We start from the raw sequence: 431,863 nt of genomic DNA on the forward strand, positions 1-431,863 counted from the left end.
CAAAGTATTTATAAGTATATTTTTACTATAAAAATAAAAAGGCTGGGTGCGATGGCTCACGCCTGTAATCCCAGCACTTTGGGAGGCCAAGGTGGGTAGATCACAAGGTCAGGAGTTCACGACCAGCCTTGCCAAGATGGTGAAACCCCATCTCTACTAAAAAAAATACAAAAAAATTAGCCGGGCGTGGTGGCAGGTGCCTGTAATCCCAGGTACTCAGGAGGCTGAGGCAGAGAATTGATTGAACCTGTGAGGTGGAGCATTGCAGTGAGCTGAGATCGTGCCACTGCACTCCAGCCTGGGTGACAAGAGCGAGACTCCGTCTCCAAAAAATAAAAATAAAATAAAAATAGTGGCCAAGTGCAGTGGCTCACACCTGTAATCCCAGCACTTTGGGAGGCTGAGGCGGGGGGACTACCTGAGGTCAGGAGTTCAAGACCATCCTGGCAAACATGGTGAAACCCCATTTCTACTAAAAATACAAAAATTAGCTGGGCATGGTGACACATGCTTGTAATCCCAGCTAGTCGGGAGGCTAAGGCAGGAGAATCGCCTGAACCTGGGAGGTGGAGGTTGCAGTGAGCCAAGATTGCCCCTGCTGCACTCCAGCCTGAGCGACAAAGTGGGACTCCACCTCAAAAAAAAAAAGAAAAAAATTTAGTTCCTCACGGGCTGTTAGAAGCAGTCACCCTTAGTGATAAGAAACTACAATATGGACAATCACAACATGGCAGTTGACCTCATCAAAGTAAGCAAAGGAGAAAGAGCAACAGAATGACAACAAGATAGGAGTCACAGTCTTTTGTAACCTAGTCTCAGAAATGATGTCCCTTTGTTCTATTGATTCATTACAAACAAGTCATAAGTTCCCCCGTCCACACCTAATGGGAAGGGGATAACACAAAGCCAGGGACACCAGGAGGTGAAAATTATTGAACAGGGTTTTAGAAGTCTGTCTACTGTAAATATAAATGAACGAAATGTTCCAATAAAAAGGCAGGCTGGTGGCTCACGCCTGTAATTCCAGCAGTTTTTGAGGGTGAGGTGGGAGGATCACTTGAGCCCAGGAGTTCAAGGCTGCAATGAGCTATGATTGTGCCATTGCACTGCAGCCTGGGCAACTGAGCAAGACCCTATTTCAAACAAACAAACAAACAAATAAATAAATAAAATATACACATATATATATTCAAAAGTCTATTTAAGTTAGAATAAAAACAATATAGTGTGGAGTTTGTAACATCTGTCAAAATAAAAGACCTGACAATAACAAAAATGCCAAGAAGGAAGAGATTGAATTTCAGCATTATAAATTTCTTATACTATATATATAAGTGGTATGAATTGTTTTTCTAGTATTTTCTGTTGGATTTTGCATCTATGTTCATAAGACTAGGCTACAATTTCCTTATATTATCATTTGCTACCCTAGCCTAGAAATAATTTACTTTTAAAATATCTTTAATATTTTCTGAAACATTTTTATATATTATATCTCTCTCTAAAGTTATGTAAATATATATCAATATACACATATAGATATATTCCCAACCTTCAAGGAATACATCTAGGGATTGAGGGCATATCTTTTTATATATGTATTTTGTATGTGATTGCTTTATTTATTACATTTACATAACACTTACATAACTTACCATAGTCTACTGGTATTGACATTTTATCAGTTTGAATGAAGTAAAACACTACCTTCCTTTAAACCTCTTTACCTTTCCCCAGTTATAATCGTCTTAAATATTTCCTCTGCATCACTGAGAATCAAATCATACATTTTGTTTCAATCATGGACACATAACTTGGAAAATTCAAGAAGGAAACTATTGTATTTGGTCATATATCTTCCTTCTCTTTCTTTTTTCTTTCTTTTCTTTTTTTTTTTTTTTTTTTTTAGAGACAGGGTCTGATTCTCTTTTTTGAGACAGGGTCTCACTCCACCCAGGGTGGAGTGCAGTGGCATTGATCACGGCTCACCATAACCTCAAATTCCTGCGTCAGGCAATCTTCCTGCCTTAGGCTCCTTAGTAGCTAGGACTACAGGCACATGACATCGTGCCTGGCTAATTTATTTTTTGTAGAGACAGGGTCTCGCCATGTTGCCCAGACTGGTCTCAAACTCCAGGCTTCAACCTCCCTAAGTGTTGGGATTACGGGTGTGAGTCAACATACCCGGTCTTGTATTTGGTCACATTTTTGCTCTTTCCTGTTGTCCTTCTTTCCTAATGTTCCAAGATTCCTTCTTTTATGATTTCCTTTATGTTTCAGGACTTTCTTTTTTTAAATAGAGAATGAGGCCTCACTTTATTGCCCAGGCTTATCTTGAACTCCAGGCTTCAAGCTGTCCGCCTGGCCTCAGCTTGGCAGGCCTCAGTCTCCCAAAGTGTTGGGATTACAGGCGTGAGCCACTGCACCCAGCCAGGACTTTCTTTAGTCTTCTTTTAGGGTAGGTCTGCTAGCAACAAACTCTCCTAGTTTTCCTTCATCTAGTATGTATTTATTTCCCCCTCATTCCTAAGGGGTAATTTTACCAGATATATGATATCTGACAGGGCTGACAGTTCGTTGAGCAATTGAAAAACATTGAGCCACTTCCTTCTGGCCTCCTCGTATTTGATGAAAATCTACTGTCCTCCCAATTGTTTTTCCCCATAGGTAAGGTATCCTTTCTCTCTCAATGCTTTTAAGACTTTTTCTTCACCTTCTGTTTTCAGTTTACTTACAGTGTGTCTTGGTGTAGATTTCTTTAGGTTTATCCTTTCCTGAGCTGGGGTTCTCTCAGCTTCTTGAATCTGTAGGTTTATGCTTTTTACCAAATTTGGGAAATGTTCAGCCACTATTTTAAAACCCACCCTCTTTCTCCTCTCTTTCTGGGACTTTGATGACAAAAATATTAGATCTTTTATTATAGTGTCACAGGTCTTTGAGGCTCTGTTCATTTGATTTCATCATATTTTGTCTCTGTTAATCAGATTAGGGAATATCTATTGTTCTTTTTTTTTTCGTTTGTTTTTTTGTTTGTTTGTTTGTTTGAGACGGAGTCCTACTCTGTCTCCAGGCTAGAGAGCAGTGGCGCGATCTTGGCTCACTGCAACCTCCGCCTCCTGGGTTCAAGCAATTCTCCTGCCTCAGCCTCCCGAGTAGGTGGGACTACAGGTACACACCACCATGCCCAGCTAATTTTTGTATTTTTTTGTATTTTTAGTAGAGACGGGGTTACACCATGTTGGCCAGGATGTTCTCGATCTCTTGACCTCATGATCCACCCACCTCAGCCTCCCAAAGTGCTGGGATTACAGGCATGAGCCACGGTGCCTGGCCATATCTACTGTTCTATCTGCAAGTTCGCTGATTCTTTCCTCTGTCCTCTTCATTTTGCTATTGAGCCCATCACTGAATCTTGAATCTGGTTATTGTGCTTCTCATTTTAAACTTTTCAATATGATTCTTCTTTATATCTTCTATTTCTTTGCTGAGACTTTCTATTTTCATTTGTTTCAGGCATGTTTGCAATTGCTGAATTAAGCTTTTTTTTTTGGAGATGGAGTCTCGCTCTGTCATCCAAGCTGGAGTGCAATGATGCAATCTTGCTCACTGCCACATCCAGCTCCCGTGTTCCAGCGATTCTCCTACCTCTGCCTCCCTAGTAGCTGGGATTACAGGCACCCACCACCACGCCCGGCTAATTTTTGTATTTTTAATAGAGATGGGGTTTCATCATGTTAGCCAGGCTGGTCTCGAACTCCTGACCTCATATGATCCACCTGCCTCGGCCTCCCAAGATGCTGGGATTATAGGCAGGAGCCACTGCTCTTGGCCCTCTGTTTTATCTTGATGTTGCTGTATGTTGTCTTTTTTCATTAAAGTTCAGATTTTCCTAGTTCTTCGGGCATGTATTGTACCCGGGACATTTTGGTTATTATAACACTGTAGATCTTACTCAAATCTTCTGTTTTAGCAGGCCACCTTTGACACAATTCTGGTGGAGGGAAAATGGGGCACAGTCTCATTACTACCAGGTAGTGGTGAAAGTCCACGTTCTTTGCTCAGGCTTTTTGACACCCAGGGGTAGGGAAACAGAAGTGCTTTGTGACATCTGGGCAGCTGTGGAAATTCAGCCTCTTCAAAGGCCTCCATTGACATCAGTCTAGATAGGAAAGGAAGGAGCACCTTGTTACTGATTGCCAGGTGGCCTCCACTGATTCTACAGTCAAGAGTAGGAGGCCTCCTTACCTCCGGATGGTGGTGAAAGCTTCCTCTAATGAACAGGGTTGCCTCTTTACTACTGGGTGGGTATGTAAGTTCAGAACCACCACATGGCCTTCTTACTGCTGGCAGGGAAGAAAGTCCTGACTCCCAACTCAGTCTTCTCTGATCACCCCAGGGGCAGGACACCATGTTATAGCTCAACAAGGGTGGAAGCTGAGGTCCACCACTTTTGGCCTTTTTGGACAGGGGTGGTGGTAGGGTGGTATTTTTTCCATGGTGTTTAGCTGCAGTAGGGTGGTTATAGTTGAAAAGTTTTCTGTCTTACTGTGTTGCCTCTTTCCTCATCCTTTTGATAGAGCAAAGTTTTGGGAGACTTTTGTCTTCCATTGGTGTTTTCAAGGTTATGAGCTTCTTTAGCATCCAGTCTGGTACATATAAGGCAAAAAGAAAACTGCTGTGTCCCTCTTTGTGTCCCAAAGTCCCCAGGCAGTCTGCTGCCTTTGCTCCACTTTTCAGATATTTCCTAACATGTATATTGCATATAATGTGCAAAGTTTTAAGCTACAATTAACAGGAGGAATAGAGAGGAGTGTGTCTATTCCATCTTAGTCTGAAACTAGAAGTCGTCTCTTTCCTTTAAAACATTTTCAAGATATTTATTCTCTAATATGAAGAGATATTTAAAACATTTTCAAGATATTTATTCTCTAACATGAAGAGCCTTTTTTTTGTTTGGTTGGTTTGTTTTTTAAGAAATAGGGTCTCACTCTGTCACCCAGGCTAGAGGCTAGAGTGCAGTGGTGAGATCACTGCAGCCTCAAACTATTGGGCTCTAACAATCCTCCCACATCACTGGGATTACAGGCGTCACTTACTGCGCCTGGGTTCTTAAGTCTTCTAACCAATATAAATTTTTAGATTTTATTCATTTATTTATTTATTATTTTTTGAGACAGTCTTGCTCTGTCACCCAGGCTGGAGTGCAGTGGTGCAAGCTCGGCTCACGGCAACCTCCACCTCCCAGGTTCAAGTGATTCTCCTGATTCAGCCTCCCAAGTAGCTGGAACTACAGGCACCACGCCTGGCTAATTTTTGTATTTTTAGTAGAGACAGGGTTTCACCATATTGGCCAGGTTGGTCTCAAACTCCTGACCTCAACTGATCCATCCGTCTCAGCCTGCCAAAGTGCTGGGATTACACGTGTGAGCCACTGTGCCTGCCCACCAATGTAATTTTTTTTTTTTTTTTTTTGAGATGGAGACTCACTCTGTCTCCTAGGCTGGATGCAGTGGCTCGATCTCAGCTCTCTGCAAAATCTGCCTCCTGGGTTTAAGCAATTCTGCCTCAGCCTCCCGAGTAGCTGAGATTACAGGCACACACCACCATGCCCAGCTAATTTTTGTATTTTTAGTAGAGACGGGGTTTTGCCATGTTGGCCAGGCTAGTCTTGAAATCCTGACCTCAAGTGATCCGCCTGCCTCAGCCTCCCAGAGTGCTGTTCTACAGGCGTAAGCCATTGCGTCTGGCCTATAATTTTAAATTAGGATGAATGTCTTCTAATTGTTGATTTTAGGAGAGCTCTTTATATATTTGAGATGTGAATTGTTTGTTGGATAGAGTTACCATACTTTCTCCCACTCTGTGGGTTGCCTTCTAACTCTGTCTAAAGATGTCTTCTTTTTCTATAGACAGAAATTTATAATTTAAATTGGCACATTTAAAATTTTAAAAAATATTTAGAACTCTTTCTATTATCTTTAAGATACTTTTTGTCTACTTGCTAAACTTTTTTTTTTTTTTGAGACGGATTCTCACTGTGTCGCCCAGGCTGGAGCGCAGTGGCTTGATCTCGGCTCACTGTAACCTCTGCCTCCTGGGTTCAAGCAATTCTCTGCCTCAGCCTCCAGGGTAGCTGGGACTACAGGCACGTGCCACCACGCCCGGCTAATTTTTGTATTTTTTAGTAGAGATGGGTTTCACCATATTGGTCAGACTGGTCTAGAACTCCTGACCTCGTGATCCGCCCACCTTGGCCTCCCAAAGTGCTGGGATTACAGGTGTGAGCCACCGTGCCCGGCCTGCTAAACATTTTTTTTTTTACCAGAAAAGCAAAAAACATTGGCTTCTTTGTAATATGCAACTGTCCTGAAGCAAACACAACCCTTTGCTTGCGATCATTATACTAAGTATGAATATCATGTTCCACAGTCAAAGAACAACCAGAAAACACTTTGACCCAAATATAAGCTAAAAATAAGGGAAATCTTGTCTTATATATATTTTAAAAAAACTGGCCGGGCGCAGTGGCTCATGCCTGTAATCTCAGCACTTTGGGAGGCCAAAGGGGGGTAGATTACCTGAGGTGAGGAGTTCAAGACCAGCCTGGTTAACATGGTGAAACCCCGTCTCTACTAAAAATACAAAATTAGCTGGACGTGGTGGCACATGTCTGTAATCCCAGATACTCGGGAGGCCTAGGTGGGAGAATTGCTTGAAACTGGGAGGCGGAGGTTGCAGTGAGCCAAGATCATGCCATTGCACTCCAGCCTGGGAGACAAGAGCAAAATTCCGTCCCAAAAAAAAAAAACCACGAGTATTTCTCTCGTAAGTTAACTTTCTACCAGATGTTTATTACTTACTTTTGCAATACTAATGTCTGAAGATATGCACTTTTGTGCATATGATATCAATGTGAAAAAATTGCTGTTTTTTTTCCCACTATGAATAGGCTAATACAAACTTTGTAACCTTGCGGGTAATTTTCCTTTAAACATATATTGTATTTTTTAATTGACTAGCCAGTTGCTCTGAAGTATGATATCCCTGTGACATCTCTTCAAGAAACACTTTTTCTTTCTAAATGTCTTTACATTCTTCTTTCCATAACTGATTTTAAATAAATTTATGTGCTCATGGCTGATTCCTTAACTCTATCCTCCCCTGGATTAACTTTTCTTCTGGTTGAAGTTATATCTGTTAACTCTTATTTTAGGGAATGTGTATGGGTGGGAAAGATTTTTAGTTTTTATGTCAGAAAGTTTATTTATTTATTTATTTAAAGATGGTCACTCACTATCACCCAGGCTTGATAGAATATAGTGAATTATTAGCTGCAACCTTGAACTCCAGGTATAACCAATCATCTGCCTTAGCCTCTCAATTAGCTGGGACTACAGGTATGTCCCACCATACTCAGCTAATTTTTTTTTTAATTTTTATTTTTGTAGAGACAGGGTCTCACTTTGCTGCCCAGGCTACAACATTTATTTTGTCCTTATTCTTGAGTAATACTTTAGCTGGTTATGTGATTCAAGATTGATTATCCTTTTTACCCCTCAGCACCAATGTCTATTGTTTCTGATGAGATACATAATTACTGTTCTTAAGTTACTATCCTTTCTCCTGGTATCTTTGAATACTTTCTCTTTAATGTGTTGTAGTTTCACTAAACTATGTATGCTGAGCATAGTGGCTTATGCCTGTAATCCTAGGATTTTGGGAGGCCAAGGCAAGAGGATCACTTGAGGCCAGGAGTCTGAGAGCAGCCTGGACAACATGGTAATACCTTGTTTCTACAAAAATAAAAATAAAAAATACATTAGCTGGGCATGGTGGTGCACACCTGTAGTCCAAGCTACTTGGGAGGCTGAGGTGGAAGGATCACTTGAGCTCAAGAGGTTGAGGCTACAGTGATCCATGACTCTGCCACTGCACTCCAGCCTGGACGACAGAGTGAGACCTCATCTCAAAAAAAAACAAAGCAAAAACCTATGTCGTGTTGTGGATTTAGCATATTTAGCTTTTTTATCTTGCACAGAATTCAGTGTACATGCTTTTCCAAAGACTTCTGTTTTTCTCCATTCTGGAGATTTTTCAGCTATAATCTATTCAGATATTACTTATTTATATTCCTTCATTCTTTTTATCACAAACTTATATGTGACATATGGTAGAGTCCTTTGATCTCTCCTCTACATTTCTTATCCATGCTTCATAATTTTTACCTCTTAGTCTTTCTGTGTAAATTTTTCAACTGTCTTTCAGTTCATTCTCTCTGACTCTAGCCAGTCAAGAGTTATCCTACTTGCAGAAATTGTGTTGAAATTATTATATTTAATCCGATATGGAATCTGTAATTAATTCAATTTCATAACCAAATTTTGGTTCATTTGTTTCTATTTTTGTTTTAAAGGTCCTTGCTCTTTTTAACCAGTCATGGTGGCCCACACCTGTAATCCCAGTGCTTTGGGAGGCCTAGGCGGGAGAATGTCTTGAGACCAAGAGCTCAAGACCAGCCTGGGCAACATAGCAAGATCCCATTTCTTAAAAAAAAAATTAGTCAGCATGGTGCAGGCATCTGTAGTCCTAGCTACTCGTGAGACACGAAGATGGCTTAAGCCTAGGAGTTCAAAGCCACTGAACTCCAGCCTTTGCAACAGTGAGAACTTATCTTAAAAAAAAACAAAAACAAAAACAAAGGCAGGGTGAGGTGGCTTACTCCTGCAATCCCAGCACTTCGGGAGGCTGAGGCTGGTGGATTGCTTGAGCCCAGGAGTTCAGGGCCAGCCTGGATAACATGGTGAAACCCGGTCTCTACTAAAAACACAAAAATTGGTAGGGCATGGTGGCTCACACCTGTAATCCTAGCACTTTGGGAGGCCAAGGCAGGCAGATCACTTGAGGTTAGAAGTTCAAGGCCAGCCTGGCCAACATGGTGAAACCCTGTCTCTACTAAAAATACAAAAAATTAGCCAGGCGTGTTGATGAGTGTCTGTAATCCCGGCTGCTCAGGAGGCTAAGGCAGGAGAATCTCTTGAATCCAGTAAGAGGAGATTGCAGTGAGCTGAGATCATGCCACTGCACTCCAGCCTGGGCAACAGAGCAACACTTGGTCTCAAAAAAATAAAAAAGTCTTTTAAAATAAATTTGTTTTTTCAAACATCTTCAAAATACCCATTTTAAAGCCTCTGTCACACTATTCTATAAAACTAATTTTATCAAGACTAAATAAATGTTCCACTTCATGATTTTGTTAGGTGTTGCTACTAGCTAGGATGCTTTCAGTTTCAAGCAACATAAAACCTTGTCTCAATCGACTTAAACCACAAGGAAAATTTATTATCTTATGTATCATGTTCCCAAGTAGGAAAGCTCTAGAATAAATTAATTCACTTGCTCAATAACATTATCAGAATTTACTCTTTTTCTTTTGTGTTTCTGCCATACTAAACATGCCAGATTTGTCCATGGCAAGTTCTCCTTATGGTTACAAAATGACTAAGCAGTTCCAGATGTCCCAGGCAGACCAAGTAATATCCACCAGAACAAGAGAAGCCACTTCCTACTGGCATTTTTTTAATCAGTGAAAAAAATATTTCCCCAAAGTTCCTCAGAAGATACATAATAAGTAAATATTGCATCAAATATATTCTTTAATAAATCACTAAAGAGGATTCAGATAAGCATGTTTGGTTTAGCTAAATGCACAGCTATGTAAAGAAGAGTGGATTACCCAAACAAAAATCAATTCTGTTAGAAAGCAAGAAAAGGAGAGCCAAACAACAAAATCTGCTTGCCTTGGCTATCTTTGCATTAGATTCCTTCATTTTGATTTGCACGGTCATATTACTAGAAAAGTGTTATGTTTAAGGTTTGTCACTTTTATTCTCTTACTCTCATTCGCCCCTCCCCACCTAAAGGTTTTAAATTGCTTCAGTCTGCCTCATCTACAAGCTCCGAGTCAGTTATCATGATACAATTATGTGTAACATTTTATAATAATTATATTAAAATTATTGAAACCAGTAAACTAACACTGATATAATAGTATTAACTAAACTGTAGACTCTATTCAAATTTCACCACTTTTTCCAGTACTGTTCTTTTTCTGTTAAAGGAACTTATGTAGGATCCCACCTTACAAGTAATTATTAATTCTTTTTAGTTTCCTCCAATTTGAGTTTCTCGGGCTTTCCTTGTATTTCATAACCTTGACACATTTGAAGAGTACTGGCAAGTTATTTCATAGGATAAACTTCATTTACATTTGTCTGACATTTTCTCATGATTAGAATGAGGTTATGCATTTTTGGCAATAATACTACAGAAACAATGTTGTGTCTTTCTAATTACATCATATCAAGAGATTTTGATTATTGAGACATCTGATTACCTGTGATATTAACCTTGACCACGTGATTTAAGGTGGTGTCTGCTGGGTTTCTCCACTATATAGGTACTATATTTCCCTGTGTAAGTAAGAAATACAAAATACAATTTTAGATGATGCAAAGATCCTATTTCATTCTGAATTTTCACCCACTAATTTTAGCATCCTTCAGAAGACGCTAAATTATTACTGTGTGTCTACAAAATTATTACTAGGGTATTTGCCTAAAGACAACTTTTCTTCTATGTTTATTAGTTGTAATACTTCTATCAAGAAGAATTATTCATTCTCTCCCATTTGATTGTAATTTTCTATCACTATGGACTTGAATATTTATTTTATTCAGTGTATTAAAATCAAAACTATCTCCTTATATCATATCCGACACAAAATTTAATTCAAAATAGTTCACATACATGAACATAAAAGTTAAAACTATGGGCCAGGTGCGGTGGCTCACGCCTGTAATCCCAGTACTTTGAGAGGCCGAGGCGGTTGGATCACCTGAGGTCAGGAGTTCGAGACCAGCCTGGCCAATATGGTGAAACCCCATCTCTACTAAAAATACAAAAAATTAGCCGGGCGTGGTGGCAGGCGCCTGTAATCCCAGCTACTTGGGAGAATGAGTTGGGAGAATCGCTTGAACCCGAGAGGCAGAGGTTACAGTGAGCGGAGATCATGCCACTGCACTCCAGCCTGGGTGCGACAGAGCAAGACTCCATCTAAAAAAAAAAAAAAAAAGCTAAAACTGTGAAACTTCTAGGAGAAAATGTTGTGCATTGGTTTGGCAAAAAGTTTTTAGATATGGCACCAAAAACACAATCTATGAAAGAAACCATTAATAAATACAATGCCATTAAAATTTCAAATTTTTGTGCTTCAGGATGCCATTAAGAAAATAAAAACAGACAAGACACAGACTGGCAGAAACTATTTGTAAACATACATTTAAGAAAGGACTTGTATTCAGAATACACAAAAACTCTTAAAACTCAATAAGACCACCCACTTTAAACATGGGCAAAAGAATTCCATTTGATACACTTTTTCCCATCCCTTTATGTTTACCCTTTCTGAATCATCTTGTCTTGGTGTATCTCCTGTATAGTGCATTTGGGTTTTGCTTTGTGAGTCAGGCAGATTATCAGTTATAAACAACACGCTTGGTCTCACCTCTATATTAAGAAAGTCAGTCCTCATTGGGACAACCTATGCATTGCTTCCACTCTCCCTTCTCAGTCTCAACCTCTGGCAACCACTGATATTTTTACCACCTCCATAGTTTTGCCTTTTCCAGAATTCATACAGTTAGAATCATACAGTATATAGCATTTTCAGACTGGCTTCTCCAACTGAGTAACTGGCATTATGTTTCTTCCATGTCTTTTCATAGCTTCATCACTCCAAATATTTTTGCAAAATATTATTTCATTGTACAAATGTACCTCATTTTGTTTATCCATTTATTTACTGAAGAATATCTGTGTTCCTTCCAATTTTTGGCAATTATAAATAATGCTGCTATAAAATTTCATATTCAGATTTTGTATGGACATATTTTGAACGCATTTGGGCCAATACCTAGGAGTGTAATGCTAGATCATATAAAGGCATGCTTTATTTTAATGAGTTTCCCTTTATTGTGTTTTACAGATATTGTCTGTTGTACAAATGGAAGGTTTTTGGTAACCCTGTGTTGAGCAAGTCTACCACTACAATATCTCCAACAGCTCATGCTCACTTTGTGTCTCTCTGTCACATTTTGATAATTTTCATATTTCAAAACTTTTCATTATTATTATGTCTGTTATGTTGATGTGTAATCAGAGATCAGTGTAATTGTTTGGAGGAATCAAGAACTACATCTATGTAAAATAGCAAACTTAAATAATAAATGTTGTATGTATTTTGCCTGCTCCACCAACCAGCTGTTCCCTTGTCTCCCTCTCCTTAAGCCTCCCTAGTCTCTGAGATACAATATTGAAATAGGCCAATTAATAACCCTACAATGACCTCTAAGTGTTCAGATGAAAGAAGAATCGCATATTTCTCACTTTAAATCAACAGCTGAAAAAGAATTAATCTTCATGAAAAAGTCATGTCAAAAGTCAAAATAGGACAAAATCTGGGAGTCTGGCACCAATAGTTACCCAAGTAGTGAATATAAAGAAAAAGTCTTGAAAAAAATTAAAAGTGCTGCCCTAGCAAACATATAAATGGTAAGAAAGTGAAACAGCCTTATTGCTGATCAATGGAGAAAGTTTTAGATTTCCAGACAGAAGATCAAACCAGCCTGCTATGGTTTGAATGACTGTCTCCTCCAAAATTCATGTTGAAACTTAATCCACAAAATGTGGATTAAGAGGCAGTATTGAGAGGCAGGGACGTTAAGAGGTGATTGGGTCATGAGGACTGTGCTCTAATGAATGAAAAATGGCATCCGGGTGCGGTGGCTCACGCCTGTAATCCCAGCACTTTGAGAGGCCGAGGAGGGCAGATCACCTGAGGTCAGGAGTTCGAGACCAGCCTGGCTAACATGGTGAAACCCCATTTCTATCAAATATACAAACAATTAGGCGGGCATGGTGGTGCACGCCTGTAATCCCAGCTACTCGGGAGGCTGAGGCAGAATTGCTTGAACCCAGGAGATAGAGTTTGCAGTGAGCCAAGATTGTGCCACTGCACTCCAGCTTGGATAACAAGAGCAAAACTCCATCTCAAAAAAAAAAAAAAGAAAGAAAGAAAGAAAGAAAGAAAAATGGCTTACCCAATTCATTAATTAATGGAGTATTGGGTTATCATGGGAATGGGACGGGTGGCTTTATAAAAAGAGGAAGAGAGATATTCCTCTCAGACCCTTCACCATGTGATGTCCTGTGCCATTCTGGTGACTTCTTCAGAGTCACCAGCAGCAAGAGGGCCCCACAAGATGCAGCTTCTCAACCTTGGACTTCCTGGCTCAATAACTGTAGAAAGAAATTCCTCTTCTTTATAAATTACCCAGTTTTAGTTATTCTGTTATAAGCAACAGAAAATGGACTAAGACACAACCACAACATTCCTCTAAGCCAAAGCCTAATCCACAAGGCCTTAACTCTTTTCAATTCTATGAAGGTTGAGAGAGGTGAGGAAGCTGCAAAAGAAAAGTGTGAAGCTAGCAGAGGTTGGTTCATGAGGTTTAAGGAAAGAAGCCATCTCCATAACATAAAAGTGCAAGGGGAAGCAATAAGTGCTGAGGCAGAAGCTGTACCAAGTTATCCAGAAGATCTAGCTAAGATATTGATGAGAGTGGCTATGCTAAACAGCAAATTTTCAATGTAGACAAAACAGCCTTCTATATGCCATCTAGAGACTCTCATAGCTAGAGAAGTCAATGCCTGGCTTCAAAGCTTCAAAGGACAGAAAGACTGTCTTGCTAAGGGCTAATGCAGCTGGTGACCTTAAGTTAAAACCAGTGCTCAATGTACCATTCCAGGAATCCTAGGGCCCTTAAGAATTATACTAAAATCTACTCTGCCTGTGCTCTGGTACCAGTCCATGGCCTGTTAGGAACCGGGTCACACCACAGGAGGTGAGCAGCAGGCGAGTGAGCATTATGGCCTGAGCTCTGCCTCCTGTCAGATCAGCAGCATTAGATTCTCACAGGAGCACAAACCCTTTTGTGAACTGCACATGTGAGGGATCTAGGTTGCATGCTCCTTATGAGAAGCTAATGCCTGATGATCTTAGGTAGAACAGATTCATCCCAAAACCATCCCCCCAGCCCCACTCTGGGTCCATGGAAAAATTGTCTTCTACAAAACTGGTCCCTGGTGACAAAAAGATCGGAGACGGCTGATCTGACGGATTTGGATTTTCAAGTACATTGAAAACCTTCTGGAAATTATTTGCCACTCTAGATGCCATTAAGAACATGTGCGATTCATGGGAGGAGGTCAAAATATCAACATTAACAGGAGTGTGCAAGAGGTTGGTTCTGAACTTCATGGATGACTCTGAGGGGTTCAAGTAACCACACATGTGGTAGAAATATCAAGAGAACTAGGAGTGGAGCCTGAAGATGTGACTGAATTGCTACAATCTCATGATACAACTTGAACAGATGAGGAGTTACTTCCCATGGATGAGCAAAAAATGGTTTCTTGAGATGGAATCTACTTCCAGTGAAGATGCAGTGAACATGGTTGAAATGACAAGAAAAGATTTAGAATATTACATAAACATTGTTGATATGGCAGTGGCAGGGTTTGAGAGGAGTGACTCTTATTTTGAAAGAAGTTCTACTGTGGGTAGAAAGCTATCAAACAGCATCTTACCATGCTACTGAGAAATCTTTTTGTGAAAGTAAGTCAATCAATGTGGCAAGCTTCACTGACTTATTTTAAGAAATGGCCACAGCCACCCGAACCTCCAACAACCACTACCCCGATCAGTCAGCAGCCATTAACACTGACAAGACCTTCCACTAGCAAAAAATTACAACTAGGTGAAGGCTTGTTTTACAAAAAATTACGAGGTGAAGGTTTGTTTTAAATAATGTATGTACATTTTTAGAAATAATGCTATGTATAGTTACTAGACTACAGTATAGTGTAAACAAAACTTTTACATGTACTGTGAAATCAAACAATTTTTGTGACTCACTTGTGGTATTTGTTTTATTGCAGTTGTCTGGAACCAAACCCACAGTATCTTCAAGGTATGCCTGTATTAGGGCTATATTTAGCTTTGTAAAAAACCGTAAAACTGTAACACTAAGTGGCTGTATGTTCCTGTTGCTGCATATCCTCATCAGCCTTTGGTATTATATTTTAGTTTTAGCCATTGTGGTAGGCCCATAGTGATCTCTCATTATTTAAATTTGGAATTCTCTAATGACATACGATGTTGAACAACTTTTTCATGCTTATTTGCTATCTATATATCTTCTTTTGTGAGGTGCCTGCTCCGATCTTTTACCTACTTTTTAATTGGTTTTTCTTATTGACTTTTCTTGTTGACTTTTAAAGAGTTCATTGTATATTTTGGATACAAATCCTTTATCAGATATATTTTGCAAAGTTTTTATCCCAGGTTGTGGCATATCTTTTCATTTTAACAGTGTCCTTCACAGACTTTTTAATTTTAATAAGGTCCAACTAATTTTTTTCTTTCATGAATCATGCTTTTGGTGTTGTAGCTAAAAAGTCATCGCCAAAGTCAGTGTCAGTCCTCCAACTTTGTTTTTCCTAAATATCTTAGCAGCTATTCTGAGTTTTTCCCTCATTAACTATAAAATTTTGTCAATATCCACAAGTATCTTGCTGGGATTTTTATTGAGATTTCAATGAATCTGTAAAGTTAGGAAGACATAACACCTTAAAAATATTTAGTCTTCCTACCCATGAACGTGGAATATTCTTCTATTTATTTCTATCTTCAATTTCTTTCATGAGACTTTTGTAGTTTTCCATATAGATCTTGTACAAAGTTAATTTTGTTTCCTTCCTTCTTTCTTCTCTCTCTACTCTCTTTTGGTGCTAATGTAAATGTTTTAAATTTCTAATTCCAAATGTTCATCCCTGGTATATCTAAGAACGTAATTGAATGTGTATGAACCATACATTCTCTGTAAACTTGCTATATTCAGGTTTTAGTTTCAAATTATTTTTTGTTGAGACATAGGAATTTTGTCTTATTGCATTAGCAAGAACTTCCAGTGCAGTATTAAATAGGAATGATGTGATCTACTTGCCTTGTTTCTGTTCTTCAAGGGAAAGCATCTGATGTCCCACCATTAAGTATGTTGTTAGCTGTAGGTTTTTTGTAAATATTCTTTATGAAGTTGAGGGTTTTCTTATATTCCTAGCTGGCTGAGAGGTTTGTTTTTAATCACAAATAGATGTTGGCTTTTTTTGTCAAACGGCTTTTCTGCATCTATTGATATGATCATGACTTTACTCCTTTAGTGTGATAATGTAATGGACTGTATGAACTGATTTGTTGAACCAGACTTGCATACCTGAAATAAATGCCACTTGACTGTGGTGTATAGTTTTTTGTTATATATTGTTATGTTAGATTTGCTAATATTCTGTTGAGAATTTTTACAGCTATGTTCATGAGAGATACTGGTCTGTAGTTGCCCTTGCTTGTAACATCTTTACCTAATTTTGTTATCAGGGTAATGCTGGCCTCGCATAATCTTTTTTTTTTTCTTTTAATTTTTTTTTGAGACGTAGTCTCACTTTGTCACCCAGGCTGGAGTGCAGTGGCGGTCTCAGCTCACTGCAACCTCCCTGTCCCGGGTTCAAGTGATTCTTTTGCCTCAGCCTCCCGAGTAGCTGGGATTACAGGCACGTGTCACCAGGCCTGGCTAATTTTTTTGTATTTTTAGTAGAGACGGGGTTTCACCATATTGGTCAGGCTAGTCTCAAACTCCTGGCCTCGTGATCCGCCCGCCTCAGCCTCCCAAAGTGCTGGGATTACAGGCGTAAGCTCAGCCTCACAGAGTGTGTTAAAGCATTTCCTCTCCTTCTATTTTCTAGAACAGACTGTACAAAATTGGCATCACTTTCTCCTTGAATGGTAGAATTCACTAGTGAAGCCATCTGAGACCAGTGCTTTGTTTTGGAAGCTCATAATTGATTCAATTTATTTTATAAGTTTATGCAAGGCAGTTATTTCTCCTTGTATGACTTTTGGTAGGTTGCGTCTTTCACAAAATTGGTCCATTTCATCTGCTATCAAATTTGTACACTCAAGAGTTGCTCATAACATTCCTTTATTAACCTTCTAATGTCCTAATGTTCACAAGAGTAATAATGGCACCTCTTTTCATTTCTGATTTTAGTAATTTTTGTTTTTTCTTTTGTTATGGCAAAAAGTTTTATAAATTTTAACTTTTCATTGAATTTCATTTGTTTCACTGAATTTCTCTATTGTTTTTGTTTCAATTTTATTGATTTCTATTCTATTTCTTCTGCTTACTTTGGATTTAATTTGCTCTTCTTTTTCTAATTTCCTAAAGTAGATGTTTATTGATTTTAGATCTTTAACGTTTTCCAATATATGCATTCAATACTATAAATTTCCCTCTAGCCACTGCTTTTGCTGCATCTCACAAAATTTTTTTTTTTTTTTTTGAGACGGAATCTTGCTCTGTCGCCCAAGCTGGAGTGCAGTGGCGCAATCTCAGCTCACTGCAAGCTCCGCCTCCTGGGTTCAGGCCATTCTCCTGCCTCAGCCTCCCAAGTAGCTGAGACTACAGGTGCCTGCCACCACGCCCGGCTAATTTTTTGTATTTTAGTAGAGACGGGGTTTCACCGTGTTAGCCAGGATGGTCTTGATCTCCTGACCTCGTGATCCACCCGCCTCGGCCTCCCAACAAGTGCTGGGATTACAGGCATGAACCACCACGCCCGGCCGCATCTCACAAATTTTGATAACTTGTATTTTCATTTATTTAGTTCAAAATATATCTTCTCGAGACTTCTTTGACCTATGTGTTTAGAAGTGTGTTCCTTAATCTACAAGTATTTTGGGATTTTCCAGGTATTTTCATTACTTATTTCTAGTTTAATTCCTTTGTAGTCAAAGACATAGCTTCCATGGTGTCTTTTTTGAAAAGAAAAAGTTAATTACCCCTTTATCACCATATGTTGCCTCTCATTTTCCTTGTCCTGCTTTGTATGAAATTAATATAGCTACTCCAGCTTTCTTTTCATGAGTATAGTTTCATATGTTAGTCTATCTAGGCTACCCTAACAAAACACCATACACTAGGTGACTTAACAGAAATTTTCATTTTCTCAAATTTCTGAGGACGAAGTCTGGGATCAGGGTGTCAGCATAGTCCATTTCTGGGGAAGGCTCTCTCATTTGTAGACAGCTACCTTCTAGTTGTATCTTCACATGGCAAAGAGAGCAAGCTTCCTGTGTCCCTTCTTATAAGGGCACTAACCTTATGTTAGTCAGGGTGCCACCTAACCTTAAGTATCTTCTAAGATCCCTATCTCCAAATACTATCACACAGGGGGTCAGGGCTTCAACATATAAATTTGGGGAACAGGGGAACATGAATATTCAGCCCATAACATATGATGTATCTTTCTCCATCTCTGTATTTAAAGTGGATTTCTTGTTTAGTCATTTTTTAATCCACTGTGACAGTATCTGTGTATTTGTGTATTTAGACAACTCACATTTAAACTGATTGATATAAATTACTATATTTGTTAATGTTTTCTATTAATTGATCTTCTTTTGTTCTTGTCTTCCACTTTTCTGCCTTCTCTAAGTTAATCCAGCATCTTGGACAATTCCATTGTCTCTGCTCTCTTACCAGGATTAAACAGATACGAACAATCCACCATCATGTGAATTGGCTCTCTGATTATTGCAAAACAAGATTCATTAAAATGGATGATCTTCTGGACACAGTCAAATGATAGAAGAGAATAATCATAATGTAACATGAAAAATAATAGCATGTATCAAATAGTGGTTACCCCAAGGCAGAGAGGACCTGGATAGGAAATATCAAAGGAAATTTCAGTTTTATCTGTAGTATCTGCATTTATTTTTTGTATAATCAAAAATAAGTTAAAAATTTTACATCTCTACATGCTAAAAAAAAAAAGCAAGATTCCATCAAAACAAAGTTGTAGGATAAACAATAAACTAGGGAAAGTATTAAGAATATTAAAAATAAGCTATTAGCAACTTTTCACTTACTAATTTTTGAGTCAACATGTCATAAAATGCAATAAAGTATTTGATACACTACATTTAGCAACTGGTAGCATATTGACATACCCCATATAAACTTCTAGAAAAATACAGTCTATTGGTAGACATTGCAAGCATAAGGATTACTTTTTTTTTTTTCTTTTGAGACGGAGTTTTGCTCGTCACCCAGGCTGGAGTACAGTGGCGCAATCTTGGCTCACTGCAACCTCTACCTCCCAGGTTCAAGCAATTCCCCTGCCTCAGCCTTCAAGTAGCTGGGATTACAGGTGTGCACCACCACATCCAGCTAATTTTTGGTATTTTTAGTAAAGACGGGGTTTCACCATGTTGGCCTGGCTGGTCTCAAACTCCTGACCTCAAGTGATTCGCCCACCTCGGCCTCCCAAAAGTGCTGGGATTATAGACATGAGCCACCGTGTCTGGCTCGATTACATATTTTTAATGTTTTAATTAGCAAACACCAAAAGTGTTTTGCTAGTATTTCATGGACAACAGTACTACCTGCTCTGAAGAATTCTTGTCAGACCTACACTGCCATTTCTTCCCTCTCCAGTAACTTCAAAGAGTAAAAAGTTGCTCACTTCTTCAATATCCAACTGGAGTATTCTAGGAGGTACTTTATATATTATCTTCCCCTGAAAGAGTTATGTTCCCTAAAATATAATAGTATTTGTATTTTCTACAGAGGGATTTAGTATACTTCAAATATTTGTTTACTTTAGAAAATACGAAGTAATTAAGGTAAGCAAGAAACTTGGATAATATACAATAGAAAGCGCTTTCAAGTAAAAAAATAAACAGAAATTTCTCTTAGAAAACTAATGATACTAAATGGATTTAGGATTCTCTAGTTTAGCTTGTATGTAATACTAAATGAGTCTTGTATCTTAGTTTATCGACCTTTAAAAAACATTTGCTACTTATAAAAATATGCCACATCACCAATAGCTAGAGATTTTCAGAAATAATTTTATTTACAGAAAATTCAGAGGATTAATAAAATGTCATGAATACAATTTTGTTGGTAATAATTAGCAGAATCAAGAGTAGATTAATATATAAGGTAACATGGTATATTAATAATACAAACTAAAATATCAATTTTATGCTAGCTTTATCCATTAGTTTTTCATATTCCAATTTTAAACAAATCTAGAAATAAGACAGTACATATGAAACAAATTTGCTAAATATTTTTAAATTATGCCACCTTCTACATCAGATATTACCTCAATTTTAAAACCATCTGCAAATTAAATGACCTTCCCATTATAATTTCTAAATATAAAGAAGCACCAACTGGAACTCAAAATGCATAAAAGATATTGTTATATATTTTAAGAAAATATTATATTAGCAATATCATAAATCAACAAAGAATCCAAAGAATATTGCATGAGATAAGGTACATTAAATGTTTTATGCCTAGAATATTATCTACTTGCATTCTTATCCATATAGTTTAAAACACCAAAGCACTCACTGAATAAGAAAGGACCATTTAAAAATGAATAATAGATGGCAGCACATGCCATTTTGCAATAAAAGTAAGATGGCCTATGTGCATTAATTTGCAAATAATGTTTTTTATCCAAATAGTCCTATGGTTCCAATATCCTTGAATGATAAGATTTTTTTACTGTGTGAAAAAAGAAAACATCCTTTTACTGATGGAAAGCTTCTAATCTTATTCGGGTTGGATCTTCTGGATGTCTCAAGGCAATTCCATTACGCAGCAGCAGCTCAACATAAGGTGGCCAAAAGGAATCACTAATTTTGACATATGGATCATGTGGAACATCAAATAATCTATTTATAAGAATCTAGGAGAAAATATCATTCAAAATATACTTTACTTGGGAAAAAGTCAATATAGCTATAAGAAAGTTTTTTGTCAAAGAATATTGACCTCTTTTCTTTTTCAACAACTGTTTAATACTTTTAATCTACAAATTTGAATTTCCTTTTTGAAAGGACTACGGGTATTAGCTAATGAAAAAAGCTTTAAAGTGAATTTTTGCATCTTTAATTTAGAAAAACATTTCCTAAAAATTGGTTAGAAATAATTTACAATCCTCCCACTTCTTTTGAGATTAATATCTTCTTTAGGATAAAGACAAAAATCTTAAAAAATTAATATTTCACAAAAAACACAAAAAGTTAAAAAGAAAGTGAGCAATTGTGTCTTAATATTTGAAGGAAAAATAACTGGTCCTGTCCCCTACAAAACACCTATTCTTCTGATAAATCTTTGCAAGAGTCAATTTTGTCATCATCACTTCCTTCAGCTTCATCCTGAGTATCCCTGATCTTCATTAAGGATATTGTGGAATTACAACCACAAATTGAGTTTTGAGTATTTATATTAAATTATATAGGCTAGCATTTTCCAAACTGCATTCCATAGAATTAGTCTCCCTAAAGATGTTCTTAGTTCCTGAAAAACAAGGTTCTGTGATCAAACAAGCTTGGGAAAGCTGGCTAATGTGAATTGAGAATCAGCTATTCTTTCCCAAATCCACTGCTATTATAAAAGTTTTTTCAAGAAACAAATATTTACAATTGTTTGAATACTAATGTTATGAAATACAGTGAAAAACGCTAAATGTAGATCAATTGTTATTTTGCCTCCTCAGCTACCTTCCAGTGCCTTCACAAATTACAAAACTAAAACTCAGAAGAGTTAAGAGATTCCTCAGGGGCACATAATCAGGGGTGGATCTTGGATTAGACTCCATATCTCTGAATTGTCAGGCCAAATTTTTAACTGAAAGATGCTGTTTTAAGGAACATGGAAAAGAGAATGCATAATTTATACAATTCAAAGTGCCATAGAAATAAATCAAATTAATCCATCAAGCTCTAATCTCAATTAAATTTTATAATAATACCTTAGTTCTTGAAATAACATTTTCAACTATCATTAATTATTTCAAGTCCCACGTTCTGCAGGAAAAAAGCTTTGGCCTCATTTCTTTTGAATATCATAATATAGAATTAAATATTATTTGTATTTTAGAGCAATGGCTTATTTTAGTACAAACAGCTTATTTTAGTACAAATCTTTCCTATTTTGCATTTCTAATTTTAATCATATTGTTTTATTTTTAACCTAACTGCAGTTTTAATATTAGTTCCTTTATCACTGACAATATGAGCCTTGGAGACAAACTTAGGATTCTAATGCTAAGTTTTATATGCTGATATAGTTTAGGTGTGTCCCCTACCAAATCTCATTTTGAAATGTAATCCCCAATGTTGGAGGTGGAGTCTGGTGGGAGGTGACTGGATCATCAGGGTGAATTTCTCATGAATGCTTTAGCAAATCCCCTTGGTGCTGTCCTCATGATAGTGAGTTCTCGCAAGATCTGGCTGCTTAAAAGTGTGTGTGGTACCTTTCCCTCTCCCTCTTGCTCCCACTCTGGCCATGTAAAGTGTCTGCGCCTGCTTCACCTTCTGCTATGAGTAAAAGCTCCCTTAGGCCTCCTTAGAAGCTGAGCAGATGCTAGTGTCATGTTTATACAGCCTGCAAACCATGAACCAATTAAATTCCTTTTCCTTATAAATTATACAGTCTTAGGTATTTCTTTACAGCAACACAACAATGGCCTAACACAGATGGTACATACTATGTACACTATTAAAAAATTATACATGTAATACCTTTCAGTATTTCCATGACTGACAATTTTTATTAAAAAAAAAGGTTAAGTCATCCATGAGAAACTATAGTCATCTTAGTTTCAGCATAGAGTAGCTAGAAATACGTTAAAATATTCTAATTACGAATCTAATAAATATTTGTATTTTGCTTTTCAAAGCAATAATATTCTGTATTAAATCCTGAGGAACCAAAACTTGTCAGCTGGGCAAAAAGAGACTTTAACACCTAGTTCATTAAGTTAAATGAAACGCGTTTTCTGAAATCACTCTTTCTTCAAAATTTACCAATGATTTTAAAAGGGGGTACATTAATTGGTAAATACCCTGTTCTTCATACACTATTTCATTTTCCTTTCTGCCCAATTTATCATAAATTGTCATATCAAGATCTTCCAAAGTATTTAATATAATTGATAACATGGTTGAGGTTCAAAAACATTTTTGAAAAGGTCGAAGATATTTATAAAACAAGGTATATGTCAAATCAGAGAAAGTTGGAAAACTCAGTACTTACATTACAAGAAAAGAGACTGATGTTATTTTTTAAAAATTGTACAATTTCTACAACTTTGTGGAAAGAATCTTTAAGTTCATTACGTATTTTATATAGAGTACAGAGCTACAAATTAAAGAGTCAATGTAACAGCATAGAGTTTTACTATGTAAATACTAGATAACATCATTAAAAAAATTTTTTCACCCTGTCAGCTCATACCTAGATAAAAATTTTACCTGTAATAAATCTTGAGAACATGATTAAGAGATAGACCTTAAATTCACATTATTTAAAAAATAACAATATTCCTCTCAGTACTGTACAGGGAACAGAAACTAATTTTATACCAAAGATATATTATTACAAATATATTTAATAAAGATTGATGAATACTTTAAGAATTAAAGCAGTATTTTTTGTTTTTCAAGTCTGAGTATAATTGTTCACAAATGACTAAGAGACAGCTTCAAGACAAAACAAACTACACAAAACACTTACCTCGAACATTTCATGCAGTGTTATCAGGTTTACAGATGATTCTTGAATGTTTTTCTTCAAGAGAAATGTGAATAACAAACAATTACCACTTCACTTCTGCCAATGGTGAAATATTGGACTGTTTTTACAAGACTTTTATTTTATTTTTGAGACAGAGTTTCATTCTTGGCGCCCAGGCTGGAGTGCAATGGCGCAATCTCGGTTCGCTGCAACCTTCGCCTCCCGGGTTCAAGCGATTCTCTTGCCTCAGCCTCCCGAGTAGCTGGGATTACAGGCTCCCACGACCATGCCTGGCTAATTTTTGTATTTTTAGTAGATACGAGGTTTCACCATGTTGGCCAGGCTGGTCTCGAGCTCCTGACCTCAGGTGATCTGCCCACATCAGCCTCCCAAAGTGCTTTGATTACAGGAGTGAGCCACCGCGTTCAGCCAAGACTTTTAAAATTAATATTTCTTAGTTGTAATGGTACAAAGTAACTAAAATCAAATATTCATAATTAAGTGACAAAAAATTCTGAAAGTAAACATTGTATTTAAGTCAGATTCATAAAAATGCAGTTGAAATATCTTCTAAGACAGTAAAAACTCTTATAGTAACTGGACAATACAATTAAAACTATCCATAAACATATAATAGATATACACATTATATATAATCATATAAAAAATTTAGTATTTAAATCCCTCAATAAAAACTCCCCAAATGACATTCCAGAGTACATTTATGCAGTTTCAGTATAGGAAACTTGCTCTTATGAGAGACTTAATCATCTTTCTATAGCTCTTGACAGTTTGTCATGTTAGCTCAACTCATTAGTTGTTTCTTCCTTGGAATGACGAGAATAAATCTCATTCCAATTCTACCCAAGAGTTCCTCAAATATTTGAAGACTGCTATTATAAGGCCCAAATCTTCTCTTTTTCAAAATACTAATCACCATTTGTTTCTTCAATTATTTTTCTTTTTCTTTTTTTCGGAGACAGGGTCTCACTCTGTCACCCAGGCTGGAGTGCAGTGGTGCCATCATAGCTCATTGCAGCCTCAACTTCCTGGGCTCAAGCTATCTTCCCACCTCAGCCTCCCGAGTAGCTGGGACTACAGGCATGTGCCACAGTAATGTTTTTGTTTATTTGTTTGTTTTGTAGAGGCAGGGTCTTGCTACGTTGTCCAAGCTGGTCTCAAATTTTTGGCTTCAAGTGATCCTCCCACCTCAGTCTCCTAAAGTGCGGGATTACAGGTGTGAGCCACCACACCCCACCTCAATTACTTTTCATATGACATAAATTTGAGCCTTCTCAATACCATGATTATTCTCTGAATGTGCTCTAATTTGTCTTTTGTTTTCCCTCATCCAGTCTGCCACAATGATCTAGGTGTGATTTGACTACCAAAGACAAAAAAAGAACACCCACTTTCATAATTACAGAGACTAGAATTCTATTCATTAAATTTAAGATGGTATTAGCTTTTAGACATCTATTTTTTCCTTGTGGACTTCTGAGAATACTATCATCTAAAATGCCAAAGTATTTTTCACATATCTAGCTAAAAATGTCTTCCTTATTCTGTAATGTAATGTTTCTGTATGTATGTAAATACATAGATATTCTATGTATTTCTACTTAAACATCAACCTATTTTATTTGCCTTAGTTCCTAACTAGCTAAGAAATAAAGTCTTCAATCTGTCATCCAACATATTTACTATCTAGCCCTCTTACTTTCACATCATTTGTAAACTTTGATAGCCACATATTCTATCTCTTTAAGTTATTGTTAAAAATGTTCAACAGGACAGACTCTAAAGGAAACCGCTAGAAAGTTCCAAGATAATACTAATCCTAATCAGAAGGTTTTGAATTCAGACATTCAATTAATTATAAAGTTGCCTACTACAGTGACAACTATTATTTTCCTGATACCAGTCAGAGATTACCATGGAATTCTTATAAAGCCTTGCAGAAATACAAATATATTAAAGAAATAGTACATAACACTAACAAAAATATATACGATTCCTAAATAAAGACAGCTGAGCAGGCTCTGAAAATCTAATACCTTAGTAAAGGAAAAAGAGTGGTATAAATGAGCATATGATTAGTGGTGAAGACAGCACAATTATAGTATTGATTAATAAATGAGAAGCAAGATACAGGTTAAATTATAAAGACTTGAGACAATCAAATGAAATGCAGAAGAAAAATATAAAAGAAAATTTCTATGAAATGAAATGTGAATTAAAACTGCCCAGAAAAATAACATCTTTTTCAAAGGAAAACTGATATTGAATAACCAACATTGTGAAATATTCTGATGTTATTGGTTCAAATATAAAGAACTCTCCAGATATAGTCAGAAGCAACAAGTCATCCATAGGCTGGCCTCAGAATTCTCTATATCACATTCCATCTTAAAAGACAGGGAGCAATACCTAACAGAACTTGAGATTAAAAAAAAAAAAGTGCTTAAAATATCCTTTTAGTATAAAGACAAACAAAGTATTTACACCATCCAAGAATCCAAAGACTAACCACCCAGGAATTCTTGAACAAATTACTTGTCAAAGAAACCCATCAAACTAAGCGAAGGATTAAACTTAAGAACTCTTGGAGGCTTGGCCCGGGCACGGTGGCTCATGCCTGTAATCCCAGCACTTTGGGAGGCCGAGGCGGGCGGATCACCAGCTCAGGAGATTGAGAGTATCCTGGCTTACACGGTGAAACCCCGTCTCTACTAAAAGCATACCAAAAAAAAAAAAATTAGCCAGGCGTGGTTGCGGGTGCCTGTACTCCCAGCTACTCGGGAGGCTGAGGCAGGAGAATGGTGTGAACCCGGGAGGCGGAGCTTACAGTGAGCCGAGATCGCGCCACTGCACTCCAGCGTGGGCGACAAAGCAAGACTCCATCTCAAAAAAAAAAACAAACAAAAAACTCTGGGAGGCTAAGTCGGGCGGATCATAAGGTCAGGAGATCGAGACCATCCTGGCTAACACAGTGAAACCCCGTCTCTACTAAAAATACCAAAAAAAACCAAAACAAACCAAATTAACTGGGCATGGTGGAATGCACCTGTAGTCCCAAGCTACTCAGGAGGCTGAGGCAGGAGAATCGCTTGAACCTGGGAGGCAGAGGTTGCAGCGAGACGAGATCATGCCACTGCACTCCAGCCTGGGCAACAGAGGGAGACTCCATCTCAAAAAAAAAAAAAAAAAAAAAAAAGATAATGAGCATTGACTCCAATACAATGTAGAATGAAGGCTAAATATAAATGGTGTTTTCTGAATAAAATATAAATAAAATATAAGTTCTGAATAAAATATAACCTGCCAAAGTAAAAATAACACAAAATAGAAATAAGGGTATAGGAAAAAGAATAATTTTCTTATCTTTTACAGCAGAGTCAATAACTGCCTAGAATTGAGATATGAAGTTAAACTGTAATTAAATTTTCCATGTTTTTCATGATTCACTTGTTTCCTTTATATTGAAAGGCTCTCTCCAGAACTAAAATGATTTGATGCAAAGAAATATTTATCTGAGTTCAACTGTTCAACTTCACTCATTCTTTTTCTTCTCTCAAAATTAAGTAAAATTAGGCCAGGCACAGTGGGGCACACCTGTAATCCCAGCACTTTGGGAGGCTGAGGTGGGTGGATCACCTGAGGTCAGGAGACCAAGACCAGCCTGGCCAGCATGGTAAAATTCCATCTCTACTGAAAAACAAAGATAGAAAAATTGGCCAGCATAGCAGTGCACACCTGTAATCCCATCTACTCAGGAGGCTGAGGCAGGAGAATCACTTGAACCCAGGAGGTGGAGGTTGCAGTGAGCTGAAATCTCAGCTACTGTACTCCAGCCTGGGTGACAGAACAAGACTCCATCTCAAAAAAAAAAAAAAAAAGTAAAATTACATTTATTTTATTATTAGCATTTACAAAATTACATTGATCCAGCCATCCATCAATCCATCTGTTTATGGTTCTATATGTATATGTGCTTAGCAAGATATCTCAAATGACAATCACCTAATATTAATTGTGATGTTCACCTAATGGTAATGATCTGATGGAGGGAGTTTTGCTGTTTTTAGCTTTCTTCTTTGTATACATCTTTGAGTTATAAAGTCCAGTGTTGTGGACTGAACGATGTCTCCCCAAAATTCATATGTGGAAGTCCTAATGTGACTATGTTTTTAAAAATAAAGTCTTAAATAAGGTAATTAAGGATAAACGAGGTCGTAAGAATGGGGCCCCAATCCAATATGAATGGTTTCCTCATAAAAAGAGGAAGAGACACTTGAGAATTCTTTCTTTCCTTGGGTACACAAAGAGCCCAATGTGAGAACACAGTGAGCAAGTGGTCACCTACAAGCCAGGAAGAGAGACCAGAAACCAACCCCGACAGTACCTTCCTTTCATCTTGAACTTCTAGCCTCTACACTGTGAAACTTTTGTTTAAACCACCCAGTCTGTGGTATTTTGTTATCACAGCCCAAGTAGACTAATAAACACCGTATTGTTGGGGGGAGAGAGAGAAACATACAGAGAAAGAAACAGAGAGACAAGAATCACTTTGTAACATGTATCAATAGTCCTTATACATCATAAAAAAAGAAGTGAGGTTATAAAATCTGACTTAATAACCTGATAATGGCTCATGGTAATCAAGCTTCCTTTTCAGGATGCCTCAAACCTCTGGTTCTATTAGTGGAGCAACAGCAACAAAAAGTGTTGAAAAAAATGGAGGAGACTGGGACCAGAAAATAAATCAGTGAGTTGTTGCAAGATTAAGGTCATAAAGAGGCAAGGAATCATGACTTTAATGAAATGGCCAACAGGAGGCTGTCATACTTTTACAAATAAATAAGAGGCAAAAAACAATAATAGAATGGAAGACACAGTCCATAACAAATGTAAAGCCTATAGACAATTATAAATAAGGGAAGAATAAAAAGAACACAGATAGTAAAAACAAAAACAAACAGAACTTTTTCTCCTTTTCCTAGTATATTCACATCCATTCAATAAATATGAACTGAGAAGGTTCTATATAAAAGATATGCAAGATAGAAGAGATACAAAGATGAATTAAACACACCGAGTAGCTCACAGGGCATGGGGATAAAGGGAGAGATAGACATAAATAACATTAACAAAATCATTTGAAAAGTGTTACTAAAAGGACACCTAGAGCCAGATTCAGTAGCTCACATCTGTAGTCCCAGCTGTGTGGAGGCTGAGGCGGGTGGATAGCTTCAACCCAGGAGTTCAAGTCTACCCTGGGCAACATAGCAAGACCTCGTCTCTAAAAAACTCAATCAATAGGTCAGGTGTGGTGGTTCACGCCTGTAATCCCAGCACTTTGGGAGGCTGAGGCGGGCGAATCAATTGAGGTCAGGAGTTCGAGACCAGCCTGGCCAACATGGTGAAACCCTGTCTACTAAAAATACAAAAAAATTAGCTGGGTGTGGTGGCACACGTTTGTGGTCCCATCCACTCGGGAGGCTGGGACAGGAGAATCTATCACTTGAACCTGGGAGGCAGAGGTTGCAGTGAGCAGAGATCATACCACTGCACTCCAGCCTGGGTGACAGAGCAAAACTTGGTCCCCAAAAATAAAAATAAATCAATAAAAGAACACCTAAATTTCATAATACATTTCACTCAAAAGATGTTTAAACTATCTTAAGTAGGAATCTGCTACCCTCACCAGATCGAAAGGGTTTTAACCTAGGCAGAAAAAATAGAATGTATAAGGCACAAAAAAGTGAGAGGTCAATTGGTGACATAGCTGAATGGATTCATGTAAGAGATGGATGAATGCTTGGAGATGAGGCTGAGGAGATAGAAGTCCATAGTATAAATTCTAATGAAGAGATTTCTAAGGAGTTTACAGACTTCATTCCCTAGGGAGACATGAAAGATTTTATGCTGAAAATGATTAAACCAAATATATTATTCAATGATTACTCCAATTTCAAAAGTCTTATTAACACCATATATATATATAAGAACTGTTCACAATCTTCTGCCACTCAATAAAATATTTATTTGCTTTTTCAGAAAAGGTTTATTTCATTATAGCTATTAAAATAGTCAATAACTTACATTAATCTGTAACAAATTTTAAACATCATTCTTTTGATTTAAAAAGTTGTACATACTCATCACAGAAAATTGAAAAAATTGTGAAAAGCAAAAAAACCACCTACAATCCTAGCTGTCAGACATAAGTACTATCAATTTTTAAACATAAGTTAGATTCAAACAATTTAATCATCAGTGTTTTATTCATTCAACAATAAGTTGTATTTCATTAACTTCTTTGAAGGTGTTCAATACATTATATGAAAAGCTGACCTACTCCCATCACAAGGATATAATATAAGAAATATACTCTGGCTGGGTGCAGTGGCTCACACCTGTAATCCTAGCATCTAATAATCCCACTTGGGAGGCCGAGGTGGGCAGATTGCCTGAGCTCAGGAGTTCAAGACCAGCCTGGGCAACTTGGTGACATCCCCTCTCTACTACAAATACAAAAAATTAGCTGGGCATGGTGGCACACACCTGTAGTCCCAGCTACTCTGAAGGCTAAGGCATAAGAATCACTTGAACCCAGGAGGCAGAGATTGCAGTGAGCTGAGATCACGCCATTGAACTACAGCCTGGATGACAGAGAGAGACTCTGTCCCCCCGCCCACCCGCCCCAAAAAATATACATATACTTAATTCCATTTTATTGAATAATTAGGTTGCTTCTAGTTTTTCAATAAGTATAATGTGATAATGGCATATTTCCATACATGTGCATATCTTTGAACTAAATAAGAAAATATGCTTCTAAACCCACCTAAAATAATTTCAAATATGATAATTTACATAAATGTCTTCTCTAAAACTTACCTTTTTCTTTTTAACACTTCTATCAGGCAGAGGAAAATGGTCTTCTAGAAACTCGCCCAAGGTACTCAAGAGTTTCTCCTTATATTCTTTTACATTGAGCATTTTAGTTTTCAGCTCATTAAAGATTCTAATAGATTTAAAAAATTAAGAGAAACATTTAACTGATAAAACACATATGCACATGTAACTAGTTATTCATGAAGTTGATCAAAAACTTTGTTAAAACTTCATTTGCTCAAACCAAATAACTACCTTTTTGAAAATAATATTGTCTATATAACAAGTAGAGAAACCAAAGGTACAGTCAAGTCAAGTCACTCATAAAAGATCATATAATAGCTAATAGTTAACAAAAGTTAGGGCAAGACTCCTGATTCCTGGTAACATTTAACTTCATCTATGTTTCACGTAACACAAAAAATAAAATACTTTTCCTATTTTAAAAACCTAGAACATAAAATTAATACCTTGATTCAGAAAATGTTTCAACCTTATTTTTCAATTCACTGTGTAGTACATTAAGAGATTCCATTATCTGTTGCTGTTCATCCAACCACCGTTGTTCCCTTTCGACATGGAAAAACAAAACAAGCAATATCTAAATAAAACTTTAAATGTCACTTAATATATATGAATGATTAATAGTAATTATAACATAAACAAACCTTTCTAAGTCTTCCTTTAACTTTTCATTCTTTGACTCCATAGTGGACAGTACCATTTCAAGATCTTGTCTCAGCTTTTGGAACTAGAATAAAATAATTCAAATTAATTGCTTGGTCTTTAATCCCAGTTTTATTCCTGAACGAAAGTCAAATTTACATAGTGGTCCAGGATACTTCCATTCGGACATCAGTAGTAAAAAAGCCTAGCAGAAAGCATTTGAAAAGGTAAATATACAGTAGATGCTAAATTTGTGGTAATATTCTATGGTTAAATTCAAAAATATAAGAGGTTTTGAGCAGTAAATTTTAATATCATATTGAAAGGCAAAATAATGGTGTGTTTTCAGTAATCAGAGAGTAGGCACTTTTTTGTTTTGAAACAGTCTCACTCTGTCACCCAGGCTGGAGGGCAGTGGTGCCATCTCAGCTCACTGCAAGCTCCGCCTCCCGGGTTCACGCCATTCTCCTGCCCCAGCCTCCTGAGTAGCTGGGACTACAGGTGCCTGCCACCATGCCAGGCTAGCTTTTTGTGTTTTTAGTAGAGATGGGGTTTCACCATGTTAGCCAGGATGGTCTCGATCTCCTGACCTTGTGATCCACCCGCCTTGGCCTCCCAAAGTGCTGGGATTACAGGTGTGAGCCACTGTGCCCGGCCCAGGTACCTTTTCTTTTATTTTTATTTTTTGAGACGGAGTCTTGCTTTGTCACCCAGGCTGGAGTGCAGTGGCGTGAACTCGGCTCACTGCAACTTCTGCCTCCTGGGTTCAAGTGAGTCTCCTGCCTCAGCCTCCCGAGTAGCTGGGAATACAGGCACGTGCCACCACGCCCAGCTAATTTTTGTATTTTTAGTAAAGACGGGGTTTCACCATATTGGCCAGGCTGGTCTAGACCTTCTGACTTCATGATCCATCCGCCTCAGTCTCCCAAAGTGCTGGGATTACAGGTGTGAGCCACCACACTCGGCCCCAGGTACCTTTTCTAAGGAGACTGTACAAAACAGAAACAAACGACTCACTCATTCAATATTTATTCAATCAAATTTGTTGATCAATCATTGACTATTAGGCACTGTTGAAGGAGGGAGAGATGTAAAGCTGAACAGAACAAAGAGGGAAATCCAGACGTTTACTCCAGCAATGGTCAAGTGTCATAAAGAAAAAAAAAATCAAAATAAAAGTAAAGGTATGAAGAGCAAGAAATGGATGTTTTAGGTAGTATGATATGGAAAGACTTCTCTGATCAGGTAACATTTAAATAACAGAGAAAGAAGACAAAGGAAAACATCATGTTATTCTCTAGCAAAAGAATGTTTCAGGGAAAGGGAATAGTAAGTACAATGGCCAAGGGGCAGAAGTATGCTTGAGGGATTTTAGGAACAACAAAGACTAAAGAGAACTACAATAAGCACTAGTGTTCCATTCTCCTGATCACAAGGGTTTCCATTAGCTTTTTCTAAACATAAATCAGTGATAAGTTAAACATGTATATTACAAACCCTAAAGTAACTATGAAAACAAAGAAAATAAATAACTAATAACTCAATAGTGATAATTAGAGACCAGCCTGGGCAACATGGCGAAACCGTGTCTCTATAAATAAATACAAAAATTAGCCAGGCATGGTGCCACATGCCTGTAGTCCCAGCTACTTGGAAGGCTGAGGCAGGAGGATCACTTGAGGCCAGGAGGTGGATGCCGCAGTGAGCTGAGATCATACCACTGCACGCCAGCCTGGGTAACAAGGCAAGACCCTGCCTCAACAACAACAACGACAACAACAACAACAACACACACAATCCAAGAAGGTGGGAAAAGAAGAAAACAGGAACAGAAAAACAGTAGGATGAAAAGAAAGATAAATCAAGGCCAAGCCTGGTGACTCATTCCTGTAATTCTACCACTTTAGGAGGCTAAGGTGAAAGGGTTGTTTGAGGCCAGGAGTTCAAGGCTGCAGTGAGCTATGATATCAACACTGCACCCAGCCTGGGCAATGGAGCGAGATCCTCTGCTCCCAACCCTCCCTCCCCCCGAAAAATATAAATCAATAACATAGCTTTCAATGCAATCATATTGATTATATTAAATATGGCCTAAGAATGGCATTAAATTGAAAAATAATAGAAAGGTATCTAGAAATCTTTGCAACTATTTGGATACCAAAAACATACATCTAAATAATCCATGGGTCAAAGAAGCAACCAATATGAAAATAGGAAATTATTATAACTGAATAGAAATAAAAACATTAACATCAAAATTTGTCTTTTTTTTTTTATCCCCCAAACAATTGACATGCAACATCAAGATTTCTGGGATGAAGCAAAAGCAGTAATCAGATGAGAATTTAGAGCACTAAAAATCTATTTTTTTTTTTTTGAGACGGAATCTAGCTCTGTTGTCAGGCTGGAGTGCAGTGGCACTATCTCGGCTCACTATAGCCTCCGCCTCCCGGGTTCAAGTGATTCTCCTGCTTCAGCCTCCCGAGTAGCTGGGACTACAGGTGCATGCCACCATGCCCAGCTAATTTTTGTATTTTTAGTAGAGATGGGGTTTCACCATGTTGGCCAGGATGGTCTCGATCTCCTGACCTCATGATCTGCCCACCTCAGCATCCCAAAGTGCTGGTATTACAGGCGTGAGCCACTGCGCCTGGCCTAAAAGCCTATTTTAAAAGAAAGCTCTCAAATTAATAACCTCAGCTTCTATCATAAGAAATATGAAAAAGAGCAAATAAAACCCACAGTTAAGTTGAGGAAATAATAACAACAAAGAAGTTAAATCAGTACAAAATAAAAAAATAAAAATAAGGAAAGAGTAATGAAAATTGGTTTTTTGAGACGGTGAATAAAATTAGATTAATTATGGGGTGGGGAGAAGGACATAAATCACCAATATCAGGAATGAGAGAGGTGACATCACTACAAACATTAAAATGATAATGGAGAAATGTTATGGACAATCTTGTCACTAAATTTGACAAATTAGATGAATAAATTCTTTGAGAGACATAAACTACCAAAGCTCATTTAGACAAATATGACTAGCTCCAGAGAAATAGAATTTGTAATTAAAAATTTTCACAGATGAAAATTTTTTTTCATCTCTAAATTTTTATTCAGTTTATGAGAAAATTTTAGGCCCAGATGGTTTCTTCTGTGAATTCAAACAAATACTTCAGGAATAAAAAATTACTATTCTATACAAACTCTTTTGAAGAGGAGAGAATACTTCCTAATTTGTTCTATGAGGCTGGTATTACCCTTATATCAAAGCCTGACAAAGACATCACAAAAAAGAAAACCACAGACTAATATTCCTCATGAACACAGAAGCAAAAATCTCATAAAGTTTCAGCAAATTAAATTCAGCAATAAATAAGAAAGATTAATATAGTATGGCAAAGTGGGGTTTATCACAGGAATATACAGTTAAGCAGACAGATAAAATCAATTTTTGTATTTTTAGTAGAGATGGGGTGGTGGTGGGTCATGCCTGTAATCCCAGAACTTTCGGAGGCTGAGGTGGGCAGATCACCTGAGGTAGGGAGTTTGAGACCAGCCTGACCAACATGGATAAACCCCGTCTCTATTAAAAATACAAAATTAGCCAGGCGTGGTGGAGCATGCCTGTAATTCCAGCTACTTGGGAGGCTGAGGCAGGAGAATTGCTTGAACCCGGGAGGTGGAGATTACAGTGAGCTGAGATCACGCCATTGCACTCCAGCCTGGACAACAAGAGCGAAACTCCATCTCAAAAAGAAAAAAAAAAAAAAACAAAAATCAATTTTAAAAATCAATCAATGTAATTCACCACATCAATAGATTTAAAAAAGGAGAAAACCATTTAATAACCTCAATAAATTCAGGAAGAGTAAGTGACAAAATTCAATATTAATTTGTGATTTTAAAATAAAAGACTTAGGCCAGGGGCGGTGGCTCATGCCCGTAATCTCAGCACTTTGGGAGGCCGAGGACCTGAGATTAAGAGTTCAAGACCAGCCTGGCCAAAATGGTGAAACCCCGTCTCTACTAAAAATACATAAATTAGCCCAAAGCGGTGACAGGTGCCTGTAATCCAAGCTACTCGGGAGGCTGAGGCAGGAGAATTGCTTGAACCCAGGAGGCAGAGATTGCAGTGAACTGAGATCGTGCCATTGCACTCCAGCCTGGGTGACAGAGTAAGACCCTGTATCAAAATAAATAAATAAATAAATAAAATAACATAAAATAAAATAAGATTTCATAAACTGTAACAGAAGAAAATTTCCGCAATCTGATTAAAAGTGTCTATGAAAAACCTACTGCTAACATCACACTTAATGGTGAAAGGGCAAATGCTTTCCGATAACATCAGGAACAAGGCAAAGATGTCCATTCTTACCATTTCTGTTCAATATTTTACTGAAGTACAAGTTCTAGGACAGCAAAATAACCCCCCAAAAAGATATAAAAATCATACAAAAGGGAAAAGATATGTAAAACTGTGTTTGATCTCAGATAATAAGTATGTAGAATAAAAGTTTCTCAAGTTCACTGGATACAAAATCAATATATAAATATTAATTGTATTTGTATTTATTAGTAATAAATAAAAATTGAAATTTAAGGCCGGGTGCGGTGCCTCAAGCCTGTAATCCCAGCACTTTGGGAGGCCAAGGTGGGCAGATCATGAGGTCAGGAGATCAAGACAATCCTGGCTAAAATGGTGAAAACCCATCTCTACTAAAAATACAAAACAAAATTAGCCAGGCGTGGTGGTGGGCACCTGTAGTCCCAGCTACTCGGGAGGCTGAGGCAGGAGAATGGCGTGAACCCGGGAGGTAGAGCTTGCAGTGAGCTGAGATGGCACCACTGCACTCTAGCCTGGGTGACAGAGCGAGATTCTGTCTCAACAAAAAAAAAAAAAGGAAAAAGAAAAAAATTGAAATTTAAAAGAATACCGTTTAATAGTCAAAATTATGAAATAATAAAGGGATAAATTTGACAAAAGATGTGCAAGACCTGTATGCTGAAAACTACAAAACACTGGTGAGACAAAATGTTTAAACACCAAATAAATGGGGACCTAAATAAATACAAAGACGATACAGTGCTAATGGATCTGCATTCAGACTAAGTATGTTAAAGATAGCAATCTTCCACAAATTAACCTATAGATTCAGGGAAATTTCAAAGTTCCAGCTTTTTACGGGGCAGAATGACAAACCAATTCTAAAAGTTACGTGGAAATATGAAACAATTTTGAAAAGAACAACAAAGTTAGAGAATTCATAATACTTGATTTCAAGACTTATTTTAAAGCTTCGGTAAAAAACATAATGTGGTATTGGCTTAAAGACAGAAACACAGAACAAAAAACCAGAAATATCCAAAGCACAGAATAGAGAAAAACAGAGTCCAGAAATAGATACACATATATATGGTCATTAATTTTCAACAAAAGTGTAAAGGAAATTCAAAAAAGAAAAGATAGTTTCTTCAACAAATACCACTGGAACAGTCAGTATCCAAATGAAAACAAATGACCCTATATCACTAACTCATACTATATATACATAAACATTAACTCAAAATGGATCATGAACCTAAATACTGAAACCTAAAACTTAAAAACTTTTAACAGAAAACACAGGAGAAAATCTTTGTGACTCTGAGTTGGGCAAACAGTTCTTAGATTTGAGCTCAGACCTTAATAGAAAACTTGATTAAATGGAGTTAATCAAATTAGGAGCTTAAGTTCTCCAAAACACCACAGAGAAAATCAAAAGAAGTCGGGCACCATGGCTCATGCCTGTAGTTCCAGCACTTTGGGAGGCTGAAGCAGGCAGATCACTTGAGCCCAAGAGTGCAGACAAGCCTGGGCAACATTGCAAATCCCATCTCTACAAAAAAATACAAAACTTAGCCAGACATGGTGGTGCACACCCATAGTCCCAGCTACTCAGGAGGCTGAGGTAGAAGAATCCCTTGAGCCTGAGGTCAAGGTTACAATGAACTGAGATGATGCCACTGCAGTGCAGCCTGAGTGACAGAACAAAACCCTGTCAAGGATAGAAGGGAGGAAGAGAGGGAGGGAGATGAAAAGACAATTGTGCAGGAAAAAGTTAACTCAGCAGACCTAGACTGCAAAAACCTTGGACACTACTAAAGCCTGTCTTCAGAACTGCCCTTGGTCAGTTCCCTGAAAATAAGCTCTGAGCCCTTGGAATACTCTGCTTGATGAGCATTTTTCTATGTCTACAGCCTTGGGTGACATGGCACCAGCTTGATTAGAGAGTTTATGCTAACTATGTGATTTGTGTTAAATGCATTTTTACTCTAGGCGGATGGAGTATACATAGTTAAGGTCAGTTACACAAGCACTGCATGCAAACCTGACTGACTCCCAATAAAAACCCTAAACAAGGCTCAAGTGAGATTCCTTGGCTGCCAACTTGCCACGTCACACATAGTTGCAGGGAGAATCAAGCGCATCCACACAACTCTACTGGGAAAGAACTCCTGTAAGCTTATCCCATGTGCCTTTTCCTTTGTTCATTGTAATGTTCTCTCTCACTTTAATACGCTGCAACCAAGAAAACAGCAGTTCTTCTGAGTCCAGTGAGTCTATCCCACAAATCATTGCACCTGAGGGTAGTCTTAGAGAAATCTCTGGCACAACTAGCATTACAAATGAGATTTCCTATAACTCCTGCTAGCTGAAACATGAGGAAAGCACTGTTTGAGAAAAGGAAGGATTACAGGGTGGGTAAAGTTTGATGCCAGATGGTTACTGAGTCACCGATGGTATAAAACAACAACAGTTGCACTGCGATAAGTTACTGTAGGTAGAAGTTACCAGTAAAATATACAATAATAGAACCAGCTCCTGTAGAGCTGGCTCACTGAATATACAACAAAATGTAAAATGAGAAACAAGCTAAATATACAATCCCCTTTTTATTTTTAACTGTAATGAAAAATAGCTAAAATGAAAGTTTTTGGGACAGATGCTGGCACTGTATCAAGTTTGGATTTTGGCCACTCTAAGCTACAGTTGCTAGTTTGGGGTTGCTAAGAGTTGCTACGAAAGGGAAAAATTTTGCTGGATCATCTACCATGGGTCATTCTAAATTCATTGTGTTGGAAATCTGGTGGATCTTTTTCAATGTAAAGAATCATTATCTTAGCCAAGCACAGTGGCTCACGCCTGTAATCTCAGCACTTTGGGAGGCCAAGGTGCTTGAGACCAGGAATTCAACACCAGCCTTAACAACATAGTGAGACCCCATCTCTACAAGAAACCAAAAATAAAAAATAAAAAAATTAGCCAGGCATGGTGGCACACACCTGTACTCCTAGCTACTTGGGAAGCTAAGGCAGGAAGATCATTTGACCCCAGCAGTTTGAGATGAGACAGCTATAATCTTACTACACTCCAACCAGGGCAATAGAGTAATAACCTGTTTCAAAGAAAAAAAACATATATATATAGGGGTGGGGGGGAGAACAATTATCTTTTATTCTGAGAAAATGTCCATGTATTATTTTATTATTTCTTGCCTTCGATTTTTTAATATTCTGCAACTTATAACAGTAAAATTTCATAATTCCATTTCAGCTTTATTTCTTCTATTATTCCAGTTGTCCTTTTTTCCCATTCCTGACCCATTATTTACATTTCTATGACTATAGAAACTTGGTTGCCATTGTGGCAGTGTTAAGAGGTAGGGTCTTTGGGAAGCAATTGGGTCGTGCCACCCTCATGAAGTGATTAATGCCATAATTGCCGGAGTAGGTTAGTTGTCATGGGAGTTCAGCCCCGCCTTTTCCTGTCTCTTGTATTCACTTCCACCTTCTATCCTTTTGCTGTGCTATAATACAGTAAGATGGCCCTCCCTCACCAAGAACAGCACCATGCTCTTAGATTCTCAACCTTTTTAAGTTCTGCAGTTAAAAAAAGTTGGAACTTTGTTCTGTTGGAGTTAAAGTGAGAGGAAACATTAATACAGACAAAGAAAAAGGCACAAGGGAGAAGCTTACAGGAGTTCTTTCCTAGTAGAGCTGCATAGATGTGCTCAATTCTCCCTGCAACTATGTATGAACAAACTTTTTAAATAAACTTTTTCAGCTATAGGTGAATAAACTTGCTTGCTTTTTTTTTTTTTTTTTTTTTTTGAGACAGAGTCTCGCTGTCATCCAGGCTGGAGTCCAGTGGCACGATCTCGGCTCACTGCAAGGTCCGCCTCCCGGGTTCACGCCATTCTCCTGCCTCAGCCTCCCAAGTAGCTGGGACTACAGGAACCCGCCACCACGCCCGGCTAATTTTTTTGTATTTTAGTAGAGACGGGGTTTCACCATGCTAGCCAGGATGGTCTCTCCTGACCTCGTGATCTGCCCACCTCGGCTTCCCAAAGTGCTGGGATTACAGGTGTGAGCCACCATGCCCAGCCGGTGAATAAACTTTTTAAAAATAAATTATCCAGTCTGTGATGCTCTGCAATAGCAGAAGAAAACAGACTAAGACAGCAGTTTTTTGTGGCTGGCTTTTTTCATTTAGCATGTTTTCAAGGTACATCCATATCTTAGCATGTATCTGTACTTCATTTCTTTTTATTGTCCAATAATGTGCCACTGTTAGGATATACTGCATTTTATTCATTCATCAATTGATGGATATTTGAGGTTGTTTTCCCTTTTTGCCTGTAAGAAAAATTATGCTATGAACATTCATGTGTAACTTTTCGTGTGGATACATATGTTTTCATTCCTCCTGGGTATATATCCAGGAATGAAACTGCTGCGACAGTTAACTCTTTTACCTTTTGAGAAATTTCCACACTGCTTTCTAAAATAGTATACCATTTTACATTGCCACTAGCAATGTATTGCTATTCCAATTTTTGCACTTCTTTATCAACCCATGTTATTGTCTGTTCTTTGATTATAGCCATCCTAGACGGTGCAAAGTGGTCCTTTTTTAAAAAATGGCATTGTTATTTTGTGGGATCAAAATTTTTTCTTATCCTGTGGACGGTATTATTTCTTTAAATTCTCGTTGGTTCCCTGAATTGTCTCTCCTTGAGACTCCTCTTTGTTCAGTTGTTTTGAACTTCTGTCTTTCAACTTGGAGACATTTCACAGATGTGTATGATCCTTGTCTGGACATTCCTATTTAAAACTCAAAAACTTACTATGAATGCTATGTTTATGAATAAGGCTTTATGATGTGTGGCCACCCTGCTTTTTCACTGGGGACTCCATATATTATTACTTAGAAATATTTTCTTTTCAAAATATTTTATATCCTGTCTAAGGCTATGTTCTTTTTTGATTAGCAATTTCTTTAAGTCATTTTTCTCTTCTCACTTTTACTACACATTCAAGAGAAGCCAAGCCATACCTTCAACACTTCATTTAAATATTTTCTCAGCGAAAGATTCAACTTCATTCCTCATAAGTTTTATCTTTCATAAAACACTAGGGACCTCTGCAGACAGAGCGATGGAGGGAACTAGCAGTACACCATGCAGAATAAAAATGTTAACTTGATCTTTCTGACTTTTGACCTGCACACCACCCCATTAACCACCCAACCTGGTATCCCTGAGTCAAGAGCCTCACTAGTTTAATGTCTCCATATCATATACTTCCAGTTTTCAGATATATAGGTAAGAAGTTAGCAACGGTAAGCTAAGAAGATTTAACCATCTATATTCTGATTTAAAGAATTTTAAAGCTTGATTTTAGCTCCACACTTGAACTCTGAGTTTTGCAGTAACAGGTTCCTTCAAATCCCAAGACTTTCTTCAATTTTGTGGGGGCAAACTCTTCATCATGATTTCTGTCTCTAGGCACATACTTACCTCTTTCCATGCTCTACAACTTGTAAAAATTTTTGTTTGCTTCCATCTTCTCTTCTATGTTTTAACCTTATGAACTGACACTTTAAAAACATGACATTATTGACATTTAGTTTTGAGAAAGTGTCTACGATCCTTGTCTGGACATTCATATTTAAAACTCAAAAATTCATGTCTTCCTCACATGCAAAAATACATTCATTCCATCCCAGCAGCCACAAAAGTCTTAACTTATTCTACCAACAACTCAAAGGTTTGAAGTCTAACATCTCATCTAAGTATGATTTAAATTAAATGAATAAAATTCCCAGTACAATAGATTTTGAAGCAAATTGATCAACTGTGAACTTGCGAAATCAAACATGTTATGGGCTTCAAAAATACAATGGTGGGAGGGACATAGGAGAGACATTCCTATTCCAAAAGAAAGAAATAGGAAAGAAGGGGTAACATGTCCCAATTAACTCCCAACACAATAGGGTAAACATTAAATCTTAAGGCCCAAGAATAATCTTTGGTTCAATGCTGTCTTCAAGGCCCACTAGGGTGAAGGTGGCTCTGCCCCTGCAGCTTTGCTGAGCAGGGGTTTGGGGACCCACAGCTCTGAGCATCCTTGTTCCCACAGCTTGGCAAAATGGCCCTCCAGCAGCTCTCTGTCTGTGCTTCACTCACAGTATCGCTGTGCCTGGGCACCATGGCTCTCCTGGACTGAGGTCATAAGCTCAAGGCTCTGCCAGGAGGCTCCTTCCTTTAAAACCCAGGTGGAACCAGCCATTACCCCTGGCTTGCGCTTTCTGCACCCTGGAGGAGATATGACCCTGCAGAAGGGTGACCACTGCTGCCTCTGCCACACCTAGACACACTGAAGCTGCACCTGGGGCAACTGATGAACACAGTCTAAGTATAGGAAGCAGAGAATGAGTTCATGCTAGGCAGTATGGCCCAAGGTCCCACAGACTCCTGTAGCCCTTACATTGCCTTCTTCCATTGTCTTGAACAACAGCACCTGGCTTCAGTTGAGATGGCTGACTAATCTCCTTATCAGATGGTCATTTGGCCACACTCTTTAAGTTCTTTGCCAAACAGCCTTTCTCATTCTTTACAGTAGGGATAGGCTGACAATTTTTCAAACATTTAAATTCAGCTTCATTTTTTATTAGCAATTTAAGTCATTTTTAGCTTCCCACATTTTACTATACAGTCAAGAGAAGCCAAGCCATACCTTCAACACTTTTCTTAAATATTTCTTCAAAGATTCAACTTCATTCCTATAAGTTCTATCTTTCACAAAACACTAGGGCAGGCATGCAATTCAGCTCTCTGCCTCTTTATAATAAGAATGATATTTACTCCACTGTGCAATAACATTGTGATATTGTAAAATATATATTTGGTCTTTATCCCTATTGTGGTATCTTTTCATATGCATGAGTTGACTGATGGCTGGGAGCCCCTCAGTAACATCAGGATGGGGGCTGGTCATAAACAAAGACCAAAACCTGACTAGAGCGTTAGGACTTTCAGCACCACCCCTCAAAACTCTGGGGAGGGAAGAAGAACTGAGAGTTAAGCTGGTCATCAATGGCAAATGACTTAATCAATCGTACCTACATAATGAAACTTCCATAAAACCCCAAAAGAACTGGGTTTGGGGAGCTTCTAGATAGCTGAACAGAGGCAAGTTTCCGGAGAGTACCATGTCCAGAGATGGCATGGAAGCTCCATGTCCCTTCCACCATGACTTGCCCTACACATCTTTTCCATTTGGCTGTTCAACTGTATCTTTTTTTTTTTTTTTGAGACAGGGTTTCACTCTGTTGCCCAGGCTGGAAGGCAGTGACGCGAACATGGCTCACTGCAGCCTCAACCTCCCAGGCTCAAGCAATCCTCCCACCTCAGCCTTCCAAGTATCTGGGACTAAAGGCACACACCACCACACACAGAAGGTTTTTGTATTTTTTTTTGTAGGGACGGGCTTTTGCCATATTGCCCAGGCAGGTCTTGAACACTTAGACTCAAGTGATCCATCCTCTTCAGATTCCCAAAGTGCTGGGATTACAGGTGTGAGCCACCATGCCCAGCCATGTATCCTTTGCAATATCTCTTATGACACCTGAGTAAATGAAAGTAAGTTTCTCTCTCAGTTCTGTGAGCTGCTCTGGCAAATTAATCAAACCTGAGGAGGAGGGGATCATGGAAACCCCTGATTTATAGCCAGTCAGAATACAGGCGACAATCTATTACTGGCAACTGGTATCTGAAACTGGGGTCAGGCATGTGGGACTGAGCGCTCAACCTGTGGGATCTGATGCTACCTCCAAGTAGATTGTGTCAGAACTGAAGTGAATTAAGAGGACACCCAACTGGTGGGTAGGAGAGAATCATCATCTGCAAAATCTGCCAAAGAATTGGTTGCTGGTGAGAATTCCCCACACATTTTGGTAACCAGAGGTGCTACGTTGTATTGAGTGGTGAGGGAGACTAGGAAAAACACTTTGATTTTTTTCCTCTCTATCCTTAGACACATGTTCTTTCTTTCCAGGTGAGACCTATCAAAATGGCCATTACTGTACATATTTCTATCAACATTCTTTTCAGGACTATTCCGGTATTATCTAAGAAAACTGAGGCTTTCTCTATAGCTCTCTTATAACCTCAGTTCCCACCAGAATCGCCTTTAAAGGTCCGCTCACAGCAATGTAGGCCTTTGCACACATTCCAAAATTCTTCCAGCTACTACTGATCCACCCAGTTTCAAAGGTGCTTCCAAATTTTTTGGTATTTGTTATATAGTACCACCTCCACTTCTCAGTACCAACTTTCTGTCATAGTCCATTCAGTCTCCTATAATAAAATACTACAGACTGGAGAGCTTATAAAAATTTATTTCTCACAATTCTGGCAGCTAGGAAGTCCAAGATTCAATGTCTACTGAGGGCCCACCTCTTCATAGACAGTACCTTCTAGTTGTGTCCTCACAAGATGGAAGGGGAGGACACTGGTCTCTTCAGACATTTATAAGGGCATTAATTTCATTTATGAAGGCCCTACACTCAGCACCTAATCACCTCCCAAAGGTCTCACCTCCTAATATCATCACACTGGGGAATAAATTTCAAGGTATGGATTTTGGGAGACACAAATATTTAGTCCACAGCAGAAGGAGAGATGTATGTATGGGGTCATTAAGCGATGTTTAATATTTTGCTTTTATTATGAAGTTTAATTAACTAAAAACTAGATATGAGATTAAGGTTTACACATAACCACTAACTTCAGTAATAGTTCTGATGCAAAAATCGAGTTCAAAATTCAAATCTTTAGGCCAGGTGTGGTGGCTCACGCCTGTAATCCCAGCACTTTGGGAGGCTGAGGCGGGCAGATCACGAAGTCAGGAGTTCAAGACCAGCCTGGCTAGCATGGTGAAACCCCATCTCTACTAAAAATACAAAAATTAGCCGGGCATGGTGGTGCATGCCTGTAATCCTAGCTACTTGGGAGGCTGAGGCAGAAGAATCGCCTGACCCTGGGAGGCGGAGGTTACAGTGATCCAGGATTGTGCCACTGCATTCCAGACTGGGCAACAGAGCGAGACTCTGTTTCCAAAAAAAAAAAAAAAAAAAATCAAATATTATGTTCAATAAAATATAAATAAAAGCAGAAAATTTAATATGGTTTTAGAGTGGTTTCATCCTATTTCTTATGCCATGAACTTATCTAAAATAGATCTAGTTAGAAATTATTTGGGGTCACTACAAATTCATTGAGTGGCTTACCTCTTCTTTTCCTAATGTTATGAGAACGTCTTCAGTCAAGGGAATTGCTACAAAAACAAAACAAAACAAAGTTACACATATATTTAGTTAATTCTCAAAAATCAAGAATTTAATTTTGTGGTTTTCTAAGATAATTCTTTCCATCTCCATTTATACAACTTTTTCTCCCCCACAAGGCAGAGTTTCCCTCTTGTCACCCAGGCTGCAGTGCAATGGCGCTATTTGGCTCACTGCAACCTCCACCTCCCTGGTTCAAACAATTCTCATGCTTCAGCCTCCTGAGTAGCTGGGATTACAGGCATCCACCAACATGCCCGGCTAATTTTTGTGTGTTTAGTAGAGATAGGGTTTCACCATGTTGGCCAAGCCAGTCTTGAACTCCTGACCTCAAGTGATCCACCTGCCTTGACAATACACAACTTTTTCATTTTATTTATTTTTAACATCTTTGCACGTATAGCCAACTATATATAATTTTAGATAAATTTGATCCTATTTATGTACTGTTTAGTGTCTTTTTCTTTTCTTCTTTTGTTCTTCAAACCCTCAAAAGCAAAGCTAATAATCTATAGTGTGTTCCTCAAATACTTTCCCTGTAGTCATATATCCTATGTACACATATGTAACATACATTTACATACACTTAAAAGGGTTATTTTTATCATCATTGGTTTTACAAGAATGGGGTCATATATATTATATTCATCTTACTTTCTTTCACTCAATAAAACCCCCAGGGAAACCTAGACCTATATAGGTCTAATTCATAACTTTTAATGGCTGCATGATATTCCAAAATGAATATACCATAATATACTGAGTGATTGCCCTCTTGATTGAACACTTTGATTTTAGATTAACTTTGTGTCTAGTTTCTAGCCATAACAAACAAGGATGCAGTAAGCAGACTTTTATACACGTTTTTATGTACTGGTGCTCTCATTTCTATAGAACAGATTCTCAGAAATGAAATTTCGGAGAATGAAATGTGTACTTTGAATCTGAATAGAGAATGTCAGCTTCCTTTCTAAAGACATTCCCATGAGCTATGAAGAAAAAACAGCAAGAAATATTACAAACTCTTCTAAAATTTTTGCCAGCCTGATGAGTAGAAACAAATGTGTAATTCTGCATAGCAAATTTTAATGCGTTCAATCCTTCTGCTAGAAATTTTCCTTTCCTAATGAAGTGCTATTTGAAACTTCTCAAATGGTAGGCTACTGAAAACTTTCAAAGGTATCTGCTATTCTAGAAAGCCTTCTAACAGGGAAGAACTTTCTACATGTGCTTCATAGATAGGTTTGTATTAGAATATTCAGTGTCTGGGAAGGGTTTGCTCTCTGCTTCCAAGATGGTGTCTTCTTGCTGTGTCCTCACATAGTGGAAGGCAAAAGGGGAAAAAAAGACTAGATACTACCTTCAACCTCTATAAGAAGCTCACTAATCACATCCTAAATACCTCACTTTTTAACACTATCATACTGGTGATTAAGTTTTAACATGAATTTTGGGGGATATATTTAGGCCATAGCAGACAGGTATCATCAAAAAAACAGAAAGTAACAAGTGTTAACAAGGATGTTGAGAAACTGAAACCATGTGCACTGTTGGTGGGATTGTAATATGGTGCAACTATTATGGAAAATAGTATAGGTGGTTCCTCAAAAAACTTAAAATAGAACTATCATATGATCTACTAATTTTATTTCTGGTAGACATCCAAAAGAATTGAAAGCAGGGCCTCAAAGAGATAACTGCACATCCACGTTCATAGCAGCACTCACATTCACAGTAATGAAATTATGAAAGCAACCGAAGTTTCCGTTGACAGATGAATGGGTAAGCAAACTGTGGTATATACATACAATGAAATACTATTCAGCCTTAAAAAAGGAAGGAAATTCTAACATGTGCTACAACATGGAAGAACTTTGAGGACATTACACTAAGTAAAATAAGTCACCCACAAAAACACAAATACTATATGATTCCATTATATGAGGTATCTAAACTAATCAAATTAATAGAAAGTAGAATTGAGGTTGCCAGGGCTGGGGGATGATGGAAAAGGAGAGTTGTTGTTTAATGTGTATAGAGTTTCAGATTTGCAAGATGAAAAAGTCCTGAAGATACATTGCACAAAAATGTGAATGTACTTAACACTACTGTGAACCATACACTTAAAAATGGTTAAAATTGTAAATTTTATATTTTACCACAATTAAAAAATTTTCTTTAAACTAAACAAAACCTGAGGGACTTGGGTAACCGTAACAAAAGGTCTAACGTTCATGTTACTGGAATTCCAGGAAAGGAGAAAGAAGGTGGGGGGAGTTGCTGAAAAAATACATCAAATGATAGCTAAAAAGTTCTTAAATAAATTCTGCAAAAGACATAAATCTACATATTCAGGAATCTGAGTGACTCCTAAGTAAGATAAAGCCAAAGAAATCCAGGCTAAGATACAACATAATTATTCTTCTAAAAGCTGAAGACAAATAAAAAGTCCTCAAAGCAGCCACACACACACACACACACACACACAAAGCCTTCTCTATAAAGCAAAGCTCATCAGAATGACAGCACATTTCTCATCAGTACCAAGGGAGACAGAGGTAAGTGGCACGACATTTTTAAGTGCTAAAAGAAAACAACCTTGAATTGCATATCCAGTGAAAATATCCTTCAGGAATGAAAGAGAAATCAAGAAATTCTCAGATAAAGAAAAACTTAAGAAAATTTGTTGCCAGCAGACCAACTCTAAAAGAACGGCTCAAGGAAGTTCTTGAAACTGAAACAATAAAAGGAATTTTAGAAGATCAGGAAGGAAGAACAATAGAAAGAACAAAAACATAGACTAAAGCTACCATAAATCCTACAGTCACAAGGAAATAAATTCTGCCAACAACTTCAGTAAGCTTGGAAATGGATCCCTCCTCCAGCCTTTGAGGAGAATCTATCATTACAGCCACGAAATCCCTAAGCAGAGGACCCAGTTAAGCTGTGTCCAGACTCCTATCTGCAGAAACTGGGAAATAATAAATGTCCTCAGACCCCTGAACTACAGAAATTGTGAGATAATAAATGTATGTTATATAAAGCCACTCCAAAAAAGCCTAAAACAAGATTGAGAAAATGTTGATAACTGTAGAATCTGGTCTCTGAGTTTACTACAGTTAACTCTCTATATATGTATTTTTTAACTTTTAAGTTTGAAAACTTCTATCATTGCCAGGGTGGGGGAAACCCATTGTGGTCAAGAGATTAAAAAGTCTGTTATAATAATCTAATGGACTGGTGATGAAAACCCGAAGTAAATCTGTAACAGTAGGACTCAATATTTAGTAACTAGCTATATGTTCTAGTTCTAATGTTTTTGTTCTATTCTCCCCCCCACCTCAGGCGATCCACCAGCCCTGGCCTCCCAAAGTGCTGGGATTACAGACGTGAGCCACCACACCCAGCTGTTCTAATTTTAACAAACATGCTATATGTGCAAAATGAAAAAGGAAGAATCTAGGAGGACTCTTAAATTGGGAGCTGATCAAATATGCTCCATTCAATGAGTGAGGAAACAGAAAAGGTCAGTTCATGAATCTGAGGTGTCTATGAAATATTTTGGAAAAGATGCCTAGGAGGTACAAAGATACTTGAGTCTGATATTGCAGAGAAGTCTGGTTTAAATATATAGATTTGTAAGTTGTTATTGGTTGATGTGTCCCCACCCCCAAATTCCTATGTTGAAATCCTAATCCCCAATACCTTTGAATATGGCTGTATTTGGAATTGGGTATTTCAAGAGATAATTAAGTTAAAATTAGGTTATTAGAGTTGGCCCTAATCCAATAAGACTGGTGTCCTTATAAGAGGAGGAGATCAGGACACAGAAGGAAGACCATGTGAAGACACAGGAAGAAGATGGACATCTGCAAGCCAAGGGGAAAGGCCTCAGAAGAAACCAATCTTATTGACACCTTGATCTTTAACTTGTATCTTCCAGAATTGTGAGAAAATTAATTTCTGTTGTTTAAGCCACCTAGTCCATAGTAGTTTGTTATGATAGCTCTAGTATACTAATATGGAAGTTATTATTATAGATATAAACACATAAAAACAGAAGAAGATATAATGCTGGTATAGTATATAGGGTCCTCTGGAGAATATGAACATGTGGAAGTTATTATTACAGATATAACACATAAAAACAGGAGCAGAAGATACAATGCTGGTATAGCTTATAGGGTCCTCTGGAGAACTTGAACATTTTAATATTTGAGGCTGGGCGTGGTGGCTCATACCTGTAATCCCAACACTTTGGAAGGCTGACGCACGACGATCACCTGAGGTCAGGAGTTCGAGATCAGCCTGGCCAACATGGCAAAACCCCGTCTCTACTACAAATACAAAAATTAGCCAGGCGTGGTGGCAGGCACCTGTAATCCCAGCTACTCGGGAGGCTGAGGCACAAGAACTGCTTGAACGTGGAAGACAGAGCTTGCAGTGAGCCGAGATTGCACCACTGCACTCCAGCCTGGGCGACAGAGTAAGACTGTCTCAAAAAAAAAAAAAAAAATTTTTTTTTTGAGTATGAGCAGTTTTTGAGATGCTAACTGTACTACTGAAAAGGCAATAAGACATACGGTTGAAGACAAATTAAAATCACAATTGTAATACTACACACCTATTAGAAATGCTCAAATTAATGACTAACAGGTAGTAATAACGATGTGGAAAAATGGCTGACATTGGCATGAAGACAGTCATTAAAGCAAGAATATGGAAAAATTGTATAGGAAGAGAATGAGGAGAAAACAGCTGAAGATTGCTCCTTGGGGGGGAATTTCTTTCTTTTTTTTTTTTTTCTGAAATGGAGTCTCGCCCAGTTGCCCAGGCAGGAGTGCAGTGGCACGATCTCGGCTCACTGCAAGCCTTGCCTCCTGGGTTCATGCCATTCTCCTGCCTCAGCATCCCAAGTAGCTGGGACTACAGGCACCCACCACAACACCTGGCTAATTGTTTTATATTTTTAGTAGAGACGGGGTTTTACCGTGTTAGCCAGGATAGTCTCGATCTCCTGACCTCATGATCCACCTGCCTCAGCCTCCCAAAGTGCTGGGATTACAGGCATGAGCCACGGTGCCGGGCCTGGGGAATTTCAGTAATTGGGAAAGAGAATGATAAGCCCACAAAGAAGACTATGAAGGGAAGCATGGGGTGGAGAACAATTAAAGGAAAGAAAACAGAGTGGGAGAAGAAGCAGGAAGACATATAGAAAAAGAGGGTACAATCCAAACAGAATATCATATGCAGGGATACTTTGGAGATAGTCCAAGTTTGGTTCTAGACCACCACACTAAAGCAAATATCACAACAAAACAAGTCACACAAATTTTTTGTTTTCCCAGTACATATAAAAGTTGTTTACATTATACTGTAGTCTATTAAATTATGCATTAGCATTATTTCTAAAAATGTACATACCTTATTTTAAAAAAACCTTATTGCAAAAAATGCTAACTGAGATGCCTAATCTGAGCCTTCGGTGAGTTGTAATTTTTTGCTGGTGGAAGGCCTTATCTCAGTGTTAATGGCTGATGACTGATCAGGTTAGTGACTGCTGAAGGTTGGGGTGGCTGTGGCCGTTTCTTAAAATAAGACAACAATGAAGTTTGCCACATTGATTGACTCTCCGTTTCACAAAAACATTTCTCAGTGGCATGAGATGCTGTTTGACAGCATTTTACCCACAGCAGAACTTCTTTCAAAATTAGTCACTCCTCTCAAACCCTGACACTGCCTTACCAACAAAGTTTATGTAATATTCTAAATCTTTTGTTGTCATTTCAACCGTGTTCAAAGCATCTTCACTGGGAGTAGATTCCATCTCAAGAAACCACTTTTTTTGCTCATCCATGGGAAGCAACTCCTCATCTGTTCAAGTTTTATCATGAGATTGCAGTCATTCAGCCACATTTTCAGACTCCACTTCTAATTCTAGTTAGATACTTCTACCACATTTGTAGTTACTTGAACCCCTCAGAGTCATCCATGAGGGTTAGAACCAACCTCTTGCACACTCCTGTTAATGTTGTTATTTTGACCTCCTTCCATAAATCACGCATGTTCTTAATGGCATCTAGAATGGTGAATACTTTCCAGAAGGTTTCAATGTACTTTGGCCCAGACCATCAGAGGACTTATGACAGCTATAGCCTTACAAAGTGTATTTCTTAAATAATAAGACTTCAGTTGAGGTGGCTTCTTGGTCCCCGGGCTGCAGAACAGATGTTGCATCAACAGACATGAGGACATTAAATTCCTTGTACATCACCATCAGAGCTCTTGAGTGAAGAGATGGGGGGCAGGAATATTTTGAAAGGAATCTTTCTTTTTTTTCCTGAGTGGTAGGTCTCAACAGTGGGCTTAAACTATTCAGTAAACCATGCTATAAACAGGTGTACTGTCATCCAGGCTTTACTGTTCCATTTACAATGCATAGGCAGAGTAGATTTGGTATAATTCTTAAAGGCCCTAGGATTGCTGGAATGATAAATGAGTGTTGGTTTTAACTCAGGGTCACCAGCTGCACTAGTCCTTATCAAGAGAGTCAACCTGTCCTTTTGAAGCTTTGGAGCTAGGCATCAACTTCTCCTCTCTAACTATAAGAGTCCTAGATGGCATCTTCTTCCAATAGAGGGCTGTTCTGTCTACATTGAAAATTTGCTGTTTAGCATAGCCACCTTCAAGTATCTTAGCTACATCTTCTGGATAACTTGTTGCTGCTTCTGCCTCAGTACTTGCTGCTTCCCCTTGCATTTTTATGTTATGGAGATGGCTTCTTTCCTTAAACCATATGAACCAACCTCTGCTAGCTTCACACTTTTCTTCTGCAGCTTCCTCATCTCTCTCAGCCTTTGTAGAATTGAAAAGAGCTAGGGCTTTGTTGTGGATTACGCTTTGGCTTAGGGAATGATGGCTGGTTTGATCATCTAAGTAGACTAGTAAAACTTTCTCTGTAACAGCAATAAGGCTGTTCTGCTTTCTCATAATTTGTGTGTTCACTAGAGCAACACTTTTAATTTCCTTTAAAATTTTTTCCCGCACTTTGGGAGACTGAGGCAGGTGGACCACGAGGTTAGGAGATCAAGACCATCCTGGCCAACATGGTGAAACCTGTCTCTAATAAAAAAATACAAAAATTAGCTGGGTGTGGTAGCACGCGCCTGCAATCCCAGCTAGTTGGGATGCTGACGCAGAAGAATCGCTTGAACCCAGGAGGTAGAGATTGCACTGAGTCGAGATCACACCACTGCACTCCAGCCTGACTGCAGTGCAACAGAGCGAGACTCCATCTCAAAAAAAAAAAAAAAAAAAAAAAAAAGGTTCCTTTCCATTCACAACTTGGCTAACTGGTGCCAGAGGCCTAGCTTTTGGCCTTTCTTGGCTTCTGACATGCCTTCCTCATGAAACTTAATCATTTCTAGCTTTTAATTTAAAGTTATCAATGTGCAACTCTTCTTTTCACTTAAAAACTTAGAAACAATTGGAGGGTTATTAATTGGCCTAATTTCAAAATTCTTGTGTTTTAAGGAAAAGGGAGGGCCAAGGAGAGGGAGAGAGATGGGGGAACAACTGGTCAGTAGAGCAGTCAAAATACACACAACATTTATTGGTTAAGTTTACTGTCTTATACAGGTGCAACTTGTGGTTCCTCAAAACAATTAAAATAGTAAGATCAAAGACCACTGATCACAGATCCCCCAACCAGATGTAATAATAACTTAAAAGTCTAAAATACTGTGAGATTACCAAAATGTGACACAGGCTCGCCACAAACTGAATTTGTTAAACATAGAGTATCTGCAAAGTGCAATAAAGTGAAGCACAATAAAATGAGATGTGCCTGTACAGACATATATTGCATAGAGAAACTTAAGCTCTCATAATTAAAAAAAAAAAAAGATGTACTAGTGGAGTATCACAATTATAAATTTTTATGCTGTCTTCTACTTCCTAACTGAAGACAAAAATATAGTTGGCACCAGCTGGACAAGACAGAAGACATCATACAAACTACGTGGCCCTTTTGTGTAAGTATCTAAAATTAACTTTATAAATTTTCTCTTCCACCAGGTAAATTTCATTCATTAAGAAATAAATCCCTGGCACGCCTGTAATCCTGGCACTTTGAGAGGCCAAGGCAGGAGGATCCCTTGAGCCCAGGAGTTCAAGACCAGCCTAGGTAACATGGTGAAACCCTGTCTCCTCAAAAAAATACAAAAACTAACCACTAACCAGGCATGGTGGCACACACTTGTAGTCCTAGCTACTCAGGAAGCTGAGGTAGGAGGATCACTTGAACCTGGGAGATCGGGGCTGCAGTGAGCCATGATTGTGCCACTGTACTCCAGCCTGGGCAACACGATGAGACCCTGTCTCAAAAAAAAAAAAAAAAAAAAAGGAACAATTTACCATTTCTAGTGAGCATAAGGCAGTGTCTCTGAGGATAACATAATAGCTATAATAACATCTCCATAATCAAGCTTATTATGATCTAATGTAAGATGTTTATCAATAATAATAAAAGAAGTACAAAATAATTCACAGAAAAAAAATAAGTGGCTTCATTTGGGCAATTTCAAAAAGGCCAAATGGATCTTGTAATTTTTCTTACAATTATTAAATTAATTTGCCATTAATAGGTTTACAAAAAATTCAAATTTAAAATAAGAATCTTACTTTCAGGTGTTTTTTTCTGCCATTGACTGAGTTCAGCAGTTAAACATTTTACTTGCATAATTAATAATGATAGCTACAAAAGAAGAAAACAAAGTCATTTTCTGTGGACTATTCATAGCTATTCATAGATGAAAACATAAACATTCTTAATACTTTAATACTTTGCAGGGGGTTGGCATCCCTAACTCTCACGCTGCTCAAGAGGCAACTTTATTTTAATTCTTAATCTGTTTCACTGATCCACTGATCTATTCCTACAGCAATTCCATAATTCTGATTATTATAATGAATATGTCAGTCCTTTTTTTAGGCCAAGAGTAAAATCAATTCAGATTCGACAGATAGTAAAATATCTGTGACTATTATACCTAACACAAAGTTAGCAGTCTTTGTTCTTTTTTTTTTTTTTTTTTGAGACAGTCTTGCTCTTTCGCCCAGGCTGGAGTGTAATGGTGCAATCTCAGCTCACTGCAGCCTCCCTCTACTGGGTTCAAGTGATTCTCATGCCTCAGCCTCCTGAGTAGCTGGGATCATATGACCACATCACCAAGACCAGCTAATTTTTTTGTACTTTGGTAGCGACGGGGTTTTGCCATGTAGGCCAGGCTGGTCTTTGTTCTAATTTTAACAAGGCAGCGTAATAGCAACTAACAAGCAATTTACTCAGTTGTTAAATACATGTATAGTTGCTAAAAGACAAATAATAAAGAAAATACTCTCTTATTTATAATAGCTTGTTCTAGAAAGTTTTTAGAATATTCTTCCAACTCTTAAAGCAGGAAGAGTAAGAAGTTTTCCAAATGATTAAGCATACAGGTATTAACAAAGCTATTAAACTTGAGAAAAATATAGACACATATATTTATTTTCCAAAATACAATGAATTCCACTTACCTTGTATTTTTTAGGAAGAAAAAGAAGATTCATACCTGAGCATTTGAATCGGTGAGTGTTTCAGTTCCAATAAGTGATAATTTATTCTGACACTTGATTTAAAAAGTAAAAAAGGGCAAGTTACACATGATAATTCACAGAAAATTCCCTTCCCCTCCCCTTTTGTACCAGGCCAATACAACACTCTTCTAAAGCACAAACATCTGATGGAGAAGAGTTTGTTGAAGTTCCTCACTATGTAAGACAATTAAGGCAGCCAAACAAGTACCAAGGTGAATACATCACAAGTAAAAAGAGACACTAGAATGAAGAGAAAAAAAAAAAAAAAACCCCAAAAACTAATAGCTAGAATGAATTATAAGTCAGATAATTGGAATGTGGGAGATAAAAAAATAAGAGGGAAAGCACTATAGAAAAATAACAAGTAAGCAGATAGTTAAGATCCTAAGAAATCCTAAGAAAATAAATAAAGCCTTCAGGAGACATTGTTTCTTTGCCATTATAAAAGTCCAAAACTGTTCATGATGATTATATGAGATAAAAATATGAGTAAATTCTATTTCTGCTCATTTGTAGTGCAGCATTTCTCTATACAAATTTTAAGTCATTTTAAAATCCAAACTTCTATACTGAAAAAATACCTGAAGCAAAAAATAAAAAGGTGGGGGGATTATAAAAATTATTCTGAAAATACATTAATAATATAAAGTACCAAGTATTTACATTAAAAGTAATTGTAAGAAAAGAGAAAAACCTCACTAATTTGACCAATTCTGAAACTTTACTGGGAAGAATAGGATGCTAAAAATATCTGTGCCCTATCTTTTGGCTTCCCTGAACTGCACTGGAAGAAGAATTATCTTGGGCCACACATAAAATACATTAACAATAGCTGATCAGCTAAAAAAAAAAAAAAAAAAAGAAATCCATAATGCTTTAAGAAAGTTTGTGTCGGGCTGCATTCAAAGCCATCCTGGGCCACGGGTTGGACAACCTTGCTTTAAGTAGAACAAATTTTCACCAACATACTCTAGTGTACCAAAGGCAGTTCTATCTCACCAACTTAGAAAAAGTATATGTATTTCAAACAACATTTTCTAAATTAATTTATGTTTTCACTCGTAATTATGTGTTCTTCCCACTTCTATATTCTCTATTTGGGGAAACAATCCCATCAACCACCCAACGGCCCAAACCAGGAACCTGAAACTAACCATATATCCCTCCCATTGTACATAAATTAACTTCTAATCCTACCTACTTATCTTTGAATCCACTCTTCTATTTGCAATGACAATACTTAGGGCTTCCTTACTTTTTACCAGGACTATTACTAGAGCTTCCTAAATGCTTTCTATCTGTAGTCTTACTCTTCTGCATTCTATTTTCTTCAAAAACACCAGAGTAATTTTCCCAAACTGCATATCTGATCATGTCACTTCCATACTTAAAATCTTTTAGTGGCTCCCCATAGTACACACTCAACAAAATCCTTTAAGCTCTGGCCCCTGATTACTTCCCCAGTCTTACCCCAGAAGTCCTTCTCCTAATTTACATTATCCATAATATTCTATTTAATGTTCTGTCAACTCTCTCAGCTTTTACACATTTTCTTCTTTATGCTTTGTATACCTCTTCTACTTTTACTGGCTAACTACTAATTATCCTTTAGAAATGAAACCAGTAAAACCAGTAATTACTTTTTTTTTTTTTTTTTTTTGAGATGGAGTCTCACTCTGCTGTCACCAGGCTGGAGTGCAGTGGCACTATCTCGGCTCACTGCAATGTCCGCCTCCCAGGTTCAAGCGATTCTCCTTTCTCAGCCTGTCTCAGCCACCCGAGTAGCTGAGACTACAGATGCACACCACCATGCCCAGCTAATTTGTGTATTTTTAGTAGAGACGGGGTTTCACCATGTCGGCCAGGATGGTCTCAATCTCTTGACCTCATGATCCCCCAGCCTCGGCCTCCCAAAGTGCTGGGATTACAGGCGTGAGCCACCACACCTGGCCCAGCAATTACCTCTTTTAGAAAGCTATCCTTGACCCCTTCACCTGGGTTTAGCACTCCTCCTAAGTATAGTCTTTGTACTTCTACAATACCTCTAATATTGTACTACAACATAATATAATGGCTGTTGTTTCCATAAGATGGTAATCTCCTTGGGAGCACGGACTGCCAAAATTTTTCTTTTTATAGCTCATCTAGTGTAAAGTTTCTTGAATGAATGCTTATAGGTCTAAAAGCTATATAAATATTTATCATACATAATGGCTTTTGGAAACTAGCACAATCATTTCTTTCCTGAGTCTATTTATTATTGAAGTTGATTTAAATCTTATATTAACTATCACTTCTATCTTTTGATACTTACTTCTTCCATATCTTTCCACATTTCTTCACATTCTCTAATAAGTTCTTCTTCAGTATTTGTAACATCTCCCACATCTGTAGTACTATCCGGATCTAGATCTTGCTGATTCATTGATATATGCTTTGTGAATTTTTAGCCTTATAAGAAAAACTAAAGCAAAAAATATTTATGCATTCAGCAGTATTGGTTGAACACTTATTACCTGCCAGATACTCATCCAGGGGGTAAGAATATAGCAATGAACAAAATAGACAAAAATCCCTCCTACCGTGAACCTTATTCTAAGTAAGGAAAACAGACAATAAAATAAAAAGTAAAACATATATATACTGTAGTATATCAAATGATTTATAAGTGCCATGGAGAAAAGACAAGGAAGAAACATAGGGAATGCTAGGGCAAGGACAATATAATTTTAAATAAGGTGATCATATAAGGTTACTGAGAAATTGACAACTGAGTAAGAAGACATGAAGAAGATAAAGAAATGAGGTCAGGGATGAACAGGGGCAGAGGGTCCAGGCAGAGGGAACTGCAAGTGCAAAGGCCTTGATGCAGGAATATGACTGCCATGTTTCCACAGCAGTGAAGGAGCTGGTGTGATTACAGCAGATTAAGTAAGACAGAGTAGAATATGAGGTCAGAGAGACAATAGTGATGAGATCATGTGGGTTTGGTAGGCTATTTTAAGGACTTTGAGATGATAAGCAATTAGTTTTAAACAGAGGAATGAATCATTTGAATTACATTTTAACAATACAACTCTGGTTAACTACAGGCAGTAAAGACAGAGGCAGGAAAACCAATTAGAAAGCCACTGCAATGACCCAAGCAAGATGTAGACCAGGATAATATTGATAGGAGCAGCACAGAATGTCCCATTCTGGATATATTTTCAAGATGGAGCCAACAGAATTTCTTAACAGCATGTATATGGACTGTCAGAGAGAAGTGAATTATTACGTTGCCAGTTACTGAGGTGAGAAAGATGGCAAAAGAAACAGATTGGGCAAACATGGGAGAAGTGCTGATTAAAAACTCAGTTTAGGATATGCTACATTTGAGGTGTCAATTATTGGAGCTGCTGATTAAGCAATTAGATATACATGTCTGCAGTTGAAAGCAAAGTTTTGAGCTAGCAACATGAATTTGACAGCCATCATCACACAGGTAAGAGTTACACACTACATAATGACATTTTGGTCAATCACAGACTGCACATATAACAGTGGTTCCAATGGAGCTGAAAAATTCCTATTGCCTACCGATGTCTTGATGATCCTGACTTTGCCTTAGGCCTAGGCTAATGTGTTTGCGTCTTCGTTCTCAACAAAGAAATTTAAAAAGTAAAAAATAAAAATAAATAAGTTAGCTAGAAAAAAAGACATAAAATATGCCAGGTGCAGTGACTCACACCTGTAATCACACTTTGGGAGGCCAAGGTCGTAGGATCACTTGAGTTCAGGAGTTCCAGAACAGCCTGGCAACAAAGTGAGACCCCTATCTCTACAAAAAAAATTTAAAAATTAGCTGGGTGAGGTGGCCCAGTTCTGTAGCCCTAGCTGCTCAGGAGGCAGGGGCAGGAAGATCGCTTGAGTCCAGGAGTTCAAGGTTATAGTAAGCTATGATCACACCACTGCATTTCAGCCTGGGTGACAGAGACAAACTCTGTCTCTAAATTAGAAAATAAAAACAGAAAGAAAATATTGTTGCACAGTTATACAACATGTTTATGTTTTAAGCTGTTTTTACGAAAGAGTTGAAATGTTAAAAAATTAAAAAGATAAAGCAAAAAACTTACAGCAAGCTAAGGTTAATTTATTATTGAATAATTAAAAGAATAAATTTAGTATAGCCTACGTGTACAGTATTTACAAAGTCTACAGTAGGGTACAGTAATGTCCTAGGCCTTCACATCTTCTCACAACTCACTGACTCATCTAGACCAACTTCTAGTCCTATAAGCTACATTCATGGTAAAAGCCCTAGACAGGTGTTCCACTTTTTATCTTTCATACCATTTTTTTTACTGTACCATTTCTATGTTTAGAAATGTTTAAATACAAAAATACCATTCTGTTACAATTACCTACAGTATTCAGCCTAGGTATGTAGTAGGTTATACCATCTAGGTTTGTGCTCACATGATGAAATCATCTAACAATGCATTTCTCAACACATATCCCCGCTGTTAAGTGACACATGACTGTACTTACAGTTGTGAGGATGGGTGAAATAAGAAAAGGAAGAGTGTGCAGCTAGAAATGAGAAGATCTTCAGGCCAGGAGCTATTGAGGTAAGAACCAACTGAATAGTCTGAGAAGGAGCACTCAGTAAGTTAAGAGGAAAATCAAGAGCATGATACCCTGAAATCCAAGAATGTATTCAAGGAAGGAATGATAACTGTCAAACACTGGAGACAGGTCAAGTAAATTACAGAGAATTGACAATTTATTTAGTAATATTTATTACTAAATTTATTTAGGAGCAAACTGTTTTTTCTAAAAATAGTCACAGCAATATTTCAGGTTGCATTCCCCATCAAGAGACAGAGTCTTTTTCCTCTCCCCCTGAAACTGAGTGTGACTTTGTGGCTGTCTTTATAAAGAGAATACAATGAAAATGACACCACATGACTTTCAAGACTAAGTCATAAAAGGCAATATACCTAACTTCTGGCTTTCTCTTTCTTGGAACACTCACCCTTGCAACCCAGGCACCATGTTATGAGAAAGCCCAAAGTAGCACAAAAGGAAGAGATCAACATAAAGTCCACGTGGAAAGGAACTGAGGTTCCCAGACAAATGCTAGTATCAACTGCCAGACATACACATGATCATTTCTGACAATTAAGCCCCTAGGCTTTGATCTTCTAGCCAAGGCTCCAGATACTGTGGAACAGAGAAGCTGCTCCTGCTGTGTCTTGTCTGAATTTCTAATGCACAAAACCCATGAGTGTAATAAATAGTTGTTTTACACCTCTACATTCTGGGGTAATTTATCACAACAATTTTATTGGAGGAAACATACAAAAATGAAGGCCACAGATAACCTTTATAGGAGTAGTTTTAGAAGAATGGCAAGAATAAAAATCTGATTGGAGTGGATTCAAGAAAGAATGGAAGGCAAGGAATTAAAAATATTAAGTATATGAAACATTTTCAAGAACTTTTTCTCTAGCCAGGCATGGCAGCACATGCCTGTATTCCAAGCTATTCAGGAGCTGAGGTGGGAGGATCACTTGAGCCCGGTGAACCCAGGAGACTGAGGCTGCAGTGAGCCATGATCACACAACCGCACTCCACCCTGGGTAACAAAGCAAGACCGTAAGACCATACCAAAAACAAACAAACAAAACAAACAGAAAGAAAACACACACACACACACACATTTTTTTTTCTTTAAAGCACAAGAGAGAAATACGGTTAGTAGCTGGAGGGAGATATAGGATTAAAAGAGACCTTTTCTTTTTTAAAGATGGGAGAAAATATAGCATCTTTATACGGTACAGTAAAAGAAGGAAATGTTGCTAATACAAGAGAGAAAGGGGAGAAGAAAGAATGGGATCTAGTACATAAGTAGAGGGGTTGGCTTAAGATAAATGGACATGCAGTTCATCCATTTTAATGGGAGGGTCATCAGAATATCAAGAGTGTAGATGCAGGTAGGTAAGTAGACGTGTTGCTAGGAACTTGTAGAAATTCTATGTGGATTGTTTCTCTTTTCTCAGTAAAATGGTAACTATGGTAATCAGCTATGAAAGGATGGGAAGAAAGTACTGCAAGTTTAAGAGCACAGGAAAAGAGATGTATAAAACAGATATATAAAAAAAGGGAGCAGATAAAGTTACAGGATTATTCAGTAGTAGCATTACAGGCTCACCTGAGATTAGTATCATGAGTTTAAAGTAAAACCAGAGCATGGTTGTATGTTTTCTTCTACAGTGTAGCACCACAGGTACAGACAGGGACAAAGTGAAAGAATGGCCATAGGAATAAAAGCAGCTAAGACAAGAGAGAGAACATAGTCACTAGGGGAAAGAAGGTCAAGAAAAAGAGAGGCCAAGTTATTGGATCATCTATAAGGATATTAAAATCACTAAGAATTATGATAGTAGCAATGCAAAGGGCAACAGTGAGCCAGGAACTAAAAATCTTCAAGGAATGAGGGTGAGTAAAACAATCTTGCTAGATGATTCCTGCAAACAATGGAAGGGGATTAGAGTCTGGAGGCATAAGATTCAAAACTGGGCAATTTTAAGGAGGTAGACAGTGCATTAAAGAATGATGAGGATGTCTATCCCACATCAAATGCAAATCAGAATACCCCTCCTCAATATCTTTATTCATATGGAACTTCTGCATTTTATACTGCTTAATCAATAACTTATTAACAGAGAAGTTCTAAGGCAGACCTAAATAAATGGAAAGATATGTCATATTCATGGACTGAAAGACCTACATTGTAAAGACGTTAATTCTCCCCCAAGTTGAGCTACTGAATCTTAACCAAAATCCTGAAAGTTTTTGTTTCTCTTTATGGGACTTGACAAGCAAATTCTAAAATTTACATGGAAGTACAAAGGGCCAAAACTAGCCTAAGTTCCTCATGAAAAATAAGATGGGAGGACATACCCTACACTATTATGGCAATGTAGAATTGGCACATAAATAGGCAAATTGAGCAATGGAACACAATACAAAGCCTTTCTTGACTTTCTATATTCACATACATATGGACACATGACACATGACAGAGATGACAATGCAAATCAAGGAGAAAAAAAAATCCAAATAGATATATATTTTATATATAATACTGTTTTTTAAATGTATATTTTGGTCCATATAAATCTTCCTCATTTTTTTTTCACAAACTGAATAGTATTTGCAGAGAAAAAAATAAGTCTAAATTCATACCTGAATCTTTACGTCACTCCTCACTCCCTCAAAAAACCCAAAATAGAAATCATAAAAAATAGGATGAAAACACAGAAACTTTTAAAAGCTTAGATTAGGAAACACCTTTCTAAGCAAAACTAAGTAAAATCTTTACATCAAATTTTTTTTTTAATTCTGCATGGACAAATATCTCATCAACAAAGTTAAAATTTAAAACCCCCAAACCTAGGAGAAATACTTGTAATATATATGGCAACCCAAGACCTAATTTCCTTAATACACAACAAGTGCCTACAAATTCATAAGAAGAAACCAAACAACTCACCATTAAAAAAAATTTAAAAAAAGATTACCAAAAAAGTCAGGTTACCAATTACTTTGGAGGAAGAGCGGAAGGGGGAAAAGGGTTGTGGCTGGGATTGGCCAAATGGAGAGATTTCTGAGGTAATTATTAAAGTTTTATTTCTTGACTAGCATGATGGTAAGGGTGTTCACCTCATAATAATTAGTAAACTTTACGTTTATTTTGTGTCTGCATTTTTACAATAAAAAGGTAAACAACAAAAACAATTCAATAGAAACGGGCAAAGAACACAAATGAGGAATTCAAAGAAAAAACAAAAACCTTTTAAATATAGAAAAAGTACATTCATAAGCTCATATATAATTTATGAAAATCCAAATTAAACAAGCATTAATTTTCATTCAGAATAGCAATAATGTAAAATTGGTAAGAGAAAATACTGGCAAGCATGTGAAATAAGAGGCTTGCACTGTTGGTGGAACAACCACTTTGTATGATAATATCCATCAAAATTTTACATGCATTTCTTGTGACCCAGAGTTCTATTCTTAGGAATAATCCTAAAGATAGATACGTCTGCATAAGTCTACACAATTATGTTTACTGGCACATTACTTAGAGAAAAAAAAACTTTAAAGGTATGAACTCTGCAACCAGACTATATAGGTTTAAATCTGTTTTGATACTTAAAAGCTATGAGACTTGGGCAAGTCACTTAAACTTTCTATGCCTCAGCTTCCTTTCCTATAAAATGAAGATAATATTAAATACTCCCTAGGGTTATGGCAATTAAATGAGTATATATACATATATATAATATAAGCACTGTAGCTAGCATATAAAGAGCTTTATCAGTGTTAGCTATTAACAATTTGAATGTCAACTAGTAGAAGGCTGAACATCTCACCTGCTATACCCATAAGATATAGTTCAAGTTCACAAAGCCAAAGTCAGTCATCATGAATTTTAGAATATTTTTAAGCAAAAAAGTCAAACATAAATATTTCTTTACTGACCACTAAAATACATTATCAATATGCAAAAGTAATGCAAAACTCTGCACATGTGGTGGGGCAGAGGGTGAGGGATAAATATTCAACAAATTATCTGGCTTGGCGATTTAATGTGGCAGTAGAATAAAAACATATAGAAACATTTAAGAGTTTGCTCTCTACCACTTGAGGATGCAAGATGTGAGCTGTATGTAACCTGGAAGAGGGTCATCAACAGAACCAGAAAATGATGGCACCCAGATCTTGAATCTCCAGCCTCTAGACCTGTGAGAAATAAATTTCAGTTGTTTAATTAAACACTGATTTAATTAAATTCAATTGTTTAATTAAACACACACACACACACATACACTTAAGAGTTTAACTTTTCCCTTTCCCACATTTTGTATCCTTAAACCTATCTTCCTGGAAAGGGAACAAGTCAACTTTTTGAGGTCCCGAGTTAGGACTACAATACTTAATCATTTATCAAGAAAAACAGTATCTCTTTATTTAGAGATAATACTATACTTAAAGAAACTCGCACTATTAATTGGGAAAAGATTAATATACATGAAATAAGCAAAAAATACCCACATAATTCTAAAATCCATTCATTTATTCAACAAATATGTTAATGTGTGCCATTGGTCAGACACTGGCTTTAGCTGTGTAGGTGAAAAAGTCTTTGTACTTCTAGAGCTTCCATTCTCATGTAGACAATATAAATGAATGGATAACTAAATACATGATATGATTTCAGGTAGTCAGAAGTGCTATGAAATGGTAAAGTATACAACACTGCCCGCAAGTACTATCGGAATTCAGGATACGGAAGGTTAGAAAAACCAACCCGGAAGGAATTAGTCCATAATAATGCTTAATAAATGTTAACTAGCTACATTATTATTATCATTATCATCTTCATCCTCATTATTGCCATGGTCTCTGAAAGATAAGAAGCTGTAAACGTGAAGGCTAAATGGCTGTGGAGATGCTTTCAAGCATAAAATCATAAGAGTAGGAGGAAAGAACGAACAAGGGCAGTTTGTGAGACACAAAAGAAAGTAGTCTGATGAGAGCAGAGGGCAGAGAAGAAATGAGACTTGCTAGGTAGAATGGTCAAATAATGGGAACCTTTGAAATAAAGTGCCTACTATAGGGGGCAGTTCCTTCCCTGTACGTGGTGCCTATCTCAAGGCAAAAGTAGAGAAGAGATTTACGACGAGGATTTTATTAGGTTGGTGCAAAAGTAATTGCAGAGAAAAAAGAAGTGTTTTACGGAGGTCATTTTGACAAGCTGTATTTGATTTTTTCAAAAAGAGATTAAGATAATACATTTCATGTTATGTGCTATTTACCTAATTTTTTAAAAATGAAGAAGACAGATGAGAAGGAGGAGAAAGAGTTCAGATGACTGCTAGGAGATGAAATCCTATACCGGAGAGAAGAAAGAAGGGTGACCCGTTCTGCCCTAGGTCTTTTGGTTACTTGAAGTAGCTGCTTCTCCACCCCACTCCCAGAAACAGTGACAAGCACTCCCCACCTTCTTCAGAGAGTGTGTGAGAGAATAAAGGTCAGGAGAGAAAACATGTTTAGTGCATTTGAAAGGAAACCCGCGAGTTAACCAGTTCCTTCTGTCCCCACCCCTCCATCTTTTTTTCTAAATGTTGGTGAGGTTATGGAGCTGGCGTTGGCGCGCGGGAAGCCGAGAAAAACGGGACTCAAAGCCCGGCTGGGAAGTCAGGTATCCAGTTGGCCGGCGATAAGGGTTTCACCTTCGGGACTGGAGCGCCACAAACTTCAACCGTTATATCGACCTCCCCGGCCCAGGTCTTACCATCACAGCGCCACAAACTGCAGGTCGCCTCCGCCCTGCACAGGCTGCGCTTGCCAGCCCCGGACTTCTGCGCGCGCTGCATGCCCATTGGATGTGCTCATTCCCACCCCAGCCAATCCCGAAACTCGCTCGGTCGCTGACAGAAGACTGCGCCGCTGCTTTGGGATTGGTAGCTGAGTTGTGTGTCGCGCCTTTTCTGACGATGCGAACAACATGGCGGCGGAAAGTGGTAGCGATTTTCAGCAGAGACGTAGAAGGCGCCGGGACCCGGAGGAACCGGAAAAAACAGAACTCAGCGAAAGAGAGCTGGCAGTAGCAGTGGCGGTGTCCCAGGAGAACGATGAGGAGAACGAAGAGCGCTGGGTTGGACCTTTACCTGTGGAGGCAACACTGGCCAAGAAGAGGAAAGGTAGCTGCAGACATAGTACCGGGACGAATTGGAGTGCTGCGTCCGCTGAGTAGGAGGGTTCAAGCCAGATCCGAAAAGGGATGGTGTGTGGAGTTTTGTGCCTTAAGAACAGAGGGCCGTCCTCTCACTTCTGGCCACTCCATACTTGCATGTCTTAACGAAATAGTGATTTAAGCGTAGTACAACGTCTTTTTGATAATATCTAACACTTTTGATCGTTGATTTGTTATGACAGATGCTAAAACTACCATTTTCCTATTATGTGTTTGGCTCCTCTCATTTACTCCCCATAGCAGCCACATGAAGTTGGAATTTCGAACTCTTATTTAGGTATGCAAAAAGGTACCAGTTCTCTTTAAGGCTTTAGTTCAGGAGTGGTGTTAATGCATTAATGTGTTGGGGCGCGAGAGGAAGGCGTTGCTTATTTCGAATCATGGTAGGTAAAGATAATTTCAACTCTAACACTTCCACTAATAAATTTTCTCAGGAAAAGTGACGTAAGCTTCCTAGATCACAGATTTGTTTTCATCCAAAACCCGAAGTCTGTGGTTTTGAAATCATACTCTTGATACGATGGGCTGAGGCATTTTGTCACTAACGAGGAATAATCACAAATTATTATCAAATAAAAGGGGTGGGAAAAGGGGTAGATTAAGTTTTCTTGTCTTTGTTGTTTTCTTATCTTGTTTTTCTGTGAAATGTTTTCCTTAAGTATTTAAGACATTTTAAATGTGGTCTAAGCTCAAATCGTACTTTAGCACTTTCCCTTAAAAAATTCTTCAATGATTTGTCATTATTTTGTCTCTCTTTTTTTTTTTTGAGACGGAGTCTCGCTCTGTCGCTCAGGCTGGAGCGCATTCAGTGGCGCTATCTCGGCTCACCGCAACCTCCGCCTCCGGGGTCCAAGCGATTCTCCTGCCTCAGCCTCCCGAGTAGCTGGGGCTACAGGCGCACGCCCGCATGCCCAGCTAATTTTTGTATTTTCAGTAGAGACGGGGTTTCACCATGTTGGCCAGGATGGTCTTGATTTCTTGACCTCGTGATCTGCCTGCCTCGGCCTCTCAAAGTGCTGGGATTACAGGCATGAGCCACGGCGCCCGGCTCATTATTTTCATTAAAGCCCAAACTCCCTCACACGGCATATAAAGCCATTTATGATGTGCTCTCTCCTTACCTTCTTAGTGCATCTTCCGTTATCTTCCTCTCCCAGCCCCTTACTTGGTACTCCACCCATTCTAAAATCACTGGAGAATGGGTCATGTACTTTTTTTTCCTCTGGATTCCTACCCAGATATGGTGTTTCTACCGGGAATAATTTCCCTCAACCCTTCCACTGAACTGACTTTTGGTCAACCTTTAGCACTTAGCTATCATCTTCTCTGGGAAGCCTGTGACTTCTCCAGTCTGGACTGGATTTCTGAAGCACTTTGATCATAACTCTGAGGTAGTTATCTATCAATACTGAATTTACAGGTAGCCTTCAAATTTTATGTATCCAAATTTTGAAGAAGCTGTTTTTTTGAACGTTGTATATTGACACCCTTACAGTGCATTATCATTTTTACTTCCTGGTCCTCTTATTAAATGTTTCCATAGTAACCATTTTATTTACGGCACTTGCCGCAGTTTCTAATTATATATTTATTCATGTGATTGATGAATGTTTCTCTCCACTGCTAAGACTAAACAAGTAAGAACCAGGATCACTCCTTTTTTGTTTCATTGGTTGGTGTACAGTGCTTTGCCTAAGTATTTAATGAATGAATATTAAAGCTTTTATGCTGGTCTTTAGCTATTTTGTTGCATATGAATATTTTTGCAAGTTCTTTTTTAATTAAACGAGTAAGGAGAAATGTAAAAATCCAGAAATATCGAAATGCTGATATTAGTGTTACCAGACAAGTGTCTTATAAACTTAATATAACGGAGACAGATATAAATTAGTAGGTGTGAAAATCTTTACTCTTAATCAGTTTATTATTTTAAGACAGCCAATAGTTGGCCAGGTGTGGTGGCTGACGCCTGTAACCCCGGCACTTTGGGAGGCTGAGGCGGGCAGATCATCAGGTCAGGAGTTGTAGACCAGCCTGACCAACATGGTGAAACCCCACCAGTCTCTACTAAAAATACAAAAAAATTAGCCAGGCGTGGTGGCGCACGCCTATAATCTCAGCTATTCAGGAGGCTGAGGCAGGAGAATCGCTTGAACCCAGGAGGCAGAGGTTGCAGTGAGCCGAGATTGTGCCACTGTACTTCAGCATGGGCAACAGAGCGAGACTCCGTCTCAAAAAAAAAAAAAAAAGACAGCCAATAGTGTTTTCAGTTTGAAGAAAAAAATTGAAACTAAAAAACATACATGGAATGTTACAAAAATATTTAAAATTTTGTCTAAATGGACAAGTATTTAACAATTTCAGCTTTCTAGAAATGGAGTCACCCCCTTTAACGTGTTCTTTGGACATTGGACTGTTGTATATATTTTCAGAAAGACATGATTATATAGCACTAAACTTTATCTCTTCAGGACAGGAACTGTGTTTTACCCTTCTTTATGCCCATGTGACCTAGAACGTATTTTGTTCTTAATAAGTATTTGTCCACAAGTGAACTATCACACAGAAAAAGGAATCTGAATCAGATAGGATTAAGTTTATCTACATATTACAGAAAAAGGAATCTGAATCAGATAGGATTAAGTTTATCTACATATTACAGAAAAACCCAAAATAACAATGATGTTGAAGAGATAGAGCTGTACTTATGTGTAGAAGTACCAAGACAGGCAGTCCAGGATTGGTGTGGAGGCTCCAGAAGTTCCTAGGCTCTCTCCAGCTTTCTGCCCTCATCTTCATTTCTCTGAATGATTATTAAGATTACAGCAGTCATATCCAAGTTCCAAGCTATAGGATTGAGGAAAGGAAGAAGGGCACACTTTTTCAAGACTTCCTGTGACAAAACATTTCCACTTTTACTCATTAGCATGTGGTTAAAACTCACTCCAGGGGAAAGTGAGAAAGGTCATGTTATAGCTGGACATCAATATGCCCATATATAAATGGGGTTTCTGTTCCTAAAAATGAAGGGAAAAGTAGTTTATCAGACACAAGCCTGAAACAGCTCATCATGTTTAATTTAGCAACTTTTTTTAGGCACGTTTGGCCATCGTTCGGTTATTTTATTTGGGATATATATAATTCTCCCCTCCCCTCCTTCCCTCCTTCCTTCCCTTCTTTCCCTTCCTTCTCTTCCTTTCCTTCCTTCCTCTCTCCCTCCCTCCCTTCCTCTTTCTTTCCCTCCCTTCTTTCCTTCCTTCCTTCCCTCCCTCATTCCCTCCATCCCTTTCTTTCTTTTTATTTTTGCTAGTAAAATTTTCATACCTCATATAATAAATCAGTATTTCCTGACATTCCTCAGATTACTACTCTTTCAGGTGGATTTTTTCCAGGTTTTGCCATTGGAAAAAATTTGAGATACATTCAACTGGATACTCCCTAGGATGTTCTCAGGCATAAAAATCTAAGAATTTTACCATGTTTAAATGTTTCAAACACAGTGTCAAAAACTTGAAAGAGAATCAGTGCCTTAAATATTAACTGAGACATCTTACAGATGGCCACTGGACTCTTTTAAGTTAGCACTAAATTATGTCTACATGTTAGGAAGATGGTTGTGATATTTTCATGAAGCTTTTTAAGTTTTTTTTTTCTTTTTCTTTTTTCTTTTTTTTTTCAATAGAACATTCACATTAAGCCAGAACCACTCATTTCTTAAGTCTTGGGGACAGTTAGCATGTATATAGTACCTGGGAACCTGTTGTAACTGACTAAATAATGATGCTATTCAGTGCTCTGAAAAAATAGACGTTAAAACTGAGATAACATACTGGATTTTTTAATTGTGAATTGAGAAAAACTAAAATCCAGGAGAAAATACCAAGTAGAGTATAGACAATTTTAAATAAAGAAAATACAAAATAGTATTTGGTTTATTTGTTAAAAATAGATCTTATACTTTACTTTTTTTTCTTCAGTCTTAGAGTTTGAAAGAGTCTATCTTGATAATCTCCCCAGTGCATCCATGTATGAGCGCAGTTACATGCATAGAGATGTTATCACCCATGTGGTATGCACCAAGTAAGTCTATCACATCTTTTTTACTTTGTTCTGAGAAGTTTATTTTTTAAAAAAGCTTCAATTTTGAGGTAGATTTATAGAGGTAATTTTAAGATTTTATAGATTTTTGTTTAATTTCTTAAGTTCTGAAATAAAGGCCTACATCTTCTTTCCTATATCGTACAAATAATGCATTCTCTAAGATAGAATCCCTGAGTTTATATGTACGTCTTTGGAGATAAATGTCAAGACAGGAATGAACCAGGTAGTGTCTGAGCTTCCCTGAAGAAGAGGGTACATTAGTTAAGATACGAGTAATTGGTACCTGGCCTCTTTGGCACTAGTGGAGAAAATGTGAGCTAACATACCCTAGGAATAGCAAAGGACCTTCAAAACAGATGAGTAGGTTCGTGGAGAAGGATAATAATAGTACAAGTTGAGCACCCCAAATCTAAAATGCTCCAAAATCCAATAGTTTTTGAGTGCTGACATGATGCCCAAAGGAAATGCTCTTTGGAGCATTTGAGATTTTCTGATTAGGGATGTTCAACCAGCAAGTATAATATAAATATTCTAAAATCTGAAAAATTGAAACTCCAAAACACTTCTGGTCCGATGCATTTTGGATAAGGAACACTCAAACTGTAGTAATATTCTACTGTTTGTTGAGCTTATAGTATGTCCCAGGTACTATGCTAAGGCTTTTTCTTTTTTTATCTGTCAAGTTAAGGCTTTTTCATAAATTTTCTTATTTATCATAAGAATAATCTTGTGAGTTAATACATGCTCTTCATTTTAGAGATGACGAAACTGAAGTTTAGAGAGGTTAGATAGCATATTAGGCTGCTATTTAAAAGGCAAGGGCTAAATCCTAGAAGACTTTTTATTTCTTGTATGAGTTTTGAACCTGTGAGCAGGAGAGTAACATCATCAGATTTAAAAGGACCACCCTGGCTGTGGTGAGATGAATGGATTCAAACAGGGCAAGAATGGATACAGGGAGATAAGTTAAGAAGCTGGTATAGAAATCTGGATGAGATATGGTGGCTTGGATGATACTAGCAGTGAGTATGGGAAGTAGGTGGATTATTTTACGCTTTTTTAGATCAGTCTATTCTTGATGTCTTGAAGACAAATTTAATTTCATATATAAATCTAAATAAAATATTTATATTTCCTGTAAAATAGGATAATTCTGACCAAATATTAGCACCTTTTCTAGGCTCAAGTTCTCAGTGTGGTAAAACAGCATATATATATAGATATTAGTATTGCTGTCACTCTCTTCTCAAATATTTTTGTTTTGTTTTTTTAACCCAAGACAGTGGAAGGTAATACAGAGAATATAGGTTTTGTGGTGTGGTAGATTGAAAGCCACTCTAGCTATGTGGACCTGAGGCAAGTACATTTAACATTTTAAAACTATTTCCTACTTATAAAATGATGATAAAAATACGTAGAGTTGCTGTAAAATTAACTAAGGTAATATGTACAAAGTACCTGACATATACTGGGTTTCCATAAATGATTTCTATTTTTACATACCTAATAGGAAAGATTCTTCTGTACAAAATCTTTTTGATACTTAAGTAACCAAAATACCTTGTATAGGATATAAAACAAACTTTTGTTGAATTTTGTTGTATACGAAAGTAGTATGTTTAGATTTACTTATCAGCTACTGACAAATAGTTTATTTTCTTGTGAAAAGACTGTCTATAGGATAATTTTAGCAATAAGGAATCCAAAGTGTAGTGATTCCTAGTGAGATTTTTATTTTAATGTCAAATTCTAGTTCAATTCTGATCCTAGCTCTTGAGGTTAAAATTAGTGCAGCTGTAACTGTTTTGACATCCAGAAAGGAGTTTCAAAATTTGCAGTGTTCTGTAATATAGTGGTCTGCTTAAAGAAGGGTTTTTTTTAAAAAAACCTATTATGCACAAGTCAGATTCTTAGTGAATGATTGCTTTGGGAATACTGAGTGATTCGTAGATCTGTTTTAGAAATTAACTTTTAACATTTCGTGTATGCAGAACAGATTTTATTATTACTGCCAGTCATGATGGACATGTCAAGTTCTGGAAAAAAATAGAAGAGGGAATTGAATTTGTTAAACATTTTCGTAGTCACCTGGGTAAGAATTGCACCTCATTTTCTTGTAGCTCTTTCCTAAACTATACTAATTAAAGTTTAAATTTTTTAAATTTTTTTTCTTTGAATCATGCACATTTATTTTACTGGTATTTACTAGAATGTTTTAATTTCATTTATTGAAATAGGAGTTATTGAGTGTATTGCAGTTAGCTCTGAGGGAGCATTGTTCTGTTCTGTGGGTGATGATAAAGCAATGAAGGTGTTTGATGTAGTGAACTTTGACATGATCAACATGCTGAAACTTGGGTGAGTCTTTTTAAAAGTATATATATTTTAACTTATTGAAGTAATTTGTAAATCAGATTTTACCATTTAATAGGTTATTTCTAAATAGTATATTACCATATCTTTAAATAAAATGTGCTGTTGGGTTTTCTTGGGAAAATTAGATATAGTGAAGCCTTATAATGTTTGGAAGCATCTGCTATGATTTGTTATCAATCACATAAATTTCTAAACAGCATCATAACAAGGATTCCTTATATCCAAATTGACATTACTTAGTAATATTACTGGAGCTCCGTCATATCTAATTACTGGTAGTTACAGTTAACTTCCTTGCTTTACTCATTTCAGTAATATAGAATTGAGTTCCTATAAGATTTATTCACATTTTTGGAATTAAAGCTATTTATTGGTGACTTTAAACTTTGGAATATATTGATCCTAAAACTATGGTTAGATTGTACAGTATTAAGACTGATACTTTGTTTTAAGCATGTGTTTTTTAAGATAACATATTGAATTTATACACATCTAAATTAATGTCAGCTTGAAAGTCATAACAGTGTCAGAAAGTTTTGGGATTTGCCTTAGTCTGCTTGGATGCCATAACAAAAAAACCATAGACTAGGTGACTTAAATACAGAAATCTATTTTCTCACAGTTCTGGAGGCTGGAAAGTCCAAGATCAAGGTTCCATCAGGGATTGATTTCTGATGAGGGCTGTCTTTCTTACTTCTCCCTATGTTCTCCCATGGTTGGAGGAAGAAGGAAGGGAGAGGGAAGAAGGAAAGGGAGATCTTTTTTTCTTTTTATAAGGCCACAAGCCCATCAGATTAGGGCCCCACCCTGACTCTTATGAGCTCATTAACCTTAATTACCTCCTGAAGACCCTGTCTCTAGAAATTCCAACTGTGGGCTGAATTATGTCCACAATTCAAATAATTTCACATCTTAGAATTTCCTTCAAAATCAGTTTATGACTTTATGAGCCACTAAAGGAAATAAGTCTCATTATTTATGGTTAGAATGGCACAAACATACCTATCTTGATCATCTGTCCTACTCCCCAGGTTTGTTTCCTCAAAGTTTTCCATTCACAGATATTGAACGTTTGCCCTTTGAGAATACTTGGAAGAGTATATTTCAGACTTTGATAGAAATTCTTGAAGAAGAGGTCCGGAAGGTTTTGAGCATCAGCACCATGGTTAGAATAATAGTGTCACTTCTCAGAATAACTACTTTGAAGGAAACAACATTCATTTTTGAGTGTTTTAGTACAATTGATTAGATCAGTCTGAATTCTGTTATGCCTTGTTCATCAGGTAGAATGTTTAAAGCTTTGAGTTTTAATATCAAGATTTAGTTAGTAATGAGAGTGTTTTAGGACAGTGTTTTTCTTTGAAGTATTGTCATAATAAAGTATGTGATTTAAATATTTCAAGAAAGGATTTATAAAATATAGTATTACATGCTAATCTATTTTAAAGTAAGTTATACAGAGACTATTGTACAGAGATCCAAAAAGCAATGTCCCAGAAGATCTTAAGGTCCAGATCTGATTGTTTCCTTATCTGCCCAAGAGAAATAAATGTGCTGCTATATGCAGTTCTCTTCTTGTGTTTTGACAGATCCTCAGAATTATCATTATATTGATGAGGTCAGAAAGAGAAAAAATAAGTAACTATTCTTAGCTGTCCCTCCCCACTCTGTGTCTCTGCGAGTTTTGAGCAAGGAATCCAAAACTGTCTAAATCACCAGCCAAGACATTTTTGGTAGTGGGATAGGGAGGGATGCTTGCTTGTTGTGCTGACCTTTTTTTTTTCCCTCTCAATTCTTTACAATTTTAGCTATTTTCCTGGACAGTGTGAGTGGATCTATTGCCCAGGGGATGCAATTTCTTCAGTTGCTGCTTCCGAAAAGAGTACAGGAAAAATTTTCATTTATGATGGCCGAGGAGATAACCAGCCACTTCATATTTTTGACAAACTCCATACATCACCTCTTACTCAGATACGGCTAAACCCAGTTTACAAAGCAGTAGTGTCTTCTGACAAATCTGGGATGATTGAATATTGGACTGGGCCTCCTCATGAATATAAATTCCCCAAAAATGTGAACTGGGAATATAAAACTGACACTGATTTATATGAATTTGCCAAGTGTAAGGCTTATCCAACCAGCATATGTTTTTCACCAGATGGGAAGAAAATAGCTACTATTGGTTCTGATAGAAAAGTTAGAATTTTCAAGTTTTTAACTGGAAAACTCATGAGAGTCTTTGATGAATCACTAAGCGTAAGTGTAATTTAAATTTAACCGTACTTTACTTTTCTAAAAATGCTTTATTGTATGCCTTTTCTTGAAAGATCTTTTTTCTACACATAGACATTTAGGTAGACTTATTTTTTTCTTAGCACATTAAAGATATTCAACTGTTTCTGTTTTGTAGTGTTGCTCTTTGAAACTCTCTTCTCTAGGGGTTTATGATGTGCATTTTTCAAGTCAGTTATTGTCTTATTTTTGTGGTTATTGTTTTGTTTTTTACAATTTTGTTTTGTTTGCAAGCTGTTAAGATCCTCAAAACTCATTCTAGGACCCCTTATCTTCTCACTCTTTATTCACTCCTGTCCATATGACTACTTCTAAATTTACTTCTCTAGCCTTCTATTACAAGCGAACCCGGTGCTATCTCTTTCTTGTCTTGTCTTCATAAATGGTGCCAGTATCCATCTAGTTGCTCAAACCAGAAATCTAAGAGTTATCCTTAACTCTTTTACCCTTCTATGTAATTCATTGGAGTCCTGCCTATTTTGCTTTCCAAATATACTTTAAATTCACCAATTTCTTTTCAGCACAGCCATCACTAACCATAGTTCATGCTCTTTTGCCTGACCTATTATATGGCCTGCTATCTGTATTTATTCTGTCTTCTTCCTAATATCCACTCTGCACCCAGGGCCATCTTTTAAAAGCATGTATCTGGTCATGACATTCCTTTGCCTAGAACTTTTCAGTTAATTCCTTCTGTTCTTGGGATCAAGACCAGAGTCATGGCTTACCATGTTGTGACACCATAAGTCACCTTTCTGCCTGCCTCTTTTTCTGCCATTTGGGTCTTCTTTTTATTTCTTGAACCTGCCTCCCACCACAGGACCTTTTTATAAGTTGTTTCCTCCACCTGGAGTGAGGCCCTCCCTCCCTCCTCATATTCCTCCATTACCTATTGAACTGGTACTTCAAATTTCCAATGAAGAGTCACTTCCCCTGGGAGGCTTTCACTATTCATCCTGTCTTGCACAGTTTTTTTATTTTTTATTTATTTAATTAATTTATTTTCTGAGACAGAGTCGCACTTGAGTGCAGTGCCATGATCCAGCTCACTGCAACCTCCGCCCCCTGGGTTCAAGCGATTCTCCTGTCTCAGCTTCCCAAGTAGCTGGGACTATAGGCGTGTGCCACCACACCTAGCTAATATATATATGTATTTTTTTTTTTTTTTTTTTTTAGTAGAGGTGGGTTTCACTGTGTTAGCCAGGCTGGTCTTGAACTCCTGGCCTCAAGTGATCCGCCTGCCTTGGCCTCCCAAAGTGCTGGGATTACAGGTGTGAGGCACCATGCCAAGCCAGCAGAGTTTTTTTTAATGTGACTGTAGATCACTCTTTCTTTTAGAGCATTTGATATGGTCGTATTATTTGATTAATGTGTACCACCTCCAGTAGACTAAGCCCTATGTGATCTGTTTTCTCATGATTCTATCTCCAGCAGTGAGAACAGTACCTCACTTAGAGTTACTCAAATATTTTGAAAGAGTGACTCTAGCCATCACTTGTTAGACTGCTAACAAGAATTTGTTACAGCATGTAGTTGTGGAGTAAGAGTTTTTAATCCATGCAGTTAAGTGGTTTCTGTGATTGCAACTATTGCCATCAAGTGGTTCTCTGAATCCTCTGAGTCTGGATTGAACCTTTGTAGCAAAGTTTATTGTATGAGAGTGTCAGTTCTTTTGTCCTTGGCAGTGACCAATTGGCATTGGATTCCCTGCTGTAAGCTCTTCATAAATTCTGTCAACTCTTTCTAGTGGCGCTCTTGATTTGGTGGCACGTGGTAATAAATGAGTTGGTTGTCTGTCTGTCTGAAGTAATATAATTCCAGACACATGTGAAGATCTGTTTGCCAGCCAAATTATCCTCATGACAAATGTTCTTGTTGGAAGAAGATAGCTTTCCACTCTGCTTTTAAGGAGAAACATTTATCGGTAATACTTTCTTTAATGGTGGCAGATAACTAAATATGACTTGCAATTTAAATATAATTTTAAAACTCTATTAACTTGGCAGCTCTTCCAAGATCCCTTAGGCAAAGAAATATTCAGAATCTAGTCTCTGGACACAAATCTCTTAACACACATACTCTGAGCTGCTCAATCCACTCTATTTGCTCATTGTTGTCTTCAACATTTGCTTGAATGATTAGCCTGAGGTGACAAGAAGTCAGTAGTAGAACTTAAGACAGAAGTGGAGATTCAGAATGAGAGTTTGCTAAAAAAGCCAACCATCAGTTAAATTACTTAAAGTGCTAGTGACTAGTAAATGACTGGAATCTCAAGGAGGTGGTAGTGGAGGAGGGTAGTTTCTAACCAATCAGAATCCTAGTTTAACAGAAAAGAAATTGAATGAGATGGTGTAAATTATCTTTTAGTATTTATTAACCAGGGTCACTATATATGGCCGTGCAGTTGAATATCACAGAAGCCGTGCTATGAAGTCCAGAGCACTCTAAAAAGATTCTGATCAGGTACTTACCAGGTTGGATGACATTTATGGAATACTTATATAGGGAGAGATGACCACCTACAGACCTTATGCCTTAAAAACTGAGTCTTCTCTCTAGCAGAAGTGATCATTAGCCCTTCCCTGCAAAATGTGTAGTCCAGCATCCTAGGCTATTCCTGGCACATGAATAAGCAGTGTAATATGTATCAGTCTCTCTGTCTTTGAGACTAGAGACAAGAAAACCTAACAACTAGGCTTTTTAACTGTTCTGTAAGACCTTGTCCTTGTGCTTATACCCTAACACACATACCTCCTTTTGATTTTTTGAGTTTTGTATATAGTTCTAACCTTATCCAGAAAACACAAGATTATGGTTAATGTAAGCATGAAATAAGGATAGAATTAGATGGGACAGAAGTCTGGCTTATTTTCATCTGCAATGGAGAGCTATTTTTGAATGCTACGGTTTGATGCCCTGATTGTGTAGAAAACAATGTAAAGATCGTTATTATCTTTTGGAAGGTTCATAATATGTTAATACAGTTATTGAGATGTGATGCCTATCTTGAAATTTGTGTAATATCAAAAGAAAAGTCAACCAAATTTCCAAACTATAAAGGACACTCATAGAAATAGTCATATCTACTAAATCACATGTACCTAATGGTAATCTCACTGCCCTGTGTCAGAATAACTTGAAACATTTTCTGAAATATCATGAATTTGTTATAAATTAGTGAGATAATTCATTCAGCAAAAATTGAGTGCTTGTTATGTCAGGCACGTAACCTTGCTCAAGGACCTCATAGTCTATAGCTGCATTATCCAGTATAAATAGTCACTAGCCACATAGTCTATAGCTGCATTATCCAGTATAAATAGTCACTAGCCACGTGTCTACTGAGCATTTGATAGATGGCTAGTCCAAACTGAGATATGCTGAAAGTGTAAAATACAAGATTTCAAAGACTTAATTTTTTTTAAAAGAATGTAAGTTATCTCAATTTTTTGTATTGTTAATGTTGAGATGATATTCTGAATATTTTGAGTTTAATCAAACATTAAAATGAAATTCACCTGTTTCTTTTTACTTTGTTTAATGTAACTACTAGACACTTTAAAATTACATATGTGGCTTGTGTTATATTTCATTGGAAAGTGCTACTCTGTGCCTTTTAAAAGGCAGCAGATGTATTCTGTACAGAAAGCAGTAGTTATATTAACCAACCGGGTTTTGTTTTAAGTTAGAAGAACCAGTTACCATTTTGAAATACAATTGTTTTTTGGTTTTTTTTTTTTGAGACGGAGTCTCACTCTGTCCCCCAGGCCAGAGTGCAATGGCGCAATTTCGGCTCACTGCAGCGTCTGCCTCCTAGGTTCAAGCGATTCTCTTGCCCCAGCCTCCCGAGTAGCTGGGATTACAGGCACGCATCACCATGCCCGGCTAAGTTTTTATGTTTTTAGTGGAGACGGGGCTTCACCATGTTGGCCAGGCTGTTCTTGAACTGACCTCAGGTGATCCACCTGCCTTGGCCTCCCACAGTGCTGGGATTAGAGGCATAAGCCACCAAGCCCAGCCTGAAATACTATTTTTTAGTGATTGGACTTACTAATGTCTATTTCATATTGTTTAGAATCCCTCTTAAGAAGTACAAACAGTTAGTGGCTCTTAATATGTATTCTGCTTCTATTTAAATTCTCATTGCATATATAGATAGATGGGTTGATATAGATATAGGTATATGTATATGGAGTTTTTGTCACTAAATGGTTTATTTCCTAGATGTTTACTGAACTGCAACAGATGAGGCAACAGTTACCAGACATGGAATTTGGCCGACGAATGGCTGTAGAACGTGAGTTGGAGAAGGTTGATGCTGTAAGATTAATTAATATAGTTTTTGATGAAACTGGACACTTCGTGCTGTATGGAACAATGCTGGGCATTAAAGTTATAAATGTAGAGACAAACCGGTAAGCTTTAATATGAGCTATGTTTTTTAAAAATGTGTTTGTGGGGGACCATTTCCTCCATCATGGGAACAGTGGGAGTATTGTTTGTTCCAAGAAAAGTGGAATGGCCCCAAATGTCTAAACTTAACCAAATGTTTTGACTGGATTTTTCTGTGGTCTCTTGGTTGTTTATAATCTTATGTAGAAAGTTTCCACTCATGTTTGTAAAAGAAATGGAAAGAAGATATGCGTAGTTTCTAGTTGTGTGTTTTTTTTAACAAGTTTGTCTGTCTTTGCTTATTGATTTAAATTAGCCTGGTTCATGTTAAATGTTGCCAAAGATTTTAACCACAGAATTCAGCATTACTTCCAGCTAGACATAAAATCAAAAGTCAAAATGCATGAAACAACAGTAAGCCTTTTTTGTGAAAACAGTCCATTTGGTCTTAGTACAAAGTAGCTACAATCAGATACTCTGACTGAATGTAAATGAACAGAACTTAATATTTTGAGAAAAAAATGTCCTGCACATTTCCATGTATAAACATATTTGTAGTTCTTGGCAATACAAAATCTTTGAAGTTTTGCAGAACAGTTAACAGACATGGAATTTTAATAAGAACAGGTTAAAACTGTATAAACAAATGATTGATTGTTTTTAATAGACCTTACTTTTTTGAACAGTTTTAGGTTCACAGCAAAATTAAGAGGAAGATACAGAGATTTCCCATATACCCTCTGCGCCAACACATGCATAGCCTCCCCATTATCAACATCCCCCACCAGAGTGGTACATTTGTTACCATTGATGAACCCACATTGACACATCATTATCACCCAGAGTCCATAGTTTACGTTAGGGTTCATCCTTGGTGTTGTATATTCTATAGGTTTGCAGAAATGTATAATGGCATGTATCCACCATTATATTATCATATAGAGTAGTTTTACTGCCTTCAAAATCCTCTGCTCTGACTGTTCAACCACTGATCTTTTCACCATCTCCATAGTTTTGCCTCTTCCAGAATGTGATATAGCTAAAATCATATAGTATGTAGTCTGTCCAGATTGGCTTCTTTCGGTAATATGCATTTAAGTTTCTTCCATGCCTTTCCACAGCTTGATAGCTCATTTCTTTTTAGCACTGAATAATACTACATTGTCTGGATGTACCGCAGTTTATCCATTCACCTACTGAAAGACATCTTGGTTGCTTCCAAGTTTTGGCAGTTGTGTATAAAAGCTGCTATAAACATCTGTGTACAGGTGTTTGTGTAGTCATTTCAGCTCCTTTTGGTAAATACCAAGGGGCACAATTGCTGGATCATATGGTAACAGAATGTTTAGTTTTTTAACAAACAGCCAAACTGCCTTTCGAAGTGGCTGTACTCTTTTTGCATTCCCACCAGCAGTGAATGAGTGTTCCTGTCACTCCACATCTGTGCCACCATTTGGTATTGTCAGTGTTCCAGATTTGGGCCATTTTAATAGATGTGTAGTGGTATCTTGTTTTAGTGTGGATTTCCCTGGCAACATATGAGGTGGAGTGTCTTCTCATATGCTAGTTACCATCTGTATATCTCTTTGATCAAGTATATGTGAAGGTCCTTGGGACATTTTTAAATTGGGTTGTGTTCTTATTGTTGTGTTTTAAGAGTTCTTTATATATATATGTATATATGTATATACATATATATATACTTTTTTTTAAAAAAAAGTTCTTTATATATTTTGGATAACAGTCCTTCATGAGCTGTTCTCCTAGTCTGTGACTTTTCATTCTCTTGATTGGATTTTTGTTGTTGTTTTTTATTGAGACGGAGTCTTGTTCTGTCACCCAGGCTGGAGAGCAGTGGCACGATCTCAGCTCACAGCCTCTGCCTCTTGAGTTCAAGTGATTCTTGTGTCTCAGCCTCCCTAGTAATTGGGATTACAGGTGCCTGCCACCATGCTTGACCAATTTCTTGTATTTTTAATGGAGATGGGGTTTCACCACATTGGCCAGGCTGGTCTCAAACTCCTGACCTCAAGTGATCTGCCTGCCTCGGCCTCCCAAAGTGCTGGGATTATAGGTGTGAGCCACCGTGCCTGGCCTCATTTCTCTTTTTTAACCTGAAAATTATAGCTGCCTACCAGTTTAAATTGATACCTTTTGGGGGGCAAGAGAAACACTTTTAAAAATATTTCACTAGTTATTTTGTACATAGATAAGATAGTTGATTCCCAGCTTTTATCTGTAAAGTTGTCATAATTGGAATTAACTTCGGTGATTCTGTTGTATAAAACATTGTTATATTTTTAGGTGTGTGCGGATTTTAGGCAAACAAGAAAATATTAGAGTGATGCAATTGGCTTTGTTCCAGGGGATAGCCAAAAAGCATCGTGCTGCAACTACTATAGAGATGAAAGCTTCTGAAAATCCTGTTCTTCAGAATATTCAAGCTGACCCAACAGTAGTCTGTACATCGTTCAAAAAGAATAGATTTTATATGGTATGTATAAGTACTAGGAAATTAGACGGTAATGTTCCTTCCAGTTTGGTTTGACTTTTCTTTGTTTGTACCTTCAACTGAAGAAAATGTTGGCACTAATAGCAGACTTCCTAAACAACCAGAATACCATCTTACATTAATATTGTAGAATTTTAAAGTTAGGAGTTGATTTTAAGTATTTCTGTACTGTTTTCTATAATGTTTTAAAATTTTTCAACCTCGCTTCCACAACTATTTGTGTTGTTTTAGATAGTAGAAAGTTAGTGGTTATAGTCATAATTACATCTAAAATAGTTTCACTGTGGAATTTTAAAATAGTGTTTTTATTTTTTCAGCCTTTACTCTTGAATATAATTTATCTTCCCCAAATTAGCACAGCTTCCTTCTCTAAATGCATTTCCTTTTTTACCTTTTGACTTTTATTTTAATGGTGCTACCTTGGAATTATATATTCCTGTGGAATTTTTTTTTTCCTCTGGAGAACTAAAAGTACTTTGCATATTAACTAAGACTGAGATAGTTAAAATCAAACTACTGTGCCATGAAGGAGGAGCACAATTTTATTTGTTCATCCAAGCAGGAAAATCAAAAGTATAGAGACCTATGCCCTTGCATTCTATCCTTCACAGTGGAATCAGAGAACTTTTTAAGACCCAAACGTGACTCTTATTTTCTGCCTAATACCCTTTAATGGTGCCCCAGCTATCTATGCTGGCTGGCCCTCCTCACTTCCGTAGCTTTATCTTTCTTCATTTTTCGTTCATTTGCTACACCAACCATACTGAAAGTTCACATGTAGTTGAGTGTGCTTTTTAAACTCTGGGCCTTTGCACAGGCTCTTCATTCTGCCAGCCACACACCTCTCTCCAACTCCTAACTCATACTTCAAGTCTCAGTTTGGAAGCCCCTCTTTTTTTTGGAGATGGTGTCTTGCTCTGTTGCTCAGGCTAGAGTGCAGTGACACGACCTTGGCTCACTGCAGCCTCTGCCTCCTGGGTTCCAGCAATTCGCCTGCCTCAGTCTCCTGGGTAGCTGGGATTACAGGTGCATGCCACCACACCCCGCTAATTTTTGTATTTTTAGTAGTGACACGGTTTCACCATGTTGGCCAGGCTGGTCTCCAACTCTTGACCTCAGGTAATCCACCTGACTCAGCCTCCCAAAGTGCTGGAATTACAGGTGTGAGCCACCGCACCCAGCCTGGAAGCCCTTTTTAACATCAAGTCTGAGTTAGATGTGCCTGCTATGTTTCTCTTATGCTTCCCCTGTCATATGATGTGTCACACCTTTTGTGTGAACATCAATAATTTGTTTATTTTTTTTGTCTCTGACGCTGTGCTCTTCTGAAGATAAAATCCATAAATACAGGCACTATGTCGTCTTCACTGTTAAATCCAGAAAGTTAGGAAATGACTTATAGCATTATAGTATATTCATTCATTCCTCCAAAATATTGTAAACTGTTGTAATGCTATTAAGGTTAATAGCATTTGATAAATGTATGAAATAGCAGTTTCCCTACCCCAACCAACCTTCCATCTAAATGGGTAAATTCTTTTAAGATGAGAATTTCATTTACAACTTTCAAAATTGTTACTAAAAATTTATTAGTATATGAAGGAAAAAAATTAATCGTTTTTACCTTTTATTTAACTTTGTTAGGAAGTAAAAATTACCCATAAAAGATAATTCTTGGCCAGGAATGGTGGCTTATCCCTGTAAATCCAGCACTTTGGAGGGGCGCAAGCAGGAAGATCATTTGAGCCCAGGACCAAGACCTGCCTGGGCAACATAGCAAGACCTCATCTCTACAAAAAATTTAAGAAGCTAACCAGGCATGGTGGTGTGCACATGTGGTCTCAGCCATGCTGGAAGCTGACATGGTAGGATCTCTTGAGCCAAGGAATTCAAGGTTGCAGTGAGCTATGATCACACCACTGCACTTCAGCCTGGGTGACAGAGCAAGACCCTATTGCTAAACAAAAACAGGCAAAAAAGGATATTTCTTGATATACACCAAAAACACATACACTAATTTTCCATCCACTTGATTCAAAAAACTTTGTTATATTTTTTCTTTTCCAAGTTTACTTGTATGTTGATTAAAGCATATATATTCATTATAAAGTTTGAAAAAATAGAGAAACAAAATAAGTAATTCACTGTAGCTTTATACAGCTAACATTGTTATGAATTTTCTTTGAGTCTTACTAGTACATATTCTTAAGCAAAACTAAAATGGTATGCATATATATGAATTTTGTGTCCCATTTTTCAGATCCAACATGAAATAAAAGTATAATTTTACAAATCCGTATATGAGCTAAATCATAATTTTTCAGATCCAACATCATGAAATAAAAGTATAATTTTACAAATCCATATATCAGCTAAGTCATGACTTTAAAAAATTCATATAAACAAATAGTACAACAGACATGCCATTCCTCTGAAAACTGGAGAATAGGATGTTAAGGTGATAGCATCCTAACTTGGTTGTTTATTTGGAATCTATCCAAGCAGATCAAGGAATGACATTAGGCAAGATAGGGATGGAGGCACTAGCTTTATGTTCCCATAATTAAGTTACATGAGATAGAGGTTGCTTAGGAGAGAACATTTCTACTTAAAGTAAAAGAAACAGGCCTTGAGAAGTCCAGAGTTTTAACAATTGAAAGGTTTTTCTCAATTCTTCCTAGACCCCGAGGATCTGAGATTTCTACAACTTCACTGAAAATTTGCATTCTTTCTCCTATGCTTCAGGGTTTAGATTCTAGGTCAGGTGGGACTGTGAAAAAAAATTAAGGATCCATTACGGATTCGTTTTTGTGAATCCTTATTCTACCTAGCATGGGGTCCTGCTCACAGTAGTAATAACAACTGTTAATATGTATATAATACCCTCTATGTATTAGGCACTGTTCTCCAAGGACTTAATATCTATTCGTTTAATCTTCACAACTACCTTCATTGCAAGGTAGGTACTGTTATCATCATATATGAGTGAGGGAAGAGAAGAAATGAATTCACATCCCCAAAGTCACAGAACTGGAATTCAAATCCAAACAATCTAAATAATGAAGTGAGCAACAAACAGGTGGCACGTTAGGCCTTAGTAGAAGGCATAAGTTGAGAGCTACCACAGATGAAACAATTATTCTTGTTAAATGTTTGCCCAAGAAAATTTCTAACCAAAGAAATTAAATTCCATTTGAAATCAATGTGTTCAGTATGTTATGTGGATCCTTTTCATATTAGGCAATGTAAAAATAATTTAATTGCCTGACACATCCTGTGATGGGAAGTGATTTCTGAAATAAGGATTCTGATGTGAATTCTTACATTTCTTAAGTACTTCATTAGAAATTCTGTTGTTCATAAAATTTTTACCAGATGAAAACTTCAATTCGTTGACTCACTTTTTACTTTCTTCCTTGAGTTTACCAAACGAGAACCAGAAGATACGAAAAGTGCAGATTCTGATCGAGATGTTTTTAATGAGAAACCTTCTAAAGAAGAAGTCATGGCAGCTACTCAAGCTGAAGGACCTAAACGAGTTTCGGACAGTGCCATTATCCACACCAGCATGGGAGACATTCACACCAAACTTTTTCCTGTTGAGTATGTATAACAACTGTTTTTATTGGCTTATGTAATTAAGAATGTAAATGTGTATATCTGAAGAAACTATGCAACTTAAAATTCCCGTTACGTTGACTTAAGGAATTTTGAAGAAATGTTTGATAAAAAAAAACATCTATTCCTGAGCTTTCTGATAAGTGTTATGGTAGAAAATGGGAAATTTTTATACATATATACTTTATAGGTTCATTACGAGGACAAAATGTATTGGCTAAGAAAGTGCTGAGTGTAAACTGTAAAGTGATACACAAATGTATATCACTGTTACTGTTAAGAACACACCTGAACTCTAGGTTTTGTGGATTGCTTTGCTTTCCTCTCAAAGCAAATCCTTAAGAGAAAGATAATTATGTTTCCTTACCAACAGTTGCTAGATACATACTATCTCTTTATAGTTTCGTAGCTCTGTGTTTTAAAAGTGAACTACAAGCTGGGTGCAGTGGCACGCACTTGTAATCCCAGCTATTCAGGAGGTTAAGACAGGAAGATCAGTGGAGGCCAGCAGTTTGAGACTAGCCCGAGCAACACGGCAAGACCCTATCTCTTAAAAAAAAATTTTTTTAATTAGCTGGGCATGGTGGCATGCACCTGTATTCCTGGCTATGCTAGAGGCTGAGGTCAAAAGATGTCTTGAGCCTAGGAGTTTGAGGCTGCAGTTAGCTATGGTCACACCACTGCACTCCAACCTGGGCAACAGAGTGAGACCCTGTTTCTACAAAAACCAATTACAACAAAACCATAAGGGCTTCAATTGAAAAAAAGGTGAACAGTTTTCTGGACAGTTTAAAAGACTGTAAAATTAACATACAATGTCAAATACAATAGAGTATCTCTGGCCATTCTTGACCCAAAAAATGACATCTTTTACAACACTTTTACTTAAAAGTTCTTATTTATTAATATTTTGAATATGAATGTTTTATACCATATCTTGGTACTCAACAAATAACTAGGCAGTTCTAGACTCTTGGACAGTCTCACTTTAAGTGCTCAAAACCCATGTACTCTTCGGCCTTGTTTGCTGATGTACTTGGGTACAAGATTCTCTTGGTTCGTCCATTTCCAGCTCTTAGAAGTATTACATGGTAATGGACCATATGAAATAATTGCATAATTATCAGTTAATATTATTGAGAAAGCTTCGTACTCTGAGTGTGATAAGCTTCGTACTCTGAGTGTGATCGTCATTTAAAGTTGAATAAATTTAGATGTCATTTCTATGATTAAGGTTTTGGCCAAGAGTATGTCGCTGTAGCATAACAATGCTTTTGTAAGAAAATGACCTTTCCCAGGAACTTAACCTATACTACTTACATGCAGACCTATAATACTATATGGAGTAAACTAACTTAAGATATTGGGCCAGGTGCAGTGGCTCAGGCCTGTAATCCCAGCACTTTAGGAGGCTGAGGCAGGAGGATCTCTTGAGTCCAGGAGGTCAAGATCAGCCTAGGCAATATAGTAAGACCTTGTCTCTTAAGAAAAAAACATATTTTTAAGGTGCTGTGGCTGTATTTTTTTTGACTGCTAAATGACCTTGAAATTTTAATACTGTCAAACTCAAATATTAGTTAAGCAGTCATGTTCTAAAGATAACTAAGTTAAACAATAAGAATATAATACTTACATGACCCTCCATGCTTCTCCTGAGATTAGAGATTATGAAAAAAAAACTGTCCTTCTGAAACATTCAGAAGACATGGAAAGGAAACATCATTAGGAAGCAGAACTGCAAAGAAAACTGTTTTAAGATGCTCTGAATAGATTTCATATTTGTAATGTATGTCTTAATAGGTGCCCTAAGACAGTGGAAAACTTCTGTGTTCACAGCAGAAATGGTTATTATAATGGGCATACATTTCACCGTATAATTAAGGTAAGTTACACAAATTTCATGTGATTTAAGAAATACTGTATTATTACATAGCAAGAGATTTAAGTGCAAGGAATCTTCTTCTCTCACATTTATCAGTTTAGTGGAAAGGAACAGGAAAAATATACTATGGAAGCCAAAGAAGGAGTGGATGGTCATAAATATCAACATCTAGAATCAACAGGAATAGTGGCATGATTAGAAACACTGAAGCAGTGTTTTGTCCGCAGCTAAAGTAAAGGGTAAGATAACATCAGTAACCTAGGTAACCTGTTTGTAGTGGCTAGATAGGGTCTAGATCTAGAAGATATGATTTTTCAATCATAGAGGAGCCACAGTGCCATCTGATCTGTGAGAACCTGTAATATACCAGAGGAGGAGAGAGAACTCAGCCCCTGGATTTTGTTGAGCAGCTTTCCATAAAGTGGATGGGGCACTGATACAGTGCTTGGTTTCTGGCAGGTCAGAAATGGCAGGATGAAAAGTCAGATCTCAGAGTCCTAAAGGAATTAGCGAAAAGGCTTTCCAGGAAATCCACAGTATTTGGGGAAAGGGAGAGGGAGAAGAGGAGGGCAATTATATAAAACATAACATACAGATCCTAAAATTTATAGTATTAACTGGCTTTATCTAGGTTATTGGGAAAGATAGAACATGTCTATAAATGAGAAGATGACCTTTGCATTTATGTTTCAATCAAGGTGGTGGTTGAGCAATGGAAATACACCATCCAAATTTAAGTGTGAGGGTTTAATCAAATCACTTTATAGTGACAGTTAATATTACACTGAATACAAAGCACTCTTGGCAGAAATAAAACTTCAACTCGTACATATATAGAAAACGACAGTGTAATGTTTTTGTGTACTTTCTGTTAAGGGCTTCATGATTCAGACAGGAGATCCAACAGGTACTGGTATGGGAGGAGAAAGCATATGGGGAGGAGAATTTGAAGATGAATTTCATTCAACATTACGACATGACAGGCCGTACACACTCAGCATGGCTAACGCAGGATCAAATACTAATGGATCCCAGTTTTTCATAACAGTAGTACCAACAGTAAGTACAATATCATTGTTTATAAACTACAGATTGATAGGTTATGATGTAAGAGAGTGAACTCAGTAGAAGAGCTGCATTATTCTGTATTTTCTGCATTATTTATATCATCTACCAGAATACAAATATGAAAATGATCAAGAATATAAAATTATGTGACTAATCAGTTTAGAATTGGTAAAACAATACTTCCACTGTAGTAAGAAATATAATGGACTGCAATTCAAGATACTTTGAGTTTCAATCTCAACTCTGCCTCTACTGATGATGTAACCTAAAATAAATTATTTCTCTTCTGTGAGCCTATTTCCTCATCTTTAGAATACAAAGATTAGAGTATATGAATTCACAATTTTGAGACAATTTCCCCCACATTTTAGTATCTCTGAAATCAGAATACATTAGATTTGATGAAATACAGTGTAAGGTAACCTAGCTCTATTGCTATGCCATAACATAAAATTATAAAAATTACCTACTTTTTGTTTTGGAATTAAGCACTAAGTGACGAAGAAGGGAAAAATGTAACTACCATCTGCCAGGCACATAGTTTTATGTAGTATTCACAGTACTTCTACTATCAGTATCCCCAGTTTTCAATAATAGATGAAGAAACAGTGAGACATGATTAACTTGCCAAAAGGTCAGGTAGCCAAGCTAGCATTTGAACTCCCACCTGTCTAATGCCAAAGTATGTGCTGCATAAACTATTTCAAATTGCCTCTGAATAAACTGTTCAGGTAAGAGTCCTCCAGAGACCTTTTAAAGCCTTAGCCACAATTCTGTAAGCCATGTGAAGTAACTTACCTTTAGGGAAGATCTTCCAGTTCCCTTTGGTCTGAAAGATGCAGATATTTAATTAAACATTATACTATGCTTCTATTTTTTTTTAATACACTGGAAATAACTTTTAAAAGCTGCTACATTTTTATTGCTAAGAAATTATTGTACTTCTTTTTAAATATATGCTAAAGGGGAGTGTAAACTTAAATTCTCTTTAATTTGCTCAACTGGAGGATATAATTTAAAGAAATTGGGGTTTACCAAGATTTTCCATTTGTCCTCCAACACAGCCTTGGCTTGATAATAAGCATACAGTATTTGGACGAGTGACTAAAGGAATGGAAGTTGTACAGAGGATCTCCAACGTCAAAGTCAATCCCAAAACAGATAAGCCCTATGAGGATGTCAGCATCATAAATATTACTGTCAAGTAAAATAAGATTTGTTTTAATGTACTTGCAAATAAAAATACAATATTAAACAGATTATTTTACATTAGGAAGCTTAGGACTTGCTGAATATACAGATCATGTTTCAAAGATACAGTATTTTTGTATTTTTTATTAAAGGCTATTTTTAAAAAATTACCTTTGACTTTTCTCGCAATATTTCTAATCCTGGGAGGTGATAAATTGAGATGGACTAAACTCAGGGAAACAGCACTCATTATAGGTAATTTCTAATGAGCCTCAAATTAAATATTAAATAATTACGGTACTCTCCTCCACCCTCTTTCCCATGGTTTTCTTTCTACTGTCCACCATGATCCAAAAATAGGTGAGTACAATACAGTGAGATATTTTCAGACAGCAAGACCACATTCACTAACTTTTATTACAGTATACTGCTATAGTTGTTCTATTTTATTGTTGTTAATCTCTTACTGTGCCTAATTTATAAATTAAACTTTATCATAGATATATAGATATATATATATATATATATATGAAAAAACAATATATATGGGGTTTAGTATCATCTGAAGTTTCAGGCATCCACTGGAGGTCTTAGAAGGTATCCCGTGCAATGACAACTCTATTAAATAATGACAGTGGTACACAACTGTGCTTTATTTTTTGAATACATGCCAGATACTCCGCCCTTATGTTTAGAGGAGTGCAGATCCCTCAAGAAAAAAATACTAGGATCTGATATTATGTGTCCTTTCCTTTGTTTTACAAGGTTTCAATGCCAAATATTTTAGTCTTTTGATAATTGTTTAGTAAGTAGTGGTAAGTAAAGCCTCAATAAACAGGAAGTCACTTTGGTCAAAGTGTTATATTGCTTAATAATTATGAAATATTCTTTCAAATGAAAGATTCAGAATAAGTGAATACCTGAGTCCTTGGTTTATTATATGCAGGTTGATTTACTCTTTCAGATTATTTTTCTAACATAGGTAAACAATTTTTTCTGTCCTCAAGTTATAGTATATCTTTAGAAAATATACCATTAAGAAGTATACATAAAAATTTTGGTATCTAACAATGGAGAGATTAGTAGAAATTGGAGCAGTAAAACAATATGAGCACAAATTCTTATATTGATTGATCTTCTTCACTTACACTTATAACTTACTTCATAACTATTAAGACTCACTGCTTCGTTTCCAGAAAGACTCTTTCAGAAACTTAAGGAAGAACATTCTCAACAGACCTGTGTAGGGAATTTATATTCTTAAGTCTTAAATCGGCTTAAACTTTTCCTTCTATTGATCAACAGGATTCTTTCCTTTATTTATTTCGTGCTACAAAGTTGTGAGATAGGAGATTATGCCAGATTGTGCTCCTGTAATGTATGCTCCTTTTTAAAAGTAGAATTTAAAGTTGGACATGAAAATGACTTTTCAATGTGACATTTACTGTTTCTAATTTTAGTTGTTTAGTCTTACCTACCTAGCTTTATTCATTCCTAAAAATTTAATCTAAATTTTTGGTAATATTGCCACCAAGTGGTGATGATGCCTCATTCCCCAACAAATACAACTATTTTGCTTTGAGTGAAAACCATATTTGACTAAGGAATTTTTTGATTAATATCAAAAACTTAATCGGCAGACCTAAAAACATACATTGCCCATGTCTTTTTAAAAGCATGTTTTAAGTTATCAGGATATAATTTCATTCTTATTCATTAGTCCTTTTCATCCTTTATTCTTTTAGGGAAGAATACAGCTATCTTCTTCTTTGTTACCACTTTGCCAATTGAGAAGTATCCCAGTGTTACATAAAAAGCCTTTCTCTTAGCAGTATTAGTTCATGAGTTACCGCTAAGTTTTGCAAGCCATTTTCTAAAATGGTCATTTAAAATACTATGTTTTCTTATGAAACAAGTTTACATTTAAAATTTAAAAGGCAGTTAACAAAGTTTCACTTTGTTCAATGTAAAACTTTAGCTCCGCCTTCAAAACACTATGGTTATATTACTTATTTAAATGTGGCCTGCACATCACTTCTCGGCCTTTTGGCTAAGATCAGGTGTAGTTAAGATCAAGTTTAATATCTGTTCTCATGAGTAAATGTGGCCTATGTTGCAAATTCAAAACGTTATTTCTAAAATTTTGCTGTATCAAATAAACTACATCTCAAATTTGACAGGCATGTCAACCCATACCCATTTTGTTTTATTTTCTCTCCTAACCACAGCACAAATAATGACTTCTTAAATTGGTTACGACTAGCAATAATATTAGGTAGATGGTTCAAGAAAGAGACTTTCAAGAATAATGATGGGACTTCTTAAAAATGATCTTAACATTTTATTGCTGTCTGTACTTATCATATATGTAGTGCAAATAATGGCTTCTGATGGTTATAAAGCATTCCTGAATTATAGACTACGGCTATACACTTGACATACCTGCTTTATATAACATACAGTAATATTTAGACGTAATACAGAAATTCAGCTACTAGGAAAATTCTAATATACTGTATATGAAAAAGCTCTCTTCTTAGTTTCGCAGGGAAGACTAGCACAGTCTTAACTAATGATTAGTGAAATAATACAACCACAAATAGTAATAGAAGCTTGAGAAAAATATTTCTTTAAAAATCAATCACACACAAACACCTACCATTATATATACATTATAATCAGGCACAATTTTTAAATTGTGTTCAGTTATATGCTAAGAATGTGCATTACAAAGTTTAGCAAAATTAGTGAAAAGGGAAGCAAGTTCACCTTAGTGTTACACTTTTTTTTCTTCAATTAACTAGTAAACAGTTCAAGTTCTCACAAGCAATACAACACCTTTTTTATTTTTCAGTTATTGAAATCAGTCAAATATTAAATAATTTAATTCGAAGTATTATTTATGCACACAAACTACACTTGTAACAGCATGACCTTTTACCTGAAAAATAAAGGATGAAATATTACATTTACTTATTTACATACTGCCCATAACACTGATAGGCTTTTTTTTAATGCTTTGTTTTCTAAAAGTTGTATTGTTTTTAAACAAAAATAGATTTGAAAAGAATGAACCACAACAGTGCCACTGAAAAGTCACATCTTGTTACCAGACATCACTGTCCTTATAACAATTCAATAATAAGATTTAAGATTTAACTTCATCCTAATGTATCAGAACATTAAAAAAAAACAAAGTCTCAATGTACCTATTTAAATAAATCGTGCTTCCATAATAAGAGAGTATCCTTTAAAAATGAAAAACAGTAAAGAGCACACATTTTTATTTACTCACAACACTGAATAATTAATGTAAACTTTTTGAATTTTTTTTCTTTAGACATTTCTCCTCTAGAGTAACTTTTCAAGGCCTTCTCATGAAGAGCCTTAAGTTTTATTGTCAAAATAAATGCACTTATTTTGGGAAACAGTTTGAAGTAAGTAATAAGCATTCGCCACTGTACTAACAACTTCTATTGAAGTTCGTTTTCTATTTAGGTCACCAGCTTTTACATAAAGCCAACCCTGGTTCTGTGTAACTTACTACATTTTACCTATAGTCATTCCCACAAAGGATGCAATATTATATTAGAAAGAAATATTACTTTAAATATGTTGAAAAATAGAAGGACCAATTTAGAGCTCTGACCTAGGTTCAGTCCTGGAAATGTGTCTTTCATAAATGCAGATCCAATTACTTTCACAGTTTTATTACTGTTCAGTTTATTACTAACCTGACAAGCCTAATTAAGTAACATTTCACTCTGTCTCATTGTGTTTTATACAAAATGCTGTAGGAGAAAGTTAATAAAACACTATATGAAATACTAATTTTCTATACCTTATAGTTCTTAGCATTAAAGGTGTTCTGTTAACTCTGAACATAAAATAATCCTATTATCCAAAGATGTAGTTTAGATTCTATTAAGCAACTGTCATTTCTACTACTAAATGCTGCCAACATTCAGTGAAAAGGCAGGTTAAAAGAAGCAGCTATACTTCACTTGCTTCACACAGAGGTCTCATTAGGCACTCAACTGGCTATTCTTTTTTCACTGAAAGAATAAACCTTCACTTACCCTTTCTCTGTGGCTACCTCTTTCCCAGTATATTGGTCACATGTTATCCGAAAAACTTAAATAACAAATATACTTTTTAAAAGAATGTATATTCAATAAATTTCTACTTAATTCAATCTAATCTGCTCAATTAGAAATTTAATTCTGCCACAAATTTTTTTTAAAGCAATGTACTGAATTCCCAATCCAAGATTCCTTTATATATATATATGTATATATATATATATATATCCTAAATTACCATCTTTTGAGATGTATAATTTCTTAAAACATATTATGTGCAAAGTTACTTTTAACCACAAAACTTCAAACAACTGCTGCCTTTAAAATCAAGCAACATCCAGTACTCCAGCAGCTACAAGTTGCCGTGAGAGCCAGTCCAACCCTTCATACAGTCCCATACCACTTCGAGCATCACAGCCCTGAATATACCAGCTACGGCCACAGCATAATTTATGGAGACTGAGTAGTTCAGTGATTTCTTCTACTGACAGTGCTCCAGCAACATCCTGAAAGATAAATACACATTTTTTTTATCAGTCCATCCAAATTATAATTTTTCTAATTATCACTATTTATAGAGAAATTTGTTGACAGTGTTCTAACAGAAGCCTAAACAAAAAACCTAGATTCATCTTTCAGTAATTATTCTGAGATTAATAATAGAAAAAATTAGTTTGGTTTAATAATTTATATGTGTATATGTATATATTTTATAAGGCTAGCTTAATAATGAAATCAATAAAGGCCTTGCAACCTAAATGGAAACATACTGCCTAAGTAATTTTTTTATCTTTTGAGACAGAGTCTCACTCTGTCACCCAGGCTGGAGTGCAGTGACATGATCTTGGCTCACTGCAACTTCTGCCTCCTGGTTCAAGCGATTCTCCTGCTTTGCCCTCCCAAGTAGCTGGGATTATAGGCATGTGCTACCATGCCCGGTTAATTTTTTTGTATTTTTAGTAGAGACGAGGTTTCACCATGTTAGTCAGGTTGGTCTTGAACTCCTGACCTCAAGTGATCCACCAACCTCAGCTTCCCAAAATGCAAGGATTACAGGCATGAGCCACCGCGCCTGGCCTGCCCAAGTGTAAGGTATCAACTTAAAAAAAAAAAATTAACACATAGAAACCTTAATAAATGGTTTATATATAGGGTTATATATTGAAGAGTTCACTACATTCCCACTCTGAACACCCATTGCCCCAACTTCCCAGGAGCAACCACCAGTTACAACATATTTTTCCAGAAAATTTCCATGCACACTCACGCAGAGACACAAACAGGAACATAGTTTAGACTTTCTATAACTTGCAGGGTTTTCTGTTTGTTTTTTACATAAACATGTTGAAGATGAGTATCTTTCCATTATCAGCACAGATGGTCTGCATTATTTTTAATATCAGAATTCCCTTCCATTGTGTGGCTGCAACATAATTTAACCAGTCCTATACTGAATGTTCAGATTGAAGTTTTGTGCTTATGTGCTATTATAAATCCATATATATACACATACATAAACATACATACACAAAAATAAGTTGATATACATTTATGTATATTTGCAAAATTATCTGTAGGATAACCTTTGGATTATCTGTCTACCAGATATATAAAGGTAGAATTGCAGGGTAAAGGACTTTGATGAGTATTGCCAAATTGTCCTCCAAGAAAATGTCTCAGTTTAATAACCCACGAACAGTGTTGACCAGGCGCAGTGGCTCACACCTGTAATCCCAGCACTTTGGGAGGATGAGGCGGGCAGATCACTTGAGGTCAGGAGTTTGAGACCAGCCTGACCAATACGATGAAACCCCGAATCTACTAAAAATACAAAAGTTAGCCGGGTGTGGTAGCAAGCACCTGTAATCCCAGCTACTTGGGAGGCTGAGGCAGGAGAATCGCTTGAACCTAGGAGGGGGAGGTTGCAGTGAGCAGAGATTGTGCCGCTGCACTCCAGCCTGGTGACAGAGCAAGACTCAGTCTCAAAATAATAATAATAATAGTAACAGTTGTATATAAGTCTGAGGATTATAAAACACTTTCATCTTTAACTATCTGATGAGCAGAAAACGGTATTTCACTGACTTATTTGCATGTCTTAAATATACCAGTTCTTAATAGTTTGCCTTTTTTATTAAGGGGAAAATTCTTTATTCTTCATCCTACTCTTCCCCTCCCATGACATCTCCTCTGCTCCACTTCTACTCTCCTTCTACCTCTACTTAAAAGCATCTCATCCTCCTAGAAAGGCTCAAGGTCTAGGAATCTTCAGCTACTCCCAGTCCTTCATCCTCCCCATTCAGTCACCAGTTCTGCCTCAAAGTCTTTTCCATCTGCCTCCGCCTTTCTATTCCTCTATTAATACTCACTTGAATTATTTAAGCAATTTACTGCATCTCCCTGTCTCCAGTCCTTTGCCCTGATTCATTCTACCCCCAGAATTACAGTATTGAAACACTGATATGATCTTATTACCCACTAATCCAACATTTTGATGACTCCTCTTTGCTCATAGAATAAAACCTAAATTTCTCAGTCTAGCCCTGTCAGACCTTTACAGCATGGCCTTGTCTGTTATTCTAAATTCTCTTCATCCTCTACTTAGACCTGACATATAGATCTGCTTGATGTTCCCTAAACTAAAAACATGCATGCTATTATCTTCTCTGTCTATAATGTTCTTCCTTTCACATATTGACTCAGCCTCATCCATAATTTCAACTCAAATCCTACATTTTACAATCTTACAACATGCCACATTTAGAACTACTTTCCTAATTCCCATAACACTGTGTTACTGAAGTTACTTATCAGTCTTCTTTGTATTCAGATCTCACTTACGTGTTCATACGCATACACAGGAGTTTCCGGTGAGCATTAACTACCTTATTTCTATTTTGTATACTCCCAGGTACCCAGCACAGCATTTTCACATAGATTGTACTCAAAATACACAGAAGAAACTTTATAAATATCTACTGAACTGACTGTCTTCTGAAATATTTCCAGTAACCTTTTGACATGCACAAAACTGCTAAAATAAATATTCCAATATAAAAATGCATTACCTGTTTGTTAGCAAAAATCAGGAGCAGAGCATCTCGGAGTTCTTTTTCCGTTAACAACTTTGCAAGTTCGCTGTGTGCTTCACTAATTCTGTCTCTATGACTGCTATCTACAACAAACACAACAGCTACCCCCAAAAAATAAACAAAAATAGTCACTTGCTAAAGTTCAGTAAATGAACCAAATATTTAATGATATCATTATTATGTTATGGTTAGAGTTTGTCTACCATCATTATTTTCACACAGAGGGTGCCTATTATGGCAGGGGCACCTACAAATAATTAACGGTATGATTTCAAGTAGTTTATATAACTTCTCCGGTTTAGTTTCCCCATCTAGGAAAGGATTTACAACACTTGCTCTATCAAATGCAAATTGGTCTGTATATCAAATAACATTTTTTACATAACGAATTTCAAAATATGCCTCATGATCCTCTACCTACTGTTGCTACTTGTTCTTCGAATACTACTTTTGTAATATTTAGTCTTTGAATAAAAGACTAAAAGATAAAAACCATCACCATTTTTATCTCTCCAAAGTATTATGTCTAAGTTAACTATCTCCAGACTTTCAACCATTCCTCATATTCAAAATTTCATTTTTGTAGGGCACAGTGGCTCACACCTATAATCCCAGCACTTTGGGAGGCTGAAGTGAGAGGATCACTTGAGCCCAGGAGTTCGAGACCGCTGGGCAATATATTGAGACCTTATCGCTACAAAAAAAGAAATTAAAAATTAGCTGAATGTGGCCAGGCACGGTGGCTCACGCCTCTAATCCCAGCACTTTGGGAGGCCGAGGCGGGCGGATCACGAGGTCAGGAAATCAAGAACATCCTGGCTAACACGGTGAAACCCCATCTCTACTAAAAATACAAAAAAATTAGCCAGGCATGGTGGTGGGTGCCTGTAGTCCCAGCTACTCAGGAGGCTGAGGCAGGAGAATGGTGTGAACCTGGGAGGCGGAGCTTGCAGTGAGCCAAGATGGCACCACTGCACTCCAGCCTGGGCGACAGAGCAAGACTCCATCTCAAAAAAAAAAAAAAAAAAAAAAAATTAGCTGAATGTGGTGGCATACACCTAGTCCTAGCTACTTGGGAAGCTAAGGTGGGAAGATTGCTTGAGCCCAGGAGACAGAGGTGACAGTGAAATGCAATCACGCCACTGTACTCCTGCCTGGGCAACAAAGCAAGATTCTGTCTCCAGAAAAAAAATACATTTTTTTCTATTAATTATGGCTCATAATAATATCAAAAATCCCAAAGTAAAAATAATTATTCAGTCTCTCATCTTGGTGGAAAGCAGAATAACATACAGAATAAGTGGCATGAGCGTAAGCATTATGTTGGGGTCTATGAGGCAAAAGAGTAGAATAAGACCCAAATGTGACTAAAACCTATGTAGAGTATAGATATGATATAATACAGTTTGGTCAAAAGCAAGCTACTGTAAGTTCTTCTGCAGGTAATAACTATTTGTGAAAGAAATGTGGGAGTGGGGGCTATAGTGAGATTATAATGGGATAAATGGTGAGTTTAACTGAATTCAGCAGAATCATACAACATAAATTCAACTCTATACCACTACGCTACCAGCAGTCACACCCATATAATACTGGTAATATACATTCTCTGTTAAGAGAAGCAAGAGTACTCTTAACTGACTATGTATCTAAGCTACGTATGGTTTTTATTCTGTAATAATGGTATATCAGGAATAAACTAAATACATATCCTAATCTTTCTACTTTCATTTTTTACAAGATAAGAAACTGGCCACCGGTACTTAAGTATACAGTCAAAGACTTGATCGTAAGTATCAGCTTTGCTAGTTAAATCAGTACACTGAAAACTGTCATCCTAAAAATGTGAAAAATTAAATGTCATTTTTAACTCTCACCTTGAGTATTGAGGTAATAATGTTTCCACAATGGTCTTAATTTGTGTTTTCCACCTACATCCCAAATAGTGAATTTTAGATTTTTATATTCTACAGTTTCCACATTAAAACCTGTTTTTTTAAAAAAAAAGTTACTTTTATACTATATTTGTATTTACAATGAATGACACATCAAACACAGACAACCCCCAGTTTATAACTGTGACTTATCAATTATCTATATGCAGCAATATCTACTGAAGCCTAATCAACTCCATTCCTACTCCTACATGGACAATGTATACCTGTAACAGCTCCTAGCCCTCTAAACCTCCACCAAGGTCCTTAGGACCTTGGGATCCATGTACCTTCCAGCTCTGTTCCACTACTACCCCCCACCCCACCCCCTCAGCCAGGATCACCAATCCTCTATTCCTTCCAACTGTCCCACCAATACTCTGTTTCTTCTTTTTATCCCCATCCACATTTCAATCCCATAGTCATACAATCTTGCATTTTTTCTCTGAGATGTGGATATCTTAGAGCCAGAAAAGAGCCCACCACCATGACAGATCAGTATCAAATAAGACCCCAATAACTCGGCTGTAAGCTAGGGTTTGTCTATTAACTGTCCTTTAAGGTAAAAACCAATATTCATACTTACCAATTGTTGGAATGGGCTGCATGAATTCATCCTGTTTTAACTTAAACAAGATAGTAGTTTTCCCAGCACCATCCAATCCTAACGTAACGACCCGAATTTCCATTTTTGGTCCAATGTGAACTCGATTATCCTATAATTTAAATATTTTTAAATATGTTTGACATGCAGTTAGAAAGTAATAGCATTTAGCGCCTTTATTATTTCTACATCTCCTATTCATTCCTCAACCATTGCAATCTGAATTGTATTCCTCAAAATCCTGAGTCTGATCTCAAGAACATGAACTCCTTCCCCATGGCTAAATCTTGCCTTAGTAAAACTGACCACTTTATCTTTGTATAACAGAATATACATACCCACTTAATTTTCTCAGATTTTCTAACTCAAATGAATCCTCTAAATCTTAAACATGTTTTTATGCTATACTAAAAAACTCACAATAAGGCTAAATTAATTAAAATGAAAAAGTGCTGCTCAATTCCCAGAAATTTCTACTATGAATCTGATGTATATCCCTCCAGACACTTTCCCATGCACATACTGGCCAACATACACAAACAAAACAAATTTTTTTTAAAAAAGTATTACCCACACATTGAAACTAATATGTTTCACTCAACAGTATATTATGGAATCCTTTCAATACATATTGACCAACCTTTTTCTTTTAATGGCTTCTTTACATTTCATAAACCACAATTTAAACCCCCAACTGATAGATTTTAGGTAATTTCTGATTTTATGATATTACAAATAATGCTATAATGAACATTTTTATATATTACTAGCTGCACGATTTCTCTGCTTCTTTCATCTCATAAGAGGAGGATTAAAATAGTACAAAATTTACATAGGATTCTTGAAAGGATTAATTTTTAAGAATACATATAAAAGTCCCTACAACAGTTCCCAAAATATATGTGTTATTTTTGCTTACTCCTTTGAGCACTCTTTGCTTGGATTTTATGATACAAACTTTTCCTGGTTTGGTTTTATCCCATTTTTGGATGTTCCTTCTAATTTTTCTTTAATCCAGCTCTTAAATGTTGGTATTCTTGAGGGTCTATATGAGGCCTCCTCATTCTACATATTTTCATTCTCTTCATGAGCTTTAATTACCATGTATATTATGGCTCCAAATCTATACTTAAGTCCAATTATACATCTCAGAAATAAAACAATATATGGAACAGAACTACTTCTGTGACAACTCTAGAGAACAGTTAAGAAACTACAGCACTCAGGCCATAAAACCAAGAAGGCATTCCAGTGAAAGGGGTAATAAAATTCGGGGCATTCTGTGCACTCATCCCTGCCCTTCCCCATATCCGACATAATGAGGATGAGGTACAACCAGGAGGAAACTACAAAATACTAGCAAACTGAATTCAACAACACATTAGGCCGGGCGCAGTGGCTCATGCCTGTAATCCCAGCACTTCGGGAGGCCGAGGGGCGGGGGTGGATCACCTGAGGTCGGGAGTTCAAGACCAGCCTGACCAACATAGAGAAACCCCGTCTCTACTAAAAATACAAAATTACCCAGGCATGGTGGCGCATGCCTGTAATCTCAGCTACAAGGAGGCTGAGGCAGAAGAATCGCTTGAACCCGGAAGGTGGAGATTGCAGTGAGCCAAGATCGCGCCACTGCACTCCAGCCTGGGCAACAAGAGTGAAACTCCGCCTCAAAAAAAAAAAAAAAAAACACACACACACACATTAAAGGGATTGTACACCACGACCAAATGGGCTTTATACCTGGAAGGCAAGAATTATTCATCATCAACCAGCGTAATATACAGAATGAGAGAAAAAAAGCACATAATCATTCAATAGTTGCAGAAAAAGCATTTCATAATAAAAACATTCAACAAACTAGGAATAGCAGGAAACTGCCTCAGTTAACATACACTATGTATGAAATGCCCACAGCTAACATCATACTCAAAAAACCGAAAGCTTTTTCTCTAAGATAAAGAACAAGATGCCCACAGAGCAATTAGGCAAGAAAAATAATAAAAGACAACCAAATTGTAAAGGAAGATGTAAAATTATATCTCTTCACAGATGACATGATCTTGTATGTAGAAAACCCTGAAGAGTCCACACAAAAAAACCTATTAGAAAGAATAAAGTCAACAAAGTTTCAGGATATAAAATCAACATGAAAATCAGTTGCATTTCTATACATTAACGATAAAAATCCCAAAAGGAAATTAAGGAAACAATTCTACCTACAATAGCATCAAAATTATACTTTCAGGGATCATTTTTATAGTTCATGACTAAAGAAGTTTCTCTGAACATGTACAGAAAAAAAAGTTTAAGATACTTAGGAATAAACTGAACCAAGATGGTGAAAGACTTAAGATACTATGTTGGTGCAAAAGTAACTGCGGCTTTTGCCAGTACTTTTAATGGCAAAAACCACTATTACTTTTGCACCAACCTAATATGTAAGCATACACCTAACCAAGATGGTGAAAGACTTGTACACTAAAAACTACAAATATTGCTAAAATAAATTAAGACATAAATAGACATTCCATGTCCATGGAATGAAAGACATAATATTAAGATGTGAATAATAGCCCAGATAATTTATATAGATTCAATGCAATCCCTATCAAAATCCCAATCATGTTTTTTGTGGAGACAGAAAAAATTAAGCTAAAATTTATAAGGAAGCTCAAGTGACCCTGAATAGCCAAAACAATTTTGAAAAAGAAAAAAGTTGGAGGACTCACACTTCCTTACTTCAAAATATATTACAAAGCTAATGTATTGTTCTGTTTTTGCACTGCTATAAAGAAATACCTGAAACTGGGTAATTTATAAAGAAAAGTTTAATTGGCTCACAGTTCCACAGGCTGTACAGGAAGCATGATGCTGGCATCAGCTTGGCTTCAGGGAAAGCCTCAGGAAACTTACAATCATGGTGGAAAGCAAAGAGGGAGTGAGGCATTTCACATGGCAGGAGCAGGAGCAAGAGAGAGGATGGGGGAGGTGCCACACACTTTTAAAAGACCAGATCTCATGAGAACTCACCTATTATGGCAAAGACAGTACCAAGGGGGATGATACTAAACCATTGATGAGAAACTGCCCCCATGATCCAGTCACCTCCAACCAGGGCCCCATTTCAACATTGGGGATTACAACTGGACATGAGATTTGGGCAGGAACATAGACCCAAGCCATATCAGCTACAATAATGAAAACTATGTGGTACTGGCATAAAGATGAGACATACAAACCAACAGAATAGAAGAGAGAGCCCAGAAATAAACCCTCAGGAATAGGGTCACATGATCTTCAACAAGGGTGCCAGGACCACTCAATGAAAAGACAGTCTCTTCAATAAATGATGCTGGGGAAACTGGATATCTACATGCAAAAGGATGTTGTGTATCTTACACCACCTACAAAAATTAACTCAAAATGGCCATAAACTTAAGACCCCAAACCATAAAACTCCTAGAAGAAAAAACAGAGGAAAAGCCTCACGACATTGCATTTGAGAGTGACTTCATGGATACACCAAAAGCACAGTTAAAAAAAAAAAAAAAAAAAAAAGCAAAAATAGACTACATCAAATTTACAATTTTTGTGCATAAAATGACAAAATCAACAGAGTGAAAAATCGACCTATGAAATGGGAGAAAATATTTGAAAGTCACAGATCTGATAGGGAATTAATATCCAGAATATATGAAGAACTCCTACAATTCAACAACAAAAATACTCAACCCAATCAAAAAGTGAGCAAAGGACTGAAATAGACATATTCAAGGCAATATACAGATGGCCAACAATTATATGAAAAGATGGTTAACGGCACTAGTCATCAGAGATATGGATATCAAAACAAATAAGGTATCATTTCAAACCAATCAGGATGGCTACTAACCAAAAACAGAAAATAACGAGTGTTGGTGAAAATGTGGAGAAACTGCACCCTTGTGCACCACTGGTGGAACTGTAATATAGTACAACTATTATGGAAAACAGTATGGTGATTCCTCAAAAAATTAAAAACAGAACTACTATATGATCTACCAACTTCACTTCTGGGTATATATCCAAAAGACCATGAAAGCAGGGTCTTGAAGAGATATTTGTACACTCACGTGCACAGCAGCACTATTCCCAGTAAACCAAGAAGTGGAAGCTACCCAAGTTTCCATCAACAGATGAATGAACAAACAAAATGTGGTATACACATTGTATTAGTCCATTTTCATGCTGCTGATAAAGACATACCTGAGACTGGGAAGAAAAAGAGGTTTAATTAGACTTACAGTTCCACATGGCTGGGGAAGCCTCAGAATCATGACAAGAGGCAAAAAGCACTTCTTACATGGCAGTGGCAAGATAAAAATGAGGAAGAAGCAAAAGCGGAAACCCCTGATAAACCCATCACATCTTGTGAGACTTAATCACTATCACGAGAATAGCACAGGAAAGAACAGCTCCCATGATTCAATTACCTCACCCTGGGTCCCTCCCTAACACGTGGGAATTCTGGGAGATACAATTCAAGTTGAGATTTGGGTGGGGGCACACCCAAAATCTCAAGCATATCATTCTGCCCCTGGCCCCTCCAAACCCTGCCCCTACAGCAAACTTTTGCCTAGGCTTCTAGGTGTTTCCATACATCTTCTGAAATCTAAGCAGAGGTTCCCAAACCTCTATTCTTGACTTCTGTGCACCCACAGGCTCAACACCACATGGAAGCTGCCAAGGCTTGGGGATTCCACCCTCTGAAGCCACAGCCCGAGCTCTACGTTGGCCCCTTTCAGCCACAGCTGGAGCAGCTGGGACTCAGGGCACCAAGTCCCCAGGCTGCACACAGCAGGGGACCCTGGGCCCAGCCCATGAAACCACTTTTTCCTCCTGGACCTCCAGGCCTGTGATAGGAGGGGCTGCCATGAAGGTCTCTGACATGGCCTGGAGACATTTTCCCCTTGGTCTTAAGTATTAACATTAGGTTCCTTGCTACTTATGCAAATTTCTGCAGCCGGCTTGAATTTTTCCCCAGAAAATGGGTTTTTCTTTTCTATCGCACAATCAGGCTGCAAATTTTCCAAACTTTTACGCTCTGCTTCCCTTATAAAACTGAAGGCCTTTAACGGAACACAAGTCACCTTTTGAATGCTTTGCTGCTTAGAAATTTCTTCCACCAGATAGCCTAAATCATCTCTCTCAAGTTCAAAGTTCCACAAATCTCTAGGTAAATGCCACCAGTCTCTTTGCTAAAACAGTAACAAGAGTCACCTTCATTCCAGTTCCCAACAAGTTCCTCGTCTCCCTCTGAGACCACCTCAGCCTGGATTTCACCGTCCATATCATTATCAGTATTTTTGTCAAAGTCATTCAACAAGTCTCTAGGAAGTTCCAAACTTTCTCACACTTTCCTGTCTTCTTCTTAGCCCTCCAAACTGTTCCACCCTCTACCTGTTACCCAGTTCCAAAGTTGCCTGCACATTTTTGGGTATCCTTTCAGCAACGCCTCACTCTACTGGTACCAATTTACTGTATTAGTCCATTTTCACGCTGCTGATAAGGACATACCCGAAACTGGGAACAAAAAGAGGCTTAATTGGACTTACAGTTCCACATGGCTGGGGAGGCCTCAGAATCATAGCGGGGGGCAAAAGGTACTTCTTACGTGGTGATGGCAAGAGAAAAATGAGGAAGAAGCAAAAGCAGAAACCCCTAATAAGCCCATCAGATCTCATGAGACTTATTCACTATCACAAGAATAGCATGGGACAGACCGGCCCCCATTATTCAATTACCTCCCCCTGGGTCCCTCCCAAAACGTGGGAATTCTGGGAGATACAATTCAAATTGAGATTTGGGTGGGGACACAGCCAAACCATATCACACATGCAATGGAATATTATTCAGCTTTAAAATGGAAGAAAATCCTTTCACATGCTACAATATGGATGAATTTTGATGACAGGCCAAGTGGAATAAGCCAGCCACAAAAAGGCAAATACTGTATGATTACACTTATATGAGGTATCTAGTCAAATTCATAAGGGAAAAATACAATAGTGGTTACCAGGGACTGATGAGAGGGGGCAGAGGGGAATTGTTTAAAGGGTATAGAGTTTCAGTTCTACAAAATGAAAAATTTCCGGATATCTGTTTAACAATGTGAATATACTTAACACATTTTTAAATGGTTGAGACAGATAGTAAATTTTTTATTATGTGTTTTTTACTACGATAAATAAATGTGGCATATCCTCACAATGAAGTACCTTGCAGCTGGAAAAAGGAACAAAAAATGTCACTTTATACTGCTACAGAGTGATGTTTAGGATGTACAGTTAAGTAAAAAGAGCAGGAAAAAAAGTGTGTAAGGTATTCCACCTTTTAAATCCAAGTGGTGTGCATACAAATATATAAACATATGTCTCTATACTTTTTAAAATGATGACTAAAACTAAGAAAAAATTCTAAATGATTTTCTATGGGGAATGAAGTAAAAAGGGTAGAAGGAACCAGCATAAAAGCTAGATTTCTCTGAATAAACCTTGCTTTGAACATTTGACTCTGGATCACATAAACATTTCACATAATTGTGAAAACATAATTAAATTAAAAAAAAAACAGCCCCTAAAAATAGAAAGCAAAATGGTACACATGAACACTTTTTAATCAGGGAGAACCCACTTTAAAAGAGGTTTAAATATATCAACCAAATCCCAACTATGAAACTTGCTTGGATTGTATCTAAAATAAAGCAACCATTAAAAATTTGTTTTGAAAACAATCTGAGAAATTTGAATACTAACAATAATTGATAATATTAGTGAAAATATTAGAGATTCATTATTAAACTTTTTTTGTGTAATAATGATATTTTGGCTTTTTTTTTTAAGTGATGGGAATTCCACTATATTTCCCAGGCTGGTCTTGAAGTCTTGGGCCAAGCCATCTTCTCACCTCAGCCTCCTGAATAACTGGGACTATAAGGTATGCCACCATGCCCAATTATGTTTGTTTTGTTTTGTTTTTGAGGCGGAGTTTTGCTCTTGTTACCCAGGCTGAAGTGCAGTGGCGTGATCTCAGCTCACTGTAACCTCCGCCTCCTGGTTTCAAGTGATTATCCTGCCTCAGCCTCCCAAGTAGCTGGGATTACAGGCATGCACCACTACACCAAAAATTTTTGTACTTTTAGTAGAGATGGGGTTTCTCCATGTTGGTCAGGCTGGTCTCAAACTCCTGAACTCAGGTGATCCACCCGCCTCGGCCTCCCAAAGTGCTGTGATTACAGGTGTGAGCCACCGCACCCGGCCCCAGTTATGTTTTTAAAAAGAGTCCTTATCTTTTGGAGATACACCCTAAAATATTTCATAGATGAAATAAGATATTGGGATGAAATAATATGATATTAGGATTTGCTTCAAAATACCCTGGGAGATTGCAGGTAGAAAAAGGAGTAGGTAAAAGGGGAGATGAAATAAGTTTATAATTGCTCAAGTGGGTGATGGATACAGGAAGATTCATTTTATATACCATATATATACCATTTATATTTTCTTATTTTTACTTTTTTAAATTTAAAAATATGGCACAGTTCACAAATTTGTGTGTCATCCTTGCACAGGGGCCATGCTAATCCTCTTACTCCAATTTTAATATATGTGCTGCCGAAGTGAGCACACCATTTCTATTTTCCACTGATAAAAGTTTTCTTAAGAAGCCCCTAATTCATGAATTTCATGGTTGTCTCTTTAAGGTGATTATCATGAAACGTAAATCAATTATGATTTGTCAGAAAAAATACCTAAAAATAAAGTATAGTACATTACCTTTGTAAAAGTGACAGGGATGCTGGCATCCAACTGAATGTGATCTGCAACTTCTGTAAACTGCTGCTGCTGTTTCTGCAATGTTTCCAGTAACCTTGTAATTTCCTGTTTTGCCAAGACAACTCTACAATCATCCTATAAGAGGCAAAACAATATTTCTTATAAACTTTTTATAAGAAATAAGGAAAAGAGACTTATATTACCAACTCACAATAAAAGCAGTTTTAACATTATAGCAGTCAAAGTTAAATGTAAATTTGACAAGAATAATAATTGGGCATTAATAAATAATTTAAGGACCTAGCAACAAAAGAATGGATAAATTGTAGCATATAGATAAATGGAACACTACATCACAGTGAGAATAAACCATAGCTACACGTGATGATAGAAATTTCACAAACATAATGTGGAGTATAAGAAGACATGGCATGGAGAATTCATACTGTATGATTTCATTTAATTACCAAAACAACCAAAATTAAGATATACATTAGAAGTCAAGATAGTGGTTTATCATGGTAGGAAAGGCAGGTAGTGGCCAGAAATGAGTATGAGGGAACTACTGGGGTACTGACAATGTTCTGGTACTTGATCTGAGTGCTAGTTACACATTAATGATCAGTCTGAAAATTCAGCCAACTGAATACTTATGCATACATTTCTATATCTATGTTCTACGTCTATAAAAAGTTTAAAAAATAATTTCAGATATACATGTATTCATTTAAAAAAATAAAGAATACAGGTCCACTCCTCAAAGTCAAGAACTTTCCAGTTTCTTCAATATTATTCCAGACTATCTATACATATACCAACATAGTCTTTATATGAAAGAGATCTCCAAATAATATGCAAGCTCCATGAGAATGGTAGTATTATCTGTTTTTGCTCACTGTTAGATACTCATGTTAGTTGACAGCAATTCCACTGTTTCAGTTGTTCAGGACAAACGCTGAAGTCATTATTGCTTTCTCTTTCCCACATGCCCTACATACAATCTGTTAACAAATCCTTTTGACCATCCAGAATCTGGGCACTTCTAATCCCCATTATCCAAGCCACTATTACCTCTCACCTGGAATTCTACAACTGCTGCTTAACTGTTGAATTCCTTCCTTCCATTTTTGCCTTCTTTCAATCTATTTTAGACACATAGGCCAGAAAAATCCTTTTAACACATAAGATTAAGTCACTCTTCTACTCAAAACTCTGCAATGGTCCTCCTATCCCAATCAGTAAAAGTTGAAGTCCACCCAGGCATGGTGGCTCACACCTGTAGTCCCAGCACTTTGGGAGGCCAAGGCAGATGGATCACTTGAGCCCAGGAGTTTTAGACCAGTCTAGGCAACATGGCGAAACTCTGTCTCTACGAAAAATACAAAAAAATTAGCTGGATGTGGTGGCTTGCCCCTGTAGTCCAGGCTACTCAGGAGGCTGAAGCAGGAGGATCACTTGAGCCCAGGAGGCAGAAGGTATAGTGAGACGAGACTGTATCACTGCACTCTAGCTAGCCTGGGAGCAAGACCCTGTCCCCAACCCACTCCTCCTGTCCCTGGCCAAAAAAAAAAAAAAAAATTCAAGTCCTTATAATGCCTCACAGGGCCTTCCTTACATATAATTCTCTATTAACCTCTGATTTCAGCTCCTATTACTCTGTCCTTCGCTTATTCTACTCGTCAAGAGGCCTATTTTCCTGTTCCTCAAACATACCGGGCATGCTGCCCTAGGGTTTTTGCTATAAACATTTCCTCAACTAGAATGTTCTTCTCCCAGTTATGGCCTGAACGAATTCCTTCAACTTTTTACTTGAATCTTTGCTCAAATCTCACCTTCCCTCAATAATGCTTACCCTGACTACTCTACTTAATAATGCAATCTGCTGTACAAACAGAAACATGTAGTTGCAGAATTCTTTTTTGATTAGCTCTCAGGACTTTCTAACATATAGTATAATTAACTTACTTAGATATGGTTATGGTTTATTGCCTGTCTTCTTGCTAGAATGCTAATTTCACAAGATTATGGCTTTTTGCTTATTGTGTCCACTGATATATTTTAAATACATGGCATATGTTAGGTACTCAATACATATTTGCTAAATGAATAAATATTCAGCATCCCATATCATGCCAAGAACTTTAGATGATGCATAATTTGTTTAGAGTGGATGGATGATTAAATTATGTTCTCAGAAGTGAAGATCAATTTGTGATGTTCCATCCATTCCTCTGTTCAATTTTCTCTGTAGTGGGAACTTTAAAGAACATTGGTTAGTATTCTGTAGTTATAAAATAGAACAAAACTAATAGGTCCATATGAAAAATGAATCCAAGACCTTGATTTTTTTGCATTAACATAGATAATACTGTATCATTAAAAATTACCAGTTGATATGGTTTGGCTCCGTGTCCTCACCCAAATCTCATCTCGAATTGTAATCCCCACATGTCAAGGAAGGGACGTGATTGGATTATGGGGGCAGTTTCCCTCATGCTGTTCTCATGATAGTGATTAATCATGACATCTGATGGTTTTAAAGTGTGGCACCTCCCCTTTGCTCTCTCTCTCTCTTTCTCTCTCTCTCTCCCTCTCTCCTGCCATCTTGTAAACAAGGTGCTTGCTTCCCCTTCGCCTTCCCCCATGATTGTCTAACTTTCCTGAAGCCTCCCCAGCCATGCAAACCTGTAAACTAAGCCCCTTTCCTTTATAAATTACCTAGTCTCAGGTAATATCTGTAGAGCAGTGTGAAAATGGACTAATATACCAGTCATTTTGGCACAACACTTCAGAAACTCTAAAACACTTAAATATTTCAGTAACTATGAACATACTTTTTCATAAAATAAATATGAAAATACTTTTAAGTGTTCAAGTAAATATGATTTAGGACACGACTCCACTCTGATTTTGCTGTGTAGCTTCATTATCCGCCATGAGTTAAACATGTATTTATTAAGCTCTTTCTATCTAGATGCAAATAATTTAGTGACACAAAGATGAACAAGATGCATCAAAGATGAACAAGGTGAGCATCTAAAACACATAGGCATATTGTGTCACTCAAGGTCAAATCGGAAGACACAAATCACACCATTATTTGAACAGAAAGAACTTAAAATAAAAACTGTTAACTAGGTGTAGTTATTAACTAGGTAGCTAAAAGGATAAAAGGAACTCTGAGGTATTATGGAGGTAGCAATTGTATGAAATAACATAGCTACCACTTCCAGTGCTGAGGGAATAAAAGGAAGAGGTTAGAATTATTAAAACTTAGAAACTTGCAGGAGTGGCTCATGAAGCTGAAACTCAAACCTCCGAGAAGGGTGGTCTCCTCACATGAGTAACTATGCCCCCTCTTGACAGTACCTAACATGGGCCCAGCTGGCAACACAATTATGAGGTCTGTAGAGTTCTAGCCCTAGTATCACAAAATAGAGGATAGAAGAGTAGGTTTGGAGCTGAAAATCAACTTAATAAATAGTATACATATCAACTGTTATAATTCAGTGTGGTAAGGACTAAATGATAACCCAAGACTGATGAGGCTATAGACTGGCCACTCTCATGTAAGCGTAATCAGATATTTAAGAGAAAAAGCTCTACAATGGTAAAAGGCTTAGTCTACAATGATTTGAAATCAACACAATTATTAGCAATATATCAGTGAAGATAACACAGACTGCAGCTTTTCTGAAATTCCTAGGGCAATAGTTATTCTTATACCTCACACTTAACGAAAACAGATCAAAACACAAATGGGTAAAGCTGACATTTGTGTTAGAATAACTGAATCTCATTTATTTAAAAAAGTAAGTCATCTGCAAACTGGGTAACAAATTGCTAATGGTATCTCAACCATCACAAAACATACGTTTGGTCTAACAGTGAAGAACCACTGAATTACAGCAGAGGTAGGTAGAGAGGCACTCAAAAAATGACCAACAAATAGAAAGCTTCAAAGAAAGGCAAATATTTAAGCTGGACCTTGAAGGAGAAGGAAGATTTCCACTATTAGAAAAGAGAGATATACGCACTCCAAGCAGAAAAAAAAAAAAAAAACTACATATATGCTTGGCAAAGAAGAGTAAAAGGATTTGGCATAACTGAAGATAGGCAAGAAGTCAGAAGGCCTCAAGAACCCATGGCTTATGGTGGGGAGGGCACATGAACGACACTGATAATTCCACACTAGTGAAATAATTCAAGGTTGCAGACCATTTCCTAAGCACAAAGTTACTGCATACAGCAGACACAAAATATTAATAAAATACACTAATGTATACCTCTGGTAATTATCTACTTAAACTTACAACTAAGTACCTACCCACATTTAAACTATCTACCTGCTGCAAAGTCTTTTCACAGTGGAGGCAGGCTGCGGAAACCTCTGACAACAAAATAGTCATATCTTCTTGTTGCTGCCTGAGCCAAATCAATTTTTCACGAACATGAGCATCAACAACACTTAGAGCCATTTCTTCTTGACGACACAGAGTTTCATGTAGATCATAAAAATAAGCTCGAATACATGACCGGGCATTCTCTGCAGTCCCTGGTACCTAAGAAAATGAAAATAAATTTTAAGCAACTATAATGTTAATAAAGATTTTACCTGTGAAATATTTAAAATTTCAGTCTAGGCAACATGGCAAAACCCTGTCTCTACAAAACATAGAAAAAATTAGCCAGGCGTGGTGGCATGTGCCTATAGTCCCGGCTACTCAGGAGGCTGAGGCGGGAGGATTGATTGAGCCCCAGAAGTCAAGGCTGCAGTGAGTGGTGATCACATCACTGCATGCCAGCCTGGGTGACCGAGCAAGACGTTGTTTAAATACCATGTATATTAAATTCCAAAATATAAATCTCCACGCTAGATCTTTCCCCTAATGCACAGACATTGGAAATTCAACTGTTTATAAATGACATCTCAAGCAAAATGGAATGCCCAATCTCCAGTCTCCCCTAATCCCAAACCTAATTGCCTCTGTCTTGGTAAATGGCAACTCCATCCTTCAGGATGTTGAAGCAAAAACAACTGGAGTCATCATTATCACCTCTCTTTCATAGCCCACTAGTCCCTCAGCAAATTCTGCTGACTTCAAAATACACCCAAAATCTGATCATGCCTCATCACCTCCAAGTTACCTATCCAATCAATATTAACAATTAATCACTAAGACCTATCTATTCTACTTATTTAAAATCTCAAATCCATTGACTTGTGTCCACTCTCACTACCCTAGTGTATTATAGGCCATAAACATCTCTAGAATTTTAACTAGAAAACTTTAACAACATCCTAATAGGTCTACCTGCTTCCAATTTTGTTACTCCTCCAATTCATTTTCTACATTTAAAACAATCTTTCTTAAGGAAAATCTGATTATATCATTCCTATGTCAATTCTTCAATGGCTCATCACTGTCCTTAAACTAAGTTCTGAACTCTTTAACACGGCTGACAAGATCCTGCATGATTTGGCTTTGAACTCTCCATATCCTCTTTTCTTGTCATGTCCCATTCAATACTTAAAGCTCTAACTACAGTGAGCTTCTTTAAGTCTCTACAATATCTCCAATCCTCACTTCCAAACATTTTAACATATTGCTCCCTTCTTGGGACAACTCATTCCCCGTTCTGCTCTTTTCCCTGACTGAATTTCTTCAAATCTCAGTTTAAACATCATTTCTTCTATAAGGATTTCTCTGACCTCCATAAATCATTGCCCCTGTTTTGTGATGCCAAAGCACCCTGTACTTCTCTTCCATAAAATAGTTACCATATTTCAAACTCTGTCTTTTCCATGATGAATGAGTTCCTGAAAGACAGAGACTTTTAAAAAACTTTCTAATGACTGGAGCAATACTGGCAAATTGTAATTGCCCATTAAATACTTAGTAGAAGGTGAAAATATGAAAAATAAAAAAGAATGAGAAAGTGAAGAAGAAAAAAAATCCATACATGTTCTGTGTGAGCCATTCCAATTCCATCTTCCACGATTTGTTCTCCTCCTTCAATGTGCTGCACAATTCCAACTAATTTTCTGGAATAATCTGAGATTTCCTCTGTGAAGGTCCGTATGCAGTGAGCCATATCTAAAATTGATGCTCGGATCTGATTAGCTTCTGGTTCCAATACTGAATGCTATAAAATGTAACATAATTAGAGAAAAGAACTCATAGTATTGACTAATAATATAAAAAAACTATTTAAATCCCTATTAATACAAAAAAGCATCAGCCACAAATGACTTTTATGACACAGAAAAATACTAATTTACTTTCACTCCTTTATAAGAAAACTGTACTGCAAAGAAGTAATTTAAAATTTGGAAGTCCATTTATTGCTAAACAAGAAACCAAGAGATTATCTCTAAAATTATATCCTAAGTAAGAGCTAACAGATATAAATATTGTCAAAACAATCTGGTGCATTATGAAAACATGCAAGCAAACAGAATGTTTGTTTCCTGCTCGAAAGCTATTTTTTTGTGAAGAATCATGACACCTCTTTGAAGTTTTTTTTTTTATAACATTCAGAAATTAAATATCTCATTTATTTTCATGCTACCAAACCCAATCATTCATCACTTAACTCTTCTTCAATCCCTACTTTCAGAATAAAGAACCAGGTCAGTGAAAACGAATACTGAGCTGGTAAAGTAGCTACACTGATCCAACTGATTAATAATTAAATTCATACCTTGTGACCTTGGTGTTTTCCATATTCTTTGCAGACACAGCACATGAGTGGGCTAGTTTGACAACCTTCTTCCAAGCAAACAAACTCAATGGCATGCACCTGGTGCTGAGAGCACATGGTTTTCTCATGAGGTTTATCAGCTAGAGGAACTCGCCTGTGCTTTGCTAATGTCTTTGTAGAATGAGTAACTTGAGAACACTCAGAGCACAAATGAGTTGCACACACAGTGCAATATACAGAGGCAAGGTGAGCTTCATCTTCATCACAACGAATGATGCTCTGATAAACAAAAAATTAATGCCTTAAAATTGAACCCAATCAGTATAACATGACAAATTTTTAAATATAGAATCCCATAATCTTTTTTGCTTAACTGAACAATATTTACATATGAAAATATATTGGTCATTAAGAACGAAGGTCATTCAATACTCATCTGAGAAGCATTCATTTCTACGGGTAAGAAGCTATTTCCAAGATTAACTGGCCAATATATGTTATGAATTTGAAGCCAAAAATAAAACTATTCTCATAGATTCATATTCAGTGCAAAGATCTCTTCCACCAAATCCCCTCACTTTACACAAAAGAAACTAAACCATAGAGAAGTCAAAAGTCTTTTTGTAAAACTACAAAAATCTGATATTAAATACATCCCCATAGCTTTAAATATTAGTTGTCATGATGATGTATAGGAAGGACAGAAGCATAAATGCTATTTAGAAAATGTAGGAGTATGCATCAGAATTAGCTGTAAGCTTTTAAAAACATAGCTGTCTGGAAGAGAAATTCTTATTTCAACAGGTTGTGGATGAACCCTAGACTTGTATATATTTTTCTAATTATACACCATGTATTTTAATAGCTCCACAGGTGAGTCTATTGCACAATCACGGCAGAAAACCACTGATTTAAGCAAATAAAAAAAAAATAGGCTAGGCTCAGTGGCTAACATCTGTAATCCCAGCACTTTAAGAAGGCTGAGGCAGATGATCACTTGAGGCCAGGAGTAAGAGACCAGCCTGGCCAACATGGGGAAAGTCCATCTCTACTAAACATCCAAAAATTAGTCAGATGTGGTGGTGCACGCCTGTAATTCCAGCTACTCAGGTAGCTGAGGCACGAGAATCACTTGAAGCCAGGAAGTGGAGGCTGCAGGGAACTGAGATCACGCCACTGCACTCCAGCAAGGGTGACAGAGTGAGACTCTGTCTTAAAAAATAACAATAAACAAATAAATAAAACCTATATGTAAGCTTCTAAATATTATTTCTAGTTTTCAGGAATTATAAAAAATAACTAATTATGAAATAATTACTTTTATTTCAAGTAGATAAAAAATTACATGTCAGATAAGAATGCTTTGAACACTTTTACTCAATATTAAAAGGCCATAATTGGAAGGGGAGAAATTTAGTATAAATTTTTTCAAAAATAAAAATGTTTAAATACATCAATGGTGTTATTCTTTATCACATTAAATAAAAAATGAATCCAAAGTGGAAGAGTTTTGTTTGCAATTATGAGAAATGAACATAATTTTATGTTCCATAAATTTTATGTACCATAAAAATTCAGATCTTCTGTTTCCCAGACCTGACAAATAAATAAATTATAAATTATAATGTCAACATTAGCTAACAGTAATGTCTTTTGAAATAAAGATTGAAGATTTAGCACAGAAAGAACTGCATAACTTTTAGAAAACAGTGTTGCAGTTTGAAATTCATTTCACTGATTCACTTTAGTATAAAGAAATCATCATCTAATAAAAGAGAAGCGAAAGCAATCCGACATTTTTTTTCCTTGATACAAAATATGTGGTTTGCAAGCTGATCACCAAAATCATTAACTGATATTTACTCCAAATATATTTTTATCCATAACAGCCTACGAAAGCCATGTCCTATAGTACATATGTGCAGCTATGTAAATAATACATAAGTGCTAAAAATATACTTTTACATTATTAAAATCCAGTGTTCATGGATTCTGATATTTACTAGACATCTACCTGTATGGGTAAAGACAGTACATCTATACAAAGTTTAACCTTTTCTTGAAGCTATAACAGTAACAATTCCCTCAGAAGCTACTGCTATCTTTAAGGCATTTTTCCTTCTGTATTAAATGGCCTCTTACATCGAGTTTTTCTTTCTCTCACTGAGTTTTACTGTTGACTAATTTACTTTTGCATCCTCTGCTCTACTGTTGCTTACATATCTTCCTTACTATTCCATAATCTTCTTCCTCTTTTCACTTTATTCTTGGTAGAACTGAATTATGATAAGGAAAAAAAAGTTCACACATAAAGCATAGTTTAGGCATAGGATTTTCAAATAATTCTAGTTTTTTCTCTTGGGAATAGTGTTGGCCTTCAGAACTGTAATGTAATGAGAAGCTGTGTTTCCAGAAATTTACCTGCTGAAATAAATGAGGTAATATTGTGCTAATAATGGCATCTATTAAAAGAAAAATTCATGCTCGTAACAAATATTTCACCAAGTATGATCAATACCTCTCCAGATATCCCAATGGATTCTTCTGCAGCTCCATACTGACCAATAGGCCCATTCTGCAGTCGTTCCAAAAGCTCCAATAAAGCAAAATTTTTTTTCAATCCCCAGACACCTGAATCGCCTAGAATAAATATAAAAACAAAAACTAAATCTAACAAAATGGACTATTAATCATTTTACCCATACCTCAAAAGTAATTTCTAATACATATAGTTCAGTAGTTAATAATGTCTAAATTTTTAAAATTCAAATTTTCCCCATTTTTTAATACCAAAATAATTGCTTTGTTAATACTCTCTCTTAAAAAACAGAAGAATCCTTCAGCCTTCCAAGTAGAAACACACTTTAAAATTTATTATTTTTCGGCCAGGCGCTTTAGCTCACGCCTGTAATCCCAGCAGTTTGGGAGGCTGAGGCGGACAGATCACTTAAGGCCAGGAGTTCAAGACCAGCCCGGTCAACATGGTGAAATCTGGTCTCTACTAAAAATACAAAAATTAGCCAGGTGTGGCATCAGGCGCCCATAATCCCAGCCACTCAGGAGGCTGAGGGACGAGAATCACTTGAACCCGGGAGGTGGAGGTTGCAGTGAGCCAAGATCACACCACTGCACTCCAACCTGGGTGACAGAGCAAGACTCTATCTCAAAAAAAAAAAAAAAAATCTAGATACGCATAAAAAAATTATGGTGGTAAAGGCTGCACAACAATATGAATGTACTTAATGTCCCTAAACTTAGAAATGGTTAAAATGGCAAATTTTATGTTATACATATATTTTGCCACAGTTTTAAAAAATTATTTAAATCTCTTTTACTTTTTTTTTTGAGATAGAGTCTTGCTATGTTGCCCAGGCTTGTGTGCAGTAGCATGATCTCTGCTCATTGCAATCTCCACCTTCTGGGTTCAAGCGATCCTTGTGCCTCAGCCTCCCAAGTGGCTGGGACTACAGGTGTGTGCCACTACGCCCAGCTGATTTTTTTGTATATTTTGGTAGAGATGGGGTTTCGCCATGCTGGTCAGGCTGGTCTCAAAACTCCTGGCCTAAAGTGATCTGACTGCCTCAGCCTCCCAAAGTGCTGGGATTACAGGTGTGAGCCACCGTGCCCAGCCTATTTTTCCATCATTTAATTTTACAAGTCCTATTTTGTCATTGACTTTTACTATATATGCTAAAACAAGCATTTTCAAATACTTTTTGCAGCAACCTACCTTAAGTAATACATATAACATTGTAACCCAGGACAACATACACACTCTTCCTGAACCTATGAATAAAAGTCAGATCCTTTAGCAGAAGGAATATTTGTTATGGTAAACTCCTATGCAACAAATAACATCTGATATAGCTGCCACCTAATACATATTCATTAAATGAATAAATATATAAAAGGTTGATGGAGTCATTGCCTGCAGGGCTCCCCTTCCTCCTGGCTCTTAAAAAAAAAAAAAAAAAAAAAGCCATTCTGTGTTGTGGTTCTCCCAAAAAAACTGGACTGAACATATCTATCCTCAGCCTTGCCCCTAGAAGGCTTTCTCCTTAATTTTTAACACATATTCTACAACAAGCTGAGTTCTATCTATTTACATAAAGGTTAAGAAGTACACTAAGTGATCATTTAAAAATACAGTCTTGACAATTTTCTAAATATCCAGTCACTATATAACGAATATATACAAATAAACTTCTAGCATTATTACTAGGTAGTGCCTAATATTTATCACTTAATTCTGTAAGTGTCAAAACAACTCTATAATCTCAATGGCTTAACACAACAAAGATTTATTTTTTGCTCATGCAACATCTCAGGGATTAGGGAAGACAAGAGAGACTCTGTTCCCCACTGACCACAAACAGGGACACAGGCTACCGAGCCTCCAACCATCTGGACGACCTCACTGTAGCAAGGAGAAGAATTTACTTTGAAAATCACAAACCTTCTCTTATTAACTTCTACCTGGATGCTAACACTTCACTTCTGCTTACATTTCACTGATCAATGAACATCACACAGTGATGTGTAAGAGGGCAAGGAAGTGTAATTTCACCATATGAGCAGAAGAAAATCAGGAATATTGCTGAACAGTATTAATAACTACTCACATTCTTCTTGGACTAGAGACAAATTCTGATTCAGGATTCAGAGAAGTCAGAGAGGAGGATGGATGTATTCAGTCTAGTTCCCTGTCATAAATTTCTAGTTTTGTTAAACATTGAGGATAGTAACTCTTCACATTGTGGTATTAATGTAGAGAAGGTAAAGTGCTCCTCAAAAAGGTAGAAGAGCCAGGTGTGGTGGCTCATGCCTGTAATCCCAGCACTTTGGGAGGCTGAGGTGGATCACTCGAGGTCAGGAGTTCGAGACCAGCCAGGCCAACATGGTGAAACCCCATCTCTACTAAAAATACACAAATTAGTCAGGTGTGGTGGCAGGTGCCTGTAATCCCAGCTACTCAGGAGACTGAGGTGGGAGAATCGCTTGAACACCGGAGGTGAAGGCTGCAGTGAGCTGAGATTGCGCCACAGCACTCCAGCCTGGGTGATGGAGTAACACTCTGCTTTTAATTAAAAAAAAAAAAAAAAAAAGGTAGAAGAAAGGTTCTATTCTCTATTTGAAAAACATTACTATTTCTTTAAGCATAGTTTTTTTGTTTGTTTGTCTGAGACCGAGTTTTGCTCTTGTTGCCCAGGCTGGAGGGCAATGGCGTGATCTAGGCTCACTGCAACCTCCATCTCCCAGGTTCAAGCGATTCTCCTGCCTCAGCCTCCCGAGTAGCTGGGATTACAGGCATCCACCACCATGCCTAGCTAATTTTTACATTTTTAGAAGAAAAGGGGTCTCACCATTTTGGCCAGGCTGGCCTTGAACTCCTGACTTCAGGTGATCCACCCGCCTTAGCCTTGCAAAGTTCTGGATTACAGGTGTGAGCCACCTCGCCTGGCCTAAGTATAGTTTTATATAAAGAAATAGTATGATATCTGCATATCTCACAGAATAAAAGACCAAATAAAAGTACAGAGACTTTCCCAATCCCTATTATTTCTTGGCTACTGGTAAGTTAATGCTATCTATAATGTTATTATTGTCCTGTATTAGTTGTCAGGCAAATAGACTATTTATATACATCAAAGATCACCAAAACCTTAAAAATCCTTTTCTTTCTCCAGAAAATATTTTAAAACCATGTTTCTTAGCATTTCAAAGTCTTCCAGCCTAAACTTATAGGTACTCTTGCTTCCTTTTTTGGTGGATAAATTATTTTGAATGTGTTCCACTTGAAAAATAGTATGAATATATTAAACTGTCTTAGATAGTGCAACTGACCTGGAAAAAAAAATGGCAACCTTCAACTCTTTTGGAGAAAACTCCCTTATCAAAAAGAGTAAACTTACAGAACTTATGTTTGTAAAATAACTGTTCAAATGTTACTAAATGCTATTATTTCCAAATCTGGTACCTGAAAATAACTTAGTTTGAAATATATAAAGAAAAGTTTTAAAAGTATACAGAAAACTGCAAAAAAAATCCACAAACCCTTCAAATTCATTTTAACAGAAAATAAAGAGTAATTATCACAAGCTACAAACACTTCTGTCCTTGATATTAGTAATAAAAACATGCTGAGACTCAAATGACTTATCTGTATTTTCATTATTGGCTTATTTATTTGTAGAGAAAACACTGTTCTATTGGGTTTATGGCTTCAGGCAAATGATTCACTCTGTGATACACATTCTTATTTATTTGAATCAGGGTAGCACGTTTTTCTCAGGTGTCTTAAAGCTCTTTACAGATAAGTATTGAATATAAATATCTCAGAAGATAAAATAAAATTAGTAACTAAGAGTGAGATAGTTTATAGCTTGAAGATTATTGACCTTAATAGAAACTTAGGCTTTCTGAAACTTTCTGGGAATTTTATCCTTCTAAAAATCAAGTGGAAGGAAATTGTTTTCTATGACATTTGCATTACATGAACAATTTTCAATCTTAAATCCATACAAATACTTTTCCTACCTAGGTCTGTTACTTGTCGATCAAATGGGCAACGGATTGCTCTTCCATGAAGAGGTAGGCGAGTGAGACAGTCATGACAGACAGTATGGCCACAAAGCAAAAGGCGGGGAACTTTGTCTCCTTGCAAAGAAAAGACATCTTCACAAACTCCACACTCTAGCACCTAATATTTGAAAAGGAAGGATGTGCTCTTTAAACAATTTTAAAAGCATACATATTTTAGGTATATAAGAAAATTCACCTAATATATTGAATCAACATTGTTACTTTATTCGTCTATGAAAAAAACTATGTAGGTTGTAAAATCTTACATCACTTTTAAGTCATTCCATTTCACAGACCCTGTCAAAATTATATCATAATGAAATATCTTTGAAATACTAAGTGTTAGGGGCAAAGATGCTGCAAATTAACATCTTTGTGTTATCTTTTGAAAATTATTATTTCAGTCATTACATCTGAATCTGTACAAACAATATGTAATTCTACTGAAGGTGGGTTCTTAAGCAATTTCTCTGCAACTACCTAACCCATCATTAATTTCAACACTAATAAACTATCATTAATTTCAACAAAAATAATCTAAAATATGTGCTGAGATAACAATTACCCCTGTAAATGATAAAGAACTTAAGAAAAGACTACAAGTAACTTTCAAGTATCTTCTACTATCTAATGTACATTAAATAATACAAAGGCAAAAAAGCAATCATCTTAAACTTAAATTTCAATTCCTGTTCTCTATCAATAAATATAGCTCTGAATTAGAAACTAGTTTGTCTTTCTAGCTCTAGTTACAGACACATGACTTGCACAAGGCTACACAGTCAGTCAAAAGAAAGGCCATTTATCAGCATATTCTGATTCTCAAGTCCATAAGTTTATGTTTTACAAATAGTCAACAAATTGTATTTATAGCAATAAAGCATTTTCAGCACTTATTTCTAAGTATATTTGTAGTGTTTCATACCTTGCATTAATTTTTTAAAAATACCCACACTGTACTATTCAATCATACCTCAAACTCCTGTCATTCAAGACCTGCTACATCTGGTCCCTGTCCTATTGCTTCACTGCCATACTCTTCTGACCCTATGCTCCAACTATATCCAACAGCTTATAGTTCTCAGAACATGAGAAACTGTTTCATGTCTCTTCATGCTAACACTGAGGAAAGGACTATACTTGTCCTTTGGGCCCCCATGTACTCTGTATAAGCATCTACCGTAACACCCAGAACACTTTAATACCTTGGTCTTTTAGCCCGTCTTTCCCTGTTGGACCAAAGAACCCTCAGGAACTGGGTATTTTAAATACCAAGTACCTACTGCTTACATAAAGTCCAGTAAAATAATTTAAAAACAATTAAGCTCACCATCATCAAACACACAACACAAGGTAAAAAACAGAAAACCCAAGGCAGAAATCAGACTAAATCTACTATGATTTTAAACCTAACTCTACAATTAACTTGGACTTAGTGCTTGAGATGCAAGTATCTTTCACCATACAGTGATAATTCATAATTGCTTTGCATCTTATTATGGTTCAAAAGAAATTTAAATTTAGTCCTTCAATGTAAATAAGGGTTTAGGAAGAGAAAAATGAATAAAAATAAGAAACATAACATTGTTCACAGAAAAGAAGATGAAAATTCTTTACGTGAAAAGATGTTCAATCTAACTCATAATAAGAAAAATGCAAACTAAAGCTAGGCACAGTGGCTCATGCCTGTAATCCCAACACTTTGGGAGGCCGAGGCGAGTGGATCATCTGAGGTCAGGAGTTCGAGACCAGCCTGGACAACATGGTGAAATCCCATCTCTACTAAAAATACAAAAAAAATTAGCCGGGCATAGTGGTGGGCGCCTGTAAGCCCAGTTTACTCAGGAGGCTGAGGCAGAATAATCGCTTGAGCCTGGGAGGTGGCGGTTGCAGTGAGCCAAGATCACGACAACACACTCCAGCCTAGGTGACAGAGTGACACTCAGTCTCAAAAAAAATAAAGAAAAATGCAAATTAAAGCTACATCAAAATACTTTTTTCAGATTAGATCAAAAATGTTGGTAACACTTTGTTAGTGAAGGTGTGGGAAAGCAGACCCTCTCATACATTACTAATTGCTATGAAATGTTTATTGAGCAATACAGCTTCTATGGAGGGCAACTTGTCAATACTTAACAAATTTAAATAACTCAGTAATTCTAGTTGCAGGAATTTATCCTACAAGCATATTAGACACGTGTGACAAAATCTGTATGTTATTCCTTAAAGCATCATTTGCATTAGCAAAAAATTGGAAACAAAGTAAATATACATCAATATCAGCTTGGAAAATAAATTGTGGCACATTCATAATACTATAAAACTATACAGGATAGTGAGAAAGATGAAGTTTTTCATGTATACACAGAATGATTTCATATGATTAAAGCAAAAAGAAAAATAATAGGATATATTCATTTTTGCATAAAGGTGGGGAAAGAGCAAATTTTTTTTATATTGTTGTATAAGCGTACTGTCTTCCCGGAAGGATACATAGGACACCAGTAACATTGGAACACTGGTTCCCCATGAGAAAGGCAAACAACTGGGGAACAGCTATCCATGTATAATTCCATCTATTATTCATATATACACATACTTCAATTTATCCTACATTTTTTAAAAAGGGGAAAGTTTCACGTTATCAAATTCATTTAGGCCAGGCACCGTGGCTCACACTTGTAATCACAGCATTTTGGGACGCCAAGGCAAGAGGACTGCTTGAGGCCAGGAGTTCAAGACCAGCCTGGGCAACACAGCGAGACCCTGTCTCTACAAAAAAAATCAAAAACTGAGGTGGGAGAATCACTTAAGCCCAGGAGGTCAAGGGTGCTATGAGCCATGATCGTGCCATTGCACTCCCACCTGGGTGACAGAGTGAGAACTTGCCTCAAAAAAAAAAAATTCAATTAAATATAGAAAAAATATTCACAGGCCGGGCACAGTGGCTCACGCCTGTAATCCCAGCACTTTGGGAGGCCAAGGCGGGCAGATCACGAGGTCAGGAGATCAAGACCATCCTGGCTAACATGGTGAAATCCCATCTCTACTAAAAATACAAAAAATTAGCCAGGCGTGGTGGCGGGCACCTGTAGTCCCAGCTACTCGGGAGGCTGAGGCAGGAGAATGGTATGAACCTAGGAGGCGGAGCTTGCAGTGAGCCAAGATTGTGCCACTGCCCTCTAGCCTGGGCGACAGAGTGAGGCACTGTCTCAAAAATTCACAATAGAATTTGATATAAAATAAATGCAACATTTTATAAATGCTGTATTATGATACTCTAATAAATTAAATTTGTTTATGACAATAAACTCCAAAGAACCATATTAAAATTGTTTAGTTCATTTCAATCCTGAATCTCTGATCCCATCACTATACAAGATTTAAAAGAACTTCTTTATGCTGTTAACGTATTTTTCAAAAAGCACTAATAAAATTCCATTGATTAGCAAACCAAACACACATCCAAAAATAAAGTTACTAGACTATTTTGCATCAACTCGGTAAATAATACAGCAAGAAAATATTTCCTCAGTATCTATAAATAGGAATTGTGGTTAACAGCAAAAAGCCCTAGATAGGAAAAAGCTCTTAATTTTACACTTCAAAAAATGCCCAAAAAGCTTCAAACTTATTACTTGTAAATCAAACTGTAATCAATCAGATTATATTTTATTTTATATTGTTATTTATTATTATTTTATTATTTTTTTTGAGAAAGGGTCTCACTCTGTCAGCCAGGCTGGAGTGTAGAGGCCTGAGCATGGTTCACTGCAGCCTTGACCTCCCAAGCTCAGGCAATCCTCCCGCCTCAGACTCCCAAGTAGCTGGTACCACAGGCATGTGCCACTACGCCTGGCTAATTTTTTTTAATATTATTTGTAGAGGTAGGGTCTCACCATGTTGCCCAGGCTGGTCCCAAACTCTGGGGCTCAAGCAATCCTCCCACCTCGGCCTCGCAAAGTGCTGAGATTAAAGGTGTGAAACTTTCTGTGATACATTTTTAAATGTCAGTTATTTCACAATATCAGATTTTTTATCTTTTATTTTTCAGATGGAGTCTCACTCTGTCGCCCAGGCTGGAATGCAGTGGCACAAACTCAGCTCACTGCAACCTCCGCCTCCTGGGTTCAAGTGATTCTCCTGCCTCAGCCTCCTGAGTAACTGGGATTAACAGGCCCACATCACAATGCCTGGCTACTTTCTGTATTATTAGTAGAGACGGGGTTTCGCCATGTTGGCCAGGCTAGTCTCGAACTCCTGACCTCAAGTGATCCGCCCACTTTGGCCTCCCAAAGTGCTTCCCAGGCACTTTGTGCTTTACAGGCGGGTGCCACCGCGCCTAGCCACAATATCAGATTTTTATGTTACCGTTTTCCTCAATGATAAAAACCATGTCATTATCAACTTGTTCACAAGCAAAAGGCCATTTTACACAGTATTAGCATTACATACTTCAACTTTTACCTTCCAATAAATACTTCTTGCTTTCATCTATAGAAATGACAGTGAGGTTTTTTTAGTTTATGCTACTGTACCTACTACAAATTATGGCATGAAGATTTTGTCAGAAAGGACTATTTTATGGCACATTTCAGGAACATTTTACATGTTAAGATGAAAATGAACAAGGTGAGCCTCCAACGTATCAAATTCTGTGCTGTAACAAACTGGAGTTACATCAGGCTTTGGTACACTTTTGAGACTGTAAGGCAAACAGGGTAACAAAAAAATAGATACTGCAATGATACCCATTCCAATTATGAAATAAAACTTAAACTTCAAGTTAATTCACAAAGTACTCTGCAAGTATTCTCTACTTAGTAAAAGCACAATTCAATAAATAAAATCTCAATCACACAACATGCCTAATAATGAGAGCTCCTTTGCATATCAGATATGCTGTGTACCTGTAGAATAACTTCATTAGTACCTAAAAGTCATCTGAATCAAAAACCACCAATATTGACTGATACTAAATTGTGGGAAGAAATGTCTCATTTGCTGTTATATAAAACCAACATTATCTGAATAATCATAGGTGTCTACTTTTCAAGATGTTAAAAAAAACTTCATATACTACCTTGATCAGTAATTCTTAACCCTGGTTGCACATTAAAATAACTTCTGGTAATTCCTAAAATATACTGATGTCAACCTCATCAGAACTGGAGGAGGAGTGCATCAGTAGTGTACTAAAACTCCTCAGTGATCCTAATATGTAGCCACGAATGAGAATTATCAATCTCTTAGATTAGAGATGCTCCTGAAGGTTACTTTATAAACCAATGAGATCAGTTCTCCCCTCCAGATCTTTCCGTGCACAACAGTGGAAGGGAAAAATGAGTGCCACATATTTCAAATGATTTTTTAACAAATTCATTCTGGAGCACGTATACATGGTAGAATCTCAAAGTTCGAGCATAAGAAAATTCATAAACTCTATCGTTAATGCCCAGCTATGACAATGTTGCAGACTTGTGAAAAGTGTTAATAGACTGTACTACTAACAGGGGAGAGGGCAGCTCAGCCAATAACAGATGTCTGATTACAGACGCAGTAGAACAGCGAAAAGTACAGACTTTAAAGCCGGTCAACCCGGGGCTCTGCCAGACACTGTGTTTACCTAAACCTGGGTTTCCTCCCTGTAAAATGGGAATTAACATCTACTTCATAAGTAGATATTAACGAGCTAAAACACCTAACGTAGTACGTAGTCACGATGATGATGACTCAATTTATAATACTAAGCCAATTAATGTCTGTTGAGTTTAACTAGAAGCAGAGGACCTGGAGAAAAGACCGGTCTAGGTCACTGCCACTGGCCCGCAAGCTCCTTTTCACAAATGTTCCGATGATGACATGTCATGAGCAGAAGACCAGGCAATTTCAGGCCATAGGAGAGAAAGGATGCAGAGGAGAGGACGAGACTTGTAACGCCAAAAGGGGCCCAGAGGCCGCGCATCCCACCTATCGAATCCTGGGCCGCGGCGATGCCGCCAGGTCTCCAGGATGAACCGAAGGGAGGCCGATGGTGGAGAACAGAGCACGCAAGGTCCCTCACCTTCACTACAGCTGTCCCCCGGCTGCCCTGCCGGCCACTGTCTACTCCCGCTCCAAGCTTGTTTACAACCAGGGTAGCCATCCTCGCAGGAGCAGCGCCACAGAAACAGCCTTCAGGAGTCCTCAACTGAGAGGCGGGGTTGAGCCACCTACCCAGAGGCCTCTGCGCACGCCACCGGCGCACAGGCGCAGTAGGATACTAGGCGCCGCTTAGCCAACTCTTACTCCTCCTCCCTGCGGTCGTGGGGTGCTTAATTGCACAGCCTCGCGCATGGGCACTTTTGTTATTTTTCATTATGTAGTCTGCAGCTGCTGGAGGAAAGACAAGAAAAAAAAAGAAGGGATAAAACAGAATTAAAGTTTTGGGGTGAAACTCCAGATTCTTTAATGATTTTTCCTCTCGAAACGCAAACCAGCCAGGGCGTAAACTGAGGGCGGTGAGGGGTACGGGCATCTCCCTGCATGCAACGCGGTTTTTGGATAAACTACAAATCCCAGCATGCCACTCTGTCTCTCTTTTAAAAAAAAAAAAAAAGCTCCGGCAACGTCGGCCTTTGGGAGGCCGCGTATTGTTACCGAGGGGTGGTTTCTTTTCCTGCAGTCGCGATGTGTGCTTGCAGATGGAAAACAAAGTATTTTATGGCTACGTTTCTAAGATAGAAGAAATGGACTTGTTGAAAAGAAGCCAGTCTGTAAAGGACATAGTAAGAGAATTTAAGATACCACCACTGGAGAGTTGAGAGTGCGTTTGACTTTTGGTTTTGCCAAACGCGAGGTTTTCCGTTTCCTTCCGGGCCAAGTTGAACCTGTCCAGCCCCCGTTGGCCTTGGGTCAAAAGTGCCGCTCAAAATGGAAGTGAATCCCCCTAAACAGGAGCACCTGCTGGCGCTAAAAGGTAAACTTTTGCGAACCTGATTCCCCCTTTTCTGTTTTCTTGCATTCTCTATTTATCGAAGCCTTTACCACGTAGGCCTCATCATTCTTAAACACTCAGTGCTCGTCCTCCTGCTCTGTCCTTTGCCGCCAAGCGGGAGGAAGCGATTTCGCCTGGATGCTTTTTAGGTTTATGGGCCCCTTTCTAGAATGAAATAGATACCTGGTAAATCATTCTTTCTGATCTGTGCTGCTTCAGTCACGAGATTTTAGCCGCAGAAGCTGACGTCCCGCTCCTACCGTGGAGATCTCTGTGAATTACAGCGGGCATCCAAAGTGCTTTTTCCTTCTGTCTCTTGTTTCTTCCTGTGGCACTGACGAAGTTAATCAGGCTTAAGCTTCCCCTGTAAAATTAGTATTGCATGACAGTAGTGCAAAGAATTTAGCAATACATAGTAATACAACATATAACTTAGATTTATTCAAAACAAACTGCAGTTTACTTCAAATCACTGTGTATGTGGGAAATATGTCCGAGATCTAATGTCAACTCTCATTTTTTGTACACGCCATTTTGAGTAAGTTTGGTGATTTAATTAGATCATTATTTAGGAAAAAACAGCTGGACCTTTTTTTTAGGACAATTTTTTTATGCCTATTTTCTGGAAACCTTTTATTTGAAATCTTTTCAGCTTTATTTTATTTGTTTTTTACTACAACAAATGCGCTTTTTGTTTCTTGGATGCCCTAATATATGATTAACAATGACTTCTTGAATGAGCTGAGGAAATGCTCAATAAACATTTGGGTTCAATTGAATTGCACTTACTTTACTTATGGCATCCATTTTGAGGAACGCCTTATCCTTCCCATTATGATGTAGTCATCAGACTTTCTAGAAGCTCATCAGTCTCATATAATGATGCCTGTGTTAGCGAGATTGTCTCTTACTGTGGAACTTTGTAATGTTTAGTGATACAGTGATGGGACCTGTAAGCTTAACCTGAGCAAATGATCTAGACTAAAATGGAGATTAAAATGGATTGTTACTCGTGGAGAAGAGGGAAAAGAAGAAAAGCAACTAATTGTCATGTTCTTTATCTCACAATCTCATTTCAAGTATGTGGAGTGAATATTAATTCTCAGAGTTTAAGTAACTTTTCCAAGATCACATAGCTAGTGATTGAGGCAGTGTTTCAACGCAAGGCCTGCCTCTCTTTCCAAGAGTCCGTGTTGCCTCCTAAAGAATGAAGCAACATTCTCAGAGAGAATTCCTCTACCAGCTACTCTGATGGGAATTTGGAACAGTTCTATTAGCTGCTACGTGTGATTTATACAAATTAGAAGCTATTAAAAACAGTTAAATTCCAGCAGGGCGTGGTGGCTCACGCCTGTAATCCCAGCACTTTGGGAGGCCAAGGCGGGTGATCACGAGGTAAAGAGATCGAGACCATCCTGGCTAACATAGTGAAATTCCGTCTCTATAAAAATACAAGAAATTAGCCAGGCGTGGTGGCGGGCGCCTGTAGTCCCAGCTACTGGGGAGGCTGAGGCAGGAGAACGGCGTGAACCCGGGAGGCGGAGCTTGCAGTGATCCGAGATCATGCCACTGCACACCAGCCTAGGCAATAGAGCGAGACTCCGTCTCAAAAAACAAACAAAAAGTTAAATTCCAGTGATACAGAGACTGCCACTGGGAATTTTTAGTTTTCTGTTATTCTTTTTTTTCCAAAACAGAGGATACCTAAGAAAGAATATTTAAGCAGCCTAAGCCAGTTCTGATGGCTCACGCCTGTAATAGAATTTTGGGAGGCCGAGGCTGGCAGATCACTTGAGGTCAGGAGTTGAGACCAGCCTGGCCAACATGGCGAAAACCCGTCTATACCAAAAATACAAAAATTAGCCAGGTGTGGTGGTGGGCACTTTTAATCCCAGCTACTCGGGAGACTGAGGCAGGAGAATCGCTTGAACCTGGGAGGCAGAGGCTGCAGTGAGCTGAGATTGCGCCACTGCACTCCAGCCTGGGTGACAGAGTGAGACCCTGTCTCAAAAAAAAAAAAAAAAAAACAGTAAGCAGCCTAAACGGAAACGGACAAGTGCTTTAAAATTGACTGATAGTTTCAATTTTATTAAACCTCTTTGGTACCATCTTATAGTTAACCCATCGTTCTAGTTAATCAACAATTTTCACACATTTCAATTTACTGATGCTGAATGCCAAATGTATTAATTTAAGTGGTCATTTAAGTTCACTTTATTTTTTAATATGTAAAATGTTAAAGATATATCTTGTTATTCTTGGTTGGGTGAGGTGGCTGATCAGTTGAGATCAGGAGTTCGAGACCAGCCTAGTCAACATTATGAAACCCCCGTCTCTACTGAAAATACAAAAATTAGCCAGGCGTGATGGTGTGCACCGGTGGTCCTAGCTACTCAGGAGGCTGAGGCACAAGAATCACTTGACCCTGGGAGGCGAAGGTTGCTGTAAGCCGAGATTGTGCCACTGTACTCTAACCTGCGCGACAAAGACTCTGTCTCAAAAAAAAAAAAAAAAAAGTTGTCCCTTGAGTATAACACTGATTGACTTTAGACAAGAGAATTTCTCAGTGCCATATTTTACAATGTGAAAGTATAAGGAACAGGGAAGAAAAACATTAGTGCATTATTAATTCTTGAAAGAATATATGATAACATTTAGATCTATATTTAAAATTATGGATGTTAAAGATCACAATTATTTATGAATTTGAGAGTTGTCAGATCTGTTAGTGGGCAGTATCAGTAGGTAAAAAGAATCATGAAATTAATTCTTCTAACTCTTCAGAATCAGACAGTGATTCTATTGTGACACGATGACAAGAATCCATACTCATGGTTATCCTAGCAGTGGGAGAACCCTCATCAAGTAATTCTCTAATGATTTTTGGGGAGAAGGGATTCAACTTATTTTTTTCTGCTGCTGTTAGGATGTGAAAAACCTGTTTTATGGCTCTTACAGCTTTGGGCCTGATCAGGAAGCCTAACTTGCAGATATTGGAAGGCTCCATTCTTGAGCCTATGCACCATATGCTGGATCAGTGACTTAATTTGGGGCAACTTGAGGACTTCTGTGCTCTAAGAGAAAAAAAATAGGAGTCTAGACTTCTTGTTCTCCAAATTGGAATTCAAAAGCCGTGGTATTAGGGTCTCCATACTGTTTAATTGTCTGGATTATGAGGAGAAGACAGTGTCACAAAACTGGTTCTTAGCCTGGTTAAACCATATTAGCAAAGTTAAACCATATTAATGGTTTTAGTTTTTACTATAGAGAATGACGTGAAATCATCAAATATTCTATCTATATATTTGTTTGGTGGAATCCATATAATTTTTTTTTTTTTTTGAGACAGAGTCTTGCCCTGTCACCCAGGCTGAAGTGCAATGGGAGTACAATGGCGCGATCTCAGTTCACTGCAAACCTCAACCTCCCAGGTTCAAGCGATTCTCCTCCCTCAGCCTCCTGAGCAGCTGGAATTACAGGCACATGCCACCACGGCTGGCTATTTTTTGTATCTTTAGTAGAGACGGGGTTTCACCATGTTGGCCAGGCTGGTCTCAAGCTCCTGACCTCATCATGATCTGCCCGCCTTGGCCCCCAGAAAGTTCTGGGATTACAGGCGTGAGCCACCGCACCTGGCAAATCTATATAATTTTAAGTATAAAATGATTAATTTTCTTCCAGACAGATTAGAATTTTTTTTTTTTTTTTAATGAGATGAAGTCTTGCTCTGTCGCCCAGGCTGAGTGGCACGATCTTGGCTCACTGCAACCTCTGGCTCCCAGGTTCAGGCTATTCTCCTGCCTTAGCTTCCCTAGTAGCTGGGACTACAGGCATGCGCCACCACACCCAGCTAATTTTTTTTTTTCATTTTGAGTAGAGACGGGTTTTCACCATGTTGGATTAGAATTTACAGTGATTTCATTGTCCTTAATTTAGTTGCCTCAAATTTTTAAATATTACATTTTTTGTTAATTCATATGAAAACAATATTTTAAGAATCATTCATTTACTCTTTGTTTCTGCTAAAGTTTTAAGACTATTATTACTTAATATACTAATATCGATACTTCCAAGTCCTTTATATCTATTGAGTTAAACATGTTGACTACTAGCATTTTTAGGCAGGAAGTGATTTTATAGGGCATCTAGTTCAGATTCCTTATTTTGGTAAGAGAAAGAATTTTCAGCTTTGTAGATTACATTCACATTTACCAATAGCACTTTGGTAAAATACCACATTGGGATTGGTTTTTGGTTTTTGTTTTTCCTTTTCTCCCTGCCTGTTGGTAGGCAGGGTATCCCTACCATATCTTATTCTTTGCAATACTTCTACTTTAGGTCCTGTTTCCCTCTGATTTGGCAAGAGAGACAATCTTGCAATAGTAAATTAACATTCTAGCTCTGAGGAGTTCAGCTAAGAAATTTTCTCATCACTAAGAGTAACTGGATTACTGCAGAATGACTACAGAAGTAATATTACATTATCGACCATATGAGAGTGATCCCACACAACTGCCAAAAATTGCAGAAAAAGCAATTCAAGACTTTCCTACTCGTCCGCTATCAAGATTTATACCTTGGTTTCCATATGATGGGTCCAAGCTTCCACTCAGACCTAAAAGATCACCACCTGTGATTTCTGGAGAGGCAGCTGAAGATGTGAAACAGTACTTAACCATTTCAGAACATGATGCTAAGTCACACAGTTACGATTGCACAGTAGATCTATTGGAGTTTCAACCTTGCTTGAAAAAGCAGCATTTAACCTGGTCACACACACTGAAGGAACAGACTAATTCTGGAAATCTGGGTAAACAATCAGAAAAGGGAAAACAGCACAAGAGGAGATCTTGGAGTATTTCCCTTCCCAGCAATAATTGTACTAAAAAGATTTCTCCTTTGTCTAAAAAATTGCAAGATAGTTTAAAGGCACTAAATTTACACTCACTTTATAGAGCAAGATGGACAATAGAACACACTATTTGTAACAGCCAAACTCTGGAAGACATTTGGACAAAACTCAATCAAATTATTAGGCACAATGAACTTCCATCTTGTAATGCTACAATTCAGAGGCATTTAGGCCAAATATGGGTGTTCTGTGATATTATGTATTGTGAATATGTGGGAAGTCTTCTTAAAGGAAGATTAGCTCTTACTGGAAAAATTAATTTATTTGTGCATAAATATGGTGTTATTTTTAGTATGTAATGAATTCCACTGATTGTCAAAAAGAATATTCTGAATGAAATGAATATGGATTGAAATAGATGAAATAATTTTTACAGGTTTTAAAATTTTTAATGACTTTTTAGAATTCCTAGGCTTGTCAATTAAGTCAAGAAATTTCTGAGTTCTACTTATTGGCAGCTTTCTTTTAAATGTGATAAATTATTGTTTACACTGAATTTGAAGGTAAAATGTTCTGTTCCTTTTGTTTTGTTACAAACTGTGATTGAATTAAATAGTCATGAATTAAGTTGTATAGTTTGGATTTTGGTTAATCTCTAAAGTCTAATTTTACTGTATTTTTTTCCTTACCTCAAGTGTAATTTTTTAAAAAATAAAACTCGAAATAATTCTCTTTGGAATGCTATTTATGTGGCATGAATGTAGTTCAAAGTGGGAGACTAGTCTAGATTCATAATGATGTTTCCAAAGATATGTAATAACAATTGATAGGCTGTTTTCAAGCAACGATACAAAATATATACTTTGCCTAAAATGATAATATATCTTTAAGGCTATAACCTGTTTTGAAGGAAACTATCAAATGTTGAATTATTGTTTATTTCTTCTAATACAGATAATTCAATATTAATGATAGTTAGTGCTAATTATTACTTGGCTGATGATTGGAGTCATTGTAGGTTCCCCATAAGCATAATCTTGTAATTGGTTTTACACATCACCTCATAAAAATGCTCAAAGGGATTAAAACAATAAAAGTTTTGTAGAAGCATGTATATTTGTTTAACATATTTAAATGCCTACTTTGCACTAGGTGCTAGGATATACTAGGGAAGGAGACAGACATGGACCTTGCCCTCACACAGCTTACATGTCATTACTACTATTAAACACACCAGCTCCCTAAGAAAAATAAGACTGCGCTTACTAGGAATATAGACATATTTACCTTGAAGCACAGTGCCTGTCATGGTAGGAGCTTGATAATGCATGGTAAACGTTCCCTTCAGAGGGATTCTTCATAGCCTGAGATGGCTGAGGTTGCTTAAAATGGAAGCCCACTAATTTTTTTTTCTTTCTAACTTTTATTTTAGGTTCAAGGAGTACATGTGCAGATTTGTGATATGGGTAAATTGTGTGCCACAGGGGTTTGGTGTACAAATAGTTTTGTCACCCATGTAATCAGCATAATACCCAATAGGTAGTTTTTTAGTCCTCACCCCCTGCCACCTTCTACCCTCAAATAGGCCTCAGTGTCTATTGTTCTGTTTTTTTGTGTCCATGTATACTCATTGTTTATCTCTCATTTATGAGAATATGTGGTATTTGATTTTCTGTTCCTGCATAAATTGGCTTAGGATAATGGCCTCCAGTTGCTCCAAAGGCCATAATCTGAAAATATGAAGAAAAAAGTTGCTTTTAATACCAAGTTGGGATCACTTTATTTTTAATGGAGGATCATTTTTTATCCACCATCTCATCCCCTGCTAAAACACAGGAATCGTGAAAAACTAAGCTTTATAGGAATTTTCTTTATAATAGAAATTTGGACCTATAATAAGCAAATATGTTAGCTACACGTTTGGGTGAACTCCAGGGCACTAAAAAAAAAAAGAATGTTTCAGGATTCCCTTGAGACTGTATTTTCTCTTTATTCAGATTTGTTTTCTAATGAAATGAAAAAAATAATAGGGAAGAAATAGAAAACACCAACTGGTACTAAAAGTGAACTTACCAGCCTGGGCAACATGGTGAAACCCCGTCTCTACAAAAAATACAAAAATTAACCAGGCATGGTGACATGCGACAGTAGGCATGTACGTGGGCATGTGCCTACTTGGTGGGCAGGGGGAGTGGATGGGTCTGAGGCAGGAGGATCCCTTGAGCTCGGGAGGTCAAGGCTGCAGTCAGCCATGATCGTGCCACTGTAGTCCAACCTGGGTAACAAAGTGAGACCCTGTCTCAGTGATTTTAGCTGTTTAAATTGGGAGAAACTGCTTCCTGTGTATCACTTTCAGGGCACCTTTTTATCTGTTTTCAGGGCATCTTTTTATCTGTTTTCATAGTTAAAAATAAGAGTGAAGGTTGGAAACGCCTCCCCATATTCATCTGTAGCTGATTAATACTCTTTGGAATACATTCCTGCTTTGAATTCCCATGGGGTATTTCTGGTAAGGCATGACATTCCAGGTTTATGGCTCCAGGCTTATAATTAATAATTATTATAGAGAATTATTTTTGAACAGAGTGAAATCACCAGGGTTCAAATCTAGATTCTACCGCTTATCTACTAATATAATCCTTTGTATGCAAATTACCCTCTGCAGGCATTGTCAATGCCCTATCTGTATATTGGGGTTAATGTAATACCAACTTAGAGAGTACTCATGAGAATTAAATGTATTCAGCTTGTAAAATATTTAGCATAATGACTGGCGCTAGTAAATGCTCAGTAAATGCTAGATATACAGAGTAACTTCAGAAATTTTAAGGGTAGCATTTGTTGACTATTTCAAAAGCCAGCTGCTTAATATAGTAGGTTGTTAATTGGCTTCAGTTTCTGAAACTTATACTTTCAAAATAATGTCAGTTATTTAGGGACTTTCATGAAGTACTAATTATTTTATTCAGGGAAGACCTGAATAGCAGAACCTACACCAAATATGGATGCTACAAAACTGAAGGTAGTACATAAGAGCCTAGACCTCATGGAGTTTGGAAAGGAGTGCTATAAACAAATAAATATAGTGCATGATAAATACAAGGTACCATGAGTGAAACAGAATGACCTGTTACTTTTTTTCTGAAAAAGATGACATTTAAGCTGAAACCAGAATGAGAAAGCCACTAAATTTGATATGAATGCCATAGTTGGTTAATTAGTAGTTGGGTGGTACATTTTTACATATGCTAGAACATTACTTATATTGTGAATTGACCATGTAGGTCTATAGTCTTTATAGTATTTTGGCTTTGATTTGAAGGAATTTTTTTTTTTTTTTTTTGAGGCGGGGTCTCGCTCTGTTACCCAGGCTGGAGTGCAGTGGGTGATCTCGGCTCACTGCAAGCTCCGCCTCCTGGGTTCACGCCATTCTCCTGCCTCAGCCTCTGCGAGTAGCTGGGACTGCAGGCGCCCGCCACCACGCCAGGCTAATTTTTTTTATTTTTAGTAGAGACGGAGTTTCATTGTGGTCTCGATCTCCTGACCTCGTGATCCGCCCGCCTCGGCCTCCCAAAGTGCTGGGATTACAGGCATGAGCCACTGCACCCAGCCAGATTTGAAGGAATACTTTTAATAATGAACTAGCCCTCTGTGATTCATTTTCTGAAAAATTTTACAAGTTTTTATGATTTTTTAATTTTATGTTTTTGTTTTTATTTTGATGTGGTCAAACGACAGTCTTTAGAAGTAACTGAAAAAGATTTTTTAAAAAATTATGGAGTGTTTACTCTCATTAGACTATATTTAATAAATATTCAATTTCTTTTTTTTTACTTTTCTGTGGCTTAATTTTTATCTATTTATATTTAAAGTGAATTTTTTAGTTAGATTTTATTTTTCCAGATAGCTAACCATGTCTTTGCACCTTATAATGAATAATCCTTTTGCTAATTGATGTTTTTAACTTCTAATCCTTTAATTGATTTTTTTTTTGTCAAGAGGTTGTTTTTTAAAATATTTCTCCCAGTTATTTTTTTATTTTTTTTTTAATATTTTTTTTTGAGACGGAGTCTTGCTCTGTCGCCCAGGCTGGAGTACAGTGCCGCAATCTCGGCTCACTGCAACCTCTGCCTCCCGGGTTCACGCCATTCTCCTGCCTCAGCCTGCCGAGTAACTGGGACTACAGGCGTCCGCCACCACGCCAGGCTAATTTTTTGTATTTTTAGTAGAGCCGGGGTTTCACCGTGTCAGCCAGAATAGTCTCAATCTCCTCACCTCGTGATCCGCCCACCTTGGCCTCCCAAAGTGCTGGGATTACAGGCATGAGCCACCATGCTTGGCCACTCCCAGCTATTTCTTTATATAAGTATATCCTATCTTTTTTTTGAAAAACTAATATATCGGTATGGTCTTATATTAATAAGCCAATTAGTTGATTACGGACTTAAATATGTTATAATATGTAGTAAATTCAGTTCTTCCTCTTTTTTTTCTCAGTTAATTTCCTTAGCTTATTTTCATTTATTTGTTTCACTAGATAAACTTTAGACACATTCTGTCATGTTCCAAAAATAATATCTTTTTTTGGTTGGAATTATATAAACCTATATGTTTTCTGACATTTTTGTAATTTCTACACAGAATTAATATTACTTAAAGAAACATTTGGCCGGGCGTGGTGGCTCATGCCTGTAATCCCAGCACTTTGGGAGGCCAAGGTAGGCAGATCACTCGAGGTCAGGAGTTAGGGACCAGCCTGGCTAACATGGTGAAACCCCGTCTCTACTAAAAATACAAAAAAAAAGAAAACCAGGCATGGTGGTGCATTCCTGTAATCCCAACTACTCGGGAGGCTGAGGCAGGAGAATCGCTTGAACCTGGGAGGCGGAGGTTGCAGTGAGCCAAGATCGCGCCACTACACTCCAGCCTGGGTGACAGAGTAAGGCTGTCTCAAAAAAAAAAAAAAAAAATCACTTATTGAGTTTCCAATGTTAATATTTTGTTGATATTGTTTACGGCAAAGTCACTTAGAATTTTTTTAAAGCCTTATGCTCCTAATACTCTTTAAGCTTTAAAAATTATATTTTCCAGTTTTTCTATAATGAATGTATATTGTATTTACATTTAATTTTTATAATTCATAGGTTGTAAATAAATGGTTCTTATATAAAATTCTTTTTGTAACATTACAGTTCTTAATAAATCACTGGTGTGTGATAACCTTAGGAAGTATGTAGTATTATATTTAGGAAGTATTTAGGTTATATTTTATGTTAGTATAAAATGGATGAATATCATACACTAGACTTGAGAATATTAACCCTAAGCAGTATTAATGTTTTGTTTTCTTTTACTTTTTTACTTCACAGTGATGCGGCTGACTAAGCCTACTTTATTCACCAATATCCCAGTAACATGTGAAGAGAAAGACTTACCCGGTATGGCACATGCTTTCCTCTATTTGCACCTAGGGAAAAGTTGAAACCTGAATTGCCTGCATTACCTTGGACTAAGCTTAGCCCTGTAAATTTTATGCTAACCATTTGCTGGATTCTTTGTTGCCTATTTTTGTATCATGTGAAAGATGGCCATCTGAGTAGCAGGCCTTACTTATGCTCTACAAGTCCAAATTATGTTGATATCCTATGGCAATATGAGACAGTTTAAGATACATTCATATTCATAATACTATTAAAATTGCCTTCATCCTCAAATGTTGCATCAATGTATGTATTAGCATTCCCTTTTTTTTTTTTTAGAATTATTGGGGCTTTCTCTAGCATATTTTCTATCTCATGACGTATATTTTTCTTTGTTTCTAAAGTTTCCATTCCCTGTGAGATCAGAATTTTTTTGACATGCTTTGTTGTATTAAAATCTAGAAGTTAGACTTTTTAAATAGCATCTTTGTCACGAGGTTGTTTTTTAAAATATCTCTCCCAGCTATTTCTTTATATAAGTAAAAGTTATTTAAAGGGTAGGTGTTAGAATTTTATGTGTTTCTCTTCATTCAGGAGATCTCTTTAACCAGCTGATGAGAGATGATCCTTCAACTGTTAATGGTGCAGAAGTTTTAATGTTGGGAGAAATGCTGACTTTACCACAAAATTTTGGGTAAGAATGACATATTCACATAAGAAACCTTGTAAAGCCATTACAAATTATGTTTTCAAAACAGAACCATGGGATGGGGAAATGCTCATAATACATTTACTTTTTTTTTTTTTTTTTTTTCTGAGATGGAGTCTCACTCTATTGCCCAGGCTGGAGTACAGTGGTGCCATCTTAGCTTAGTGCAACTTCCACCTCCTGGGTTCAAGCAATTCTCCTGCCTCAGCCTCCCAAGTAGCTGGGATTACAGGCGTGCACACTGCCCTGGCTAATTTTTGTGTTTTTATTAGAGACCGTGTTTCGCTATGTTAGCCAGGCTGACTTTGAACTCCTGACGTCAGGTGATCCACCCACCTCAGCCTCCCAAAGTGCTTGGATTACAGGCGTGAGCTACTGCGCCTAGGACATGATACATTTGAGGGGCAAAAATATTATTAAAAAATCATACTATGTGATTATGGCTTTCTGTTATTAAAAAAAAAGATATATACCAAAATAAAATGTTAATAGTGGTTCCTAGCATAATAGAATTTTAACTTTCTTCTTTAGATCTTACTATATTTTTTAATGGCCACATAGTCTTTTAACTACTAATGTCAATGTCTTTTTCAGAAGCCACTCTTTGTTTTTTGCATCATAGTCCTCTCCCAAAATGAGTTACCAGACTTGTCAGCTAATTAGGAACTCTAAATTTATTTCTTCTGTTATTCTTAGCTGTATTATTATTCTAGATTAATAATAAGGTAGAAGCCCCTGGTTCCACTCTGTTTGTGACAGACAGAATTTGAGACAAAAAGTAATTTTACAGATTGTTTTTATAGTTTTACAGAATGTGGTCATTGACTAGCGTCTTGAAAAACTGAGAAATATATTCATGTAAAAAGTATAAAACTATCTAAAATAAAACCACTGGTGATTTTTATTCAAGTAACTTAGGAAATAAAATAAATTGGTAAAAATACCCCAATATCAGTAACTTAGATAGTTACTGGTGAGGCTGGCATTTTGTACAGTAGTCAAAGGCCAAGATGTATCATGTTTTATAGATTACATCCGTATTTTGAATTGCACTAGGTAATGAATGAGTGGCCTAGTGTGAACAAAGGAATGTTGAAGCAGTATTTCACCAGAATTCTATCCTTTAGTAAATGTTTCTCCATTTGAAGTTCTTAGTGATTCTCAAACAGATTATTTAATGTAAAACCTGATGGGCACGGTGGCTCATGCCTGTAATCCCAGCACTTTGAGAGACTGAGGCAGGTGGATCATGAGATCAGGAGATGGAGACCATCATGGCTAACATGGTGAAACCCCATCTCTACTAAAAATACAAAAAATTAGCTAGGCGTGGTGGTGGGCGCCTGTAGTCTCAGCTACTCGGGAGGCTGAGGCAGGAGAATGGGGTGAACATGGGAGATGGAGTTTGCAGTGAGCCTAGATGGCGCCACTGCACTCCAGCCCAGGTGACAGAGCGAGACTCTGTCTCAAAAAAAAAAAAAAAGAAAAGAAAAAAAACCTGAATGGATTTCTGCCTAAATACTTATTTTATTTTACAGGAATATATTTTTGGGAGAGACCTTTTCCAGTTATATCAGCGTTCATAATGATAGCAATCAAGTTGTAAAAGACATATTGGTAAAAGTAAGTAACATTCTTACTTGGGATGTATTTTAGTCTTTAACAAAGGTTTTTTTTTAGGCCAGGCGTGGTGGCTCATGCCTGTAATCCCAGCACTTTAGGAGGCTGAGGCCGGTAGATCACCTGAGGTCAGGAGTTCAAGACCAGCCCGGCCAACATGGTGAAACTCCATCTCTACTAAAAATACAAAAATTAGCCAGGTGTGGTGGTGCACACCTGTAGTCCCAGCTACTCGGGAGGCTAAGGCAGGAGAGGCTAAGGCTTGAACCCAGGAGGTGAAGGTTGCAGTGAGCCAAGATCATGCCACTGCACTCCAGCCTGGGTGACAGAGTTAGACTCCATCTCAAAAAAAAAAAAAAAGAAAGAAAAAAAAGGTTTTTTTATATCTATTATGTTTTTGGCACTTCATTAAATGCATGTTTGATACAATAATTTTTAATTGTCATTAACAAGCACTAATGAATGCCTAAAGTTATAAAGTATTATGCTAGGCATGAAAACATTTTTCCTATTCCACAAGATTTGTGATTGCTTGTGTGAGAAAATGTGCTAGTCAAAGGTAAATAGCAGTTTAGTATTTGTTAATGTATGTCATTAACATGGAAGAGGAAAGATCACTGGAGATTATATCAATCAGGAAGGTTTCTTTGGGGGAGAGGGAATGTGAAGAGGATCTTGAAAGAATGGGAGGATACAGATAACAAGGCAAGGGAGAAGTGGTAATCAGAGGCAGAGACATAGCGGTACACATATGTTCTTTTAACAGTGAACAAATTTCACTTGGTAAGAGTCGGTAAGGTGGTACAGAGGAATAGTAGCTGTATTAGTCCATTTTCATGCTGCTGATAAAGTCATACCCAAGACTGGGCAATTTACCAAAGAAAGAGGTTTAATGGACTTACAGTTCCATGTAGCTGGGGACAATCATGGCGGAAGGCAAGGAGGAGCAAGTCATGTCTCATGTGGATGGCAGCAGGCAAAGAGTGACAGCTTGTGCGGGGAAACTCCCATTTTTAAAACCATCGGATCTCAGCCAGGTGTAGTGGCTCATGCCTGTAATCCTAGCACTTTGGGAGGCCGAGGCAGGTGGATCACTTGAGGTCAGGAGTTCGAGACCATCCTGCCCAACATGGTGAAACACCATCTCTACTAAAAATACAAAAATTAGCCAGGAGTGGTGGCGTGTGCCTGTAATCCCAGCTACCTGGGAAGCTGAGGCAGGAGAATCACTTGAACCTGGGAGGCTGAGGTTGCAGTGAGCCAAGACTGCGCCACTGCACTCCAGGCTGCCTGGGTGACAGAGTAATACTCCATCCCCCCAAAAATAAAAATAAATAAAACCATCAGATCTCATGAGACTTATTCACTGTCATGAGAACAGCACAGGAAAGACCCACCCCCATGATTCAGTTATCTACCACCAGGCCCCTCCCACAACACATGGAAATTACGGGAGCTACAAGATGAGATTTGGGTGGGGACACAGAGTCAAACCATATCAGTAGCCATACAATAGAGCATCTTGAAAGCCAGGCTAAGGTTTTATTTAACCTTTTTCGAAAAATTATTTTTTAAAACAGACAAAAAAATTAATTAAGAAAAAAAAAAAACAGGCCTGGCATAGTGGCTCATACCCGGAATCCCAACACTTTGGGAGGCTGTGGCAGAAGGATTGCTTGAGGCCAGGAGTTCAAGACCAGCCTGGGAAACATAACAAGACTCCCATCTCTACAAACAATTTAAAAAGTAGTTGAGCATGCTGGCACACACCTGGAGTCCCAGCTACTCATGAAGCTGAAACTGGAGGATTGTTTAAGCCCAGGAGTTTGAGGCTGCATTGAGTTTTGCCTGGGCACTCCAGCATGGGCTATAGGACAAGACCTGTCTCTGAAAAAAATTAAATAAAAAACAGCAGGCGGTTGGCTTTTGAGCACTCTCTGTGTTAGAAAGACTGATATGAGCACATTGTATGGGATGCTTTGTAGAAAATGGAACAGTTAGAAGACCTTCGAAGTAATGTAGAAATTAAAAGATAGAATATGCTAACTCCGCGAACGACCTGAAATTTCTTCAAAAGAAAAACAGCAAAAAGAAGGTAAGAATTCACAGTATGTGGGGGAGAAGTTGTTGTAAAACCTGTCTTTGATGAGTTCAGGTAATTGGAGTATTGCCAAAAAGGACCTCTAATTAGAACGAGTTTGAAAATGATCATAGAGTTTTAAAGTTAACAAGGATGTTAGAGAGCAAATAGACCCAACTTCCAGAAACTGGATGCAAATTTGTGCATACACGTACATATGTTTGTCATATATGGATGGGGTCTCTGCCTTTCATTAAATTAGGGGTTGACAAACTACAGCCCAAAGACCAAATTTGGTCCATTGTCTGTTTTTGTAAGGCTTTTGAACTAAGAATGGTTTTCACATTTTCAAATTATTGAAAAGAATATTTTGTGACATGTGTGAAAATTACATGAAATTCAAATTTCAGGCCAGGTGTGGTGGCTCCTGCCTATAATCCCCGTGCTTTGGGAGCCAAGGCAGGAAGATTGCTTCAGGCTACGAGTTTGAGACCAGCCTACACAACATGGCAAGGCACCGCCTCTACAAACAAACAAAAAAGAAATTCAAATGTCAGTGTCCATAAGTAAAGTTTTATTGACACACAGCCATACTCATTTGTTTATGTATTATCTGTGGCTGATTTCCAGCTACCACAGCAGAGTTGTATAGTTGAAACAGATTGTATGGCCTCTAAAATCTAAAATATTTGCTAATGACTTCAGAGAAAAAGCTTGCCAACCTCTGCACTCGATTGTGAAAAGATCTGATTTTCAGAAGTTTGAGAACATATACTTTTGTCTTTCTATGTTGTAAATATTGAATTTCTTGGCAATTCAGTAAATACTGGCAATTCAGTAAATTCAGTAAATATTGAATTTATTTTTATAAGATAGATTAATAAAACAGCAAAGGCATATACTTTAAGATGTCAGTACTATAAAGATGAAAGAATACAGTAGTATGCATGTTCTAAAACATGATTTTATATTTCATGCCTTTATTCACTTTTATAATAACAATAATTATAAGCAGTGCAGTACTCACTAGGGGTCTTCTTAGGCTCAACTAGACATTCAGACTCATGATATATAATAATGCTATTTTTCTTTTTCTTTCTTTTTTTTTGAGACAGGATCTAGCTCTGTCACCCAGGCTGGAGTGCAGTAGCATGATCATAGCTCACTGTATCCTCAAACTCATGGGCTCAAGGGATCCTACTGCCTTAGCCTCCTGAGTAGCTGGGACTGCAGGGGTGTGACACTATCCCTGTCTAATTTTTAAATATTTTTTAGAGACAAGGTCTTGCTATGTTGCTCAAGCAGGTCTTGAACTCCTGAACTCAAGCGAGCCTCCTGCATCAGCCTCCCAAAGTGCTGGGATTACACATGTGAGCCACCGTACCTGGCCAGACAAGCCAATTGTGACATCAGAATCACTTAAGAGGATATAGGTCATGAAGCACAGCTTGATATTGACCTGTATTTGTGTGAGTGTTGTCTTTTGATCAGGTTTTAGGTGTCAGTATTATGGTTGCTTAATAAAAGATTTTGGATGTTTTTCCAGTATTTTCAGTGCTTTGGAACAATATGTGCATCAGGCTAGACTCAGTGGCTCATGGCTGTAATCCAGCACTTTGGGAGACCAAGGCAGGAGGAGCCCTTGAATCCAGGAGGATCCCCAGGACTTGCCTGGGGAATATAATGATCGACGTCTCTACAAAAAAGAAATTTAAAAATTCTCTGGCCGTGGTGGCGCATACTTGTAGTCCTAGCTACTTGGGAGGCTGAGGCAGGAGGATCACTTGAACTCATGAATTCGAGGCTGCAGTGAGCTATAATTGTGCCACTGCATTCTAGCCTGGATGACAGGGCAATACCCTGTCTGAGAAAAAAAAAAAAAAACAAGACAAAACAAATACAGAGAACTGTGGATCATTTAGATTACCTATTCTTTGAACGATTTATAGAATTCCCTGCCAAATCGTATGAGCTAGTTCTTTTCTTTTTTAAAATGGGGAAGCTCCCTGATAACATTTTTTCTTTTTTTTTTTTTTTCCTATAGATGCTAGTATGTTTAAGCAGTTTATCTCTAAGGGTGTCAATTTTGTTAAGCTGTTTTTTTCTAGGAAATAATCCATTTCGTTTCGTGTAGATTTTCACATTTATCTGCATAGAGGTCTGTAAAGTAGGCTCTTAAAATTTTCTTCTGTTGGCCGGGTGCAGTGGCTTATGCCTGTAATCCCAGCACTTTGGGAGGCCGAGGCAGGTGGATCACCTGAGGTCAGGAGTTCGAGACCAGCCTGGCCAACATGGTGAAACCTCATCTCTACCAAAAATACAAAAATTAGCTGGGCATGCTGGCGGGCGCCTGTAATCCCAGCTACTCGGGAGGTTGAGACAGGAGAATTGCTTGAACTCAGGAGGCGGAGGTTGTGGTGAGCCGAGATTGCACCACTGCACTCCAGCCTGGGCAACAGTGTGAGACTCCATCTAAAAAAAAAAAAAAAAATTCTTGTATTGCAACATTTTCCCCTGGTCATTTCTTAGGTTTGGTTTTTTTCTTGATTAAGTTAGCTAGCTCTTGGTTTGTGTATTTTAACTTCAAAAAAAATCCAAGACTTAAAAAATTACTTATATCCCATATGTTTCTATTCTCTTTAATTTGTGCTTTTATTTCTTTTATTATGCTTCTGTTTATTTACTTTATTCTTTTTCTACCTTTTTTAGCTAGGAATTTTATTCTTTTATTTTGATTCTTTGATTTATATTGATAAAAGTTAATTTTCCTCTGATTCACTGCTTTTTATATCCTGAAGATTCAAATGCATAGCATTTTTATTCTCATTACTTTTGATTTTAAGAGGTGAGGTTTCACACTGTTGCCCAGGTTGGTGTGATCATAGCTCACTGTAGCCTTCACCTCCAGGGTTCAAGCAATCCTCCCATCTTAGCCTCACGAGTTGCTGTAACTGCAGTTGCATACCACCACACCTGGCTAATTATTTTTTATTTTTTGGAGACAGCATCTCGCTCTGTTGCCCAATGTAGTGACACCAAATTAAAAAATAAATTAAAAGTTAAAAATTGATGGTGGAAGGAAGAGCTGATGCCTACTGTACAACGGTAAAGAGGTAGTAGCATTGTTGAACATCCCAAACACTGCATCTTACATTAAGACAATATAATAAATGTGAAAATACTTTGCAGAATTGCCCAAATTAAAAACTTTTTTTTATATTTTTATCATTACTTTTTAAAGAATTCTGTAATTTCATTTGTATTTCACCTTCTACCCAAGGGTTGTTTAATGGAAAAGCTTTTTAGGGGGAAAGGCTTATTTTTTTTCTATTTTAATTGTTGTTAATAATTTATAGTTTTATTACATTCCAATCAGTGTTGTTCTTGTAATATTTCAGCTTTTGGAACTTACTGATGATGTCTTATGACCCAATATTGATTTTTTATTAATTTTCCGTGTGTACTTGAGAAGAATGTGTATGTTTTATTATTGTCTGTAAAGCTAGATATATATATATATATATATATATATATATTCATAAGAGCTATTTTATCAATTGTGTTGTTTAGGGCTAGATTCTATATATTTATTTATTATCAACTTCATCTGTCTTATACTAAGAGTGGCATGTTTGTCTCATATTACTAGTGTATTTCTATATATATATATTCTAAAATCTCATATATTTTGCTTCATAAAGACTGCTGTTTCGGCCAGGTGCGGTGGCTCATGCCTGTAATCCCAGCACTTTGGGAGGCTGAGGCGGGTGGATCACAAGGTCAGGAGATCAAGACTATCCTGGCTAACACGGTGAAACCCTGTGTCTACTAAAAATAGAAAAATTAGCCGGGTGTGATGGTGGGCGCCTGTAGTCCCAGCTACTCGGGAGGCTGAGGCAGGAGAATGGCGTGAACCCGGGAGGCAGAGCTTGCAGTGAGCCAAGATCGCACCACTGCACTCCAACCTGGGCGACAGAGCAAGACTCCGTCTCAAAAAAAAAAAAAAAAAAGACTATGCTGTTTCGTGCATATTTATAATTATTGTTAGTCATCGTGAATTGTGGCTTTTAATATTAAAAATATTCAAGTAGATTGCTCAGGAAGTTCTTGTGGGTACAATATTCTCTGAGCCCTTGTTGAAAGGTGTTTTTCAATACTTCAAGTTTAGTTTGGCTAGATTTAAAATCTTTTGTTTACATTTTTATTTCCTTATGTTTTTTGAAAATGCTACTCCTTTATTGCTCAGCTGTGTATGTTGTTTTTGAGAGGATTGAGGCCAGTCTAATTCTCTTGCCTTGTAAGTTATTTCATAATTTTTCCTGGAGGTCCTGATGATTTTTTTTCTTTATGTTTCAAAATTGGTCTTTGGGTGTGATTTCCCTGATTCCAAGTAGACCCTTTCAATATGGGTCTGCAACCTCCACCTCCTGGGTTCAAGTGATTCTCCTGCCTCAGCCTCCCGAGTAGCTGGGATTACAGGAATGTGCCACAATGCCTGGCCAATTATACCAAACTCTTGGTGTCCTCTGAAGACATCTTGAGCTTTCACACTTGTGGTATTTTGCTAGCTCTGTTCAACTTACTTAGAATAAGTTCCCCCAACCTCTTTCCTCTCTGCCTTTTCAAATCCTACTGATCAAAAAACTGCAGTTATGATTAAAATGACACATAGGACACATAGGAAAACATATTCAACAGAAAGCCAATGGGTTCAATTATTTCTTTTTTTCTCTAATTTCAAAAATGTTTAAGAATTTATATCTGGGCACAGTGGCTCATACCTGTAATCCCAGCACTTTGGGAGCCCGAGGCGGCAGATCACTTGAGGCCAGAAGTTTGAGACCAGCCTGGCCAACATGGTGAAACCCCGTTTCTGCTAAAAATACAAAATTTAGCCAGGCTTAGTGCCGCTTGCCTGTAATCCCAGCTACTGGGGAGGCTGAGGCAGGACAATCACTTGAACCTGGGAGGTAGAGGTTGCAGTGAGCCAAGATAGTGCCACTGCACTCCAACCTGGGTGACAGAGTGAGACTCTGTCTCCAAACAAAAGAAAAATGTTTAAGAATTTTTAGGGCTGGGCGCGGTGGCTCATACCTATAATCTCAGCACTTTGGGAGGCCGAGGCGGGCAGATCACCTGAGGCCAGGAGTTCAAGACCAGCCTGGCCAACATGGTGAAACCCCGTCTCTACTAAAAATACAAAAAATTAGCTGGACATGGTGATGGGCGCCTGTAATCCCAGCTACTCGGGAGGCTGAGGCAGGAGAATCGCTTGAATCTGGTAGGCAGAGGTTGCAGTCAGCCGAGATCATGCCATTGCACTCCAGCCTGGGCAACAAGAGTGTAACTCTGTCTCAAAAAAAAAAAAAAAAAAAAAAAAAGAATTTTGAATCTCAGCTTTATTACTTATGAATTGTATAACCTTGGGAAAGTTGTTACTTTTCTGTGCCTTGGTTTCATTGTCTGTGGTCTGTGAAATGGGGATAATACTAATACCTACTTCAGGATATGGGGATTAAATGAATAATATGCTTAGAACAGGGCCTTGCACATAATAGGTACCAAATAAATGTGAGCTACTATTGTTTTACAACTGAGTATAACAAAAGACACAGCACTAATAAATATCCCATTTCAAAGTGTCTAACATAAGATTATTGGGTTAGAATTAACTGCAAAACTGTTTTTTAAAAGAAACAAAAACTTAAAAGAATCCTAACTCTCATGTAAAAACCTCCACTAATTCCCATGACCTAATGTGATCTTTGCTTTCCCTCAATTTTTTTTTGCCTTGGAAGTTTTATCATAAATTTATCCATTCATTATTCAACAAATATTGATTAATTGCCTACTATGTGCCAGGCACTGTGCTATAGTGGTGAGCAAGAGAAGATGAGGTTCCTGTGTCCATAGACTTTTCTGGTAGGGGAGACAGAAACAGGTAAACAAAATCATAAATAAGGTAATTATAGATTGTGATAAATGTTACAAAGGAAGCAAAAGTTGAATGTGATAGAAAGTAATTGAGATAAGGGAGAGGGTAGTTTTAAGACAGAGTGATAAATGTTCAAAAGGAGAAAAAAGTATAATGCAGCATCATCGGGTGGAGGGAAAGTGCTACTTTAGACGAGGTAGTGCTTTCTTGGTGGCTTTAATGTCATTTTCTAGTTCTCTTATAAACGAATTGGTCTCTGACATATAATTTTGTTTTGGACGATTACTTATCTTTTAGTGTTATATACTAGCACATACATACATATCTATTTGTTTCAGTGAAGTCCATCTGAACATATATTTAAAAACCATGTGTTCATACTGATGCCTCAAATTCCAGTCCAACACCAAAGGCTTCATTGTAGCTTCCCCCCTTTCCTTATTTGTACCTTTTTTTTTTTCTCTGAAGGTAAGAAACCTGTCTCTTGTTATCCACAATGTATTATTTTGTTTTGTCCTAGTATACACATAAAATAGTGAAAAAACACGTGTGTTGTAGCTAGAGTACATTTGTGTACCATTCTTTTTGTCTTTAGCCATAGATTACAATTAAGATTTTGTTTTCCAAACTTACTTAGGTTAGTTCCACTTTTACCCTTCCCTCTGCTATAGCCCGATTGTATTCTTCATTTGTAATACAGTTAGGTTCATTTGTTACTGTTTGTATTATTCCATTTTGAATTCTCCCTAATTCTTGCTTGATTTTATTTATTTATTTTTTTTTTGGTGGGGGGGTGTGCCATTGCCATGGTTTGAAGCATCGGAGCTATACAGAAAGGTTTACACAGAAAAGTGTTGCCCCACCTTTCATCCTTCTTTCCTAATTCTTATTCCCCTATTCTTTCCACTCATAGCCATGCACACCCTGTAGGTAACCAGTCTCATTTGGACTTTTTTTTTTTTTTAAACTTTGTTTCAAGGCTGATCTTCAGACAAGTTCTCAGCGTTTAAATCTTTCAGCCTCCAATGCTGCAGTGGCTGAACTTAAACCGGATTGTTGTATTGATGATGTCATACATCATGAAGTCAAAGAAATTGGAACACACATGTAAGGATTAATTTTATTAGTTCTCAAAGGTTTTTACTTATATATGCCTTTGTTTGAAATTTTTGCTTTCTTTTCATTCACCATGAAGCGTAGGAACCTACTTCAAAAGGAATTTTATGTTCTATGTTTGCATGTTTACCAGAAATAAAGTTTAAACCAAATGTTTGTTTTGTAGGGAGAAAATCCAGTTTATCATCATTTATCTCTAGTTTTATTTTTTTACATCTACAATCTCTAAAAAATGAAAAGCTGTGCAAAATGTTTAAAACCCAGGTAGCACTCTAAAAGTAAATTTATTGTGTTTTGAGATGCTAGTAACTGATGTTCATAGTGTTTATTTTTAAATTCAGTTTTTCAGTTTTGTATTTAACCAGGTATGTACACTCTGTCCTGAGAACTCAGAAATGTAGGACCAAAATAAGGCACACTGAAAAAAAAATCAAATTCTGTATTCCTGCCCTGTGTATGTGTTTGAATGTGAATGCTCTATTTTTCTTTCAGTCTGAGAGGCAATATGAAAATTTTAGCCATCTGAAGTAATTTTAGACTTCTTCATCTCCTTTAGAAATCCTGCATCCAGTCAGTTCACAAAATCCTATTAATTCTCCTGAATATCTTTCATTTATCTCTTCATCTCTACCACTTTTGCTTCTCTTTGTGCCCATTGAAGTATATAATATTGGCTGTTATTTAATCAGTTAATTTTGGTGACAAGCTCTGTTGTAGGGACTTTTTCATGTATATTCTTTGGGCTTTGGAGTCAGACTTCCCAGAATTCAAATTTCAGCTTCATCATTTGTTATGTGATCTTGTATAAGTCACTTAATTCTTCAGTGATCTCCCATTGTCCTTAGGAAATTCTGACTTTGCAAATGTTTTACAAAGCTCTCTGCAACCTAATTCTTACCAACCACAGTAGTTCTTACCATCACCACCCATCCCTCCCTCTCCACCCTGCAGTCATTATTTGACTTCTTTTATCTCCAGACTCCATGGATTGAAATGCATTCTTCCCTTACAAAGGAATACCTATGGAATTTTATTTAGTTTACTTCTACTTCTCTTTCATATCTCAGATTTAGCACTACCTCCTTAAGAAGTTTTCCTAACCTGCTAGACTAGATTAAATCCCACTTTTTGTATCTTCTATAGCACCCACCATTTATCATTTTTAAAAATGTTTCATACTTACTTACTGAGTGCCTGCCTTTCCCATTAATGTAGGAGATGCATGAAGTCTGCTGTAGTCCAAGGATCTAGCAGAGAACATAAGTCAGTATTTATTGAAATGGTAATAAATGTGTAAAATCTCCGTTTTACAGAAAATGAGACTTGTACAATTAAGCAGCTAGTTTAGAAGACATAGAACTCAAATCCAAACCTAGTTTTAGATCCTCTACCTTGCTATGCTATTCTTACTGTGAGCACTTAGAAGGCATGTATTGTGCTTTGATCAGTCCTCTTCCTAGCCCCTGCCTTACTTAGTCAGTACTACGCAGCACAAGTATAAAGGAGAAATTAAATTACCTGCTAATGTTACCACCCCATATAACCAACCACTATTAAAATATTAATATATTTCTTTCCAGTCTTTTTGCATACATATATAAAATAAATGTGTATAAATAATTTAATATTTTACAAAATTTTGGCCATATTGCTCATAGTTTTATTTTTTTAAATACACTGTGAACATTTTCACACACAATAGACAGTATTTTTTGAAAACACAGTTTTTGGGCTGGGTGTGGTGGCTCATGCCTGTAATCCCTAATAATTTGGGAGGCTAAGGTGGGCAGATCGCTTGAGCTCAGGAGCTCAAGACCAGCCTGGGAAACATGATGTAATCCCATCTTTACAAAAAATACAAAAATTAGCCAGACGTGGTGGAGCATGCCTGTAGTCTCAGCTAGTCGGGAGACTGAGGTGGGAGGATCGCTTGAGCCCAAGAGGTCAAGGCTTCAGTGATCCATGATCATGCCACTGCTCTTCAGCCTGGGTGACACAGTGGGACCCTGCCTCAAAAAAAAACACTTTTTTTTTTTACATGACTCCATCTAACACAATTGTACAGTGTTTTTTGTTTACTGTAATGTTGGATGTTTATTTTCAGTTTTTCACTGTTAAAAGTAACACAGAGATGAACACCTTAATGTTTCCTTATGTGGAATATTTGAAGTGGTTTTACTATGAGAACACATAAGCATTTTTAAGGCTCTTTCACTAAAAGATTGTTTTCTAAATTTCTTCCAACCACTAGCAGGGTAGAAAGACAGTTTCTCTAAACCCTCACCAACTCTGATATCACTTATAAAGAATTTTTTTCAAATCTTGATAAATGGAAAAATATTACCTCATTATTTTAATGTGTTTCTCTGACTACTTGTGAGGCTGAACATTTTCACATTTTTGTTAGCCAGTTATGGTACTGTGATTTAACTGTGTATTCCTTTTCTCATGTTTTGAGTGATCTATTGGTGTTTTGCTTATTAACTTATGGCAACCCTTTGTCATATTAAATATTAAAATGTAACCACTTTCTCCTATTGTTACAAGTATTTTATCCTAGTTTGTTTCTGCTTTGTAATTGTTTTAGTGTTTTTGATTCAACTTAAAATTTTTTATATAACAGTATTTCTCATTGCATTTATGTTAAGAAATCTATCTGGATTTTTTTTTTTTGAGATGGAGTCTCACTCTGTCGCCCAGACTGGAATGCAGTGGCGCAATCTCAGCTCACTGCAAGCTCTGCCTCCCGGGTTCATGCCATTCTCCTGCCTCAGACTCCCGAGTAGCTGGGACTACAGGCGCCCGCCACCATGCCTGGCTAATTTTTTGTATTTTTTTAGTAGAGACGGGGTTTCACCGTGTTAGCCAGGATGGTCTCGATCTCCTGATCTCGTGATCCACCCGCCTCGGCCTCCCAAGGTGCTGGGATTACAGGCATGAGCCACCGCACCTGGCCTTTTTTCTTTTTTTTTTTTTTTTTTTGAGATGGAGTTTTGCTCTTGTTGCTCAGGCTGGAGTGCAATGGCGCAATCTCAGCTCACCACAACCTCCACCTCCTGGGTTCAAGCGATTCTCCTGCCTCAGCCTCCTGAGTAGCTGGGATTACAGGTGCCTGCCACCACACTCGGCTAATTTTTGTAATTTTAGTAGAGACAGGGTTTCACCATGTTTGCCAGGCTGCTCTCGAACTCCTGAACTCAGGTGATCCGCCCGCCTTGACCTCCCAAAGTGCTAGGATTACAGGCATGAACCACCGTGCCCTGCTGGAATTTTTTTAATCCATATTTTTTTCTAGTTTATATGAACTTGTTTTATATACTCAAATATTTGATTATTCTGAGAATTATTTTGGGATATATTTCACCTTTCAGGTGAAGTCAGGAAGCTTCTGATTTTGTGCTCCAAAAATCAGAGCTTTCTTGTTCATTTTACTAATCAGAGCTTTCTTGTTCATGTAATTATGTCCATATCTATTCTGACTTTTTCCCCTGCTCTAGTCTCACACATCCACACCATAGATATGTGTTTTCCAAATTTCTTAGTAGAATTGAGGTGTGTTTGATTTACTATTAAAATTTAAAATGATTCAGAATCATTAAGACATCTTTCTGTTTCAGCTTGGTATGTGCTGTGAGTTATACAACTCAGGCTGGAGAAAAAATGTATTTTAGAAAATTCTTCAAATTTCAGGTATTGAATATGACAGTGGTAAATAGTTTTTATATGCCTTTTTCTTCCTGGTAGTATACAGTTATTCCTGTTTATCTGCAGGGAAAACAAGCTCCAAATAAAGCAAATAGCTCAATATTTTTGAATTTGTCATATGACTAGCAGTCTAAACTCAGACTAAATTAAGATGAATAAAAGCAGAGGAATTATTATTGCCAATATGTTTTTGTAATGAAACTTGAAGGTGTTTATTCAAAATAAAAGAAAAAAATAGCTGAGTCTGGCACAGTGGCTCACACCTATAATCCCAGTGCTTTGGGAAGCAAAGTGGGGAGGATCACTTGAGGCCAGTTCAAGATAGCCCAGACAACATGACCTAGGACTACAGGTAGCACAAGCCTATAATCCTAGCTAGTTGGGAGGCTGAGGCGGAAGGATCGCTTGACCCCAGGCTTCAAGGCTTCAGTGAGCTGTGATCACGCCACTGCACTCCAGCTTGGTCAACAGAGCAAGACTCTGTCTCCAAAAAGTAAATAACTTGTTTTTATGGCCTGACAAAACACACAATGTAGACAAGGGATAAAATGAGTGTAAAGTCCAGATAAAATGAGGGTAAATAATTTCAAATTTCTAAAGAAATTTAAAGGAGAGACAATTGATTTGAAGTGAGTAGACTGAGCTTCCTTCAAAGACCCCAGGAATCACTGGAACTTTAAGTTGAGTTTTGTATTAATATACAGTTTTCAGCATCCATCAAAAATAGTTTCAAAACACTGGTTTAGCACATTTATGTGGGGGGGTGGGTGAGGAAATGTGAATACCACGTATGTCTATTATAAATATAGATCTAAATATGATACTGTATATGGTTTTCTTTCATTCCTCTGTAAGTGGAAGACAAAAAGCTATGCATAGGGAAAAAAATCGGCCATTCTTTTGCTGAATCATTCATTTGCATGCTTTTTGAAAGAAAAAAAGTGATTCAATTTTTTTTTTTTTTTTTTTTTGAGATGGCGTTTCACTCTTGTTGCCCAGGCTGGAGTGCAATGACGCAATCTCAGCTCACTGCAGCCTCCGCCTCCTGGGTGCAAGTGATTCTCCTGCCTTAGCCTCCTGAGTAGCTGGGATTACAGGCGCCCGCCACCACGCCCAGTTAATTTTTGTATTTTTAGTACAGACGGGGTTTTGCCATGTTGGCCAGGCTTGTCTTGAACTCCTGACCTCAGGTGATCCGCCTGCCTCGGCCTCCAAAAGTGCTGGGATTACAGGAGTGAGCCACTGCACCTAGCTCAGTTGCTTTTTTTGCAAACAGTTTTTGTGAATATACATATAGAAAAATACATAAAATATATGTGTTTTGTTTAACAAAATATTATGGAGCAAAAACCCATGTAATGTAATTATCACCCAGTCAAGAAATAATGGTAGCCTTTCAAAAAATACATTTGGGATTCTTTTTTTTTGGAAGAATGTTGCATACCTATTAGAAAAGTCTTTTAACAATTAAAATTGGAAAATTACTGACAAACTTACAGTATTTGATTTAAATAAATAAATAAATAAATAAATAAATGGTCACATGATAACAATCTCCTGATTGATATGCTTTATTTAACCAGGTTCTCAAACCATTGGATGTGAAAACCAAATTTTACAATGCAGAGGTAAGTGTTGAGTGCTTAATGGGATTTCATATTAAACATTAAGATCTTATTTGACTAAAAATCTCTTATATACATTTCTAATACTGAAGCAAATTGCCAACGTGACTGTAAATTATTTGAAAAAATCACAAATTTCAGTTAAAATTGAATAATTTTATTATAGGTCTCATAATCTTTTTCAACTTACATGGAATCAATGTGTCTTGATTTTTATTCTCATTGTTAATTTTATAAGGCTTTCATCTTCTTTCGTTAAATGATTGCCTTCTCATTCCATTTAATGGTGGTTGTTACACTAGCAATCTGTTGAATATTTACATGTGGTTTGGGATTTTACAAAAATTGAATTAGTAGATCTAACACTGCAAAATAGATTTAATATTCACATGGAAAAATACTGACAAGTGAAGCTTAGCACATTAAATTATTTCCAGGGTAGTCAGTTTGCCAGCCAGAATTAGGTTGCTGAGTTTGGTGTAATGGCTTTAAAACTCCTTGGGAAAAACAAGTTTGGCAAAAAGAGAAGTAACTTTTATAATAGAAGATGCTCTATCTTTTACCCTAAAAAGAAGAGATAAAATAGAACTTGCCATAGGAGAAAGGATTTATTGCTTGGATTTCTTTTCTAAGATTCTGTTTTATCTTGGCTTCTAGAGCTGCAGAAAAATCAGATCTCTTGCTAGCCCTCTTATCCCCCAAAATCATGTGTTTCATACCAGTGATAAATTCAAAGATATCCAAATACAGTATTTTGAAATGAAGATTATATCTCTACTACTCTAAAACCAGATAATGATCAGACACTTTTAATCACATGGCAAATTTGATATTTATTTTTACCATCCACAATCTGAACTTTTACTCAGTAAAATTTATACTATAAACTAGGATTTCTAAGATGTCAAAGTTAAGGAACCTAACCTGCAGCAAAGACCTATTAGGAGAAAAGAAAAAATGCATATAATAACAAAACTACCTAGAATGGAATATAGTGAGAATGATATGAAAAGATGTGCTGCAAGAGCTCTCAGGAATGTGATCTTGGAATAGTTTAAAGAAGCTTTATGGAAGAGAAGGAAAACTGGATTGGAGTCTGAAAGGAATGCATGTTGGAAACAGACAAGTGTCAAAGCAGTGAAGGCATTCAGGCAGGGTTACAAATGGACATGAAATATCAAGTACATAGGAAAGAGCATACATATTTGACGAGAGGGAAAAGCATCATCAAGAAGATTACTAGATGTTTACAAAGTTGATGTTTCTTTTGTGGGGGATAGGTGAGTTGGAGTAATACGCATTTATTCCCTCTTTTTTGTTATTAATGGCATACTGTTGATTAATTACAGTATAGCTAATCAGCATGGTGAGATTTAAATAGTCTAATTTTTGCTGGAAAAGATGTCATTTATAGTATGAGGGGAAAATGTTAACTATTCTGTTAGAAAATTAATTTAAAATAGGGCAATAGGTCGGTTTTTTTCTGTAACTGGCTCCCAGGAGTCATATATTCAGCTATTTTAGGTTTTCTTCATTAAAAATGTGGTAGTACACTAAGATACCTGTAAATTAGTTTTATAACGCTAATATTCAGAGTGATTTGTGAATAATTTTAAAAATTGCTAGTTTTTCTATAAACATTATAGAAGTGGCATGCTCTCCATAAAGAAATAAAAATTCACAATTCCACCATACCAATTGATTTTTCATTAATACATACTCTTTTGCAGTCTTTATTCACTTATATATAATATTCTATTTTTATAATCACGACAATTTTGTTTGCTTCCTTTGTCGGTTAACATTATATGTTGACATAATCTTTAAATCTTGCTAACAAACTTCAATCAAAATAATTTCAGTAATATTCTGAACTTTTGAAAATAGATCTCACTTTAAAAATCAGGAGTGAACAAATAGCATTTTGGGTCTCTCTAAGATACTTAATATTACCTATTAGACAAACAAATACTGTTCAGCCACTAGCATGAGGCAGATTATGTTGACCCCAACCAGGAATTTCAGGTAGATTGTAGGAGTTAATAAACCACAGTAATATCAGTAAGTGATGCTTATTGCTCTGTGCTGTAGTCCTTTTACAGTTAATATTATTGGCCCCACATCTGTCTCAAACATATATTTTGATACTGTTTCTAATAATGCTGTAATATGTGAATCACCTAAAGGAAAACAAGTTCATGAAAAACTTTGTTATAGTCTTCTAAGATAGAAAAGCCTTGCAGGAAGATTGGTGAGACTAGAAGCTAGGATTCAAACATTTGGTCACCTGCCAGGTACCGAAGAGAAATATAAACAGAACATCTTCACAATTCTCAAGGGACCTGCATCCAGTAGAGGAGACTGACATGACATAACTATGATGTAATCCCCTCCCACACATATAACCCAAATCATGAAGTAACATATGCTGGGTACCTAGAGAGGTAAAAAATGATTTCCAGCTATGCATTTGATGGAGGTGACATTTGAGATTGCTCTTAATAAAACATTGAAGAAATATATAAGAAAAAAAAGGCTAACCATGAAATCTACTAAGAAGAAGAGAATTCTCAATTTTTTCAAGTGGTTCAGCCCTACATTCCCTGAAGTGATCAACGGAACTCTAATTGCCCAAGATATTCCTTAAAAAGAGGATTCCATTATTACATAAATTAAGAGAAGGTATACAGTGTATATCTATTCTGAATGTGGAGGATAGTATATATTCATCCTAAATTATCTATGAAGAATTGCAATGTTGGTAAAGAATTATAGAACTAGAAAGTCATGGGATATACCTCTCTGCTCCAAAATGTGCCCTTAACAGTTTGCTACTGTTGAGTATTCAGCCATAGGGTTCTTCTCTATTCCATTGTCATTTAACCTAGCAGTTTCACCTTTTTAGAAAAATGGTTTGTCATATTTCTTTATGTTGCTTCCTGTTTACTTTCTTATTTACTAATGCTGTCTTGTTTAGTAATTTAAAAAATGCAGAAATGCATTTTATTTTAAAGTAATTCTTTTTTCTTTAACATTTAACTCTGATTTTTCTAATTATTCTTTTTTATTTTTCCATTAGAGTGACCTCAGTTCTGTGGTAATTTGATTTTTTATTATAAATTTTTATACTTTTCTTACTCACCACTTTTTGACTCTGCCTAATTAATCTCTCTTTACAAAACATAGTGGAAAAACAGTTAGTTGTGAATACCACCTATATGACTTCAGAAAGATTATATATAATTTTATGTACTTTTTAATTATATCAATTTTCTATTCTGTGGGGGAAAATTAGCTCAAAAGTTAAATTATCATATTGAAACAATTCTCATTTTCAGTGTTTCTTCTTTAGATTTTTTTTTAGAGGTATGTTACCTTGTGTCAAATGGCCTTGTGATTTTCATCATCTTACTGTAAAATACCCGATTATCCTAGCCTTCAGTTCTTTGAATAGACTGTATAAATCGAAATTCATTTTCAGATGCACAGTGGTTTTAGTTTTAAGTCTGGCTCAGGTAATGATGGCCGCTTGACAAAATGAAACAGAAGAAAAGCAAATTTTCCCAACTTGACTAAAATTTTATTTTCAAAGTTATATTTACAATAAGCAGCATTTGCTTATATCACATTACATATGTAATATCAACTGCCTTAGCACTGAATTCTTAATTTTTAAAATATCAAATTGCTTTACACTAACTGTTCAAACTAACTTGATTTTCCATTATGCTGCTTGTTTTTCTTTTTATCTAAGCTCTTCCTAAATTTATGCAGAAAATTGCAGTTTTTAAATTGAAATGTGGGTCTGTGGTTATTTTTTTAAAAGCAATGGATTGATGGGCTATATGTACTTTTTTTTAGAACCAGTAACCAAAAAATGCCAATAAATGATACATTTTTTTAAACTGATAAATCATTTTATTTCTATTTTCATTTGAACACATGTCCCAAAGACTAAAGAATCTGTTTTATTTTAGATAATAGTACATTATATTATAACTTAATCATTATATTTTTGCAAATGATTTTCATTTTCTTGGTGTTAGTGTTTAAAAAGCTCAGCCAGGCGCGGTGGCTCATGCCTGTAATCTCAGCACTTTGGGAGGCCGAGGCGGGCAGATCACAAGGTCAGGAGTTTGAGACCAGCCTGGCCAACATGGTGAAACCTCATCTCTATAAAAAATACAAAAATTAGCCAGGCATGGTGGCACTTGCCTGTAATCCCCGTTACTTGAGAGGCTGAGGCAGGAGAATCACTTGAACTCAGGAGGCAGAGGTTGCAGTGAGCTAAGATCGCACCACTGCACTCCAGCCTGGGTGACAGAGTGAAACTTCGTCTCAAAATAAATAAAAATACAAAAATTTAGCTGGGCATGGTGGCACTGCCTGTAGTCCCAGCTACTGGGGAGGCTGAGACAGGAGAATTGCTTGAACCTGGGAGACGGAGGTTGCAGTGAGCCGAGATCTTGCCACTGCACTCCACTCTGGGCAACAGAGCAAGACTCCATCTTGTGGGGGTGGGGGAAGCTCATAGGCCAGGCACAGTGGCTCACGCATGTAATTCCAGCACTTTGGGAGGCCGAGGTGGGTGGATCACTTGAGGTCAGGAGTTCTAGACCAGCCTGGCCAACATGGTGAAACCCTGTCTCTACTAAAAATACAGAAATTAGCTCAGTATGATATTGCGCACCTATAATCCCAGCTACTCGGGAGGCTGAGGCAGGAGAATCCCTGGAACCCGGGAGGTGGAGGTTGCAGTGTACCAAGATCATGCCACCACGCTCCAGCCTGGGTGACAGAATGAGACTCTGTCTCAAAAAAATAAAAAGCTCTTAAGTGGCAAATTTTTCGGTCATAGTTGATTTTATGTTACTTATGTGTAGTAAACATATTACTATGAAACTTTTGAAAAACATTCTTGAATACCCTTAGTGTATCATTTTTTATGTAGGTTTGTTTCAAAGATAAATCAAGTTAATCTGTTATCCTTCAATTACATGAAGGAAAATAATAACCAAATAGCATAAAATAATGTTTAGCATAATTAGGGGAATTAATTTATCTAAATTTATCTAATTATCTAATTTATCTAATTATTTAAATTACCTACTGGCAAATATTGCTGAATAGCATAAGCTTTAAAATCTGTCACGGAGGCTACAAAATACCTTTTGCCTGATTTAAAAGCTCTACGATGGTGAAGTATAATCCACATTTCTTTTTTTAGCCCTCAATATACATTTAAAATGAACTAAGAAATCACTAATGACCACTCGCAAATTGCTTTAATTTAAAAAGTTAAATCCTTCAAGATGACAAAATAGATTATTCATAGTATTAGTGGTCACTACACTATCTAAATTGACATTAATATGACAAAGTTATACTGCCATATTATAATGAAGACTTAATTATCTTAACGTAATACTGAAATTATAGGAGCATAGGTATATTCATCATACTAAAGCACATTTTAATATTTTAATACCTAATGAAAAGAATTAGAGTATTTGTAAATGAAATTCCAGTTAAGTATTTTGGGATGTTAAGACAAAATATAGTTATCCTCCATCCATTGTTTGACAAGGTATCAGTTGACTAACACTTGACTTTGCCCCTGTTAATTATGATAGGGTGAAGATTTCTTTTCTTGCATTAATTGTGATAACTTTGATTTGCAGGCATGAACTAATCACATTTGTGGTTAATATTTTTTCTTCATATAGATAAGATATTTTTGTTGAGATAAATATTTTAAATGCCACCACACTTTGGTGGATATTTTTTTCATATCCTCAGACTGATGAAGTATTTCTGGAAGCCCAGATTCAGAATATGACAACCTCACCTATGTTTATGGAGAAAGTTTCATTGGAGCCATCTATTATGTACAATGTAACAGAATTAAATTCAGTCAGCCAAGCTGGAGAAAGGTAAATATTAATTATGAAGTCTTTATCCTTGTTTTGAAACATACATGGTTTTCTAAACATCCATTGCTCTTCAGTGGGTTTTTTTTTTAATTAATAGACTTTTTTTTTAAAGAATTTGAGGTTCATAGAAAAATTCATCAGAAAGTAGAGTTTCCACATACCCTCTTCCACTCCTCACAGTTTCTCTTGTTATTTACATCTTGTTTTTTTATATTTATTTATTTATTTTTTGAAAGAGTCCAGCTCTGTGCAGTGGCATGATCTTGATCTAGGCTCACTGTAACCTCCACCTCTCGGGTTCAAGCAATTTTGGTGCCTCAGCCTCCCAGGCTGCTGGGATTACAGGTGCATGCCACCACGCTTGGTTAATTTTTGTATTTTTAGTAGAGATGGGGTTTCACCATATTGGCCAGGCTGGTCTTCAGCTCCTGACCTCAAGCGATCTGCCCGCCTTAACCTCCCAAAGTGCTGTCCTTACAGGCGTGAGCCACTGTGCCTGGCCTACATCTTGTTTTAATGTGGTACATTTACTACAATTGATGAACCAATACTGACACTTATTACTAACTAATGTCTATAATTTACATTAGAATTCACACTTTTTGTTGTATGTTTTATTGTTTTTGGTTTTTGGTTTGTTTTCTTTTAAGAGACAGGCCTCATTAATGTTGCCCAGGCTGAAGTCAAATTTCTGGACTCAAACGATCCTCCCAAGTATCTGGGACTATAGGCAAAGTACTGTAGGTTTTGACAAATATATAACATGTATCCACCATTACTATATTATGCAAAATAGTTTCACTTTCCAAAAACTCTCCTGTGCTCCATCTTCATCCCTCCATTACATAACAATAAAGATCCTAGCCCTTTGCGTTTCATGTTTTACTATTCAAAGCATTTGGTCTTTTAAGTCTCATAAAAATCCAGTGAGGTAAATATGAATCCTATCATTGCTATCCTGCAAATGATAAAATGGAGGAATGTGAAGGAATGGTGGAGAAGTTAAAAAGAATAAGGGTGAATGTGGGTTTAAAAAAGAAATACTCTCTCAACATCAAAAGAAAAGGACATAGGAATAGATGGTTTAATATTTTGTGAAAAGGAAATACATACACCTTTCCACAGCTAATTTAAAAGAGGAAGAATAAATGTAAGGTTGACAATAATACACATAAGAAAGTAATAGGCTGGGTGTGGTGGCTCATGCCTGTAATCCTAACCCTTTGGAAGGCTGAGGCCAGAGGATCGCTTGAAGCCATGAGTTCTAGACCAACCTGGGCAACTTAGCATTTTTTTTTATTTAGCTGGGCATGGTGGTACACTCCTGTATTCCTAGCTCCTTGGGAGAGAGGCAGGAAAATCGCTTGAGTCCACAAGTTCAAGGCTGCAGTAAGCCATGATTGCATCACTGTACTCCAGCCTGGTGACAGAGAGAGACCCTGTATTTTAAACAAACAAAAAAAAAAAAAAAGAAGAAGAAGAAGAAGGTAACAGCTTGGGATAGCATCTGAATTTCTTAATTAGGAATGAAAAGTTTGCTTTTATATTATTAGGTTGGTTACACACAGAAAAGTTCATAGCCTCTTTCATCCTCACTGAGGAAAACAATTTTCCATTCTTTTCAAATGTTTTAGTTAATTTTGAAAATTAGTTTAGAATGGTATGTCTCTTATTATTCTAAACTATTATCTTTGATAATTTTAGAGAAAAGAGACAGGATACTTAAGGTTCTGGTTTCTGTTGCACTTTTCAGTTAATTGATACATGTTCAGTTTTATAAGTAATATATTACATTCTATTATAAAGAACCTCCTTGAACCCAGAAGTTAGAAGTTAACAGTGAGCTATGATCATACCACTGTACTCCAGCCTGGGTGACAGAGCAAGACCCTGTCTCTTAAAATTATTTTTTTTAAAAAAAGGGACCCCCCCACTTTTAGGGTCCAATTACTATAAAGAACCTCAAGATTTTCAATATCAACTGAAAAAAATGAATGGAAAATAAATCATTGCAGTATACGTTCTTTTTATTTGTGTTGAAATCGCTAACATGTTCTGTTGTTGATCTTTGGAGGGTACATCATCCAGTTCCTATCCAAAGGAACAATCACAGCCATGGTTTTTCTTCTAAAAGATGCTAGAGAATTTTCTCCATCTCTGTCTCCACCCCTCTCAGTGTGTCTACGTTTGGGTCAAGAGCATATTTGCAACCAATGGATACACGCCAGTACTTATACTGCCTAAAGCCAAAGAAGGAATTTGCAGAAAAAGCAGGCATAATTAAGGGAGTAACAGTAATTGGAAAATTGGATATAGTATGGAAAACAAATCTAGGTGAAAGGGGAAGGTTACAGACCAGCCAACTTCAAAGAATGGTGAGTCTGGAAAAAACTTCACTGGGGTTTTGGTGTGTGAGAGACAGGTAGTTAGAACAACTTAATTTTTTCTACATCCAGCAGTAAAAAATTGGAGCACTATAAAAGGCATTAATACTACTGGAGAAGAAAAGATTAATAGTTTCACTGATAGGTAGGTAGAAGACTGGTGTTGCCGTGAATGAAAAATGGTCAAATGTTAATTTATCCTTAATACATGTGTTCTTTATCAAACAGAAATTAAAATAACTTTATCAAGTATCTCTCCTTTGGTAACACATGCTCACTCTTCTTCTGACTTCCAAATACATTAAGGTTTTCTATTTTGCAATGTCCTCAAACTCTTGGACTTACTTCATTCACCTACTCAGTTCCTACCATTTTTAAGATGTTAAAAATCTGAGGCATCTCAGAAGGTGAGTTCTACTAAAGTTATCTTATAAGCATTGGTTGCATATTTTACCTAATTTCTTCTCTGAGAGTAGGGATAGCTACCAGGCTTCTTTTTCTTATGCTTGTAAGAATATATGACAGGATTCTCCTCCCTTTATGCTGAATATTACCTGTTTTGACATATTCCAAATTTTACTTTTCTTTCCACTGTTTGAGGCAGTAATTTAAAAAAAATGATGATGATGATTCCTGGGCCCACTTAAGTATAGCCGTTAGTTATTTTTCTGCCATGGCCTGTTCCAAGCCTTCGTATTGTTATAATCCATCCTCATCTGTGCATCTTGTAAAAAGTGATGATTTTCTTCCTGGCTCCTTTCAACATCATCCCCCTCTTTCTTTAGACAATAACTTTACCTATTTAGAGTTACAGACATAGAAGCTACAGCATCTGGAAAGTGTCCCTTCAAATCCCTGAAATTTCTTTACTGACTACTTACCTGTGAGATTCATCTTAACTCTACTGAACATGGAATAATTATATAACAAAAACAGTCCAGGTCTGCCGGGCTATTCCATAGGCAGTAGCTGCAAAAGAACTTAAAATGAGAGACAAGTAAAGTGAATCAGAAGTATTTTCTTAGAACATCAGCTTGGAAACCCAACAGCTGTTGAGTGAATGTTTTGCTATGGTGCCTTCATTAAAATGGAAAGGTTTTGTGATAGATATACATTAACTGTGTTGCTTGTTTTCTTAGGCTCCAGGTTATGGAGATGTTAGGTTGTCTTTGGAGGCAATACCAGATACTGTAAACCTCGAAGAACCTTTTCATATTACCTGTAAAATAACAAACTGCAGGTAATGCCACTGTTTGTAGATGGATGTCCTTTCTACCTCACCTGCCTAGAAGATAATTTTAAAATCTTTTTGTTACTATCTCCTTTTAAGTTTTCCTCTTGACATACAGCCTTCTCTGATATTGATACTGAGTACTGTAAAATTCTTCATCTGGTAGCAGTATAATTACATATTTTTAAGGGCCTATTGTATTATGCATCTTCTGTATTTTATTTCATTCATTTGTCACACCCTATGAGGTAGGTATTCATTGTTTATACTTCCTTCACCAAAACATGAACTAATAGGTTCTTATGTATTAATATATTATGAATTGAAGTAGCAAGATTTTTTGAGGCATGCTTGTACTTGAGCTGTATCTTAAGTATTAAGAAACCAAACATTGCTTATGGATTTAATGTAAGGGGAAATCATTGATTCGACAACTGGGTTTTGACAGTAAAGAGAGAGCATAATCTGAACTGTCAGGAAGCAAAGAGCACAGGGCTTTGAAACCAGAAAAAAATAGAATTAAGTTCCAGTCCTATGCCCTCTGCTCCTACTTGTATTACCACTTGGTTTGTATTATTATTTGGGGTATTTTAATAATATTGCAGTGATGAATCCCAGTTCTCTTAGTGTGAATGTATAATCCTTTTAATTCCAGATTTATTCTTTTTGGTATTAGAAAGATAGAAAATATTTATCCTTCAAAATTACAGAAATACCCACTTCCTCTATGAAGCTACCCAGACTTTCCAAAGCACACGTATTCATGCCTTCTCTATCATAGAAAATTTTAACTTAGTTTTTTAGTGACACTTATATATTGTGTATTTAGTGACACTCATATATTACTGTAAGTATTAGTCTCTTTCTCACTGGACTGGAATTATTCAAGAGAAGGGACTTGAATAATTCACATTGTGAATATAATTCACAATGTCTGCCACATTGTGAGCTCAGTAAACAACAATACAGGGGAAAGACCCTGTGCTTATAGGGTGTTACAGGGTGTTGGGGAATTTTTGTTTTTTTTTTTTTTAAGTTTTTTCAGCAAATCAGTTTATTGACCAGCTCACAAGTGTTATTTTTTTCAAAAGTTAACTTCTCTTGGTGTTCACTTTAACTTTTGGTTATTCAAACAAGTTTTCTAAAAAGCATATGTCTCTTACATCTTTAGTTTCCTCTCTATATAAATGTCATTCCCTGCCCCTACACACCAGGGACATGCACAGACACATGCACACAACATATATAAGTTTTACTGGATTTTTGTGAAATTAACAATATTCATGTAGTGCATCTACCCTGGTCTCTGGCACATAGTAGCCATCTCAAATGTTTGTTAGGGAGATTCAGGCATATACAAGTTAATATTATAAAGTCAATATGCGTAAAAAAAATAAAATTTAAATAAGCAATTTAAAATTTGGAGCCAAGTATAAGAATAAACAGCTAAAAGCCATAAGTAGCCATGAATGGTGGTAGGAGACTATTTTTCATTATGAGCCTTTTGGTTATTTAAAAAAGAACAATGTGCATACTTTCATTAAAAGTTTTTTTAACTTATTTAAGCTGAATGGTGATATCTGTTATAAGCAGAAGTAGTCTTTTCTTGGTAAATAATCCAGTTAGCAAACCTGACTAGTATTTACATCTTATGAATCCTGCCAGTTGTTTCCCAAGTTATGGTAAAGTAACATAGATTAGATATCAAAAGGACTAGACCAGAATCAGTTGTTTTCTTCTTTTCCTGTAGAGTACCTAACAGAAATAGTGAGAATATATGGCAACAAGATTAGTCACAAATGTGTGGAAGTCTCCCAGAAAAATGGCAGCACCAGATCAGCACCAGGAGGCCAGTGTTGAGTAATAGAACCAGAAGGCCAACATCCAGACAGGCAGATTAGTCTGAGGCCATTTTAAGTGCTAGAAGGTGTGACTTCCTTTCATCTTCCTGATTCTATCTTAAGTGATATAAAAATGTTATAATAGCTTTTCTCTTTCTGGTTTTTATTCTCCTGGATATGGAGAAAACAAGTTTACTGTCAATAGTAGAAATATTGCAGTACCTCTTTGTGAAATGAACAAGATTTATTCCTATTATTCTGATTCCTCCAGCAGTGAAAGGACTATGGATCTGGTTTTGGAAATGTGCAATACCAATTCCATCCACTGGTGTGGAATTTCAGGAAGACAGCTGGGAAAGCTGCATCCAAGTTCTTCGCTCTGTCTTGCCCTTACTCTGCTTTCTTCAGTACAGGGACTGCAAGTATGCTGTCTTTTCAAAAATTCCAATATTAGGGTGCTGTTAACTTACAAGTCATTTGTGATATCCATATTTCCTCTGAATGAATGAAAACTTAGACTCATCTCTCTCTCTCTCTCTCTCAATAGAGCATCTCTGGCTTAAGACTAACAGACACATTCTTAAAGAGAACATATGAATATGATGACATCGCACAAGTCTGTGTGATATCTTCTGCCATTAAAGTGGAAAGCTGAAGGAAACTTCCAATGTTAGGCTTTTCATTTAGTTTCACAGAACTGCTCTTTTTGTCACCTTTGTAAAATGATGACGTCAACAACGAAGTAAATATGTTACTTAAATTTTCTTTCCTGTAAAATGGTTAAAATATTAAATATTTGTTTTGAAGAGATCTGATTTTATCTTGTAATTTATGTTCGAAATGAACATGTGTATATTTTCTACACCTATTATTTAATTTCATTTTAGATGACCATTGGACTTTGTTCTCCAAAAGCTGTGTATCTGAGACTATTTGTCCCTAGCAAGTATCTAGAACACGAGTCAGCACACTTTTTATGTAAGGTACAAGATACTAAATATTTTAGGCTTTGCAGGCCGTAAGGTTTCTGTCACAAATACTGAACTCTGCCATTGTACTGCAAGAGCAGCCAGTAGGCAAAAAAAGTACAGTGGTGTACACAAAAAGCAGCAGCTGGACTCGGGAAGCTGAGGCAGGAGAATCACTTGAACTCGGGAGGCGGAGGTTGCAGTAAGCCGAGATCATGCTACTGCACTCTAGCCTGGGCGACAGAGTGAGACTCTGTCTCAAAAAAAAAGAGACAGCTGGGCAGATTTGGCCTGCAGGGTATAGTTGGCTGACCTCAATCTAGAAGATAGAGTTGTTTCTTAGAACTTTGTAATATTTTGTTTAGAAATACTTCAGTTAACTCCAGTTTTTCCTAGCTATTCAGTCAGCAGAAAAAGTTTGCTTAAAACAAAGGGGGTAGTCCTCTTATAACCTGATATTTGTTAACACACTATAAGCTTTCCAGTTGTTTTCAAAATTACGGTAATGGTTTGTGTCTGTATTTGTATATTATACCTACAAACATACATATCTTTCAGCTACTGAACACATCAGAATTGGTTTTACTTTTTAGGTTGTTGATTTTTTTTATTAACTATTAACTAAGAATAATACTTATTTTCTAATTATAAGCCAAAAACTCCTGGGTTTTTTTCTCATTGATTAAGCCACTTATTTTTATAAGGTATATTTAAATAATTCTCATCTTCTGATATGATTATAAACTCTAAATCATGTGTTACTGTTACAAAACTTTCTCTCTCCATGTAATCACACTTAGTTATGAGCAAAGCAGTGAGAAAGTTGAGGTGATAAACAACTTTGCAGCATTAATGTAACAAAAAGTTTCAGTGTTTGTCAGGAAAACAAAAGCTTAGGCTGTTAAATAAAAGCTATTCTATTTTGGTAAGTTGAAATTCAAGAATGTATATATAATTTCTTAAATGTAAGACTGCATTAAATCAAATACAAAAATTGGTTTTTCAATGCATCATTATTTATTGCCATAACAAATTGTTTGGTCCAGAATGAAAGCTATATTCAGAAGGTTTGCACCTCAAAATTGAGTAATAATTAATGAAATGTCTGTACTAAATAAAGTGCAAGCAGTGTAAAATTGAAGTCTGTCTTTGTTTCAAAATGATTAAGATTGATTAAATGATGAAATAATATTTTATAGCCACTGCATTGGATACTTGGATTGTTTTTCAAGCATCTTCTTATGACTGAATCTTCTGTTTCATTCTGTTTTAAATCTTAAAAGTAACATGATGGTCACTTGGAATCTGCTCTATATTTTAATTATAGTCTCTTCTGTTTATAAACAATAACTTAGACACATATTTTTCATAGTTTTAAGTAAAGATTAAATAATGCCATCTTAGAAAGGATCTGTTTAACCTATATTATAAAAGTTAGATACACAATTTGGTACATTAAATGAAAATGTCATTTGCATATATAGAACCTGTTCTGTTTTACACAGTATCATAATAGCTACAGCTTCTACAAGAAATATGGTTACTGTAAGTCCAACATTTAGTAAGAGGCTTAAAGAGTTACTTTAATAATGCCCTCTTATTTTTCTAGTTAGATAGCAACTATATTTCCCAGACAAGCAAGAAAATATATGGGGCATTTTTTATAAATTTAAAAGTAGCTAGCACAATCCAACCACGCAAAATTTTTTTGAAGTAGCTTACAATGCTATGATTCCAAAGTGATCAAGGTACTTGAAGAGCAAAAATGGCTTGAATAGAATGGAAATGTAGGTAAGTGGACAGATAGCATCTAGATTGAATTTGTTACAGGTGGTATATTAGCAAAGAAATAGAAAAATGGAATGGAAGAAATATACCAATTCCCATTATTTCATGTAAAAAGAATGGCTAATTTAACTACAGATGTTAGCACATGAAGACATTGTTTTAAAGGTTTTTTTCTTACAGTATCTTTGTCTGGGTAATACTGGTCAAATAAAATGAGTTGGGAAGTATTTCCTCCTCTTCTGTTTCCTGGAAGAGATTGTTTAGAATTGATATTATTTCTCCCTTAAGTGTTTGGTAAAATTCATCATTGAAGTTATCTGGGCCTGTAGTTTTCTTTACTGGAAGGTTTTTAACTTAACCACAAACTCAATTTCCTTAATAAATATGGGTCTGTTTAGGTTATCTGTTTCTACAGTGAGCTTTCTAGTTTGTATCCTATAGGGAATCTGTTTCATCTAAGTTGTTAAATATACAATCCTTGAGTTGGTCATGGTGTTTTCTAGTTAGCCTTTTAATACCTATAGTGTCTGTTGTGTATCCCCCCTTTCATTTCTGACACTGTGAATTTGTATCTTCTGTTTTTCTAGGCAGTCAGCTAGAAGCTTATCTTATTGCTCTAAAAGCATTTTTAATGCACTCAAGATAGTTATGCTAGAAACTTTAACTTCTTATTCAACACTGAATATGAGTGACTGATTTTTAATTAAGGATCTATTTTGCGTTTTATATCACAGTAATGACTTCTATGTGTTAGTAGTAGTACTTTGTTCTGTGTTAATACTAGAATACTAGGAGTTCATTCTAACTTAAATCAAAGTTGGCTTAAATGGAATACGAATTTAACTTCTGAGGGCCGAAGACTTAAATTGTGCTCTTTTTAAATTCTGCAGAACTATATATCTTCATACAGATCTTCGTTGTAGCTTTAGCCCAGGTGCTTAGGTGTTTGCAGGTCTAATTGAGAAACCTCTAACCTAGTGTTCCTCTAAATTAGAGTCCTTGGATCTGTATCAAAACCACCTAGTGTACTGTTTAAAAATGGCCATTCCTAGGCGTTATTACAGGACCTACTGTATCATAATTGAACACGTGGCCCTGAATCTGCATCTTTAACGAATTCTCCAGGTGATTCTTACAATGAAGTTATAGAACTACTGTTCTGACGTCACAAAGGAGAAAGAGAAAAGTTGGATTTTAAACTTCAAGATACAAAATAATTAGTCTCTTTTTCTTTTTTTTTTTTTTTGAGGTGGAGTCTTGCTCTGTCACCCAGGCTGGAGTGCAGTGGCGCAATCTCGGCTCACTGCAACCTCCGCCTCTCAGGTTCTAGCAATTCTCATGCTTCAGCCTCCCGAGTAGCTGGGACTACAGGTGCCCGCCACGAAGCCAGGCTAATTTTTGTATTTTCCGTAGAGGTGGGTTTCACCATGTTGGCCAGGCTGGTCTCAAACTCCTGACCTCAGGTGATCCCCCCTGCCTTGGCCTCCCAAAGTGCTGGGATTACAGGCATGAGCCACAGCGCCCGGCCAATTAGTCTTTTGATAAGGGTTCTATAAGGCCTAATCATCTGAACGATTACTCATTTAATTGTATTATTCCTGGCCAGGCACAGTGGCTCACACCTTTAATCCCAGCACTTTGAGGGGCCAAGATGGGCAGATCACTTGAGGTCAGGAGTTTGAGACCAGCCTGGCCGATATGGTGGAACTCTGTCTCCATTAAAAACAAATTGGTGGCCAGGCACGGTGACTCACGCCTGTAATCCCACCATTTGGGAGGCCAAGGCAGGCGGATCACGAGGTCAAGAGATTGAGATAATCCTGGCCAACATAGTGAAACCCCGTCTCTACTAAAAATACAAAAATTAGCTGGGTATGGTGACGCATGCCTGTAATCCCAGCTACTCGGGAGGCTGAGGCAGGAGAATCACTTGAACCTGGGAGGCAGAGGTTGCAGTGAGCCGAGATTGCGCCACTGCACTCCAGCCTGGCAACAGAGAGAGACTCCATCTCAAGAAAAAAAAAAAGTTAGCTGGGCATGGTGGTGGGCGCCCATAATCCCAGCTACTTGGGAGGTTGAGGCTCGAGAATCGCTTGAATCCAGGAGGTGGAGGTTGCAGTGAGCTGAGATTGCAACACTGCACTACAGCCTGGCAAAAGAGTAAGACTCCATCTCAAAAAAAACCCCACAAAATTTATATTACTTCCTTTTTCAGTTTTCCCTCGTAAAACTTGTGAAGTCATTACATGTCAGCACCAATTTCATGATTAATAAACAAAAAATATACTCTAGTTGGAATTAAACTCTCATCATCAATGTAGTTAGACCCATGCAATTAATACCTAATGCCCCTTTTCTCCACTAACTAATATGCATCTAATTTATAATAAAATATTTTAAGTCTCCTGTTATATTTAAATTGCATCAAATTTAAATTATGTTAATTATAAGACTGGCATGCCAAGCCAAATTATCACAGAAGATTACATGAACAAGCAATGTTAGTGATAGATGCTTTTTGTTATCCATCAAATAATTACTAAGTTTTCTTTTTTAAAAAAATCAGTGTTTATGGGCACACAATTAAATACCATTTAGAAAATCCTTAACTTAGGACCAGGTCACTGGCTTAGTTAAATATATTTATATTTGATAGTTTCCAAGGTAAGGTTACCACTGGGGAAATTGTGATAATTAAGTCAAATAGTTGTACCACTGACCTAACCAGTACATTAAGGATTTCTAAATGTATCTTATTGTGTATTTAGCATAAGTGGCCATGCTAATGTTATCAATACCAAACTGCAGACAAGATTAGTTAAGAACTATGCAGAAAACCTGAGCGTCCTACCTTTACTTTCTATACATTTGCATTACCAATTTTTTCTTTTCAAAACATCCCTTGCATCAAGTGCTACTTTCTAACAGCTCTTAAGATTCTCTGTTCACCAGAACAAGCAACATTAAAGATAATATTGGTTCCCATGTTATATATTCATTACTGATAGCACTTATCAAAGCTAAACCTAGATAATATTCCTTCTTTCCTGACATACTGCTCAGTGGCAAGTACACTTCTTCTCAACCAGCATAGGAAACCTTTCCTTTGGGTCATTTCCCTTCTCAAAAAACTGCTTAAGGGAAATTGGAGCTAAAGAGCTTACCAACAAATAGTCCTACTAGAGTTCAATAAATATACTTTGCTATTAAGTCTAATATACAAATATGATAGAAGTTTGAAAATGGAACCTTATCCCAGTGCTATATTGGCACTTAACATGGCTAGTGATCATTTCAAAAGGAGTCATGTTATGTTTTGAGTTTGTTTGTGATAAACCTATTGTCTAAACAGATTTATTCTTTAAGAATATACACAAGAGGTTTTCCTCCATTATTTTCACACATCAGATATGGTGTTTGGTTTTTTGAAGGAGGGAGGGGGTACTATCTACAACAAATACTTCATTCATAGCCATAAACCATTTGTATCTTGGGCTTGAGCCCCTGGTTAAATCAGGAATGCTCTTCAGCGCTGCTGCTGAATGATCTGCTCCGGATGTGATTTCTCAGTTGCTCTATAAGTTCAGGATTTTGTTGCTGTATCTGCTGAGCAAACTGCTGTCCCCTGTAGTAAAGAGGCAATGTGGTTTGAATAGGGAATTGCCAGTCACATTTACCCATGCAAAAAGAACTGCAGAAAATGTGGGAGCTACCTAAAGGGGGCTTTTTTTCTATAAAAACAAGTTTTAGAGCCACGACTTTAGAATCTACAAGTTTACCAATGCCTCCATATAGCATTATTACAATGCAGTGTTCTTTATAAGAAACAAAACACCCATGCTAAAAAAAAATAAGTACCTCAACTGGGTGAAATCTACTTCTCTAGTGCTAATGACAAAGAAGCAAAGGGCTAAGAAGTATATGTTTTTATTGTATGTGCTCAAACATAATGCGTTTATACGCAAGTCTTAATAGTCTCATATAACACCCAGTTTGGGATGCTTTTGGAGGTCACCTAACAAGTAATTTTAAAAACACTAAGAAGTTTAACACAAATTGTAGTATGTGACCCTCTATTGCCAGTGTTAGATGTTGTTATATGCCATTTAAAGGTCATTGTAAAAATGCAATATTCTAAGTGGATACACAGTTGTGCTGACAAACAACAAGTGGTACTGTGGCTTCATATAAAGTGTCCAGCGAGAGCATCAGACACAGATTCAAAAAGCAAAGTTGTCTTCGCCAATTTGACATAAGTGAAAGCAATGTGCTCAAGTAATGAGAAGATGCAAGTAGTTCCTCTAAGTGTTGACAGGCACTGAAAAAGTATGAATAAAAATTTCCTGAATTGCCTGAACATTAAAGTATGTAACAAGTGATTTTAAACCATGTATGTGTACCTAAATTGATATATATTTTAAGAGGATATTTGACCTTCATCTGTGTCCCTGAGTAGTTTGAAGTCTGCTGAAAAACTTCCTGGATCTTCATTGGGAAAAAATGGGGGATTAATAGCTTTATATATATATATGAGATCACAATTTATTTGGACATATGATTTTTACTGTTTGTCTCCATACCCTCAAAGTACCATGTCACCAATCCTTGGGACCCTCTGTAGGCACAGATATAGTATTGATACCCCCACTTAAAAACCAAGGACCCTAATTTCGTGCTGACAACACAATCAAGTAAAATTAAAATTAGGCTGCAAATGAAAAGACTGAATGTGCTATGGGTTCCTTAGTAAGTCACTAACCTGTACCTCAGTTTCTCTAGCCATTGGGTAGGGATATAAATTATCTGCTTTTCTAATATCTGTCCCTCACCTGCCTTATTGACATGGTGCCAAAAAAGAAAAGAAGAAAAAGATTCTGCTGGTACTTGAAAGTCCCCACAAATAAAGCATAATGAACGGGGGGAAGAAAAGGCATAATAAACATGGTTCTTTTTCTCAACAGACAGGGCTGGCCAGACTATCTAGGCATGGATCCCTGCCCTGCAGTCTAAAAGGTGGTTCTAATTCGTGAACTTCTTTCAGATTTAGTAACATTAAGGAGGCCAAAGTTACTAACGGTAAAAGATAAACATTTAAAAAGAAAGCCCTGACCCCTCACCATAGAGATAGGCTGTAAAACATAAAATACATCTTCACTATTTCTGTTTTAAATAATACTTACGCTTGGATGAGGCTTGACAGGTCAGTTAGGCCCCCAACTCCAGCAGCAGGTCCCCCAATGGCATTTGTCATCATTCCCGACATTCTAGAGTACACAAGAAATACATCACTGGGATTGGTATATATTCTTAACAAATAGGACAACTGGACGAGGAAAAGTTAATAAAATATACCCATGTTATACCAGAGGCTAGGCCAAATGTGTGTGGCTTTAAGCTCCAACTGTCATTCAGAACAGTTTCATCATTTTTTAGCTGATGTGCTCAAATTAGGAGCCTGGCAAGTAGAAGGGTTGGGGAAGTGTAATAAGCTCTTTCTATATACTTACAGCTGTTGAACTTGAGGGTTCTGCATTAAACTTGCCGCCTGGAATTGAAAAACAGCACCTCCCATTAAAGGCAGTTAATATGTAGGGATCTTTAACAAAGATTTTTTTTTAGAAGAATGAAAGCTAAATCATGTATGCACTAACATTTTGTAGAGTTTCAGTGTGCTATGCAAAGTAAAGGGGAATGTAAAAAGAGAGGAGGTACTAGAAAAAGTGGCATTAAGAAGACATGGTGAGGATAAAGAGATTACAAACAACACTATAAACTGAGGATGTTGACAGCAGTTTACTTACTACTGCTGATCAGACCAATTAAGCCAAAAGGAAAAATAGGAACTTTAAAAGTATAGTTAAGGGATCTCCTACACTTGAGAAGGTCCATTCCAAATGAGCTCTTAAGAGATGTGACTTTGCTCCATGGGGCCCAGCAATTTCAATCCTTCCCATGCTTACAGTGGCACAGGGAATTATATTTATGTGCACACACACTTTTAAAACATTCTATTTTGAAAGCATCACATTTTTTTCCCCTCAAATTGGTAATGTCAACAATATTTATGTAAAATTTGAATTTAGTCTAAATCTTTGTAGACAATAGGTTTTATTCACAGACTCTCTAGGAGGTGTTGGGAAAAGCCACCACTTGCTTATATTATCAGAAAGATCACTGACTGATTCATAAGTAATTCAAAAATTTCCTGAAGTCCCAGTCAGGATTGGTGCCTCTGAGCTAACCCATACACTTACACTAAAGGCATTACACAGGAAAAGCAGGATGTATGAGCTATAAACATGAAACGCTGTGTTTTGCAATCCCTTTAAACTAGTTCTGCAACAGTAGTTCTTCCCCTTCTCCCAGAATCTAGGACCTAGAGGAAATTTAGAACAGATCTATGCTTTTCCAGTCACTTTTCAGTAAGCAATCCTCCTGTCACTTTAAGTTCTATAAAATGACCTCCAGTTCAGCAATTAATGTCTCGGTGTAACAATCAAATACATAAAGCTTCATTTATAGGTAAAACTTCTCCCTTCCTAGCATGGGCCTGCTACAGATTGACCGGTTGTAGTAGAAAAGAGGCACCATTGACTGCTCTGTTTCCTATAGTAGCGGTCCCCAACCCCTGGGCCACAGATTGTTAGGAACCAGGCTGCACAGCAGCAGGTTAGCGGTGGGCGACAAAGCATTACTGCCTGAGCTCCACCTCCTGTCAGATCAGCTGCAGCATTAGATTCTCATAGGAGCAAGAACCCTATTGTGAACTGCGCATGTGAGGGATCTAGGTAGAGTGCTCCTCAAGAGAATCTAACGCTTCTCTCCCCGTCCTGCCCCTACCCCCTACACCCGGTATGGTCCATGGAAAAACTGTCTTCCATGAAACCAGTCCCTGTTACAAAAAGGTTGGGGACCGCTGTCCTATAGTGCTTTTTTTTTTTTTTTTTTTCGAAATGAAGTCTCACTGTGTCACCCAGGCTGGAGTGCAATGGCATGACCTCAGCTCACTGCAACCTCTGCCTCCCAGAGTCAAGTGATTCTCCTGCCTCAGCCACCCAAGTACCTGGGATTACAGGCGTGCACCACCATGCCCAGCTAATTTTTGTATTTTTAGTAGAGACGGGGTTTCGCCAGGTTGGCCAGGCTGGTCTGGAACTCCTGACCTCAAGTGATCCGCCCATCTCAGCCTCCCAAAGTGCTGGGATTACAGGTGTAAGCCACCACACCAAGGCCTATAGTGCTTCTTTATCCTGTAGTGCTTCCAGTCCTCTTCCCCCAGCTTGCTGATTAAGAGTTGTGGCCCTCCAGGTTGAGGGTTAAATGGAGGGAAAGGTGAAAGGAGCAGCAAAGTTCTTATTTGATGACTGGTATTCTCCTACTAGTTTTGCATTGGTGCTTTTTGAGTTTGCAAGGTATTCAGAAACTACTGTGATTCTCTTATGGGGTACTTTCTTGTGTTCTTCAGACACTTCTCCTTTCCCTAGGCCCCTGGAGATTTCTTATCTATTCTTTGAAAAGGGTAATTTACCCTCTGGATGGATGCTATGACTTTCCCTTCAGTCTTAGGTTCTTGACAGTCCTCCAGAGATTCTCTGTGTTGGGATCCTGTCACACTTCCAGGAAAGCCTCTTGAACATATTCAGACACACTCTCTCACAATTGTGTGTGCTCACCTTGGTTCACAGGAAACACCTCTGCTCCATTCTCATCAGTACAGTAACTGCCCAAACCACACAGCTAATTCTGCCACTGGCTATCCAGTTGAACTATCAGGTAGAAAGTCTCTGTACCAGAAAGGCCCTTTCTCAGTGAGGGCTTGAGATAAGAGCAAGCCTCCCTAATTCCTTCATATAGGGAGCCCTAAAACTCTAATAGCTTTCTCCAAAAATCATGTTTTAATTTCCATCAACCTGGCCTTTTTTATGAGTCACAAAACATGTTTTGTATCCCCATCTTTTGCAACTCCTACATGGTGGTCTCACACCTTATTTTGGTACATAGCAGCTTGGAGCCTAAGCCAAATCTGAAACTAAAAGAATTCAATTTTTCACATCTTGTTACAATGCCATAACCTGAGTCCCAGAATGGGTAACCATGCTTAAAAAAAAAAATGAAGTCACAAGATCTACAAAACATGTATTTGCTAGCATGGTAAGAAGGCCGAAATTTGATAAGGGAAAAATAAAAACTACCAATTGCTAAAAAGACTTATCTCACTGGGAATGAGTCATCTGTGCATTTCAGTTCAACAGAAGATTTAATGGATGCAAGACACATTTTTTGAAGGAAACAAAAGATGAATAAAAACTGACTCCTGCCTTCCAAGGGCATATCATGTGATAAAATAATTCTCATCCAAAGTACACAGTCACCCCAGGAGCTTGATATGCCCTGGTAACATCCTAAACCCACTAAATCAAAGTTACCACATATTGGACCAGAGCGTGTATGTTCTCAAAAAGGCCCATACATTATTTTGTTGTTTTGTAAGAATAGAAGACATACATATGAGATATCTATACCTCTATCTATCTATCTATCTATCTATCGTATCTATCTATCGTATCTATCTATCTATCTATATCAAAGAAACTCTAAAGATAGAAAACAAGGCAGACAATGCTGAGGGGCAAGCCTAGGGAACCACAATGGCCAAATACTCAAACTGCAGATGTTAGATATCTTCCTAGGACCACTTTTATGTAAGAGAGTAGTTTTTAACCTTTCATATATTGGCAGATTCCTGTGCCAATCTCATGGAAAATATGATGCTCTCCCTGGAAAAATGCACAAATACACATGTACACAGATTTTTATATATAATTTTGGGAAACTCCATGAGCTTCCTAAAGTCCATCCATGGCTTTCCCACAGGAGGTACATGGACACGTTAAGAACCCTGCCATTCAGCCAGAGAGAAAGGCCGGGCCACCTACAAAGGGAAGCCCATCAGACTAACAGCAGATCTCTCAGCAGAACCCCTTTAAGCCAGAAGAGATTGGGGGCCAATATTCAACATTCTTAAAAGAATTTCCAATCCAGAATTTCATATCTGGTCAAACTAAGCTTCATAAGCAAAGGAGAAATAAGATCCTTTTCAGACAAGCAAATGCCGAGGGAATTCATTACTACCAGACCTGCCTTACAAGAGTTCCTGAAGGAAGCACTAAATATGGAAAGGAAAAACTGTTACCAGCCACTACAAAAACACACTGAAGTATACAGACCAGTGACACTGTGAAGCAACCACATAAGTTTGCAAAATAACCAGCTAGCATCATGATGACAGGATCAAATTTACACATAACAATACTAACCTTAAATGTAAATGGGCTAAATACCCCAATTAAAAGACACAGAATGGCAAACCAGATAAAAAAACAAGACCCATCAGTGAGCTGTATTCAAGAGACCCACTATACATACAAAGACACACATAGGCTCAAAATACAGGGATGAAGGAAAATTTACCAAGCAAATGGAAAACAGAAAAAAGCAGTGGTCGCAATCCTAGTTTCTGACAAAACAGACTCTAAACCAAAGAAGATCAAAAAAGACAAAGAAGGAAGCAGAGGTTGCAGTGAGCCGAGATCGCACCACTGTACTCCAGCCTGGGTGACAGAGCAAGACTCTGTCTCAAGAAAAAAAAAAAAAGACAAAGAAGGGCATTACACAATGGTAAAGGGTTCAATTCAACAAGAAGAGCTAACTATCTTAAATATATATGCACCCAATACAGGAACACCCAGATTCATAAAGCAAGTACTTTGAGAGCTTCAAAGAGACTAGACTCCCACACAATAATAGTGGGAGACTTTAACACTCTGCTGACAATAGTAGACAGATCATCAGGACAGAAAACTAACAAAGATATTCAAACCTGACCTCAGCTCTGGATCAAGTGGACCTGATATCTACAGAACTCTCCACCAAAAAACAACAGAATATACATTCTTCTCATCACCACACAGCATTCCATTCACTCAAAACCACACAACTACACGGAAATTGAACAACCTGCTCCTGAATGACTTTTGGGTAAATAATAAAATTAAGGCAGAAATCAAGAAGTTCTTTGAACTTCTTGAAGGAGAAGAATGAACTTCTTTGAATGAGAACAAAGATAAAACATACCAGAATCTCGGACACAGCTAAAATTTCTTTCTTGTTAAGAAACAAATTTATAGCACTAAATGCCCAAATCAAAAAGCTAGAAAGATCTCCAGTTGACAACCTAACATCACAACTAAAAGAAATAGAGAAACAAGAGCAAACAAACCCCAAAGCTAGCAGAAGACAGGAAATAACCAAGATTAGAGCTGAACCGAAGGAGATAGAGACACGAAAAACCCTTCAAAAAAAAAAAATGAATACAGGAGCTAGTTTTTTTGAAAAAATTAATAAAATAGATAGACTGCTAGCTATACTAATGAAGAAGAAAAAGAGAGAAGATTCAAACAAACACGATCAAAAATGCTAAGGGGGATATTACCACCGACCCCACAGAAATACAAACAACCATCAAAGAATACTATAAACAGTCCTATGCACATAAATTAGAAATTTTACTAATGAATTTCTAGAAGAACTTGATAAATTCCTGGACACATACATCCTCCCAAGACTGAACCAGAAAGAAACTGAATCCCTGAATAAACCAATAATGAGTTCTGAAATTGAGGCACTAATAAATAGCCTACCAACCAAAAAAAAAAAAAAAGCCCAGGACCAGATGAATCCACAGCTGAATTCTACCGGAGGTACAAAGAAGAGCTGGTACCATTCCTACAGAAACTATTCTAAAAAATTGAAAAGGAGGATCTCCTCCCTAATTCATTCTATGAGGCCAACATCATTCTGATACCAAAACCTGGCAGAGATACAACAACAAAAAAGAAAACTTCAGGCTAATATCCTTGATGAACATTGATACAAAAATCCTCAGCAAAATACTGGCAAACCGAATCCAAGCAGCACATCAAAAAGCTTATCCATCACAATCAAGGAGGCTTCATTCCCGAGATGCAAGGCTGTTTCTACATATGCAAATCAATAAATGTGATTCATCTCATAAACAGAACTAAAGACAAAAACCCCATGATTATCTCAATAGATGCTGAAGAGGCCTTCAATTAAATTCAACATCCTTTCATATAAAAAACTCTCAATAAACTAGATATTGAAGGAACATACCTCAAAATAATAAAAGCCATATATGACAAACCTACAGCCAATATCATACTGAATGGGCAAAAGCTGGAAGTGTTCCCCTTGAAAACCAGCACAAGACAAGAATACCCTCTCCCATCACTCCTATTCAACATATTAATAGTATTGGAAGTTTTGCCCAGGGAAATGAAGCACAATAAAGAAATAAAGCGTATTGAAATAGGAAGAGAGGAAGTCAAATTATCCCTATATGCAGATGACAGGATCCTATATCTAGAAAACCCTATTGTCTCAGTTGAGAAGTTTATTAAGCTGATAAGCAACTTCAGCACAGTCTCAGGATACAAAATCAATGTGCAAAAATCACTAGCATTCCTACATACCAACAACAGGCAAGTTGAAAGTCAAATCACAAATGAACTCCCATTCACAATTGCCATAAAAAGAATAAAATATCTAGAAATACAGCTAACAGGCAAAGTGAAGGAACTCTTCAAGGAGAACTACAAACCACTGCTCAAGGAAATAAGAGAAGACAGAAACAAGTGGAAAAACACTCCATGCTCATGGATAGGAAGAATCAAAATCGTGAAAATGGCCATATTGCCTAAAGCAATTTATAGGTTCAATGCTATTCCCATTAAACTACCATTGACATTCTTCACAGAATTAGAAAAAACTATTTTAAAATTCATATGGAACCAAAAAAGAACCCAAACAGCCAAGGCAATCCTAAACAAAAAGAACAAAGCTGAGGCATCATGCTACCCAATTTCAAACTGTACTACAGGGCTACAATAACCAAAACAGCATGGTACTGGTACAAGAACAGACACATAGACCAGTGGAACAGAACAGAGAACCCAGAAATAAGACTGCACACTCACAACCATCTGATCTTTGACAAACCTGGCAAAAGCAATGGGGAAAGGATTCCCTATTTAATAAGTGTTGCTGAGAGAACTGGCTAGCCATATGGAGAAAATTGAAACTGGACCCCTTTGTTATACCATATATATATAAAAATCAACTCAAGATGGATTAAAGACTTAAATGTGCAACCCAAAACTATAAAAACTCTATAAACGTAGGCAATATCATTCAGGACATAGGCACAGGTAAAGATTTCATGATGAAGATGCCAAAAGCAATTGCAACAAAGGAAAAAATTGACAAATGGGATCTAATTAAACTAAAGAGTTTCTTTTCCACACCAAAAGAAACAATCAACAGAGTAAACAGACAACCTACAGAATTGGAGAACATTTTTGCAATCTATCTATCTGACAAAGGTCTAATATCCTGCATCTATAAAGAACTTAAATAAATTTACAAGAAAAAAACAACCCCATTATAAAGTGGGCAAAGGAAATGAACAGACAATTCTCAAAAGAAGACATATATGTGTCCAACAAACATATGAAAAAACAGCTCAACATCATTGATCATTAGAGAAATGCAAATCAAAACCACAATGAGATACCATCTCACACAAGTCAGAACAACTATAATTAAAAACTCAAAAACAGGCCAGGTGTGGTGGCCCATGCCTGTAATGCCAGTACTTCAGGAGGCTGAGGCAGGCGGATCACCAGAGGTCATTTGACCAGGCTGGTCAACATGGTGAAACCCCATCTCTACTGACAATACAAGAATTAGCCAGGCGTGGTTGTGGGTGCCTATAATCCCAGCTACTCAGGAGGCTGAGGCAGGAGATTCGCTTGAACCCAGGAGGTGGAGGTTGCAGTGAGCCAAGATCGCACCATTGCACTCCAGACTGGGTGACAAGAGTGAAACTCTGTCTCAAAAAAAAAACAAACAACAACAACAAAAAAACAAAAACCAACAGATTCTGGCAAAGTTGTGGAGAAAAAGGAATGCTTTTAACACTGTTGGTGGAAATGTAAATTAGTTCAACCATTGTGGAAGACAGTGTGGTGATTCCTCAAAGACCTAGAAGCAGAAATACCATTCGACCCAGCAATCCCATTACTGGGTATATACCCAAAGGAATAGAAATCATTCTACTGTAAATACATATGCATGCATATGTTCATTGCAGCACTATTCACAATAGCAAAGACATGGAATCAACCCAAATGCCTATCAATGATAGACTGGATAAAGAGAATGCGGTACATATACACCACGGAATGCTGGTGGGACATGGATGGAGCTGGAGGCCATTTTACCATTTTACTTAACAAACTAACGCAGGAAAAGAAAACCAAATAACACGTGTTCTCACTTACAAGTGGGAGCCAAATGATGAGAACACAATGACACATGTAGGGGAACAACACACACTGGGGCCTGTTGGAGGGCAGAGGATGGGAAGAGAGGAAGGATCAGGAAGAATAGTTAATGGATGCTGGGCTTAATACCTGGGTAATGGGAGGATCTGTGCAGCAAACTACCATGGCAGACGTTTTACCTATGTAACAAACCTGCACATCCTGCATAATGTACCCCTGCACTTGAAATAAAAGTTGGAAATAAAAAAAAAGAACCCTGTGATAGCCTTATATCAATACTCCACTACAACCACCACCACAAAAACTCACTTATTTGTTTCTTAAAAAAATTGCATAGCTACATAGCTCTATGGAAAACATAGCCAGTAGAGGCATAAAAGAAAGTATACTCACCATACTAATAAAGGCTGGATTATTTATCAAGCTAGCCATGTCAAAGCTCAGTCCAGTTCCTGTCTGTAAAACAATTATATCTGAGAATCAGTTCAGTAACTACAACTACAATAAATTGTGAATGACAGAAAATACTTCACTCATTTGGCATTAACAACTTACAGGACTGGATACCTCTCTTAACTTCTGTTCTGCTATTTTCAGATTTGACTTATAGGAATCATTTTCAGGGTCAAGATCTAATGCCTTTTGATAACTTGTAACTGCTTCTTCAAATTTATTCAAGGCAGTGAGGGCCAGCCTGAAGGGAATAGAGTATAAGAATATCAGATATATGATTAAAGAACATCAGGACATCACAAACATTGTCAAACGTCTGTCTTGGTATTCAGTTCTAATCCAGATTACACGTAATTTATTCACTGTACTATGGCTCACGGAAGTAAAATTCCCTCCAACTTAAGATTCTATACATATGAACTCACTCCATTCTGCTTGCTGATAACCTGGTTGTCCTATAGATCATGAATTTAATGCTTAGAGATTATCTTACTTACTCTACCATCTTTAAGCTTAATATGTAAAATAATTTGCTTTATAAATGCCTAGACTAAGTTCCAAAAGATGTGAGCTGACAATCCTGTGGTCACATAAATCCATGATGCTAACACCATTTTTAAGGACTCTAAACTGTATTTGTGCTTCAAAATGGCCTACATGCTTTCTTCTTCCTAACAGAGGAACAATTAATATCAATTTGCCATTAAGAAAACAGGCTATAGTTATCAGATAACTATTCCTGATCAAAAGAGGTAGATAAAATTAGCATCCTTTACAACTCAAATAACAAATTATACCAGGCGCAAGTCAAGAGGTATTAAATTTTAAAGTTCATATTCACCTAGTTATAATTTACTTATTGAAAAATTACTATAGAACTAAACAATAACTGTATATATGGTGAGACAGTATTAGGGGTTTCTGTTTGTTTTAGGTTTGTTTTAAACAAATTACTATTTTCTTTTCTCTTTTTCTCTTTATCGGAACCTAATTCATTTTCTACCAGTCAACCATGTGTGATACTTCATCAGAGTCCCCAGTTAGTCAAGAGTCAAGTCAGTAACTATTTACTGAAACTCTATGATGTATAAGAATATTATTAAAATAATATCTAAAGATACTGAGGATCCTGGCTGGGCGCAGTCGCCCATGTCTCTAATCCCAGCAGCACTTTGGGAGGCTGGGGTGGGTGGATCACTTGAGGTCAGGAGTTTGAGACCAGTCTGGCCAACATGGTGAAACCCTGTCTCTACTAAAAATACAAAAATTAGCCAAGCATGGTGGCAGACGCCTGTAATCCCAGCTACTAGGGAGGCTGAGGCACGAGAATTGCTTGAATCCAGGAGGCGGAGGTTGCAGTGGGCCGAGATTGTGCCATTGCACTCCAGCCTGGAAAACAAGAGCGAAACTCCATCTCAAAAAAAAAAAAAAAGATAAAGTTTCCTGTCTTTAAGAAAATTTCATTCTACCTGGGGAAGACAGGCAACAAGCATGCAAATAAAAAGGGCAATATTAAAGGAATGAATAGGAGAGCTGCTCAAAAAGTAGCCACATTGGAAAGATCTGAGTGATGTAAAGAAAGCAGTAATGAAAATGAGGGAGGAGCATTGTAGTGGAAATAGCAGTAAACAGAAAGGTCTCGAGAAAGATGCAAGCTTGGTATTCTTAAGGAACAGGACAACGGCTGATGAGGAGGGAACACAGAAAACAAAGCATGGAGAGATGATGTCAGAGAACAGTTGGGTGCCAGATGATACAGCACCATTGCTTGGAGTTTGAACTTTATTCTGGTTGCAATGGAGTCACATGATATAATTTGTGCTTTTGAAAGCTCACTCTGGCTTCTACGTAGAGGATCTACGCGGGCAGAAGGGTAGAATGGAGGCAGGGAGATCGGTTAGGAAGCTATTGCAGTAGCTTAGGAAAGAGATGTAGTTTCGACTAGGGCTATATGCAAGATAGCAATCAACACTTGGATTCAAGATATATATAGAAACTAGAATTGACAGGACTCGATGACAGAGTATCAGTACTTATGTCAGGCCTAATAACAATGAAGGATGACTCTTAGGCTTCTGACCTGTGCATGGGATAGAGAACTAATTGTACAATGTATCGAGATTGGAAAGATTTTGGAAGGGAACATGAGTTTTGTCTGGGACATGTTAAGTTTAAAATACCTATTAAACATCCAAACATAGAGTTGAAGAGTAGTAGAATACATGAGTATGGAGTTCAAACATATAAATTAGATCCAATAATATATATAGTTGATTCTTATTCACAGTAGTCCTGTTCTATAAAGTCACCATGAACAATGAATTAGCAAATACTGAACAATTGTTCCTAGGGAAAATACAGAGTTAGGTTCCTGCAACTAGTTGCAAATAGTCATATTTTCATCAACTGATCAATATATAATCTTGTTTTTATGTGTGTTTCTGATTAAACAAACTTTATTTAATATATGTATTTTACTCATTAGCATTGAACTCATAGCCAACGGCACTAACTCATGCCTGAATGAAGCTTGTCTCATAAATGTATTTTCTCCATAAGGCACATTACAGTCCTCTTGCACTTAGGAACACTAGATAACACTTCAGCCTATAGTTGGGGGCCACTGTAAACAGCAAAATCACAAATAAAAGGCACAAAAATAAAAAAAAATGTAGCACTAAATAGACTGTTTCAGCATGAGAGCTGAAACAAAAAGGTAGAGCATCACCTTATTCACCCTCAGCTGAGATCGAGAACATCAGAAGACACATTTTCACTAATTGTGCATGTACATGAATGACCACAGAAGCAGTGTAAATATTGATTTGGGGACTACAAATTAATTTAGCAAGTAGACAAATTCATAAATACAGAATCTGCAAATAATGAGTATCAACTGTAGATGAATTTTAAAAGCATGGAGCAGTATAAACTGAGCAAAGAGAAGACAGAGAAACAGCAGCAGCAGAGGATGCAACCCTAAAATACAGCATTGTTTAGAGATAGTAGAGAGGAAGAACAAGCAAGGGAGACTGGAAAAGAGCATCCAGTAAAGTAGAAGGGGAAACAGGGCAAGTATGGTGTCAGGATCCTAGAGAGTGATGTATTTTGACAATAAGTTTATAGTGGCTGGGTGTGGTGGCTCACGCCTGTAATCCCAGCACTTTGGGAGGCCGAGGTGGGCGGATAGTGAGGTCAGGAGATCGAGACCATCCTGGCTAACACGGTGAAACCCCGTCTCTACTAAAAATACAAAAAATTAGCCAGGCATGATGGCGGGTGCCTGTAGTCCCAGCTACTCGGGAGGCTGAGACAGGAGAACGGCGTGAACCCAGGAGGCGGAGCTTGCAGTGAGCTCAGATCGCGCCACTGCACTCCAGCCTGAGTGACAGAGCGAGACTCTGTCTCAAAAAAAAGAAAAAAAGAGATGACAAAGATGAAACAGCAAGTACAGATAAGCATCAGGGGCAGAGAATGAGGAACTGAGAAGTGGGATGGTGGCTAGAGGGGAACGCTGGGTAAAGGGATGGGTCCAACTAATGATTTTTTTTCTTTTTTTTGAGACAGAGTCTCACTCTGTCACTCAGGCTGGAGTGCAGTGACACGATCATGGCTCACTGCAGCCTCGACTTCCCAGACTCAAGCGATCCTCTCACCTCAGCCTCCCAAGTAGCTGGGACTACAGGTGTACACCACCACTCCTGGATAATTTTTGTATTTTTATAGAGATGGGGTCTTGCAATGTTGCCCAGGCTGGTCTTGAACTCCTGGGCTCAAGCATTCCTCCCACCTTGGCCTCCCAAAACACTGGAATTACAGGTGTTAGCCACCGCACCTGGCTCAGGGAATGACTTTTTATGACCTTATCACATGCCAGCCATTATCATCTATTAGAGATGGAAGATCTAATGTTATAGAAAATGAAGGAGATTGTAATAGTTGTAAAGTTGTGGAGAAGGTACAAGGGAATGGGATCTTAAAGCATGAGTGGAGGCAACAGTCTTAGGTAAGAATGCTTCTTTTTTTTTTTTGAGACAGAGTCTCAATCTGTCACCCAGACTGGAATGCAGTGGCTCTATCTCAGCTCACTGCAACCTCTGCCTCCCAGGTTCAAGTGATTCTCCTGCCTCAGCCTCCCGAGTAGCTGGGTCTGCAGATGCTCACCACCATGCCTGGCTAATTTTTGTATTTTTCATAGAGACAGGGTTTCACCATGTTGGCCAGGCTGGTCTTGAACTCCTGACCTCAAGTGATCTGCTCACCTTGGCCTTCCAAAGTGCCGGGATTACAGGCGTGAGTCACCACACCCAGCCAGAATGCTTCAATTTTAACAAGAAAAAAGGGCATTCTGTGTAGATACAAATGTAGGTAGACCGATGGATTTGCAAGGAGGAAAATGAGTTGTTTTCCTTCAAAAAGCATCCAGCTTCTCAATTAAGTGTAAGCCAACAGCATCAGTTGACAGTCACCAGAGAGGGGGTAGTGGGAATTTGAAGGGAGAGGAAGAGCTATGAAATCGTCACATCAGAGAGTGGAAAGGTGACTATAGAAGGAAAAATAATAGAATTGTCTGCAATATTGACTGCTCATCTGAGATTTGTGGTCATGGACATGAAATCAGTCGACTAAGTATGGTTACATAATTTTCTCCAACAATCAAATCAGTCATCAATCATCTGACTTCCTAGTCACAGAAATTGTAGTCATTTCCTCCCTTATGTTTTATTTATCCTCTTATTAGTTCAGAGGGTAAAACATTAAGCAGGAAATTCAAAACCAAGCCATTAAGAACAGCATACCTGATGCTACATGGTACTACTTGGAACATTCTCCCAGAACTTACCCCATTCTCCCATAGGCCTTGCTGTACTTTGAATCAATTGCTATTGCTTTTTCACAATCCTTTATCGCATCTGTATAGTGACCTAATTTGCTCTGAGCAGCAGCCCTAAGAGAAAGAAAAGAGAATTTTATTAAAGGCAGTTTTCAAGGCACTAATTTAGATTTTCAGGTACTAATAATACTACCTTTTTCTTGTTCCAATTTGTAGATCACTCCCACTAAATTTCTAAGTCAAACTGTCTAAGATAATTATGTAATAAAATGGGAAAAAAAAGCTCAGAAACTTCTGTGCAGAAAAAAGTATGCAGGCTGCCTTTCACTGTTTGCTTTGCTATAGAAAGGACAAATATGTAAGTCATACAACTGGTCTACCTATTTATACCCTTTCTAGTTTGTCCAAACAGAAAAGTGAAAAAGCTAGGACATCTTGGCTACTATGGAGGCACAAAGAGTGAGTGATTGCTGTGAATGGCTACACAGAGGGTTGTGCTATTATCACTTTAATGGTAGGGTTAAACTACAAGTAAAAGTGATATCCCAGTCCCCTGGCACTTTCTCTCATTCATTCATTTCTAAGGCCAACTGTATTTTATTTCTTTCAGTCTCCCAGAAGTTCTCATAATTTTGTCCCTCATCAAAAGGTTGAAGAGCCAACTTTGGAAAAAGAACACTTGCCTAGATCAAAATCCTTGCAGTTGTGACCTCTCCTCAATAACGTTTCCAGATAGGAAGAAATAGCTCAGAGGAGAAACAGGAAAGAAGAGAAGCTCTAAGACGGATGCTCAGAAGTCAAAGTGGGGCACCAGCAACCAAGAAACAGAAGTTTCTTGGACCAAGGAGGGCCAGGGTGTGGTGACCACTTCTTCGATTTCTCACAACTGCAAAGGAGAATGCTATGCTGCACAGCACCTCTGCCTCCACCACTGTAACTCCAAGACCTGGTACCCTTTGTATTAATAAAGGTAAAGAAGCACTCTCTGAAAATTTTGCTTGCAAGCCCAGAAATGAACTTAGGCTCCTTCATGTTCTTCAGTCTACACACAAAAGTCTCACGCTAACCCAAGGTCTCTGACCTCATGCTCCTCTCCCACTGCAATCTGAGAAGCACTACTCTTGTTTTTGCTACCTCTATTCTCTCTTTACCGACATTTTTTTTTTTTTCCTTTTTGTGGCGAACAGAGTCTCACTATATTGCCCAGGCAAGTCTCGAACTCCTGGGCTCATGCTATCCTCCCACCTCTGCCTCCCTAAGAGCTGGGATTACAGGCATGAGCCACCGCACCTGGCCCCATATTTGTTGTTTTAATTGTCCTTAAAAACAATCTTTTTGCTTAACCACCCAGTAAACCATCTCTCTTCCTTGAAATTAGTCAAAGGTCATGTCTTTCAAGGACCTAGCTGGACTCTAATAAGCACACATGAAAACAATAAAGCTGATTAAAACACCACCTATCTCCAAGTATCAGTGAGGATCCTTGCTGATCCTTAATATTTCTTAAGTATGTTCTAATCTCCTCCTGTCAATCAAACTATAGATTAGGGTTATCTAATACTACTTCTATATCACATCCAGCTTATTATTATACTCTACAAATACTGGATGTACATAGTAATAAATCAATTATTTGCTAGGTATCCACGAACAGATGTGTTATGTAAAACCAATCCTGGATAGAAGAAGCTAAAAGAAATACTGCCAATTCTGGAAGCTGAACCTGGGAATATAAACCTACTAAATTTTCACTAAAAATTCAGCACATTTAGTGGGAAGAAAAGGAGAAGAAATAGGAGTTTAGTTCTAATTAACAGGAAGATGCTGAGAAATTCCCATCATAGCCTGGCTTCCACAAAGCAGATTAACAACATGTGAGTCTGGATCACTGACTTTTCCCCATCCAGTGTGAGGATTCCAGGTCAAAAAGCATTCATTAAAGTTATACTGTATAAGGAGCACAACCTTCCAGACAAGTACAGATCTTCCTTTTAGAGTAGCTTAACTCAGAGAAAATTTTAAGAGACCAACCTTGAAAAGTTCATATACTTCAATGGGTGACACATAGATACATACGTACTCAGGAGATTTCAAGAAAACTTACATTTATGCTTGGCCTTCTAAGCCACAGTGCTTTCAGGACAAAAACTTTGTGTCACAATAACAATAAGGGAGGAATGAGACATTGTCTCAGAGCAAGCTCCTTTTTCTACCACTATAGAAAGCTCTTGTTGACAGCTGATTTTAGTCCATAGAGCCAGGAAGGTCCCTCAGAGGCCTCAAATGTTCTGGTCTATTCTGCCTGGTTGCTTGAAGGAGAACAGTTCAGAGAGTGAAGTAATGCAAGGAATTAACTGAATGACAATGGAATCCTACCAACTCAGGGACTTTTTTGTTATTGTTGTTGTGTTTGGTTTTTTGAGACGGAGTCTTGTTTTGTCGCCCAGGCTGGACTGCAGTGGTACGATCTCGGCTCACTGAAACCTCCGTCTCCCAGGTTCAAGTGATTCTCCTGCCTCAACCCCCCAAGTAGCTGGGATTACAGGTGTGTGCTCCCATACCCGGCTAATTTTTGTATTTTTAGTAGAGACAGGGTTTCGCCATGTTGGCCAGGCTGATCTCGAACTCCTGACCTCAAGTGATCCGCCCACCTCGGCCTCCCCAAGTGCTGGGATTACAGGCGTGAGCCACTGCACCTGGCCAGGAAGTTGAATCTGGGATTACAAAACTGCTAAACCAAATTTCATCTAAGAATTAACAACATTTATTGAGAGAAAAGGAGTTAATGGACTTTTTGAGACAGATTTTTAAAATAATTTTATTATATATAATAAGCAGAGCCACTGGAAGAAAAAAAATCTTGTCCAGAAACAGAGTATGAGATATATACTAAGTCCAGGTCTTATATCTAACTCATTAGGCAAGGCAATACTATCTGCAAATTCACAGGCCTAGTGTCTGATCTGTCACTGACATCTGATTCTGGAAATCTGCTAACGGTGATTTTGTAGAACAGCAAATGCCTGAATCTCATCTCTTTTCTGCCAAGAGTCTCACTTTCTAAACAGTATATTTGTCTGCACATATGCACAGAAACATGCAAGAAGGATAAAAGGGCTCATGGGAGGATGGAGAGAGAAAGTTTTGAGAAGGGAATTCAGAGAAAGAACTATGTGGTTTTGAAAAAACAACAAATCTGTTCCTAAACACTTGCTAAACACCTTCAGGAAACTGAAAGGCAATACTTGCCTTTAGATATCTGGTTTGCAATTTTTAAAATATAATCAGAAAATGACTCCTCTATACATAATACATAGGACTTAGCATATTCTGAGCATCTGGAATGTTACCTAGCAAAAGTTTTTGAAGAGAACAATAATACCATGTGGATTGCATTTTAAGTAGTTAATATATGGCTACATTCAGGATTTAATGTTAACTATTTTTAATTTTTTTTTTTTTGAGGTGGAGTCTTGCTCTATCACCCAGGCTGGAGTACAATGGCGTGATCTTGGCTCACTGCAAGCTCCGCCTCCTGGGTTCACGCCATTCTCCTGCCTCAGCCTCCCAAGTAGCTGGGATTACAGGCGCCAGCCACCAGGCCCAGCTAATTTTTTGAATTTCTAGTAGAGACGGGGGTTTCACCGTGTTAGCCAGGATGGTCTCAATCTCCTGACCTCATGCTCTGCCCGCCTCAGCCTCCCAAAGTGCTGGGATTACAGGCGTGAGCCACCGTGCCTGGCCTTTTAATTGTATTTCTTTGTTTAGTTAAAATTTATCTTTAATAAATACATATTCATGCCTTCCCAAAACACTAGTCATTCTACAGGTACACATAATATTACAATATATTAAGACTATCTAGCAAATCTAAAGTAAAAACACTTATCTGTGTACCTAAATCTGGCTGTAAATTAAGGATGACAACTATTCCATCTACTTTGCACAGAATCTTCAGAGCAATCAAGGACCATTTATCTGATCTGTTAACGCTTGCTATATCACATCTACCAAAAAACTCTTCTAAAATGACTGGGAACAATATAAAACAAGTATAATTATTGTCTGACACGTAAATCTTTCAACTCAAAGTTTCCATAATGTCTCCTGCCCTCATAATTATAAACCAATATAATTGTAATTTATAATTATAAACCAATTACATTGGTTTATAATAACAACTGAAGGATACTGAAAGATACAGCGAAGGAGTAAAGCTACACCACTCCATTTGTTCTTCTCTAAATATTTCTACTTGATTCATTCAACTGATATATCTATTGAGGGCCAGTGAATGCACACTTTTCTAAGAATAATGGATACAGCAATAAGAAAAATAATATTCCTGTCCTCAATACCACTTAGATTCTAGTGGGGGCATGGAGGGGGAGGAGAAGTCTGGCAGACTATAGAGAAAAGGTGGTTTTAGGTCTAGTTTTCTGCCAATCTTTCTTCATACAGCATGACTGAGGCCCTTACTTTTCAGACTATTATAAAAATGTTAATATTTATTTAAAAATAAACACATAGTCCTTTGCTTCAGTTTAAAAAAAATTAAGATTTGAAAGTATAGGGTTCAACAAACCAGTTTTGGTAGTTCATGTGAAAAAGTGGTATGGGTTTCTCCAACTTAATACTCAATACAAAGTAACAGCAGGACAAGAATAACCATTAGAAGAGATATAGGATGTGTAACTTCCAAATAATTAGAAAGAAAAAAAAAAAATCAATCCAATAGAAGGGGGGAAGTGGGGGAGGGAAGAAGCAGCCAAGAAAAAGGATGCTTAAAAAGAGCCAGGTGCAGTGGCTCATTCCTGTAATCCCAACACTTTGGGAGGCCAAGGCCAAGAGGATCACTTGAGTCCAGGAGTTTGAGACCACCTTGGGCAACACAGTGTGACCCTGTCTCTACGAAAAATTTAAAAATTACCCAGGTGTAGTGGTGTACACCTGTAGTCTCAGCTACTCGGGAGGCTGAGACAGGAGGATCACTTGAGCCCAGGAGGTCGAGGCTGCAGTGAGCCATGTTCATGCCACTGTACTTTAGCCTGGGTTACAAAGCAAGAGTTTGTCTTCCCCACCCCCCCAAAAAAGGTAGCAGAAAACAATTAAAATTTATCACACAAAACTCAGATTCTCAACTTGGATACAAAATATATCACTTAAACCATAATCATACATAGGTTGAAGTTAAAAGGACAGCAAAAGACAAACAGGAGAACTGAAACAACAAAAAAGAAAGCTGATGTAGAAACATTAATATTAAACACAAGGAAAATCAGATCATTAAGGACAGAGAGAGGCATTATTTTTACTAATCATTCTTTTAAATTTAATTTTATGTAAAAAACATACAAAGTTCAGAAGTTAAACCTACATTAGAAGTCTCACTCTCATCCTATAGGGGATGGGTGAGAATGGGGTAGATGGGATAGAAATGAGAGTAAGACTTCAGAAAGATGAAAAAGCAAACTTTCAAACTGAATAAAACAAACAATTGATCCTAATTATATAAAAAAAAATTCAAATCACTTTTGAGCACAGTATTCTGAGTATATATGCTTAGTGAGATGCATTCAAAGACAAATGAAAAACTGCAAAGAAATCCTGAAGTTTACATAGCAGGCCTGCTACTGGTGTAATATTGGCTTATAATACCAACTGAAGGATACTGAAAGATACAGCAAATGAGTAAAGTACCACCATTACTGGTGGTAATGGAAGAAGGGTTTTCACCGTGGGAGAAAGAAGATACAAATATAAAATGGGGAAAGATGAGGGAGAACTCTGTGATGCTAGTGAATTGAAAGTATCTGTATAAACTGATGACTTTTCAAAAAATCAATTTCCTAGCTCTGTCCACTGAAAGGACCTAGAAGCAATAAGACCTTAGTAGCAATGATCATGTCCTGCAACCCAATCTTGGTTTCTAAATACATCCTCCACTGAAAAGGACAGAGCTTCCTTGGAGAAATAGTTGAGCTCAGGGCTACAACAGGGAAAGTACAAAGGAAATATGGAATGTCTTATTATCTCAGAAAGCAAGAAAGTGGTTGGTTTTTTTATTTTTTATTTTTTTTGAGACAGTCTTGCTCTGTCTCCCAGGCTGGAGTGCAGTGGCACGCCCAGCTATTTTTTGTAGTTTTAGTAGGGACGGGTGTTTCACCATATTGGCCAGGCTGGTCTCAAACTCCCGACCTCAAGTGATCCACTGGCCTTGGTCTCCCAAAGTGCTGGGATTACAGGCGGTGAGCCACAGTGCCTGGCTAAGAAAGTGTTTTTTAAAAATGAAGTTACAGGCCAGGCGCAGTGCCTCACGCCTGTAATCCCAGCACTTTGGGAGGCCGAGGCAGGCGGATCATGAGGTCAGGAGATCAAGACCATCCTGGCTAACACAGTGAAACTCCGTCTCTACTAAAAATACAAAAAAATTAGCCAGGCGTGGTGGCGGGCGCCTGTAGTCCCAGCTACTCGAGAGGCTGAGGCAGGAGAATGGCGTGAACCCGGGAGGCGGAGCTTGCAGTGAGCCGAGATCGCGCCACTGCACCCCAGCCTGGGCAACTGACCGAGACTTCGTCTCAAAAAAAAAAAAAAAAAAAAATGAAGTTACATAAAAGGATACATGACCAGTTTAAAGGGGTCTCATTAGCCAAATGTAGGATAATTTAAGAACCAAAAATAACTATTAAGGTAACTGATTATAACACACTGAATAGTGAATTTTTAAAAAATTAATGAGTACAAATGAATATTCAAACGACACTCAAAAAAGCTGCAGTGAGGAAGAGGGAGAAAGCTGAAAAAGGAAGAGAGGAAAGCTCTTCTTTATAGAAATATGTGAGGAAATATATGTAAAGGAAATGATAAAATTAGAAAAAATCACCATTTTGCAACTATCAACGTATGTGATAAGGAGAAAGATCACGAATAGATGATAAAATATTTAATAAAAGTTTGTTAGGGAATAATTTTTTATTCATATCACCAAACCCTACAGATTACTTATAAATTACAAAAGGAATAATAGATCTGATGGTCATCACCTTAAGATATCAAACTTGGAGTCACCAGTAATGGGACAGTCTGAAAATATGTACCTCCTAACACAATGCAATAAGTGGTACACATAATTATTTTTGTAGGCTTCATAACAAAATTTAACTTTAATCATGAGGAAGCACCACATAAATCTAGAATATGGCTCATTCTATAAGACAATTGGCCTGAACTCTTCAAAAATGTCTATCTCATGAAAAACAATCAACCAAAAAAGTCAGGGATACTTTTTAGATTAAAAGAGACTAAAGTGGCATAACAAAATACAATGCAAGAAACTTGGTTGGATTCTGGATAAAAAACATAGCTATAAAAGATGTTTTGGGGACAAATGGAAAGATTTCAGTATTAATACTAATTTTCTTACATGTAAATGGTATGATAGTTATATGAAGTATATCCCTATTCTTGGGAGATATAGCTGAAGTATTTTGGATCAGCAAGAAAATTTTATGTATTTGTATATAGGCATATACACACACCCCCACCCCATATACCCCAATAGAAAGACAAAGAGAGGCCAGGTGCTGTGGTTCATGCCTGTAATCCCAGCACTTTGGGAGGCTGAGGTGGGTGAATCACTTCAGGCCAGGAGTTTGAGAAAGCCTGGCTAACATGGTGAAATCCTGTCTGTACTAAAAATACAAAAATTAGCTGGGTGTCCCGTGGTCCCTGCTACTCAGGAGACTGAGGCATGAGACTTGCTTGAACCTGGAAGGCAGAGGTTACAGTGAGCTGAGATCATGCCATTGCACTCCAGGCTGGGTGACAGAGTGACAGAAGGACAGGACAGGATGGGACGGGATGGGACGGGACGGGACGGGATGGGAAGGGAAGGAAGGGAAAGACAGAAAGAGAGAGAAATGAAGGAAGGAAGGAAGGAAGGAGAGTAAGCAAGGAAGGAAGGAATGAATCAAGAAAGAAAGAAAGAGAAAGAAAGAGGGGAGGGGAGGGAAGGAAGGAGGGAAGGAAGAAAGGAATGAAGGAAGGACAAAAAGAAAGAAAGAGAGAGGGAGGGAGGGAGGGAAGGAAGGAAGGAAGGAGAGAGAGAGGGAAGGAAGGAAGGAAGGAAGGAAAAGATTGAGGAAGTAAACATGGCAAAATGTTAACTACCATTGATTCTATGATGAACATACATATAGAGATGTTCATCATACTATTCTCTCTCAATAAGTTTAAATAGGTTTAAATTTTTTTTTTTTTTTAAATAGACACACATACACGCTGCCATGTCACTGTTTCATCATTAGAAGTCATCAGGTAGAGACAACTTTCCCTTCTAAAATTCACTGAACCAATTCAGCTGACTTTTGTGGAATACCTATAATATGCTAGACACTGAACTCGAAACCACTATACAAAGATGAAGAGAGTATCTCCCTGCCCTTCAACCTTTCCTAGTCTAATAGGGAAATAGATATGCAAATAAACAAATACTATAATAAATTGCAAAAATGGAAGTATAAAAGGAAGAGGCAACACAGAGAAAGGTGTGGCTAACCCTATGCCAAGCTGTCTAACAGAACTTTCTGCAACAGAAAAGTTCTGTATCTGTACTATCCAATACAGTAGCACCTAGCCACATGTGACTAATGAGCATTTGAAATATGCTAATGCAACTGAAGAATTGCTAATGCAATATTTAATTGTATCACATTCTAATTAATTTATATTTAAATCACCACATGTGGCTGGGAGCTACCATATTGGACAGCACCACTCCACAGGACATGGAGGGGAAGGGCCATAGGGGCATGGTCAGGAGGTTGGGAGGAAAAGACATTAAGAAGACCAGGCGCAGTGGCTCACACCCGTAATCCCAGCACTTTGGGAGGCCGAGGCGGGTGGATCACCTGAGGTCAGGAGTTTGAGACCAGCCTGGCCAACATAGTGAAACTCTGTCTCTACTAAAACTACAAAAAAATTAGCAGGGTGTAATGGCGGGAGCCTGTAGTCCCAGCTACTCAGGAGGCTGAGGCAGAAGAATTGCTTGAACCTGGGAGGCAGAGGGTGCAGTGAGCCAAGATCGTGCCACTGCACTCCAGCCTGGGTGACAAGGAAAAAAAAGAAAAGAAACTAAGAAAGTCTTCCCAAAAGAAGCAACACCTAACTGGGTTTTTTCTCTTTTGTTTTTTGAGACAGAGTTTCGCTCTTGTGGCTCAGGCTGGAGTGCAGTGACGTGACCTCGGCTCACTGCAACCTCCGCCTCCCGGATTCAAGCAGTTCTCCTGCCTCAGCCTCCAGAGTAGCTGGGAATACAGGTGCGCACCACCACACCCAGCTAATTTTTTGTATTTTTAGTGGAGACAGGGGTTTCACCATGTTGGCCAGGCTGGTCTCGAACTCCTGACCTCAGGTGATCCACCCACCTTGGCCTCCCAAAGCCTAACAGGTTTTGAAGGATGACTAGTAGTTGACCAATTAGATAAGGTAGGAAATATTCTAGGCATAGGGGGAAGCACATACAAAGCATGGAGAGATGTCCTAACATGGTATTTTTAAGAAATCAGTAAGTTTCATATGACATGTGCATAGGTAGTAGAGAAAAGAGGAACAGGGTAGGAGGAAAAGTGAAGATAATGAAGTTAAGAGAAAAGAAAGAGCCTAGATTAGAAAAGATCTTATGCGTCATGTTGAGGAGCTTAAATTGGATCCTGTAGGTATTTTGGAACTACTGAACAGAAAGCAAGCATTAGATGATCAATTTCACATCTTAGAAAAAAACGTTTTGGCAGAAGACAGGAGTGGGGAGTGCAAGTAGAAATGGAAAGCCATTTTGATGTCCCTATTGCACTAGTTCAACCAAAGTTAAGAACTTGGACTAAGGGAGTAGGAAATAAATTAGCTATTTGGGAGGTGTATGGAAAAGGGAAATAGAAAGACACCCTGAAATCTGGCTTCAGATTCTGATAATAAGATAAGAAATAAGCAGGGAGGATCAGACTCAGAGAGAAGAGTGGGTGTAAGGAAGGAGGGGGACTGTGTTTCAATCTCAACAGCTTTGGATCACAAACTGCAAGTTAGGGTGAAAGCAGATTTGTGCAGCTCACAAAAGGAACAGGAGAGGCGTCTGAGCCTCAGAGGCCAGGAAAGGAAAGAGAAGACAGGCTATATTTGAATCTTCTGGAAGATGAAGCGAAACATGCCAATGTCTGAACTGAATAACAATGTGGTCTGCGCTCTCTGCCTCTGTTGTCTGGTTATCAGGGCATAACTAATGAAATTTCAGTGGAACAGTACAGTCAGAGTCACATGTTTCCAGGCACCCTTGCTTTCTTCACCTTATTAGAAACAAAAGCACAAATATGATTTATGTTCTATTTTTACAGAAAGACAGAAAAAAATCAAGCTACTTCACATTTCTCACATCATGCATAAATAAATTATGGTAAAAATCTATTCCTACAATTAAAGAAGCCTTACCTTGTTTTTGAAAGAAACAAATGTTGCAAGTCTAGGACTATGCTGGGGACTTTGTACATATTATCACTCCTTACAACTACCCTTTGAAGTGGATAACATCCTTATTTTACAAGTGAGGAAACTGAGGCTTAAAAAGATACAGTAACTGCCCAAGGTCATGCAGCTAGTAAGTGCAGAACAGAGATTCAACAACAAGCTCAAATCCCAGTGGACTGACTGACCACATGCTGCTCACAGAAGAAGAGGAAACAAAATGCGAAATAATGAGGTCTCTGTTCCCATCTTTCTCAGAGCTCACACGACTACGTGCCGTCACTGGCATTTCTTATTACAATGGCCTGAGGCTTCTTGATTGTGCCTTTTAGACTAAGCTCTCCAATCTGAAATGCCTTCCCCTCTCCTCTGCCTATCCAAGTTCTACCGGTCCTTCAAATCCGACTCCAGTTCTCCATCACCTAAGAGGCCTTCCAAATTCCCTCCATTATGCTCTCTCTCTCTCCTGTCTTTTATTGCCTTAAGTCATTCAACTATCCATCCACCCCTGAAGCATGAGCTTACTATGGGTAAAGTACTCAGCACTGAAGTACAAAAGAAATAAGAACATTGTGTTTGTGTAGGGACAGAAGACATCCAAAACTGTTGTTCATTTCACATCGTGGAGAACTTGGTGGTGTTTTAGACCTATACTCAATCAGTTGTTGTTTTATGTACACAAGTATTAATGCAAATGGCTGGTTGCTTCAGTATCTTTTATACACTTCATCCTACAAAAATTGGCTGAACACCTACAAGGCACAATATAAGGTGCTATAGGGGATACAAATAGACACAAGTGCCAATCTCTGCCCTTCACCTGAAGAAATAAAACAAATATGCATATAAGATAAGGCAGAACATATGATGAGTATATGATAAAACATATGACAAACCTACATAAATGTTACACATTGTGGCAAGTGCTGGAAGTATATTCAAAAAGCAAAACTACATGGTATGTTTACAAGGAAGGATTCAGGTTTTCCTTTTATCAAAGTGGAGCCTAAAGCATCCGTAGGATCCTAAAAGGCCAAAATAGAAGACAAGTACCAGAAAAGAAAGAGTCATGTTTAAGAAATGTGCCAAATGTTCATTTTCTAACAAATTAAAAAGTCAGTTCTATAAAAAGTAAACATTAGTTCATCCTAGTGAGTTGAGTATGTAAAAAATATTTTGATTAGTAATAAAATTGTGAAAATGAATTTAAAATGAAGATTTAGATTGGCTATTCTGAGCTTTCAATTCTTGGCAGCCAGTTGGCAAAGAAAAATGGCAGAGGTAGTTGGCAAGATTACAGGCTACTGAGATATTTATAGCTACTAGAGTCTCAGAAAAACCAAAGTGATCCTAAAGCTTTGTTTAGTACTTACATTAAATGTATAAAGTTTTCTGATTATTTAATATTAAATAGCATGCTCTTTTACTGCACTTTTCAGGGAAAAAGATAAAATTTAAATGCAAAAGAGAAGCATAATTATTGATTTCAGTTTTACAAAAATTAAATAAAAAGCAAGCATAGGTATTGCCAAAAATTTCTTCTAATACAGTACTGGTGGATATAAGACATTCTCATCAAAAATAAACTTTGTAGGCTCACATTTTCCATATTTATACTTAAAAGTACATGGCTTATTGTGCTCTACAAATAAGAAATTTTGTGATAATATTTGTATCTGGTTACAACATTTCATGACACTCAAGTATTTATTTCAAGACTGCATATGCTAAAACATTAAAACATTATATACATTAATCTGATTACACAGAATAAAACTTAACCATCAAACCACAGCTAAGAGGATTCAATCTCCACAAATTATTTGGATTTTCTATTTTGGGGAGCTACACTGATGATTAACAAAGGAATTTTTGTGTATGTGAAGAAGAAAATGAAATTCTCTAGTGAGGCCAACTAAACTTCTTAAGGATACGACCTCCCACAAATAATAACTATAAAATCTGGACAACATTTAAAAAAAATTGTTTTAACTAGAAGCAGCCCAGGTGGCCATAGATAGGAAAATAGCTAAGCAAACTGATATATTCAAACAATAGAATATTATTGATCAATAAAAAAGAATGAACTAATACATGCCACAACATGGTTGAATCTCAAAACCATTATGCTGAGCAAATAAAGTCTTGCACAGAAAATATGTATGATTTCTTTCACATGAAACTCTAGAGGAAATGAATCTAATCTATCAAAACAGTGGTTACCTCTGGTGAGTGTTGTAGGCAACAGACTGTGAAGGGGTTTAAGGAACTTCCTGGACATCTGATGGTAGCTGGGATTACAGGCACCCTCCACCATGCCTGGCTAGTGATGGTAATTTTCAATATCTTGATAGAATTTTAGGTTACATGGGTATATGTATTTGTCAAAACTCCACGAAAATACAGTTAAGATTTATGCATTTTTTGTATGCAAATTTTACCCCCAAAAAAGTAAATACTAAACTCTAGTTAATGATATGTATGCTAAGTATTTAGGGAGGATGTATATTGATGGCTGCAAGTTGACTTGAAATGCATCAAATGTACTATACTGCTTGATCTCCATAACAACCCTACAAGGTAAATACTAGTATTACCCACATTTTACAGATACGGAAACCAAGGCATAGATGCACTAGGAAATTTGCTCAAGGTCACATAGGTAGTAAGTGTCAGAGCAAGAAATTAGAATCCACAGAGTCTGGACCCATCAAAAATAAATAAGTGAGACCTCATTAAACTAAAAGGCTTCTGTACAACAAAAGAAATAATCATCAGAGTAAACAGACAACCCACAGAATTGGAGAAAATATTTGCAAACTGTGCATCCAACAAAGGACTAATACCCAGAATCTACAAGAAACTCAAACAAATCAGCAAGAAAAAAACAAATTATCCCATCAAAAATGGGCAAATTACATGAATAGACATTTCTCAAAGTTATACAAATGGCCAACAAACATATGAAAAAATGCTCAACATCACTAATTATCAGGGAAATGCAAATTGAAACCACAATGAGATACCACCTTACTCTTGCAAGAATGGCCGTTATTAGAAAGTCAAAAAACAACAGATGTTGGCATGGATGTGGTGAAAAGGGAATGCTTATACACTGCTAGTGGAAATGTAAATTAATACAACCTATATGGAAAACAGTATGAAGATTTCTTAAAGAACTAAAAGTAGAGTTACCATTCGATCCAGGAATCCCATTACTGGGTACCCACCCAAAGAAAAAAAAATCATTATATCCAAAAGACACCTGCACACATGTGTTTATTGCAGGACAATTCACAAGTGCAAAGATGTAGAACCAACTAAGGGCTCATTGGCCAATGAGTGGATAAAGAAAATGTTGTATATATGTATATACTATGGAATACTACTCAGCCACAAAAAAGAACAAGATAATGTCTTTTGCAGCAAGTTGGATGGAGCTGGAGATCATAACTCTAAGTGAAATAACTCAGGAATGGAAAACCAAATGCTGTGTATTCTCACGTATAAGTAGGAGCTAAGCTATTGGTACACAAAGACATACAGAGTAGTATAATGTACTTTGGAGACTCAGAAGTGGGAGGATGGGAGGGAGATGAGAGATAAAAAACTACATGTTTGGAACAATGTACACTACTCGGGTGATGGTTTCACTAAAATCTCAGACTTCACCACTATATAATTCATCCATGTAACCAAAAACCACATATACCCCCAAAGCTACTGAAATACATATATATTTTTAAAAGAGTCTGGGTTCAGAACCCCTGCTCTTAACCACTTCTCTATTATAGTTCCAGTAGTTGATTGGTTTGTTTGGTTTTTGTTTTTGCTTTTTAGTAGAGATAGGATTTCATCACATTGGCCAGGAACTGCGGACCTCAAGTGATCTATCCGCCTCAGCCTTCCATAGTGCTGGGATTATAGGCGTGAGCCACTGCACCTAGCCAACTTGTTATTGATATAAGATATGGTACTCTTCTCAAGTTTGTGGATAACATGAAAACGGGAGTAAGAGCAAATTCATTACTTTACAGATTACTTATAATCTGTAAACCTTTTAATATATAATCTTTAAACCTTTTAAAAAGCTTTAAAAGACAAATAAATAGAAGATTATAACAAGATAGAATTTGATAGGGGCAAAACGTAAGAGCCTGCATTTGAGTATAAGCAACCAATTGTTCCTCCAGTGGCAGTGCTAGTGCATAGCAGGTATTTGGTAAAAACCTGTCAAATATATATATGATTGAGTTATATGATAGAATCTATGAAAAAAGAGGGCCATAATATACCAAAAGCAAAATATGAACTTAACAAATAATGCTAGAATATGCTGATATATAGTTATGTTATCTAGAAAGTAGGTTAAATGAGAGTCTTACAAGACTGTTGGTCTAGTTAGACTAATGCCAGATATATTGTCTTATCTTCCGGGAACTATATCTAACAGACAGAGGTAAACTGGAACAAGTTTCAAGTGAAGGTACAGGACTTAAAGCTGTACTACCTGAAGTATAACAGAAGAAACTTCAAACATTGCATGTGGAGAAAAGAAAAGTGAACATGGTAGCAAATTTTAAAATGTAAGGTACTGTCATGAAAAAGAAGAATGAGCCGGGCGCGGTGGCTCATGCCTGTAATCCCAGCACTTTGGGAGGCCGAGGCGGGTGGATCACAAGGTCAGGAAATCGAGACCATCCTGGCTAACGTGGTGAAACCCCATCTACTAAGAAAAATACAAAAAAATTAGCCGGGTGTGGTGGTGGGCGCCTGTAGTCCCAGCTACTTGGGAGGCTGAGGCAGGAGAATGGCGTGAACCCGGGAGGCAGAGCTTGCAGTGAGCCAAGATCGCGCCACTGCACTCCAGCCTGGGTGACAGAGTGAGACTGTCTCACAAAAAAAAAAAAAAAAAAGGAAAGAAAAATAAGAATCATGGCTGGGCGTGGTTGCTCAGACCTATAAACCCAGCACTTTGGGAGGCTGAGGCAGGTAGATCACTTGAGGTCAGGAGTTCAACTCCAGCCTGCCCAAGATGGTGAAACCCCATCTCTACTAAAAATACAAAAATTAGACGGGAGTGGTGGCATATGCCTGTAGTCCCAGCTACCTGGGAAACTGAGACAGGAGAATCACTTGAACCTGGGAGGCGGAGGTTGCAGTGAGCCAATATCCTGCCACTGCACTCCAGCCTGGGCGACAGAGCAAGACTCCATCTCAAAAAAAAAAAAAAGAATCATAATTATTCTGGAAACACCCTTAAGTAAAACCAACCGATAGAAGCTACAGGAGCTATAGGAAAACAAACTCAGTGTCAATATAAGGAAGACCTTTCTAACAGATATAACCACAAAAGAAAAGGTAGGGGAAGAGAGTGCTATCTCAGAAAGGTGTGACTACCCTAAATATGATAATAATGACTTTATGAAATATTGGACCAAGTTAACTTAAAGATCTCTTTCAAACCTAAGAACCTACTATAAAATAAAAGGTGATAAGGCCGTCATAACAAGTTTCGAATGGGTTAAAATAGTAATGCCAGTAACCAAAACAGACTTGAGATGATAAAATTTAAAAGAAAGAAAAAATAAGAAAATAGAAGTTATTTGTCAAGTCTGTAAATGGGGAGAGCTTTAAGTCTAAAAGCACTGGAATAAAATTCAAAGGAAAAGAAAATTTGGACTACATAGATTTTTAAAACTTTTACATATGAAAAACATTAAAAGGCAAATAAGACACATGGATTTTTGTTCTATATCTTTAATATAGGGCTCTGCTGTCTGATATAGCAGCCATAAGCCATATGTGGCTATTTAAATTCAAAATTTTTTTTTTTTGAGATGCAGTCTTGCTCTGTCGCCCAGCCTGGAGTGCGGTGGCGCCATCTTGGCTCTCCACAAGCTCCGCCTCCGGGGTTCACACCATTCTCCTGCCTCAGCCTCCTGAGTAGCTGGATTACTGGCGCCCGCCACCACGCCCGGCTAATTTTTTGTATTTTTAGTAGAGACGGGGTTTCACCGTGTTAGCCAGGGTGGTCTCAATCTTCTGACCTCGTGATCCGCCCGCCTTCCGCCTTGGCCTCCCAAAGTGCTGGGATTACAGGCGTGGGCCACCGCGCCCGGCCTAAATTAATTTTAAATTGATGTAGACATTAAAAATTTAGTTCCTCAATTGCTCTCTAGCCACATTTCAAGTGCTCAACGGCCACTGTGGCTAGTGGCAACTGAGTTGGACAGTACTGATACAGAACATTTCAATCACTGTAGAAAGTTCTACTGGAACTTCAATATTTAAAACAGAATAATTTAATTCAGGGAATTTATTACATAAGGTGGTAGAAGAGCTGAGAGGCCAAACCGGGTTGTACAGCAATCCAGAAATTCACAACAGGAAGCCACTACCATCCGTAAGACTGAAGGACAAAGTACAAAGTCCAATACCGAAGGTCCCCTGGCAAAGACCAGAACAACAGTATGTGTCTCGGGTGGAAGCAGGAAGACAAGGATGAGAAGCAGCCCCTGCTGAATATACACCATGATGTTAAAAAATAAAATTAAATTAAAAAGCAGAAAGAAATACCTAGACTTCTCTCTTCTTTCTACCTTCCAAATCTCCTGCCAGTACCTCCATGGCTGAACCCATACAAAAGCCAGATGGTAAAGGAGCCTGGGAAATGCAGCCTATGGGGCTCAGACCCGTGTTAAAAAGGACAGAGCCCAGAAAGAGGAAGAAAGAAGTCTGCGGTCAAACAAGCTAAGAACTGGTACGGGTACTCCTCCTGCTGTGTCCTCACATGGCAAGAGGGACACGGGAGCTCTCCAGAGTCTCTTTCATAAAGGTACTAACCCCCGCCTCATGACCTAATCACCTTCCAAAGGTCCCACCTCCAAATACCATCACATTGGAGATTGGGCTTAAAATTCACATTAGTATATGAATTTTAAGGGGACAGAAACATTCAGTCTATAGAAGGTATAAATAGAAAATTTAGGAAAAAACAAATAAAAATGGCCAACATTTGAAAAATATCCAACCTCACCAGTACTTAAATATAAATTAGAACAATATAAAAACAAGATTAAATTAGCAATAATTAATCATTTGCATACTTAGTGCTGATCAAGGGCGTAGCCAAAACAGATACATTCCTAGGGAGAGAATTTTCAAAATATTTTCAAAGAAGGTGGGACAATTTTGTAATTTGCATCAACAATTTTAAAAATAATTTGCACTTCTAGATCTACTAAGTGCATTTCCAGGGATAAATCCAAAGTCCAGAAAATCTAAGGCATGAAAAATATTTTAGAAACAACAGATGTTCATTGCAGCTTTATATGATAATATTGAAAAAAAATGGAAGCAACCTCCATGTCCACCAGCAGGTCAATAGGTAAGTAAACCAAGGTATGTCTATCTCCTTATTCAAAAATAACTCTTGCTGAGTACTTCTTTGCTAGCCACAATGACAGGTGCTGGAAATATAAAAAAGAATAAGCAGTAGTAATAGAGATTAATTTGTAACCATTTAAATAATGCTTTTGAAAGATTGCAATAAAATAAGGACATATTTTTGATAAGACCAGTGAACAAAGGTGAATCTAAAAATGAATAAACTGGCTGAGTGTGGTGGCTCATGCTTGTAATTCCAGCACTTTGGGAGGCCAAGGCAGGTAGATCACTTGAAGTCAGGAGTTCAGGACCAGCCTGGCCAACATGAACAGTGAAACCCCATCTCTACCAAAAAAAAAATACAAAAATTAGCCAGGCATGGTGGTGTGCACCTGTAGTCCACCTGGTGTCGCAGCAGAGGCTGAGGTGGGAGAATCACTTGAACTCAGGAGGCAGAGGTTGCAGTGAGCTGAGATCATGCCACTGCACTCCAGCCTAGGTGACAGAGTGAGACCACGTCTCAAAAAGAATAAAAATAAAAATGAATAAATTTAGGCCAGGCACAGTGGCTCACGCCTGTAATCCCAGCACTTTGGGAGGCTGAGGCGGGCAGATCACGAGGTCAGGGGATCGAGACCATCCTGGCTAACACGGTGAAACCCCATCTCTACTAAAAATACAAAAAAATTAGCCGGGCGTGGTAACAGGCTCCTGTAGTCCCAGCTACTTGGGAGGCTGAGGCAGGAGAAGGGCATGAACCCGGGAGGCGGAGCTTGCAGTAGGCCAAGATCATGCCACTGCACTCCAGCCTGGGTGACAGAGTGAGACTCCGTCTCAAAAAAAATAAATAAATAAACAAACAAATAAATAAATTTATGTAAGACAAAATATGCTAACAGATTAATAACAGTGGTTGCCTCTGAGTGGTAAGTTTGTAAGTTTATTTTTTCTTCCTTCTTTATATTTTTCTGAACTTTCAAAATTTTCTAAATAATTAAGATTTGCATTTTCCTTCAGAGCTATTAATCTAAATGTTTAAGAATTGCAAACCTGCCACAATAGTGCTAGTTTACCTGTTGCAATAGTAAACTGCATTATTGGGATCCAATTCTATTGCCTGTGTGTAACAATCCACTGCAGCAGCATAATTTTCTTCTTTCATGTGGTTATTGCCTAAAATAAAGTAACCAGTATGTACAGTAAGTATAATATACATTAAAAACATACACTCTGATAGACACATTTTAATCATGGAAACTATATATGAAAGTCAGCCTCATGATTTTTCAGTCACACTGGAAAAAGTTTTACATTGTACTACAGAGTTGCTATTATTTAGCTTTCAGTGTGTTTGAATCATTTTAACAATGCAAAGTCTTTTAAAAAATTAATGTTTATATACCTTATAAAATCCAGACTTAAAGAGTAAATGCAACAATTATGACTATCTCATGGCAAAAGTGAATCTCTTCTCACCTTCCTTATCTTCATCTCTCTCCTCCCTTTTAGAGCTGCCCCAGCCCGTTCCAGATGCAACACCCTCCCTAATCACCATCTCAATCTGGACCTGGTCTTCCACTCTTTCCCTGTTAAAACACACATCTGCTGATAATCAAGTTCTCAGAACGCTGCTGAGGATAAGCTGATAAAACTAATCATGCTATCATGATAGTGGCAGATAATATTTTTATGTGCTATCCCTTCCAGAGTTAGATTCTTTTTAAAAGGGGATTTGAAGAGATTAATTTCTAGAAAGAGAATTTCAGATACCATGGCTAGCCTGCAAAGTACTGATTTTCAGCAAGGGCATCTGCAGATACATCTGGCAGTAATTTAGCTAAGTTAATAAAATGTCAGCAAAATAAGAGATTTCCTATGGGTATTTTTTGTATACCATTAAATGAAAAAGTAGTGTCCTCTGCACTTGTAAGAACCAATGTTCAAAATATGTCTGGGCGTGGTGGCTCATGCCTGTAATCCCAACACTTTGGGAAGTGAAGGTGGGAGGATCACTTGAGGCCAGGAGTTCGAGACCAGCCTGGGCAATATAGTGGGACCCCCCCCCCCCCATCTCAACAAAAAGAATAATTAAAAAAATTAGCCAGGCGCAGTGGTGCACGCTTGTAGTCCCAGCTACTTGGAGGCTGAAGCAGGAATATCACATAACTCAGGAGGTTGAAGCTGCAGTGAGCCGTGATTGTGCCACTGCATTCCAGCATGGGTGACAGAGTGAAACCCTGTCTTAAAAAAAAAAAGAAAAAGAAAAAGAAAATATTAGAAACAATGGAGATTAGGAGGAATGATTTACATCTCAAAGGTATCTGTGATTCTTTCGAGTTTTCTTAAACCAGAAACTCTTACATTAGCCTTGTTCTTAATAGATCATTAGCTACTTAACAGGAAGAATGGGGCATAAATTTCCAAGGAACAAAAACAGAATATTCAAATTACTGTAAATTAGGAATCAAAAATGAATATAAAGGGTGACTGCTAATAAGCACATGGTTTTTGTTTGGGGGGTTATAAAAATGTTCTGTAGTCCGGGTATGATGGCTCATCCTTGTAATCCCAGCACTTTGGGAGGGCAAGGCAGGAGTATGGCTTGAGCCCAGGAATTAGAAACCAGCTTGGGAACATGGTGAAACCCTATCTCTACAAAAAAAAAAAAAAAAAAAATTAGCCGGGGTGGTGGCGTGTGCCTGTAGTCCCAGCTATTCAGGAGGCTGAAGTGGGAGGATTGCTTGAGCCCAGGAGGTTGAGGCTGCAGTGATCTGTACTATTGTCACTGCACTGCACCCTGGTCGAAAGAGTGAGACCCTGTCTCAAGAAAAAAAAAAAAAATTTCTATAATTGATTATGGTAATGGCTGCACAACTCTGAATATACGAGAAACTAATGCATTGTACCCTTTAAAGAAGTAAATTGTATGACATATGAATTATATTGCAACAAATATCTTTTCGAGTTAAAAAAATTAATTTGGATCTTCCCCAAAAAAGAAATCAATAGAAAGCCTCTAAGGAAACTGAGAGGATAACATCGTTTTTTATGAAGAAACAAAAAGTTTATATTAGCAAAGATAGTTTGATTTCCATGTCAAACATTTTAATTTTCTGGGTTATTGAGACTTTGATGTTGCTGTTGGGCTCTTTGTCTTGATGGCATTTTATGATTACATTATAAAACTGTACTGTATGTCTTTTCCTGTGTCACCTCAAAGGTGTAGATATCATAATGTATATATACATACCACAAATATTATACACATGTATACTATAGGCTAATGATAAAAGGCTTAACATATTTAACATATAAAATATTTAACATATAAAATACTTAACATATAAAAATTCAGGGTTGGGTGCAGTGGCGCACATCTGTAATCCTGGCACTTTGGGAGGCCGAGGTGGGTGGATCACCTGAGGTCAGGAGTTCGAGACCAGCCTGGCCAACATGGTGAAACTCTGTCTCTATTAAAAATACAAAAATTAGCTGGGTGTGGTGGCACATGCCTGTAGTCCCAGCTACTCGGGAGGCTGAGGCAGGAGAATCATTTGAACCTGGGAGGCAGAGGTTGCAGTGAGCCAAGATTGCACCACTGCACTCCAGCCTGAGCAACAGAGCCAGACTCCATCTCAAAAAAAGAACAAAGTAGCAAAAAGAAATATTGACAAAAATATCAAAGACAGTGTTATTTAGGATTACAAAATTATCTGTCTAGGTAAGTAAGACATGCTCAAACAGTATCATGTAACACTACACAGCCATTAAAAACAGTGATAAAGGCCAGGCGTGGTGGCTCAAGCCTGTAATCTCAGCACTTTGGGAGGCTGAGGCAGGCGGATCACATGAGGTCAGTAGTTCAAGACCAGCCTGGCCAACATGGTGAAACCCCATCTCTACTAAAAATACAAAAAAATTCACCAGGCGTGGTGGCACGCGCCTATGATCCCAGCTACTCGGGAGGCTGAGGCAGGAGAATTGCATGAACCCAAGAAGCAGAGGTTGCAGTGAGCCAAGATCCTGCCACTGCACTCCAGCCTAGGCGGCAGAGACAGACTCTCTCTCAAAAAAAAAAAAAACAAAAACAAAAACCACAGTGATATAGGTATATATTTACAGACCTAGAGAAATGACCATGCCCAAGGAATAGGAACAGTATAATTGTTTCATATCCACCTTTTTAGATACCAGGTGATTTTATATATATATATATATATATAAAAATACACACACACACACACACACATATATATATATATATATATATTTTTTTTTTGAGATGGAGTCTCCCTCTGTTGCCAGGTTGGAGTGCAGTGGCGTGATCTTGGCTCACCGCAACCTCCGTCTGCTGGGTTCAAGCAATTCTCCTGCCTCATCCTCCTGAGTAGCTGGGATTACAGGCACACACCACCAGGCCCAGCTAATTTTTGTATTTTTAGTAGAGACAGGGTTTCACCGTGTTGGCCAGGATGGTCTTGATCTCCTGACCTCATGATCCACCCACCTCAGCCTCCCAAAGTGCTGGGATTACAGGTGTGGACCACCATGCCTGGCCGTGATATATATTTTTTAACTCAACTGCCTTCTTCAAGGTATGGAATAAAGAAAAGGCTAGAAAATGTTTCTGAACATAGCATATTCCCTAGTAACCCTCTGTCTATAATAGAACAGAGGATTTATTGGCTGTCACTCACTGCTAAAGACAAGGACTATACCCTACAGCTTTGTAGTACAAATCTTACAGGCCTGACCTGCCTCCCGTCTATAGCTTAACATAGCTGACATAATGGAAAAATGGAACACAAATCCTCAACAGTGACTTATTTCTTAAAACCAAGAATGCTTCAATAGCCAACTAGTATAAAATTTAATAATGTAGTAATCAAAAGTGCTAGCTAATAAACAAGTACCATGTGCCTACCTTAACAAATTTCAAAGAACTCAAAAACACTAAACACATGAAAGCTAAAATAAGGCTGAAAACTATTTTCCTCTTTTTAAGTTAAAGAAGAATTTGAGATCCTACAGTATAAGTAGCAAAAACAGTCAGAAGCAATTCGCCCTTAAGTTATGTGTTCTGCAACTTTTACTCACAACAGATCTGCTTCTCTTGAAGCAAGCTGTAACTGTACTGCCCACAAGCCATTCTGTACTTCCAGGCTTCTTACCCATCACATTCATTTCTGTTTTGTAATTGCCATGTGCACTTATGACAATCTAGTCTTGGTGGTGTAATCAGAACTATATCAATTGACAGTAATTTCCTCCACAGTTTCAGAAAGCTTTACTAAGTCAGTCATTTTTGTATGAAATATTCACCTTCATCTTTTAATTGGTCAGCTTTTCCCACATCTTCAGGCACTGAGTTTGAAAGGGGCAGAACGTCATTCTGAAATTAAATAAAAATCAATGCACTTCCCTTTAGCTACATAAAGAATCATCCTAGAGTACTATAAAGTAATAATAAATTACCCACATTTTAAATCATCTGTAACTCCACATCATGAAATCAAATTCCTAAATAATAGTATTAACAAAAATAGGGGAAAAGTCCTCTCATATATTTTTTATTAGAAATATGAATATGTATGACTGGGCATAGTGGCTCATGCCTTAATCCCAGCACTTTGGGAGGTCAAGGTGGGTGGACAGCTTGAGCTCAGGAGTTTGAGACCAGCCTGGGGAATATGGTGAAACCCCGTCTCTATAGAAAACACAAAAATTAACAAGGTGTGGTGGCATGTGCCTGTAGTCCCAGCTACTTGGGAGGCTGAGGTAGGAGGATGGCTTGAGCCCAGGAGGCAGAGGTTGCAGTGAGCTGAGATCATGGCACTGTACTCCAGCCTGGGCAACAGAGCCAGACCCTGTCTCAAAAAAAAAATAAGAATATGAAGAATATGTGAATCAAAGTTTTAAAAAATGTGCATTTCCCATACCCGGCAATCCTACTTCATAAACAAAAAAATGGAATTAGTATGTAAAGAATAGGAATAGAAATATGATCAAGGGATTGTTTATATTAGTGAAAATTTTGGAACAAAATGTCTAATATCCTATCTAAGATATACCCTACTAAGACAAAATCACAACCTACAAAAAATCATTTATAATATGATATTATATAAATATGTTCACACACACATTAAAAACAGCCTGGAAAGATGTATATCAGAAGTAAAATTTTAATTTCTTGTATCTTTCCATATTGTCCAATTTTTTTTTTTTTTTTGAGATGGAGTCTTGCTCTTTTGCCAGGTTGAAGTGCAGTGGCATGATCTCGGCTCACTGCAATGTCCGCCTCCCAGGTTCAAGAAATTCTCATGCCTCAGCCTCCCGAGTAGCTGGGACTACAGGTGCATGCCACCACACCCAGCTAATTTTTGTATTTTTAGTAAAGACGGGGTTTCACCATGTTGGCCACGATGGTCTAGATCTCTTGACCTCGTGATCTGCCCACCTCGGCCTCCCAAAGTGCTGGGATTACAGGCGTGAGCCACTGTGCCCGGCCGTGTTTTCTTATCTTGTAGTAAAATTAGTATATGTTCATTGTTTTAAAAAAGTTGGGGCTGGGTGTGGTGAGCAGCCACCACACCTGGGTAATTTTTTTATTTTGTGTAGAGACAGGGTCTCCCTATGTTGCTCAGGATGGTCTCAAACTCCTAGCTTAAGCAATCCTCCCACGTTGGCTTCCCAAAGTGTTGGGATTATAGACATGAGCCACCATGCCAGCCAGTACTGTAGTATATATCCATCATTACCTTTGTCTTGATTAGAGTTTCCACAAAATTGATAGCTCTACATCAGAAATATATTTTGCAAATTAGACATATAGATTCACAAGTAAAAAAAATCACTGACAAAGTATATGGGTCTTGTCCTTATTTTTTTTTAAATCATTATCTGCTAATCAGTTTTCCTAAGCATAAAATATTGGAATAAAAATATAGAAACAAAATGAGAACCTTCCTAAGTAGAGGTCACTGCTTAAAACTGACTGTAGTTACTCAGGATCTAAATATAATTCAAAGACACATTATTGTCCTACAGCACTTGGCTTTAGGGTTCCTTGTATTTTAAATTTTCCAATAAGCCTAGGCACTTTATACATGGGAAAAAGTGATTTGGGGGTCAGAAAAATAGCATATTAAAAAATAGATTATAATCTCTTCTGTCTTCCCAATCCTTCTGAATTATTTGCGAAAATTGCCACTGTTTTATACTTTGAAAACTAATTATCATATTCATTGCATAAATTTGAGCAGTTCACTATGTGGGGGCAAGAGCTACCTATTTTAAATAAAGGGAATGAATCCACTTGATATATAAACATAATTGGAGAAAAAAATAGAAAAGCAGTATCCTAAAGATAAAATGACCAATATAACAACCAAGTACACTTGGTGAGACAAATAATTTCTTTAATTACAACAATCTTGATGCTATTTCAGGTGAATTTGCACTTTCTCTGCCATATTCTGTTAATAAACATATATGGAATGAAGCCATAGCTGTAAAATAAGACTACTAAAGAATTATGGGACCAGGCATGGTGGCTCACGCCTATAATCCCAGCACTTTGGGAGGCCAAGGCGGGTGGATCATGAGGTCAGCAGTTCAACACCAGCCTGGCCAAGATGGGGAAACCCCATCTCTACTAAAAATATAAAAATTAGCCGGGGCCGGGTGCAGTGGCGGGTGCCTGTAATCCCAGCTACTCGGGAGGCTGAGGCAGGAGAATCACTGGAACCCGGCAGGCAGAAGTTGCAGTCAGCTGAGATTGTGCCACTGCCTTCTAGCCTGGACAACAGGGCAAGACTCTGTCTCAAAAAAAAAAAAAAATTAGCCAGGCGTGGTGGCACATGCCTGGAGTCCCAGCTACTCGGGAGGCTGAGGCAGGAGAATCGCTTGAACCCAGGAGGTGGAGGCTGCAGTGAGCTGAGATCGTGCCACTGCATTCCAGCCTGGGTGACAGGGTGAGACTCCGTCTCAAAAAAAAAAAAGAAATATGATACCACATATAACACAACTGAAGATATACTAGGCAGCCAGTTTCAATAAACTGTATTTTAACGATAATGAGCAACAAATTTCTTATAATTAAATGCAATCAGGGAGATACAGCAAAAGAAAGAAAAAGCTTTATTCAAACAGAGGGTAAAAGTCAATTAGAGCTTCCTGAGAAGGAAAAAAAAAAAAAAAAGAAGTAGTTCTAATATCTTCAGTATTAAGTCAATGGTGACAGTAGCTAAAGAGTGAGCAAATCTAAGAACTGTCTCAAGCACAGGCCTCACATACCTGACAGCAAAGAAGGTCTGCTTTAGCCATAACCATATCTAGCCACTGAAACAGGGTTCCCTGAGGGGGCCACAGGCCCAGACAATGAAAGAACCACAGCCCACCATCACCAAAGGGAAGAAAAAGGGAGCTCCCTGATGAGGAACAGAGATAAACATCACTATCTCCTTATATCTCGTCATACAATAAGAATTCATCTGTTTGATGAATTAATGTATAACTGCATTATTTTTCTCCCAAGTGTAATACAAGGGGATGATTTACTGCCAAGTTGCCATCTTCGTTGCAACTCTAACAACCTCTTCCCAAGAAGTTCTAGAAACAGAGCCTGGAAGATCCAGTCAAGTGTGGTATTGTCAGCAATGTCCACTCCAGACTGAAGTGTGCAAGATATGTTTCAGCTTCACTCCAGAATTCTTCATTATATACTAAAGCTCAAGTACGGAGTTAGAAAAACAAAAGGAGCCCATGAGGCACCACAATGTCATAAAGAAACATGTGGGGCCAGGTGTGGTGGTTCACGGCTATAATCCGAGCACTTTTTGGAGGCCAAGGCAGGACGATGGTTTAATTCCAGGAGTTCAAGACCAGCCTAGGCAACAAAACAAAGACCCCGTCGCTACTAAAAAACAAAAACAAACAAACAAACAAACAAAAATTAACTGGGTGTAGTGGTGTGTGATTGTAGTCCCAGCTACTCGCGAGTCTAAGGTGGGAGAATTGAGGACTGCTTGAGCCCAAGTGGTTGAGGCTGCAATGAGCCATGATCACACCAGTAGACTGCAGGCTGGGTGACAGAGAGAGACCTGCCTCAAAAAAAAGAAAAGAAAGAAACAAGTGGGAGTTCACCCACATGTGGGAGCCCTAAATTCACTAAACTTAGCATTTTTCAGAGTCTTATGGTCTGTTTCCTGAAAAGGCCAGAAACCCAAGACCATGTATAAATAGTCACCAGGAGCAGGGATCAGAAAACTTGGATTTCAGTCTTAGTTTTGCACAGTGACCCTTAACCTTTCCCTGTTTTAAAGAGCCCCCATCAATGGGCAAATTTGATGAATTCTGCTTCAGAAATGATGATTCAATTCCAGAGGAATCTATTTCTGCATGGCTGCTTCCTAGATATTAAAACTTTTTAAACCTCTATTCCATGTTTCAGGGAAACATCAATTCAGATGCTGGAAATCAAAAAATACTCAGATTCACTGAAATGACATTCAAGAAAAAAAAAATACTCAGATACTGTAAAGAACTTAAAAGTCGACTAATACATATCAGTAAATATAAAAGGTGAGAGGATGAAAATAGTTATCAATATGAAAATCTAAAGCACATTAAATGAGTTATATGTTACATACCCAATTATATCCATATAGACAATTTACCTTATATACAGGAGGAAGTTAATTACTCATATACCTGGCCCCTCAACGATTAACAATCTATTAACATAAAATTGTAGTCATATCAGTTAATAATGAGAAAATAATGACAACATACCTTACAGAAGGAATTGGTAAACATTTCTGTCAAAGGCTGTGAAACTGCTACGTGTGTATCTTCTGGGCTGATCTTAAAAACTGTCTCCAAGCACTGAATCGCAACTTGAAATAAATTTTAATAGTAAAAAACAATTAACAATTTTTAAAAAGAAACAAGTTTTTTTTTTCTGATAGAACTGCAGTGTATGGAAATTCAGTATTTATGATCACAGAACATAAGGAAAACATTGGTTCAGTTGCAAAGAAATTTCTGTTTATAGACTAGCTATCGAAGGAAAACACACTGATTTTCCTTCTTCTTTCCTCCCCCTCACACTCTCCCTTCCCCTTCTCCTTCCCCTTCCCTCCCTTTCTTTCTTTCTTCCTAATTTTTTTTCTAGAGACAGGGTGTCACTTTGTGGCCAGGCTGGAGTGCAGTGGCACAATTATAGCTCACTGTTGCCTTGACTTCCTGGGCTCAAGGGATCCCCCTGCCTCAGCTCCCTTAGTAATTGAGACTATAGGCATGAGCCACATGCTAACTGTTTAAATTTTTTTGCAGAGACAGGGTCTTGCCAGGTCGCCCAGGCTGGTCTCAAACTCCTGGGCTCAAGTGATCCTCCTACCTCGGCCTCCCAAAGTGCTGGGATTATAGGCATGAGCCACCACACCTGGCAACAACTGGATTTCTTATTCCCCACTTAAGGAAAAATGTTGTCTAGAATATAATTTCTCAATATATGTATTACATCATATTCTTGTTGAAGGCTACCAGAAAGAAAGAGCAAGTCATTAATAACAACTTACTCAGCCAAGTGTGGTGGGTTACGCCTGTAATCCCAGCACTTTGGGAGGCCAAGGAGAGTGGATTGCCTGAACTCAGGAGTTCAAGGCCAGCCTGGGCAACATGGTGAAACCCCATCTTTACCAAAAATACAAAAAATTGGCCAGGTGTGGTGGCATGCACCTATGGTCCCAGCTACTTGGGAGGCTGAGGTGGGAGGATTGCTTGAGCCTGGGAGGAGGAGGTTGCAGTGAGCCAAGATCTCACTACTGTACTCCAGCCTGGGTTGAGACCCTATCTCAAAAAAACAAAAACAAAAACAAAACAAAAAAAGTACTCTCACTACAAACCTAAAATATTATCTTTTTTAAAAAAATGTGAGAAACAGAATTCTCCATTAATTAAAAACATTAATAGTAACAAAACATAGCCCCCAGCACATAGGAAGAAGCACTAAATATTAATCTTGGTGTGCTTATGTGAAGATAGATTTTAAAAATTCATTCATCCATGCAAATTTGCCAAGTGCCTACTATCTGTAAGGCACTGGTGGTCTAAGGTGGTAGAGAAACAGTAATAAACCTAACAGAAAAAAATCACTGTCTACATGATAAAGCTTTTATTTTAATACAGGAAGACAACAAATATAATAAGCAAAATATAAAGCATGTTAAATGGTGATAGGGGCCTTGTCTATTTTTACTGTATGGCAAACTAAGTGGTTGGTATGGCTAGGGTATACAGTGGGTGGAAAGACATGGTGAGGGATTATGTTTGAAGTCTGTCATTGGAGGCCAGGTTCAGTGGCTCACGCCTGTAATCCCAGCACTTTGGGAGGCTGAGGCAGGCAGATCACCCCAGGTCAGGAGTTCAAGACCAGCCTGGCCAACATGGTGAAACCCCATCTCCACTAAAAAAGTAAAAATTAGCCGGACGTGATTGCATGCCCCTGTAATCCCAGCTACTCGGGAGGCTGAGGCATGGGAATTGCTTGAACCCAGGAGGCAGTGGTTGCAGTGAGCCGAGATCACCCCACTGCACTCTAGCCTGGGCGACAGAGCAAGACTCTGTCTTCAAAAACCAAAAGAAGTCTGTCATTAGATGACAAGGCACCTGAAATGTCATTTTTAAAAAGATTTAGACTTCAAGGAATGAGCAAATGGAGAGCCATTAAAGAATTTAGTGAGGGAGAATAACATAACTAAATTATGTTTAGAACTAAAAGTCTGGCAGGAACATTGAGAATGAATTAGAGAGAAAAGTTGGGATTCGAGAAATCGATTGGGATTAGTGAAGTTGGGATCAGTGAACAAAGCTAACCACAGCCTTGGAACTCAGGACTGTCTCATTATCCTTATTAATCCAGGCTGAAAAAATTAAATAACCTGGGTACAATAATTTAACTTACATTTACCTCAAGATTCTCATTTATCAAACAGAGATTATTACATTTGATCTTCCTTTTAGAAGAATCTATTCCTATTTATTCCTAATGAAAATAATAGACACTCAGGAATAAGTCACAAAATCTAAACAAATACTATATATACTTATTGTTCCACCGTAACACTGAACAAAAATAGTCTGGTACTGATAGAGAAAGATGAGTGAAGAATTCTATTCAGTAATACCACATCCTATCTGTATAACACTTAATTCAAAAGTTTTCACATGCTATGTACCTGCCACTCACTGATTCAGATTCTCTTCACAAATATATTGGCTGCAAGGAAGGCAAGTACCTCTACCAAATAGACTTAGAAACTAATATCCAAACCAACTAAGGGAAATGTCCGAGACCATTGGATTCAATTCAACAAATATTTATTAAGCACCTACTATGTGTCAAGCACTTTTCTAGACACTTTCAACATATCAGTGAATAAAACAGAAAAGATCCCTAACCTCTTGGGATTTACTTCCTAGTAGGGGATGGAGAGGTGGACCATAAACAATAAACAGGTAGTAAAGGGTAAGGAGGATGGAGAGTGTGGGCAGCTGAGCAGAAAAGCAGCTGTAGGGTTTTTGTTGTTGTTGTTGTTTTTGAGACGGAGTCTTGCTCTATTGCCCAGGCTGGAGTGCAGTGGCGTAATCTTGGCTCACTGTAACCTGTGCCTCCCGAGTTTAAGCTATTCTCCTGCCTTAGCCTCCTGAGTAATTGGGATTACAGACGTGTGCCACCATGCCTGGCTAATTTTTGTATTTTTAGTAGAGAGGGAGTTTCACCATGTTGGCCAGGCTGGTCTCAAACTCCCGACCTCAAGTGATCCTCCCGCCTCGGCCTCCCGAAGTGCTGGGATTACAGGTGTGAGCCACCGCACCCGGCCCACAGCTGCAGGTTTAACAGAGAGTTCAGGGTAGGCCTTACTGAGAAAAGAGATTTGACAAAGACTTGAAGGAGTCGGGGGTGTTAGCATTATCTGTGAAGACCATTCCAGGCAGTGGAACCAGCCAGAGCAAAAGCCCTTAGGCAAGAGGATATGGTACATTTATAAAGAGAAAGTTAATAATGGCTGAAGCCAAATGAGAAAGGGGAGGATTAGGTGAACAATATGTCACAGAAGTCAAATTATATAGATCCTTTAAACAATGTTTTGAGTAGATAAATGATAGAAACTCACATACTCTGTTTGTAAAGATCACTGGTGCCTGTGTTTGGAACAGCCAATGGAGGGGCAAGAATAGAAGCAGAGAGACCAGTTAGAGGCTATCACACTAAAACAGTCAAGAAATAGTTCAATCCAGAGGTGGTATAAGAGATGTCAAACTCTAGACATATTTTGAAAGTGTAGCCAACAGGATTTATTGAATGATTAGTTACAGGGTATTTGAGAAAGAGAGGAATCCAGAATGATACCCAAGTTTCTGGCCTGAGCAACAGAAAAGATGACGCTGACATAAACAGAGATACGGAAATTGCATATAGAACAGATTTTGGGTGGGGGAATCAGAAGTTCAGTTTTGGCAATGTTAAATTTGGGATGCCTATTAGACATGCAAGTGGAGATATCTAGTAGGTACTTGGATTTATAAGACCTTCAGAAGAAAGGTCTGGGCTGAGGGCATAAATTTGGGAAATAGCATATAAATAAGGGGTATTTAAGGCTAAGAAGCCGAATGATATCACCAAAGAAATGGGTATAGATAATGAAAAGAAGAGGATCAAGCAGTGGACCCTGGGTACACCAGGTCAGGGAAAAGAAGAGGAACCGGAAAAGGGGACAGAAAAGAAGCAAACAACGAGATAAGAAAGCCAAGTATGAGGTATCCTGGAAACTAAATAAAATATACTTGAGGGGGGCAGTGAGGAAATGACCATCAACATTATCAATGACAGCTAATAACCCAGATGAAAGCTGAGAACTGACCATTAAATTAAACAACACAGAAATCACTAATGACCTTGATGAGAGTGGTATAGATTGAGAGATTGAGGCAAAGGCTTAATCAGAATGGGTTTAAGAAGAATAGAAGGAGAGGAGTTGGAGAAAGCAAGTATAGACAATTCTTTCAAATGGTTTTGCTGCAAAGGGAGACATACAATTAAGCAGTAATTATTTGCTGTTTGTTTTTGCTTTTTTGAAGAAGGGAGAATAATGGTAAGTTTATATTATGATGGAAATGATCCAGTAGGGTATAAAAATTTTATGATATAAGATTGAAAGAATAAAATAACTAAAGTGATATCCTGGAGTAGGTGAGACAGGATGGGATCTAGTATAACAGTAGAGGGGTTCCATTTAGAAAGGAACACAAATAGTCCATCTATGGTAATAGCTAGTCAAACCAGCAGGCAGGCCGAGTATGTGGGTGCCATCGTATCCAGCTATTTTCTTATTATTTCAGCTTTCTTGGTGGAGTAGAAAGCAAGGTAACCAACTAAAAGTGAGGACAGTGAAGGAGGTTTGAGGGTTTGAGAAGATATGAGAAAGTGTTAAAATCGTCATCTCGGAAAATAAATGAATGAACTTAGAACAGATAGTGTGACTGCCTGACAGCATTAAAGGTCTACTTGAAGTTCACAGTCATGAATTTAAAGTGGGACTAGTCAGCAAAGTTGTGTGTTTTGCTCCATTTATTTACGGCTACATGAGTGGGCGTCAGTAGCTGGGCACAGAGTAGGTGGAGAGTTGGATTTAAACAAAGTTGGGCTTTGCAAGAAAGGAAAGGAGATACAAGGGAATAATTATGATTATCAACCATGGAATTTAAGATGAGTAAGAAGAGGTGTGGGAAAAGGTGAGGGATGAACAGATTGGAGGTATTGGTTGGGTCAAAGAATAGCTGGAGTACGGATTCTAGAGGGAGTAATCTTGGAAAGACAGGCAATAGTGGTCAGGAAGTGAAATGTTTGGGATAGAGATTAGGGAAGGAATGCAATTCTGGTAATGATTAAGTCTAGGGAAGGCTTTCTCAATCTCCGCATACTGACATTTTGGATCAGGTAATTTCTTCTTGTCAGGGGCTGTCCTGTGCGTTAGCAGCATCCATGGCCTCTACCCACTCACTAGATGCCAATAACACCAGCCACCCGCCTCACCCAGTTGTGACAATCAGAATGTATCCAGATATTGCAAAATCACCCCCAAGTTGAGAACCACTGATCTAGAATATGATCAAGTGTTTGAGATCATTGGATGAGGTCAAGAACTGAGAGCCAGGGAACTAAAATAATCATCTATCAGTATATTGCAATTGCCAAGAACTAAATAGGAGTAGTGCTAGAGAGAGTGACAGTGAGCAGGAACCACAATTAGTCAAGGAATGAAGCAAATGTCGGTAGATGACAATAATTAAGAGGAGTGGGTGACATAATCTGATGGCAAGACAAAGCTGATGATACACCAGCTTCACAGTAGTGGTAAAGCTGGTATTAGAACTGAGACTTCTTTCCTAGGGCTTTTAAAAATGTCTAGAAGGTGGGCAGACACCTCCACATGATTTCATGTTCAATTAAATTAGACTCACAGAGTCAAAAATAGGGGTCAGTCAAAAACAATTGGCACCCTTTCTGACTGCCATATATAACAAACAGCTGAAGGCACATATTTTTGGCTGAATACCATCCTAAAAATAGGACATAACATCTTGGTTTAAAAAAAAAAAAAAACCCTCAATTTTCTTTCTGGCCCTTAAAACTTTTATGCTGCCTTTGATTAGAAAAGAAACATCTTTTCTTAAATGACTGCATTTATCTGTTTGCTACAGAGCAATCATAACTTTCTCCTTAGATAACCAATCAACTTTATCTTCACATAGTCTAATCATCAAGGAGAACAAAAGAACCTTAATACTAAATGGACTGATTGCAATGTTCTCCAACTGTGCATCACCTGCTCCTCTCCCTGCCACCTGGAAAGACATCATCTAACCAGACTGCAAGCAGGTTTAGAGCAAATGCCCAATTTTCATCTCTACCTCCTAAAAGCATATTCACAGGGAAGTGCTTGTTGAAATTATAGAAGCAGTTTCAAGACGGGATTTAAACTATACTGTCATTTATTAAGTTCTTCCAAATGCACTCTCACTGCAATAATTAAGACTTTGGGGCTGGGAGAGGTGGCTCACGCCTGTAATCTCAGTACTTTGGGAGGCCAAGGCGAGTGGATCCCTTGAGCCCAGGAGTTTGAAACCAGCCTGGGCAACGTGGAGAAACCCTGTCTCTACAAAAAAAAATACAAAACTTAGCCGGGCGTGGTAGTGTCCTCCTGTAGTCCCAGCTACTCGGGAGGCTGAGGTGGGAGGATCACTTGAGCCCAGGAGGTGGAGGTTGCAGTGAGCCGAGATTGTGCCACTACACTCCAGCCTGGGCGACAGAGCCAGACAGACCCTGTCTCAAAAAATAAATAAATAAATAAAAGACTTTAGGCCACAGGGACACCAGATTCACTGAACCTCCACAAGTCCATCTGCAGAATTCTACCTTGTTATGGTTGTACTGAATTTAAATTTTATAACACATAAACATGGAAGAACAAAGATGGTGTCGAGGAAACACATGATGCTATCACCCACATCCTGTTCAACTTTACAGATTACCGAATCCAATATTAAAGTTAACGTAAAATACAGGTGAAATGCTCTCATTTCAAGTTCCAAATTAGGCACTGGTCAGATCTCACTAGTGGTATAATTATTAGACTTTTACATAGTGCTATTAAAATGACTCAGGTATTTTTATATATTATTTCTAAACTGGATGCTTTCCTATTAGGAAATGGAGACAACAAGATCTTCAGAGTATTAACCAGGATTTAAATCTCAGCTTTATCACATATCAGCTGTGTTATATGGTTACACCATTTGGTTTCACTTTCTTTTTCTTTTTTTTTTCTTTTTTTTTTGAAACAGGGTCTCCCTCACGGCCCAGGCTGGAGTGCAGTGGTGTGATCTCAGCTCACTGCAACCTCCACCTCCTGGGTTCAAGCCACCCTCCTGTCTCAGCCTCCCAAGTAGCTGGGTGGCAAGTGCCACCACACCTGGCTACTTTTTGTATTTTTAGTAGAGACAGGGTTTTGCCATGTTGCCCAGCCTGGTCTTGAACTCCTGACCTCAAATGATCCACCTGCCTCGGCCTCCCAAAGTGTTGGGATTACAGGCATGAGCCACCAAGCCTGGCCCTGGTTTCATTTTCTCACTTGTTAAATGGGGATAACATAACAGTTGCTGTGAAGAAAAAATTGCCTATAATATGAACAGCATACTTCTGACATATAGTATTTGTTCAATAAATGAACAATAGTCCTCTTAATTTGTTGTTAAACAAAACAAGCTTCAGAAAATGGAAATACAATAACCTTATAGTTAGGCCTCTCTTCTTGAAAGATCAAAAAAAATTCTGATTATGTTACAATAGATCATCAAGTTGGGCTTACAGCTATTTTAGTCTTCGTTTATGATTATAATATAAATGAACACAAAGAGCAGATGCGTACCTTCCAAACTTTCTTGTTCATCCGAGGTGTAAGTGTCCATCTGACTTTGTTCCCGTAAGAAACGAATAACTGCATAAACCAGGTGCTTGATAGATGACATTTTAGAAGCTTAAACACTTTTCCTTGATAAGAAAAATGAAAACATCGAACTAAGTTATTTTAAAGAATCAGTCAGGAAAGTCATAAATTACAAAGATGATATGGGTTATAAACTGTATTAAAGGTAAAAACAAAACACAAAACTGTATGACCTTTCATCTTTTCTCTTTTTAAAGAGTCAGGAGAGCACAAAGTATTGTGAAGGTAATTTATTACACATTTTCATTAATACCCAGTGGTATACGAGTATGTTAAATCTTGGAATAAGTAAAAATGTCTTCAAAACATGTACAGCATAAGCTTAGACTGTCACTGCATATCTCACCATACAGAAATCCCCTAGAGGCCTCAGTACTAAGTTGAGAGGCATTTCATACTGCTGACTAAAAGCTGATCTATACCAAGCATCTTCCTCTATTTCATGGGATCTAAAAAAAGTATTAATAATGTACACTCTACCCACTTTTGTAGGCTGAGAGTTATTTGATGAGGAAACACATTCGCGAAAGGTTATTCAACTGGTGAGTGTCGTTCTTAATAAAAATGGCATTTCTATTTAATCAGCAGACATGTCAGGAAATCTCTGCCTAAGTCGATGGATACTACAAGCCGACCGGCGCTCCCTGCAGAGGCTGTGCTCTCGTGCACAAGCTGGAAGCTCCCGGTCATGTTCATTCACATGGAATACTATCGCATCCAAACAGTGGCGCAGGGCCAGGCGGCATTCATGGCTGATTTCCACCAAATCGCATCATCCATCTGCTCCCCAGGTTCCCTAATTCAAAGCCTGGGTGTGGTACCCGCCGCTATAATGTTTATTATTTGTGTAGTTATTTTAAAGGCGATGTCAGCCTCTAGGCCACGGGGTCATAAGCACTAAATAAGGCCCCAGGGCAGAAGGTAAAAACAGAATGGGGGGGATAGGGGTGCGAAGAGGGAAAAAGATGCCCAGCCTCGTCTAGGCTTCTCCCCCTTCCTCTCCCCAGAGCGCATCGAGCTCCCCCTCCCTCCCGTCCTCCCTCGGGTACCCGGCCTCGCCTCGGCCCTGCCCGGTGTGCAGCGGGCGCCGGTGAGGGCCTCGGTCCGGGGCGGCGGGAGGCGCACCCTTGCCAGACAGAAGCCCCCTTACCAAGCAGGAGGACGCGAGACGACGGCTGCTGGCCCGCGGGGTTCCGTAGGCCGGCCCGCCCGACCCCTGGTCCTCGGGGCTGGAGCCCAGCTCGGGATCGCAGCACTGGTCGCGGCGGCGCAAACTTCCCCAGCCCCCAGGCCGTCGACCCCGGAGCCCACCAGGCTGTGCTCTCTCTCAGGCGGCGGGGTCTGGCCAGCACCGCCCCTGGGGCGGGGCCGGACGCGCGGGCTGGGGCGGGGCACGGCGTGGGGCGGGGCTGGTAGGCGCCGGCGTGGAGCTGCCGCACGTGGGAGGGCGCTGGCCAGGCAGCCACTGTGGCCTCTGCGACTAGGCCGGCTCGAGACTCCCGGGCGCCCAGGCGGTGCCGCCTGCCTCGCCGCCCCACGCCGAAGGACCACGCGCCAGCCTCCGCCAGCCTCTTAGCGCTCCCATGATCGCCCGGTGCCTTTTGGCTGTGCGAAGCCTCCGCAGGTACCTCCAGCGCGCGGGTTAACCTTGGCCGTGGGCAGGGCGGGGTCTTTCGCCGTGTGGTGCCTGGAGCCCGGACCCAGCCCTCCCCGACTGCGCCTCTCCGACGCTCCTGGGACGCACCCTCCCCGCGGCTTGCAAGGTGGACCCCTGGGGGACACCTGGCGCGGCCACCTGGGGCCACCTTTCCCGCCTCCGCTCCCTCGGGGGGACGTCCATTCCTCTTTGTTTGGGACTGCCTCAGCCGCAGTCAGCGAGGCTGGTCACAGACGCGGCCCAAAATGAATGCAAATAGTTTGGATAAGAAAATCATTTCACGTTCAACCCCAATGCAGAACTACAGACCTGTCATTAAAAGTGTCGCAGCTGTGGACTCAGAACAATTGTGTTTGCTCCTCGCGCCCATTATTAGCATTCCAATCGTTTAACATCCACCCGAGATGAAACCTCTTTGGTGGTGTTGCTTATTTCCGTCCATGCTCTCTAACTTCCTTTTTTATTTTCCTCCTTCCCATAAAACAAACATTCTGCCTCTTGCCGGTGCAAATTGACTTGGCCCAAAATGGAGAAAATGATCGCTTGGACACGGCTTTGGGCAGCCTGAGCTGCTGTTTTGGATTGCTTCTTAGCCCTCTAACCACACCCCACTGCAACAGACCAGTAGCAAGATGGTGAGGGAATTAAATTCTTTGCACGGATGCGCTGGTTTTCGGAAACAATGCCGCCACCATCCCCGTTTCCAAATCTGCCCAGAACTGTAAATCCAAATGAAGATTCAACAGAATAAAGAAAATGTGTGCTTCTTGCTGGCTATCAACAAAACTACTTTGTAACATGTCAGCATTTAAGCTTTCTACAATTCCCTTTTGCACATTGCCACTCGTCTGTGTGGATGGAGCTTTGTGTTGCTCAGTCCGTAGAGTTAGGGAGCAGGCAGGCGACAGTGGTAATTACAAAGAGTTAATGTGGTGATTGGTGACCATATTTCAGCCTGTCGTTTTTTGCTAGTCTCCAGGCTGCAATCGATATAGCTGTCAAATGAAGTTATACCAAGAAATGAAGACTTCACATAATGCAGGTGTGAGAAGAGGGAATAAATCTTCATATAACAGCAATTCTCGGCCGGGCGCTGTGGCTCACGCCTGTAATCCCAGCACTTTGGGAGGCCCAGGCGGGCGGATCACGAGGTCAGGAGATCGAGACCATCCTGGCTAACACGGTGAAACCCCGTCTCTACTAAAAAATACAAAAAATTAGCCGGGCGTGGTGGCGGGCGCCTGTAGTCCCAGCTACTCGGGAGGCTGAGGCAGGAGAATGGCGTGAACCCGAGAGGCGAAGCTTACAGTGAGCCGAGATCGCGCCACTGCACTCTAGCCTGGGCGACAGAGCGAGACTCCGTCTCAAAAAAAAAAGAGCAGTTCTCAAACTTTTTATTCTCAGGACCCCTTTACCTTTCAAAAATTACCGTGGACCTAAGAGCTTCTGTTTGTATGGTATATCTGTCTATATTTACCATATTAGACATTAAAGCTGGAAAAAATTTAAAGTAGTTGTTAATTTACAAAACTAATAAATAGGCTACGTGCATAAATAATGATTTTAATGAAAAATAACTATTTTCCAAACCAATCCCCCCCCCCAACAGTGAGAAGATTAACATTGTGGGGTTTTTTCCTTTTTTAAAAATTGTGGTAAGATATAACAAAATTTACCATTTTGATAATTTTTAAGTGTACAATTTAAAGTGTACAATTGAGAGGTACAGCCAACACCACTGTCCATTTCCAGAACTTGTCATCATCCCAAACTGAAACCCTGTACCTATTACACAATAACTGCCCATTACTTCCTCCCCCAATCCCTGGTTAACCATTATTTTTTCTCTATGAATTTGACTATTTCAGGTCCCTTATATAAGTGGAATTAGACAATATTTGTCCTTTTGCGTCTGGTTTATTTAGTATAGCGTTTTTAAGGTTTATTCGTGTTGAAGCATGTGTCGGGATTTCCTTTTTAAAACTGAATAATATTTCATTGTATGTATATACCACATTTTGTTTATCCATTTGTCACTGGACATTTGGGTTGCTTCCACCTTTTGGCTATTGTGAATACTACTACTATGATCATTAATGTGCACATGTCTGTTTGAATCCCTGCTTTTAACTCTTTGGGATACTGTATGTACCTAGAAGTGAAAATTGCTGAGTCATAGGATAGTACTATGTTTAGTTTTTGAAACCATACTGTTTTCTTCAGTGGCTGTACCATTTTTACATTCCCATTGGCAGTACATAAGGATTCCAATTTCTCCACATCATCATCAGCACTTATTTCCTGGTTTTGATAGCAGTTATCCTAGGAGTGGCATTGTTTCGCATTTTTGCAAAACTAATGTGTGACATAATAGAAGGTAACTGGATTCTTAAGTCTGTCTCTGCATTTAAGCTGCTGCACTGTTTCATTTTGGTTTAAGATGAAGAAAATCCCACCTCACAGTCATATGAAGTTGGAAAGAAGAATATTTTAATAGCTTTTTAAAGATAATCATGGATATTCTTTGATATAACATCAAAGTTTGACAAATGGTAGCTTTTTAAAGGTTAGTTACAAAGTGGAGTTTGAAACTATATGAATGTACTTTTTTTACACTGTTACATTAATATCCAATGCTGTGCCTTACACTTTGAATGGATGTTGAATACATGCCTGTTTTTTTAAACATTAAGCATAAGTCCTTCGGAAATTTTAGTGGTTCACTGTGTTATACAGTTCTTCCTAATGTTGACATATTTCATTATACAGTATCAAACAATCACTTTCCTTAATGTCTTCCTATTTACTCAGAAAAGTCTTCAAGTATTGGGAAGCTGTCAAGCTCACAGTGGCAGATAGGATTTTCCAAAATTCTAGTTTTCACTTGAAAGCTAGAATTTTATCATTGGTAACACAAACTGTCAGTTGTTTTACTTGAAGTGACAATCTCACTTTGTTACAGTTTTGACAGAATTTCTGCCACGTACTTAAGTCTGAATAACCCTGGTTTGTCTGTCAGTAGTTTTTTTCTGGTAAAAATGGTGTTCCATGGGCTGGGCACAGTGGCTCACGCCTGTAATCCCAACACTTTGGGAGACCGAGGCAGGTGGATCACGAGGTCAGGAGATCAAGACCCTCCTGGCTAACACGGTGAAACCCTGTCTCTACTGAAAATACAAAAAATTAGCCGGGTGTGGTGGCGGGCGTCTGTAGTCCCAACTACTCGGGAGGCTGAGGCAGGAGAATGGCGTGAACCCGGGAGGCGGAGTTTGCAGTGAGCCGAGATTGCGCCACTACACTCCAGCCTGGGCGACAGAGCGAGACTCCGTCTCAAAAAAAAAAAAAAAAAAAAAATGGTGTTCCATGAAAAAAAGCTATTTCAGCTCATAGTTCAACCAGTTGCAAAAGTGCTTTTGATTTGGGCAACCAAGTCCTCAGGACAACCCTTATACTCAGGTACACAGCAGAAATGCTTTGTGTGTACTTGGTCACATATAACTCAAGGGTAGAGACTTAATAAAAATTCATACTTTTTACCATTTCATTAAGGATATTCTAAAATGAAATTGACATTATTTTTAGCCTGAGTGCATGGCAATGAAAAATACAGCTACTAGTACAGTTTGGTGTCATTGCCTCAATTTGTGCTGAAGTACCAACAATATTATCCACCATTGCTTTTCGCCATCAGTGCAAATGTTCACAAAGTAAAAAGGATAAATAATGTCTTAGTATTGTTATGAAAGATTTTTAACCTCACAGACTCCTTGAAAGGGTCTCAGGAACCCCTACCCATACCTCTACCTTTAAGGTTTGGGGACTACATTTTGAGAGCTGCCGATATGTGGTATTAGGTTCTTTGTTTATGCATGGAAGAAAATAAATATGCTAATAGCCAAAAAATTATTACCTTGTTAGAAGCTACCATAAATATATTAACTATTTTGTTACATAAGGGCATATCTTACAGTTAATCATCATATATGGTAGTCCTTAACCCAGGGCATCCTTGACTTAATCACAGAATCTGCTGTTTCAAAATCAGTATCTTCCGAAAGAGTTCATATTAGACAACATGGAGGACCCCCTGTGTTCTCCTGTTTTTCCTGTTTCCTCTGACACTTGGGAGTTCATTTTAGTGTTATAGAGTAACTAGGCTTTTGCCTAACTGACTTATAGTTTCCATTGGGTTTTCTTGTTGGCAGAGCTGCTATATCCCCTTCCCAAGGCCAGCTTGGCAGCCAGGATCATTGATGGGGGTGTTCAGCCAATTTCTTGGGAATAAGTGGACTGAGAATCTGGAGTTTGGATTATAGTTGCTGTTCAATTCACTTTGTGACCTTAAAAAAATCACTCACTCCCTTGGACCTCTTTCAAGTTACGTACGTATGTTATGTATATATTTTAGAGACAAGGTCTCACTCTGTCATCCAGGCTGAAGTGCAGTGGGGCATGATCATGGCTCACTGCAGTCTCAAACTCTGGTTTCAAACAATCCTCCCTGCCTCAGCCTTCTGAATAGCTGGGACTACAGGTGCTCACCACCATGCCCAGCTAATTTTAAAAAATTGTTTGTAGAGATAGGATCTTGCTGTGTTGCCGAGGCTGGTCTAGAATTCCTGGCCACAAATGATCCTCCCATCTCAACCTCTAAAAGTGCTGGGATTACAGGAGTGTGCTATCATGCCTGGCCCAGGTTCCTTATATTGTAAAATGAAAAGGACTAGACTAAATAATAGCTAAGGCTTTAAAAAAACAAACAAACAAAAAAAAACCTCTATATTGCCATAGCAAACCAGGAGAATTCCTCCTCCTACCTCAGTCAGATTGTACAGCATGTGACCCAAGCAAAGCCTAATGTATATTATAGAATATGAGGGATGAGTGACATGGTCAAAGAAACAAACGAGAAGGTTGACTCAACAATATTTAGCCAAAACAATAGCTGTATAGCCTAGCTTCCTCTTTCAATTAGAAAAGACAGCTTGGTTTGTTTTTTGGTTTTTGTTTTTTTGAGACAGTCTCGCTCTGTTGCCCAGGCTGTAATATAGTGGCACGATCTCGGCTCACTGCAACCTCTGCCTTCTGGGTTCAAGCGATTATCCTGCCTCAGGCTCCTGAGTGGCTGGGATTACAGGTGCCCACAACCACGCCTGGCTAATTTTTTGTATTTTTAGTAGAGGTGGGCTTTCACTATGTGGGCCTGGCTGGTCTTGAACCCTGACCTCAAGTGATCTGCCCACCTCGGCCTCCTAAAGTGCTGGGATTATAGGCGTGAGCCACTGCATCTGGCCTAAAAAACACAGCTTGGTTTTTTAAAATGATGACAGCAATGCGTGTTCATTATTGAAAACTTAGCAAGTAATGACAAGCAAAAGAAAATATTAAATATATATATAATCCAACCATCTGGAACAGCCAATTCTTAACAGCTTTCAAAATTTCTTCTATGAACAGACTTTCTTTTTACAAATATGATATTGTTATTCTTTTATAATTTTTAATATTATACAAACATCCTCTAAAATATAAATAGCTATAATATATTCCTTTTGGGGATGTATGCAGTTTGATTAATACATACCTTTAGAAATGTCAACTATTCCCAACTTCTTGCAATGAGTAATAGTGCTTGGATAAACATTCCTATTGTCCTTTTCCAAATCTTTAATTATTTTCTTAGTATAAATTCTTACAAATGGAATTTGTACATCAAAGGGCATGCATACCTTTCAGGTCTTTGGTACTTATCATCTTATTCTATTCTAAAAACTTTCTCCCAGATTATAATCTTACCAGGTGAATAAGTAAATGCTGGTTTCCTATACTGTTACCAACACTGAGCATTTTAATTTTTTTTTATCCTTACCAGTTTGATAAGTGGAAATTTCTCTTATTATAATTTGCATTTTCATACATTTTTGGAAGGTTTATTCAGTGAGTATAATTCCTAAACAGAAATTCAGGAGTTGTGGTCTGGAAACCAAAAAGTTATTTGTTGTCTGATGTAAAAATTTATTTATATGGAAAATCTTAGAAAGTCAGACACATTCAATTACAGTTTTCTTGGTGTTTTTGCTTGTTTGTTTGAGACAGGGTCTCACTTGGTTGCCCAGGCTAGAGTGCAGTGGTGTGATCATGGCTCACTGCAGCCTCGACCTCCCGGGCTCAAATGATCCTCCCACTTCAGCCTCCCGAGTAGCTGGGACTACAGGTGTTTGCCACCACACCCGGCTAATTTTTCTATTTCTTGTAGAGGCAGGGCTTCGCCATGTTGCCCAAGCTGGTCTCTAATTCCTGGGCTCGAGTGATCTGCTTGCCTCAACCTTCCAGAGTGCTGGGATTACAGGCATGAGCTACTGGACCCAGACTAAATTACAGTTATTAATAAACAACAATATTTACATGTCTAAGTGTAATTAAATAAAATTGAGATTATTCCTCTAAAACCAGTAGGCATAATCTCCAAAATGTTAAGAAAACAGTACTGGGGAAAAAAATCTAATAAAGAAAGGGTTTTTTAAGTTAAAGTATCAAGAGCTAGATTGAGATTATTTGTACTAATGGATTTGGTTATAAAATAGGATTTCTTTTTTTTTTTTTTTTTTTTTTTAAGATGGAGTCTTGCACTGTCGCCTGGGCTGGAGTGCAGTGGCGTGATCTTGGATCACTGCAACCTCCGCCTCCCGGGTTCAAGCAATTCTCCTGCCTCAGCCTCTGGAGTAGCTGGGATTACAGGTGCCTGCCACCACGCCCAGCTAATATTTTGTATTTTTAGTAGAGACAGGATTTTACCATGTTGGCTAGGCTGGTCTCGAACTCCTGATCTCATGATTCACCCACGTCGGCCTCCCAAAGTGCTGGGATTACAGGTGTGAGCCACTGCGCTAGGCCGAGGATTGATTTCTTTCTGTTTTGTTTGTCCTTTAACCCTGGATTTGGTCAGAAGCAACCTGGTTCTTTCTCAGAGTTAAACATTATCACCTCTTTGGTTAAGACAAAGCACAGGACTTACTTCGGGAGAACCCCCTGAATTAAAGATATGAAGAACCAAGGAAACTGATATGTATTGAGTACATATGTAAATGCCAAGCTGCGGCATTACAAAGTGCATGTAGCATCATAGAGTCGACTATATAAATCTAGAAACAGCTCGCCTGAGTTTGAATGCTGGTTTTGCCACTGACTAGCATTGTGATCTTAGGCAAGAATACTTAAGTTCTCCGTATCTGTTTCCTCCTCAGTAAATTGGTAATTGATTGGCTGATTTCTTCATTCACCAAATATTTATTGTCTATTATATGCGAAATAGTTTTCTTGGTCTGGGGATATAGCAATGAACAAAGCAGACAAAAATCTTTGCATTAATGGAACTTACATTCCAGTGGGAGAGACAACTAAGGAAAATATAAGGTAAGTTAGATGGGAAAATGTGCTGCAGAGCAAAAGTAAAATGGGAAAGGGGAATGCTCAGTACCGATAGGAAGGAAATTGTGGAGTCAACAGGAAAGGCTACCAAGAAAGTGATATTAATACTTGAGTAGTGATCTACGAGAAATTAGCAGTTGTGCTATGTGTATACCTGAGGCAGGTCATTCTAAGCAGGAGAAACAGCACACACCAAGGCTCTGAAAGCAGGGCTATGCCTGGTGTTTTTGAGAAAGTAAAGAGACCATTGTGACTAGCATGGAATAAATGTCAGGCAAGTAAGTAGGAGATGAGAGAGGGAAAAATTGTACTCATCCTTTTTTTTCTATTTTCTTCTTTTTTTTTTTGTTTTTGTTTGTTTGTTTGTTTTTAGATGGAGGCTCGCTCTATTGCTCGGGCTAGAGTGCAATGGCGCAATCTCAGCTCACTGCAACCTCCTCCTCCTGGGTTCAAGCAATTCTCCCACCTCAGCCTCCCGAGTAACTGGGATTACAGGCACCCGCCATCATGCCCAGCTAATTTTTGTATTTTTTGTAGAAACGGGTTCACCATGTTGGCCAGGCTGGAACTCGTGACCTCAAGTGACCCACCTGCCTCCGCCTCCCAAAGTGCTGGGATTACAGGCGTGAGCCACCGTGCCTGGCCTGTACTCACCTGTTGAGATTGAAACAAATATAGAACACTTTGAACATTGCCTGGTTATATCCATTCCTATTACCACAAAAATGCTGTATAACAAACTGAATTTCCGTGGAGTACAGTGATCAATGTTTATTTTTGCTGACAAATCTAGATTTTGGCTGGGCAGTTTTTCTGATCTTAACTCATTCATGCTCCTTCAGTCAGCCATGGGTTGTGTAGGCAGCTCTGCTGATCTCTGCTGTCCTCTCTCACATGTTTGGTGATGTAGGATGGCCACAGCTGGGGCTATTTGGCCCTCTTTCTTGTGACCTCTCGTCCTCCAAGAAGCTACCTCTGGCTTGTTCTCATGGCAGTGGCAGGGTTCCATTAGAGAGTGGAAGGCAGTTGGAAATGGAACCTCATCAGCTCTGCCACATTCTACTGGTCAAAGCAAGTCACAAGGCTAGCCCAGATTCAAGAAGTGGGGAAACAGACTCTATCTCTTGATGGGTAGAACAGCAAACTCACATTGTTAAGAGACATAGATACATAGCAGGTGGAAAATTGAGGCCATGTTAGTTATCAGTCTACCACATCGGCACATAATAAAATCTCAAGAAATATTAGTTACTGTTTTTACTTGTGTGAATTGCCTAGTTTATTTTGGGAGTTTTAAAATTAGGATTATTACTTTGTAAGAGCCCCTCATAGATGTTTCAGTTGTTTTTGGTCTTTGAACTTTTGGGGTAGATTATTGTTGCTTTTTGCTTTTTTGCTTTTTCCCTACAAAAGTTTAAATTTTTATACAATCATAAATATCAGTTTTTTCCTTTATGATTTCTGCCTTTGGTCTCATTCCTAGAAAGTCCTTCTCCACCCCAAGATTATGTATTTTAAAAATCACGTACATTTTCTTTTTTTTTTTTTTCTTTTTTTTTTTTTTAGACAGAGTCTAGCTCTGTCACCCAGGCTGGAGTATAGTAGAACGATCTCATCTCTCTGTAACCTCTGCCTCCCAGTCTCAAGCAGTCCTCCCACCTCAGCCTTCCAAGTAGTTGGGACTACAGGTGTGAGCCACCACACCTGGCTAATTTTTGTATTTTTTGTAGAAACAGGGTTTCACCATGTTGCCCAGGCTGGTCTCAAACTCCTGGGCTCAAGCAATCCTTCCACCTCAGCCTCCCAAAGTGCTGGGATTACAGGCATGAGCCACCACACCCAGCATCTACATTTTCTTCTAGTACTTTTATGTTTCATTTTTCACACTTAAACCCTTTTATTTATCATGAGGGCTGACTTTTTTAAAAAGACTTCTTCAAATTATTGAGTGAAACAAAAAAGAAATCAACACCGAAACTGCAAAACTGCAAAAAGTATAAAAGGAAGTCCAGCTTATGAAATCTGGATTTCCCATTCACCATAGCTTACATTAGAAAGACTCTGCCCCATTCTGCCCACTCTGAGATTGTCTATGCTTCCTGTTTGGCATTCAAGAGGAAGTCCTCATATTTCCCAGCCATACTTTGCTGGTATCTTTAATATTTAATCCCACTTGTGGTCAACACTGAAAGGAAAATTCTATTTCTGCCTCACATCTCAGGTGGAGTTGTAGTGACTGAAATAATCACAGCTTGATGAAGCCTGCTTGCTACAATGTATAATGTCCATACTGTCAGGGCTACATAGATCTAACCATTCTCACACTGAGATTTATACATCTATACATTATTTTTATTCTCATAGGAATTCTTTTAAAGGTTTCGTAGCTTTCTTCTCTGCCAAGATACAAAATAGGGAACCACAAATTATTTATTTAAAAAAGAAATAGATGAATGATATTAGATTCCAACTACCAATTGGACAGCTCCTGAGGTCTCACAGTCAGCCACTTTTTTATCTTATAAGTGATATGGTTTGGCTGTGTCCCCACCCAAATTGAATCATAAGGCAGTTACCCCCATGCTGTTCTCATGATACTGAGTTCTCACGAGATCTGATGGTTTTATAAGGGGCTTTTTCCTCTTTGCTCAGCACTTCTCCTTCCTGCCACCATGTCAATAAGGAGGTGTTTGCTTCCCCTTCTGCCATGATTCTAAGTTTCATGAGGCCACCCCAGCCATGCTGAACTGTGAATCAATTAAACCTGTTTCATTTATAAGTTACCCAGTCTTGGGCATTTCTTCATAGCAGCATGAGAATGGACTAATACAATAAATACTTAATCGAACACCTATTATGTTGTTGAATCTCAATACCACCTTTTCCTAAATTGACGGAATTCCCGTCTTGCTTTTTTGCCATTGTTCTTTGCCTCAGTGTCACCATTTACCCAAGTCCAAAGCCTGGGAGCCATTCCTTGCTTTTTTCTCTATTTCCTTTACCTTTTCCACCAACACCAAGTCCTGGATAGTCTTCACATTGTTTCTCCTTTCTTTGTTCCCGGTATCACCATCATAATCCAAATCCTCCTCATCGTGAGTCCCAGCATCAATCTTTGCTTCCCACTAATATATTTTCCTTATGAAAATAGAGATCTTTAGGAACTACAAATGTGACATGTCATACTTCAGTTTGCAATTTTTCTTTACTCATCATTAAACAATCAAAACTCTCATGTGGTTTAGAAATCCCTATACAGTCTGACCCATGTGTCGCTCTCCCAGCTTCCCCTCTCACTCAGTGAACTCAATGCTTCAGCCAGATAGTTTATGTCCTTATCTCCTGGCCTTAAATTAACATAAGCTGATCCCTTATTTGGAACATTCTTTTCTTTCTCTCCCATTTCCAGAGCCTAATACTTATTCATTTATCTTAAGAGTTATGAAATATTATACACAAAAAATGTAATGCATATACATATATAAATGTGACTAAAAGGATGAAAAATGTATCAATATATAAAATGATATTTCTAGTATGAAAAATATATCTATATATAAAATGATATTTCTAGCACTTTTAAGTTCCTTGAGTGCCCCCTCCAACCATGTCTCTTTCCTCATACCAGAGATAACCACAATCTTGAATTTTGTAATCGCTATCCTTTTGCTTTTCTGCATAAACGTTACAACAAATGTATATTTCCCTAAACAACATATGATTTAGTTTTGCATAATGAAACTAGTTTCACATGGATATGGTTCATTTTTAATGTTGTAAGATATTTCATTGTGTGACTATTCCAAAAATTTACTATTTATTTTGTCAATGAATATTTGGGCTTCCATTTTCTTGATATTACAAGCAATATTGCTATGAATGTTCTTATAATGTCTCCTGATACATATGTGTAAGAGTATGAATTTAAGAGAACAATTACTAGGTTGTAGGATGTACATTCTCAACTTTACCAAATAATGCCCAATTCTTTTCCCAAAGTAGTTATACTAATTTACTTCCTTCTCTCCATATAGTATTCATGAGTAGCCATTGATCCACTGTCCTTAGCAACTCTTGTTGTTGTCAGGCCTTTTGCCAATCCAATGGTTGTAATGGTATTACTTGGCTTTTATATATATTGCTGTGTTACTAATGAGTTTGAACATGTTTTCATGTTTCTTTGCCATTTGTATTTTATGCCTGTTTATGTCTTTTGCCCATTTTCCTGAGTTATCTTTTTCATATTGAATTTACACTCAACAGTATTTATATATTTTAGATATTGTTCACTTGTTTTCCAGTATTCAAAAAATATGACTAGTCATCGTGGCTCATGCCTGTAATCTCAACACTTTGGGAGACTGAGGCAAGAGCATTACTTGAGCCCAGAAGTTTGACACCAGCCTGGGCTATATAGGAACACCCTGTATCTACAAAACATTAAAAAAAAATTAGCTGGGCATAGTGGCATTCATCTATGGTCCCAGCTACTCGGAAGGCTGCAGTGGGAGGATTGCTTGAGCCTGGGAGGTCGAAGCTGCAGCGAGTCATGATCATGCTGCTGCACCCCAGCCTATGTGATGAAGGGAGACTCTGTCCAGCCTATGCGACAGAGGGAGACTGTCTCCAAAAAAATATGTATATTTAATCTGTGTTTAATCTGTACGAGCCACTGAGCTAAACTCTAGGAATACAGCTATGGATAAGACAGAAACTACTCCTGCCCTCATGGGTTTATCCTCTCACTTAAAGGGGGTCAAAAAGTAAACTAATAAATCTCTAAATAGTAGCATCATCTTAGCTTTGTACTTTCTAAGAGTGAAGTTACCAGACCCCTACTAAATTCTTTCCCTCGGAATCCTATATTAATACTTTCATAGTACAAACATTATTATTAATAATGTTTTTCTTCACCACTGGTTGACAAGTTTTCTGAAATCAGCAGCCTATTTGTTTTTCATTTCTGTACCTCCACTACTTAACATGGTCATTACATAAGGGATGCTAAATAAATATATTCATTGAATGGATGAATGAAAATATGTCATTAGTAATAATAACTGAAAATTCAGTGTTCACTATTGATATCTAGGGAGTATAGGCCTAGATTTGGCATTTTGATACGGACAATTACAGGTATAACTTTCAGTAGAAAGTAGATATTTCAAGCCCTATATAAAGTAGCTGGGTACAGATTTCTTAATACAAATACCCGATTGCCTATGTCTACATGTTAGGTAAGCCAATTTAGATTTAGTTGTTTTATACCAAAGTTATTTACAGAAAAAAAGTAGACCTAGTTGTATTATCAAAAAATTAGAGTTGACTGGGCACAGTGGTTCACTCCTGTAATCCCGGCACTTTGGGAGGCTGAGGTGGGTGGATCACTTTAGCTCAGGAGCCCAAGACCAGCTTGGGCAACATGGCAAAGCCGTATCTCTACAAAAATTACAAAAATTAGGGTGTGGTAGCATGTGCCTGTAGTCCCAGCTACTTGGGAGGTTGAGGTAGGAGGATCGCTTGCACCTCGGGAGGCGGAGGTTGCAGTGAGCCAAGATTGCATCATGGCACTCCAGCATGGGTGACAGAGCTAGACCTTGTCTCACCAAAGAAAAAAAAAAAAAAGCCAAGGCAATACAACCTAGTAAGAGTGATAAGGCACATACTAATAAATAATTAGAATACAAGGCAGAAGGTGATAAGTACCTTAGAGTGGAGAGATTGATATGGAAGATCAGGGAAAAGAGATTACTTCCAGGATAAAAAGGAGGGGGAAAGGCCAGGTGTGGTGCCTCATGCCATAATCCCAGCACTCCTAGGAGGATGAGGCAGGAGGATTGCACGAGCCCAGGAGTTCAAGACCAGCCTGGGTAATATAGTGAGACTCCGTTTCTACAAAAAATGTAAAAGGCCAGATGTAGTGGCACACTTCAGTGGTCTCATGAGGCTGAGGTGAGAGGATCCCTTGAGCCCAGGAGGCAAAGGTTGCAGTGAGCCATGATTGCGCCACTGCACTCTAGCCTGAGCGACAGAGCAAGATCCTGTTTCAAAAAAAAAAAATAAAGAAAAAAGAATACAATATATTGTTAACTATAATCATCATGTAGTACAATAGATCTTTTGAACTTATTCTTCCTATCTAAGTGAAATTTTGTATCCTTTGACCAGCATCTCTCCAACTCCCTCCTTTCACCAGCAGTCACCCCAGCTGGTCACCCCTACCTTTCTACATTTTTTTTTTTTTTTTAAGACAGAGACTTGCTCTGTTGCCCAGGCAGGAGTGCAGCGATGTGATCTCAGCTCACTGCAACCTCTGCCTCCCGAGTTCAAGTGATTCTCCTGCCTCAGCCTCCTGAGTAGCTGGGATCACAGGTGCGTGCCACCTGTGATATATATGCGTGTATATATATGTGTATATATACATATATATAAAAATATTTATATACTATATATTATAAATATAATATATATATAAATTAGCCTGGCTAAATTTTGTATTTTTAGTAGAGATGGGGTTTCACCATGTTGGCCAGGCTGGTCTCGAACTTCTGACCTCAGATGATCTGACCACCTCTGCCTCCCAAAGTGCTGGGATTACAGACATGAGCCACCATGCCTGGCCAATTCTACTTTCTATAGTACTTCTATGAGATCAACTTTTTTACATTCCACATATGAGTGAGATCATGCAGTATGTGTCTTTCTGTTGCTGGCTTATTTCAGTTAACACTATCCACCAGGTTCATCCATCTTGTCACAAATGACAGAACTTCCTTTTTTGTGGCTGAATAATATTTCATTGTGTGTGTATACCATATTTTCTGTATCCATTTGTCGGCTGATGGACACAAGTTGATTCTATATCTTGTCTATTGTGAATAATATATAGCAAGCATGAGAGTGCAGATATCTCTTCCATATTGATTTAATTTTTTAAAGATGTATTCCCAGTAGTGGGATTGTTGGATTGTATAGTAGTTCTATGTTTAATATTTTGAGAAACCTCCATACTGTTTTCCATAATGGTTGTATGAATTCATATTCCTACTAACAGCATGTGAGGGTTCCCTTTTCTCCACCAAAGACTTGCTATCTTTGGTCTTTTCCATAATAGCTATTTTAACAGGTGTGAGATGATGTCTCATTGTGGTTTTAATTTGCATTTCCCTGTTCATGTTGAGCATTTTTTTCATATACCTGTTTGCCATTTATATGTTGCTTTTGAGAAATGTCTATTTGAGTCCTTTGCCCATTTTTTTATTGGGGTTGTTTTCTTGCTAATGAGTTTATTGAGTTACTTATATATTTTGGATATTAACCCCTTATGAGATGTATAGTTTGCAAATATTTCCTCCCATTCTATAGGTTGTCTCTTCATTCTGTTTATTGTTTCCTTTGCTGTGCTTATTAATTTGATGTAATCCCATTTGTCTACTTCTGCTTTTGTTGACTCTGCTTATGGGGTCATATCCAAAAAATCATTGCCCACACTAGTGTTATGGAGCTTTTCCCATATATTTTCTGTCTTAGTTCATTTTCTGTTGCCATAATTGAATGCCTGAGGCTAGGGAATTTATAAAGAAAAGAAACCTCTTGTTTACAGTTCTGGAAGCTGGGAAGTGCAAGGTCGAGGGTCTTCTGCATCTGGTGAGGGCCTTCTCAGTGTGTCATAACATGGTGGAGGACATAACGTGGTGAGTGGGGCACACTGAGAACCAAACTGGCTCCTATGACACATCCACTCTTCTGATAACTAACCCACTCGTGTTCTTCCCCGTTAATTCACCCACTAATTCATGAATGGATTAATCCACTTATGAAGGCAAAGCCCTCATGACCCAATCATCTCTTAACAGCTCCACCTCTTAATACTGTTAAACTGAGGATTCAGTTTCAAAATGAGTTTCAAAGGGAACAAGCATTCAAACCATAACCGTTTTCTGCTAGTAGTTTCACAGTTTAGGATCTTACATTTATGTCTAATCCATTCTGAGTTGATTTTTGTATATGGGATGAGATGAGGGTCTAATTTCATTTGACTGCATGTGAATCTCCAGTTTTCCCAACACCGTTCGCTGAAGAGACTGTCTTTTCGTGTGTTCCTGGCATCTTCATCCAAAATTGGTTGGCCATAAATGTGTGGATTTATTTCTGGGTTTTCTAGGCTGTTCCATCAGCTATGTGTCTGTTTTATGCCAGTACCATGCTGTTTGGTTACTATAGCTTTGTTTTATATATATATATTTTATATATACATATATTATATATATATAATATATATGTAATTCTTTTTTTTTTTTGACATGGAGTCTTGCTCTGTTGCCTAGGCTGGTGTGCAGTGGTGTGATCTTGGCTCACTGCAGGCTCTGCCTCCCTGGTTCAAGTGATTCTCCTGCTTCAGCCACCTGAGTAAGTAACTGGGATTACAGGTGTGCACCAGCACACCCAGCTAATTTTGTATTTTTAGTACGGGGTTTCACCAGTTGGCCAGGTTGGTCTCAAACTCCTGACCTCAGGTGATCCGCCTGCCTTGGCCTTCCAAAGTGCTGGGATTACAGGTGTGAGCCACCATGCCCGGCCTTTGTAATAAGTTTTGAAGTCAGGTAGTATGATACCTCCAGCTTTATTCTTTCTGCTCAAAATTGCTTTGGTTATTTGGAGCCTTTTGTGGTTTCATACAAGTTTTGAGATTGTTTTTCTGTTTCTGTGAAGAATGTCATTAGTATTTTGATAGGGATTGCATTCAATCTGTAGATCACTTTGTGAATTTTTTTTTTCAAAAACATAATCATAATACCATTGTCACACGTAAAAATAATTAACACTTATTTTTGACTGAACCAGTCTTAACAAGAAGCATACTAGCTATTAGCCAGGCCTCAGATGAGGATCTAGGCATCATCATTCACACAACAAAATATTTATGTGTAAATGACACACACACACAAGCCTAAGTATTAAATAATGTACTGAAAGAGGAGAGTCTCTCTCCTGAGTAACTTACTAAGGACTTCAATTGTGAAAAGTATGCCCCAAACACCAATTAAGTGTGCCAAAAGCAATTTATTCATGTTTCTAGAGAAAAATAAAAGGGGAATATCTGAGTTGTGGTTTTCCATGTATGTGGATAGTCCCTTTAGTAATGAATCAAGGAACACTTTATTTCATTTGTGAAGCAGCACTTGATTTTATATGCTCTGTGGTCTCAGTTGGCTTTACATAAGCCAGGGATAGGATTTAAGAAAAGAAATCTCTTCAAGTTCATGTATAATCAATTTATTTAGAACCTATAATCATTAAGCTAGCTGTGTCATATACAAAATTAGAAGAAAATTAACCAATTATCTTTTGTTACTTATTTTTTAGAACCTGAGATTTTTGTTCAACTTTGTAATATGAACCTTTTCTAAAAGCTCTATTTGTCAATGGCAGAAATATTACAAATATTTCTAGCATCGTACAGTTTTTCATATGCCCTTAAGTAGTTTCTAACATTTTAAAATTTTTATTCATATCTCTTAAAAAAGAAAATTTTGAAGAGTTCCTTTTCATTTATTTACAATGAAATTTGGAAACAAGAACTTATTACATTACAAAATCTAAAATAAAGTTACCTTTTTTAAAAAAATGGATCATGAACATTTTGTAAAAAGAGTTGAAAATAAATCATTGTTCTTAAGTCTTACTGCTAGAGGAAGTTGTACACATTAAGGATGTATGTGGCACTGTTTCCAAAATAAATGTATATTCATGCTACATAAGACCAAGATTAGATCATTGAAGTTGTAATGATCATTCTAGTCCTCAAATTTAAGTGCAATTTTTTTCAATACAAAAAAGAGACTGTACAATGAGGAAAACTCATAATGCTTTTGACTTTACCAGATGCTAGAGGCTACTCAGAATAAAGGCCAGAATGTCTCCATATTTAGGGTAGTTCTTCTCTATACTCAAAATACTTGTAGCTGAGTTCATGGTGTACATTTTTCATGAATGGTTGTTTATAGGATGTTTATATATTATCTTGGCAAGATAACTTTGAAAGCCCACTGTTTTCCTAGCATTTTTCTATGGTTGCTAAACAATTTCTGCCCAATCTAAAAAATTACTTTCCTATACCAGCAGGTGGAGGCAAGAGCAGTCGAATTGTAGCACTTTGCTTTTCAAGTGTACTGGCATGTATTGTAGATTATCTATCCATGACTCAAAGTCTCTTTATGACGTGTCTCTCACATAATTACTTTTCTTCAACAACTCTGTTGTTTTAGCATCTTCTTTTGATTGCTTTATCATTTGCGTTATTTACTTGGTGTCTGGGACTGAACTTAGTGGTCATTTTAGGACAGACTAATTTAGATTTTCATCACTTTTCTATACTCATTGATTGAACAGTTAAAACATATATGTTATATGCTGAACACATTCTTCCACATTTGCCAGGAAATACAAAAATGACTAAGACATAGACCACATTCCAAAAGAGCTTACATTCTAGTAGAATTACAAGGAAAAATGTCTTCAATTCCTCTCCTGACTTGAGGAAGCAGATCAGTCAGCGTTGCTGATATAGCTATGGCTAGCATTGGGTAGTAATAAAGCTCAGTGTTCACGTGGATTTTAATTCCATCAACAAATATTTACTAAGCACCAGGGACTACATAGGGGATTAATTTGTAAACATAGGCTTTTTGTCTTACAAATTAAAAAGGCCAAAACATCTTCAAAAGAAGTATCATTTATTTTTAAACTTTTTAATACAGATTATATAGAACAAATAATTAACCGACATATAGATCCTGATGCATTGCATTTAAGGAACTTTCAGTTAGAAGTAACTGTGCATAACATTTTCTGGAATATACTTAGAAAACTTTCCACAAATCCTGGTTGAAATAAAATAAAAGTATGATAGTCTAGATCAATTCCATTAGCTGTTTATTAGTAGCCAATAATGGTAAAAAATATACAAACAGTATGAAAGAGGAGAACTGAGTTCTAAGGTTATGTCTGTATGTGCAGAATGAGAGATAGAGAAGAAACTCATAGTTATGGAAAACAGAAAAGAATTGCCCCAGAATTTCTTGCAAGACTTAGCAGCCAGCAATATTCAGAACTGTCTTTAAACCCCAACCTGTCCATCATCTTAATACATTGTGCATCAGAAATTTCCAACCCAATTAAACCATTTTTGTTTCCTTCATTGGTTTATTTATGAAAGTCACTAAAAAGACACAAATCTGGTCTAACCTATTTTAGCCTTACCTCTCATCCCTCCACACCCCATTAAACCTGTGTACCCACCTTACCTCATAGAGCTATCTTGAAAGACTCAGCCAGTTTAGAAGTTACATCCTCATTGAAGTCTTTCCTAGATTCACCAAGGCAGAGTCACATGCATTGTCCTCTGCATTCTCCATTGCTTTATTTATATAGAATTTGTTACCTGATATTCTTTTATTTCATTATTATTTTTGGAGACAGGGTCTTACTCTGCTACCCAGGCTGGAGTGCAGTGACACAATTGTGGCTCACTGTAGCCTTGACCTCCTGGGATCAAGTGAGCCTCCCAAGTAGCTGGGACTATAGATGAGGTCTCACCACGTTGCCTAGGCTGGTCTTGAACTTCTGGGCTCAACTGATCCTTTCTCTTTGGCTTCCCAAATTGCTGGGATTACAGGTGTGAGCCACCACCCCCTGCCTGCTACCTGATACTCTAATGTCTCTTTCCGTATTGCTTCCTCACAAGTCTGTACGCTCCTGAAAGGTAATAACTTTGTCTTATTCATCTTTGTAACCTCAGTAAATACTTGCTGAAGGAATAACTGAATCAACTATTTCTTGGGAAGTCCTTTTATAATAAGCCTCTCTCTCCCCCCTTTTTTTTTTTTTTTTTGCTGATGTCTGAATTATAGTCATAATTCCAGATGATAGATGATAGTAACAAGTCAATAAATCCTATCAATAGGGAATAAAGAACCAGCATTTATTGCATAGAGTGTTTTCTTAGGATACCTCAGTTGAGGCTGGGCACAGTGGCTCATGCCTGTAATCCCAGCACTTTGGGAGGCCGAGGCGGGTGGATCACCTGAGGTTAGGCGTTCAAGACCAGCCTGGCCAACATGGTGAAACCTTGTCTCGACTAAAAATACAAAAATTTGTATTCCAGCTACTCAGGGGGCCAAGGCGGGAGAATCACTTGAACCTGGGAGGCGGAGGTTACAGTGAGCCAAAATCATGCCATTGCACTCCAGTCTGGGTGAGAGAGCAAGACTTCGTCTCAAAAAAAAAAAAAGAAAAGAAAAGAATGTCTCAGCTGAACCTTATCAGTAAAAGATGTAGATTATTTGTTTGAGTACTTTAAGGAAGAATTTGCCATTTCCTGGGAGTACACTGTTTCCAAGTGGTTTATTGATTACCTATGAACAGTTCATTAAAGGGGTCTGGAAAAAAATGAGACCTGGGTGCAGAGGGCAGCCATCCAGGTCATCCAGGTTTGAGTGGTTTTTTGAGAACAGGTGACTAAAAAGCTGCCCAAGTCTATGTGACCTGTTTTTCAGAGCTGGATGAAAGCTAAAGTGGGGCACTCCTCCACAGCCCCTGCAGCAATCTCTCAGGGAGTGGTATAGATAACAAGTCAGACATGTGATGTAAGCATGTATGCTTTAAGTCACCTTATTCTCTCCCCATTAAAAGCAAAGTACAAAATCAGAGAAGTGCATTTGGTGAGAAATTTGATGATTTCCTTTTCTGGGATGGGAGTTGCAGCATCAGTATAGGATAATAAAGAATAAGGGCCCTCAGATACTTTTCAGTTTATAAATAAAAATACAAAAGAATATGGGCTCTGGAGTCAGGCTTGGGTTTGAATCCCAGCTGCACAAATGCCATGTGACCTTGAGCAAGCTACTTTACTTCTCTATACCCAGTAAATTGGGTTGATAATATCTTCCTCTTGGCTTATTGGGAGGATTAAATAAGAATATGCATGTAAACTTTTGGTGTAGTGTCTTGCAAAGGCCTGAGGAGAGCTTAACAGTTTGAGAGAGATGTGAAAGTAGTTCATTATGTCTGGAGCATAGATATGAGAGCAAAAGGATGGCACTGAGAAAACCAGCATGGTAGTTAGGGCAGATTCAGAAGTAGGTAGCTTGAACTTGATCCTGAAGTCACTGGGGAACCATGCCATTGAAAGGGAGTGTCATGATCAGATTTATGTTTTAGGATGATTACTCTGCAGGCAATCTGGAGAACAGATTAGATAGCATCCAGAAAGAACCTCCTGGGTTTCTGATTTGGACAACTGAGTACATACTGGTGATCGTCCTTGAGATAAGGAATAAAGAAGGAGGACAGATTTGGTTCTGGGGGCAAGGAAGATGAGCAATTTAATTTTAGACATACTGTATTAAGGTGACCATTGACATCCAAGTGGAGCTACCCAACAGGCAGTTGGTCATATGGTCTAGAACTCAGGAGATTTGTGCTGGAGGTACAGATCTGGAAGTCTTTAGCTATAGGTGACATGTGTAGCCATACAAATGGAACAGGCATGGTGTGCAAGATGAGAAGAAAAGAGGCCATAGAACTGAATCCTGAAGAGCTCTAAGGAATCCTGAGAAGGGGCTAAAAACAAAAACAAAACCTAAAAAAAGACAACTGATGATAAAAATCACAAGGGAACAGCCAGAGACATCAAATGAAAAGAGGAATCATTATCACAAAAGCCCAAAGAGGGAAAAGTTCCCAAAAAAGAGGGAGTTAAAAACAGGAAAGAGTGGAAAACAGTGTCATGTATCACAAAAAGTCAAGATGTAAATAGTGAAGAATGTCTGTTACATTTAGTAGAAATCACTGGGGACCTTGGTGAGAGCAGTTTCCATTTTTTTATGAGACCAGGACCCAGATTGAAGTAGGGTGAAGAATGAGTGGGACATAAGAACAAAAAGATAGAAGGGCTGGCTGGACCACTTTGAAAAGTCTTGAGGATGAAGGGAAAGGAAGAAATAGTGGTGTCTAGTGGGGGACCCAGGATCAAGGAAGTTTTTGTTTTTTTACTTAAGGTGGAGAAATGTAAGTACTCCAGCACATGTGTGTATAAAGAGGCAGTACAAATGAGACATTTAAGATTTTGCTGAGCTGGGCGCGGTGGCTCACGCCTGTAATCCCAGCACTTTGGGAGGCCGAGGCAGGCAGATCATGAGGTCAGGAGATCGAGACCATCCTGGCTAACACGGTGAAACCCCGTCTCTACTAAAAGTACAAAAAATTAGCTGGGCGTGGTGGTGGGCACCTGTAATCCCAGCTACTTGGGAGGCTGAGGCAGGAGAATGGCATGAACCTGGGAGGCGGAGCTTGCAGTGAGCCGAGATCGTGCCACTGCACTCCAGCCTGGGTGACTGAGTGAGACTCCACCTCAAAAAAAAAAAAGATTTTCCTGAGAGAGATGATATTTCATGGGGTGATATCTCTGGAAGAGATTGGATAGGACCCAAGCACAGAGCAAGAAATTGGCTTTAGGCAAGTCAGATTTGTCTTATACTAGTTAGGAGTAAAGAGAAATGGATGATACAGATGCAGCTATGTTCGTAGGAGGGAAGTGGAGGGAATTTCTGTGTGATGGCTTTAGTAATGTAGGCAGCAAGGTCAGCTACTGACAGTGAGAGGAGAAATTCGGGGAGGCTGGTCACAGTTTGAAGTAATAGGTCATGGGAGGCAGATGTTCGTGGGTGGATTTTCCTGAAGCCTTGGGAGTCCAACTCAAATCAGAGGCCATGATATAATAGTATCAAAACCCCTAGCTCTGTTCAGAACCTGCTATGAGAATAGAGAAGGTAGCTGGTTAAAATGGTCCTGAGCAGAGGTTTTTAAGATTGATATAGCAGAAGGACTGGAAGTTGGAGTTTTGGTGAGAGATGGTTGACCTGATAGATGAAGTTCACTTCTAACAGTTGTGCAACCTGAGGTGAAACTACAATTGGAAGCCCACCCCTGGCCCCCTCCTGTACCATGAAGGGCCTCACATGTGTATGGATGCCCCCACCTATATGTCCAAACTCTGACCACACTCCCTGCTTTTAATGGCCACCCTTCAGTGCAAGATATGTACAAACCAATGGTGCAGTTCACCCTCAGGAAAATGGACCCTGGGAAGGGGCCCACAAAGATTCTGGGAGCCATTTGAGCAAGGAATTCTGGAGTCTTGTCACCCAAAGCACAGTTGCAGGATGGTAATGGCAAGCTTTGCATGAGCACATCCCCTTACCTCACCTGAGCTGAGTGCAGACACAGGAGGGCCAGAGTGGAGCCTGCCAAAGTACAGCAGTCAGCCAGGCGCAGTGGCTCACACCTGTAATCCTAGCACTTTGGGAGGCCAAGACAGGTGGATCACCTGAGGTCAGGAGTTAAAGACCAGTAGAGATGGTGAAACCCCGTCTCTACTAAAAATACAAAAATTAGCTGGGCGTAGTGGCACACGCCTGTAATCCCAGCTACTTGGGAGGCTGAGGCAGGAGAATTGCTTGAATCTGGGAGGCAGAGGTTGCAATGAGCCAAGATCGTGCCACTGCACTCCAGCCTGGGCAGCAGAGCAAGACTCTGCCTCAAAAACAAAAACAAAGTACAGCAGTCATCCAGGTCGAAAGGTTGAGCTGTGGGAGAAGTCTGTTAGAGTGAGAAAATAGAGGGATTGAAGGACTGGAGTTCTAAGGGAGATGGAAAACTAAGAATCGTGGGAGTAGATAAAAGGAAGCTGAAAACATAGAAGGTTGTGATTACAGTGGAATAGCTGACTTTATCATTTCCGAGGAGCATCTCCAAGTGGTGGTAAGAAGAATAAACACAAAGGTTCTTGGAGTGAAACAGGTTAAGGAAGTGATGCTGGCTGGGCACAGTGGCTCACGCCTGTAATCCCAGCACTTTGGGAGGCCAAGGTGAGAGAATTGTTGAGCCCAGGAATTTGAGACCAGCCTGGGCAACATAGGGAAACCCCATCTCTACAGAAATTAAATTAGCCAGGCATGATGGTGCATGCCTATAGTCCCAGCTATTAGGAAAATGGGAGGATCAGGTGCTTAAGCCCAGGAAGTTGAGGCTGCAGTGAGTTATAATCACACCACTGCACTCCAGCCTAGGCAACAGAACGAGACCCTGTCCCAAAAAGAAAAGAGAGAGAAAAAAGAAACTGAAGTTAAGGGAGTGGTAAGCCTTGTCCACCCACCCTTAGAGTCTCCCTGGGATGATTATAGAACTTTAGACAGGGACTGATATGGTTTGGCTGTGTCCCTACCCAAATCTCATCTTGAATTGTAGCTCCCATAATCCTCATGTGTCATGGGAGGAACCCAATGGGAGGTAATTGAATCTGGGGGCAGATTTTTCCTGTGCTTTTCTCGTGATAGGGAATAAGTCTCACGAGTCTTTCGCCTTCTGCTATGATTGTGAGGCCTCCCAGCCATGTGGAACTGTTGAGTCCATTATACCTCTTTTTCCTTATAAATTATCCAGTCTTGGGTATTTCTTCATAGCAGTATGAAAATAGACTAATACAGGGACTGTAGAGCTAATTCTTTGGTGAATATGAGAAAATGGCAAAGAGTTTAGTTGATGACAGCAACAAAGAGAGTTAGCAGGAAGCCAGTAGCCTCAGAGGATTAGAATTGTAGTGCAGTAATGATTTGGACAGCCCTTTGAGGATCAAGGAGAGGTTTACCCTGTGTCAAGGCCTCCTAGTGTGAGGAGCCTGAGAGAATGTGAGTGCACTTCGTGGGCGAGGCAGTGCATTCACCAGGAATCCAGGTTACAGTTAAGACAAAGTGGAAAAGCCAGTGCCCTGTGACAAGGTTGAGGATGTAGGGCAGGGGGGTGAGTGTCGGAGAAAGAGACTGGCATGATGGGAGAGCTTCACCAACTGGTGATGCTGAACTTTTGGGACAGTGGCAGAATGTATGCTGTGAAAGGACACAGAGCAGAGAGAAAACAGTAAGTTCACAAATATTTGCAGTGTTGAAGGTCTCGTACTAGCAACCTTTAGGTAAACTTTTGTGACTTCTATCTTAGTAAGCTCGGTCAGTGAATAAGATTAAGTCTCACTTGTAAAATAATAAGGACATGAAATTTAAACAGTCTTGTAGAAAAACCATTTTTATATTCTAATCATATTATCAATACCCTTGGCCCTGCTCCCTATGGAAAGAACTGAAAGTCTTTTCTGCCACACTGTGCTCTTGAAAGTAGTGCTTACTCCTTATTTCTGCATGTTGTGAGGATTAAATGAGTGTTTTAACACTCCTGCACACATGAGCTACTCAGTAAATGAGTTCTCCCTTCCTCTGTTTCTCTGTCCTTTCTTCCTTCCAGAGAAGACACCTAGGAACCTGGTTTGTGAGTGGAAAGGAGAAAGGGTACCCAAGGAAGGGCACAGGCAGGGCTGCTTGGCATACATGTGCTGTCACGTGGAATCTCAGGAATGAGGTCATCCAGTCAGTGCTGTCCATTCGAACTTTCTACAGTGGCGAAAACATTCTCTATCCGTGCTGTCTAGTGTGGTACCCACTTACTACAAGTGGCTATTGAATATTTGAAATGTGCCTGGTACAACTGAGAAACTGAATTTTTTATTTTATTTACTCATAATTCATTTAAATAACTACATGTACCTGCTGTGTTGGACTGCACAGGTCTAGTGGATAATGTGCTGCTTGGCTGAAGGCTTCAAGAAAGAAATGGACTAAGTACCTGAAGAAATAGATAAGTTGGCCTGGCGCGGTGGCCCATGCCTGTGATCTCAGCACTTTGGGAGGCCAAAGCAGGTGGATTGCTTGAGCCCAGGAATTGCTCACTATGGGCAACATAGCAAGACTCCATCTCTACTAAAAATTTTTAAATTAGCTGGGTGTGCTGGCACATGCCTGTAGTCCCAGCTACTTGGGAGGCTGAAGCAGGAGGATTGCTTAAGTCCAGGAGGTCTAGTTTACAGTGAGCTATGACTGCACCACTGCACTCCAGCCTGGGCAACAGAGTGAGACCTTGTCTTTTAAAAAAGTAAAGAAAAAGAGAGAGAGAGAGAAATAAAGAAAAAAAGAGAAGGAAAGAAGAAAGAAAAGAAGGAAGGAGAAAGAAAAAGAGAAACAGGTAAGCCTCAGTGAGGTGTGTAGCCGGGCTTTGGCATTGCAGAAATCAGAAATAAAGGAGTCCTATATGGTCTGATGAAAGGACCCTGGACTTGAGCTATGGCCTGAGAAGTTGTGAGGAGAGGGGTGATTTAGTCAAAACAATGGCTAGAAAGACAACTTTGTAAATAGTAGAAATCAGGATTAGAGTGTTTCTGATGTAATAGCCACACAAGAGAAATAATTAAACTTATACAGGAATTCCGGTCTTGTGGGGGGATTGATGTAATGCAGACCTCAAGAGCAGCTTGTAGAGAAAAATTAATTGCAAAGCAAATACTAGGAATATTTGCCAAGTGTTTCAAAGAATTGGGACAAATTTCTGGAAATATCCTGCAAGCCGTGTAGTACAACACAGTGACATGGTGACAGGGAAAGGGATGGAAAAAATGTCAATTGGTAGGAGGTAGAAGTTGTAAAATTTTACATAATATAGTTTCACTATAGCCCTGGCTCTAATAAAACGTGTTTCCCTGTATGAATGTTTACTTGTGATGATGAGGGAAGATGGTGTTGCTTTAATGTTTTTGTCATATTTGTCCCATCTTGTTTCAAGTATATAATGAACATCTGTCTGCTCATCAGTGTGCAGTGCATTGGGGTGGGAGTTTGTGATGAAAGAAATGTACGGTGGCCATTGTGCTTGAGAAAGTCCTAGTTTCATTTAGAATATAAAACAAACTAATTGAATAGGTGCTGACAGTAATTTAAATGTCTAAAATGAATGGCACAGATGAAAGGTGATAGAAGCTCAGATCTGGGTGAACTGGAATGGTGAAAGCCTTGATGAGAGGAAGTAGAGGACTTTAAACTATGCTTCAAAAGAAAATGAACCCCATAAATCAACATTTCTGAAAGTACATTCCATAAAATATTTTATAAAAGTCTCAAGGCAATAATTAACTCAGAATAACTATGGCATACTTATTTGTCCAAATGAAATTCTGTAACCTGATGATTTCTGTCAAAATTTATCCAGCTTTCTTCCTTTCCCTAAACCCTTATTATTATTATTATTATTATTATTACATTATTTTGGACACAGGAGATTACAGTGCTAGCAAATGCACCTTCCTGTCAATTCCAGTATGGTATTCTGTATTATTTCTTGATTAGAAATTTCACAGGGTTGGCCTGGTGCAGTGGCTCATGCTTGTCATCCCAACACTTTGGGAAGCTGAAGTGGAAGGATCACTTGAGCTTAGGAGTTCAAGACCATCCTGGGCAACATGGCAAAACCACATCTCTACAAAAAGTACAAAAAGTTAGCCAGGTGTCATGCACACCTATAGTACCAGCTACTCGGAAGGCTCAGGTAAGAGGATCAACTGAGCTGGAAGGTTGAGGCTACAGTGAGCCATGATCACGCTACCTGGACTCTAGCCTGGGTGAGAGAATGAGACCCTGTTTCAAAAAAAAAAATCCACAAAGATCGTGTTTTGAAAAGTGCTTTGAAAACAGAGGAGACGATGAAGAAGCTATGATTGAGACAGAAATAATAAAGAGCCTGGAATTTTCTAGTAGGAAAAAGTAATCTAGTGTTTAATTAGACAACTGGAGTCTCAGATTTGATCTACTTTTTCATTTTCAAATTATTAGACATAATAACTGCTGTAGGAAAAGACAGGCTCATGCCGGTTGTCTGCTTTTGACTTATGTAGTTCTCAGTTGCAAAAAGTCAGAGAAAAATCTTCACCAGATTCTCAAGAATACAAGTGCAGCTGCTGGAATGACTACAGGTGCACTGGTTTTCCCACCCGAGTGCAGTTCTTTCCAGGGCTGCAGAGGCACGGAAGGGGAAGACGAGATCAATGTACCAGCATCCAAAGCATTGGGTGAGCTTGAAAATGTAACAAAGGGGAAAAGGAGGGATGCTCTGCAAAATGAAGATGAGAGAGGAAAAGCAGAGATAATGCAGAAAGAAAGTACTCAGTAGATCAAAATGTTTTAGTTAGAAGTATAAGGCATTCCCGTCACCATTCCTTTTCTTTGGTAACAAGAATTATGAATCCTGAAAAGAATTAAGGTAAAATCTCAGAAGGTGAGAAAGAAAGTATTAAGATAAAAATTTTAATATATTTAGTTGACCCATGACATCATGATTTCTAGCTTTTGTTTCTGTCTTTTTAGCCCTTCCAGGTTCAGGGAATAGTATTACATTAAGGGAGAAATAGCTTTTCACTAGTTGCCTTGGAAACTATAAAACATATATGTGTCCAGCCGAGGTGGAGGTATTGACATCCTTATCAGTTTACCTTTCCCACTACAAATAAATGACAAGTGTTGGAAGTGATAGTTATGCTAATTAATCTGGTTTGATCATTACACAATGTATACATGTATTGAAACATCACACTGTACCCTATAAAGATGTGCAATTATTGTGTGTCAATTAAAAACAAAATAAGACTTAACAAACAATCATATGCTGTGACCACTCAGCCTTCCAGTAAATGTTAGGAAATAGATGAAAACCAACGAAGGTCATCTTATCAGTGAAATGCTTGAAGTAATTTTCTTTTAAAGCTGAATAATAGGCCGGGCACGGTGGCTCATGCCTGTAATCTCAACACATTGGAAGGCCAAGGCGGGCGGATCACTTCTGGTTAGGAGTTTGAGACCAGCCTGGCCAACATGATGAAACCCCATCTCTAATAAAAATACAGAAAACTAGTCAGGCATGGTGGCACAAGCTTGTAATCCCAGCTACTCGGAAGGCTGAGGCACGAGAATCGCTTTAACCTGGGAGGCGGAGGTTGCAATGAGCTGAGATTGTGCCACTGTACTCCAGCCTAGGGGATAGAGTGAGACTCCATCTCCAAAAAAAAAAACCTGAATATTAATGGAAATTTGTCTATAGTCATTGGTTTATACTAAGAGGAGTGATGAAAAGAACAGGGTATTAAGATGAATACATCCTATGTTTTAGTCATTGTTCTTCTCTTTAATATTCATGTAACTCAGTCATCTCAGGGCCAGCCTTTTTACCTATACTGGGACTTCCTTGAAGTACAGCCTGTCGTGGCCATGACTGACTCTTTCTTAGTGGCCTCTGTTGGCAGAAATAATTATTTTGGAAATTTTCGGCCAACTGTATAAATCCTGAACTTCACATCTTTATTATTTTGCACCAACACCAAGTATGTGAGACCCTCTACTCATCTGCCGTTTCTTGTACTCTGACCTCCATACTGTTGGTTTCTCCTTATACTTATTCCTTTATCAGTTTTCATTCCTCTATCAGTAGGATCCTGTATGAGGCAAATAATATAAAACCCCATTCTAACTGATTTCATCATAGAGGGGACTTACTGACTCATAACTGGAACGGTCAGGCTTTACAATTAGTTGATCTATGGGCTCTATGGTGTCTTTAAATATTTGGTTTCCTTCCTTTATTCTGCCATTCAAAGTGTCTGTTTTATCATAAATCAGATTCTCCTCATTCTCATAGGATGGCTGCCAGCTGCAATCAAGGACATAAGTGTACTCACACTTAGTGGGAATGAGACCCCCTTCTCTCACAGCATTCCAAGCAAGAGTACTGAGGGTAGGGACAGCTACCTTCAAAGAACATGAACTGTGTTGGGGGCGTGTAAGTGTTGAGAGGAAGATATGCATATAATTAGATAGGGGAAGAGGTTAATGGCTAGACAACCAATGTATATCTAACCATCTACTGCACTGACTTCTCAATTGTTATTTCTGGAACCCTCGTCATATGGTAAATAAACTCCTCCACTTTTTCATACTCTTCCCTGGATCTTCCCTTCTCTTCCTGACCTTTTCTAAAATCCACTGAACCCTGACAAAAATGTTTCCCATGCATCCCTCTTCCTCCCACACCCCATACCACAAAGTAAGGAGGAAAGATCAGTATCTTCTTTTCCCCCAGAGGCCCCCTCCAACCACTGTGATGTCCTGCACTTCTTCACCATTGTGTAAAAACACCTTTGAGGCTCATGATCTGGTTTTCCCATTTTATATCCTGCTCATGTTGTCTCTCCCAGTCAGCTGGGAGTTCCTTCTTCAGATACTCGGGTTCCTGGTTCAGTCTTCCTTTCTACTCCGGGGATCCACCATCAACCTGCTGACTCCAGTGTTCACATAGGCAATTTATCCAAACTAGACTCTTGTTTCTTTACACTCTTGCAAAGAAACTGCTTAACCCTTGAGGTCTTAAATTCAGATATCTCACATTTTTACTATAACCTGACTACTCACATTTTACTGTTTTATTGATTTTACTGAGACTGTAGTTTTTCTGTCTAAAACATTGCTCATGTTTTATATTCCATTTCTTCCTATCTCTGTAGGGAGCTCAGTCTCTGTAAATATCTTAATAATGTAATTGAAAAAAAAGTGGTTTCAAGTAGAATCATAACTATGATAAATTTCTTAAATATTTTGTGCAAATTTAAAACATATTTATTCCCAAATCTTTTGATCTAAAACCAAGGCCTTTTGTTAACTATAAATGATTTGATTGGCATTTCTCACTATCCTTCTTGTATAAACTACACCTATAATGCATCATCTTTGATTTCCAGTTTCAGCTTCTCGAAAGTGGAACATGCATATAAGGAAACATATAAGTAGTATGAATTCAGAAGCCTTCTGAATTGTCACAATTCCTTTCCCAATCTTTCATAAGGACAAGTTTTTTGTGGGAGTTGATTTTTTTGTAACAAGTATTTCTGAAACCTTTTACCTATCCCAGAAATAAGTTTTTAAATGTTATATACATTTAATCAGTCAAATATTTAAATTACATGAAAATAAGCGTAACAGGCATAAACAGGTTTTGGAACAACAGGCTTAACCATTAGTTAGTATATAACTCAACTGGTGGAAGAAGAAATGTGAAAATGTATTAGAAAATAGCCTGGCAGCTTCGAGTTGTAAGCATCAACTAGTATGTGGACATGAGTTCTTGTGGAGAGTAAGTTGAAGAGGTCAGTATTTAGGTCTCTCCTATGTGAAAAATGTATCTATTCTGTGCCTCAGCCTCTTTTAGCTACACTGCGTTAGCTCTCCTTATTTCCACGGCCAAATCCACAGAGAATTGCCTAGGTGCACACTCTCTCCAGTTCTTCACCTCTTCCTTATTCCTCCATCATAGTAGTCTGACCTGTACCCCTGCTGCTCCCCTGACACTGGTTTTGCCAGAGTCATGAATGGCATTCTGCTGCTGTATTCAGCAAAGACTTTTCAGTTTTTCTCAACATCTGTATGTTTGGTACTGTTTTCACTGCTTAGTTGTCACAAGTTCCTAGAACCCATCTTGGCCTAATGTTCCTTCTACCTCAGTGATCATATTAGAGTTAGGGCCCCAATGCTTTTCTCTTCTCATCTGCAAACTCCCTTGAGTACTCCTATAAGTACAATTACCACCTAATATTAATGAATTCCTCTTACATGTTCTGTAGCCACTTCAAACTTGCCATGTCCAAAATTGAGTTTCTCTTTTTTCCCCCAAAAAGCCTCCTTTTCCTTGACTCTCTTGACTCTCTCACCTCCACTGCCTCCATCCATTCAGTACCAAGTCCTTTTGAATCAAACTCCTGAATATATTTTAAATCATTCCGATTCCTCCTATTTCCTAGTTTTGTATACTTTAATCATGAGCCCCAGTAGCTCCAAGAACAACTTCTCTCTTGAATGATCTCTTTTACAAACCTTTCAACTCATTGTAATTTGAGTGATTTCTCTAAAACACAAATCTGTTATCTCTCACCTGATTAAAACCTTTCTATGGCTCTCGAATTGCCTTCAGAATAAGATTGGATGTTTGGGGGAGTTTTTTGTTGTTGTCATTGCTGTTTTAATGTTTCGTAGAGACAACGTTTCACTGTTTTGCCCAGGCTGGTCTTGAACCCTGGACCTTAAGCAATCTGCCTGCCTCAGCCTCTCAAAATGTTGGGATTATAGGCATGAGCCACGGTGCCTGGCCAAGGTTGGATGTTCTGATGATTCCCAAGGCTCTTCATTTGCTAAATGACCTTACTTACCTTTTCAGCCTTCTCTCCCCTTGTGGCATTACCTTTGGATAATTCCTACACATTGTTCAAATGTTGGTTTGCTAGTTGCTCTTTCTAGAAAATCTTTCTTGACACATTCCCACTGCCCCAAGACCAGAATGGGGTTCCCTTCATTTGGAGTTCTCTCTGCTTACCCTTGTCATAACACTCATCTCAGTGTAGTATAATTGCATATTTATCCATTTGTCCTTTCTACTGTATTAGAATGTCAGGGTCTAGGACAATTTGCCATTTATCCACATTGCCTGTCACGTAACTAGATACAGTACATGCTTGTAAATATTAGCTGGGTGAATGACTTTAAACAAGTCACTTAGTCTTTCTGAGACTTCAATTGCTTTATTAGAAGAGAATACAGTAATGCCCTACCTACCTTATAAGGTTGTTTTGGGGTCCTGTAAGATAATAGAAATGAAGCTTAGCATAGTGGTTAAGAGTATGGGTTCTGGATCCATACTGCCTGGCTTTTAATCCTACCTGTGACCCTACAACTAGCTGTGTGGCTTTAGGCAAGTTACTTAATTTCTCTGTGTTTCAGTTTTCTCTTCAGTAAAATGAGACTAACCACAGTATATAACTTAGAGGGTTGTTGGATGACTGAGTGAATTACTACATGGGAAGTGTTTTGAACCATGCCTGAACAGACAATAAATGTTAGCTACTAAATATAACATTTTTATTTGTAAGCCTTAAAATATATATACTTATATATATGTGCATATGTATATAGACAGAGAGAGAAACATGGCATCAGTATTACTAGTTTGAATGTTTTAAGGGAGTAAAGACTGGTATCATTATTCTTAACAATTTCTTTTTTCTTTTTTTCTTTTAGGATAATGGCATAGCTATCCCAGAGTTTATTTTCCAAGTCTTAAATTCAAATTGTCATTCTTAATTTACATGAAATTTTGGTTTAAAAAAATTGGTGTTCAGTATAAGAAGAGAAGTTTTTAAATGTTTCCTTGCTAAACTTGCAAGGTTTTTTCGAGTCTATGTACATAGTAGGTGGAAGTTAGCATTGGAAAAATATTAAAATAAAAAAGATACTGGCTGGGTGCAGTGGCTCACACCTGTAATCCCAGTACTTCGTGAGGCCAAGGCAGGAGGATTGCTTGAGCTCAGTAGTTCGAGACCAGTCTGGGCAATATGGGGAGACCTCATCTCTACAAATAATTTTTAAAAATTAGCTCGGTATGGTGGTATGTCCCTGTAGTTTCAGCTACTTGGGAGGTTGGGGTGGGAGAAACACTTGAGTCCATGAGGTCAAGGCTGCAATGAGCTATGATCACATCACTGCACTCCAGCGTGGGCAACAGAATGAGACCCTGTCTTAAAAAAAGAGGGAGGGAAGATTACTGATTTAATTTATAAAGGAGAATTATTATAGTTCCAACACCTGACTTTATTTTTCTATATGATTTAATTACACAAACAATTCAGTGTTTGAATTATACAAATTTCATTAAAACTGTGTAATTATGCAAGAAAAATAGGAAATATAGGCGCACTTAGTTTTGTGCATATGTGTTCACCTGAGAGTATTTGCTTGTTTTTTTAAAAAGGTTGTTTTTAATTTAAAATTTAATTTTATAATGCACATTCATATGTTGACTTTGGACCAACAGAAATCCGTAATTCTTATTCTTTTTCTGATTCTTTTTAGAGTTGGTGGTTCCAGGATTTTACTCAGAATGACATTAGGAAGAGAAGTGATGTCTCCTCTTCAGGCAATGTCTTCCTATACTGTGACTGGCAGAAATGTTTTAAGATGGGATCTTTCACCAGAGCAAATTAAAACAAGAACTGAGGAGCTCATTGTGCAGACCAAACAGGTGTACGATGCTGTTGGAATGCTCGGTATTGAGGAAGTAACTTATGAGAACTGTCTGCAGGCACTGGCAGATATAGAAGTAAAGTATATAGGTGGGTCAGATGCAGAAGCATATCAGTGTTTCACTTTGTGGACATCTTAAATCATTTCATGCTTTCTCTCTTTCAGTTTTCCAGTTTTACAAGCACTGATTTTTACATAATAATTAATTGCTTAGAATTTAATTATCTAAGATTTTAAAATTGTTTATGTTGGCAAAGATGCTATAAAATGTACACTCTGATTACACTGCTCTCTGGAGAGCATTTTGACAATGTATCAGAACTTTTAAGACATTCATACCCTTGCTCATTAATTCCACACTTAGACATTCATTCTAAGAAAATAACCATATATATGGAAAATTCATGTATCAATTTATGTATAAATAGGTATTCTTGTCATATCATAGGCTTAGAAACAATTCCCAAATGTCAACTAATAGATTAGATAAATAAATTATGAAACATCCATCCTCTGTAATGCTGTATAACCATTAAAATCATGGATTACAAGCCGTATTTAATGACATGGGGAAAAGGACACAGAAGAACTAGAAGAAAATAAATTTTATCAATGGTTTTGTTAGGATTCTCCAGAGAAATTGAACCTATAGGGGGTGTGTGTGTGTGTGTGTGTAAATATATATATATATATAAACATATGTATGTGTGGGGAGAGAGAGATTGATTGATAGATTGATTACAGGGAATTGGCTTACATGATTAAGGAGTCTGGAAAGTCCAGAATCTCAGCTGGGGCTGGTAGGCTTGCGACCCAAGAGAGCTGATGTTCCAGCTCCAGTCCGAAGGCCGTAGCCTAGAGGCCCAGAAGAGCCAGTAGTGCAGAAGTCTGGAGACTGCAGGAGGATTCTCCCTTGTTCAGGTAGTCTTTTAGGCCCTAAACTGATTGGATATTGGCTACCACATTATAGAGGGCAGTCTGCTTTACTTCAGGCTCATCACTCTAATGTTAATATCATCAAAAACACCCTCCAAGTTAACACATAAGATTAATCATCAGAGTGTTTAATATATCAGGTGATGGGTTTATAGCTAATTTTTACTTTCCTCTTTATGTATTTCTCTATTTTCTGTATTTTCTGCCCTTACATACGTTATTTTTATAACATATTAGACCCTTCAAGTTATAAGGAGTGAAGATTCCCTTTGGTTACCTCTAAGGGTTGGACATACTTTGTAGAATAATTATGACAGAAAACTTTGGCTGTATATCCAGGCTTCATACGAGAATATAAGATAGCTGCAGAACTGGATATTGTAAACATTCGTGGGCATTTTGGAATTTGAAAGATCATCAGAATCCAGCATAGCCCTAGTGACCTGGTCATCTCCTTGCCCCCACTATCCCTTCATCACCCAGAGTTCTCTACTCTATGTTTCACTGTAAAAAGGACTTGGGTATTTTCTCTTATCTCAGCGTTTGTTGGCTATTTTCTCTTATCTCCGCATTTGTTGGCTATTTTCTCTTATCTCAGCATTTGTTTCAGTTTCTGCTCCTACCAACTGCTTCACTTTCATTAATGGCTTCTCAATCTTATTACACGTCTTGAATTTAAACTCGTGAATAAAAAGATCTGGTTGTCTTCATTAGTCAAAGTCAAAGGGATAGAGTTAGTCCCTATTCAGTACAGCTTTTCTAGCTGGCGACTTCATGTGCGTGTACCATCCTGGATGTGCTTTGTCCTTGGTTCAGGTGCTCACTTCTTCAGTCACTTGTGGCCAAGATGGTATACCAACCCATAACTTAGGCATTTGAGACAAAGTCTCACTCTGTCACCCAGGCTGGAGCGCTATGGCACAATCCTAGCTCACTGCAGCCTCGAACTCTTGGGTTCAAGAGATCCTTCTGCCTCAGCTTCCTGAGTAGCTGGGACTGCAGGCAAGTGCCACCATGCCCAGCTAATTTTTACGTTTTGTGTGGAGATGGGGTCTCACTATGTTGCCCAGGCTGGTCTCATGTATGTTGCCCACTCCTTGTCTCAAGTGATCCTTCTGCCTTGGCCTCCCAAAGCACTGTGCTTACAGATGTGAGCCACCATGGCTGGCTCAAACAAAATCTTTTTAAAATAATTACTTTAAATTGTTTTTCTCTGAATAATAGATCTTTTCAGCATACTTTCAAGTTTGTGATGTTTGTTCTTGCTCCTCTATAAATTTATTTTTGTGGGTTAATTATCGAAATTTTTGAGTTTAGGAATAGATTTCTTAAAAACTAACTTTCTCTTATCTGGGCATATTCTCTGAGTCCATTATGCCTCTCACAGTAGCTGTTGAAACCTTTTTTATCTAGTGTCAGGCACTGGGCATCAGCATTGTCTATAGTTCGGCAGTGAGAGCATAAATCTGGTTCCAGGTCTTTGTGGCAAAGTAAGGAAGGAAATGGCTTTCAGCACCTTTGTTTGTTTAAGAATATGTTTCTAATTTTAGGCTCCTGCATTTGATGTTGCTTATATAAGTTTATGAGCAGTTTTTATTCCTTCTTAATATATTTCATAGCTAATTTATTTTATTTTATTATTATTATTATTTTTTGAGATGGAGTTTCACTCTTGTTGCCTAGGTTGGAGTGCAGTCATGCAATCTTGGCTCACTGCAACCTCCGCCTCCCAGGTTCAATCAATTATCCTGCCTCAGCCTCCCGAGTAGCTGGGATTACAGGCATGCACCACCATGCTCAGCTAATTTTGTACTTTTAGTAGAGACAGGGTTTCACCATGTTGGCCCGGCTTGTCTCAAACTCCTGACCTCAGATGATCCACCCGCCTCAGCCTCCCAGAGTGCTGGGATTATGGGCGTGAGCCACCGTTTTATAGCTAATTTTTAAAAGTGAACATATTGCAACCATATAGTTAACCAGTATCACTTAAATAAGTGCTGTATTAAATTTCAAAATTTTCTATTCCATTCTTTCCTTAACCGACAGACGTAAAATTATATATTAAATCCTAAAAGTATAATTTTATAATTTGATATTTCAAAAATATACCTTATGGATTTATTCTGATATTTGTGGCAGGTATTTCTAATAGCTTTATTTGTAACAATGTTTTAAGAGGACTGATACGAGTGTTTAACTGTATAATTTCTTGCTGTATAAAGGATAGCTTTACTGTCTACTATATATCATATGGAAATTTTACTGTTTATAATACCTTCACAATACTGAAGTTAATCAAATAAAAATTTACTTATTTTCACAGCATAGCACAACCATCACTATAAACCATACTTATTTTTGTTCTATAGTATTGGTTATTTCACTGACATCAGAGATTTTTACCCAATTAAAGTCAAAATACAAATTGATGAAAAACCCAAGAACCACCTTTAATATGTGAAGATTAAACCAAACTAAATTATCATTATTTAACGGAATGTCTCCAATGTCTAGCTACTTGTTGGATGTGTCCACTTAGATTTCTGGGAATCCTCTGAAATTATCTGGAATTTTGAATGTTTTTATGTATGTGTGCATTTGGGGTAGGGTCCGTTGCTTTGATTAGATTTTCTATGGAGTCTTTATCTTTTTATGTACCCTTTTCCCATCCCAGATCCTAAGATGCCTCAGTATAGGAACTGTGTCTTTCTCTTCCTGCATTGCCAGTTGATAAGTTACACCCTCAGGCCAGATGCAGTGATTCATGCCTGTAATCCTAATACTTTAGGAGGCTGAAGTGGGAGGATCACTTTAGCCCAGGAGTTTGAGACCAGCCTGGGAAATATGGCGAAACTCCATCTCTACAAAAAATATAAAAATTAGCTGAGTGTGGTGGTGCATGCCTGTGGTCCCAGATACTCAGTGGTGTTGGGGAAGGGGGTTGCTGAGGCAGGAGGATTGCTTGAGCCTGGGAGGTTGAGGCTGTAGTGAGCTGTGATGGCACCACTGCGCTCCAGCCTGGGCGACAAAGCAAGACCCTGTCTCAAAAAAAAAAAAATTGTACCCCAATGTACTTTGATAAGTGCTCAGCTCACATCCTTACCGTTCATAACGATGCCAGCTGGAACAGCCAAATCCTGTATTAGATGCTTTTTCTTGGTAGCCTTAGGAGCCTTTACAGAAAGTATAAAATAAAAAAACTTTTATTGGCATGATCATTCATCTGGGTATGAGGTATTTGGCTTACTACTGATTTGACAAGTCCTGTTGTGTGGTGATAGTTTTTTTCTCCATCTGCAGTGGAAAGGACCATGCTAGACTTTCCCCAGCACGTATCCTCTGACAAAGAGGTACGAGCAGCAAGTACAGAAGCAGACAAAAGACTTTCTCGTTTTGATATTGAGATGAGCATGAGAGGAGATATATTTGAGAGGATTGTTCGTTTGCAGGTAAGTGGTGTTATTAATCCCTTTAAAGAGGGGAAAACTCTACAACAAAAAAGAACCTTCAGTCATAAATAAAACATACTGACTGGATTTTCTTAGCTTTTGTTTCCAATGATTATAATACCATAATGGGCATTATATAGCATTACATAATGTTAATTATATTTTAATTATATCGTTGAGGTTATGTTGAGCTGCTAATTCCATTCACTTAAAGACCAAAGGTAGAAGAGTGAACATTTGTAAAGTTAAGGCTTTTTAATGACATTATGAACTTGATGGTTACATGTAAGGGTTATCTTAGACCAAATCAGTTAGAAGCAAATGGAATCAAGTTGTTTATCTGTAAATATCTTGTGGTTTTGGAACCATAATATTGATGACATACTGTTGATGCTGTATGCCAGAGTCATTCCTGACTGTCATCCTTACATTTTTCAAGACTTGGGGAAATTATCGATAATAAATGTTCTAGGTGGGTCTGTCCAGGTGTTTTTGATCTTTTTACCAATGTTGATTGGCCTCCTAGCAGCTTTCAATTTTTATTTTCATGACACTTCAGCAATTTTTTTGGGAAAAAAAAACAGTTTTAAAATTCCAGGCATTTTTTTTTGTTTAATTTTGCATGTTTCTTTCTGCGGAATCCCAATTTTTTTTCCTTTTTAGCAGACCATGACAAGAGTTGGAATATAATATTTTAAATTAAATAGCATTTTAATTTGTAACTCATTATACAATGTGTAATCAAGATTTAGACGTGTAAGATGTATATCCTGTCTATTTTCTCATATCAGACGAGCATTTTTCATCCTATAATTGATAATCATATAATTCATAATAATTCACATTTGGTCTATAAACTTCATGGTGAAAGTAACTTATGAAAATAACTTTATGATTATTCTTCATTAGCTAAATTGTTCTTCTTGCTCCTTTTGACCACAGTTATTCGATGTGATTTGAATCATGGCCTTTATAGTCTCCTCATTTTATTTCATCCCCAAATTACATTTCTTTCTTGTTCTATTTTTTTATGTAATTTGCAATTTTTCCTAGAATTTCTAGTTTCCTTTGATTAATCCTATTTTCATCATGATTTCTAAGTTCTCATTTGGAATAATGTTTTTGTTTTTGTTTCACATTCTGTGATTCTTATGAATGTTATCAAGATATGAAAGGTTTGTCACTTTAGATTTCTTTGTGATAGAGTACTTTTAAATTTTGTGTATTTGACACCAGCCTGGCCAACATGGTGAAACTCCATCTCTACTAAAAATACAAAAATTAGCCGGGCATGTGGCAAGCACCTGGGAATACAGGTGGCTGAGGCAAGAGGCTGAGGCAAGAGAATCACTTGAACCCAGGAGGCAGAGGTTGCAGTGAGCTGAGATCATGACACTGCACTCCAGCCTGGGTAACAGAGTTAGGCTCCTTCTCAAAAATTAAAATAAAATAAATTTTCTATAGTTTTGGGACTGATCCCACTAAACTTGGGAACAAATTGCTGACTCTAGAGTAGACTGGCACACTATAGTGACCTGATAGACACCAGTGCGTTCATCAGATTTGTGTCTTTATTTGAGCTGGTTCATTTCAGGCCTTTATTTTAACAATTTAAGGTAATTTCAGATTTGGTTCTGTAATTTTGGTTTCTATAATTTTTATTGTGTGAACATTTTTTAGGGGCTTCTACAGCATTTGCTAACTCTACATCAGGATAATAAAAAATAACTATTGTGTTTGTTTTTGCATTGAAGGTCATTAGGTGAATTTACCTACCTTTAAACACCTTCCATGACAAATGGTTATGTTTATTTAGGCAATTTTTTTTAAAACCTAGAATTACCAGTATTAGTTCTCTGCTGGAGTTGGACACTTTAATAAATGGTAAAACTTATCCTATTCGTACCTAAAGGGCAAAATCAGATATCCAAATATTTTGTTTATTTTCTCTATGATACTATAAGGTAAATAGGATAGCCATGATATAGCATATAAAGCCTTCATTAATGGCTGGGCATGGTGGCTCATGCCTGTAATCCCAGCACTTTGTGAGGCTGAGGCAGGCAGATCACTTGAGCTCAGGAGTTCAAGACCAGCTTGGGCAACATGGCAAAAACCCATCTCTACAAAAATAAAAAATAGGGGCCAGGTGCGGTGGCTCACGCCTGTAATCTCAGCACTTTGGGAGACCAAGGCGGGTGGATCACCTGAGGTCAGAAGTTCAAGACCAGCCTGGTCAACATGGTGAAACCCCATCTCTACTAAATATACAAAAATTAGCCAGGTGTGGTGGCAGGCGCCTGTAATCCCAGCTACTCAGGAGGCTGAGGCATGAGAATTGCTTGAACCCGGGAGGTGGAGGTTGCAGTGAGCCGAGACAGTGCCGTTGGGCTCCAGCCTGGGCAACAAGAGCAAAACTTCGTCTCAAAAAAATTAAAAATAAATAAATTAATTAAAAATAGAAAAATTAGCTGAGCATGGTGGTGAGTGCCTGTAGTCCCAGCTACTCGGGAGGCTGAGGTGGGAGGATTGCTTGTGCCCAGGAGGTTGAGACTGCACTGAGCAGTGGTTGTGCCACTGTACTCCAGCCTGAATCACAGAGTGAGACCATGTCTCAGAAAGAAAAAAAAAAAAAATCCACACATAAAGGCCTCATTAAGCTGGATAAATAGGGTCTTAAATTTATATGATGTCAGCAATTTCAGGCCTGCTCTACTAAAATTAGGATGCTCTGAATAATATTCCCAAGACACCAGTAACGTATGTAATAATCAAATCTGTTATCCCAATTGGATATAAAATGTTATTTTAGCTCTTTTTATTTTCCACTTAAAATTAATACATAGAAAAGTGAAATTACTTTTCATAATTCTTCATGCAATAAGGGCTCCAGTTATCTATTGATGCATAACATATTACTCCAAATCTTAGTGGCCTGAAATAGCAACCGTCATTTTCTTTTCTCTCACAGTTTCTATGGATCAAGAATTCAGAAAGGAATTAGTTGGACAGTTCTGACTTGGGGTCTGACATTTGGTTTCAGGCAGTGGTGGCTTGGGTTGAAGCAGGTAGGAACTAATCAGGCATCTGTCTGTATTCATGTAGTCTCAAGGTGTCTGTATTTGTCCATTTTCACACTGCTATAAAGAGTACCTGAGACTGGGTAATTTATAAAGAAAGAGGTTTAATTGACTCACAGTTCCACATGGCTGGGAGGCCTTAGGAACTTACAGTCATGGCATAAGGTGAAGGGGAAGCAAGGCATGTCTTACATGGTGTCAGGAGAGAGAGCACAGGGGAAGCACCAGACACTTATCAAACAATTAGATCTTGTAAGAACTCACTCACCATCACGAGAACAGCATAGGGGAAACCACCCCATGATCCATTCAGTTCCCGCCAGCTCCCTCCCTTGATATGTGGAAATTACGATTTGGATTACAATTCGACATGAGATTTGGGTAGGGACACAGCCAAACTATTATTACACCCCCGGCCCCTCCCAAATCTCATGTCCTTTTCACATTTCAAAACCAATCATGCCTCCCCAACAGTCCCCCATGGTCTTAATTCATTCCAGCATTAACTCAAAAGTCCAAGTCCAAAGTTTCCTCTGAGACAAGGCAAGTCTCTTCCTCCTATGAGTCTGTAAAATCAAAGACAAGTTAGTTACTTCTAAGACACAGTGTGGGTACAGGCATTGGGTAAATGTTCATATTCCAAATGGGAGAAATTGGCCAAAACAAAGAGGCCACAGGACCTATGCAAGTCCAAAACCTGGCCAGGCAGTCATTAAATCTTAAAACTCCAAAATCTCCTTTGACTCCATGTCTCACATCCAGGGCACACTGATCCAAGGGGTGGGCCCCCATGGCCTTGGGTGGCCCTGCCTCTGGTCTCAGGTTACAACCCCTGTAGCTGCTTTCACAGGCTGATGTTGAGTGCCTGCAGCTTTTCCAGGTGCAGGGTGCAAGCTGTCATGTGGATCTACCATTCTGGAATCTGGAGGGCAGTAGCCCTCTTCTCACAACTCCACTAGGCAGTGCCCTAGTGGGGACTCTGTTTGGGGGCTCCTGTGCCACATTTCCCTTCCCCACTGCGCTAACGAGGTTCTCTGTGAGGTCTCTGCCCCCGCAGCAGACTTCTGCCTGGACATCCAGGCATTTCCATACATCCTCTGAAATCTAGGAAGTTCACAAAGCTCAGTTTTTGTCTTCTGCACACCTACAGGCCCAATACCATGTGGAAACCACCAAGGCTTGGGGCTTGCGTCCTGTGAAGCAATGGCCTGAGCTGTACCTTGGCCCCTTTTAGCCTAGCTGGAGCTGGAGCAACTGGGATGCAGGGCACTGTGTCCTGAGGCTGCAGAGAGCAGGGGGAGGAGGGGGGGCACAAAACCATTTTTTTTCTCCTAGGCCTCCAGGCCTGTGATGGGAGGGGCTGTTGTGAAGACCTCTGACATGCCCTGGAGACATTTTCCCCATTGTCTTGGGCACTAACATTTGGCTCTTGTTACTTATGCAAATTTCTACAGCTGGCTTGAACTTCTCCCCAGAAAATGAGTTTTTCTTTTCTACCACATGGTCAGGCTGCAAATTTTTCAAATGTTTATGCTCTGTCTTTCCTTTAAACATAAGTCCCGATTTCAAACCATCTCTTTGTGTACACACATGGCTGTATGCTGTTAGGAGCATCCAGGCCACCTCTTGAATGCTTTGCTTAGAAATTTCTTCTGCCAGATATCCTAAATCATCTCTCTCAAGTTCAAAGTTCCACAAATCTCTAGGGCAGGTGCAAAGTGCCCAGTATTTTTGGTAAAGCATAGCATGGGTGACCTTTACTCCAGTTTCCAATAAGTTCCTCATCTTCATCTGAGACCACCTCAGCCTGGACTTCATTGTCCATATCACTATCAGCATTTTTGGTCACAACCATTCAATAAGTCTCTAGGAAGTTCCAAACTTTCCCACATCTTTCTGTCTTCTTCTGAGCCCTCCAAACTGTTCCAACCTCTGCCCCTGACCCAGTTTCAAAGTCGCTTCTACATTTTCAGTTTGTCTTTATAGGAGTACCCTACTATCCTGGTACCAATTCTCTGTATTAGTCCATTCTCACACTGCTATAAAGAATACCTGAGACTAGGTAATTTATAAAGAAAGAGGTTTAATTGACTCACAATTCCTCATGGGTGGGAGGCCTTAGGAACTTACAGTCATGGCAGAAGGAAGCAAGGCACATCTTACATGGTGGCAGGAGAGAGAGTGAGCTCAGGGGAAGCATTAGACATTTATAAAACAACCAGATCTTGTGAGAACTCACTCACCATCATGAGAACAGCATGGGGGAAACTGACCACATGATCCAATCACCTCCTACCATGTCATTCCCTCAATACGTGGGGATTAAAATTCAGATTACAATTCAAGATGAGATTTGGTTGGGCCACAGCCAAATGATATCAGTGTCTTTAGTTAGACTGGGCTGCCATAAAAAAATACCATAGACTGAATCCTTTAAATGACAGAAATTAACTTTTTCACAGTTGTAGAGGCTGCAAGTCCAAGATCAGTGTGCCAGCATGGTTGGGTTCTGGTGAGAGCCCTCTTCCTGGCTTGCAAATGGCCCCTTCCCTTCCCTGCTGGCCTTTCCTCAGTGTGTGCACATGGCACGGGTTGGGAGGTGGGGGACAGGAAGGTGAGGGGAGAGAGAGACAGGGAGAACTCTCCTTCTCTTCCTAAAAGGCCACAGTCCTGTCAGATTAAGAACCGCCCTTCTGACCTCATTTAACCTTAATTACCTGCCGAAAGCCTATTTACAAATACAGCCACATTGGGGATAGGGCTTCTACAAAAGAACTTGAAAGGGCATAGTTCAGTCCATAGCGCAGAGTGTCTCCATGTGGTCCATTTGTGTGGGTTAATTTGGGCTTCCTTGCAGTGTGGTGGTATCAGGATGGTAGGACTTCTTTCATGAGACTCAGTGCTCCAACATGAGTGTTCCTGCAAGCCACATAGAAGCTACTTTGCACTTATGTGCTGTCACGGAAGTCACATGACATCACTTCTGCCATACCATATTGGTTGACAAGTCACTGCATTCTGCCCAGATTCAAGGGACACCACATCTCAGTCTGGGGAGTATCGTTTAATTGGCAGTCATGTTTCAAAACCTTCAAAATAGGGGAGGAGGTGGAGATGGTTAATGGGAACCAAAAGAAAAAACAATAGTATGAATAAGACCTGCTACTTGATGGCACAACAGGGTGACTATAGTCAATAATGACTTAATTGTACATTTGGAAATAAGAAAGTATAACTGGATTGTTTGTAACACAAAAGATAAATGCTTGAGGGAAGGGATACCTCATTCTCTGTGATGTGATTATTACATATGGCTTGCCTGTCTCAAAACATTTCATGTGCCCCATAAATGTATACACCTAACATATACCCACAAAAAAAAATTTTAAAACCTTCAAAACAAATAATTTGTTGACTAAATGGATGGAAGAAATTACAGTAGAGGATAAGACTAACCAGTGTGTTGTGGTCCTCTCCCTCCCAGTGTATGACTACTAAGACTGCCTTACATTTGTATAGCAATATGACTCATATAACCTTGATTCCAATCTTATGAGGTAGGCTTTTTTATAATGTAAGTGGAGAAACTGAAGCTCAGAAACAGTAACTTTCCAAGAGCCACATCACTGTTGGGTAAGTGCTTGCCAAAAACCATGTAGACTGTTTGTTAAACCCTTCAAGGGAGGGAGGTATCATGTTTGATTCTATTTTGCACCTCTGGCGGAGTGGCTGACAAAAAGCAAGCACTCAGTAAATGTTCATCAAACTAAAGTGAGAAACCAGTTAGTGTCAGATCCAGAAAATAGGCCTTCAGTAATTGCTGGGACATAAGTTACCCATTTGGAAAAATAAAATAAAATTGAATGTCTTCCTGACAACCAACTGAAAAGCAATTCCTAATGGATTAAAGTCATAAAAGGCTAGAGCTTAAAGCTTATAGATGTCTGTACAGGAAGATATCTTTATGACATCTTGGCAGGGATATATTTATTAAGACACAAAAAGTACTAACTATGAAATATAAGGCTAATAAACTTGACTATGTTAATATAACTTCTATTCATAAGGAAAAGTGAAAAGAGTTCAAATACTGAGAAAAGAAATTTACAAAACATGAAACCAGTGATGAATTCTAGGATATATAAAGAACTACTATAATCAATAACAAAGAAACATCCCAGTAGAAAAATGGGCAAATGGGAGGAGGGAGCCAAGATGGCCAAATAGGAACAGCTCCGGTCTACAGCTCCCAGCGTGAGTGATGCAGAAGATGGGTGATTTCTGCATTTCCATCTGAGCTTTGAAGAGAGCAGTGGTTCTCCCAGCACGCAGCTGGAGATCTGAGAACGGGCAGACTGACCCCCGAGCAGCCTAACTGGGAGGCACCCCCCAGCAGGGGCAGACTGATACCTCACACGGCCGGGTACTCCAACAGACCTGCAGCTGAGGGTCCTGTCTGGTAGAAGGAAAACTAACAAACAGAAAGGACATCCACACCAAAAACCCATCTGTACATCACCATCATCAAAGACCAAAAGTAGATAAAACCACAAAGATGGGGAAAAAACAGAGCAGAAAAACTGGAAACTCTAAAAAGCAGAGTGCCTCTCCTCCTCCAAAGGAACGCAGTTCCTCACCAACAACAGAACAAAGCTAGACGGAGAATGACTTTGACGAGCTGAGAGAAGAAGGCTTCAGACGATCAAATTACTCCGAGCTACGGGAGGATATTCAAACCAAAGGCAAAGAAGTTGAAAACTTTGAAAAAAATTTAGAAGAATGTATAACTAGAATAACCAATACAGAGAAGTGCTTAAAGGAGCTGATGGAGCTGAAAACCAAGGCTCGAGAACTACGTGAAGAATGCAGAAGCCTCAGAAGCCGATGCGATCAAATGGAAGAAAGGGTATCAGCAATGGAAGATGAAATGAATGAAATGAAGCGAGAAGGGAAGTTTAGAGAAAAAAGAATAAAAAGAAACGAGCAAAGCCTCCAAGAAATATGGGACTATGTGAAAAGACCAAATCTGCGTCTGATTGGTGTACCTGAAAGTGACGAGGAGAATGGAACCAAGTTGGAAAACACTCTGCAGGATATTATCCAGGAGAACTTCCCCAATCTAGCAAGGCAGGCCAACATTCAGATTCAGGAAATACAGAGAACGCCACAAAGATACTCCTCGAGAAGAGCAACTCCAAGACACGTAATTGTCAGATTCACCAAAGTTGAAATGAAGGAAAAAATGTTAAGGGCAGCCAGAGAGAAAGGTAGGGTTACCCTCAAAGGGAAGCCCATCAGACTAACAGCGGATCTCTCGGCAGAAACTCTACAAGCCAGAAGAGAGTGGGGGCCAATGTTCAACATTCTTAAAGAAAAGAATTTTCAACCCAGAATTTCATATCCAGCCAAACTAAGCTTCATAAGTGAAGGAGAAATAAAATCCTTTACAGACAAGCAAATGCTGACAGATTTTCTCACCACCAGGCCTGCCCTAAAAGAGCTCCTGAAGGAAGCACTAAACATGGAAAGGCACAGCCGGTAACAGCCACTGCAAAATCATGCCAAAATGTAAAGACCATTGAGACTAGGAAGAGATTGCATCAACTAACGAGCAAAATAACCAGCTAACATCGTAATGACAGAATCAAATTCACACATAACGATATTAACTTTAAATGTAAATGGACTAAATGCTCCAATTAAAAGACACAGACTGGCAAATTGGATAAAGAGTCAAGACCCATCAGTGTGCTGTATTCAGGAAACCCATATCACGTGCAGAGACACACATAGGCTCAAAATAAAAGCATGGAGGAAGATCTACCAAGCAAATGGAAAGCAAAAAAAGGCAGGGGTTGCAATCCTAGTCTCTGATAAAATAGACTTTAAACCAACAAAGATCAAAAGAGACAAAGAAGGCCATTACATAATGGTAAAGGGATCAATTCAACAAGAAGAGCTAACTATCCTAAATATATATGCACCCAATACAGGAGCACCCAGATTCATAAAGCAAGTCCTGAGTGACCTACACAGAGACTTAGACTCCCACACATTAGTAATGGGAGACTTTAACACCCCACTGTCAACATTAGACAGATCAACGAGACAGGAAGTCAACAAGGATACCCAGGAATTGAACTCAGCTCTGCACCAAGTGGACCTAATAGACATCTACAGAACTCTCCACCCCAAATCAACAGAATATACATTTTTTTCAGCACCACACCACACTTATTCCAAAATTGACCACATACTTGGAAGTAAAGCTCTCCTCAGCAAATGTAAAAGAACAGAAATTATAACAAACTATCTCTCAGATCACAGTGCAATCAAGCTAGAACTCAGGATTAAGAATCTCACTCAAAACCGCTCAACTACATGGAAACTGAACAACCTGCTCCTGAATGACTACTGGGTACATAACGAAATGAAGGCAGAAATAAAGATGTTCTTTGAAACCAATGAGAACCAAGACACAGCATACCAGAATCTCTGGGATGCATTCAAAGCAGTGTGTAGAGGGAAATTTATAGCACTAAATGCCCACAAGAGAAAGCAGGAAAGATCCAAAATTGACACCCTAACATCACTATTAAAAGAACTAGAAAAGCAAGAGCAAACACATTCAAAAGCTAGCAGAAGGCAAGAAATAACTAAAATCAGAGCAGAACTGAAGGAAATAGAGATACAAAAAACCCTTCAAAAAATTAATGAATCCAGGAGCTGGTTTTTTGAAAGGATCAACAAAATTGATAGACCACTAGCAGGACTAATAAAGAAAAAGAGAGAGAAGAATCAAATAGATGCAATAGAAAATGATAAAGGGGATATCACCACCGATCCCACAGAAATACAAACTACCATCAGAGAATATTACAAACACCTCTATGCAAATAAACTAGAAAATCTAGAAGAAATTGATAAATTCCTCGACACGTACACTCTCCCAAGACTAAACCAGGAAGAAGTTGAATCTCTGAATAGACCAATAACAGGAGCTGAAATTGTGGCAATAATCAATAGCTTACCAACCAAAAAGAGTCCAGGACCAGATGGGTTCACAGCTGAATTCTACCAGAGGTACAAGGAGGAACTGGTACCATTCCTTCTGAAACTATTCCAATCAATAGAAAAAGAGGGAATCCTCCCTAACTCATTTTATGAGGCCAGCATCATCCTGATACCAAAGCCGGGCAGAGACACAAACAAAAAAGAGAATTTTAGACCAATATCCTTGATGAACATTGATGCAAAAATCCTCAATAAAATACTGGCAAACCGAATCCAGCAGCACATCAAAAAGATTATCCACCATGATCAAGTGGGCTTCATCCCTGGGATGCAAGGCTGGTTCAATATACGCAAATCAATAAATGTAATCCAGCATATAAACAGAACCAAAGACAAAAACCACATGATTATCTCAATAGATGCAGAAAAGCCCTTTGACAAAGTTCAACAACCCTTCATGCTAAAAATTCTCAATAAATTAGGTATTGATGGGACGTATCTCAAAATAATAAGAGCTATCTATGACAAACCCACAGCCAATATCATACTGAATGGGCAAAAACTGGAAGCCTTCCCTTTGAAAACTGGCACAAGACAGGGATGCCCTCTCTCACCACTCCTATTCAACATAGTGTTGGAAGTTCTGGCCATGGCAATTAGGCAGGAGAAGGAAATAATGGGTATTCAATTAGGAAAAGAGGAAGTCAAATTGTCCCTGTTTGCAGACAACATGATTGTATATCTAGAAAACCCCATCGTCTCAGCCCAAAATCTCCTTAAGCTGATAAGCAACTTCAGCAAAGTCTCAGGATACAAAATCAGTGTACAAAAATCACAAGCATTCTTATACACCAACAACAGACAAACAGAGAGCCAAATCATGAGTGAACTCCCATGCACAATTGCTTCAAAGAGGATAAAATACCTAGGAATCCAACTTACAAGGGACGTGAAGGACCTCTTCAAGGAGAACTACAAACCACTGCTCAAGGAAATAAAAGAGGATACAAACAAATGGAAGAACATTCCATGCTCATGGGTAGGAAGAATCAATATCGTGAAAATGGCCATACTGCCCAAGGTAATTTACAGATTCAATGCCATCCCCATCAAGCTACCAATGACTTTCTTCACAGAATTGGAAAAAACTACTTTAAAGTTCATATGGAACCAAAAAAGAGCCCACATCACCAAGTCAATCCTAAGCCAAAAGAACAAAGCTGGAGGCATCACACTACCTGACTTCAAACTATACTACAAGGCTACAGTTACAAAAACAGCATGGTACTGGTACCAAAACAGAGATATAGATCAATGGAACAGAACAGAGCCCTCAGAAATAACACCACATATCTACGACTATCTGATCTTTGACAAACCTGAGAAAAACAAGGAATGGGGAAAGGATTCCCTATTTGATAAATGGTGCTGGGAAAACTGGCTAGCTATATGCAGAAAGCTGAAACTGGATCCCTTCCTTACACCTTATACAAAAATCAATTCAAGATGGATTAAAGACTTAAACGTTAGACCTAAAACCATAAAAACCCTAGAAGAAAACCTAGGCATTACCATTCAGGACATAGGCATGGGCAAGGACTTCATGTCTAAAACACCAAAAACAATGGCAACAAAAGCCAAAATTGACAAATGGGATCTAATTAAACTCAAGAGCTTCTGCACAGCAAAAGAAACTACCATCAATCAGAGTGAACAGGCAACCTACAAAATGGGAGAAAATTTTCGTAACCTACTCATCTGACAAAGGGCTAATATCCAGAATCTACAATGAACTCAAACAAATTTACAAGAAAAAAACAAACAACCCCATCAACAAGTGGGTGAAGGACATGAACAGACACTTCTCAAAAGAAGACATTTATGCAGCCAAAAACACATGAAAAAATGCTCACCATCACTGGCCATCAGAGAAATGCAAATCAAAACCACAATGAGATACCATCTCACACCAGTTAGAATGGCAATCATTAAAAAGTCAGGAAACAACAGGTGCTGGAGAGGATGTGGAGAAAAAGGAACACTTTTACACTGTTGGTGGGACTGTAAACTAGTTCAACCATTGTGGAAGTCAGTGTGGCGATTCCTCAGGGATCTAGAACTAGAAATACCATTTGACCCAGCCATCCCATTACTGGGTATATACCCAAAGGACTATAAATCATGCTGCTATGAAGACACATGCACACGTATGTTTATTGCGGCATTATTCACAATAGCAAAGACTTGGAACCAACCCAAATGTCCAACAATGATAGACTGGATTAAGAAAATGTGGCACATGTACACCATGGAATACTATGCAGCCATAAAAAATGATGAGTTCATGTCCTTTGTAAGGACATGGATGAAATTGGAAATCATCATTCTCAGTAAACTATCGCAAGAACAAAAAACCAAACACCACATATTCTCACTCATAGGTGGGAATTGAACAATGAGAACACATGGACACAGGAAGGGGAACATCACACTCTGGGGACTGTTGTGGGGTAGGGGAAGAGGGGAGGGATAGCATTGGGAGATATACCTAATGCTAGAGGATGAGTTAGTGGGTGCAGCGCACCAGCATGGCACATGTATACATATGTAACTAACCTGCACATTGTGCACATGTACCCTAAAACTTAAAGTATGATAATAATAAAAAATATATATATAAAAACACAATAAAAAAAGAAAAATGGGCAAATGATATGAAGAAATATTTCAACAGAAACGCACATAGCAATCAAATATATGAAAAGATGTTCAACTTTATTAGTAATCAGAGAAATGCAAATGAAGACCATAATGAGTTCCCACCATTCTTCATTCACAAGATTGGCAAAGATTAAGAAAACCAACAATGCCAAGTTATCTTTGTGGATATGGATCAACAAGAATGTTTGTGCACTGCTTCTAAGAGTATAACTGATTCATCACCAAGTTGGAGAAAAACTTAGTATTAGAAAGTTGGAGCTTACATTCTCCACAACCTAGCACATCCTCCCACTCCCACCTCAGTATTTACCTAGAGATACCTTTGCATTTGTGCAAGGTAGTATTGAACAAGTGTTCATAACAACCCAGATTCCCATCAGCAAGAAAATGGATCTATAAATTGTGGCACATTTATGCAATGGAATATTTTATAGCATTAAAATAAATAAGCATAACAACATGGAACAATATAGTTGAATCTTAGTAAAAGTGGAGGAAAGAAACCGCAGAATACTGCATACAATATGATACTTTATAAAGCTCAAAAAGAAGCAAAACTGTACAATATATAAGTGGTAAAACTGGAAAAAATGTTTATCAAAATTCAAGAGAGTAGTTATTTTTTGCACAGGTTACCTGTTGCATAAGTAAATGCAATGGTATTATTAATGTCCTATTTTATAAGTTGAAGGGTGGATTTAATTTGTCCTCACTACATATATAGTTATATTCATTTGCAGATATCAGGTTACACATAAAAATTTAACATACATTAAATGTATCCTTAATTCCACTAAGAAAAAAAAAAGAGAAAAAGCAGTGAAAACAAGGACTTCCTCATCCTTTTAAGCTAAAAAAATGGCCAAGTGTCAGAAGCCAGCAATTATGACTGCAGGTATTAGTATTTCCCAATTCTGACAAGGGCTTCTCAATTGTTGGCTTTTAAAAAGCCAACAAACATCAAAGAAGATTTCATACCTGCTCTTTCCAGCCATTTTGGCGAGAAAAATGTACAGTGTCTTCATGTCAAAACAATCAGGCATATTCTATTCCAGCGGCCTGCTAAGGAATAAATGCACAAGAGGAATTGTTTCATGAAATAGAGGCTGAATTATGCAAGCTAAATTTGAGAAGTACAGTGATCTATTGTAATATTGTTTATTTATTTATTTTTTTAGAGCGGCAGGCTTTGGTCTTGCCAATTCATCTTAACCAATTAGTGATTTAAATAGGAAAGCTTTAATGTTACAGTGCAGATGAATAGGTCACAAGATTAAGTATATGATTTTTAACATTATGTAATCTCTCCTACTTGACCATCCATGGAGACCCAGCTCCAAATTAAAATACAAGAACCAGAACTGACCGGGTATAGTGGCTCATGCCTGAAATCCCAGCACTTTGGGAGGCCAAGGTGAGCGGATGGCCTGAGCCCAGAAGTTCCAAACCAGCCTGGGCAACATGGCGAAACCCCATCTCTACCAAAAATACAGAAATTAGCCAGTCTCATAACCCAGTCTCAAATAAATAAAGAGATAAAATTTTTAAAATTAAGTTTAAAAAGAACCAGTACCTTAAAACAATGACAACCACCAAAAAAAAAAAAAAAAAAAAAAAGATATCCCAAATTCATTTACAATTTAATTCCCTTTATTTTCCATGTCTTCTTGATTTTTGAAATATTTAAGCCTAGTCATTGGTCATAATCAATACTACTAAACTTACAAGTTTGTTGGGGTCTTAAAAGCCTAGGGATCCAGATATAAAGCATCAACTACCTTGGCTTAGTTTCCTCATTGGCTAGGCACCCTTCTTTTGTGCCCCTCTTTTTTCCAAGTACTTACCTATTTTTTTTTTTCTTTCTTTTATTATTATTATTATTATTATTATACTTTAGGTTTTATGGTACATGTGCGCAATGTGCAGGTTAGTTACATATGTATACATGTGCCATGCTGGTGCGCTGCACCCACCAACTCGTCATCCAGCATTAGGTATATCTCCCAATGCTATCCCTCCCCCCTCCCCCCACCCCACAACAGTCCCCATAGTGTGATGTTCCCCTTCCTGTGTCCATGTGTTCTCATTGTTCAATTCCCACCTATGAGTGAGAATATGCGGTGTTTGGTTTTTTGTTCTTGCGATAGTTTACTGAGAATGATGATTTCCAATTTCATCCATGTCCCTACAAAGGACATGGAGTACTTACCTATTTTTTAACATGCTGTGTGATATAGATGTTATCTATTAGTATGTCTTTCTTTTCCTTCATGTGACTTAAAGCTCTTCAAGAATATTCCTTTTTGTTTCCTTAGTGCCAGGAATAAATAGGAGCTCAGTAAATGTAAATGTATGTTGAACTGAGCTAGCCCCAATGAAAATGTATCTTCATGCAGTGTGATGCCTCACTTCAGCAACCTCACGCTGTGGCTCACACAGAAGCAGTGAATCTTGCGATGGCATATTGAATTAGTAGTCAGCAAGCAGTGCTGGCTGTATCCCCCTAGCCCAGGAGTGAAGACAACTACCTAAGAATGTGTTCTTCACCGTGTAGTAAGATAGCAACCTTATAGTAAATGTCATGGACTGGGGCAGGGGGCAAGGGGGAGCAGAAGAACTATATTACAAATATAATACAATTAGTTATTTCTCTATTTTAGTTTAATTTTTTTGGTTTGGGTTTTTGTTTTTTGGTTTTGGGTTTTTGTTTGTTTGTTTGTTTGTTTTAGAAACAGGGTCTGGCTCTGTCACCCAGGCTGGACCGTAGTGACGCGATCTCAGCTGACTTCAACCTCTGCCTCCCAGGCTCAAGTGATTCTCCCACCTCAGCCTCCCAAGTAGCTGGGACTACAGGCACACGCCACCAGACCCGGCTATACTCTGTTATCCTATTATAATTCCTTAGCAAATTCAAAGTTCCTAATTCTTTTTTTTTTTTTTTTTAAATGAGGTGGGGTCTCACTCTGTCACCTCGGCCAGAGTACAGTGGCACAGTCGTGGCTCACTGCAGCCTGAACCACCTGGGCTCAAGCGATCCTCCCGCCTTGTCCTCCCAAACTGCTGGGATTACAGGGATAAGCCACCACACCCAGCCCTGAATTCTATTTTTTTTTTTTTTTTTTTTTTTTTCCTGCAACAGGTTGTCACTCTGTTGCCCAGGCTGGAGTGCAGTAGCTCAATCTTGGCTCACTGCAACCTCTGCCTCCTGGGCCCAAGCAATCCTCCCACCTCAGCCTCCCAGGTAGCTAAGACTACAAGCACGCACCACCATCTCCAGCTAATTTTTGTATTTTTTAGTTGTTGTAGAGACGAGGTTTCGCCATGTTTCCCAGGCTGGTGAACTGAGCTCAATTGATCCACCCACCTCAGCTTCCCACAGTGTTGGGATTATAGGCGTGAGCCACTGTGCCCAGCCCTGAATTCATTTTTTAATGATATTCAGAGAAATATACTATCTTAATCTCCATAGTTCTTTTAACGGCATTGTAATTTCTCCTTTGTATAATACAGAAAATCCCACTGAAATAATTTTTTATTTACATATTTTAGAAACAGAAAATATAAAGTTCTTGTGAAGAAAAAGAGTCATGAGACAGAAGGCGGGGAGGGTTTGGGGGAAATTAAGAAACTCAATATTTGGCCAGGCACGGTGGCTCATGTCTGTAATCCCAGCAGGTTGGGAAGCCGAGGCAGGTGGATCATTTGAGCTCAGGAGTTTTAGAACAGCCTGGGCAACATGATTAAACCCCTTCTCTACAAAATATACAAAAATTAGCCAGATGTGGTGGCATGTGCCTATAATCCCAGCTACTTGGGAGGCTGAGGTGCAAAGATCTATTGAGCCTAGGAGTTCAAGGGTGCAGTGAGCCATGATTACACCACTGTACTCCAGCCTAGGTGACAGAGACCCTGTCTCAAAAATAATAATAATAATAAACTTAATTTTTGGGATAAAATTTTAAAGAATGATTAAGGATGGTAATATAGTAGTATGGTACATTGGGAAAAACATTAAACTAGAATTCAAAGTTTTGTTTTTTTTTGCTGTTTTTAACCATTAGATAGCTATATGATCTTGGGAAAATCATTTAACCTCAGTTTTCTTGTCTGTAATATGAATATATAATCATACTTGTGAGAGAGATGCAGACAGAATACACATTCATATTAAAACTCTTTGTTACAGGAGGAAGTTAGGGTAAAATTAAATCTTGTCACCACAGAGACTAAAATAAGGTTCCATACTGTCAGATCATATAAATTTAAAAATCACTTCTGAGAACTTTAGCCCTCTACTCTTTAAGCAGAAAAACTTCACCTAAAGAGGCCCATGGCCTGGCTGAGATTCAAGGGGAGAAATTTTTGTTAGGAAGGAAGGTGCAATTACAGCAAGACAGTCTATAAGTGTTGGCTGATTCCCTCTTAGAAAATCCTTGGGCAGTAATTCTGACCTTGCCTGGGGATTGTAAGAGAATATTACTATGATCAGCTCTGGGTTAGGAATGTGCTTAAGTAGCACATTTTAGAAGCGCCTTACTCCTACCAGAGAACTCTGGGGATTTCCCGAGACCTGTGTCTGCCTCGCAAGGAGTGTCTGGTTATAATTAGTCAGATTTCTGTTGTGTCATTTTTGTGGTAAGTTAAAGATTTCATTACAGTTAATTAGTCATACATATATAAATTTTATATATATATATATATATATATATATATATTTTTTTTTTTTTTTTTGAGACAGTTTTACTCCATCACCTGGGCCAGAATGCAGTGGCACAATCTCAGCTGACTAGAGCTTCCACTTCCCGGGTTCAAGTGATTCTCCTGCCTCAGCCTCCCAAGTAGCTGGAATTACACACACATGCCACCATACCCGGCTGATTTTTGTATTTTTAGTAGAGACGGGATTTTGCTATGTTGGCCATGCTGGTCTCAAACCCCTCACCTCAAGTAATCCGCCCGATTCGGCCTCTCAATGCTGGGATTAAAGGCATGAGCCACTACTCCCAGGCTAATTAGTCATATTTTAATTAGACCTAATTCAGGGCTGATTTTTCTCAGAATATCCTTCTACCTGTTTGCACCTGTGTCATTTATTTTGAGAATAAGTAGTTTTAACTTTAACATAGACTATGAGTTTTGAGTTCATGTCCTGAATATATTTTAGGCTTTCTGAAAGAGCAGCCCTGCTACATGCTGATAGGGCAGGTTGCAGTCTACCTAGTATGAGAGCCCATCCTCATCAAGCATAGCCGTAGGGTAGGAATTCTGCATTCTTCAGCTGTTGAGGCTTTGTCATGAGTCTGTGTCCTGAGCTCATGGCCAAATGTGGCCCAGGAACCCAAGTACACACACGGCTGTCCCCCTGTAGCCTTAGCTTCTCACTGGCTCCTTTCATTGCCTTCTGCTCTGGACCTTAGCCTGCTCGCCTGGGTCCTTAACAACTTACCCAGCTCTTGCCAGGCCCTTCTCACCAGGGATTCCTCCCAAGTCCCCTGCACATAACTACAGCCTGGATTCTCCCCAGCTCTACAGCTTGCAGTATTGCGCTGTCGAGAGACTCCTGTTGCTGTGCTTCACACTACAGGACAGACTTCCTGGTGCTGCTAAAGCCAGCCTAGATCAACCCAAGTTAATCACATCCGCAGGAATACTGTGATTGGAGCTGCTGGCCACCCCTGAGGGAACCAGCCCATAGCCCAGTTATCTCCCTGGCCATTGTGGGTTTCTTCCCTTTGCAGGCACCTGCTGCTAGCATCCCATTGTGCACTGATACTAGCTAGGGAGGGTTCCAACTCCAGTCATGCCAGCATGCACAAATTCTCCAGGGATACAAAGGGAGGTTTCTGTGGAAAAAGGAGCCTAATATTTTCTGCCTCCACTGAGGATAACCTTAGAGTAAATATATGCACAACAAATGCTTTAGTACTGTAACATAAAATTATTTGTTGGCCAGGCATGGTCACTCAAACCTGCAATCCCAGCACTTTGGGAGGCCAAGGCAGGTGGATCACTTGAGGACAGGAGTTTGAGACCATCCTGGCCAATGTGGCAAAACCCTGTCTCTATTAAAAATGCAAAAATTAGCTGGACGTGGTGGCACATGCCTGTAATCCTAGCTGCTTGGGAGGCCGAGGCATGAGAATTGCTTGAACCTGGGAGGCGGAGGTTGCAGTGAGCTGATAATCACACCACTGCACTCCAGCCTGGGTGACAGAGCAAGACTGTCTCCAAAAAAATAAAATAATTTTTCAGCAGGCAAAGTGAGATACAGTTGGCTGTATTAAGTAGTATTTAGTTAAAATACAACTCTGTTACCTGCTGCAACAAAAGATATACAATTACAGAATTATTGCAGCACAGATCTAGCACCAACAATCTAAAATGCAGTCTCTAAGCTAAACACAGTCCTTTTACAGATTTAATTAGTTGGGAAATTAGGGATGCTCAGGGTTGAACAGCCTGGGTCTGTCATGGAGAGAATGTTTAACCAATAGAAGGCCTATAAGGCTTTAGAAATAGAAGTCCCTCATTGGCTTTCAACCAAACTGAATCCATTACACCTGCTGAATCTGTCCAGAGTCCATTTCTTCTTAGGAACCACTAACTACCCAGCCATCCAGATGTGCCATGTGTATTCTGCCACCTGCTTTAGAGAAACATCTGGTGTCTTTATTACCTTGCTGTGGCTGGGGGAATTTTCCATTCCCCTCCATGGTCCTCTGTTCTTTTGAGTGAGTGTTGTTTGTGCTGCTGCATATAGATTCAAATTTACTGTCCAGCTTTCCTCCTCTTTGTGCAGTGCTGACTCATTTTCCCCAGATACTTGTTCCTATGCGGCTTGCTGTAGTCCCTTGATCTCTCTTGGCAAATGACAGTAAGGCATTTTTGAAGTGTTGAAAGGCTTTTGCTGGGGCTTTATCCAGCTCTCCCTGTTTGGTATATTGGCAAAAGAGTCCCACTCTGCATTTGTGTAGAATTTACCCATTATTTCTATTCCTGCCTTTCAAGTTGGAACCAGGTTAGCAAATGATAGAAAATTAAGTCCAGATGATTTGTGATAAGAAATATGTTTTGTGAAAAAGACCACTCAGTCATAAAGAATGCTCAGAATTAGATTATGCAAATGCTCTGTTATCACACTTCCAAGTGGTACAGGCACTGCTGATTTTGATTCAAGGCAAGGAAATTCTAGTTAGCTTTTTATTTATTTCATGTTTCTGTTTTAAATGAGCAGGAGCTCACTAAAGCATAAAAGAAATTAGGTCTTCAATAGGGCCTGCCTCATAATCACCTATGTGCTTCATAACCCAACAGAGATGATGAATAAATTTGCTGTGGCCTCATAGTTTATAATTTACCTATGCACTGTTTCAACAGAAATGGTTTTCATGCTCTTTAATTTCAGGAAACCTGTGATCTGGGGAAGATAAAACCTGAGGCCAGACGATACTTGGAAAAGTCAATTAAAATGGGGAAAAGAAATGGGCTCCATCTTCCTGAACAAGTACAGAATGTGAGTTTATGTTTCCTTTTCTTATCAGAAAAAAAATGAATAAATAAAACAAAATACTGGTTGAACATCCCTAATCCAGAAATCCAAAATGCTCCACAGTCTGCAACTTTTGGGTGCCGACATGATGCTCAGAGGAAATGCTCATTGGAGCATTTCAGGTTTTGCGGGTTAGGCGTGCTCTACTGGTAATAATGGGAATATTCCAGACTCCAGAAACTCCAAAATCTGAAACATTTCAAGCCCCAAGCATTTCGGATGAGGGCTACCCAACTTGTGCAACAAAAAACAGAAAATAGGGAAACCAGATGGGTTGTAATAAAATAACCCGTAATACAAATTCATCTACAATGTATTTCGTATTTAGTGGTTTTAAATTCTACAACTCCTGTTAACTTCATGATGACAAACAACTGATAACTTAAAATTGTTCTTACACCTTGTACAAGTTTTATTTGTTTCATGTGTGTTGAGCTTATTTTCCCTACCCTGTTTTACATTCTTTAAGAGCTGTTCTCAGGTCTTAGTAGTTGATTTGTCTTTTCACTCCCTTGGTCATACAGAGATGGGGCACTGATTATAAAATCCTTACCGATGGAGAGTTTTAAAACCAGCACCTTGGAATGGAGTATCCTATGTTTAACACATGCCCCTTAAAAGGAGAGAGATTAGCTGCTGAAAGATGCCTCTCAAACTTTTTCTTTTGTCTAATGCCAGTCAAGTCTTCCAGGTTCAAAAATAAACTCGGCTCCAGAATTAACCTTTTTCTTCTTGGAAAGGAAATATACTCCATGATTTATTTCCAGGTCATTCTTCTAGCCAGCAGGACTGGAAATAAGTTTGGAAGAAATCCAAATCAAGTGTTGTCAGCATGTTAGCTATAACCACAGGCACCACTGAGATACGGGTACCTTTCTCCCATGTAAAGCCCTTTGATCACCTTGTATCCTCTTCCTTCACTGAGTTAGAGGAGAAATGTGATTGATCTCACTTACCTGACCCTTTGTCTTCCTGGTCAATTCTTAATTCTGTTTGGAGCATGAACACTGTATTAGTTAAGATATGTTTGGTTGCAGCTAACAAAACCCTGTTTAAACGAGAGATTTATTTGCTTGTATAACTGGAAGGTCGAGGGGTTGGTGAGCTGCGTGGGTTGGTTTGATCCTGATGCACAGTGGAGTCATTGGCCAGCTGATTTTTCTATTTCTCTACTGTGTCTTCCTCAGTGTTAGTTTTATCTAAAGGCTGGCTTCCTTTCATTCCTAAAATGGCTATAAATCTAAAAACTCCACCATCCAGAAGGACATAGAGAAGCCACCAGTAAACCTCTCCTCATGTCTTAATGGCCCAGAGTGGATCCTATGGTTAATCCTGAATTCCCTTTTAGTCAATGGAATACCAGGCCTGGGTTATCTGAACAGTCCTGAGGGCAATGGGGGTGGAAGGAGCGCCCAAGTGGTGTAGAAGTCACACACCTAGAGTTGCAGATAGGATCAGGTCCTATCTGAACTACATGGGTGCTGCAAAGTGGGGCAGAGGTAGAAAGGGGGTTGAGGGAGAGTATCGGAAAACACCACTGAACAGTGTGTTAGGTCAGTAGTCTCAAATTTAGTGTGCATCAAAATTACACGGAGGGCTTATTAAAACTCTGATTATAGGACTCAACTTCTAAGAGTTTGCACTTTAGTAGGGTTAGAGTGGGGGTCCCAAGAATTTGCGTTTCTAGCAACTTCCCTGGTGATGCTGATGCTTCTAGCCAGGGCCACACTTTGAAAAGCAGTAAATTTCATTATGTAACATTGTTAGAAGAATGGGACAGATTAATAAAATTGTATCTTTTTTTTTTCTGGTGGTTTCCTTCTTATTGCTTCATTTGATCTCCCACCTAATACTTTTTATGCAAATCTTAGAGTCTATAAATCATCTTTGTTTACAAAAGCTCTATAAAACGAAAGCATCACCTTTTCCCTGAAGCAACAATAGAATGAATTATTCAGCTCTTATCTCTTGGTTTACTTCATAACCAGATGCTGATTACTGAATTAAAATTTTGAATTGGAAACGATTAGAAATTTGCTAATTGGTAATGCGCTGCTAGATTTATTCATTCACTCAGAAACTATTTATTGTGTATGTACTATGTGCAATATATTGTGTTTACTGTACCTCCTAAATTTATTCTTCAAATTCACAACTAATTTCCAAGACATCACCAGGCTTGCCTTTCTATAAGTGCTACACACAGATACATGTGGGCATGACATAGCGGACTACAGAAACCTGTTTTATCAAGCACATCTCTACAGAAGTACTTCCTGGAGTTTGGGCACAGAAGTCAATCTTCATATGAAAGTGAAACTTACTCAATTGATGGTGACAAAAATGAGTTGTTGTTTTTTTCTAGCAATTCTCCTGCCTCAGCCTCCTGAGTAGCTGGGATTATAAGCACACGCCACCACATCCAGCTAATTTTTGTATTTTTAGTAGAGACTGGCTTTCACCATGTTGGCCAGGCTGGTCTCGAACTCTTGACCTCAAATGATCCACCCGCTTCGGCCTCCCAAATTGCTGGGATTACAGGCGTGGGCCACCGTGCCTGGCAAAAAATGAGTTTCTTTTTAATGCTAATGCCCTGTATTTTTATCTTCCTTTCAGGAAATCAAATCAATGAAGAAAAGAATGAGTGAGCTATGTATTGATTTTAACAAAAACCTCAATGAGGATGATACCTTCCTTGTATTTTCCAAGGCTGAACTTGGTAAGTTTTATTATTTTTCTAGATTAAATCATATAATTTAGGCAAATAGTGTTACCTCACAGTTTGTTTTACTTTCTGGATACAAAATTTCTAAATCATAGTTCAAATAATTATTTAAAAAATGATCCAGTACCTAAGCCCACCACCCCTTCTACAGAAGAGGTAATCAAACCAACCAAAATTAGATTTTAGGCTAATGAGAGTATATAAAATTTCTACAGACAGTCCAGAGGGGACTTAATAATCTTTTTTTTTTTTCATAATTTTTCTTGGTAGTTTATAGTCGTGTTTAACAGCCTTCAGTGCCTTAAAATTTTTTTTTGACTTGCAATGTTTCCTGCATTGTATCTTAAACTAGTCTCTTCTTACTCAGTCCTGGGTCTTTTTTCTTTTCTTTTCTTTTCTTTTTTTTTTTTTTTTTTGAGACGGAGTCTTGCTCTATTGCCAGGCTGGAGTGCAGTGGCGCAATCTTGGCTCACTGCAACCTCCACCTCCCTGGTTCAAGCAATTCTCTTGCCTCAGCCTCCCAAGTAGCTGGGACTACAGGCATGTGCCACCACGCCCAGCTAATTTTTGTAATTTTAGTAGAGACGGGGTTTCACCATGTTGGCCAGGATGGTCTCGATTTCTTGACCTCATGATCCACCCACCTTGGCCTCCCAAAGTGCTGGGATTACACGCGTGAGCCACTGTGCCCAGCCTTCCTGGGTCTTTCTTCTCTTAATTTTGCCTGTTCTCCACTGAAACATCATTTGCGCAAGTTTACTGAAACCTGTTCATATTTTGAATTACCGTCTCCCAAGGCACCTGGCCTCTAACAGCCACCCCAATTCCAGCAACATCAAAATGATATTTAAAGGATTGTCATTATTTTACTTGAATTTCAATTACTACACAAAATTCCTAGAGCTACTAAAAGGCACCATGCCAATGCTAAATAAACCAGCAATGAGTGGAAAATTTGATATATGAGAAAATGATTTTTTGCAGGTGCTCTTCCTGATGATTTCATTGACAGTTTAGAAAAGATAGATGATGACAAGTATAAAATTACCTTAAAATATCCACACTATTTCCCTGTCATGAAGAAATGTTGTATCCCTGAAACCAGAAGAAGGATGGAAATGGCTTTTAATACAAGGTGCAAAGAGGTATTATAAATGTTTGTCTTTCTTTTGTTTTTAATGGAATATTTTAAGAAAAGGGTTTACTTTGTTCACCAGTGTCAAAGTCAGCTCAGAGACTGATATTCGTGTGTGTGCACAGTATCTCTAATTCCTCAGACTTACAAGACTTTTAGCTTTTTCATTGCTCATTGACAACCTGCTTGGTGTGGTCACAGGATAAGCTGTTCTAATAAAAATAGAATGGATTAAATAAATTAGAAGTTGCTCCTCTCCTAAATCAACAATCCAGCACTGGTAAGTCCTGCTTTAATATGAAAAAAGAAAAAAGGAAGAAGTAGACAGGGATTCTCAGTCATCTAGCCAGTTCTACCATGATCTGCCTCTCTAGCTATCCAAGTAACCATGAGGACCCTTTTTTCCTTACATAGGACCCATTCACCATTTGTTAATTCCCGGTTACTGCCTGAAGCTCAAAGACCAGGATCTCTGGGTGATACAATTCTTCCTGGTTGTAGCTTCTCATAATCCAGCAAACCATACAAGGAAGACAAGTTATCAGCTCCTCACCCCCACACCCTCCCCCAACACCCCCAGTGATGGCATAGGAAAAGAATAACCGCACTGAAAAGTCCCATTTGGGAAAAGAAAAACTGGGAAACATAGCAAGCTCATAGCAATTTTCTAAAACTTTCCAATTCCTCAGGAATTGGGAAGATTCTGTACTATGGTGAAGTTTCTTGGTTAGCTTGTTGGACTAAACTTGGGTCTGCTTTCTCACAAGAATTCCTTCATCAATTGTACTCCATGGCCCCCAGTTTTGCCCACAGGGAATTGTTTTTGTCCATTATCCTTGATGACCATATCTTGGGGGACTGCTGGTCCTGCTAATGTCAGGTAGAATCCCAAGGGTTGCTTTAGGGATCAAATAATCACAAACTTTTGTAGGCTAGACTTACGATATCTTTGGTAATACAGCCTCCTCAAAAATGTAGGTTTCTTGTATGTTTGCTGCTAATCAGATGCATGTCAAAATAACTATACCCAAATATCACTTTTGGTCATAGTTCTTAAACTTGCCAAATCTTTTATACTGGCTTCTGAATTTATCCATCTCACTCTTCCTCCATTTAATGAAGTCTGCTTTCAGGCCCTCTGAACATAGTGAGCTTGTGGAGGAAGGCAGCATTCTCAAACTCCTGTCTGCAGTTCAGTAACTCGGAGTGACAGCCTTTTCTCCTGACACTAGGAATACAGAGCAATTGGCTTTTCCAACCATCTGAAGGTTGTAGACCATAGGCAGAACCTCCCTCAGCAGAATTCTTTTCCTTCCATCTTTAGAAACTGGCCAATTCTCACCCAAGCTCATCTCTCCCGTGTAATCTTTCAAAAAGCAACAAATGCCAAAAAAACACCTCCCAACAGTATTAGTTTTCCCAAACAATTCCTCTAGACTAAGACTCAGTAGGTACATGGCCTGCCGTCTGAGTTATGGCAAGCAACGGTTTTCACAAATACCCATGGTATAATGAGAACCTGCTTCCCGGCCTGCAGTGTCTGGGTCCTTACCTTCCATTCCTGTACATTTTTCATTTTTATTGTTAGTACCACCCAATCTCTGGTATTAATGTCTACATATGTCAGGGTCCAGGCAGAGGGACTTGACAGAAGTCAAAAGCACAGTAGCTCAAATAAGATAAAAGTTTTATCTTTCCAGAAAGTAGATGAGAGGTTACCAGGGAATGAGGAGAGGGAAGACTGGGGAGTTAATGGTTACAGAGTTTCTGCTTGGGGTAATGGATAAGTTTTAGAAACAGATAATGGTAGTGGTTGTACAACAGAATGAGTATTATTGCCGTTGAATTTTACATGGCTAAAATGGCAGATTTTACCACAATTTTTTTTTTAAAAGATTTGTCTTGCAACTGTAAGTCAAGAGGTGAGTGGTCCAGAAGTGGAAGACAGCTCTACCATCCTCAGTGTGTGGCTTGCAGGGTCATTGTTGTCATCTTCAGTTCACAGCCAGCAAGGCAAAGATCCATCCGACATGACCCAGAAATTTCACTCATCACTTCATTCACATCCCATTATCCCATTGAGTATCACATGGCCACAGCTGGCTTTGAGGAAGGCTGGGAAACATAATTAGGTAACCAAGTGTCCGGCAAAAATTCAGAGTTCAGCCGGGCACAGTGGCTCCCACTTGTAATCCCAACACTTTGGGAGGCCAAGGCAAGAGGATTGCTTGAGGCCAGGAGTTCAAGAGCAGCCTCAGCAATATGGCAAGACCTCACCTCTATGAAAATTAAAAAAAAAAAAAAATTCAGAGTTCTATTACTAAAAGAAAAAATGAGAGAACAGATATTGGGAGAAAATTGGCAGTCTAGAGAGAAGATCTGGAGAAACTGCAAAAAATGAAAGAAAAATCTAATTAAACTATTTAATTTTAGAACTTGGAGATTACATTATGTATGTTTCTCTTCTATGTTTTCCATTTTAGTTTTAAAATAGTAATAATTATAACAGATAATTATATAGTGTGTGGTTATGTGCCAGGCATTTGTCTAAGCACTTTAGATATATTCTCATTTGAATCTTCATGATTACTCTCCAGTGTAGGTATTTTTATTTTTCACAGCTTGCAAATGAGAAAACTGAGGGTCAGAAAGCTCCAGAATTTGCCCAAGATCAGGTAACTAGTAAATGGTGGAACCAAATTTTGAATGCAGGTAGTGTGACCTCAGTGTGTGATTTTCCTTAGAAACCAGTCTATAAATAATTTGCTGATTTGATTATTGGAATTAATTTTTTCTTTTACTTTAACATTTATTTACTTCCTCTGGGAGAATTCCTTTTTATTTCATTGTTAAGAAAATAATAAAATAATATCAATTTTTGTATTTTTAATACAAATAAAATATAAAAGATATTTGTAATGTTAACTTGGGAAAAATCCCTGAAACATTTTTAAAAGCAGAATTTTATGGTGCCTTAGTTCATTTGTGCTGCTATAACAAAATACCACAGAAGAAGTAATTTATGAACAATAGAAATTTTTCACAGTTCTGAAGGCTGAGAAATTCAAGATCAAGGGACATCAGCATTCAGTGTCTAGAAAGGGCCTTTTTTCTGTGTCCTCACATGGCAGAAGGGGGAAGGGCAGAAAAGGCCCAAGTTCTTTAGCTGTAGCCCTTTTATAAGGCACTAATTCATTGGTCACTTCCCAAAAGGCCCTGCCATTTAACACTACCTCAAAAGGGATTATGTTTCAACACGTGAATTTTGGGGGACATTCAGACCATAGCATGTGGCATTAAGTATATTCACACTGAGAATATGTTTATATTTTTCTGCAGCCATCACCTGTATCCACCTGCAGAGTTTTTTCATCTTCCTTAACTGAAACTGTACCCATTAAGCATTAACTCCCCATTATCCCCTTTCCCCAGGCCCTGGCAATTACTATTCTATTCTGTGTCTCTGTGAATTTCACTACTCTAGGAACTTCATATAAGTGGCATAATAAAATAGTTGTCTTTTTGTGTCTGGCTTATTTCACTTAGCATACCTTAAAGGGTCATCCATGTTGTAGCATGTGTCAGAATTTCTTTCCTTGTAAAAGCAGAGTTATATTCCATTGTACATATATACCACATTTTGTTTACCTGTATATCTGTCCATGGACACTTGGGTTGCTTCCATCTTCTGGCTGTTATAAATAATGCTGCTGTGAACGTGGGTGTATAGATCTCTCTTTGAGTCTCTGCTTTCAATTATCTTTGTTATTTACTGAGATGTAGAATTGCTGGATCATATGGTTTAATTTTTTTAGGAATCACCATACCATTTTCTACAGCAGCTGAACTACTTTACATTCTCATCAGCAATGTGCAAGGGTTCCAATTTCTCCATTTCCTCACCAGCACATTTTCTGTGTTTTTAAAAATAGTAGCCATACAAATGGGTATGAAATTAAAAAGATAAAGTTTACGTTATGTGTATTTTACCACAATAAAAATGTCCAAAAGAACTGAAAGTACCAAGATTTGGTGCAGTTCTGTCAGTAGAAGTAAATATGGATTCGCTATATTCCTTAAAAATATATTTTCACTCTAAGTTTATAGCACCTACAATTTTATTAAGACCTCATAGTTATCTCCTGAAGTTTAAAAAAGTCATAAATTATTTCAGAAATAAAACGAAATCATGAATCAAAAAAAAAAAGCCTATAACACCAAAATGGAACCAGAAGTTTAAATGGTCTAAAAATATTTGATAATTTTACAAACCTAAAAATACATACAGTAATTCTTCCTTTTAGTGCTTTGGATCAAATTATTGATTTGCCTTTATTTTGTTGCTGTTGTTTATTACTAGGAAAACACCATAATTTTGCAGCAGCTACTCCCATTGCGGGCCAAGGTTGCCAAACTACTCGGTTATAGCACACATGCTGACTTTGTCCTTGAAATGAACACTGCAAAGAGCACAAGCCGCGTAACAGCCTTTCTAGGTTAGTTCTTTTTTTTTTCTATGACTGTTTTGCTATACCATGTCAACCAGACAGAAGGCCTCAGACATAATATGCCTTTGAGGACATCCTACTTTTCCTTCATTCGAGAGAAGTATGTTGATCACCTATTAAGTGTTAGATAGTATGCTTGGTTCTAGGCACTGCTTATTGTTTATATTGCTAGTATAGGCCTGGCCTCACTGTATCTTATATCTTGTTTAGGCTTTTTATACTAATTCCTAACATAACATGACATGTAGGTTCTAACAGAGAGTTACTAAAGTTACTGGCTTTATTCACTGTCACTAGGGATTTAGTAGTCATAGCATGGCTGCTTATGAATTTGTATAAAATAAGCTGACAAATATGACGTACATAAAAATAAAACATACATAAACAAAAAACATTTAATATTTCAGAAACCACTTGTTAATATACAGAACTAATATAAAATAATACACATAAAACTATTGTCTAATAACTGTAATATAAAATAGTATACATAAAAACTATTATAACTATAACGTTAAACTCCATAAATGGTACGTATTTGTTATTGTATAATTCATTCATTCATGAGACGTTTATGAAATAACTATTCAGCCTTAGGCAGTATGCTAAATAGTAGGATTACAGAAAGGAATAAGACAAGGTCCTTTTGGCTGGGCATGGCAGCTCATGCCTATAATCCCAGCACTTTGGGAGGCCGAGGTGGGAGGACTACTTGAGACCCAGAGTCCAAGACCAGCTTGGGAAACAAAGAGACTTCAACCCTGTCTCTACAGAAAAATTTAAAAATTAGCCAGGCATGGTAGCACGTGCCTGTAATTCTAGCTACTTGGGAGGCTGAGGTGGGAGGATCCCTTGAGCCCAGGAGTTCAAGGCTGCAGTGAGCCATGATCATGCCACTGTGCTCCAGCCTGGGTGACAGAGCAAGACCCTGCCTCTAAAAATAAAAATAATTTTTTAAAAAGAGACACGGTCTTTTTCTCAATGGATTTGTCACTAGAAACAACAGAAGTGTGAACAGGTAATTACAGTCTGGTGCATGGTATACAAGAGGATGGCTCAGAGAGTTAACAGGTTTGTAAAGAATGTTTCCTTCAGTGGTGATTGCATACACTAAAATTTTCCTTAGTAACCACCTGATTAACTTAATTCATTTAAAGGAGTTTTCCTTCTAATTTGAGATTGGCATATTCCTATGCAAAGTGTCCTCTTGAAAGGCTAAAGTGCGAGGATCCCTTGAATCTGAGAGTTGGAGTCTAGCCTGGGCAACATAGCAAAACTCACTCACTCTCCCTCTCTCTCTCTCTCTCTATATATATATGTGTGTGTGTGTGTGTGTGTATACGTGCACACACAGACACACACGCACACACACACACACATCTATATATGGAAAACTATATCTTTGTATCCTCCATGAGTTTCCTCACTTCTCTTCACGGTATTCCTCAGGCTGCTCCTCCATCTCTCACATTGTGGGGTTGCCTTCTGAACTGCCATGTCCTTTGCAGAGCCAGGCACATTTTTATCTTAACGTACGTAACAAAATGTAAACAATAAATAAATAAGACCATACTCATTTAGCCAAATACAGTAAAGTGAAAAATTGACCACAGCAATATAATTTGTGGTTCTCAGAAGTTTCTCCAGCTAAAAACTGGATTACTGTGTCCAGATAGACCTTCATAGAAATGGGGTAATGAGAAACTAAACCCAGTGATAGGAATTTCTAGATAACATTGACCACAGGTCACATCTGATGTGTTTTCCCTAGCTTACTTAGGAGTCTGACTAACTTCATTGAAGAATAATCATGTACATGACTTTAGTTTCACTAGTGCTTTGTTCCCTGAATAACATTCTTCAGTCAGCATTCTCTGAGATAAACTTGAGCTTTGGTGATGAATTGAGGAACTCATGGCCCAGTTCTGGTGGTGTTAAAAGAAAAAGGGGCTAGGACCATAAAATCAATAACCCCAAAGAGCAAAGTGTGCTTCCATAATATAGCCTGCTTTCCTCTCTCACTTTTTTTCCTCCTCCTTTCCCTCTTTCCACCTGATTTATCTGTATTGAGTACTGCAAAGGAGGAAGCACCATGCTAAAACACAGGTGGTATTTATGAGTATGCCTGCTTCCAAAAGCAAGTAGATCACTAACTTTTCCTTTTCCTTACAGATGATTTAAGCCAGAAGTTAAAACCCTTGGGTGAAGCAGAACGAGAGTTTATTTTGAATTTGAAGAAAAAGGAATGCGAAGACAGGGGTTTTGAATATGATGGGAAAATCAATGCCTGGGATCTGTATTACTACATGACTCAAACAGAGGAACTCAAGTATTCCATAGACCAAGAGTTCCTCAAGGAATACTTCCCAATTGAGGTGGTCACTGAAGGCTTGCTGAACACCTACCAGGAGTTGTTGGGACTTTCATTTGAACAAGTGACAGATGCTCATGTTTGGAACAAGAATGTTACACTTTATACTGTGAAGGATAAAGCTACAGGAGAAGTATTGGGACAGTTCTATTTGGACCTCTATCCAAGGTACTGAGGATCACGTTGTTGGAAGGGACCTTAGGGATTCAGCTAGTACCTACTTTTAAGACCCTACTCTTGGCCAGGCACAGTGGCTCATGCCTGTAATCCCAACACTTTGGGAGGCCAAGGTGGGAGGATTGCTTGAGGCTAGGAGTTCGAGACCAGCCTGGGCAACACAGGCCCTGTCTCTACAAAAAATTTAAAAATTAGGTCAAGTGCAGTGGCTCATGCCTGTAGTCCCAGCACTTTGGGAGGCCGAGGCAAGTGGATTGCTTGAGTCTAGGACTTCAAGACCAGCCTGGGCAACATGGCAAAACTCTGTTGCTACAAAAAATACAAAAATTAGCCAGGTGTAGTGGTACATGCCTATAGTCCCAGGTACTCGAGAGGCTGAGGTGGGAGGATCACTTGAGCCTCAGAGGTGGAGGCTGCAGTGAGCCAAGATGGCAACACTGCACTCCAGCTTGGGTGACAGAGTGAGACCCTGTCTCAAAAAAAAAAAAAAAATTAAAAATTAGCCAGGTGTGGTAGTGCACACCTGTAGTCCTAGCTGTGCTGAAGCAGGAGAATCACTTGAGTCCAGGAGTTTAAGGTTACAGTGAGCTATTATTACACTGCTGCATTCTAGCCTAGGTGACAGAGCTAGACTCTATCTCTAAAAAAATTAATTTAAAAAAAGACTCTACTCTTTCATATTTCTCACGTGGGCTTCTTAGTATAGAGATTTAAAATGTGGGTCTGAAGCCAGAATGTCTGGCATCATCATTTACTAGGTAGGTTACTTAATTTTTCTGTGCCCCAGTTTTCTTACCTATATTATAGGTCCTATAAACTGGGAATATTAGTAGTACCTGCTTTGTATGGTCATTGTAAGGATTAAATTGGTTGAATACATGCAAAGCATTTAGAAGACTGCTCAGCACATAGCAAAGGCTTAATCAGAGTTAGCTGCTACCATTGTTATTATCATCATCATCTAGTTTGTGCACTATATTTACTTAATTTAATATTGACCACCACCCAGGCATGGTGGCTCACACCTGTAATCCCAGCATTTTGGAAGGCTGAGGTGGGCAGATCACTTGAGGTCAGGAGTTCAAGATCAGCCTGGCCAATATGGTGAAACCCTGTCTCTACTAAAAATACAAAAATTAAACATGCATCTGTAGTCTCAGCTACTTGGGAGGCCAAGGTGTGAGAATAGCTTGAACCCTGGAACTGAGATTACGCCACTACACTCCAGCCAGGGCGACAGAGCAAGACTCTAACTCAAAAAACATAAATAAATAAAATTGAGCGCCAAAATGTTTATTAGGTAATCTGTCTGCCAGTAATCTATGGCCACTCCCTTCAGTCTGGCTGAGAGGCAGCACAGTTTAGTAGAAGTAGCAAAACCTTTGCAGTCAGTCAGATTTGAGTTTGAATGCTTGAGTGACATAACCTCTTTGAGATTCTGTTTCTTCCTCTGTAATATGGGACTGAAAATCCTTTTACAGGATTGTTTTATGCATTAAAGACTATATGTGCAAATCATCTTGCCCAGATATTAGTGGTAACAATTATAAAAATGTTATAATTGTGTCTATAGCATGTAGTAACTATAGATACCATAGTGTTTCATCAGACACAAAAGGATTTGGATCTCTTTCTCCCCAGGCTACTTTCTAAAGCAAAGTCAACCTCTTACAATTACTAATCATATAAATAGATCAAAGGAGAGTATAGTATCCCCCTCATTCAGTAATACATACAAGTTTGTAATCCACTGACTTTGAGTGCTGAAAAGTAGGTTGAGTAACTATGTCATCTAGATGGTGGGCAGAAGTGTCTTTTAGCACCTAAGTGATTATCCTGGTGTATTAGTCCGTTCTCACAATGCTGTAAAGAACTGACCGAGACTGGGTAATTTATAAAGGAAAGAAGTTTAATTCATTTACAGTTCTGCAGGGCTGGGGAGACCTCAGGAAACTTACAATCATGGCAGAAGGGGAAGCAAACACATCCTTCTTCATGTGGCGGCAGGAAGGGGAAGTGCCAAGCAAACGGGGGAAAGCCCCTTATAAAACCATCAGATCTTGTGAGAACTCACTCACTATCATGAGACTGGCTACCCCATGAATCAATTACTTCCCACTGGGTCCCTCCCACGACACATGGGGATTATGAGAACTACAATTCAAGATGAGCTTTGGGTGGAGACACAGCCAAATCACATCACCTGCTGCTTTATGGACTTACTTTCACTTATATTATGACCTAAAAGTAAAACCCTGCCAAATATAAATGAGTCTTATTTTTAACTAAAAAGTGTCAGGATATAGTTTTAACCAAAGAACTCTTTCAGGAGTAATCCTTTAATATTGGAGTCTCCTATAACTGTCCTCAGATTTTCTTTCCAGGGTCAAAGAACAATTCTTGCTACCTCATTCTGCTGTCTCACTGCCAGGATATAATTAATTTCTTTTGTACTCAGAGATCTGGTCATTGCTACCAGCACCCTGGTGTGGGTAACAGAGAGTAATCTTTGTGAAAGTAGTGACCTAGTTAATACTTACTTCCTGTCATCTTAGATGTTCTCTTCATAAAGGTAAAAGGGATTAACTTGTTTTATTTGTCTAACTGACTTTTTAAAAGGGTATTCAGAATAGGTTTTATTTTATTTTATTTTTTTTATTATTATTATACTTTAGGTTATAGGGTACATGTGCACAATATGCAGGTTAGTTACATATGTATACATGTGCCATGCTGGTGTGCTGCACCCATTAACTCGCCATCTAGCATTAAGTATATCTCCCAATGCTATCCCTCCCCCCTTCCCCCACCCCACAACAGTCCCCAGAGTGTGATGTTCCCCTTCCTGTGTCCACGTGTTCTCATTGTTCAATTCCCACCTATGAGTGAGAATATGCAGTGTTTGGTTTTTTGTTCTTGCGATAGTTTACTGAGAATGATGATTTCCAGTTTCATCCATTTCCTTACAAAGGACATGAACTCATCATTTTTTATGGCTGCATAGTATTCCATGGTGTATATGTGCCACATTTTCTTAATCCAGTCTATCATTGTTGAACATTTGGGTTGGTTCCAAGTCTTTGCTATTGTGAATAATGCCGCAATAAACATACGTGTGCATGTGTCTTTATAGCAGCATGATTTATAGTCCTTTGGGTGTATACCCAGTAATGGGATGGCTGGGTCAAATGGTATTTCTAGTTCTAGATCCCTGAGGAATCGCCACACTGACTTCCACAATGGTTGAACTAGTTTACAGTCCCACCAACCATGTAAAAGTGTTCCTATTTCTCCACATCCTCTCCAGCACCTGTTGTTTCCTGACTTTTGAATGACTGCCATTCTAACTGGTGTGAGATGGTATCTCATTGTGGTTTTGATTTGCATTTCTCTGATGGCCAGTGATGGTGAGCATTTTTTCATGTGTGTTTTGGCTGCATAAATGTCTTCTTTTGAGAAGCATCTGTTCATGTCCTTTGCCCCCTTTTTGATGGGGTTGTTTGTTTTTTTTCTTGTAAATTTGTTGGAGTTCATTGTAGATTCTGGATATTAGCCCTTTGTCAGATGAGTAGGTTGCGAAAATTTTCTCCCATTTTGTAGGTTGCCTGTTCACTCTGATTGATGGTAGTTTCTTTTGCTGTGCAGAAGCTCTTGAGTTTAATTAGATCCCATTTGTCAATTTTGGCTTTTGTTGCCATTGCTTTTGGTGTTTTAGACATGAAGTCCTTGCCCATGCCTATGTCCTGAATGGTAATGCCTAGGTTTTCTTCTAGAGTTTTTATGGTTTTAGGTCTAACGTTTAAGTCTTTAATCCATCTTGAATTGATTTTTGTATAAGGTGTAAGGAAGGGATCCAGTTTCAGCTTTCTGCATATGGCTAGCCAGTTTTCCCAGCACCATTTATTAAATAGGGAATCCTTTCCCCATTGCTTGTTTTTCTCAGGTTTGTCAAAGATCAGATAGTCGTAGATATGCGGCGTTATTACTGAGGGCTCTGTTCTGTTCCATTGATCTATATCTCTGTTTTGGTACCAGTACCATGCTGTTTTTGTAACTGTAGCCTTGTAGTATAGTTTGAAGTCAGGTAATGTGATGCCTCCAGCTTTGTTCTTTTGGCTTGGGATTGACTTGGTGATGTGGGCTCTTTTTTGGTTCCATATGAACTTTAAAGTAGTTTTTTCCAATTCTGTGAAGAAAGTCATTGGTAGCTTGATGGGGATGGCATTGAATCTGTAAATTACCTTGGGCAGTATGGCCATTTTCACGATATTGATTCTTCCTACCCATGAGCATGGAATGTTCTTCCATTTGTTTGTATCCTCTTTTATTTCCTTGAGCAGTGGTTTGTAGTTCTCCTTGAAGAGGTCCTTCATGTCCCTTGTAAGTTGGATTCCTAGGTATTTTATTGTCTTTGAAGCAATTGTGCATGGGAGTTCACTCATGATTTGGCTCTCTGTTTGTCTGTTGTTGGTGTATAAGAATGCTTGTGATTTTTGTACATTGATTTTGTATCCTGAGACTTTGGTGAAGTTGCTTATCAGCTTAAGGAGATTTTGGGCTGAGACGATGGAGTTTTCTAGATATACAATCATGTCGTCTGCAAACAGGGACAATTCAGAATAGGTTTTAAAAAGATCAGGTACTGTCTGGGTGCAGTGGCTGTAATCCCAGCACTTTGGGAGGCTGAGGCAAGTGGATCACTTGAGGCCAGGAGTTCAAGACCAGCTTGGTCAACATGGTGAAACCCCATCTCTACTAAAAATACAAAAATTAGGCTGGGCAGTGACTCACACCTATAGTCCCAGCACTTTGGGAGGCCAAGGAGGGCAGATCACCTGAGGTGAGGAGTTTGAGACCAGCTTGGCCAACATGGCAAAACCCCATCTCTACTAAAAATACAAAAATTAGCTGGGTGTGGTGGCAAGCACTTGTAGTCCCAGCTACTCTAGAGGCTGAGGCAGGAGAATCATTTGAACCCAGGAGGTGGAGGTTATAGTGAGCCAGGATCTTGCCACCACACCCCAGCCTGGGCAACAGAGTGAGACTCCGTCTCAAAACAACAGAACAAAATTAACCAGCATGGTGTTGCATACCTGTAATACCAGCTATTCAGGAGACACAGGCAGGAGAATTGCTTGAACCTGGGAGGCAGAGGTTGCAGTGAGCTGAGATCATGCCACTGTACTCCAGCCTGGATGACAGAGCAAGACTCTGTCTCAAAAAAAAAAAAAAAAAAAAAAAGACCAGGTACTATTAGTCTTCTGAGCAAAAGAAAAGGGGGAAGGGACACATACTCCCAGAATGAAGTCTGATAGCTTTTGGAGAATGAAGTCTAATAGCTTTTGGAAAGACCACACAGATACGACACTGTACAAGAATAGTCTAATTGATAGTATAATTTATGCATTTTCCCGGGCTAACTAAAAGCGTTCTGTTTCAAAAAGGCCTGTCTAGTTTATAAAAGAAGCTTATTTAATTGTGATTACTGATTCTTTCCTCCTCAAATAAAAGGAAAAACCTTATCGTCTGAAATTGAGTTTTTTATTCCAATTTTAATGAAAAGGCTGCCTAGTGAGTCAAACTGTATCTTTTATTTCAAATGTGTGTTTCAGCATTGTTTAGTGTTTAATAATCCCATCTTTGAAAAAGAAAAGTAGAACCTCATTAAAATAAATTGGACATTCAGCTGTCGGTGTGACATGCATTCTTCATTCTTACCTCGAGATTTTTCAATAAAAGAAACTTTGGAGCTCACACAGAATGTTAGTGGGGTTATTGTTTGTTTAGCTTTAGTTTTTCCATTTTAGCAAAATAACCTACTTTCTAAAAGGTAAATTAATGTTTAAAAGCATCTCTGGTAACAGATATGGCTTAATGACTGGAAGAGGCCATGCCAGTGTAGTTGCTAGAGGAGAATTTTCCTATCTTGCCAACGCGTGTTTCTGGCTCCTAGGGATGGAAAATACAATCATGCGGCCTGCTTCGGTCTCCAGCCTGGCTGCCTTCTGCCTGATGGAAGCCGGATGATGGCAGTGGCTGCCCTCGTGGTGAACTTCTCACAGCCAGTGGCAGGTCGTCCCTCTCTCCTGAGACACGATGAGGTGAGGACTTACTTCCATGAGTTTGGTCACGTGATGCATCAGATTTGTGCACAGGTGAGTTTTTTTTCCCCCAGTAAACCTGCCAATTAGTTTTTTTAGACAACTTTTTGACTGCTGTCAGGTTTCTGCTAACAGGTTTTTTCAGAAGCTGAATGTGTTCAAGAATTTTATAGGCCTTCTGCAAAACCAAAATTTTCCTTATCCTGTCCTCTTTCACAACATATTTTTACTTGGAGGTTCATCTACCAGTGAAACAGGTTTGCTGAATAACAGCCTATGGAAAAAGAATAAGACTATCTGTAAGGAAAGGTTACAAATACTTTGCTTTTTCCTTTTAATCCTTTTCTATAGGAATTTGATATAAATTTCTCAGAAAAACTGTGCTGTAATCTGTCTCTTCTGCTTATCAATGCTTTGTTTACTTTAGTGGTTTTTCAACCCTCTTAGACCCTTTACTCATTTTTAAATAATAATTTTGTAACATTTCCCTTTACTAACTTCAAATTAAAATCATAGATAGTATAGTATAACCATGCAAAGAATTTGCCAGAGTGGAGGTGTATGTGTGCAGTAGATTAAAACTGATTTTTTTATTTCTGAAAATAAAAAGTACATTTATTCTCAACTTTGTAATACAATCCGTTTAATTAGGCCCAGACTATTCTAGCATGAACCATATGAACTTGCTAACATTTAACCATTATTAACATATGAAAATGTCTAGTTTAGCAATTCACCATAATAGTTGAAATATACTGTTATTGGCTGAGCATGGTGGCTCATGCCTGTAATCCCAGCACTTTGGGAGGCTGAGGTGGGAGGATCACTTGAGTCCAGGAGGTTGAGGTTGTAGTGAGCCATGATTGTGCCACTGCACTCCAGTCTGGGTGACAGAGCAAGACCTTGACTTAAAAAAAAAAAGAAAACCACCCAAAAAACTGATAGTAACAGAAATGAAGGTACAGTTTTCCAAATTTGAAATCTCTGTATGTCTCTAAAGGTAGACTTAAAAAACAACAACAACAAAAACAAAAACATTTTTATTAGGATACTTTTAGATTTATAGAAAACTTGCAAAGATGATATAAGGATTACCTGTATACCTCAGCCTCTCACCCCTACTTCTAACATCTTCCATTCCAATAGCACATTTGTCATAGCTAAGAAGCCAGCATTGATACAGTAGTACAGACTGAACACCACAGTTTATTTGGATTTTACTAGTTTTCCTTAATGGTCTTTATACAGAGAATCTTTTTAAATCCATACGGTGTCCTCACTGAATATAAATAGAAGAAATTTTTGTATTTTTCAAGTGATAATGCTTGGATATGACTATGCAGTAAGACATAATGAAGTATGCTGGAGATTTGCACTGTATGGAAGTAACCCTGAATGGAGCTGCAGCAAGTGCAAACTGATGGAAGTGGTTTATGTTGTCAGCTCAAGTCCTAGAACAGTGCTGACAATGGTGGCATGACGTTCCAAAATGATGAACACCTCCTGGGAAACTTCAAAAAAAAGTAATCTCACTTCAGCTTACACAGTAGATCCTAGTACTTGTAGTCTTAGAAATTAAAATTGTGTAAAAAATGCTTCGCAAGGCTAGGCATGGCAGCTCATACCCACAATCCCAGCACTTTGGGAGGCCAAGGCCGGCAGATCGCCTGAGCTCAGGAGTTCAAGACCAGCAACATTGTGAAACCCAGTCTCTACAAAAAATACAAAAATTAGCCAGGCATGATGGCACACACCTGTAGTCCCAGCTACTCGGAAGGCTGAGGCAGGAGGATTGCCTGAGCCCAGGAGGTTGAGGCTGCGGTGAGCTGTGTTCGCGCCACTGCTCTCCAGCCTGGGTGAAAAAGTGAGACCCTGTCTCAAAAGAAAAAAAAATGCTTGGCAAAAATATGTACAGTGGGGTTAGTTTCTCGGTTCAGTTACTGCTAGTTTTTTTGATTTATGTGAATAGTCTAGCAGGTGGTATGAATGACAAGCAGGATATGGAACAGTCTTTTTGTTGTCCCGACATGTGCAGAATCAGTCCTGTGCATCCAGCATCCCTATATCCCAGAGTAGCCCTAATCATTGTAATAACCCAAAATGTACCCATTCATTTCCAAAATACTTCTATCACCTTTGTTTAAAAACTGTTTGGTTCTTTCAGCATTTTATCTTTAACCTGGTGCTTCCATCTTTTGTTTTAAAAAACAGAGGGGAATAGTATATGAATATGTCCAGAGAAATGTCCTGATATGGCCATTTTTAATCTCTCTTTAATCCAAGGAAAATAAATCTTTCAGAATAATCTAACCTTTCTTTCTTAGGTGTTTTTAAAATGTATTATCATAGCACTCACTGGACATGGTGGTTCATGCCTGTAATCCCAGCACTTTGGGAGGCCAAGGCAGGAGGATTGCTTGACCCCAGGGGTTCAAGACCAGGCTGGGCAACATGGTGAAAATCCATCTGTACCAAAAATACAAAAAATTAGCTGGGTGTGGTAGTGTGGCTAGGCTTTGCAAGGCTAGGCATGGCAGCTCACACCCACAACCCCAGCACTTTGGGAGGCTGTAGTAGTCCCAGCTACTTGGGAGGCTGAAGGGGGAGGATGGTTTGAGCCTGGAAGGTGGAAGTTGCAGTGAGCCAAGAGTGTGCCATTGCACTCCAGCCTGGGCGATAGGGCCAGAGCCTGTCTCAAAAAATAAATAAAATAGGCCAGGCATGGTGGCTCACACCTGTTATCCAAGCACTCTGGGAGGCCCAGGCAAGTGGGTCACCTGAGGGCAGGAGTTTGAGACTAGCCTGGCCAACATGGCAAAACCCCATCTCAACTAAAAATACAAAAATTAGCCGGGCATAGTGGCACATGCCTGTAATCCCAGCTACTCAGGAGGCTGAGTCAGGAGAATTGCTTGAACCCAGGAGGCAGAAACTGCAGTGAACCAAGATCGTGCTACTGCACTCCAGCCAGAGTGACAGAGTGAGACTCTGTCTCAAAATAAATAAATAAATAAATAAAGTCCATTATCATAGCACTAGGATCCCTGAAATATTTATCGTGTGGACCTTCTATCAATGTCCACACTGTGGTTGACATTTCCTTTAATTAGGATAACTCCAGTTTACATTTAAAAAAATATTTTGTAATTTAGAAAAGTCAAAAATATTTTTCTTAATGTTAGACTTATGGTGTATTACTTATATTATCCAAAATCCAGTTATATGTTTGTACATAGATTAATAATGACCTGCTTTTAAAATAGTGGATGCTCACATTTTAGGATCTGAGGACCCTATGAAAATCTGATTTATGCTGTGGGTACCTCTTGTAGAAAAATACACCTACGAATATGCGTGAAATTCCAAAAGGCTCACAGACCCCTCGAAGCCCTCACCACAATGAATCTCAAGTTAAGAACTCCTGAGTTACAGCAGTTTCCTTCTTATTTGGTGATTTCACAAGGAAGCATTTTGGTCTTTTAATCACATTTATTAAGATAATAGTGATCTTCAAATAGGGTTTTCAGTGCTCTTGATGCATGTTCTTTTTTCAGGCACAGTCCTCTTATCAACTTATTATCATATGCTTACCATGTATTCCGTCAGTTCTCCACAACTCATTCCATTGTTCCCATTATTTCTTACATTAATTGTGATCTTTTGAGATAGTCACTTTAGTACTAGAAAAATCTTTTCTTGGTACTCTGACATTTTAGAGCTGTCTGACTCATGACTGAACTATTAATATATATATTGCATTCACCAGCTTAGTGTTTCTCTCTTGAAACAGTAGACATATTCAGTTCTTAAAGTTTTGCCTAACCTCATCCATGAGCACAAAATGTGTCATACTGATGAATAATGTGTTGGTACAGTTCTTTACTTGGTCATATCTTCATGAGATTATCTTTGAAAAATCTCTTCTTGTCTATTAATCCTTTCAGATAGCCTGTAATATTTTAAGAACTTTTAAGGTCATCACGAGTGATCACTACTTTTGTTTCTCATAGGCACCGATCCATATATTTGCAAATTTATAATTTCAAAGCCTTTTGTACTGACCTAAAATGGATGATAGTGAATACAGAGATTGACAACTTCTGTGTTCACTAATACTTCTAGCTTACCTAAGAAATATATAGTGAATTAAAAATTTGCCATATGTATTCAGTACATTGGTTTTAAGAAATGGCAGCTCAGTGTTTGAGCTCTCCACTGTGGCAGTTGGCAGGTTTCATGACTAGAAGGGCTCGTTTGAGCTTGTCATCGTAATATTTAAACATGTTGGCAAGAACATCCCGTTTTCAAACATGTAGATGCACTAGTTCAATATGTCTACTATCTCATCATTCAGGACATGAGTTTCACTCATATTACGTTTACAGGGTAGGTAGGTAATTTTGAAGATAGCAATCAAGAGGTGATATCTGTAGTATCTGTTCCTGTTGCATGGCTTTATTGTGGTTTGAGCTGTCAGTAATCACTAGCCTTTGAACTTCTGTAGAATAGTAATGCCTCTTAGCCTCCATTGTGATGTCTGTGTTGTGCTGTACATTAAGAGCGGTGTTGAATTTTGAACTGTAAAGATGTCGTTATTCTAAGGAAACACATCAGAATTACGCTAAAGCCTTCTTAATTAAACGTGAAAGGAATGGGCAGAAGAACTTCAAAATGTGACTTGAAATCATTAATTTGGTTGAAAACTAATAAATAAAGCAGCTTGTCTGCTCTAAATATTTGGATTAGATTCTGCTGTAGATAAATGTACCCTGTATTAGTCAGGAAGGCACCCTGGTGTTATGACAAGAGCACTGGATCAAACATCATTTGTGTATCTGTGGACTTGGCTGTATGATTTGGGGAAAGTGATTTAAACTTTTTGAACCATCTTATTTTGCTTATTCAGAAAATGGGGACAACAGCAATTCTGTGTACTTCCCTGGATGGTTGGGAGAATTAAACCAAGCAGTATGTGAAAAGGCATTTGGAAAAGCATAAGGAGCCATATGTACGTGAAGTATTCTTGAAACTATGCTTATGTATAATTCAACTCTTTTGAGATCAATATACAACTCAAAACTAGAAAGGGGGTAAAAAAGACCATCTGCCGTGAGAAAATTACTGCCACATGAGGTTCAACAGAATTCACAAATGCTTACCTTCAATGGGTTTTGAGTGAAGACCTATGGAAGGTGATTGGAAACCCTCACGTTTGTATTTGGTTCTGTTTTGTTTTCATAATTGCTGCCTACTTAGAATTTGATACCTGAAACAATAACAGAAAGAGCAGCTTGGAGTATTGGGAGTGATAGAGGATTAGCTGAAGAGCAATGTGGGTATGTTTATCTCCAGTATTAACCCCCAGGAAGCGAAAGACAAGCGAAAGACAAGGTTAGACCAGCCAAGACCATACCTAGTCAGGCAGAATATGCAGGCTCAGAAGAAGACAGGCAGCTGAGACTTACTGAACATGTACCAGGTGCCAGGAAATATACACACTGCTTTACATTCATTCATTTTTATCTTCACAGTATGCTCTGAAGTAGATGGCTACGGTTATTGTCCCCATTTTCCAAATGAAAAATCTGAGACATAGAAGGACCTGCCCAGGGTCCGATAGTCATGACCTAACTGCTCTACTTTATTGCGTGTTTGCGCTCCCATTCCATACACTGGAGACAGTACTATTCATGGTCTGAATTTGGTCTTCCAAATGTGTTGGATGTCTTCTATCCTGTTGGATGGACTTCCTTCTCCTAAGTTTATTAAATGACACTCTAATAATGTAGAATGAATGCAAATGTGGAATGAATGCATTTATTTATTTCTAGGTTTCCCTCTGTGTGAGTTGACTGTTGAGGTTTCAGTCCTAAAATGCAGTGAACTCCCTATCATCAATCTTGTGGCGTCTGCTGTCACCCTGTCTCCCTAGCCCCAACTCCTGCACACTGTTTTAGTTTGTGACTTTAACATTAGATGTAATTTCTTTCAAGATCTTCTTTTTGTTATTTTATTTGTTTGCTTATACATATACAAACAGTACATACATGTGTAAATAAAATAAATGAAGTCATAACCAAAATATGAGTGTATTAACACATAATGTTTATTTGGGAATGTGCTTATTTCTTTCATTTGCTTACTGCATTTTCTACATGTATTATTTTTTAAAAATCAAAATATTTTTTAAAGAGAGGGATGTTTAGTTTTTTGTTTGTTTGTGTTTGGAGACAGGGTCTCACTCTGTCACTCAGGCTGGAGTGCAGTGGCACAATCGTGGCTCACTGTAGCCTCCACCTCTCCAGGCTCAGTTGATCCTCCCACCTCAGCTTCCTAAGTAGCTGGGACCCACAGGCATGTACCACTACACCAGGGTAATTTTTGTATTTTTTGTAGAGATAGGGTTTCACCATGTTGCCCAGGCTGATCTTGAATTCCTGGGCTCAAGCAATCTGCCCACGTCAGCCTCCCAAAATGCTGGGATTACAGGCGTGAGCCACCATGCCCAGCCTATATAGTTATTTTAAGAAACAGAATTATTGACTATCTATGTGTCTGACATGTCATATTATCTATGGTAGGATGGGGTTCAAAAGAAAGAAAAGTTATAGTATCTTGAATGTTTAGAATTTAGCTTGAGGACATGAAGTGCAACAAATAAAAAATTAAAAGCATAATATTAAGTAAAATAATAAAAGTAGAATTTCAAGTATGAAAAAAAGTAGAGAGGTGAGAGGTTGCGGTCAAGAATGATTACAAGAGAAAATATCTTTGAGTTGTTTAAGTTTGAATCTTCATACAGAAATATTCTCCCCAGGGCTTCATCCATTTCACAGATATTAATTGGACATCCTCTACTTTCTGTGCTGGATTTTGGAAATACAGTGGTGAATAAAGCATACTCTCTAGCATTTGAGTTTGAATAGTACCTTTATTTGTTTTCATCTTAAAAAGAAGCAGTTTAAATAAGATGTACCTGATCAGGAAGGTATAGGTAGTTTGGGAGCAAGCCTGTGAACTTAATATGCAGTATTCAAAACTTCTTCAAATTATGTTATTTCCTGGGTCCTTTAAAGGATGATGGTGATACTGAACTGTTGAACTATAGGGCAGTTGTGAAGATAAAGAAGGATGTCAACACATTCTCTTTATTACTATTATTTCCAGTGATCACTCGGTATGTGTGAAGTTAAAACTATGGCCTTTTAATCATCTGTTTATGGCAAAGTCCAGTAGCTAGTGGTCACTTTAAAAAAAAAATACCTTGCCTTGTTATGTAAACTTCTCCATCATCCCTGGATTTAGGGATAGATTAGACAGGCCAGGATGTGGAATGACTGCTAAGAAATCAGTACTGGATCACTTCAGACAGCCAATGTCAGGTCTCCTGAGGCCTGTCCTTTTTCATGAGCACAATACACTTATTGATTTCAGCAACTGCCTTTTCTTTGAGTTGGGATTTGCTATCATGAAAATAACACTTAGTTGTAGCCTTTAAAAGCAACTGGTCTCTTAATTAGAACAGTCACATGTAAGATTTAGGCCTTTAAATACAGCAAAAGCTCATAGGACTTCCGAAGCTTCAATTTATATGATTCTGCTCCTGTTCTTACTGCACTGTAGGAATTGCAAAGTTAATCTCTATAGCATTAAGTTATCTGTTGTAAAAATCTGAAACAGAGTACATTTTAGACATCCTATTGTTTGTTTAAAAGATAGTAAAGACAGCCAATCATGGTGGCTCATGCCTATAATCCCAGCACTTTGGGAGGCAGAGGCGGGCAGATCATGAGGTCAGGAGATCGAGACCATCCTGGCTAACACGGTGAAACACCATCTCTACTAAAAATACAAAAAATTAGCTGGACATGGTGGCGGGCGCCTGTAGTCCCAGCTGCTCAGGAGGCAGGAGAATGGCATGAACCCAGGAGGCAGAGCTTGCAGTAAGCTGAGATTCTGCCACTGCACTCCAGCCTGGATAGTGAAGAAAACTCTCTTACTTATTTTTTTATTTATTTATTTTGAGGCAGGGTCTCACTCTGTTGCCCAGGCTGGAGTGCAGTGGCGTGATCATGGCTCACTGCAGCCTCAGCCTCCACCTTCCAGGCTCAAGCGATCCTCCCATCTCAGACTCCTGAGTAGCTGAGACTACAGAAATGCGCCACCATGCCCAGCTAATTTTTTTATAGTTTTTGTAGAGATGGGGTTTCACAATGTTGCCCAGGCTGATCTTGAACTCCTGAACTCAAGCGATTCTCCTGCTTCTGCCTCTCAAAGTGCTGGAATTATAGGCATGAGCCACCGTGCCTGGCCAAAATCGTGTATTTAGACAACTGTCTTCCTCTCAAGAACTTCTAACCAAACAGGAATCTAAGTTTACATTGTTTTCTAGGCTTTTATTATCTAAATATTTCCTGCAGCAAAAAAAAAAAAAAAAAAAAAAAGCCCTAAAACTCTTTGAAGTGTCAGCTACAAAAAATATTTGTTAATTGGATTATTTTGTGTGTTTTTTACTGCTTTATCTGGGAAATACATTAGCATCAATAGTTATCGTGGCCCATAAGCAACTATTACCAACACCTTCAAATTGTTTGCATTGATAACTATATGAAGTACTTTTTTAGGGTTCTTTGGATTATAGTTTAAAAACTGGGGAATGGTATTTGTTGGCTGGTCAACAGTGAGTAATGGTTAAGCACCCATGCTGTTTTGTATAAGATCCATTAGGCTGCTAGATTGTGAGTCTTACCCATGGTTTCTGTGTGGACATACACAGTGGCTGACTGCATTCCTTTCTCTTGAGAATTCGGTTGTTTGCTGCAAATTGAGCTTTCAAATTTTGTAGGTTCTTTGTCCTCCTTTTTTGAAAAATATTTAAATGATGTTGCCCAAAGGGCTCACGGAGAAACAGATGACCAACTTTCGGGAAATTAGTAAGCACTAAGGTTATTTTTAGCTTTTTCTCCTTACAAACATTTCCTTTTGTTCTTTAGAAGACATTGTTGATCTTTCATTCATTTGCTGTGCTCTCTCCCCAGCTACAAAATGGCTTTTGAATAGAATAAGCCCTCTTCTCTACTCTGCATGATGTTAACTGTATTCTTATTTTATTCAATTTTTACTCTAGCTCATGAATTATTCATTTGTGTATGTTTTTTCTGGATATTGAATCCTCCCCTACACACATACACAAACACACACACACACATTTTTGTTGTCATTTGGGGTTGACTTCCTCCCTCATATGCAACTGACTGAAAAATCTTCATACAAGCAGGATATACAAAGTCTGTATTTTTGTCAGTATATCATATGGTGGTGGCTGATGGTGTGATTTGGCCTTTATTTGCTATTAGTACCTATTTAAAAACCATCACCGTGAGAAAATTGTGCAGTAGTGTCACGGGATCCTTGGGGTGTCGCATCACCAGCCAGAAACCTGTGACCAGTGGTACCTTTGCCCAAGTTTTGCTTGGGCCCACTGGGCCCACTCAGCCTGGCAGGCTACACTCAGCTCGCACTATTGGCCTGGATCCCATGGCTGCCAAGGGCAAGTGGAGTGGCAAGGGGTGCATGAGTGAGCAAGCATGGGGTCCAGCCACTGCACACAGCCAGGCATGCTGGCTATGACGGTGCAAGCAGCTCCAGGTGCCAGCACAGGCACTGGAGGCAAGGCTACCTGCAAGGCTGCAGCTGGACCAGGCGTACCACAAGCAGCTTTCACAGCTGGCACTGGGGAACACAGTGGCACCCAGAAGCTTAGAGACGCTGGGAACCACATAGCCCCAAAGAAGGTATCACAGCCCTAGCTCAGGGAGCTCCTAGGTCTGGGTTCCCTGAAGGGCCACAACTCTTCCCTCCTTGTTGCCCACAGCATGGCGAGCAAGGGGCATGTTTCAGCCCTGTTTGTGTTACAGCCCTTTAGGCCCCACCATTCGGCAGGTCCCGAGTTCCTGTCCCGTGCCCAGGAAGAAGGAGGTATACGAACAAGTGGAGGGTGAGCAAGGCAAAGAGGAGCTTTACTGAGCAATAGAACAGCTCAGAGGAGACGCACAATGGGTAGCTCCTCTCCACAACCAGGGTGTCCCAATGTGAGTGTTCAGCTATCAGCAGAGAGTAGACCCTGGAGTGGGTAGCTCCTCTCCACATGCAGGTCATCCCGTAGAGGGTTCAGCTGTCAGCAGAGAAGAGACCCTGGGGTGGGTAGCTCCTCTCCGCAGCTGGTTGTCCCACCATCTTTTCAACTTTCAGCATAGAGGAGACCCTGGGATATGTAGCTCCTCTTTACAGCTGATCATCCTGATGTCTGCTCAGCTGTCAGCAGAGAGGAGACCCTGGAGTGAGTAGCTCCTCTCTGTAGCTTGTTGTCCCGACATCAGCTCAAGTCTGATGTCTGATGGCTGAGTCCAGTGTTTTTATGGACTTCAGAGGGTTGAACGTGCAGGCTGATTGGCTTATGGGTGGGCCCGGCAAAAGCACCATAAGTTCCCACTCTGGTCTGCAGGACTGGCAGCCTGGCCCCCAGGCTTCAGGCCTTCCCTGGCTTGAAGGTGGGGCTTCACCAGGGACCCACTCCTTTCTGTCCAGGAACCTGTCTGCCTGCTACCACTGTTTATGGTGCCCAGGCTGTTCATGCAGAGGAGCACCTGCAGGCCAGTGCCAAGCCACGCTCAGTTCCCTCCTCAGCTTCCCTCCTATGCTCGTCAGTGCCCAAAGTTCGGTAGGGGCTGAGGCAGCAAGGGGTTGGCATGTCAGTGCTGTCCTGAGCATATGCACACCTGGCCAGGTTGTGACAGTGCCTGGGCTTGACCTCAGCTTTGCTCCAAGATCAGAGCAGGTGCCGCTAATGGGTGGGGGGAGCTTCCTGGGCCCCTGAGAGTGCAGAGATGCCTGGGTCCGCAGCCATGGCTGGGTAGCTGCAGCTACACCCAGGAGGGTGGGGCTCCTGCCTTCTCCCAGCCCCTAAGAGTACAGGGATGCCCAGGTCTGCATCTATGGCTTAGGCAACTGCAGCTGTGCCCAGGAGGGTAGGGCTCCTGCCTGCTCCTGGCCCCCAAGAGCACAGGCATACCCGGGTCAGCAGCCACAGCTTGGGCAGCTGCAGCTACGCCCAGGAGGGTGAGGCTCTTGCCCTGCCAACTCAGAAGGGGGAAGGACTTCTGCCTGTTTCTGGCTCCTGCCAGCTCCATGGAGTGCACAGCCCCAGCCACGCTTCCCCCACTGCAGCCGAGATGGGCCACCACTGCCATCAGTAGTATTGCAGAATTGCAAGTTCAGGATAGATGGTTACAAAGGCTAGTCTTTACACTTCAGCTTCATGTTTGATCTTTGAAAAATCTTCCAGTATAAAGAAGAAGTCAAATTTCTAAGGAAGCACACTGAAAACTCACTTTAACTCTTCACATAAAGGAGGGTTTGATATAAGACTTTTGTATGTTAGATCCCATCCAAGAGGATTTAGTCATTTTGTAATATCATTTAACCTTTTTTTTCCATTTTACTCTAAGATACGGAGACAGTTAGCATTTGTGGTTAAGATTGTGGGTTATGAAGTCAGAGTGCCTGGTTTCAAATTGAAGTTACATCATTAATCTCTGTATGCCTTAGTTTCTTTATCTCAAAAAGGGAGATAATAGTTACTTCATACAATTATTTTGGGATTTAAATCAGATAATCCATGTAAAGAGCCCATGATATGAGCACACCTCATTTTATTGTCCTTCACTTATTGTACTTCACAGATACTATGTTTTTTACAAATTGAAGGTTTATGTCAACCATGCTTTAAACAAGTGTGTTAGTGCTGTTTTTCCAATAGCATGTGCTTACTTCATGTCTCTGTTCACATTTTGGGATTCTCACAATATTTCTGACTTTTTTCTTTGTTTTTGGTGGAGTCACACCCTGTTGCCCAGGTTGGAGTCCAGTGGTGCAGTCTCAGCTCACTGCAGCCTCTGCCTCCTGGGTTCAAGCAATCTCCTGTCTCAGCCTCCTAAGTAGCTGGGATTACAGGCACATACCACCACACCCAGCTAATTTTTTTTTGTATTTTTAGTAGACATGGGTTCACCGTGTGGGCCAGGCTGATCTTGAACTCCTGGCCTCAAATGATCTGCCTACCTCGGCCTCCTGAAGTTCTGGGATTACAGGTGTGAGCTACCACACCTGGACAACTTTTTCATTGTTATTGTATCTGTTATGGTGATCTGTGATCAGTGATTTCCTTTTTTATTAAATAGAGACAGGGTCTTGCCATGTTGCCCAGGCAAGTCTGTCAGTGCTATTTTTCCAACAGAATGTGCTCACTTCATGTCTCTATGTCACATTTTTGTAATTCTCACAGTATTTCAGACTTTTCCATTATTATTATATCTGTTATTGTGACCAGCAATCTTTGATATTACTATTGCAATTGTTTTGAGGCACCACAAATCATGCTGTTTATAAGACAGCAAACTTAATTGATGAATGTTATATGTGTACTGACTGCTCCACCGGCCATTTCCCATTTCTCACCCCCTCTTTTGGCCTCCTATGCTCCGAGACTCAACAATGTTGAAATTAGGTTAGTCAATAACCCTACAATGACCTGTAAGTGTTCAAGTGAAAGGAAGAGTCATAAGTCTTTTGCTTTAAATCAAAAGCTAGAAATGATCAAACTTCACGAGGGAGGCATGTCAAAAGATGAGATAGGCCTCTTGTGCCAGTCAGTCAAGTTATGAAAAAAAGGAAAAGTTCTTGAAAGTTATTACAAGTGCTACTCCAATGAACACACAAATAATAAGAAAGCAAAATAGACTTGTTGCTGATTGGAGAAAGTTTTAGTGGTCTGGATAGAAGATGAAATCAGCTACAACATTCCCTTAATCCAGAGCAAGACCCTAACTCCCATTCTATGAAGGCTGAGAGAAGTGAGGAAGCTGAAGAAAAGTTGGAAGGTAGCAGAGGTTGGTTCATGAGGTTTAAAGAAAGAAGCTATTTCCATAACATAAAAGTGCAAGGTGAAGCAGCAATTGCTGATTTAGAAGCTGTGGCAAGTTATCCAGAAGATCTACTTAAGATCATTGATGAATGTGGCTACACTAAATGACAGATCTTCCATGTAGATGAAATAGCCTTCTATTGGAAGAAGATGCCATCTAGGACTTTCAGGAATGCTAGAGAGAAGATGTCAATGCCTGGCTTGAAAGCTTCAAAGGACAGGCCGACTCTCCTCTTAGGAGTTAGTGCAGCTGGTGACTTGAAGTTGAAGCCAATGCTTATTTACCATTCTGAAAATTCTAGAGCCCTTAAGAATTATGCTGAATCCACTCTGCCTGTGCCTTATAAATGAAACAACAAAGCCCGGATGACAACACATCTGTTTACAGCACGGTTTACTGACTATTTTAAGCCACTGTTGAGATCTACTACTCAAAAAAAAAGATCCCTTTCAAAATATTACCGCTCCTTGACAAAGAACCTGGTCAGACAAGAGCTTGGATGGAGATGTTCAAGAAGATTATGTTGTTTTCATGCCTGCTAACACAACAGCCATTCTGCTGTCCATGGATCAAGGAGTAATTTCAACTTTCAAGTCTTATTATATGAGAAATACATTTCATAAGACTACAGCTGCCATATATAGTAATTTCTCTGAGGGATCTGGGCAAAGTACATTGACAACCTTCTGGAAAGGATTCACCATTCCAAATGCCATTAAGAACATGCATGATTCATGGGAAGAGATCAAAATGTCAACATTAACAGAAATTTGTAAGAAATTGATTTCAACCCTCATAGATGACTTTGAGGAAGGGGTTCAAGACCTCAGTGGAGGAAGGAGCTGCAGATATGGTAGAAACAGCAGGACAACTAAAATTAGAAGTGGAGCCTGAAGATGTGACTGAATTGCTGCAATCTCATGATAAAACTTAAAGAGATGAGGAGTTGCTTCTTAAGGATGAGCAGCGGAAGTGACTTCTTGATATGCAATCTACTCGTGGTGAAGATGCTATGAATATCATTGAAATGACCACAAAGGATTTTAGAATATTACATAAACTTAGTTGGTAAAGCAGTGGCAGGTATTGAGATAATTGACTCTAGTTTTGAAAGACATTCTATTGTGGGTGAAATGCTATCTAACAGCATCGCACGCTACCAAGAAATCTTTCATGAAAGGAAGAGCCAGTCCATTGATATGGCAAACTGCATCTTTGTCTTATTTTAAGAAATGGCGACTGGCTGCAGTGGCTCCCACCTGTAATCCCAGCACTCTGGGAGGCCGAGGTGGGTGGATCACCTGAGGTCAGGAGTTCGAGACCAGCCTGGCCAACATGGTGAAACGCCATCTCTACTAAAAATACAAAAAGTAGCCGGGCATGGTGGTGCCCGCCTGTAGTCCCAGCTACTAGGGAAGGTAAGGCGGGAGGATTGCTTGAATCCGGGAGGCAGAGGTTACAGTGAGCTGAGATCGTACCACTGTACTCCAACCTAGGCAACAGAGCAAGACCCTGTCTCAAAAAAAAAAAAAAAAAAAGAAAGAAAAGAAAAAAAGAAGGAAGGAAATTGCCACAGCCATGCCAACCTTCCATAATTACACCCTGATCAGTTAGCACCCTGATTATAACTACCACCATGATCAGTCAGCAGCCATCAGCATTGATGGAGGCAAGACCCTCCACCAGCAAAAAGATTATAGCTTGCCAAAGGCTCAGATGACCATTAGCATTTTTTAACATATAAGGTATATACATTGTTTTTGTGGGTGTTTTCGGTTTTGATTTTTTTTTCTTTTTTTGAGACAGAGTCTCACTCTGTTGCCCAGGCTGGAATGCAGTGGTGCTATCTTGGCTCACTGCAACCTCCACCTCCCAGGTTCAAGCAATTCTCCTGCCTCAGCCTCCTGAGTAGCTGGGATTACAGGTGCCCGCCACCATGCCTGGCTAATTTTTGTACTTTTAGTAGAGACAGAGTTTCATCATGTTGGCCAGGCTGGCTCGAACTCCTGACCTCAGGTGATCCACCCACCTCGGCCTCCCAGAGTGCTGGGATTACAGGCGTGAGTCACCGCACCAGCCATGTACATTGTTTTTTAGGCAATTCTTTTGAATAGTTAATAGACTAGAGTATAATGTAAATTTATAGACTTTTATCTGCACTGGGAAATCAAAAAGTTTGTGTGGCTTACTTTATTGTGATATTCACTTCATTGCAGTGGTCTGGAACTAAACCCACAATATCTCTAAGGTATGCCTGTAATGCCTAAGATAGGAAAGTCTCAACAGATGTTAGCTATTATTATTGTATAAGATTGTTTTATTTATGATATAAGATGTAATCTTAGAATATCATATACCATAATGAGATAAAATATTCAATTTCTGGGGACCCTTACCTCTTTCCCTGCAAGATTTTTTTAATTGGGATGTCCTCAATAGAGATGGCTTAGTTCCACAACTAGTGAATTTAGTTATCCTTGCCCCTTTAATATTTGCATCTCTTCATATCTAGAATCGGAACAATTATAATGAGAAATCAAGCAAAACGTTTTTTTGCATAAAGAGAGGAAGGCAGAATGTGAGATGGTGTTGACATCTGTGCCTCTGCCCTGGGCCAAAAAGCAGAGTGGGTATTTGCTGCTGATTCGGCACCCCATCTGCTGCCTTCTCTGGTGGTTACATCCCTCTTCCCTTTCCCTCCGTGTGGAGCCCCAGGGATGATGAAGTCAGGGAGAGAAGGATGGAATGTAATGCATCAGAGGAGAAAAACAGGACAGAGGTTCAGTGAAAGACAACAGAATGAGGAGCCCCATTCTGCAGATGACCCAGTAGGATAAATGCTGTCTTCTCTGCCAATGGCAGTTTTACAAGTGTTTGAAGGACTGTGTGAAGGTTAAAAAACACTAGCCTGTTTTAGTGAATCTGTTTTTCTACTTGAGAGCTTTTCTGACGTCTGACTCAAGAATTTACTAAATTTGGTTTCATTAAACTCTTTTTAAACCTCTTTTGTTTTTTTAACTCTTAGCTCAGGGCTTCAGAATAAGTCGTTTATTTTTACCAGGAGTGCTCCAACTTTTGAATACATCTGTTGTTTCTCTTTTCCTATAGCATATAACTCACTCCACTTGCCAATTAATTTACAAACCTAACTCCTACTAAAGCAGCTTCTTATTTTAAGGTAACATTGTCTACCCAATCTGAGAGGTAGAAATCTGACTTTCTACAACATGGTAATCTTAGAACCACTCATTTAAAGTTTAAAATGCAAAGCGTCGCACACTCAAAGTCTATAGTGTTGTGATTGAACTCTTTAATTAATTTTGGTTAAGACCTAAGTAGTTAAGACCTGAGCAATAGAGTGATGAGTGCCCCAGAAAGGCATGGATTGAGTAAACAAAAGTAAGCAATTGGAAGGAGGAGCTAGGGAGAAATTGCTTGTTTAATTGATCTCTTCATTTTTAATGGAAAATTCTTTAAAAATACTTCTGGTTTCAAAGCTTAAGGCTTGTTTTTAGCTTAGACTGATTGTATTTTTCAGTTCTGATTTTCTGATGTTTGTTCCAACTTTGTCTACAATTCAAAGGAATGAAATTACTACTGTAATATAGAGTATTTGGGGGTTATTTTTCACAATGTTCAGCTGCTGTGTTTTATTTTCACTTGACTGTGAGGTTATTCTAACCCCTCATTCAGAGGGACAGTTGAGTCTGATTCTGCCTTAAGTTTTTGTGACTCTTAACAATTATTCATTGCATATGTACTTTTCATTCAGTTCTTTAAAAAAATTCTCTGTGTTTGCTTTCTAGACTGATTTTGCACGATTTAGTGGAACAAATGTGGAAACTGACTTTGTAGAGGTGCCATCGCAAATGCTTGAAAATTGGGTGTGGGACGTCGATTCCCTCCGAAGACTGTCAAAACATTATAAAGACGGAAGCCCTATTTCAGACGATCTGCTTGAAAAACTTGTTGCTTCTAGGCTGGTCAACACAGGTATGACTTCTAATTTTAAAAAGGAAAATAAATTAGAATCTCTTAATGCAGAATTGCTGTCACCTTCTTCTGTAGAACTTATTTTCATTTTAAATGGTATCCCAACTGTGCTAGCATGAGGAGTGAAGAACATTAAATATATTGGATTAGGAAACCCTGGAATTTTGTCTGAGGCAAAAAACCACATCTCCTTTTAAATCTTAAGTAGAATGAGATGTCCTACTCCCACTCTGTGAGTACTACTGGAATCTGTTTTTGGAATCTACAATCTTGTGATAATAGAACACACAGTTCTCTGTCTTCTTCAAAACATGCCCAAACATTCTTATGTTATTAGGTCTTCTGACCCTGCGCCAGATTGTTTTGAGCAAAGTTGATCAGTCTCTTCATACCAACACATCGCTGGATGCTGCAAGTGAATATGCCAAATACTGCTCAGAAATATTAGGAGTTGCAGCTACTCCAGGTATGTAACTACTATGAATTGAGTTCATTTCCCTGTGAAGCACAGGGCGTTCTCCTAACACTGCAGGGTCGGAGTTTGTCAGACAGATTACCTAATTGTTTCTGATTTCTGTAATCAGGCCATGACTTTCAGATAAGCATACTATGTCCTTATGAGTTATCCTGTCCAAATGCGCTTGAAGGAAAGGTGGCTCCAGATCTGCAGCATTTTAGTGTAATCAGGCGTGAGTAGTTGGCCTCCGCCCCAGAGCTGGGAGAGCCATTCGTGTTGGCAGCACACTCTTAGCTCCTCCCTCCCTGTATGCATCATGACTTCCCTGTGATTTTCAGGAAGAAATTGGCAGAAGGGGAACTTTTTAAATTTTTTTTCCTTTGCGTATAGTATTTTGTTTATTTTTTCCATCCCCTCAAGCATTTATCCTTTGTGTTACATACAATCCACTTATACTCTTTTAGTTATTTTTAAATGTACAATTAAAGTATTATTGACTATAGTCATCCTGTTATGCTATCAAGAAGGAGCATTTTTAGGCCCGGCATGGTGGCTTATACCTGTAATCCCAGCACTTTGGGAGGCTGAGGCGGGAAGATCACTTGAGCTCGGGAGTTTGAGACCAACCTAGGCAACATGGCAAAACCCGTCTCTACCAAAAATACAAAAATTAGCCAGGTGTGGTGGTGTATGCCTACAGTCCTAGCTATCCAGGAGGCTGAGTTGAGAGGATCACCTGAGCCTGGGGAGGTTAAGCCTGCAGCAAGCCATGATTGCACCACTGCAGTCCAGCCTGGGTGACACAGTGAGACCCTGTCTCAAAAAAAATAAAGGGTATTTTGGGGGAGAAGCATGAACTTCACCTTGTTTCTGATTCTGAGATCAGTTAAAGCATTTGACTAGCAGTTTGTAATCTGAGATTTATGGGACTCATGCATGGGCGTGTTTATATTTGTATGTGTATGTTTTAAGCCAATATATAGTTGTGCTTTTATATGTAGTTGGTAAGGTGGATTTTTTTTCACCAAGGAAATTGTTATTAAAATGAGTCAGCCACATTTATAGAGAGAATAAAGATAAGAATGGTCCGTTGAGTCATTCTAGGCTCCCCACATAGTAAGCCATAGTGCACCTTTGTGTCACAAGCCTTTGTGTCGCAATTACATTTTTAAATGTACAATTAAATTATTATTGACTATAGCCATCCTGTTATGCTATCAAGAAGGGACATTTTTAGGTCTGGCATGGTGGCTCACGTCTGTAATCCAGCATTTTGGGAGGCTGAGGCGGGAAGATCACTTGAGCTCAGGATTTTTGACAAAATCCTATATAAAGTAGCCCTATAGGTAGATCGAATTGGTGAAAAGTTCTTTTTCAGGCCAGGCACGGTGACTCACGCCTGTAATCCCAACACTTTGGGAGACCGACGCAGGCAGATACATCACTTGAGGTCAGAAGTTTGAGACCAGCCTGACCAAAGTGGTGAGACCCTGTATCTACTAAAAATACGAAAATTAGCTGGCGTGGTGGCATGCACCTGTAATGCCAGCTACTCAGGAGGCTGAGGCAGGAGAATCCCTTGAACCTGGGATGCTGAGGTTGCATTGAGCCGAGATCTCACCACTGTACTCCAGCTTGGGCGACAGAGTGAGACTCTGTCTCAAAAAAAAAAAAAAGTTCTTTTTCCATAATTATCAACCTAAAATAAGTGCAATTCTGAGACATTTTAGATATAAAGAGGTGTGGCAAAGAGTAGGGTTAATATTATTTTTCAAAACACATACATGTTTAAGGAATAAGAAAGGACTGATTTCAGTTCTAAAACACTGAGCTATCCGGTGGGTGTGGACAAAGCCGCTGAAACTATCGTTAGGCATTCCAGAGCTTGGGGCCGAAACCAGCTCTGAGGTTGAGCCATTGATAGATGTTTATAAACATCTTGGCCAAGAGGACACATCAACCCAAGGAGTTCTAGAGGTGAGATCATGTCATTCATTCTCTCCTCCCACAGCTGGCCTCCCCAGAGGGAAACCTTAGCTAGCTGTTAACCTGATCATTAACATTTGCTATCACATTGATTGAAATGTATCTTTTTTTAAAGGCACAAATATGCCAGCTACCTTTGGACATTTGGCAGGGGGATACGATGGCCAATATTATGGATATCTTTGGAGTGAAGTATTTTCCATGGATATGTTTTACAGCTGTTTTAAAAAAGAAGGGATAATGAATCCGGAGGTATAGTATTATTTTTCTCCTTTTATTAATTTTGTAGCTGCTCCCTCCCCTTTAACTCCTAGTGTAAAATATTGATCACATCTAGATTTTACTGTAAGAAGCTTGGTAACAGCTTTTACCTCTGAGGCCTTGCATCTTTCAAATCATCATACATCATTAAGTTGCAGTATACAAGTGATTAATTCCATAGCTTAAGAAAAACTAGTATATTTTCTTGCTTATTAACATTCCAATATATTACATAATTAAAAATTCAAAGCTTTGTTTATGGATTTGAGAATCTGTAGCTGCTAGTTTTGACATGTACCATACAACGTTTTAGTTTTATAGGAGGTTGTGAAAGAAAGGTAAACTCCTTCCTGATGTAAATGGTTTCCCTGTGTTTTGATATTCTCTACACAGTTTGTGCACTTTCTGTGGGAGACGCCCTTTTTCTGTGGCTGGCATGCCCCACCCACTACATAGTTTGTGACCTTTGTCACAAAGTTGCTTCATTAACCTGAGCCATTACTTTCTGTATGCAGTGAATTGACTGCCAGGTAGCTGCCAGACAACCTTCCTGATTTATAGCCCCCAATCTCCATTCTCATTGAAGTCTTATCCATCAGATTATTTCCAAGGCTGATGCATTTTCCAATGTATGTTTTTAAATTCTTTGATTCAGAAATTAGAAGAACAAATTATCAAAATCAGGCTCTCTGTACTTATTTCAACCAATTGATTTGTTCTCCAAATGTTTTTTCTAGATTGCATAGTACCTTATACATATGTATTGAAATACATTGATGTGATTTAGATCACCATTCCCTCCCCATCTTCCTCCTGAAATAACACCTCCAAGGTACCCATACTTCATTATTTTGAAGTATTTCATCTCCCATCCCACCCCACCCAATCTGTTAAGTCCTTGTAATTCTTTTTCCATTACTGACCAACCCATTTACAAAGGTCAACTGCTGACTATTGTTCTCACAGACATACCTACTCCTGCATGACCTTCAACCAGGACCCATCCCTTAATGCCTCCACCATAGAGATGGTGCCCTTAGGATTCAAAGTGTTCTGGGGAAGATTGTATGACTCCACTGACATGCCCAACTGCAAAGTCATGCATGTAGCCTGAACTGGACCCCTGTGTTCTCTGTGGTCCAACTCCATTCCCCTTATTGATTTCCCTCCAAGTCCCCACCACCTCTCTCCTCTGTCAGCAGATGATCTTTCCTCTTTATTAAGAAAATTAAGGTCATTGAAGCTGGCTGCAGTGGCTCACACCTGTAATCCCGAACTTTGGGAGGCTGAGGTGGGAGGATCGCTCAAGTCCAGGAATTTGAAACCAAACTATTTGATATAGCAAGACCTCATCTCTACAAAAAATAAACAAAATTAGCCAGGTGTGGTGGTAGAAGCCTATAGCCCCACCTACTCTGGAAGCTGAGGTGGGAGAGTTGCTTGAGCCCAGGAGAGGTGGAAGCTGCAGTGAGCCGAGATCATGCCACTACTCTCCAGCCTGAATGACAGAGTGAGACTATCTCAAAAAAAAAAAAAAAAATCATTGAGAATGAGTACCTTCATCTTTCTTTCTGTGTACTTCAATACTTGTCTTATTTTCTCCTGTCTCAGAGGAGATGTCTCTAGCTCCAAGAGTTCCTGGTAAGAGTTCCTGGTTTGCTGTCTTGGAAAAAAAACTTGCTACTGACTCTGATAACCCCAATCAGTGCTACTACTCTGTTCTTTTCACAGCCTAATTTCTTGGTATAAGAAGTCTTTGCAAACCTCTCTTTCCTTGCTTTTGCCCCAGCCAACAGAAATGGAAAGTTACCCTTCCTCCGTAGTTACCACTGATGACCCAGTTAACAACTCCAAAGGCCCTCGTCCTTCTTCTTTACCTCCTGCTTCTTGTTATTCCTCTCTCTGTTCACAGCCCTCAGCTGGGCAATCAAACCCTTTTTTACTTCCCAGTATTCCCTGTGTGTTAGACAAGTTTATGTGTTCCCTTAGGTCTCTCCACCTTCACAAATTTATTCGTTCTATTTCGTTCACCTAAAATATATGCCTCCTTCATCTGTGCATCTCAAAAATTCCAGCAGTCTTAAAGGTCTCACTCACATAACCACATGTTCAAGAAGTCTTTGAGATTATCCAAAACCAAAAGTGATCTTTACATCCTTTGAACATGTGAGTGGACTTGGAGGAGTGGACCAAGCCTTCCCCTTCACCTCCTTAGTGCTGCCACTATGTGACCACATACCCAGTACCTTCCCTCATTACCTTTTCTCTTCTCTTTTGGAGAACTGTCCCCAAAACAAATAGAAATTAAAAATCCAAAGATAAAAATAACAAGTGAAAAATAGACTAGTTTTTAAAGAAAAAAGACAAAAAAAAAGTGGTCTTGGGCATGGAAGAAGGGCTTCAATAAGCTTTTACTATGTCTGGAATATTTAATGTAACTATTACCAAGTGAAAAAACATCATATTATAAAATATTTTATATCATACAATACAAATGTTGATTTTAAAGTGTGTTTTTAAAAAAAAGCACATCAAAATGTCAATGATTATCTTTGGGGATAAGTTTATGAGTGATTATTAATTTTTTCTGTACTTTTCCTAGAGCTTTTCCTTATTTTTACATAGTACATAGATTATTTTAGAAGCCAGAAACAATGTTTCAAAGAGAAAAAAGTCTAACTAGGTAAAGGTACAATTGTGACGTCTTACTGGCAATCATTGGTGAGGCTTCCTGGCGTAAGTGTACACTGCCTCTCCCAGCCAAGCTTCGTCATCATCACCTCCTCTGTGCTTGCCCTTATGTGACCATATACCCAGAACCCTCTATCATTACCTTTTCTCTTCCAGCTGTCAAGGTAGCAGCCAAATTACTGATCCCTGTGGTTCCAAGGAACTTGCAAGTGTAATAGAAGCAATTCCTGCATTATCTCCTCTATACTTCCTCTTATTCTCAGGCTTCACAGTGTGGCAGGCAGCCATATTACTCTTATTTTGACAAAGGTGCTGGGTTGAACTTAGAGAAAGCATCATCCCAACAACTTGGAGTTAAAACTTGTGATGTTGAAAACAATTTTCAGTGTTACTAAAATTCTGGATTCAGCAGTGCTGTTATTATTAGATGCCTTATGCCATAAGGCTGGTGTTAATTCCTTCCTTTACACTTTTTCCTTTCCTTTCAAATGCTCTGAGTATCATGGCACTTCCTGATCCTCTGCTGTCACAGCAATAATGGACCTGGCTCCAAAAGCCAAGAAGAATCCCTTGGCCCCTCACCCTCACACCCTTTGCAGATACTAAAAGATTATTTTTAAACAAACATTTTATTCCCTCATACAATATACTATTTGGGGTTTTTTGTTGGTGGAGGGGGTGTTCTTTAAAAAAAAAACAACCCCACAAATATTTGCTCTAAAATAACACTTGCCTTACAAAATACAGGTACCCAGTTATTAAAAAATAATGCTTTGGGACAACAATCCTAGTCTCCAAAAAACTTAGATCATTATTATAGCTATGTGTGATGAAGAGAAAAAGAAATTCTTTTGTTGTCCCAAAGCATTAATTTTTAGTGACTGGGTACTTGTATTTTGTAAGGTGAGTGTTACTTTAGAGCGAACATTTGTTTTAAAAAGAAAAGAGGAAGAAGAACTCCCCCCACAAAAACAATGTATACCACGGAATACAGTGCAGCCAAGAAAAAGAACAAGATCTGAACCCGGAAGGCAGAGGTTGCAGTGAGCCGAGATTGCACCATTGCACTCCAGCCTGGGCAACAAGAGTGAAACTCATCTCAAAAAAAAAAAATAAAAAGAACAAGATCATGTCCTTTGTAGGGACATGGATGGAGCTGGAGGCCGTTACCCTTAGCAAACTAACACAGGAATCAAAAACCAAATACCGCCATGTTCTCACTTACAAGTGGGAGCTAAATGATGCGAACACATGGACATGTAGAGGAGAACAGCACACACTGGGGCCTTTTAGAGAAGGTCAAGGATGGGAGGAAGGAGAGGATCGGGAAAAATAACTAATTGGTACTAGCTTTAATACCTGGATAATGAAATAATCTGTACGGCAAACCCGTGTGACACAAGTTTACCTATGTAACAAACCTGTACTCGTACCCCGAACTTAAAAGTTAAAAAAAAAAGAAACAGAAAAATACTTCTTCAGACCAGTACACCATACATTACTTATTTTGTGCCACAACCACAGAGTGTTATTAGCCAACACTGAGAAAGATGGCATTACCTTGAGTTGTTCCAAACTCGGTGCATTTGCTTTAGTTTCACATGTCAGTGAGTGGTGGCTTCAGACACATAGACAGGATAAAAATATGAATTTTTATGGTATAAAGTAATACTTCATTTGATCTGAAGTCATGGGAATCGGAGCAATCAAAATATATCCTGCAGACTTTGTTGTCTCACCCTCCCTAATGTGTGTGGGGGTCATTTTAAGAAGATAGCGGGATGGCCCTTCAAAGCGTCAGTGCCTTCTATTGTTAGTCCCCAGGCACTAGAGAGGCTGGGAGCTGAGAAACCACATGTTGTTGACGTTATTGGTTATGCAATAGAGAAGACTGTGTCCAGGCCTTCCTTCTCTCTGTAACCTCCTGCCATCCTACAAACCCCAGGGTCTGCTCTAGGGACCATTTTAGATCTTGGCAAGCAGAACTATAGAAAGTAGCAGTAGAATATTTTAGGGTATAGTTTTCATTCTGTTTTGAGGGCCTCTATCAAAGTATAATAACTGGCTGCTTACCTGTAATAGCCTAAAACTTTGCTACCTCTGGTTTTATCTGTAGTTTTTTAAATATTGTTCTTCATAGTAAATAGACATCACATCTTAACTGTTTAATTACTTTGTTATATATTACCTAAAGTACTTTTTTCTCAGTGAACATGAAGTTGTCTCATTGTCAGACATACTTTTCACTTTTCTAACTGTTCTGTTAAATAATTACGGAATGGAACTGCTTGGGATTAATGCTTTTCCAGGAAGCTCTCAAAGGTCTTTAAGGTCACCAAATGTGAATTCAGAATCCAGCAGCTAATCATGGGTTGAAATAATGGGGGCATTTTAACCAAGGCCATTTCTTTTTATAAGGCAACTTCATTGTGGGAAAATTTTCTAATAGGTAATAGACATTGTGAATTCAAAGGCAATTATATTGTTAAGCTACTATTATCTTCCTCCTCTTTTGCATTTGAAGAAATTGCTAAGCTTCGTTTCTTCCATCAGAGGAGGAGAAATATGAACAAGTATCACTTCTGAAAGAAATACTGAGAAAGTCAAGAGAGTTAAGTGTAACTATATTTCAGTCTGTAATGCCATAAGGAAGGAGCTACATCTTACATACAATAATAGCCACAGAAACATGAAGAGTCTTGGTTAAACATGACAAAGAATCACTTGATAGAGAATCTATAATATAAAGCTAAGGATCCCAGTGCTTGAAACAGAATCTGAGGCCCAATTCTTCCTGTAATGTATTGCTAAAAGAGAATATGAAATTTCCTCTCCAGAAGGTTTTTACAAATGGCTTTAATTCTCTTCTGTGTCTCAGCTCTCCTGATGTACCACCCAACAGCTGATTTTTCTTATAACTGAACCTTTTCTAGTAGCCTCAGGTTTCGCCTGACTTGAGGGACAAAGGAAGGAATTTGAATTGATTTCCAACCTACTTCTTGAATATTTACAAGGCCAGGCCTTCTAAATCTGGAATCCCAACCAGCTGGAAGCAGTTCATCTTCCTTTGTGCTCTTACAGCCCTTCTTTGTTTGCTGTTAGCACCCCAATAATCTGCCTGGTTAGTTGTCTATTTCTTTATCTTCCCTGATAGATCATAAGACTCTTGTAAAAGGAACTATTTTATTCAGCGTTGGGTTCCCTTCTCTGCTTCACAACTATTTAATTTAATTACTGTTTTACATATTTGTGCCTCTTTGCACCTGACTGATGGTTTTCTCCATCCGCTTCCACTTCTCTATCCCCCATACATACTCCTACCCAGCGTGTTTTTTCCTTTGGATCTCCTCTGTCCCCATAAATAAAGGTTTACCCTTCTATCCTCACAAATCAGTAAGGTTTCCAGAAGGCCTCTTCTAATCAGGCAACAATTCCTACTACTATTCTTGTCTCCATCTCTCTATCAGCACCAGTTTTGTTCTCTCCCGCCTTTGTTGTTGTCAAAGCAATTCTTTTTTTAATTTTTGTCCGTTCAAGATCTCCCCACCCTCACAGAAAACAAAGGGTGTGCTCTTGGGAGGGAGTTATGGACTATGGAAGGAGAGGTTTCAAAGTCCAGCTTTAGAGCAGGCTGGTGAGCTTGTCAGGTGCCTGATCGTCATCACCCATCCTTGGCTGGTCGCTCTCTGCCCTGATGACTGTCGCTCAGTGTAGGAATGAGATAGCTCTGGCTGCACTCCCCAGAGTCATCCATGCTGGGAAGGACGGAGGAGGGGTGGAAAGTTAGTGAGAGCCTGCATGTGCTGCTGCAGAGATGCCCAAGATAGCAGGAGACCCAATCTGTTTCCCATTTATATACTCTCATTGCTGATAGATGATGGACATCCTTCATTTAGGTAATTATTATTGCTATTAAAATATTACCTGAAAGGGTGCCTATTATTGGGTAAAATGAGTGCCTGAGTGCCTTATCTCTCCCACTTAATATTTCTACTGAATTATGTATTCTATTTCTTACTAATAGTGGAAATGAAGTTCCTTATGCCTTTCTTTAGCTTTATTAGGAGATAGAACTAATTTTGAGGAAATGCCACACCAGGAATGCATTTGTTTCCCTGAACTGTATATGAGTAACTGAGCTGGGGCAGTGTGAAAGGAAAGAGAGGAGAGGGATGGAGGAAAGGAGATGGGAGGAGGAGAGGTTTGTTGATTACCGCTCTATGCCAGATATTATGCTAGGGAGCGAACAGAATACTGAAATCACCTCCTCCAACTGCCCAGAAACTGAGTGAGGTAGGCATATTCCCATTTGACACATGAGGAAGTAAGGCCCCAGGTCACATAGCTAAGGATTCAGCCAAGATTCAAACCTGGGCCTGACTCTAGAGTTCCTGATCTTGCTTCAGAAATTGTCACTGTTAGAGAAGACTTGCATAGTTGCCAAAAGATACATGCTAATCTTCTAGGATTAAAAAAGCCACAGAGGTGGATGACACTGGTTTTCCTTCATAGGAAAGCTCTAGTTTTTACCGTATGCAGATCTTCCTGAAGGATGTTTGTAATATGAAAAATTTTAGCAGTTGTCTTAGAGCTTCTTTTCTTGATTTCCTCACAGTTACAGTTTCTTTATAAACAAACTATTAATAGAACAACTTAAGGCAAAGACTCCCTCCACCTGTGGCATATGTCTCCCAGACCACGTTCTCTCACACAAAGAGCCTAGTACCCCCTGAAACACAAAAATTCACTTAACTATTTTTTTCCTAAGAAAAGCAAGATCCTGTTACCAAAATGACTCTTAAACTCTTCTCAAAACTTCATTGCAAAGGAAATGAAACTATTAAAAGACCATTGCTCTGTAATTCAGGAAATTGAATCAACTTGTTTGGAGCCATAGGCAGAGGAAGATTTGAGCTGTACTGAGCCACATATTGTGAGACTAAACAGTGCCCTGCTCTGAAATGATTTTACCATTCATGAGCTGTCTCTTTACAACACCATGGAGCTCCTCAAATGCTTCCTTTTCTTTACTACCTAAAATTACAATTCTCTGCACAAAATGAAAATACTTTTATCAGATGTTCACATTTGGAGTGATTTTTTAAAACTTTCATTTCAATTTTCCTTAATATTTCTATACTTGTCAAATGCGTATGTCTTTTTAATAAATGAAAGATACATGATACATACATCTTGAGCTTGAAGAATTTCTGCAGACGAAATATTGATGATTGAGACTGGATGATAGGTTTGTGAGAGCTCATTATACTGTTGTCTCTACTATTAGTATGTATTTTAAGTTTTTCATAATAAAATGTTGAAAATATTTTTGTAATTCTGCAGAAAAATTTAACTCACGTTGTCTGCGTTCTTCCTGTACTGCTCTACCCACAGAGCACAGTCTTTCCATGCTTCTGCCACTAATTTAACACTAGTCAAATTTTGGCATTTTGAGCAAAGAAAGGAAGGGAAGGGAGGTAAATGGTGGTTGGGCTCAAGCGCCATGATATGCTCCTTCTGAGCTTAATTAAAATCCATGACAAGCACAGCCATCACTCACATTTTAGATTCTAGATTGCTGCTGTAGTAGTAATGAATTGCTGCAGAACAGGCAAGAAATGACATGTTTTTTTTGTTTGTTTGTTTTCCCAAAAGCTAATTGAAGGCTGGGCATGGTAGCTGACACCTGTAATCCCAGCACTTTGGGAGGCCGAGGCAGGCAGATCACTTGAGGCCAAGAGTTAGAGACCAGCCTGGCCAACATCGCAAAACCCCATCTTTACTAAAAATACAAAAAATTAGCCGGGTGTGGTGGTGTGCTCCTGTAATCTCAGTTACTCGGAGGCTGAGGCATAAGAATCACTTGACCCTGGGAGGCAGAGGTTGCAGTAAGCCTAAACTGTGCCACTGCACTCCACCCTGGGCAACAGAATGAGACTCTGTCTCAAAAAAAAAAAAAAAAAAAGAAAAAGAAAGAAAGAAAAGGAAAGGCAGAGGCAGGGCCAGGGGCAGGAATGGGGGGCGGAAAGGGAAGGGAGCTAATTGAATCTAGCTTCAAGCCCTTGTCATCAGTTTTGGGAAGTTCGGTATCAGTGACTGAGTGCCTTCTCTTAAGAAAATTAATTTAAAACTTGTAAATAAGGCAACAAGACTGCTGTGTACTTTTCTAATATCATACTAGAACACTGTGTAACAAGCCTTCCTAAAGACTATTTTATGCTCTGGGCCCTAGACCTGTCCAGTATGGTAGCCACGTGTGGCTGTTGAGCGCTTGAAATGAGGCTAAGTACAACTGAAGAACTGAATTAAGATGTACCATAAGTATAAAAAACACGTTGGATTTTGAGCACTTACAACAACAGCAACAAAAGTCTCCATAATGTATATATTGACACGTGTTGAAATGATACTATTGTGGATATAGTGGTTTAAAATAGTAAAATTAATTTTACCTATTTGTTTCTTTAACTTTAAAAAAAATGTGATTAGTAGAAAGTTTAAAGTTACATATGTGCTTCATATTATGTTTCTGTTGGACAGTGCAGCCCTAGAGTTTCTGAGAAGGTAACTTTGACCAGTTATTTACTCCTGATTAGAGTCCAGACTATGAAGTTACATGTTAGCCTATAGATGATTAATAAGCTGCAAATGATTTCTATTTATAGCCAAAAGGTAACCCCAAAAGTTTGTGTTCTTATGGGCCTAGGACATAAATCGTTTTGTGTCTAACTTGGTAGATTTCATCCATGTTTTATTTTCCTTAACAGTTTGACTAAATTTACCTCTGGTGGTTGTACCAATCAAAATCTTGTTATACGACAGAGCTGGAAATTCTCTAGCTCTTCTTGTACTAAGTCCTTTTGATCAAGTGACATAATGGATATAAATTTAAGTGTTACTCTGTGAATTGTTTATTATGTGTATATTTGGAATTATGCTTCTGAATTGTCTTGCCTTGTTTCTTAAAGGACAGTGAAAGGGAAGTGAAAATATTGAACAATGCTGATACTGAATAACAACTATTTTCTTTCACTCTATCTGCTCCTGTGTTTGTGTAAATAAAAGTAGAGGAACTGTGATGTTTTAAAATTCCAGACCTCCATCGCCAAAGAAAACTTTCCAAAGGTCCTCATTCCCAGCATCGGACCCACAAAAATGTCTTGCCCTCCCCTGCGGGGCATGTGCGGCCCTTCTTCTCTCATCCATGAGGAAGAGGGTTCTGTTGTTGTTGTTTTGAATGAGTCCATCATAAAAGCAACAGAAACCATTTGACAGTAGCCATGCTACTGTTTCCGAGTACCCAGAAGGCTATTTGTAGCCTTCTTGAACAGTTGCTTTCTAACCCTTTTGAAATCACAAGAGATAGCATAGCAAATAGGAACCTATTGTATATTCCATTTGGCTATATTTTGTTTGTTTGTTCATGTTGTCAGCTCAGTGCTTAGAATCTAAGGAGACAAGACCATAATAAAGGACAGTGTAGAAGACCTGAAGTTTTAAGCTCCAAATCTCTTAGCTACCAAAATAAATAAATACTACAGAGCTGTTTGTGAGCAAGAGAAAACATCTAGACAGAGTAAGGCTAAAGTCCTTTTTCCTTCACCCTTACCCTTTCCTCTTTTGCATCTAGAGATTTGGAAAATTGCTAGAACCATGAATTATTAGGTATGATGTTTTATTTTATTAGGTTGGAATGAAATACAGAAACCTAATCCTGAAACCTGGGGGATCTCTGGACGGCATGGACATGCTCCACAATTTCTTGAAACGTGAGCCAAACCAAAAAGCGTTCCTAATGAGTAGAGGCCTGCATGCTTCGTGAACTGGGGATCTTTGGTAGCCGTCCATGTCTGGAGGACAAGTCGACATCACCGTGTGTTACTGGCCTGGAAACTGAAGGGAGTTTTGCAAATGAAAATTTAGATTTCTATTGACATCCTTTTGTTTTCTAATTTTAAAAATTATAAAGATGTAAATGGAATTATAAATACTGTGACCTAAGAAAAGACCCACTAGAAAGTAATTGTACTATAAAATTTCATAAAACTGGATTTGATTTCTTTTTATGAAAGTTTCATATGAATGTAACTTGATTTTTTACTATTATAATCTAGATAATATGATATAAGAGGGCTAAGAATTTTTAAATTGAGTCATATACATGATATAATTTGATCCTTCTTGTATCTTGAAGTTTTGTACTTGGGATTTCTGGGCTGATAAATGAATCATCACATTCTTGTGGTAAATATTTTCTTGGAGCTCTGTGTCAACTTTGATCCTTTGTCTCCCAGGAAGGTGTGACCTCTCCTTTGCCTGCATACCTCAAGGCCAGGGGGATATGCCTCAGTGATGCATTTATCTTTGTATATCAGGCCGCATGATTCCCAACTTTCTGCCACACTTAAATTACGTTCCTCCATTTGAGTTTTGTCTTTTCCGTCCAAAGTTCAGTCAAAGAGTATCAAAAAATTATGTTTCAGCTAGACTGGCCTAATGTATAAGTTTTTGTATCTTGTATTAGAGGATTTCGTAGCTTGTATTAGAGGCTCCTTTCCACCTCAGCATACAAGATTGTTAGTCTTTTGGCATGTGTGCCAATTAGAATACTAAAGCAAGTCCAAGCACATTTTTCTCTTCTCATGTTTCTAATAAGTGTTAGGGACTTTGCCTCTTTTACTTACCACGTCCCCAAAAGTGTCAGGTAGACATGTCACAAATGGCTCTGTAGAGAGCCATGGGAAGAGAGACGGGGTGGATGTGGAACATAAAGGGTTCAGAAACTCCAGAAGAGGAGTGGGTTTTGGACAGAAGCATTTGAGGACAGCTGCTCCAAAGCCGTATGTGTATGATGAAACTTAACCACGGGGAAGAGACTCTTCAGTAGCCTGTTCTTTCTGGTGATTTTTATTTTAAGTGAACCTTTGGATCTATCTTTAACTCTCTTTATTGTGAGTCTAAATTCCAATTCTGCAGCAGATCAGTAAACTCACAGTATTTTTCCTGTAGAAATCTATTCAATAAGGAAACCAAGACAGGATAATAAAATTAAAAAACAAAAACAAAAACAAAAAACTTTGAATTCCCCTGCCTAGGTCTTCCAGTTGTTTTCCAGTGCATACCTCAGGTATGACTTTGCTAGCCAGGGACAAAATTAGCACCTTCCGATTCTCTAGTCCAAATGAACTTTGTGCTAAATAAAAAATTATTATACTACATAATAAAATTACAGACAGCAGGAAATGCAAGAGCTAGGAGATTCCTAGATTGTATCTGCCAAGCAAATACCTTAAACATCCACCTGAAATCCTACTACCCTCTCTTCTGAGATAATTTGCCCAGCCCTTCTCTTCCCCACACTCACTCAATGTCACCCCCTCTAATCCCCAAAACTGTTTTTGTGGTCTTTGTAGCCTGTAGTAGTTTTCTCACATCTTTCCCCCTAGACTTTTCTGTTTTCCAGTTTCAGACAAAAAAACTCTTCAGCTTTTTCCAGTGTGTCTCCTTAACAGTAACTTTACCATTTGAAATCTTATTTCGTAGAAAAACTAAATTGGTGTGGAAAGGCTGCACACAATAAAGTTATATTATTATCCATGAAAATGAACTCATATTTCTTTCATACTTTAACGTTAAAACCGAAATGCATGAGAGCAAAACCCACCATGTTGTTCATTTTATTTAGGGCCTACTTCTAATATTTAAAATCTACCAAAGAGCAGTCACAAAATTAAAACTCACCCCGGGAGCAGTGGCTCACGCCTGTAATCCCAGCACTTTGGGAGGCCAAGGCAGGAGGATCACCTGAGGTCAGAGTTCAAGACCAGCATAGCCAACATGGTGAAACCCTGTCTCTACAAAAATACAAAAAGCTGGGCATGATGTTGGGTTCCTGTAGTCCCAGCTACTTGGGAGGCTGAGGCAGGAGAATAGCTTGAACCCGGGAGGCGGAGGTTGCAGCGAGCAGAGATCATGCCATTGCACTCCAGCCTGGACGACAGAGTGAGATTCAGTCTCAAAAAAATTAATACTCAAAGAATTATCTAGCATAATTTAAAAGAAAGGACTTTTTAAAAATTCTCTAGCATAATTCAAGAGAAAGGACTTAACTTTTTTTTTTTTTAGTGTGATCATCCGTCTAGTTGTTCTTTTTTTCCAGATCAGAGCAGAGAACATCACTGACATGCTTGAAATAGTGGATAACTATGGAAATTGTAATTGGACAAATGTACACTTTAGATTTATGGACTGAGCCACATATAATAAGGTCTCTCCTGGTGATTGATCCAGGGGATTTAGGCCTCTTTCGGGTTTTTTTTTGTTTTTTTTTTTAAGGCATTGTTATGTTGTGAAGGATAAAATCTTAAACATCTTATGCTAATGATAGTAGGCATGAGCCTAAAGGTTTAGTTTTACGATGCTGCAGAGAAGAGAAATGTCTTGACGTTATGCCACGTGATATAGACTTTGTCCTCCTCTAGTATAAATGTTGCATGTTACCTAGATAAACGACTAAAAATTGCCTTGAGTTATCACCTGAGCTACTTATGCCAAGGTCTTGCCTTTCTAAAGCTAATAAGGTGAGAGGTGGATATCTGTAGCTCTTCGGATGAAAAATTGCATTGTGGGAGATACCAAAATTGGGGAAATAGCTCTTCAAAGAAAAATTACTGATATGATCATTGTACTTTTAAATGCCTTAAGTAGTAGGCAGTGACTCAATTTTCTACTTTGCCATTTTACCTTTAGCCTTTATGTATGAATTACAGGTCTGTGGAGATTCTGCCTCCCCACTAGACCAGTATGTGTTTACCATTTATTTATTTTCTGTCATACACAGGTAGAACTTTCCATGTGCCAAGGAAATTGCATTAAAATTTACATTAAAATACCATCTTACTTCAGGCTGCTATAACAAAATATCATAGACTGGGTGGCTTCAAAAGCAGACATTTCTTACAGTTCTGGAAGCTGGGAAGTCCCACAATCCACATGCTGGTAAATTTGGTTCGTGGTGAGGCCCCTCTTCCTCTTTTACTGACCACATCCCCAAAAGTGTCAGGTAGGCGTGTTACAAATAGCTCTGTAGAGAGCCACGGGAAGAGAGAAGAGGCAGATGTGGAACATAAAGAGTTCAGAAACTTCTGCAGGCAGCAGTGGCAGGGAGCAAGCCCTAGAGTGTCTCTTTTTACGAGAGCAGGAATCCCATCATGAGAGTTCCATCCTCATGACTTTATCTAAACCCAGTCACCCCTAACAAAGGCCCCACCCCCTAACCCCATCACATTGGCTGTTACGGCTTCAATGTAGGGGATGGGGCACAAACATTCAGTCCATAACGAATACTGATTCCTCAAATAGGGTTTAAACATAGTTAACTGAGCCCCCAAAGAATGTTAAAAGAGAAAATCCATTTTATTTGAATAGATGCAGTGACCACAGCTTCTTCCCTCAAATCAACACATTACAGTTAGATGTCTCCCATCTGAAATTGGATAGCCCACTGAAATTGAACATGCCTTCTCTTATAAATGTGTGGTGAGAATAAAAGCAACAAAGAAATGAATGTGGTGGCTCACACCTGTAATCCTAACACTTTGGGAGGTTGAGGCGGGAGGATCCTTTGTGCTCAAGAGTTTGAGACCAGCCTGAGCAACATAGTGAGACCCTGTTTCTACAAAAACTAAAAAAATTAGCTAGGGATGGTGGCACATGCCTGTAGTCCCAGCTACTTGGGAGGCTGAGGTGGGAGGATTGCTTGAGCCCAAGAAGGTCAAGGCTGCCATGAGCCATAATCATGCCACTGCACTCTAGCCTGGGTGACAGAGACCCTGTCTTAAAATAAAAAAAAAAAAAAGGAAAAGGAAAGGCCTGCATACCCTCAGTTCTTTGAAAAACAGTCAACGTCCAAAAAGTTTATTTTTTGAGTCACCTTTAATAGAGAAATTTCCCACTGGAAACAGATCCACCTAAGTGATTATCTAGTATCAGCTGTATCAAGGCAAAAGGTAAAGGTTATAAGATGTAAATATTAGACCAAAATAGCCTTTTTCAACAAACACAATAATGCTGTAAGTCTGTAACAAAACAAAATTTGAAAAATTGAGGTAATGTACACAACAATGCACACACTCCCACACCACACTGTGAGTGATTCCTCAGTTTTTATTTGGTTGAATTCACCTTGTAGTTCCCTTTCCTGAGAAAATACAGGTTCAACACATCTAGTCCACGATGTACGTACAAGGGGAAGGGGTGAACAGGAAATAGCTCCCTTGTTCTGCTCACATGAGCTGGAACCTGTACTAGCTGCATATTTCACAGACCCCAGAGGCTCACCTCAATTGTACTCCTATGATAAAATGTCTCTAGCATTTGTCACGAGAGAAACTGGCTAGAAATAGTTGTTCATTGAGTCCAGCAAGACACGCATTGCTGTTGATATCTTTGTGGCTAAGATGGAGAATGTGACTGGATAGTAGTTATCCAGGTGGATTACTAGCTATTGAAACAGTCTGAGATAGTTGCATGATGATTAACCTTAAACTGGGGGTAATTTCAAGTCATTTGGCTAAAAATGAAAAAAAAATCCCATAAAAAGGTATCAAATGTACAGATAATAGGGCTGGAATTATTAAGTATGATGATGTTATTAACATTTAAAATTATTTTGGCCGGGCGAGGTGGGTCACGCCTGTAATCCCAGCACTTTGGGATGCCAAGATGGGTGGATCACCTGAGTTCAGGAGTTCAAGACCAGCTTGGCCAACATGGCGAAACCCCGTCTCTACTAAAGGATACAAAAATTAGCCGGGTGTTGTGGCACATGCCTGTGATCCCAGCTACTCAGGAGGCTGAGGCAGAAGAGTCGTTTGAACCCCGGAGGTGGAGGTTGCAGTGAGCCGACATTGTGCCGCTTCATTCCAGCCTGGGCAACAAAGTGAAACTCTTGTCTCAAAAGTAAAAAAATAATAATATTTAAAAATATTTCAATGTGGAGACAAACTCAAAATGAAATTAGACACATTCCATTACCCAGGTAAAAGAAGGGGAAGCCTGACTTGATAGTAGTGTTCAGGAAAAAAGAGTTGGCAGTTTTATTTGGCCAAATTCCAATATCAGCTCGTAGTACAGCACACCGGGGGAGGGGGACGGGAGGCGAGAACTAAGGCTTTTTAAGAATGTGTTGATGGAAGTATGTGCCTAGATCAAAAGAATAATCCCCCCGGACTCCAGTGTAAGATCAATCACTGTTGGAATATTGTGTTCCTTTCTAGGTATCACATTTTAAGCAGACTTTGGCCAAGTATTACAGTGTTTGCAGGAGCAGTAACAAGATGGTGATAACTTTGAAAATACTTCTCAAAAGAAAAATAAAAAAGAATTAGGGAAGTTCAGTCTGGAGATAATTCAGAAATACAGATGATAATTGTTTTCAAATTCTTGAAGGAAATGGAGAGAGAATAGGCTAATTCTGTATTGCTTCAGAAACCAAATGGAAACAATTAAATTCCATTAGAGAAATGGTTGGAAAATATGAGGAGGATTTAGTTCAGTACGAGGAAGCTGTTTCTAATAATTTTTGTTGGTTAAAAATACATTCTGCTGCTGTGAAAAGCCTGTAGCTGCCAGGAGTGTTACAGAGGGCATTCCTCCCTTGAGTTGACATTTCTGCCAAATCAGCTTTGAGGGCTTCTCCAGCTTTTAAGATGCGATAATGATAAGATGATCATCGGGAAAACATCCCTCAGATGAAACGTTCACAGGCTGGCTCTGAAAAGTGGCATTCAGATGATTGCGGCTCCCCCATACTGTAGGAATATTGTTTATGGCTTAAGGTGGCCTCGCTCCTCATCCGTAATCAGTGAAAGTTTATCCAGAGGTTAATTACCAGTTTTCTGGTGGGTATCTGGGAACTGAGGATGGGAGACTAACAGTTGTATATGACCATAGTAAAGCAAAAGACTGTTAGAGAGTGAGTAAACGTTCGTTTTCCTCCCTACAGAATTTACAGTTACTCTCTGTCCATTCCACTCACTACTGTCTTCATCACACACACAGAGGCAAACATCTGATTCAGATAGCCAGGTGTGCCATGCATGCACTCCACCATATTGTAATCTCTTGGAGGCTTGTTTCTGTCCCCTGTCCTCCACAGTCCTGGATTGTTCATGAATAGTTCATACGTGTTTGTTAAATAAATATACCTTCTTTAAAATTATCTTTTGTTATAAAGATGCCTCTTTCTGTGGTAACTGCAAAATACCTGATTTGTAACTAAACCTAAAACTATATGGATAAGTTATTTCTACACCTGTGGGGGGCAGATTTCTACATGAGAGTCCTTTCCTTACTGTACTGAGAGTTTCTGCATGAGGTAGATGAAAGAAACATGTTTTTTGTAAAAAAAAAAAAAAAAAGAAAAAAGAAAAAAAATTGGCAATGGAGAACATTTCTAAAGCTTCTCAGCTTCTCCCTATGATTATGTGTTGAAACCTAGGAATTTGTTCATCTAGAATCTCTGGTTTTCTTGGGGGGGTCTATGAAAAGGGCAGAGCAAGCAGATATCCCATGATTGCCCTGCAATATTAGATAAGTTCGTGTGCATGGATACATGCATTTTTCTAGGGATAGAGTCCTTAGCTTTAATCAGAAGAAATTAAGAACTACTGTCTTTAAAAATGTGCTTTTAAACATTTGTTTTTTGAATTCATTTCAAAGACTCTAAAGTGCCCATTATGTGTCAGGCACTGTGCTTGGCAATGAGGATACAAAAAGACACCCCAGAACTGGAGCTGCTCACAGTGGAGTGGAGAAGGCAAATGAGTTCATAATTTATTGGGATAAATTATAATAGGCATGTATCCAAAGCTTTTCTGTGTTTTCCCGTCAACCCTGGTTGACTCCACTATACAATTTGACTGTGGTGCCACAAAATTTTACATAGTTACCATGCCACCTGCCACCACAGCCTTCTATTTTTAACAAAATGATTGCTTTTCTCTTTTCAGCATTTCAGGAATGGGACCAAATGGTGTTCTATATCTGGTATATCCAGGAGTTTCTTAGATCTGGTAGTTAAAGGGCTTATAAACAAGAGATGAAAATGTTCACTTTGCCATTTTTGTGCAAGTGGTTATAAATTGATAGCCATTAGAAGAATGATGTGGCACCCCTTTTAAGCTAATATGTATTAGATAGCCAAGAGGCATTGGTACATCCTATAAATCTAGAAAACAGGTTGTTAAAATAATCACTGAGTTGTGTAGAGATGGTCCAGATTAGTCAAGATTTCTTACTTCCTGTTCCCAGCAACTTTTTTTTTGAGATGAGATCTTCCCATGTTGCCCAGGCTGGTCTCGAATTCTTGGGCTCAAGAGATTCTCCCGCCTCAGCCTCCCAAAGTGCTGGGATTACTGGTATGAGCCACTGTGCGCGGCCCCATCAGTGTTAATAATTTCCATTACCACCAGTAAGAGCCAAAAAAAAGCACCCTAGCATTTCAACCTCTTACTGACTGTTTGTGACTTCTTTATGTAGGGATAGAAACTGATTAAACAGATCAATGAAAGACTAAAGAAGCCTCAGGACTCCAAGGTTCAGACAAAGACTGGGGCTGGACTTTAAATTTACACTCCATTCCCTTCTGTTTCTTTAAATAATCATCTGCTTCTCAGAAATCCTTGTTTTTGTCTATCAGACCTATATATTTTATTTTCTTGTCTTTTACTTATTCATGTAATTATTTAATTTTTTGATGAGATAATACATTTGTTGAGAGAAAGTGGTAGGAGTGATTCCAGACAGGAATTGTCTCTCTCTTTTAATGATTGGATGGATAGGTCTTAAAAGGAATGTAAGACTTTATTCCAGAACAAAGCAGTCATCAGTCCCTTTGTATTCAGGGCAAAGTGGGGAAAACCAAAAGATCCATTTTGTCCTCCTTGTTCCAAATCAGATGCCTTTCTATGGTCTTCAACATTTGTGTGACTGACAAGTGGGACTTCTGTTGTAATTCACAATGCAATCACTGTTCTAAACATGCACATGGCCCACTCTGTCTCAGCTTCAATTATAAAATCTTCAGCCAGAGGCTATTATCCTCTGTTTTGTTCAGTCAGCGAGATAGCCAGTGAATTTCCAACTGAGATCAGGTGGCAGGAGAAAAATTTCTCACACTTCATCTATCAAGCCCTTATAGACCCCAGTATATTTCCTCCACTGGGGGGTCCTGATAGGGAAGTTTTTCTGAAGTCATTTGGGAAGATGTCCTAACATTGCATTTCCATTCCTAATTCCACCTTAGGTGAGGGCAGGGAAATAATAGCTTAAGAAACTGTAAATTCACAGAGCTCCATCCTCCTGTTTCATTATTTGCATGTCACTAATTTTTTAGTAGATAAGCTACACCCTGTGTCTACCCAGCCATGTGAAGCATCTCTTTCTCTCCTGCCCGCCCTTCGTTTCTCCCCAAAGTCCAATTAAATAAATGAAAGATTCTGGGCAAATCTCTCCAAATCCCAGCAGGAACACAACAGAAGTCTGAGGCAAAAAACACAGTTAGTGAGGCCATGGACAACAAATCTAGGTGCTTTTTAATTTGGAAGTGGGGGATTGGAGGCTTTTCTGTGAAACACCCTAGTTTTAAATTACAGTCAGTGTCCCAATGCCTGCAGGCTAAATGAGAGGTTTGGAAGGATTAGGGTAAGAGTAGACTATATACAACCACTTCTACAAGTAAATGCCTTTTAATTTTTTTCTAACATAAATATTGCAGGAAGAGTAAATGCCTTTTTAAAATATCTGTGCAAGCTAGGCATGGTGTTGCATTCTATAGTCCTAGCTCTTCAGAAGGCTTGAGGCAGGGGGATTGCTTGATCCCAGGAATCAGAGGCTGTAATGAGCTATGATTGTGCCACTGCACTCCAGCCTGGGTGACAGAGCGAGACGTTGTCTCTGAAAAAAAAAAAAAAAAGGTGGGGCCGGGCATGGTGGCTCAGGTCTGTAATCCCAGCACTTTGGGAGGCTGAAGTGAGGGGATGGCTTAAGCCCAGGAGTTCGAGACCAGCCTGGGCAACATAGCGAGACCCCTTCTCTGCAAAAAAATTTTTAAAATTAGCCTGCTGTGGTGGCACACACCTGTAGTTCCAGCTACTCAGGAGGCTAAGGTGGGAGGATACTTTGAGCTTGGGAAGTCAAGACTGCAGTGAGCTATGATTGCACCACTGCACTCCAGCCTGGGTGACAGAGTGAAGTCTTGTCTCAAAAAATGAATGAATGAATGAATGAATGAATGAATGAATGAACAAATGTCTGCAGAATCCAGAAGAGCTCTATGGAAGATTTGGCATCTTTCAAAACTCATTGACCAAATTTTAAGTATAATTATGAACTTGTTCTAGGAAAGCCAAACTGCTGTCTGGTTGACTTTTATCTTCTGAAGTTCAAGTTAATGGGGAGGTGGGGGAAAAGCCAGTTAAAGTCAACTTGTTTTATAAGAGTGGTGCGTATTTGTGTTAAGGCATACAAAAACCTGATTAATTCCTCTGTCTACCTAGTAAGTTTCTTAATACCCTATCAGAATTCAGCTGGAGCACTAGTACAGCAACACACTGTTTTCTCTGGTGCCAGTAGACAAAATGTCAGAACGCCTGCTGCATTCCTATGGGATAATAGAAATGAAGTCATTACGTTAGAAAGTGGATCATGTGCCCAGGATACACTTCTCTCACCCTGAACCCAGTGACTCTTTCCCGGGTTAAAGTTACTGATCTGGTGGCAGATGCAGTTCTGGTAGCCAGAAGAGGGTGAGACAGAAGCGCCACTTAAGGAACATTGAGGTTTGATGATATTTGAAATGGCAATGACACGTTGGTATGGTGGCTGAAGTACAGATGTGCCTATCAGAAGGTGAACACTGAGAAGAAAGTGTTAGGACAGACAGCCAAGAACTTGATTGCTGGCAAGTGCTGGCTTGAACAAGGGCAATTGCTGGAATCTAAGAGGGGTGCTAATATTGAAGAGAAGAAGGTGTCCAGTTTCAGGGCTCTCCTTGATTAGCAAACAATTGTTTTGTAATTCAAGGTGACTAGAAGTTTTACTTTTCAAAGGTACTGTAAGAGACTGTCTAACCTCCTCCAAAGGATTTTCAGGACTTGTTAACCATGAATAATAAAAGGTATGAGTTCATGGCCAGGTGCGGCAGCTCACACCTGTAATCCTAGCTCTTTGGGAGGCTGAGGCAGGTGGATCACTTCTGCCCAGGAGTTCGAGACCAGCCTAGGCAATATGGTGAAACCTCGCCTCTACTAAAAATATGAGAATTAGCCAAGTGTGGTGGCACGTGCCTGTAGTCCTAGCTACTTGGGAGGCTGAGGTGAGAGGATCACCTGGGCTTGGGAGGTCAAGGCTGCAATAAGGCAAGATTGTAGCACTGCACTCCAGCCTGGGCAATGACAGTGAGACCCTGTCTCAAATAAAATAAAATAAAATAAAAGGTATCAGTTCAAAGAAAACTCCTTAAAACTACCTTATTACCTCTTATGTATAAAAACTTTTGTAGTCATGTTTTAATGGAATATTACCAAAGTTGACCTTTATTGTGCCTGTCAGAAAAATCTGGCTGTTATCTTGAGTTCCTAAAGGAAGAAGTAATAGGAGCTGTTTGGCAGACTTGACAACAGTTTCTAACATTTCTAAACAGTCTAATCAATAATCAAAAGGACAGGCAGGGCTTGGCGACTCACGCCTGTAATCCCAGCACTTTTGTAGGCTGAGGTGGGCTGATCGCTTGAGCTCAGGAGTTTGAGACCAGCCTGGGCAACATGGTGAAACCCCTGTCTCTGCATAACATACAAAAATTAGCTGGGCATGGTGGTGCATGCCTGTAGTCCCAGCCACTTGAGCCTGGGAGGTAGAGGCTGCAGTGAGCAATGATGGCACCACTGCTGTCCAGGCTTAGCGAGAGAGTGAGACCCTGTCTCAAAAACAAAAAGACAAAACAAAACAAAAACCACAGAAGGACAAATTGTTTGGCTCAACCCTCTAGAAACCATAGCAATATAAATAACTCTCCCCAGTGAATTGTTTCTGTCTTAAATCTTGGAAATAATCATTTTTATCATGATTTTTATCATTTTTATCTTGAATATTTGTTTCCACAAATCTCACCCTCTTCCTCCATCCTCTTATACACATTCTCACACCACGTTCTATAAGCAAAGAAAATATACTTTCAAGCTAAGTGTTTCTTTTGATGCTAAGACACTTAAAAAATAACAGTGAGGAAAGCAAAAGAAATAAATGCTTATTCCTTTCCCATCTGGATTTTACAAAGCAAACTGCAAGAGAAAACAATACAAGCTCAGTCAGTATGCATTTTATTTCCTCCTGCCGCTCTCTCACTCTGCTTGGGATTAAATGTTCCCTTAGTCCTCAACGAAAATGGAAATATGATCTCATGTTTGTTTATTGTGTTGTCTTTGTATTTCCTAGGTCAATAGGGTGCAAATTTTGATTTACTGATGTAGCTTCTTTCCTCAAAAACAGAGAATTCTTCAGGGAGCTTGCTGTAAGCATATCCAAGTGCAGCTGAATCTCACAGGTAGACATTATATAAAAATAGAGTAGCACTTTAAGATGCAAAAGTGGCATCATTCAGTAGTGCCATCTCTGTACTCCAGGTGCAAGTCCAAGGATTCTACCAAACAGGGTTGCCAAACACTAATTAAACTAATTGGTTATCAATGCTGTTCTTAAAGGTTATGGTCCTGGGGTTTCTACAATGAGAAGAAAAGGGGATGCCTTCCATTCCCCATACAAAATGCATAAATTCTATTACGTACTCTCAAATCAGCAAGAAATTACCAAGAAAAAAATTATCTTGTCTCAAATAACAATTTGGAAAAAAAATGACCAGTATCTGTATATGTTTATTTATTTCCTTTTATCTTGTCATTTCTCTATGTCCAATACATAATAAACTTTAAAAAACAGGCTAACATACCAAGATGAAGAGATTCATTATAGCCGCTACGATTTTCTATGATAAAAGAAAGAAAAAAATTTTTTCAATAAACTAAAATGGGATAAGCTCAACAGACTAGAGAGTTTCAAATACATAGGAAAAGGAAATAAAAAGAGATAAAAGAAATTATAATACTTCTGCAATCAGCAATGTGATTCTGCTTCACACCCATGCAACTGGCAGCAATCTAGCTACTAAGGCTGAAGATGAGCACACCCAGTAGTTCCACTCCAAGATATGGACCGCCAAACAAACTTCTACATGGACACCATGAGATATCTACTACAATGTTCACAGTAGCTTTGTTTACAATGGCAAAGCATTGAAAACCACCAAAGCATCTATCAGCAGAAGAGTGGATAATGTTTATTTGAACAATGGGCTGTATTGTAATTAGGATAAGGGAACTAAAGCTCCATGTATCAATGTAGATACAACTCAAGAGCAGTGTTACAATGCCATTGCAGAAGGGTTCGTTCAGATTGCCCTTTATATAAGTTAAAAATATATGTGTAATATATATATATTCAAAATAATGATGTATCTTTGGTGGAGCTATACATACTAGTATAAAAACATCCACATGAAAATGGATAATAAATTCAAGGCTTCTTCTGATGAGGGAGAAAGGAGAATAGGATTCAGAAGAGATATACAAGGAGCTGAAACTACAACTACAATAAATGTTTTTATTTAAGAACCCAATGCAAGGCTGGGTGCAGTGGCTCATCCCTGTAATCCCAGCAGTTTTGGGAGGCCAAGGCAGGCAGATCATTTGAGGTCAGGAGTTCTAGACCAGCCTGGCCAACATGGTGAAACCCCATCTCTACTAAAAGTCCAAAACTTAGCCACTGTAATCCCAGCTGCTCAAGGCTCAGCACGAGAATAGCTGGAACCTACAAGGCGGAGGTTGCAGTGAGTCTAAATTGCACCACCACACTCCAGTCTGGGCAACAAAGCAAGACTCCATCCAAAAAAAACAAAAAACAAAAAAACCCCAAATATGTCAATATGTTAAAGATTTCTTTAAGCTTTTGTTTTTCATTGTTTGATCTCTTTTCATCATTTTTAAAAATGCTTCTGAGTGATTTATCAGAACGTGTCTTTCAAAGCACATTTTTTTAAACCAGAAATCCATCTAACTTCTATCATGCAAAACCCAGGCATATGGGATTCCCACATACAGTTGTTTCTAAAGACTACCCCTTGGATGCCCCCCATAAAATCCAAAAATGAGCATCCTAATCTACGGAAAATCTAAAATAATTGAAGTCATTATACAAGAAGCATAGAAGTTAGGTGGCCTGCCTCCTGCCATTTTGATTATTCTGAACCACCTTTTCTTGCTCTGGGCATCAGTGCTTTGAGCAGAGGAAGATCCCTGGGCCTAGCCTCAAGAGTTGGGTTAGACTCCTGACTGCTCCTTCCCAGGTTGTAGTGCTGAATCAGCATTCATTATCATTCATTATCATTCCCTTTTTCCTCCTTCCTAACAGAGCCTTAATTTTCTTTTTTTTTCTTTTTTCTTTTTTTTAAGACAGAATCTTGCTCTGTTACCCAGGCTGGAGTGCAGTGGCATGATCTCGGCTCACTACAACCTTTGCCTCTCGGGTTCAAGCCTCAGCCTCCCAAGCAGCTGGGACTACAGGTGGGCACCACCATGCCCAGCTAATTTTTGTATTTTTTGGTAGAGACAGGTTTCACCATGTTGGCCAGGCTGATCTCAAACTCCTGACCTCAAGTAATCCACTCGCCTCAGCCTCCCAAAATGCTGGTATTACAGGCATGGGGCACCACGCCTGGCCAAGAACCTTTATTTTCATTAAGTATCCCAAGTCATCTAAGGATAATTTCATGCCTCTTGCCAATAATTGATTCAGGAATAGGTATGTGAATTAATCAAGGCCAGTGATAGGTGAGGAGAAGTTTGCTAAGGACTTTTAAGGAAAGTTTCCTAGTTTTCAAGAAAAAGCTACAGAAAGAAACAATCTCTTCCTCTGGCATTATTGTGTGCAGATTTGAGGCCCAGAACTGCAGCAACCATTTAACTATGAGGCTGCAGACAAAGCCAACCCTTGATGAAGGGTAGAGCCAAGAGAATTGCAGAGAGACAGAGTCAGCGCAGCTAGGTATGTCAGCCCTGAAGACCACCTCTCACCTCTGAAGGTTCACACAAGTGAGTCAATATCTTTCTGCATTGTTTAAACCAGTTAAGATAGATTTTTGTTAGCTATGGCCAAAGACATTCTAACTGATACATACATACATACGTGATTCAGCTTCTGCAGTTGTCAGCAGGGATATTAATTTCTGCCTTGCTAGTTCCATCAATGGTTTTGGAAAGCAAAATGATTCAATGCACGTGAATGTGTTTTGTAAACTATAAATTGCTATTCAAGGGCAAGCTGTTACTATTAGTAGTAATTTTGCTACTAAGTCTTAGGTCTTAGATATCAATTTTATTTCTTTCTTTTTCATTTTTATTTTGTTAGGACAGGGTGTTGCTCTGTTTTTTGTTTTTTTTTTTTGAGACGAAGTCTCGCTCTTGTCTCCCATGCTGGAGTATGATGGCACGATCTTGGCTCACTGCAACCTCCGCCTGCCGGGTTCAAGCGATTCTCCTGCCTCAGCCTCCTGTGTAGCTGGGAGTACAGGTGCCTGCCACCATGCGGGGCTAATTTTTGTATTTTTAGTAGATACGGGGTTTCACCATGTTGGCCAGGCTGGTCTCGAACTCCTGACCTCAGGTGATCCACCCACCTTGGCCTCTGAAAGCACTGGGATTGCAGGTATCAGCCACTGCACCCGGCCTGTTGCCCAGGCTGGAGTACAGTGACATAGTAACAGCTGACCTGTTAGGAGCCTCGAACTCCCGAGCTCGAGCGATCCTCCTGCCTCGGCCTTACAAAGTGCTGGGATTACAGGCATGAGCCATTGTGCCTGCCAGATACAAATTTTAATTCACTATATAAATTGTATGTCTTAGAATGTATTTAACTCATTTTAAATTGATACTTCCAGTGACCTTATGAGCACTTACAGATCATCATTTTAAAATCACGTAAAGCAGTTATATATTTATAGTATCTGTTGAGGATATTTTCTTTTCTTTTTTTTTTGAGACGGAGTCTCGCTCTGTCGCCCAGGCTGGAGTGCAGTGGCGCAATCTCGGCTCACTGCAAGCTCCGCCTCACGGGTTCACGCCATTCTCCTGTCTCCGCCTCACGAGTAGCTGGGACTACAGGCGCCCGCCACCACGTCTGTCTAATTTTTTGTATTTTTAGTAGAGACGGGGTTTCACCGTGTTAGCCAGGATGGTCTCGATCTCCTGAGCTCGTGATCCGCCCGCCTCGGCCTCCCAAAGTGCTGGGATTATAGGCGTGAGCCACCACGCCCGGCCAGTTGAGGATATTTTCAGCAATTAGTTTTTATATAAGGGCCCTAAAACCTTTTGAATAGCCATTATGTTAAAGGGTTAAAAAATGTCCACAAAATAGGGTCTTCTTACCTAAAAACTGACCTTTAGCATATCCTCTGTGTCAGTATCTACATTTGTAAAGAGGGTTTTCATAAAAATTAAGGGAGACAGTACGTGTGAGGTACTCACAGCAGGACCTAAAACATAGTTACCAGCAGAATAATAAGTTTGACCTAACACTATGTTCCAGGGATGTTCTAAGAACTTCACATCAATCGACTGGTACTGCAGAACTGTATTCTTGCTCTATTGCACTTTTTAATTTTTAAAATAGCTTTATTGCTTAAGGAAAAATGTCACATTTTTAATATTTAGACAAGATTGGGCACGCTGAAGGTATTATGGCTGTAGACACATTTTTATTATTTAAAAAATTCAAATACAGAAAAGTATGAAGATGAAATGAAAGTCACCCCAAATTCCATCTTATTACATGTATGCTGGATAAGCAACCAGGCCTTTCTGTTTAATAAGGCAGGTACACATATGTATACACACATATACACACAAGTATATATATGCACTTATGGTGTATATGTGTGCATATACGTATACATACTTATGCATACATATTTCCGTAGGTACTATATACATGTCTATTTTTAGTTGGACAAAAGGAAAAACTGGCATTATTTTTTAAATTATAGTTGATTCCACATCCTAGGGTATAAAAGAAGCCAGATTTTTCATATTGTTTGGGATATTGCTTGTAAGTGGGTAGGGTCTAGTTAGGCAGCAGATACTTAAATACATATTTACTTAAATAAGGTCATACTGTCTTTTTAAATGCTCTTAATTTTTTTTAAATTTAAAGTAGCCCTTTAGTCACATAACACATCGCTATGATTTTTTACATCATAATTACTTACTTCTACCCAATTTCTCTTGTTTATTATTCTCCCTAACAGCTGCCTTTTTTCTTTTATAAAAAAAAATTTATTATTTTTTTTGAGACAGGGTCTCACTCCATCCCCAGGCTGAAATGCAGTGGTGTGATCATGGCTCACTACAGTCTCAAACTCCTGAGCTCAAGTGATCCTCACAGCCTCCTGAGTAGCTGGGATTATATGCATACACCACCGTACCTGGCTAATTTTTTCTTATTTTGTACAGACAGGTTCTCCCAGGGAATCAACCTAAATGCCCATCAACAGTAAACTGGATAAAGAAAATGTGGTACATATACACCATGAAATACTATGCAGCCACAAAAAAGGGCACAATCATGTCCTTTGCAGCAACATGGATGGAGCTGGAGGACACTATCCTAAGTGAACCAACACAAGAACAGAAAACCAAATACTGCATGTTCTCACTTACGACTGGGAGCTAGGCAATGAGAATATATGGATAATAGGAGGGGAACAACAGACACTGGGGCCTACTTGAGGATGGAGGCTGGGAGGAGGGAAAGGACCAGAAAAATACCTATCAATACTATGCATATTACCCAGGTGACAAAATTATCTGTACACCAAACCCCATGACACTCAGTTTACCTATATAACAAACCTACACATATACCCCAGAACCTAAAATAAAAGTAAAAAAGGGCCAGGCATGGTGGCTCATGCCTGTAATCCCAGCACTTTGGGAGGCCGAGGCTGGCAGATCACCTGAGATCAGGAGTTCAAGACCAGCCCGGCCAACATGGTGAAACCCTGTCTCTACTAAAAATAAAAAAATACAAAAATTAGCCGGATGTGGTGGCAGGCCCCTTTAATCCCAGCTACTCAGGAGCTGAGGCCAGAGAATCCCTTGAACCTGGGAGGCAGAGGTTGCAGTGAGCCGAGATCATGCCATTGCACTCCAGTCTGGCGACAGAGTGAGACTTCGTCTCAAAAAAAAAAAAAAAAAAAAGAAGGTAAAAAGAAGAGAGAGAGAGATTGAGAGAGAGTCCCTGCCCAGGAGGCTGGTCTCGAACTCCTGGCCTCAAAAGATCCTCCTGCGTTGGCCTCCCAAAATGCTGGGATTATAGGCATAAGCCACCACACCCAGCCTCTTTTTAGAAGTTTCTAATTGTGGTAAAAACTCATAACAAAATTTACCATCTTAATCATTTTTTAGTATGTAGTTCAATAGTGCTAAGTGTATTCACATAGTTACTCAGTAGATTAATAGAACTTTTTCATCTTGCAAAACTGAAACTGTATACTGACTAAACAATCCCCTTTTCCTCCTCCTTCCAGGCCCTAGAAACCATCATTCTACTTCGTGTTTCTGCGAATTTGCAGCAGTCGTACATTTTATGTCAATTTATATTCTCCAGCACCTAGTATAGTCACGCTCCATAAATATTTGTTAAGTGATGAATGAATCTGTATTTGAGCTATACACAAACAAATGAAACAAGAAGAAAGTCACACAGCCTCATTTGTACTAAGGAATCAATACCTGCTATCTTAGGCCATTCTTGCCATTGCTATTAAGAAACACCTGAGGCTGAGATTTTTTTTTAACACTTCAGCAATTTGTCTAAGGTCTCAGCATTTGCCAACTGGCAAAGTTATAATTCAGACTCAGGTGTGTCTGATTCCCAAGCTTGTCTTCTTTGTATGAGGTTATGCTGCCTACCCTAACCTCTCCTCTTCCTCGTTTCCATAACTGGCCCCACTGAGTTCTTCACCATAGGACTCAGTCTCACTATTTTCAGATTATTCTCAGATTTATACATCTCTGGGATAGGCAATACATTTTTGGCTATGTCTTTCTCCCATTTTCGAAGTACAAGGCAAATAAACACAGTGTGTTTCCTAGGACAAGAGTCATTACCTCTCAGAAGCTTGGATTCCAAATCTAAAATCATATACTTAACTGATACTCAATGATAATGTGATTAAGAGTTCTATTTGTCAACTTGTCTAGGCTATATGGTACCTAGCCATTCAACCAAACACTGTGTCACAACCAAAGGTGGTGTTGTGAAGGTATTTTGCAGATGTGATAAATATCTACAGCCAGCTAACTTTAAGGAAAGGGGATTATCCTGGATAATCTGGGTAGGATAAATCCAGTTCGTTGAAAGTCTGTAAGAGTAGAATTGAGGTTTCCCTAAGGAAAAAAGAAATTGTGTCTGTGGACCGTAGTGTCCGCCTTTGCCTGAGAGTTTCTAGCCTGCCATTCCTGATGGCCTGCCCTGCACATATCAGACTTGCCTACCTTTCCCCCATAATCCCAGAAACCAATTCCTCACAATAAAGCTCTTTCCTCTCTTTCTCTGTGTGTGTGTGTGTGTGTGTGTGTGTGTGATGTTTCTGTGTGTGACACGAAAAGCACCCAGGAGTGCTGAACAAACATGATTTCTTCCAACTATTAGTGTCCTGATGATAACCCCTGGGGCTAATTAGTCCCCAAGTATTCACATTGTTAACTGGATAGAGTGTCTGCAGGGAAAAACCCTAGAGCCCTGGATGATAGATATGTTACCGTCTCTTCCCTCTCCCTGCCTCTGATGGAGTGGGCTTTGTGTTGATCTCTACACCCAACTTATCCCAGACTTAAGCCCGGCCCTATCTCTCCAACACTTGCCTCATATTTCACCCTTTAGCCTGAGTCCTGAGTGATAAGTACCATCTGACTTTCCTACTACTGTGCCCAGCCTAATTTAATGGAAACCCAGTGGTTACCACTTCTGGAATTGAAATGTGTGTCCTTCAGACACTTCAAGGGTGACTCTGCCTGTCCCAGCTGGTTAGGCTTCTGGAGTCGTCCTTGGCAGCCAGGTCCACCTTACTGTCCAACCTTGATGGGCAGCTCTTAAGCCATCCCCATGTCACCAATTCCATGCAGCCACCAACAGAGCATCCTGCTTCCTAATCATTGCACAAGCCATGAAGGATGGCTAGAACGATCTATTCCAACTAACCATGAGTGACCCAGCCACGGGACATACGGCCTTTTCCAAAGACGAGTAGAACCTAGTTTTCCAAAGCTGAGATTGAAAATATTCGGCATGTGTTTGTGTGGTACATTCCTAACTTTGTGACTGAAGTTTCAGAAATCAAATTCACTTTCAACTAGCTGTGTTGCTATGTTATCTATATTTCGTAATGATTCTGTCTCTGCAGGCAATTGCAGTATATGCTAAATTGTCTACTCTTTTTTTTTTGAGACGGAGTCTTGCTCAGTCCCCCAGGCTGGAGTACAGTGGCGTGATCTCAGCTCACTGCAAGCTCCGCCTTCCGAGTTCACACTATTCTCCCTCCTCAGCCTCCCGAGTAGCTGGGACTACAGGCACCCACCACCACGCCCGGCCAGGATGGTCTCGATCCCATGATCTCGTGATCCGCCCGCCTCGGCCTCCCAAAGTGCTGGGATTACAGGCGTGAGCCACCGTGCCCGGCCCTGTCTACTCTTAAATATCTATGAGAATGGGAGACTGTGGAGCAGATATAGAGTCTTAAAAAAATTATTCGTTTTAGTCATGAATTCAACTTCCTTCACCATAAAAACTTAGATCCAAGTTGTGAACAACTACCAAGAATGACCAATCGGGGATTCCTTTTATCTCCTCACTTCTCCCCTGATGAAAGCACGTAAAGCAGTGATTGAAAGCCAACTACAAAAAGGGAGACATCCTCATTATTCCTAGACTTAATGGTGGAGATTTCTACAGTCAATGGTTGTATTCTTGGCCAGATCGTTTAACATCCTTGAACTTCATCCAAAACTGGAAGGAACTGGACTTTTTTTCCAAAGTCCCTTTTGCCACTGAAGTCCCATGAGCCTTGAGAATCAAAGTATGGTTGAGATGTCCATTCACCCAAGGAAGGAGGAGATAAGTGCAGGCAATCAGAAGTCCTGTTTGCATGAGGTTCTCCTAAGCTCCATAGGCAGTGGCGGTGGGCTAATTGGTAAAAATATGGCCAGTACAACATGAAGGCCCACTGCATATAACGGCAGGAAGAACTCACTCACTTTCTCTTTCCAGAAGATTTTTTTTTTTTTTTTGAAACAGGTCTTGCTGTGTCTCACAGGCTGGAGTGCAGTGGTGTAACTGGCTCACTGCAGCCTCCATCTCCCAGTCTCAAGTGATCCTCCCACCTCAGCCTCCCAAGTAGTTGGGACCACAGGCATGGGCCACAACACCACAACACCTGTTTTTTTGTGTGTGTGTGTTCTAAATTTTGTACAGACAGCATCTCATGTTTCCCAGACTGATCCTGAACTCTTGAGCTGCAGCAATCCTCCCATCTTGGCCTCTCAAAGTGCTAGGATTACAGGTGTGAGCCACCATGCCCAGTTGAAAGTAAGTTGAACTAAGCAGAATTGGGCTTTAATAGTGAAATGGAACAGGAACAGGGTTTGGTGTTGTTTTATTTTTCTAATGGTGGTGGAAGGGACGATGCTATAGGGTAGACTTCTAAGTTCTGGATGCTGTCAGAGTCAGACAGAGAATCAGGCAGCTGCTGAGATGTCTGGGTCTAATGGAGCCCGGACAGAAGCCCATCCTGCCCAGGTCTGTTGTGACCCGGCACTCTTGTCAATACCACTTCGTGCTCACCCCAGCCCCACTCAAGCACCATCTGTCCACCTTAGTTTCACCTCGTCACTGCATCAGCAAAAGGGATTTTGGGACTTAGAATAAAGTTCTCCCATTAGGAGAGTTGAAAGCTGCTCCAAATCTGAGGAGAGAGTCCCCGAAAAGGACAGAAACTTACCATCAGATTGAAGAGAAGGGGACATGTTCCTTTTGCGACCATGAGCTGAGGTTGTTGAGCATGCCTGAGAGAGTGGTGCAGACTAGGGTCACAGGAATAGTGACCCCCCTCTAGCCCAGAACCTGATGAAGATAGATCTCTCCATGTCTATAAGGATCTGGTGCAATCTGGAGAAATAAGGGTCATATGTAAATAAAACTAATTGGATTGAAGGGAACTGAGGATAGAAGTTAATTCCTATAAATTTGGATTGATGCCACTAATACCTCCCAATGTAGGCCAGACCATGGGCAAGAGAATATGAATTGAGATGAATCTAAGTTTTCTGTTTTTTAAAGGCTTTAGATAGTTTTCTGACAAGTTAGATCTTCCTCAGTCATAATAGAAATAGGGCCAGGCATGGTGGCTCATGCCTGTAGTCCTGTTATTGGAAAGGGGTTCCTATCCAGACCCCAAGAGAGGGTTCTTGGATCTTACACAAGAAAGAATTAGGGGCCAGTCCATAGACTAAAATGAAAGCAAGTTTATTAGGAAAGTAAAGGAATAAAGAATGGCTACTCCATAGACAGAGCAGCCCTGAGGGCTGCTGGTTGCCCATTTTTATGGTTATTTTTTGATGATATGCTAAACAAGGGGTGGATTATTCATGCCTCCCCTTTTAGACCACATAGGTATCTTCCTGACGTTGCCATGGCATTTGTAAACTGCCATGCTGCTGGCAGAAGTGTAGCAGTGAGGACAACCAGAGGCCACTGTCATTGCCATCTTGGTTTCGGTGGGTTTTGGCCGGCTTCTTTACTGCAACTTGTTTTATCAGCAAGGTCTTTATGACCTGTATTTTGTGCCAATCTCTTATCTCATCCTGTGGCTTAGAATGCCTTAACTGTCTGAAAATGCAGCCCAATAGGTCTCAGCCTCATTTTACCCAGCCCATTTTCAAGATGGTGTTGCTCTGGTTCAAACGCCTCTGACAATCCCAGTGTTTTGGGAGGCTGAAGTGAGAGGATTACTTGAGCCCAGGAGTTTGAGACCAGCCTGGGCAAGATAGCAAGACCCTGTCTCTACAAAAAAAAAAAAAATTAGCCGGGCATGGTGAGCTATGATCCTGCCACTGCACTTCAGCCTGGGTGATAGATTGTCTCTTAAACAAAACAAAACAAAACAAAACAAATAAATACCTCTATGTAGATAACAAGTGTTTTTTATTTTATTTTGATTTTTATTGAAACAGGGTCTCACTCTGTCGTCCAGGCTGAATTGCAATGGCACAGTTTCATCTCACTGCAATCTCCGCCTCCTGGGCTCAAGTGATCCTCCCTGCCTCCCAAGTAGCTGGGACTACAGGCACATGCCACCACACCGAGCTAACTGGCTAATTTTTGTATTTTTCAGAGACAGGGTTTTGCTATGTTGCCCAGGCTGGTCTTGAACTCCTGGACTCAAGTAATCCTCCTTCCTTGGCCTCCCAAAGGGCTGGGATTACAGCCACTATGCCCAGCCTAACAGCTGTTTTTTAAATTGAGATAAGATAATAACATAACATAAAATCTGCCACTTAAAGCACTTTTAAATATACAGTTCTATGACATTAAACATATTCACATTGTTGTGCAATCATCACCACTATCTATCTCCAGAACTCTTCTTGCAAAACTGAAACTTGTACCCATTACACAACAACTCATTTTGCCCTCCCACCCAACCTGTGGCAACCACAATTCTACTTTCTGTCTCTATGAATTTGACTACCCTAGATATGTTATATAAGTGGAATCATACAGCATTTGTTCTTTGTGTCTAGCTTAATTTACTTAGCCTCAAGGTTCATCTATGTTATGTTAAGATTCCCTTTCCTTTTTAAGGCTGAATAATATTACACACACACACACACACACACACACACACACACACACACACACCCCATATTTTCTTTCTTTCTTTTTTTTTTTTGGAGACAGAGTTTTGTTCTTGTTGCCCAGGCTGGAGTGCAGTGGTGCAATCTTGGCTCATCGCAACCTCCCACTTCTGGGTTCAAGCAGTTCTCCTGCCTCAGCCTCCCAGGTAGCTGGGATTACAGGCATGTGCCACCACACCCGGCTAATTTTGTGTTTTTAGTAGAGACAGAGTTTCTCCATGTTGATCAGGCTGGTGTTGAACTCCTGATCTCAGGTGATCCTCCTGCCTCGGCCTCCTAAAATGTTGGGATTACAGGCGTGAGCCACTGCTCCTGGCCGCCATATTTTGTTTATCCATCCATCAGTTGACATTTGAATTGTTTCTAGCTTTTGACTACTGTGAACAATGCAGCTACAAACATTGGTATGTAAATCTCTAAGACCTTGTTTTCATTCTTTTGGATGGAAGAATGGACTACTCAGGAGTGGAAGTCCCAAGATCAGCAGTTTGCAAGCTGTAGTATCAAGAGAACTGATAATATATTTCCACCCTGAGTCCAAAGGCCTGAGAACCAGAAAAGGCAATGGTGTAAGTTCTAGTTTAAGTTCAAGTGCAAAGGCAGGAGAAAACTGACGTCCCAGGTCAAAGATCAGATCAGATAGAGTGAATCCTTCCCTACTCAGCCTTTTGTTCCATTCAGGGCCTTCAATGGGTTGGATGAGGCCTACTCACATTGGGGTGAGCAATCTACTTTACTGAGTCTACTGATTCAAATGTTAATCTCATCCTGAAACACCCTCACAGACACATCCAGAATAATGTTTTATCAAATATTTGGGCACATGGTGGCCCAGTCAAGTTGTCACATAAAATTAACCATCACATATGCAAATTCTCTGTTTAATATTTTAAGGAACCACCATATTGTTTTTTATAGCAGATGTACCATTTCACTATCCCTCCAGGAATGCACAAGAGTTCCAATTTCCTCACATCCTTGCCAGCTCTTGTTGTTTTCTGGTTGTTGTTGTTGTTGTTTTTTTTAAATAATAGCCCTCCTAGTGCATATGAAGTATACTTCTTCCATCATGGGTATAATTTTTATTTCCCTAATTATTAGTGACATTGAGCATCTTTTCATGTGCTTCTTGGCCATTTATATATCTTATTTGAAGAAATGACTATTCAAATCATCAATTTTTATTATTATTATATTTTAAGTTCTAGGGAACATGTGCACAACATGCAAGTTTGTTACATAGGTGTACATGTGCCATGTTGGTTTGCTGCACCCATCAACTCATCATTTACATTAGGTATTTCTCCTAACGCTATCCCTCCCCCAGGCCCCCACCCCACAAAGGTCCCAGTGCATGATGTTCCCCTCCCTATGTCCATGTGTTCTCCTTGTTCAATTCCCACTTATGAGTGAGAACATGTGGTGTTTGGTTTTCTGTCCTTGTGATATTTTGCTGAGAATGATGGTTTCCAGCTTCATCCATGTCCCTGCAAAGTTTATAAACTCATCCTTTTTTGTGGCTGCATAGTATTCTATGGTGTATATGTGCCACATTTTCTTTATCGAGTCTATTATTGATGGACATTTGGGGTTGCTTCCAAGTCTTCGCTATTGTGAATAGTGCCGCAATAAACATACGTGTGCATGTGTCTTTATAGTAGCATGATTTATAATCCTTTGGGTATATACCCAGTAATGGGATCGCTGGGTCAAATGGTATTTCTAGTTCTAGATCCTTGAGGAATCGCCACACTGTCTTCCACAATGGTTGAACTAATTTACACTCCCACCAACAGTGTAAAAGTGTTCCTATTTCCCCACATCCTCTCCAATATCTGTGGTTTCCTGACTTTTTAATGATCACCATTCTAACTGGCGTGAGATGGTATCTCATCGTGATTTTGATTTGCATTTCTCTGATGACCAGTGATGATGAGCATTTTTTCATGTGTCTGTTGGCTGCATAAATGTCTTCTTTGGAGAAGTGTCTGTTCATATCCTTTGCCTGCTTTTTGATGGGGTTGTTTTTTTCTGGTAAATTTGTTTAAGTTCTTTGTAGACTCTGGATATTAGCCCTTTGTCAGACGGAGAGATTCCAAAAATTTTCTCCCATTCTGTAGGTTGCTGTTCACTCTGACGGTAGTTTCTTTTGCTGTGCAGAAGCTCTTTAGTTTAATTAGATCCAATTTGTCTATTTTGGCTTTTGTTGCCATTGCTTTTGGTGTTTTAGTCATGAAGTCCTTGCCCATGCCTATGTCCTGAATGGTATTGCCTAGGTTTTCTTCTAGAGTTTTTATGGTTTAAGGTCTTATATTTAAGTCTTTAATCCATCTTGAGTTAATTTTTGTATAAGCCGTAAGGAAGGGATCCAGTTTCCGCTTTCTGCATATGGCCAGCCAGTTTTCCCAACACTATTTATTAAATAGGGAATCCTTTCCCTGTTGCTTGTTTTTGTCAGGTTTGTGAAAGATCAGATGGTTGTAGATGTGTGGTGTTATTTCTGAGGCCTCTGTTCTGTTCCATTGGTCTATATATCTGTTTTGATACCAGTACCATGCTGTTTTGGTTACTGTAGCCTTATAGTATAGTTTGAAGTCAGGTAGCGTGATGCCTCTGGGTTTGTTCTTTTTGCTTAGGATTGTCTTGGCTACTTGGGCTCTTCTTTGGTTCCATATAAAATTTAGAGTAGCTTTTTCCAATTCTGTGAAGAAAGTCAGTGGTAGCTTGATGGGGATGGCATTGAATCTATAAATTACTTTGGGCAGTATGGCCATTTTCATGATATTGATTCTTCCTATGCATGAGCATGGAATATTCTTCCGTTTGTTTGTGTCTTCTTTTACTTCATTAATAAGTGGTTTGTAGTTCTCCTTGAAGAGATCCTTCACATCCCTTGTAACTTGGATTCCTAAGTATTTTATTCTCTTTGTAGTAATTGTGAATGGGAATTCACTCATGATTTGGCTCTCTGTTTGTCTCTTATTGGTGTATAGGAATGCTTGTGATTTTTGCACATTGATTTTGTATCCTGAGACTTTGCTGAAGTTGCTTATCAGCTTAAGGAGATTTTGGGCTGAGACGATGGGGCTTTCTAAATATACAATCATGTCATATTCAAATAGAGACAATTTTACTTCCTCTTTTCCTAATTGAATATCCTTTATTTCTTTCTCTTGCCTAATTACTCTGGCCAGAACTTCCAATACTATGTTGAATAGGAGTGGTGAGAGAGAGCATCCTTGTCTTGTGCTGGTTTTCAAAGGGAATGCCTCCAGTTTTTGCCCATTGAGTATGATATTGGCTGTGGGTCTGTCATAAATAGCTTTTATTATTTTGAGATACATTCCATCAATACCTAGTTTATTGAGAGTTTTTAGCATTAAAGGCTGTTGAATTTTGTCAAAGACCTTTTCTGCATCTATTGAGATAATCATGTGGTTTTTGTCATTGGTTCTGTTTCTGTGATAGATTACATTTATTGATTTGCATGTGTTGAACTAGCCTTGCATCCCAGGGATGAAGCCAACTTGATCGTGGTGGATAATCTTTTTGATGTGCTGCTGGATTTGGTTTGCCAGTATTTTACTGAGGATTTTCGTATTGATGTTCATCAGGGATATTGGTCTAAAATTCTCTTTTTTTTGTTGTGTCTCTGCCAGGCTTTGGTATCAGGATGATGCTGGCCTCATAAAATGAGTTAGGGAGGATTCCCTCTTTTTCTATTGACTGGAATAGTTTCAGAAGGAATGGTACCAGCTCCTCCTTGTACCTCTGGTAGAATGCAGCTGTGAATCCATCTGGTCCTGGACTTTTTTTTTTTGTTTGGTGGGCTACTAATTATTGCCTCAATTTCAGAACCTGTTATTGGTCTATTCAGAGATTCAACTTCTTCCTGGTTTAGTCTTGGGAGGGTGTATGTGTCCAGGAATTTATCCATTTCTTCTAGATTTTCTAGTTTATTTGCATAGAGGTGTTTATAGTGTTCTCTGTTGGTAGTTTGTATTTCTGTGGGATCGGTAGTGATATCCCCTTTATCATTTTTTATTGTGTCTATTTGATTCTTCTCTCTTTTCTTCTTTATTAGTCTTGCTAGTGGTCTATCAATTTTGATGATCTTTTCAAAAAACCAGTGCCTGGATTCATTGATTTTTTGAAGGGTTTTTTATGTCTCTATCTCCTTCAGTTCTGCTCCTTATCTTAGTTATTTCTTGCCTTCTGCTAGCTTTTGAATTTGTTTGTTCTTGCTTCTCTAGTTCTTTTAATTGTGGCATTAGGGTGTCGATTTTAGATCTTTCCTGCTTTCTCTTGTGGGCATTTAGTGCTATAAATTTCCCTCTACACACTGCTTTAAATGTCTCCCAGAGATTCTGGTATATTCTGTCTTTGTTCTCATTGGTGTCAAAGAACATCTTTATTTCTGCCTTCATTTCATTATTTACCCAGTAGTCATTCATGAACAAGTTGTTCGATTTCCGTGTAGTTGTGCAGTTTTGAGTGAGTTTCTTAATCCTGAGTTCTAATTTTATTGCACTGTGGTCTGAGAGACAGTTTGTTGTGATTTCTGTTCTTTTACAGTTGCTGAGGAGTGTTTTACTTCAATTATGTGGCCAATTTTAGAATAAGTGTGATGTGTTGCTGAGAAGAATATATATTCTGTTGATTTGGGGTGGAGAGTTCTGTAGATATCTATTAGGTCCACTTGGTCCAGAGCTGAGTTCAAGTCCTGGATATTCTTGTTAATTTTCTGTCTCATTGATTTGTCTAATATTGACAGTGGGGTGTTAAAGTCTCCCATTATTATTGTGTGGGAGTCTAAGTCTCTTTGTAGGTCTCTAAGAACTTGCTTTATGAATCTGGGTGCTCCTGTATTGGGTGCACATATATTTAGGATAGTTAGCTCTTCTTGTTGCATTGATCCATTTACCATTATGTAATGGCCTTCTTTGTCTCTTTTGATCTTTGTTGGTTTGAAGTCTGTTTTATCAGAGACCAGGATTGCAACTCCTGGGTTTTTTGTTTTGTTTTGTTTTCCATTTGCTTAGTAGATCTTCCTCCATCCCTTTATTTTGAGTCTATGTAGGTCTTTGCACGTGAGATGGGTCTCCTGAATACAGCACACTGATGGGTCTTGACTCTATCCAATTTGCCAGTCTGTATCTTTTAATTGGGGCATTTAGCTCATTTAAATTTAAGATTAATATTGTTATGTGTGAATTTGATCCTGTCATTATGATGCTAACTGGTTATTCTGCCCGTTAATTGATGCAGTTTCTTCATAGCATTGATAGTCTTTACAATTTGGCATGTTTTTGCAGTGGCTGGTACTGGTTGTTCCTTTCCATGTTTAGTGCTTCCTTCAGGAACTCTTGTAAGGCAGGCCTGGTGGTGACAAAATCTGTCAGCATTTGCTTGTCTAAAGGATTTTATTTCTCCTTCACTTATGAAGTTTTGTTTGGCTGGATATGAAATTCTGGGTTGAAAATTCTTTTCTTTCAAACCGCCACTCTTTTCTGGCTTGTACGGCTTCTGCTGAGAGATCCACTGTTAGTCTGATGGGCTTCCCTTTGTGGGTAACCCAACCTTTCTCTCTGGATGCCCTTAACATTTTTTCTTTCATTTCAACCTTGGTGAATCCGAGAATTATGTGTCTTGGGGTTGCTCTTCTCAAGGAGTATCTTTGTGGTGTTCTCTGTATTTCCTGAATTCGAATGTTGGCCTGCCTTGCTAGGTTGGGGAAGTTCTCTTGGATAATATCCTGAAGAGTGTTTTCTAACTTGGTTTCATTCTCCCCATCACTTTCAGGTACACCAATCAAATGTAGATTTCATGTTTTCACATAGTCCCATATTTTTTGGAGGCTTTGTTCATTTCTTTTCACTCTTTTTTCTCTAATTTTGTCTTCCTGCTTTATTCATTAATTTGATCTTCAATCACTCATATTCTTTCTTCCACTTGATCAATTCAGCTATTGAAGCTTGTGCATGCTTCATGAAGTTCTCGTACTGTGGTTTTCAGCTCCATCAGGTCATTTAAGCTCTTCTCTACACTGGTTTTTCTAGTTAGCCATTCATCTAACTTTTTTTCAAGGTTTTTAGCTTCCTTGCGATGGGTTAGAACATACTCTTTTAGCTCAGAGAAGTTTGTTATTACCGACCTTCTGAAGCCTACTTCTGTCAACTCATCAAAGTCATTCTCTGTCCAGTTTTGTTCACTTGCTGGCGAGGAGTTGTGATCCTTTGGAGGAGAAGAAGTGTTCTGGTTTCTGGAATTTTCAGCCTTTCTACTCTGGTTTCTCCCTATCTTTGTGGTTTTATCTACCTTTGGTCTTTGATGTTGGTGACCTACAGGTGGGGTTTTGGTGTGGATGTCCTTTTTGTTAATGTTGATGCTATTCCTTTCTGTTTGTTAGTGTTCCTTCTAACAGACAGGGCCCCCAGCTGCAGGTCTGTTGGAGTTTGCTTGAGGTCCACTACAGACCCTGTTTGTCTGGGTGTCACCAGCAGAGGCTGCAGAACAGCAAATATTGCTGCCTGATCCTTCCTCTGGAAGCTTCATCCCAGAGGGGCCCCTGCCTGTATCAGGTGTCTGTCAGACCCTACTGGGAGGTGTCTCCCAGTCATGCTATACAGGGGTCAGGGACCCACTTGACAAGGCAGTCTGTCTGTTATTGGAGCTCGAATGTCGTGCTGGGAGAACCACTGCTCTCTTCAGAGTTGTCAGGCAGGGTCGCTTAAGTCTGCAGAAGCTGTCTGCTGCCTTTTGTTCAGATGTGCCCTGCCCCCAGAGGTGGAATCTAGAGAGGCAGTAGGCCTTGCTGAGCTGTGGTGGGCTCCGCCCAGTTCAAGCTTCCCTGCCGCTTTGTTTACATTGTGAGCATAGAACCGCCTACTCAAGCCTCAGCAATGGCAGACCTCCCCATCCCTACCAAGCTCCAGCATCCTAGATCAATCGCAGACTGCTGCACTAGCAGCGAGCAAGGCTCCGTGGGCATAGGACCCGCCAAGCCAGGCGCAGGAGGGAATCTCCTGGACTGCCAGTTGCAAAGACTGTGGGAAAAGCACAGTATTTGGGCTGGAGTGTACCATTCCTCCAGGTACGGTCACTCATGGTTTCCCTTGGCTAGGAAAGGGAAATCCCCCGACCCCTTGAGCTTCCCAGGTGAGGTGATGCCCTGCCCCGCTTCGGCTCGCCCTCTGTGGGCTGCACCCACTGTCCAACAAATCCCAATGAGATGAACCAGGTACCTCAGCTGGAAATGCAGAAGTCACCTGTCTTCTGCGCCATCTTGCTGGGACCTGTAGACTGGAGTTGTTCCTATTTGGCCACTTTGGAAGTGACCCTAAATCATCAACTTTTTAATTGGATTGTTTGGTTTCTTTGGTGTGGTTGAGTTATAGGAGTTCTTTCTATATTCTAGATGCTGATCTCATATCAGATATATGATTTGCAAATATTTTATCCTAAAAACAGTTATTCAAGTTGGCATGTTGATATAGTTTGAATGTATATTCCCACCAAATTTCATGCTGAATGATAACCCCCAATGTTGGAGGTGGGGTCTGGTGGGAGGTGTTTGGATCGTGGGGGCAGATCTCTCATGAATGGCTTGGGCCATCCTCTTTGGTGATAAATGATCTCTTGCTCTGAGATCTGGTTGTTTAAAAGTGTGTGGCATGGCCCCTACTCTTGTGCTTACTCTTGTTCCTGCCATGTCATGTGCCTGCTCACCCTTTGCCTTCCACCATGATTGGAAGCTTCCTGAGACCTCCCAAGAAGCAGATGCTGCTATGCTTCCTGTACAGCCTGCAGAATTTTGAGCCAATTAAATATATTTTCTCTATAAATTATACTGTCTCAGGTTTTTCTCTTTCTTTCTTTTCCTTCCTTCCTTCTCTCTCTCTTTCTTTCTCTTTTTCTTTCTTCTTTTTCTCTCTTGCTCTTTCTTTTCTTTTCTTTCGAGACAAGATCTCACTCTGCCACCCAGGCTGGCATGCAATGGCTTGCTCACAGCTCACTGCAGACTTGATTTCCTGGGCTCAAGCAATCCTCTCGCTTCAGCCTCCCAAGTAGCTGAGACTATCTGGGTAGGTGTGAGCTATGAGGTGTGAGCCACCATGCCCAGATAATTTTTAAACTTTTTGTAGAGATGGGTTTTTGCTATGTTGCCCAGGCTGTTCTCAAATGCCTGGCCTCAAGCAATCCTGGCCCCGTAAAGTCCTACGATTACAGCTCAGAGCCACCATGCTCTATTTCTCTGTTGCAATGCAAGAAGGGCCTAACATACATGTCTTAATTGTTTTTCAAGCCAGAAGACATGTCATCGACAAAATTCATATGTTCAAGCCTTAACGTTCAATGTGACTATATTTAGACATAGAGCCTATGAGAAGGTGATAAAGGTTAAATGACATCATAAGGGTTAGGCCCTAATCCTATAGAACTGATGCCCTTATGAGAAGAGGCAGAGCGGCCGGGCGCAGTGGCTCATGCCTGTAATCCCAGTACTTTGGAAGGCCAAGGTGGGCAGATCACCTGAGGTCAGGAGTTTGAGACCAGCCTGGCCAACATGGTGAACCTCCATCTCTATTAAAAAAATGCAAAAACTAGCTGGGCGTGGTGGTGGGTGCCTGTAGTTCCAGCTACTCGGGAGCCTGAGGCAGGAGAATTGCTTGAACTGGGAGACGGAGGTTGCAGTGAGCCGAGATCATGCCACTGCACTCCAGCCTGGGCAACAGAGCAAGACCCTGTCTAAAAAAAAAGAAGAGGCAGAGCCTGGGTACAGCAGCTCACATCTGTAATCCCACACTTTAAGAGGCTGAGGTGAGAGGATCACTTGAGGCCAGGAGTTCAAGACCAGCCTGGGCCACAAAGTGAGATCCTGTCTCTATAAAAAATAAAACTTAGCCAGGTGTGGTGATGTGTGCCTGTAGTGGCAGCTACTCAGGAGGCTGAAGCTGGAGGCTCACTTGAACCCAGGAGTTGGAGGTTGCAGTGAGCTACAATCGCATCACTGTACTCCAGCCTGGGCAACAGAGTGAGACCCTGTCTCAAAAAAAAAAAAAAAAAAAACCTTAAAAAAAAAAAAAGCAGAACAGGCAGAGGTACAAGGCTCTTGGTCTGTCTGTCTGTCTGTCTGTCTCTCTCTCTCTCTCTCTCTCACTCTCTCTCTCTCACTCTCTCTCTCTCTCCGTCTCTACCATGTGAGGACACAGTGAAAAACAGGCCATCTGCAAGCCAGGAAGAAGGCCCTCACCAAGAACAAAACCAGCTGATATCTTGATCTTGGACTTTTCAGCCTCCAGGAATGGGAGAAATAAACTTCTGTTGCTTAAGCCATCCAGTCTGTGGTATTTTGTTATGGCAGCCCAAGCTGACTACTATGACGTATATTTTATGAGTAAACTAGTGATACATGCTGATGGGACAGTTTCAACAAACATAAAAGGAATAAAGAAGTAAAAATCATTTGAAACCCTGAAACCCGGAGATAATCATGTTATGTTATGTATCCTTCCAGGCTTCTTCCTATGCATGTAGAAAACTTTTCACAATCCAGATGCTATTTTGTAACCTTTTCTTAGCAATAAACACAAGTGTACATGATGGTTTTGTTTTGGTTTGTTTGGTTTTTTGAGACGGAGTTTTGCTCTTGTTGCCCAGGCTAGAGTACAATGGCGTGACCTTGGCTCACTGCAACCTCCGCCTCCCGGGTTCAAGCAATTCTCCTGCCTCAGCCTCCTGAGTAGCTGGGATTACAGGCATGCGCCACTATGCCCGGCTAATTTTGTATTTTTAGTACAGATGGGGTTTCTCCATGTTGGTCAGGCTAGTCTTGAACTCCTGACCTTAGGTTATCTGCCCACCTCAGCCTCTCAAAGTGCTGGGATTACAGGCATGAGCCACCATGCCCGGCCACATGGTCGTTTTAATGCACTGCAAAATACTCCACTGAACAGATCTACCATAATGTATTTAATCAGTCCCCTAGTGATAGAGATTTAGGTGATTTCTAATTTATCATTATTGTAAACAATGCTTCATGAAGGCCTTTTATGTATATCTTTGCATGTTTGTCCAATTTGTTCAGTGGGATGAATTCCCAGAAATTTAATTTCTGGGCCAAAGGATATGCTTATTTAAAATTTTGACATCCTGTATATTGCCAAATTACCTTCCAGAAAGGCTGAACCAATTTATACTCCTACTGTGCATGAGAGTGCCCACTGCTCCACACCCTTGCCAAATTGGCATGCTTTCAACAGCAGTAAAAATAGGTTCTTGTCTGCTTTTCTCCTGCGAGTCCTACCCAAGTGCATGATGTGAAAGTGAATGAGAGGAATATAAAGTTGACAGATGGGAGGTATTTTGGTCACTGTAATGTTTTATCTAAAGCACACCATTTTCCTCTCAAAACAAGTGTGATAGATAAGCCCCCTTCATTTTTTAGTACAAGTTCTAGGACACAATTTCCTAAATGGATTGATTCCTTAGAGAATGAATGTCTCTGAGGATGTGGAAATTATTCAAGCCAAATGTGCTTTGGGCTGATACAGGATATACAATTTTGACATAGCAGCATCCCTTTTTTAAAGATGCAAAGTATAATATTTTTGCCCTGTGCTATCCAAAGTGTCATACTGCAGCCTACTCTGAATGTACTCATTCATTTGCCTGAAGTTCCCACAGAGAAAAGTTTTCTCTGACTTTGTTTTATATCGAAAAAAGTTTTTTAATTGAAGTATAATTTACACACAATATAATAATTTTTTCTCTTTAAAATCTGATTGTGAATAACTGCAACCTTCATAGATAACCTTTCATTACATTAAATGAGAGCAAAAAGCCTTTTTTTTTTTTTCCTCGAGACAGAATCTCACTCTGTTGCCCAGGCCAGAGAGCAATGGTGCAATCTCGACTCACTGCAACCTCTGTCTCCTGGGTTGAAGCAGTCCTCCTGTCTCAGCCTCCCAAGCAGCTGGGATTACAGGGGTATGCCATCACACTCAACTAATTTTTGTATTTTTAGTAGTAACAGGACTTCACCATGTTGGCCAGGCTGATCTCAAACCCCTGACCTCAGCTGATGCGCCTGCCTCAGCCTCCCAAACGGCTGGAATTACAGGTGTGAGCCTTCGTGCCCAGCAGAAAAGCATATAATTAAACACATGCTCTCTGAAAAGCACAGAGAAAAGAGAATGGAGTTTACATTCAGCTATTTCACTCCTTAGTTGTGTGGTCTGAAGCACATAATTTAGCACAATACACTTCTTTTATTATCATCTGAAAAACTAGCAAAATGAAATCTACACTACCTTCTCCATAGAGATGTTGGAAGCACATCTAACATCTCTAGGGAGGTCCTTAGCACTATAGTGAGTTAAATTATATATATTTTTAAAAATGTGCATCCAGTCAAATATATCTAATCTACTTGTATCTGATCTTAAAGTTTTTGTGCTTGAGGGGAATGTATTTCTTTTTCAAATGAAAACATGTTGATCAGATAAATGTTTATGATGGAAAATTATCCTTTTGTTTTGGCATTAATGTCAATTAAAAGCATTTTGAAACTGTTCAGCTTCACTGATGTTATTAATGAACCTTACATGAGAAAAAGCCAGAAAATAATTAGCATAATTATAAAATGTGAACTGTACATTAATAATTCTCTTTATTTTTTTCCCTTTTAGCCACTTAATAAATTGTGTGTATCAAATTATTATAAATGTGGTACTTCTGATGTTAGCAGAATTATGTTTTAAAAGGCATAACAATAATATTTGTTTTATTTAGAAAAAAGATCACTTTACATCCTGTTATCCTAGTGATACTGTGAATACAATTCCTTTCAAATTTATATTCTAATATCTTCTTTCTTTTTATTTATTTATTTAGAGACAGGGGCTTGCTTTTTCACCCACCTGGCCAGAGTGCAGTGGCACTATCATAGCTCACTGTAGCCTTGACCTCCTCAGCTCAAGCCATTCTCCTGCCTCAGCCTCCCTGGTAGCTAGGACTATAGGCTCTCAGCACCACACCTGGCTAATTTTGTTTTGTTTTGCTTTGGTAGAGATGAGTTCTCGCTATGTTGCCCAGGCTGGTCTGAGATTCCTGGCCTCAAGCCCTCCTGCCTTGGCCTCCCAAAGCACTGGGATCACTGGGATCACATGAGCGCCTTGCCCTAATGTGCCTGCCTGTCTGCCTGCCTTCCTTCCTTCCTTCCTTCCTTCTTTCTTCCTTCCTCTTTTCTTTTTCTTTCTTTCTTTTTTTTTTTTTTTGAGACAGAATCTTGCTCTTTTGCCCAAGCTGCAGTGCAGTGGCACAATCTTGACTCACTGCAACTTCTGCTTCCCGGATTCAAGCAATTCTGGTGCCTCAGCCTCCCAAGTAGCTGGGATTAGAGGCACGCACCACCATGACTGGCTAATTTTTGTATTTTCAGTAGAGACAGGGTTTCACCTTGTTGGCCAGGATGGTCTCAAACTCCTAGGCTCGAGTGATCCACCTGCCTGAGCCTCTCAAAGTGCTGGGATTACAGGCACCCTGCTTTTCTTTGAACACACTGGTTAGGGGTGAATGCTTATCCCCTCAGCTCTCTGTCTGCTCCCCACGAGTGACAGCTTGGGATGCTTGGGCTTCTTCCCTTGTCTCACTCTCTCCTCAGGAAAAAGCACCTTCTTTGGTAAGATTGAGGGAAAGAATTGCTAAATGTGTGACTCAGCCCTTCTTTCTCTCTGAGTGGCCAGACCTTAAGGACTTACCTTGCAATACGCTTCCTAGAGTAAGCCCTGCCCTGCAAAAAGGACTGAAGTTAGAAGGGGTTTATTTTAATTCAGGGAAGTGAGTACCAGTAAGCCCATTTGGCCATAGACTATGCCACATTCTCCAACCAGCTTTATTAGCTGTGAACTAACTTTTTTTAAAAAAATAATTTTTTATTGAGGTTTAAAAAAAAGATGACATAAAATTTATCATCTTATCATTTTTAAGTGTGCAATTCAGTAGTGTTAATTATATTCGCATTAACCAATCTCTACCAGTCTCCAGAACTTTTTCCTCTTGCAAAACTGAAACTCTATATCCATTAATCAACAATTCATCATTTTCCCCTCCTTCTAGCCCTTGGCAACCACCATTCTACTTTCTGTGTCTATGATTTTCACTACTCTAGATACCTCATAGAAGTGGAACCATGCAGTGTTTGTCCTTTTTGTGACTGGCTTATTTCACTTAGCATGATGTCTTCAAGGCTCATCCATGTTGTAGCATGGTGTCAGAACTTCCTTCCTTTTTAAGGCTGACATTTTGAGCTCCCAGATTCCCTGCTTCTATGTCTCCACTGACTCAAAACTGAGAGCGAGAGGGAGGGTGTAATTAATTTTCATCCCCTCAAGCCCCATCCAACTGGATAATAGTGGTAGACATCTATTGTTTTCTCTGGCCAGGGTCAAATAGCAAATCTGGACAGAGGTAAAGTGAGACTTTTCTCAAAAGGGTTATTGCAGTTAAGAGGAAGAGGACTATTATAATAGAGAGAATGCTCTGATGGTCAATTATAAGATGTGCAAGCATCTCCAAGGCCAGGCAGAAAAGGGCTTTTCTTTTACAGGGAGGAGGAAAGCAGGCTGGAAGGAAGCAGGTGAGGGCTACCGGGATGAGCAGGTTATCCTGCGGTGCGTCAGGGAACGGTTCCCCCTGCTGGGTACGCTAGTCTCAGTAGGGGCCATTAAGGAGGGCTTGTTCCTAGCTCTAATGTTTAAGGGTGGGCCAAGTTAAGGGACTTGGAAGAATAATAGAGGCCTGACTAAAGTTTAGCCCATTTCGCAGGCATTTTGTCCAGATTGGCCTGTGGAAACAAACAGGTCAGCTAATCATTTATGAGGCAAAGAATGGGAAATTAGAGGATCTCTATATGGCTTTGTCATAGTTAGACAAGGGGGTCACTCCAAGTCTCTAAGTCATATGGGGAAGGGCAATTATTTGCTGTAAGTCATTTCCTGGAACACAAAGGTTGGAGGGAGGCTGGGCGTGGCGGCTCATGCCTGTAATCCCAGCATTTTGGGAGGCAGAGGCAGGCAGATGATTTGAGGTCATGAGTTTGAAACCAGCTGGCCAACATGGCAAAACCTCGTCTTTACTAAAAATACAGAAATTAACCGGCGTGATGGTGCGCACCTGTAGTCCTAGCTACTTGGGAGACTGGGGGAGGAGAATCACTTGAACCTGGGAGACGGAGGTTGCAGTGAGCCAAGATCACACCACTGCACTCCAGCCTGGGCAACAGAGCAAGACCTTGTCTCAAAACACAACACAACAAAACAAAAAAGTTGGAGGGAGATGGTTTCCTGATCCTTGCTGTTTTCCAGGGGTACAGGGCTTGATGTTGTCACTAATACCCTTTCCCACTCCAGGTGTTGACAGAACCCCTCTTTCTCATGGAAAATCCACCTCACTTATTTTGAGTGAGGCTGATCCCACTTTCTACTCATACGGATGGACATGTGGCCCAGGCTTTGCCAATTCAAATCACTTATTCTCTGATTAGTATTATTGCTCCAGCAAATAGGTAGATGCTCCAAGCAGTACCAATCAGTCTCTCCTGAGATTTAATCATGTAGATGCTGGGAGAGAACCCTGATATGAACCCAGCCATGCCTAGCTTAGGTCTACCTCCAGACTTCCCAGTCATGTGAACAAATAAAACCCCTCTTTGCTTAACTGTGTGATTCTTTTGTTACCCCCCACCCCACAAATAACTATGTTGTGGGCCCTGAGGCCTTGTTGGCTTGGGGTGTTTGAAGGATCCTGGCTACCTCTGATTCTGAAGGATTTCAAGAGTCCAATTTTGTTCCAACAGTGAGACTGTTGACTGCAGAGTTGTGGCTCTATTTCAAGCTTGAGTAATTTCATCTGCCCTCCTTGAAAATTTTTACTGCTAGATATTTAATATTCCTTCTTCCTTCATAGACTTCTAAACATCGTGGAATCTCCTTGATCATGTTTCACTATTCAAAGGTAAGTCCTGGCTGGATGCAGTGGCTCATGCCTGTAATCCCAAAATTTTGGGAGGCCAAGGCAGGTGAATCCCTCGAGCCCAGGAGTTTGAGACCAGCCCAGGCAACATAGGGAGAGTCTGTCTCTACAAAAAGTTTAAAAATTAGCTGGGCGTGGCGGCATGTGTCTGTAGTCCCAGCTACTCCGGAGGCTGAGGTGGGATGATTGCTTGATCCCAGGAGATGGAGGCTGCAGTGAGCCAAGAGGTCTCACCCCTGATTTGGAGGGAAAAAATATAGTATCCTAACATAAATTTTAAAAAGAAATCCTGTTTTTCCTTTAAAAAATAAGCTTTAATGCCCTAGAAGTTAAATTGATTTTCAAGTTATTATTATTATTATTATTATTAATAATAGAAATGGGATCTCACACTGTCCCCAAGCTAGAGTGAAGTGGTATAATCATAGCTCACTGCAGCCTCAAACTCTTGGGCTCAAGAGATCCTCCTCCCCCAGTAGCTAGGACTACAGGTGCATGCCACCATGCCCAGCTAAGTTTTGTTTTGTTTTGTTTTTGGTCTGGTAGAGATGAGGATCTGAATATGTTGGTTTGGGAACACCTGGCCTCAAATGATCCTCCTGCCTCGGCCTCCCAAAGCACTGAGATTACAGGCATGAGCCACCACACCAGGCCTCGAGTTCTTTTTGATAAATTATGTGAGCAATAGATTAACATAAAGAATGGAAGGAATCGTTTTTGCGAGTTTTCAGGGATAGTGCATGAAAAGGCCTCATAGAAGAAATACAATGGGGACACTCATATAAACCACAAAGCTTTATTTTACATTTGACATTTTCCCAACTTCAACAGATAGGTCTACTTAATGACTAGACTGATCTGGTAAATTAGAAAAGTCATGAAATGGATCATGAAAATGATTTAAAATGTTTTAATTATGGAAGGGAAAAAATAAGAAATAGCAGCTAATCTTCCTAAGTAAATGTGAAAAAAAAAAGGTAATTTAACAAATATTCCTGGAATGCCACTTATGTGCTAGTCACTGGGGATATAGCAACGAACAGCACAGACAAAATTTTCTGCCGTCATGGATCTTCTAGTGGAAAAATGCACCGATAAAATAAAACGACGAATCTCCAAGAATAAACAACATTTGGGTTCCCAAGGCAAGGGAGCCTTTCACTGACTTCACATTTTGCTGCTCTCTGTTTGCTGGAAATTGCCCTATACCAGCCTGGGCAACATGACGAAACCCCATCTCTACAAAAACTACAAAAATTAGTCAGGCATGGTGGTGCATACCTGTGGTCCCAGCTACTCAGGAGGCTGAGGTGGGAGGATCACTTGAGCCCAAGAGGTTGAGATCGCAGTGAGCTGAGATCACGCCACTGCACTCCAGCCTGGGTGACAAAGCAAGACTCTGAAAAAGAAAAAAAAAAAAAAAAAAGAAGGAAGGAAGGAAGGAAGGAAGGAAAAATAAATTGTACTATACCAAAATGTTACAGTGTTCATCTCTGAGTGATTTTTTTATTTCTCCTTAATATTCTTCTGCATTTTCTAAATTTTCTACAATAAGCTTCTATTACTTTTTAATCAGAGAAGTAACTTATTAGGGGGAAAAACCCTAATAAACGAAGCTGAAATCCTTCAGTGCAGAGGGCTGACCCAAATACCTGCCTTTGACACCTTCCTGAACTGAAAAAGTCTAAAAAGCAGGACTTGTTGCTTTCACTTTGGGTAACTGTCCCCCTCCCTCCTCTCATTCTTGAGCTTTCCTGATGTACCCTAAAGCAATTTGTTTTATAGTATCACATAACTTTTTTTGTTCACTTTTAAACATTCTGGGTGCCTAGAGCCTTGTCTCTTTCTTGCCTCTCTCTCTCTTCTTCCTGACTACCTGGTTCTTCTGACTTTTTCTCTACAAAGATCACCATTGTTCTACCTCTCTGTGGACCAGATAAACCCTATTACTCGACATTGTCCTTGTCCCTTCCAAGTCTAACCACCACTTTTCAACATACTGAACTCTCTCTCGGTTACTATGGCATCCCCTGAAAAAATGTCAGTCAAAGCTTTCTCCTATACGCTTACATTTCTAAAAGTTGTTTAACAAATTTATGAAAGAACTTTTTTATCCCCTGATGGGCCGAAGCATTATGTTACAGTCTTTGAGAACTTAAGGTCATGATAGATAATTCTTTCATTTTGTTTTTTATAATTGGTTTAATCAGAATTTTATTGTTACAATCAATAGTTGCTTTACTTTTCTCTCTCTTTAGTTTAAAGAAATCCCTAGTAGTTTCCCTATTTTTTTTTTTTTTTTTTTTTTTTTTGGTTCTTAGTATGAAAGTTGCATTGACCTTTTTTTTTTTTTTGAGATGGAGGTTTGTTCTTGTCGCCCAGTGGTGTGATCTCTGCTCACTGCAACCTCCGCCCGCCCGGTTCAAGCGATTCTCCTGCCTCAGCCTCCCAAGTAGCTGGGATTACAGGTGCCCGCCACCATGCCCGGCTAATTTTTTGTAGTTTTAGTAGAGACAGGGTTTCACCATGTTGGCGACGCTGGTCTCAAACTCCTGACCTCAGGTGATGCACCTGCCTCAGCCTCCTAAAATGCTGGGATTACAGGTGTGAGTCACCACACACAGCCACATTGACTTTTATCAATGTAAAGGCAGAAGTCACTTGATATTTAGGTAAATTTTTTAATAGTATTTTATCTACTTTTTTCAAATCGGAAAGATGTATTTTTCATGCCTTAAAAATGTCTTTATTGAAGTATAACATACAGTAAAATACGTTTAGTGTATTTAGTGAGCTTTAGTGTACAACTCATTTTTTTTTAACATAGGTATATTCCCATTTAACCACCACCAGCTCAAGACACAGAACACTCCCAGCAACCCCAAAATTTCTCTTATCTCTTCCCAGTCAATATCCTCCTGCTCCATACTCCTAGCCTACTCTTGCCGGAATAGTTACCACTATTCTGACTTCTATCACCATTTATAAGTTTTGCCTGTTTTTAAACTTGAAATAAACAGAACCACCCAGTATTTACTCTTTTGTTTTGGCTTCTGTAACTCAACATTGTTTTCCTGTTCAGTTGTGTAATCATTTTTTTCTTTTTTATTACTGTATGGTATTCCATTAAATAAATATACTTCAATTTATATATCTATTCTCCTGTTGATGGATATTTATGGGTCTTTCGATTTTTTAGTATGATGAGAAAAGTTATTACAAACATTCTTGTACATGTCTGTTGGTGGACATATAAACTCATTTCTTTTGGGTATATACCAAGGGGTGGAATTGCTGGGTCGTAGAGTAGACATACTTCTACTTTTGGTAAAATTCTTAACATATTTGCATGGCACAAAATTCAGAAGGCACAAAAGAGTGTACAGTGAAAAGTCCCTCTCTTATCTACATCTCAGTTCTACAGTTCTCTTCTCCAGAGGAAACCATATTACCAGTTTCTTACAGAAACATACTTTGTGTATAGAAGTATATGTATGTATAGTCTTGTGTTTTACACCAAAGCTACTACACAATCCAAACTCCTTTACACCTTACTTCTTTCACTAAACAATTTATCTTTGGGATTAGTCTATATTAGTAACATTGAACTGCTTCATTCCATTAAAGCAGTGGCCCTCAAACTTTTTGGCACAAGGCACTGGTTTTTTGGAAGACAGTTTTTCCACGGAGGTCAGGGGCTGGGGAGATGGTTTTGGGAGGAAACTGTTCCACTTCAGCTCATCAGGCATTAGATTCTCATAAGGAACACACAACCTAGATTCCTCACATGTGCAGTTCACAAACGGGTCCGTGCTCCTATGAGAATTTATTGCTGCCTCTCATCTGACAGAATTCGGAGCTCAGGCAGTAATGCTGGCTCACCTGCTACTCACCTCCTGCTGTGCAGTCTGGTTCCTAACAGGCCATGGACCTGTACAAGTCCATGGCCCAGAGATTGAGACCCCTGCACTAAATGACTGCATAATATGATAACTTGCACGTCTAAGAATATATCTGTAGGATGAAAACAGCTTTGGGCATTTAAAATTTTGCCTTAATTATATAAGAAAGCCTGTTTTCCCCCACTTTCACCAACACAATGAGTTTGTAGACATTTTAATTCTTGCTAGTCTTAGGTGGAAAATGGTATCTCATTGTACCCTGAAATCTTAAATCTCCCTTAATATAAGGAAGGTCTTTCCATATGTAAAGATTTATTTTTATTTCCTGACCTGCAAACTGTTTATATTTTTTGTGTATTTTTCTTTGATTATGTTTTCTTATTTTATAATAATTATTTATATATTAAGGGAATTAGCCCTTGGTCTGTGATATGAGTTACACTTTTTTAAATGAAAATTATTTTATTTTTGAGACAAGGTCTCACTCTATTGCCTAGGCTGGAGTCCAGTGGCACAATCATGGTTCACTGCAGCCTGGACCTCCCAGGCTCAAGAGATCCTCCCACCTCAGCCTCCTGAGTAGCTGGGACTACAAGTGCACACCACCACTCGGGGCTAATTTTTTTTTTTTTTTTTTTTTTTTTTTTTTTTTTTTTTTTTTTTTAGAGATGGAGTCTTGCTATGTTGCCCAGGCTGGTCTTGAACTTCTGGGCTCAAGCAATCCTCCCAGCTCAGCCTCCCAAAGTGCTGGGATTACAGGCATGAGCCACCACCCCTAGTCTGAAAATCATATAATACATAGCAACTTAAGCTCCCACATATATTAATTTACAAAGGATTGCAACTTAACAAACATTTATTGTGCCAGGCACTGTGAAAAGTGCTGAATATATAATAAAGATTGATTTGTACCTTTAAAACACTTACAATCTAAGAACAGAAAGAGACTCCCAACCAAATGATCATTACTTTATCATTTGGTAAGTTTTATTATAGGATAGACATGTATACTACATGCACTTCAAGCTCAACGTGTCCAAAACTGAGTTTGTTGTCTTCTTCTAGGACCTCTTTTTCCACTGTTCTGCATCACAGATAATGGCATCATTAGTCACTCAGCTGCTTTGTTCAGAAACCTTGGAGTGATCCTTGAGTCCTTTCTCTCCTTCACTCTCAAAATGGATTTGCCATTTATCTGAAAGATCATTGTGAAGGACTGAAGGAAGGAGGAGGCTGGTGGCTGAGAAACTATTAATTGCATTAGTCCAGATAGCAATTGATGAGGTAGCAACCATGAGAATGGGGAAGAAGACAGAAGAGGGACTTGATGATTTTTAAGTATAGCCAGTGAGGAAGAGTTAGGGATAAGTTCCACATTTCTGGCTGAGTGGATGATGGAAGTCATGCATAGAGATGGGGATGGAGTGTGTAACTGTTTCAGGAAGGGAAAGATACAGGATTCAGTTTAGACATTTTGTGTTTGAGATCTGGTGTGACATCCAAATATAATTTTAAGTACAGTACTGCCAACTCCCACTTTCCTGAGGTCATAAAAGGGCATGTTACTATGGTTAATTAAAAATCGATATGGGTAATTCTTAAACTGTCTGTCTTTATTGCTCACTGCTTTCCTGGGTGTTCACAGTCTTCCTGGGAGCCCTGGTCACTGGCCCTGATCCAGCCACACCTTCTCACAGGTACTCTTATGAAAATTAAGCCCTGAAACAGGCAGAATATTGTCTGGTTTGAGTCTCACAACTTTTTCTCCTAGATAGAATTAAGGAGACAATGAACAGCCAAAACATGAACAGGAGGGAGTTGTGAGAGAGTAGCAAAGGGGTTAAATAATTTGAAGCATAGTTAATTGGCCTTTGAATAATCAGATTGCTACCAAAGTATCAGCTTATTTACTTTTGAAATATTATATTACCCCCACACCAGGAAAATAAAGGAATGAGGGGGAAATTACCTATAATCCAGTCACTTGCATAGGACCACTCTAAGCATTATGTAATACTATAATGCCTCCCATTTTTTCCCAGCCTCCTTTTCAAATGGTTATAAGTCATAGTGTAATCATTAATCGTCTAAAATGAATAGTGGTATCCTGGTGGCATAAGATAATTTTTATAAGTGATCTTAGAGGAACATTGAATATAAAGTAAATGATCATTGTACCCTCTTTACCCTGCTATAAACCATTACTCTCTTTAAGGACATAGAAGGAAATGTGGGCTTATGTTCCAGGTACCTAACATACAAACAGGAAGTCATGCAGACCTGAGACAGTCTGGTATATTAGCACTGAAATACACCTACCTTTTAAATTAGTAAGAACATTTTTTTTTTAACTTATGTATGTTTTGTGGCATGGTAGCATGAAAAGATCACTGGGCTTAGAAGTGGGAGACTCAGGCTATAGTCCTAGCTTTGGCATTAACTGTGTGGCCTTGGGTTTAGTTTTCCTTCTGTACTACATCAATTCAGATCTCCCGCATACCTGTCAGTGAGTGCGTTAATGTGACCCTGTTTGTCCATGCCCGATACATGCCCACCCCTGAAGCTGGAGGTGAGATCACCCCTCTCTACACTAAAAAGACCATGAGTCGGGAAAGAGTCCAGCCCCCAAAATTCCATGGGATGGGTTGTTACCAGAAGGGGAAATGGATTTGAGCAGGCAAAAACACTAGATGTTATCTAACTTTGTTCTCGGTACCTTTACCCACAAAATGAAGGGATTGGTGTAAAAAGTTCTATTAGTAAGTCTCTCCAGATCTGTCTTCACAGGATTGAAAGTACAGAATTGTACCAGTTAAAGTATGAAAAAAACTATGCTCTTCATTTGACTTCTAATTTGTGGTATCTACTCCCTATGACTTCAGGGCAATTTCATGAGTTCAGACCAGGAGTTTTAAACCAGGTTCCTGAGTGACTTTCCTGTTTTTGTGAGCTGTCTGTGTATACTTCCTGCAGAGAGAATGTTTTATTAATAGCAACATATGCCCTGAAACAACATACTTCTTTGACCCCATCACCGTTTTTATCTTTGGAAAACCGATGATGTGTTACTAAGTGTTAAGAATAGTTTATTCTTTACTGTGCAGTTGCCAAACCAAATTTATTTTCACTCAAACTGGACAGTACCTGGCTAATACAATGACTCCCCCAGATTCAAGTTTTTCACGGCATGTCTTCTTATTCTACAAGCTGGGAGAGTGTGTGAGATCAAAGAAATGTGCAAGCAGGCCAGAGCCATGGCTCACGCCAGTAATCCCAGCACTTTGGAAGCCCGAGGCGAGTGGATCACTTGAGCTCAGGCGTTCAAGACCAGCCTGGGCAACATGGAGAAACCCGGTTGTATTAGGGTTCTCTTAGAGGGACAGAACTAATAGGATATATAAAATATTATATATATATATCTCATATATACACATATATATCATATATACATACCTATATATCATATATATACACATATATATCATATATATGACAGTTTATTAAGTATTAACTTACATGATCACAAGGTCCCACAATAGGCTGTCTGCAAGCTGAGGAGCAAGGAGAGCCAGTCCAAGTCCTAAAACTGAAGAACTTGGAGTACAATGTTTGAGGGCAGGAAGCATTCAGCATGGCAGAAAGATATAGGCTCGGAGGCTAGGCCCATTTCTCTGTTTCACGTTTTTCCGCCTGCTTTATATTCGCTGGCAGCTGATTAGGTTGTGCCCACCAGATTAAGGGTGGATCTGCCTTTCCCAGCCCGCTGACTCAAATGTTAATATCTTGTGGCAACACCCTCACAGACAAACCCAGGATCAATACTCTGTGTCTTTCAATCCAATGAAGTTAACACTATTAACCATCACACTGGTCTTTGCAAAAAATACAAAAATTAGCCGGACATGGTGGCACATGCCTGTGGTCCCAGCTACTTGGGAGGCTGAGGTGGGAGGATCGCTTGAGCCTGGGGGACAGAGGTTGCAGTGAGCCTTGATTGCACTACTGCACTCCAGCCTGGGTGACAGAGTAAGACCCTGTCAAAAAAAAAAGGAATGTGCAAACATACTTTAAGCATAATTTTGCCCTGACAACTCTTTTTTCCCCAATCTCTATTTCAACGATTATTTTTAATGGGACTGGCTCTGACAAAATAATCCTCACAGGACCTTTAAATTACATAATTAAGCAGAATAAAACAATGTATAATAAAAAGTTTCCTGTTCTTCAATTCTAATAACAAATTTGCCTATATATTCTCTCCATTAGCAAACTGGGATAACAATAGTGGCTCCCTATCTCAGAAGTTTGTTCAACTGATTAAAATGAGATAATGCATGTAAAATACGTGGCACAATGTTTGATGCAAACAAAATGGCCATAAATATTAGCTATTACTGTATTACTATCCATAAAAAGAATATAATGCCTACCTCAAAGGGTGATTCTGATGATTGAAAGGGATACAAAGTGTTTAACAGGCCAGCACAGTGGCTTCACGCCTGCAATCCCAGCACTTTGGGAGGCCGAGGCGGGCGGATCACCTGAGGTCAGGAGTTCGAGACTAGCCTGACCAACATGGAGAAACCCCATCTCTATTAAAAACACAAAATTAGCCAGGTATGGTGGCGCGCCTGTGGTCCCAGCTACTTGGGAGGCTGAAATGGGAGGATGGCTTGAGCCTCGGAGGCGGAGGTTGCAGTGAGCCTAGATCTGGCCACTGCACTCCAGCCTGGGAGAAAGAGCAAAACCCTGTCTCGAAATTAATTAATTTAGTTAAATGTTTAACATATGTTTAAAACACACATATATAAGCATATAAAGTGTTTAATATTTAGAAATAATTTCTGCTGCTGCTAATAGAAGAAATTTGTGGTTGTTTTTAAGGAATAATAGAATTTCCAAAATCAGTGTCTAGCAACATTTACCTTACTCATGAATTTTAAAAAACCTTCTGATTAGAATACCAGTTTCACTGCTATTTAATAGTTTAACCCTATTTTGAATCAGCAAATTAGTGTTGTGGTTAATTTTATATAAAACGTAATGAAATGCATGTCCCAGCTCTGTCATCAAGCAGCTATTCCATCTTGGGCACATTCTTAATGTTTCTAGGCCTTCATTACCTTATCTTTAAAAGGGCTATTATAATACTTATCTTGTGTACTTCCCATCATAATAATAAAATATTATGTGAGGTTAAAAATTTCCTTATCTTTAAAAGGGCTGTAATAATACTTACCTTGTGTACTTTTCATCATAATAATAAAATATTATGTGAGGTTGAGTTGATTAAAGAACCTTGTAAAGGGTCAAAAGAATAACAATCTGGCGGGGCGCGGTGGCTCATGCCTGTAATCCCAGCACTTTGGGAGGCCGAGGCGGGCGAATCACCTGAGGTCGGGAGTTTGAGACCAGCCTGACCAACATGGAGAAACCCCATCTCTACTAAACATACAAAATTAGCCAGGTGTGGTGGTGCATGCCTCTAATCTCAGCTACTCGGGAGGCTGAGGCAGGAGAATCGCTTGAACCCGGGAGGTGGAGGTTGCGGTGAGCCAAGGTTGCGTCATTGCACTCCAGCCTGGGCAACAAGAGTGAAACTCCATCTCAAAAAAAAAAAAAAAGTAATAATCTAACAATAATTTCTTGACTTGTCATGTACCAACTAAATGCCAAGCCTATGCTAACTGCTATATTTGTATTGTCTCATTTAATTCTCACAACAGCTCCATTAAGTAGTTGCTATTTTTATGTCTATTTTACAAATGAGGATCCTAAGTCTTAGAGATGTTACATAACTTGCTTAAAGTCACATTGCACATTAAACGTGCAAATAAACATCTATTCAAACTCCAGATTACTCTTAACCTTTCTACTATAAAAATGCAAGTTAATATTATTTTTGTATAATAAGCAGTTTTTTTTAATGACATCGTGGTAGGGAAGCCCATAGAGGTGATTATTTCAAATAGTAATTTTTTTTTTTATGAGACAGAATCTCACTCTGTCACCCAGGCTGGAGTGCAGTGGCACGATCTTGGCTCACTGCAACCTCCACCCCCTGGGTTCAAGCAATCCTCGTGCTTCAGCCTCCCAAGTAGCTGGGACTGCAGGCATGTGCCAGCACTTCCAGCTAATTTTTGTTTTTGTTTTTGTTTTGAGATGGAGTCTTGCTCTGTTGCCAGGCCGCAGTGCAGTGGTGCGATCCCGGCTTACTGCAACATCCACCTCCTGGGTTCAAGCAATTCTCCTGCCTAAGCCTCCCGAGTAGCTGGGACTATGGGCACGAGCCACCCCACCCAGCTAATTTTTTTTTTGTATTTTAGTAGAGAAGGGTTTTCACCGTGTTGGCCAGGATGGTCTTGATCTCCTGACCTAGTGATCCGCCCACCTCAGCCTCCCAAAGTGCTGGGATTATAGGCATGAGCCACCACACCCGGCTTAATTTTCGTATTTTCAATAGAGACGAGGATTTCCATGTCCGTCAGGCTGGTTTCAAACTCCTGACCTCAGGTGATCCACCCACCTCTGCCTCCCAAAGTGCTGGGATTAGTCATGAGCCACCTCATCCGGCTCAAATAGTAATTTACTAACACATTTTACTCACACATTTCCGACATTTTTAAGGGAACAGTGCTAAATAAAAATGACTACTCCTTGAAATATGTGTTTAATTTTCTAGGGAGAGGTGGATCTTGTTCCTTGTTGAAGTAGGAGCCAGGCTAGCCAGTGTTCCCTTCTCCTCTAGGAGTCATACACTTGATGGACATAAAACCTTGCAGAGAAAACAGAAGCCCTTTCTTCCAAAAAGATTACAACTCATATTTGCTTCAAATAAGACCTGAAATAGCTGCTCACTCCTAAAAGAGTATTTGAACTTTATGAGAAAAGAAGAGCACCATCAAGTAGGCAACCATTCCTGGGGATAAGTTGATTTGGCTATCAGATTAAATAAACATCTTTTATATTTCAATCTATTCCATGGTCCTTGTATTAGTCCATTTTCATGCTGCTGATAAAGACATACCAAAAACTGGGTAATTTGTAAAGAAAAAGCGGTTTAGTGGACTCACCGTTCCACGTGGCTGGGGAGGCCTCACAATCATGGCAGAAGGCGAAAGGCACATCTTACATGGCAGCAGACAAGAGAGAATGAGAACCAAGCAAAAGGGGAAACCCCCTTATAAAATCATCAAATCTCGTGAGACTTATTCACTACCACAAGAACAGTATGGGGAAAACACCACCATGATTCAATTATCTTCCACCAGACCCCTCTCACAACATATAGGAATTATAAGAGCTACAATTCAAGATGAGATTTGGGTGGGGACACATCCAAACCTTGTAAGTCCTGGTCCAAAATAATTATTTTGCTTAATTTTAGACTATAGATTTTTATAAATAAACCTCTTTGAAGCACTAATAGCTGAGTTTTTCCATTATTAGACCCTTAGAGTCTTTGAAAGTAGGTACTAAGAAACTTGTTTTCTAGGGGTAGGAAGAGTTCTGCTGCTTGTTTAGGCTTAATTTTGAGCCATAAAATGACCTCAACTTTTATATAATTATACTATATCTTGGCTGTCAATTTATAATTGCCCACCAGAAAACCAAGATTGTTGATTCTTAATGAGGCAAACACAGCAGTGTGATGGAGCCAACTCCTACATGCTGTGGATAATTGATTATTAAACATTTAAACATTTTTAATCCCAACATTTTTGAAGGCTGAGGCAGGAGGATTGCTGGAAGCCAGAGAGACAATACCAGCCTGGGCAATATAGTAAGACCCCGCCGAGGAAGTGAGGAGCACCTCTGCCCGGCTGCCCCGTCTGGGAGATGAGGAGCACCTCTGCCCGGCCGCCCCGTCTGGGAGTTGAGGAGCGCCTCTGCCTGGCCGCCACCCCGTCTGGGAGGAAGTGAGGAGCGCCTCTGCCCGGCTGCCCCATCTGGGAAGTGAGGAGCGCCTCTGCCCGGCCGCCACCCCATATGGGAAGTGAGGAGCGCCTCTGCCCGGCCACTCCGTCTGGGAGGTGAGGAGTGCCTCTGCCCGGCCGTCACCCCGTCTGGGAGGAAGTGAGGAGCACCTCTGCCCGGCTGCCCCGTCTGGGAGATGAGGAGCACCTCTGCCCGGCCGCCCCGTCTGGGAGGTGAGGAGCGCCTCTGCCCGGCCGCCACCCCGTCTGGGAGGAAGTGAGGAGCGCCTCTGCCTGGCTGCCCCATCTGGGAAGGGAGGAGCACCTCTGCCTGGCCACCCCGTCTAGGAGGTGAGGAGCGCCTCTGCCCGGCCGCCCAGTCTGGGAAGTGAGGAGCGCCTCTGCCCGGCCGCCCAGTCTGGGAAGTGAGGAGCGCCTCTGCCCGGCCGCCCTGTCTGGGAGGTGAGGAGCGCCTCTGCCTGGCCGCTACCCCGTCTGGGAGGAAGTGAGGAGCGTCTCTGCCCGGCCGCCCCGTCTGGGAAGTGAGGAGCGCCTCTGCCCGGCCGCCCGGTCTGGGAAGTGAGGAGCGCCTCTGCCCGGCCACCCCCTCTGGGAAGTGAGGAGCGCCTCTGCTCCGCCGCCCCGTCTGGGAAGTGAGGAGCGCCTCTGCCCGGCTGCCACCCGGTCTGGGAGGAAGTGAGGAGCGCCTCTGCCTGGGCGCCCCGTCTGGGAAGTGAGGAGCACCTCTGCCCGGGCGGCCCCGTCTGGGAAGCGAGGAGCGCCTCTGCCTGGCCGCCCTGTCTGGGAGGTGAGGAGCGCCTCTGCCCGGCTGCCCTGTCTGGGAGGTGTACCCAACAGCTCCGAAGAGACAGCAACCATCGGGAGCGGGCCATGAGGACGATGGCGGTTTTGTTGAAAAGAAGAGGGGGGAAGTGTGGGGAAAGGAAGGAGAGATCAGATTGTTGCTGTGTCTGTGTAGAAAGAGGTGGGCATAGGAGACTCCATTTTGTTCTGACTAGGAGAAATTCTTCTGCCTTGGGATGCTGTTGATCTATGGCCTTTCCCCCAGCCCCCTGCTCTCTGAAACATATGCTGTGTCAACTCAGGGTTAAATGGATTAAGGGCGGTGCAAGATGTGCTTTGTTAAACAGATGCTTGAAGGCAGCATGCTCTTTAAGAGTCATCATCACTCCCTAATCTCAAGTACCCAGGGGCACAAACACTGCAGAAGGCCGCAGGGTCCTCTGCCTAGGAAAACCAGAGATCTTTGTTCATGTGTTTTATCTCCTGACCTTCTCTCCACTATTATCCTATGACCCTCCCATATCCCCCTCTCCGAGAAACACCCAAGAATCATCAATAAATACTTCATAAATTTAAAAAAAAAAAAAAAAAGACCCCGCCTCTCCCTCTCTCTCTCTCTCTCTCTCTCTCTCTCTCTCTCTCTCTATATATATACATAATTTTTTTTTTAATTAGCCTGGTGTGATGGCATGTGCCTGTAGTCCTAGCTACTCTGGAGGCTGAGGTGGGAGGATGTCTTGAGCCCAGGAATTTGAAGTTACAGGGATATATTTATCACTGTGATCGATCTACCTATCTATCTATCTATCTATCTATCTATCTATCTATCTATCTATCTATCTATCATCTATCTGTCTACATATATAGAGAGATAATTTTTATGAGAGTTATATGAGCCAATGTTAAACCTTGGTAGCTTGAAATCAGACACGATGAGGTTATTTATACCTTAGAAAACGGCAAATGCTGCCAATCAGGCCCTCCATTTCCCCGTTTCCTTTCTCCATGTATCCCCCACCCATCCACCCACCCAACCTGCCCTGAGAGCCTGTTCACCAGCACACAACTGAGTAGAGCCATCCTGTTTCGAATGAAGTATCAGAAAATGAACCCCAGGCCTGATGCTCTGTTGCCAATGATCAGCAACCTGCTTCTCATCATACTTAGAAAATGGCAGCCCTCACAGCCTTGGTTACCAACCCAGGCAAATGTGACACTCCAAATACCAATGGTAAGAGAGTAATTTTCATCTCTGAAGGTCAGAAGTTCACTTTAAAGTGTCAGCTGCTGTTTGGCAATGATAGGTTGACATGGAGTACCAAAATATTCTAAGGTCTGTGGGAAATGAGTGACTCATTTTCCCAATCAGCAGAGTAGGGGAAATTCATCCCTCAAAACATGATGGGATTTTCCTTCCAATGTCATTAATCACAATGAATATGTTTGAGGATTATACAGTGACAAGGTGGGAGAAACTAGATCTCATGCAGTCAAAATACGTGAAGAACAGTTCTCCATTGGACTAGGTAATTCATTATTCTACTAATGTTGCCTTGTGTAAATCTTGCCTTCTCTGTATATCAGCCAGGCCAGAACTGTTCTAACTTGTACATTTCGTCTTCCAGCGAATGTTCCAAGAACCATGTTTATTTATTTTGTTTGTTTTCTGCAGATTTATCAGGACTTTATTTAATTCACCTGAGGCCTAACATAACATCTGACTCAAGCCTGTGAATATTTGTGTTTCTTAGTCTTTGGGCTCACAGTATAGAAATGAACTAGAAATGAACTAAAATCCTGGAAAACAATCCAGGGTCTTTGCCAAAAAAAGAAATATATATTCCTTCAGACTACGACTATACAGTGCCTGGTTTGAATCTAGTGAAATCTCCCCCAACAATTGTGGAACCCATACACACTTTCAACTCTCATTCTTTTTTAAAGAACTTAGGAAAAAGAAACTACATCAGGCATCTTTATGAGACAGGTGAGCATGAAGTTCAGCAAATTTTAAAATTAACATCTAAAGCAGAAATTCTCAAATGTGGCTCATATTAAAAACACCTAAGGGGCTTAAAAAAAAATCTCAATATTCAGGCCACACCACAGACCAATTAAATGAGAATTTTGGGGGTGAGACCCAGGCATTGATAGTTTTTAAAGCTCCCTAGACAATTTCAATGTGCACCAAGGCTTTTTTGTTTGTTTTTTTATCTTTATTATTTATTTATTTATGTATTTATTTTCAGTGTGTGCTAAGGTTTGAGAACCACTGACTTAAAGCAATAAACTTGGTTTTCTGCCAGGTGAGATTTATTCTGTGTTTAGTCAGTCTTCCTAATATATTAGAAATCTTCATTTCCTTAGTGTCTGATTGCCCAGTTGTTGGCTTTAAGACTTTAAATAGACAATGAATCATGCATTAAAAACAATGATCTGGAATAGGCCAGCTACCTGATGTACCAAAGTTATGATCACGTTACACCCTTGCTCAAAAAACTTCTTCGTTAATAAGATCTGATATTGGTGAAAGTACAGAGCAGAAAGCATTTGAATACCTTCTTTAAGAGCATAAATTGATGCAAATTTTCCAGAGAGCAAATTGAAAGCGTATCTCAAATTTTAATACGTATATATCCAGCAATTCTACTTTTAAGAATTTAGTCTGAAGAAATAATTGGCAAGTGTGCAAATGTATCCATACAAAGATATTGATAGCAACATTGGTTATGTTATTAGTAATACATATTTTCTAGGTATATTTTCGTTTCAGTGCATCCAAGCTTTTGAAATGCTGGAAGCTTGTTCAAAAGCCTTAATAGTACATATTGACATGCAAAAGTGTTCACAACCCATTACTGAATTAAAGAAAAACACAGATTGCCAAAAAGCGTGTCTAGTATAATTCCACATATGTTTTTAAAAAAAGAAGATCTATATTTTTATAAATTTTAAAAGGCTGGGGCTAGGTGTGGTGGCTCATGCCTGTAATTACAGCACTTTGGGAGGCCAAGGCAGGAGGATCACTTGAGCTCAGGAGTTCGAGACCAGCCTGGCCAACATGGTAAAACCCCATATCTATCAAAAATAGAAAAAATTAGCCTGGTGTGGGTGCACACCTGTGGTCCCAGCTACTCAGGAGGCTGAGGTGGGAGGATTGCTTGAGCCTGGAGGCAGAGGCTGCAGTGAGCCTGCAATGAGCCACTTCCACTCCAGCATGGGTGACAGAGTGAGACTCCCGTCTCAAAAAAAAAAAAATGTTGGAAAATTGTACCCAAACTATTAACTGATTGCATCTGAGGAGTAAAATTATACCAAGATAGGAGGGGAAAGCTTTGCCTCATTCTTTCTACACTTGTGTATTGTTTGAATTTTTTAAATGTACATGTGTTACTATTATAATTTACACAATGCAAACATGTTAAATTATTTTTTACCCACCACTTTCTATTGAATAAAGTCTAAACTTCTTAGCTTTATATTTAAAGCACTCAACAATTTGTCCCTCAACTACCTTCTGCCAGTCATTTAGACAAGTTTTGTTGATAGAATTGAATTTCACTTTCATCTCTCCTATTTATACTCACTTGAGCCCAACTGTTCCCACCAAATTTGCCTTCATATTTGATCTTTGGGAGTATCCTTTCCTTTGCCTGAAATGCTCTCACTCTTCCTCCCCATTTGCTAAAATCCAACCAAGCTATGAAGGCTCAGACTGAGTGCTATCAAGTAGAGCTCTCCCTCCCTTGAATTACTGTATTATATAATATCTGATACTTAAGAAATGAGTATATCAAACAGAGGAATGAATCCTCACAGTGAAGTTCAAGGTCCTGTTTAGTTTTCTCATTTAGGAAATGGAGACATACTACTTATCACATTAGGTTATTGTGAGGATTTAATGAGATAATTATGAAAAACACTTAGGACAATACCAGAATATAGTAATTCATAGTTCAAAAAAGCTAGTATTATCATTATCTTTTTTAAACCATTGACATCTTATCTCCACAGACACTTAATCTCTGGATACCAGAAACTGCATGCTAGGTACTCGAGTATCCTTCTTCAAACTCTGTGCAGTAGAACCTTCTACGTGATACATACTAATATTTGTTGCCGATGGTAACGAAGATTATTAAATCTATACACTACTAACTTCATTTTATTTTATTTTATTTTATTTTTTGAGATGGAGTCTCCCTCTGTTGCCCAGGCTGGAGTACAACTGGTGCTATCTCAGTTCACTTCAGACTCACTGCAGCCTCTACCTCCTGGGTTCAAGCGAGTCTCCTGCCTCAGCCTCCCAAGTAACTGGGACTACAGGCATACGCCACCATGCCCGGCTAATTTTTGTATTTTTGGTAGAGATGAGGTTTCACCATGTTGGTCAGTCTAGTCTCGAACTCCTGACCTCAAGTGATCTGCCTTGGCCTCCCAAAGTGCTGGGATTACAGGCATGAGCCACTGCACCTAGCCACTACTAACTTTAAAAAATAACAAATCACTTAGTTTGGACAATATTATAACTTCATAGTGCCAAGAATAAAATACAGGCCTACCTCATTTTATTGTGCATCACTTTATTACACTTTGAAGATACTGCATTTTTTACAAGTTGAATGTGGCAATCTGGCTTCAAGCAAGACTATTGGCACCATTTTTCCAATGGCATGTGCTCACTTCCTGTCTCTGTCATAGTTTGGTAATTCTCACAACATTTCAAACTTTTTCATTATTGTTGTATCTGTAATGATGATCTGTGATAAGTGATTTTTTTAAAAAATAGAGGTAGGGTCTCACTGTCACCCAGACTGGAATGCAGTGGCACAATCACAGCTCACTGCAGCCTCGATATTCTGGGATCAAGTGATCCTCCCACTTCACCATCCCAGGTAGCTGGGACCACAGGTCCATCACCATGCCTGGCTATTTTTAAACTTTTTATTGAGATAGGGTCTTCCTATGTTGCCCAGGCTGGTCTTGAACTCCTGGGCTGAAATGATCCTCCTGCCTCAGCCTTGCAAAGTGCTGGGATGGACCACAGGATCAACCACCACACCCAGCCATTGTCGTCATCTCCTCCTCCTCCTCTTCCTCCTCCTCCTCCTTCTTCCTCCTCCTCCTCCTCCTCCTCCTTCTTCTTCCTCCTCCTCCTCCTCTTCCTCCTTCTCCTCCTCCTCTTCTTCTTCTTTTTTTTTTTTTTGTAGCGATGAGGCCTTGCTGTGTTGCCACACTGGTGTTGAACTCCTGCCCTCAAGCAATCATCACACTTGGCCTCCTAAAGCACTAGGATTATGTGATCAGTGATCTTTAATGTTACTATTGTAATTGTTTTTGTATGCCACGAACTGCACCCATATAAGATGGTGAACTTTATCACTAAATGTTGTGTGTGTTCTTACTGCTTTACCAACTGGTTTTCCGCCATCTCTCACCTTTCCTTAGGCCTCCTATTCACTGAAACACAACAGTATGGAAATAAGGTCACTAATAACCAACCCTACAATGGCCTTTAAGTGTTCACATTTCAGGTGAAAGGAAAAGTTGTGTGTGTCTCACTTTATATCAAAGCTAGAAATGATTAAGCTTCATGAGAAGGCATGCCAAAAGCTGCATTAGGCCTAAAGCTAGGCCTCTTGTACCATACAGTTAGCAAAGTTGTGAATGCAAAGGAGAAACTGTTGAAGGATATTAAAAGTACTACTCCAGTGAATACACAAATAATAAGAAAGCAAAGTAGTTGATATGGAGAAAGTTTTAGTGGTCTGGATAGAAGATGAAACCAGCCACAACATTCCCTTAAGCCAAAGCCTAATCCAGAGCAAGACCCTAACTCTCTTACTATGAAGGCTGAGAGAAGTGAGAAAGCTGTAGAAGAAAAGTTGGAAGCCAGCAGAGGTTGGTTCATGAGGTTTAAGGAAAGAAACTGTCTCCATAAAAGTGCAAAGTGAAGCAGCAAATGCTAATATAGAAGTACAATATAAAAGTGCAAGGTGAAGCAGCAAATGCTAATATAGAAGTACAACAAGTTATCCAGAAGACCTAACTAAACTCATTGATGAAGGTGGCTACACTTAATGACAGGTTTTCCATGTAGGTGAAACAACCTTCCATTGGAAGAAGATACCATCCAAAACTTTCATAGCTAGAGAGGTCAATTCCTGGATTCAAAGTTTCACATGACAGGCTGACTCTCCTGTTAGGGGCTAATGTAGCTAGTGACTTGAAGTTGAAGCCAATGCTCATTTACCATTCTGAAAATTCTAGGGCCCTTAAGGATTATGGTAAATCTGCTCTATGCTGTGTAAATGGAACAACAAAGCCTGGATGACAGCACATTTGTTTCAAGCATGGTTTACTGAATAGTTTAAGCCCATTGTTGAGACCTACTGCTACAAAAAAAAAAAATGACTTTTTTCAAAATATTACTGCTCCTTCACAAGGCACTGGACACCCAAGAGCTCTGAGGGAGATGTTCAAGGGGATTAATGTTGTTTTCGTGCCTGCTAACACAACAGCCATTCTGTAGCCTGTGGATCAAGGAGTAATTTCAACTTTCAAGTCTTATTATATAAGAAATACATTACATAAGGATATAGTTGCCAAAGATAGTAATTCCTCTGATGGATCTGGGCAAAGTACATTGAAAATCTCCTGGAAAAGATTCACTATTCCAAATGCCACTAAGAACATGCATGATTCATGGGAGATCAAAATATCAACATTAACAGGAGCTTGGAAAAAGCTGATTCCAACCCTCATGGATGATTTTGAGGGGTTCAAGACTTCAGTGGAAGAAATAATTGCAGATATGGTGGAAATAGCAAGATAGCTAGAATGATTATTTTTATTTTTTTATTTTTTTTTGAGACAAAGTCTCACTCTGTCACCTAGGCTGGAGTGCAGTGGCGTGATCTCGGCTCACTGTAACCTCCGCCCCCTGGTTTCAAGCAATTCTCCTGCCTCAGCCTCCTGAGTAGCTGAGATTACAGGCACACACCACCACGTCCAGCTAATTTTTGTATTTTTAGTAGAGAAAGGGTTTCCCCATGTTGGCCAGGCTGGTCTCAAACTCCTGACCTCAGGAGATCCGCCCACCTTGGCCTCCCAAAGTGCTGGGATTACAGGCATGACCCACCGAGTCTGGTAATTCTAGTTCTCACGGTGAGAACTAGAATTAGAAGTGGAGCCTGAAGATGTGACTGAATTGCAGCAATCTTATGATAAAATTTGAAGAGATGAGGAGTTGCTTCTTACGGATAAGCAAAGAAAGTGGCTTTTTTTTTTTGAGACAGAGTCTTGCTCTGTCACCCAGGCTGGAGTGCAGTGATACAATCTCGGCTCACTGCAACCTCCACCTCCCGGGTTCAAGCGATTCTCCTGCCCCAGTCTCCCAAGTAGCTGGGACTACAGGAGTGTGCCACCACGCCTGGCTAATTTTTTTTTTTTTTTTTTTTGTATTTTTAGTAGAGATGGGGTTTCACTGTATTAGCCAGGATGGTCTCGGTCTCCTGACCTCATGATCTGCCTGCCTTGGCCTCCCAAAGTGCTGGGATTACAGGCATAAGCCTCGGTACCTGGCCTGAAAGTGGCTTCTTGAGATAAAATCCACTCCTGGTGAAGATGCTGTGAACATGGTGGAAACGACCACAAAGGGATTTCGAATATTATATAAACTTAGTTGATGAAGCAGTGGTAGGCTTTGAAAGGATTCACTCCAATTTTGAAAAAAAGGTCTACTGTGGGTAAAATGCTATCAAACAATATTGCACGCTACAGAGAAATCTTTTGTGAAAGAAAGAATCCATCAATGCAGTGGACTTCACTGTTGTCTTATTTCAAGAATTTTTCACAGCCATCCCAGTATTTAGCAACCACCAATCACTCTGATCAGTCAGCAGCCATCAACAGTGAGTCATGACACTCTACCAGCACAAAGATTATGACTCATTGAAGGCACAGATGATTGTTGTCATTTTTAAGCAAGAACATATTTTTTAGTTATGTACAGTTATTTTAGACATAATGCTATTGAACACTTAATAGATTACAGTGTAGGCTGGGTGTGGTGGCTCACGCCTGTAATCCCAGCAATTCGGAAGGCTGAGGTAGGCAGATTACTTGAGGTCAGGAGTTCGAGACCAGCCTGGCTAACATGGTGAAACCCCATCTCTACTAAAAACACAAAAATTAGCCAGGCATGGTGGCAGACACCTGTAATCCCAGCTACTCAGGAGGCTGATGCAGGAGAATCACTTGAGCCTGGGAGGGGGAGGTTGCAGTGAGCTGAGACTGCGCCACTGTACTGCAGCCCGGGCAACAGAATGAGACTTCATCTCAAAAAATAAAAAAATTAAAAAACATAAAAAAAAGATTATGGTGTAAACACAATTTTTATATGGGCTGGGAAACAAAAAAATTCATGTGACTTACTTTTTTTGTGATATTTGCTTTATCGTAGTGGTCTGAAACTGAACCTGCAATATCTCCAAGGTATGCCCGTACCAACAGGAAATTATAATACTAAAACATTGTTGCCCTAAAATATACAAATAAAAAAATATGCGCTTTCTTTGGTGAAATCACAGAATATAGGATAAGTCATTTTCAGAATTCTATTTTCATAAACACAGTTGACACTTACAAGATGCTGGACAAGTATAGTGAAGTATTTACAGAAAACACCAGATGAGTTTGGTTTATTTAATATATTTTTGGCAGATAACACACCATACTTCAGTAGAAGACTCCATGTGTTCTAGAGTTTTCACATATGGGACTTTATATGCAGCCATAGAAACAGAGTGCTCTACTCCAACAATCATAGCAAGAATGACCAAGTCTCGATATGTTTAGTTCCTCACGTTTTTCTAGCTTAAAATCACCACTAGATTACAGTTTTAAAATCTCAGTAATGTTATTGGCAGGCTGATTGGAACAGTTTCTGTTCTCACTTAATCCTACCGGACAGACATGATCTCTGTGTCCTGGCACAGTGCCATTGAAACAACTGGAGTCACCTGATACAGTACATTACTCTAGGATAAAGAAAGTCAGATTGTTATTTTATTTTTGGAGGCCTAACAAATATTTTGCTGAGCATAGCTTCTTCTTTTTTAGTTTGTGTGTCCATATACTACTTTATAGGTTAACAGACTTGGTCCCTCAGCACTGTGTGTCTAACTTTAACTGTGTCTTCATTAGGGTCAACACCTTGCTTTTTAGTCAAAAATGTCAAAATGTGAATCATTAAGAAAAGATAATATATACCTTACCTATTTTATTTAAACTGATAAATGTAAGTAACTCAGCAATCTTTTGAAGGAGGGTCAAAGCCTTCATCTTTATTCTCCTGGTTATCCAGTTGTTGTTGTTGTTTTTAAGTAGAGATAGGGTCTCACTATGTTGATCAGGCTGGTCTTGAACTCCTAGCCTCAAGATATCCTCCCACCTCAGCCTTGCAAAGTACTGGGATTACAAGTGTGAGCCACCGTGCCTGGCCTTTTTGGTCAACACCTTGCTTTTTAGTCAAAAATGTCAAAATGTGAATCATTAAGAAAAGATAATATATACCTTACCTATTTTATTTAAACTGATAAATGTAAGTAACTCAGCAATCTTTTGAAGGAGGGTCAAAGCCTTCATCTTTATTCTCCTGGTTATCCAGTTGTTGTTGTTGTTTTTAAGTAGAGATAGGGTCTCACTATGTTGATCAGGCTGGTCTTGAACTCCTAGCCTCAAGATATCCTCCCACCTCAGCCTTACAAAGTACTGGGATTACAAGTGTGAGCCACCGTGCCTGGCCTTTTTGGTTTTTGTTTTGTTTGTTTCTTTTTTAAGAGTGAGGCACTCAAACTGACCAACCAAAAAAGCTAAGCAGCATGTATGATATGAGTTCATTTATGTAAAACATATAAAGATACTAGAATAAAAGATAGAGTTAGGGAACGTCATGATAATAAGCAAGTGTAAAAAGCAGGTTGCAGAATCATATGTTTAGTATAGTCTTGTTCTGATAAAGCAACAAACCAACACTTTGCATATTTATATATATACTAAATGAACAAGGAGAAAAGTGTGGAAGGCTGTTAATAATAGTAAACATGAAGTAAATGTGAAGACATGGAACCTGGAATGTGACAGGGGAGGAGGAAAATAATTAGTTTTGTTTTTAGACATCTTTGTATTGTAGTGAATCATTATACAAGCATGTTGTCCATTTGTTAACATGAAATAGATACTATGATTATTGGCAAACTGAAAATAATTTATTTAAAAAAATTAGAATTAATGTGAGAATTTAGTAAGATTGTCAGATAAAAATAAAAATCCATTGTATTTCTAAAATTGTCAACAAGCTGTTGGAAAATACCAGTTATAATAGCAACACGAAGTGTAAAGTACCTGGAAATAAATCTAATAAAACATGTGCAAGACTTGTATGGAGATTATTATACTTTATTGAATGACATTAAAGGAGGCTTCAATATCTGGAGAGATAAACCATCATCATGGATAGGTAGATTCAAGATTTTATAAATACCAATTCTCACAAAATTGATCTATAGCTACAACAAAGGTATATGTTAGTGTGTTATTGGTAGAAGGATAAACAAATAGACCAGTGGAACAGACTGGAAAGGCTAGCAACAAAACTATACATTATGGAATCAGCTGAAGAGAATTGTCTTGCCCAAGGTATGCACCCTCCCTGGGGGCAGCCTGCATCCAATGACTGGTCACATGAGACCTGGTCTCCTCCTCATCCTAAATAGAGACAACTCTAAAGGGCTGTCTCAGCTTCAGAGCTCACTGTGGGGTGAGCTGAGGCTTTCCTTGAGATTGCATCAAAGTCCAACTTGTCTCACAGCCCAGTGCTCCTTCATTCCCTGCCCCTTCACAACTGTTGATCCCAAAAGCACTCCCTAATAAACCTTCTGTATGCTAATCTCTTTCTCAGAGTCTACTTCCCTGGGGGAGTGCTCCTTTCAACATATCTCCCACTGGTAGGAATATAAATTGATATGAGCACATTATAAAATAGTTTGGAATTACCTGGTAAAGTTTAAAATGTAAGCCAGGCAAGGTGGCATGCACCAAGGAGCTGAGGTGGGAGGACCACTTGAACCCAGGAGTTGAGTCCAGCTTGGGCAATGTAGCAAGACCCTATCTCTTAAAAAAAAAAGCTGAAGATGCATATAGCTTACAATGTAAATTTCCACTCTTGGGTATACAACCTAGAGACACTCTTACACCAAATTCATAATGGCAGTTCTTGAGTGGAGGGATGAGGATATCATCAGGATGGAGAGATATTGGGGCTTCAAAGGTACTAGAAAAGACTAAAAACTTCAAACAGGAACAAAAAAAGAGAAGAGCATTCCTGTAAAATGAGAAACTTGTCTGGGGAAGCTAAGTACTGAGGGACTGAGCATGAGCTCACTGAAGGTTGATTGGATCAAGGACAGTTGCATATCTGTAAATGGGGAGTCTAGAATGGGCTCTGGGGTTTGAAAATGTGGGACGGAATCTGAGACGGTGTTATAGGTAAGTGGAATAGCACCAGCAAAAGCTTTCTAGAGTGGCCAGAGTAGGATTCATGCAAGTAGTCAGAAAGAATTTTTACTACATAGAATGAGGCCAGATAATGGATTGCCATGAAAGCCAATTAAAATGATGCACATTTGCTACATCAGAGAGAATAACCATGAACGGTTTCAAGCAGAGGAGGAGCATACTAGAAGAGGTCTTTCTGGGAGGTGAATCCAGCATAGTTCCTGTCCCTGGGAGTAGCATTTTCACTTTGATCAACACATGCTTTAGTCCTGATTGAAAAACAAAATACTTCCAATAAATGGCATTGGCGAATAGGACCAGTAGCTAGCTTGGAAAGATCTCCAAACTTAATTAATTACTGGACTTCTATTTGATTGCCCAGTTTGGTGCTGGTCTCTGATGACTACAATGTATTCTCAGATGCAGCTGTTGTTTATGACTGCATTGTTGTCTTTGCATGATAAAACGGTTAATGTTATCCTTAAATGACTGCATGGAGAGCCACTCTCTCCTTCTGATTACAATAGCATCTACATCTGATCTTAGACAAGCCATGCTTATATTCATGAATCTACTGATTGCCATGAGAGACTCCACCCTGCCATTCCGTTATGTGTCACTATGCCAGTGACATGTTATATTTATCCCAAAGTTGAAAGTCATGCAGGTAATAGACAAGGTCTCATATCCTGAGAAGGTTCAATATTAGATTTGTTTTGAGTGCCTCTACCTCTTTGTGGAACATTAGATTAAAATGTGATGCAAATGTACCTGAATGGAACGGGAGATCATTATGTTAAGTGAAGTAAGCCAGGCACAGAAAGATGAAATTGTCCTCACTTACATGTGGAAGTAAGAAGTCGATCTCATGGAGGTAGACAGTAGAATGATGGTTACTAGGGACTGGAAAGGGTGGGGCAGGTGGTAGGAGATGAAGACAAGTTAGTTAATGGTTACAAAAATATAGTTAGATAAGAGGAGTAAGTTCTAGTGTTTGATAGCACAGTAGAGTGACTATAGTTAACAACAGTATATTGTATATTCCAAAACAGCTAGAAGAGAATATTTGAAATGTTCCCAACACAAAGAAATAATAAATGTTTGAGGTGATGAATATACTAACTACCTTGATTAGATCATTACACATTGTATGTATGTATCAAAATACCACACATACCCCACAAATATGTACAATTATTATGTTTCAATTTAAAAACTTAAAAAATACAACAAAAACTAGTTTAAGGTTTTGGGCTACTTCCTTGATGAGAGCTGGTTTCCCTTGGTTTCTATGGCCTCAGGTGGTAGTTCTAACGGATTGCTCTGGCTCCTTTTATAAAACAGGGTCACACAACAATCCTTACTTGTAGTTTAATCCCACCACAGAGCTTGTTCTCAGACCAGGAGAGTCACAGATCCAGCGCTATTAGCTCCACGGTGTTCAGCAAAATCATTGCTGCTTCTGGTCCTTCCAGGCAGGAAAGGACTCTGGCTTTGCTTTTGTGGCCAAGTCTTTCTTCCTTTCCTTTCCTTTCCTGCCTTTGTTTCTTCCTTTCCTTCCTTCTTTCTTTTTTTTTTGAGATGGAGTCTCGCTTTGTCACCCAGGCTGGAGTGCAGTGGCACAATCTCAGCTCACTGCAACCTCTGCCTTCTTGGGTTCAAGCTATTCTCATGCCTCAGCCTCCTGAGTAGCTGGGATTACAGGTGCACACCACCGCACCCAGCTAATTTTTGTATTTTTAGCAGAGACGGAGTTTTGCCCTGTTGGCCAGGCTGGTCTTGAACTCCTGGCCTTAAGTGATCCACTGGCCTCAACTTCCCAAAATGCTAAAATTACAGGCATGAGCTACCATGCCTGGCCTTTTTTTTTATTTTATTTTTTAAACGGGCCGGGGACTGAACCCAGGCCTCCCATGTGGTGTGTTGCTGTGATGTGGCCAAATGTTGTTAGTACCTAATCTTACCCCTGTAATTCCTCCTTTCCTTTAGGGTTCCAGACTTTCCCACTCCACTCCCAAATTTCAGGAAATGAAGTTCCACCCATGTATCCAGCACCCTGGCCTGGGACTGTGTTCTGTGCCACTACATTCGTGGCACCCTTACCACTGGGGGAAACGCAAGATTGCTCCTTCCTACACTGCCTGAGGAAGGGGAACTCAGAGGTAAACTGGCCAATGCACTTGGCCTATATAATATGTGTGTGTGTGTGTGTGTGTCCAGTGAAAGTCAGGTTATTGTTGGCTTTTATTATCTCATTTCAAAGAATCCTTGCTGCTTCACATTTCACTCTCATCCTGGTACTGATGCTGTCACAGGTGTTTGAGGAAGAACATGGTTTATCTACATGCAAGTTATTTTTATTTTTTTGAGATGCAGTCTTGCTCTTTCGCCCATGCTGGCTGCAGTGGCGCTATCTCGGCTCACTGCAAGCTCCGCCTCCCGGGTTCACGCCATTCTCCTGGCTCAGCCTCCCGAGTAGCTGGGACTACAGGCGCCCGGCTAATTTTTCGTATTTTTAGTAGAGACGGGGTTTCACCGTATTAGCCAGGATGGTCTCGATCTCCTGACCTCGGGATCCGCCCGCCTCGGCCTCCCAAAGTGCTGGGATTACAGGCGTGAGTCACCGCGCCCGGCTACAAGTTATTATGTCTTCCTCATTAGATTAGCCTTCCTAGGGTAGGATGGTCTTTTTTCTCTCTCTCTCTCTCTCTCTGACTCATGGGCTGAGCATTATGCCTGGAGCACAGCAGCTTCTTAGCAAATGACAACTGCTATGTCACCAGGAAGGCACTGACTTCCAGGATATTCACCCTTCACCCCTGCTTGGAAAAATCCTTTGCTGCTGGCAGCCACTTATCATTTGATTCATACCCAAACACAATGGGAAAATAAATTCTGATGTGATCAGTATGACTGTTTTTGATGCAGAGCCAAATTTAGCAAATAGTCTAATAAAGATCTTCACTTTTTTATATAAAGGCTTAGAACTTCCAGAAGTCAAACAAAAAGCCTCGTTTAAGGCTAAGGCTTCTCCCATCACTCATCACTGTTCAACAACATCGTTTAAGCACTGAATATGCACTAGGTGCTGGGAACACAAAGGTTGGTGAGGAAAGGGTCCCTGGTTTCCTGAATGAGACGAATTATTCAGAGGAAAAGACTAACACAGTAACATAGATGACAATTCAATGTGATGTGGTGAGTGCTGTAATGAAAGGAATAAATGCAAGGTTGTGGTGGCTCAGATGGGTGAGGTGCCAGCTGTGCACAAGGCAACCTATAGACCTCATGTGGACGTCACCAACAAAAGAAATTGGCAGATGAGGGAAACTCCGGGAAACAGGATTCTCTACTTGCAGATTGGGTGCCCTGGGAGGCAGACTCCGAAACACAGCTTAGTGTTTGGGATATTTATTAGGAAAGAAGAGAAGGAAGAATCAGGCAGAGGGAGAAGCCAAGCTGTGATTGCCAGCCTGGCAGCCTTGGCCAATTCTAAGGGGAGCTCTGGAGCTGAAATGGCTCCTCAGGGTTATCCCACAGTGAGCCAAAGTAGCCAGACCTTTGTACTCTCACTCCAGTCATTGGATAAGGACTACCTCCAGAGGGATGTAACCTTGGTAGGGGGGATTTCTGTGGCTGAGGCAATTTCTACAAGAACTGACAGTTGAAGGCTGTCTGTCAATTGCATTCCCAGCAGCTGAGACAGCAAATCTTTCCTCACAGGGGGATCTGGGCAGATCATCTCCATGTTCAGCATAGACTACCCCGTGTGCTACTTGGATTCATTGCTTCATGTATGAATGGGGCTCTCTTCCTTAGACGGGGAAGTTTGGTGGAACAAACTACACCTGCTGCTGTGACTGGTCTTGGGACTGCAGCTGGTAATCACTTTATCTCTTCTCTTAACCATTCTAAAATCCCTGGGCCCTCAGCTAACATCTCTACTGGTTTTGGTGGCTTACCTGGTGGCATGACCCAGACTCTCATTCCTCAGGGGAATGAGCCCATGGTCTCCATGTCCTTCTTAGGCACGGGACACTTCCTTTGTCTATTTCCATCACCATTTGGCAAGGATGTAACAAGGATGCTCAAGTAGATTACCTGAGTTCCACAACATAGTCTTCCATGTCCTATTGTGTACTAGCAGCCCTGCCTTTTTCTGATAATCAGTCAATTATCTTTGCCTAGAGAGTGACTCCTCTTCTTGTCTGCTGGTCCCTCAATGCAAGGAGCTCAAGGACAACCTGCTTATGGTTCAACAGGACTCTTATTGTGTTTCCTGAAGGCAGTGTTCTTCCTGTGGGGATCAGAATCTCTAACCCTGCAGAACCTAATGCAATGCAGATGGGCAGCACAAAGTCCCCAGATGGGTCGTTGGGAGTGTTAGTAAGCAGGCTCATTCCTGCTTCTGCCCCTTGGTTCTCAGTCTCGTGATTCTTCCCACTAGGACACTGCACCCTGGAGGATAATGCCCCATCCTTACAAAGTATTGGCTTTGAGCTGGTGCTTAAGCATGTTTTCAGCAAACCATTCCAATTCTCTATCTGGCTAGTAGCTTCTGGTTGGTTCGGTATGTGATAAAGACCAGGGAAATTCCAAGGTCATGGGCCCACTGTCACATCTCCTTTGCTGTAAAAAGGGGATGTGTTCTGGGCTAAGGGCGGTGGCTCACGCCTGTAATCCCAGCACTTTGGGAGGCCAAGGTGGGCGGATCACGAAGTCAGGAGCTCAAGACCAGCCTAACTAACATGGTGAAAACCTGTCTTTACTAAAAATCCAAAAAAATTAGCCGGGCGTGGTGGTGCCACTTGTAATCTCAGCTACCTGGGTGGCTGAGGCAGGAGAACTGCTTGAACCTGGGAGGCGGAGGTTGCAGTGAGCCGAGATCATGCCACTGCACTCCAGCCTGGGCGACAGAGTGAGACTCCATCTCAAAAAAACAAAAAATATACAAACAAACAAACAAACAAAAAAGGGTCTTCTGGTCAGATGGATATTATGTGGAATTCAGTTGGTGGATCAAATACTCCATAAGCTCTTGGAAGATAGTGCTGGCAGAGGCTCTGTAAGCAGGAAAAGCTAACATATAACCAAAATATTTATCTATTACTGTCCGAAAAAATTGAGTGGAAGGGGCCCACTCTATTCAACTTCTCATCAAGTAGCTGTCTGGTCTCTTGGAGATGTTGTTGCAGTGGTGGCTCAACATTGGTTTCTGTTACTGCCATGTTGGACATCTGGCAACGGCACTAGTTAGGTCGCATTTGGTAAGTGGTATCCCATGCAACCGGGCTAATGCACAGCCTCCATCTTTCTGCAAGGCTCTACTCTTGCCGCCATCATGCCAGCAGTGGGTGGCCAATAACATAGTCTGATTGACATCAGCTAGCCAAGTCATTTTTGTTTATTTGGCTTTTTAGTGTCTCTTTCATGGTTGATTGTCTCTGGTGGGTGTTAATGTGTGATACAAAGATCTTCACACTTTATGCTCACTTTCATATATCCATACACAAATACATATGCTACTTAATGAGAAATACTGTCAAGACACCCAAAACCAATTATTTCACCTTAGTCTCCGGGCACTCATTATTCTGAGTTTCCCAGTCTAACCTTTGGATGAGTTTTCCCCACAAAGACTACCACTAACTCGGTAGCAGAATTGAGTGTTAAGATTCTTTTCATTTGTTTTTAGAAAAAGACACCATTTAAGCTTGTTTTCTATAAAAAGTGGGTAATTTCTTACTTTCATCTTGTCTTCAAATATTCTAAGACCTCTATCCCTATTATTGTTTGTCTTTGAAGAATCTCAGGCTGTATTGTAAAACTTGATTTTTAGAATGTGTAACTTGGCAGGCCAGAGAAAAATTTACACCTTGAGGGATCAGTATCCATTACAGGAAGGTGAATGGGAGGCAAAGCCTTCTTATTCTGAGCTATTATTTTCCACATGAATTTTTGGACCATTCAAAAAATATTATAGGTCAGGCATGATGGCTCATGCCTGTAATCCAAGCACTTTGGGAGGCCAAAGTGGGAGGATCACTTGAACCCAGAAGTTTGAGACCAGACTGGGCAACATAGCAAGATCCCATGCCAATTTTTTTAAAATTGTGGATTAACTTTACCTTTTTTACTTTCTGCAAAGGAAACGGGACTTTGGAAAACCACTCCCATTTTGTAGTAATGATGCTTGTATTCTCTGTAACATTAAGAAATATTAAAATGTTGCTATACATTTTATTGCTGAAAGCTAATATCCCAAACTCATTTTGTGCATGAGTAAAGAATGAAATTATTTCTGACAACTACAATAAAAATATGTTGTTGTTAAATAAAGGGTTGTTATTAGAAAGGAGTTATCCAACCAATTAGGCCTGTGACAGCTGCATTAACAGGACCATGCTCCCTGTTATTGTTAGGATCCTACAAACCCTGCGAGCTCATAGGGTTTCCAAAAGCATAAGCCACCTTGGCATTTGGGTTTATAAGAATATTTCTCCTTAGTGATCTTGTTCTGATGTGAAACATGAAAGATTTGGCAAGAAGTCCTGGTCATTAGCTCATCCCCATTTTTGCTACCCTCACCAATTAATTATAGAATTATTAAGGTAAAAGTCTGAAAAAGCTGTGTTATATGTCATGAACAAAGATATAAAGAACTTTTTGTAGTTTGTTCTTTGTCTTCAAGGCTGGCGATAATGTAGTATTTTTTGGTTCCTTTGAAATAAGTGTTTAATTTTTTTTCTCCCACATTGCTTGCCTTCAGACAATGAACCGCATGGCCTTTTATTCTCTTTTTCCATCTCTTTGGCTCTATATCTTGTTCATACCCACTACGGGGTAAAGCTAAAGGAAACAGAAGAAGAGATTCAGTTCAGATGAGGAGGTACCTGATACAAGAGAGAAGAGACCTTTTGCTTTCCTCAGAAACCAATGTGTAGCAAATACTCCACCTGTGTTAGATTCTGTCATTACGTACTATTGATAGAAGTAAGAAGTCAGCAGGAATTTGAGTCTCAAGAAGAATCATGAATGCAATTGATTGAAACCTTCTTCATTTGACACCATGGATGTAACTAGGATATCAACTCCTTGTCAAATAAAAAGAAAGAATTAGGCATTTATTCTCCCTTTAACCAACTAAGCTTAGTTGATAAGGAAAGTTTCTCTTCACAGAAGCATTTCGGCTAATAAATGCAAAAGGAATAATAAGATTAGAAAATAATTATTTGAGACCTCTGAAATAAGTGATTCAAGCAAAGATAATGAATGATTGATACCCTTAGTTGAAAGGCTGGTGGGAAACATTACAATGGAGGGATCAAGCTGTCACCACACTAACCCTCTGATCAATGTTAGCATCGCTAAGAGTGGAACAACCAGACACTCTGGGCTTCTTCATATGAGGTAACAGGAAGCTCACAAGCACCTCCTATGAAGTGTTCTTGCAACAACAATAAAAAAAGGGTTTAACTTGAACCTAATCAAGTTTCTAGGGCTAACTTCCATTCATAGAAAATATGAGAAATAAAGAAACAAGTGATAACATGAAGAAGCAAACAGATAATTTCAAAATCTGGGACGTTCTTCAGGGCAACTTACCTGGTTTCTACAACTAGTCAACAGCAGGGTATGAGACAAAAAAGGGAGAGAGCTGTGCCAGACTGCCAGGGTGACATGGCAGCCAAATGCCACGTTTGGTTTCCTATTTGAATGCCCCAACTATGAAAGTACTGTTTTTCTAAAAACAATCTGAGGAATTTTATTAAGGAATGGATTTTATTTCATTTTATTTTTTAGAGAAAGGGTCTCACTCTGCCACCCAGGCTGGAGCGCAGTGATGTGATCATAGTTCACTATAATCTCCAACACCTGGGCTCAAGGAATCCGCCTGCCTCAGTCTCTTACTAGCGAGGATTATAGGTATGCCAATGCCTGGCAAATTAAAACGATTTTTTTTTTCTTTTTGTAGAGATGGGGTCTTGTCATGTTGCCCAGGCTGGTCTTGAACTCCTGGCCTCAAGCAATCCTCCTGCCTCAGCCTCCCAAAGTGCTGGGATTACAAGTTTGAGCCACTGTACCCAGCCAGGAGTGGATTTTAGATGATAGAAAGACATTGTTAAATTTTGGGGCGGGGGATAATGGCATTATGGCTATGAGTTGAAAGTTCTTATTTTTAGAGACTCATATGTAGGTCAAGTATACAAGATAAGATTACCTGATGTCTGGGATTTTTTTTTTAAGTTTGGCAAATGCAAAAAAAGGGACAAATGAAATGTGTTTGGTAAAATATTCATAATTATATAATTATAATTGCATGTAATTACCATCAGGATGATAGGTACGTAGAGGTTTATTGTAATATTCTTGGTATGCCTGCATGTGTTTGGAATTGTTTACAATAAAGAATCAGGCATAGGAGTGAGAAGAGAAGGCAAAAATGCAAGAACATATACTAATATGATAGGACATTAAGCACTCTGCAACCCAAGAACCAAAGCTTATGCAACTATAACTTTTTACAGGAGCCTACAGATTTCAAATATCCTATTTTGAAGAAAAAGCATTCAATAGGAAAATGATACAATGAAGTGTATGTGTGTGTGTGTGTGTGTCTGTGTGTATTTTTTTCCATTTTTTTTTTTGAGACAGAGTCTCACCCTGTCACTCAGGCTGGAGTGCAGTGGTGTAACCACAGCTCACTGCAACCTCCACCTCCTGAGCTTAAGTGATCCTCTCACCTCAGCCTCCCAAGTAGCTGGAACTATAGGAGAATGCCATCATGCCTGGCTAAATTTTGTATTTTTTGTAGAGATGGGGTCTTGCTATGTTGCCCAGGCTGGTCTCGAATTCCTGGCCTCAAGCAATCCTCCTGCCTCCACATGAAATGTGTTTGGTAAAATCTGGCCTCCCAAAGTGCTGGGATTACAGGTATGAGCCACTGTGCCCAGCCTGTTTCTAATTCCTGGGTTTTCTTTTTTGAGACAGGGTCTTGCTCTGTCACCCAGGGTGGAGTACAGTGGCATGACTATGGCTCACTGCAGCCTCGGCCTCCTGGGCTCAAGCTATCCTCCTGCCTCAGCCTCTCAAGTAGCTGGACCACAGGTGCATGCCACCACAACTGACTAATTAAAACAGTTTTTTGGTTTTTTTTGTAGAAACAGTCTCACCATGTTGCCGCACTGGTCTTGAACTCCTGGCCTCAAGTGATCCTCCCACCTCAGCATGTCAAAGTGCTGGGATTACAGGCATGAGCCACCGTTCCCAGCCTATGTTTCTAATTTCTTAAACAGCAGGTAGTAAGTCTAATCTTTAGCAAAATAATAGAGTTTCTATTGACAGTAGAAGTTCCTAGACAGGCAACCACATGCAATACATGAGATGAAATGTTTTAATCTTACCGCACTGTTTAAACCCCTCAAACGCCTTCATTTAAAAGTAATAGTTAAGACTCATCGCCAATGTAAACAGCAAACAGAGATATGACCTTGAACAGATGTCTTATTAGTTCATTGCAATTGTATACATGAGGACTCAAATGTACCAAGCCAAACAAGAACTGGTTTGGTACCTGCCCAACATTATAAAATGCCAGATCTCTGAGAATGAGAAGACCTGAGATTCATCCCTTCCCTGCCACTGACGTATTATATGTCCTTGGGCATGTTCATTCATTTCTCTTGGCCTTGTTCCCCAACTATTAAATGTGCATAACACTTTCCATCCACTTACCTTGGGGAAATGGTGAGGACTAAAGAGAAAACATCAGTGAAATGCTTTGACCTCCTCAGGAAAAACAATATTTTTTCAGTACTACAGTATATTACATTTTTATTTTGACAGAGAACCATATAAAGTTTCTAAATTATAGATAATAAAGCCAGCTTTATAATCATTAACAAACACTATGTAGATAATATTTCCAGCAAGGAATGCTGTCCAAATAACGTTTTAATTACACTCAGATTCAATTCACCTTTAAACCTCACAGTTTCACTAGAAAGGCTGTGTAAATTGCAATTAAACAGAGAAGATTTGCAAGATTTCAGCTATTCACTTAAAGGTCTAGAATGAAGGTTTAAAACTGACTTCTGATTGGATGTGACTGTTAGAAGTTCTGATTTTAATTGCGATAACCACATGGGAGCAGAACAGGTTAAAATTAGTGACTGCTTTAATTTTAGTTCTTAAACAAAATTACTTTCTAATCTCCCATTGGGTAGGGACACTAAAAAAATTACAATGTGCAAGAAGTGTTTGTTCTTTACCTAGAATCACGAATGGCAGTGATATTTCTAAGTTCTTCAATTTAGGAAGAACTACAATTTATTAGGAAATAAAATGTATAATCAATGTGTTTTAACAGGTCAGCAATTCATTCTGAGTACAGAAATGCTGGAGAGCACAAATACGCAATTTTTTAGTTTAAGGAGGAAAGGTTAAAAAAAAATTCTCTTTTCCCCACTTTACCCTCTAACTGCTCAGTCTGTAAATTCAAGGATATTTAGATAAAGTCACTCACTTGCTCAGAACTCTCCAGAGGCTTCCCAGTGCACTGACTGTTAAGCCCCAACTCCCCAGAGTGTAAACATGTAAGCACCCCTCCCTTTCTCCATAACGTGCAACTATGCTCCCCTTGTTCACACCACTCTTTTTGCTGTTCTTCAAACTTGTAAATTTTTTCTTTGCACTTGCTATTCTTCCCTTCCAATGGGATTATTATTTCTCTCTTTCTTATTTATTTGTTTATTTATTTTTGGAGACAGGGTCTTGCTCTGTCACCGGGCTGGAATGCAGTAGTGCGATCACGGCTTACTACAGACTCGACATCTAGGGTTCAAGAGATTCTCCTGCCTCAGACCCCCAGGTAGCTGAGACTACGGGCACGCCCCACCATACCTTGCTAATCTTTTTGTATTGATTGTAGAGATGGGGTTTCATCATGTTGTCCAGGCTGGTCTTAAGTGATCCGCCTGCCTCGGCCTCCCAAAGTGCTGGGATTACAAGTGTGAGCTACCATGCCCACCTTTTTTTTTTTTTAAACATTTCTTTACATGCCTGTCTCCTTTTTCCCATTCAGATCTCAGCTCAAATCTTCAAAGAGGCCTTCCCTGACCCCCTATGATAAGCAGCTACTTCCCCACCCCCACCCTCTATCACATAACCTTGTTTTGACATCATAGTATTTATTACCTTCTGATTTTATCTTGTTGATTTGTTTGCTTGCTTGTTGTCTGGTGATTCCCTTCTACACAGCAGAGGCATTGTCTCTTGTTCACCTTTGTTTCTGTATATTCCCATAAAAGTATTCCAACTATTCAACCCATTCATTCAAAAGCTCTGTCCCTGCTTTACTCTCTGGCACTAATCTCCATCTTCTTGTGCCTATCTCTTCTTCTGGGATCTAAGGTTGAAATCATCTAATCCCTAGGTGAATGCTTAAAGGAAGAAAAGAGTAGAAAATTCACTTTGCCTAATATATAACTCATCTTGGAAGATGAAGTTGCTTCTATTAGAATTAGGGATTAGGGGTCGGGCGCAATGCCTCATGCCTGTAATCTCAGCACTTTGGGAGGCCAAGGCAGGGGGATCACCTAAGGTCAGGAGTCAGAGACCACTCTGGCCAAAATGGTGAAACCTCGTCTCTACTAAAAGTACAAAAATTATCCAGGTGCGGTGGCGCACGTCTGTAGTCCCAGCTACTCGGGAAGGCCGAGGCAGGAGAATCGCCTGAACCCGGGAGGCAGAGGTTGCAGTGAGCCAAGATTGTGCTGCTGCACTCCAGCCTTGGTGACAGAGCTAGACTTCAACTAAAAATAATAATAATAATAATAATAATAATTAGGGATTAAGGGCTTTTTACAATTTGCATGCCTCACACTGGTAAGGAAACAGCTGGCTGTGGAGTCTACTGTCCAGGCCAGGCCCTCCATCAAAAGTAGGAGTCCTGATTTCCACCAATCTGGCCTAGACCTGAAGATTTACTTGCTAATCCAAACAATTAGAGTAACTTGAGCTTCATTAGTAAGTGTTCTAGCAGCCAGGGAACCTATCACTTCTACAACTTCATTCATTAGTTCAACCAATGGTCATTGAGAGCTTACTGGTTCCAAGACTTTACTAGGATCATTACAAGACCTTTACAGGGTCACTTTACACGAGAGTTAAAAGTAAATGAGACATTGTATGTCCTTAGGGAGTTAACAATCTAGTAAGGGGAGACATACAGGTAAATAAAAAATTAGAAAACAGTGTGCAATATACTCTGACAAGAGTAAGTATGGGGTGCTATGGGAGTGTAGAGGGGGTGCCTTACTTAGCCAAGGGCAGGACTCATGCCAAGAAGCTTTCCAAGGCATGCAGCATTTACACTGAGATCTGAAACTGAGTGTAGTTGATAACCAGTATCAGGTGATGCAGAGAAGCCAGAGTGTTCCAAGTGGTGTCTAGTATATGCAAAGACTGTGAAACACTAGAACACACAGAAAGCAGCTCACTGTGGCTATAGTAAGGTTTGGGGAAGGGGGAGAGAAAAGGGGTTAAAACAAGTAGGGACCAAATCATGAAAGTCTTATAAAGCTATGTTGAGAAATTTGGACTTAATCCTGAAAATTTGGTAGTAGCAGAGTGACATGATTAGGTTGGTGATTTAGAATAATCACTCCAGCTGCAATCTGTAGCTTGGATCTCTGAGGACAAAGACTGAAGTCAAGGAGGTGATTAAGAAGGCTTTTGCAGTAATTGAGGCAAGAAATGATGGTAGCCTGGGCTGTTAGTAGCAGTGGTGATGGGGAGAGAGGATTTGAAATATGTTTAGGAAGTATAATCAATAAGACTTGGCATTTGGATGGAGGGGATGATGAACGGGGATGGGTCCAAAGATGACTGGTTGTTGGCTTGGGAAAGTAGGTAGACAGTGAGGCCTTCCTCTAGGTAGGAAATTAAGAGGAGAATATGGGGGGAAAATAAGTTTCGAATACATAGCACATGAGATGCTTCTGTACATCCAAATTGAGATATTTAGCTTACAGTTGTTCATCTAAGGTTCAGGACAGGGGTTTGGGCAAAAGATGTAAAACTGGGAGCCAGTGGCATAGAAATGATAACTGGAGCTGTGGGAGTGGATACAACTGACATGGGGCATGTTGGAAAAAACAATCAATTCATTTTTTTAAAAAAAGGAATTGATTTCTTCAATAAGAACAGCAAAAGTAGACTAGAAATATGCTGTCAAAAAGACAAAGGACAGCACTGAAGCCATGTATCACTATTGCTAGCAGAATTCAGAGTGCCCAAGATGGCTCAAAAGTTTGAATGAACAAGGTATGGGTAGCTAAGAACATTTTTGGCAGGGTGGTGTGGGGCTACACCACTACTTGAGGGAGCTTATGTTTTTTCCCATGATTCTTCTACCTAAAGAGCTTTCTAAAAAGTGCTTTGAGATGCATAATTGCTGATAGTACTGGTTATTTCTCCAAGGTAATGCCTCTGTCCTGTCCCTGTGAACCAGTGTAGCAGCTTTCAGGCTGTCAAGAATTGAAATTAGCTTTACAGCATAGGAAGTGCCGTTTTCCAAGCTACACTCCTTTAAATTTTTACAAAGGAAGGGGATCCACAAAAGAGCTAAACTTTTTGTTTGGGTAGGAAATGCTATAGGCAGGCTGGGTGCGGTGATTCATGCCTGAAATCCCAGCACTTTGGGAGGCTGAGGCAGGTGGATCACCTGAGGTCAGGAGTTCGAGACCACCCTGGCCAACATGTAAAACTCCGTCTCTACTAAAAATACAAAAGTCAGCTGGGCGTGGTGGCACATGCCTGTAATCCCAGCTACTCAGGAGGCTAAGGCAGAAGAATCAGGTGGGCAGAGGTTGCGGTGAGCTGAGATGGCGCCACTGCACTCTAGCCTGGGCGACAGAGTGAAACTCTGTCTCAAAAAAAAAAAAAAGAAATGCTACAGGCAGCCAGGTGTGGTGGCTCATGCCTGTAATCCCAGCACTTTGGGAGGCCAAGCCAGGTGGATTGCTTGAGCCTAGGAGTTCAAGACTAGCCTGGGCAATGTGGTGAAACCCTGTTTCTACAAAAAATACAAAAATTAGCCAGGCATGGTGGTGGGCACTTGTGGTCCCAGCTACATGGGAGGCTGAGGTGGAAGGATCACTTGAACCTAGGAGGAGGAGGTTGCATTGAGATTGCACGACTGCATTCCAGCCTGGGCAACAGAGCAAGACTCCATCTCAAGAAATAAGAAGAAAAGATAAGAAAAGAAAAGAGAAGCAAACAGAAGAGAAGAAAAGAAAAAAGAAAAGCTGCAAGCAGAAAAAAGGAAAAAAAGAAAAAAAATGGTTCTTGAGCTGCTTTGTTCTTTTCTCAGGGATCATGAGGATGAGAAGGAAAGAGGCTTTACGGAACACCTTGTATGCACTTTATCCATCATTAACTAATTTAATCCAATAGTCACAAAATCTAATATTATCTGCAACTCTCAGAAACTGATTTCTGTAATGTCCCATATTTATTGGAATGTCAGAGGCCCTAACTCATTTTCTGAATGTCCTAAAGCATGCAAGTGTTAATGAAGACCGAAATTGGCAGCCACACAAGGAATAATGAGATGAGGACTGCAAAAGCTTTCTATGGAATTGCACCCAGAAGGAAGAACAGCATTTCTGTGAAAAAAAAGAAGTGAAGCCATTAATACTTGGGTCAAATGAATAGGGCATGTAGCCCAAAGTTAAGCCAAGAGTGTGTTAATTCATTTCATAAACTGAGAACTGAGGGACCTCAAGAATATGGAAGAGAAACAAAATACATGTTAAATATGTCATATCTATTTTTAAAGTTTATTAATTTCTCTTGATGATGCCAAAATACAGATCCTCTCCTTGTGGAAACATTGCAGAAAATACGAAGAATAAAGGAAAAATTAATCATAATCCCACATCACACCAACCTTAATATTTTGCTGTATTTCCTGACATTTTTTTCTCCAAATATAAGTGTGTGTGTATGTGTGTATTTAAGACACATATTCTTTCATATTATAATGTATTGGAAATTGCACTGAGCCTTAAAACTGGTGGCTTCCCTTCTCTTCTCTTCCCCTCTTCTTCTTCTTCCTCTTCTTCTTCCTCTTCTTCTTATTCCTCCTCTTCTTCTTCTTCTTCTTCTTTTTCTTCTTCTTTTTCTTCAACTAATTTGGGGTCTTGACACATTTAATGTCTTTTTCTTTTTTTTTTTTTTTTTTGAGACAGAGTCTCACTCTGTCGCCCAGGCTGGAGTGCAGTGGTCCCATCTCAGCTCACTGCAACCTCTGCCTCCCTGATTCTCCTGCCTCAGCCTCCCGAGTAGCTGGGATTACAGGCATGTGCCACCACATCTGGCTAATTTTTGTATTTTTAGTAGAGACGGGTTTTGGCCATGCTGGCCAGGCTGGTCTCAAACTCCTGATCTCATATGATCCACCAGCCTCAGCCTCCCAAAGTGCTGAGATGACATGTGTGAGCCACTGCACTGACACATTTAATTTCATATTTGTTTTTTCCCTGAAAAGGCAAAAAAATTGGCATCTTAGAATTGTGGAACTACAATGTATAATTTTCTAAATATTAAAATTCGTATCATTTTATTCAGAGGTAAAGCAATGTGTTTATATTAGGATAAAATATTATAAGCTGGAAAGAAGTTATTTAGAAGTATTTTATGCAGAGGTAGGAACTATAAGAAAGATAAAGAGTGGTGGCGAGTAAAAGTTGACTTTCAAGAAAAGTTAAAGGCCTCATCTGACAACATTAGATGTCCAGGTATACTTATATGCTACAAAATATTCTAACATCAGAGCCAGCCCTTTTAATGTGTGTCCTGGACATAAATATACTCTCAACCCAAAGGAAACATTCTAATGCCTTCCTTCCAGGAATTCAGTAAAGAACAATATTCATGAACAAAACTATATTAACACAACTTAATAAATTAGCTGATAAGATTCTTCTTTTCCGTGGTTCCTCCATTACCCAATATGACAATCCTATTTTTCACCACAAAAGAAAGCATGGTTCTTTTTCCAGAGTATATCTCTAATTGATTTAACTGCTTACACATTCCAGGGCCTGTGCTAAGTTCTGGTGATATAACTGAGCACATAGATAAGGTCCCTGTCTTCATGGAGCTGAAAGTCTTGTGTAGGAATCAGGGAAGTAAAGTATAGTGCAGAGAAGTAACAGACAATGAAAGGAAGCACAGGGTGCTTTGGAAGCACAGAAGAGCATTTTTAAAACTCAGATTTTGAAGACTGAAGGGATTTCCAGGGGATATGATATCTAAGTGAATTCAAGGATGAATGGGAGTTAGCCAGGCAAAGATGGGTTAGCAGACTATTCTAGGAGCAAGAGAGGGCGTGGTGAATTCCAAGAATGGAAAAGCTGGAGCACAGAAGGGGAGGGTGGCAAGAGAAGATGAGGAGGCAGGAGCCACATCCTGAAAGGACTTGCGGGCATATGAAGGAATCTCGGCTTCTCCCTGAGGACAATGAAGAGCCATCCAAAGGTTTTGAGTGGGAGAGACATGATTAGATTGCTGGCCACAATGTGGAGAAAGAATTAAAGGGAAATAGGACTAAAGAGAGAGAAGTCATTAAGGAGGCTGTGAAGGTAGCCAGGAGAGAGCATATAATGTCCCGGGTCAAATTAGCAGCAGCAGGAATGGAGAAAATTGAACACATTCGAGAGGTTATCATTTAAATTACTTCTCGCCATTTCTGCCTCAGGAATTTTCCTATGAAGGTGCCACAATCACCAATAGCAAGGAAAAGAAGATATATCTGGCTTAAGATCTTGTCTTCAAACAACATAGTAGATCAATTAGCTATTTTGGTCAACAACGTTAAAAAAATATCCAAATTATGCAGAAAACGAGAGGAATTAAAACCAACAGTCAGATCAATGGAAAAAGGCACAGAGTCTTTCAAACTTTGATATTGACCCAAACAGGAATACAAAATTAATATTTTTATTAATTATTTAGCTAATGCTGAATAAGAAATACATATGATATAAAATCCCAAACAGTACCAAGAGGTTTGAAATGAAAATTCTCCCTCATACTCTGTATAAGTTGGTTCTTGCACTGCTGTAAAGAAATACCTGAGCCTGGGTAATTTATAAAGAAAAGAGGTTTAATTGGCTCACAGTTCTGCAGGCTGTACAGGAAGCATTGTGGCTTCTGCTTCTGTGGAGGCTGCAGGAAGCTTCCAATCATGGCAGAAGGCAAAGCAGGTACAAGGCACGTTACATGGCTGGAGCGGAAGGAAGACAGAATGGGGAGGTGCTACATACTTTTAAACAACCAGATCTTTTGAGAACTCACTATCACAGGAACAGCACCAAGTGGATGGTGCTAAACTATTCATGAGAAAACTGCCCCCATGATCAAATCACCCCCCAACCAGGCCCCACATCCAACACTGGGAATTACAACTGAATATGAAATTTGGGTGGGAACATAGATCCTAACCATATTACATCCCAACTGCTGCCTTTTAGGTCTCCTTCCTAGAGGCAATTACCAATTTCTTGTGTCTTCTTCCAAAGATATATCATGAATATAGAATCATATGTTAAAGTGTAGTATCTTGATACTTTATATCCTACTTTGATATTTTCTTTACAAATGTCAAGTTTATAACTATTGTCATACATGGTAAATTATCCAAAGACAGCGATATTCTAATACCATGTCAATTCATTTTTCTAAATAATGTAATAATTCTTTTCCAGGTAAGCAGATCTCATTTTAAATTTAAGTAAACATTTAAGAACTTATAGGAGTACATGACCTAATGTGTTTTGTAAATACCGTAAGAGCCTGAGTGAGACTCACTCATCAATGGTTCTGCCATTATCTCAAATTTCTGATTCATTGTTCTGCACATTTCTTGTTCTAGTCTAGTTAAACAGAGAACCTCTTACTATGCCCGTTATTCTCTTTTCTCAATTCCAGCTGTATAGTGTAGAACAATTTTTTATTGTTTTCCTGAAAATCATGTCCATTCTATTCCTCAAAATATTTTAAAAACCAACTTCTTCTAAGAGATTGACCCTAAAACTCTCCAAACTTTGGACATAATTTGGGATAACTTGGGAATGTTATGAATTCCTTATCCTTGCTGTATATTACCCCATTTTTCCCTCATATCTGAAGCCAATCATCCCTTTGAATCTTTCTGTTTCAAAAGACAATACATTCTCTTCAGTGTGTAAACTGGTTTGAATTGAGTTGCGACATGACTAATACAGATACCTTTTCATGGCTAGGTTCTCCCTCCCACCAGACCCGAAATGCCCCCTAAAGCTTTCACTCATTTACATTTCCTACTTATAAAATGAAATTAAGACTATTACCTCTCCTGCAGAACAGCTGTTCATGTACAGAATACAGTTGTACCAATTACACATCATTGCCTTTTCTTGTCCAGGTTAAACTCCTCCAGTTTCACCAGCTTTTCCTTGTGTAACATAGTCTTTCTCAGTCTTTTGGCCAAGATCAAATGTGTATATACGGTAAAATTTCTAGGTATTTCACCGTCTTGGCTGCCCTTAGCTTATCAATGTCTGTCTCAATAAGATTCCCATAACCAAATAAAGTGTTCCATCATAGAATAAACTAAGACTTGAAAAATCTCTTGCTAAATTACTGGGGCCCAAGTTTGATCCAGACCAGAATTTTTGGGGTGGCTGTGGGAGTGGACATTGCTGACTTGGGTCTCTTGAGAACAAAGCAATGACAGTTGGTGGCCATTTCCGAAGCGTGATAGTTAATTTTAGGTGTCAATTTGACTGAATTCAGGAATACCTGGAAACTTGGTAAAGCATCATTTTTGGGTGTGTCTGTGAGGGTGTTTCCAGAGAAGATTAGCATGTGAGTCTGAGTGGAGGAGGTGAGGAACATCTGCCCTCAATGTGGGTGGGTACCACCGAGTCAGCGGGGGCCCCTAAGAGCACAGAAACAGAGAAAAGGCGAATGTGTTCATCTATCTGTGAGAGCTAGGATACACTCTTCCTCTATTGCCCTTGGACATCAGAACTCCAGGCTTCCCAGCCTTTGGACTCCAAAACTTACACAAGCACCTCTTCACCCCAGCCCTCCAGGTTCTTGGAGCTTGGCTTCCCTGGTTCTGAGGCTTGTCGGACTAGGACTGAGCCATTCTAGCAGCATCCCACAGTCTCCAGTTTGCAGATGGCTTGTGGGATTTCTTGGCCTCTGTAACTGTGTGAGCCATTATCCTAGTAAATTCCCTATCATCTGTCTATCTGTCTATTTATCTATCTATTATCTATCTATCTATCTATCTATCTATCTATCTATCTATCTATCTATCTATCCATCCATCCTATTTCTTCAGTCTCTCTGGAGACCCCTGACTAACACACCAAGTAAGGATAGGCCAGAAGTAAGGGACAATCCAAAATGCCAAATAAGGGGAACAGGGGGCAAGAATCGGACCTGAAACAAAGAATTGGTAATCAAGAATGATTATAACTGGAAAGTCTTGGCCGGGTGCAGTGGGCCACACATGTAATCCCAGAACTTTGGGAGGCCGAAGTGGGCAGATCATGTGAGGCCAGGAGTTTGAGACCAGCCTGGCCAACATGGCAAAACCCCATCTCTACTAAAAATATAAACATTAGCCAGGCATGGTGGTGCACAGCTGTAATCCCAGTTACTCAGGGGTGAGGCATGACAATCTCTTGAACCCAGGAGGTGGAGGTTGCCGTGAGCTGAGACTGTGCCACTGCACTCCAGCCTAGGTGGCAGAGTGAGACTCTATCTCAAAAAAAATAAATAAATAAAAAGGGAAAGTCTTAATCTGTTCTTGGTTACTTTTCCGTATGAAGTGAAGCCTGTATATTTCTGGTGATAGTAAAACACAAGGACACAAAGACAAGGAACTGAATATTTTTACAACATCCTGTCCCAGACATTGGTCAAGGAGATAAAAGTAAAAGGTGCTGAGCTGGGTTGAACAGGACTTTTACTGCTTTAATATGTTGATTAATGCAGCTTCAGACAGAATTCACTTTTTTAATGGTGTATCACACTGTGGGCTCAGCTGACGTTGTGGTCAACCAAAGCCATGAGGTCTCTTTTATATGAGCAGTGGCCATTAACAATACGCAATTCTGTACTTGTGCAACTTATTTTTGCCTCTTCAGGGCAGGAACTTACGTTTACCCATTAGCATTTCTTTTCTGAGTATTCCACCTAGTTTAGAGGTTAAGTGCTTTGGAGTTAGTCTGAGATTATAACTCAGCTCATTCATCTTTTGGCTGTCTGCATTTGGGCAAATTCCTTTTAACATTATTTGCTTAAATAACATTTAACAAAATTAATCATATTGATTTTGCCCCAACAGTCATTTTTCCATCTATCAACTCATTTACTCATTCATTCAACAAATACATGTCTTCTAAGTGCCAGGCACTGTGTTAGATATGCAGTAAATGCCTTCTCTGGGGTCTTCATTAAGTTCACTAATAAAATTGTTTTGCAAACAGAATTCAAAGATCAACCCCTGGACACATCTCTTAATTCTAGCTTTTTCTCTCAGTGGGTAAGTAGATAGAAATCTATTAATAAAAATGTAGAGGCCAGGCATGGTGACTCATGTCTGTAATCCCAGCACTTTGGGAGGCTGAGGCAGGGGGATCACCTGAGGTCAGAAGTTCAAGACCAGCCTGGCCAACATGGTGAAACCTTGTTTCTACTAAAAATACAAAAATTAGCTGGGCATAGTGGCAGGCGCCTGTAATCCCGGCTACTCAGGAGGCTGAGGCACGAGAATCGCTTGAACCTGGGAGACGGAGGTTGCAGTGAGCCAAGATCGCGCCACTGCACTCTAGCCTGGGCAACAAGAATGAAACTCTGCCTCCAAAAAAAAAAAAAAGAATGCAGAGAGTATGATTGTTGAACCTGATATAAATACAACTGAGTAGGCCGGGCATGGTGGCTCATGCCTGTAACCCCAGCACTTTGGGCGGCTGAGGCGGGCGGATCGCTTGAGGTCAGGAGTTGAGACCAGCCTGGCCAACGTGGTGGAACCCTGTCTCTACTTAAAAATACAAAAATTAGACGGGCATGGTGGCACATGCCTGTAATACCAGCTATTCAGGAGAACGAGGGAGGGTGAGCCAGGAGAATTGCTTGAACCCAAGAGGCAGAGGTTGTAGTGGGCCAAGATCATGCCACTACATTCCAGCCTGGGTGACGGAGTAAGACTCTGTCTCAAAATAAAAATAATTAATTAATTAATTAATTAGGCCAGGCGCGGTGGCTCACGCCTGTAATCCCAGCACTTTGAGAGGCCGAGGCAGGTGGATCACAAGGTCAGGAGTTCGAGACCAGCCTGACCAACATGGCGAAACCCCCATCTCTACTAAAAATACAAAAATTAGCCAGGCATGATAGTGCATGCCTGTAATCCCAGCTACTCAGGAGGCTGAGACAGGAGAATTGTTTGAACCCGGGAGGCAGAGGTTGCAGTGAGCCGAGATTGTGCCATTGCACTCCAGCCTGGGCAACAGAGCAAGATTCCGTCTCAAAAAAAAAAAAAATTAATTAATTACAACTGAGTAAACTATTTTCCAGTCCATGGGCACATCTGTACACCTTTTTTGTTAAATGTCTCACATTGGGAAAACAAAAGAGCTCGGGACCCAGTCAGTATGATTAATAGAATAACACACACACACACAAAATACAGTCAACATACATGTTTTCCTAATGAATGCACCTTTTTAGCCTATTTTTTTTCAGAAAATAACTTTTTAATATCTAAAACTGAAAACAACCCAACAGTAGAGAAATTAATTGTGGTATATGAACTCATTGGAATAACAGCTAGCAATGAAAAAGAACAAATTACAACAATCTGGATGAATCTCACAAAACAATGTCAAGTGAAAGAAGACAGACATAATAATACACATAGTATTCCACTTATATAAAGTACAAAAACAGGTGAAAGTTTATACTGTTAGAAGTTGGTCTAGTGGGGAAGGGGGAGGTAGTGACTGGAAGGGGGCATGAGATTTAGCCTGTATTTTGCACTAGTGGTCTTCAGAGTACCAATTCATGAACCATCCTGTTGTCATAACTTAAGACTTTCTCATAAAAATAAAACTTTTGTCCATAAAATATATACAAATACATAAAGGAGGCTAAAACACATTTTGCCTAAATGTGGCAGAAACACCATCAAATTACATTTAAGTTAGAAGTGATTACTTCTTCCTTCTTAAAATCCTTAGTCATCACCTCTGTATCTTCTCAGGCCCAATATGCATTTTGAGATTGGTTGCATGACCCAAGTGTCTGGCAGCCTTTCTGCTAGGCCAGCTGTCAATGACTGAAAAACAAGCAAGCTCTCAATTGCACAATGTGTATCAAGTCATGCAGTTCTATAAAAGGAATACTTGATTTGATCTTCAGCAGCCAGAGTCGGGTAGCCGGAAGGTGATTATAACTACGTCCGGTATTTATATCAACCTCAATCATTCACTGTCTACCAATTGACTCTAATAAGATGCTCCCAACCATATATTTAATTCCCATGAATTACTTGTTGATTATCCACACTGCAGGTTATCTGCAATACATTTTCTTTGTCCTGGGCCAGCTTCATCTTGTTCTCTCCTAGATCACTTTCCCTGTTGTCCAGCTGGTGTGTGCCCAGCAGAAGAGGTGAACTAATCTTTATAGCGGTGTAAATCAGTGGTTTCCAACTGGGAGAGATTTTGGCTCCAAAGGGGACATTTGGCAATGTCTGTAAACATGTTTGGTTGCCACAAATATGGGGTGCTTTTGGCATCTATTGGTAGAAGCCAGGGATGCTAGTAACATCCTACAATGCACAAAACAGCCCCTACAGCAAAGACTTGTCTAGTCTAAAATGTCAATAGTGTTGAAGTTTTGAAGCCCTCACCTAAGTAAAGATAAAATAGGGAAACAATTTACAATTAACAAATACACTTCAAATTGAAGTATGAGTGATTTGGAGGTTAACATTTGTTTTGGATTCTCTATTTCACAGCTTCCCTCATGAACAAGGGTAATGGACATTGAATATACATTTATTATTTCCTGTGCATGCCTTTCAATGGTTATTTAAGTTTGTAGCCTTTGAATTAGGGTGGTAAAAATGCCTTCTTTTCAAACGGGATTTTTTTTTTTTTTAGGAGACAGGGTCTCATTTAGGCTGGAGTGCAGTGGCACCATCATAGCTCACTATAGCCTCGAACTCTTGGACTCAAGCAATCTTCCTGCCTCAGCCTCCCAAAGTGATGAGATTACAGGTATGAGCCACCATGCCTGACTCCAAATGAGAAAGTTTAATGCTGATCATTTGTACAATGGCTGGGGCACATTTATGGGCAGTAGAAATTCATGTAAAGAACTTCTTATAGGGGCTTAACAAGGAGTGTGGAAGATATTCTCAGTGTCAAATATTTTGGACTCTATGAGGGTCAAGCCTGTGGGAGGTGGTTTTTTTGTTTGTTTGTTTGTTTGTTTCTGCATGTTTATCTAATTTTTGTATGTTCTTTATATGTCTCAAAGGCCTATTTCATTATCTCCTTTGATTCTGATTGAGTCACTTGCATGCTCAGACTTCAGTTCTGCATGACTGAACAAATTCTTGGCATGAACTTTACTTTTTCATCCTCATACTAAAAGCATGGGTAATATTGATAATTTTAATTGTTTTTCATATTTCTTTCAGTAGTGAGTTTGCAAAGCTCCCACATTTCCATTTGTGTTGACAGCTCTCAAAATAGCTTCCTTATTTTAAATGAATTCATTATTATATTTTATGTGGGGAAATTAAGTCAATGCAGTGCAAAGTTATTAGCAGGCTTCCTGTACACTGTTTCATTTCATTGCTCTTCTGAACTTCAAATCCTAGGTAGCTTACTGCATCCCAAACTTGAGCCTTCAGTATCCAAAGGGTCAGTCCAAGGGTCTCAAAGAAACTTGTTCCTATTAATTGCTCATCTAAGAGTGGGTCAGAGGTCTGGTTCAAAATTGAAACTCATAATAGCATCTAAGGGAGTGAATTCATTCTAGGGTCCTTGCAGGAACTCTAAGCCATGCCAGAAGATCCTAGTGCGTATAAATTCTACAAACCCTTAACCAGCACTCACTCCTAAGAACTTTGGAGTATGAGGAAGAAGTAAGGGGTGGGTCTTAGAACTAATGTGCTGCCCTTCCAGTATACTAGCAAAGGATAAAATTCAAGCTTCCAAATTGGAAAAAGAATGTGTGAGCTGACTCTGTTTTTTAAACTCAGGACCAAACCTTGGTCCTCTCTTTGGATCCTGTAGACTCTGAATTGATGGATTTAGAAAGATAATTGGGTGATTCTTTTCTACATCATTTCTAGAAAGCTACTAAGCTTGCTTCAGAAAAATGTGTTCAAAATACATCTTAAATTGCATCTTCTTGTTGACTTTGTCTCTAACCAAAGTAAATGTACCATAATGATCATGTTTAGCATGATGATAAAGTTAATAAGAATAATAATGATGTGAATGATTTCCATGAAAACTCTGTTAATCAGGTTTTTTTTTTTTTTTTAAACAGAGTCTCACTCTGTCGCCAGGCTGGAGTGCAGTGGCACGATCTTGGCTCACTGCAAACTCCACCTCCTGGGTTCAAGTGATTCTCCTGCCTCAGCCTCCCGAGTAGCTGGGATTACAGGTGTGTGCCACCACACCCAGCTAATTTTCATATTTTTAGTAGAGACGGGGCTTCACCATGTTGGCTGGGATGGTCTCAATCTCTTGACCTTGTGATCTGCCCGCCTCGGGCTCCCAAAGTGCAGGGATTACAGGCGTGAGCCACTGTGCCTGGCCTAATCAGTTTTTAAAATATAGTGGAAACAGAAAAGTTTAAAAGTAAACATGGCAGACTCTTTAAGTAAACTCATAGCTGGAAAGTTAGGAAAGAATTTTTTATAACCATGGAGATGCTGTGTAACAAGTTTCTATATGGCAGCACTGTATAGAGCTGATGTAGTCAAATTGCTGTAACAAGGAGGTGAAGAGCAGTGATATGATGTCAAACAGACCTTGAATCAGACCCTGTTTTGACACTTAACTAGCTGAGTGGCCTTAAACTTTCTTAGCTTCAGTTTCTTCATATTCAAAATGGAGATAATAATGGTATTTATATCATAGACTTTGGGGACTATTAAATGGGTATTTATCTCATAGACTTTGGGGACTACTGTGTGTAAAATGTACACACATTTTATGTTTAAAAACTCAGCCCCTCTATGTGAAAAAAATGCATATATTAAAAAAAAATGAGGCCAGGGATGGTAGCACACGCTTGTAATCCCAGCACTTTGGGAGGCCAAGGCAGGAGGGTCACTTGAGCCCAAGAGTACGAGAACAGCCTGGGCAACATGGCGAAACCCCATCTCTAGAAAAAATACAAAAATTAGCCGGGCCTGGTGGGGCTGCCTGTAATCTTAGCTACTTGGGAGGCTGAGGCAGGAGAATTGCTTGAACTCAGGAGGTGGAGGTTGCAGTGGGCAGAGATCCTACCACTGCACTCCAGCCTGGGAGACAGAGTGAGAACCTGTCTCAAACAAAAAGAAATAAAAAGAAAAAATAAAAGAAAAGTATCAACTTTGTAGGCTTGTGGGGGAAAAAAAAGAAAAAAGAAAAACTCAGCCCCTCAATAAATATTAATTTATATTTTTTACTCTTACATACCAAGCAAGTAATAATGTGTTTTGGATACTGTTCTAAAGAACATAAGTGAAGCATTGCAACATCATGGTCCATAAGAAGTTTCATTTAATTCTAGGGATCATCTGTAGTAAAAAAAAAAAAATACATATATATATATATACACATACACACACACACACACACACACACACATATATATATAAATATATACACATTTTTTTTTTCTTTTTTTGAGGCGAAGTCTCGCTCTGTCGCCCAGTCTGGAGTTCAGTGGCCTATCTCAGCTCACTGCAAGCTCCGCCTCCCGGCTTTACGCCATTCTCCTGTCTCAGCCTCCCAAGTAGCTGGGACTACAGGGGCCCGCCACTGCGCCAGGCTAATTTTTTGTATTTTTAGTAGAGACGGGGTTTCACCCTGTTAGCCAGGATGGTCTCGATTTCCCGACCTAGTGATCCGCCCGCCTTGGCCTCCCAAAGTGCTGGGATTATAGGCGTGAGCCACCGCGCCCGGCCCATCTGTAGTAATATTTTTAACTCCTTTATGTAGTTTTTAAATTGTGGTATAATATGCATAATACACATTATTATTTTAACCATTATAAATTGTACAATTCAATGGCATTAAGTACATTGACAAGGTTGTGAAACAATCAATCACTATGCATTTCTAGAACTTTTTCATCATCCCAAACAGAAACTACACCCATGAAACAGCAATTCCACTTTTGAGCGGTCATTTTAAAATGAATATTTTATCTTTTTATGTAAAGGAAAGAAAACTACCTTTTTAGCATTATTTGAGTATATTATCATATAGAAAATGAGAAAATAGAGATAAAAACTTTAAATTTCATTCTCCATAAATAAGTAGCTTCAATATTTTGTGATATGTGGGAGCTAAGCTATGAGAATGCAAAGGCATAAGAATGATACAAAGGACACTGGGGACTCGGGGGAAAGGGTGAGAGGAGGGGGAGGGATAAAAGACTACAAATAGGGGACAGTGTATACGGCTTGGGTGATGGGTACACGAAAATCTCAGAAATCACTACTAAAAAACTTATTCATGTAACCAAACACCACCTGTTCCCCCAACACCTATGGAAATAAAAATAAATAAATAAAGTCTTGTGGAAAAAAAAAAAGAATGAGATTGGAGGTGTGGAGCTGAAACCAGAGATATCATACCAAATGTATTAGGCCTTGGCCAACTCAGTGAAAGCTTGTCAACCTCACAAACCTAAACTGATATGAAATACTGACTTGAATAAATTATTCCAGTGCCCTGGAAAAAAATTTTTGTGATCTAGCTGTCACTAGTTTTCCTCTTGCAAACATCTATATATGTAAAATGAAATCCTATTATGAATTCTACTTTCTAACCATTTATAAAATCTTTTAACTAGATAAGCACATTTTAGTAGATGTGGTAGGTAAATAACCATGAGGAAGAGAGGCAGAGAACTACTTCTCCATTTTAAAAAGACTTTGATGAGGAAGCAGTGAGGGGATAAAAACCAAAATGACCTGTTTTCATGAAGACCACTTCATCAGAAGACTAATTCTTCCTCAATCTACAACTGTCATGATCCTAAAAATTACTGTAGCAATTTGGCCTAAAGCCTAATTGTCATCCCTCATGGTGTCTCAAAATGAACATAAATGAATGAAAAATCTTTAAAAAATATAACTATAACACAAAACAAACTAATAGAAATGACTCCCTAAAGGGAGGGAACAGGATAGTGGAAGAAGGAATGAAATTAGTTTATTATCTTATTATTATTTATCTTATTATATACTTATATATATAACATATATATAACATATATATTATATATATATAAATATATATAGTCAGAGATATATTATAAGATGGTGGAGACAGAAGTAAGCCATGATCACATCACTGCACTGCAGCCTCAGCAACAGAGGGAGACCCTGTTTCTAAATAAGTAAATAAATACAATTTTATTTTACATATAAAACATTTATGTAATTTATATGGCCAAACTATATAATATATATCTTATGGCTGGAGCTGAACAGTTAGGGGGAAGGGAGGGTGGGGCAGGTGGGGGCTGGCCAGGGAGCTCTCTCTCTCTGTCTCTCAATTCCTGTATGTAATCACAGGGCCTCTCCAAGTGGTCTTTCCATGTGGGCTAGTTTGGCCTTTCCCATACATGGCACCTTCAGGGCAGTCAGAATGCTCACTTAGCAGCTGATGTCCTTGAGAGCAAGTATTCCAGTGAACAAGGTGGAGGCTGCATTGCCTTTTATGCCCTCACCTGGGAAGTCACACAATGTTATTTCCTCTGTACTCTATTGGTTGAAACAGAATTAAAAAACAGCCCATTTTCAAGGAGAGGGTTCATAGATTGCACCTCTCGGTGAGAGTAATGTCAAAGAATTTGTGGACAGATTTTTAAACTGCCAGCCATAGCATCTTTAAAAACCTCACAACAGTACCCAACTCAAAAGGCCACAAAAGAATGGACAGTCTACATATGACAGTTACTCACAAGTAGAGACTTTTCTGATTCCCAGGCCCATGGAACAACCAGTTCCTCTTAGAATTGCATATACCTTATAGATTTATCTAAAACATCATAACTTGGTATCTTTTAAATTACTTTATGACTTATCACATGTGAAATGCCCAGCCTAGTACCGGGTCCATAATAGATGCTCTGTAAATATCGATGATAGCTGACACTTGTTTGAATTCCTCAGAAGATTTTACTAATTGAGCGCACTATTAAGAAATAGTAGTTTTGTGTGATCTCATGATTCTCGGAAAGACTTGACGGAGTTACAGTTTGAAAGAAGAATGGACCTCTAGAAAACTAAAATTCAGTATAAAATGTTGCAGTTGGCTGATATTTAGTGATAACAGAGAGTGGGTAGGCCAGAAAAGTGCCATTTCTCTCTCTTTTTTTATTTTTCTGAGACGGGGTCTCACTCTGTCACTCAAATGGGAGTGCAGTGGTGTGATCATGGCTTAATGGAACCTTGAACTCCTGGGCTAAAGCAATCCTCCCACCTCAGGCTCCAGAGTAACTGGGACTACAGGTGCATGCTGCCATACCTGGCTAATTTTTAAAAATTTTTGTAGAGATAGGATCTCGCTCTGTTGACTATGCTGGTGTTGAACTCCTGCCCTCAAGCGATCCTCCTTCCTCAGCCTCTATTTTTACTTTCTATCAGCTTTCTTTTTCCACAGATTGCCTTGTGAAAAACTCTCCTGAGCAACAGAAAAAAAGGAGCATCTCCCTTATGTGAAGTATCAATGTATCATGCCAAAGCTTTTTAAAGAATACTAATGATGGTTAGAATCCAATCTGTTTAAAAATATTTCTGAAGATTAAGCAAAACATACACCAGATTTTTGAATCTAGAGTATTCCTTTGGCTTATAAGAAACCTTAGATTTTCTGTTAAGTCTGAAATGTCAAAAATGACCTTAAGTTATGGTGTTAGATACAGTAATTCATTTTGTAATGTAAATTAGTGTGTAATTTCCCAAACTGACAGAAATGTTAGATAATACCTATAGCTATTCAAAGAAAGAAAATCTAATATTATACTAAAGTAGAAGTTCCCTTAAAATTACAAGTCACATAAACAATGAGTAATTATAAATTATGAGTATTTATTTATTAAAAATACTCAATTGTAATTGATGCTACTATATTACCCAGTAAAATTACAACATAGTGTTCCAACTCTTCACTAATATAGATTGCCAACAATTACATAAGTTTCAGTGCTTTTACTTTTCCTATTTAGCGACTTTTATTTACCTCAGAATATTTGTGGAATTGATATCTAGCTCCACGTATCTTGATCTAAGAAGCTCAAGAACTCTGTGTACCCAATCAGACAATTATAATGTATCATAGGGCACAAAATTTCAGAGGTTCAAAGGCTGTTGACTGAATTCAACTGTGCTTTTTATATCACACATACCAAAAAATCTCAAAAATTACAAACAGATGACTCTAGAACTATATGAAAGTCTCTTCACATTCTCTGCAAAATGACCTTCTAAACCATGTCCTATAAGAAAAATGCTTTTTTTGTTGATGGAATTTTATTAAAATTAATAATAGGCCTGAAAAAAAGAGAAGTACTACATATACTTTCTTTATTACATTCTTTGTGGAATATGTTCTGGAAAAATAGAAGGCACTACAGAAATAATTTAACTGAGGAAGAAGTTCTACTCTGCACAAAACTCCCATTGATGTCAGTGGGAGTTCTGTGAATGGAACAAATGTTGAACTTGACCCTGCAATGTTTAAACTGCAATCCTCCCTGCTCTTGGCTTAGCCTGGCTTCCCACTGAAAGGGGTTGTGGTCCGTGCAGGGATTACACAGCAGGTTAATAGTCTGGTTTTTCACTTCTTCTGGAGCAACAGATGAAACACATAATACCTTCTTTTAGGGCTATTACATACTTTTAAACACAAAAGACTTTAAATGAGGTAGTGTGAGAAAGTAAAAGGTAGAATCTGTGAATGGAAACTTCTGTTGGGAATGATTTTTAAACTGTCTTCTCCACTAGTGCCTGAGAAGCATCAATGAGTCCTATTTACATTAAAGGAAAAGGGAAGAATACCAAGATCTTAGAGACCACTTAGTATATCAGTATTGAAAATCATCACTGAGTGAGCCATGTTCACTCTGTTTTTGTTATATTCCATTACATACGTATAAGGAATGGTTACCAGCAAGATCCCAATACAATGGTTTTTTGGTAAAATAAGACGGTATGATTATAAATAAAGTTAAGAAAAAAACACATGTTTTTACCACAAGGTAAGCTACTGCAGAACCAAACTAGAGTGGCTCATTTTTCACTCGATCTCACAAAAAAAGATGTGACTCTAGTTATGGATCTAGCATAATCACGTATTGCTGCTAACCCAGAAGTATTATGTTCTGGAGCAAGGGCCTTGAAATCACCTAGTCTATATAGTTATACTCAGGCACTTAAATAACAACATAATCAGGGTCTTATTTTTACCTGTTGGTATTCAGTGGAATTATTTGTCCTCCTTTGTATACTTTGTAAATCCTTTATTTTCTGTAACACATACATATTGCCCTTATGGAGAGGAAAAAATAAAAGAAAGGGATCAGCTTTTGTTTGAAAGGAGCAGAAGAAGAGGAAGATGAAAAAACAGGAAGTATTTCAAGTTGAAATTAAAACTTTTTGTTTTTATTTGACAGAAGATTGTGGATTTGAAAAAAACAAAACAAAACAAAACCCAATGATTAAAAGTGAAAATGTTGGCTTATACATGGTGTGGGAAATCTCCTGTTGCAGGCATTAAAAGTAGTTACAGGTTTACATATAGTTTATGGTTGGCATTTATGCTGTGGTCTTTCAGGTTGCTGGGTTCAGATTCCAGCTCTCCAACTTCCTAGCTACATAGTCTTGTACAGGCAGGTTATCTATTAACCAGCATCCTAATTTATTATTCTGATAGGAATGTATTGAAGAGGAGGAGGGAATGGAGGAAGGCTTGGGAGAAGTTTACAGAGGCTGAGCTGTGTTGCTTGGATCAGCTGTAGAAGCTTGGGCTCTCAGGCGTCAGATGCTTGCTTGCACAGGTAGCTGAGAAGGACACTTGGGAGCCATGAGCTTCAGGGTCTCAGAGCAGTTTCAGAGTGGCCTTCTGTTTCATTAATTCTCTACCCAGGAGGTTCCTGGTGCTGCAGGATCCTCTTTCCAGGGGAAATCAGACTCACTTAGGAACTGAACGACCTCTAGCAGTTCTCTTTCTTTTTAACTAATTTAGAACTTGTTATTGTTTTATTATTTTTTATATTATAGATTTACAAGTTTTAAATCAATATGTCTTTTAATGTTAATGCCATTCATTTTTAAATATTTATCGAAAATTTTTCTTATGTATACATTATACTGAAATTCGTTTCATGTTCTGGCTTTTATGAAAGTTTAACCCTAAATCTTTTTTTTTCCTCTACTTGCTCTTTTTCACAATTTTAACTCTCACATCTCTCTCTCATCTCGTTTTCTACAAACATTTTAATCTTTTAAAAAGATGTTATTTCAATTCCTAGTTTTAGGTCTGTTTTAGTCCTCTATTTTTTATTTTTATTTATTTATTTTTTGAGATGGAGTTTTGTTCTGTTGCCCAGGCTGGAGTACAATGGCACGATCTCTGCTCACTGCAATCTCTGCCTCCCAGGTTCAAGTGATTCTCCTGCTTCAGCCTCCCAAGTAGCTGAGATTACGGGTGCCTGCCACCATGCTAGGCTAACACGCCAGCTAATTTTTGTATTTGAACTAGTGACGGGCTTTCACCATGTTGATCATGCTGGTCTTGAACTCCTGCCCTTCAGTGATCCACCCATCTTGGCCTCCCAGAGTGCTGGGATTACAGGCCTGAGCCACCGTGCCCAGCCTGTTTTAGTCTTTTAAAAATTTATGTTGCTGGGTGTGGTGGCTCACACCTGTAATCTCAGCATGTTGGGAAGCTGAGGCGGGCAGATCACCTGAGGTCGGGAGTTCGAGACCAGCCTGGCCAACATGGCGAAACCCTGTCTTTACTAAAAATACAAAAAAAATTAGCTGGGTGTGGTGGGGCGGGCGCCTGTAATCCCAGCTGCTTGGGAGGCTGAGTCAGGAGAATCGTTGTAACCTGGGAGTTGGAGGTTGCAGTAAGCTGAGACTGTGCCACTACAGTCCAGCCTGGGCGACAGAGTGGGACTCCATCTAAAAAAAATAAATAAAATTTATGTTGAGCCTAGTTTTTTCCCTTCTTCTACCTGAGCCCGTATTTTTTCTCGATTACTTGTCTTTATAGTAGCTGGCAGGAAGTAAATTCAAGGAAGTGTGAAGAGTGGATAAAGTCCATATTATAAATAGAGGCAGAAAGAGAAAGACTCTCTTCCTCTCTCTCTCCCTGACTCCTGCAGCTGTTCCTGCACTGGCCCCTTAGATCCTTCCATAGGATTCTTTAGTCCAAATAGAACCTTAATCCATTTAACCTGGGAGAATTTGAGAGTTAATTCCCTTCAGGGCCTTAAATCCATTACACAAATAGCACTTTTGATTTGCCAGAACAATTTGCTGCCATCTCACGCTGTTCAGCCCTTATTTTAAAATCCATGGTTTCCAAAGTATATAATTATTGGAATTGGGCAAAGTATATAACTATTGGAATTTGGGGAAACTATGGCAAATACATACCCAGAAGCCTGGTGGTCTGTCTAGAGGAATATGCTCAAGGAGGGGTTCACTAGGATATGCCCAGGTCTGACCCTTTTGAGATGGTGCTTCCTCAAATATTCCATGCTTCCTCAAAAAGTTCCATGAACTTCCCTACTGACATTCATGGAGAGTGGCACCAGAAAGACTCTTGTCTAGTTTCAGGGACCATGTTTAAACCGGTTTAATTCCAACCCACGATCATCAGATTAGTTCACTTCCCTTTCTGTTCAGGTCATGGGAGCACCCTTTAATTATAGTCCAGTGGAGTTCTTTTTGCTTGAGAGAACTGGAAAACAATCACTGCCCCAAATACAATAATAACAGCCGAAGCTGGCTAGAGTTTCATTATCATTTCATTTCAAACGGGGTTATTCCTCACCTAGGTTTTTAAAGCCCCTACATGTTTTCAAATATTGATTGGCTCTTTATATATATATTTGTAAACTTTTAAAATGTCTTTTGTAAATGGTTTAATTGGATTGTCCAGTTGGATTTTGTAAATAGTTCAACTGGATTGTTATTTCCCTCCAGATCTGTAAGAGCTCTTTGTATATATGGACATTAAATTGTTTCTTATATTGTTTCTAATGTTTTAACTTTGTTTGGTGTCTTTTGCCAACAGGAGTTTTAAACATAGTTCTGTCAAACTTTTCTTTGGTGGCTTCTGGGTTGTTTCGTGTTTGGATTGCTATGTGGTAGCAATGTGGCGTGGTTGAACATATACTGAGGTGAGAGAGAACTGAGTTCTAATTATGGTTTTGCCACTAACCAGTAGAGTGACTTTGGGCAAGTCTTCAAACCTGTGTTCGCTCAGCTATAAAATGCAGTTGAAGCAGAAACAAGATGACCTCTGAGGTTTCTTCCTGCTTATTCTTCCACTACTGAACATTCTAGATTCTAGAGTTTTAAAAGCTTATTTTCTTTAAGTAGGCCAATCATTCTCCCTGAAACGAACACTTCTTATTTGCCTAGTGACATTTTCATAGTGTAAAATCCAGCTAGTGTCAGAATTATCAAAATTTCTCAATTTTTGGCATCTGGATTAATAACAAATTTTTATATAAGATTTGGTGAGTTTATGCTTGTTTTCTCTTATGGGCTATAGCATAGGCTTTATAGAGAATAGATATTGCATTTAATATGTAATCTAAAATATGTATATTATGAAGCAACTAAGTCAATGGATGTTTAATATGGCTTATTATATTTTATTGATGATAATGAATTGTAGTCCTCTTGATACAAGAAAAAAAGGATAGCTTTTATTTATGTACTGTTGATAGTGTGCTTTCATGTTCATCATCTTGTTTGGTGCCCACAATAACCCTATGAGAAAGATTAGATAGGACTTATTCTATTTTATAAATCATGAAGCATTACACAAAGAGATTAAATGATTTATCCAAAGTCACCAGCTAGTAAATGCTAATGTCAGTGCCCATACTTTTTTCTTTCTTTCCTTCCTTCCTTCTTTTTCTTTCATTTTCTTTTTCTTTTCTTTTCTTTCTTTCTTTCTCTTTCTTTCCTTTCTTTTTTTCTTTCTTTCTTTCTCTTTCTCTCTTTATTTCTTTTTTTGAGACAGAGTTTCACTCACTCTTGTTGCCCAGTGGTCAGATATAGGTAAATTAAATAAAATATCAAGAATAAAAAATATTTTTATTAATAGCTTGGTATGCTACATACTAGGAGATATGAAAGATATACTACATATAGTTTTGTATAAGAAAACAAAAAGCCTCAGAGGGAACTTCAAGAAGCAGAAAGAAACATCCATCTTAGAGAAAAACTAGGAGAACAAAAGAATTGAAAGTAAATTAGAATTGGAAAACCATCCATCTTAGACAACCATTCATCTTAGAGTAAAACTAAAAGAACAAGAGAATTGAAAGTAATTAAAAACTAAGGAAACTAGAGCCAGGCATGGTGGCTCACACCTGTAATCCCAGCACTTTGGGAGGCTGAGGTGGGAGAATCACTGGAGCCCAGGAGTTTGAGACTACAGTGAGCTACGATCATGACACTACACTCCAGCCTGGGAAAAATGCTAAGAAAACTAAAATAATAGATCTGAAGCTAGAGAAAAACAGAAGGGAGAGGAAATATTTAAAAATATGTTATAATTTAGATCAGCATTTTTGAAGGAAATTGACAGCATTTATAGTCACTTCCCAGAAAATAAATTTCATCCCAAGGGAATAAAGTATGTGTGCCAAAGTATATTCAGAATTATTTTAGAAAACTCAATGGAAAAACATCATTTTCCAATACTGATTAAATCAGACATAGGTGAGATTTGTCCAGTAGTCTGCTTATGATACAGTAGTTTTTGACAATACAGAGAGAATTTACTCTGACTTTATTTTATTTTATTTTTTGAAATGGAGTCTCCCTCTGTCGCCCAGGCTGGAGTGCAATGGTGTGATCTCAGCTCACTGCAAGCTCTTCCTCCTAAGTTCACGCCATTCTCTGCCTCAGCCTCCCGAGTAGCTGAGACTACAGGCGCCCGGCACCACGCCCGGCTAATTTTTTTGTATTTTTAATAGAGACGGGGTTTCACCGTGTTAGCCAGGATGGTCTCAATCTCCTGACTGTGATCCACTCGCCTTGGCCTCCCGAAGAGCTGAGATTACAGGCGTGAGCCACCGCACCTGGCCTACTCTGACTTTAAAATAGGAATGATGTGATACTTAACTAGTAAATAAAGTTTCTATGTAACATAGTTGGCATTTTTGAACAGGGCATTTAAACATCTTACTACACCCCGAATTATATTTAATTCCAATTTATTGGCTATTTTCATGGCATTTTTGATGCTAAACAGTTTTCTAAAATAAAATATTATAGAAAAATGTAAATTTATTAAGTGTGGGAATAAGTGAGGAAAAGAGCAATTTCATTACCCAAAGAAAGATAATATTAAGTGAAAACCTGCATTGAAGGGCAATAAACAGTCTAACAGAAGTCTAAGTAGAAGTCTAAATAAACTTCTTTTGTTGATTTAATACTGCTCTGATTTGGAAAGAGGTATGCATATTGTAATATGATAGAAATAGATTATGATTCATACTAGGGAGGACTGGAGAGGAGAAGTGGATCAGAAGAAGGCACAAAGTTGAAAATTATTAGTTTGATCATTTGCCTCAGTTGATCCAGGACAGTCTTAGTTTCACATTTGTTGTCCCTATGTAATTATTATTTATTGTTATTATTATTTTGAGACAGGATCTCACTCTGTCACCCAGGCTGGAGTGCAGTGGCATGATCTCAGCTCATTGCAACCTCTGCCTTCTGGGCTCAAGCGATCCTCCCACCTCAACCTTCCAAGTAGTTGGGACTGCGGGCACCCACCCTATACCCAGCTAATTTTTGTATTTTTTTGAAGATATGTGGTTTCACTATGTTGCCCAGGCTGGTCTCGAACTCCTGGATTCAAGCGATCTGCTCACCTTGGCCTCCAAAAGAGCTGGGATTACAGGCATGAGTCACTGAGCCCCACCCCTGTGTAATTATTAATAATGTCTTTGTTCACCCTCAAAGTATCCTAGTTTGGATGACAGACTATATGGTCACCTTAGAAATAATGGAAATAATGGAAGCATAGTACATATTATTGGTGCCTTTACTAGGGCTGGCCCAGTAGTACACTAGTCCCAGTAACTCAGGAAGCTGAGGTGGCACAATCGCTGGAGACCAGGGGTTCTAGGCCACAGTGTGCTATGACTGTGCCTGTGAACAGCCACTGTAGTTCAGCTTGGAGCAACATAGTGAGACCCTTGTCTCTAAAAAAAAGAGTGCACTACTAGTAATAGCTAATACTTTTGAGTCTGCCAAGCACTGTGATACTGTGTTAAATACTTTATGAGCATTGTCCCATTTAGTTTTCCTAATAATCTGTAAGGCAGTATAATAATCCCCTTTCTAGAGAAGAGGAAGCTCAAGTATATGTTTACAGATGTTCAGGAACTTGCCCAAGGTCATTCAAGTAGCCAAGTTTCTAATTCAAGCAGTCTTGTTTCAGAAGCCACACAAATAATCACAATGCATTATTTATTTCTCTCCCCACACTTAAAAACTTCGTAAGATATCTGAAAGAAATTCAACTTTGATAGTTTACAAAATATATAGCATAGAAAAAAAGATTATTAAGCATATACAAGAGGAAAAAAAATCAGAAGTTTTCCAAAAGCTTTTCACAAATAGAGGCAGACTTTCCATGCGATGCATAAAATATTTTTAAAAATATGCCTGAAATGTCAAAACGTTATGGGAGAGGTGATTCCATTCTCAAAATATTACAGAATCCATAATATTGGTTCTTGCATGTACAGCCTCTTTTGAGCCAAAGAACTTATTTCCTGCATACTTGCCACCCTAACCTCCTGGCCTCTCTATCAGGAGTCTAAGATGGAAGTAAAAAGGGGGAAGTCAAATCTCTATTAAAAATACATGTTATAGTGCATTTTGACCTAATTGAACCAATGTTTCTAGACTTCATTCAAATCTAACCCTATTCTAGCTTGAAGATTCACTTTTCCCAAACACTACTCTACTAAAAACTGGTTTTAGGTAACCAGTTCTTTACTTAGGGGTCTGGTAAAGGAGAAAAGAAGAATTATCATCCCAAACTTGTCCTTGCCCACTATTTTTGTCTCCTCAATGCTCCTGTGCAGGTGCTTGGCTGGTATGGGGAAGTGACTTTTTAAAAGTGGATAAGCTCTCTCTTAGAGCAGTTTTTCCCCCCGATGGATGCTGTGTACATTCCTTGGAATGCTTAAGGCCCTAAGCTTTCCTTCAGTTGAAATAGCTTATCTCTAGCAGACAGTAATTCCTTTCCTGAGCCCAGCCATTGGGAAGGGGAATCCTAAATAAAAGATTTTCTGCCTTTCACAGAGAATCATTCAGAGAATCACAACAGGGAACCTGAAGCTATACTATCAATAAACATTAGTGAACTTACTCTCTAAGGTGGTCTTGGAATTCAGTTAATTGTTGCAGACTCACAGGCAGCCTTGTTTAAGGTGGGCTTTTAGTTCTTCTTTAATCATAACTGAAAAGTTAAGTCCATCTTAGTGTAACGTCCTGTGGGAGGATTTTCAAAGGAAACTAATCCGTAAAGCATAGAATGAGAGTACCTTGTAAAATAAATGGAAGATTTGGCTCTATCTGTGTGTGCTGCTTATATGAAACAAAATTAAATACTCAGTGATTAATAACAAAGATGAATTGTTTGTGATTGCTGAACACTCTGATCATATACCTGCCATTTCACCCTTCTGTATGCACACAGATGCAGAATTCCAGAGAAAATACTTTATAAATAGATTATTAAAGAAATATTTGACAAAATAGGTAACTACAGTTGACCTTTGACCACACAGGGTTGACTGCATTGGTCAATGCAAATTTTTTTCAATAAATATATTGGACTTTTTTTTGAAGATTTGCAACAATTTGAAAAACTTGCAAACTGTGTAGCCTAGAAATACTGAAAATTTTTTTTATGTATGTCATGAATGCATAAAATATGTGTAGACACTAGTCTATTTTTATCATTTACTACCATAAAATATAAACAAACCTATCATAAAAAGTTAAAATTTATCAAAATGTAGGCACACACTTACAGACCAAACATGGTGCTATTTGTAGTGGGGAGAAATGTAAACAAATGTAAAGCTATAGTATTAAATCATAACTGCATAAAATTAACTGTCATACAAACTGTACTACTGTAATAATTTCATAGCCACCGCTTGGTGCTATTGCAGCGAACTTAAGTGTTGCCAGTATTCACTTTAAGCTGTGTAATGCTAATCATCTCTGAGTGAGCAGTTCATCTCTCCAGTAAATTGCGTATTGCAGTAAAAAGTTCTCTCTCATGGTTCTCACATATTTTCCATCATGTTTAGTGCCATACTGCAAAACTTTAATAACACTATAGCATCCATACGAAGTGCCACTGGTGATGCTAGAAGTGTTCCCATGAAGCAAAGTCATGACATTACAAGAAAAAGTTGAACTGCTTGATATGTTCCATAGACTGAGGTCTGCAGCTGAGGTTGCCTGCTATTTCAGACAGACAATTCATCTTGTAAACAGACAATGTAAACTTATGGTATTGACATAGTACATTACTGTGAATGTAGTTTCTCTTCCTTATGATTTTCTTAATAACATTTATTTCTCTACTTATTGTAGGAATACAGTACATAATACATATAAGATACAAGAAATATGTTAATCAACTGTTTTATGTTATCGGTTAGGCTTCTGGTCACTAGTAGGCTTATTAGTAGTTGTTCAGTTTTGGGAGAGTCAAATGTTACATGCTCACATGGTTGGTTGGTGCCCCTAAATTCCGTATCATTCAAGGGTCAACTGTATTGACAAGTGTATCCTGGATTCCATCCTCCTTTCTTTTTTTTGTAGAGACAAGGTCTCACCATGTTGTCCAGGCTGATCTTGAACCCCTAGGCTCAAGCAATCCTCCCGCCTCAGCCTCCAAAGTGCTGGGATTACAGGTGCGAGCCACTGCAACCGGCCAGATTCCATCCTCTTAAGGCCAGTGTATTAGGTGGCTCATTCTTACAGTATGAGTAAGCAGGACTTATTTAGCCATCAAAAGGGTCCTTTTATTGCCTGTAATCCTCTACTCTCTATATATTGCTCCAAGGAATGAGACTACATTTCCCTCTCCTATCAACTCAGCCTCAGCATATGTTATCTCTAGTTCTCTCTATTTTTCCCTTCCAACAAAAGCTGCTTTAGGGAAACAATCTGATGAATTAGGTATAAATGACTAATAAGGATTAAAATATTACTTTTCCCAGGATTATGGTTTTGTGCTAGAGAAAAAAACTACTTAAAGGGATAAAACTCTAATGGCAGAATTTCAGGTGAGTTGGAGGGCTTTTGGTTATAGGTACTTTTCTAGCCTGGATGGTAGTCTGTCAGATTGGTCCTGAGTATGAGTATAAATTTTAAAAAGGCTAGGACCAGGGCAAGTCTTAGCCTAAAGCAGTGGCCTGATCAGTTAAGTTTAGAGAGGAGGGTTAGGTTTACTCGAATCTATGGCATCACACTTAAAGCGGTCTCGAATCAACCTGAGATTAGAGGCAACACTGGAATCCCAGAATCTAGCTGGTTTTCCACTAGTATGGGAGATATTCCATCCTGGGATGCTTTAGGAGAGTGACCCTTTCAGTTCAGAGCTATGCCACTGAGTTCT

The 431,863-nt window shown here is 38.9% G+C and overlaps 7 protein-coding genes, 1 long non-coding RNA gene and 1 pseudogene across 28 annotated transcripts; 5 read left to right on the forward strand and 4 right to left on the reverse strand.

Moving 5' to 3' along the window:
• Positions 1-20,069: 20,069 nt before the first annotated feature.
• On the reverse strand, positions 20,070-65,102 carry CENPK (centromere protein K). Of its 7 annotated transcripts, none has more exons than XM_002815603.6 (11): positions 65,006-65,091; positions 63,383-63,450; positions 56,969-57,118; positions 54,630-54,686; positions 53,701-53,773; positions 44,962-45,008; positions 31,346-31,428; positions 31,148-31,246; positions 30,681-30,807; positions 23,778-23,831; positions 20,070-20,943 (listed from the first exon to the last, which is right to left on the reverse strand). In XM_002815603.6, exons 3-11 carry the CDS (start codon positions 57,077-57,079, stop codon positions 20,785-20,787), a joined length of 810 nt encoding a protein of 269 aa, XP_002815649.1. In that variant the 5' UTR covers positions 57,080-57,118; positions 63,383-63,450; positions 65,006-65,091; the 3' UTR covers positions 20,070-20,784. The 7 variants fall into 7 exon arrangements, with proteins under 7 accessions (XP_002815649.1, XP_003776654.1, XP_054412392.1 ...); XM_003776606.4 differs by having other exon boundaries at positions 63,349-63,450; XM_054556417.2 differs by having other exon boundaries at positions 20,070-21,897; positions 63,349-63,450.
• A 104-nt stretch (positions 65,103-65,206) lies between these two features.
• Positions 65,207-89,069, forward strand: PPWD1 (peptidylprolyl isomerase domain and WD repeat containing 1; the record flags this gene model as incomplete). The annotated part of the gene is given in 11 exon segments (NM_001134212.1): positions 65,207-65,414; positions 69,445-69,547; positions 71,560-71,660; positions 71,806-71,926; positions 73,753-74,200; positions 78,461-78,651; positions 80,933-81,122; positions 84,562-84,743; positions 86,559-86,640; positions 87,517-87,699; positions 88,773-89,069. Coding segments are annotated over 11 exon segments (1,941 nt in total). The 3' UTR covers positions 88,917-89,069.
• TRIM23 (tripartite motif containing 23) lies at positions 86,562-125,906 on the reverse strand. Of its 2 annotated transcripts, XM_054556415.2 has the most exons (12): positions 125,777-125,906; positions 119,668-119,830; positions 118,494-118,592; positions 115,649-115,770; positions 113,131-113,409; positions 112,390-112,572; positions 110,772-110,987; positions 106,426-106,560; positions 98,594-98,723; positions 97,951-98,061; positions 96,050-96,174; positions 86,562-93,487 (listed from the first exon to the last, which is right to left on the reverse strand). In XM_054556415.2, the coding sequence occupies exons 1-12, from the start codon at positions 125,855-125,857 to the stop codon at positions 93,308-93,310; spliced, it is 1,824 nt and encodes a 607-aa protein (XP_054412390.1). In that variant the 5' UTR covers positions 125,858-125,906; the 3' UTR covers positions 86,562-93,307. The 2 variants fall into 2 exon arrangements, with proteins under 2 accessions (XP_054412390.1, XP_009239031.1); XM_009240756.4 differs by lacking the exon at positions 118,494-118,592.
• On the reverse strand, positions 106,176-106,276 carry LOC112133546 (U6 spliceosomal RNA; annotated as a pseudogene).
• Positions 125,907-126,285: 379 nt separating the features above from the next.
• TRAPPC13 (trafficking protein particle complex subunit 13) lies at positions 126,286-167,305 on the forward strand. 9 transcript variants are annotated; one of them, NM_001131819.1, is given in 13 exon segments: positions 126,286-126,670; positions 136,910-136,978; positions 137,555-137,654; positions 139,208-139,292; positions 148,284-148,411; positions 152,038-152,110; positions 153,709-153,753; positions 156,830-156,847; positions 159,550-159,683; positions 161,860-162,058; positions 163,207-163,307; positions 165,414-165,561; positions 165,687-167,305. In NM_001131819.1, coding segments are annotated over 13 exon segments (1,254 nt in total). In that variant the 5' UTR covers positions 126,286-126,624; the 3' UTR covers positions 165,795-167,305.
• On the forward strand, positions 126,579-132,284 carry SHLD3 (shieldin complex subunit 3). Its single transcript, XM_054556419.2, has 2 exons — positions 126,579-126,670; positions 131,027-132,284. Exon 2 carries the CDS (start codon positions 131,147-131,149, stop codon positions 131,897-131,899), a length of 753 nt encoding a protein of 250 aa, XP_054412394.2. The 5' UTR covers positions 126,579-126,670; positions 131,027-131,146; the 3' UTR covers positions 131,900-132,284.
• On the forward strand, positions 139,299-143,883 carry LOC129047234 (uncharacterized). The gene is made up of 2 exons (XR_008525705.2): positions 139,299-141,384; positions 142,916-143,883. It is a non-coding gene; the product is annotated as an uncharacterized LOC129047234 (long non-coding RNA).
• SGTB (small glutamine rich tetratricopeptide repeat co-chaperone beta) lies at positions 167,102-224,316 on the reverse strand. 3 transcript variants are annotated; one of them, XM_024247280.3, is made up of 11 exons: positions 224,047-224,316; positions 222,003-222,124; positions 214,303-214,406; positions 209,830-209,899; positions 205,581-205,680; positions 186,616-186,720; positions 181,875-182,013; positions 181,713-181,775; positions 173,403-173,440; positions 173,076-173,159; positions 167,102-171,520 (listed from the first exon to the last, which is right to left on the reverse strand). In XM_024247280.3, exons 2-11 carry the CDS (start codon positions 222,100-222,102, stop codon positions 171,409-171,411), a joined length of 915 nt encoding a protein of 304 aa, XP_024103048.2. In that variant the 5' UTR covers positions 222,103-222,124; positions 224,047-224,316; the 3' UTR covers positions 167,102-171,408. The 3 variants fall into 3 exon arrangements, with proteins under 3 accessions (XP_024103048.2, XP_002815651.2, XP_054412391.2); XM_002815605.6 differs by lacking the exon at positions 224,047-224,316 and adding an exon at positions 223,231-223,439; XM_054556416.2 differs by lacking the exon at positions 224,047-224,316 and adding an exon at positions 223,231-223,368 and having other exon boundaries at positions 181,887-182,013.
• On the forward strand, positions 223,451-330,950 carry NLN (neurolysin). 4 transcript variants are annotated; one of them, XM_054555204.2, is made up of 14 exons: positions 223,968-223,995; positions 245,163-245,174; positions 257,042-257,299; positions 261,447-261,595; positions 281,816-281,923; positions 284,576-284,678; positions 285,669-285,829; positions 290,180-290,315; positions 292,500-292,866; positions 298,829-299,030; positions 315,766-315,952; positions 316,290-316,418; positions 318,511-318,647; positions 329,035-330,950. In XM_054555204.2, the coding sequence occupies exons 1-14, from the start codon at positions 223,983-223,985 to the stop codon at positions 329,167-329,169; spliced, it is 2,097 nt and encodes a 698-aa protein (XP_054411179.2). In that variant the 5' UTR covers positions 223,968-223,982; the 3' UTR covers positions 329,170-330,950.
• Positions 330,951-431,863: the final 100,913 nt, after the last annotated feature.

The sequence above is a fragment of the Pongo abelii genome, chromosome 4, assembly GCF_028885655.2.
Source record: "Pongo abelii isolate AG06213 chromosome 4, NHGRI_mPonAbe1-v2.0_pri, whole genome shotgun sequence".
In the NCBI taxonomy this organism is placed as follows: Eukaryota; Metazoa; Chordata; class Mammalia; order Primates; family Hominidae; genus Pongo; species Pongo abelii.

Bases quoted from the DNA above. Each gene is read 5' to 3' on its own strand.
- CENPK (XM_009240752.4), bottom strand. From the start codon at position 57,079: ATGAATCAGCAAGATCTAGATCCGGATAGTACTACAGATGTGGGAGAT. The intron at 23,832-30,680 runs GTAAGTTTTAGA...TTTCTCTTGAAG, and splicing joins GAAGTGTTAAAAAGAAAAAG to AAAAACATTCAAGAATCATC. The intron at 20,944-23,777 runs GTAAGTGTTTTG...ATTTTCTCCTAG, and splicing joins CACTGCATGAAATGTTCGAG to ATTCTTATAAATAGATTATT.
- TRIM23 (XM_054556415.2), bottom strand. From the start codon at position 125,857: ATGGCTACCCTGGTTGTAAACAAGCTTGGAGCGGGAGTAGACAGTGGC. The intron at 112,573-113,130 runs GTATGAATTTAA...TACATTTTATAG, and splicing joins GAAAACACCAAGGTCACAAG to CATTCAGTATTGGAACCAGA. The intron at 93,488-96,049 runs GTAATGCATTTT...TTTATCTTTCAG, and splicing joins TGATTTTTGCTAACAAACAG to GATGTTGCTGGAGCACTGTC.
- TRAPPC13 (XM_009240748.4), top strand. From the start codon at position 126,625: ATGGAAGTGAATCCCCCTAAACAGGAGCACCTGCTGGCGCTAAAAG. The intron at 159,684-161,859 runs GTAAATATTAAT...CACCCCTCTCAG, and splicing joins GTCAGCCAAGCTGGAGAAAG to TGTGTCTACGTTTGGGTCAA. The intron at 165,562-165,686 runs GTATGCTGTCTT...CTCTCTCAATAG, and splicing joins CTTCAGTACAGGGACTGCAA to AGCATCTCTGGCTTAAGACT.
- SHLD3 (XM_054556419.2), top strand. From the start codon at position 131,147: ATGACTACAGAAGTAATATTACATTATCGACCATATGAGAGTGATCCC.
- SGTB (XM_024247280.3), bottom strand. From the start codon at position 222,102: ATGTCATCTATCAAGCACCTGGTTTATGCAGTTATTCGTTTCTTACGG. The intron at 173,441-181,712 runs GTGAGTATACTT...TTTCAATTCCAG, and splicing joins ATCCAGCCTTTATTAGTATG to GCGGCAAGTTTAATGCAGAA. The intron at 173,160-173,402 runs GTAAGTATATAG...TGTGTACTCTAG, and splicing joins AACCCTCAAGTTCAACAGCT to AATGTCGGGAATGATGACAA.
- NLN (XM_054555204.2), top strand. The intron at 261,596-281,815 runs GTAAGTGGTGTT...CTTTAATTTCAG, and splicing joins AGAGGATTGTTCGTTTGCAG to GAAACCTGTGATCTGGGGAA. The intron at 316,419-318,510 runs GTATGTAACTAC...CTTTTTTTAAAG, and splicing joins AGGAGTTGCAGCTACTCCAG to GCACAAATATGCCAGCTACC.